This window comes from Hesperophylax consimilis, chromosome 1 (assembly GCF_061612785.1).
Source record: "Hesperophylax consimilis isolate HC1 chromosome 1, BYU_Hcon_1.0, whole genome shotgun sequence".
NCBI classification, from domain to species: domain Eukaryota; kingdom Metazoa; phylum Arthropoda; class Insecta; order Trichoptera; family Limnephilidae; genus Hesperophylax; species Hesperophylax consimilis.
Genome location: NC_142836.1, coordinates 24,582,695 through 25,073,852, shown reverse-complemented (window position 1 = coordinate 25,073,852; position 491,158 = coordinate 24,582,695). Strand labels below are relative to the sequence as shown.

The 491,158-nt window shown below is 35.3% G+C and overlaps 13 protein-coding genes and 1 long non-coding RNA gene across 30 annotated transcripts; 6 read left to right on the top strand and 8 right to left on the bottom strand.

Annotated features, from left to right (window-relative positions):
* Positions 1–8,484: 8,484 nt before the first annotated feature.
* Positions 8,485–17,774, bottom strand: nmd (no mitochondrial derivative). 2 transcript variants are annotated; one of them, XM_089631480.1, is made up of 7 exons: positions 17,621–17,774; positions 17,321–17,543; positions 16,933–17,029; positions 15,546–15,690; positions 14,873–15,169; positions 12,459–12,727; positions 8,485–10,769 (listed from the first exon to the last, which is right to left on the bottom strand). In XM_089631480.1, the coding sequence occupies exons 2-7, from the start codon at positions 17,500–17,502 to the stop codon at positions 10,602–10,604; spliced, it is 1,158 nt and encodes a 385-aa protein (XP_089487606.1). In that variant the 5' UTR covers positions 17,503–17,543; positions 17,621–17,774; the 3' UTR covers positions 8,485–10,601. The 2 variants fall into 2 exon arrangements, with proteins under 2 accessions (XP_089487606.1, XP_089487613.1); XM_089631487.1 differs by having other exon boundaries at positions 17,321–17,524.
* Positions 17,775–18,829: 1,055 nt separating this feature from the next.
* Positions 18,830–108,344, top strand: LOC149426516 (uncharacterized). The gene is made up of 8 exons (XM_089631469.1): positions 18,830–18,968; positions 19,366–19,817; positions 23,114–23,159; positions 96,619–97,009; positions 102,563–102,705; positions 102,856–103,394; positions 103,735–104,860; positions 105,443–108,344. Exons 2-8 carry the CDS (start codon positions 19,743–19,745, stop codon positions 105,670–105,672), a joined length of 2,550 nt encoding a protein of 849 aa, XP_089487595.1. The 5' UTR covers positions 18,830–18,968; positions 19,366–19,742; the 3' UTR covers positions 105,673–108,344.
* Positions 108,345–116,334: 7,990 nt separating this feature from the next.
* On the top strand, positions 116,335–146,366 carry Rim2 (replication in mitochondria 2). Its single transcript, XM_089631407.1, has 8 exons — positions 116,335–116,657; positions 117,496–117,607; positions 127,071–127,138; positions 136,096–136,274; positions 138,100–138,212; positions 138,703–138,937; positions 139,340–139,442; positions 141,588–146,366. The coding sequence occupies exons 1-8, from the start codon at positions 116,617–116,619 to the stop codon at positions 141,706–141,708; spliced, it is 972 nt and encodes a 323-aa protein (XP_089487533.1). The 5' UTR covers positions 116,335–116,616; the 3' UTR covers positions 141,709–146,366.
* Positions 144,854–148,530, bottom strand: LOC149426514 (guided entry of tail-anchored proteins factor 1). The gene is made up of 2 exons (XM_089631446.1): positions 148,364–148,530; positions 144,854–146,921 (listed from the first exon to the last, which is right to left on the bottom strand). The coding sequence occupies exons 1-2, from the start codon at positions 148,466–148,468 to the stop codon at positions 146,502–146,504; spliced, it is 525 nt and encodes a 174-aa protein (XP_089487572.1). The 5' UTR covers positions 148,469–148,530; the 3' UTR covers positions 144,854–146,501.
* Positions 148,531–152,027: 3,497 nt separating this feature from the next.
* Positions 152,028–155,848, top strand: LOC149426513 (uncharacterized). 5 transcript variants are annotated; one of them, XM_089637273.1, is made up of 5 exons: positions 152,028–152,286; positions 152,521–152,629; positions 153,232–153,368; positions 153,688–153,843; positions 154,644–155,848. In XM_089637273.1, the coding sequence occupies exons 2-5, from the start codon at positions 152,524–152,526 to the stop codon at positions 155,451–155,453; spliced, it is 1,209 nt and encodes a 402-aa protein (XP_089493399.1). In that variant the 5' UTR covers positions 152,028–152,286; positions 152,521–152,523; the 3' UTR covers positions 155,454–155,848. The 5 variants fall into 5 exon arrangements, with proteins under 5 accessions (XP_089493399.1, XP_089493381.1, XP_089493419.1 ...); XM_089637255.1 differs by having other exon boundaries at positions 152,521–152,716; XM_089637293.1 differs by lacking the exon at positions 153,232–153,368 and having other exon boundaries at positions 152,521–152,716.
* Positions 155,849–160,153: 4,305 nt separating this feature from the next.
* LOC149426512 (uncharacterized) lies at positions 160,154–162,236 on the bottom strand. The gene is made up of 2 exons (XM_089637242.1): positions 161,763–162,236; positions 160,154–160,737 (listed from the first exon to the last, which is right to left on the bottom strand). Exons 1-2 carry the CDS (start codon positions 162,234–162,236, stop codon positions 160,300–160,302), a joined length of 912 nt encoding a protein of 303 aa, XP_089493368.1. The 3' UTR covers positions 160,154–160,299.
* A 7,449-nt stretch (positions 162,237–169,685) lies between these two features.
* LOC149426511 (glutathione S-transferase C-terminal domain-containing protein homolog) lies at positions 169,686–171,637 on the top strand. The gene has a single exon (XM_089631375.1). The coding sequence runs from the start codon at positions 169,698–169,700 to the stop codon at positions 171,633–171,635; it is 1,938 nt and encodes a 645-aa protein (XP_089487501.1). The 5' UTR covers positions 169,686–169,697; the 3' UTR covers positions 171,636–171,637.
* A 1,860-nt stretch (positions 171,638–173,497) lies between these two features.
* LOC149426510 (uncharacterized) lies at positions 173,498–174,458 on the bottom strand. Its single transcript, XM_089631384.1, has one exon. It carries the CDS (start codon positions 174,446–174,448, stop codon positions 173,516–173,518), a length of 933 nt encoding a protein of 310 aa, XP_089487510.1. The 5' UTR covers positions 174,449–174,458; the 3' UTR covers positions 173,498–173,515.
* Positions 174,458–192,721, bottom strand: AGBE (1,4-alpha-glucan-branching enzyme). The gene is made up of 14 exons (XM_089631364.1): positions 192,491–192,721; positions 191,396–191,565; positions 191,012–191,232; positions 190,770–190,914; positions 190,580–190,670; positions 189,988–190,197; positions 189,681–189,752; positions 189,116–189,284; positions 188,792–189,001; positions 183,848–184,019; positions 183,287–183,471; positions 182,372–182,509; positions 181,408–181,521; positions 174,458–175,365 (listed from the first exon to the last, which is right to left on the bottom strand). The coding sequence occupies exons 1-14, from the start codon at positions 192,601–192,603 to the stop codon at positions 175,321–175,323; spliced, it is 2,055 nt and encodes a 684-aa protein (XP_089487490.1). The 5' UTR covers positions 192,604–192,721; the 3' UTR covers positions 174,458–175,320.
* A 4,275-nt stretch (positions 192,722–196,996) lies between these two features.
* Positions 196,997–197,852, bottom strand: mRpL41 (mitochondrial ribosomal protein L41). The gene has a single exon (XM_089631343.1). The coding sequence runs from the start codon at positions 197,662–197,664 to the stop codon at positions 197,161–197,163; it is 504 nt and encodes a 167-aa protein (XP_089487469.1). The 5' UTR covers positions 197,665–197,852; the 3' UTR covers positions 196,997–197,160.
* A 47-nt stretch (positions 197,853–197,899) lies between these two features.
* Positions 197,900–201,269, top strand: LOC149426507 (uncharacterized). 2 transcript variants are annotated; one of them, XR_016302117.1, is made up of 5 exons: positions 198,032–198,082; positions 198,174–198,303; positions 199,140–199,256; positions 199,481–199,520; positions 200,739–201,269. It is a non-coding gene; the product is annotated as an uncharacterized LOC149426507 (long non-coding RNA). The 2 variants fall into 2 exon arrangements; XR_016302116.1 differs by having other exon boundaries at positions 197,900–198,303.
* A 20-nt stretch (positions 201,270–201,289) lies between these two features.
* On the bottom strand, positions 201,290–296,230 carry LOC149426506 (NAD kinase-like). Of its 10 annotated transcripts, none has more exons than XM_089631288.1 (10): positions 296,184–296,230; positions 292,606–293,063; positions 224,709–224,792; positions 223,831–223,960; positions 222,778–222,972; positions 221,831–221,933; positions 220,695–220,940; positions 215,514–215,671; positions 209,607–209,689; positions 201,290–206,468 (listed from the first exon to the last, which is right to left on the bottom strand). In XM_089631288.1, the coding sequence occupies exons 2-10, from the start codon at positions 292,737–292,739 to the stop codon at positions 206,261–206,263; spliced, it is 1,341 nt and encodes a 446-aa protein (XP_089487414.1). In that variant the 5' UTR covers positions 292,740–293,063; positions 296,184–296,230; the 3' UTR covers positions 201,290–206,260. The 10 variants fall into 10 exon arrangements, with proteins under 10 accessions (XP_089487414.1, XP_089487419.1, XP_089487426.1 ...); XM_089631293.1 differs by lacking the exons at positions 292,606–293,063; positions 296,184–296,230 and adding exons at positions 261,607–261,709; positions 262,379–262,464; XM_089631300.1 differs by lacking the exons at positions 292,606–293,063; positions 296,184–296,230 and adding exons at positions 261,607–261,709; positions 262,118–262,168.
* Positions 296,231–341,189: 44,959 nt separating this feature from the next.
* On the bottom strand, positions 341,190–372,702 carry LOC149426505 (6-phosphofructo-2-kinase/fructose-2,6-bisphosphatase-like). The gene is made up of 8 exons (XM_089631396.1): positions 371,653–372,702; positions 351,262–351,396; positions 348,739–348,899; positions 347,902–348,291; positions 345,896–346,120; positions 344,528–344,762; positions 342,922–343,049; positions 341,190–342,178 (listed from the first exon to the last, which is right to left on the bottom strand). The coding sequence occupies exons 1-8, from the start codon at positions 372,068–372,070 to the stop codon at positions 342,071–342,073; spliced, it is 1,800 nt and encodes a 599-aa protein (XP_089487522.1). The 5' UTR covers positions 372,071–372,702; the 3' UTR covers positions 341,190–342,070.
* A 7,112-nt stretch (positions 372,703–379,814) lies between these two features.
* Positions 379,815–440,747, top strand: LOC149426504 (PI-PLC X domain-containing protein 3). 2 transcript variants are annotated; one of them, XM_089631417.1, is made up of 6 exons: positions 381,015–381,151; positions 385,909–386,071; positions 391,692–391,821; positions 394,909–395,067; positions 401,038–401,234; positions 440,603–440,747. In XM_089631417.1, exons 1-6 carry the CDS (start codon positions 381,061–381,063, stop codon positions 440,622–440,624), a joined length of 762 nt encoding a protein of 253 aa, XP_089487543.1. In that variant the 5' UTR covers positions 381,015–381,060; the 3' UTR covers positions 440,625–440,747. The 2 variants fall into 2 exon arrangements, with proteins under 2 accessions (XP_089487550.1, XP_089487543.1); XM_089631424.1 differs by lacking the exons at positions 381,015–381,151; positions 440,603–440,747 and adding an exon at positions 379,815–379,881 and having other exon boundaries at positions 401,038–401,299.
* Positions 440,748–491,158: the final 50,411 nt, after the last annotated feature.

The following is a 491,158-nucleotide window of genomic DNA, read 5'->3' as shown; positions in this document are numbered from 1 at the left end:
AATTGAAAGTCTCATTTAGCATAATGAGATGATAACTATCATGACATATATGACGTATACTCTCAGCATAGCCTTGGTGAAAGTCGTGAAAGACCACCATTAGGATTCGATTCATTGCTGTAGCCAGGTAATTCCCCACCTTCTTCCCAATTCCTTCCCTCCCAAACCGATATAGCCCAAACTCTTTTTACTTCATACCGTTTTATAACATTTTTAACATAATTATACCAAAATAAGTCAAAATTTTTAACATCAACTCCACACAGGAGGCCTCGAGGAAAATAAATTCATCAGGGCCTATGTCTTCTTTGGGGATTTTGTGCGGGAAATCTTTTTGAGAAGATGAGGTTGTGAAAATGAGTTTTGAAGAGACCCATGTTGTAGGAGGGAGAAACGCGAAAATCTTTCCACAAACAAACAGTTGTACTCAAGAACAAGTCGTAGAAACGACCCGCTGTCGTGAGATAGTTAACGTCAACCGGGTATAAATGGTGGGCACACAAATGTTTTCCCGACTACGCACCGGTGCCGATGGGATAAATGATACTAGTTTCTCGGAGGATCTTCTATTGAAATACCGGTAAAACAAGGACAGCATTCCCATATAACGGCTGTGCTCTAAAGATTACAATCCTCAAGGGTTTTTTGTTTTTTCTCAAGTATTTGGGGCTCCCTCTCTCTGGAGAGTCGACTATGACCAATTACTTCTTCTAAAGACAATTGAGAGGCTAATGGATAGGCACATAGGGGACGGGGCACTGAGAGAAAAGCCCCTCCACAAATTGCAATTTGCCATCAATCAACCAGGTAAGTCGGTCGACGCAGCACTGCACAGGTTAGTGTACAAACTGGAGCAGGCACAAGCGACAGGGGAACTGGCAGTAGGACTCTTCCTGGATATAGAAGGAGCATTCAACTGCACCACTATTAAATCTATTGACGAAGCGGCAGAAAGACATGGACTCAACAAAACCACCAGAAGGTGTCTGAAGAACATGCTCTCAACTGGATACTCACGGTGACAAGAGGTGAGGTGAACATCAGAGTATTGGTGACAAGAGGGTGACCAAGGGGAGGGGTGTTATCACCCTTGCTGTGGAGCCTAGTGGTGGATAACCTCATCCTAAAGCTCAACAACAGGGGCCTATATACACAAGGGTATGCGGATGACATCGCGACCATAATAAGGTGCAGACACAGCCTTATACAGTCAACACTGGCAACAGTGGAAGAATGGTGTGAAAAAACAGGGCTGTCAGTCAACCCAGACAAGACGGAACTGGTAATCTTTACTCGCAAAAGGAAATTGGAGGGATAGAGCAATCCAACCTTCTATGGAAAGGAGTTAGAACCCTCAGACACGGTTAAGCACCTCGGAGTCTTAAAAGATGCCAAACTGAGCTGGAAAAACCAGGTGGAAACTGTAGGCAGAAAGGCATGTGCTCTAATGTGGGCAACTAAGCGAATCTGCGAATCAAAATGTGAGGACGCAAACCTAAAATGATACAATGGCTGTATACAGCCGTTGTAAAACCAAGAATCATGTATGCAGCCTTGGTCTGGTGGAGGAGAAAAACAGTGATGGCCACACTCAACCACATACAGGGACTTGCATGCAGAGGAATCGCAGGAGCCATGTCAGATGATGAGCCAATTGGATTGGCATGAACTTTCTAAATTCGATACCGTTAATGAGGCGCTACACCATTTTTATTCATGTATATATAATGTATTTGACGCTTGCTTCCCTAGGAAACCTCCCAACAGAGGTGGACGTAGGTATCCGAAGTGGTTCACTAGAGATACCATCAGGAGCATTGAGATAAAACATGCTCACCATAAAAAATGGAAAGCTACTGGTGACCAACATGAGTATGAAATGTTCAGTAACCTCAGAGCAGTTGTTAGAAGAAATGTTCATATAGCATTCCGAACGTATGTCGACTCAATAGAGAGTGATATCAAGCATGATCCCAAGGCATTTTGGGACTACGTAAAATCACTGCGCAAAGATGGTGGTATAACAGACATCATGATGCATGGTGATCGGGAAGTTAGAGGAGCGGATGTAGCCAATGCATTTGCAACTCATTTCCAATCAGTGTACAGTAATGAGCCTCCATTACTAAATCCCATTTCTGCTTCCAAGATGAATGTGAAGGGAGCCCAAAACATTGATATAAGTCATATTGACGAATCAGATGTTAAATCTTCAATTAATAACATGAAACATACACATTCACTTGGGCCAGACTTTCTTCCAGTATTTTTTTTAAAAGGATGTGTTGAATTTTTAAAAATGCCACTAAGTTTTATATTCAACCTATCTTTAGATACTGGTGTATTTCCTGATTCCTGGAAAGTCTCAAAAATTTGTCCCATTTTCAAAAGTGGATCAAAGACATCTGTCGAAAATTTCAGGCCAGTGGCAATACTTTCCGCCCCGGCTAAGTTATTCGAATCGATAATTCATAAACATGTGCTCTTTCAAGTAGAGCCTTTCTTAATATCGGAACAGCATGGGTTTAGAAAAGGTCGATCAACAGATACTAACCTACTGGTACTCACAGATTATGTTTCCAAATCTTTAGATAAGGGCTACCAAGTAGATTGCTCATATAATGATTTCTCGAAGGCATTTGATACCGTAAACCATGACATATTATTGAATAAATTGTCAACTATAGGTTTTTCTCTACGGTTTCTCATATTCTTTGCAAGCTATTTTACTGGAAGAAAGCAATTTGTATCTCATGGAATATTCATGTCAAAATTATTCTTTGTACTCTCAGGCGTTCCACAGGGCTCTAATTTAGGACCGCTCCTCTTTCTAATTTTTATTAACGATATTACAGAAAATATTCTGCATTCCAGGTCACTTCTTTTTGCTGATGATCTAAAACTATTCTTGGAAATTAAAACTTTAGAAGACTGCGTTCGACTCCAATCGGACATTAATAGAATTGTTGACTGGAGTAAACGGAATCGGATCGAATTCAATGTTTCTAAATGTTTCATTCTTTCTTTCACAAGTGCACGTCATACTTGGTTTTACCGGTATACCATGAATGCCCGAAGTTTAAAACGTGTCTCCACTATGAAAGATCTTGGCATCATGTTTGATAGTAGGCTGACATTTCATACTCATATCGAAATGACGTGTAGTGCTTCACTGAAAATGCTGGGCTTCGTCCTACGCACTGCGATGAATTTTAGACACACCCGGGTTCTCCAAGTGCTATACATTGCGTTGGTTAGGAGTAGGCTTGAGAGTGGGTCGGTGGTTTGGAGCCCACATCAGGTGAAGTATTCCCTCATGTTGGAGAGAGTGCAGAAGAAATTTCTGAGATTCCTCTACCTGAGGGAGTATGGCTACTACCCGTGGCTCTATCCTACTGACTTTCTCTTGGGCATGCTCGGTATGAACCATCTACGGGTCAGAAGAGATGTGCATATTGTATCACACTTCTTCAAACTGATTCGTGGATGGTTAGTAAATCCGACTATCATGGAGAGTATTAGTCTCTATGTTCCTGATGGTTATCTCCGTCACCGACAGCATAGACTGTTTTATCTCCCGGCCTGCAGGACTAACTTGCCAATGGTCATGCCGGTGGGGAGAGCAGTCTTTCTGTTGAACAGAATTAATTCGGATATCGACATATTTAGCATCGGTGAAGCTGCCTTTAAAAGGCAAGCTCTATTGATGCTGGTATAGTTTATACACCACTTATTATGTAATACCATTTTACAAATGTACTTAAAAACGAAATAAAATGTAATTTTGTAATGTTTTTAAAGGAATAAACTAATTGAATTGAATTGAATTGAAAATGTGAACCACTCCAATACTAGCCATGGGAGTGCTGCTGAATCTACCCTTACTAAACATAGAAATAGAGGGGGCGGCGATGGCGGCAGCCTACAGGTTTTAATGAAAAGGTCAATTGCCCACGTGGGGCGAGTTGCCCAAAAACTGTCACACGGAGATCGGAACAAGACTGAGGGCGATTAGTCCAACACCTGGAACGAGGCAGGACGGCAAACAAGCTGAATACTTCTTCAAACAGCAGTTTAGAGTGACATACCCCACAAGGAAGGAATTGGACACGGTTCCAGGCCCTACCCACAAACAGGAACTAGTCTGGTTCACAGATGGGTCCCAGATGGAGGAGGGAACAGGGGCCGAGGTCTGTACAGGGTTCCAAGAGAGAACTTAGTATACCTCTAGGAACACATTGCACTGTATTTAAAGCTGAGATGGAGGCCATCTTAGCTTGTGCACATGAGAACATACATATCGTGTACATGTATAAGAACATAGGCATATGCTCTGATAGCCAGGCAGCCCTAATGGCACTGGAAAGAAACCGATGCAACTCCAGACTGGTGAAGGAATGCAAAACCTTTCATGAAGAACTTGCTACCATCAATAAAATAACCCTGATCTGGGTACCAGGATATAAAGGAATTGGAGGCAATGAGCGGGCTGATAGACTAGCAAGGAAAGGGGCAAAAGCACCACTTACGGGATCCGAGCTGCCGTAGGAGTAGCAGCTTGCCACACCAAAATACATATTGAAAGGTGGGTCAAATCCCGGCACTGGGAGGAATGGGAAAGGGCACCTGGAATGAGGCAATCCAGAATACTCATAAACAGACCAAACCCAAGGCGAACCAGACAACTACTCAACATGGACAGAAACTCACTGAGGGAACTGGTAGGACTACTAACGGGACACCGCCATCTCAGGAGGCACATGCAGTTGTTGGGAGTGGAAAACACCAACAGATGCAGGAAATGTGAAGAGGATGAAGAGACTCCAATTCACCTTTGGTGCCAATGTCCCGCTCTGTTGGAAACAAGACTGAGATACCTGGGAAGACACATTGTAGAACCAGAAGACATAGCCACATATCCAATGACAACCCTGGTGAACTTCATAGGGACCGGATTACTTTTAAAAGAATGAGGTAAAATAGGGCTGTGGCCTAAGTGCTCACGGGTCTTATGCGCTTTAAAAAAAAATAAAAAATTTGAGGCTCTAGACCAGAGGTGGCTACCAAATCAACAGTGGGTATTCAAAGTAATGGTGATGTATTCAAAGTATGTATACATAAGTGCGTGGAAATAGATACCAAAAATTATATTTAACGGCTGCCATGTACCCCCTTGGTGTTGCTTGGGGTTATGAATGGTTTGGAGTAAAGTTTTGAGGTTGTGAATTCTAGTGCACCTGAAAACTGGGTGTAGTTAAGATTGAAATAAATAATATTATAGCACAATAGTTCTTTTACCATTTACTTCCACGTCATACATTCTCCTTACCTACCTTCTTCGATCATTACATACTCCTAAATTTACCATAATAAGTATTTGTTTCACTTGATCGCGCCAGTCTTTCTCAGGCGTCCCCGAACTTTTCTACCAGTCACTACTGTACACCATACTGTAATCTACTGTTAAAAAAGCTACATTATGTCGATTTTAATTCAGCTCCGTATATCATTTCAGTGCAAAGATAATGCATTAAGTCTTCTTCAGGCGTCTCCTACTTTTTCTACCATTTACTACTGATTACCACATTTTAATGTTAAGAAACAACAAAAATTTATCGACTTTAATTCGACTCGTATGTACAAACATAAGTGCGAGGAAATTAATTTAGATTTACCAAAAAATTCAATTAAATACCTAACTAGTGAAAAGTGAAAGAGATTGTTCCTTTCGGACTCCAACTGGACTTCGAGCTACACCATGATGTTGTGAGCCACCCAATGTGTTTTTTACCGAAAAGTACCTTGTATGAGCCAATTTATTTCTACGAACCTTGCCTCTAAACCCTATAAAATATTGAGAGAATTTTTCCCACATATGCACGGAGTTTATTTGGGAATCTAGCGGAACTTTATTAACTACAGCGATACCACATATGTTTAATATCACCTTCGATATTAATAGTTGAACACTCCTTTTGCATGACCCAATTAATATTTTTCTAAGAAATCGGCTGTAACTGCAAACATAATGATGTTGAAGTCGCACCACTTGCATTGGCCATAGGCGATCCTAAAAAACGGGAATCAATCACATGAGTGGAATCCTTGAGTGTGGTGAGAGGTATATCTATCTATGAGTGTGGTTGTTGTGTTCTCTAGCAATATTTGTGTAGTGGTATTATAATCTTCAGGTATGTTTAAGTATATTTGTCTTCAAACATGTTTTTTCATTAGCTTGCAAAATATTTATAAAGTTGTAGCTAATCAATATGAATATCGCTAATGCTTTTTTCAGATTACAACTAGATCTTCACAGATTATCCCTCAAGATCCCTTCTTACAGTTGTATTTTTATAGCTAAACTAGTGGACCCCACAGTGCTTCGCTATTGCCAAAGTCTTTCTCGGGCGTCTTCGACTTCTTTCACCATTTACTACTGTATACCACAATGTTGCTGTTAAAAAACTACATTACATCGACTTTACTTACGAGTTTTGTTAGCGCAAACATACGCAGGCTGAATTTTTGTATATTAATATTTATTTATTTTGTAAGAAACAAACAGCTTTTATATAATATACAATTGTAGATATAAATATACAAGTTAACTGAAGTCAAGCCACAGAAGTTTCTTATGTTAAAGCGCATTAAAAATGAAGTTTTAGTATCTTAAAATTAATTTGGTGTTAGGAAAGGGAGAGGAAGGGGAAAATAGGAAGAGGATAGGAGATGCTCCCGATACATTCCATACTCTTATATTAATAATCGATCGTACGCATTACTTCATATCGATATTTCTTTAGGTTATTACCAAAAATGTAAATGTTGTAAAATTTGTATTATATTGTGCACATATACGAGGAATTGGGGAATTTTTTCGAATGTTTGTTCTACACGAGGGTAGATAAAATAAATCAGATTGTCGGGTTCATCTAGACGGAATATGAAGATTTATTAAATTGGTAAGTTCTGGTGAGTCCAGACCATTATTTAGGATTTTAAATAATAAGATTTGATCAAAAATTAGACGTCGTGTTTGGAGGGAGTTAAAATTATGAAATTTAATGGATTAGGTATAATTTGAGAAGTGTAACTTTAGTTTATAATTTATGTGTTTAAAAATTTTTTTTGAATTCTTTCTATTCTTTCGATATGGGCTTGGTATAAAGGAGTCCAGATCGGTGTACAGTGTTCCAGGTGCGGGCGAATATATGAGGTGTAAAGGGAATATAGAGTGTTTATATTGTGGAAGGGTTTTGCTATGCGAATTATAAATCCCAGCATTTTATGGCTTTGTTAATGATGTCATCAGTGTGTTGGATAAAGTTTAATTTAACATCCAGTGTTACCCCAAGGTCCCTGATATATTTTACTTCATTGATGTGTGTGCCGTTTAGTGTGTGTACAAAAGATATTTTATTTTTATTGCGTGTAAATGTTAATTTATTGCATTTTGCGATGTTAATAACAAGTTTGTTTAATTCGCAATAGACAAAGAGACGATTGAGGTCCTCTTGAAGTTTAATGCAGTCGTTGATTGATTTAATAACTAAGTATATTTTTTTATCATCTGCATATGCTAGGTAATTAGCATATAGAAAACATTTGTGAATATCATATATATACATTAAATAATAATGGGCCTAAATGAGAACCTTGAGGTACACCGATTAAGATTCATATAAGTACTATGGAAATCAAAAAAATACTTTTTGCCAATTGTTTGCGCTTATACTTTTTTACTCAATTTCAGAATGGACCTGCGAATACCTAAAAATATCGCCTTTCTTTGAAAGTGTGAAAAGTGAAGGAAGAATGTGTAAAGGAATTTGAAAATAAATACTAAGCATACTGTAAACGATATACAATATTATAAAAACAACTGTGTACTTATGTATGTATTTATTTACATACCAATAAAATGTTAATTTAGTTTTCTATTTATTGTCAAATAAATGGAACCACTCCAATATAATTAAAATATATTTTTTTAACGTAACCTAACCCAATGAAACAAAATAAAAGTGGTGTACTTTTGATGTAATAATAAAGTTCCGCTAGATTCCCAAAATATCACACTGTGGCATAGTACGAAGCGCTGTGCTGCCTCTATCAAGTTTAGCATTGTCTACATGTTGGCTTCAACAAATCTTATTTATTGAAGTTTCGTCCCCTACAGAGTAGTCCACTCAAGCATAATAATATTTGGTAATTGCCAAGTTTTTCAAAATCATGCTTGCATTGCATTTAAATCTTTGAATACGATACAAATAGACCAGAGCATTATAAAAAGAATTACTTACGTGAATACAAAAGAAACCTCGAGGAAGCACTGTCATCGTAGTTTATAACTGGATGGAAAGCAAGCACTCCGGGGTATTCAGCAATACATGGAGGAATAATATGTATTTCCTCCTATTATTATTGGACAAATACACCAAGAGGTTAGGAAGGCAGTAAGGTCAAACAAAAGAACACCAAAAATTAAAACACTTTTTTTATTTCTAGACAATAGATAACACAGCCAATCGGCTACACAGAGTTTTAATACTAGCTATGGTGAAGTTTTCTAGTTTCTAGGATAGCTTGTGAAGTCTTAGATCTAAATAAAACATTTATTAGTACTAAGTACATTTACTAGAACCATTTTCAATGCGAGTAACAATACTTTAGAAACTCTTCAAGGCTGAATTAATTTTAATTCTTAAGAGAAACTTGAACCCACAGGAAATTCACAGGTTTAAACCTTTAACATCTCAAGATAGCCAACTCGATGGGGCAAAGTAAAATTATAAATAGATGAGCCTTTAAGACCAGTAAGGAATCGACATAAACCGAGTACTGTAAGACCCTGCGCAGAAAAGTCCCACATTGGAATGTTACCTTACTTTTAAATGTTTTCATTAAACATTAGACGAAGACAAGAAAGATAACTTTAATCCATAATAAAAGTCTGTTAAGAAAAAACGTTATCCTAGTCACACTATTTCCAATATATTAACGTAATAATCAGTATTACCAATTATTTCATTAATGGATAGTGGAAATAAAATAAAAGATAAATACGAGAATATTATTGATAAAGCCAATTGAACACATTTGAAATCTTGCTACATTCATAATATTGGTAAATAGTACATTCATATTCACAGCAAAAATATCAACAATGGTGACGGAGGAACCGGAAGATTTTCCACAATCAAAATTTTGTATTCTAGCAATACAAAAAAGGGGTTCCATGATATTTCATCAAAATGTCAATTAAACACACCTTTAAAAAATGATATAGTCATTAAAACTGATGAAACAAAAACTAGGTTAAATAGATACCTATGTAACCTAGTTTTTGTTTCATCACTTTTCATGACTTTACACTTCACTTTTCACTTTTTGTAGGTGTGTTGAACTGTCATTTTGATGAGATACCCGGTCACCCAAAAAAGGATCTCAGTAACCATATAGTAGGCACGTATCCATGTATATAAATAAGATTGCTTTGAAATTTTGACACAATGTTGCATTTGAATACGCATGTGTTTTTATATACCTATATTATATAGATGTCACCTGTGTCAGTTAAAAAATGCTTTTTGAAAAACAGCGCCATCTGTTGGACGTATGAGCAACATGCGCTATTTTTTTCTCTATCTGCATAGGCAAACTAAGCCACAGCAATGCGCTAAAAATATAAATTAAAGCAATTCAATATTCTAGTTAAACCAAATACAGTGAAGCCCCATTCTCACAACACATTTTTTGTCATTCTGATAATAATTGGCTTTATTCTCTATCTTTTATTTCTTGACAATAATTAAAAACCACCATAATATATAACCAATGATTTGGACATACCAAAATAATAATAGAATTTCAATTGTTACTCATCATTTGAAACAAGATATCTTTATTATAATTTACGAAAATAATATGTGTGTTTACATCCATTCTGTAAGAGAGTTCATAAAGGAATAGGCGCAGAGAGAGGTGTGAACACAGCAACAGTTCATCCGGACCCACAAATATTCTGTTCAGAAAATTTACTGAGACGTGGCGAACGAGTCACATACTTTTTTCACAAAAAAAAAATGTTCATAGTCACACATCATTTACAATTAATTGTGTTATGTCCATGTCAGAAAAAATTGTCCAAAAAAATAAGGAAAAAATCACTCTTTCTTAAAATTACCTTTTTTATTTTATAGAATTCACCCAACCGTAGGATCTAGACAAGAATTATAATATTATGCTGTCTCTGATAAAGATTTTTCTGTTACAATTTGTACACACAGCTGTCTATATTTGTACATACATCTACTTTGTACACAAAGAATGTTTGGTTCCAGACCTTATATTTCGTGTACCTTTCAACATGTAATATTTTAATGTGTACTTGAAAAATTAATAAAAGATTTTCTATAACCACATGATCAAAGTCATAGAGAGTAAAATATTATCAGACATTAAACGTAACAAATGAATATTGTCTTATATTGCCAAGCAAAATTTTTTGCAACATTGAGACCATTTTGTTCTAGAAATGAATACCATAACAGTGACACTACTTCCTATGAAAATTGAATGCTGCATTTTGCTATGCTTCCTTAATCTAAATCAATCCTACTATTCTGATTGAAATTGTGAGAATCCTTGAACTTCTTCAGGGATAATAATAAATCATCCATAGTAATGGGGCGGACGGCTTCATCAAACTTGTCTTCAGATTCTACATCACTATTGGAATTTGTGGAAGTTGAGGGACCATCTTTATTCTGTAAGTAGAACAATAAGATCATGTTTTAAAATAATTTAAAAGTCAACTAACATAATATTGGATCTAATAGCGGAGACATATTAATTTCATTTATTCCCCACTATCCATAATGGGGAAGGGGGAAGTGCAGTGCCAAACATTCCACAATTATTCAGAGTAAAACAAAACAAGAATACATAAAATAAAAACAGAAAATTGAACAAATATTAATTAGAAATTATGCAAATATCTAGTCGTTTATGGAAGATATTTGACCATCTCCAGTCTCCTGAGGGCCATCAAGGGTTAGTAAAAAAATTTATGTGCGCATTGTGTCAATTTTTAATCATTATCAGATATCAATAGAAGAGTAAAAAAAAAAACAATATGAAATGTTAAAAAACCTATTAGAAAACGGAACGATCCACCTCCTTCTTCTTTGAGAAACAAGGATTTTGGAGTTGGGTCTACCGCCATTTTTTGTGAAAATTTTGCTTGTATTTAGTGAAACCCGCTTATAAGGACCGGTCGGTGGCCGAGTTGACATCGCGTTTGGGTCCCACCCAGGCGTAGTGTGTTCAATTCCTCGGCTGGCTAAGTCCCCCATCACAACACAAGCAACATTTTCAGCTTACTGTGGTGGTAGTAGGAGATTTTCAAATATTGTCAGGTTATTCGTAACCTGGGAATGTTTGTCTTTCTTTTAAAAATATAAAAAAAAAAAAAAAAAAGGTTCCCGCCAGCAGAGGCTTGTCCCTCGGGTCAATAAGTCAATTACCCCCAAAATTATAAGATGACAATAAATCGTAATATTATGATATATTTTACAAATTAAAATAACTGGTCTTATTCTAATTTATTTGAAAATATACCGCAAGATAGCGGACAGCGGTAGCGGAGAGTAGTAATATCTATTGTCTCAAATGAAAGCTCCCTTTCCCACGCACAAATCTCCTACTATGATATCTTCTGTCTCTTTATGCGCCATGTCATCTAGTAAAAATGCTCTTGCGTGCTGAAGACAGCTTGGGTCATTGCCGTTAGGGAGACAGCACAATGAATATTATGTGTTTAAAATAGATGGTTTGATAAACATATGTTGGTTTTGTATATTGCACGCTTGTCGCATGAAACAATTTACTATATTAAATGTAATTTGACTCTCGAACTCATGAGGTAGGTACCTACAAATGTATATAGATTAATATCAGCATATACAGGGCCGGCCCTATGCGGGTACAATTGGTGCAGTCCGCTCCGGGCGCCAATTTGTCAAGTCGCCAAGGCGCTGGTAATACCTAACAGTCCTAACCCATCACCCTTGATATGATTTTTCACAAAAACGGCCTTACACAAAAATACAAATCATCTGAATATTATTGACTACAGTAATCACCTGCCCAGGCTTCTACGTAACTCGGGGCCTCACCTGAGCGTACATCAAAATATCTATAAATGACCTTTCAATTTAACACACATATCCCATACATACTGTATAAGAGAATTATTTGTAATATGTCTCCCCTATTACATCTTTCAATATTTGGCAACATCCACGAGAAACCATTTAGAGTAGTCAATAGTTAAAAAGTGTATAATATTAATGAAAAGCTAACGCAATTGACCCGTCTTTGAATTTTGAATTATTTTGTTTTTTTGAGAATTAAAGGAAATTATGATTATAAAAAATAAACAAACTGAAACTAACTTGCAACGGACTGTGTTTGATTAGAGCCATGTAATCCCTAACTCTGTACACCGAAGCATTCCGACACAGTTCAAAGAGGTCAGAGCCGGACAGGTTGTCCGTCTGGGCAGCGATGCGCTTGGTGTCCACATCGGCGGCCACGGGCTCATTGCGCAGGATCAGCTTTAGGATGTTGTTCCTCTGGGCGAGGTCGGGTAAGTTAATGCGGAATGTCGCAGGCATTCGCCGTTGGATCGCCTTATCCAAATCTTGAGGCCGGTTGGTAGCACCTACGTACACAAAACACAGAATAAATATTATATCATTTACAGTTGGATTCGGTTGAGAAATACTGAACAAATAATACTCCGCACATTTTAAATGCAAATTTATAATTAATAAAAACAATTTCTTTGGCACGTTTCTAAAATGCAGTCATCTTGGTTATAATATGTGAGAAACCACAATTTTTGTCTCACTACATACTAGTAGTTCTTTGAACAGTAGACCTGGCATCCTAAAAAGGATGTTTCTAATTTTCTCTTATTCAATAAATCAAAACCAAAATTTCCTACTTACTATACATTCTTAAATACCTACCTTCCTACCAGCAAACATTTAATATTTAAAAAAATTTACAATAAGGAATTAAAGCCTCGCCTCGAAAAGGGATCTAACCGTCCTTTTGTTGAATATAAGATAATAATGGGAAACGATTCAGAAGCTTGATTTCTTTATACTACTGCAATCTCTGGACAGTTAGCAATATTTTTTTGTTGTGTAGATTTAAAAGATTTCTATAGTGAAATTCGGATCTAACACACATCCAATATGGCGTCGCGTTTGAGTGGGGGTTTTACGAATTTCGCAAAAATACGCAAACGAAACGTTTTTGAATAGAAGGACAGCAAATCGTCACTATCCTAAATCGCATTAAAGTCAATTTCGTTTTTATTCTTTTATTGTGTTCTTTATGCAATTGATTTTGTTGTGCCGAAACATCTTAACTGGAATGACCATATTTCCATCGATTTTGACGACATGTGCAGAAATATCTTAAGTCGAAAGAGTTCATTATTTTAATGCAGAACTATCCTAAGTAACAATGTCACATAAGCTAGTTCTGCAGTCTACGAATTGAACATATCGGGTCAAAAATTATTGATAGTAGTACTTAAGCCGTTAATCGTATTTTTTAAGAGATCACAAAATAATAAAAACTTGTGAAACAATGTTCCTAAGCACATTACCCATAAGTCATTGTGTGGTTCAATCTAAAGCCGGAAATAAAAATTACTCGGACAAAGTTTAGGTTAAAAGGGAAATGTATGAAAAAGCGCAATTCAACTAAAAACTTCTAGAATGCGTTAAAAAATATGTATGTGACCACATGAGAAAAAAAAACCTATACTAACCCAACCTATAATAACTCAACCTAACCTAACCTATAATAATCCAACCTAACCTATCCTAACTTAACCTATAATAACCCAACCTAACCTATAATAACCCAACCTAACCTATAATAACCCAACCTAACCTATAATAACCCATCCTAACCTAACCTAACCTATCCTATAATAACCCAACCTAACCTATCATAACCTAACCTATCCTATCCTAAACTACACTATAATAACCTAACCTATCCTATCCTAAACTACCCTATAATAACCTCTAACCTACAATAAAATTTTTTATTTTTAAAAAAAATCGTAGTAACCCTTTAAATATTAAGAAACCAAATTCATGATGTTTGGGTCCAAATTTGGTCGCCTAATAATTAACGGGCCAGCAATCTCGAATAATTGTCTATTATGCCGATTATGTCTTTCATGTTTTCTACACTGCCTACAAACGCGAATTATGCACGATGTTCATATCGGTGTTCTGTCAAAATGGTGTGTCGTAAGGCACATTTTCTCGTAAATTATTATTTACATAAATAATATTAAATGTCAATATTTTTCAAAATCGTAAATGCAAAAAGTTGTTTTTTATTGTCATTAAGTTCAAATGATTTTGTTTTTTTTAATGCGTATTAAAAACGGTAGTTGTAGGTAAATAATTACCAAATATATAATTTATAGAGGTAATAAATAGTAGATGTAAGTACCATACCCATTAGTTTTCTTAATTTTTCTCAATAATGTGTTTTTTAGGGTTAGATCCCTTTTAGAGGTGAGGTTTCAATTATACAAATTTTTAAAATAAATGGTGCTATCTCAATGACAATTCTTTTTTCCGAATATTCCGATTTGAAAGCTCGTAGAAGGATCCATGCTCATAAAAAGGGAGTATCCAACATGGCCACGATTTTGAAACAGAATGTAAAAACAAATTTAGCTTTATAATCTCCTGATTGAAAAAATTATTTTTGTTTTGTCGGCCAAGTTGACACAGAATTTAAAAATAATTAAATAAAATGACTTTACCCATAACAATGACGGTGCAGTTAGGATCTGTTATGAGACCATCCCATAGAGACATGAACTGGGCTTTCATCATGGCCGTGGCTTCATGGTCATGTTGGTTGCGTGATCGTAGGAAAGAGTCTATTTCATCAATAAAAATGATGCACGGTTGCAACTTGACAGCCAAACTGAATACAGCAGCGGTCAGTTTCTGGGATTCTCCATACCACTTGTCCGTAAGGATAGACAGATCCAGATTAATGAACTGGGTTTTGGCTTCCTTAGCTGTAGCCTTGGCTATCAGCGTTTTGCCCACACCTGCAATTGAAGTAAAGGATTAGTAGTTGCCAGGGAAAGATAATAAGTAGATAATAACTATAACAAGGCACAATATTATTTACAATAAAAGATATACATTTGTTTTAGACCACTTTAAAGTGGGTCTAAAACAAATGTATATCTTTTATTGTAAATTATGACGAGCCACAAAGTAAATGCTTATTACAAATATGCACAATATTATTAGTACTAATGTAAACATGTGTATTATTCTTCTCACTTACACAGGGTTCCACACAATAATTGCATTAAACAAATTCGTTATGTGATTACTGTTGCACAATATTACAATGTATTTCAAATATATGTAAAAACCCTTGTGTTGTATAATGTTATAAATAAGGTACAATATTACCCGGGGGTCCATGGAGCAGCACTCCTTTAGGAGGTTGGGTGAGCATAGAATCAGCAAATAGATCCCTCTTTTGAATAGGAAGAATCAAAGTTTCTTGGAGTTCTTTAATTATGTCATCCAAGCCGGCAATATCATTCCAACTGACCTGTGTTATTAATCATTCACAAAATTATTTTCTAATTTCAAAGACTTTTTTCATGTTTGACAATGAACAAACACCAAAAGTTAATTATTTAAACGGTTTAATTGAGAGATTGGAATAATGCTTCACTAATCCATAAAAGTTGATCGATATTTAATTGTTAAGCATATTTAGTCAAAGTAAACTGTTGCTGTTGTTTGTTCGTTTTGTGGCGATCTGCAGTCGTGCTCGGGAAAGTTGACAAATTACCGATATTATCGATGTGCTTATGCTATGGGCCTGAATAGAGAAAAGCGACAGTATGACAATTATCTTTATGGGGGATATAGCTGCATCAAGGATCATGTAGAATTTGGTATACCCCAAGGGAGTAACTTAGGACTAGTTTTGTTCAGGATTTATTAAAATGATCTGTGCAACTGCATGTTTTCCAACATTTGCAGATGATACTGTCTTAATATTTGAAGGAAAAACCTGGAATGATGTACACTGCAAAGCAGAAGACAGTATAAAACAGCTAAAACTTTGGTTAGACTATAATCTGTTGACTCAACTCGGAAAAAAAGAAATTCATACATTTTAGTGCAATGGATGCAGGTCAACTTAAGGAACTATATAATATTTTTATACATAAATGCTCTGACTCAGCTACCTGTAATTGCTATAAATTAGAATTCGTGAACAGTATAAAATATCTGGGTAGTATAATTGACAAATACCTGAGACGAGGAGGACACATAGATCTAGACACCACAAAGGTTGGAAAGCTTACGCACATGTTTATGCCAATTAGCGATATCCTACATAAAAAAGAACTGAAACACGTTTACGACGCTCACTACTAGACTACGCATCCTTAGGCTGGGGTGGGTGAGCAAAACCTGTTTTGGACCACTTAGCAAAAGCTCAAAAATCATTACTAAGGGTCATCCTCAAAAAACCATTTAGGTATCACAGCAATGCACTATTTAAAGTATGTTAGACAATCGTACATAAGGAAATTAATTTTTAACACCCATAAACAACATCATCTTTAACCTTCTATTGAACACTCTTCGACACCCAACACTCATGGAGAAATCCAATTGTATCACTCACAACCAAAACATCCCTCGCACAAAAGACACTTGTCATTGTTAGGGCCAAAACTAACGTCTATCCGTCTCTATCGAATGAAAATAAATATAACGGTCAATATGCCAGAGACCTGAAGGGTTAATATGTAGTAAAATATGTTGCAAATACCGTTATTTCCTCAGGCACCACCAAATGGGCAGCGATCATCATTTCATAATCAGTCAGTTTGTCAATTTGAATATTGTGCTGCTTTTTTAGGCCCAATCTGCAAAAAATAATCAAACACCAATAGTATTATCTACGATCGTAAAATAAACCTCACTTGAATTCATCAGAAGGAAATCTCAAAAAAATATACATGGTTGTGTACGTTTTTTGTGCTTCCCCTAATTTATAAAATAATGAGGCGGACTAAACAGAATACTAAATCGTGATCTGGAATGTAATGCATTTCATAATAATTTTGTATTTACTAAGAAAGTGGTTCGAATTATGTAAGCCTTTTACATTCTTTCTTCTTGATCTTTGACATGAAAACTGTACCATTAACATTTACCTTGTCAATGTGTCGCGGGCTCTCGTTTTGGCATCCTTTTTATTTTTGTTAGTCGGGTCCATGTGATTCATCAGCCATTTCAAAGTAAAATATGTGGCGACAGACAGCAAAGACACTCGGATTACCACTTGAAAAATTTCATTTCGGTGAAAAACAGAACCCTGGCTCACTTGGCTCATCATGACAACTACTACGTTATCGCTTCTGAAAATAAATGTCAAATCTTTTTCAACACCTCAAAATTTTCGATTTTCCTAATGTCAGCGGAGTCAAAAGAAATGATCAATGTAAAAATTTTACCCAATCACACTAACTAAATTAATATAATCACAATATCACAAGAGACAGAAATAAATGTAATTCTTGCAACAATCGAATATCGTTTTCGCAAATCGCAATGCGACAATTGGCGACAATACTTGATGATACTTGACAATACCAAAAACCATCAAAAAACGCAATGAACTCGAAGCATAAACAAATTACTCAAAATACGGAAAGGAGAATACCACAGACAATGATGAAAATATGATGAATGATGGATGGATGGAAATGTGACCGAACGACTGGTGATTATGTGTCCTAGGTATTCACTTCCTTCGGTCATCTTCAAGTTCACACCGTTCAGGGTAGCTCATAAAGAAACCATTATGAGCTGGGTAGCTGGAGGAATATTTTTCGGGCCGTGCCCACATCTTATGACCAATAGAGCTGTTTTAGTGGGGTCATACAACATATTTGTTTCTTCAACATACTCTTCACAGATTTTCAGAAAAATGCGCAGTCCACTTGTAGATGGTGCCATCAGGATTATGTCACGCTATGTCGTCCGCATAACTGACGTTATTCAGACACTGTCTTCCGATGTGGCAGCCTACTCCTGCATTGTTTCAGTGAGTTCGTCCATGTACAGATTGTACAAAGTTGTGCATAATAAAGAACAGGCACCACCGGACACTTCAGCTGGTAAAAATAATTTTATAAAATCGGAAGAAAAAATATGAAAACTTTATAGTTAGTAAAAATTAAAAAATGTAATTACAACTGAGGCACATTTCGCTATAAAATATGGATTTTAACTAACTAACCATTACGTCTTTCGCCATATGGGCAGAGAGAATGGATCTCCAAACAACTCGGTCTTTCCACACACTCCTTGCCTCATTCACATTCATACATCGGCTCATATACATTCTTATATTATTTTAACTTTTGACATAACCCGACTCAAATATCTAATTCACTTGATCGCACTTGATCGTGTAATATCTTACTCAGGCGTCCCTGAATTCTTCTACCATTCACTTTGATTTTTGTTTGTAACTATACTTTTAATATTATTACCATATTTGCGTGATTTGATGTATTTTTTTTAGACTGAGAAATATTTACTCATGTGCTAAATTCGATTAAAATTTCTGTTTCGATTAAACCGTTAGCAACACTATACTAATATATCTATGGATCACAAAAGTCATATGGCCATAGACAACTTTAGTTTTATTTTGGCCGCGAAGCCAGTTAGTTGTGTGGGTAGTGTTCGTGGCGGGTTTTTATCAAATATTTAAAATACCGTAAGATATTGACGTAAAACAGTGCAATTTTACTCAGTTAACATTTTTTTTTCATCCTGACAACATTGTGGATGGTAATGCGTCAACATACCTTTTATTTCTTACTTTCACGAACTTTCTGAAAGTTTGTATTAAAATACCGACACTTCAAAATAGACAACAATGAATCGTGATACATACCTAGTTTGCTAATTCGTGCAAAATATATTATGATATTTTCTTGTTATTTCCATATTTTCCTATTCTACTATTAAATTACTCTCTGGCTACTGCCAGCTTTAATTCATATATGAAAATACATTTTTTACATAATCAATTAATATTTACCAGTTTTAATCGTAAAATAAACCTTTATTGTACCCACATACAAAAAACTGTGCTTAGCTTTTTAATACCAAATTCCAAAAATAGTTCTTTATTGCTTTTCGTAATTGACAATAAATATTAATACCAATATTTTTTGCTTTCCAGGACGATTCTGTTGGAAATGGGATGAGTACATCTATATTAACACGTGTGAAAGTTTGATTAGTGAATAAACTAGATTGAATAAATAAAAAAAAGTGTTGAACGAGTGGTGAAGCAGCAATTGTTCTGCGGTCATTTAGCAAAAGTACCTAGCCATAAACATGAACATAATAATTCGTTTTTATGATCGTTCGAACTTCTAATATTAACTTACAAGTTTTTATTTAATAGTAATTAATCGTTTGTTTGTGCGAGCTTGGGAATTTAAACTATGAACTTCTGTAAAACAAAGTGATGTTGATCATCGAAGTGTGTGAATTGTGTAAAAAATAGGCAAAAATTAAATTAACAGAGTCGTGCATCGATAAGTCGCTTCAAATATGGAGAAAATGGTTGAAGGACCAAATCAGGACTCCATAATCGAAGGGTTGGTGAAGTTCAGGGATGGAAAAAAGGTACTTTGTATTTTAATTATTGCAGACATCATCATATTTATATGTCTATTGGTCTCAAAATAATAAACTAATAATTATTGTAATATTCGCTAACATACCTACCCACAGTACCTACAACTAAATAAAAAATAGATACCTAATGGTAAATTTCCCTCAGGGCCCATGTCATCGTTGGGATGCTGTGTAGAGGGTATTTTTAGGAAAGGGAAGAAGAGGACGTTCTGGGAAGGAAAAAGGTATGAGGGGTGGTAGGAATCTGTCCAGGAGTGACGGACGTATTAATTCCTCCCCTTGCACTGCGGTGCAAGGCGTTGGGTCGAGACAGTCCGACTGGAGAGGGCAAAAGGTCTTCCTCAACCAGTCTCGGCAAACGCATCCGCCGCCAAGATCTAGACAAACCTCACCCCCACAAACCCGGGCACCCTGCTAGGTCACCAAACGTAGTAAACCACTTGCGGTGACTAATGGCAGGGGTGTTGGTTTTCCAATAAATAGTTCCCGGGGCGGCGGTACCCAATTGAAATATATGTGTATCGACTGGAAATACGAGACAAAATGCTAACTTTTTCTGTGACAATACCTAATTTATAAACGAAATATCAGGCTCACGGTGGGCTCACGCATCTTTTGATAGAATTTCATTGAGAATTTATTTTGTTTACACAAAATTGTGTCTTCTGCTCGTTTACAAAATAATTATTAATTTTAAAAAATAATTATTAATAACAATTCATATTTGTAATATATGGTTACATTACATTTAAATAATTATGTGGGTATCTATATTTTAATTTAAAGATGTGCCCCCACTAAATCCTATGCTTGGCGGGTGTTATTTATTTTATTAATGTCGGTGGTGCTGGATTTCCTCTTGCTTTAGCAAATGAATGCAAATTCTTGGTTGTGGAAAATTACCCACTACCCGAAATCCGATCGAGCTGAAACTCGGCAAATTGACTCGTTGTCGATGACAATGCATTCTATCAATATTTTGGCTGCAATCACGCACACACTTGCGGATATTTACGCATTTCTCTGTAATTCAATGACATTACAGCAGTTAATATAGGCAATAAATGTCGGTGTTACAATCGGAATTCGGCTCGGTTGGTCTGGATCTGATGGAGTTGTCGACTCCAGTTCCTGGGTAAGAAATTTCAAACCTCAGTCAAACCAAAAAAGGTTTTAAAATACATTTGAAAATAGATGTATTATAGTTAAAAAAATTCGTATTTTTTAAGTAGTTTTTTTTTTAGTTTTTTTAAAGGATCTTATATTGTTTGGTAATTTGTTTCTGGTAAAGTTATTTTACATATCGGAATCGGTAATATATATTTTTACCTGTCATTTGTCGTTTAGTGTGAATCCATAGCTTTATGCTCTAAGTAACTTATTTTATATATCAGTAATATTAGTTGCTCTACTGTTGGTACTACAACAAATAGTTGAGTCAACTGTAATATAATATGTATTTATTTCATGTAAAAGCCCACTTGGGCGTAAATAAATTAATTATTAGAAATATTAGTTGGCAACGTCCTATCAAGTGTTTCAATGCTCCATAGCGAGAAAAAAACTAGTTTGAGAAGCACTGGTATAGATACATTCTGAAATTGAATACCTAAAATATTAATAAAAAAACAATGTCTAATGAATAATAAACCAATGTAGGTAACGTTGTCATCGTCGTGCTAAGATTCGAATTTATAGGCAGTAAATTTATTGAAATACGTTCACGATAAATGTAAATAATCCCGTGTAAAGGTTGAAATAATGACGCCAACGTTAGATTGCAAAAAATGCAACTCCGCAGACCTTCTCTGGCGAAGTTTTTCAAACAGGCGTTGATAACGTTATCATGTGATTGCACCTATATTCCACATACCTACCTCATTTATTGTATTCATTTACCAGTGGCCAGGACATCGAATGCCAAAATATGCACGAAACAAATTCAAAATTATGTGAAATACCATAGCATACGGCTTTATTAATAGGGGCTACGTAGTAAGCGTTCAAAAAGAAGAAGAAGATGGGTTGAAAGGGAGATATGTAAATACGAATGTTAAAAGGAGCTAATATTAATAAAAATACTAATTAATAGTCGGAGGCGAAAATTTTAAATAGTGCAAACGACTTATTTCAAATAGTGCAAACATCTGTCGACAAATATCTTTAAGTAGCATTTAAAGAAACGCTGTATTTTTTCATACTTATAACATGTTGTGTTTCTTTTTTTTTTGAGCGTAGGTACTTTGCGATTTTTTCTATCGATGGAATTTCATATAATTACTTTTTGGTTCGGCAAATATTATTTCCAAAGTGGGCACCTGTCTTTTGAAGTAATACGTAAAAACATAATCATACACTGTGAACGCTTATTAACAGGTTTGCCCCGGGGTTTACTAGTTGTTACTACGCCACTGGTAGCTACTAATATCATTCGTACTTACAATATGTACTTTACCATTATTCTTACAGTGGTAGTGTAGGTAATTCCATTACGTATTACACTAAATCACGAGTTTCACCGGAGCGCTAAACCATATTTTTTGCAAATCCTTTCGTACGTTTGTAGGTACCTACTACTCTTTCGTAACTCGTGCTAGGTGTTATCAGTAGACTTTGCGTAACGGAGAGTAAATACTAATAAATAATACTGTAATGCATTCAATTGCAGGGTCTTTTTAGTAAAATCTTGCTATTATCACCGTATTTTGTTAATTTTCCATGAAAGATAATAATTAAGCAGGTACAACAATCGTCTAGTTATTTTTATGATAAAAATAACTTTTTTTCGAACTAAATAGGTAGATAGGTACCGATGACTTTCGACCTATCCAAAGTAAAAATGGCTCTTGGAGGTTAATTTATATTTGCGGCACGTTCTATAGTGGAAGATACTCTCAGTATCTGGTGAAAGAATAAGTAAGTCCAGAGTGGAAGATACTCTTAGTATCGCTCTGGTGTAAGACCACCATTCGGAATTGAAACAATGCTTGAAATGGCTTTGGTCGTGTTTTTTGATCAGATCTGGATAGCCAGGTACTTCCCCACCTTCCTCTTCCCCATCTCATTCCCTTCCCCGCTATCTGCAGCCTCACAACATAACCGAATTGGTGATGCCATAGTCTCACTACCCTGCAGACGGTCGAGAGCAGTTGAGACTCTTGTGCGGTTTCACATACAAAAAAACACTTTTTTTATAATTAAACATTTGATGGGATGGCGCAATGGCGCAGTTTCTGGAGTAAAATGCCAAATAAAAGTTTTAATTCGTGAATTGTCTTTTTCAGTGGAAATCCCGGTGGTGTGTTATCAAAAAGCTGTCTCCTGTAGCAGGTAAATAAATTTTAAATTTTTTGATAGTACGTAGTAAAGTTGTTTTTTATGTCTTGGTCAATAGGTACAATACTTGATGTTTTCAACCGCACTTATGTCCAATTCTTCTAAAAAACCCTCAAAACCTTATAATATGACAGCCGTAATTCTATTATCTTCTTGTTCCGATTATGTTCATCAAGGAACTACTCTCAAGGTAAAATTTAATTTGACGTATACCTAATTGACTTATGAAGAAATCTGCTCATTAATAAAACAGCAACATTTTTCCGTTAGCAACGACAATTTAAACGAGCGTTGGCCATAGTAGCCCAAAAGGTTTTCAAATCTTTGATCAGAAATATTTCAATTCTGTTTTTCATTACTGCTAAATCAAACCATTCAATTTGCTAAAATTATATAAAAATGGGGAAAAGTTACCAATTTATTGTCAAAATGTCCCAAAACTCAAAACCATGCAGACATTGAAAATGTATCTAGATTTTATTACGAGTTTTGTTATATTTATCAAACTAACAATTAATGGTAGGGTCCAATATAGCAGAAGTAGGTACCTGTATGACATAGTGCCTTTTGGTTTTGACATTTCTAATTTCCGATTTGGTTTTGGTACCAATCGTAAATGGATCAATTATTGACAGAAGATGTCAGATTATCCTTGAACAAAACCAGAGTCAACAATTTCCTAGTGAAATAATTTAGGATCAACTCCGCTCAAATTTCGTACCGTTATTTTTGTACAATGTTTTGTGTTTGTCAAGATTTTCCCAGAAATTCCCTAGGTTTTGAATGCCCGTGTATTGTGGGGTTATTACGGTAGTTTTTTTTCGTCGACTCCCTCTCCAGATGGTAAAGATTTTATTTTAAATATCTACCTCTCCCCTATTCATCAATATGTACAATGTATTACGCAAAAACTACAAGTTATACATTTTTGTAAAAAATTTTTATTAAAAAATTCTACGAACATGGATATTTTCGAGCCAATAAAAAGTGTGAGTATTTTTGTTGATTTCATAGCAGTCCCGATAATGTAGGTGAAGGTATAAATCATTTCCATTGTTGCTGCCAGACCACCATTCTAGCTCCAGTTAATTTTTGATTATAAATCTGCTAAGGATGAAGCACGAAAATGAAAAGAAGTTTTTCATTATCCCACAGAGTTTTTGGAATTTAAAATTTTTATATTTGGTGAAGGTATTCAAAGATGATTACATACAGGATTTTCCCTTCAGTTTTTGTATCTGGTAAACAGAATAGGCATCAACACGGATAAAAGTTTTTCCTATGTTAATATGCATATTATGACTATTATTAATATTATCTCCTCCCTGGGACATTGGGAGCACCTTCGTTTTACATATTTGACAATTTAATAAAATGCGATAGTTTTTTCTCAAATTTTTAATGTTTTTTCAAAATTAATCCGTTTAACACTAAGCCCGTCGTCCATCTGGTCAAATTCTGCGAGACCCTGCGAAGAAAAGTTCTACACTGAACTGCTCTGCAGACCGTTACTATAGCGAACTTCATTTGTTGTTCGAACGTATTGTAGCATTCGGTTTATGTCGATTGCTTACCGACCCGTGGGGCAACGGTCAAAGTTGGATATTTTATATCGATTTTCAGCCGCACAATGAGGTCTTGTTGAACCAGCCACATCATACATCAGAACACGTAATATACATAATTATTAACGCCCACTGTAGTTTAGTCAATTCTCAATCAGCGAATCGGTTTCTCTCGTGATTAAAGTGGAACGCATCCTCTGCAGTGAATCTAACGCCTGCTGGTGACTGTCGACTATAGCAGAACAGAGCAACGAGGCAGCTGGCGTCCCCCTGAGAGTTTTATTTTATAGTAACACATTACCAACACAGTTTACCCCAATTCCGTGAAGAGACTTGTGCAATTTTATAAAGTGGGGCATTTGCCGGGATTTCGGCGAATTTAAATTCCGCCACACATAATATGCCATTAAAAAAACTTATAGCCTCAACTTATCACTGTGTCACCATTTATGAATATGTATTAACATTCAGAAAAAAAAAACATTTTAATTTTGCCTATTTACATCGGTGAGGAAGAAGTAGGAACAGAATACAAAATTTTCGCTTATGCACAAAATACGATATGTATAACTGTAACTGGGTGACCGGATAAATCATCAAAATGATAATTCATCACATCTTTAAAAAGTTATATAAAGTCATGGAAAGTGATGAAACAAAAACTTTATTAACTGGGTTAAGTAGGTTAGGCTAGGTTTAAAAATTTTTTTTATCGTTTTTAATGACATATAATATCACTTTTTAAAGGTGTGTTGAATAGTCACTGTGTTGAGTTTTCATGGAACTCTGTAACTGTTACCTGCTAATATGAACAGAAAAAGATAACGTTCATGGACTAACTATAATATTATTTTTACGGCTGTAACTGCCTTTTTGTCATCTCCACTACTGAATATTAGCGGTCTGGGACTGTTTCAATAACATTGAAAAGAAAGCAATGCTTTTTGGTTCTGAAATTTATATATTTAATGAATACGCATTAGACAATCGCGCTACATTAAAATTATTTGGAAACATCTTAAATCGATGTGAACTTAGTGAAACTATATATTATTCAATTTATTGGAATAACTCTTGAAGGTTATACCTATATATGTAATATTTCAGACGGGTTGTTTTACAGAATTTGAACAATTCATCAAATTTTGAAGTTTAAATTCAAGTTCTGTAAAAGTTTAATTCAAGTTCTGTTACAATTTACGTACCGTCAAACAACCGGCACATGATGAAATAATTATAGAACTTGAATTTTAACTTTGAAATATGATCAAATTCTGTATATTCATTGAGATCTGAATCTGGAATCCAGATCTGAGATGCTGGGTGCGATTCCCAGATACGACCGTTACTTTTTGTTTTATTTCTTTCATGTTCGTTTAGATTTTTTTATTATTCCTTCTTTGGTGATTAAATATTACGTATTATCATTGAATAAGGGATTCTCCCCACGAAATATTGATTTCGAAAGCCCACAAAGTTTTCTGGTGTTTTTAGCACTTTGTAATTTTATACATATTTTCCTCGTGAGTCTACAAATCTTATCTGTATAAATTTCGTAAACAATAGACAATTTAATAAAAACAATCCCTTCCTCTTTATTATGCAATTTCGAATAAAATAAACCATAAAAGTATTTAATTAATTTTCCAAATTATTATTTTATTACATTGTTTCACGAGTAGGTATACTGCATGAAATCTATTTTTTTTATTGTTATTAAGTTTAATTTGTAGAACTCCATTTTATTATTTTATTTTTTATATATTCAATAATATTGTTATTGGGTTTATAAAAAAGTTTATTTTTAAACAAGCTGTGTAATTATTATTACGCGTGACAGCTGTTTCGCCCTCTGAAGGCATTATCAAACTGTATGAAATCCCCTATTTGAAATAAAAGTATTCTGTTATAAGCAACTATCTAACCAAATGTTAATTATAATAAAAATAATACTGCGATGAGACAATACAATGCGGCGAAGAGCGCATGCATATTAATTTTATCACGTTGTAATATCACGGGACAGTTTGTCATAACCACATCAACTATCAATTTAAGTCTGCGGAAACCTCATCATTGGTATATATTTTCACCACAATTGACATGCGATTAAATCATTTCTTTTAATATTGTTGATGAAAGGAAGATGAGGTCTAATATTTTTCTTTGAATAGGCACCGGTTTTCACTAATACAAAATAAGAAAACCCATGTTTTTTTTTGTCACCACATTTCATATTGATAAATTTACTTAATAACCTAATAACCTAATGGTTGTTTCACAGAATTTCAAATGTAACATTTTCATCAAGTGGCCATTCAGCAGCTTTTTGTTTTTTGACAGTTGAAAGGTTCCCCTTAATTACGGGTTCTAAGTCCGTTTTATGTGATCAGCAAGAGGACAGGTATCGTGTTATTATACTTGGCAGCTTATTACAATTTGATAGAAATCTGAAACGCACCTAGAATCGGCGTTTAACGGGGACCTTTCAAATGTAAAAAAACAAAATGGCGCTAAATGACTTTATAACACACGCGAATTTCTTCGAAATAACTGGGCTTATGTGATAGATACATGGTAGGTAGGTAGACATCTGTGAATCTGAGAAGAAAAGGGGATTCAAATTAAGCCCTAAAAGAAGGAACACACTCAGCCGTTTGTTCTTAGCTTTTTTATTCAAATACTGGATCGTATCATTAAAAAATGTTCTTCCCTTCAATATAAGTCCAGAATTATAATTTAATATTTTTCTTGCAAGATACCAGTATATACCTATATATGTACCTATCAAACCACAGGGCAATTCATCTTCTTCCTTTAATTTAGAAGTGTTGAGCTCATCCAACCAACGTCAAATTAAAAGCCTTTTGTCAATTTTGAATAGATTTTTATAGATAGTAGTTGTTGAGGAAACCTCCCACCCCAAGTCCCAAGCTGCAGGCAATTGGCGGGCATCGGCCGCGTGTGCATCGGGCCTAACATCTGCCGCAAACTGAAATACCAAATATAACAGTAGAATGAAAGAGATCTCTATTATTATTACTGAAACTCGATACCATCCATTCCATACGGCCGTTCTTCCGTTTTGTTTGTAGTCGAGATGATCAAGAAGTGAGTCGCACATTCCTGTGTATGTTTTAAAGAATTTTATTTTTAACAATGGCGCACACATGTGTGTTTAGAATTTGGCGGGAATGTAAAACTGGACTGTCAAAAAATGTCGTTGGGTTTCTTTATTATATTCCTATGTTTTACAGTAGGCCCTAAAGCAATTCAGGTCTACCTGCCTGAGAGTAGTATTCTTGTATTGCCTATAATACATCCTAATCACAATTTTCTTATTGGATTTACATTATTTGAAATCTGTCTTATATCGAGTTACGAATCACGTTTAGGAAGATGAATTCTGATCAAAACCTTTTACTGTAGGTTACTACAGTATAAGGTGGTAGCCCAGCATACAATTTGCTTTTCCTTTCCTAAACACGCTCATTGAAGAACATAAAATACACATAATTAATATAAATACCGGAAAGTCCAATTATACCCTGTGCTTGCGAACCGTATCTAAATTTCTCTAATAAACAATTAACAGTGTTAATCTCAAGTGACTTACCAGGTATGTGTGGTATTGTATATTATCTGCCTGAACAAAATATAAATAAATAAGAATAAAAACAAATGTACATTTATAGATGTATTATATATTTGTACAGCGCCCTTGAGGTGATTTTGCACAAAAACAGCGCTATACAAATCAACCAAATATTATTATTAATACATTTCATAACTAAAAAGCGAGTATCTCTGACATGCCTTATAAACTATAACCATTATAATACATAGCAAAAGTTTTACTTGCGTCTCGTACAAGGGTGGATTTATCGATACTCTGAGCTCCGCGCTGATAAGGAGCCCCTAAATGTTAAAATAAATTAGAGTTCAAGTTTTGTTTGCGCCCTTATTGAATATATGTAGTTAGGTACCCAATCAAAAGTCACAATCGTTTATTACAGGTCATACAATATCTGAGATAATTAAGGAGTTCGAAAATGTTTTTTTTTAAATACATCTACGTATTTGAATTTCACTTTCGTTTTTGGTAATGAATGAATGCAAATCTTGGAAGCGGACATTAACCCACTTCCTGACATCCGATCGAGTTGAAACTCGGCAGTGGTGGCAGTCACATACACAAACCCGGACATATTTTCATTTATCTGAAATCGGATGACATTACAGCAGATAATATGTGAGTCCCACCCGATCAGCATTTGGCGAGGTTTGGTAGAGTTGTCTACTCCAGTTCCTGATGCGTAGGAAGGTTCAATCCTCAGTCCAACCAATTTTTTTAGGTTTTAACAGAAATTTTAAAGTTGATGGTATCACAATAAAAACTTTATTTTTAGGGAGTAATTTTTGTTGTTATTCATAACATCTTCATCCTCCCGTGTCTTCAATACAATAAACCTGTGGTTTTACGTGTGCTCCACCAATTTTAGGTATAATTATTTTTCTTTAATCTATAGAGGGCCTAATTGGTGACGCGTGTAGGGCCATTGAATAGTTAATTTGCCCCTGGTACTCTCCACCTGACCCTCACAAACAACATAACAATGTTTCAACAGTATTTAGTATTAGTCTCACCTCAACAATTCTCACATCCCCCTCTCCTTCGGGCCCATGGCCCACCCGGCCTCCATTCCCTTACATTATATTTATAGCCTCCTGAAGGGTGTGCTTGTTCCACTGTTCCTGTAATGTTACCTACAAACAAAACTTTACACCTTTTGTTAATAAGCGCTTTTGTGAGATCGATTGAATAATGTCCCAAGGGGAATGTTTGTTCGAACGAGTTTCAAACACTTCGAGGAAACAGTAAAAAAATCCGACACAATAACAGGCCGCTTCTTGAAATGTTTCGATGACTTCATCTCGGCGGGTTTCCGAAGGCCTCGCAACTCGATACCTGTGTTTTCGTAACTTTTGTGGTTCTAGTTCTTACGTATGAATATAGTGTGCGTTGACATTCAGAAAGTCATTTAATACATACATAAGTCCACATCTGAAGCTCTGTATCAAACGCTACATACAACTGAGCTATCGCAATATTTTATCATCGCTGATAAAATGTATTAAATGTCCGATAAAGCCAACTGCGCAATACGTCAGCTTGTTTTCCCGTTATTCTTATCTTAAAATCGATAGATTTGGTATAATACAATCAAATTGACAGTATTGATATTGTATGTGTGCAATGAAAAGTCGCACCTTTAGAATTCCAATTGAAAATTATACCACCACAAACAGTAATATTATTCTAAATTCTAGGGGCCTTACTAATTCTAACTTTTCTTCAATTTTACACGAGTGATATACAACCGTGTAGGATAAATGGTTATTTATCAGAAAAACTTTAAACACGTTTATTAATCAGGGAAAAGTTATATATTGTATTACTTACATTTCATTTGTCAGTTTTATAATATTATAATTTTCCGTGTGCACGGAAAAGTGTATTTTGCATTGAAAGCAATTGGAAGCATTGAAAAAGCACAATTATCCTAAATTCGAATACTTTAGTTTACACTCTAACCAACGAAATTCCCTCATAATAAACATGCTTTGCAGATGTGCAAACTTATCGGAGACGCCCCTAATGTAAATATCGTGGTTATCTGTGCCAATAATAGTTAATTCTACATACATACTTACATATAAATATATCCCTAGGTAACATACCTACTATAGTATATATGTATAGAAGCCTACCTACCATCATGTATGAACATAACTCTCATGTTTCGAATCGGGCGATATTTCCTGGTGACTGAACCTTGTGTACTTAGCTTTGTCCACCCGCTGGTATTTAAGACTTCACCATAGTATGAAAATAAATAGTTAAAAGTATTTCAAGCAATGACGTTACAATTCATATAGACCCGTTGTAGAACTCTCAAAAAGGCAAACTAACAAAAACGCCAATTGTCGTGCTTTAGATTTCGTAGTTTTAGTAGCATCGCGTAAGGTCGTGTGCTACCTCTAACTAAATTGCATAAAAGGTGCCAAAATGCTTTCTTGTGTGATGACAAAGTGTTTGCGTTACACGGAAAATACTAGAAAAAACAATTAACATTTCATGTTGATCTTTGTCACACGCATATTATTTATTACTAGCTGTAACCTACCATGCGTTGCTGAGGCTCAGTCTATGTGTACAGATTAGAAGGAGAAACAATTGCGCGTTTTGTTTTTACGTCCAACAGTTGGCGCTGTTTAAAAAAACATTTTTTTATCTGTCGCAGGTGACTTCTATATAATATAGGTATATAAAAACACACGCGCATTCGAATGCAATCTCATACAGCATTCCGTATTCGTCTTAGTGTAAGCGAGTAAGTGTCTCTTCTCAACTCAGTCATATCCTTGAGGAAAAATGTAGTATTCGACGCAACTTTTAGATACAAAAACACCCCCTATTGTCCTATTGTTTATATCGTTCATACCCATATATTATTTGAATGTCTATCTTTGACATACACGAAGAAGAATTTATTGTAAACAAGAGTGTTTCTTGCTTATAACGGGTCTAGATGTATTGTAATGTCATTGGTTTCAAGTATTATTATTTACTCAATACGAAAAGAATTCTCAAAGAATATTCATCGAGGTATAGTGATTTAAGGTTCATACCACTACAGCATCTGTCATAACATCCTGAATAACCTGTTGAAATTTGTTATTTCTGGCTTTCTTTCGTTTCGTGTTTCGCTGCTGATGTTTTTGATATTCTTACGTGATAAAGACAATTATTTAGCCATTTGAATATCTTTCGTGGAATACGTAAATATGTATTTTCAATTAAATGATTATCATAATATTATGTAAAGCTAATTGATTGCTGATTATAATGGCAAAGATGGATGAGATAGCAGTGCCGAGTAGTTGGTCTTTTTTTAAATGAAAATGTTCTTTTTTTTAGAAGAAAAGTTTTTGTTTGGTATTTTTGTAGCCGAAGAGATGGAAAATATTTTAAAAGAGGCCCAATAAACTGATTCTAAGAAGCTAACTAATCGAAGTTTTTAAAGAGGACTGATGAACTGATTTTAAGAAGCTAACCAAACGAAGTTTTAAAAGAGGACTGATGAACTGATTCTAAGAAGCTAACTAATCGAAGTTTTTAAAGAGGACTGATGAACTGATTTTAAGATGCTAACCAAACGAAGTTTTAAAAGAGGACTGATGAACTGATTCTAAGAAGCTAACTAATCGAAGTTTTTAAAGAGGACTGATGAACTGATTCTAAGAAGCTAACTAATCGAAGTTTTTAAAGAGGACTGATGAACTGATTTTAAGAAGCTAACCAAACGAAGTTTTAAAAGAGGACTGATGAACTGATTCTAAGAAGCTAACTAATCGAAGTTTTTAAAGAGGACTGATGAACTGATTTTAAGATGCTAACCAAACGAAGTTTTAAAAGAGGACTGATGAACTGATTCTAAGAAGCTAACTAATCGAAGTTTTTAAAGAGGACTGATGAACTGATTTTAAGAAGCTAACCAAACGAAGTTTTAAAAGAGGACTGATGAACTGATTCTAAGAAGCTAACTAATCGAAGTTTTTAAAGAGGACTGATGAACTGATTTTAAGAAGCTAACCAAACGAAGTTTTAAAAGAGGACTGATGAACTGATTCTAAGAAGCTAACTAATCGAAGTTTTTAAAGAGGACTGATGAACTGATTTTAAGATGCTAACCAAACGAAGTTTTAAAAGAGGACTGATGAACTGATTCTAAGATGCTAACCAAACCAAGTTTTAAAGGTGGACTGATTCTAAGAAGCTAAACAAACGGAGTTTCAGTTTCCTTACTAAAATACCAAGCAATAACTTTTTATACTTGAAAACGTTGAATAGTTTTCTCCACGCTACTGAAACGTAGAACATTACTATCTTTTTTATCATATTTTTTCTCCATAATATGTGGAATTGTGCACGTACACACGTATACATAAAATAATATTAGTTATTAGTAAAATTAGACGCAGTGATACCTAATTTTCAAATTTACATAATTCAAGGTTTTTCGATTGATTTGTAGTGTAGACTCCTACCTCAATATATCTACGTGGTTAATATCGAAGACTGTACCGAGGCTTACATGGAGGATAACATATTTTTACGATTATTTGCAGTCATTCGTGTGCAGTAATAATTAGCATAAAATATCGTTCAATGCATATCGCGGTGGCCCGTTGATAGTCCACTTTGCATGGCATTACAGAAAACAGCATTGGATCATGAGCAATAAAGGCTTCAAAATGAGGACAGCAAAAGCAATGAAGCTCTACAAATATTATGATTATCTTTTCCAACATTTTATATTATGTACTTAATTATATGCATTTATTTTACACTTTACTCCTATCTCGCTCTCTCACGGGTCGGTAAGGAATTGTCATAAATCGGATGCAGTAAGAATGCGAGCAATGGAAGGAAGTACGCAACACCGCTCCCGTGCCGCACCGATCCGTATACTGGCGCCATGGTATCACGCCTTCTTACTGCATTCGGTTTTTTCGTCGATTCCTTACCGACCCGCGAGCCGAACCCGCTTAAAGATATTTTACAATGCTTTCTGTATTCCGCCGAGAATTTTATTTCCTAAAGGAAATGTCGAAAATAAAGTTTCCCCAAAAACTTCTGTATTTTCATTTGGTGTCTCGTTGTGCGATTCAGGGATATTTTAATCTAATTAAGATTTTCTAGTTTTACCTAATTGAGTTTTGATCGATTGAATTCGATTATTCACTAATCGAAATCTCTCGTTTATTCGATCATTTGAAAATGTACATTACGATCCCGCACCATTCTAGAAGATGCGGATGAAGAACTCCTAGAACCAACACCAGTCGGCAGTGTCAGCACGCGTTCCACTACTCTGAAAAGTTTTTCGACAGCAGAATTAAAATAGTATTGTTATATGAGCACGTCCTCAAATGTAATAAAAATTCACAATACATACTAAAGTAATATTAAATCTTATGTTTTTATTATTATTCTGAGTACCTACGTCAATAGTCACTAATTACCTCCTCTATCACGTTTTGCCGTAGTGCATGCTTGCTGTTTTATTTCACCTCCAAGTAGGTCGTGTGATTTCTTAAACAATAGAAGCATGATAAAAAATAAACAAAATATCTACACATTAACCAGGTGTGACACGGTAACAGTTGGCGTATGTGGGAAGAGAGGATAGAAGTCCATCGTAGTCATATTTTTAAACATTGATCATTGGTTGCTTCAGACGTGTCGTCTGCTCTCAAAATTGCTTTGAACTTTGTCACGTACCAGTCAATCTATTCATTAGTCATTATTCCTATTAATGGTCTCACTAGCCGAATCGGTTTTATCGCTTGTAAATAAGCACTTAAAAAACAATATTATTGCATTGTGAATTTTACAAAATAATAATATATTAGTGATTTTTTTCAGCTGCTTTTGTGAATTTTCGCGGTAAGGACCCTTTACAAGGAATAAAATAACATACAACTAACTTAGAATAAAATAATTTCCAACAAACAAATCTTTATATTTTATAATGTACATACTGTATTATCTTCAAATACATTATTATTCTCCTAATCTTCACAGAAGTTACAAAGTACACACCTATCTTTATCAACTTTATAAGGTAAACAGATTAAAGTTTTTTTTAATTCAATGATGATGCAAAATAATGATTCAACTATCGAAGAAAAGTGTTTTCTCCTTGTTTCTCAATGTTGTTATTTTACATATTGATTTTATTTATTTATCAGTGTTCATTTTTGCCACAGCTCTAAAAGCCTGTATGCAAGGTTCATCCAACTGTATACCAGTCAGTATCACAAAGCCAAGACCTGGCTGCGCCTATATGTATTTATTGACAAAATTCATGTTCATAATATTTATTTTTTGCCCTGAGCGGTAGTTGAACCCACAACCTCGTAGATTCCTACGTTTCGAAGATTGTCTTATTTCTGGTTATATTAATGCTTTTTAAAATACTGTATTCAGTTATTTTACCCATCCCATCTTCTTCGAGTCAGGGACCCTCGCGTCGCTTCGCTACGACAAGGCGCCTCCAGGCGACCCTATCCAGCTCTTCAGACCAAGACCCTCCTTGCAAAACCTCAGGGTATCGATTCTCCAATCCAGGCCGCTCGCGTTCGCCGTCAAAAGTACATACATTGGTCGACGTCCTTATTCTTGAGTCTCGTCGAAGGTACATACTTTCTATTCATAAATTATCTTTAACAATATCATCTGATATTTGATCCCAATCTCAGAATTTGAACAATTTATCAAATTTCAAAATTAATATGCAAGTTCTATTTAAGTACTATTTTATTTCAGTTTTGTGAAACAACTGGCCAACAACTAATCATACAATAAATAGAACATAAAAATAACCTTTACTTTGAAATTTGATGAATTGTTCAAATTCTGTGAAACAACATGTTAACTTACGTTTCTATAAAAGAAAATGATCAATGAAGCTGTCCAGAATTTCGATTCTTTTGAGCGTGCTGCCGATCGCAATCTGTTCATCAATTCCTCTTGTACAGGTTTACAGATTGCTATTCGGCGCTCGGACATGCATTGTAACGAGTGCAGGCACACGAGTGCAGTGCCGCAAGCCGGGACGGTGGAAATGGTAAGATGGAGGCTAGTGCCAGTGGTCACACCTGCTTACACTGATTAGTTTGCCTGTGTAATGATAGCAGGGCATCTCTCCAACTGCCAAACAGGAATATGAGGTGCAGCTGATTGAATTTATTAGCGCTAATCGTCGCGTGCGTGCTCCGTAGAGGCTCGCCAGGGGGGGATTTGACCAACGATACTTTCCCTATACATTTAAACCCAATATTTCTGCTAATCCTTTAAATCAGTGGTTTTCAATCTTTTTGAATATGCGACCCCTTTACCCTCCTTTACGGGTTGAAAAATTCTGGCGACCCCATTTGGCCATAGATACAGACAAAAAGTTAATTATTTTATCTATTTTGGTACTTATATTCATTATTACGGCTTACACTCCGCAAGGAGGCAGCGAGAGCTTTGAAATTAAGTACGAGGTAAGTTGGTAAGGCTTTGTGCGACTTTGACTTGGATGCCCCAAAGTGTTGACGTGTTTTGGATGAAAACAAAAGAACAGTTCCCAGAGCTGGCAAGGAAAGCTCTAAAATTATTAGTCCCATTTACCACTTCATAATTATGTGAACTGCCATTTTCTTCAATGGTGGACATTAAAACTAAAAAGAGAAACATACTTAACTTAGAAAATGATTTGATAATTAACATATCGAAAATAGCACAAAGATTTGAAAAATAAACAAACTCATCCTTATCACTGAAATAGTGTTTTTATTGTGGTTAAAACCTCGCCTTTTTGGCTTCGAATCCTATTCTTATTGAATGCCGGCGACCCCCCGAGGAAGGCTTCGCGACCCCCCTAGGGGTCGCGACCCACAGATTGAAAAACACTGCTCTAAATACATAATTACTTCCATATTTAAAAAAAAAATTAAATCGAATACGATTTATATGCAGTAGGTGCTAGTGTTGTTTAGGCAATTATGTATATGTGAAGGTTTTGACCATACGCATCACCAATTTGGCTTCACCATAGAAAAAAAATAGGACTCGTTTATCTATTTAAAATATGTATGTAAAATGGCAGACCGAACGCCCTCGATTTAACAGGCCACGATAACCAGTCAAACGCTCTATATTTTGTTAACAATACATATTCTTATTTTTGTACAAGAGGTTTATACCTACAAATAATTGTTGTATGCATTTACTATTTACTTGCTGTTATAATATGTCAAATGGATATGGTTAAATGTATTATTACTGTTACTATTGTGAACTTACAATCTTCAGAATATTTTTCTTAAGAACTATGTATGTAATAAAAGCCCAATGGGCGTATAAATAAAATAAATAAATAAAAATAAAAAAATAAAATCTGCATTTCATTATTGAAGATATACGTAGTCTATGAAGGTTACAATAATTTGACATTAATTTTTAGAAACATGAAATAGCTCTATTATCGATCTAGTTTATTTATTTCTCCTCTCTAATTCCACAACGTATGCAGTTAGTAGCTATTACGGAAAGCGTGTAGATATAGTTCCTTAAAAAATGTTATATATAGCAAGTAATAATAGTTGAAGTTGGTTTCTAAATATAAAGATAGTGAAACGATATAAACAAAACATTAAATTCTATCTATGTTACATTTCAAAATAATAATAAATGTTTATTTTCAAAAAGTTTATTTTCTATCAGTCGTGTAAATTTGTAGATACTCTAAAGGCCTTAATACGAACCTGTCTCAGTATAATGATGTATTATAAAGTGTGGATCAGTACTGTATCCGGTTAATCCGGTATGTTTAATTTGATTCGCTTTGGCCGTAATCTAATTTGAGCACGTAAAACGGCTACTATAATTATTAACTTAACGAATCAATTGACCTCCTTTGTTAGGTAACTTTTTATTGATAAGAATATATATAAACTAATGTTGTTGTGCTCTAAAAGAAGTATAAGGTTGTCCCGATCACGTGTAATCTTAATAATGACCCAAAAAATGAGTGTCTGGTTTTACATTATCAGTATTTTTTTGGGTTGACAATCGTTTCATCTTGGCGGTCTTCTCATTCTCTATAGTAAAATATTCTAAGTATACGATTATGTATGAATGCTTAAAAATATATATTATATTACAGTGCATAACTGTGACGTTATACCCATCTCAAGTGCGTCCTACGGTAGATACCTGGATAAAAATCCTGACGAAATGAATAAACGAGCAGCTCTGATAGATTTCCCTAGTCTTTCAAGGCTGCATCCGATTGCAATCATTAGAACACGAACGACAGGCTGGAATTCCGTTTTCGTTGTACCGGTATTTCAATGGAAGGTGCTCCAAAATACTATCGCTAAACATAAGGGACTTGCCGGCTTGCGTGTTTCCTATCCCTTACAACATGGGTCTTGAATTAATGACAACAAGTAAAGTTCTCCCACACAGCCTCCACAAAGGTGACCCCTGTATAAAAAGATAAAACATAGGTACAGTCACTATCTACTGTGCTTTTTCTGGCATAGGAAACATATCTAATCGAGATTATCGATTTTCCACGACTTGCTAATCAGATAAGCACAATAAACCTGTTGTTATTACATACCTCAAAGATTCAGTATACAATATCAAAATACATAAGTGTTTACGAAATTTCAGTTTGGCCAGATTGAAAGGGGCAATGGAAACCTGCTTTTTCCGTACGACAGGTAATATGGCAGTGGCAGTAGGTATGCAAGAGTGGTGCAGGTGGAGAATTTAGTGAATGTTTGCGCCGAAGTAGCCAAGTATGCGGCCGGAGACACTCGGACACCTGATAGTCTGCTAGAAGGGTCAACTATAATTACGTGTTTACTTGATTGGACTTCATTATTCAGTTCTTTTACCCGTTAAGACAGCGACAGCGCATTTTCAATGATTTAGACAGCGCATTTTCAACTATGATTTTTTTAGTTCGGGATGATTTTCTCTGGCATTCATAAATTTGTTAAAACTTTTTGATTGTGTTTTCAAAACCGCAGATGTTTTTAAAAATATGTATCGTTTTGAATTCATGTGGAATGGATTAATAAAGGGACGCTGCATGTAGAGAAAATGAAAGAAGTATAAGGAAATGTGAATGAGGCAAACAAGGGCTTATATAAGAGGGGGGGGGGGTGGGTAGGTAGTTCAACCCCCCATCGGCCTCAGTATTGCGTAGGAAAAAAGAGATAGTACTCGTAGATTAAATTCCTGGAAAATACAACGATATTATCAATGTGATGTAAATAATAAGTGGTAATAGGAAGAAGTTCCGAAAAAAACGTTCAAAAAAATTTATCCATTCCCTCTTTCTTCCTTACCCTCTCTTCTCCCTTCCCCACCCACCAGGGTCGAACTCCCCTCCATATGAACACTTTGGCCACACTACTGAAAGTAAGGAGTGTGTGCCAAGACCGAGTTGTTTGGCAGTTCATCTTCTATGCCTACCTCCGTGAAGAAACGGCGCGATGGTTAGTCAAGTAATTGAAACAAAATAAAAACATTCATGGATTTCCTCCTTGTAACTGCACCTCTAATAGACAACATAATATTAATGACTTCTACATATTTTTTTTATCAAAACCCTGTCAAAATCCGTTGCGTAGTTTAGAAGAACTAAGCGCACAAACAGACAGACGCGGATAGCGACTTCATTTAATACTATTTAGAGATTCTACCATAGCTCTTCTCGTGCTTCCATTTTATCTTAATAAAATATTTTCACAACGTATTGATGTTTAATACGTTTTAAATAGCATTTTTGAATTTGAAAGAAAGTTTTGTACCCACGGTTTATTTCTACCATTTTTTTAATGTTTACGATTTGCAAGCGTGTCGTTACTATGGCCTAGTTTGGTAGTGCAAGTTAATTTACAATATCATAAAGAACTATTATGATTGCTTCTATTCAGGTTGCTATAAATGTAGTGTTTTGCTCTCGGCGTGGTGCGGCGCTCTCAAAATAAATGTTCGTGTTGATAACAATAAATGGACATGACTGACTTTTATTCGAAGTAGATACTTCTGGGTTCAAGTGTTAACTGACAGCCCGGTTTGTATCCGGTGTCCAATCAAATAAAAGCACACAATGATCAACACGAAATACCCTTGGACCTGAGCGTCGAACATTCGTACAAACCTTTTTATCTTAGTATGCGTATGTGGTACCTACGCGGTGTAAAATTATCTATGATTTATTGAAACTTGTGTAGGTACTTTAAATTCAGTACACTTAAATGCCATGTTTTTGCATATTTGTACCTGTACCATTTGAATGGGTAATACATTCTGTAAATAACGCGCATTCCTAATGTGTATAATGTTTCAAAAGTTTTAGATTATTAATTAGCAGAATGCTCAATAACTTCAGTCAGTCGGTATGTACTATGAATGGTTCCATGATAACTCAACACACTTTTAAAAAGTGATATAAAGTTATTAGAAAAGATGAAGAAAAAAAAATTTAAACCTAACCTAACCTACTTAACCCAGTTAATAAAGTTTTTGTTTCATCACTTTCCATGACTTTATATAACTTTTTAAAGATGTGATGAATAATCATTTTGATGATTTATCCGGTCACCACTATGAATGATGTGAATCTGATAAATAGTTCATTATTTTTAATCCAGATAGAGAGAGATCAAGAAAGATTACATTCATATTTTGAAAAATCTCTCGATGTTATTAATTTAAATGATCAATAATTTTATTCTTTACTAGCTGTACCCCGCCACGCGTTGCTGTGGCTCAGTCTGTCTGCAATAGAGAAACAATAGCGCGTGTTGCTTTTACGTGCAACAGATGGCGCTGTTTACCTGTCACAGGTAACATCTGTATAATATAGGTATACGAAAACACAGGCGTATTCGAATGCATCGTTGTGTCAAAATTTCAAAGTAATCAGTGAATAACTTTCGGAGATTTAAGATTTTGAACAAACTAACATTAACATTTTTATTTATATAGATTTCGTAGGTATTATGGTTTGAAATTGCGAAAAAGCCAAATCAATTAATATCTCAATGATTAATTCACATTCATTAAGCATTCTATTTGCAAACATTACACATTGATGTGTTTAAAGGTGTGCCTTTGCTTGGTGGCATTATCTTTCAATCAAACCCGATTCGTTATCGATACTATTATTATTATTTAAAAATTATTAAATTTATTTTGTAAAAGGCTTATCAAAGCCATCACAATTTTATCGCTTCATTTGTGTTATTGAGTTTGGTCAATATTTGCTTGATGATTACTCATAAAGTCATAAGGCCTCGGGCGTGATTTTTGTAATAATAATTGTAACTTTTTTTCTTTAAAATACACATGAAACTTGGGATCAAAACGAGTTTGGGTCGGACTTAGTTGTGGCGGTATCGACTCGCAATAGTTTCGTGTTTGGTATTGGGTTTCCACAAAGAATTGCACAATCTGGGTACTGAGTAATGGTAGTAAGTAATACCATTGTTCGGTACGAATTCTTCACCCAGAGTAATTTACGTTTAGCACAACGGTCGTGCGTGGCGGATGGATTTACCGCCGTTCTTTGGCTCGCTGCCTCCCGCCTCTCGCATGGCGGCCAGCAGGCAGTAGTTGGCACCATTGATTCAATTTTAGGGTAAAATTCCCTAACTCTGGGGAAAAAAAAAATCGGGTTAATTTTTAAATTTTTTTTTGGATTTACACTAATAAACGTAGATATTATTATTGAAAAAGAGCTGAAAATTACGTACTTGGTACTGTGGCTGAGAGTAACCTCTCTTCTGTAACATGCATTGTTTATGAGAAAGAGGAAATCGTTACAACAGAGCTATCAGCGGTAGGAATCTATTATAAAGATACTTTGAAAAAAATAACTTACTGTGAAGCATGGGCATCGTCTGGGGGTTGTTATATTGAAAGAATTAAATAGTGCTGGACTGCTGGAATATACTGCAAGGTCATTGATTATCAGTAAAATATGAATTTAAAGGGTTAAAAAAACTTTTGGAATTATTAAAAAAACATTAAACAGCTTATATGCCTCAAATCAAAAAGAGTTAAACCACAAAAATGACTCCAAATATGATGTAGATTCCCGTATGATAGATATTTCCCGCCTGTACGACGAGTTTCCGGACACCGTGTATATAGGGTGTATCGGCACGTACCCGACAAACTTTAACCAGCTATTCCTTAGCACATTTGGAGTAAAAATGTTATTAACACTTTGCTGTCCGGTAACATTTTTTTTTAATAAAATATTTATTATTCATATTTTCACCACATGTCACTAATGTTTTATCCTTTGTCAAAGTTTGAAAACCCGTCTGGCAATATTTTGTTCGAGTTGGCGCGCTTTTACAATCACAACGAAATGGCACGGCACCATTCGTCTCATTTTTAACTATTATTATTTAGTGTGTACGAAAGAGCGAGGACACTTTTTGACACACTTGCTAATAACAGCTGTTGAACACGAGAAACAATGCAAATGACAGTGACGGAGTGTGGATTTTTTATTTATTTTTTGTTTTTAATGGAAAAAAAATGTTACCGGACAGTAAAGCGCCCGTAACATTTTTTACTCCAAATGTGCTGAGGAATAGCTGGTTAAAGTTTGTCGGGTACTTGCCGATACACCCTGTATATACAGCATCTCCGGGGGTAAAGTGTGCTATCTTCGGGTGTGATTCTACGATTCTACGTGATTTTAGAAGTAAAAAAAGATAAAAAACTTTTTCGAAATTCCAATGTTTTAAGGTAATTTTTAGGTTATAAAGTTGAATTGTTTGTATGGGATAGTAAACGTTGAAATTTAGAAAAAAATGTTATTCATCTTTTTTACTTCTGCCATCATGTAGAATCACCTCCCGAAGTTACCGCACTTTACCCCCGGACACCGTGTATATCATGATGTTTCTCTGAATCTGGGGAATTTCTGGGAAAATTGGAGGGAAAAACAAAACTAAGCACATTCTCAATCACTGCTTCTTGGTTGCCGTAGCACCGTTGTGCGATGGTCTCATTCAAAGCCAGTTGTTTTTACCGACGATCATGATACGAGTCGCATCTCAACACCGAGTTCTCAACATCGCCACGATGTCTCAACGTGACCCAAAATTCCCTTGCTAAATCCTTCTGTTACAAATACCTTTACCTTGTGACTAATGACTCAATAAGACTGTCAAGTTGAAGTAAAAAATATATAGGTATTGTGTTCGAATATTGAGTGAGACTATTGTAAGATTTATTTCTTTTATGAAACCTCACACAAGAGTCAAAGGATCTGTGAAAATTATAAAATATTGCGAGGCGGAATGTAATGTAATAATGGAGAGGAAAAGAGTAAGGTTTAGACGTAGGAACTAGGCTATTGGAAAAATGTTTCTAAACATTTCGATTCTAAATGACGATCTTTCAAATGTGTGATCGGTACTAATGCATACCGTATTCTACCCACGAACGTGCCAATATGAATAAATATAGGAATGAATAAGTCATATGACTAATGTCTCGCATATTATCTAAAGGAAACAAGGAAAAAAGGAACCAGTTATCTCTGAGACTGTAGCCAGAATCACGGATCTCAACATATTTTCAATAATACAACATTAACCTGTCAATAAACCCTGCAATTAGCGAGGCTATAGCATTCACATGGGGGGGGGGGGGGGTTAGGGATGTACTTACTTAATTACTGTATTTGTAGATAATAATATTATGTCCTTCTGTTTACTATCTAATTATGTTGCGAGTTCATTCATTCAATCGCTCATTGGCTTTATTTACTACCGTTTCTGCAACGGAGAGTGAATAATTAAATACTATGATTTTTTTTTAATTTGTGCCACTTTTCATTCTGGTCGTGTTGTCCATTGTGAATATCAAGAGTTGACGATAAATTAATGATCGTATTTAAGCGTTTTGTATTCCCGTCAAACACAAGATACAGCCATTGTTTTATGAATATTGGCAGCGCTGGCAATTACTGGTGGCACGATTTTCTCTGTAACCAATAACCAACGATACTCGCTAGAATAGGTCTGACGTAATGCAGGTAACTACTTACCTATGTGCAGATTCAAGCTTCTCTTTCCTCAAATATGTGAAAAATTATTATAATACCCACGCACAGGCTTTGCCTTTGTGAATTAGTTTTTCTTTAAACTTATAATTTTACATTTTCTTTGATCTTATAATTTAATATTTTCTTTATAACTGTTCCAATGTAACAAACATTTTCAATAAAAAGGGTTGTCATTAAAAGTTTTAAATAGGTAAATACCTATTTCGAATTTCGTCAAGCACGTTTTAGACGATTTCGATCTTAAAGACATCCGAAAACAAAGTTTTTTCCAGCATACTTATGCTTGGAAGTAACGGAAAGCATACTAATGAATACCTACGTATTTGATACCTTATATATTTTTAAATTAACACTAATTGATTCCGCCACTCAAGGAAGCATAAATTTTTTTTTTCGGAAACCGTAGGTATTATTATAACCCGACATTAGTAAAAATCAACTTGGATAAGGTTAAAACAGTTATAATAAATTATTATAACCCGACATACAGTGCTCTAACTTTTTTTGAATCATTATTAATTAGTAAAAATGAACTTGGATAAGGTTAAAACAGTTTTAATAGATTATTATAACCCGACATATAGTGCTCCAACTTATTGTTGAATCGTTATTAATTATTAAAAATCACTTGGATAAGGTTTAAACAGTTATAATAAATTATTATAACCCGACATACAGTGATCTATTTTTTTTAAATATTTATTAATTGGTATTTTTTTAAATCTTTATTAATATTAACAACTCGGATAAGGTTAAAACAGTTATAATAAATTATTATAACCCGCCATACAGTGCTCAACTTTTTGTTGAATCATTATTAATTAGTGAAAATCAACTTGCATAAGGTTAAAACAATTACTATAACCCGACATAAAGTGCTCAAACTTTTTGTCGAATTATCATCAATTAGTTGAAATCCACTTGGATAAAATCCACTTGAATTAAATAAAAAATATTGTAAATGTTTGTTTCTTATTTTCTTAATAATAATGTGAACATTGAAAATGTTTTTTTGGTCGGTTTTAACATCATTATAACACATACAAAATTTTTAGTTCTAACTAATGATCTTTTTAAAGATACGTAAATAGTCTAAATTCATATCATGTTAAATGTATAAAAAACAATTTAATACTGTTTATAGAAATAATCTGTGTTTTTTAGTATTTTACACGAAGAACGTGTGTGGCGGTAAAACCACCGTTAAATAACGCATCAGTATATTTCGCAGTTTCTTTATCTGAAAGCAGTAGACCATGATAATCTATTTTTAAATTATTTTATGTCATGGAATATTATTGTATCATAAATATATGTATATTATATCCTACAATACCAAATTATAGTCGGTTCCTACTTACACGTATCCTTATACGGAAGTTCTTAAGACGTGTTTTGAGTTGTTGTGATTTATATTTATTTCTTGAGTGACACGCCGCATCGTGTTGCTAATTTAAAATGAATTCATTCCTATTATTTTACTGACATCGTAAGCCGATAGACTAAAATAGTTTTGTGATATTACCCAAGTATTTGTTTTTGTGACGTAAGGTTGGAATTTGCTTCAGGATTTCCGTTTCACCAGACTCGGTCCTTGGTACCTGTTAGGTATGTTGGTCTATGGACTATGGATATTTTAAATAATTTTCCTTTTATTTTTCTTATTTGTTACCTTGAATTTCGTCAAAAGCACAAATATGACAATAGTTACGAAGATTTTGTATGTTGATGCAAAAAATTAAACTTATATTGTGCTACTTTTCTGTACAAACAGTAAGTTGCAAGTTGGATAGAGATCCCATTCATTGAGAAGAGGCGTGATTCGAATATGAACTCGTCTCCAGTCTCAAGACATTGACCCTGATTTGAGAACATCCATTTAAATTCGTCGCTATAATTATAATTAGGTACTTGGCGTTCCTTTCTCGTCGCATACGTTTCGACTTACCAACCTGAGACTTGCCCGGAAGAAACTAACCATAAGATTTGCTTAATGAATCGAAATAATCGTTGCAATAATAATTCTGACAACTATGGTGATGCAAATTAAATATAATCATCCATTTAGAGCCTAGATATATTAATGGTTATTGAACCTGCGAAAGTAACCAGCTAAACGCTCGCGCTGTAACAAGTGATAAGTTGTTTGATACGAACGTGATAAATTATTGTTTAATTACGTGGCTGTTATACAGGGGGAATATACAATCCCTGTGCTCGTGATCGCTTTGCGCATGCCTCCTTAGCCCGACCAACTCAACAGTATTATTTTGCGCATGCCTCCTTAGCCTGACCAACCCAACTGTGTTATTTTGGGCTTGCCTCCTTAGCCTGACCAACCCAACTGTGTTATTTTGCGCATGCCTCCGTAGCCCGACCAACCCAACAGTGTTATTTTGCGCATGCCTCCTTAGCCTGACCAACCCAACTGTGTTATTTTGCGCTTGCCTCCTTAGCCTGACCAACCCAACTGTGTTATTTTGCGCACGCCTCCTTGGACTGACCAACCCAACAGTGTTATTATTATTGCCCAACGGTTTTTTTATTATCTTATTTAAATTGATCGATCCACACGTACGCTCTATGTTTTGGGATAGGTTAGGTTAGTTTTAAAGGGACACGTGAGCATCACAAATATATATGCACTTTTTCTATAGTATTTTTTTAACATTATTTTAAATGTATTAATGTTTCTCTAACGCCTACAGACAAGAGAAAATATTTCGTATCCTGGTAGGTATTCTCAATTATTTAAAATCGTTATTATTGTTGTTGAGGATGAGTGATGACTGATGACGATGACCCGTGTTACGTATGGCGCAATACCGGTGATAGAATAATACGTATCTACACTTTCTAATGATTTTCGGTAATATCTCATATAATTAGCCCATAATGATGCCCGTAATTTTGAAGTAACAACAACTAATGACCGGTCCGAATGGTATTTACAGTTTTGGTTGAAGCTTGTGTGCCTCGTACTGTAAATATTACGAAGGTGTGATATTTAGTATTCTAATTCAATTTTAAAGATTCTTTATAAACTTTGTTTTTCGACTAATATTCTTATGGTATCCCCAAGTGGCCTCATTTGCGTGGTTAAAGCTTAGTACAAATATGTGGTAAGTAATATTAGTATTTTTATTTTGATGTCAAAAGTGTAAATAAGGACAAAGTAATCTAAAAATATGACCTTTTTTACATGGAAAGAGGTTATCTCAATATATGACAAAACGTCTAAACTCAAGTATGTACATATGTACTTATATCAACGGGACAAGAAAGGAAAATTTTATGCGTATTTGTTTATGAACTGTACATTTTCCGGTACACAATATTTGAATATTTTAAGGCCTTGGATCTAACCTGGTACTTAAGTACCTAATTTATTTGACCTAAAGGAAAAGAAAAGCGGATAAACGCACTGGAAAGTAGTGCTAATTCGTGTCAACAAAAAATTCACCTTAAAAATTCTCGTTCTGAAAGTTCGCGTTACTCGAGCCGTATTTAGTGCCAAATTATTAAACCAATAATGGCCGCCCAGGACCTCTGTATATTGTACAATAAATCACATAAAAACGATTTTCGCCCTTGATTTGGATTCAGTACCCGCATTTCGCTTCATTTTCCTCTCGGTCCATTGGTTGGATGAAATGTTTTCTATGTTTGACTCTCTCCTTTCCCCCTCTCCTTCTCAGTAATATTTCCGTTCAAAATAATGTTTCAACCCTTCTGGGTAAACGAATGAGGCAAGTTGTATGTTATTATGAAACCCTAAAACCCAATAGCGCAAATCTATTTAAAAGTTTTGAATTGCTTTGGGTGAAATAATATTTTAGGTCCAGACAGCAACTTGACTAGGAAATACAATTTATATGCCCGTATGCAAGCTTAAAGCGTAAACTATAAATATAATAACGGGAAACTATGCATGGATGAGAGGGAATCTAGAATGGTTTCATTGAGGATTTATACCCCATGACACTTCCCAGAGATGACAAGTTATAAAAACACAATTCATTATGATCGGTTATTTTATTGTATCTAAATATATTGGTATTCTAACTAAGCTTACGTAGCTAAACTGATAACTTATTTAGTTTACAAATGATATTAAAAGTTGTAAATAAATACTCTTATGTGCGTAATATACTATGTATAATTAATGTATATTATGAACCGAAGAGTTGTACGAAGCGAAAGTAGATGGAAGAAGAAGGGGCACAAGCATGTCCAGAAACACATGGCACGATCAAGCAAATCAAATTCGTCATGTATACGTATGGTGTTTCGTAGTTTTTCACTTCTGCGGAGAATTGACGTTAAACTTTTTTTATTTTTATAAGAATACCGCACAAAAGTCCCAACTGCACCTAACCGTCTGGAGCCAGTGATAATGGCATCTCCAATTGGGGTATGTTGTGAGGATGAAGGTTGTGTGGAGGGGAAGGTGGGGGAGTACCGGGCTATTCAGATCTGATCACCAAACACGGCTAAAGCCATTTCAAGCAACGTTTCGATTCTGAATGGTGGTCTTACACCAGGGCGATATTGAGAGTATCTTCCGGTCTGGAACTTGCCGCTAATTATTTTTAAATTAATATATTGTGTAATAACACAAATTAATCAAATAAAATTTACTTGCGCACGCCGGGGTTTCAACCCGCGACCTTCGGCTTGCTAGTCGAGAGCTTCACCCCTTGACCACGGAGGCCGTCAAACTGTTCATAGTGTTCATTATTGGGGGTCAAAAAGCTCCCTGCGTATTTTACCAGATAAATCCATTCTCGCTTTTGTTGCCATTCATTGGCTAGAGACTGTTATTATGAAAAATGCTAATACATACTTGTTAATTTTTTTTATTTTCTGTGAAATTGCTGTTGGCTATTGACATTTAGATAGTATACAGTAGGTAAAATAACTCTTTTGTTCTGTTATTGGCAACCTGTCAAACCACATCACAATCACAATTTCTTACACTGCTATTGACGGGTTTGCAGGATACAATACTTTATTTAGTCCATTATTCCGTACACACACTGCCGACTGCCGACTATTCGCCATTTCGAAGGTATGCACTTCCACACTACCTACAACACGAGTATTACGTGTATCGGAGCATGACGGTGACTGCCCGCAGGAATATTCGCGGCTCGGGCATTTACAGGCGGATATAATAATAAATACACTGTTTTGGAAACCATGGGCTCTGGGTTCACATACCGCACGAGGAATACAGCCGAACGCACGCCGCACAGTGGGCTGAAAATCGCCTTTCATAGACATAGAGACTTTTCAAGTCAAAAATTAAATTAGATTTTTCAAAAATAAATGGAGTTCTACGAATTAATCACAAAAACATGAATAAAAAACTAACTTTTGTGATTTCTTAAACTGTTTTGGCTTGCAGTGTAAATGAAATATTGTAAACTAGACAAAGCATACTCATATGTAAAGCATTCAAGCATTAAAATGAATCATCAACATGAAAAGGGTTTTTTTTAACTATGAGGATTTAAAAAAAAAAGCGCAAGTTGCGCCACAATACAAAGTATGTCAAGAAATACAAATAAATAGTAGTATATCCGTGTGTAAGGATATAATGGCCAACCTTATGATTCCAGAGATAGCCTCATTTTTAATGTCAGTGCCATACAATTTTTCTTTAAAAAAATGATAACTCCTTCATTTGTACACGCAATTGCTTCATACGAAATTTTATAGTATAGTAATGATCAGCAGAATCCATTTCTAGCCAAAAAAAGACCCTTGAAAATTCAAGTCTCTATGTCTATGAAAGGCGATTTTCAGCCCACTGTGCGCCGTCGCCGTGTAATATTATAATAGGGTATGCTGTATGCGTACAAACAACTCCCAACAACTCTGCAATTGGTTAGGTTCTCTTCTAATCCCTACACTCCTTACGTCTATCGAATTAAAACCAAATAAAATTAAGTTCTTTTGCACTTGTCGCAGCGTGAACGATGCTGTTATTATCGCCCTCATGAATGACCATCATTCTCAATCGGAACCTTGCTTGAAATGGCTTTAGCAATGTTTAGTGACCAGATCTAGTAAGGTGCTTCGCGTACTCTTTCCCTTCTACCCACCTAATTCCACTAGCTCCTGGTAGTAAGGTCACTTTTCACAAACACAAAGACCATTTCTCAGTATTCACAATTTACACGGATAATAAGCATGGTGACATTATCGGGTACTTTATTAACATAAAATTTTCATTTAAAATATGGGCGCTGTCAGGTCTGGGTTCTGATGTCGATTGTAAAGTTTGATGAACTTTTCCAACTATGGTTAAAAACATTAAATTAATTATGATCATTCAACACCAACAGATTAAAGCTCTTACCTGCTCCAAGAATAGCTTTACCCAATTAAGAATCGCCATACCAAATAATAGTATCTGTACATGACAATCATGACATACTAATTATTCGTTGGTGCTCTTGTTGTAATTTAATAATTTAGGCAGTTAGTAACAACGTTCACTAACTAAATATAGGTACCTCCTCGTTATTATGTGATTATATTCCTTTCAATATAACCAATTCTTTTAATAACAGTGTTTCATTTTTATTATGCACTGAACTGAGATTGCGGTATGATTGATTACTGTTATTAAAAATATATAGTTAAAATGACAAACACGGTCGCTGTAAAAATACGGGAATGAACCAATCACTAAATAGTATAAAACTTATTCGCTATCCGTGTTCTTCTAAACCACAGGTTCTCAAACTTATTTTGACCACCGCACGATTTGAAAAAAAAATCTAGTGCCCCCCATATTTTTTAACTTACCTTTTTACATTATCATCTGTTGCGTATCTTAAAAACAATTATTGCAAATATAATTTATAAACGTGCATTATTATATGGATAGGATAGATATTATGATATGATATGATATGATATATTATGTGATCCATATCCTATTTTTGAGATTAAATAATGTTTCAATGAGAGGAAATAAATAAGTAAGACAATCATGTCAATTCATGCTGGGATGTAAAAATCACGTTGTTTAACAAAAACTTGTTAGAACTTGATTGCCAAAAACACGGCATGTTTTCCATACAAACTTTGAGGAACCAATGATGGTGATAAAAAAGATATAATTCCATTATATCTATTTTACTTCATTTAATAACTAACATAGTGGCGAATTCCCAGTTTTGTTATGTGGAAGTAAAACAAAACGTTATTATTTAATTCAGCTAGATTTCATCAGAATTTTATAAATAGAATTTGTCTACCGTCTGCGTGTAGATTTCCTTAACGCCCTCTAATTTTCTCTCAACCTTCTACTACCCTCCTGAAAGCCTCCAACGCCCACAGGGGGGCGTTATCGCCCACTTTGAGAAAGACTGATTCTAAACTAAGCAACGAATTTTGGTAGGGTTTTTACTATCATTTAGATAATTTCTTCCGGAAGGTTTATAATTGTGAAAAATCAGCTCAAAGGCGGTGTAATATATTATATATTTGTACAGCGCCATTGAGGTGATTTTTCGTGAAAACGGCTCTATACAAATCATCTAAATATTATTAAAAAATCATTTCTTATAATATGCTAATCTAACATACTAATCAATAATATTAAAATCACATAATAAACAGCACACGACCAGCCTGCATGAATGTCAATTATCAAATCAAATATTCCACAGAATTCCAAGTGCGTATAGAAAAAATCTGACAATAGAACACAACACGTTTTGATATGTAAATAAGAACGTAACAAGTAATTAGTGGGTTGGGTAATGCCGTAATTTCAACGAGGTATTCACCTCCCGCCAACATCTGCGGTGTCATGTTAACTGCACATAAAGGGCCATTATAGGGGGCGAGGGCTGTTTGCCAGGGCTGGCTTCAATTATCATTATTATGATTGTTTTACCATTTTCATATTTTATGGGGTTGCCAGCATTTATGTCATTGGTTGCGAGTTGCTAGTTGCGACTGTTGGAAACGAAATGAATTTCAGAATAAAATGATTCTTCGATTATTGAATGGTCTTTCGTGACTTAACTTGAAACTGAACTGTTTGTTTGTTATTTATGTGCACATAGTAAATAATCATATAATACCAAATAGCTTTAAATAAATAATAATAATATTAAAATAATTATCATTCGTAATAATAGTAATTATGTGTTATTCCTATTATGTGTTCAACAAGATGACAGTAATAGTAATTTATTTGCCTATGCAAAAATGTTGTCGATGCCGAAAGTTTTGCAATATTGAAGACATTGCTTTTATGGAGCGTTTAGGAATTTAATTAAATTAAAAAATATTTTCAGGAAAATAAGTTAACGGTCATACTAGGAATTGAACTTAGGATCTCTTTTCTTACCGGGACAGGCGTCTTATGAATTAAATATTATCTTATTTTATAAGCAATAATTATTAGCCTGAAACACTCATCCACATTGAAAGATCTCCTGATAAAAGATACATGACGCCAACGGGACATGAACCCGTGTTCTTTCGATTTCCGGTCGACAGCTCTGACCACTGAGCTATGGCGGCTTATCTCTTATCCGCGAAATAATTCAATCTATACTAGTGTTTCATTCAACAATTACTGCTTGTTACATTTTTTCACCTGAAACAACCAACTTTATTTTATATGAGGCATTGTAAGTGCTAACTCTCTCACTAGATGGCGTCGAGACAAATTGTCTACATTTTTTGGTGAATATACTAGAACTTGTCAAATATTAATTATTATTTTTTTGGTAAACTAATGTTTAAGACAAGTTTTTTTTATGCATAGCACAAAGGGTAACAATTATTGCTTATAAAATAATATTGTTACCCTTGTGCTATGCATAAAAAAAATCTTGTCTTAAACATTAGTTAACCAAAAAAATAATAATTAATATTATCTTCTTCTTCGATAAAAAATATTTATTTATGGATGTCGTTTTCATAAAGTTCTATTCTCGTTTCTATAGGTAGGTACCCAAAATATGACTTGTAACCAATTTTATAAATAAATGTGCTCTTTTGCCAACAACCTACCTGGAGTGGACATTTATCTGCACTGAAAAAACTAGTTTCCATTACAAAACCTCCCAGCTGAGCCTATCATTAAAATAATAATAAATCATACAACTTACATAAAAATATTTTTCCATGTCTCCACTTTGACTTTTCATTGACCATTCTTATCTATCTACAGTGCATTACAGAAAGGTTATTCAATTGAGCATCTTCGAGTTGGAGTTTGAAAATCGAACTTGCCACATAAACATATAGGGACGAAAAGGTTATCTTCGCCTGCCAGTGTCCAAATCGATGACCCTGAAGGGAGGTTTTCATGCCTCAGTGGGCAGTCGGGCAGGTGGACAGGAGTACAGGCGGCGGAGGAGGTACAGTCTGTGAACTAATTATACAAAAATGGCGAGCGCTGCGATCGTTTAAATGGTTTTAAAAGGCAAAATGAAAATGATTCAAAGGAAAAAGATTGTAATTAAAACAATATGGTCAAGTGAATATTTTTCACATTAACATCAAACTAGCGGTGTTCAGAAATTAGCAGTATTTCATGAAAGGAGAAGATTCTACATCATATTCTACGGAAATTTAATATTAAATTTTTATATTATTATTATTAACTTTTTTTAAAATTAACATATCAAAATAGCCATTTAGAATGTTAAGAAAAATATGTGGAAGAAACGTGCACTAACATTTTTTTTAAACGCTCTGAAACATTGAGTTATGTCATGTTTCCTGTACGTACAAATTTCACATTTGAATCGTATTGTTTTTTAAAATTTCTAGAATTTGTTGACAGATTGTAGTACCTACTTACTAGGGGTAGACTGCAGGAGGACCGAGGGCGAAGGGCTGATGCGAGGGTGCCACGCCCGCGCCCGCACGTGGACGGACTTGCCCCCGGAGTGGCGTGTTTGTGCAATTATGCTGAACATTGAACTTGGTATTTTTCTGTCTAGGAAATTACACTAAAACACGTCATCGTGTGACGTGCAACAAAAACATCGCTCCATGTTTTTTGGTTGTTTTTTTGTTGAGCTTAGCGTTATAATAATAGGTCTTATTGAAAAATGAATGTATCCCGGTTACGAATAACCTGACAATAGTCGAAAATCTCCTAGTACCATCGCAACATGAACACTTCAACGCTCCATTGCTCATAATTCACATTTTTCTACCTTCTGAAAATTTGAGATATACGGCATAATGCCTTATTCTTTGATAGCTTATGCATTTTTCGAAGCTCAAAGCGCATGATGGAAACAACGTTGCGATTTGACAATCATTTAGAGCGTTGGTAAAGATATTCCACAGCCCTGTGAGCTTACCGCTCTTGAAAATTAGTTTTTTTGTTTTTATTTATTTTTATTTTTACTTTTTGGCTTTCACCCATTAACGGCGACCTTAGCCATGTTTAAACCTGTTATTTTTAATAGTATAGAATACAGATTGTTCTTAAAGTTAGTGTCTTTAAAAAAAAATCATAATTACCTTCAGCCTCACATCATACCCCAATTGGAGATGCCATATTCTTACTGGCTCCAGACGTTAGAGGATCAGATTTAGACAGTGACCTTCCTCTTTTTTTGAAGATTGAGTGTGCAAAATTTCATCAACCTAGGAATAAAACTGTAGATTTGTCTACGAAATCTACAGCGAGGATCCTGAATTATCCTTCCTTCGTTGTATTTTGAGTATTATCCTTCCTTTATTGTATATAGTAGTATCCTTTCTTCATTGTATTTTTAACTAAGAATATAAGACAGTAAAAAAACTTTCCTATTCTCAATTAAAATGATTTCTGATAACTAGAATTTTTTTATTTACTAGGTCTTTGCAAACAACCATCTTACATGTGTTAAATCTATATGAAATGTGAAAATATAGGCAGGCTTGTTTGATAAATTGAACATACATGCTTGTAGGGCGGATGTTTACAATATAAAATAGCTTTTGTTTGAGGCGAAGGCACCTGGCATCGGGAAACCTGATATGGTCCAATAAACCGCACACTTGAAAGGCGAAATATTCATAATTTAGGAAGCATTTGTGCCGAATAGATAATGTAGGAGATTATTATAAATAATAATAATATATCTGCGAATATTAAATGGGTTTGGATTGGAATTGAGGCGATGGACTTATCAACGAACTATTCGTACTTACCCGTTTAATAAAAATACATATTATATGGATTTTTTATTGTTATGTAGGTGGTGGTACCTACTAAGCTATTATTCTATATTAATAAAGAATTAGCTTTTTCTGTGTAGAATTTCTAGGCCAACGCTACTTCAAGATCACAATGTAACCTTTCACCTCTCTATCAATTTTTTCCTATTGTTCTGTAGAGTTCCGAAACTGAGGTGAAATCGGATAGTATTCAACCACATCTAGAAATTTAATTGTTTTGCTGAGACATGTTCTAGCGAATATAAGTTTTGTGAGCTTACTGTTTAGAAATAAGTATTTATATCGATATCAAGATATCACCTACACTTAGTGATGTAGACCCGGGAATATTCCCCGGGGAATATTCCCGGGAACAGGAATATTCCCGGGAATATTCCCCGACCTGAAATAAATTCCCGAAAACGGGGAATTTATTTTATTTTTAATAAAATGGTTTCTACACTTCTCTTGGATGCTTTATTGAGTGTTAGCATGTAAAGTAAGCCTGCAAAAATTTGCAATAAACGAAGCTGCCTCATCTTTACCTCGTGATATGAAGAACAGCCTGTTGGACGATGATGTTTACTGGACAAGAGTGACATCATTAGCCGATGTTCTGCTACCGATTGTTTCCTGGATTACACAGCTAGAGGGAGACGATCCACTAACACACAAAGCATTGTATGCTTTTGAGGATATTGAGAGCAGTCTAAGTAAAACTCTTCCAGCGTCTCTACTGTCACATGCCGAAGAGAAGCAAATACTGGAAAAGGCGGCGCAGCGCAAAGAATTTTCTATTGCTCCGATACATCTGGCTGCTGCCCTATTAGATCCAGGTTCCCAAGGACATCTGCTAAGCCACGCACAGCAACTTGAAGCACTTGAATTCATTGACCAAGTAGCAAGTCATATGGAGACTGTTGATAGTGCAAATGTTCTTGTTGATTTAGCCAATTATAGGGCTAAAGAAGAATCATGGAGCAAGGCATTCCTATGGAAGTGTGTCGATAAAATCACGCCAGTGACCTGGTGGAAGGGGATGTGCGGATGTTCTGATTTGTCACAGTTTGCCATAAGAATATTGACTGCTCCCATTACTTCAGCAGCCACTGAGAGATCTTTTAGCACGTTTAGTCGCATTCATACAACACGGAGGAATAGTCTAACAACTCAAAGAGCAGGGAAAATAACATTTGTGGCACACAATTGGAAACTTCTTTCCTCTGAAAGAGGCTCTTAAGTTTCTCCCAAGAAAACCCTTTCTTCCACGGATGAGCAGATTGCTTCGCATCATAACGTTTCAAACCTATCTGGTACTCGCAAACGCAAACATCCAATTGACTGTGCTGAGGAAGAAGAAAACGTAGATAATCCTGAGTCGGCAACAACTTCGTCCGGGTCGGATGAAGAAAAAGAAGAAGAAGAATATGAAGGTGAAAGTGGAAGCGAAGTTGATAATGTCAGTGTCCAATCGGTATCATCAGATGAACAGTAACGATCTGTGAAGTTGTGTCATTTTTACAGTTTTACGATTGATTTTTTATATGTACCGTTGACTAGCATAAAGTGTATATAGGCTACTAATACTGTACAGTAGACATGGGCAGATTCATTCACAAAAATGAATCAATTCAGTCTTATTCACCTGGTCAAGTGAACTAATTCATTTAATTCATTCATTTAATTCCTTGATTCGATACTTCATTTTGGTTTTGTATCTAGAATGCTCACATTTAGGAACCTCAAAGAAAGCAATAATGAAGGATTTTTTCGCAATCAAAGAAATGTGTTCGTTTTGAAAATATTTTTTTAAATACACACACAAAAATATCAAATATAGCGATTTATTTTGTTCATTGCAGAAGTACATTTAAAACTTTACTTAGAAAACCTGTATTTGTAAGCTTTACACTTTATAGCACAGAGTTCATAAGGCGAAGAGAGCTTTGGAGTTACTTTAGTAAAAAAAAATGTCGTACGACAAAATAAACATGTTACAATTTTTTTAATCAATATGTTATTTTACAAACAAAATAAAAAAGTAATTTTACAAGTCACTAATAAAATCGTGATGTGTGTATACGTAAACAATAACCACCAACAAATATTACTAATACTGAAAATAAAAATACGTAAACCATTTTTAAATACAAAAAACATTAAACAAAAATAATATACCAGAAAGGCAAGTGTCTATTCTAAATAATATCAATACAACAAAGGATGAAGCCATCGGATTTTAAAATGTTTATAAAATCTTGCTGCCTTTATATTACAGACAGAGGACAAATAATAGGAAATTTCACGTAGATAATAGAATACTCAATAACAGATCAAAATTTAAAATAAAAAAATATATACCGACACTCTAATTGTCATAACATAACATTACGATTACACACACAAAAGACATAGAAAAGCCACATAATTTACGCATATCATTATTAGTATTATTACTGATTACTTTTGTAAAATATAGCACTGAAATTAAAATTGTATCCATGAGTTTAAAAGTTGAAGAAAAAAAGTTATTCCAAATTACAATTTAAAAATAATATTTCGGCTAGTTTTGAAGATGTTAAACGTGATCTTCTCTCAGTGAGAGTAAGTCCTGCTTTTGAGAATATTCTCTCGCATGGTACTGAGGTGGCCATTAGGCAAATAACCTTTTTTGATAAAATATACAGATTTGGGAACTTGTATTTCTTTTCATTCCACCATTCAAGCGGATCGCAATTTCTGTGAAGAAGCTCTTCCTGTAAATATTGGTCAAATTCAATAGTTGCAGCAGCTGTGGGGTTAAACATAGTTTCGGTTTGGTAGCTTGTAAATTTCTCGTCGTGCTTTGCCCATAAAAAAATTGACTGACACTCTGACGTGGTGTTGGAAGTAGACGGTTCTGGACGTTCAGGTTCAATTAGTATCGGACGAACTTGTTCGGAATTGAATATTAAATCGGAGAGTTTTGATTTAATACTACTGACGACCCTTTCTAATTTTGTGGTATCATTAAATGGGATCTTTTTGAATCTTGGATCCAAAATGGTAGCCTCAGCTATTAAGCCTGGACCAGCAACATCACAAAAACGTTTTTTAATTTGACTTTTCAAAACTTCAACTAAATTAAAAAGCTCTGGATACAAATCGGGGTCCACAACCTGGCTATTGGCATGTCGTTCCATCGCCTCACAATAAGTTATTATTTTGGATGATGTGACTTTAGTGTCTGCGGACATATCGCGGGTTATCTCTTCATATACTCCTAAAATAGGCACGGTTTTTATAATCATGTCCCATTCTCGTGGACTAATTATGATTCGACTCTGATTTAAAGCCAATGTTGAAATAATAGCGTCTTTAACTCTCACTACCCTTAACAACATATCATAAGTAGAATTCCAGCGTGTCGGGACATCCTGCTTTAACTTTAATAGAGGAAGTCCCATTTGACGTTGTACTTCTTGAAGTTTGGAAAGGGCGTGAGAGCTCCGTTTAAAATACTCTACCACTGATTTAATTTTACTTAAAGTAGGCTGTATTTCTTTAATGGATGTCTGCACAACCAAATTAATCGAATGGGCAAAACAACCAACGTGCCGCCAACCACCCAAACGAACAGCCGCAATCATGTTTGCGGCATTATCGGTTACAATTGCTGTTATTCGTGAACCTAAATTAAACTCATTCACTTTACTTTTCAGCAGGGAGCTTAAATTTTCAGCGGTATGCCTTTCATTAAAATCTACTATGCCCAAAAGATTTGATGCTAACTTGGCATTTTCATCAACGTAGTGAGCAGTTAAAGCTAGAAAGCCTTGATTATTTATGGAGGTCCACGCATCGGTGGTAAGACAAACACCCGAAGCTTTCGCTATTTTTGCTTGAACAGTTGCGTATATTTCACTGTACATCTTTGGTATAAGAGTACAAGTTAGTGTTTTCCTGCTCGGTAAATGATATTCCGGGCATAAAGTATTAACAAATTCTATAAATTTGGTCTCTTCTACAAGGTGTAATGGATGATATTCGGTAACAATCATTTTTACTAACGCAAAATCTATTTGAATACGCTTGTTTATTGGAATTTTCTTGGTAACCAAAAAGTCACTTATTCCTGGTTGCTGTCTCAACTGTCTTGGAACAGAAGTCGTAGAAGATTCGGCGGCAATGTTATTTTCGTCCAGGGGATTTCTTGAACCTATTGGTGAGCGCTCACGTCCCGTTGAAATGGGTGCCGCGAAGGACATGGTAAACGCAGGGCGCTGGACCTGGACAGGAATAGTCGGGTGTTTATTTTTTAAGTGCCTATTAAGATTTCCCATGCAGCCTGTTCCAGCGCTCAAAATTGTGGAGCAATGCGCGCATTTCGCTTTTTTCCCTCCATCTACTTCAGAAAAGTGACACCAAAGTTCGCTCCTTTTTCTTGAAGACATCTTGGCTATTCAATATGTTGCTTTTTCCTTTAAAAAACGAAGGTAAAACATCATTAGACGATAGCAAAAATAAAAAGTCCCACTCGATTTTTCTTTTTTTGTATAATAATGCTGGCAAACTGAATCCCAGAATAAAAATTATTATTATCTTTCTTCCTAAAACTATCTACATATTTACTACAAAAAGTACAAAAAGTAGGTACCTTAAGGTAACCTTTACATAAAAAAATATTATTTTAGTCATTTAGTGGCAATGAGATACGCTTTTAAAGCAATAATAAGAACGATATTATTATTATCCCACTTTTGTATATCGACCCGGTCACCTGGAATAAGCTTCAACCAAATATATATTATATTTATTTATTTTAATGTTTGTAGGTACTTACCTCAATGGTAATGTTAAATCCATGCGCCAAATAAAAACTGATTGAAATACTGAAATTGGGTGATATACAATTCAGTACAAAAATGCAGAAATCAAAACAAATTACTTGTGATTATCACACACAATTCGACAGCCAACTGATCTCGTTTTACGTCTACAAGTAGGAAGGTACATACAAAAACATACTTTTAAGAACAATAACGTAAACATCGTTTTGTTTCATAATTATTGCATAATTTTCGGATGTGGAAGGGAGAAAAATACAGGAGATACTTTCGCTTTTTTACTAGGATTGAGATTCCGAAGTAGAAAGTTTTCACCTGACTAGGTACTAAATCGAAGGTTCAGCCACGCGGGGACTAACGACGAACCGATTGACAGCTGGCATAGTGCAATGAATTGGGAACTTCTGCCTAGTAAGTGTTTTGTGACTTGCTGTGACATTAATGACTTGCGTTCTGCAGACGGTGCGGACGGACCTTAGTAAGGAAAGAGAATTGGGAATTGGGAATTGGGAACTCTGTCTCGAATCTCTCTGTGTCACTGTCTCTGTTCGGTTTCACTTATTCCCTGAGACTGGGATTGAGCGTTTGTCCGGACAGACTCGGTACATGGGACATAAGATTTGGTCTACGACGCGTGACGTCACAACGGAATAAGAAATAAATTCATCAATTCCTTGACTGGGGACTCGATGACGAGAGTCTTTTGGATTACGGCGCGGGACGCGGGATATACTAGATACGTGATTTAGTGCGACAGGGCACAGTACAGTTTGGCGCGCCGCCACAGTAGGTACCGTAATAATATTTAATAAGATTTCTATGAAACACTGTAATATTTAAACTGCACATCATTATTAATTATTACTTTATTATCATGAAATAATTTAACTTTAAAATATATACAAAAAATGCTGACGATAAGGAATGAAGATTCAATTCTTTTTGAAAATGAGAATCAGATTGAGTGTGTTACAAGATTGAATTAATTCATTGAATTAATTCAATCAATTTTGCCCACCTCTACTGTACAGTATAAAATTATATAGAGATACTACTCACTTTAAAATAATGTTGATTGGTGTTTTTTTGTTATTTTTCTCTTGGATCCTATTCCTATATACACGGTGTCCGGAAACTCGTAGTACAAGCGGGAAACTGGAGAATCTACACCACATGGGGAACCCAAAAAAACATAAAGTTTTTTGATTTGAGCATTTTCAAAAAAAAAAAAAACCAAAAAAAAATATTTTTCGGCTATTTTAGGGTTAAAGTTTTTTCTGGTGTTTAGGGTTGAATAACAGATGTTTTAACCCTGCAGAGCAGAAATATTTTATGATTACACCGGGTTAAATGAAGGGTGATTTCAAAATAATGCTTCAAATCCGAGTTTCTTCATTTGTTTTACTTTCAAATAGTTTTAATTAGTTGGGTACTTTGATCTTCAGTAATAATTTATAAGAATTTGATTAAAAAAAAAAAAAAAAAAAATCAACTTCAAACTCGATTTACTCGATAACGAAAGCTCAAATAAAAAAAAAATATACTACAAAATCGACTCCAAATGTGATGTAGATTCACCAGTTTCCCGCTTGTACTACGAGTTTCCGGACACCCTGTATATGGGAATAGTTTTTATGGATCTATCCTGCTCTATATGTACCATATGTGTATATATTTTATTTTTTATTTAATAAATATTATTCTTTTTGAGGTATTATGTTGTTAAAATAAAAATTCCCAAAATTCCCCGTCCAGGGGAATATTCCCCAGAAATAAATTCCCGGGAATTTATACATCACTACCTACACTAGATATTCCACAAGGAATTCAATTTAGATAACACTTGATAAAGGTACAACCTTATCTAATATTTTATTAAAATCATTGATTTGAAATGTATTATCGAAAACGTCTGTACTTTTGTAAGTCATGTTATTCAAAACTTTCTCGTGATGAATACTCAAACAAGCAGTACGCATGCATTGATATCATATTGGTCTGTTAAAAGTTCAATGGAGTATAGGCCCTTCGTGATACTGCTAATTATAATACTCGACTTATTACTAGGCTTCGTACAGAGATCAAAATTAGGTTCGGGTTCCATTCTGATGTACTATGTGTAATTTTTTTGATTATTCAAATTTGATCAAAGTGTACCCTTTTTTCTTTCTCGCTAATAACTACTGTAAGTAGGCGTAACCAAGACAAAACGGTGTTTCTGAGTTACGCTTCGCTAGGACATCGCTGTCGGAAGTGTGTCTATATGTTTTTTTTCTGGGGAAAAATATGTAATGAGCAATAATTGTTGAATGTAATACTAGTACACATTGAATTATTTGGCGTGTTGGGTACAAACAAAAACTTGTAGAGAGTTTTTGGTACAAGCCGACGTAGCTTAGTGATTTAGGGTACCTGACCGGAAATCAGGAGGGTGAGTGTTCAATTCCCATCGTTGGCATTTATTTTTACTCCGGAGATATTTTCAATTTGTAATTTGTATGGGTACTTCAGTCGAATAATTATTGCTTATAATAATTTGGTATATATGCACCAATACTTACCTAATCCTAAGATTGTTTTCGTGACAGCGCGCAAATAATTGTTAACAAAAGTTGTTATTTTAATCTCAAAATTGAATCAATTATTATGTTTTAATGTTAAATTAAGGTTTGTGGAAATTGATGTCTGCTTAAATCTCTCAATAAAAAATCAAGTCTACAAAAATAATGTTGTAATTTGGAACCTACCTGTATTATTTAATTTAACAAACAAACAAACAGATGGCATTCTGTCTATTTCCGTAATTACCAAAAATCTGATTAAACGTGTTACGGATGGTAGCAATTTGACTAAAAGCGGGCGGTTGTGGTCCAAATTACGCCTTCCAAAAAAGCCGTTAAAAAGCGTGCGCAGTTATATCCGTAACCGATGGCATGTCTCGACAATGTGGATTGTTCGGGAGAAGCGAGTCTCACTTAAAATAGACATCAATGCTCCTTTATTAGTAAACCAAAGTGCACAGATGTTCACCGCAAGTTCACTGCAGTCCGTGAGTAGCTCTTTCATTGTACACTAACTTGCATCACTGATAATGGTGTAGGTATGTATCTAATTGTTTTTTTACACTTAAAGTCTCAACTCTTGTCCGCTTATCTATGATGGTGTTTATCAATATAGGAGCTCATGCATGCTGCATACACTATACAGTGGCTAGGGTAGAAGTGTTGAACTGTTACATTATCGTAGAAACAACACTGTCAGAACCTTGAAATTTTCAACATCATTAATATCTTTTCTAATAACGTTCCTACCGTGTTAATGACTAAGACTTGAAAGTTGTTTTGACGATTTACTAATGTAGGTATGCAATAATCTTTTAAACCTAACCTTTTATATCGATTACGCTACTGATACGCGATAATCACACAATGTTACCTCAATACGCTGCCGTTGGGTCATTTCAAATATTTTGATTTCATTCAGTGGATATGTATCTAGTAGGTATATGTATAGACTGAATGCATATAGAAATGAGATCCCTGAGGCGTATGTGTGGTGAAGCTATGTAGGATCGTGTGAAAAATGTGGAGATCGGCAAATAATGCAAGGCTGTAAGCTTATATAGTTTGGGTGTGTAGAGGAAATGAACGAAGAAATGAGTGTAAGGAGAATAAATGCAAATGTGATTGGTTTAAAAAGTCGGGGACGCGATATGGTGCGATCAAGTGAATCAAATACTTGAGTCGGTCCATATCAAGAGCCAGAATAATAGAAGTGAATCAAATACTTTAGTCGGTCCATATCAAGAGTCAGAATAATAGAAGTGAATCAAATACTTGAGTCGGTCCATATCAAGAGCCAGAATAATAGAAGTGAATCAAATACTTGAGTCGGTCCATATCAAGAGTCAGAATAATAGAAGTAAATCAAATACTTGAGTCGGTCCATATCAAGAGCCAGAATAATAGAAGTGAATCAAATACTTGAGTCGGTCCATATCAAGAGTCAGAATAATAGAAGTGAATCAAATACTTGAGTCGGTCCATATCAAGAGCCAGAATAATAGAAGTGAATCAAATACTTGAGTCGGTCCATATCAAGAGCCAGAATAATAGAAGAGTATGTATGAATGAGAATGAGACAAGGAGTGTGTGCCAGTGTGTGATGGTTAGTTAGTTAGGTAGGTATCTACTATGAAAAACGAATGCATTAACGCTATTTTCGTTTTGTATTTATTTCAGTTTACGTGTTATCATACAATAGAATTACGATGTTGTCGTTCTTTAAAGTGCCTGAAAGGGTACCTGAAAATATAGTGGACATTTTGTATAATTGTATTGAGCGGCGCCGAACCGAATACTATCGTTTCATTTGACATCGCATAATCGCGTTTCCCGCATGCACATTTCAATTTATAATAATCGGACCGCTGTTAAGTGCACGCCACCATCCTCTTCCGCTCTATCCCCGCTTCCCACCTCTCTAAATATACACATCTCACGTACTCACAGGACCCACAGTACACGCAATATTCTTGAGGTGAAGTAATGACCTGTCGAGGTACTCTGTCAAACTTCTATTAAATAAAACGCTTTAGAGCAGTGTTCGGGGAACCGTGGTACTTAAAGGAAAACATAAAAATGTTAATGCAGAAACCAAATAATTAATTTGCACACAAGTCTGTAATTATAAGGATGGCTAATCAAGGCCCCGTAGTAAGCGTTCAAAGATGGTTTGAAAGGGAGATATATAAGTACGAATGTTAAGGGGAGCGCGCTAATATTAAAAAACGATAACAATTAAGCGAAAATGGTGAAAATATTTAATAAAACACGACTCGTTTGAAATGGAGCTCAAATCTGTCGACCAATGCTTTAGTTGCATTTTAAGATACACTGTGAATTTTTTCGTGCTTATAACATATTAAATAACAGAGCAAGCTTATTTTGCAATGTTTTTTTCTAGAGGGGATTTCAAATATTTAACGTTTCGTCATAATAAATTTATAGATATTATCTTAAAAAATAACATTATTTTTTTTAGAACTTAAAAACTTAAAGAGTAAAAACTTGTTATAATTCGGTTGAAGAACAAATATTTTGCATTCGATTATTTTGTTCTCTAGAGTTCTTTTTGTTTTCCTGGTTCTATAGAATTGCAGAATAATTGAACACCATAGGAAATAGATAATATTACATTATATATGTTAAAATTTCAAAAACCATTTATTAGTAAGGTCACTATAAAAACTTGAACTCACTTCGGTTTCAAGTAATCAAATTCGGAATTCCTAATATTTAGTTTTATGTGAGTACCACACAATAGTCCCAACTGCTCCCAACCATTTGGGTGCAGTGGATCTCCAATTGGGGTATGTCGTGAGGATGGAAGTAGTAGGGAGGGAAAGGAGATGAGCGAAGAGGAATGTGGGGAAATAGGTACGAATTTGAATGAATCAAATTGTCTGCCAGGTCTGAGTATAATCGCGTTCGATCTTCTGCTTTACTCTGCAAAGAAATTTCGTGATAGTTATTTAGTTATGATTCGTATCAACTACTAACGGTGCTGTTATTATTCATACACAAAGGTATTATTCATACATGAAGGTGTTTATGCATTTTTCGCTTGCAATTAATTTTAACCACATCCGAGGTAAATAACATTATTATCTTTATTAAATATACGTATGCCTGCATTATAAATAGTTATTCGACCTTGTAAATCTCCTGGTTAAAATGAAACTACTTTCAGTAATATATATATTGTAGAGAAAATACGTAGGTAGTACATAAGTACATATACATGTTTTAATTTTTATATCACAAATACTCCTCAATCAACAAGGGCTCACTAATTGTTTAAGGTCTACTAATTCTGAAGGGCTACTGATTTTTTAAATATTTTTTTAAAATCTGAGCCTGTGAGGCTGGAGGTAATGATAGGAGATGGGGAAGATGCAGGTGGGGAAGTACCTTGCTATTCAGATCTGGTCACCAAACACGGCCAAAGCCATTTGAAGCAACGTTTCAATTCTTAATGGTGGTCTTACACCAGGACGATACTGAGAGTATTTTGCACTCCGGAACGTGTCGCAAATATACTATATATTATTTTAAATGAGTAATTTGTGAAATAACACAAATTAATAAAATAAAATTTGCTTGCGCACGCTGGGATTTGAACTCGCGACCTCCAGCTTGCTAGTTGAGAGTCTTACCCCTCGACCACGGAGGCCGTCAAAATTGCTACCCCTACCTACTATCTTCTAATGTGAATCCATTTAATCATCATACATTCCTTCGTAATTTAGGCCCTTCTGGAATGGTCGATAAAAATGTAAATTTAGCGATTATTTCCAATTCGAATATTTGCATTCCTAATGGACGGGAATGGAGACTAATGGACTCGGTCTATGAAATTTCAGCAAGAAAGATTGCCATCCCATTTCGCATCATCACCAACCAACCATCATTAATAATTCACCGCGGCGGGTTTCAAATAATGCTTTCCTCTCTTTCCTCCGATTGCAACGACATTACTTTTCTATGCACTGTGATTTACTACTACGGTAATATCAACTCTATTACGTTACATCTAGGTACTTTCATTTACGCTAGGACCTCCTTTGTTCTCGTTTCGTTTGTGTAATATATGCATTTGTTTTGGTTCATTGTAATAGAATAATAATAGTCATCAATGAGAACATTTAATAACTACATAGGTACCTATTGGATCGTTTTAAAATATGCACTTAAATAAGCACTTTTAAAATTGGAGGGCATCGCTTTACGGAACCTCCTTATAGGAATAAAAACAAAAAATCGATTCGGGTTTAGGGTTACGAGAAAAATGAGTATGGCTGATTTAATAAAATCCTGTTAAAAACGTGATGGCAAGCCATTTCCTAATAAAATATTAATACATTCAGAATTTACTGGAACACGTGTTTATGCAGCTGCGCATATCCTGATATGTGTAATGACGAAATGCGACAATATTGGAATTTTTATGAACACGTGTTCCGACACCCTTATAACGCATTCATGTTTTACTAGGAAATCTGTCAATTCATTCGTTGAAGGCCTGCAGTCCCGTTTTTAACAGGAAGATGAATAAAAAAAATTTATAAGATTTTTGATAAATTAGTTTTCTCCGTGCGGCAAACAATGAGTAATTGGAGTAAATCCTTTACTCCAATTACTTTATCTCAAACAAATCTTTAAATTGATGATCATTTAGTTTTACATTTCGTTTGTACTTAATGTTATTTAAATTTCATTAAGTTGGTACATTCTACATACACACGATGATGCGAGTTTGCATGTTCTCTGCTGAATAAATTACAATTAAAATTAAATAAAATTCTTACTACCTTTTCTTTCTAATTTTGAAAATTCTACTTAGGTAATTAACCCGCACTACGCAACCTCATGTTATATGTATTACATACTAGCATACCTCTTCAAACACAAAACTACTTTTGACAATATCCAAACTGCTTGTGATACTAGAACCAAAGGACATAATCTCTTACAAATCCCTTTCGCTAAAACAACTTTTGGCCAGAAATTTTAGATATTTTGCAACAAGGCTATATAATGCTCTCCCACTAGCCATTAGACTGAACGAATTTTTTTAAAAAATCTAAAACAGACATCAAGTCTTGGATCATCAGCCAAGACAGATCCAAGATCAAAAATTTTATAAAAATCCCCTCATAAGTATGTACTCCAAATAGATGCTGATTAACCAATTTATCATTTATTATTATTATTTATTATTTTTTATCATTTTCACAATGTCATTTAATGTAATGACATATTATATGTATCAAATAATATGTAAACATTAATTTATGTATTAAATACGTCTGTCTCGACACAGGTTTATCCTAGTGAGACAGACATCGAAAAAAAAACCTGTAAAAAAACTTTATATTGATAATAAAAATAAATAATAATAATAAAAAAGGCATATATAGACAAAATAAGACGATTTTTCACTGCCGCATCTGTTAATGCTAGGGTATTTGTCGTGTTTAAATTACAATAAGTTTATTTATTGTTTTGAAGTTTAATTTGTACAACTTAACTAGAAAAAATAATCCTCTTCATCTTCTCCATAAAAGGATCTATAAATATATGGCATCTGATCAACTAAAGAAAGTTCATTACCATTATATTATTCTCTATTATCGTCATTCTTCTTACTTTGTTCTATAAACTGTTGATGTGTGATGAGCGCCACTTGTGGGGTATGTGGACGGTGTGCCTTCTCATCAGCATTCCACGTGTGCTGCCAGTTACCATCACGTGTAGTAGATTGCCACTCGTTTCCTTTGACCGGTGTCTGCCTGGCTCACACCACAAACCCGACATCACACCTCAAGGCTTCAACCCGATACCATTTCAACACATACGCTATGTCAATAACCATTTGGATATTTCTTCATTTTATTTTAATTTTATTCTGACAAGCTAAAATTATTATATTATGATTTCAAAATTTGGTCCACATAGAAATTGTTAATCGCCTTTGAGGTGATTTCTCTCATAAAAAAACTCACTTCACATATTATAAATTACACAATCATAGATAGATATTGTACATAGATAAATAAATTTATTTATTTTAATTTAATTTATATTTCTTTTAATGATAAACTAATGTTTATAAGACAAGGTTTTTATGCATAGTACAAAGGATAACAAATTATTATAAGCAATAATAGATATATTTGATATTAAAAAAACTAGGTATATTTATAAATGAACACCCCCATAATGCACGCCTCAATAATTTTGTCAGCCCTCTTCCTGAAAACAGACTGGCAAAACTTTACCCCTCGAATGCATGAATTAAGAGTTTACGAGTTGGAAATAATATCCACTGTTTTTTTATTGAGTGGACAAGAGTGGGGAAGGTTCAGTGTTCACTGTTCAGTCTGTCCAAATGTCCACCAAGTGTCTGTTTAAAACGTCGATAAAACATTATGCTAATTAGAAATGGACAGTCGGGATCCAATGCTACGTTGTCTTGTCTCCTCGAATTCTGTGAGGCAGTCTGTCCATCTCACCGCATGCATTATTCACGATTTGTTACTAGATTCTAATAGATAGTACTAGGTACCTAAACCTACGAGTACCTACCTCACTACCTCATAAAACTATTTGACAGTCATTGAGAGGCGTGCTTTGAATACGCGTGGTTTACGATTTGGAATGTAGGCTAAGGATAAAAGATTATCGATAATATTCTATAAAATTTTCTACTATTGTGGCACTCAAGTTTGTCGAACAAAGTCGATAAATAATCTAGCATGGCATTTGGACCACATCGTGACATTAAATAAATCATTGAGCGGACATGCTTTTCCCCGTTTTTAGTCGAGTGAGTATTTTCGATATTTTTCTATGTTATACCGCACGAGAGTTCAAATTATCCGGAGCTGATGAAACTATATATATGGTATACACATTCAGCCTCACAACAAGGGATGGGTGTAGAAGTGGTGGAAGAAAAAGTTTGGGAAGCACCTGACTACTGAATAGGTTGTCAGTCGGTATCATCATGGTTACTGAGAGTAACTTCTACCGGAATGAAGCTTATGTAAATCACTATTTGATTAATACAGTACATAACAATAAACATAAAAAAATTCTCCAACCGGTCTAGTTTCGGATAATCAAATCATCTTAGGACTTTTGAGGATTTTTGGTAAAAAATTGGTTTTATCATACTTTAAATACGATGGAGTTCCATGTCACTATTTATATAAAATTTTATGTTCAATAAAATCTAACCCACATAAATGAAATAAAAATTTATTTGCCTACGTCGCGTCGGGTTTCGATTCAGTGACCGAGTTGTATTAATTCAAATTCATTTTCATGATTTTGTTTGATTTTTGGAAATACATATAAGACATTTAGATTCAACGTGGTGTTGTGTTTGTTTTCTGATTCTTTAATTTAACACGGCATTGTAAGGAGAAAAAACTGATACCATTGGTTTGGTGGGGTGAAACCCCATACCTTATTGCTACTTAAAAAAAGTTAATTTGACAACTGTTCGTAATTATTATGCATTTTTTTGTAAATGTTTACAAAATAATTTCGTGATATCGGGTACCAATACGAAATCGCATATAAGATATTCAAACATATTTTTTGATATATAAAAATAAATATTTCATTAGGTATTGTCACACCCCCCACATCACTAACACGCTTTTGGGATAGGTACCCCACAACAATAATTATTGCATTCTCAGTTACGTATCCGCGTAATTCGATATTCTTTTAAATCTAATTACGCGGTCTGCCGTCTTTGTCGGATCTTCATTTGTAGTTGGTAGTGTCCGACAGACTGGAGCCGGAGAGAGGGGAGACAAGTGCTCCATTCATAACATGAAGCACCATCTAACTGGTCAGGGCCGTATTTAGGATCTGTAGACCCTGAGGCTGACCAAGAGGTGCGGGAAACATCTTTTGGCGCCCCTATGGAGATAAAACCGACACTTGCGTAGAAAAGGTTGCGCGATGGGACGATGCTCTTGCACAGAACGACTCTTATTTCAACCAGCCTCGTGACTCATCGACTCTTTCCGCATGGCCTCCAAAACTCTGTGCTACTTTTATTCTCTCTCTCATTCTAAAATTGGCAACTGATCTATTCTAAATGCACGCTGTAACCTTGATCGCCTCGGCATAAATGCGGCCCTGTAAGATCTTCAGCAGATTTCTATTGATAAGCATGAAAGAATTTGAATTGCTATCGTGATACAGTTCGCTTATCCAGACACATACGCCAGAAGATACTAACATATTATTTTGTAGGTATCATGCATGTAATATAATAAAATGTAAAAACCCAATTTGGGCTTGAATTTTATATATTTCTATTTTACTACATACATTTTACAAATGATTACAGATTACAATTTACATAGATAATAAACAGAAAATGTAAATTATCAGTAAGTGTATATAAATAGGTTTATAGTAGAGTTAGTGAACACCTCACTAGGAGAACCTGTGTTGAGGTGTTCGCACATATTATTTGATATTCTGCCGTCATAAGTAAAAGCTGTCACAGATTCTCAAGGAGGATACTGTGATTCCACCCGTAGCGGCAGTATTGAATATTATGTTAGTGGCAGTTAAGTTGAGTTGATCGTCGTGATTTTATTATATAGACACAATGTAGTGAAAAGAACAGAAAAATAAATACTGCTTGAAGAGAACTTAACGAAGCAGTTGAGACGAAGATAATAAAACAAAAACAAAAAACACAAGTAAATGTATTTTATTTTTATTTTATTTAGGTATAAATAATAATAATATATATTATTTATTACAAGTTCAGTTAGCGGTTAGCGGTTACTGGTTTCATTTTTATATATCCATGACGCAAAGATAAATTTTAGACCCCCCGGAAAACTCGGCAACCCCCCCCCCATCTTTTCATCCAATGTCGTCAAACGGGATTCCAAGGGTGTACGGAAAAAAATTAAGTAACCCTAAACCGGGTGTGAAATTAAAAATAATTTTTTTGTTGTTGTTTGATTACCGCACAAAAATGCCAACTGCCAGTGAGACTATTGCAACACCAGGTTGGAGTATGTTGTGAGGCTAAAGGAGAAGTGAAAGAGCAAGGATTAAAAGTACCTTGTCATTATGATACATCCATTAAACGCAGTAGATTCCACGAAATAAACGGCTAGTGAACTACGTATTGCATGTTTTTATACCTACGAATAAATTGCTAAAAACACTGCTTTTGTATGTACCTACTGAGGCACAATACTTATGTATTGGAAGATTTGTTTTTTAGAATCCCGTTGTTACAGAAATGGAATAAAACCACAGTGTTCGCCGAATAAATAATAGGTACATTGAATATTTACATTCTCTCTAATGGTACGTATACATTTACGAACCGAGCCACGAATTACGGGAAGGGAATGAAGCAACTGCAAGCGGCGTTTCGCGCCATTTGCGGTTGCTTCGTTCCTTTCCCATAAGTTGAGGTTGAGCTCGACAGTTCGCTCGCGTATGTATACGTAGCATAAAAAACTAAGTAGGTTAATAGGATCTTCATACAATTGCATTTTGCACTTCTTTTATATGCCTTGAAGTTTTGCTCTTTTAGCCAATTTAAAGAAGGTTTCCTTTTTATACATTATTTTTTGTTGTTATTATTTATACTTTATATTACAAATGCAGTTTTTCTTATCTCAGGGATATTTTTATTATTCTGTCGTGTTGCCAAGATGACGAATATAAGTTTTTTGACCTTCGTTAAATTTTTGTTATAATTTACAAAAATATATCTGTATGTTTTAAGCATAGAATAAAGAATACAACACTAGAAATGCCTGCCGTACAAATTTGATGGAAACAAATGTGCCACTGGCTTAGTACCTTTTGGTTTTAGACCATTTAACACGCCGTCTGTCTCTCTTACACTTACCTGAATTTGTATATCGCCATCCCATTTGAATTTCGTCATCATCGTGAAGCACAGTTTTGTATTGAAATATAGACCTAAATTGGGTCTATAATTGGATCACGAGACACGAACACAAGGCACTTCTTGTGTTATTCATTGTTCTATGGTTTAAGCCGTTTAAGTCAACAAAAACTCTCTAAATTTCATATAATTTGATCAGCTTTTTTTTCTGAAATTTCTAGGGTTATAATTTTCAGCCCCTAAGCGTTATTTTCATCATGATATTTGAAGCTTCAAAGTGTCAATTCAACTCTCACAAAATAAGCCATTTGTTTGTTCTAAATCTTTAATAATAGTAATGTAATATCAGCTACCAGTCATGATATTATATTCCTTTGCTGTACGCCTTTTAGAATCATCATTGACCAAGTTCTTTTCACTATTTCTTACGTGTAGGTAGGTACCTTGAGTAGATGTATGTATTTGCCGAGCTCTTTTCTGAATATATTTTCACGTTTAAGAAATTTCACTGCAGTCAGTGAACTGTTGAACTAGATTTTCTTCTATCTGTTCTTCAAAATGCAAACATAGTTGGTATCAGGTTTTTTGTACTAGGTACCTATAATAATACATTATATGGAAATGGCAGTAGTAAGTATAGTAACTGTTGATATTCGCGCAACCGCTATAGAGTAACCGTTAGAAATTAGTTTATTCGAATAAACTGTAGGTAAATACAGTTTAGGGGATGTGCCAATAATAAATACCTTTCCCTCTTACCGTATCAAAATGCATAGATAACAAAGGTAAGCATAATCAAATGAGGTGAATATGTTGGATAGTAACTGTGTAATCAGTTAGGTATTTCCAAACTTTAGCCTGTTTGAGTAGAAATTGTGTGAATCAGTTATTTCTAAATCTATCCATTTTCAGTGGCGTAGCTATATCATTATCTGGGGGGGGGGGGGGGTGACCCTAAGGGTGGTGGTTGAAAATTTATTATAAGGTTTTTTGGGATCTCTTCTTGCCAGAATTAACTTATTGCTTACATCACATTGATAAAAGAGATGATGCAAATAATATTGTTGTATTTTCCTAGAATTAAATCGAATCCCTCCCCTTTAATAGTTCTTGCCCAAGTTTAATGAACAATTAACTTGTCTATAGAAGGTTTTTTTTTCAAGCATTAGAAATTTATTTTCTGATTGATTATATATTCATTATTATACAGTCCCACAAAAGTACCAGTTTTAAAAACTTTTCCGAAATGGGTAAAAAGTTATAAATTAAAACCAGAATCGTCGTAGAGTTATGGGGCCCAGATAGAGGCAAAAAGCCTCCGGGATGGTGTAGGACGTTATTTTCGTAGTGGTGATTACAGCAGTGTGATTTTCCTGTGACTCAGTGGTGTAGCGTGAGTTACCTTTTCGCTATTTTCCAGAACTAAAAAAAACGTGTTCTTGCAGCCAATTTTTTTACGTAGTTACCTATAATCTACACAGTAAATAATTTAATATGAATTGAGATATATATAGTAAATTCGTCAATATATTATAATTTTATAAATTGGCTCAAATTGTTTAATTATTTTGCAGGTCATTTTTCATCTCTTATTTTAATGTTTAAAATCATTACTGCTACCTAATGACTAAATAAAATAATCTAAGAGTCTGCTACTACATTCCCGATGTTTCTAAAAATTAAAGATAAACCTATAATTTTTCCTTCTTTGAAATCTAGTAATATTTTTATCATACCTGAAATATTGTGAACAAGGTACAAATGGCCTGACCATTTTTCATCTCTTATTTTATTCAAAGGCATTTGAATCGTTTCTGTTAAAATATTCACGGTGTTATATTACAGAAAAATCAAGGTAATATCTCCAGAAATGATGAAATAAGATTTTCACGGCTATATTTATTAGATAAGTATTATCGTCATATATTTCTACATTTTTATCTAAAAAAACATTGTGGCGCCCAAATTTTGAACCTGTAGGTACTGCATACGCATGTTTTTCGTTGAATGAAAGTGCATAATTTCCTGTACGCTGCATTTGAACGATCTGCATAGTTCTCTTTCATACTAAGTAAATCGTTTAGCAGTTGCATAATGCAAAATTGCTAAATCTGAACGTTTTAAGTGCAGGAAGACGAGAGAAGGGAAACTACACAGCTCTGAAATTAAACCGATGTTTTAGGTTGCTGTAGGTCGTAAATACTTATAACCGGTTCAGCCGCAATATTCCTCGTGGCGAAGTCACTTCAGCTGGCAGTACAGACGAGGTAGTTGATCTCGAACTGTCAAATAACGAATTAACCGTAAATTCAAACCACTTTACAAGAAAAAAAACTGATCGTCGATAATAACATAGTAGGTTAATAAACATTAATCATTTACTGTATATAACTTTGGACATATCGCTCTTAAACATATAAGACGAACGTGTGCTTGGCAAACGGGTATCAATAGTTCAATAATAATAAATGTGTATCATTGTATACAATGTTTTTACCACTTTACAACAAGTTTCGTACACCTTTGGTTACCGTAGCTTCTTACAACTGCAGAAGGTACGGTTGTACCCAAAACCGGTTAACTTCGATTTTAAATAAGGTACCTACTGTATACAGGATTATTAAGCATTCGTCACAAATTTTCTGATTTCCATTGTTTTTCAATATCTTACGCATCGAGAATCGGCGTTTAACGTTAACGGGTCAAAAAACAAAATGGCCATTCGATGCCTTTGTCACACATGAATTTCTGCGAAACAACCAGGCCTTATAAATGGTTAGGTACTCATTTTCAAAATGCAATCATTTATTATTTTATATGACTATAATAATTTTATTGATGAAGCACAGACCTGATTAAAAATATATATTATCGGGTGTTGCTTTTGTAGGAAGGCCAATATTTAGGTAGGTAAGTACTGTCGTTGGCGATACAAATCGATGATGGTACCAAATTCCAAAATATTTTACTACTTATCTGTATTAAATATAAATGATTTATTATTACGATTTTATGTTTGTTAACTTTCGAATGATCTTAATCCGCAGATGACAAACCATATTAATTTATGGCAAAGGCTCATTGATTTGATACCACAGACAAAGGCTCGCTGTAAGTAGCATTCATTGATTAGATTATTACTTAGCAACATAGATTATTATATTAGTTAGTCACCGTGGACTATACCCGCTCCAGATAGTGTTTTGCGTTGAATGAGTGTAAAAAAAAGCTGTGTGTATTATACTCCTTACAGTTTATATTACAGGGTGCAGCAAAACAGACAGTGCAGTTCTGAAGGGCCGTTATATTCCGTGTGTTGGGGTAGTAACCTGGGAGGGGTCTCATTTTGTCGGGAGGGTTGTGCCGTTTTCAGTCGTTACAATGGTTTGGTCCGGACCCAAGGCTTTGCCGTCCGCACGTTTCTTGAAAATGGCTTTTCTTTCGTCGCCACCCAGCGGGCCTTCACTTCAATCTTGCGTGCTCACCTGATTTGAGCATTTGCGATTTATTCATGAAAAATGAAGGAAAATGTTTTTAAACATCGGCCTAACACCTTGGAAGAACCCAAGGATCGAATTCGGGAGGAAATCGTAGGTGAGTATTTCTCAAAAAAAGTGTACATTTTGGAAAAATAAAGTGTGCCTACAAACAGTTCAAAAATTTCACATGTTTTTAATTAATCATACAAAAAAAATATGCACCATTTTGTAGAATAAATATTAGGCTTTAAAATATCGAAAAATAAACATTACAATCGTATCAATTCGCAAACATTTTAATTTTTTTTTAAATATCGATTTTTACCTTCCATACAAAATAAAATTGCCACCCTACCCACTTCATTTGTTTATACTTCATAAAATGCGATAATAACGTTATAATATGTGATTTTTTGTAAGTTTTAGGGTCTTAATTAAATGTAGTTTCTGTAAAAATGTAATTTTCTATGGGGTTTCATAATAAATTAATAATTTATGCACAAAAAACAAAATGAGACATCACCATTTACTTTTTAGTAACTACTCTTTAGTTACGTTTTATTAGTACTTCCACCGTAATTTTTTAACCCATTTGTAAAATTTAACATGGGCAACACTAGCCTCTTTCTGATTAATTGTTGGTCTGACTTCTCCGCCATAACATTAATTGTTAAAATCAGTAATAACGTGTTTCTTTAGTGGGACCACTATTTCGTAACAGAAAATATTTTAGCCTTTTTTCACAAAACGGTAAGTCTTTTTCTACTCATCTTTTTGTAACATGTGCGGTACGAACATTGCTAAGCTTACATATTAACACTTTTAAATTTTATCAAACCATTGACTTTTTATAACATAAATTCTTATTACAATTTCGTAACGTTTGTTATGAATTTCGTAACGTAACGAAAAAGTTCAATGTAAAGCTGAGTGTACACAGTTACAACGTGATTAAGAAAAGTAAGTATATTGTAAGTGTGTCTAGCATTTTTATGAAAGTCTTATGTAAGTTTAGTAATAATGTAATATATTATGCACAATGCACAAATATACATATGTATTTAGATATAATAGGAAAAAAATAAAATTTATTATACCATAGAGCAGATCTGTTGATGGCGCTGGAAAGTAGGTAGGTTGTAATACATAGGATGCTGGAAATTCCTGATGGTCAATGGCAGAACAGGTGTCGTCGGACTTGTATGTTTTATCATCGCGATTATATGGCATTATACATAATGACAAGTACTTGAAGATCAAGCTGAGCCGTCCAATACTGGTTTTATTTTAAATAAGCGTGAGGCACTCATACACACTATCCGTTCTACAGGCGCTCTATACAATATTTATAAGTGCCTTAAGTTTTTTATAAAAGCTTATTTAAATATAAATTTATTTTTATTTACTCTGATAAAACCATAACTACAGCATAATTTTTTTTAAGGAATGCCCCCAAAAACCAATGCCAAAAAGCAAAACGCTTACAGAGAAAGACTGAAAAAGGAAAATACAAATAAATATGAGGAAATCCGAATTAAGCATTTAACAAAAGTTATAGAAAATATCAAAAATAAAAAAATAAATTCTTACAGAAGAAGAAAAAGAAGAGCTACGGGCAAAGTGGAGACAAGCCAATGATAAAAGAGCTGAAAGAAAGAAAAAGGCTAATCCTACGACACAAGACAATAATACATTTGAACGTAGAAAAAATAATAAAAAAATCCTAAAGGAAAGACTACAAAAGCTGACTGAAGAAAATACTCGATTAAAAAGTCGAAATAAGAATTTAAGACAGTGCTGTAATCGGATGAAAAGGCAAGTGAATATTCTGAAAATATTATTGCATAAACAAACTAAGACTAATAATGATGCTATTCCCATCGAAACTGGATTATATAATAAATCGGAGATGTTATAATAGGAAATAATAATGCCATAGAAAATAACACTGATATTGAAAATATGTGAAAATATAGTGAAAATGAAGATTCTAACAAAATCAAAGATAAACCATGTGGAGTGACTATCTTAAAAACGAAAAACTGGAAAATATTCATACAAAAAAGAAAGTGGTTTGTAAGGGCCTTATCTCTAAATCTCTATCACTAAATGACTATATTCATGCGCCAAAGCGGAGTGATAAACCAAAGACTGAAAAACTGACCAAATGTGTCTCGGAAAGATTTCAATTATTATAAAGATGAGGAAGAAATTTATAAAACGCTAATGGATAGTGATTCAAACTAAATAATTGTATGTTATTAATTTTTTAATAGTTTAAACAGTGCCTGTTCTTTAATTTCTTAAGATTTGTTGAATATTGTGTTAGGTACTTCAATTTGGGAGCTGATAATTTGATTAAAAAACATTTATTTATACTCCCTTGTTTTTTTTTAAACCCCTTTGGTATAACAAAATACAAATATTTGGGTCGTGAGTTTATGTATGTTTGTAGTATGTACAATAAATAAAAAAAAGTAAAGGATAATTACTTACATTTAAAAAAGACGACAACTAATTAAATTGAATAAATAATAAAAAAAGTAAAATAAAATTTGCCATTGTGTAAACAAGCCTTATGTTTACTATTTAGTTACGTCTTATGACTATTTCGTAACACTATTTCGTAACTACATTTTCGTTACGTACATTTATTTTGAGAAATACTCAGCTATACTCGTCGAGATGTATCAAAATGCGGTTGAAAACTTCAGAAATCGCCTTCATCAATGTATTGCTGCTGTGGCCATATCTGTAAGATGCGCCATTTTTTTTAATAGCCCTTCAAAAGTGCACTGTTTTGCCGCACCCATTATATTCATAACCAATAGCTATAGCAGGTACAGTCGTCTGTAGGGTAGATATAAGTTAGGATAAGTCGGTAGGGTATTGTTTATATTCTAAACTACAGTAATGTCCACCTAATTATTTATTTCGCTCATACAACCGGTACAGCTACCCCTAAATAGATATAATATGGGCCAGCCAGTTTGTGCGCCTTGTCAAATGAGAACTCTTTTCACGATTCCGGGTCTTATCAATTAGCTGCTTTGTGTTTTTTATGTACATGTGTCAAGAATTCAAACAAGAGATCAAACACCAAATTTATATATTTTTTGTTAACAATGTTAATTGCATATTTGAAAAGTTATTTATTTTGCTTAAGGCAATGCACTACGTCGTGTAATATTTTAAATTGAGCCGCTATCAATAACAACCCTTACGTAGATGGCGATAAGGTTTAAATTCCCGCTTAACACCATCTGCCTGTTTTGATTTATGCAAGAAAAAAACATGGCCAAAAAGTGCCTTTTATTTTATTTTGTGGATTTTCAGACATATTTTTTTTTTCCGATCATTTTATAAATAACTTAATTTTCCACATTATACAATAAAAACATAACCGAAAATGGGTTCGTAAGTAGGAGATTTTGAACTTTAAAGCAGTTTTCATAGGCCTATACATTATTTTTTTTCTGGGCATATAAAAAGACTTACATAAAAAATACTCGATTATTTCAGAATCATCTGAAACATTTCTAGGCGACCAAATTTTCAAACCAAAAACTCATGATTTTTCATTACTACGTATGGCATCGCCTTAAATTTGTTAAGGTTAACTAACTAGTTTACTAAAGAACTAATTAACTAACGTAAATATATTATATTATGTAAAAAGCTTTAGCTATACATAAAACCTCGGTTCCGTCCACATTTTTTTTTAATTATAGCTTTATTTAATTTAGCTGTCTAAATTTCGTTCATTCTTTCAAGATTCTAGGCACGTATTAAAAAAAACTGTGAATACCACAAAATAGTTCCACAGGCCAGAGCAAGCGCGTAATTAATTAGGGAATGTTGGGAGGCGGCAATATAAGGCTAATTAATGTAAAGTAATTGTACGAATGTGTTGTGTAATTTGCATAGATACCTACGGACTTGGCCCTTCTTTCTTGGGAAGCGTTGCCCATCAAATTCCAATGAATGCACCCAGTTGACTCACAGTTTACGGAATTATCGTGTTTGCATTACAAACGATCCCGATTACAGTAATTAATGCACGGTGAAAAATGAGTACCTATTACTAATTTATTAAAAATCTCATCAAATTATTAGTAATCCGGTTAAAAATGGAATTGCAGGCCGTTTCCTGATAAACTAAATTAGTAAATTCCTAATATATCGGAACACGTGTTCATGATCATGCACCTGCATTTGCCTTGATAATATATTATGACGAAATACGAAAATATTAAGATTTTTATGAATACGTGTTCAGACATCGTGATAGGAAACCTATTAATTCATTCGTTAAGGGCCTGCAATTCCTTTTTAACAGGATGACGAATAATTTGAAGAGATTCTTAATAAATTAGAAATACTCATTTTTCTCTGTGTGGGGTTATAAAAAAATAATAAACAATTAGTATGTATTGTGCTAAAATTTGCTGTATTTGTATTGTGTATGTGCTAATAAAAATGTAACCTAAAATAATGTATTGCTTATAACTTATAATGTATTGTAGGAACATTAATAATGTATTGTAGGAACCTATATTAAACATTTATAAGTAAACCATAGACAAAATGCGAGAAATAATCAACTAAAAAATCTGCCTCAACACAGGTTCGATAGTGAGGCAGGTTATGCACAACTTAAAATATAGTGTATTATGCCACATCTTTATAACACTCGTAGATATTTACTTTTTCTTCTATTAGAAACTGTTCTATTATTGTAACATTAGTTTTTCAACAATGTCATTGTTACTAACTTACATATAGGTATTTTATTTACTAATGAAATATTATATATTCTGTAATTGTTTTGATGAAATAAATAAATATTAATGAAAAATTTAGAAACCTTTTGGGAACATTAATCTCGGTAGGTGATAATGATTATTAAGTCCTACATAATTATATTTTATTCTTACGTAAACATATTTAGGTACGATACATTTGTGTTTGTACCAGCCAGAGCAACTGGTACGCCTGGAGGGCCTTATCCTGCTCTGAAGGTGGAAAGAGAATGGTTTTCAATCAGGTGGCATGAAAAGCAGCCTACACCCAATAAGAGTGTATGATAGATTAGTATATATAGGGGAGGAGATAGAGATCATTGGGATCGCTCTTTTTTTCTAGACACAACTTAGGTCGAATGCCCTTCTCTCAATTTCATTTTTTCGTGGATAAAATAAAATTCTAGAGTGAAATAATATATTGCCTTCCATGTATTGGTCTCTGTGCTGCTTGATACTTTCCCAACTCATCATATATTATTCCTCGTCACAATTTGAAGTGCCCAATCCAATCGCATGATCCTAAAGTGTCACCAATAAAAAATATATGCATTTCATCAATCTCACCCGAACTCTTTTTAAATAAATTAGTCAAAGGAAAGTGGTTATAAGTTTTTTTTTAATAATGTTCTACCACGAAGTGAGTACTTTCTTAATAATGTTCTACTACAGAGTGAGTATTTTTTAATAATGTTCTACCACAAAGTGAGTATATTTAAAAATGTTCTACCACAAAGTGAGTATTTTTAATAATGTTCTACCACAAAGTGACTATTTTTTCAAGTAGTTAGATTATTGTTGATTATTTTGATTTGGTGGGTTTTTACTTTGTTTGTTGACTATTGCACTGAGATGATTGCGAGGTCGAACTAAGGTGGAGGTACTCACAAGTCTGTCAATTTGATTATGTTTAATGACCATTGAGGCGTCAGAAATCATAACTAGTTGATGATTTGCTGTTGAACCGAGTGGCTCCCAACCTCTCGAGTCTGACCTTCGATAATTTATTTTATTGATCGTTAATGAGGTTCTGTGATCCTTGGACCCGGGAGAAGCAAATCTAAAACGTGGCCATGTCGATTTAATAGTCTCACTTTTAGTTTATAAATAATTTTAATGCATTCACCGCAAGCCCACGAGTACCCAATTTCTTTTCTCGTTATCTCTTTATGTTTTTAAGGTCCAAAATAAAAAATTTTATATTTAAAGATAATATCTTCAAAGATAATATCAAAAATAACATTTTTTGATATTATCTAAACATTTGTTATGCCGAAACGTTAATTATATGAAATTCTCTTGATTAATATCCGAAAATTATTAAAAACACGTTTTTAATAATCTGTTATGTTATAGAAATTTAAAAAAAATCGCAGTGTATCTAAACGCAACTAAAGCATTTGACGAGAGATTTTTGCTCTATTTCAAACTAGTCGTATTTTATTAAATATTGCCACCATTTTCGCTAAATTATTATCGTTTTTTTAATGTTAGCGCGCTCCCTCTAACATTCGTATTTGCATATGTCCCTTTCAAATCATCTTTGAACGCTTACTACGGGGCCTTAACATAAATTACCAAATATGATAATCTGAGACATTGGTGTAAATGTTGAAATAATTTAATATTTTGTTGTAGAAGAGAACGGAACTCAAAATACGACACGATCAAGTGAAAAGCTTCTCTGCCATGAGTTCTATAATTATATTACTATCTGTATGCTTACCCCTACTGGAGGGGATCCACCGCTTTCCCGCCCTAGTTAAGTAACAGATGGTTGCTTACTCCTTCAGGGCTCTCACGATGATACTTACATATGATAATAAAATATTGTCATAAACGGTGTACCCGCTTATATTGGGTTTTTAGCGATGTCTCTGGGGAAGGGGCATCGCTAAAAACCAAAGCCAAAACAGTATCTGTTTCCACAACGTCTGATACCTCTCCCGGCCTATCTGAATTGTCCCAAATTGACGCCATAGATGAATAATTCATTATTCAATTATTGTTTTTACTTCATTCTCTTCACATTTCCTACAAGTCACGACGCTTTTCACTAACACTGCTGCTTGGGTCTCCCGAGTAGTACCGAGGTGGCAATGTTATGTTAATAGTCCTACTACACGGAGAAAACTTACCGATATAAAATATTGCTACAATTATTAAAATTATATTTAAAAAATCCTTTGACTACCCAACAGAACGCCTGTTTGAAGAATTTCAAGTACCTACATTTAAAGACCTATTTATTAAAAACTCATTAATCCAAATTATAAAAGAAAAAGATAAATATCAATTTTTAAATGAAAACAGAACGCGACTTAGACATGTTTTTCTATGCCCAAAACTAAATACGTCTTTTGCACAACATCATTATACTTATCAGGGAAGAACTTTTTTCAATCGTCTACCAGAAGAAATCAGAAGCATTAATGATAAAACCCGAATACTGCTCTCTGTCAAGAGACATTTTAAAAATATTCTGAAAAAAAACTACTGTCACTTAATTAATCTCACAAATATCCTTAGTTTTCCATAACTTCCTTTCTTTTTTAAATTTAATAAATTAATATATTATCCTTCACTACTATCAAAAAAAATACTACAGCAAACATACATTTATGTAAAAAGAATTATTTAAGTACCAACTAACAACAACATTTTTGTACACTCCCCTTCCATACACAAGCAAATGCTTTCAATGGAAGAGTAGTAAAAAAATACAAAATGTAAAATGAATTATGTACTATGTAAACATATTATTAAAAATAAAAAATAATTACAAAAAAAAAAAAAAAAAAAAAATATTGCTAATTTATTAAAAATCTGGTCAAATTATACGGGACTGCAGGCCTTTGACGAATGATTTGACAGGTTTCCTAACAAACTATCAGTAAAACACGAATGTGTTGTGGCAATGTCGTGTTAAAGTAAAAAAAATAGCATTTCATCATTTTACTTATTAGGATAAACGCAGCTGCAACACGTGTTCCGATATATTCTTAATGTACCTATGGTTTGTTAGGAGATGGCCTGCCACACGTTTTAGATAGGATTTTGATAAATAAGCAATACTAATTTATCTCAGAAAATTACTATTTTTCATCCATATAGAATTATAACTATAACAACTGCCGTTTCCTGGCTTGCTTGGGGTTTGAAATGTCCTCGTCCGTGAATACCCTGGATTATTATCTCAATCTGTTTTTTTCTCACATTCCTTACAGTGCTGGGATTTGACCCTTATTATAATTATTAATCTAGAAATCTTTTTGGTCACCGCATTTATCCCTCTAGCTCCCGAAGCAATTGAAGTTAAACGCCAACGCTTTGTATAAGTAATGAAGTGTTTATGTTTATAATTAGTGTTTTTCCTCCTCTCGGTCCAGTAGGTATGTGCCACGGTCCAAGGTCGTAAGTGGAGGCACCCATCAACATTCCTCGTGAGGAGCCTTTGTAAGGCTAAAGCCCGCATTCCTACTTCATGCTAATGCTTTCAGACTGCGAAATTTGTCCATAAATTTGTTTAAACCTTTGCCAGATCTGATCTAACCTCTTGAATTGGCTGGATTGATGGAATTCTTGGATGGAAAATTCTTCGAAAAATACTTTTTGATGTAACATTTCATAAAATTAATGATATCATCCGTGGTTGATAAAGTTCGCGTGGTAGTAACCCAGCAATGGCAAATTTAATATAAATTAATCATATTAAAACAACTATTGATTAGCTCTGAATACCCCGGTACTTCCCAACCTTCAATGGAGAAGAAATTTAATTACTTGAGGTGATTTTGCACAAAAACGGCTCCATACAAATCATCCAAATATTATTATTACTAACTTTACATAATAAAAATACAAGAATGAACAGAAACTCATTTGTCTACGATAACATTATTTTGTCGACGAGACTTTGGATAGCCCTACAATTTTTATTTGCAAATACGAAGATTTCATCACTATAAATATGTTTGTTGTAAATGACGTTTTGAACTAAAAATAGTTGCTTAAACCTAGAAATGTATTATTATTACGCATAACGTGCAGGTAAGGTCCCTACGACAGAGATATAATAACATAAAACATTTTCACGAAAACCATTTCTTAGTCTCCCGCCGCTGAGAGCTCCATTGTAATCTCTCTTTCAGACGCGTCGCGTCTTTTATGAGATAGAGGGAAAAGTTACGAAGGAACTTTCAGTAGTATGCGTTTAAATTAGGTTGTTGTTATTTTACAGAGTGTTGATTTTATTTAAAATGAATACCCACCTGGTTTTTTATTTGCATATTCTCAGCTTAAACCAGAAGCACTTTTATGGCGCAGACTTTCTCATTTTGAATGCACTGACGGAGCAGTTGTCCCTTTTCCCAGACTTAATACTTAATTACTTATCCACTTAAAATTCTCAGTTCAAGCAGTGTCGCCTCGGAAGTAAATATTCAAAGAGAGCTGAGGCAATTAACGATTTAAGCCTTCTCTTTCAAAAATGTTCCTCTGATTCTTAATTCATTAAATAATAGGAAGACCGAAGACTGCTTTCTTAGGAGCCTTTACACTTTCAACAGCTAGACTTTTGATGAAATCCCACGGTCTGTCGTTTGTTTCTACCATATATTTACTAATTACATAAGAATGAGACGGTTTATCTTTTGAGTGACGATAAAGATAATAAAAATTCTCATATCACAGAAAAAAAACCTGCAATAAAAAAATAACTGCAAATGGATTCCATTTATACAGACTTCTCTCAAAGATACTAAATTGATCAGGGTCGTCACAAAATACTGTTGAAGGAATTGGTATTCATAAATTAACTCCTCAAATAATTTGATAGTTTTTGAACCGTTAGAATGCTGTACCTGTATGTTGGGTTAGGATTACATTCTACGCTGTTTTATAAAAGTTTGTAGAAACTAACGGTCTGCCCCAGGGATCGCAATTGGGACCAATACTATTTATTTTATTTATTAAATACATTATCAACGTTCTTAAATATGTAAATGTAAAAAAGTTTTCACAACTGACCTCTATCCAGTACTATTCGCTTAGGGACTGCCACGTAACTAGATTAAAATTATCCATTTTCATGGAATTAATGTTTGTGTCTGCCAAAAATATACATATTTACTAAAGTTATAACAAATTGGTTAGTTACTAATATATTAATCTAGTGAATTTATAATATTTAATATTATTTATAGATGTAAATTTCAAATAAGTAAATATGAAAGCATGCAAATTGAAAGCATTTCTTATTATTTCATTTTCATCCATATTCAATGTCCCTTTGCGCTGAGTCAACTTCCTCCCACAGCTTTCCTGTCAAAATATATCACCGGCCAAAACTTGAAACTTTGCGTATTGTTCACGACAACCCGAGGAAGTTTTTTGACGTGTTGCCTGTTATTACGAAACACACCTTTGACACTATTGAGCATGAATGAAACTGAGCCTGTTGCCAGTTGGAACTTGGAACATAACAATATATTTATCACAGATCTTTATTTTTCTCGAAACTCGAAAGGGGTTTGGACATTATATGACAAACTTTTCTTAGAAATATCCCATTTGTGTTGATACAACTTAATATTTTTAACATTTATCCCAATAGGATACCCCTATTACCCCACGACCAACATACATTTCGTATGTGATGCTTTAAAAGAGTGCATGTGTTTACCGCTTACAGTCAGTGGAAATATTATTTTATTTTTATTTTTTTTATATTAACTCCACACAGGAGGCCCTGAAGAAAATAATTTCCCTCAGGGCCTATGTCATCTTTGGGGATGCTCCCTATTAGGGGAATATTGTGAAGCTGAAGGAAGTGGGGGAAAGAAAATTGGAAGCTGAAGGTTGGCAAGGCTGTTCAGATCAAATTAAACACACCTAAAGCGATTTCAAGCACCCTTCGATTCTGAATGGTGGTCTCTCACTGTGTACTTCGAAATGAACAGAAATAGTAACATAATAATAATTAGCATAAGACAAAGAAAGATCATAATATTATTGATTCAATATTGGAAATAATGCATTTTATCCCTTTGCGTTTCGCTTTGCAATGATGCGAGTTGTTCAGATGTGCATTTCAATTTCACAGATGCTATTGGGAACAAAATTCAGGAAACATTACATTTGAAGCTGCCGCCATGGCAGTCTCACAAACAGGAAGTAGAAGCTATAAACGTATAAACGCTATAAGTTATGCTTAATCTATGTGGGTATGGGGTTCGTATCACTCGGTTCAATTCCGTTTTCCTGGAAGTTTTCCGCCTTGCTGTTTGAAACGTGAGTAAACACAGCTGCTGCGATGTTTGCCACTGTAAACCACCATTCTATTCAGAAATCGATTAATAAGGCTCAATTTAGCATGTGACCATTCACCTCTTCTTATCTTTCGTTCATCATTAGACTGCCTTATTCGGTGAAAAGTTAAAATACCCGTTTCCAGTTACTGTTCTTGAGCTTAGCTCTCTTCCAATCCTTTGCAAAGCTATGGGAACTAACTCAATAAATTGCTAACGACAGTTTAATGATTGTATGTCAAAAATAATAAATGTGCACCAGGACGCATCTTCAAAATTTCTAAAAATCGTTACGGAACAAAAATTTATTTACATGAATATTATCACCAGAATCTTGCTAAAGCACCGGGAAGCCGGGATATCTTTTGAAATGGTGGAATACGATTTCTGTTTGCAATGTCAATAAAAAATTACAACAATTTATGGTTGTTTAGCAACTCATAACTTATAATATTGCTGCCCTAATACTATGGTAGGTACTCAAATATCATTTTCAGTAGAAAAAATCAATTATTTGTGCATCTACTTTGTGCCTTTACTGGGCATTCGGGCAAGCCTTTATAATGGTATATGTAGCTACTGTTCTTGAGCATAATATATTATTATCTTGGTCAATCCTTCGCAAAATTTATTATTCTATTCTATTGTTTTAAGCTACGCGTCTTCTGAAAAACTCACACATAGATTCGATATCATTGAACGGAAGTGACACATTAAGTGAATATGCATTAAAAGTGTGTGGGAGGTCCGTGGGTAGGATGTTTATTGCGAATAATATGCATCCATCTCTAATATTATGTACTTTCCAAGTTCACATGACCAGTCCGATAAGGTTATCAAAAAAAATTGTTAGGGTAATTTTGTTAAATAAATACATTCACATTGCTGATAAAAAGCTAATGGGAATACCTTCGTATTATATTATGCTCTTTTCACTCATGACAATAAGTCATCAAACGATAAACTTTTGAATGCATTATTTAGTTATGTATAAATTTAACGGCTGATTAGTGGCATTCTCATGTTGATACTAACGGCCAATTTTAACAAAAAACTAGGCGACTACATATACAATGAATTTAATTTGATATATTTTAACTGATAACACACGCTCAATACAGACATACATTTTTTATCAGTTTTATTTTTATCCTGGATTGCTTATAACAATATTGTTTACATTGTATCCGAATGACCAATCCATAAAAAAAACAAAATGTCACTTCGAAAGTTCAACGCTTACCGGATGTTAATCCATGCAAATAGATGGATTAACATTAGGACGGAGTTATAAAAGCGTTTTGAGTCATTGACAGCCACTAAAAAGGTCGCGACCATTGTTGACGTTTTTAGTGGCTTTCCTTGGCTACAAAATGAAGCCGGGTGCTTTTTACTTCTTTCTGAAAAGGCCCTGAGTGAAAATTATGCTCAGCCACGTTGGTAACACCGAGATAAGTAATGTGCGTTTCAGCTGTCGCTCAGTTTAACTGTTTGACTGACGCAAGCATACATCAATTTTATATTTCGCTAAAACTTAATTCTGGATAAATAATTAACGATGCGTGCTACGTTTTTATGTGACTCGTCATGGGAATCCATTTGACTGATTTTACTTAATTTTTTTTTCATTTTTAAATTGTTTCTCGTTTTCTCGTTCGAACCTTTAAAATAAAGGCATCACTGACAGCAGTTAAACCCGGATACGGGCAGGATTAAAAAATCACCCGGAAATATGTTTCCAGCAAATAAAAAGTGTCGCCAATAATAGTTTCATATTGAATGACTGAAAAAAGACGTCGAGTGATTTTATATTCCTGATACGATTAGTACGATTAGTCAAAATTGGTATTGATGATAAATGAAGATTAAGGTGCAAGGTATGCATTGGCACATAAAGGTATAAGTTAGTTGTTGTAAACCGCAGCGAAGGTGATATTCAAACGATGGAAAGGTTGAGCTCACACGGCCGCACCGCGACTTATATTGAACTTGGTACTTTACCCCGTCATTATGCAAATATGCTTTGGGATCTGGCGGCTTTGTTGGAATAAGTACAATGAAACACGATGTGTTGAAAGTTGTAATAAAATCAAACAATCTCTCGATTGTTTTACGAGAATGCTGGCAGCACGCGCGACACTCGGTCTGTTTGATCCCGCATTGTGTTGTATTCTGTATAGTGATGACTATCGGTGACACCGTACTATGGCAAACTGTTTAACTCTCGGCTGCTGATAGTTCCGTTGTAATAGGAAAAACATTTCAATATTTCCTTCTTATAAACTATGCATTAAGATAGCAGAAATAGCACCATATAATATAATAACATTTTACATGTGTTGTTTTTTCTAACCACCACTGCTCTGCATCCGATAACATCTAGCCCATTGAAATGGCTTACAGTTGTTCAAACACGACGATATGACCTTGTCGTTTATCAAAATCGTGTCTAGTCGATAAAATGAGACTAAGAAAATCATTTGTGCGATTTTTACAAGCAGTAATTTGACGCAATTTTAATATCGGAAAAAATTACAGCTCCAAACTCCTTAAAAATCAAACTTGAATGAAATTATACCTATCTAAATATATTTTTGTTCGCTTCTGCAGAAATTTGATATGGAAACCGGTTTCAGAAGTATTTTAAAACATCTGAACGGTAATCGACAGCGACGTGCATTGCTGTTTGACCAAAGAATGGCTTTGTATAGTTTTTCAAGTTTGGTGTGACAACCGAAGTGTGTTAAAAATATTGCAGGGTTGACAACTAACCAATGCACAATAGTTAAATACTGGAGGTGCTACAGACCGAAATATAAATAAACTAGAAAGAACCATTAGTATGAAGGTATGTAGTTCTTTCGTATGTATGCAAGGATTACCTTTACGTAACACATTTTTAAGCCTATATAAAAATTGATCGTACCTACTTACCTATGGAAAAATTAAAGAGTTAAAAAAAATTTACCATAAAATTTTTTTTTGAATGTCTGTTATATTTTAAATTCTATTATTTATGGTAATTTTTTCTTGGAGTAGGCACAGCTTTTCAGTCTGTATGGACTGCCCGCCACTGGTAATCGCATACCTGTCCAGTTTGCGTGCTACTTCTCGGTATTTCCTCTTAGACATTCCAGCAGGACTCATCATCTAACTAGGCTGGCCCCGGGGAAGGTCCGGTGAGGGCCTTCCAAGACTATCGATGGAGGTGTAGCATTCCACTTCTTTTGATTGCTGATCTTTTGGGATTTACCGACTCGTACATACTTTGAATATCGCGAGTTTTCAATTAGTTTCGAAATACCTATTTATATCTTTTTTCAATAAAAGTTATAAAATGTGAACCTGTGAACCACTGTAAACATAAATCATGTATATTGTAAAAGCCTTTTACGGCGTCTAAATAAATAAATAAATAAAATTTATTTAAATTACAACAGTTTTTTTCATATTGAACAACAATTATTATTGAAAATTATGAAACAAACAATATGACGTGTTATCTTTTAGCGTTTACCATGAGTAGCAATTTCAGACCGAATAATTGAAATTTTTCAAACCTCACAAGACAAAAGACGAAGGCTTTTTAGCTACATCAGAAAAAAGCTTGCTTTATTGTTTAATAATAAACAATTATTGTTTAATAATAAACAATAAGTACCTATAGCCTGTAGAATGTACCTGGTTATTTTTAAATCAAGTATTTATACTCGTATAAAGGCTGTGGAAATATATGAATGCATGATTTATCTTCCAAATATTCAAAAAAAATCACCCTGCGTACGTTTGTGCACACTAAACTCGAAAAGTAGGCGACCGGTATCGCTGGAAATGTCAAAGTTTATTTTTATTAGTGCCAGGAGTGTTTGTTGAGTGGTTTGAATGGAAGAAGAAGTCGGGGATACCCGAGAAACACTTAACGCAATATCTCTGCGCCGGAATGAGATACAGAGATGAATTAAAGTCGATGTACTGTAGTTTTTTTAACTCTAACATTGCGGTATGCAGTAGTAAATGGTGGAAGAAGTCGGAGACGCCCGAGAAAGACATTAGCAATAGCGAAGCATTTTCGGGGTTCACTAGTGTAGTGGTACGCCACTACTTGACTCGAACGTTATTCTAGAAGTTTTTGGATTTTATTTTATTTTTTTTAGTATTTGTTTCTGTAGCAACTGGAATGTTCGAGAATGTTTATTTTCCACCTAGATAAGCGATAACGTGAACGAAATAGTATTTTGCCTACGTGACGCGCTTCGGAACATTCTCGAACCTTCCTTTCGTAAATCATTTTGTTGTATTTTCTACGTTTATTTATTGTTTTCGGATGTATTATTAAAAACCGCTTCAGCCAAATTTCGTACTTATTTTTTAATAAAAAGAATACGGAACATAACTACACTAGTATATTATAATATAATCACCATTCTGTTTCTTAGATAATTACCATATTCACGACGTTAGTAATTTTAACATTGCAATTGACAGGAAAATACAAATTAAGTTAATTACCCCATATTTCATTAGAACAAGTACATTATTATAAGGTAGTATCAAAGTTTAATCTAAATTCATACTAAGGTAGCTACTACTGAACTGATGTGTATAGGTGTCGGAAAATATTCCTCATTCCCATTCCCGAGTAAGGTCGGTACCTTCGGGAACCCTTAGAATCTTATAATAGATACCTTTTCACAAAATTAAGGCTTTATGCAGAAGTAATATAAAGTTTTTTCGTTCTTATTGAAGGCGAAATGTTCTTATTGATTGAGCGTTGTTTCGACGCCGCTATAAGAAATAAGAAGACACACCACATTAATATTCCACGGACATCTTCCTTATTTTATTTCTCTTCTCAACTCAATTTAGCAAATAAGAAATGAGATCCACTAACAAACTTTTGTTGCGTTACTCAATTATTCCCTTGCTGTTTACTTTACTGTTTCATTACCCTGAATTTTTATAATACTCAAATTAACAACGCAGCAAAGATTTGACTGTTGTGTGTGCTGTTCTAATAATGACGGACTTGCGCTACCTACCTTTTTTCCAATAGGTAGGTAGGTACTACCGGCTTGGCAAAGAAATTCTTATGACTATCTAAATTATATGCATTATCACGGCGAACAACATCTTATATTGTAATACATTCCTAAAGTTTGGCATAAAACACAACATATTATAAATGATATTCCGAAACAGCCGAAATTCACGGTCCCCTTGCCAACAAAAAATAAGATTTATTCAAAATATCCATTTGTGTTTTCGGTTGTTTTACAGCGTTTGCGTATTATTGTCATTTCCGATTAGATCTCTCATGCGTGATATTTTACTTTTGTAACGCCAAAAAGTTGTAAGAAGTTAATTCGTACATAAATAAGGTCGCCTCTCTGCGGCTGCAAAACTAGTCGTCTCCAATTTTAGTGGCTGTAAAACCTATTATCAACGATTTTCCTCGCCATGTTTCTTGCTCGAGATTTTATCGACCTTCATTGGTACTCGATGGTGACTATTTGTTCAGTAGTTCCGTGAAGACTTTTGTTTTCTCATGCTTTATTATTTTTATCAGTTTTTTTATATCGCCAGGAAAACAAATAAAACTTATTCAACTTTAGCACAATTTTTTTTACGGGCCGCTTTGATTGCGCTATCATTAAAATGGCAGCCAAACATTATTTTATTACCATAAAATTTTCTATAGCCTTAGCTGTAGCTAAGTAAAGAAAATTATTTTGTCACATTGACAATAATTACGGCCAATTATCAGTCAGAAGCCAGACTAACGTTTTCCTTTGCCACAATCAGTCTGGGTGACGATGAGGGATGAGTGTACAAAAGTACAATTAATAACTTATAGATGGCGCACAGTGCACAAGTACAAATACACAAAACATATACACGTATATAAACATACAAACGTACAGAGGCGGCTCTAGGACTTAAAAAAAGAATATGAAATGTTAATACATGTTGCTAATGCGTATTGAATATTATAAAAACGCCTATGTATCTAATTAATTTACCGGTACTCACATATTCTGAAGCCGGTAGTAAAATATTGTTTAATTTTAGATTATTTATCTAATTATTTACACAAATAACTAATTAATGTTTTTTTTTTCTTTTAAAAGATCTTTTCCTCCTAAAAGTTTTTAAATCACTAATTCCAACCTCAGTCCATTGTTTATAAGTAGATTTAAAAAGTAAACAATGAAAGCAAAAGTACGTATGCGTTCGTTTTATTGCGCCCACAAAACCACTGACAAAAATTATAACTTTTCGTTTTAAAATATCGTTATTAACCTCTTTATTTTTCTCTCTTTTAACATAAACTAATTGTCACTTTATTTGAATACATTTGTCACGATTCAATGATTTTTCGCGATTTCTTTCAATACGATATCCACAGAATTTAACAATTTAAATTATTCCATGCAAATTAATATTCAAGTTCAAGATGGCTATCGTTTATCACATAAAAAAAAACCTTCGACTGACATTTTTTCACATAAATAATACCTTAATAATCCTAGGTCGTTATATCTCTATCTCACCGCGGTCATGTCCGAAAACACCTTTAAAATAATTTTTGCATAATACTAAGTATACTTCAGTATTAACCTCCTTTGTCTCGTGGCAAAGAGAAAGAAAGGAGATTAGTTTGGGACCAACCATACATACCTTGATAAACATAAACTGATCTCCACCCGTCAATTCGGGTTTAGAGCGAAAATGGGAACAGAAGACGCCTTATCGGAACTAACCACCTACATAGTGAAAAACCTAGATGGCGGTTCAAAGGTGTTAGGAGTGTTCTTAGACCTAGCAAAAGCTTTCGACACCATCTCACACAAATTACTCCAACAAAAACTCAAAAACATTGGCATAACAGGTCCACCACTAAAATGGTTCATTAGCTACATTGAAAATAGACAGCAAATTGTAAAAATAAATAATCAAGAAAGTGACAAAGTAGGCAACAGGTATGGAGTACCCCAAGGCAGCGTCTTGGGTCCCATACTGTTTCTCATCTACATTAACAGTCTAACTGAGATAAGCCTAGGGAACATAGAGTACAAAGTAATCAGTTATGCAGATGACACTGTAATTTTATTCAAAGCCCAATCATGGGAAAACGTCTTCAAACACACGGAAACAGGGATGACTGAAGTAAATAGATGGCTAATAAATAATCTACTGACACTAAATATTTCTAAAACTAAATACTTAACTTTCAGTAAAACATTAGCTGGTCAGCCAGATAGTCACCCACAACTTCATCTTCACCCCTGCACAGTTACCTCATTAACTAACTCACGCTGTGTTTGTGACAAAATTGATTATGCGCAAAATATTAAATATCTCGGTTTAACTGTTGACAATAACTTAAAATGGGATCTCCAAATCAACCTAATTACAAAAAAAATACGGAAACTCTCTTACATCTTCAAAACAATTCGAAACATTATGTCACTACCTCAGCTAAAAAATATATATTTTGCACTCTGTCAAAGTATTCTTATGTATGGTATTTCAGTATGGGGAGCAGCAGCAGAGACTCATCTCAAATCACTTAAAATTAATCATAAAGCAATAATCACAATTATGTTTAGAAAGCCTTATCAACATCCGACAGAACAGCTAATGATCAACAATAACCTATTAGACATAAATAAACTGTTCATAAAGAAGATCATCTACAAAAACTGCATAAAAATATCACCACACTTCATAACTCACTCGCAAAACACAAGGGCAAACACACACAATCAATTACAAGTACCATATATCAAATCAAATTTTGCAAAAAAACATGAATCTTACTTGGCACCACATATATTCAATAAATTTGTAGCCCAAACAAAGACCTACGTCGCATCTAATAATTTGAATTGGGTATGTCAAAGAAAGAAGAGAGATAAGTAATATTCTTAATATCTAAAATTATATACATTTCCTTTTTTCTACTCTGTTTTTAATTTCTGATTCTCCTCTTATTTTATTATTATTATTTTTACTATAATATATATATTTCTTTTTTTTCTTTTTTTACCACTTATTTGTTTTTATGTAATTAGAAATTGTTAGTTACCAGCCTCAGAACAGACTTTGTCTAGTGAGGAGGGTAAGGAGAAAAATCATGTATGTACATAAATAATAATAAATAAACGCCCGGGTTGCCGGCACTGAAATTTGATTTGAAATTTAAAGTGACCCACGTTAGAACATGCAATAGCTTCTCATTTGGACGCTAGAAGATGGCACAGGAACGAATCGAAAAAACGTACGAATCTGCACGAATAAAAACTAAATTAATAATCGGGTAGTTTGTTAAATCCTTTTATATTACCACTATTGCAGCATATTTTTGGGAGGTCATTGCCCAAATGACCTTCTAAGAAGAGCCGCCACTGCAAACGTAACACTCGGGTTTAAAAAAGAATTTAGTTAGTAAACATAATCGAAATTTGCATTCAATTTCAAAGTAATTTCCCTTTTTGGTTCCGAAAGGTTTCAAGATACCTCCCGCGTGGTGATAAAATAAAACGAATACGATAAAAAGGAAATAATGGAATCGAATCGGGGGAAGGGGCCGAAACTATATTTAACGGTTCGAATTCAATGTGAAACTATTGGGAATCGGTTCGCCAAATGGTGCAATTCATGGTGCTAATGCATACGTATTATGTTATAATACAGAACCTAAACCTTCATAATGTATTATGTCATTATTCAATATTATGCGACGCGTCCATTGTCGCAATAAATCACAATAAAAAATTCCACTCTCCTTATAATGATTCAATTTATTTAATATTCAAGATACTTTATTAAACGAGGAATTTTGCAGCATTGCAAGCATGGTAAAGTTGATTACATTCGGTATCATGAATACTTTTAAATTACTGTTAATATGACGTGATCTGATCTTTCATGTTATCGTTATTTATAAATAATAAAGTGTCGGTACAAAATTATCAACTACATAACATTCAACTAAAAATTCGAATGTTAGTTTATTTCGTATGGTAGGTATATATGATATTTCCGACCTTTGTGGCACAGCGATTAGATCATCGACTATGGAATTATGGATCCGAATGTTGCGGGGTTGCAACCAAATTATGGGCAAACATTTTTCTGTTAATTATGTCTAATGTTTCACATTATATATTATGTACACCTCCTCAGTTTGAATCTGGTGAAATACACCGCAATTCAGAATCGAAACGTTGCATAAGATGACTTGCTTTAACTATGTTTTGTAAATCGATCTTCCCAATCTTCATCTTCCGCTCATCCGGCACCTCTTCAACATTCACACTTATTTTAGGGCCAGTTATTTCACAGAACAAGTCATCAAAATTTGAAGTTAATGTTAAAATTCTGTGAAAGTTCTGCTATTATTCACATGAAACTAATGGCCAATGATGGATTAATAACAGTACTTGAATAAAACTTTCACATAACTTGAATATTAACTTTTAAATTTTATGAATTGTTCAAATTCTGTGAAACAACTGGCCCTATATCTCATAACATTCCCCAAACAGCACAGGGAAGTAAACCTCTTCACATCTCACACCTTAATAGCCTAAAATTCAATAGTACCTATATGATTATTGATAGGGCTTTTAGGCGAACACAACACTTCCCTCTCCTCTTGCCAACCAACCTCAACATCTTATTTGCTTCAACCAACCTCAACACCTTAACTGTTGTGTTCGCACAAACAGTCTCCAACTCGTCTTGGAAGGAGTTTTATAAATAATAGGTTCTTTATTATTAATCAGCGATGTATTAATAATCCGCGTATTATATTGGTGACTCGTTAGTCGACCTAACTAAAAGTTTGCTAATTGGAATCTGGGCCAGTGAGGTTGTCTGAGAGCCTTCGCGCTGTCCATGGCGACAACTGGCCACTGGCTCCATCTTGCGGACTTCCCCGCAAGCTCTACGCACTGCCATCTGTGCGTGCAACTACAAAGCTTCCTAACAGTTGCGTTCATACAATTTTGCGTGAGTACAATAAAATAGTGTGTACAATAATAAGTTTTTATTTTATTTTCAGATTGCATCCACCTTCAGCTGTATCGCGATGCCAAAGATCATGCCAAGGGCGGGCTGCCCAAGGGCTCGCTCTCCTTGCGCCACTACCTGGGCTGCGAGTCCGGCTTCACCCTGGACAAGGAGTCCCACACGCTGGCCCTGCTGTGCCGGGGCGGGGGCGGCGCCGTGCTAGCCCTGGGCGCGCCCGACACTCTGCTGGCGTGGAGGGCCAGGGTGGCGCGCGCACTGGCAGCCGGCGCCTACTCGCGCTGGCCCGCCCTGCTGGTTGGCCCCCCCTCGGCCAGCGGCCTCAAGGCGGGCCCGGTGGCTGTGCACGTGCGTCCCGCGCGCTTCTGCATCGTATCGGGAATGCCACCCAAGGTGCTCGCCGTCTTTGATATTGCAGATCTGAGGTCAATATCATTTTTTTCTTTTGTTTTATTGAATACACACATATTAAAATTTGACATTTAAATTAATAAACTAGCCAATCAGGGAAAGGGGAACGAACCTAGTTGCGAGGAGCGTGGAAGGCGTCGTGACTGTCCCTCTTTCTACCGAATCTGACAGCATCCGTGCAACTCGCATTGTAATATCACCATTTGGTCTTCGAAAATAAGATAGAATTACTGGTCCTACGAATGAATTGATAGGTTTCCTGATAAACTTTTAGTAAAATACCAATATATTGTCACGATGTCGGAACACGTGTTCATAAAAGCTAACATTTTCGCATTTCGTCATTATACAGGGTGTATCGGCACGTACCCGACAAACTTTAACCAGCTATTCCTTAGCATATTTGGAGTAAAAAATCTTATGTGCACTTTGCTGTCCGGTAACGTTTTTTTTTATAAAAAAATTATTATTCATATTTTCACCACATGTCACCACTGTTTTATCCTTTGTCAAAGTTTGAAAACCCATCTGGCAAATATTTTATTCGAATTCCGTTGAATAATGCACGTGTGTACCTATATTGGCGCACTTTTACAATCACAATGAAATGGCACGGCACCATTCGTCTCATTTTTAACTATTATTATTTAGTGTGTGCGAAAGAGCGAAGACGCTTTTTGACATACTGGCTTATAACAGCTGTTGAACACGAAACGCAATGCGTAAACACGATTTAATTAGACACTTTTGGCTTCAAATGTGTTATAATTTACCCACCTCATTTAATTTTAGCGTCGCTACGCCAGGCGGTTTGTCATCCAGATCCTGCGCAGAAATGTCCCATATTTTACAGCGCCCTTGAGGTGTTTTTGCACAAAATGGCGCTATACAAGTCATCCAAGTATTATATTGGACTGCGCTGCAAACCTTTGCTTTACTTTAGCGAACTTCACTTTTCTGCGCAGGGAATGGTTATTTCAATGTGCATTTTTCGGTGGTCAATATACAACTGATGTCGTAGTTTATTCTATACATTTTCGAACCCTCCTGGTGCCGAAAAAAAGGTCACGTGGTTTGCCTCCAGTTGGTCAGAATGATACCCGAATTTCATGTTACATGCATAGCTCTCTTCACCAAATATAGGTAATAGGAAAAATGTCTGTGTTTTTTTCGATGAAACGTACAATAATTTATAAACTCCGAGAAGATACATTATATTTAAATAAGACGGTCAAAATGGAAAGAGTTGACATCGCGTTTGGGTTCCACCCAGGCGTCGTGTGTTCAATTCCTCGGCTGGCTAAGTCCTCCACCACAACATAAGCAACATTTTCCAATTACTGTGGTGGTAGTAGGAGATTTAAAAATATTGTCAGGTTATTTGTAACCCAGGAATGTTGTACATCTTTCTTAAAAAAAAAAAAAACATATGTACCTACCGACCATTTACACCTCTGTTTGCGTCGTACATTCATCAGAGACATACGTTAATTAATTATCAACTTAATTGACAGCCCTGCCATCGTCGTCACTATTAAATTCCATTTACCGACTGGGAACACAAGACAAAATGTAACATTCTTCTGCAATACATACACAATCAACTATCAGACACACTAACTAACCAATAGAATAGATAATCTGGGCAACAAATGGTACTATTGATATATTTATTCAGCACTTTGTTGAATCCTACAAATTATAGTAGGTTAGGTAATGTAGGTACTTTAAGAGCTTTATCTTAAATGGAGTATTATTTTAGTGTAAATTTTATTTTATGTTACTGTTACACATTTTACTAATATTGTTTTATATTTAGTTTTATCAGTTTAACGTTATTTCATGCTTTAAAAACTTTGTTTACAGTTTTCGATAGCTCACTAGGTATATTCTTTTATTATAATCCATGTAAAAGCCCAGCTGAGTGTAAACCCAAATAAAATTATAACCTACATCTTACAGAAAGTAGACATAATATCAGAGGAAGCTAAAAAGTTTCTAAGTAAAAGTTTAAAGGGATAAATGTAAGTACTATCTACTTTAAATAAACCTATACATAGGTTTATGTATAGATTATAGTTAGGGAAAATGAAATGGTTATAAAATAATAGTTAAGAAAAATGATAGAAGATAAGGATGATACAATGGGAACAGTCAGGATAATTATTCAAAAGTTCTCGCCTTCTTTTCTTAATCAATCACATAGGGATCAGTGGCAAAAACTGACAAAACAACAAAACTGCAGGGCACCAAAAGTAGGTATTCCCTTCAGGGCCTTCATAGGTGCAATCCAATTTATTGGTATCTCTCACCCCCATGAGGGACATGCGATAAACGGAGTTAACACTAAACATGTCATGCGGTAGCCAACTGCCTCCTGCTTTTATTTTGCCCGATATAATATGTTCTATTTATTAATTTCGCCATGTTTGCTTTGGCCATATCGAATCTGCCTCGTGTTGTGTGCTCGCGGTGACGTCCGTGGAAGGTTACGTCATTAGTCTGAGCTGCCACTTCTTGTACGTATAGTTGTATGGGTGGAAGTGCAGATAAAGCATAAAGCAAGTGCCGAACACAAGAACGTTGGATCCGTTATTGAATCAATTTGGTGGGTTTATGAATTCGAGCACCAAGGAATTGGGGCCTTAAAAATATTATCACTAGCGCTGTATTTTATTTATGTTTCTCAGAAGGTTATAAGATCAAAAATCCAAGAAAATGTTGCCTGTCATTTGCCACAGCGAATGTAAACAACGATACAATATTATTACATTTTATGTAAAATACACTCGGTAACAAATTATGTACATAGATAGGTAAAGCCGTGAGAGTTGACTGTAATAAAAAAGCTTAGCATTGAATGTATTTGTGCCCTTTGTCTTGTCTACTCCTACTTATTGTCACTAGCGGAAGAGGGACAGCAAGTGTTTACGATGATTGTAAAATAATATTGCTAGGAAGCTTAATATTGGGTGGTGCAGATGTCGCGAGTAAAATAAATATTTCGTTTGCATTGTTATTAATTAATTTATTTATTTGTGTCAGTTTTTATGCTAAAAATTGTTTATTTTGCTTTTCATCTTATTCATTTATTGAACCACTTATACTGCTAATAAATATAAGATATAGACAATGGCTGATGCACATATCTATCAATGTAGATATGTTTTCAATTAACCTAATGATTTATAAATATATATTCATTTCCCTGCATAGTTATGCCATTGTCTTATGCCGATGTCCTTTATCTCGTTTACACTTATTTATTGTGACTAGAGGAAAAGGGACAGCAAGTTTATGTGTTCACTGTGTTAGAATATTCTGAGAGCTCTACCTTCCAATCGTTTGTTATGCATTTGAATTCAGTCCTGAAGATTATCACATTCAGGTAATCTATTTTAATAACCTTCACTATTTTATTATCAATGAAATAAAACAATATCCGGCATATCAAAAAACATTATGTATAACCGACTTCAACATGCTTTGGCTTAGATGGATTGTGAAATAGTGATTAATTGTTAAGTCTAAACGAAACACACTGTATGTAAGTTGTGCATCTGTGTAATGGTACGTATACATTTGCGAACCGAAACGCACACCGGCCACGAATTACGGAAAAGGAACAAAGCAACCGCAAGTGGCGTTTTTCGCAATTTGCGGTTGCTTCGTTCCTTTCCCGTACGTTGAGGTTCAGCTTGGCAGTTCGGCTCGCGTATGTATACGTAGCATAAGGTGATGAAATCAACTATATTTGATAGACCTTTATCTGCCTATCTATATTTATCGATAAATCCGGAGGGTTTAGAGGGCTTTACAAATGTATCTTGTTCACAAATTCAAAGGTGCCGTCGGCACATGTCATGCAATGTGTGTGACGAATACAGGATTCGGTTATACATTTTGGCCTTCCACATTGACCGCCCCTGGATCGGCGGTCTAATCAATCTCAGATAAATTCTTATCCACGAACACTCGAGCATACTTAGTCTGAAAATAGTTATATTTTTATTTTGATAAAGTATCCTTTACAAACGACAATTTTTGGAGTATTTATTGAGTGATGCAGAGATGTTATTTCGTGGTATTTATTCAGTGAAAGGATTTTGTTTGACGTGATATAATATATGTTTGTACATATAATCCACATTTTCTAATCTAGAAACATCGTACCTGTTATCAATAGCCACTGGCGAACGTTCAATTTTAGTCGTAAACACTTTTTTTCAACTACTTGATATCTGTGTTGCAAGAAAGATAAGCCTTGACGTGGTAATAAAATAGTTTATTTTTAAAAAATTACGAAGTGACATGTTTTATTTAATAACATGTTTAAATTTCGTGTCAGCTTAAAAGGAACAAAAGGGTATATCTATGAAAGAGCCGATTATGAGTTCTTTTTAGCATACCCTTAAGTAGGTTTTAGTGAGATGTCCATTTTACAAAAGCTACTTTTAGTAGCCATAGTTCACCCCAAGTGGTTTGCTACGTTTGGTGATTTAGCAGGGGTGCCCGGGTTCATGGGGTGAGGTTTGTCTAGGTCTTACCCCTAATGTGTGGCGGGCCGGATCGGGAGAGACCTTTGACTTCTCCAGCCAGACTATCTCGACCCATTGCTTTGCACCGCAGTGGGAGGGATGGATTCATACGTCCGTCACTCCTGGACACATTGACCCCCAGTTTCCTAACCTCCCCTCGTACCTTTTTCCTTCCTAGAACTTCCTCGCCTTCCTTTCCCTGAAAGGCCCTTTACACAGCAACCCCAAAAATGACATAGGCCCTGACGGATTCATTTTCCTCAGCGCCTCCTGTGTGGAGCCAATGTAAAAAAAGAACCTCTGATCCCAAATAATTCTCCACAAACTTATTTCTACTGGCTTCGAAATAATTTTCGTGGGAATATTTTTTGTTTACTAAAATTATGGAAATGTTATAAAATTTAAGATTTTTTGAAATGAATAAATTGATTCTAGATTATTGACATTGCCATTGGAAATAACGTTTTTTTTAATATTTAATTTTTTTTTCTTTCTCGATTTTTTTCTTTTGGTTTATCAAGTTGCGCATCCCTTGCATTAGTTGTATTTATCACAAAGTTATTTATTTTATTTAAAATAATAGCGTTTTTTCAAATGTCATAGATTAATAAATGATACTAATTGCCCTAGAATTTTTTTATGAATCAAAAAACAAACAAATTCGTAAGTTTAGTACACTTGCCATTGTTTTTCGGAGGAAGTGGCAAGGTCAAATCAGTTCGCATGATGGGTTTATTCCAATGACTAAATAAAATATCCTCTATTCAATGGTTTATTCAGAGAAAAGCGGCCATTGAAAGGGAGATTTAGGAAATAATTGCTAGGAGGGACCTACCTAATGAATATTTTTCTTGCATTTTATCCTCGTCTTTGTTTGCAACCACGAAGACAAACAAAATTTAAAAAAAAAACACTAATGGATAGCTTGTTACTTGGAATATTGGAACCCCCTGAATGTGAAGTCAGAAGTGACATATAAACATTGAGTTTACGAGAGAAATTCATATATTTTTTTTTTTTTTATTGTAGGCGATATGGTGTGGTTGATGGAGGGGTATGCTTCGAGGCCGGATCTCGCAGTGGGAAACTGGGGGGTGCTTGGCTGATAAGAACTGATCGTCCGCACGCACTGGTCGCTGCACTAGATGCCGCCGCTCCTGCACCAAATAAAGGTACCTACCTGCTGCCAAACTGTATCATACTAGACTTGTCCTGAACAATCACCTTATCTCATAAATACATTATTATTTATGTTGAATAAGTAAATTACTTACTTCCTATTTTGGTTCATTATCTTTCTAATTCTTCTTTCTCTTTAACAGCAAGTGAAGATACACAAAGTCTAATAAACAGGCGATTCTCCGAGATCAGTGAATCTTCCAAAAACATAGCAAATGTGAGTTTCGCTCCCGGCTGGAATATGTACAGCAGTGACCAGCAAACCGACACGGCCAGCACCGTGAGCTTTAACGATTCTGCGTCCGTCTCCGAAGTCAACTCTTCGGACAGAGAGCAGCGAGCAGTCAACAGACACATGTACGCCGGGAAGTGTGTCAGCTGCATGAGCCACCTCAGTTCCCCCACTTCACCTATGGGGAATAATTCATTCAGCAGCTGGAACACCGAGTCTGACCGGGCGTCGCTTTACTCCCAGTCTAGCGGAGGCACTTCGGATTACTCCATCCCCAGGGGAGCGTGTGCCAATGACGGATCAGTCTTGAACTTGAAATCAGTCAGTATGTGTGGATTCCCTCCAAATGTACGGCCAAAGAGCATATGCCCGTGCCGCCATTCTCAAAAAACATTTTCTGGCCCTTATGAGAATTATGATGTGCCTAAACCGCCAATGCCACTTATCCATGTAAGTTTATTTAATGTAGTCTAAGTTAATTGAAAGTGAAACTTTATGTTTATTTTTAAAAGTTTTTAACAAGGTACATAGACAAACCCTTAAATCATGGGTATCAACCCTTAATCATCTTATATTGTAGGTTTTGTGAAACTGAAAGTATTTATAAAAAATATATTTTTGTCTCAGGATCATTGCCTTTCTCGAAAAGAAGAAATTTATCTACCAAGTGTTGTCTGCTGCAATAAGTAGTTTCAATTCATTGAACTTGAATAATATTACGCATTACTTACTTACCCATGTACCAACAACTGAAATTAGTATGTTTAATTTTTTGTTTTGTTTATTTTAGGAATATCCCAAAATGGTGGCAGTTTCAGATGCTGAATCTAATTATGACAAACCAAAGAATATAAAAAAATGTTTACTTAAAAATAACTGTAATTGTAAAATAGCTTCTACAAATTCTGAAGCGGGTTCTAAAAAAACAGTTCTTTTAAATGAAACAATTAAGGATGATACCACTAGCAATGCTAAAGATAACTGTGATATTTCTAATTCATCCACAAATCCATCTACGCTAGATTGCCATTCAAACTATGTCAATATTGACCCAGTTGATAACAAAACCAAACAGCTAAAAGAAGAGAGTAATAAAAAACTCTCCGATTTAACAATGACTTTAGAGAAATTTGAAAGCTCCGCCGAAATATTAAGAAATGCTGGATTTAGTCAGGATGAAATTGACGAATTAGAAAGTACGACAGAAAAAGAAATTGCATTAGATCCGTGTGATAAAATTACCCCCGAGGCAACAGTTGAAAAGCACGGAGGTTATTTACTAATGCTACCTGTTGATGTAAAAATCGGTGGCGAAATTGCTCACAGTCAGAAAATAATTGACGAAGGTAAAAATTTATCCAAGAGGAAATCAAGTTCCGCTGATTTTCTTCAAAAAGCTGAGGAGTTTTTAGATATTTCCAAAAGCAACAGTCATAAAAACTTATCAGTGGACCTCAATCCATTGAGAAAGAACTTGAGGAACGAGTGTGTCAATGATAACTGCGTGAGCTGTATTAAGATTCCACAAGACACCAAGACATGTGTACAGAATGTAATAGATAAAGGTTTGAAACCTGAAAACTCTCTGCTCACCAAAATAAGGGAATCTGTCAAAATTCGTAGATCATGTAGCGTGCCAAGTAAAACCATTAAAAACAGAGATTCTTCTAGCTCCAATGATTCTGGTGTGTCAACAGGTTCATTAAAGTACCACAGAGGTGATTTTACAGATTTGGAGATTACCCCCCGTTACCCCTGTGGAAGACACAACATATTATATTCCAACCCAACTAATAGGAAGGCCACCTCGGACACAATGCAGCATATTTCATTTCAATTTGATGATGCTTTCCATTTACCTAAATCACATTTGTGCGACACTGGTTCTATTCAAGGGGGCAAGAGAGATACAAGAGGTAATAAATTTTTTTTTTTTTTATTTAACACAATGTATTTTCTTAAATAACACTTCTTTAGGATTATTATATTTTAAAAGTCCGTGGATGATACAACCACGATATACCTATGAGTGCAAGCCGGATGTAAGTGTAATGACCAAGATTTGGAAAAGGAACGCTTACGTGTTTTAGACATGTAGAGCGAACCTACGTAGAAAGCAGTATCCGAAAAACGTATGACACATATACCTACTAACAATTTATAGTGTAAGGACATACCCTAAAAATAAGCTGATGGTGAAGAGTGTCTACTTCGCACACCTTTATCTAATCTGTATCATGAATATCGCTCACAAACAACAAGAGTTGTAATAAAACAATAAAACATTTTTTACTGAAATGTATGTTTTTTTTAAATTTCATTCAGAGTTGTTCTTTTTAAAGCTTGCACTGTCATGTAGAAACACCTTCAGAAGTTACCACACTTTAAGCTTGCACTCTCACGTAGAATCACTTTCAGAAGTTACCGCACTTTACGCCTTGTGTATTTTAAAAGAGTCAAAATGTATCTCTCTGAAACTATTATGTATTTAATTGCAGCGTTTTCAAGCAACGATACCCAGAACCTGAGAAGCACCAGCAGCTGCAGCTCCGAGGTTTCCGACTACCTGGATACCTTGTCGGTATCTTCTGTCAGCTCCAGCGAAGTGTGCAACCGAAGCACGGCACGGCCCCGCTCCGGCCGCGAGTACAGCTCCATCCTTCCACAGCAAGCGGCCCTCCGCCTGCCGAATATGTGCCACTGCTGCTCATCGGCACAGATTGTATAATTACTTACTTAACCTGATCTATCCCCATGTAAGGATGTCGCAAACGTGACCCATGAAGATTCACTCCACAACATCATGTCACAACTTGCCACGTGATGGGATAGATTCCATTGAAACAACCAGCTTTGTAGCACAAGAATAATATACAAAGCCGTGTTCGGGTTTCGTGCCTCCTTAGGCTGTCAAATTGCCCACCTAGATTCGGCAGCACAGCACTTGAGCTAATACTTCATCCAGCCCTCACAACACCCGTGACCCATTACCAACTAGCAAATAAATAATTAAGTTAAAATAACTAACCACTCAAAAGGGCAAAATAAAGTACATGAAATCAATTTTGTCTATAATAATATATTCCGGCCTTTTCATTAGTTGTGAAGTATTTTTCAACTTACTTAGCTGGGGACGGCTCACGCTCTAGTCTCTCGTTGTCTGGACAAAGTTAATAAAGGTTAGCGAATAGGCCGAACATGGAACACATTCGACAACAGAATCTACTTTATAAATATTTGCTTGAAGGCCTGCATACTTTGTCAATGTCCAGAAAATGAGTCTTAAAGTATCCAGTACATATTCTGCCTTATGGCTGCAATTTGGAATACATAAACTGTTTATATTTTTGTGCAAAATATGAAACTATTTTTAGTACTTTGACAAAATGCCGCCCCCCCTAGAATTTTGCTGCCTAGGTTACCTAAGCCTAAATACGGCCCAGACATAATTTGGGACACTTTATCTGAGCTACTTTTCTAGAAATTTGAAAAGCCATGTTATATTACATACCGTAGATTTGAGAAATACATGAGTGTATTTGCGTTAAATCTGTGATTAACCCAAAATGTTATCATTATTCGGTAGGGTTTGTTTTGTCTTTTAACTGTGGTTTATCCAAAACATTTCATTTTGAACTCTGTTTTAACATTTGAAACTATTATTTTTTTTAGCCATTACTAATAACTAACCAATTCTTTGTTTTAAATGTTAGAACAAGGTTAAAAATAATAAGTTTTGGCAAAACCACAGCTAAAAGATCAAACTGCCCAGCCTTAGTGAAAGTAACATGTAAACATTATTAAAAAAAAATTATTGGTGCAGAGTACAGTAAATAAATTCAATTGGTTAGCCTTTAAATGCCAATTCTATTATTGAAATCTCTAAAATGCAATTTGGTTTCTAGAAATCCAGACTGAAGAAATTATTTGCCAAAATAATTTAATGCTACGTGTTTTGTCTGTTGAACAATTTAAACGTCTTAGGAGTTTTTTTAGACTTAAGTACATAATATTGCATATGTATAATAAACTAATATTATCTACATTCACTAAGAATATTTTATTTTATTTGGTGGATGCATATTTGTGAGACTATTTGTCAAATTAATTATTGTGCTGTTGTTCCTTATTGCTGTTGTAAATATATTCAAAAGTGTAGTTTCAAATTAATTTGAAAAGTCAATTCTAGTGTTATGTAAAAAATAAATTATATTATATGTTATAAATAAAAACTATTGAAAACATAATTTTAGGAAAATAATTATCAATTTATTGAGAATGAGTGTGCTTAATATTTTTTCTAAAATTTTAAAACATGTTTCGAAACTATCTTTTCTGTTGCTTTTATTTAACCTGAATTTTCATAGTATTGTCACAAATTATGTAATTTTATAATAATCCGATTATTCTTCATGATTCAAGTATAGATACAATTTAAATAATTGTTCAGAATATATATTGCAAATTGGCAATAATAATCTACCACTGTGTATATATTATACAATAAAGAATATAAGTCGTTTGACTACAGTCAAAGACTAAGTCAAATGGATTGAAAGAAAGATAGGTATTTTTGAGATGTACCGTACTAACTTGTAATACATACATATTTAAATATATGTACATATTTAATGGAATCATTTATTGTTATTTGTGAATGTCAATTATATAAATTATAATTATTTTTATCCCAACTTTATGAACAACGTTCTCTAAAAAGGCAATGTGAGCAGGATCATGATTTTGAGGCACCGATTTTTGATACTACTTTGTACAAACTTTACAACAGCGGCAACAAGAATTAAGTTTCAGTTGCCTTAATTTTGCTTGAATGTTGGTGACTGCCAAACCCCAGTCGCTCTTGTGCGTTGCCTAAAGTGTTTCATATTACAGCCCTAAAAATATTTTAAAAAAACAAGGCTCTTAAAATTTTGTGAAGGGAATTATTTCATGTAATTTCATTAAATTCTTCTTGAGCTACTCGCGTTATGTCAAACAAAAAACGAAGTAATTTGTGCTTTTCAAAATGTACATGGTTAATGTTATTTAATTATTTTTGCATTTATTAATTTTTTTAAAGACAAATAAAAAAATATCAGTATGTAGAGGTATTTTGCTGCTCCATAATAGAAGCTTCTGGGCTCACTGGGGTTGGTAGCCCCTTTGAGAAGCACTGGCCTAGTAGATCTGGCTACATAAGAGATTAACTTAATCTATAACTCAATAAAAATATAAAATACGTAGTGCTGCTTAGGGGGAACGTTGCTTATAAATAATCTGAAACCAATAATATAAACATATTTCTGTATCCAAAATATTTATTAAATTTACAAGGTAAAAAGATGATGTTCTTAAAATTATACATAAATAAATATAGGTGTCTACCTATTTATATCAATCATATTATTTGGAATTTGTTTTTATTTTGCCTCCTTCCTTTGCGTTTTTTTTTATTTTGTTTCAGCCAAAAATCAATTACTATGCGAAGTATTGCGGAGCTTGTAGCAATAGGAACATGAATCATTCAATGGCATTAATGTAATGTAAAACATAAATTGACAAGCTCTTTTCGGACTTCATTATACATATATGTGACGTTTGCTAAGGATACATATAACTAATATAGAAGCCAGAATGTCATAATAATAATAACTAATATTAATTATATCGATTGTCAATGTGCCTACAATGAATTGTGTGAATTGAAGTGTGATTGACGGAACTTCAATCGACCCTACAATACTTTTGCATCATTTGCTTTAAGTATGTCTGTCGAAACACAACCTAAAGTGTGCGAATACAGCAATAATCTTTGGATTTTTCTTTCCATAACTTTGGACTTTGGTAAACTTGTCGAATTCCGCTGCATGCAAAGGATCTTTAAAAAAACACTTGATTTCAACTTGCTACGTTGACGACAGCACTGTTCACGGGGGTTATCTTTTTGACAAGCCCCCTCCCACTCTTGATGTCCATAGAGCTCAGGAAGTTTTGACAAAAAGTTGACCACCACCTCGAGAAGGATCGTGCCTGGGGTAATACCAACCTGGTCAGTTTCGATGTCTCAAAATCCCAAGCGTGTCTGATTTCAGCAAAGAGGGAGATCAATGATTGTCTGGTGCAATTTGATGGAAACACCCTATACAATAAAGACTCCGTTGAAATGCTTGGAGTAAGTATATCAGATTGGTTCCAATATCGGGGATCTATAGAAGCCTGTAAATCTGGCTTCCCAGAAACTGGGCGTCTCGTATATGGCCAGCAGATTCTTCAATAGTAACCGGCTGCTAACTCTATACAAAACTCAAGTACGCCCAGCAATTGAATTTGGGAGCCACCTCTGGTCTGGAGCCCCACATACTTGACGGGCATCTTCAAGAGCCGCATTAATAAATTCCTCCCTACACCCCCTATCTTAACCTGCCTCACAAGACTGCCCAACCGGGCGGTGACATAGCTCCCCTGCCTTTACACTGTACAGTGCTCTTGTGAGGTGTCACTTAAAAAAAAAACTGAACTATCTAATCGAAAAAACTATTTAAGTCGGGGGTTCAAGTAAACATGCACAAAATAAGTTTTTGTAATATATATATTTTTTTAATGAGATAATTATGAGAAAAAATGGAACTTTAATGCATCTTTTAACATCTCCCAGGACATAAATAGTTATTTATGGTAATAATTAAGTTGAAACCAAGTGCTATTTATAATGTTTTGCATTTTAAGCGTGCAGCGGAATTTGTTTATCTGGACCTTTTACAAGGATGGCTATTATTCTTTAAATTAATATGGTCTGAAGTGGACTCAATAATAAAATCTCAGTAAAATATATTTGTGGAAAATCATCATTCTTACGGGTGTAGATGCAAGGCTTGGGTTTGATCTTTGAAAGCCGTTTTCTTAGAATCTATGCCGCCAAACGGACTGAAAGGCTGTGGAAGAATATTTCTTCAATTGGCAATAAAGCCAAATGGGTTCAAAACAGTTGTGACAGCTTTCCATCTTAGCAATTCTTAAGCGAATACCAAACTCTGTGTTTAAAATAATTACCATGACCCTCACCCCCGCTATCTGGGAGATTCTTTGGACAGTAGCAATTCAAACAGTGAGCAAAAAACCAGGACTAGGCTCAACTTAGTCAATATTCTAGCTGGAATTAGCTGGGGATGCGACGCCAACATCCTAAGAACATCATCCATTGCTCTGCTTTTCTCAACAGCCGAATACTGTGCTCCGGTATGGGTTAGAAGCGTCCACACTTCCATTATCAATGTTCATATTAATGGCACAATGCGAACCATCAGCGGCAATCTACACCTCTCCCTTACATCTCTTCCTACACTCCCCATACTTGCGAATATAACTAGGCGATAGATTTCAACACCGAGGGAATGCAAGAAGGTGTTGCAAAAAAGTGCAATACCTTTCCACAATGATTTCGTCTCTCACCCTGCATGCCGCTTGAAGTCCCGAACACCCCTTTAGATGGAAGAAGAGAGGCTCCTCCTAGTAACCCTTTCACTCCAAAAGATAGGAGGAAACTTGAGTGGCAATCGGCCGATGTGTGAAATGCCCATCTCGTGCATGACCCCACTGAGAGACTAGATTCTCACTGCCTCTGGTCTGCCATCAATAGGATAAAGTCCTCCCACAGCTGCTGTGCTCATGTGATGGACAGGTACAGGGACCTTAATGAGTTGGCGATGTATGAATGCGGTGCGGTGCACACCACCGAACATGTAGTCAAAGAATGCCCGCTGCATTCATTCCACGGTGGGATTGATGAGGTCCACAGGGCGACGCCTGAGGCCCTAGCCCGGCTCACTAACCTAGATATTCCCCTCTGACTCCCCCCCACCATGCGAAAGAAGAAGACGTGTTTTTTTTGTAATCGTTTAATCGTTAACTCTTTGAGTATCTTTTCCAGAACTTGATGTTTGGTAACCACAGTTGTTCCTTTCTTTTTCCGTTTTCCCAAACAAAGCACTGTGTTGCGCCGCTTGCTCTGTACTAGATGTGTTTGTTATGTTGTGTGGGCAACTCTGCTATACTGCTTGCAGATTTAATACCTATAACAATAACATACATTAACTAACGCAATATAATATGTGTACATAAAAAAGTACACACCCCCGATCCAAAGGTTTATACGAATGAAGAAATCATAAAAAGAGTTAAGAAATCAATTAATTTAGAGTGGTGAGTAAGCTGAGGAGTCTATAATGACATCTTAAATGAATATTTTACATAAAATTAACAAAGGGATGATTTCTAAGGAATTCAAAACAAACAAAATTACAATTACGAGCTACACAGACATGGAACAAGAAATGCAAAATTAGTTAGAATACCAACAAGGTATAAACTATATACCATAGAATAAAGAATATAATACTAAAGTGCCCTTATAAAGGAAACAAATGTTCCATTTATCCCAACCGCCCAGCGTTCCATCTCACTTACAGTAGTTCCATCACTGTAGATCTCAACCCCATAGGAATTTAGAAATCACAGGTTTTAATGGAAACATAGGCCCTGATTAGGCAGATATTTGATGGCAGTGGTCTTAGGCTTAACTGGCAAATTGTGCTGAGTAATTCATGTTCTTAAAAATCTAAGATTATAATTAACTGCAATAAAAGCATCAAGCGACTCAGAATACATTTGAAATGATTTATTTATAATGCGCAGGGCCGGTCCTGAGCCAAACGGAGCCTGGCGCGAGTAAGCTTTAAGCACCCCTTGTCTATGTTATGACGCCTAGGTAGGTAATCACTGTAATCAATAATATTTGGATGATTTCTATTTTGTGTAGTGCCATTTTTATGAAAAATAATCTCAAGGGCGATGGTTAGGACTGTTAGGTTTTATCAACTCCTTGACAATTCAGTGGCTGGAGCGGACTACTGCAATTGCGCCCGCATATGGCCGGCCCTGATAACGCATTAGTAATATAATACTAATTATTACATTCAAAACTAATGTTCGGAATAAAACGAAAAATGCCCATGAATATTTGTTGTATTACTTATGCATTGATGATGTAGAATACCATGAATATTTGCAGCGTTACTTATGTATTGATGATATAGAATCCCAGGAATATTTGCAGTGTTACTTATCTATTGATGATGTAGAATCCCAGAAATATTTGCAGTGCTACTAATGTATTGATGATGTAGAATCCCAGGAATATTTGCAGTGTTACTTATGTATTGATGATGTAGAATCACAGGAATATTTGCAGTGTTACATATGTATTGATGATGTAGAATCCCAGGAATATTTGCAGTGTTACTTATGTATTGATGATGTAGAATCCCAGGAAAATTTTCAGTGTTACTCATGTATTAATGATGTTGAATCCCAGGAATATTTGCAGTGTTACTTATGTATTGATGATGTAGAATCCCAGGAATATTTTCAGTGTTACTTATGTATTAATGATGTTGAATCCCAGGAATATTTGCAGTGTTACAATGCATTGATGATGTAGAATTGAGGTTATTTATTAAGGCCACATATTTTATTTTATTTCATTTTTATTTTAATTGGCTTTACGCCCAGTTCGGCTTTTACATGGATTTTAAAAACAGAATATACCTAGTGAACTATCGAAAATTATACAAAAAAATTTTAAAGCATGACAGAACAGTAAACTGAACTAAACTGGAAAACATTGAATATAAAACAATATTAGTAAAACATGTAACAGTAACATAAAATAATAAAGAAACTAGAACAATAATACATATAAGACAAATCACTAAAACTACATTACCAACGCTACTATAATTTGTAGGATTCAACAAAGTGCTGGTATAAATTTCGCTTAGTTCTATAAATGGAGTCAATACATACATCAATAGTATGCTTTTGAAGACATTCGAATTTTCAAATTGAAAGTCTCATTTAGCAAACTATCATGACAAGGACATGACAGGGAAAGTGTTGAGAATAATTGTATTTACATAAAGAGTCGCACATGCTGGTAGATACTCTCAGCATCGCCTTGGTGAAAGTCGTGAAAGACCACCATTCGGGATCAAAGCGTTGCTTGAAATGGCTTTAGCCGTATTTGGTGACCATATGTGAATAGCCAGGTACTTCCCCTTCCCCATTTCTTTCGGCTCCCCATACCGAAATAGTCCAAACTCTTATCATCACAGATAAATGGAATAATAGAATTTATTTATAATACAACATAGTTATACCAAAATATGTTGTAATATAAATAAATCAAAAAACAAGTTTTTTTTTAACACCAACTCCACACAGGAGGTCCCAGGGAAAAAAAATCTTCAGGCTCTATGTCATCTTTGGGGATTTAAAACAAAATTTAATTAAAATCAAATTTAATAATAAGATTATTAAGTTCTGCAAATATTAAATTTGATTTTAATTAATTTTTTTTTATATTTAATGGAGTTCTACGAATTAAACACAAAAACAATAAATATCTTTGGGGATTATTGTGCGGAGGGTCTTTTTAAGAAGATGAGGTTGTGAAAAAAGGTTTCGAAGACACCCATGTTTTAGGAGGAAGGAAACACAAAAATCTTTCCACAGCCGAACTGTTCAACTCAAAAACGAGTCTTAAACACGACCCGTTCTTATGAGATAAATAATGTCAACCGAGTATAAATGTTGGGCGCGCTTTAGTCATGTTTCCCGACCATGCACCGGTGCCCAAGGGATAAATTATAACAGTTCTTCGAAGCATCTTCCTTTGAAATAACGGTAGAACGAGAAAAATACATTATATAGACTGTAATTCGAATCCTTATATCATTTTAGTGCAGAGATAATGCGTTCGTTCGTTCTTTATGCGTCCCCGACTTTTTTTACCATTCACTACCGATTACCACATTTTTACTGTTAAAAAACAACATTTTCTCTACTTTAATCCGACTCGTGTCAATAAACACAAGTGAGAGGAAATTAACAAATTTACCAAAAAATAATATTATTTAACTAGTGAAAAGTGAAAGAGATCGTGCCTATCGGATATCTACTGGACTTCGATCTACGTCACGAGTGGTCACGAGCTTGTGACCGGCCCGATGCGTTTATTTTTCTGAAAAGTGCCTGTATGAGACAACTTTGTTAAATACATTTTCTACGAACGAATAATCACGAGTGGATTTTTTTGTTTAGTTATCCTGTCACCCAAATTATAATGTGCATACCATAAATAAACCGCTCACATACCCATGCATACCTAAAGATATAGAAATAATAAAATTTGACATTTCTTGTGTGGATTTTAAAATTTTTCCAATCCTGGCAAGTAAAATTACGAGAGTCTAGTATATCTGCAGGTTCAGCTATTACTACATTTGTTTACTAGTAAAAATGTTAATTATCTTTGTTACCTACATTATTATAATTAAACTTAGAAGGTTATTTAGAATTTATCATTATGGCGTAAAATTTTACGCAATCATACTAAAAATTGTGTACTTACTACTCTCATTGAACAGATCCACACAACACACATTTTAATGAGTTTGAGTTTTCCAGAACAATTTAGCGATTTTTTCAAAGCGGATTCCAACTTTGAACAGCTTTATAGCTATGAGAAATGCTATACAGTCATTTTATAAGTTATGTCAAACATGAAACGAATTTTTAATTAACCGTGAAAAAAAAATTTCCTATGAGGAGAATAAGGAAGTTGAGTCCATTTTTTTTATTTTTTTTTATCAATGTTCGCATTCAAACTTAAATACTGGTATTTTTTTTTTTTTTTTAAAGTTTGTTTTCATAGTTAAATTAATTCTCAAAGTTTAAATTTTATTAAGCCCGCCAAAACGAGCGGAATCCGAGCGGTAACAGGCGGGGTGTAGTGTGACGTCATTAGAACTGTGAAAACCACGTCGCTTAAGCATTATGTATGGAAAAAAATTTAATTCTTCAACAAGGAATTCCAGTAATTTTTTTACCAATGTTAACCGTCTATTATAATTGATGTTATTAAAAAAAAAAAGAAAATTGATTAAGATTTCATAGTAAAATTAATATTTTAAGTTAGAATATTTGCTTTTCACGCCCGATACGGTACTTGTACGGTATCGCCGTCGCTACTTGTTGACGTTCCCCGCGCGAATTCAGGACCACCGCGCAGAAAAGTAAAGACCAAAAGTAAAATAACGGTTTACAGCCCAGTTCACTGTGAGACTTTTCTGAGCGGCCGGCGGCCTGAAGTGTATCACATGCTTTGTGACATGTATAATAATAAAAACATCTAAGTTATGCAATAAACAACATATTATTATAAAGCACTATACGAATATGTATCTTTAGAAATCCATTTCATATAATAATAATAACAAATACGTACATATATTTGACAAACCCAAATAAACCTTTGGCCTATACACCTCTCTCATCTAAATCGACCATCTCTCATGTAATAGAAAGAGATGCACCATAGGTGTTCCGTTGTACGTACAAGTCACGACACATGTGACGACAGAATTCTTTCGACCAATCGTGGAGCGTATACAGTATATTGCTATTGAATGCTTTTTCAAGAACGTTTAACTAATTGTAAGAATAATAATATAGAAATATATTTATATATTTAGAATCGATATTTTTTGATCTACATGAACATATTTTTTATAAGTCAAAATATTTTTCACTCAACTTCCTTATTCAAGCGATTTGAAAGTTTTCATAACTATTACACCACAAAAGCAACAGATATTTTTTTTGAAAAATATAAATCATCTGAATAAAATAATGTTTCTTCTAATGAAGAATTGGGATTCAATAGAACATGATTTTTTTTTAATATACATTATGAAGACGTAATAGATAATATTTATATTATTCACAAAAATAAAATAAAAACGTGGCCCTCTACAAAGCTGCCACTTATGGGTATTTTTATGTAGTGGAATTAATTATAATACCCCTTATTTCTTATTGATTGACAAAGTGGATATGGTAGAACCTGCAGACAAGCAGCCATAATATAGATTATGTTATATGAAAATGAAATACTTTGCATACACCACTATTAATCAAAAAAGAATAGAATAGGTTCGACATGTTTCGAATTAATGGTTTCGTCGGGAAAAATATAATATATAATCGGTCTTACAATTAATAGATGTCACACTATTGTGATCTGTAAATTATTGTATTGAGATTTTTTTCAATTGTGAATTACGGTTTTATTTGATAAAATAAAATACTGCTATCTGTTTACTTCAAGTATTGTTATCGAAAAATGTTATGCAGTTTGATAACATTAAGATAAATTTTCTTGGAAGAAAAACAGCTTTCGATCACTTACGCCCAAAGGTGATTTTCGTGTACGCATCTAATTAATTCAGTTTTCAGTTTTATAGTCGTTCGGTGTACGATCTTTGAAAACAAAAATGCGAGATAGTGCGCGGTGGAATTAGTGATATTGTGCAGATATTTAAATACTAATTAATATGTCACCGTAAAAATGCATTATTTACCGAAGAAGTATTATTGAACTTTTAAATGTTTTCAAAAAACCGCTGTTAAAATGGCTCTTATCACTGTTTGATTTGTTTACAACTCGTGCGTAAGCACCAAGCACTGCCGATTCGCCTATTGCGACACCGTGCACATTGTTTATTTATAGACCGCTATTGCAATCATGTAATTATTGAAATATATATTTTAAAATATGTCACAGAGGGATACCGCCATACATCTTTTCGCTGGAGGGTAAGAATGAATTTTGAATTCGCTCTGCGTGTCAAATTGTTATCTCGTTTGATGCCTTGATGGAACTCGAGAAATAACCTTTCATTTGCGCCGAAGTATTGATGCTGTTGTATGTCTTGCCAAGTGTAATCTTTCAGGGACAAGTTATCGCCGAAATATATATTTTTTTGTAATTTGACAGCATGGACAATAATAAGCGAAGTAATGTTTTTTCATAATAACTTTCCTCACCACGATTGTTCGATAAAATTATAGATGATTGATGTTAAACAAACGATTCCTTCTCAGCAATCGCTAGAAATATTCTACCCAATATTGTGCAACTTTTACAAAAGTCGTTATTACTTCCATATAAATAAAAATTCAACTTCCATTTTTGACTTGATTTTATTCTATGTACAAAAATGTGATGATGAAATTTAATGTAAAGGGATTTCACCCAATGTAAAATTATCTGAAAATCATGCGTTTTATATTATGTTTAAATTGAGTAGGTAAGCTATTATAGGATGTTCGTTTTACACTGTTCAAAGTGTTTTGCTTTGATAATTGATGTATAAGTCTAATATTCACTGCACTTGAATTCCTTTTCCCGGGGGCATCAAGACCCATCACTTTGATGTGCTTATCGTTGATCTTGGTGAATTCTAATTACTACTTCACAGCGATATAAGTATTTGACAAGCACATGTTTTGCACCTCTAGTTTGGGCTGCCACCTAATTTTTTGACAATAATGTGGCCATTTGGAAGGTGGTGACAACACAGTGTTGAGAATCCCGATGCGTTAATGATTAATTTTTGGTGTTTTGGCATACAATTGGCGGTTGCATTTTCAGTGTTGCGGGCACAGCAGGAGCGGTAGTGACATGTCCTCTGGAGGTAGTGAAGACTAGACTGCAGTCTTCCCAAGGTGTGGAGGGCACGGCCCCGCGCCCCACTCATGCCCAGGTCAGCAACTCACTTTGCTGTTTATATGTATTGCTTTGTACTGGGTTCTTACAGATGCTCTCTCACACTCACACCTGAGAACAATCCAGTTATCAAACCCTGTTATTATACTTATAGGTACCTAAAATTACAAATCCTTCTCAGTCAAAGGATACATATATCGACATAAAATTACAAAATTAATTACTTAATTAAGTAATACAAAAAGAGGCAAGATGCACCAGTGATACATATTATAAGTAGTTCAACAATTCTTATATATTTTTCAAGGACATTTTTCTGAATTTGTATTAACCCTTCAGGCCTCTGACATATTGACCGTTATATGTCTTAAATAAGCTGTCAGAAAGTCTGAGAATTTGTGTGTATTTCCGCTTCTCAATAAAATTCAAATAAATGGGATATTTCTGAACATATCCGAAAACTAAAAACTGTTTTTAAAAGGTGATAAAATAGATTTCTAGTTTTATTTTTAGAAATAAACATAGGCGTTTTGAAATGTTAAAATTTTGAATGCAAACATAAAAAAGTTTTTAAAATAGATTGCATTACGTTTTTTCGTTCAAATACTTAGCTAAAATTACTGATAGCAAAAAAAACACATGTTGTAATATACAAATGTATTCTGAACATTATAGCGACCTCACTTTTTTGTCATTTCATATAAATAATAATTCACATCATTTTATAAATTTAACTCATTAATTTTAATTATTCTTGGTGTTTTCTCTTTTTAACACCGTTTAGTTCATATTTCTATAAGGAAATCGGAAAAGTACTATTTTGAAATAGAGTTTCAGGAATAAGTAAAGGAAAATAGTTATTTTCTGAAAGACTATTGTAAAGTCTAGCTTTCTAGTGTCAAGTTTACTATTTTAAATCAATATGATAAGAATTAGCATCATTTTGTGAAATTTTAATGATCATTTTTGAGAGCATGTCAATTTCCTGTTTAGCCCTCACTGATTAGGTTGTTTGGTTTGCTGAGCATTACAATCACTTAATTAGCGTGTGTTTACTCAATTGAACCCTTGAGCCTTTTATTGTGCAAATCAATATACATATTTATCTCCAGCTTATCTTTGGCTTATCACAGTAATTGTATATTCGGATTTGTACAATTTGTACAACAAAACAGTTATAAAATATATTAAAAAATTGCTTTGTAGTTTTGTAAGTTGATATTTTTTAAATTATCTATTAAGACCTTTAAAGTTCAAAAAGTTAAATATCCTTCTCGAACCTAGTGTCAAGTAGGTGACAAAAATCTGTTTGTTAGCTTTATCAAATTCGTTATTTCTTAGTAAAAATAGTTTGATTTTTCTTTGCACATAGCATTTCTTTGAAAATGTGTATCTCAAGATAATTTTATAAGTGAGTTTTGAAAGTTGAATAGTCAAATTTAAAAAAACATCTTTTATGATTAGGTACATAGTTATGGCGATAAAATCCCTTGTCAAAAATCAAGTTATAAAGTTTGGGTGTCTGACGAGGTTATCGTTGAAATAAAAAGTCTGGGTCTTAGGAGGTTATCGTTGAAATAAAAAGTCTGGATCTGATGAGGTTATCGTTGAAATAAAAAGTCTGAGTCTGATGAGGTTTTCGTTGAAATAAAAAGTCTGGTTCTGAGGAGGTTATCGTTGAAATAAAAAGTCTGGATCTGATGAGGTTATCGTTGAAATAAAAAAGTCTGAGTCTGATGAGGTTTTTGTTGAAATAAAAATTCTGGGTCTGAGGAGGTTATCGTTAAAATAAAAAGTCTGGGTGTGAGGAGGTTATTCTTAAAAGAATTTGTACTGCTTTTCTGTCTGAAATTTCAAGGTCACTGTATTCTTGTATTCCTCTCGCAACATCATTTGCTTTATTGTATGTGGAGCTTTGAAATGTACATTTAACTGTCAAAAAATAAGACAATGTACTATATATTATTGTTTGTTTTATATTTTTCAATTAACAAGAGTTTCCAATGAACTAATAAAACTACATACTTTCTAACAACTGTATGAAAAATGTTATAGTTTAATATTTTTGGTGTTATATTTACTTAATTCAGTTACAAATCGTGACTTATTTGGTTTTATCACATTGTAAAGAATTTCCTTAGAAAAGCAAATATTACAGTATATTATCTATAACTATAACCGGTGGTCACCAGAGTACAACATTAAACCTGTTTATAAAGAATCTCTATTCTCCGCTCCTTTTGTTTATTGAAAACCTCTATGACCACTGAATAAATATGGCCACTGAACAAAATGTATGATCATTGCTCAAAATTTGCTAAATTTCGTACCTTTTTCTGAAAAACTCCCTTTAAAATTCAAAACCCCCAGATCTGAGGACTTCCCAGACATAGCATCACTGTGAGACAATGCTTGACAACAACTAATCACTCATCTCGTAATAACATTTGGTAAGTTGTATTGAGGAGAGCTGTGACCGGAACATTGGCTGAAAAAGAGTAGATGTTAAATTGAAGACACAATATCACACATCCGCATTCTTGTTTCATATGCTAAAAAACTGTTCCTCGTGGTGTGGTGGTAAAAGCAAGGTGGCCATCCGCGATCATGCTAATATTGGGTAGGAATCGTGTGTATCCACGCTTTCGACTGTTCATCGATTATCAAAAGTAGTAAAATTCTGGATCGCAATCATAAACAAACTGCTACGAACATAGGCACAGTCGCAATGCAAGTTACGCACGCTTATTAGGTAACGAGTAACAATTCTAAGGTAGGTATGTACCTATCGTATGAGGTCTTTATGAGAAGTTATGACCGAACCGAGTTTCGTATTGTGATTAGCCATGTCGGAAATTTTGCTGGTTGTTCTGCGCTCGGCAGCATTTATCAACTGGTTGCTTCTGACTATAACTATATACACATAGAGATCTCAAAAGTGACGAACCAAAGAAACGGTAATAAGGAACTGCAGTGAAGGATATTATCGCTTTAAAAAAATATGTTCATATAGATCAACAAACGCTGATTTGATATATAATTATACATAAATTAATTAAATACCATCACAATTGGCATAAGTCACGAATAAGTCATAAGTCATGAATCCCATTTCATTCTGGTTTTGTGTTTTGAATTTGGGTGTATTTAAAAGATTTCATTGTTGTTATTTCACAATGAAGACAGAATTAAAACTTCATTTAGGCGCCTTTAATAATTTATATTATAAATCTTTGATGGGCGGACATAACAGTATAACTGCATTTTTGACCATTTAACGATTTATATGAGAAAATGTGCCTTGTGTATGCCGGGGTCAATGGTATTAACAGTATAGTTACACCAGTACCCAAACCTTAATATGTTTTGAGTACTGGTGTAACTATACTGTTAATACTATTGATGCCGGCATACACAAGACACATTTTCTCATATAAATCGTTAAATGGTCAAAAATGCAGTTATACTGTTATGTCCGCCCATCAAAGAAATAATGGTTGTAGTTATATTATTTTATAAAGGCAATTTTGATGTTAGTGTCAAAACTAGCTCACATAAAATGTACACAATATTATCATAATTGATTATAATAATTCTAACATAATAATAGGTACCACAAAGGAAAAATTCAAAAAACTATCATTAAATTTTAAAAGAAAATGTGCAGTTGAAACACCAAGGTGTAATCAAACTTACAAGAACAATACACAAGTGTAGTCCCAGAAGTACCCGACCTGACTTATAGATGGCTTTTATATATTATTTGAAAAAATTCCTGTGGTCGAAAGTACCAACCTTGTTTAGCTTAAGTTCAAGGTTTGATCTTATAAGCCATCAGCAGTGAACGCTCTCAGTTTGAATTTGTAAATGTGGAAAAAATTGGCAATCGATAACCACTCCAGTGATTTTTGGCATATTATGCCAAGTTTTAAGCGATCGCTTGCCATAATGTGCCCAATTTATAGAACCTAAAACTGCGATAAACAGTGGGTTCGATCTAGGTGGATTCATTGACTTTAAACTGCAGTTTCATATATTTCCATATTGATATTTTGAGGAATTGTATTAAATAATACGGTAAATGTTTATATATGACACCAACCGCTCGAGGGGTTATGATACAATACTTTCATTTGAAAGGTCTCAGTCCAACCAATATCAAATCCGAGCTAGATTCTACTCTCGGGGAGTCTGCTCCTTCGTTACAACAAGTATTGAGTAGCAGAGTATAAATGGGGCCGTAGGAAGTGCCAAGACGAACATAGCAGTGGTCGACCAAATAAGGTAACCACGCCAGAAATGGTGAAGAAAATCCACAAAATAGTATTTGATGACCATCGACTGAAAGTGCACGAGCTAGCAGACATGGTAGGCATTTCAAAAAGTCCTATACATACTACAATCCTGAAAATTTGAACATGAGAAAGCTCTGCGCATGATGGGTGCCGCGTTTGTTCACAATGGAAGAAAAACAGCATTGTAAGGATGTTTCAAGTGAGTGTTTGGCTGTGTTTTGCTGTAATAAAGCCGAGTTTTTGCGTTGATTCATAACCGTGAATGAAAGATGGGTCCATCACTTCACATCTGAGACGAAAGAACAGTCACAACAATGGACAGAAAAGGAAGAATCGGCTCAAAAGAAGGCGAAGACAGTTCCATCTGCTGCGACGTTTCAAAAAGGAAAATAATCAATGGCGAGTATTATGCAATCTTACTGCAGGGTTTATGTGATGAAACTTAGAAAAACGGCCGCCTTTGGCGACAAAGAAAGTGTTGTTTCATCAAGACAATGCACCAGTTCACACATCTGTTATAGTGATGACCAACATCAATAAGTTAAAGATCGAATTGCTTCCTCAAGCACCCACCCTATTCACCAGATTTTAGCCGTATTGGATTATTTTCTCTTTCAAAACATGAAAAAATGGCTGGTGGTAAAAAATTTGCCAATAATGAAGCGGTGGAGTCTGTGGTTGATGGCTATTTGGAGGAGCTCGACGGTTCTCACTATAAACAGGGTATCGAAGCTATTGAACATAGCTTGAAAAGGTGTATCGAGCCAAATGGAGACTTGAGAAACATAGGATAGTTTTTCGAAATTTTTTGTGTTTTCTTTGTTGGGTCGGCTACTTCTGGGACAACCCTCGTAGATTAAAGTTGTGGCAAACATTTATTAGATCACCTAAATTAACTATTGTACTTGCATTCAAATGATTCCCAATGGGGGATAGTCTAAATTCCTGACAAATAATTTCCAATTTTTAAAATAGCAATTATAATTTTCTGTGACAATATTATACTATAGGTATTTCCTAAAGATTTTAAAATTTGCAAAACCCGATTAAGAAGGATATCTTACTGGCAGTGGGTCGTCTCATATAGCGTTCCGTATTTGAAATAGTGTAATAGAGTAAGCGCTTTCCCCCCGTGATATAGGATGTACTATTCATCCCTACTTTTAAATACGAACACGCCGCCTGGCCCTATTTCTATTTCCTTTGTAAACACCATAGACATATGAATATTAGTAGACCTGCCCTAAGTGATTAAAAGCGTATTATCCCCACTCCCCATACCGGTTCCATTGAGCCGGCTGGGCTCGCGTACGGCCTCAAGTGATATTTGAAAACGTGACGTCATCATTCTTGTGCGAACTATGGTCGAGGCATCATCGGTTCATTTTACGAAATAACACGGCAAAATGTTTACTTGTACTATGAAAACTGGTAAAAATAGATGCGAAAAAAGAGAATAAACCCAATTGTCGTATTACATTCCATATATAAGCATTATTTTATTTTATTTTAAGCATATTCACATCGCATAATATGAATCAGTTGTTACTATCACATCGAGAAACGTCTGGACGCGAAACACAAAGCTGGTTGGTTGCTGGGAAGTAAATTATGAACATTTATAAAAGTGTCTTAACTAAATACTCTGAACTAACTATGACTCTGAATATAGAAGCTGCCTTACTTTGCCGAATTTGGACTTCGCAAATTTGTTCATAACGTGGCGAGTAATTTGCGCTCCCATGTAAAAATGTCTATTCATTCAAAGCAGATTTTACTTTTAAGAAGTAAATGGTGATATTATAATGCGAGATGCCTATTTACTGTCAGATTGATTTATTGACGAATCACAGTCATCTTCACTCCCTTCGTTCTTCAACAGTTGATTTTACCCCTCGCCTTTATCTTCTCGTCTATTAATTCCTATGTCTGTGGTATACACATATTCTTTATCTTACATAAATACCATAAGAATTTACTGGAAATGTCAGTATGTTTGTTACTTGCCACATTTAATGAATCAATAACATGTCTAGATGGTATTCTATCACCATTGCCTGTAGTATATTATTATAGAGTTTTTTTGATTTCTTGACAGGTTTTTCAAATTTCTTTCTAGAACTACCTTTCTCCTTGGAACAATTTATATATAAATAGGCATTATCAATGCTACTTGGGAATTCATTTAGGACATAGACAACCTAATCTTTTTCTGAACCCTGCTATTTTTCTTTCTACAACTTCGATTGCTCTTAATAAATAATTATAAATTAAAAAATGATGGAAAATACTACGAGAAATACATATATACCTCAATTTGATTACAGTGTAATAAATTTATAGGCATCTCTTCTTGAAATATTTTGATGAAAACTTATTATTGTTTTTTTTACCTTATCATTCTTAATTTTTATCTTGTAACTATCATGCCCACGTTTCTTATTAAGAAAAACTACAAGCAAATGAAATAAGTTTATATTGATAAATAAAACTTATCATGTTACATCACTTTTTTATCTCCCAAACTGATGTGGTATGTATTATACTGTGTAGTATTCCCGCCAATGTGAAAATTGTAGACTTAGTTTATGAAAGATAAAACTACACTACTCTTAAATGGAAAAGTGTCCTAAATAAAATTTTATAATGCTATTTTTCAACTTTATATTTATTCAAATTAATATTTTGTAACGGCACCCGAATAAAATTGAGAAGTGTCCAAATAAAAAATATTCCTGTTCAATGTTTGTAGCTCCCTTCTCTGACTACCTATCGACATATTGAATGTTGTTATTGAACATAATTGATTTTGAATTGGACTTGCCTTCAATCATCTGCATGCATGGGGAATGATTATATGTGTACTACATAATGCTAGCACGGCCGTTATGTATTGTCATGGCCCAATCTCACTTACATTGCAAATGTTATTTAATTCATAACCGTTTTTAATTCATATTATTCTAATCACTCGAGTGATACCGTATTTAAAAAATAAATACCTTGGGTGATAGACATTTCCCGGCACGCTCATTCCAAATGTCATACCTTCAAATATTAACACATTTCAGCCGGGTATTTTTTGCGCCTGCGCTATACTGAGTCCGGACGAAAATAAATGTCCCGTGCAAATTTCTTTAACTTGTTTTTAATCCCTATATCTTATATAGGGATAATAACCAATAATTTGACCAACCAAAGGTCCTATTCTCAATAATCAATTTGACATATCAAGTAGTCCAATATTAGGTTTGTTTCCAATAAACCCTTAAAAAATGTTCAAGTTCTCCTTATCATTATCTTTCGGTTTTTCCCATGTCTTTTGTACTTGATGTATTGTATGCTTTCTATGTGTTAGTTATATGCATATGTTGTCTCCCTCAATTTTTTTTTTTTTATATAAGCTCACACTTTGTACTTCTTGTTTAGTAATAATTTGTAACCTGAAGATGCTTGAGTAAAGCGAAACTGGTCGGTTCTAAAAATTATTAAAAATTATGGTTTTAAAACAAAAAGTATTTTATTTTATTAAAATCATTACATTTATAAATGCATAAATTACTTATGGTAGGTAGTTATCAGAAATTGCCCCACCTCCTACTTACTTGGGGAAATATTATTTCTGTACGCTGTCTATGGTCTACTAGAAATGTCTTTAGTCATAGAAGCTAAAAGGGCAATTTTTAACATGTGAACAGAAACAAATTAAAATGGCTTCTACAGATGATACTTTAGTGGCACGCCACTGATATTGCCCATAGCATTCAAAATATGCCGCTGCTCGACTCGGACGGTGCCAGGTACTACTGTAGTACCTAGTACCAAGCTCTAAAGTACTACAGTACCTAAGCCGTCCTAGAACCTACTGGACGAGTCTGCCATTGCCAGAAGGTACCACGCGCTTCCTAGAGGTACCACAGCCGGCTGCCAGAAATATCTACAAAACGCGACTATGTAAAGCAGCGACGAGTGCGTCACAAGAGTCAGTCAGTCTTACAAATTTTAACGTGCTAATCAAGATATGTTTCGCGCCGCAATCACTTAAATATTTTTTTCTGTTACTGTTGTGAATTACTTGTGTGGTTTAAAATTTATCACAACTGGTTTATGCCCGTAAACAAAATAATCCTATTATAAAAAGATTATAAATTTTTATTTTCATCAACGCCGAACACATCCTCAACCTTCGAAACAGTACGAAATATTATCTGGAATATTCCATGAGAGGAACGTTAGCGAAATCTTTTGGTATTCGATAGAAGGTTAATCAAGCTAGGGACTAAACATATTAGCTGATAAATTCATTTTAAATCTTAAAAATCACCTACCTACTACATTAGCGATACAAACCATATGGGCAGCTATCGCTCGAGTGGTTAAATGAAAATCATTTTTTTATCGTCTTTAATATTTTGTCAGAGATTGGACAGGCTTTCAAACAGTTTATTAATTTTTGCTCTTATTGGGCATTAATAGACTACTTCGATAAATTAGAGTTTTTATGTTGAAATGATTTCTGTAAACTATTTCCCACGAACTGTGGCGCATTGTACATGACATAATATTATTAGAAGTGATTGTGAGAGGCTTTATGTTATTGCAAATGAAATATCCTATCTCAGTGACATGTGGTACAAATGTATCTTGTTATTCAATAAGGTGATAAATAGTTTTGCAAATAACTATGATATTTTCGTTTTCAATTACTTCCGTCTCTCTGTTAGCATTTTGAATTAAAAATAATGTAAAGTGAAAACTTTAATACATAATAATATTGAATCAATGTTCGGTTTCCTTATGTACTAGGCTGATACATTTAAATACTTACAGTATATGAATACCTACAACCTAATGCAAATCAATTATATGAAATATGTTACACGCATGCATCTCCAAAGTGGTTTTTTAAAAAATACCTCACCAATAAGAAACGATTGAAATTTTTCGTGAGTTGGATGAGTCAATGAAATTGTTTGTTATATGGTACAATATGTGGTAGTTGCCACCCATAAGTTCCTTAGCTCATGGTGAAAATGACATTGGAATCTCAAATTAATTTAGTTGACCTAAAAATTTCAGACTGGCAGAACAAACTGTGCAAATTTGATAATGCAAGGGTTTTTCTGAGACGATCAAACAGATTTTCTGCTTTATAGTTAAGATATAATATTATAATAATAAGCTGGTGTATTATTGTGTTTTCAGGTAGTGGCCCACCTTACCCGGAATGGGGTGAAACCTCCGCCACGAGTGAACCTGATTCAATGTATCAGGTGTGTATTTTTTATGATCTATTTATTTAACCTCTTCGCCGCTACGGGCACATATTATGTATGCAAATAATGTATATACATAATACACGCATATTACATTTATAGAAATTAGAGAAAAGTTGATGTTTTTGAAATCATGTCGTAAAGAAAATATTTTCGGGTGCTTACATTGCTAACGCTTGCTAAACCTTATGAGATACATCAAAATAATGTATTACGGAATTGTATATCTTAAAAAGGCCTACATATAAGTCTGCGACGGTATGTCTGTAGCGATGCTATTAGAATGTTCGCCCATGCAAAATGCATTGTAGCTAGAACTCTCTAGATACGATTCTAGCATTCGGCGCATATACCTACACGCCTGAATATTCTCGACACAGCGGGCGCCTATAAAACGGATCGCATCGAGTCAGTCAGTCATTAATCAGCAGTTTTACAAGTGATCAACCTGCGAGCTCTGCGACCGCTCGCTGCCTACGGAGCAGTCGGCCAAACAGCCTGCCCTCTGCGTCGCGCCCCGCCATTACTCCACCGCGCCGCTATAGGCCACGGACCTACTTACCTACACTCGGCTTTGCATGGACCTTATAGGAGAGGCTACGGATTATCATGGACTCCGCGGGATTACATCAGTGCCCTGGATATCATCCCTGGCCTGCGCTCACGCCCCTAGACCCTGCGACACCTTCGGTGGTCTGCGTCTCAGCCGCGCGACATCGTCGCCGGCCTGCATCTCCCGCGCATCTGCCGACCAGGTCAATTATACCTTCGGCTATATTCACACTGGAGTACCTGGAAGACTCCAAGTCTTCGCCAGTGCTGAACACATCCTCAAGTCCGGTCTCCACCAACGCGGCGTCGAGTCAATCGCCTCGACTTAATTTCCTCGACCTCTCCACCGCTGTCATCGCCGCTTACACCTGGTGTCATCGTCATCTCACAACTGCGCTACTGACTCAAAATAAACGCTGTGACCTCACAACCAAGTCAGAGTCAGGTTACTTCATAAGAAAGACAACTTTTTAATTTGGTAGGCGGGAATGGGTACCGCCGCCCTGGGAACCATTTATTGAATGACCAACACCTCTGCCACAGGTCACCCCAAGTGGTTCGCTACGTTTGGTGACTTAGCAGGGGTGCCCGGGTTCATGGGTTAAGGGGCCGGTTGGGAGATGCTGGTTGAGGGAGACCCTTTACAACCGGTTACCGCTGTCCGGGCCGCTCGATAGTACAGGGGCCCGACCCTCAGGCTCACGACTAAGGGTGGGCTGCCCCATCAGCGAGTGAAAAAACCCCACCACTGCTGTTGTGCCGGTTCGTGACTGGAGGGGACCCAGCAGCAGCGTTTGGAGCGCATTGGATGCCCTCTCCAGCCGGACTCTCCCAGCCTATCGCCTAGCACCGCAGTGGGTGGGCTGGACAGCCTAAACCCCAGATTCCTACACACCCCTCATACTTTTCCTTTCCAGACCTTCCTTTCACCTCATACCCTTACAAAACAAAAAAAAAAAATAATAAAAAAATATAAATAAATAAATAAAAAAATTATGAACATACAATGTGGGTGCGCGTCAATCTTGCCAGTACGGCAAGATTCTATGCATGTCTATACCGCTCACCAAACCATAGCGAATCAGACACTTCCGAACTCTTCAAACATTTGAGCGATACTATTGATGATCTCTTGCCCCGCTACCCTTCGGCCGAGTTTATTGTTCTGGGGGACTTCAATGTTCATAACGAACCATGGTTGAAGTTCTCAGGCCCAACGGACTCGGCTGGCCGACAGGCGGAATCCTTTGCCATTTGCTACGGATTAGAGCAACTGGTTCAGGAGCCTACAAGGGTTCCTGATGTCCAGACTCACCGCTCCAATCTGTTAGACCTATTCTTAACTACTGTGCCACACGGTTATAAGATTGACGTCACAGCGCCTCTGGGATCATCCGACCACTGCCTAGTGACGACATCAATCCCCGTTAACCTCAGACCAACCAATGAGAGGCTGAGGAGAAAAGTGTGGCACTATAGGACAGCAGATTGGTTCGGTATGCGGGCCCATTTCAACGCTTTTCCGTGGTCAGCTTTTTGTTTTCGGACTTCGGACCCTTCAAGATGTGCCCAGGAGATTGGTGAAGTCATCAAATCGGCGATGGATGGCTTCATACAATCGACTACTAAAGAAACTGGTGTGGGCTCAAAGCCGTGGTTCAGTCGACAATGCTCCGAAGCAGTTCGACGAAAAACGCGGCTTACCGAGCCTACAACACATCTCGAACGCCCGAAAGCAGATCAGCATACAACAAAACGAATGCAAGATAATCATTAATAGGTCAAAATTCGAACACGACCTGCAAATCAGCAAAAAGCTGGCTGCCTGCCCGCATGGCAGCAGAGCATTCTGGTCGCTTGCGGGCTCAATAGGTCGGAATTTTCGCAAACCCAGTTTGCCACCTCTTACCAGACCTGACGGCTCACTAGCAAACACCGCCACCGAAAAGGCTAACCTATTAGGGAAAATGTTTGCGGAAAACTCGACCCTCGACGACGGGGGTGCTGTTCCGCCGTCGGTTCCTCACTGCGGCTTCTATATGAAAAAGCTGAGGATCCGGCATCGGGATGTACTCCACGTCGTACGGGGGCTCGATGTTAACAAAGCTAGTGGACCTGATGGAATACCTGCCCTGGTATTGCAGAGGTGTGCTGCGGAAATAGTTCCAGTTTTGACAAAGCTCTTCAAAATGTCCCTGAAGTGTGGCACCGTGCCCTCTGGTTGGAAAAAAGCGGTAATTCACCCTATTCCCAAGAAAGGTGACCGCTCCAACCCGGCCAACTACCGCCCCATAGCGATCACATCAGTTCTGTCCAAAGTGATGGAACGTGTGATCAACGACAAACTGCTCACATACCTCGAGAAGAACAAAATTATCAACGACCGTCAATACGGATTCCGGCGGAACCGCTCGTGCGGTGATCTTCTCGCGTATGTGACGCATGTTTGGGGGCGGTGCCTGGAACGTCACGGTGAGACCCAAACGGTCGCACTAGACATATCCAAGGCCTTTGACGGGGTCTGGCACCGAGGACTTGTCAACAAATTGCATTCTTACGGACTTCCCGCATCCCTGTGTACGTGGATTGCTGACTTTTTAAGGGATAGGTCGATTCAAGCGGTTGCTGACGGTTTCACCTCTTCCTCGCACTCCATAAATGCTGGCGTCCCACAGGGATCGGTTCTGTCTCCGACTTTGTTTTTGTTGCACATCAATGACCTTTTGACATGTGCACCGATTCATTGTTACGCGGATGACAGTACAGTTCATGATAGCTTTTTGTTTGACAAGCCCCCAAAGGGCACACAAACTCCAACGGCTCGGAGGGCTTTGAAGCAGAGAATGGACGGTTATCTCGAGAGTATTTCCTCCTGGGGTAAAAATAATCTCGTCGAATTTAATGTTTCAAAGACCCAATCCTGTCTGATTACGTCTAAAAGGGATCCAAATGATAATCTAGTCTCCTTCAACGGAAGCAATCTTCCGAACAGGCCTTCCATTGATATGCTTGGTGTTACTATAAGTGACCAGCTCAGGTACGGGGGCTCCATCGAAGCCAGAGTAAAGTTGGCCTCTCAGAAGCTGGGCGTACTGTACAGGGCCCGCAGGTACTTTAATAGTACACAACTGCTGACCCTGTACAAATCGCAAGTGCGCCCTACTGTCGAATTTGGCAGCCATCTCTGGTCCGGAGCCCCTAAATACCTGAAAAAAACCCTTGACTCTGTGCAGAAACGGGCGGTCCGTTTGATAGATTCCCCAATCTTAACAAACAGACTGCAATCTTTAGAGCACAGGCATCAGGTAGGTATGCTGTCCTTGTTCTATCGGTATTACAATGGAAGATGCTCTGAGGAACTAGCGTCATTGATCCCTTCGGCACCGGTGCGTAGTCGGGATACACGCCAAACGCGCGCCCAACATTTGTACACGGTTGACATTTGTCACATGAGAACGGGTGGCTTCTACGATTCGTTCTTAAGTTCAACAGCTCGGCTGTGGAACGAGCTGCCGGCCTCTGTGTTTCCTCCCTCCTACAACATGGGACTCTTCAAGACCCATGTTCACTCCTTCCTCTCCAAAAAAAGACCCTCCACACAGCATCCCCAAAGATGACATAGGCCCTGAGGGAAATTATTTTCTTCAGAGCCTCCTGTGTTGAGTTAATATAAAAAAAAAAAAAAAAAAAAAAAAACTATCTTCCCAACCCCCTGGGGAACCTTAGGTATTTAAGATATTTGTAACTCGCTGGCTAGAGAGCTATGGAGGTCTCATGCCAACAGATCTGATGGAGTTTTGTGTCACAGTCTTAAGTATCATAGTTTTCAAGTAAATTGAGATGTTTCAATCAAGACGCGTTTCAATCGTCCCCAGTCTACTCTACAGCCCTTAAGAAGCTACGGTTGTAGTGAAACCTGTACGGCATGAAGTATAAAAAATAAAAGTGGTGCTTACTGTTACTGTAAGTTATTGTTTTATTTTTTTAATTATAATGTCACATCACAAAGTATCCGCTTCATATGAACAAACATATATTTGCGTTAATTTTCATAGACAATGTATTTTTTTTATTATAGTGACTATTTAAACATTGTACATACTTCGTACATATTTCTTAGTCCTCCTCACTAGGGGTGTCCTGTGATGAAGCGGACTAATGTTACTTAGTCCTCCTCACTAGGAGTGTCCTGTGATGAACCGGACTAATGTTACTTAGTCCTCCTCACTAGGGGTGTCCTGTGATGAAGCGGACTAATGTTACTTAGTCCTCCTCACTAGGGGTGTCCTGTGATGAAGCGGACTAATGTTACTTAGTCCTCCTCACTAGGGGTGTCCTGTGATGAAGCGGACTAATGTTACTTAGTCCTCCTCACTAGGGGTGTCCTGTGATGAAGCGGACTAATGTTACTTAGTCCTCCTCACTAGGGGTGTCCTGTGATGAAGCGGACTAATGTTACTTAGTCCTCCTCACTAGGGGTGTCTTGTGATGAAGCGGACTAATGTTACTTAGTCCTCCTCACTAGGGGTGTCCTGTGATGAAGCGGACTAATGTTATTCAGATCTATTTTATTTTTTGGAATAACTTTTTTAGTAAAACCTCAAATTGTAATATTTAATTATTGAAGACAATATTAGCAATTCCTGAACGAAAATTTGAAACAGAAAAATCAGAAAAAGATACGGTCACATCTAGGACTCGAACCCAGTACCCTTGGCAAGGCAAGGGTCATGGGTTCGAGTTCTATTTTATTTGTTTTCTATGTCTTTTCATTGACCTCTTTCAGCCAGATTTTTGTTCTTGATTTGGAATCATTAAACTTTTCTATTGGCTTTATATCTGGGGGAAGGGTGTTGTGGAGTTGCAAATTAAAAAGAAAGGCAAACATTTCCAGTTACAAATTACCTGACAATATTTGAAAATCTCCTACTACCACCACAGTAAGCGGAAAATATTGCTTTTGTTGTGATGCAGGACTTAGCCAGCCGAGGAATTGAACACACTACGTCTGGGTGGGACCCAAACGCGATGTCATTTTATATTATATACATGTTCCAAAAAAACCATAAATGTTCATCTTGTCTGCAATTTGATAACATAGAAAATAAATCATCCAATGACATATCCCAAAACAAATGTATTGTGCGGAAAAAGATGCAACTGTTTTAAGTTCCATCAAAATATTAAATAATAAGATAGCACCGTTGTGCAAAGCTTTGACTTACAAAAAGTATTAAACATGCCGTATGGAAATAATATGATTTTATACTACAGGAAATAAGCTGTTGCTTACAATTTTACTATTTACCAAAGTGTGACCAAAGAAGGCCGTTGTTTCATATAGGGTGGATGCTAAGAGATGATCAAACCAAATTGCAACTGCATTGCAATATTATATTAACGAAGTTGACGACCGCAAAAATATTAAAACATTGATCGTGTATAGTGATAGTTGCTCAGGACAAAACCAGGTATTGTCCTCGTTAAAACATTGATTGTGTATAGTGACAGTTGCTCAGGACAAAACCAGGTATTGTCCTCGTTAAAACATTGATTGTGTATAGTGATAGTTGCTCAGGACAAAACCAGATATTGTCCTCGTTAAAACATTGATTGTGTATAGTGATAGTTGCTCAGGACAAAACCAGGTATTGTCCTCGTTAAAACATTGATTGTGTATAGTGATAGTTGCTCAGGACAAAACCAGGTATTGTCTTCGTTAAGTAAGGTTTTTTTGAGGATACAAAACCCATCGAGATCTTTCTAAAAACGCACGACCGAATTGAAACTGCTGTAATTAAGCTACTACCGATAAGTGATCAAAACGACAAATCATCTACCCGAAACAGATTAGAATCTAATATTGATATAGTTACTTTGTATATTTTTCAAAATAAATATAGTTTCTTAGTCCGAATGTGGTTTTATAACTTGGAATATTTTAACTTTAATTTATTGACTTGTCATTGTGATTCGATCTGGTGTGATGAATACGCGGTATAGTAGAGGATTCCATACTTTTGAATTGTTTCGATGGTATATTTGGTACATCAAAATTATTGAAAATTTCAATCGAAGGCGTTCTTATGGGTACTTTCAGTATGGTCTTTATGATTCCTTTTTGAATTGTATTCAGGTTATGTATCCCCATCCCATAATTCCATATTCAATTTGGGAATGACATTAAGCGTAACAGACTTTATTCTTGTCATTTTTATTTACCACATTTGTTAGATTTTTAAAGATATAAGTAAGGCTTGTGAGTTTTTCCGTAATACCTTTGATATGAGGGTCCACCTAAGATTTTCATTAACCCGGAGGCTGCCGTGCGCATCTATGTTTGATTCAAGATTCTGAGCCCTCGCTGCCGCGCGCAATCATACATGATTTTAATTTCATCTTGCGATATCTCGGGACTTTCTGTATAGATGGCGCAAAACTCGGGCTTAAAAAATAATTTGAACTTTTATCTAGCGACATCTCTACACAGATGTGACAAATGATTTTGTTTATATAATGAAAGACCTCGTCAAACTGGAGACTACAATATTTCCCCTGTCAGTGTTTGAATTCCCCGCGCGCGCGTTGCCGTGTTAGTGTATCACGTGGTTCCTTCTTATCTCGACGGTTCACGAATACCTAGAATCTGCAACGAATCGTGGTTCTAACGTTATTATTTTAACAAATTGTTTTTATTAACTAGTCATATTTTTAGTGCAAATAAGTTTTGTGTTAATCAACATGTTTTGTTATTTTAAATTAAATAAGTTGTTATATACGCCTTTCGAGTGAAAAAATAATAATATACATTTTATTTCAATTATCTTTGTTTAGAAACTAATTATTGTGTTAATTTGTCGTTTTTCCTAATATTTTTTTTTTGTGTAACCCTCCATCATGGCTCGACGCGACTTGTCCGATGACCAAATAAGAGAATATTGTCTCGATCTTATATCTGTTAAATTCTTTTATTGTACACAACACCATAAAAAATTCTGGTATGAGCTTCCCCGATTATCAGTTATGTGTGATAATACAATTAATCGCAAAACACCACAAAAAAACTCAACTCGACTCAACTCCTCATTCGTCTCATCATGACACACCATTACGTCTGCTTTCAAAAGAGGTTGTAAACATCAAAACAATCCAAGCCATACAGAGCCTGCAATGTTTGTGCGAATACAAAACTTAAACAAAGCCGCAGAAAAATGGCTCGATATGTGTTCCCAGTGTAATGTGGCATCGTGTATTCATTCCTGTTTTAAAGTCTACCATTCGAATAAAAACTATTAACATAAATAATACGATAAGAAACTGTAAATAAAAGTTTAATAAATAATGAAGTTTAAAACAATAATATTATCACAATTGTATCGTGAGAAATGGTGAGCCGTTGCAGAGGTCCCACCTCAGAGACGTGAGTACTGATATTACTATACATAGTATGTCTGTATGTGTTGGTGAGATTACTGATTTGATAATGGCTGCGGGTCGAAGTTTGTTGATGTTTCGTAGATAGTTTTTATTCGTCAAATAATGCATCAATTCATAAAGATATCTTGTTTAGACTTTTCAAGAGTGTAATGTAAATAAGTTTTTTTGTTTTGGTAATAATTTACAATCTCTAAGTGCTGAGGATAATAAATAATGAGGCAATGTAAAAAATTCTAAAAATCCTTGGCGTGGGAGTATATATCTTGTGTTTACATTCGGGCAGCAAAAGGGTTAATTACTACTCCCAGATATTTTATTCTTTGTGATTTTTCTATCACTGGGCACATTGAACATTATTTCTATGGCATTTGTGTAATTTTAGTTCTTGTGACTTTTTGATTGGCCCCTTGAGTTCATTGAAAATGTCATATTTTTAGTATATTTTATGAATATTATAAGAGGGCCGCATTCAACCGTTATCCTATAAAGATCAGGAACACGGTGAAAGTTTAAGACATTATAATGACTTTGCGTTGGTGCCGGTTTTTTCTCAGTTATCAATAATTTATTTCTGCTGATCCTCAAGTCACAATATTCGATATTGGGCTCAGTTCCAACTTCCCAACCTTCCTCTTCCCCATTTCCTTCCATTCCATAATCTCTTCAACCTCACAACATACCCCAATAGCTTCATCCAGACAGTCCACACAATGCACATTCCCAACTAGCAAATAAATAAATAATAAAGCCTTTGAAAGTGTATGAAATCACTTGACTCCGGAGTCTGGATGATTATGATTGGGGATGGTATAGTCGCATTGGCTGTGGACAGTGGGGAGCCGTTGGGACTCGGGTGTGGTATTCACATATAAAATAAAAGTTTGTCTGTTTCGGTCCAGTTAAAAGATCAGCTGCTCTTTATTTAATATATATTGGACAACCTTTTGTAATACGTCTCATTGCAGGCACATCGTGGAGACGGAGGGTGCTCGGGCGCTGTTCAAGGGGCTGGGGCCCAACATTGTGGGCGTGGCCCCCTCCCGAGCCATCTACTTCTGCACCTACTCACGTGCCAAGGCCCTCGCCAACCAGCACCTGCAGCCGGACACGCCCATTGTTCATCTCACCGCAGCCAGTGCTGCCGGTAATTAAACCAACCAATCTTTAACCAATTTCTTATATCTGACAAAATATAAACTCTCTATAAATATCTCTGAAAAATCATATGTATTTTCGAATTCGTTTCAGCATCATGGTATTTTAAAATATATATTATTACAGTCGTCACGATCAGTGAATTATAAATACCAGTATATTTTTTTTAAATAATACAACGCATTTTTTCATGGTAATACAGGGTTTTTGAATTATCTTTGTTTGATCACAGATGTTTCTTTTTTCACTTTGGAGAATACAATAGTGATGAGATTCAATATAAAGTGGTTAAACTTTAGAATAAACAACGTCTTGATTCTCGACGCCGCCATACAAAATTCAATGCCTGTTGAACTAAAGCACTGGTGACGTCTCACAGACAACCACGGATTTGGCGCGATGTCGGGATACCTGAATAATTAAAATTTTGTAAATTATTTTAACTGTAAAACTACATATAACCGTATAAAATTTACTTTGTCATATATATATAAGTAGAAGTTAATGATGAAAATTTTTTTCAAAAATGGAACTGGAGTTCCTTATTTCAATTTTCTATATGGATTATGAAGTTTACGAACCGTAGCCGCATTTAATTTGCTCCGATTAAATTTAAGCACTAAGGATTTATTTATTCTTGGCTAATTTATATAGCGCCGCTTTTATGAGATATCATTTCAGGGGCTCTTAAAAGGATGTGTTGTGTCATAGAATTTGAACCATTTGTGAAATTTTAATGTACATTTTCAGGTTCTGTGAAAGTCCTATTCAAGTTCTGTTATTATATCATTATAGGCCAGTTACTTGACAGAACTGAAATAATAACGGAACTTGAAAATTTACTTTGAAATTTGAAGAATTGTTCAAATTCTTCTGTTGTGCAATGTCAGTTTTGTAACTGTACACTAGATATCTAAATATACAACAATAGTTTTTTAGCTGTGGCAACACTAGCCTTTGACCGGCCAAAATTTTATACACATCCGCTGCTTTGTTTACCTGTCAGTTGATGCAAGGGTGTTGTGTTGTCATTTGCTTCGTTAAAAAATTGTAAATTATTATATGACGATTTAATTGATTTCACAGTTTTGAATCATAAACAATACTTATTCTAGTTTTGAAAAATGCCAAAATATATTAGTTAAATAGTTTATTTTATTGATTGATAGTCGAAAGAATTACCCCCAGACCGTGGAGTCCGTCAGATCAAATCTACTTCTGGAACTATGAAGAAAAGGAATCTCCCTGAGAAAAAAAAAATCAAGTGATGCTTTCCCGTGATTGTTCACGGGTCTGCGCCAGTATAGTAATAATTTATAGTAATGGTGGTGTAATGATTATGCCTAGGAATACTTCCAGGAAATTTTACAAGTAAAGTAAGATTTATGTTTTAAGTTACATAGAGATTAATATTTTACAAAAGTTATTTTCATTTTAATAATTGGAGATTATTTTTTATCTATTTTGTTTTTTACATTTGTTTTTTATGGAAAAAATTTTTTTATTGCTAATTTCCAAAAATGGTAGAATTTTTATGAAACCTTTCATAATTTAATAATGTTGAATTGTTTATACATGCATCTTAAAATTGAACACATTTAACATTGATGTAGGTAAGCCTATACTTAATTTGTTTTTGCTACATATTTTCAAGTGTGCCACTTTCAGTTGTGCAACGTTGCAAAGCATTTGGTCCTTACCCTTATATCTAATTGTATCCAATTCCTTGCATAAGTTTTGTCTTAGCATATTATATTATATCATAATTACATTACAATTTCATGTTGAGTTTTTCATAAAGGATTTTTTTTCAGGTTTTGTCGCATGCACAACAACAAATCCTATATGGTTTGTCAAAACGAGGCTGCAACTAGACGGACAGTTCACTACAGCCGGACAATGTATTAAACGAATATATGCCCAGTCGGTCAGTATACATGTCAGAATTTCATATTCTCCGTTTTGTACAAATACCAATTATTTAGTCTGAAGATTTATATTTAATTTCTTAATAAAGATTATAAATATATTTATAAACTTTATTTTTATATTTTGTTGCTGTTGAGCCCCAGGCCATGGTTACTTGTATAAAGGCATTACCCTCAATCCATGAACCTTTTCAATCTGGGTTTCATAAAATCAAAAGCATAGAAACTGTAAAAATTGTATTGTAGCTTAGTTTACAATTAATTACAGATTGTCATTAGACTGTAGCCACTACTGGCCAAACACTTACACCCGGAAGCGTCTATGAAACAACAATGGCATTCGTGATTCTCGACTCGGACGGGCTGTATCTCTTCACTTTGCTTACTTACCAGCGCCCTTGAGGTGATTTTTCACGAAAACGGCGCTACATAAATTAGCCAAATATTATTACTATAAGACACTTGAAATATAATAAAATTGTTCTGCAGGGCATATTAGGCTTCTACAAGGGTATAAGCGCCTCGTACATGGGCATCAGCGAGACGGTGGTGCACTTTGTGTTGTATGAGGGCGTGAAGGCGCGCCTGGTGGAGGCACGGCGTAGGCGCCTCGGCAGCCCCCCCGAGGGCGAGCAGGAGCGCCGTCAGCCCAAGGACTTCCTCGAGTTCATGGCGGCGGGGGCCTTCTCCAAGACTATCGCTTCCTGCATCGCTTATCCGCACGGTTAGACACTCGTCATTATATTCCACCTTCTTTTTTCCTTCTCTCACACTTTCTAACAAACATCTTTAGAGTGAAAACTTACCTTATTGCAAGTTTTACTGTACATAGTGAAACTCACTTTTTATTTAATGGGGGATAAATTGGGTAATATTTTAATTTCTATCTTTAAGGGACTGAAAAAACAGCATAAAAACTCAATATGTGGGAACCTTGTAAGTGGGTTTCACTATAAATATGATAATTAGGTCAATTATTATGAGAGAGGAATAAACAACAGTTGTGATCAAGATGGATTTCATGTCACTGTTTTTAATTAATATGTACATGACACCTGATAACCAATTAAAGATGCTAATAAAGTGTGTTGCAGGTATTTGACACATTGTACTTTTGTATTTATAGAAGTGGCGCGCACTAGGTTACGAGAGGAAGGGAACAAATACCGATCATTTTGGCAAACACTTCACACTGTTTGGATTGAAGAAGGTCACAGAGGTGTTTATAGGTAAAAATACATTAATTAATTGCTACACTATATTATACACGGTGTCCGGGGGTAAAGTGCGCTAACTTTGGAAGGGTGATTCTACATGATTTTAAATTCCAATGTTTTAAGGCAGTTTTAAGTTTAAAAAGTTGTTTGTAGGGGAAAATAAATATTCTTCAACGGAAAAATATTTTTGTATGGGAAAATAAATATGTATAAGCATTTTGAAAAAAGTTATTTATCTTTTTTACTTCTACCATCATGTAGAATCACCTTCCGACTTACCCCCAGACACCCTGTGTATTATGAATACATCACCCCGTATAGCAGAGATTCCCAACCTCTTTGAGCCCATTGCCTTCTTGTTAAGTAAATTTTTCTTCAGCGCCCCCTCAAAATTTAACAAGGCCCAAGGATCAAATTACAAGGAAAATCTTTTGGAATTTCATAAAATAGAAATCTTTAAATTGCCATGGACCTAAATAACGGGAAGATGTATGAAAAATGCCAAAACCTAATCCCATTCCTTGTCTCATCAAATACCCCAAGGCAAGGGTCCTGGGATGTGACCATATTTATTTCAAATTTTTCTGTTTTAGTTTTTCGTTTAGGAATAGCTAATATTGTCTTCAATAATTAAATATTACAATTTGAAGTTTTACTCATTAAGTTATTCCAAAAATAATAATAGTTTATTATGCACCACTTTGCATACAAATCAGTTCAAAAATTAGTCATACAAGATGGCTGCCAGGAGATTTTCCCCACCCTAGATTCGGCTTCAATGCCATTCATACAAAATCGTACTAATGCTCTGTCCAGGGCGTTTTAGGTCCATGTAAATTGCATCATACATAGATTTTAACAACAAAAAGCACTGAATTATCTATATCTATGCAGTACATATTTAGAATAAAGTAAGTGCACAAAGTATGCCTATTGCCCACCAAATCATATAAAATTACCCCCCAAAAGCACCATTAACTCTTGAGCGCCCCACGAGCTACTTAAATTATTATATTACAGATATTGGCCATGTTGAGATCGCTGCTGTAGTCTAGATAGCAGGACAATTAGTTGTATGCTTATCTTTGGTCAAATATTTCTCCATTTTCTTGTTTTCACTTGACCCAAACTTAATTTGTTATTTTTTACACAGCCTTACTAATAAAAAAACACTACCCAACTGTTAAACCGTGTTTTGTTTGCACATTAAATAAATATTGTATGAAGTTCTGTTTTGAAATTGAACCAATAATAATCTGTTTTTTCCGGAATTTGTGGAAGTTAGTGCAATCCGACACGTCTCATAGAGTGTATCTACATTTTTTTACGTAATATGCAAGTAATATTATTTATTATATAATATTATACAAGTAATAACATAAATTTAATAGAATGAAAAAGAGTTAGAATCATAGACATTCTAATAGATAGACCAGCCAATCAGGCAAAGGGGAACAAACTAAGTGCGCGGGAGGCAGCGTGACCGTCTTCCTTTCTACAACTTGTATTGTAATATCACTATTCAGCGGAGCGCGGGAGTCAACGTTACCGTCTTCCTTTTTGTAACTCGTATTGTAATATCACTAATCAGTCCAAATAAATAAAATCTGCTTATGAACTACTAGTACTTTTTTAATGGCGCGCAAATTGCCCGCTGCATAAAAAACTTAACTATAATTCTCAAAATGGTTAAACAAAAGTTCAGATTTTTCCCAAAATTGAATTTTTACACTATTTAATTACACACTTTTACAAATGTGTTATAATTTACCCAATGCTTGACAACAACTAATAACTCATCTTATATCTTGTGACATGACATGTTGTATCTTGTATTGAAGAAAGCTGTAAGCGGAACATTGACTGAAAAAGAGTAGATGTTTACAATATCATACACTATGCATTCCCGTTTAACATGCTACCGAACAAACTGTTCCTTTAGATGTGGTGGTAAAAGCAAGAAAGTCCTCTATGATAACGCTAATGTTGGGAATCGTATGTATCCAGGCTTTCGACTGTTCACAAATTATCCAAACAATGTATTGTGATTATCCATGTCGGAAATTTTGCTTGTTGTTAGGCACTCGGGAGCACTTCTGCTACTAGTTGTATACTACTATTTATTGTTTGTATAATACATTCTGGTGAACTTGACAGAGGCTTGGCCACGCAGCTGGTGCGGCAGATCCCCAACACAGCCATCATGATGGCCACCTACGAGGCCGTGGTGTACGTCCTCACGGCCTACTTCAATACATCCTTCTACGACAACACCTAGTATTAACGGGCTCCCAATACTTAACTGTAGAAATGGCCCAGCGCCCGTGTTAACAATTCAGTGATTTGCTCTTTGAGCGTAGTGATGCCATCATTAAATGCTATATATTTAATAATTACTTGCTTAAGATTTAGTTTTAAGTGAAATGTTTACGTCTTTGTTGTATCAGAGATTTTGTATTTCCTTATTTAATTAATTTTTAGAGGAATTTTTGTAATAGTCATACAAATTGTAAATACATTTGGTGAGAATGGAATGGGCAATGGGCAGTCCTGCAAAGCACCTCTTGCGGGACTTCACGGTGCTACCAGTTTGGATCAGTGGGCCAATAGCCATGCTTGTAAATCACCTTTTTGTTACTAACTTGTTAATTTGTTTTTACATTTTTTAATAATTAGATCACTAGGCTTATATAAAATTGTTTTCTGTGTATTGTATATATTGTTCTAAGCTTGTTCATGAATCAACGAAAAAAAACATTGACTGAAGTTACTAGTGATAGAAGGTATGTACCTAGAAATGTTTTTAATGTATGTATTTAGAAAAATAATTTCCTTCAATTTGTGTATTGCTTAAAATATGTTATAAAAATATAATGGCCAGCCCTCGTCCAATACAACATTCCTATACCTCAATTTGCATGTAGAAAAGTAAATCCTCTTAGTTTTAGTTGTATAACACCCAGGGAATGCAGTAGTTGCCTTTACCTACAGCAATAGCGACACTCGCCACGGCACAAGTACGGTAAGGCTGTATGTACTAACTTTGCTGTAAAATAAGGGCTTCCTTTACACAAAGTGATATTTATAGTAGTTACCTATTCTTCCACTCTTATTATGATAAAAACATCAAACAGATTCAGCTCGTAACTAAACTGCACAGGGCCTTACTATTAACTTGTTTTAAATTTTACACAACCATTAATGTATGGTAATCGTGTAAAATATAAAACACGTTTATTAGTAATGCCCAGTGTTTTGTCATGATGTATTGTGCCTTTATGTTTTTAGTGTATTATGTACATCCAAAGACCATTGATTTCATGCCTTTAATGGTTAGTTTCATGTTTATCGGTCATTTTGTTCGCAAAATAGTCAATTACATATTACAGAATATTGTCTGAAAATGATTTTTGGCAGTGTGATGTAAGTATAAAATATGTTATTGGTGCGATGACTGATAATTGATGTGCTTTAAATTTTTGCTATAAAATATTGGTATGTGTCACTGGATTCCATTGTTGTCTGTAATACAGTTCTTTGAAGCTTCTTTCTGCTCGTTACATTAATTTAAAGTAAATACTGGAGACTTGTTGATATTTCTAAAAACGTCATTATTTGGCCTAACTTGTCTCTATAGAATAGAATTAAAGTAAATTAAAATAAGAATTGTTTTTGAAAACCCAATATTTACTATTCTATCAAATTTGTTGGTTGTGCTAATATTGTAGAGTTGAGACAAATATTGTTTAATGGTTAACCATTTTTCTATTTACCTATAAAAGAGGATTTACAATTTAAAAAACTATGCTTATACACGTTTTGTTGCCAAAACAAGGACTGTTTGTTACATAATATTTGCTTGGAATAAAATGATCCCTATTCAAATGTTAATGCAGGCACAAAATAACGCTTTATTTTTATGTTATACTGTATTTTTTTTAGAAAATCATTTTAAGATTAAGTCTTCAATTAAAAAAACACTCTTTTTATATAATAATGTTATGTATTTGGTTAATATAAATGGCTTGGCATGTTAAGATTCTTAGACAGATCTAACGGGAGTTATCACATGATAATTTGATAATATAAATGGCTTGCAGATCTAATAGATGATTCACTAATCCTGTTGTATAATATATTGCTTGTTATTCAGCCAAAAGTGCCTGCAATGATTTCTGTTTAGTGATCTTAGTTACCTATTCATTCATTTAGAAGTCTAATTTAACTCGTACTAATATAAACACCAAAAATGTATTATGCTGTGTTTTAAATCTGGTAATTAATAGACTAATAGAGAATAATTATTTGGCAACAAAGCCTCTTTTGAACAGAATAATCATCTACAGAATTATTATTACCTGTATAAATAATTGTTGGTGATTTAAAGGGAGTGGAGAAAACCATTACTCGGTGAGAGTAACTTGAGCTTCAGATCAGTTAAGTTTTAATAAGAGCTATGGAGGATAATTAAATTATTAGATGGAACCTTCATGTTTACAATTATGTATTTAAATATTGTTAAATCCTGTCAATCAACTGAATGTATTGTTAATTAAAAATTCTAATTTAGGTTGTGGGTCTGTAACTCTGGTTCAATGAACTCATTAGAACTGTTTGTTTTAATCATAGTATAAATAATAACTCTAGAAAAGTATATACATACAAATTTGAATAGAAACAAACGTTCCATTTAGCCCAATAGCCCAGCGCTCCGTCTCACTTACACTCGCCTGACATTGTAGATCTCCATTCTGTTTGAATTTCGGAAACACAATTTTGAATTGGAAATTTAAGCCTCGATCAGTCAAATATTTAGTAGCACCTATAATATAATATTTAAACAGAAAATTATCTTTTTCAAAATTGGAATTATAATATCCCGTGATTTTTCATGGGTCTGCTTAGTATTATTATATGGTTGAAAGAAATTAATCATTCGGGTAATGTATTTTCCTGGTGGATGAAATAAGTAATAACAATAATATGAAAATTGAATAAAGGATAAGACCGAATATTAATTTAGTTTTTCTGTGTCCATACGGTGAAACTCGCTTAAGAAGTTTCATGCTTAATGCTCCGTACGCACACTCGCTCTTACTCAACAAATTTTTATCGATATCGAGTAACATATTACCGTGTGGATGGCAAAACTCATGGCTCGCTTTGAGCTAGGCTCTAGAGCAATGATACTCAACCTTTTTCTTCTGCGGGCCGCAACACTATACTTCTATGACAAAATATATCATGAAACCCACCACCCCCGTTTTAAAAAATTCAAAATGAGTGCTCCCCACAAAATATTTGAAATCCATGGGGGGGGGGTTGTTACAGTACTTCGCTGAAAAAAAAATTCCGCACAGCCAAAATCATCACATGAAATTCCCCCCCCCCCACAACAATTTTTCGAAATCCATGGGGGGGGGGGGTAGCTACGGAATTCCATTTCGAAAAATTCCTCACATTTTTCCGGTCGCAAAAAATATTATATCGCCTTTTAGATTTTTTCGTCGCCGATTCTCGTTCTGAGTAGCCTAAATGGCGATAAATCGCCTTCGGTTGGCAGCACTGGTAACCATTTAACTTTGGAGCTGTCAAAAATGTATGTGTTGCCACGAGCAAAATTATTTGCGTGCATATTTGTCTGTCAAATCTTTGTTTTTTGGAGATAGATCTAGCGTGTGCAGTAGCAACACTCTTATACCAGATCTGATGTTGACACGACAACGGCTATCCTCTTCGGGTTTCAATGTCTGTAAGTCAAAGTCACAATTAATCTCAAATTAACGTGATATAGAATGCCAGATTTTGTAAATCATCTTCCTGATATTAAATGTATTGAGGGCCGCACAAAATAGCTTGGCGGGCCGCATGCGGCCCGCGGGCCGCAGGTTGAGTATGACTGCTCTAGAGTGTGTACGTTGCGTCGAGTAAGTTAGAAGCCGTTAGGGCTTGCTTTGAAATTATTGCTGTATATTGAAGTTCTTCGTACCTACTAGGTACCGCAACGTTACAGATAATCTTTCATGAGGTGAAATTGATTGCCTCATATGGGTGTCATTTTTTCGAATTAACTGGGTAACCATTTGCAAAAGTTCCGTGTGAAACTCTTCTGGAACTCTCAAATAATTTTGAAAATCGGCAGAAATAAGCATTACGTGGCTGTAATCTGCGCATAGTTTTTAACCACTCCTTCACCCAGTTCCCTTTTTTTCGTTTTAAACTCAATTTTATGAGCGAGCAATGAAACACTCGCTGAACAAAACCACTGCTGCTTCCACGTTGCCGATATGCTGAGGCTCGAACTATTCGGTGTACACTGAACATCGGGCCAATCTCGTTGAGTAAAACCATATATGTGGACATCACCTCGAGCCTTCGTTTTTACTCGATTGAGTAAAAACGAATGTGCGTAGTACAGAGCTTGAGAAGTTTGGTTTTCTTGTTCACTTGAAGACAGAATTTGAAAAATGCCTCAATTTATCCCACATATAAGGTTTTCCTGCTTAAGAAGTTTTTCCCGGTCCCTTGAAAACTTCTTAAGAGAGTTGCACTGTATTTATAATTTTGATTTCAACCTTTCTTCTATAAGGATGAAGGAGGAATTCAAATGTTAGGTTATTTGTAACCCGGAAATGTTTGTCTCTCGCCTTTGAAATTTGAAAAGCACAGAAGCCAAAGAACATGTTATTATGCTTACAGCATAATATTACTTGACATTATTTATCAGTCCTCACTACTTGATGGAATTGCTTTATTTGGAAAATTCACTAATGTTTAGTCGGTTGTTACACATTTATTTATCGCAACAAAATAGTAAACATAAATTTATTTAAGCATTGAACATATTATAATGTATTTAGTTACATTGTGTTGTTACATATTTGAATTGAAGCCATTTTTATTATGTTTACAATAAATTGTTTCTGCTAAATCATCTTTGCTTGGATTTCTTTTACACTTAAAATAAAAAGAAAAGGTAAAATATAATGCAAAAAATTAATTTATTCCGTTCAGAAATCAAGCAGTTAAACGAACATTATAACATTGAGCCACTATCCTACTTTGTGTCGGCTACGAGATTCCTTGCATTATACTAGAGAAAGATACTCTTGAAATAATGATCCAGGCGTGCGGGGAGATGGAATTAGCAATGTCATTAGGATAGCTAAACAATCTTTGGAAAGGAAACAAACTCTGATCTAAGACAAACAGCGGGGTGTGCCTGAACCAATAGGCAGTGATAAACATGGTGAATCCCAGAATAATTTGCAAACCATAAGTCACAAACAACTTTATCTTTATATTTGCACTTCTTCTGGTCTGCGTATTTTCCTTGTGTGAGTCTTCCAATTTGATTATTCTCCTTTGCAACTTTGAATAGGCTGCAAAATTCTCTGTCATGGAGATCCCCTGCTGTTCAGCCTTCAGATGTAAAATTTCATCGTAAACTTTCTTTTCTTGCGAAGACTGTCTAAAAAAGCACATCCATAGCTGAAAATGTAAGTTTTAAGTCGGTAAACATCTCTTGCCATGTCTAGGCGAAAATATGATAAATCAATAAATTGTAATGCATGTAAATATCTCAAAACCAAATTTAAGATCGAAAATTAGATTTTAAATAATAGACAAGCTTTGACAAAATGAATAATTTTACTTTCGAATTTTTATGGACAGTAATGAAATGCATTAAAATCTAAACACTGCATATTGCGGTGCATGTCAAGGTAGTCATAATTTCACTTGTAGTCAGCCGCACAGTAGGCTTTGTTTTCCATTTTGACTGGATGACACAAAATGAGATGTTGATTAAAAAGAGTGATCTAGCTGTTGCACTAACTGGTTCCATTGTTACGGCAAGGAGTATAACATACAAGCCCCAGCATTTAAAATCTTGGTAAATTTTTACCTAACACTTTCCAAGCCATATCTGGATCCTGTTCAGTATGCATTTCTCTTCCAGTTGGCTAGCACTTTACTCACCTTCTATCCTCATCTGGCCAAGTACGAATTCCGTTCTGTAGATATTTTCTGCAAATCAGCCGAGTCCGAACTGTGTTCATGTTTGGTTTACATATTTTTCCTATCTAAACTACGTGTCCTGTTTGTTAGGTGACATGCTTAACATGCGTCCAAAGACCGCAGCCTGGAAAGTGTTGAGACTACCGTTTTTAATATGCATTTAAAAAAAAACCTTTGATTCAACTTAATGACAATAAACAACTTTTAGCATTTACAATTATGGAAAATAGTGCTATTTCCTTCAATTCAAAATTAATATTTTACATCTTTAGTAAAGCGGCCAACTGTCATGTTGATACTATAATTAGTAATAAAATACTTAATTCTTTATCTTTTCTAATTATCCTAACTAAGAAACTATTTTGCAACAAAGGTTTTTTTGTTCTTAGTATGGTTTTCAAAAAAAGAAATATTGTTTTTGATAATTTTGAATATTACGCGTTGTAGTCTTAAGTAAAAATTTACCAAAATCTTTATAAGAGAGTAATAGAAATCAACAAACTAATGGTGTGATCTGCACTGTTCATTGTGTATCTTAGAAATGAATTAAAATAAGTTTGTTTCAATATTACACTCCAAGCTACATCGTTTCACTGCGGGCTCCGAGTCTTGCAAAGCATTTATTTCCGTCTTAATTTTGTATGGAACTTAACGAGGGGACGAGGCTAGAAAAAGAAGCCGGCAACATGTTGACTACTGATATGATCCGGTCATTTAAAATAATTAGTCTTTACGCTAGAACATTTTAAAGTAATCCCCTGATATAGCCAGTTCTTTGCTCCAGTAATAAATAAAACCGTACAAAGAATAAAATAAAAATATGGTCAGCGTATACTAATTATTTTTATGGTGCGTGTGAGAAAGTTCGAGGAAATTATAGGGTTATATTATATATTATTGAAAAGTAAGCTTACTGGTTTCAATGCCATGGGTAAAATTGCACTAATAATACTTAAAAACGTTATAAAAACGAATATAACAGACTCTGTACTAATAGGCATTTTAAACTTTTCTGACATATAAGTGACATTACCTCTAGCCCATAAATATACTACTCACGACAGCCATAAATAAACCGACAGCAAAACGAAAACATGGTTAGTCATAGACAACCACGTTATTCTTTATGGTAATTTTAGGAAGCAGTATGAGCTAGTGATGGGCAGGATCGAAACATTTAAATGATCGAAATATTTTAACCGAAACAACAAAATAATCGATTTAATCGCTCGGATTTCAGCTGGAGCAGTAGCTGCGGATGGAGGCAGCGTTTGTCTCGGGGGGGGGTCTGTTTTGCCTCACCCTGTACATCTTCCACCTCACCGGCTTCAACATTTTATCGGTTCGGTCCAGGGCTTTAGGTCCATGCTAAAAAGCGATATAACCTGGAACCCATAGCTTTGTTTTCACACTAGAGATAGGCACAATCGATAAATCATTGATGATTTACTCGATTTTTTTGACCCTCAACATATATCGATAGATTATAATGGACAAATCGATTTTGCCAAAAATTATCACAAAGTCCGAGACAATCGTTTTGAAACGTCATCGAAAAGGGAAACGATTGTATCAAAAATCATTCGAAACCACGTCATTGGTCAGAATTAAAGAATTAAATTAAATAGATATCAAATCGATTCCTAAATCTGAGATACGTCAAAATATATCATTGATTTACAAACGAGATATTATTCCCGAAGGTATATTATGTACGTACTACCTAATATGATTTTATATGCATTTGGGATTACGCAATTATTCTTTGCTAATTATTCGAATGTTGGTAATGTTATGTATTAGATATTGGCTGTTTAATTAGGCTATTATGTAGTAGAAGAACGATTAATTCATTTTTAGGCTGGGATTTACTATTTATGCCCGTACACTTGAGACGTACCGTGAGAAAAAAATTGTATTCTGACTTATAATAACTTGGGAAGGTTATTAATAAAAAAATGATGATTGGTATGGCACAGTTTTTTGTGAAAAACCTAAAAAACATGAAAAATCTAGGGTTGACATCTATTTTACGGTTATTTATTTATTTATATATACGCCTAAAAAGGCTTTTACATAGAAGTGATACATGATGCATGAGAAAATCTGTATTATACAGGAGATAATGACAGTAAATAGATGTTATCCATTGTAAAGAATTTAAAAAATACACAATTGTAAAATTGTGATTACAATTAGTATAATGAGAAAATATTCAGAAATAATAAAAAAATAACTAAATATGAAGTAATATTAGTAAAACATAAGAGTAACATAAAGTAAAAAAGAAATTACAACAACACTTCATATAAGACAAATCATTAAAACTAATTTACCAACGCTACTCTAATTTTTAGGATTCGACAAAGTGTTGGTATAGATTATGCTTAATTCTATAAATGGAGTCAATAAATAAATCAATAGCACTCCCACACTTGTTGCCCAAATCATGCATCCTATTGGTTAGTGAGTGTGTCTGATAGATGGTCGTGTATGTATTGCAGAAGAATGTAATATTTTGTCTTGTATTCCTAGTCGGTACATGGAATTTAATAGTGGCAAGGATGGCAGGACTATCAATTAAGTTATTAATGACTCTGTGTAACACAACCAGGTCTGAAATAATTCTCCTGTCAGACAGTGTTATTAGATGCAATTGATTCATCAAACTGACAGTATTAATGTAATAAATAGGAATTCTGAGCTTAAAATTTACGTACTTAAGAAATTTGTGCTGAACTCTTTCTATATTATTGGAGTGAACTTTATATAAAGGGGACCAAATAGGTGAATTATACTCCAATTGACTTCTGACTACCTAATGAAATATAGAGGGTTGTCATACAATCTATGGACTTAAAATCAGTTAAAGTTCTGCAAAGGAAGCCAAGCATCTTTAGCCTTATTATTGATGTGTGCAATGAATGACAAATGACAATGAATTGTTTTTCACGACAATGCATGTAATTGTCGGGAAAGGCCCAATAAAATAAAATATATGACTATTTAAACATTGTGTAGTAAATTGTATTTTCTACTCCTTTTCACTAATGTGCCGAGGCAAAAAAAAACAATATACTTATATATGATTTAAGATTTTCACGGCCAAAAGTATTTTTGTTATTTGTTTTTGGGGTGTTATGCCGTGTTGCGCTAACTCCTTCTTTAGCCAACGTTTCGGGCAGCATTGCAGTATCCATCACAACACATCTGCCCTGATGATGGACACTGCAATGCTGTCCGAAACGTTGGCTAAAGAAGGAGTTAGCGCAACACGGCATAACACCCCAAAAACAAATAGCAAAAATATACTTATATTTGGTTTTCGTTTAGTGTAATTAACGAAATATTGTATTCTTTTTTTCTATCTTCACGGATGTATAAGCATTCATATTCATGGTGAAAGAAAATACGCATAAAAAGTAAACAATTAACATATCATTCCGAGTATGAAAACATTGGTTTTGCCCATTTATTGCAAATTAATGAAGTACTTTTCTAACGTATTATTTATACCCCTTCAAGAACAATTAAACGCAGTCTATGTCTGCAGCCACTGCTCCCGCTGACCTCCAAGCGATTACTGTGCGTCTTTTGGAATGAGATTAATTCTCCCGATTTGTTTCTCCTTATAAATCATTTTCTGGCCAACATACGACGTTTTTTTGCGTTTTTTCATATTCTTAAAATTGTCCCGTAAAAGGTCCGAACATAACTGCACGCAATCTTGATTAACAATATCGGTTCGAGTTAAATTAAAACGCCTGAACGAAATCATGTTCAATTTTTTTCGTTCAACTAAAATCGCTCTCTCTGAATGGGGCAGTATATGAAGCAGGATTTGCCAATCTGTGGGGAATTCTTCCAATTAGGAGGAATTTCTAAGATATAATTTCTTGATCAACCATGTTGAAATATTTTTTTAATAATAATTGTGAGAATGTACTTAAATTTCATTTTCTTTTGCAGCAAACTTAAAAAAAAGCTATTCCGAAGCCTGGACGAAAGAAAAATCCTGAAATACATGAACATTCATTTTCGGTATTTTAGAACATATGCATCGGCAACCCTCCGATAGAGTTGACTAGTTCACTAGTTGACACCCTCACTCTGCGGAAACTTTTTTTTGAAACATACTACAGGAAACTATTTATTATTGTGAAGAATTATTTCTACAAATTCGGTGGCTACTCCCCCCCTATGGATTTTAAAAATATTGTGGGGAATACCCTTTTTCGTGAAATTATCTATCCACCGCATTGCGAGGAATTATCCTCCAAAATTCCCTTTGAAAATTTTGTGGGGAATTATTTTTCTCAGTTATTTTCTCGCACCCCCCCTCCTCATGGATTCGAAAAAATATTGTGGGGAATCCAGTACTGAGTGAGCAATACCCCACACGAATCCATTCTGAAATTCTACCGATTTTCGTATATTTAATCTACCGATATCTTTCACCCAAATCCACCGATTTTCACTCATTTTCACTTTCGCGGTATGGCATCACTGCTGCTGTCAACTTGACAGGTTGACAGTTGTTATATCTATGGTTGACCGTTTGTTGTTGAAATACGATTGTGATCATTATTTATGATTGTGATGCAAAGTTTTATTCTTTTTACTTGTGTTTAGTTATTACATTTTCGAATCATGCTCATTTTTGCTGTACTGGCAGAAAATATTTTGTGATAAAACATTCACCAGAATAATATTATCGTAAAGACGTAAACCAGTTTGCAGCTCTGTCATAAATACACATTTTTATTGGATTTTATCGCAGGAAAATTTTTATGAAATTGGATTTTAGACATTATTTCACTTACGAGTTTCATATCAGGTTACTTTCATGTTTGTAATATTGATCATGTTATTACAATAAACGCCCGGGTTGCCGGCAATTAAAAAAAAATATATATCATTCAAGATAGGGTTTTAAATTCTTGGCAGTGCTATGCTATTCAAATTCTTCATTCTCGTATATTTTTTAACCTCGCTCCAACTCAAAACTTCTTAACTCTGGTATTTGACTTTTTGTTTTGTAAAAATAAAAATATTAGTTTTATTTAAATAGAATATGTCAGAGATCGATTCCATGGAGACTCTTCTTCACCACACCGTCCAGAACTTGTGTATGGTGAGGTCCAAGGATGGTATTGAAGTGTACGCGGGACATATTGACGGTGAAGAAAACTTTGCATCCTTTCTTACCAATTTAAATGCTTTGGGCATCTCATTTTATACTCGAAGAAGTCGAAAATGCAAATCAAGTAAGTTTTCACACTCGGAATTAGTTAAAAAATATTTTTCTGATCTTTTATTTCTGATTCGACTCTGTATTTTGACCATTCAGTGTACAATGGTGATGGCCTCATTCCGTTTTTCACTAAACTAAACCATTATTTACATCTCTGTTTTTAATCATATTTGTAACAACATATTACTGTATTATTTTTTCCCAGCTCTTTTTTATTTTAAATGACATGACATCCTGTTTATTATTTTTGTCTAAATCCAGGCATAATATCAGGCTGTTCATATCAGATGTATATATATCTATTCATATCTGTTCATATCATATCGTTAAACAAAAAAAAAATTAGAGTCCTTGTGAGAGCCCTGAAGGAGTAACCATCTGTTACTTATACCAGGGCGGGTAAGCGGTGGATAACCTCCAGTGTTCATATCAGATAGAAAAGACTTTGATATAAATATTACTTTTTGCACTCATACTGTGGTTCATATCGGATAGAAAAGACTGATATAAATATAAATTTTTTTGCAGGCATACCGTTGTTCATATCGGATAGAAAAGACTCTGATATAAATATTCCTTTTATGGGTTCGCCATTTAAAATACTGAAAACAATGTATATGATGTGTTGTCAAGATGGTAATTACACCCCAAAGTCACCAGATTCTGTGAGTTCATCATTAGTAAACTTTAGTTGTGCTGTTGGTTTCCATAATGTCTTTTTTTGAACTACATGAATATAAATTATATTTATGGTGATTACCATAGAATAAAGAAGAAAACAAGAAATGTGAGGTGGGCGTGTTTCGTGATCCAAAAGTCTGGCAAATTGGCCCTTAAATTTCCAATGCCACACTGTGTATCATCATTATGAAATTAAAATAGGATTGCAGTATACAATGTCAGGAAAGTATAAGAGAGACAGAGCGCTTACTAAACGATCTCTTTTTACACATTTTTTAATTGTTGAATTTTTCCCTTTTATAGTTACAACCTCCAACTAAGAAGCGGCGAGTTTTCTCAAATCCAACAAAAAAGATCGGTTGCCCCGCTTATATGATTGTGAAATCTATAATTGTCTACAAGGAGGATGCGTACAAGGTTAAAGCCCCGTGCACGCCCCGGGCCACAGCTAAATTAAAGGTCACTTTCAAATATCCATTTTAAACCATCTGCCTCTGACTGTGGGTCTGTTCCCATATCGGCGCAAACATTTATATGGGCACTGTTAGTCGTTAGGCGTTGTGATGTCTATTGTTTTGTTTGATGTACCTTACAAAAATGTCTTGTCATTTTAAAGAATATCGATAAATAAATTTCATAATAACTTCATTAGTCGGTGCACAAATATAATAAGTAAATTTCTCCATTGAGTTACAATCTGTCTGTAATCTTCTGACGTATTTGAGTCTATTTTGGGATCCAATGCATCCAACGCCAAAGTACTCTAGTATACCGAAAAGTTACGAGCCGCCACTGGATGCATCACCCTCCCAATGAGAAACTAGCTACAAAAAAATTAAGAAAGCTACAAAGGAGATCATATTAAATTGTCTCCGCATTGATAAAATTAACTTTGAACGGAATATTAATTCTTTTGTTACCTACACGATTGATTACTATAAATTTTGAACAAGCTTATTGATTAAAAATAATGCCACCTTATCATGTTGATAGGATTTAATATTTTTAAGCAATGGTTATGAATTAATTGCCATTTTGTCAGTGTGTGACAGTTGACTTTTGAAAGTGCCACATTTTCCCGCCGCCAGACGGGCTCGACGCCGGTTAAGCTTCCAGTTTGCACATTATTGTATAAGTGTGCCACCTTGCACATATTGCCGTACAAATCAGCACCGGTCCGTAAAGTCCAGCCCGCCAGAAACCTTAATAGCCTAATTGTCTAATACAACAATAGCAACTCTTATTGTTTGTTTTTGTAGGTACTGGAAAAGCTCAATAAAGATCTAAAGTCTAGCTGTCCACCTGTGGGAACACATCGCTACATTCTGCTCATATCTCCCGAGGAAGACCACATCCACTCTGCGGACAGTGTCTATTTGAATCAGACACTACATCCATCTTTGCAAAAACAAATTTATAGATTGGCTAGTCAAAATATCTGTTCATTGGATATTGTTAGGGCACACCTTCAAGAAATTGTTTCAAATATGTTTAAGGGAAGAAATAATCCTAAACCAGACATTTTAAACAGAGCATTTTATCCTACTGACAAGGTTATACAGTACCATTTGCGTCAAGCTCTTTTAAAGTTCAGCAACGCTAGGGATAAATGTCAAGAACTTGAAGACGCAGCTGATGTATGTGCTACCCACCCTGTTAGAGAAGAGGCTGAAGACAATCTAAAGAATTGGGATGACGGCCATGTTAAACTGCAAATTGGAAATTGTTTATCTTTAGGGAGTAATGCGACAAACAAAGACATTTGGAATAAATCACGTGCTTCATTGATTAATATGATAGGCTTAACATATTTAGAGCATAGTGCAGAAAACTCTTTAAAATTATCCCTAACAATCAAAGAATTGGAGAGAGATATGAAAGTGTCAGCCCAAAGGTCTCAGGAAGTGCCGAAAGACTTAAAAGGAGACTTACCAGAGCGGGGTGCTGTAGATGTCCTGCATGAGATCAAATCGGAAACCATCAGTGCCCTGATATCAGAACAGTGCGACTCGGGGGAAGACAGTGATAGTGCAGATTACTTCATCATTGAAGTATCAGAAGAAAAATGAAGACCATTTTTATATTTATATACAGAATGTCTGGGGATAAAGTGCGCTAACTTAGGGGGGTGATTCTACATGATTTTAGAAGTTAAAAAATTTAATAACTTTTTTCGAAATTCCAAAGTTTTAAGGTAGTTTTTTTGCTAAAAAAGTTGATATTTTTTGCATGGAAAATATATGTATATTGTTTACTTTTTTACTTCTACCATCATGTAGAATCACCTCCCGAAGTTAGAGCACTTTACCCCTGGACCCCCTGTGTATATAGGATACGTCTTCAAATAATATTTCTTCGCATATCTTGCAATTTAAATGAGGAAGAACAACAAACTATTGTCCATTTAGTATCTTTTTTTAACATAAAATTTTATTTTTAATAATAAAAATAAATACAAGTTGAATTTTTCTTTGTTTAACCTAGACTTGCCATCCCAAAAATATGTATCCCCAAGCTAATTGCGTTGCGTGGCGCTGGCTGTAGCACTTGTGGACCGCATTTTATAGGATATTTTATGCATTTGATATACCTGGAATACATGTGCAAGTCACATCCATCTTAGATATTGTTTTGACGTTTCATTTGATACCGATTATTTTAGCAGATTTTGATTATTGTTCAGTATGATAAAAAATAAGTAAAAATGCGACCGGTACCGTTCTGTACTCTTGCCCAAAAATAACTGCCTTGAAGTATATGTCTTTCACAGTTTGACAGATTGCCGTTCAAATACGATCCATAGAAAACACTTTCGAAATACATTTTTTTTCATGTTTTATTCATTTCATATAGTAAATATAATTTCATATATTTTGTAAAAATTTTTAATTCGTAATAAATAAAAATTAAATGTTATAAATGGGGTATAAAGATTGATTCTTAAGTCTAAACAATATTGTTGTTTTAAATTATTGTAATGAATTTAAATTTCGTGTAGTGCGATTCGGTGAATAATATTTTTTGTCAATCTGTCTTTTGCCAATATGAATAATTCAAAAATATGCAAAATTCCTTGAAAAAAGTTATAAAAAAAAATCTCTCTCAAAAAGATGTCAACAACAGCGCCACCTATCGGTTCCAAAACTATCCTATGTTTGAAGCTGGAACCAACCATACACATTCACCAAATTGAAATCGGTTAGGCGGTTTCGGAGATTAGCATGTACGAACACAGTGACATGTGATTTTTATATATTAAGACATTTCGGCCGGGTATTTTTTGCGCTGGCGCTATGCTGAGTCCGGGCGAAAAAATGGGTCCCATGCGAATTTCTTTAATTTGTTTTAAATCGCTATATCTTCGAAAATAATTAAAATATTTTAGTAAAAATTTCTATATAGTAACTCAGCATACCCAAGCTATAAAAGTACTATACGAAAATCGAATATTATTTGAAATGCAACTCAATTAACCTTGTAATATGTTTATTACGGTCCGCCTATCGGTATTTGCTCACACCTGCTTTCTTTAAATACGCCCGACATCTCTCGCTCGCTTGCACATAGGTGTTGAGTGGGTGCGGAACGGAAAAAGAGATTCAAATCGGGTCTCACGGTCATAAAGACCCTCATTCCAGGAATTAAATTATTTCACTAGCAAATAATATACTAACCTTTTCTTGAAATACCTTAAAAAAAGGCACGAAATTAAATTTACGATTCGATAACTATGTACATATACTCGTAGTTGGGATCTTTACAAAGAGATTGGTATTTAATATTCATGTAAAAACATTGAATAATTCCGTCTTTTCTGCCATTGAAATGAGGCCGACGCAAAACGTAAAAATACCCTTCCCGTCCTTAAGCAACAATCGATTGAACGGGTAGAAATACCTTTCCCGTCCGAAGTGTGTTCAGATAGTTTAATTAGGCAATCCTGAACTCAGAGCTGTGTGCATTGCAGAATATGTTTTATCAGGCGTCAAAAGTAAATACGCCTGGCATATTTTACTGACGCAATCTTCACAACTCGGAGCTGGGTGAATTTCCGAAATATGTTTTATCAGGCGCCAAAAGTAACCAGGCGTATTTGCTTTTGGCGCCTGATAAAACATGTTTCTGCAATGCACACAGCTCCAAAGATGTAAGGGTTGCCTGGGTAAAAATCAAGGCATATTTACTTTTGGCGCCTGATAAAACCTGTTTCTGTAATGCACTCAGCTTCGAGTTGTGAAGATTGCCTCAGTAAAATATGCCATGCGAATTTACTTTTGACGCCTGATAAAACATGTTTTTGCAATGCACTGAGCTTCGAGTTGCTCATTGCAGAAACATGTTTTATCAAGTGCCTAAAGTTAATACGCCTGGCATATTTTACTGAGGCAATATTCACAACTCGAAGCTGAGTGCATTGCAGAAACATGTTTTATCAGGCGTCAAAATTAAATACGCCTGGAATATTTTAGTGACGCAATCTTCACAACTCGTAGCTGGGTGAATTGCCGAGACATGTTTTATCAGGCGCCAAAAGTAAATACGCCTTGCATATTTTACCCAGGCAACCCTTACAACTTCGAAGCTGAATGCATTGCAGAAACATGTTTTATCAGGCGCCTAAAGTTAATACGCCCGGTATATTTTACTGAGACAATATTCACAACTCGAAGCTGAGTGCATTGCAGAAACATGTTTTATCAGGCGTCAAAATTAAATACGCCTGGAATATTTTACTGTGGCAATCTTCACAGCTCGAAACTGAGTGCATTGCAGAAACATATTTTATCAGGCGCCAAAAGTAATTTCGCCTCACATATTTTACAGAGGTAAGCTTCACAATTCGGAGCTGAGTGCATTGCAGAAACACGTTTTATCAGGAGAAAAAGTAAATACGCCTGGCATATTTTACTGAAGCAATATTCACAACTCGGAGCTGAGTAAATTGCAGAAAGATGTTTTATCTGGCACCAAAAGTAATAGGCCATTGCAATTAGCGCCAAAAGGGGGTCGCGATCGTAATTATTCCGGTAGTCCCATTTTTTTATATGTTTTATAAACTGATCCCCTGATGTAAAATCTGAGTTTCCGACCTTGGCGCACCTGTGCTCGCGCCGCCATTTTGCAAAAAAACGGCCGAAATCGCGCAAAAATCTAGTTTTTCCAAAATATCTCATTTCCAATGCAAATTTTGGCTAAAATCATTTTACAAGTATAATGGAAAATAAAATTACCTACAATTTTTTTTTAATAATTTTATTTTATCTCTAATAGGCACCGAGGTAGAAAGTCGTAAAGGTGCGTATATCTTTGAAAAAATAAGTTTTTTGCGCGACTAGGTTTGGTTTTTTGTAAATACCTCGTTTCCAGTGGAATTTCATGAAAATTTTATTGATACCAATTATGTAGAGCATAAAATTTCCAAAAAGATGTGCAATTTTTATGTTTATATAGTTTTTTTACCGATATAAAGTATGAACAAATGTAGGTAGGTACGCACAGAAAATCTATAACGGTTTATTATCACGTTATTAGATTTTTGTTTGCATTTTTAAATACATACATCTATAAATTTACTAGAGGGCACATCGGTATGGTGGGGGCTACCCCCCCCCCCCTTCTACTCCGATTCGTTTATCTGAATAAAATTTGTGAGGGTATCGAGTCATTCTGTGGGATTGAATCAGGAACGTCAGAGCAACATGTAGAGATGAGGCCTACAAGAATTAAGAGGGATGGATGATCAAGACGTTCAAACTCTCATTGATTGGTTTGCTTGCCATGAAGCATTTCTTAAAACAAACGTGATTATGTCTATTAGCAGTGGCACGATCGGAGATCGCAAATTCACTTGTCACATGGCTGAAAAGATGGGGAAATTTGCTATTTCTAAAGTTATCAACCAGAACTTTGGAAACCTACACTTAAACCGTAATGATGCGATAGTTTCTCTTGCGGCGGTGACCAGCAATGTCAAAAATCAGGGTATATCTATCGTATGTGTATTGCCAAAAAATCTGAAAGAACTTAAAGAATATTTCCCATATGAACTATCTTCTGTCCCAATAGCTGCCTATATACAGTCGCTCTATCGCGCATTCTCAGGAGCGTACAGGATTGCGTATTGGTAAGCCTGTGCGCGCAATCGTGCGCGATCACTTTTTGTTAGTTTTGAAGCTTAACATTCATTCGCGCGCGATTACATGTGTACGTTACATGTGAACGGAAAGAGCGAACGTGTAAAGACTAATCATGCGCGATAGACCGCGTGGAACTGGCGCGTGTCGGAGTGTGTGCAATTTACAAAGTTTTACTCAAGTTCGCGTACACTCAGTATAGTGCGACGGAGCAAAATGGATAGAAGAAAAAGAAATATCATGGCACAAGTCATGATATTTGCTGGTGTTAGCCTACTCAAAAAGAAGAAGAAACGATCTGTATGGGTTAAGAAATACAGACAGCAATATTGTCATATGCCACTGATTGAAGAATTACGTGAAAATTATCCGGACGATTTCAAGAATTATTTGCGTATGGATGATCAGTTATTTAGTATGTTGTTAGATAAAATCAAACATAAAATATCAAGGCAAGACACCATTATGAGAGAGAGTATTAGTGCAGAAGCACGATTAGCAGCAACTCTTCGATATCTCGCCACAGGACGCTCATTTGAAGATTTGAAATTCAGTACCGGTATATCTGCTCCATCTCTTTCTTCAATAATACCAGAAACGTGTCGAGCTATTTATGAATGTTTAAGGGTGGATTATTTAAAGGTAAGTAACTTTATTATTGTTATAAATAAAAATCTAAATAATCAGTCCTGTATATCTTTAATCATCATCCAAATTATAGTTTTACATAGTATTTTTTATTGAGATTAATTGTGATTCATTTGAGATACATATCAGATTGTCATTGGTACGTATCAGTAGAAGATTCGTAAAAAGTTCTCAGGCTTGTTTCTTCCTGATTTTGGTAGATGCCTTCTAATATAGACTGTGATACGTCTGAACTAATCGATGAAGTCCTGTGCAAGTCAGCAGAAGACGGTGTTCGAATGGTCTTATTACAATAATTGTCGCATATGTCAGTTTCTTCCGTCAACTTTTTCAGCAACCCTTTGCGTAAAATATTATTTATTAAGGATTCCGCATAAATTGCCTGCACCGGATCCATTTTAGTTAATTTTTTGGCCATATTCATTCCGGCGACTTCGAACTCCGAAAACTCCTTGCTATTTGATTTGAGAGTATCTGCACAGACTTTAAAGAATTCGGCCTGGTAGTTGTTTGTAGCTTTTCTTTTATTTCTACGCGGTGTCGAGTCCCATCCAGTAGGAGCAGCATCATTCTAAAAATATAAGACAAAAAACATATTATAATTTCATTTTCAGATGCCGTCTACGAAGGAAGAATGGATCAAGATAGCAAAAGAATTTGAAGTGAAATGGCAATTCATCAACTGCGGAGGTGCCATGGATGGCAAGCACATTCGCATTGTGCCTTTGCCGGGTTCCGGAGCTGTGTACTATAATTACAAACACTTCTATAGCATCGTATTGATGGCTTTAGTTGGTCCAAACTATGAGTTTCTTTATGTTGACGTGGGTAAAAATGGAAGAGTATCCGATGGAGGAGTCTTAGAGCAAACAGAATTTTATCATAAACTGCAAATGGGCGATCTCAATTTTCCAGAAAATTGTGATACCGTAAATAACTTGAACTTTGTCTTTCTGGGTGATGAAGCGTTTGGATTAGAACCTAATTTTCTCAAACCATATTCTCAGAGAGAACTAGATTACGAAAAAAGGATTTATAATTACAGACTGTCAAGGGCCCGTAACGTAGTTGAAAATGCATTTGGAATCATTTCAGCTAGGTTTAGGGTATTACAAACAGCAATAAATATAAAAAACCACAAAAGTATTTGTTACGTCGTCCTTGCTATTTGCACTTTACACAATTTTTTGTGTAAACGCAGTAACACATATCCTATTTCTAATTACCCACGAGACGAGATTACTACAGACTCTCAACAAAATTCTGTTCCATTGATCAATCTTCAAAGACGTCCCCACACACAGATCACTTCGGAAGCTAAACGAAACAGAGAACAATATAAAACATACTTTAATACAGATGGGAGTGTTGAGTGGCAAGATCGTATGGTTAATAGTGGAAGAACTTAAAAACAGAAAATATAATGTAAAGGTTGTCGGACCTTCTCTTAAAGTTGCGTGTGTGTGTGTCTTTGTGTGCGACAACCAATAGGGTTAAGTAACGTGAGTTCTTAAACGGTCAAAATGTTTTAACTGTACTATTGGATATATTTAAATGTATAATAATAATAAATAAAAATAAATTAAATTTACTTACGACTTGAGTTTGCTGTCCAATTTCACCAACGCCACTTTCTGTTATTCGGCCTTCGTTGGTCGAAATAATATTTTCCTCAACAGCTCTGTTTTCATCAACTGGATCATCCTCAATGTTAGATATACTGTCAGTAGGTAGTTCTTGGTCCTTAGTGAACAGCAAATGATCATAGTACCAAAGCGAGGATTTGTACACTTCATCTGTTCCTTTTCCACTGCGGTGGCTGTTTTGAACTTTCTTTAGTTCCTTTCGAAAAGAGCCTCTTAGACTTTGTAGTTTTTTGACCACAAAATCTCGATTGGCATCAGGAAATCCTTTCTCTTTACAAAAGTCGATTATTTTGATGTAAGCTTCCTCCTTAAGATTTTTGTTTTTATAATGTTCCGACTTAATTTTCCATAGGCAAGGAAAAGACTTATATAACTCAAGTAACTCTATTATTAATTCTTTACTCCACGTGCGTATGTCCGCCATCTTGCGTGCGCGAAAGAACTGTACATAAATATATGGAACTGTACGTGTAAAGCAACCTCGAACCACGCGATTGCGTCAAATACTGATGAACAGTGTTGCCAACTCGAATTTTAAAGTAGAGCTAGGCGAAACCCAAAAAAGAGCCAAAAAGGAGCTAAAATTTTGAAAGTGACATAAAGCATGGGGGGGGGGGGGGTTGTTAGAGAATTTCAGAGAAGAAAAATTCGGGGGCGGACTGCAACTTCAGAATTTTTGACAAAAAAAAAATACCTTTTGTCCTTCTTGTTGGCTGCTTTTGAACAACTCATAACAAACACTCAACAATACACTTGTTTGTTTTTATAATTTTCAAAACACAATTATTTTTGATAATATCGAAGTCTTCAGGATATTTTTATTGTTTTTTTTAAATATTTTTTTTTGTTAGGTAGCGACTAGTCCTCTAAAAAAATCTAAGCAGTCATCCGGTTCCAGTTCCTGTACCATCACACTGCTAGGACCGGCTTCATCAGGATTTTTTTCATATACAGCCATTGTTCCAATTTTTTTTTAACTTCTGGGGGAAGTTCATAATCCTCGCAACATTTGTTGTGTCGCCTGAGCCCCGATCGAATTGTTAAAATCGAATTAACCATGTCATTGCCAAGTCTATTTCTAGTTTTATTTTTGACTATATTTAACTGGCTAAAAACCCGTTCCACTTCTCCGTTTGACCACGGCAGAGCAAGTACCGAAAGAGCTGATTTCGTGGAAAGGATTTTCATCAGCGGCATCACGATACTTTAGAACCTCGGCGCGGCGGCCTGAAGTGTCGCGGGACTCGGTCGCTCCGAAGTGTGCGTGTAAACGGCGCTATTTTTAGTAACTGTTTACTTGTGCAGGAGTTCGGGGAATCTCTTTTTTTGGGAAGTCCTCGTTATTTTGGAATATTATTGCAAATATAATTTTTTTTAAATATTATTTCACGTGAATAAGAGCTGAAAAATCTGAAAAACGAGCTAAGAAGCTAAATGACTTTTTTTGGAGCTGACGACGTCGATTTAGAGCCAGATCTAGCTCTAAAGGAGCTGAATTGGCAACACTGCTGATGAACGCAATCGCACGGTCTATCCCTTCCGAATCCCTCATCTTTACACGCGCATTCTTTCGCGCACTATTGCTGTTTCACGCGCGACAGAGCGACTGTATAAAGGCAGCTATTGTCTCTTTTCTCAGAGGAAAGCATTCGCAAAGGAAAAAAGTCTATATTTTACTCATCATTCAACCCTCTACCAAATAATACAGAGCTGGGAAGCAGTAAAATACACGTAATTGATGGAGGATATTTACTGCACAAAGTTTTATGGGGTTGTGCTCAACCTTTTTCAGTGATTTTCCAGCAATATGTCAGGTATGTACAAAATCATTATGGATCCAATGCAGTAGTAGTCTTCGATGGATACCCAGATTCTGTAGAAAAGAAAAGCACTAAAGGGGTGGAAAGAGCACGGCCTGCCAGAGTTACAACTTCTGCTGAAGTTTTGTTTTTTGAAAGCATGCACCCACAAGTGCCATAGGAAAAGTTTCTGGGAAATAAGAAGAACAAGTCTCGTTTTGTTTCCCTACTCAGAACCTCATTTGCATGATCCCACATAACGACAGTACAAGCTGAAGAGGATGCTAACGTTTGTATAGTAACCACAGCAATCTCGTTGTCATCTCAACATGATGCAGTCATAATCGTTGGTCAGGATATTGACCTGCTGGTACTCCTCACAGCTCTCTCACCTCCCAACGTATATTATCAAAAAGTTGGTAAAGGTAAATCACCTAACGCGTTGTACTCGAACAAATGTTTTAAACACATTGAAATAGTTGAAAACATTTTATTCCTTCATGCTATTAGTAGTATACAAGTGGAGCTCCGTTCGGTGAAGGCAAAAACAAATTTTGTAATATTCTTCTCAAGAACCACTCAGCGAATGAACTTGTTCGTGTATTTCAAGATCAAAAAGCAAAGCCAGAAACAATCACTTTGGCTGCCGAACAATTATTTGCACATTTGTATGGCGGAAATGAGAAATCAAATTTGGAAAATTTAAGGTACCTACATCATTTTAGTCAAAGGAGTAAAAAAGAAAAAATCAATTTATCCAGGCCCAGCAAAGATGCAGTCCAGCAACACGCTTCAAGAACATACTTGCAAGTGCAGACTTGCCTTGGTCACGATAAAGATCCAACTGAATGGGGGTGGAAAAAGGATGCTGTTGGTTTACTAACTTCAGTATCAATGTTGAAGGAAGCTGCACCTCAGGCCTTGCTGAACTTTATATCACGTTAATGCAAAAAAGGTTGCGTTGGAAAGTGCATCTGCAGAAAGTCGGGTTTGAAATGCTCCCTACTCTGCATTCATTGCAATGGCAACTCCTGCGAGAATGCTGTATAAGCCTTCCTTGATGACGATGACGAGGAATATGATGACCCAGTCGCCACAAATTTGGGTGATGAGACAGATGAAGAAGCTATTCAGGGCCAGGAGTAATAAACTATAGTCAAGGGCTCGGACTTCTGTCTAAACTGATCTACCATTAATTTTAATTTTGTTATGCTGATAACTAAACTAAAAAAGAAAAGAATGTCAATAAATGTTTACGAAAATGCCAATTTTTCCCTTTTTCATGTACCTTATCATTTTAATTATATTAATAATCAAGTTATGTTGTGATTACGTTGATATACATGTCAGACCTAGCTGCGAGTATAAATGTAGTTGCTTGGCCTATTTTAGTGGTCGTCCCATTGGGAATGTATGGTGACCGATATGCTTAAATAGGCCATCTACACGGGCGCCCGCAGGGGTGGCACTTGTCCCGCAGGGGGGGGGCACTTGTCCCCCCCCCCCCTGGATTAATTGAAAATAGTCAAATAATGTCACTTTTAGAAGGTTGGCCAGCCTGGAGCAACATTATCGCCAGGTTGGTGACGCACCGGTGTGTCGTGAGCGTCAAGCGTTAATAAAAATATTTTGCTCCCCCCTAGAAAATTTTCTGCGGGAATTTTCATGTGAGAATTATACGGCTATTTCCTTTAAAATATTCAACAGCAATATTCTCGAAACCGACAGCCTTACCATTCTTCATTCGTTTAAACGATCTTTTTTCTCATCCATGCTTATCATTAATATCTGATTCACCTCTGAAATCACTGTCACTCGGGTTGCTTTCGAACACTTCATCCACCTCATTTGGAACTTGGAACACGATTGGCCACACCGACTGGCTTTTCTAAGTATGTAAAGAGGGTAAACATGAAAATGACTAAATAATGAAAAAAATGCTAATTTCAATAGAATTTGATTTTAATTTGGAGGTAGAATTATAAAGGAACTTATGGTTTTGAGCCTTCATTGTGGGGTGAGTGGTTTATTTATGAATGTGGATATTTTAGAACATACGCATTGGCAGCGATACCATACCTACTGAAATTTCGGTAGATCTGTGGCGTCGAGAAGAATCCATTGAATAATTAATAATAAACCGCTCGACCTACTTAGTACCTACTCCTGAGCTACTCAGCCGGAATCGTAAACAAAACAAGCACCTACTTGTCTACCGGCGACAATACGTCACAGGCCGTCTTTCACATTACGAGAACTCGCCAGAAGGTTCGAGTCTACCATAATTGCCGCGCCGCCGAAACTTCGCGAAAGGTCCAGACCGAGCGAGTGGCCTCGATTTAGTTGCCATTTACCTACCTACTGTTGCCACCAGCCAAACAATATAAATAAGCCCGACGCAGCGAGCATATTATTAGTATTCAGTATTTACTATCGCCGACCACTACTACCTACCGTAACTCTGACCCAGTTTCGCAAGCATTCCATAGTATTTGTGCATAATAAACGTGAAATATTGCAATTGTAAAATCAGCTTTCAACTTATAATAAACGCTATACCTGAGTTGGAGAGATCTTTCATTTATACACCACGATAACCACAGATCTACCAATTTCGGCAAAAATCTACCGATATTCGCAGAAAATCTACCGTGAGATTAAAATTTGTGAGAATCTAACGAATTCAGTGATTATCAATTATGGTAATTATTTTAGAAAATCACAATGTGGGGCATTATTCCTTTTTTAAATTTTCTAACCACCCCCCATGGATTCGAAAAAATGTGAGGAATTATTTTTATCCAAAATTCTCTTGCTACCCCCCATGGTTTGGAAAATATTGTAAGGAATCATATCTCCTCCTGAAGTTCTCTAGCTACACGGATTTTCGTAATCTATCCACTTGAATTTTTCAAGTCGAATAATCTAAAATTCTCTAACCGCCCCCCCTATGGATTTCAAAATATTGTGGGGAATTAGTCGTCCCTCCTGAATTTGGCACCTATTTGACGATCAATCGATTTTTGTCTCTAATCTACCGAAAATTTTCGTACAAATCTACCGATTTTCATTTTCGCGGTATGGCATCACTGCGCATTGGAACGGGAATTTCATGCAGTGGTGAGTGGTTTATTTATGGTGCTGTGGTGATTGGTTTGTTTATGGTACAGTGGTTTATTTATGGTGGTTATTTATTTTTATTTTATTATATTTTACGCCCAGAGGGCTTTTACATATATACATAAAGGCAGTACAATTTAACATGAGAAAGAAATATACATACATACATAAATGAATTAAAAATAAATGCATTAAAAATTTAAATTTTAAGTTCAGTGAAAAATAAAGACCAAAATTTAAAGTACTGTGATCAGAGAATCACAACATTATTGTTACGGTATTGGTTCGGTATTGGTTTCGCATAGTACGAAACCGCTGTACCGGGGAATTAGCTAGTTGCAGGAGTTCGGAACTGTCCGATTTGTATTTTAATATTTTATATAAGTTAATTTTAATGATGAAAAAACTTTTTTTTTATAACTAAATAATACTACAGATTATGATGGTTTATAATGCTTCTATGAATCATACATTTAATTTGCCGATGTATTTGATAAATTTAACAATGAACTTCTTTAGTGAGAACTTGTATCATGGATAAATGATTTGATTATTTCATGTTTATATTGTATCAGTGACATATTCCATACATCTTTGTGCGAATACATATTTCCCAAGTTTTGAATTCTGTGGAGTGGTATATTGAACTGCGTCCTGGTCGTAGTATTACCACAATAAAACGGTATTACTGACCTTGTGTTTCTGGCTGGAAAATTCAAATTTATGAGCGCCAATAATTCAGGGCTGTCAATTGTATTATGCAAGATTTTAAATAGAAATACCAGATCGAAAAGAGTTCTTCTGTCACTCAAAGTTAATAGATTAGATAACCGTAATAGATAAGTGTAGTTTATTTGTTCTTTAGGTATTTTTAGTTTATAATTTAAAAAGCTTAGGAATTTTTTTTGTACTCTTTCTATTGTTTGAGAATGCGCATTATAGTCGGGAGACCATACAGTTGAATTATATTCAACCTGACTTCTCACTAGTGATGTGTAAAGAAGTTTCAATGTTTTAATGTTGGTAAAATCTTTAGCCACTCTTAGTACAAAACCTAACATTTTTAAACCCTTCTTTGAAATATTTTCAATGTGAGGTATGAAGCTAAGTTTGGTGTCGAATGTAACACCTAAGTCATTTATTTGGGAAACAGATTCGAGAATGATGTTATTTATTGAGTAATTAAAATAAATCGGATTTTTTATTTTGAAAAATCTCATAGTTGTGCATGTATTAATATTAAGGTATAGCTTATTATCGTTATACCACTGAACTAATTTTGACAAATTTGCTGAGAGAATATAACAGTCGTCAAGGTTTCGAATTGCTTTAAAAAGTTTCAAATCATCTGCAAACATAAGTACGTCGATGCCTTTAAAAATATTACAAATGTCGTTCACAAAAAATATAAATAATACAGGTCCAATGTGGGAACCTTGCGGTACCCCACTGGATGCAAAGAAATCATATGATGATTCCCCCTTTAGTTTAACACTAAGTTTTCTATTTGAAAGATAGCTTATAAACCAATGCAACATATTTCCACGAACTCCAGTTTTAAACAGTTTTTCTACGAGAATAGCGTGACAAACCTTGTCGAACGCTTTGCTGAAGTCAGTGTAAATTGAATCAACTTGAAGCTTCTTCGCCATTGCATCGGAAATGAAATTTTGATATAGAATGTGATTAGTTAGTGTTGATTTTCCGGTTATAAAACCATGCTGATCAGTACATATAATATCTTTAAATGAACTAATTATTTTATCCAGGATAAGCTTCTCAAAGAGTTTTGGAATTGTTGATAGTATGCATATCGGTCTATAATTAGTTACTTCGTTTTTATCCCCTTTCTTGAAGATAGGTGTTATATAACTATGTTTCCATAGATCGGGAAATATACCTTTCGATAAAGAATGACTAAAGAGTGTGTACAGGGGATAAGCAAGAACGGTGACACACTTCTGTAAGAGTAGTGGTGGAATGTTGTCAGGACCAGCATTTTTATTGGGATCAAGAAGTTTAATTTGTTTAATTATTTCGTTTAGTTCGATGTGCACATGCGACAGGTTTATATTGAAATTAGGAGAATAGTTAGGTAAGGAGAACTGTTTGGGTTGACTTTTATCGTAAACGTTCTTGAAGAAGTCGGCAAAAAGATCGACAATATATTTGATACCCTCAGCCTTTCGGTCTTCAAGATACATAGTATTTGGTATATCAGAGTCTCCACTTCTTAATGTTTTACTGAATCGCCAAAAGCGTTTTATATTGCTAAAAATATCATTCTCTGTCTGCTTTACATAGTCGTTATAACATGCCCTAGAAAGTTTATTACAATCATTTCTTATTTTAGAGAATTCTATGTACAACATTGAGGTTCCGTGATCCTTATACATTTTGTGAGCTGTTTTTTTTATGTTATGTTCGTTTGTGTATTGTGCAGTGTGGCCAACGAAGGCAATTTATCGCCATTTAGGCTACTCAGAACGAGAATCGGTGACGAAAAAATCCAAAAGGCGACTGGTCGCCGATTAGGCTACTTCAGAGAAAAGTTATTTAAATTTGCCAAATTACAAATAATAAATAATTGAAATTAAAGTTTTTAGTTTTAATGGGAAATGTGAGGAATTTTTCGAAATGGAATTCCGTAGCCACACCCCACCATGAATTTCAAAATTGTTGTGGGGAATCACATATGATGTTTTTGGCTGTGTGAAATTTTTTTTCAGCGAAGTTCTGTAACAACCCCCGCCCATAGATTTCAAATATTTTGTGGGGAGTATAACAACCCCCCCCCCCCATGGATTTCGAATAATAAAAGGGGGAATCAACCTCACGTAGAATATTTGTGGGGAATATGTGGGCAGAATTTATGCGAGTTCATTAGAATTACTGCAACTGAAATTCGGCTACTAAATGTTTGAAAAAACGGCGACATTAGGCCAAGATCCGTTGGCAACACTGGCATGTTGTATTTTCATTTTGACACATGCATAGAAAATAGAAACTTAAAATCAAAAATGGACAGTATTGTGGTTCTAGAAGTGTGCGATTCAAGTAAAGGAAACAAAAGCAAAGAAGACTTCAGCGAATGTACCCTGGACTCGCTTATTTCGCTCTGCGTTTACAAATTTTGCGATCTCTCGAATGTTCCTCTTAGGTTAAAAATTGAAAAGTGTGAAACTCAAAAGCGTCTGAAGCTAAACGAAGAGGATTTCCAGCAAAACGTAATCTGTCCGAGTGAGTTGCCGTGGCAGATAGCTTCTTGCAAACTGCCCACTGTATTCGCCGACTCGACAATCATTACAGGACTATGTGCGGTCTCTCGCTACCTGTGCAAGTGTAGGATCACTGAGCCCCTCGAGGTAGAACACCCTAAAGGCATCTTGGGCTTCAGAAGCGGTTGTTTGCAGGCTCCTAATGAAGTTTCTGTTTGGACCAAGTTTTGTGAAATAGAAATTTTAGAAACAACCAAGGAACTTCTAGAAAACATGGATAGCATATTTTATCCTAAAGACAATGCAACTTTTGTAATTCCCCATAATTTGGCACGTTTTGAAAAGCATTTAAAACAACCTTTGAGAGTTCATAATGTTTACAAAGTGGCGCGTGATGTTGCCAATAAGTCATATAAAGCCCAAGAAGCTATTTTCCACAAAACAGACCCTGAGAATCCCAAGCAAGGTTCTCTGAGAACTAATGTAAAATACAGAAACTGGAAGTCTAAAAATAAGCCAATATTCATCGATAGTTCCACACCGATTGATGACCTCCAACTGGAACATTTATTTGCAGAAGGACCATATTTAACTTTAGCTGATTTAATTTTGTATCCATGCTATTTCTTAATATTTTCTACTCTGGGCATTGACAAATTAAAAGAATTCTTACCAAAAACTCATAAATGGTTTGAAAACTTAAAATCTCTCCTAGCATTTAAAAGCATAGATACATTTTTGACCAAAGTCTTCGAAGATGTAATTAATTTGGATGATCAACAGAGAAGGAATATAACATATGCGATACCCGAAGTTCAAGATGTCAGCCTTTATAAATGTGATCCAAAGCGAAGTAATCCAAAAAAAAGACTTTACACAAAAGAAATGTTAGTGAAGTGTGCTCTAGACGTCATCGGAGAAAATACAGAAGTATTATTAAAGTTGACCAAATCTGAAGCGAACCCAGATGATAAGATTGATTGGTTGTCTATCCCTCCTGATGTAAATCCCAACGGAGGCCATCTGCCAGACAAGAGGACGGAGCGGAAGACCCAGCAGCTGGAGAACATGGCGCTGGCAGTCATGAAGCTGGCCCGGCCCGGACTCCGCATTATAGACTTCTGCAGTGGTAGTGGACATCTCGGGATACTGTTGGCTTACCTCCTGCCTCAATGTACTATTGTCTTGTTGGAAAATAAAGAGGAATCGCTGAATCGTGCCAAGGCCAGAGTGAAGAGAATTGGATTAAAAAATATTTTCTTTTTTCAATGCAACTTGGATTACTTTGTAGGTGATTTTGACATTGGAGTTGCATTGCATGCATGTGGAATTGCGACAGATTTAGTTCTGGAAAACTGCATTAAGAAAAATGCATCTTTTGTGGTGTGCCCTTGTTGTTACGGATCATTGCACATCACAGAAAGACTCATCTACCCACGGAGTCGAGCCTTCTCCGTGGTGCCCCTGGACAGGTACATGTGCATCGGCCACGCCGCTGACCAGACGCACGTGGACCATCCCATGGAGGAGCGTGGTGGCAAGTGCATGATGATCATAGACTCGGACCGGGCGCGCCACGCCATGGACAATGGCTACACTGTGGAGCTATCACGACTGAAACCTTTGAGCTGCACTCCTAAGAATATGCTGATAGTAGGGATCTCCAGTACCTATGCACTTAATTAAAAATCGTTTGTCAAGTAATCATGTCTAACTTATTTGTAGTTATTTTTATACTTAGTAACCACAAAGCTTCAGGATTGACCATGTTTTTATCTTAAATTAACCCTAGATTCATAACTTTATCTAAGAGGAACATTATTCATAAACATTCATCTCACAGACAACTAAATTTAAGTGACGAGTTTTGGGGTACTTGTAAATAAAATAAATAAATTAAGTATGGCACTCTTTAATACGTTTAATTAGGTAGCAAAAAAAATAATAAACGAGTTAAAATTAAATTTCATCGGTACATTCCACACACATGAGGCCGCGATGGTACATGTGCATATAATTTTTGCATTGCTTGCATTGGAACCTTGTCATATGCCGTTTTTTATAATCACAATAACCACAAAGCTTTTTTTGAGTACCACTTGGACCAGGTGTGGCAATGGTAGGCATTTTATCTAAAACTTCGGCGATTTTCCTTTTTAGGCATCTCTTCAAAGTTGGCATTTCGTGTCTTTTACGTAACCATGTCGTTATCACTGTCGGAATCTGTCGGGACCATTTCATCTAATTCCACATGATCTTCGACATCACTGATTTCTACATCCTTTTGCTGACTGGTAAAATCATCATGACCAGAATCAGATAAACGATTCAATAGTCATCAATTTTCCGATCATCCATTCTAAAATAAAATAAAAAGATTTGATGTAAAATACACACAATAATACATTTTGAACGATAAAATAAGATGTAACTATAAATAATAACTCATATAGAATAATATCATATACTTACTTTTACTCTGTATAACCAGAACTCTTCAAAAACAATGTTTTCAAAATAACTTGCAGTCTCGTCAAAAGTTACACTATTCATAAACATTCGTCTCTCAGACGTTCAAAGGTCTATAACTTGTCCACAAGATTTCACTGCAAGGCAAACGCACCCGCGTTACAAATGAACGAGCGATCTAGGAAGGTACTTGAAAGGTCACTATTCTATCTCTTTCACTCGAGACACTAGAAACAAATTTAGGTTTTGCGCGATCTGTGGGACGAATGGCTATGAATCTAGGGTTAAGGTACTAAATTGTGCAATGATTTGTGCATTTGAATTGTAAATAATAAATAAATTATATTGGATACGAAAATACACATTATACATTGTTAAGTTTTATTATTTTTTTAAATGTGGTGAATACCGCGAAGGAATCCCAACAGCTCCATGCTAAACAGAGCTAGTTAAGTTAACTAAGACATCCCCAATCTGATATGTGATGAGGCTGAAGGGTATGGGGAGAGTCTGATATGAGATGAAGGTGGTATTCAGATCTGGTCACAAAACACGACTAATGCCATTTCAATTCTGAATGGTAGTCCTTCACTACTGTGACTTCAGAGTATATGTCTATCACTGAGAATTTGTGTACTAAAATAATATTTCACTTAAAAATACTTAGCTATAAGCTCGTCGTCCCACAGGTCAGTAAGCAATCCACATAAACTGAATGCAGCAAGACCCTGCGCTTAAAATTAGGTTTGCTATAGCAAGGTAACAGTCTGCAGCGGAGTTCAATGTGGAACTTTTCTGTTCGGGGAACTGTGTAAGAACAGCATTTGGTTTATGTCAATTGCTTACCTACCCATGGGACGGCGGGCTTAGAGTGATGAACCTTTAAAAGGCAGGAAATTAAACTTCGTATGTATTTTGTTTGTTAGTATTCAGTTTTTACGTTAATGTAAATTTTTATTTGGAAAATTTATGCAGAAAACCATATAATGTTAAATCTGAAAACAATAAAATATATCTCAAAGGCAATAATAAATATACACAATACATACAAACTCATTAAATTACATCGAAGAATAAAACTGTTGTAAAGTTTCTGTCTAATTCTTTATAAAAAAATCTAATCCAATTCCAACCTTTAGTTCATCCACCAGGTTAGTGAACGTGGCCCAGTTAATATTTACATGTACATTCTCATCGATGTAAATACTTCTCAATATATTCAAGCCCATGTATTGGTTGGTATCCACACTGCAGCGGAAGATAAACATGTCTTCAGTCCATTGACAAGCTAGAGACGCCAGCGTACTTTTCTCATCAAACATATAATCCACTATAGAACCCACACTAATCTTGGGACACAGGTTCTTGAAGAAGCACAGCTGTGTACCTTTAGTGCCAATAGATCCAGATATTATAATGTTATGATAATTATCAATGTATTTTCCCGCTATTGTGAATTTGCTTTTTAAAGATGTTTTTCCCAATTCGCTAACCACTTCTGCGCCAACCGATAACCTTTGGTTTACTGCTTGTAAGTAGTTTGCTGTTATTTCCACAAATGAAACATTTTTATGGGCAATCGACAAAGATCCAGTAAACTCCTCGTCAAAGTAGTTCAAGATACAATCTAGCCCACCTCCGCCCTCTGGCAGAAAGTGGGCAAATACGGTGCACTTCAACTCTTTGGTTACGAATGAATTGAAAGTTAGATTGAAGAAGCCAGGGGTACTCGATGTACTGGGGTATATTAAGGGTTCTCTGTTTATGAATCTGTTGTATGATTTATAGTTTGTAATTTGACCTGATGTATCCAAATTAATTTGACTATTGTAAAGTAAAGTTTCACTTATTACTTTGTTGATGTTAAATTTTAACCCTCCAAAATATATAGGATAAAGCGCTTTAGCACTCTGGTTGATGTTTATCAGCAAATTCTTCTCTGTGAGGCCACATATCCTTTCATAAGTAGTAAGCACGTTCTTCATAGTAGAACGAGTGCCTGGAAAACTGACATGTTCCCATTTCCACATATTTGTGGCAGTTATAAATAAACCATTCACCTACTAGTATACCTCAATACATCATGTCTGTCATTTATTCATAAATAATAACTGACAGTTTATAGAATAATTTTAAAATCTCGTCTCATTATTTTTGAATGATATTTAAAAACAAAAATAAACAGTACCTACCTACCCACTTTAAAATAATGTAGATGGAATACATATACAAAAATTGTTTTGAAAGGTGATGAAGTACACAAAACTTTATTATCTACATAAATAGTGAAAATCAGTCAAAAATAGGTATCAGTCCTCCGAGTTCTCTTTTAAAATTACAATTGTTTTCAATGAAGTTGACACGTTTTAGAGATGCCGGCCATCAAGTTCCGCTGAGTTCCTTAGGGCTGCAGTCTGCATGGTGATAGCCAATTTCCTTAGGGCATCAGAAGAAAAAGAATACCTCACACGAAATTGAGTTTGCTTGGCTCAAATAATTGATACAGGACACAATACAATTTACTCTAATCACTTCTTTATTGATTGAAATATATAATTTCAGGAAGCATTAACAAAACATCAAAAATTTATGAAAAATATTGCTCATTAAAATCTCTGATATAATTATGAAGTATTCCATTTATATTGTTTTAACATTATTTTTTTTTTTTGGAAATTACATAATAACAAAAAAACAAGAACAAGAAATTATGAATTTCTTAAATATAAAATTAATCTATTATAAAAAATATATAATATACCTATCTAAAAACTTAACACAATTAATAATATGGCAATCTTTTAGTACTAAGTAAAATTTATTGTAGTTCGCTATTAGATGGTATTCTAATTGCTTAGCAGCTGACAACTTATATCGTTGTGGTATTGCGGTCACTTACTAACTAATAGTTAGCAAACACAATGCATGTCCGGCAAGGCAGGTAAGCCTGGAAAGTAAGAAATTTTAATTAAGAATTATTACACTAATAATGTGTCTTCTGTACCGTACATGAGAACCTCCTGTCTATGCACCAGTGCTCAAAATATCCAACTATAATCCATCTGTTAACACTTTAGCCGTGTAAGGCGCACCTGTGTATTAATAATGTTTGGCTAATTTATATAGTGCCGTTTTCGTGAGAAATCACCTCAAGGACGCTACATATGCCTTGTACACGGGAAGCGCACCGTGCGCCACAAAGTTTCCCCGGCGTTATGTATATGAAACATATTTTAGAAAGGTCAAACTTATACATACTTACTTTATTTATTTGTGTTCCTAGATCTGTTATTATTTTTTATTTATTATTTACAATATTGTATTTTTTGTAAATCTCTCAGGCCACGGGTACAGAACCCTTAGTATGGGTTGTTTCGGAGAATTTGAACAATTCATCAAATTTCAAAGTTAATTTTCAAGTTCTGTGAAAGATATTTTAACTTCTGTTTTTTATTTCAGTTCTGTCAAGCAACTAGCCTATAATGATATAATAACAGAATTTGAATAGGACTTTCACAGAAGCCGTAAATGAACGTTGAAATTTGATGAATTGTTCAAATTCTCCAAAACAACCCATCCTTAGTTTTTTGTTTTAATATTCTTTATTATTATTATAATTTTAAGTGAAAATCTGTTATTGGATTTATCTTTATTATTTAGTTTATTCTTATATATGTAAATAATCTGTTGATTTTCCCAAATAAATAAAATAAAATAAAAAAATCTTAAATCTTCTGAAATTTATCCTTAATATGTATCCCAACCAATGATACAAAGCTTTCAAAGGGATCTCCACGTGGTTGCGCAGGCGCATTTCATAAGATTCTCAAGCGGAGACGTTATTTCCTTTTGTGTTATTTCGCAGAGTAATATATAATGAATTATTGTTTGTTTTTTTCGTGGATATTAACACTATTATGATTACTACAATATTTTATTTTTATTTTTTTATTTCTTTTTATTTAGGAAGCAAACAGTCGTACAGTAAAAAATTATAACAATAAACATTCATATTTTCTAGACCAGGGATGCTCAAACGGCGATCGCGATCGACCGGTCGATCGCGAGTGCTTTTTGAGTCGATCTCGAGAAAAATTTCCCATTTTTCATGTCTTCTTTTTTATTATGTATTTGTAGCTTGTAGAATTCAAAATATAGCAATCGACTAACTGATGAACATATGTCATCGTGCTTGCGATTAGCACTCGGTAATTACGCACCATCGTATGAAAAGTATGCCGAGGGCATGCAGTGCCACGCTTCAAAATCCAAAGTCATTAAAGTTAAGTTTAGAAACTAGAACTCGTTTGTTTTTAATGAAATAAAAACAATATTTTTTGTTTAAAACCACGAATTTTTATTAATTTTAAGACCGACCGGTTTCGCTACACTTGAGCATGGTTTTAAACAAAAAATATTGTTTTTATTTCATTAAAATGTTAAACCACAAAGTGATTGCTTTCTACGAAAATATATCGTTTGTTTTTTGTAAGAACTTGCGATTTTGAATGAATATAAGTTTTTTCATTGACTTTTCAGTGCAGACCTCCACCTACCTTGACTCAAAAAAATGCATATTGCGAACTAATTTCTGTCGTTCCTCCAAATTCTATGTGGATTAGTGGCCATGCAATTATGCAACGTCCCTATATACACACTTATACCTGCGCCAGGATACACCCTACCTACATAGACGACAATCCTGCATCACACATACTTGCAGTCTCTCAGAGTCGATCGATCGGAATCTAATAATATTGAGGTAGATCGCCAGCAGTTCAAGTTTGAGCACCCCTGTTCTAGACCAATTAAGTTTCATTGAGTTAAATGTTGATTTAGTATTTTTTCTTACACAACATATTAAATGGCAAAAAAATAAACATAATAAAGAAATACATAAAATTAAAAACAAATAGAAAAAATATAACTTTTCGCATAGCTATACTATTCACTACGGGTGATAATAATGTGAATCCTATAATTTCTATACCCGCTATATCCGATTTTTTGACAAAATGATCTGAGTATGACATCTTGTTCACATTTTTGCGAGCAACAAGATGAGCCTAAAATTGAGTTTCAAAACCTTCCTTTTCACGACCAAAAACCATGTTAAAACTGCGAGTGAGAAACCAAATCCGCTATATCATACAGAAAGTTACTATCAAAACCCGCTATATCGGATTCAACCAATCAGAAGCAGTTGTTTTGCCAAAATACAATATGGCCGCCGCTTTGACGACACGTTGAGCATTGTGTTTACATACGTCAAGTGAGTGATTAGCTGTCCCGTTTTTTAAAGATTTTACCGTGAAATAATGAGTGATATGTGTGAAAATGTTGTTTTATCACTTAATAACAAAGCCAGGAAACGAATGCGAATGCCTGAAACCTGGCAAGTTCATAAGAATCGCCAAAAAATGTAAGTTAAATAACCCCTTTTCTTCCTATGAAACTGACACAGTGACGGGTGGTGATTTGATGGGCTAGATTTGTTTACCGAAAATAAGAAAGTTCTTCCAATTTAAACCCAGGAACATACTAATATCATTGTATTTTTTATTTGTTAGTATTTCGTAGAAACCGTGTTATGGAGAATGATTTTTGTAATTTTTTTTAGGTACTCTTCGAAAACATTACCGAAAATGCCCACGTGCCACCATAACAAAAAAAATGCATTCAGCTGTATGAATTTGAGCGGAAAGGATGTTAGAAAATTTCACGAAGGTTTTTACATAGTTAAAGATAAAATAAAACAAGATTCTTATATCGTTAAGTTTACTGTCACTACAAACGTGCAAACCCGCAGAGTAGCCGATAGTAAAAAGAAAAATTTATCAACGATGTATTTCGTACGCGATGCACCTGGGAAACTTATACGCGTATGCCAAAGTGCGTTTTTGGGCATACTTGGAATAAAAAAAGATCGTGTACAAGGTGTCGTCACAAGGCACTTCCAAAATGGTGGGCAGTTGCCCAAAGAAAATAGAGGCGGAGATCATCGAAGCATCCGTTATGCAGAAAAGAGAAACAGTGTGATAACCTTCATTAAAAGTTTAAAAGGCGGAGAATCACACTATTGCAGAAGCAAAACTGCCAACCGCATTTACCTGCCGTCGGAGTTGAATATCCGAAAATTGTGTCGTCTATATAACGCCCAAAATACTGAATTGCAAGTAAAACAAAGCTTTTTCCGTAATATCTTCAATAATAAATTTAATATTGGATTCGGGAATCCAAGAACGGATGTCTGTTCGAAATGCCTCGAATTAGATGAAAGGTTGAAAGTCGAGCGAGATGTCTCTGAAAGGTCGAAACTTATGATCGAAAAAACTATCCATAAGAGGAAATCAGATGCGTTCTACGAGATTTTACGGGAAGAACAGGACGATTTAATCACGTTTTCTTTTGACTGTCAAAAAAACATGTCGCTGCCGAAGGTCCCCGATCAAAGCGCTTATTTTAGCCGACAGTGGAGTTTTTATAACTTCACTGTGGTCGTTGGCAGTTCCAAGGCTTCCCTAAACCATGAAAGTGTGCATTCCTATTATTGGGTAGAGACCGAGCGCCCAAAAAGCTCCAATGAGATAGCAAGTGCAGTATTCCATCGTTTGTGCGACACTACTTTTGGAATCAACATAACCAAAGTTCGTCTTGTAGCTGACGGGTGCGGGGGACAGAACAAAAACACGAGTTTGATTTTCATGTTAACTTATTGGTTATACCACAAAGCTCCATGCCACTTGAAGAATATTGAGGTAATTTTCCCAATAGTTGGGCACTCGTTCATCCCTCCGAACAGAGTATTCGCCCGGATAGAGAAGGTTCTGCGGAAGAAAGAACTTCTGGTAAAACCAGAAGAATACATTGCCATACTGAAAGACCATGGTACTGCCTGGAATCTGGGTTCCCAAATTAAGGTTTTCAATTGGAAACAAGAATCAAAGACATACATGAAAAATACTGGAACTTGGCATTTCCAATTTAATAAGGTTAAAAGGTTTTTAATGTACAAAAACCTAAATTCTGTTAAAATCCAAGGAGAAGTTGCATACCGAGCCGAAATAAGCTGCGCTAAAAACATTTTTAAGAAAAATAAGAGTTTAATTTCATCGAACCCGCAAATAATTATACCAGGACTGATTCCGAATCCCAAAAAAATTGTCGACGTCAATAACTTGTTGAAAAAGCACTATGGGGATAATTGGAAAAATTACGAAGATTTAAAGTTTTATAGTGACTTGCGTACAAATATGCCATTAAATGAGGAATGTAATTCTCCAGAAAACGATCATGAAGAAACTGACGTTAATGCCGTAATTTAATAGTATTTTTGAAATTTATTTCGCTTTATTATGTTTTTTTTTTAAATAAAAAGTCCGATGGGTGAAGATAAATAATCTTTTATTTCGAAATTCCGATATCCTTATTATTTATGTAAGTTGTTAAATATTAAAAAAAAATGGGACGCCCATGAAATCGCTGGAATCGTGTGTAAAAATGATCTACGCGTGAGTTTCTAAACCCGCCATGTCGGCTCAGTTGACTTTCAAAAGCCTCTATATCACGAAGTGAGTATCAAAATCCGCTTTATCCATTTTATTTATCGAAATTACTTAATTATTGCTATAAATATATTGAAAAATAAATGCTTTTCGAAATTTTATTACTCCAATTCATTATATAAAAAATTGTAATGCAATTACTTATGTACGCTAGAGATGTGACAGTTTTTTGCGGTTTTCTCCAAATCAATGAAAGTTGATATAGCGGGTATAGAAATTACACGACTCATGTAATTTTCACAACAACAAAAAATCGAATAAAATAAAAGTATTTTAATTTATTAAATTATTAAGCTGAATTTTATATGATAATTAACATGATAATATCTTCATTTCTTTTTCCCAAGTGATCTTTTAAATGAAATGAAGGGTACTTTTACAGATAGAATAAATGCCAACGATAAATAGATGCACTACAGCGTTGGCGTAGAACGTAGTCCATAGATGTATAAATTATGTAGACCGGGTGTCTCGGGTCTCGTTCTCGCGACACAGAAATAGAAATGATTCATCTGAAATGGAATATCACTGCTGTTCTAGGCTGGTACCACAATGAGAATTTCAAGTTTCGCTCTCTCTATTTCTCTGTCGCAAGAATGAGATTTGAGACACCCTGTCTACAAAATTTATACATCTATTGTCGCTTGGATGATGAATCTTTTTTTTAAAAGTGACCCGATCATTTGTGATCGGTTGACCCAGGACTAATCCAGACCACAGTTAGGACGGGTTGTTTCGGAGAATTTGAATAATTCATCAAATTTCAACGTGAATTTTCAAGTTCTGTGAAAGGTTTTTTCAAGTTCTGTTATTATTTCAGTTCTGTCAAGCAACTAGCCTATAATGATATAATAACAGAACTTGAATAGGACTTTCACAGAACCCGAAAATGAATGTTGAAAATTGATGAATTGTTCAAATTCTCCGAAACAACTCGTCCTTAGTGTTGTCATTCAAATATTAAATTGGTCGCCCGTATCTTAAACTATGAAGATAAGCTTTGATGATTTTAAGAGTCCCATTGATTTTAAGAATGTTTATTTTATGAAGATTCTTAAGACATTAGTGGTGTTTTTTTTTTAATCAATGCGTGATATTGTTTAAAGCAATAAATTAGACTGAAGATAAAGGTGACAGAAGTGATATATATTATGAACGGGTAGAATTCAATTCCTCGGCTGGCTAAGTCCTCCATCACAACACAAGTAACATTTTCAGCTTACTGTGGTGGTAGTAGGAGATTTTCAAATATTTTCAGGTTATTCGTAACCCGGTAATGTTTTTCTTTCTTTAAAAAAAAAAAAATTTAAAAAGAATAGGGAGAGAGGAATCTATTCTATCTAACAAATTGACTGTTTTGGATGGGGATAAGATTGATGTTGAGATGAGAATTAATATGTTGCAATAATAATAAGTTTTCTTACTTGAATAGAGTCCTTGCGATCAGCCCATGGGATCCCAAGAGTGGAATGAATGCTGCCATCGACTTTGACACGGTTAAACCCTCCGTACTGGGAACTATCAGATGACAGGACCACCTATTGTTCAGAAAAAATTAGGGATCAAGTTACCTCAACTTGTGGTTATTTTGTACTAAGTTACGCACCAGGGATTACAGTCAATGAAAGGTTTTCCACGAATTTTCATAATCAAAACTACAAATTTTATTTTGTGCGTATTCAAAGCCATTTTATTTTCGTTTTACATAGTTTAGAATGCAAGAAGGATTTAAAAATCATACTGAATGTAATTAAAACTACATAATCTAGAGGCAAGCAGCAAGAGTATGTTTTGTGACCAGAAGTATTTTGTAAGTGTCATGTGCATTCATTACAGCCAAAGTCTCAACACTTATAAAAACCTCTTTAGCTGTGCCCAGAGATCCACAGTGCACATGACACACATAAACCATGATAAATAATAATCACTTTTAACATTGTTTATGTATTTGAAGCCAGTGGCGTAGCTATAGCATTCACACGGAAGGGGGTCCGACCCTGGTCTGGCAGGGGAAATTAGAAAGTTTTTAGGGACCCGGTGTTGGTGCAAATAATATTGTTGTATTTTATATATATAAAAGTAAGGAAGGGTTGTTTCACAGAATTTGAACAATTCATCAAATTTAAAAGTTGATTTTCAAGTTCTGTGAAGGTTCTATTCAAGTTCTTTCATCATTTCAGTTTTGCGAAACAACTGGCCAATAATGATATAATAATAGAACTTGAAAATCAACTTTGAAATTTGATGAATTATTCAAATTCTGTGAAACAACCCGTCCTTATTATTGGACTCCTGATCAACTTACCAATGTATACATGTAAAAAGCCTTATATACATTGTATACATATATGTATAAAGCTTATATACGCCCCTGATTGAAGCAGTTACCTTATAATCTCCTGGTGCATCCACCCCCAGCCTGTAGTCCGTGAAGCTCTTGTTGGAGTGGAAGTTGAAAACAAAGAGCAAACCGGCGCGCTCTGCAGCCACCACTTTATCATCTTCGTGCTTTATGGAAACGTAAGCCTGAAATAATGCACAACAATCAATATAAGATTATTATTATTAAACTAAGTACAGTACTTTCTCAGTAATCCGCCGCTCGATTATCCTACAACTACTTTAATCCTATGTCAAATTCAGTAATCTGCCATGTGCCTCGACTCAAGCGACAAGCCTTGTAGACCAACGGGTTGGTGACAGTACACAGCTACTGCCACTGTATACCCACATGTCAGTAGCTCGACTCGCCTAGACCAGTCACACGATGAGAATAGCACATATAGCAGACATTTTGACTGCTGAAACAATAAACACATGCACACATAGATCTGAGCATAGGAGCTACTGACCTTTCGTAAAATCGTGCAAAGTGACGTCTGAGTGACATATGAGATGTTGTCTTGTAGTGTGGTGTGGGAAGGTGAATGGCGAGTGAAACAAAAAAATGTTGTAGAAACTGACCAGACTCGCACATGACAGTAACTATGTAGTATAATGCGGTCATACGGTGCAAGTAGCTGCACTGTGTAACCAGACCTTAACACATCAGTTACTATACCTCCATCTAGCTTGATAGAGGTGACCATTTTACCAGTCATCAGTTAAATATTATTAAGTAAAAAGGGACACAGTCTTGACTTTTGGAATAGTCCTGTTGTTGTTGGTTCTGTTATATTGCGCCTTTCTTCTAATACATTGTTTATGAGAAATAGAGAGAGATTACAACGGAGCTGTCTTCGGTATTCCTTTAATGACCATTCCATATTAAAAATAAATGCAATAAATAAATGTGATTCTTACGGGATTGTGGTGCAGCCATCCGTATTTTTCTTCTAAGGCATTCATATCCCGGTCGAAGTTGTTGAGATATTTGTACTTGAGGTTTTCATCATCCACGAGTCCCCACTGGCGGCGAGCGTAGTGATACGAGGAGTTGTTCCCCGCCCGAGGGAAGTCCAGCCACTCGGGGTGCCCAAATTCATTACCTGAAGAGTTCATTAAGATCACACTAAAGTCTCTTACATGCATAAATTTGTTTTAATTCGGCAGTTAGAATGATTAAAAACGTCTAAAAGTGTTGAATCACATTAAAAAAAACGATTGTTTATTTATTGATTTACAGTACAAGTACCTTTGAAAAGAAATCTGTACCTGTAATAAAAATTACAATACAATTTTTAAACAATAATATATAATGAACACACTTATACATTGAAAATATCTTATTAGGTTTTCAAGAAACTGAAAAAAACTAGTTCGAAATTTTTGCTACTGTCGGTTGGCACAAATTCATTCAAATGTACACTTTTTAAAATGATTTGATTGTACATGTATTTTTATTAGGTAAATAGAATCCCCTACCAATAAAGTTGAGGTAGGCCTCCCCCCCCAGGGCGTGGGTGATCATACGGATCATGCAGTGTAGGGCAAGGCCACGCTCCACCACCGGGTTGGGTTCGCTGTTCACGCTCATGTGTGTGTACATGGCAGCATCCATCAGCCAGAAGGCGATCGTCTTGTCACCCACCAGAGCCTGCCAAAAAAATTATTTAATTCAAATTTTGAATAATATTTTTGGTAACATCAGAATTACATACGATAAAAACTGCATTTGCGTGTAATATAATTAATATTTACAGTATCCAAAAACTCGAACAAGCGGGAATCTATATCAGATTTTGAGTCTTATATAACTTTTTTCATTTTCAAGTAAATATAGTTCGAAGTCGGATTTTTTTTGATCTAATTAAATTTCCAAATAAAATGTTAATTTAATCTACATGCTGCAGATGATCACAATATTTGGGTTCACTACGTGCTGCAGATGATCACATTATTTGGGTTCACTACCCTGCAGATGATCACATTATTTGGGTTCACTACGCGTTGCAGATGATCACATTATTTGGGTTCACTATGTGCTGCAGATGATCACATTGACCACTTGACTTCAACACAAGAATACATGGTACGTATATAAGAGGAAGTGTGGAATATTAATATTATTATTCATTCCCAGGTTACGAATAAACCTGACAATATTTATTTTTTCGGAATAACTTTATTGAGTAAAACCTCAAATTGTAATATTTAAATATTGAAGACAATATTAGTGATTTCTAAACGAAAATCTGAAACAGAAAAATCAGAAAAGGAAACGGTCACATCTCACGTTTATGGAAACAACTAACGTTGGGCTAAAGCCATTTGGAGCAACGTTAGTTGTTTCCATAAACGTCGATGTGACCGTTTCCTTTTCTGATTTTTCTGTTTCAGATTTTCGTTTAGAAATCACTAATATTGTCTTCAATATTTAAACCTGACAATATTTGAAAATCTCCTACTACCACCACAGTAAGCAGATAAATCTTGCTTGTGTCATGATGGAGGACTTAGCCAGCCGAGGAATTGCACTCACGAAGCCTGGGTGGGAACTAGATGTGATGCAAACTCAACCACTGATCGGTCGATTAACTATACAAAATTTTATTGGGATGTCAAAAGTATTTAGTTTTTTGTTGGACATTTGTACCACCGGGGCAATTGTACATCAAGGTACTGATTAAAAAAAAAACTTTTTGGATTAACACATTGTCGTCGGGACACGGCATTTGCCATTTTTCGCGGACTGTCAGTCAACTGCGGGACACGGCAAATGCCGTTTTTGTCGACTGTCGGTTTTTGGCGGGAAACGGCATTATACGGGTTTGTTATCAGCGTGAAATAAAATGCCTTGAAGGGTAATTTGCTACCTGGGTGCTAGGCGACAGTCTGTCGACGTTATTAGAGATGCCTTGTCCGGATTGGCTAGTGTGCCGCTTGTAAAGGCGTCACCAAAAATCTACAGTTTTTATGCAATCTCAATCTCCAGTTTAGTTGGAGTCATTTCACGTATTGGACTATTTTTCATACCGCTCGCACTGTTTTGTTTTCTGTTTGGTATTTTATTATTTGAATATATTAGCATTGTATAGGACTTTATCCCTACAAAAATGTCTTTACAAGCCAATGATACATGCACATATGGTGTGTGATGGATTATCAACATATGAAGTGTACTGATTCCTTGAAAGAATAAATACTATCATTCATAAGTGGAATGGGCTCTTCAATTAGGCGAGGCAACCGCAAAAGACTCTTTTTTGAAAACAAAGCAATTAAACTAGAGTTATTGAGTGTTCGCCTTCGGCCTTAGGCGACACTGTTCAATATTTACGCGATCAGATTTCAGACATCCAGCAATTGTAAAATTGCAGGCATGGCAAATATATATTATTATTTATTATATAACTATTTGATATAAATAAACATGTTATCTTTTACATGGAATTTTCAAATATTGAATATTGAATGCTATTTACTGAATTAATATCAGGTTTTTATATTCAGCTTTGAAATAAGGTGAAATCAAAGCAATTATAATTTATTTTTGATGGTCAAATGTCATATATGATTTCTTTGAAAATTTCAATCGAAAATATTATTTGGTTTAGAAATTGTATCAATTTTAAGAAAGCAATATATTTTTGCGCTAATCGCGAAAAACACCCGCTATAGGCTAGAGTTTATTGTTTGAAGCGCCCGACTACAATGAGTTAACATATTTTTTTTTTGTCATTTCATTATATTTAAATAGTTAAGGTTCGTGATTGCCCTTGAGGTGATTTTGCTCAAAAAAAGGCACTGTTATTATTATTATTATTATTAACACTTCAAATGACAAATTCTATAAGAGTTTACATGAGGTTAGATAAATCGAGTATTTTGTTAAATTTAATTTCAATACGCAATAATAAACTGAAACAATTTAATTTAACTAATAAAATAACTGCTCTAAATAACTTTTCCTCGCTGAAATTATTAAAATTAGACAACTTTTTGCCTAAATTCTATATTTTAATCAAAATTCCGCTACTAGTACAACTGACTCCATGGTTGGGGTCGATTGTGGCATTTAACCAGATCTGTTTACGTGCTTATAGATTAATTTCTAAAAGATTTAGAGAAATAATAATTAAGAAAAATGGTAGACAACTAAATTCTCTACCATTGAGTATGAGTATTTTTTTTTGCATAAACCGTATACATAAGTCGCATAGAAAGATAAGGTCAAGTTTGTACAACTGTCCCCTGGCTCCCCTACACATATAATTTGTTTTATTTTTTATTCTCTTCCTATATAATGTATATAGTAAGATATATAATATATATGTATAATCTATATATATTCCTGTGAACATGTTTAACTGGATTGCTAGCACTTACGCACTTCCCAATGCTAATCATAGCAATATGTACTCTATAAATGTTCCAAAATAATGAAGAAATAAATATACATCACACAGTGAACAAAATTTTTTTTTTTTCTATATGAGCTTTTTGGTATTTTATCTCCTCTTATTCAATTTTTTTCGGCAGTCTTTGTTTCGACGCATTATAAAATGAACTATTTTATAAAGCTGATATTTATTATCCCCCATGTGATCGATTATTTTGAAATTGGACTAAAGATACTCGAACTTCAGATTCGATTTACTCGTATATCAAAAAATCGACTCCAGATGTGATGTAAATTTACCAGTTTCCTGCTTGAACTACGAGTTTCCAGACACCGTGTATAAATGTAAAGACTTATGCAAAAGTGCCTATACCGTGCCCTTGAGGCCTTATAAATGGCACTACATAAATCATCCAAATATTATTATTATGTTATACTTATTATACGTGTGACCAAACATACTCATATCGGACGGGGTCCGGAGGTAAATATTATTATTATACTACGCATATTATATGTGTGACCTAACATACTCGTATCGGACGGAGTCCGGGGGTACAATGCACTAATTTCGGGAGGTGATTCTCCATGATGTAGAAGTAAAAAAGATAAAAAACTTTTTTCGAAATTACTATTTTATTTTCCATACAAACAAAAAAATTCCTTAGAAAAAGATTAAAAATAAAAACGTAATATACAAGGTGACCGGAGGTAAAGTGCGTTAACTTCGGGGGGTGCTTCTACATGATTTAAGGCGTAGAAAAGAATTTTTTTTTTTTCGGAATTCCAACGTTTTAAGCTCGTTTTTAGGTAAAAAAAAGTTGAATTGTTTGTAAGGTAAAATAAATTTTCTTCTATGGAAATATATTTTAGTATGGGAAAAAGAGGAATTTCGAAAATTTTATTTTAATTTTTACTTCTACCATCATGCAGAATCACCTCCCAAAGTTAGCGCACTTTACCTCCGGACACCCTGTATTTGTGTTTATTTTCATGTTTATGTTACTCACTTCGGTGTCCAAGTGACAAATAACAACTTACTCAGTAAAAGTTCTGGATCCAAAAATTCATCATAATTAATTTTATCTGAACCATGCTGTAGACATAGTCCGTTGCGCAAGGCAAGGGGCTTATAGCGGAACGCCTATGGTGTATCTATCTCGCACGAAAATTGCCCAGAAGCGAGAGAGCGTCTTTTAACGAAATTTGAATTTCCGCCCGCTAGTTATTTGGCCTTAACATATTCTCAATATTTTATGTTACTAATGATAATACAAAACAAATAATATTATTGTTTACAATTGCTCGGTTGAACATTGAACAAGATTTTACTGCCCCAATAATATGAACTATTCCAGGCTAAAAGAGCGTAAGTGAAAAATTACAACTTTTTGGGAAAGCGAAAACAGTGAAATAAATTGTGAAAAATGTGTACAAATTATATTTTAAACTGAAAATGTTAATTTTTCGATGTTTTTAAGTTAGATATATTTTACAATTAGAAAATGTGCAATAAAAGGCAATTCTTTTTTTCACTCTCCTGAAAATTTGAGAATTTTTTTCACTTGCGTCTTTTTGACTTGGAACAGTCGATATCGACGGTCCCGAAGAACAATGTTGGATTTGTAAATTGTAATTTTGCAGTTGAACTGTTAAAATTTTCGTTTCTGCATTTTTACTGTTAAGATCAAGAATATAGTGTTGTTTGATATATTGCATTGACCCCCATTTATTCAATTGGAGAAATATATTATCAAAAACAGTAAAAATGCAGAAATATGTTCATTATCATAATTGCACATCCGACATTGTTCTTGGGGACCGTCGATATGGAAACAAATAATATAATTATTTATGATTCCTCGTACGAAAGTCATTCCAACAGAATTTTATTATAAATAAATCATAGAATATTGTTTGTTCTTTAGAATCAAGGTAAACACATTTAGTGTCTCCAAGCAGGTAGTAATAAAAATAGGTACATACTTATGCAAATGCAAGGTTTAATAAGCATGTGTAGAATTTACCTGGTCGTGGCTTTCTGCGTACGCAACTGCCCCCTCCATCCATCTCCTGTTTGTTAACGTGTGAACAATGTTACCAATATTCCAATCCTCATCTTTGTATTCCTTTAGCAGTTTAATCCAATTGTCGGGAATAGCCATGGCCAGGCGATAGTCAAATCCTAAACCACCTTCTGATACTGGCCGACAAGACGCTGGCATACCGGATACATCCTAAAAGTAAATGAAATAAATTCAAACTTATTTTAAATACCTTTTGAGTGTTGCCATTTAAAGGAAATTGGAATATGCAATCAAGTTATTTATCACAAATATGTAATGTCTTACTTCAGCAATTGTGACACAGTTATCGCTGTTTGTATGAAGCAGTTCATTAGCAAGCATAAGATATAGCAGAGCTTCTGTGTCCACATTCAGTCCAAAGTATTCATCGTAATGTCCAGAAAATCCCTGAACACCACGGCTGTGGTACAGCATGGAAGTGACTCCGTCAAATCTGAAATTCATCATGGATAAGTCAAATAATAGTTTAAACACTGCTTCAATGAAATCTTGGGAATGACTAAGTCAACCTTTACCAAGTTAGACTATTTGAGTGCACCTCTCCCGTGGGTAGAGCACAAACACAAAAGCCACGGCACTTAGCAAACGAATATCTCCCATCTTCTGAAAGATTGATCCTTACAACAATTAAAAAATACCTACCATGTGAAAAAGATGATTCTGGATAAAGTACTACATTTTTATTTGTACTTACTTTGATCTTAGCCAAAAGGCTGTGGTATAAATGCATTTAGATTTAAGTGCGAAATTATCAATGTAATTTAACTGAATCTGACTTGATCTTGATGTCGATACACAGCATAATTAGTAAGAATCAATCACCACTCACCTGAAACCGTCAAATCCATATTCTACTTGATACCATCGCAGGTTCGATAGTAAGAATCGTAGAACCTCAAATCTAAAAGAATAAAACATCATTTAATTTTGCAGATTGAAGGTTTCATCTTAATTAATCAATCTAATTGTAGCTACAATTGGTTGAGAGGTTTCATCTCCATATCAATTGTAGCTACAATTAGATTGATTAATTCATAAATTATTTAAGTATTTCAAAGAGGTGACCAATATCATAATTCATAATCAATTAAAAACATCAATGAAGTAATACTTGAATGATTCTTCATCTAACTTACTCAGAGTAGTTGAATAGCCTTGAATCCCAGAGCGGATGCGTTCCTTTGGGACCATCGTGGAAGTAGCAGGATGTGGTGCCATCAAACTCATTCAATCCATCCAGCGTGTTCTTGCAGGCGTGAGAGTGCACCACGTCCAGCAGGACATACAGTCCCATCTTGTGGGCCTCATCCACCAGTCTCTTCAGCTCACAAGGAGTTCCGTAGCGGCTGGATAGTAAAAATGAATTGCATTAACCATTCTACGCAGGTTCAAGTTGTGGTAGATTTCAGACCATGCTTAGTTCGAAAATAAGCACATATGGTGCCATGAATGTTTTAGGTCTGGTTCCTAAAGACATTGAAAGATAAAAACTTTAATAGCTTCGTCTAGACATCCACAGAATACATATTCCCAACTAGCAAATATATAATGAAGTTGTCAATAGGGCAAAACAAAGTGTATGAAATTATTTGTGAGTATAATAATTATGCTGGCTGCTTGCTACTTGTTCATACTTGTCTAGCTCATGCGTCATATGCCTCTCGCAGCTGGACTATGCTAACGAAGGATGTATATGAATTCAATAATAAAGTATATGATCCAACCAACCTACTAGCAGCAAAAAAGCTTGTGACCTGGTAACCGAATGAAGCATAATAGGCATGCTCCATTATTGCCATCAACTGTATTGAATTGTAACCTGTTAAAGAAAGGAATAATATCATTACAGCAAATAAATTATAAGATCGATAATCATCATGAATGAAGATCATTGAATATGTAATCATAAGCTACCTACCTTGGTTTTTAATTCTTTTCAAGATGTTTTCTGTAAACTCATTGTACGTTCCCACGCGATATTCTGAAGTAGCAATCCCAACGTGGCATTCATAAATTCTTAGACTTTTGGGACGAGGAACTTTCTTGTGCTTCATAACATAAGGCTGAAAAAAACGCAGTTAGTTGGTTAGAATATTGACTGATCGTTAAGGAACAAAATAATAAGAATCCATCAAAATATTGCTTCATAAGAAATATTACCTCTTGTGGATTGTAAATGTGCTGTTGGTAGACATTTCCATTATCATGCGTCTTGACATATTGTGCCCAGGGAGATATCCTCGGGAGTTGTCCATTGATGATCAGCTCTACACGGGATAAGTGGTTCAGGGGACAGCTTCCGTCAGGGTTTGCCGGAATAATCAACTCCCATTTGCTAAATTCCAACTTCTTAAAGGCATGGCTGGTCCAGTTCCAATTATCTACAGGTATTATACATTATTCAGTTACTTATAATAAAAGTGTTCTAATTTCAAAACATATTGCTTTTTACCATGCAAACATAAAATTCCCAATTTTAGAGGCAAAGTTATTTGATATTTGAGTGTAATAAAGAAGATGATGTATGCATCTATTGGTACTAACTGAATTCTCCACTGAGACAAACTGAGCTGGCACCCGGGGCCCACTCACGCCAACTGACGGAATTATCCGGGCGTATCTGCATGCCAAACTTCTTGTAGCCGCTGCTGAAGGCTGTCAGGCCCCCTTCAAAGTTGCTGATCTTCTCCCAGATGTCTTTAAAGCATCCATACCTTTAAAATATAACAAAATATACCTACCGATTTAATTAGGCAAATATCCATGACTATTGTAGCCATAACTGTGGCTCATGGGTACGGGCAGGTGGTTTCAGCTTTCATTTCAAACGAAAATAAATAGGTATTCATCTATACTTGTAATACGCATTAACTTTGTGGCTCGCCATAATTTACAATAAAAATATATAAAATTTGTTTTAAACCAGGTGTTTTAATATTCTCCTGACGAAGGAAGGGTGCTTCCGAAACCGGTAGAGTGTAATGAAAATGTGGTCTAAAACAAATTTATATATTTTTATTGTAGGGTATTCTTCTGGTTGAAAATGTAAGTAGGTAAGTTTTAAAAAAAACATTTGAAAACAGTGTAGAGGTGTATGATAAACGTGAAATTCTTATATTTTAGGTACCGTACCCCTCGTACTTTCATCAAATTAGTTATCTTATCTTAAAATTAGCAGATTTACTTATCTTTTAATTATGTTGATCCTACCGTTACCATTCAATATCCATGTTTTCAGACATCCTTGAAATGTTAAACAGAAATAATATATATTTCTATTTCTGAGATAACCTACCTATCTCAGGTCATTTCCAAACCTGAAGTGATATTATCAGAAAAACATTTAATACTTACTTATGTAAAATTTAAATAGTTTGTTTAAATTAAATTGTTTAATAATAAATAAAGAGGCATTTAATCTTTTCAAATTATTACCCACGTAATTTTATAGTAGAATTCAAAGAAAATAAATATTTGGCAGTCTTATTAAAACATTGTATTCTCATTCATTCAAAATAATTGATCCATTCATGTTTTGAACGAAAACATAATACCGCCATAGCCCATCTGTGACCTTCAACGTGACATTGAGAAGGTAATGTTATCGAGAAGAAAAATAAAAACATAACCTGTACGAACCTTCGACGAAATTCTCTTTCGTAGCTTTTTAAATATCCATCACGTTCTAGAAGTTTGTCTAAATCCGGTACCACAACTGTCATGGGGTCAATCGAAGATTGTGTGCCTCCCATTATGATTCCAATTTAAAAGCCGACGAAAGTAAAACACGGTACACAGCGCTGAACAAACTCAAAACAACTAACGCGAAACGTGAACGAACGCGAACTAACGCAAACGTCGTAAGTCGCGTCGAAGTCGCCCATAAGTCGCCGGTCGTGAATGAGAATAATTTATTTTAGCAAACGCGATATTTGATTTTCATTTATAATAATATAAACATGCATTATTTTACTTGCAGAATAAAACCACAACAATAAGCTACACGTAGATATATTTTAATAATAAATCGTCACATAACACATTATTTTCAGTCAGGTATGCATTTGGCAGGTAGGTATGAAAAATATTGGTCTTCTCGGTGATTTGGATTTCGCGGTATTAAAAAAATTACTAGTTATATGTATATATCGAAATAAAAGATGCGCACTTTTGTGATCAAAGTCTAATAAATGACGTGTATTTTGGTAAAAATAAAAACGCTTGTCTATTTTCGCACCGGGCTCAGTTATTTTTTATGTAATGCGATTTATGGGTTCTCGTTATTTCATCGGCCACAATATTCCATCCATTCCATCCATGGTTGGATGAAGACCATAAATAAACCAATCACATGAAGACTTTACCAGACTCCTTTCACCATACCAACCTTACCACGGCTGATTTGGGCTAACCATCTCGTCGGTTTATGTGACTATCACAATTTTTATTTATTTTTTACTGTGTTTTGAGTTAGTTTATGTAACATTTACCATTTACGTAGGTATATAAACTAATATGTACATGGTTGCATTTCGTTATTTGTATGCAGTAAACATATATTTTTTTTAAATAATTCATTCCTCAGACTTTTAGGCATTTCATGAAACATCTTTAATCCTTTATACATTAAGCAATATTCTGTGATTCTGTTTTTCTCATATGCGGCTATCTAATTCTATTAACATTTCTAGAGTCATAATTATGTATATTTTTTATAAAATACTATTTCATCCTTAAAGTATTTAGGCATTTGGATATTCATAATTTTATGTATAAAAATGAACACATTATATAGCAGTTTATTTTGTTATTGGTATCCAATTCTCGCTTCTCTCTCATTTGATTCTTCTTCTTCTTCAATGGCGCTACAGCCCATTTCGAGCCTTGGCCTCCTTTAACATGAGCCTCCACCGCCCTCTGTCCTCGGCCGTCGTCTTCCAATCTGCAACATGGAGTAGTCCTCTGGCATCTTTCCTGACATCGTCCTCCCATCTCAGCCTAGGTCTGCCCGCCTTTCGTTTGCCTCCCGGGTGTCCTGTTAGAACCTTCTTTGGTACACGTGTGCTTGGCATTCGGTGCACATGTCCTAACTTCCAGCTTATTCAGTTTTTCTCCATTGGCCAAATATAATATCGTGGAGCAGTAGTCTAAATGTGGAGCAACTATAGTTTTAAAATAAGCTCTGTAGTGTTTCTACTTAATTTATTTTTTAGTCTTCTAAGAAAGATTACTTTTTTGATACCTTCGTCAGCACATATTGAAATTTAGTTTTGAATCTAATATTACACTTAGACATTTGATTTCATTTCCTTTTTCAATTTTTTCATCATTAATTGTCCAATTTAACACTACATTATGCGTTTTATTGCCTGTTTCCATTTTTTATTTCAGTTTCAACTTATTTATTTTCAGTCATTTATTTTATTTCTTGTTTCTATGTACTCTTTACACGAAACATAGATTAACATATCGTCTATGAATAGTCTAATTTTGCAATGGTTTGTGGCTTTAATTGTATCAAATACGCAAATTATGAATAGATAGGATGCATGATCTGGGCACCAAATTTGGGAGTACTATTGATATATTTATTGACTCCATTTATATGAGCGTTTTTTTTAATATTCTGTTCTTAAAAGCCACGTAAAAGCCCAGTTGGGCATAAAACCAAATAAAATAAAAATAAAATTGGGCCTAATACCGACCCAAGGGGAACACCTAGGTTTGGTACATATGAAATGGATGTTTAGAAATACAGATATTTTTTACCTCGCTAGGAATCGAACCCGAAAACACCGGCCCAGAATAGGTACTTACTTTAAAGTACAGTACAGGTAGGTACTTCAAATTGACCTCCGAGATCACCGGAGGCCGCAAAATATAAAAATTGCATGAAAAACGAAACGTAAGGTAATAAAAATTAAACAACATCGACTTCAGCCCTTAAATAAACAACTCACCTTCAGCCACAACACGTTCGAATTTCGAGCTCCTTGCTACGATTTCGAACATTGTTCCAATGCTCTTGTATTTTGTTCTGCGACGCATGTTCCAAACAATCAGCTGTTTATAGTTCAATATTCTTAAAAAACAATTTTTATAGTCCATTCTAAATTGCGTACTTCCATAAAATTAATTAATAACTAAGTAGGTACTTACCCATTCAAAAAATGTAGGGACCGTGTTAAAAATGTGGAATTTCGGAAATTTCTTGCAAGGCTGATGTAAGCGTAATGATTAGTAATGAATGAGAAAAGGAATGTGCAAATGATTAGCGCATGCAGAGCGGATGAAAGAAGAAAGGAGTATCAGGAGATTACATGACGAGGAAGTGAATGGTAGAAGAAGTTAGGGATGATCCGAGGAAGAGATGGCACGATCAAGTGAATTAAATACTTGAATCGGGTGATAATAAATCGGAAGTCACAATAACAGAAGAGTATGTATAAGGTGATGTATGCATGTGAATGAAACAAGGAATGTGTCTAGATAGATCACTGTTTATCGGTCTATCTTATTTGCCTACCCCGGCAGTGAAAAGGCTTGATAATAATATTTGTCTAAACATACATATCACCGTTTTGTATGAAAAATCTCCTCAAGTAGTTAGTTTTTTTTTTAAATAGGTGCTTTCCCACCATCTATCCATCCACTTCCACCACGGTTAGCTGTGTTCTGTTATTTACAATAAACTTATTTTCATTTCTTAACAATAATATTATTTCCACCAATGACATAAAAATATTATTTCACTAACATGTGTAGTTGTCATTGGATAGATGTTGTAAGTTTTCAAGTTTACTAACATTCGTAAGGTAAATTTCGGCTTTTGAAAGGCGATGATCCTGAGGCAAATATATTTTTTTTACAAATACTTTCAACTTCACAGATCCTACTAATAATATCCTGTGATTTTTCATGAATCTACAGAAGAATCTTTTTGAGACTTTAAAAATGTTAATTATTTGGGGAGTAATTTTTACAGGCTACATAGTTACCTATTTATTAGAGGAGTGGTTACCTAATATTAATAAGTTTTTTTTACTTGCAGTTTTATTAGTGGTGTGGTTTACCTAATAATAAGTTGCTGTTTTATTAGTGGAGTGGTTTACCTAATTATAACTTGCAGTTTTATTAGAGGAGTGGTTTACCAAATAATAACTTGCAGTTTTATTAGTGGAGTGGTTTACCTAATAATAACTTGCAATTTTGTTAGTGGAGTGTTTACCAAATAACTTGCAGTTTTATTAGTGGAGTGGTTTACCTAACTTGCAGCTTTTATTCAGGAAAGTACATAAAATATAATTAAAAAAATATTATCCTCCCACACATTCTTCTACCGGTTTATCTTTGCAGTGGTCTTGGATTATCCACTATCCAAAGTAAAGTGCTATAAAAATACCAGTCTATCCAACCTCGGTGTTGTAATAAAACCAAAACCAATCCATAAATGACAAAATATCTATAAACTATAGCCTAGGACCATTACAAATACAGAAGTGATCGAAGAATATGTTCAGGTTATAAAATATCATTATAATCAGTCATCCTCTTTCTATTGCTGGATGGAGTTCTCCTCAAACTCTCTCACTTTGTCACACATTAATAATATTAATTTGGTGAACATTATTATCTGAACTCCTGTAACTCGGTATCTTCGCCCTCAACTCCACAAAATACACCATTCTACTGCAGCATGCCTAAGCCAAAAACAATGCTCATTCCCCGATAAAGCAGTAAAACACTGTGGGAAACCAATTTGCTTAGTCCGTCCATTGGAGCAGTGTGCTCCGGGCGTCGAATTGCCAAGACACTGATAATACCTAACACAGCACATCACCCTTGAGATCATCTTTCATAAAAAAGGTGCTACACAAAAATACACTACCTATGTAATAATAACAATGATTGGATTATTTGTATAGCACCGTTTTCGTGAGAAAATTTCCTCAGGCTCCTCTAGGTGTCTACAGTGATCACCTACCTACTACCTAGGGCCTAAGTGTCCACTGGTCCGTAAGGGGCGCCAAAGTATTACTCGCACCAGGCGCCGTTTGGCTCGGGGCTGTGTGTTTTAATTCATAAGTGGAGTAGTATGACGATAGTCTTGAAGTTTGGAGGTTTAATAAAATACAAAACAAGGGATAACTATGATAAAACTAGTTTTATTTTAAGAAAACTATTCCCACAATAAAGTTTTCACACAAAAAAGTAAGTGAATAATTAAAATATTTGTTGATAATGTAACAAAAATAATGACTACTTTACACATATATTATTGATATTCCAAAATATTCTCAGCGATGAAACTATTTGTCTTGCGTGAATAAATCTGAACCGGTTTTGCGAGCTTTTATGTAAGCTTCTTCCGAAGACTGGCTTTCGTCAGCAGATGGCTTCAAAGGGTTTCCATCTTCATCTAACTCTCCTAATTTGAAATCACTAGCAATTTTTTGTGCATACACAGCATTAAACAGGTCTCTTGGTGTGAATTCTGACTGAACAACTGTAGGAGTTCTGTAAGAAACATAAGGCCTCAGCTCGCAACCCTTCAGGTCAGGTACAATCAACTCGGGAATTAATTCAGGGATTCTCACAAAGCGCCCGTCCATCTCATATCCAATTTTCCTAACACCTCTTGTATATTCTGGCATCTCCGGGTCTGGTTTTTTTTGCTGTTGTTTCTTGAAGATGGTCGTACCGCGTTTGCCATAGAGCAAGAATTTTCTAAAGTTCCTTTTGCCTTCTAGGCATTGAGTTCCCGAAAATTCTCTTTTGGGGATATAATTTACGAATTTTAGTAACTTCGACATTACTACGTTCTCAAGACAACACTTTTAATTCTTGTGTAAAAGTTGTAAGCTGTGTGATCTATGCAAAAAACACAAATTTAGTTTTAATTTTACACTGTATTATTACTAATAAAAAATTACGAAATAATAACCAAGAAGTTGGGTTAGTTTTCTGTCAACCATAGATAACCCCGCTGTCAACTTTAAATTATTGCCAGTCAAACTCCACATACATGATTCAATAATTAGGTACTCCTGTTTGCCTACTATTGCAAATCTGTTAATGACAGATAGATGTCTTCAAAATTATCTTTGGAATTATGTTTGAAAATTTATTTCATATTTATTTATTGTCAAACGTCAAACCATGCGTCAAACTGTGAGAACGTAAATATTTAGCGCTGTCACTTTTTTTTACAAATGAATAAATACCAAGGAAGTTAGTGGCCAATAATTCCTTAATTTTATCACTGACAGTTATTGTAATAATCTAGTGTACCTGATAATTATGAATATTTGTACCCAACTAGAATGATTGAAGATGTTTATTATATACCTTATGATTGGTCAGAATTTCCTAATAAGAAACTACCACAATTTTCAAAATGCAGAGTAATTGGTTTTCTGTATTTAGATAAGGACAAATATCGTTTAAGAAGTGTAAGTTTTACTTTAATAAATCTAAATTATTATTTTAAGTTAATGAAATTATTGCTTTTAGGCGCTGGCAGACTGCATGCAGCCGGTTTTCCGAGAAAAGCAAACCGAGTCTGACCCGGCTGGGCCAACAAAACCAAAAAAATATAATAATAAGCAGTAATTGTTGATTGTGGTACTAGTACATATTGAATTATTTGGCGGGTTGGAAATAAGCTGACATAGCTCAGTGGTTCAGAGCACCTGACCAGACATCAGAAGGTACGGGTTCAATTCCCGTTGGCGGCATTTATTTTTACTCGAGAGATATTTTAAATTTGTATTGATATATTTAAGGCGACTAATTATTGCTTATAATTATTTGCCCTCCTTTGGAACCTAAAAGTAGCCAGACAATATTGCGGAAACATGATATCTATGGCCAAAATCGCCCTGCAGCCGGAGAATTGACTGGCACCCGGTACCAGTCTGCCACTAGCGTAACTGTGCTTCAAATTTTCTTGATTTTTCAAAGTCTTTTGATTTTTACATAAAAAAAGATTTTTCAGTAAAACTTATACATATTAATGAAAGTGCCCAAAGGCACAAATAAACTTTACACTATGCTTTATCTAACAAAACACTGCTGTTTTTATTAATTTTACTAAAAAATAGTTTACATTATGATTTATTTATTTTTATGATAAAACACTTATGTATATTTACCGAAGCGCCATTTGAATGTTCTTGACGCTGACTGTGAACAGCTATTTTAATAAGAGTAACCAAGCAGGCAGATCGCGGCATCCAATCCCATATTCACACCAAGAAAAAGTACAAACCTTTTTATTTGTTTCTAGTTGAACAACGATTCCAAGTATGAAATATTAGTTAATATGGACAGTGTAGCTTCTATACCCGCTGCTCCCGTCCCACAACCTGTGCAGATATTTGGCCGATTGTCTTACATTCACAAAGTAAATATGTTCATAATATTATACACAGTCAAATTCACATATTAAGTTCCCACATAAAATGTTATGTTTTTCGAGCCCGCCCTTTGAAACATTTTTTTGTAGAAAATTATTCGGTGCAGTATCAACCATTGTTCCATTCAGTGATGCTGCATAACAATTATTTTGTCTTATGTTTTAGTGTTATTATTTTTGCTGGCTGATTTTATATAATCTTTTTTTTTTAGACAAATGCAGATGCCTCTCTTGATCAGAGTACGAAAGAAGGTAGTATTGTTTTTGTTGTAATATGAACTGTATTATTTATATATTCTTTTAAAAGATTTACACTTATTCAATTTTCATATTAGTCAGCATCAATCTAATATTAACACATTTCTTAACACATTAATAAAAATTTCTACATAGTAACTCAGCATACCCAAGCTATAAAAGTACTAAACGAAAATCGATCAATTAACCTTGTAATATGTTTATTACGGTCCGCCTATCGGTATTTGCTCACACATGCTTTCTTTAAATACGCCCGACATCTGTCGCTTGCTTGCACATAGGAGTTGAGCGGGTGCGGAACCGAGAAAGAGATTTGAATTGGGTTTCATGGTCATAAAACCCTCATTCCAGGAATTGAATTATTTCACTAACAAATAATATACTATCATTTTATTGAAATACCGATGTAAACGAAAGGCACGAAAATAAATTTAAAAAAGAACTGCATTACGATTCGATAATTATGTACATATAGTTGGGACCTTTACAAAGAGATTGGTATACAGGGTGTCCGGAAACTCGTAGTACAAGCGGGAAACTGGTGAATCTACATCACATTTGGAGTCGATTTTGTAGTATATTTTTTTTTATTTGAGCTTTCGTTATCGAGTAAATCGAGTTTGAAGTTGATTTTTTTTTTTTTTTTTTTTTTTTTTTTTTTAATCAAATTCTTATAAATTATTACTGAAGATCAAAGTACCCAACTAATTAAAACTATTTGAAAGTAAAACAAATGAAGAAACTCGGATTTGAAGCATTATTTTGAAATCACCCTTCATTTAACCCGGTGTAATCATAAAATATTTCTGCTCTGCAGGGTTAAAACATCTGTTATTCAACCCTAAACACCAGAAAAAACTTTAACCCTAAAATAGCCGAAAAATATTTTTTTTTTGGTTTTTTTTTTTTTTTTTTGAAAATGCTCAAATCAAAAAACTTTATGTTTTTTTGGGTTCCCCATGTGGTGTAGATTCTCCAGTTTCCCGCTTGTACTACGAGTTTCCGGACACCGTGTATAATATTTATGTAAAAACATTGAATAATTCCGTCTTTTCTGCCATTGAAAGAGGCCGGCGCAAAAGGTAAAAATACCCTTCCGGTCCTTAAGCAACAATCGACTGAACGGGTGGAAGTACCTTTCCTGTCCGAAGTGTGTTAATGGTTTCATAATTTTGTTGATTACATCTTGGTATTCATTTGTATTTTTTTCAGATTTCAAAAGCATTGATGCAAAACACTGGATGCTTAATTTGAGAGCCAAATTTATTCAGTTAGTTCAACCATCTTTGGTACACTATATGAATAATATCATTTCTGAAATAAACTCAACCCAGTTTGATTAAAGTTGAAAATTTATATTATAAAGAAAACTGACCAAATTAATGAGCTATAAAAATATTGAAGCAAAAATATGTTATTATTTGTTTACCAAGTTTCCCTACAACTTACTGTTGAACAGCTAAAGTGGCATTTTATGAGGTCTTTACCATCATGTATGCAACACACTCAGATCCGGCAGGGCCCTTATTGATCAGATCTAGTCATCAAATATGTAAACCACCACCTGTCGCGGTTTATTACCTTTTTTTTTCTCAATTCACTATTTTAAACTTTTGCACGCTATCGTAACAACAGTTGATATGGAAAGAAATCGTATCAACTCTGCATTGGTATTGAAAAACTTTAAGCATGGTGGGTAGGCATAAGAGTGTAATATCATCGTGAAAGTAAAAAACATTTTTAAAAACATATAATAAAATAAACATTTAATAAAAAAAACACATTATGTACACAAGATTGCAAATGTTTAAACAAAATAGAGAGACTCATAAAAGAGCAAATGAAGTGTATAAAACTCATACATATAATTCTCAGGAAATTATAATGGATGAGCACCGTGAAATAACCCTACCTCTATTATAATACCATTCGGCTCTGTCATTCTACTGATCTTTCCTACCAATTGTTATATAAATACATAATTACTTACCAATTATTATATAATTTAAAAAATAAATTATAGTGGACAAATGTTGCGGACAAAATGCAACCGGTTAATAATAATACGCAACTGAATGGCCCTGTGAAACCGAGCGTTGTGGCATTTCCAAGCCAACAAAGTAAGCAATTGATTGCTATCAAGTAAATCATTCTCTTTAGTAATTTACCCTATCTATACGACTGTCGCGTACGTGGTCCATCGGCAGATATCCTGAAATATGGATGTCGCATGTGTGATCCATGAAGTTTCACAAATATACATATGAAGGTTGCACGGCGAAACAGGCTCATTGCATTTTTTGTAATTTAAATGCCAATTTGTTTTACAGACAAAGTGCTGAGGAATGCTATCATAAAACTAGCAAAATGATTTAATTGATTCACAAAAGGAGAAGCATCGTTAAGGCAAAAATCAGCTCAATGTGTATGAAAGTGTACAAAAAAAGGCCAATTCCATCATAAATTAAACAAAAACGAATTGATTACAAATTCATTACTATTTTGTTCATACATTTTCTATATCAATAAACATGTGAATCCTATAATTTCTATACCCGCTATATCCGATTTTTTGACAAAATGATCTGAGTATGACATCTTGTTCACATTTTTGCGAGCAACAAGAGGAGCCTAAAATTGAGTTTCAAAACCCTCCTTATCGCGACCAAAAACCATGTTTAAACTGCGAGTGAGAAACCAAATCCGCTATATCATACAGAAAGTTACTATCAAAACCCGCTATATCGGATTCAACGAATCACAAGCAGTTATTTTGCCAAAATACAATATGGCCGCCGCTCTGACGCCACGCTCGTGTGTCAAAATGATCTACGCGTGAGTTTCTAAACCCGCCATGTCGGCTCAGTTGACTTTCAAAATCACGAAGTGAGTATCAAAATCCGCTATATCCATTTTATTTATCGAAATAACTTAATTATTGCTAGACATATATAGAAAAATAAATGCTTTTCGAAATTTGACTACTCCAATTCATTATATAAAAAATTGTAATGCATTTACTTATGTACGCTAGAGATGTGACAGTTTTTTGCGGTTTTCTCCAAATCAATGAAAGTTGATATAGCGGGTATAGAAATTACACGACTCATGTCACCTTTCATATGTGCTTAACCTTTCCGGGAGTATGGACGCTAATGGACGACGGTACACACTTTCGCCAAAGGAGTATGGACGGCTATGGACGACAGGGGTTGCATATTCATATTTGATGCATATTCTGTAAATATGCATTGTATTGCTATCTATGGGCATATTACTGTTACTTTATACCAATTTTAAACATTTTACATCATTATCAACAAAGATATTGGCTGTTATTTATTTTGCATTCTATCATAAAATTTAATCAAAAAATATATATTTTTATTTTTGTAAAAAAAACTCACTCCCCAGAGCACGGCCAGCATTACATAACTTACTCCCGGAAAGGTTAATAGAACTAGCAAGATCCCCAATGTTTCTCAATCTTGGAGTACACTGGTTTCGTATTTATTTGTTTTTTTAATTAACGAGATACGGAGCAAACAAAAAAGGCCGAAAATGGTCAAAACATCTTGACACACTTTATTCTGTTAATTTAAGCCTCCCTTCAAGGCCCTTAAAGGTACTAAATGTAACCAAAAACAATAATTTGATCATTCTTTTCCTGGAAAATGTATGTTACCTGAGATGTCATACAAAGAGTTTCTTCCTATTCCAAAGTAAAGTATAAAGATATTAATTAATAAATTAAAGTATATACCCCAAGCGGCATACTGTTTGAGAAGCTTTCCACATCTCTAGATAATACCATACACCATGAAAAAAAAAGACAAAAACGGGACGATTATAGCAATCAGCTTGTTTTTGCACAAAAGGAATTAGGTTCGATTTTTTTTTTAATACTTTGCAGCATACGTTTTTGCTTTCGTTTTCACTTACATTATATTAAAAAATAAATGAGATATCAATATTTAAATTCTTTAATTTAATATTAAACTCATCTTCCAATCGATAATGATTTCATTCCTTTTTTGCTCCTGCAAAATTACCATTTTGTCCATGAGCCTGTTTTTGCCGTGTACCTTTCATAAATTGTATCAAAACGTGCCTAGTTACAGGTTAGGTTGTGTTAAAAAGGTACTAGAATTCATTTAGAGATTTCAGGTAATGATGGAAGCCTCCAGTAACTGATTGGCTGAACGCTGTGCTATACATTTTCTTTTATGTACCATATTTTAAAATCATAATAAGTGCCTACCTACATATTCAAATCAATCATTGGTCTTTTATGCATTCCTACATTTTTACAATATTATGGATAGTTTTTAATTTACTTACGAAGAATTGAGAGTAAATAATTGAAACAATACATTTATAACATTGTAACTCAGTGACAAAATTCGAAAGAACAAACATTAATGTATGAACACATTTTCAATCACCAACCTATTTGCAACAACATTGTTGAGTAAAACCACTGAAGAGATAAACCGATAGAAGTGTGTGTGCCCAAATATGGAAATTCTTCCTTAAACAGATAATCAATTTCATTGGCTTGACTGGGGCATACGAGTCCAAAGTAAATGTTACGTAAACTTGCAACATCACTTTTCTTTCAAATCGGAATAGATCACACTTCTATTGATTTTCTATTCTGTTCATTTTAAAAATATTTTTCTACCATGATTTTTAAATCTGTAATATTTTGTAAGCTCCTAATATGTATTTCTCCAATTTCCTGATTCTTTACCTAAAAAGCTACCTTCGTAACATGTTTTCTAAACGCTCCCCAAAAAGCTTGGGTTAATAATAAAGTCTAGTCGCCAAAGCGTCCTTGATATAAGAATCTGCTAACCAACCCACAGAATCTTTCATTTAGGAATGTTTTAAAAGCTTTATAGAAGTATCAAAACTGCACATAATCTTAATCAAGGCTACTAAACCAAAAATATAGGAAAAAGAATATGCATATAAAATACAATTTGATATTTATTATTATTGATTAATATCTACCCACTTCCATTACCATATTATGTGCATTGTGTGATTTAAAATGAACTGTTCTCCCATATAATATCTCTAATCAATACAATAGGCTCATCCACACATACACTTTGGAGCGACAGAAAAGTCTCACAATCGACTACGATGTAAACCGTTACCTTACTTTGGGAGTTTATTTTTCAGCACGGCGGCATGGGGTGGTGCGCGGTACCATCGCTCCGAAGTGGACGTGTAATGACCATAAACAAATGGATGTGTGTTCAAACCGGAGACTCATAACTTTGGCACAAAGTCTTAAAGAGTTCAAGAAATGTTTTAAACATAAGAAAGTCCATAATTAAAAGCACACACTGTGGTTGTAGAAAGTCAAGCTCGCCTTGCTTCCTCATTGTCCGAACTTTTGATTTGAACAAATAGCCAATGGTGACAATGCCCGGTTGAAATTTAATAATTTTGTCCAGAATTTTAAAATTATATAGATAGTTAACAAATTAGCTGTATATTACTTGAGTTTATTCTTTAGAGGCGATGATTGTGGAAAATACTTTATGTTTTAAAAATAAACACAATTTAAAATTGGTATTTTACACCATATTTTAATATGAACTATTACAATATCATTTACCTGTAAGAACTCTGAAACATAACTGCTTAACTTTTAACTGTGCATTTTAGATTCATATTATATTTATGTACAAACATTCAACGCTTATTTTACACAAAAGTATGTAATTAATTTTGTTCCGAGACATTTTATTTAATGTTCACTAAGAGAGATCAATGATAAATGTGATAATGTCAACATTGAATTTATAGATAGCTTTTAATATTGTCAGTTCACTTTATGCACGAATAGTTCCATCATAAATGTTTGCCTATATTAATATAATATTTGTTTTTCATACTATAATTTTGTATAATGATTATACAGACCCCAGAATATCAAGTCGGTACATTACTTCGAAATAATTTTTTTTTTAAACCTTATTATGATGAAAATTAACATTGGAATTTAAAGGAACATACGTATATATGGCAGCTTAGCATATTTTGTGCCCTTTACGATGGAAGGTAGATAAGTTCGCTAAATAGACGGAAGAGTAATATTGATCTGTTTATAAAGAAAAGGGTATTAACACGTGACGTTTCAATGCTAGGATACATGTTTGATACACGTTTGGAAGACAATTGGTGTGTCATCCGGATACGAGACACGGCCGCTTACAACCCAACTGTTGTGATGTCCGCGTACAACAGTTTAGTATAACTGAAGTAGTACATTTATTGCCATTTCAAAGAAAGAAAAAAAAAAACAGAAAACTGGGAACCATTTCTTTCTGTTCTAAAATTTTAAAAACCTTTGCCATTGTGTAGAGAAAATATTAAAAATATATTTGAGTGATCTCTCTGCCCCTCTTCCGTGAACTTATCTACATTCGTCGTACCTGTGAAATCATACTTTGTCATCATTACAATAGAACACTTAAAAATCTACCAGCATTGTATACGAGTAAATGATGTTTCTTATCAATTTTACCAATAAGATATACTTTAGGACTGCCAGCTGAATCTTGATCCATCTTACTTCTATCCTAATCAAAGTATTATGTAAGGAATGTTATATGTATGTATGTTGGGAGCGATGATAATCAGCCAGCAGTGGTGTATTAGCTAGCCTACGAAAGAAGCGTAGCCAGTGTGCAGTGTTAACACTGTGGACTCAGCTCTCATTGAGTCATTTCGTTTTGCGGGGGCTCCAGCTCGTCCAGCGTGTCGTTGGAGCTGGAGTGAGTGAGGTCACTGAGCTCATCCAGGTGCTTCTGCTTCTTCCTCACGTTCCAGTGCAGGCATTCCGCCAATGAGTCGAACCAGTCTGATATTTGATCTTGGGCACAGATTGAGGGTACGGGATACACTGACGTCGTCACACGTAAACTGTTCAAAAATTTATTGTAATTAGTGTTTAAAAATAGAAAGTTATCACAAAGCTGAGGCTTCAATTCTCTAGGAAGACTATAGTATACATCTTAGCTTGAAAGAAGGAGAAAACCGGCAGTGAAATTTGAACTCCCCACAGGTCAGAAAAAGAGCCTTTTCAAGTCCATACATGTTTTATTGAAAATTAACTCTCTAAATTGAATGTGGAGAGAATTTCAAAAAGCAAAACTATTAGGGTCCTATTTCACCTGGACACCAGTTTGGCACGCTGAGTGAGTGCACCGCCGATTGGCACGCTTCGATGCGGATGTCGACCACAGAGCGGACACCAGGTAAGGGACCCTCCATAGAGCGGTGTACGTTTGGTTTGGTGTCTCAAATGGTGTGAAATAGGGCCCTTAGAGATTTTAAACATATTGTAGAAGTCGTAACTAAAATTACAAAACAACCATCACCACCAAACTAAATAATCACATTAAAATGTGCGTGCAGTAAGCGAAATACAGCTCAAGCAAGCTACAATATAAAAGTACATTTATATACATATCACCTTAATATGCCCATAGCAAGCTAGTAGTGCAAGTAAAAATATAAGCATGCAATTATTTGGAATATCGGTACTTACAATAAACTTGTTACGATAGAGTAGTTTCACCAACATAAGATCCTTGGGCATATATGGTTCGTATTGACCTCGCTCAAAAATACATTAATTTATTTAAGGGTACCAATTTCAATTCGAAATTGTCAGTATTAGTTTTAATACTTAAACACTTCCAGTTATTTTTGGGAGGATGAAGAATTCCTGTCCTTCTAAAGTTTTTATTGATATCGCAGATACCTTTTCAAAAAGATATTTTTAATCAGGTATAATTTTTTAAAATGTTCTATCACATTAGTAATAACTTCTTTGGTATGTCATTGCAAAGGAATACCATGTCCAAGTTTGGACAATGTCTGAGCATGTGCACTCTCTAGACGCATCGTCCAGCCAATGATGTGCCGTGAGAGGATATTCACACTTAAACATGCGTTTAAGGCACGGCCTCTGTAAAAGTATTAGTAAAGGATCTTATAATGTTGAAACTACTCTAATAACATATTGTTTAGTATTAATTAATATGTAATAATGTAATTATATAGATAGACACCGCATTCCATGTTCCGTATGAAACTTTGGGGGGGGTGATTATTCATGAAATTTTTTCTTCATTAGTGCCCAAATACAAAGCATATAAAACACCTGTATAATTATTATTTCTTCCCACTCAGTCAGCTGTTCTTTTTAAGATTTGAAATGTGAGGCCATTTTGTTATCCAAACAAGTGCATTACTCAGTAAAGTTATGATTACACTAGACAATTTTTTTTGCAATTAGAATGAGCTGGAAAAAATTGTTTGTATAGATCTTTCTACCAAGATTTCGAAAATGTTACGATGTGAAGTTTGTACATTTCAATGACTTGCACTGCTCAATTTTTTTTTAAAACTATTTTTGGCTATTTTTTTTTCGCACCCATAATCCGGTTTGTAAAAAAATCGTCAGATTGCCTTAGAATTTTTGCCTGAATTGAAAAATAAAGGGGTAAAAATGTGATGCAAGTTGCCTATTGCTTTGTTTAAAAAACTTTATTAGGATTTTTTTTCTTAAATTATGATGAATAACCAACCACCCCCCCTCCCAAAGTTTCGTAGTATAAGCGTGGAATAGGTAGTATTATTTTAAGAAAGCATTGTAAGAGTATTGCAATCTAAAGGCCGATTTACACTTTGATTAGTAGCAAGCGCGAGTGCGTAGTGCAAGTGATTAGTGCTAAAAGTGTAAATAGGACGAGTCAAGTGATCAAATTGGTGTTTAATGATTAGTGCGAGTATTTAGAACCGCGGTTTATTTATTGTGTTTAGTAGCCTGTTAACTGCATAGTGAGGACGAAAATAGGGTGAATGGTCTGTTGATTTTTATTTTGACAATTCATTTTCTATTTCTGATGTGATGACGCATTATCAGTGACCATGAACTTAACACGAACTTACTAAACACTGTGTAAAAGGATTGGAAATTCAGCTAAGTACTTAATACTTTATATATTGCTGTACAGTTAAGTTAACACTAATCACTAAACACTTGCTACTAATAAAAGTGTAAGTCAGCCTTTAATATTATAGTAGATTTTGCTTGGCAAATGGTGCTGGAATTGATCAGCACTATATGGTCATGTTAAACTAAGGTCCGGTAGCGTGTTAAAGTACATAGCCAGCGTGATGTGTAATAAGTGAGGTGGGTGTACGGGGTGGTATGAAGAGAGTACAGATTGATGGACTGTCAGGTAATATCTACCTATCGCCCGGGCCGAGGAACTGTTGGCAGCGGCCGTCGAAGGAGACACAGGCTGTGCTGCGAGCCTCCACCGCCGGCATTATCTGCAAACAGTACTTTCAGTATTCTCCCGCTACTGCAATATTTATATTGATTGCCAACAATTCCAAAATGGCATTTTATCGTCTGCAACTGATGCCACTGCAAATCTTTTTGTGCCTGTTAACTGTGAAAATTCACTTCAAACGCCCTTCATACTTCTAATGTATGCCACATTTGTAATCAAATGGAATATACTCAGGTTAAGGTTTTTCAAACTGACTGATTTTGGGGACCGTCAAATCAACGGTCGATGTAATTTTGAAATTTGGACATTTAAACGGTCTCCGTTAAATGGGCATATATGCCCATTAGGCTCTTAATCTGATTGTGGTAATCTGACAAATACAGCATGTCTGTTATGCTCGGAAGATGATCACAATTTGACCAAAAGCTAAAACGGGCCGACTTTAAATACCCAAAAACAAAATGGCGCTTACAGTCGGTTTAATGATGAAATTTGTCAACCTTAGTTAATTCTTTGTTGCCGTTCTAGCAGAAAATGTGAACATAAAGCCAGAACAGGGATGAGAGTGAAATGGTGTATATATTTATAATGTGGTGAGAATGTGTGAAAACAAATTACATAATATAGACAGAGAAAACAAAACAAAACTACATAAAATTATTTACACAATATACATGGCATTTCAGGCTACATGCTCTAAGCGGCTATTCAACAGAGCATTGTCAAGCGGCTTTTTCTAATGTGTCAGTACCTATCTCCATGGAAAAGTTCTTGCCGATTTCTGCCATCAAATGAAACCCACGAGGTGTTCCGTGCATCAGGTGATAATGAAATCTAGAAAAAAAGGATCAACCAAACTAAAAAACCATCATAAATATAAAGGTGTGACACAGATTCATTTGTGGAATGAAGCGAGGAGAAAAATACATAGTAATTTATACAACCAACCGTGAGCTAAGCCTAAGTTTTAGAAAAAACTTAAAAAGCTGGAAATAGTGCCACATGTACAGTCAGTCGACCAACGACCCAGCGCTGACGAGCCGAAGTGATGGTCCTCGTACGCAGCGTGTAGCGAATCAGCTCTTCATTCATTCACCTGCGTATTACAGTACGTGTGACACTATTTCCAGCCTTATATGTCGCATTAAGGTGAAAATTTTACACTTTTAATAACGCATGGAAACTAATAAGAAATTAATTTTATTTTGGAGAGGTTTATTTATAATTTACTTCTTGTTTCGACACGGTTGTGCCATTCATCACCTTTTTTAAAACTAACTTAAAAATAATATTGGAAATTAACAAAAAATAAATTAAAAAAGAATATTTTAGATAGCAAAATAATAGCACCTTCTCTAACCATGTTTATTAATTTGACTCTTCCCACTCTTTCCACTCTCCCCCCTCCAAAGCTTGACCCCACTAAAAACATAAAAAAATTCTGTACTTGTATAATTTTAAGTTAGTTTTAAAAAGGCTAATGAATGCCACAGACGTTTCAAAACGGGTAGCTAATTATAAAAAAATATGTAACAGTAGTGTACATTGTGTAATAAAACTCTTCCAAAACAAGATGTTTAGAAATTATTCCACAGTACCTAAGAAATGCAAAAAATGAACAAATTAATTATTGTCGCAGTGATTGATCAATATTATTATTCTGAGGAACTGGTTATTTTGGAATTTCTTTGGAACTTTTATAAAGAACCAATTCTACGTCGGTCTCTGGTAACTTGAAATGCAGTGACAGCCCATAGAAACCAGGCAGAATTCTCTCCCAAAAGACCACCAATGTATGTAATATGTTCCATACTAACAATGGTTGGTCCATTCCCATGTTTCTTTTACTTATACACTTATACAGCACCGAGTATAATGGTATACCTTGAGCTCCACACCCGCCGGCACCACGGTGGGGCGGAAGGATAGCGAGTGCGGGCAGATTGCCATGACCATCATGGTGGGCACGGAGAGATGGTTCACGTCTTATATCCCTTGTTTGTATTACCTATGATTCACAGTGTAAAGAAGTTTGGTGATAGCACCGTGTATAATGTATACCTAGATAAGTTTTATGACAGCACCGAGTATAATGGTATACCTTGAGCTCCACACCCGCCGGCACCACGGTGGGGCGGAAGGATAGCGAGTGCGGGCAGATTGCCATGACCATCATGGTGGGCACGGAGAGATGGTTCACGTCTTATATCCCTTGTTTGTATTACATATGATTCACAGTGTATAGAAGTTTGGTGATAGCACCGTGTATAATGTATACCTAGATAAGTTTTATGACAGCACCGAGTATAATGGTATACCTTGAGCTCCACACCCGCCGGCACCACGGTGGGGCGGAAGGATAGCGAGTGCGGGCAGATTGCCATGACCATCATGGTGGGCACGGAGAGATGGTTCACGTCTTATATCCCTTGTTTGTATTACATATGATTCACAGTGTATAGAAGTTTGGTGATAGCACCGTGTATAATGTATACCTAGATAAGTTTTATGACAGCACCGAGTATAATGGTATACCTTGAGCTCCACACCCGCCGGCACCACGGTGGGGCGGAAGGATAGCGAGTGCGGGCAGATTGCCATGACCATCATGGTGGGCACGGAGAGATGGTTCACGTCTTATATCCCTTGTTTGTATTACATATGATTCACAGTGTATAGAAGTTTGGTGATAGCACCGTGTATAATGTATACCTAGATAAGTTTTATGACAGCACCGAGTATAATGGTATACCTTGAGCTCCACACCCGCCGGCACCACGGTGGGGCGGAAGGATAGCGAGTGCGGGCAGATTGCCATGACCATCATGGTGGGCACGGAGAGATGGTTCACGTCTTATATCCCTTGTTTGTATTACATATGATTCACAGTGTATAGAAGTTTGGTGATAGCACCGTGTATAATGTATACCTAGATAAGTTTTATGACAGCACCGAGTATAATGGTATACCTTGAGCTCCACACCCGCCGGCACCACGGTGGGGCGGAAGGATAGCGAGTGCGGGCAGATTGCCATGACCATCATGGTGGGCACGGAGAGATGGTTCACGTCTTATATCCCTTGTTTGTATTACATATGATTCACAGTGTATAGAAGTTTGGTGATAGCACCGTGTATAATGTATACCTAGATAAGTTTTATGACAGCACCGAGTATAATGGTATACCTTGAGCTCCACACCCGCCGGCACCACGGTGGGGCGGAAGGATAGCGAGTGCGGGCAGATTGCCATGACCATCATGGTGGGCACGGAGAGATGGTTCACGTCTTATATCCCTTGTTTGTATTACATATGATTCACAGTGTATAGAAGTTTGGTGATAGCACCGTGTATAATGTATACCTAGATAAGTTTTATGACAGCACCGAGTATAATGGTATACCTTGAGCTCCACACCCGCCGGCACCACGGTGGGGCGGAAGGATAGCGAGTGCGGGCAGATTGCCATGACCATCATGGTGGGCACGGAGAGATGGTTCACGTCTTATATCCCTTGTTTGTATTACATATGATTCACAGTGTATAGAAGTTTGGTGATAGCACCGTGTATAATGTATACCTAGATAAGTTTTATGACAGCACCGAGTATAATGGTATACCTTGAGCTCCACACCCGCCGGCACCACGGTGGGGCGGAAGGATAGCGAGTGCGGGCAGATTGCCATGACCATCATGGTGGGCACGGAGAGATGGTTCACGTCTTATATCCCTTGTTTGTATTACATATGATTCACAGTGTATAGAAGTTTGGTGATAGCACCGTGTATAATGTATACCTAGATAAGTTTTATGACAGCACCGAGTATAATGGTATACCTTGAGCTCCACACCCGCCGGCACCACGGTGGGGCGGAAGGATAGCGAGTGCGGGCAGATTGCCATGACCATCATGGTGGGCACGGAGAGATGGTTCACGTCTTATATCCCTTGTTTGTATTACATATGATTCACAGTGTATAGAAGTTTGGTGATAGCACCGTGTATAATGTATACCTAGATAAGTTTTATGACAGCACCGAGTATAATGGTATACCTTGAGCTCCACACCCGCCGGCACCACGGTGGGGCGGAAGGATAGCGAGTGCGGGCAGATTGCCATGACCATCATGGTGGGCACGGAGAGATGGTTCACGTCTTATATCCCTTGTTTGTATTACATATGATTCACAGTGTATAGAAGTTTGGTGATAGCACCGTGTATAATGTATACCTAGATAAGTTTTATGACAGCACCGAGTATAATGGTATACCTTGAGCTCCACACCCGCCGGCACCACGGTGGGGCGGAAGGATAGCGAGTGCGGGCAGATTGCCATGACCATCATGGTGGGCACGGAGAGATGGTTCACGTCTTATATCCCTTGTTTGTATTACATATGATTCACAGTGTATAGAAGTTTGGTGATAGCACCGTGTATAATGTATACCTAGATAAGTTTTATGACAGCACCGAGTATAATGGTATACCTTGAGCTCCACACCCGCCGGCACCACGGTGGGGCGGAAGGATAGCGAGTGCGGGCAGATTGCCATGACCATCATGGTGGGCACGGAGAGATGGTTCACGTCTTATATCCCTTGTTTGTATTACATATGATTCACAGTGTATAGAAGTTTGGTGATAGCACCGTGTATAATGTATACCTAGATAAGTTTTATGACAGCACCGAGTATAATGGTATACCTTGAGCTCCACACCCGCCGGCACCACGGTGGGGCGGAAGGATAGCGAGTGCGGGCAGATTGCCATGACCATCATGGTGGGCACGGAGAGATGGTTCACGTCTTATATCCCTTGTTTGTATTACATATGATTCACAGTGTATAGAAGTTTGGTGATAGCACCGTGTATAATGTATACCTAGATAAGTTTTATGACAGCACCGAGTATAATGGTATACCTTGAGCTCCACACCCGCCGGCACCACGGTGGGGCGGAAGGATAGCGAGTGCGGGCAGATTGCCATGACCATCATGGTGGGCACGGAGAGATGGTTCACGTCTTATATCCCTTGTTTGTATTACATATGATTCACAGTGTATAGAAGTTTGGTGATAGCACCGTGTATAATGTATACCTAGATAAGTTTTATGACAGCACCGAGTATAATGGTATACCTTGAGCTCCACACCCGCCGGCACCACGGTGGGGCGGAAGGATAGCGAGTGCGGGCAGATTGCCATGACCATCATGGTGGGCACGGAGAGATGGTTCACGTCTTATATCCCTTGTTTGTATTACATATGATTCACAGTGTATAGAAGTTTGGTGATAGCACCGTGTATAATGTATACCTAGATAAGTTTTATGACAGCACCGAGTATAATGGTATACCTTGAGCTCCACACCCGCCGGCACCACGGTGGGGCGGAAGGATAGCGAGTGCGGGCAGATTGCCATGACCATCATGGTGGGCACGGAGAGATGGTTCACGTCTTATATCCCTTGTTTGTATTACATATGATTCACAGTGTATAGAAGTTTGGTGATAGCACCGTGTATAATGTATACCTAGATAAGTTTTATGACAGCACCGAGTATAATGGTATACCTTGAGCTCCACACCCGCCGGCACCACGGTGGGGCGGAAGGATAGCGAGTGCGGGCAGATTGCCATGACCATCATGGTGGGCACGGAGAGATGGTTCACGTCTTATATCCCTTGTTTGTATTACATATGATTCACAGTGTATAGAAGTTTGGTGATAGCACCGTGTATAATGTATACCTAGATAAGTTTTATGACAGCACCGAGTATAATGGTATACCTTGAGCTCCACACCCGCCGGCACCACGGTGGGGCGGAAGGATAGCGAGTGCGGGCAGATTGCCATGACCATCATGGTGGGCACGGAGAGATGGTTCACGTCTTATATCCCTTGTTTGTATTACATATGATTCACAGTGTATAGAAGTTTGGTGATAGCACCGTGTATAATGTATACCTAGATAAGTTTTATGACAGCACCGAGTATAATGGTATACCTTGAGCTCCACACCCGCCGGCACCACGGTGGGGCGGAAGGATAGCGAGTGCGGGCAGATTGCCATGACCATCATGGTGGGCACGGAGAGATGGTTCACGTCTTATATCCCTTGTTTGTATTACATATGATTCACAGTGTATAGAAGTTTGGTGATAGCACCGTGTATAATGTATACCTAGATAAGTTTTATGACAGCACCGAGTATAATGGTATACCTTGAGCTCCACACCCGCCGGCACCACGGTGGGGCGGAAGGATAGCGAGTGCGGGCAGATTGCCATGACCATCATGGTGGGCACGGAGAGATGGTTCACGTCTTATATCCCTTGTTTGTATTACATATGATTCACAGTGTATAGAAGTTTGGTGATAGCACCGTGTATAATGTATACCTAGATAAGTTTTATGACAGCACCGAGTATAATGGTATACCTTGAGCTCCACACCCGCCGGCACCACGGTGGGGCGGAAGGATAGCGAGTGCGGGCAGATTGCCATGACCATCATGGTGGGCACGGAGAGATGGTTCACGTCTTATATCCCTTGTTTGTATTACATATGATTCACAGTGTATAGAAGTTTGGTGATAGCACCGTGTATAATGTATACCTAGATAAGTTTTATGACAGCACCGAGTATAATGGTATACCTTGAGCTCCACACCAGCCGGTACCACGATGGGGCGGAAGGACAGTGAATGTGGGCAGATTGGCGTGACCATGATGGCGGGCACGGAGGGGTGGATCATGGAGGCACCAGCTGCCACCGCATACGCTGTGCTGCCTGTGGGCGTTGACACGATGAGACCTGCAAAAAATCAAATGTTGTTTATTTGTTATCTGTGGTTTTTAAATAGTTACACAGTTAATTATATAATTGATGAATCTCATAAGTCAACATTTTTCAAAGCTGGTAGAAAGTTTACAATATTCTAACGACCTTATTGAAAAACGTGATGAAAATTATATTCAATTGATAAACGACCGTGTATGTGAAAACATTACTAATATAGAAACTGACATATGTATTTATTTATTATTCATTAACGCCCTATCCGGCTTTTACAGAGGAAATTGACAATTTATTTATGTAAGTGTAACATAGTACATGGATAATAGCATAAGTATATTAAAAAAAAATCGAATGGTAATACTAAGATTAACATCAAATCCAAATAATTACACCTGATATTGTAAATAAAGCATATAATAAAGTTTCTAATATATATAAAGTAAGTATGTACAATAGGGTGGTTACAAGGTATAAGGTGAAAAAATATTTTCGTCCTAATGCCGGCCTGACCCCCCTAATATTTGCCATTTGTCTAGAAAATAAGATTTGGAAAGTTTAAGCTCAATTGGATAATGTTAACCCGTGCCTCATCGAGATTAAATATGAAAAAAACGATTTTTTGCAAAAAAAAAAAACTTAATTTAATCACTTTTGATCAAATTTTGTTTCCTTTGAACATTGTACATTATTAAACAATATAATAAACAACATCATATTTAATAAAATTAAATAATATATAATAAAACATAAAACAAACTTTTTTTTCAACTTGCAATGTGTTTTGATACCACTGCGGTAAATAGTGGTCGCTTCAACGGAACCTTCGTTTTGTTGGAGCAATTATTAGAGAAAAATCTTCTTTATTTAACATGTCGCCACCATATTTTAGAAATTATTCTCAAATCAGTTTTTGATTTAAAAATGGGCACAACTACTGGACCCCACTCAAATATTTTTAAAAACTTTCAGACTGGGTGGTCGAAGCTAGACAAGAAAACATAAGACATAAAATAGGGAATTCAGATGAAATATCATATTTTCTTACAGAACAATTAAAAAACCAACAGCCAAGGGATGATTACAAAGAATTAATTCAACTTTCGTTAGTTGTGTTAGGACGTAGGTACTCTCAAAAAAAAAACTTTTTTCAAAGTTCCTGGTGCCATTCATCACGCTAGATGGATGGCAAAGGCCATTTATTGTATCAAAATATAACTTTTCAGGGATCACTTTACATTAAAAAATTTAGAAAAAAAAGCTATCACTGATATTTGTTTATTTTTAATAAACATTTATGTAAAAGCGTGGTTTAACACCCCCAAACCCACTTTGGCCCCCAACCAAGACCTACAATTTTTAAAATCTCTTATAAAATATAGAGAAATCGATAAAGAACTTGCAGACAGGGCACTGTCTAAAACAGTCATACTCAACCTGCGGCCCGCGGGCCGCAAGCTATTTTGTGCGGCCCTCAATACATTTAATATCAGGAACATGATTTACAAAATCTGGCATTCTATATCACGTTAATTTGAGATTAATTGCGACTTTGACGTACAGACATTGAAACCCGAAGAGGATAGCCGTTGTCGTGTCAATATAAGAGTGTTGCTACTGCACACGCTAGATCTATTTCCAAAAAACAAAGATTTGACAGACAAATATGCGCGCAAATAATTTTGCTCGTGGCAACACATAGATTTTTTACAGCTCCAAAGTTAAATGGTTACCAGTGCTGCCAACCAAAGGCGATTTATCGCCATTTAGGCCAGTGTTGCCAAGGAAGGCGATTTATCGCCATTTAGGCTACTTAGAACGAGAATCGGCGACGTAAAAATCTAAAAGGCGGCTGGTCGCCGATTAGGCTACCTCAAATTTTGAAAAATGTGAGGAATTTTTCGAAATGGAATTCCGTAGCCACCCCCCCCCCATGGATTTCCAATATTTTGTGGGGAGTACTTATTTTGAAACATTTTTGTGGGGAATTATGTTTTACAGAAATTCTCTAACAACCCCCCCCCCATGGATTTCGAATAATAAAAGGGGGAATCAAGCTCACGTAGAATATTTGAGGGGAATATGTGGGCAGAATTACTGAAACTGAAATTTGGCTACTAAATGTTTGAAAAACGGCGACATTAGGCCAAGATCCGTTGGCAACACTGATTTAGGCTACTCAGAACGAGAATCGGCGACGAAAAAATCGATATAATATTTTTTGCGACCGGAAAAATGTGAGGAATTTTTCGAAATGGAATTCCGTAGGTACCCCCCCCCCATGGGTTTCGAAAAATTGTAGTGGGGAATTACATATGATGTTTTTGGTTGTGCGGAATTTTTTTTTCAGCGAAGTTCTGTAACAACCCCCCCCCCATGGATTTCAAATGAATTTTTTAAAACGGGGGTGGTGGGTTTCATGATATATTTTGTCATAGCAGTATAGTGTTGCGGCCCGCGTAGCTTTACAAATATATGAATGTGGCCCGCAGAAGAAAAAGGTTGAGTATCATTGGTCTAAAATGATAAATCATCTGAGGTACCTCAATTCTGAGCAAGTCGCATTTTCTTTCTTCTATGAAAATTTAGAAAAAAGTGTCAAAACAAGCATGGCTGTAAAAAGTCTACAATTAATTCCAATTGAAGAACAAACATGTGATAGGGATATGAAAGCAAAACTCAGTCTCCATCAAGTGGATAATTTATTGGACAAAGATATCGATTTTTTTGTTTCTCATCAAACTCTAAGGACGGGTTGTTTCGAAGAACTTGAACAATTCATCAAATTTCAACGTGATTTAATTCTAATACCTTTTTCCCATGTTCTTCTGCCTACTCTAACCCAAACTAAAAACCTAACCTATTTTGTAAAAAAATATTATTATACGGCAACACTTTTCTTTTTTTGGTTGGCACTACTGAAATTTCAAAAGTATTAAATAGTTGTTAATTTGATTGTTTTTAATTCACAGTTGATAAATAAAACATGGTTTCTATGTATCGCGTACGAAATTTCAAGACCCTATAACTCAGTTAATAGTGCCGACCCCCACCTAATTCTTACAGATTCGGATTCCCCAGCCCTAAATTAGTCTAAATCAAGTTCAATTTCGGTTATTCGAGTGACTCCCCTAAACCGAATTTTACCCCTTGAAAAATCGAAAAATTGTAGAGAGTGCGATTTTATTTAGGGAATCTGCAAAAAAACTGTCACTTCACTTTTTTATCTCACTTACACAATAAAAAAATATTATAATAGTTCCATCATAGAAATAGAGGGGGCGGCGATGGCGGCAGCCTACAGGTTACATTGCAATGGCCAATGGAGAGGAGAGTTGCCCAGAAACAGTCACACGGAGATAGGAATAAGACTGAGGGCAATTAGTCCGACGGCTGGGATGAAGCAGGACGGCAAGCAAGCCGAATACTTCTTCGGACAGCTGTTTAAAGTGACGTACCCCACAAGGGAGGAATGGGACTCGGTCCCAGGTCCAAACTCCAAACAGGAACTAATCTGGTTCACAGACGGGTCCAAGATGGAGGAAGGAACAGGGGCCGGGGTCTGTCTACAGGGATCTAAGAGGGAGCTCAGTATACCTCTAGGAATGCACTGCACTGTGTTTCAAGCTGAGATGAAAGCCATCTTAGCCTGCGCACAGGAGAATATGAGTATCGGGTACAGAAATAAGAACATAAACATATGTTCGGATAGCCAGGCGGCCTTAATGGCACTGGAAAGTAACCGATGCGACTCCAGACTGGTGATGGAATGCAGGACTATCCTAATAGAACTGGCGACCATCAATAAAGTAACCCTGCTCTGGGTACCAGGACATAAAGGTATTGAGGGCAACGAGCGGGCTGACGAACTAGCAAGGAAAGGGGCGAAAGCACCACTTGTGGGATCTGAGCCGGCCGTAGGAGTAGCAGCTTGCCACACCAAACTACATATCAAGAGGTGGGTCAAATCCCAACACTGGAAGGAATGGAAGAAGGCACCCGGAATGAGGCAATCTAAAGTACTCATAAACGGACCGGACCCTAACCGAACCAGGCAACTACTCGATATGGACAGAAACTCACTGAGGGAACTGGTAGGACTATTAACGGGACACTGCCATCTCAGGAGACACATGCAACTGTTGGGAGTGGAAAACACCAACATCTGTAGGAAATGTGAAGAGGAGGAAGAGACTCCAATTCACCTATGGTGCCAATGTCCCGCTCTGCTGGGAATAAGGCTCAGATACCTGGGAAGACACAGTGTGGCACCAGAAGACATCGCCACATATCCAATGACAGCCCTGGTGAACTTCATAAAAGGGACCGGGTTACTGGCAAGGGAATGAGGTAAAATGGGAGATAGTACAATGGGCCTATGGCCTAAGTGCTCGCGGGGAACGTAAGTAAACCGCCTCCGACTATAAAAAAAAAAAATAAAAAAAAAAATAATAGTTCCCATCGTTGACTTGCAAAACCCACTCTGGAATATTTCGGAAATCTGTAGATGTCATGAAAAACTGTTTGGATAACTTTGAATAAAAAAAAGAATGTATCACATTATTCTTTTGATATTTAATGAAAAATATTAATCATTTTTTTATTTCCAATTTACATTAAGCACTTTTTATGAATTGTGGAAAAGTGTGATTTTGCAAGTTGACGACTCATATAATATATATAATACCGCCCAAATGCCAAAAACCTAATTGTGGAGGAGAGACAAAAAACATTTGAAGAGTATCAACTTTTCATGGCACATTAAAACTATGTTATGGCCGATAACCGATGTTTGTTGTCTGGTGTTACTTATTTGCCGCTATGCAAAATATCTAGTGGTAGTTTTAAGAACTAAGTAGACTGACATGTGGAATTCGTTTCATTATCGATTTTCATAAAAAAGTGATTTCAGGCAATTCTTTTTAAAGTTTCTTCGGCGATGATATGTAAACCTTTTATCAACCTCAATATCTAAAAGTCGTGATAACAATTATTATTATTATCATATAGATAGATTTAGACGATTGAATATCATGCTTACCATCTCCCTGCACGCTGGTGATGTGTTTCCCATCGAGGAAGAGGTCTATGTTGGAGAGGTATGGCGAGGGGCCGCGGTCGATGACCACCTCGTTGAGCACCAGCAACGTGGAGGGTGGGGGAGTGGGGTGGGCTGTTCCAGGGCGGGGGCCGCCGGAGCTCTCGCCACCGTCCTCCTCGCCCTTCCGGCCGTCCTTGCGGATTATCACACAGCGCAGGCGGGAGCGAAGGGTGAGGGCTGCATCGCCTGGAGTTTATTCATTTTTGGTTGAAATTACATATAAAAGAGAATGCTTTAATGGGTTCCATAACAAAACAGAACATATTTATGAGAAACCGGTGCGTGTGTGTGAAACTCGACAGACACAAGTGGAACACCACACCCGTTCACACATGTTGGCTTCATGAGAATGGGTCGTTTCTTCGATTCGTTTGTGTTTATGTCGGCTCGTAAGTGGAACGAGCTACCGGCATCTGTTTTTCCTCCTTCATATAATACGGGCCTCTTCAAAATCTCCATTAATATATCCCTTCCTTCAGCCCATACCTTAACCCCTATCGCAACGCTACCCAACCGGGTGGCGACATGGTTCCTGTCGTTATAGATGGGGAGCGCTCTTCTGACGTGACACATTAACAAACAAAAAAAAGTGAAGGCAAAAAATAAAAACAAAAAACTTGCCTAACCAAATATTTTATCATGTTTGGTTTTGTCACTGTTCTGTTTTATCTGGTTCATGTGCCAAAAGTAAGCCTAAGTTTTCCTTACTTCGTGTGAATTGATAAAACATTTTCAAAGATCGAAATTCTTTCTTGAACGGGTAAACAATTTCATTGGCCTGTCGCCTAGGAGTCAAAAAGTTTGTAAATAAATTGGTGACTTCTTTCAAATCCACAGACCATACTTCTAGAGGATAATATGTTCAGTACCAGTTGCACTGCAAGTTAAATATGCACCAATTTTGTTGATTTGAGAATGCACATTCCTCGTTATGAACTAACATTTTTAACTCAAAAAAAAAAAAACTTGAATCCTGCAGAGGATTTCTTCGGAGATGACCTCCATTTGACTGTTAGATTGGTAAAATAATAATATAAAACACTTCCTACGCAACAGTTCACTTCTATAATAATTACCTTCTAAAACATTGGTGACTTGCTCCTGGAAGTTCTCAAACTCAAACGGAGTTAGAAACCCGAGGGATCCAAGGTGGAAAGCCATCACAGGTGGCACCGATTGCTGAATGAACAGAATAAATAAAATTATCATTCATTTATAAACAGTATTGTTCCATAAACTTTATTATTATAATCAAATTTCACAACCCACTATGAATAATACAAAAAAAAGATTTCACAAACTAAAAAAGGTATTTTCAATTATCATTTGCGTTATCACTAATACTTACTAAACAGTATCACTAATACTCTATTCATGTTGGGAGTCATTAGGTTACCAGCCTCTTTTTCTAGTCAACGATAGCGCTCAGCAGATGCAAAAAACCTTTATTTTATTTCCTATTCACTTTTCATCAATGTTCTGTTTTGTCGCTGAACAAAAATCAGGATGGCAATAATGGGGTATTTTCAAGAACTATGAACACCTTTAAAAATTTGGATTCTGATCATTGTACTAAAAATGTTTAATTTTAATATTTGCATTCATAATTATTGATTTTAAAAACAATCTAAAACTTCACATTCCAAAACGTTTAGGTTCCAACTAAATAGAAAACGCCAATGTCTGGTTTTATGGCTGTCACCAATTTCGCCCGGCATGACATCAACACCGCCGAATTCTCAAATAAAAACGAATATGTCATTTTGGCCGCAAATAAAAAATGGCACATTTTAAATCATTATAGAAAAAATATTTTTGTCAACATGAAAATAAAATAAAAATTCTTTCATTATTGTAATTTTTTTCAAGAATAAAAAAAAAAAAGTGAAAATGGCCTATTGCATAGCACCCATTGTGAAAAAATTAGGATGGTAATATGTAATTACATTGCACTCTACATTACAAGGGTAACCGGTTATCTCAAGGATCAAAATAATTTAATAAAATATTTTGCACAGCTTACCTGAAACAGAAGGCTAGCATACAGCAAGGTGCCATCGCCGCCCAAGCAGATGATGAAGTCTATCTTGTCGGTGAGGTCGTCCTTTCCATCTCTGAAGGTCATCAACCGATCTTTTATCTGAGTAAAGTCGGTATAAGGCTGCAGTTGGCTGTCGTCCATCACGGACGATTCCACAAACACCACCATGTTTTTTTCCTGGAAATGTAAAATGTTTATCATTTGGCTGAAGGAGAAACCGGTGTCAAGATATGTAAGCTTAGTATTTCTTAATTCACAAGTTAACAGTAAAACCATGTAAAAGTGTGTAAATGATTATACGGCAGAGACCGATATTATATAATATGTAAACTTATATTTCTTAAGCCACAATTAAAATCATTTCAAAAAATGCTTCAATTCTGAATGGAACCGATAACTGAAAGTATCTCACGTAGGGTCATCCCACTGGACCTGGACAGTGGGTATGTTATATAATTTACATAATAATTGTTTCATTGAACTCGTAGCTATTAAAATCAAGTAAATAAAGTGTGTAAATCATTATACAGCAGAGACCAAATATTATTTTACCTGCTAGTTCAGGAAAACCAAGAGTTGACAGTATAAAGTACACTAATAAAAATAAATAGTACAGTAAATATGATAATAATAAAATTTATTCAGTCCGAGCATAAACTATATTACCTCCTTATCTTATTATAGTAATATTATAATAAAAAGGTAATGCATAAAAAATGCAGTACAGAGTTCACTGTACAGCATAGGTAGTGATTTTCCCACTTTTTTGTGTCAACTTTTTTTCCACCTTTCCATTTCTAATAAGACCAGTAAATTATTTATTTTTTACTGATGAAAGAAAAAAGTAGAAGCAGCAATTTTTTTTAAACAGTTTAACAGTTCTTTCTAGCTCCTCAGGCCTAAGGCATATTCAGAACATATGTCAGAAGTGAGAAGGTCGAAGTATTTCCGCTTTGCAATAAAATAGAGAGAATTGACCGCACGCTTTAGCATGTGACTAAAGGTGCAGATAGTTTAGTACGCAGACGACCTCACCTGAATGAGCCAGTGCACGAGCTGCACAAAGGGCGCCAGAACAGACACATCGCGCACCTTCTTTATCACCAACACGGTCAGGGGCGGCTTGTACCACGTCAGCCGTTGGGATGCCGGGTCCTGGATTTGCCTGGAATTAGACAACATAACATATAATACATTTAGCAGATATGAGTCAAAATAAATTTGTTTGTAACAGACTTGTGACAGTTGTTGTAAGTGTTGAAATAGAAAATCACAGCTTTTCGTACGTCCATTGAATATTATACCAAAGTTTCTAAAAAGTGATATATATGATCAACGCCTCACTTAATAAAAAATTATCATCAGTTCATACATAATATTGTGAAGTTGATGCACAGGGATAAGCGGATAGGTGGCCCTTGGGAACACTTATCAAATCTATTATGATTCTGTTATCTAATCTTTCTAACAGGAGTAAAAACTCCCGTGTACAGCCGCTCCACTTATTGAACGAGTTCAAAGGTTTCTGCAATTGAACATTGAAGACTTATTACATTGTCATGCCCAATAAATTCGAATAAAACTACATGCTCTAAAAAGTCAGACGAAAGAACTAAAATTTCACAAATTCTAAATTCCATTGGTATGATTTACTCCAAAAATATTCTTAGACCTTTATTCCGAACTTTAAAAAAATCGATGAATAGCCAAAATTGCATTGTTTTTTTTATTTTAAAATCTTAGAATATTTTTTTATGTTTTACAGAAAGCAAAAGTAAAAATATTTGTGATCCTGTGATCGACGGTTAATTAAAGGAAGGTGAGGACTAGGAATGAAAGATAACATAAGAATAAATGGGCATTGTCGAACAAATAAAATAAATAGGGGTTAATTAAATTAGATAGGTACTCACATGACCATGGCCGAATTTTTCATAATCCTCCCACATGGTCCAAACTGCTGAATCGGCGACGGGGCATTCAAGGAACGCGTTCTCCTGCAACAAGTAAAACAATACCAATGAGGAAATGTATGTAATTTATGCACTGAGAATACTGCATCGTTCATATTGCCAGAGCAATCATAGAATACAAAACTATATCGTCTACCATGTTGCCAGAGCCATTGTGGAATACAAAACTGTATCATCCATATTGCCACAGCCATCATGGAATACAAAACTATATTGTCCATATTGCCAGAGCCATCACGGAATACAAAATTTATAATCCATCATATTGCCAAAGCTTTTTTTATAATCCATCATATTGCCAAAGCTTTTTTTAAACATTAATCCCACACAGGAGGCCTTGAGAAAAATAGTTTTCCTCAGGGGCTATGTCATCTTTGGGGATGATGTGTTGGGGGTTTTTTTAAGGAAAGGAAGGGGAAAAACTTCTAGGGAGAAAAAAAAGTATGAGGGGTGGGTAGGAATCTAGGGATCGGTGTGTCCAGGAATTATGGCGAATGATCTATCCCTCCCGCTGCAGCGCAAGGCGATGGGTCAAGAGAGATCAGTTGGAGAGGTTAAAGGGTCTCCCCAAACCAGCCTCTCCCGATCCGGCAGCTAGTGGACAGGCGCATCCTGAACTCACCTCACCCGATAAACCCGGGCACCCCTGCTAAGTCACCAAACGTGGCAAATTACTTGGGGTGACCTATGGCAGAGGTGTTGGTTATCCAATAAATGGAATATATAATGTTATAGTATACAAAACTATATTTAAATACTGAAGACAATATTAGTGATTTTTTCAAACGAAAATCTGAAACAGAAAAATCAGAAAAGGAAACGGTCACATCTGGTCCCAGATGTGACCGTTTCCTTTTCTGATTTTTCTGTTTCAGATTTTCGTTTGAAAAAATCACTAATATTGTCTTCAGTATTTAAATATTATAATTTGAGGTTTTACTCAATAAGTTATTCCGAAAAATAACAAAACTATATTGTTCATATTGCCAGAGCCAGCATACGAATACTGTAGTAATAATGTTGTAGAAAATAAAAAAATTATACCGTAATACGGGGCAACTTTAATCATCGCGGATATCTGCATAATTCTCACCACCACTCAGAAATTATTCACTTCTTTTCAACGTGGGGTGTATAATGCCGCTTCGAAAATAAAAGTAAAGTTAGTGGGTTTCTAGTTATATTCAAACATATTGATGGTTGAATTGTGAAGCTGTATTATAGATAATATTTTCGGAGAAAATTTAAATAATGTTATAAATTCCCCAATGATTATAACAGTTTCGTGTCATTTATATTGTAAATTGTATTCAATGTCTATCGATATAATAATACACAATATAACTATTTGAACATTCGAATTAATATTTTAAAATTTGGAAATTGAGAAAGTCACCCCACTTTGCGGCACCTATTAGAATATAATCGCATACTATGCGGGTTTTTCCACTTTTCCTACTGATGGGCGTCTGTAAAGGGCTTTGCTTTTACTTCGATTGAATGTTGAACAGAAATAGCAAACAACCATATTTTAAATACATGGCACAGGCACTACAAATACTAATAAATATATCTGTTTAAAGATTTTCAATTAAATTCTTAAAGCCAGCACAACACCTATTCTAAATTTACCGTGAAATTTTGTGGTACATTTTAATTAAGATAGTCGCGATAAGGTAGAAATTGCTTCGTCACACCGATCAACTATCTAATTAATTACTTGCACAATAATTTCAATAAACGCATTATCAACATAATTTTTTTTTTTAAATTATTTGTTTTGGTTAGAATTTGAAGGACTATATTTATCGTAATATTATACTTTCCAATTGAATAAACGAAGCGAGGGTACCTACGAAATACTTTCCAATAGAACAAATGAAGTGAGGGTACCTACGAAATACTTTCCAATAGAACAAACGAAGTGAGGGTACCTACGAAATACTTTCCAATAGAACAAACGAAGTGAGGGTACCTACCACAGACATAGGATTTAATAGACGAGAAGATAATGGCGAGGGGTAAAATCAACTGTTCAAGAACGAAGGGAGTGAAGCTGACTGTGATTCGTCAATAAATCAATCTGACAGTAAATAGGCATCTCGCATTATAATATCACCATTTACTTCTTAAAAGTAAAATCTGCTTTTGAATGAATAGAAATTTTTACATGGGAGCGCAAATTACTCGCCACGTTATGAACAAATTTGCGAAGTCCAAATTCGGCAAAAAAAATCGGTTCTATTTTGAGAGTCGAATATTTCGTTTAAGTATTTAGTTAAGACACTTTTAGAAATGTTCATAATTTACTTCCCAGCAACCAACCAGCTTTGTGTTTCGCGTCCAGACGTTTCTCGATGTGATAGTAACAACTGATTCATATTATACGATGTGAATATGCTTAAAATAAAGTAAAATAATGCTTATATATGGAATGTAATACGACAATTGGGTTTATTCTCTTTTTCACACCTATTTTTACAAGTTTTCATAGTACAAGTCAACATTTTGCCGTGTTATTTCGTAAAATGAACCGATGATGCCTCGACCATAGTTCGCACAAGAATGATGACGTCACGTTTTCAAATTTCACTTGAGGCCATACGCGAGCACAGCCGGCTCCAATGGAACCGGTATGGGGAGTGGGGATAATACGCTTTTAATCACTTAGGGCAGGTCTACTAATATTCATATGTCTATGGTACCTACGAAATACTTTCCAATAGAACAAATAAAGTGAGGGTACCTACGAAATCCGACTGTCAACGAGTATTTTTTAAATTGAAACGAAACACTTTGCTTGAAATTTCTTTAGCAGTGTTTGGTGACCAAATCTGAATAGCCAGGTACTTCCCCTAACTTCCTCTTCCCCACCTCATTCCCATAGTCTCACTGGCTTCCGACGGTTGGAAGCAGCGGTATTCACATTGAAAAAAATCATATTTACAAAACTGATTGATCAGAATTAGGCCAAGATGCTCTCCATTCGCAGTATTTTATTATCGAAAATAATTTTAAAAATCACGTTACTCATCATTTTGAAGTTGCAATCAACTATAATGAGCGAAAATGTTAATTTTAACAACAAAACGAAGCAATAACATCATCGCTGAAAATAACAGTATTGTGCTAAATGATCATTGCCAAAACGTGTTTCCACAATAATTTATACCTAACGCAATTTTAATGAAGGCGTCTAAGCAAAAACAACAAATCCATTAATAATTTAAGATTATCGCAATGTAAAACAACTCAATGTGGTAAAGTAAGAAGTTGTTAGAGAATATGTACATATTGTACATAATGTACATCCTACCTCCTATATCTATCCCCAATTGGGGCACCTATAATACGGGGGCCTAACTAAAAAAAACTGGCGTTTTGAGTTAAGCTTGGTTTCGGTAATGCCATAATCATATTTATTAGTGACACGAAGCTCTATCTCGTACATATAGCCGTATAAGAGATACAATTGGGCATACAGGTGGGCATATGAGCGTTTATTTCAAAATTATGTTTTTGTAGATAGGCCCCTGTGATCCTAAACCCCCGTATATGGTGCGGGTGAAGGGAGTGGAATATGAATTATTACATTCACAAGAACACGGAAAAAGCACAGCATGCGAAAAAAATTCTATGCATTCGATTTTTATTTTTCGGAAAGTCATAACACCAAAAATAATTATACGGTAACCTTTAAAACGTATCAGCTTAATTAGGCGAGCGGACAAATGCTTCGAATTTCTACCCAGACTTTGCGAGTTCAATCCAATACTAGCTAAGTCCTCCATCATTGCACGACCAACATTTTCAGCGTGAGTTATTTTTTCAAGTCCTGTGTATTATTTTGGCAACTAGCCGGGGACCCCTCCGAGGTTAGGGCCCTCTGGAAGATTTGACTTATTAGTTTCCGAGTCCTGTATCCTCAGTGTGTACCACTTTCACAGCATCCCCAAAGTTGACATATTATGCCCTAAAAAACTTATTTTCTATCGGGCATCCTGTGTGAAGTTAATGTACAAGATAATGTCTATACAAGTATACCTAGACTTTATTATTATTGTATTATTTATGTACATAAAGTGCACGACAAAAAACATATTGACGTGATTTTTCATTTAATTTATTGATACATTAGAATATTTTTTTATAAAATATGATTTGGTAATGTGAGGCTCACTGAGTGCTTTACCCGTGATGATATTTATGTTTATTTTACATTATATTTAAGTTTAGTTTATGTTATATTTCAAGTAACCTTTTAATTTATGTAAGTATCATAATAATAGTTTGTAGTTGTACAATGCCGTTTTCTTGACAAAATCATCTCAAGGGATCTTTAAATATTAGTAAAATACTGCAATTGCTAGGGCCCTGGGCGGCCCTGGGCGGCCCTGGGCGGCCCTGGGCGGCCCGGGCCGGATCCAATGATTTATACCTCCAGAACCGTTTTTTAGAATTCAGATTTTAGGTTCATTAGGCCATGGGAAAGACGGAAATGATAGACCGAAAGACAGAAATGCTGACCGTTAGATCCGCCCCTGCTAGTAGAGCATTAAGAATGAAAAACGTCTCAACTGCCATACAAAATACCATCACACAAAATAAATCCCACATTGAAAAAAGTAGGCTTTTTGAGACTGGTAACTGGTGACTTCACATGTCACGTCCATAGATTTGGTGTGATTTTGGGGGACCTGGAAAATTAAAACTTAAAATTGTCTTTAACTATTAAAACTAAATCAATAAAAATAATCTGTTATTTTTTTTTTTTTTTAAAAAGAAAGACAAACATTCCCGGGTTACGAATAACCCAACAATGTTTGAAAATCTCCTACTACCACCACAGAAAGCCGAAAATGTTGCTTGTGTTGTGATGGAGGACTTAGCCAGCCGAGGAATCGAACACGCGACGCTCGGGTCAAATTAGTGTTATATAAGTTAGAAGGTCATTATTGATAAAAAAGGGACTGAAGTTGCTTATTATAAAGGCTTATGATTTTTTCAAGGTATTTGATTAGTCATGTCATAAAAAATTAAGTAGTTACAACTTCCCCCCCCCACCCAGTCTATCCCAACCTAGACAAATACATCTGAATAATAATTCACTTCTATCCAAGATCTTCTTTCTGTACTTACCCAAACTTGGAACAAGTCCCCCATTTGAAATATCTGTGGGTCTTGAATGATAATCATCTACGTTGGTTGGGATCAGTACAGTACTTAGCCAGCTTCATTCCCCGCAAAGGGTTAAGAATTGAACTACAACATATTCGGTAATTTTGATTGCAGATGACATCCCCTTCGTTTGATCCATAACTTACTTGCAGGTGTCCCTGTATATGGGTCATTCCGCCGTTTCGTTCAAATTTGCCTGTTTCCGCGGATTTTTTTTTTTTTGCCTTTTTACTATATATTTTTATAGAAATGGGTTCCCGTACCTATCAGATGTATAAAAGTGAAAAGGGCACCTTTGTGCGACACTTGGATTCGAAGAAAATTGATGGAAGGTAATGAAGGTGTGGATGGTAATGAAAAACTGTTGGATGGTAATTTCAAAATTTGGATGGTAATGAAGTTTGGTAATTAAATATTAATAGATGGTAGTGAACATGTTTAAGGTTCTTAAAATGTCTGTGAATAATGAAATTTGAATAGAAATTGAATAATAAAATAGATTTCAAATCATGCTAAGTATCATTTGACGTGGTGAGCGGATTAGGAAAAAGAAGAAAAACCTATTATAGTGAAAAACTAAATGCTTTATTCAGACTTTTGAACATTGGAGACAAGAAATACATTTTTTCATACGTAATCAGTTCTGCTTACTTATGCTTTTGCAATATCTGTATGAATTGTTAAAAAATAATGGAAAAAAATATCAAAATACAAATTAAGAAAAGGCAGCTGGAACATCAAACCCAACACAACTAAAATTTTCCTATTATACTTACCCAGAAATTATAAGGAATAGTCAAATTCTTTATAATTACGTTTTATAAGTAGGTTTGTACACAAGAAATACAAAATTTTCACATTCCTAAGCAAACATTGTAATATTTGAAAAATAGAAATAATAAAAATAATAATTAAAAATAAGAAAAAATCAGAAGTCAATTGAAATGCAGTTTCCGTGAACCTCCGTGTCTGTCAGATTATCTTTCAATTCTCTGATAGCGGAGTACTGCATTACGATGTTTCGTGTGTGTTTTAAGAAAACATCCATGGTGGCATCTAACTTTTCGATTATTTTACGAGGGTTGTCCTCGAGCTTCTTTTTAGTTGTTATGGTTTTCATTTTCTGGATTCCATCCTTTCCCCTGTAGGTTTGTTTTTCTATTGTCCACTCATAGTAGTTAATGTTTGTGCTGTTATTAAATTCTCCGTAATTCAATGTTTTATTTTTGCATGAACTACATGATCTTTCTAGACATTCTTTATTATTAGTATCGCAACACAGGCTTTTCAATACTTCTGTCGCTGATCCTTCTACAATTATCTTTGCTTTCTTCAGAGCTTTAATGAGAAGATCAACGTTACAGTGAAGTTTGCATTGGCAAGTGTCTCGTTCTTTTTTGGGGAAAACAGTCCAGTAGGGTCTATATTTACAAAAAGTCGAATAGCTGATTTTTTGTTGTTCTTTGCAGAATTTGTCGTGGAGGTTTTTGAAGTTATCTGTAATATATCTTTTCTGTTTTTTTAAACCTTTGCGTTTCACAAATTCTTTTTTTCCGGGAGCTACCCGGCTATTTACATCTTCTTCAAAAAAATCTTGTATCTTCCGTTTTATTTCATTTGTTTTGTTATTCTTGTTTTCAGCTAAAGTCTTTCTGATTTGAAAGGGAACTTTACTGAGTACTTTATATTTCTTTAGCTTGTTCTGGTCTCTCAGTATTTCATTCGCAAACTGTCTTTTCTCTGTTTTTTTTAAAGCCTTGTATTTTTCATTTAATCCTCGAGACAGCGATTCACTGAACAACAATTTCTTTTTTACATCTTCGACTTTATTCATTGGGATGTATTTAACTATGTCGTTTACTTTTTTCTCTACTGTATCTTCGATTGGTCTATTTACGTTTTGTAGCTGCAACGCCTTCAATTTCTTTTGTTCGTTTCTTTTCTCGTTCCTGAGTTTGCTTATCTGGTCCTGTAACGTCTTAATGATTTTCAATGATCTATACCTCAATTTTCTAACATTCGTTAGACCACGCACATTTTTTTTAATGATTTGTTGTTCATTCTCGACTGCGAGAGGGTCAGGATCTAGAGTATTTTGCACATTATTGGGTACTTCCTTGACATTTTCATGAATTGGAGGCATATTTTCTACTGTAATCGTTTCTATTTTACGCTGCTCCTCTTTTTTCTTCCAATAATTTACAGAGTTCTTTCGCCATCTTCGTCTTTGCTCTCTCTGGGCTCTTTCACTCATATCTTCAATGCTGCAAATCTTTTTTTGCGCTTTTCGCATTAAGTATCTTTTTTTTTCTTTCGCTTTCTGAAGACTGTACAGTTCCGGATTGTTTTTAATCTCAGCATATTTTTGTTGCTTACGCAGCCTGTCCTTGGATAACTTTTCTTCTTTTTTCAGTTTTTTATTTAACTTTGCCATTGTGGATTATGGTGTTTAGCCTGTAACAAATAATAAAGAAAAATTATCATAAGTATCGGATCAAGTGAGAAGTTGAATAACAAATATGGATAATTTCAATTTCGTTACTTTTACAGGAGAGCCCAAAAATTGTTACACTACTTTTATATCTTTGTTTAATATTTTTTTCCCTAAATGATTTAAAATCTAACAGTAATGATATGGTTTTTTAATCAAGAAATTTGCGTTGGACTCTTAATAATGCCCTTTATATAGATTTTTGTTCAAATCTGGATTTGTTTAGAAACTTGAAATTTTGTAAAAATTCATCTGTTTTAATAGACAACTGAAGTAATGAAGATAAGTAATGAAAATAATTGTGACTGTAGGGGAATAGTTAAACCATTTGTTTAATATATTATTCGTTTACATTTGAATAATTATAATTATAACATTGAATAAAAAAATCGATTTTCAAATAAAAATTCGCAGGGTAAATTTTAACAGATTGTTTTTCCATATCAGTAAATAGATAAAACGAAAATATGTATTTCACCAAAACTGAAATTGTCCGACGCTAGAACGCAAGAAACTGCTTTTATTGATAATATTAACTTTTATGAACCCCCAAACATGGTCCCAGATGCACGTAAAAATAACCCTTACAAATTTATCATTACCCTCCACACCTCTAAATTACCATCCGGCAAAAAATTTTACGATACGGAAGGTAATGAGACGGAGGGTAATGAGGTTTTGACAATCTTTCCTTAATAACTCGCTTAATAATGACATTACAAATCTTTATGTTTCAATAAAAAATAGTCCGACTAATTATAGTTTATAGGTTCATGATTCGAATTTTTAAAACATGTACTTACTTTAAAAAATGCTGGAAGGTAATGATGCCTGGTCGGTGACAAAGTCGTTTTCGAGCACGGAGATCGCAGATATTTCTTTATTCAGCGACGCACGTCCTCCCCCGTCCAGATATAGCGGTACACTGATTAGTAACGGAGGCGCGGGGTGGGGTACAGCTGACGAACAGTGACAAACACGGTCACAATTTTAATTACCGCTTTGGCGGAAGACGACAGCGATTTTTTCTGGACAAAAACAAAATCTCAATTCTTTCTATGATACAGTAACTTTAAAAATAAATTAAACACCAATAAATATGCAAAATTAGTTGTACATTCAGGTCGATTAATGAATGTAGTGATTTTACTAGTGTAAAATGTTCTTATTTATTGATCAATTTACCGGTCCCTCATTTACACGGGGAAGGTAATGAGATTTTAGCATGTTTTTTGTATACCATAAAGTTATTAAGTAACAAATGCCTAATCCGGTAAATACTACTTTTTCCTTTTTTAAATAACTACATTTTCCAATAAAACTTTCTTGAAAAACATTATTTTTCATATGACTTTTTTGCGAGAACATGCGATTTGAACGAAACGGCGGAATGACCCATATGTATAAGTAAGCCGCGGCGTTTGCAAATTGCAGACATTGAACAGAATTGAATAATAGTATCATCATTTCAGACAACTACGTACCTACCTAATTGCTTTTTGACGATATTTATCTAAAAGTATTTGTCAAGGTTAAAGATCATACAAATTGGATTTCTTTGCAAGTATTATTATTTGTCAATGGTACTCGAAAAACTGTTTCCTTGAGTAATTGTCTATAATTATGTACCTAATCGTATGAACCTACAACACACAATGCTTTTGCAGTTTTATCTTTATATTATTTTTTCAACTTATTTGATCACACAGTGGGCACCAATAATAATCATAATTATCATTTATAATTATAATGTATCTAATCATCTTGCGTTTATGAAAACGATGTGGAAATATAATTAACGATAATGAAATCACCACAGTAGGTAATTTATAAAACACAAGAATTTGTACATCTACATATGTGTAATTTACTTACGTAAATAAGTGATTGTAATAAAAAAAAATGATAAAGCAAAGTCACGGTTCGATGCCATCGTTTGCATTAAAAAAGTGAACTATTATTTTATTAGTATGCATAGTTTTTATATTGTGTTTATTTTGAACATAAGAAACTTTTTTGACATTATTATAAGTACTGATCTCAGAGAGATGTTGTATCTTATGTCTTTTTCGTTTTCATACAATAAGTGTGAGAAGGAAGAGGACAATTGGCGATGACCTACGAACGAGCTCTCTCTAGGACTATTTTATTAACTCCGGCAATAAATTATCGCTACTTCTATTTTCGTAATAATTTACTTGTTTTTGAAAAAATATGTGAGTAAATTGAACCGGATTACCACATAATGTGTTTATATATTTATACTAATAGTATATTTTCTACCATAGACCAATAGAAGTTCCAGACAAAAAAAAACTGGACAAATTACAAGGTGCCAGAAGTTATCGTTCGAGAATGATTAGATTTTCTGTTTTATAAGTCAAATTCGTCATTAAATAATAAAAAACCTATAATTTTGTTTAAGAAATAAGATAAAGCGCATATGTTATAAATTATACAGTAAACAATCATTGTTATAGTTAATCTAGTTGAATTCAAATGGATGATTGAACACGCGTTAATTTTTAGGAAATCAAAAGCAGCGGGCTGTGAAGCTTATATCCCATCTGCCTACCCCTTCCCGTACCAACTTCCTACGGTGTTTTGTGACCGCCATAATACTCTAGCAAACAGCGCATTCAATCATATTAGAAGGTAATATATTATTTCATGCAATTTTGAACAGAACTTAATTACCGTAAAATTAATTTTTCAGAATAATACGAGTAAAATTGAAACATCTTCTTGCGAAACATAAACATAATATTACGAATGTATAGCATAATATTTGGTTTCCATTTTTACTAAAAAGAGTACCTACCTATTCAAGAACGAATAATACAAAAATAAAGTTTGTAAAAACTTGATACCGAGTTCTAGCCAAGAAAACATTAAACGATTATATTTTATCATTATTGTTTTTGAAATTTGAATGCTATCATGCAATCAATGCAATTATATTGACTTGGATTTAGATATCGTGTATGATTTATATTAATTGTTTGACATCGTAATCATTGCAAAAACAAACAAACAAAAAATGTTTATAGAATAAATATTGTATATGGCAGAATAAAAAATTGGAAATATTAACAGAGCTATAAGCTGGACATAATACGACAAGAAACAATGACCTTTAGTATAGGTTTTAAACGACCTGACATTGGACATTGGATGATTGGATCCAGAGGCTGGGGTACCTATCACAAGTGCAAAAAAAGTCTGGGTTGGAGTGTGTTGGTTGTAAGGATTCATGAACTTGACAGAATTGGCCGGTGACTTACAATGAGAAGGCACCAAAATCGTACAAGTAGAATTATTTATAAACTGTTTATTAAAGTTGTACACTTTGCGAAATTGGAAATCACGCCGTAGGCATTGATGTATTTATCTCTATGTTTTAAATAAGGGCGGCAGAACGAACCGGTCGCGATTCTCGGACCAATTTCCATGGCAGAGAGAGACAATTAACATGTAGAGGTATGTAATAATATAATATTATTATCATTATCAGGTGGTTGATTATTATAGCTGTTACATATTTACGTATATTCAGAACAACTTTGAGACTTGCTACTATTATGAATGAAATTTCACGGGATAAAAACACATACGTTGTAATATGTACTTAAATCATGACTAATAATAATACATCAATTGATATTTCAAAGTTTATTCGTCGGGTTACGGCAGCGGAAAGAGATAAAAAAACACAGAAAATAACAAGACTATCTCCTACGTTTGCACATGTTGCACGCGTGTATATCTTATTACAATCACATAAAGTAGTAATAATGTAACCAAACCTTCTGTTTAATCCATTCTGTGCACTCACAAGTTACCACTCACCAGTCTCACCACCACTCACGAACACTGGGAAATAATCGAATAATAACTCAACACCGAACGCGATCGCAATCTGAATAAGTTTGGCGTTTAATAGCGCTGGCTGTCTACTGACTTCTGCCTGCTGACTGCTGACCGCTGCCTGCTGTTTGTACCGAAATACGAAATATACCGCGTGTTCAGCTCCGCTCACCTGGCCGACTCGAACCGAATGACAGTTCATGTAATCACGGATCAGGTACTTGCTAATCTACCTACCTAGCCACCTACTACTAACCTACTACCTACTTATACCTGCATATATATCAATGTATTGTAGATTATTGGTACTATTGATGCTTATATTGATAGATGGGCAAAACAGAATCTATGAATGTACTTTTGCAGCGTGGAATTATTAGAACTTTTAGATTATTATTAGATTATAACTAGTTTCACCACCCGGTTTCCCTCGAGATTCAGCATCACTATAAACATAGCTCATGATGGAAATTAGTTTGCGAACTGAAAATAGTAACGTTGTCTTAGAAATTCCCGAGATAAACAGTTCGAGAGTGAGTGAATCAAGGGTGTTCAACCCTTTGAGTTTGAGAGCTACTTTTTACGTTTTTACGAGAATCAACTTTTAACGAGAATCTTACAAGAATATTTGCTGTTTTCAATTCTTCAAAATTTCCACTAAACCGCTTCATTCTGATAAGTACGAATCTAGCGCAACCAATAACTGTTTCTCCTAAGACCAGAATATAATTTTTTAACAATACATATTATGGAATTATAGTGAATGATACATCTTTGATAAAATCACTCATAAACTTGCGGGAATAATGCAATCAATTTTAATGAACTTTCGGCCTTATCAGGCGTTTTAAAATAATATCCTTGCTTCAAATCTGCTTTCTCATGCATTTCTGTGAGGAAATAAGAATGAGCACCCCTATTAAATACATGTAAGAAGTCTAATATATATTATAAAAAGTAACCCGTGTTTCCCTACCCGCCTACTTTTCTTCACAACCAGCCTCTACCACCCACCGGTGGTTACGGTGGTAGATAGCCCTTGGTGTCACATCGAAAGTAAGAGTTTGGTGAGGGTTGGCTGAGCATGATGTGCTAAATGTGCTTTGTTATGGAAAGGCCGCGAATGCTTCAGATTATTTCAGAATGGGCCCGCCGACTGTGTCGGTGAGTCTGGAAGGTTCCAGAAAAGTTCATGAAGGTTCTCGAATGCTCTAGAAGGTACTGGAAGGAGAAAGTGCAAGAAGGTTCTACAAGGTTCCAAAATCAGTGGCGGAGTGTGTCGGTGAGTCTAGAAGGTTCAGTAAATTCGAGAATGCCCTTGAAAGTTCTGGAAGGAGCCACAGCAATGCGTGGCGGGGTACAGATATAATACAAAGAGAAACGATGTTAAAAGGAACCAGCATTCGGGAAAAGTAAAACCACCGATCAATAAGTAATACGTTGTTTTATTGATTATCTTCCTACTGGTCCTATAAAGCTCATTCCGCCTTTACAAGCGAACCCTGATGGATATGTGTCGGTGTTCTGTTGAATTTACAGTATTTTGCGGGCTCCACTTGCCCCATACAGATCAGCTTTCAAAATGCGTCGATGCCTGAATTCAGCTTCAAAAGTTTTTTAGCCTTTTATTTGCCGCAAAAAAGAAAAAATAAAAAAATCCAAAATGAACAGCAAAAAAACATTTTTTTTGGGTTCTGTGTTTATGTGATGTAGATTCAGTTGATGTATTGATGTAGACCAGCTTTCGGCTGGTACGACCACAGTTTCCGGACACAGTTTATGCAAATCCCACCGGCAAAACCATTGGAATCTATAATAAATATTGGTAATTATAATTACATATCACTAATTACATACGTAATTATCTACCATCTTCAATGACAGTCGAGAGTCATGATGACTGTGATGTATGCTAAATTACCTACGTATAAAATAACCCTTTGATGCGATATTTTGAAATGAGTCAGATAATTTCAGTGCATCCAATATAAGATTAATTGATAACCTATCATACAGAATTTCGCTGCATTTTGACAAAATTATAATCTTTCTCCTATCGTACTTTTTTCCCCGCGCTTAAAGCCAAATTTCGATATTTCTTGACGAATTTTTGTAAAATTGACGTTTAAAATAATAGTAAAATTACTGTCTGCGCAAGCCCGGTCAACGCGAAGGACTTGGAGCGTATCGTTGAAATAAGTTTATAAAAATGATATAATATATAGTATAGTAGTGATAAAGTCGCCCCAATTTACGGTAATAAAAATCGTATAATACGTGGCGCCCTCTTTTGTGTCGCCGTTTTCCTCACCACTCATGTGCTCACAACACGATACATAATGTTAAAAATTAAATGAACGGTTAAATGAGGTGTTGCTTCAATTTGCGCAATAACTAGGTATTATGGTAGGTAGATCATAACTTGACGAATAATAGGTAGCAGTTCCCTTTAGATAATATTATACATACATGTAGAGAGTGCTATATTTAGACGCGACAGTACCTGTAATTGAGGAATTAATGCAGTAGTCACCAATACAAAATTGTCACAAAAATAGAATAGCTTGCGGTCCAGTGCGGCGGAGACGTACTAATGATAAACAAACACGATGCAACTGGTACCTGTACTACAGATACCTTCAGGGAATAACACCTTAGCTAAAATCTACATGTTGACTATGGAGTGCCGCAAGATAGCACTCTAGGGCCCCTCCTATTTCTAATCTATATTGACCCTCCATATGAAATCTAAATTTGCAAGGGTAGATAACAATGTTTGGAGATGACAGTCTTGCAGTTCAAATAAATTACGTGAAACGAAGTGTATGAACAATCGGGACCTAAATGCAAACTTAATTAGATTCTAAATACAAGAAAAAAATGACTTGACAAACAAGAGAAATAACATATAACTTATATAGGTATTATATGGAATCAATATATAGCGGCAGGAGTGAGTCAATTAATATTTAATTAACTTCGGTTCATTTTAAACTACTTCTTCATGGACAAATAGGTCACGGGTGGAGGACACTTCTATTTTATACGTATATCTTATAGGTAGTAATTGAAGAAGAAGATAATACCAATAAATCTAACGAAACAGGTCAAGACACAGAAAAATAAAAAAGGTAACGGTTCAGGTAACGGTTCAACTGGAAATCGAACCCAGGATCTTTGTCTTCTCGTCACAACAACGCCTCAACCGACTGGGCCATTGAGACTCAATTATTTTTACATCATTTTTGCCTATCTCATATTTCAGATTCAGAACTAACAATATGATCAACTATTTTTCCACATATTTTTGGCTGCTATCTTTTTGTATGATTATAAAGTTAAAACGAATTTATTTGTAACTTTGATAGTGTCGGATTAAAAATATCCATTTTTCATATGGGATACCTATTGAGTCAATAGCGTTGACTTAATCTAAAAGACTAAATGAATATATGAATTAATTTTCTTCCATGAGATATTTTATTTATGGGTACCTATAACCTTCAAAAGTTTAAAAAAAAAATATTCAAATCAAATTATAAAACAGTTTATTGTTTTATAAATTATAAATACATAATATCTACACAAAATTACAAAATTGGTAAAAAAAAACACAAATAGTTGCCATATTGACAAAGCTCGTCAAAAAATATGCCTTTACTCAACCGAACTATATATACATATGCATTTATAGCTATAGAGTTTTATTAACGTCACGCGGATAAGGCGACAGATAATATATATTTATATTACGATACGAAATTCAGACACAAACAAGCAACAACCTATACACGCACCGACTACATACGAAATACACCTTGCACCAATATAAAATAGAAGTTTGCTTCACACACTTGCAAATTATATAACAGAAGAAATCTCTTATGCTGCGTATAAACAGGACACAAAATAACAACGTAAACAACACACGAGCCGAACCTTTGTTTTTGTTACCTATTGTTGAACTTTTATGCCATCTATAACAGGCTTGCCTATTGAGATGGTAAAAATGATTAAATTTGATTTAGGTATCCATGATTTATGAAATCAAACAACCCTCGGAATTTTGAGTGTAGGCTTCTATTGTAGATATTGTTCTTCTAATATCTTTGGTAGGCTTCGATGTATTAAGTTCTACGTAGGTACTTACTTGAACGTGTAAGCAATTTGTTGCTTACACATTTAAATATCATTGCAAACTTATTAAGTATTTAGGTACTAGATTTTTTTAACCTAACGTCTTGCAAGACGGCCGGAAATTTGACCAAGACAAATATTTGCCACTGGCGTCATATTTTGTATAACCTATACAACAATACAAGCACATCCAAGTACACATTGAAACATGGGTGTAAATAATTCATCTGTAATATTTTTTCTGGTAAAACAACACGATACCAGTTCCAAGAAGCAATCAACTGTCCAGGCAGGTACTAGGTACACGGGTCACCGCGAATATTTACCGCACACACATCGTTAGTCGTGACCCGGGGTTCAATAAACAACATCGATGCATACATAATAATATGCAATATACATAATTAACAAGAATGCTTGATTTCAACACCTTAGAAGCCCGCCGAAAAATATTTTTAGGTGAACATTTTTTAAAGTTAACCTCTGGAAAAGGTTAGCTTATATGTGCAAACAAGTAAAGTAGGTACACTCGTGGAATATCCCATGAATTTTTTTATGCTCCGAAAGCGAGGACTTCTGTCTATCGAAACGCGCCAATCAACATCAACAGAGCGACTCAACTGCTTAACGATACTTAATTGACCATCGACATGTTTAACCTCACTTACCTACAGACAGTTCAGCAACTAACTTCTGACGCATGCCCCCACGGCCTTTTTAAACTTACATGTAGGTATCTCAAAATTGTAATCTTCTCCGTGATTTTTTGGTGTATAATCGTTTTATAAAGAGGTAAATAAATAATGAAACGATGAACAAAATCAACGAACTTTTCACGCAGTTATTGTACGGTTATTGTAGTTATTATACGGTATGCATATCGGGGAACTTTCTAGGCATATGCGCTCTACAAGTAAATTTATTACGTCATTGGCTGTATTACACAAGTACTTTTCTCAGGCGCTGGTGAACAATGGATATTGGACTTGAACTTGGGACAAGGCTTCAATTTTATTTAACCCCGTGGCCGAATATTCAAGAAATATTCACAAAATTTGCATTCGATAGCCAGCTACTGTACACATTTTACCGCAAAGTGTTACGTAGGGAAATCCGTCAATGAAACTGAAATCGTATAATACTAATATGGTCAGATAAGAAAACATACACCCGGCTCAAACGTTGGATTCACTTGTTGGCTCGGAAACCAAAGAAAAGATATTCACTATTAAAGTTATTATTACCTACAGAGTATGTTTATGTACTGCATTTATGCACAGCAGAATATGCATTATACACGATTTATCTTTGATGCATGGCTAACGTAAATCTTCCGATAGTATTTTTTTATCAATTTCATGCAAAAATGTAATACATTCTTCATAGCCACCTTAATTGTACAATAGAGAGTGAAAATAGTTGCTATTGCTAGCTATATATCTGACACAGTTCTACTTAGTTATACTTACCAACCCATTTATAGCTATTAGTGGTGTACCACAGGGGTCTCATTTAGGCCTAATTTTGTTTTACTGTTTATAAACGACAGTGTTAGTATATTTGTAAGATATTGATGTAATACTTTTTGCGGACGATTTAAAAGTGATTAAAACCGCCGAAGATTGTATCTGTCTACAAAATAACTAATTAATAATTCAAAAATAATTCCCTCCCTAAACACTCGAGTTATTCTCAATTGGGGAGGTATTAATTAACAGCTTGGAACATATAAAATTGAAAATGATATTCATGTAAATGTAAAACAATTTCGGAACTACACTAATTCTCAAAAAAATAATAATTCCGGTATTCCAACTTCTATGAATTTTAATGGAAAAGTTGGATGTAATGTTGAAAATATTGTAAATTTATTCGCTGATTATTTTAAGTCTGTCTATGAAAAGGATATACCTAATAATGAAATTCCCAAATTCTCGTCGAATCTCAGTCTAAACATATCTGAAATACACATTAAAATTAATGATATTAAAAAGCATGTAAATTTGTTAAATGCTAGAAAAAGTGCTGAATGTCTAAACAGCCTATCTGTTCCTCTTTTTGTAATTTTTAACCAATCTTTAAAGACAGGATGTTTTCCTAATATATGGAAACATAGTTTTCTTACTCCTATCTGTATATATGTATCCAGTCATTATACCTAAACTTTTTGAAAAAATAGTACTTGATAAAATATCTACAAACATAAAAAAAATTATAACTCCCTACCAACATGGCTTTTGTTCGAATAAATCTACATTAACCAATTTACTAATAAACGAAAATTTTATATCTACATCCTTAGCAAACAGGTGCCAGGTAGAATCAGTATACACTGACTTCAGCAAGGCATTTGACAAGGTGTGTCACAAAATATTAATCAATAAATTAGCTAAACTTGGTATTTACGGTAATTTACTAAATTGGTTTACTAGTTATTTTTTCAAAAGAAGTCTTTGTGTGAGAATAAATGGCACGAATTCATACGAATTTATGGCGACAAGTGGAGTGCCGCAAGGCTCTCATCTAGGGCCCATTTTATTTATTATATTCATAAACGACATTGTTGATGTATTTACTGATATAAACGTTCTACTGTTTGCCGATGACATGAAACTTTATAAAGAGATTAACCACATTAATGATTGTATTACACTTCAAACTAACTTGAGATATCTTTTTGAATGGTGCTCAATCAACAAATTAGCATTAAACATAAATAAATGCCAGTTCATTCATTTTTCCAAAATAAGTAATCCTATTTTTTTTCAATATTCATTAAATGATGAAAATTTAATTTGTGTTAGTAAAATTATTGATCTAGGCCTTATGTTCGACAGTAAACTCACCTTTGTATGTCATATTAATAATATTATCAACAAGGCCCTAAAGACTCTTGGCTTTGTTTTGAGAGCTGCAAAAGATTTCAATAATTTAGGAACATTTATTATGTTATATAAAACCCTTGTCTGGTGCCAACTTGAGTATAACTCTACGTTATGGTCTCCATTTTTCAATATTCATTCAGATAACACTGAAAAGATTCAACGGAAGTTTCTGAGGTTTATAAATTATAAATTGCATATTCCTATACAAAACATAAATTACAATTACCTCTTGGATAAAATGTCTCTATTGAAACTTTCAGAAAGAAGAATAAGCACAGATTTAATACTGTTACAAAGAATACTACATTTTAAAATTGACTGTCCCGAATTACTTCAATGTATCAATATCCATGTTCCCAAAAAATCATGCCGACATTTCTTACCATTTTACTTCAATAACACCAGGACACTAACTTACCAAAATTCTCCGATTCCGAGACATCACAATCTCGGAAATATTCTGATCTGGTGATATATTTCATTTGAAAACTAATCAGTATAAATGTTGTATATTCTATCACTTTTATTCTTTTATTTTATTTATTTGGGAAAATCAACAGATTGTTTACAAATATAAGAATAAACTAAATAATAAAGATAAAATCCAATAACAGATTTTCACTTAAAATTATAATAATAATAAAGAATATTAAAAAAAACTAAACTAAAAAAAAAACTAATCTTCTAGACACAAATAGATCTATGTACCCATATAACTTCTCTGCTTCTACTATTTTGTTTTGTTGAATCTTTTAAATTCAATTATATGCGTGAGGATTCATTTTTGCCATTATGTTTACATTCTTCTTTATTGTATTAATTTTTAAGTGTTTACTCTGATACAAAATGCTTGTATTTTTTTCAAAGAAAAGCCCACCTGGGCGTTTAATACATAAATAATAAAATAAATAAATAATATACAATACTGTTATAAAAAATGTTATAAAAAATGTTATTAATTGTTATAAAAATATAGTATTCAATAACTCGCAATTACTGTTATAATGGTATATTTATATGTACCGCTGATATTAAATTAATAAATAATGAATCAATAAAATTTTTAACTTTAATTTTTACAATTTGTCTCTAATGCTATCCGGAGTCCGTGAGGCAATGACATCCCCAATAGGGGTATGTTGTAAGGCTGTGGGAATGGGGAGGGGAAGACGATGGAGAAGGGTAAGGTGGAGAAGTATCTGACTATTCAGATCTGGTCACCAAACGTGGTTGATTTGCGGTCTTTCACCAGGACAATACTGAGGGTATCTACCATTCTGGAACGTGCAGCAAGTAAACATGACGTAGTTAGATACCACATTTGTATAATATCGTATAATGTATAACCTAATATCTACCGTAATAATATGTTACTTCATACGTGGAATTAGCTGTTATTTTGGTACTGAAAGAGTGGTCAGAAATAAATTAATGAAACTTGTGTTCGAGGAAACAAAAAAGGTAATTAATAATAAAAACAATACAGGAATAAATTATAGATGCTATACTTAAATACTGCAAGTAAAACTCATCAAAGTATTTACAGAAATTGTTTTAAAATCAAAATCTCCGACTTAGGAACACCTTTTTGGATATGGTTTTATTTAAATGTTTGTCACTGAACTTCGCATAATAAAACAAAACACATTTTTTGGCAATGTTTCTTTCTTACATAAATCAAAACAGGCGGCTGATATTAAGGCCGAAGCCTAAAGCTAAATTACTACTTTAGATTAATCTTTTTACGGATCGGTTTATATTATGAATAAAAAAATATATGCTTTAAATAAATTGGAACTTTTCCTATCGTTTCCTTTATGTAGAATTCAAATATTTTGTTTAATTACTCAATAACAAATATAAATATAAACATATAAAAAAAAATCAATAGAAATGTATTAACACATTTTAATGCGTTTCTTTAGAGACAACTTTAGAAAATACGATATGATAGCTAAGATTATCTGTGACAGTTTCCCTTGATTGACTTCTTTGCTTTCTTTTAAAAATGTTTACAAAATAAATAAAAAAAACTTTTTTGCTTGAAATCGAGCGTTTCTAGACTCCGTTTGTCAAGCAATTTTCAAGCAGGGGATTCAAACCTTATCGCCATCTACATAAGGAGTGTTATTGTTAGCGGTCCGATTCCAAATGTTACACAACGTGGTGCATCGCCAAAGTTAGGTTCTAATGTAATGAATTCGTCAACATACCTTCGAGATTGAGTCATCGTGTGCGAGGCGGGAATGAGGGGCTTCAACATTGTGATTGATTTTACATCAACTTTTATAATCCCAAAAACTAAACCACAACACAACAGTCAACAAGACCTTTTTACATGTCACTGATCCAACCACAAAACTGATATCCTCCAAAATACCCATCAAAGTGTCCCTTCACTTAAGTTAACTACAACATTTTAAGGTACCTAGTAAAGATGATAAAGTTGAAATTAATGTTGTTACTCGTTTGTAGTTAGATGTGTAGTATTGTATAATAAGTATTAAGAACACTCTTAAAACTTTAATTGCACATGTCCACTACCATTATGTAGTTACTAGATTGTTAACTTTAAGACATCGGTAATATACAAAACAAAAGACTTATTTACGAAATTTATTAATTTTAAGAACTTATAATTAGGATATTCATTATTAAGTTAACTACCAGTACTAAACGTTATTTTTCACGGGTAGTCTAAATTCTAGACAAATCAATTTTGAAAATGGTAGCTACTGTAGGTAGGTACTTTATCGTTTGTCTGAATTATCCAAACAATAAGTACCGATTTTGAAAATTATACTAAAATTCAAAGCAAAAGTTCATTGAACTGGAGTTAAATAGTCAAAACCGAAATTACTATTTTTAAGTAGTCGAGAAAAATCAAAACAAGCTCAGGGGGTTTCAGTGTCCCAAGGTACAGGTTGCTGGGAAAGTATCACAGGATTTTCACGAAATAGTTTCCGATGCACCAAATGCTATATGAATTAGTTAATATGTGTGTTAATTTATGAAGAATTTATTTTACGTAATACTAAATAACACGCTTTTCAAAGCCGAATACATTCATTTTCTTCATATTATTTTTCTTATAAAATAAAACACCTTATCGCGATGGAATTTAGAAAGATTCCGTTTTCGAACTGATCCTAAATCAAAGAAAAAGAAATCAGATAGGTATGTAAATTTGAACAGACTGCCTGATAACAGGTTCTGTCCCTAGCCTGTCAGGAGATACAGGACGAGAAGAGAACTGACAAGACATGGAGTTTGAGAGCAGCCAGAGCAACCTTCAACCAACAGCCGGGGAGGGGGCAGAGCCCGAGGGCCCAAGGGGCAGGGCCGTAACTACCGCAAGTGAACACAACAAACACCTCCACATTGCAATGCAAATTTTGAAACCTCCGACATCTTCCACACCTAATACATAATACGATGAAGAAACGCAAATACTTGACATGGGTGGCCATGTTATATTTAGGTTGATAAGGATTAAGCTGCTTTATAAAATAAATATTTACATACATTACATAATTCAGTTACAAACATTAAGCTTATCTTTTAAGCAATGTTTGTAGAAGCGGGTGAACGGTACATACTGAATAAATTATACAAGTTGCAAGTTTCCATATAAAGTCACATGAAACGGATGTTTGGAAAATGTTCACGTGATATTATTAAGGAATTATATATACCTAGCTGTACCCCGCCACGTGTTTCTGTGTCGAAGTCGGTCTATGCAGATATAGCAATATTTTTTTTATTGCTTCGATATTTTTTGCTACACCCTACAACCAATTACACTTGCCTTCATTTTCACTACACCTACAACCAATTTCAATTACCTTCATTGAGTGTCCAACGTATCTCGTGTACAATTAATTCAGTTTGTTTCGTTATTTGTAATTGGCGGGGGGTAGCAGGGGTTGGGTGTTGTGCATTGATGTATTATACTTAGTCTATGGTGTTGTGGATTTCAGCCATACATGACTTCAGAGAATTTATTAGTTTTAACATCGTGATAACACATTCGTATTTTACTGAGAGTTTATTAGGAAACCTATCAATTCATTCGATAAGGGCATGCAATCCCGTTTTTAACGTGAAGAGATTCAAATTAGCAATCAATCTATATAAATAAAAATGTAAATATTCGTTTATTCAAAATCTTAAATCTCCGAAATTTCATCACCGATTGCTTTGAAAATTTGAGACAATGTTGCATTCGAATACGCGTTTTTTTATAGACCTATATTATTTACAAAGAAATACAGTCAAATACTCATAACTTGCAATTCAATACATCAGCAAGATACCAGAAAACTATTAAAATCCCAAAATTTAACACTAAGCTCATTCAAAATAGCTATCTTTATCTAGGCATAATTTATTTTAATAACCTTCCATTAAATTTAAAAAATATCGAAAATATTCAGGAATTTCACCTTAAATTAAAAAATTACCTTAAACTATTATAAGTCCAAAATACGTTCACTACTTACATCTAAAAGTAATATTGTTTAAATCTTGTGTTGTTTCTTAATAATTTATTTACCTTAATACTAACATATATATAATTGAACTAGAATTCCCTCACCAAACACAAGAGCATTGTCTCTTTATGGTGAGGAAAGGCTACTTTAATTTCTATTGTTTTATATCTTGTTTATATCCTGTATCTATGTAAAAAAATATTTTTTTCAAATATTAAATAAAAAAATAAAAAATAAAATATATTATACAGGTGAAAAGCGTGTTTTTTGAAAAACAGCGCTATCTGTTGGACGTAAAAGCAAAACACGCGATTTTTTCTCCATCTGCACATACAGACTGAGCAACAGCAACGCGTGCACAGCTAGTATTCAACATTAGTAATTTTTCTAAGTGCATGCCTTAAACGACCTGATCTAATGCGAAGTATTTCTAATTTGGGTACTTGTGTCTCAATGTCCCAATTATAACAAATCATCCATAAATGTCGCGGTGTACTAAATTACATTCAGATTGAAGAAACATCAAAGACATTATATCGAATACTCTGTGTACTCCTCGTGCTCAAAACTTCGTCACTTGTCTCGCTAATAAAACAAAACAGAAAAAACTTCAGGCGGCCCTTTACCTTCGAAATGCAATTAGTAATTTATTGTAACGTAATGCATTCACCTGATCACCTAGTGCCCTCGATATGGTACCCGTTGGCGGCTGGACTAGTGACAATTGGAGGGCCGCGCCGCGCCGGTGCGCAACAGGCTCGACCTCAGGTCGGATCGGACGAATGGAACAATGTAGGTACCGGCTCGAAACACCTACCTAATGTGGTTTACGCTGCATGTAACTAGCATACATGCACACATTGCACATATACATACTCGCGGGTCGCGGACACAATATATTGTTATCGTTATCTGTCTACAAGGTGACTTTATGTGCGATAGTTATAAAAAAGTGGTGCACAAGTCAAACTCGGTCAAAACTATCATATATTTATAAAACTTCTTTGAACAATTTATTTATTATGACAGTAAATGGGAGGTCGCAGTTGGTAGATTACAATAGATACCTACAAATCCTGTCTCTTAAATAAGGCTCCATTAAAAGCGTTCAAAAAGAAGAAGAAGAAGATTACTGAAGATGGTTTGAAGAGAGAGATGTAAATACGAATGATAGGGGGAGCGCGCTAACATTAAAAAATATTTATTATAATTAAAAGACATTAACGATTGTTGTGAAAATGTTTGATAAAACATGACTTATTTAAAACAGAGCAAAAGTCTCTGGATATCCGAGTTAAGTAGCATTTTTTAAAGAAACACGGCAAATTTTTGCACAGGTACCTATATGTTAAATTAAAGAACAACCTATATGTTTAAAAGGTGTTTATTTAAATACTTGTGTGTTTTTTAATAATTTTAAGAGCATACTTTGCGATTTTATTTTGTATTTTAAAGGGAATTTAATTTTTCATCACTTTTTAAACTCGGTATCGGAATAGACATTATCGTAAAAAACATATATTTTTTTAAGAGCTGTGCATAGATAGACGGAGGAAAAATTATCCTGTTAAAAAAATGATAGCATGCCAGCTTCCTGATAAAATATTAGTCATTCAGAATATATAGTGAACACACGTTCTTTTCCTAATAAATATCTTGTATGAACACGTGTTTCGCCGCCCTCATAAAACAATCGTTTTCAACTGATAGAAACTCTTTCAATTCATTCGTTATAGGTAGGTCTGAACGAATAATTTGACCAGATTTTTAATACATTAACAGTATTTTTATCAGTAAGTTTTTTTCCGTGTAGAAATTCGGATTTGTTTGCTTAAAATAAAGCCATCCGATTAGCCCTGGAGGGTTTCCCAATAACATTGAGACGAAGTCACTCTTATATTATCAGTCTCAGCCTCGGGGAATCCTTTAATGGGGGCACGAAAACGCGTCTATTATCTTCTGTGTTCGCACACAAATTTAAAAGACAAAGTAAGTCCTCCGGAAGGATTAGCCCCTGTATCCATTATCGCAATGTAGTAATCAATATTTTCGTATACCAAAAGAAGAGGATTTGCAAAATCAACAAACCTACAAATATTCACCATTCTGAAAAAGCTGGACGTCTAATTGGCCCGGAATGTACGTGCCAATTTAACAAAAAGAGTCAATAATACTATATCGTCACCTTAAAGCAATAGTGGGATATCTTCGAAAAATACACTTTTGAGATAAGTATGCAGTTCGATGTAAAATTCTGAGCTCTACATGATGCATTACTGGGATATTTTGTAAAAAAAAAAATTGCCAGTGTTACAAGTAAAATCTCAGTATTGAAATGTTCGGTCACTCAGAGCAACACTGAGATATTGATGTTGTCCCACTCTTGCTTTCAAAAGGTCGTTTAAAATACTGAAATAAATTTATTGTCTTACTGTAGCTCTATAGTTTTCAACAAGTTGGGTGATCTTGGAAGAGAAACATAAAGAAACTGAAGGTGGATACTGGTCAGGAGTATGTAGCAAAGTCAGGAAAGATACGCAGAGCAAAACAAATTAAGCCTGTACTGTGTACTAATTGTAAATATAAATGTTCTGAATCTGTTTTGGAAGTTGATCGATTAAAATATTTTAATATTTATGATTCCATGAATGCTAGCTAATAGTGGTTATTATTTTGAGAGAGATGGACATAACATACGTATGTGTAAGATTTTTTTATGGCAACCTTAGATATAAGCAATAATACCATAAGCACTGCATTAAAAAAGAAAACAGACAGCTTCCTGCAAAAGGATGATTTAGTTGATGGTGTTATGAATCACATCAACAGCTTTAGTAGAGTGGAATCGCACTATTGTCGTGCAGGATCAGCTCGGATCTCCAAATATCCAAAAGATGTACAATTTGTACAAATAGAAGTGTGTCTCGGTAGGTAATCTCTATGTTACACACCCTACATACAGGAAAATATTCAATACAAATTCAATATATATTTTTTTAAACCAAAAAAGAACCTTTGCGCATTTTGTGTATAATACAACTATAGTACTGCAAATGAGATATTAGAAAAAAATAATAATATTCTGAACACATTCAGAATGTAAAGCTATCTCGACAAGAAAAAGATAAAAACATTACCAAGACCATACTGATGATACTGTAGTTGCCATTTATGACTTTCAAGCTGTTATGTCGTTGCCAAATAGCAATATTTCTATTTTTTTATTAAGAGCAAGTTAAACGTTATAACTTCTGTATTTACAATATCAAACACGACAGGGCCATTGTTACATGCGGCATGAGGGTGTAGCTAAAAGATGCGCAGTTGAAATGTCTACCTGCGTGTACACATTTTTAAAAGACCTTTGACAAGGGAAACGGGAAGTGAACTTTTATTCTGATAACTGCGTGGCACAGAATAAAAACAATTTTATTTATTTTCTATGTACATGCATGCACTATGAACACTTGATATTCAAATCATTACCCATATATACCTAATTGTTGGGCACTCAGAGAACAAAGGAGACTCCATTCATTATTGCATAGACAGAGAAAAAGGTCAGGGTTTTAAAAGAAGGCCTAATATTTATTCCAACGGAGTTAGCGATGATCATAAAGTGTTCCAAGAAGAATGAACCTCGTTATAAGTTAACAGAAATGGAAACAACGGACTTCATTGACTGGAAGAAGGTATGTGAGAAGACTGGAAAAATTCTGGATGTTTATGGACAAAAATAAATGTATTTGGAATAAAGTTAAGATATTACAGATCACTAAAGACGAACCGTCAGTTATCAAATACAAAAGCACCTACACCGAGGATCCATTTAATCAGAGTGTTAATGTGAGAGAGCGACTAAAGAATGTTCGGAATGAGAATAGTATAATTCTAGGACCAGCTTATACAGTTCCACCTACAATTCCACCGAATAAAAATCGTGATTTCTTATTTGTTTGCCAAAGTGGTGTTATACCAAAAAAACCTCATAATTTGTTTTGAATTAATTAATACTGCAAATACAGACTGCGATGTACAAGAAGAAAATAACGATGAAGGTTCATTGTAGGTTTCCAGGGAATCAACACATATTTGTTATATTTTTTTGTTCTTAAAGTTTTCTGTAAAAAAATTACATACTTTTTATTCTAAAGGTTTTCTGTTTTTTTTTTTATACATACCTACTTTTTATTCTTGGTTTTCTGTTAATTTTGTTACATACTTTTATTCTTAAGGTTTTTCTGTTATTTTTGTTACATACATTATATCACGCTTCTCATAAATAAATTTATAAGCACAAATATATATTTTTTTTCATTTTTATACTACCTTACTATCGTCAATTGTCGTGTTGACAAACTATAGGAGTGAGTGGGTGTGTACTGTTTAAAATGTATTTATGATTATAAACATCATGGAAAAACATGCAGAAATAAGAATTATTAATTATTTTAAGCAATTATTAATTATTTTAAGCAATTATTAGCCTGAAACAGTCGTCCACATTGAAAAAATCTCGCGAGGAACAATTATTAATTCATTTATCCATCTAAACTCGTAATATTATTACAATGCTACACTGAGATAATTTGAGATGATTACCAAACACTCCACGCAACAGTGAGATATTTCCAGATTTACGTATACTTTGTCAAAATTAGTATGAAAAAATTAATTATTTTTCTATTATTACAATTTTGTGTTGATGTTAAATAATTAACCTCTCTTATACCATATCATTAATCTGCAAGATTAGTTAATTTGATGCTGCTAGAGCTCACGCAAACCTAAAAGTCCTATTATCTCAGAACAGCATTTTTCAAGATATCCCACTGTTGCTTTAAGGTGACGATATTACGACCTACTCATAAGAAACAAAAATGAAACCATAATTCCGATTACTGCCATGGTAAAACAGGATTATATTCACAGCGGTAAGAATTTTAAAAGACAACTAGCTGAGGTAGAACTCTCTCTTGACTGCAATCAATACTTATAAAAGTGAAAGGTCATGAACAGGTAAAATGATTTTTTTATTTTATTTATTATTAATATATTAAAAATACTAATTTCCGTTGTGATTTTGTCTGTAACTCGGGTTCAGTCAACTTTTTTCCCCATTATTTCTGGCTTTCACCCTTCAAGGGTGTTCTTGGCCATCATTTAAAATTATTGAGAAATGAAAGGTGAATTTAAATATTAATTTTATTTAAATAGGCAAATTTCAAAATTATAATGAAAATTGGAGTCGAGTTCAAACTTAGAAGAGATGAGATGTTGAATGGAGGGGAGGAGAGATGGAGGGAGACTTTAGATAAGGCTTGATAGAAGAGAGGATATTTGTTTAGAGAGGGACAACCAAAAATATGTGATCTAAAGTTCCCACTTCTAGACCACAGAATGTACAATCTGGGGAGTCAAGGACGTGAATTTTCAAAAGATGGGAAGGAACGGAACAATGTCCGATCCTCATTCGAATTAGTGAAGAAATTTATTTTTTGGAAAAATGAGGGAATTGCTGAAACCACGGTTTTGATGGAATAGTCCTTTGTATTGAGGCATAGCAGGCTCCTTGGATTGACTGGCAATGTGCCAATACTCCGACCAAACATTGCGGGATCTATCTTTGATGATGGAAAAAATGTCAGATAGGGGAATGTGATTTACGAGGGTAACAACAGAGTTGGACGCTCCTTGTTTTGCCAAGGCATCCGCAATGTCATTACCCATGACACCAACATGTCCAGGAATCCAAATCAGAGTTACAGTTTTACCAGAGCTTTGAATGGAGGCTATCATCTCTCGAATAAAGCATACAAAATTATCATCAGGATGAAGAAGAGGACTGGATTTAAGTTTTTGGAGGGAACTGAGAGAGTCAGAGAGAACGAGGGAATGTTCAAAATTATTTTTGATTATATATTTGAGAGATTCTATTATTGCAATGCACTCGGCTGAAAATATTGAAAATTGATTTGAAATTTAATGAAATATTCTGTCATTAGAATTATTGTGGTAAACGTTAAGGGCGCGCAGGAGCGCCGAGAAATTTTAACGATAGGTATTTGTAAAAATTATTTCTATTTCGTTCATCTCAGCGGGGACAGCAAAAGCGCTATCGGTGTATTGGTGAACCCCAATGCGTGTGTGTGCGTGGCTGCAGGTGTTGGAAGCACGAATCGTCGCGCCGCGCCCGATAGCGACTTCGCGTCATATTATCGCGATCAGTTCTTATTATTTCATTTACTGTTATTCATTTATTCCAAAAATTAAGTAGGTGCCTAGGTACATATTCGTAATAAAATAGCGAGGTCTACATTATTTAATATTGTATTGTACTTAACTTTATTATTATTATTACTTACTACAAATAAATACGTAGATACATTTATTTTGCCTCCGTGGTTGAGGGGTAAGGCTCTCGACTTCGAGTCCGGAGGTCTCGGATTCAAATCACGGCGTGCGCAAGTAAATTGATTTTAATTAATTTATGTTGTTTCACAATATTAAAAATAATATTCATTAAAAAGAACATTAATTAAATATAATATAAAATAATTGTCTGGAGAAATAATGATACAAGCGGCGACTTAGTTACGGCCAAATCAGCTATCAGCTTACAGGGTTTTGTAATACTAGTCCAATTAAGTCGCCAATTGGGGAATCCACAGTCTCACTGGCTCCAGACGGGAGCAGTTCGGACTCTTGTGCGGTATTCACATAAAAAAGTCACGTCGCAACTCTCAACTAGAGCGCTTGCTGTTCGCTCATCACCTCAGTCACATCGCGACTTGTGCGTAGTTATATACATGTGACTGCCTGCTCCGAGCTCATCTTCTGCACACGCACAAGTAAATGAGACTTGAGCGTGCGTATTCCTATATAATAGATATCTTCTGCGCTCATAGTTCATTCATCTTGTTACTATTAGAAAAGTAAGATGCACGCTGTTTTGGTTTAGTAATATCGGGAGATTCATACCATCTTTTTTTATAAAACGGCAGCATAGGCGCAGTAGGTCCTTTTTTAATTAAACATATAAATATCGCTAAAAATGTTGTTGTTTTTTGGCTCTCCCTGAATAACGTAAATTCATTAGTTTTGACTGTATGCATAAAGTGCATTAGTGCAAGTCGGTACATTTGTTAACATATCTAGTAACCTATAATAAATATTATTCTACGTCTTAGGCTGCGTATACACACGCCAGCCGAACAACGGATTATGGGAAAGGAACGAAGCAAAAGCAAACTGCCCGAAACGCTGCGCCGCTTGCGGTTGCTTCGCACCTTTACCATAATTCGTGGTTCGGCTCGCGTCTCTGTCCGCAAAGAGTGGCGTGCACTGATTTTTCAGTGGGCTAGAATCCTAAGATTGAAAATACGACATTAATGATGTTGTCAAAGCTGAAAATTATTTTTTTTCGGAAATTTCAATTTTCAAATTCTGTGCACGCCACTATTCGCAAATATATACGTAGCATAATATATGTGTATTTAGAAATTGAGTTACATAAAATCGACTACTATATTACCTACCTTCAACTCAAACATTTTTTTCTTACAGATAAATAATGGGTAAAAGAAATGGAAACAAAGCGCGTTTGTTTTTATCTACTAGACGAAAAAAACCGATTATTAGTATCAAACGACAGATTCATGTTGCACCACGTTCGACATCTAGGTAAGTCGAAATATCGCTTTCCTGTTACTCTTACTACTGAACCTTCCTAAGGTTACCTTTACGTATGTAAAGTTTTTTTCCCGTAAGTTGCTCACATAAGAGACTTATGGCAAAATTACCAATGGGTATCGTTTACATTGATAATTTTGCCATAACTCTCTTACGTGAGCGACTTACGAGAAAAACCTAAAGATTTATGCTATGAGAGCCGTGTATTATGTAGCATGTATAACGGGAAAATGGGATGGACAAATTTAAATAAATAAATCATTTGCATTTACAGGGATATGGATGTCATCGATACTACTTTTGGAAACTTAACTACATCTTCACTAATGCATGAAACTTCCATGGATGAATCATTTGCTCCAAATATAGACGAAAACGCAAGTTCATCATCATAAACAACGCTTGATGATTTGGTGATAGAACCAGATCATATTGATGAAACCCATAATTTCGAAGGTCGCAGAATTGTGGATATAAAATATTTGTTTTCGGAGATATCAAATATAAAGCACGAACACACCAACTGCACATTTTCCGATTTAAAATTTGTGAAGGAACGACGAAATGGTCTTCTAAGCCAGTATGTTTTCAAGTGCAAAATGTGCAAGAAAATAGAATACGTACACTCCAAAGACCCGAAACGGAAAACGTCTATAAATACTGCTGTCGTCGAAGGAGTGATGTGTACAGGAATTGGGTATTCACAATGGAATGAAATTTGTGGGGTTTTAAATATGCCAAATATGGATTGTAAGACTTACACAAACATAGAACAATGTTTAGCGCCAACAATTGAAGAATGTGCCTTAGAAGAAATGATCGCAGCTGGTGAAGAAGAAAAAAGGCTAGCCATTTTAAACGGTGACGTAGACGAGGGTGGCTATCCTTTGGTAACGGTGGTTGCAGATGGCTCCTGGGCAAAGAGGTCGTACAAAAGTGGATTTAGCTCCTCATCTGGCGCAGGGTGCATAGTTGGACTACGAACTAAAAAGGTTTTATTTATGGGAGTGCGAAACTCATACTGCTGCATATGTGCTAGAGCTACTAAACTACACATAGTTGCTTCTGAGCACAGGTGCTTCATAAACTGGCGTGACAGTGCTAATGCCATGGAAGCCCACATTATAGCAGAAGGGTTCTCGAGAAGCATGGAAATGCATGGATTGAAATTTAACAAACTAGTTGGTGATGGCGACTCCAGCATCATGAAAAAAATAATGCAACAAATGCCATATGGTCCTAACCTTATAGTACAAAAAATAGAGTGCAAAAATCACTTACTCCGCAATTTTTGCAACAAAATGAAAGCACTTGGAAAAAAAACCAACAACGCTAAAGGCTTTGTACCAGTTCATATAAGGAAAAAGGTTGAAGCAAACGTTTTACGCATGAGAAGAGCTGTAGTTGGAGCAGTAAATTACAGGAAAGAGCAAGAAAACACAGTACAAAGTGATAAAATAAAAAAATTGAAAATGGACATAAAAAATACCGCAAATCATGTGTTTGGTGATCATAAAAATTGTGCATCGTACTATTGCAAGCCGGAGAAGTATACTGATGATCCAAATTTAGTAAGCGATCTTCGAGATTGTGGAATATGGACTGATATCCAAAAATTCTTATTGTCTCTAATAGCAAATGCAGAAAGTTTTATTATTGACGTGACAAATAACACTGTGGAGCAATTCAACAACGTTATCGCCAAATTTATAGGTGGAAAAAGGGTAAATTTTACTACAAGAGGATCTTACCAAGCAAGATGTTTTGGAGCAGTAGCTTCGTGGAATAGTGAATTGGCAACCCATTCAAGAATACAAAAGAAAATCCAAGGCCACAGTCCCGGCAAATACACGAAGCACTTTATAAAGAGAAAACGACGTTCGAAGGAGAATACACAAATGTGTCGAAAAAAAAAACTAAAGTATAATGAAAATACGACAGAAAAAAGAAAAAAAGTTACAGGGCCCGATGAAAATTATGGTCAATTGGAATTAGAACCAGATATGCCACCTGAAATATTTGAAACGAAAAAAGAGGAATTTCTCAAAGAATTATCTTCAACAAATAAGGAAGAGCTCGAACGGAATACGGTAGGCCAAAGCAATAACAATCTGTGGCTAATTGAAAGACGTAAGCGGATAACGGCGTCTAACTTTGGAAAAATATATAAGCTTCGGCAAAAAACTTCAGTTACGGGAGTATTAAACTCTTTACTGTACTCGCAATTCAAAGGAACTATGGCCACAAATTATGGAAAAGAAAATGAAAGCCTAGCAATAGAGCAATTTTCAAAAAAAACAAGTTTGCAGGTATCCGCTTGTGGGCTATTTATCGATAAAACCAAAAACTTTTTAGCGGCAAGTCCGGATGGCCTTATCGGTGAGGATTCTATAATTGAAATTAAATGCCCTTATAGTATAGCAAATATGTCACCAGAAGAGGGAATTGCACAAAAGATAATTGATTACTGTAAATTGGAAGACCATTCTTTAACATTAAAACGGAATCATAATTACTTCTACCAAGTACAAGGCCAGTTACATATTACTCGTCGTAATTATTGTTATTTTGTTGTGTGGAGTCCAAAAGGTTTGCTGTATGAAAAAATTGAGAGGGACGATGAAATCTGGCAAAAAATCGTTCCACTGTTAGAAAATTTCTACCACCAATGCATTTTACCAGAAATAATTGACGGTCGCATACCAAGAAATTTACCGGCGAGGGAAAGGTCTGGATCATAAATTGTTTTAATTTCATTGTGTAGATGTTAAACAGTAATTTTTTTTACAATAAAGCGTTTAAAAACAAAAAATATTAGATCATTGAAGAAGATTGAAAATGTCAAGTGATGTAGGAGGTATTCCCGAAAGTGCATTTTTCTGTAATAATATAACGTATTAAAAAAGTTAAATAAAAACTAAACTAGTTATGTGTATGTACCTAATATGTAGCACAATAAACAATATGGTGCCTCTTATACATAGATTTCAATATTCATTTGTATAATATGATATTATAATAACATAATCGATTCAACAACATGTGGTAGATGCATGTACCACTGAGCATACGCTGTACCAGCATTCCATCAAACGATCAGTGGTGTATGTACTTACCATCACACATTTTCTTGTAAAATATAAATTTTTGAAAAAAAAATGTAGAACAATATATTTAGTCAAATATAAAAGTTTTTTTTTGGTTCGGTAGTTGTATCTTAAAAAAAGTGTCCTATAAAGGGATAATATTATGTTGAGTACAACCTTCAAAAGTTATCAAAAAATATTTTAATTAATTTTTGTGTTCCATATCCAAATCGGCAATACGGAACGGAATCATTTCGGGGTCTGTCTGTAACAGGTGTTTTTTTTTCAATTTTTTTCCATTAATTTATTTGACGTAAACAAATTAAATTTGTCACAATAACTTTAGTAAATAAGCTCGGTAAGTATTGGCACACTCATGATAAGTCACCAAACAGAAAAATAATTTTAAAAAAACATCGATAACTCGGGACATGACAACACTAGTGGACTAGTGTATCGATATAATTATTGAGAATGTCACATCACTTCGTTGACTGTATACGTATTCAACAAAACCCTCTCCGCCCCCCCTCACCACCGAATACTGAGAGAAAGGGACACATGCACCTCAGCCTGATAATACCTAAATAAAATTGTCAAAATCGAGGTTTTGTAGTCCTCATTTTTCTACTCCTAAACTGAACCGATTTCCAAGATTTTTTTTACCAAATGTATTGGAAGAAAACATTCTATGTCTGTACGTTTTGTTTTTTTTAAAATACATCGTCTTATTTGTATACTGAACGTTTGTTGATGGCGTTAAAAAAAAGGCAATTTTAACAATTTTTGAAGGGTTATAACTCCTATAAAAAGTAACTTATCAAAAAAATCAAAACGTACCGACACGCTTGCGGTCAATATTCATATTATGTAAAAAAAATATTTTCTCTAGTATCAAAATCCAGAGAGGGAAATGAGGAATACGTTTGTATGGAAAAAACACCACCCGGTTTCCTCTTAATACCTATACCACAGTTACATATAAGCACAAGTTACATATTACACAAGCATATATAAGGTTTTGACAAACGAACATTTGAATTTTTATATTTATCATTTTAATTTTATATACATTTTTAAAATTAAGAAATATTTAAGCCACTCACGAATTCATCTGTCCATGATTTCAGAGGCATCTTTAATTGTAACTATTTTAATTAATATAAGTTAAATAAACTATAGATAGATAGACTATGATAATTAATATAAGTTAAATAAATAAAAATGAAGATGTTCGTTTGTTAAAAATCTTAAATCTAAGAAAGGTCTTCACCGATTGGTTTGAAATTTCGACACAATTTTACATTCGAATACAGACTGTGTTTTATATACCTGTGATAGGTAAAAACATGATTTTGGTTACAACAGCGCCATCTATTGGACGTAAGAGCAAAACAAGCTATTGTTTCTATATCTGCAAAGACAAACCGAGCCACAGCAACGGCTTTAATGAAAATAAAGTAAAAAATAAGGCATTTTAAAAAAGCGGTTTTTTCGGTAGAAATTTTAATTTATTTATTTTTTAATCCAACGTAAGTCGGTCAATTATAATTTAAATTTACGCCCATCAAAATGCTTCCTTTAATCGCGTTTATTTCACAATTTCATCATATTTTTGTAGTAAACAGAGCTAAATATGTATTTTTTAACTACTAATAATTCACAAATAATTGCCGAAGGCAGTGATGCCAAGGTTGCCTCTAAAATCATGAAAAATTAAAGTCTCAACGGTCTATATTTTATTATTTAAAACACAAATAAATAAAGTAGCAAATATTAGGTCTAGATATTTGACAAACACCTTGATTAAAATAATAACTGAATAGTTTGGTTGAATATTTTGGTCTCAAATTCTAATTTAAGTTTTGTATGAAAAAGGCCACGGAGCCGTTCATCATTTGTTTTGCGATAATCATTGTACGGTTTTTTATAAAGTCCATAATCCGTAATTACTTCACAACATGGAAATGGAATATGTAGGTAAGTAGGAGGTACTCGTACGTCGTGTGCCAAACCTAGGAATTATCTTTCATGAAATTTGCAAACCCGTCAAAACCTCGTTACCAAAAACAAAAGCCAACCAGGAGATTCAAATGAAGCAATTATCAATACACCTATAGGACACCAAATAAATATAGATATATTATAATCTCGACTAGTTTATCCGATCAAAAGCTTCATAAATAACTTATTTGTGAATAAATACATACCTACATGTATATTATTGATTAGGTAATCGGACACGATTTCTGTGATTGAAAAGATTACACGACTTCAAAGTTAGTTTAGATTTTACGGAATTCAACACTTCGTTTGTGTGAAAGCACTATGAAACAATTACTAAATTAAAAACAACTCAGTTTCGTACTAATCATTTCATTTTATAACAAGCCAACTGGTTTCGGCACAAATGTGCCTTCGTCAGGTTATACATAATATGTAAATAAACATAGTAATATTATATTAAATATAAAAACTAACTTTTTATATAAAAGCTAGAAGCTTTCATTAATTATAATTATTATTCACAATAATTCGCAATCGCACAATAATTTTTTTTTCTGTATGTTTTTCTAAGTCATATTGTTTTAATATTACTAGCAACCTTTTAATAATGATTACAGTAAATAACATAAGTTTATATCTGCCGAAAATTTTGACACAATCGGTTGGCATGTTGTTATAAAACAAAAACGATTTAAACAAAGTAACAGAGTTTAATTTAAAATGCTCCGTTAGAAAGCAACTAATAAATCATTTTTAAAAATCATATGAAGAAGTTGAAAGCTATGGGTTCATTGGTTCTGGCGGGATTCTAACGAGGTTCGTGGCAGAATAATAATTGCTGGAATGTGCCCAGTGCTACCCGCACAGGGCACAATCTCACATACATTCCTAGTGTACAACATATGGATCTACGACAACTACACACTCGTTAGTAAATGGCTTAATTTACAGGGATTAATCAAAAGAATACATATATGATGATAGTGATGTTTGATTGCTAACCTATTCAATTCTTGTGCATCGACGGCACTGTGAGCCCGGCAGTACGCGGTGGGGGAGGTAAGACTGTGGCCGTTCTGCATTCCGAAGGAGATCTACCAAGGCACTAAACACAACAAACAAACAAACACCAGCAAGATAAGAATCCACACACAGAAGCGTTCAATTCGGCTTTCGTACCTCCAGAGTCGAGTGACCAGAACTCTTCACTGGCCAATTATTCAAGAACCTGTATTTTGCCAATATTTAAATGGGGCTGTCGGTAAACGGGAATTTCGCTTCTGTGCGACACGTCATATTATCATAATCACATGATAGTGCCAACACATTTTTCTTTTGCACGTAGATTATATCAACCGTGTTTTTTTTTCTTTTAAATTCCGTTACGAAATTCTGGTCACTTTACACTTTAAGGTTCTGCTGTTATAGCTGACGTAGATTTTATTTATAGACACAAAATAATGTGTGTGAAATACTATTGCACGATAATCTATGGAACATTTGATTAACACACCTGATTGGAAAATAACCTCACTTATATTATGCCATTTATCGCGAAATAAATAATTATCCGACTGCTTTATCAGTGATTCTATAGTTTAAAAGTACTTAAAATACATTTATGGCAAGGTTACACGTTTAAAATAAATATTAGTCCTTGAATTTTGCAAAATGTGGAAAACAATAGATATGCATTTAAGGGCTAAATGACGCGAGGATTGTCTTGTTTATCGGAATGGAATAACTTAGTGGGTTAATGGAATTTAATACACACCAAAAGAATCGTTGTTCCAACAAAGTTTGTAAAAAAACAGAAGACGGAAAACCAATACGTCGTGAACTGTCAAAAAGCAAGCAGACGAAGAATGCGCGTGCGCAGACCTTCTGCTGGTTCCTATTGGTTGGAAGAATCTCTCCGGCTGTATACAATATATGCCTACTTACTACTTAGCTACTTCATATAGGTAGGTAATATTGTAATAGGTACGTAGGTAGACCTTTCATTATATTTTTTTCCGTTAGTTCTTTGACACCTTGGTCATTGCTAGATTTAGGAAAAAAAGTGTTTTTACAATAGGTAGTATTTTTTTCAATTTTTCACCGACATATCTGAGATTAATGTATCATTAACCTGAGTAAAATGTTGTTTTTTTGTTTGTAGATCAAAGTTTTTACCTATTTACTGCAAAAAATGAGAATAAACGCTTACAGCTTGGCACATTTGACTTAGCAGGCGGCCAAGGGAGGCACTATTTTTTTATAACAATAGCTTTTTGTACTCTACACCTAAATCTACATCACCGACTGCCAAGCTATTAATATATTATGGTTATAAATTTCAAAACTGTATCTTGTTATTTGTTGAGGTCAACCGTTCAACTCCCCCCCCCCCCACAACCCCCTGCCTAGTCTAAACTTTTTGAATATTTTTTTTAATGATAGTACTTGAGAATATCAGGCATCTGAGGAATTTCAGGGGATACATTCATTTTCTTAAGGAAAATTTAAAACTAAGTATGTGCTCTATCAAAGGCAGTGATAAGATAACTTATAATTCAAATAAATTACTGTTTCAATTTCTGAATTATTATTATTACTGCAGTGCATTGGTTCCCAACTTAAGAAACAATAAAATTATATGTGGTAATAATATTCATTTTTAATCGGTGTGAATTCTTGGATCTGCGGAACGATTCCTACGTGTGTTACATATCAGCAATATCCAAAATTACATATTATGAGTGGATGTTCAAGGCTTTTTAACTTGAAATCCAAAATAAGAAACAATTTGACTGTCGAGAAAGACATAAGGTTGGTTGGTACAAGGAAATACCCTATAATATTAATGATACCTCCAACTTCTGACTTTTCCCATACATTCTGATGGCAATATGCCATACTGGTGCCTCCTAGAGGCGTGAGTTTTTCGCCTTGGCTTTCTTTCATACATTTATTTATTTTATCCTAATAAATCATAAAAATCTAAAAAACTATAAAAAATAGGTAACCTTCTAGAACTTAGTAGAACTAAATACATTCAATTTGCCACCATTGAAAGGAATGTCAACGTCAACATTAGCGCCTATAGCAGCCAGAGTTGTTAATATTGCCATTATATTGTTGATATAAGCGAAAACTCAACCACGAACGAATTCATTTAACTTATTCAAATATATATTTTGATTTAAATTAATAAGTTAAGTAAAAAATACTAGTAAAGTTTAATTATTTATAAAAATCAGTTGTCCGTATTGTTACTTAACATATTTATTTAAATATCTTTAAACTTGGGGAAATGTGCAGTTTATAAATATCAGAATCCCCAGCACCGGAAGAAATTCCTAGCATTCCCCTCGAGGTTGATGTCACTGGGCTTTTGAAAAGTGAGGTCGCGACACAAAGAAGTTGGGAACCTCTGCTCTAGCGATTACAGTATCACTTGAAAAGATTACAGTAGGTATCTACTTGCTAGTTTATAAATAACAATATTCGTATCATGATTATGTTTTTGTTTTAATATTGCTATCTGTATGTACGAACCCGTATACTGAAATTATTGTAACGATCATAATAAATATTGTAAGTGAGAATAATCTGGGGGAAAAGTTTACTAATTCGCGAAAGTTGGCATCAAATCAATGGTTGCAATTAAATAAAACGTTTATCGATTCTTAGTTCGGTGAAAATTTTGTAAAAAAATCTCAGAAATGTCTCACACATTAAGTAAAAAAACAAAATTTTAATTGCGTTAGTCAAAAAACTCACTTCATTTCACAAGCCATTTCAGGGAAATTTATTTACAAGATACCCAGAATAGATGGTTTTCACAATCTTGTGACAATATACTATCATCACTACTTAGTTCTGCTACCGAAACACTTGCTGGACTTATCGTACGTGTATTTTGAAAATACATAGATTATAAATTTATCGTTTTTTTTATGTTTGGTTCGCATAGACGATATTTCAAATAGCAGCGTAGGTCGGCTTCTTCTGGTTTCGCGATTTTTTTGCAAGGGTCTCTAACTTTAAAATATAACAGGTCTTTCAAGCCATTTTTATTATTATTAAATTTTTCATGGTATCTGTCCCACTTAAACCTTTTTTTTCAATTGAGAACTGAAGAAGTATGTTTTATGAAAAAAGTTTGACAGAAAGTGTATCTAATCTTTTCCCCGCGGCGGCTGACTTTAGTCATTTCTTCAAATCGTTCGCACCACGCGGCGGCTGACTTTAGTCATTTTCAAGTTTCGACTTCGTTTTCCAAGCACATGTATACCGTATTCGTTCGAAATTTATTTTAAAAATAAGAATATTCATTTGTGTTGCGACATCTCTGAGAATTTGTATGTACTACTTCATTGTTTATCTTATAAAATTAATAAAACCGAGAGCCCGGCGATTGCCGTCAGTCACAGTTTTGAAACACGCGCGAAAAGAAGCTAGTGTCTCTGGCGTGAACCCCGTACCAATCGTAATAAGACTTGTGCGTCGATATCCACTTTGAATTTTTTTATTTTGTTGTGTACATAATTATTTTAAAGTGACTAATTCGATTTAAAAATATTTTGTTTTGTGTTTGTGTTTTGTATTACGTTCCTGTTGCGTATGAATTTAAAAAAAACTTTTTTTAACAACCCTCAAAATGTCGAAACGTGGCCTATCTGATATTGAAATATATGAAACAATGTTAGATGCGGATAGTGATTTTGAAATAAATGATGACGACACAGATATTGTTATTGATGAGCAATATGGAAGTGATACCTCAATGCCGTCAGTTCAGCCATCAACTTCTTCTGCTGAACCTTTGACTTTGCCATCTCACCCCAGTACTTCATCAGAACAGACATCAAATGTTATTCCTGAAGAAATAGTTAACAATTGGAGTACAGGTCCTTTTATACCAATTGTTTATGAATTTGATGACTTCTTGTCTGGAGTTAATCCGTCTACATTACTTTCAGATAATTCAGAAGAAGTTGCATATTTTGAATATTTTTTAAATAATGAGATAATGGAGAAAATTGTTGAAGAGACTAATAAATTTTATCTGGCTGTTCTTGAAAAGGGACCACCATCCAAACATTCTCGCCTCAACAGATGGGTGGAGACATCGGTTAAAGAAATGTACATTTACTTTGCTTTGACTATGTTAATGACCAGAAATCGTCATCTGACGATAGAAGAGCATTGGTCTACCGATCCTTTGATGTCAAATAACATATTTGGAAAAACCATGCCAAGGGATCGGTACGAGATTTTACATAGAATGTTACACTTCTGTGATTCTAGAACACAAATCCCTGGTGACAAATTGCATAAAATTAAAATGTTAGTTGATCACACCAGAAAAATCTTCAAAGAGACATTGGTACCCGAAGAAAACTTGTGCATCGACGAAAGCATGATTCTTTTTAAGGGTAGGTTAGCTTTTAAACAATATTTACCTTCTAAACGTCACCGTTTCGGAATAAAAATGTTTGTCATGTGCGATTGTAAGACTGGTTTTGTTTTAGACTTTATTATTTACGTTGGTGAAGGTACGGACATAACAGACAATCAGTGCCTTGGCGTTTCGGGAGCTGTCGTAACGACATTGCTCGAAAATTATTTAGGTAAAGGACATAATCTTTGGGTCGACAACTGGTATAGCAGCCCAAAACTATTTGATTTTCTTCATAGCAAGAAAACTAATGCTTGTGGAATAGTGCGCAAAAATAGAAAGACCATGCCAAGTTTCGAAAAATTAAAAAAGGGGGAAATAGAGGCAAAACACCGTGGACCACTGTTAGCTTTAAAATGGCAAGATAAGCGTGAAATTCATATGATCACAACTATACACGACAGCTCTTCATCTCCAATAGGAAGAGTTAACAGGGAAACAAATGAACCAATATTTAAACCAAAATGTATCTTGGATTACAATTTACATATGGGCGCAGTCGACAAAACCGACATGATGTTGAGCAGTTTGAAATGCATGAGGAAGTCAATAAAATGGTACAAAAAAGTGGTTTTCCATATAATAGATCTTTATTTATTAAATTCGCACACGCTCTTCAACAAGGTTACCGGAAAAAATACTACATTAGCAGATTTTCAATTGAAAGTTATAAGACAATTAATAGAAAAATACAGTGAACCATCTCAATTTACGTCACGTTTTTCTGATGATCCACTCCGTTTGTCAGCCAAAGGATTAGCAAAACACATGCCAGACATAATACCCTCAACGGCAAAACGTGCAAACCCATGTCGGCTGTGTCGTGTATGTACCAACTCCAAACTGAAAACTAAAATAAAAAAATATTCAAGATACATGTGCTCAGAGTGTAATGTGACATTATGTGTTTACCCATGTTTCCGTATTTACCACGAAAAAAAAAACTACTAACCTTTTTAAAAATTATAAGTGTATTTTTGGATATATTTTTTACTATTGTCGTGAGTGTACCTTCATATTATTGCAAATTTATCGCAGTGAAAACAATATATAATAATTTCACAGCATAAACGTCAGTAAAATGTCAAATAAAGAAAAACTAAGTGAAGTCAGTGAAAAAAGAAATATAAACTAAAAGCAGAGCGTCGGCGCAGTGGCCATCCTAAGGACTCATATTTCTCTACACAAGTAGGTAGGTACCTATATGTTACATCGTACGTCGCTACAGTCGGCCATGAGAGGGATTCTTTGTTTCGGTTGAAATCACTTAGTGTGTTTATATTAACACAATTATGGCATTATCTTTATTTCAGTTTATCTCAAGTGAATGTTTATTGATACTTCGATGTTGGAGGAAGATTTTATGATAGTTAATAATTCAGATTATGATTTTGTTTACATAAAATGGTCGATATGAAAATAACATTCGACAAAAAATTCATAAACAAAAAATGTGCCGCGTGGGGGCAACCGCTTAGGTATAATTTTTTAGCGGGTAAAAGGAACTAAAACACAGTGATTGTAAGACCAGCATCACAGAGTATCTGATGTCATGTTCTAAGTATGTGGCAACGTTTGGTCTATAATACCTTAGTATTTATATAAAAGTTAAAAAATAAAATGTTACCATGTAGAAAATAAAATGTATGTTAAAAAGTGTTAGTGTTAATAGTACAGTCCATGGCTATCCTACGAGAAGCTGCAACGATTTCAGGCTTCCTAAGACAATTTTATTGGCAACACAAAACAATATTTATTATAAAGGTTTCAAAACTCCCGGAAGCCTTACAGTTTTTCGTGGGTTATGTCTCAATGTTGTGAAGTCCAAATATTAGTACGTAGGTAATGGAATATTTTTTTAGAATAGATATTAAATTTTATAACTAAAAAGACATAATTTAAAAAAAAGTGAGCAGTAATTTTATGAAACCTGACAGTCAGGTACTGAAATCGAGTAAATGGTAAATGGTAAAAGGTTACATAATTTCAGGCACTAAAATTAAGTAAATGGTGCGTGAAAGCATATTTTTTCCAATTGAGTTGTTGAAGTGTACAAAAGTATTAAAATATGACTGAGGTATGTGGAATAGCGGAGCACCAAACTATATAACTCGATGTTTAATAAATTTACAAAAACTATTATATGTATATTCAAATTAAGTGTTTGTTTTTATTTAAATGTATGCCATATCATGAGAGGTTACCAATAACTACTAAAGTGTAATAAAAGTACATATAACACGATATCGTATCTATATATACGAGGGTGGTCTGAAAAGTTTCCGACCTCAACGCAAAGATGGCGGTACTCGTCAATAAAAGCTAGTGAATATAGTTGTGCATCTTTTGACAGTTACTCACCAAAGTTTCGGCAATTTTGGACGCGCAGTTTTTAGGTGACAGTCGTTTGAGTGAGTCGATGTGTGTGTTTTTGTGAAAATGGAAAAATTGAGTATCGAGCTGTTATTAAATTTCTGTTTTTGAAAGGCAATACGCCTACGCAAATCAAAGATGAGTTGGACTCTGCAGCGTATGGGGACTCTGCACCATCATTTACCACAGAGAAATTTTGGGCAGCTGAATTTAAACGTCAACTACTGACGATAAAATTGGTAAACTTCACGAAATAGTGTTAGACGACAGCCGAATTAAAATGAGAGCGATAGCAGAGGTTATGAAAATGTCCAAAGAACGTGTCTGTCACACATTAAATCAAGATTTAGACATGAGAAAGCTGTCCGCGCGTTGGGTGCCGCGTTTGCTCACGTTAGACCAAAAACGTGTTCGAATGAACATTTCCAACGCTCTGCTGGCGCAGTTTAGGCGCAATAAATCCGAGTTTTGGCGCCGATTAATGACTGAAGATGAAATAGACTTGGATACACGATTATACGCCCGAAACAAGAATAAAGTCAAAAAGTGGACTGCAAAGGGGGAACCGGCTCCAAAAAAAGCAAAAACAGTTTTCTCGGCTGGGAAAGTGGTGGCGATTGTTTTTTGGGATAGTCATGGAGTTATCTTAATTGATTATCTTCAAAAAGGAAAAACTAATAAGAGGAGCATATTTGAAATTAAGAATCATCAAGTCACAAGATTGAATTTATTCATTTAATTCATTCGTTCAATTTTGCCCACGTCTATTTCCCTGTTGGTTCTAAAATATTTTCTTTCTTTGCAGGGAGGGGGAGCATACAAACTTGCGAAGCATTGAAATGGGGCATGGCACAGATAAGATTGAGAAACACTGGTTTATGGAATAATAATATGACATGCTTTGTACATACTAATGGATGAATACTGATCCATTAATTTCACGAGAAAGATTGGTTGAATAATGCAGATGAGATAATATGAAAATAGGCATAATTTCCACTGATAGATTGATGATTAATGTTTATAAATTCAACAACTCTGCCTTTCAGGTCATATTTTATATATGTATAGTACGAGCTGTACCCCGCCACACGTTGCTGTGGCTTTAGTCTGTCTGTTCAGATAGAAAAATAATAGCGCGTGTTGCTTTTACGTCCAACATATGGGGCTGTTTTTTAAAAAAAGCGTGCTTTAGTTCAACAGATTAAGCTGTTTTTAAAAAAAAGTTTTTTTTCTCACAGGTGACATCTACATACTGTATTATGTCGCTGATTTAAAAAATATGTTTTTACCTGTTACAGGTGTCATCTATATAATATAGGTATACAAAAACACACGCGTATTCGAATGCAACGTTGTATCAAAAGCAATCGATGAATAACTTTCACAGATTTGAGATTTTGAACAAACGAACATTTTTATATATAATATATATATAGATTTGCTGAAGTCCCCGGAGTTGCTCGGGCCTTCCGCGGATTTTCGGAATCAGATGTATTGCTTTTCCTCTCATCATGTTTTTTCTTATTAAACGTATGAGTGTGTGAAATTTCATCAAGTATCAAAATTCTCCTTTAGGGGATGGGAAAAGGGGATGAAGATGGTTTTTCGAAAGCTCACGTAGACAGTGAACTTTCTCTTGTTTTGAAGGTCAAGTATGAAAAGTTTCATCAATCTCGGAATAAAACTGTATATTTGAAAAACGATCAAATCCACGCCGCCCGACACAGACACTCATATTTACATAAGTACATACATAGAATATAGATACATAGAATATAGATACATAGAATAAAGATACATAGAATATACGAGGCATATCTAGAAAGTAAGTGTACTGAGGCTCTCACGACCGAATGAATTTTATTTTCGATATGTTGGCTACACTTACGTGTAGCCTGACTCTTCCTCTCCGCAACGAGACCTGTTCAAGGTCAGTACGTTGAGAAGTGTCAACGCGACAACACGTTTCGTGAAAAATGTCAATCCAATCTCCCGCCAAATGCGAAATACGCGGCGTCATCCGTTATCTCGTTTGGAAGGAAAAACCTCCGTTTGAGGTTTATAATGAGGTTAAAACTGCATATGGTGATAAAGCTATGAATTGTGCGAGTGTGTACAAGTGGTATCACGAGTTTAAAAACGGTTCTCACCTCTTCACCCTCCACCAAAAAGTTCAAAACCACAATTTCAGCCAAGAAAATCGTGGCATCCGTGTTTTGGGACTGTCAAGTCATAATTTTGATTGAATATCTGCCTCAAGTGGAGACCATCAACTATGCAAGATACTGTGAGACCCTAAAAAAATTGCGGAAGGCGATTCATAACAAGAGGAGAGGCATGCTGACAAAGGGAGTCAGCCTGCTGCACGACAATGCCAGACCACACACGGCCAACGCCACGAAGGAACTGCTTGCTTCGTTTAAATGGGATATCCTGAACCACCCCGCGCATTCCCTTAACCTAGCACCTTCAGATTATTATCTCTTTACCTCCCTGAAGCTGTACATGGGTGGAAAAAGGTTTTCAACCGACGAGGAGGTAAAGGAGGAGGTGGAGAAGTGGACGAAGGGGTTGGCAAAAATTGATACCCCGCTTCACCACCTGCATTTAGAGGAATGGCGACTATGTCTAAAAATAGCTTACATATGTACTACGGTAACCATGTAATTTTTTTGTTTCAATAAAAAGATTTGTAACCTACAAAAATTCAGTACAATTACTGTTACTTTCTGGATACGCCTCGTAGATAACTACCATTCCAGGCAAAGCTTCGCTTTCGATTAACTTGGTCATGTAATGTCCTCCTCGGGCGTCCCTGACTTCTTTTACCATTCAAACCACTCTATAAACACTTCTTAATAAGAAAAAACTTTGAAATTTTCAGAGAAATATATCGAGTAGTTTATGAGCCTGTAGAGCACACACATACAAACATTGCCTTTTATTTATAGATATGAGAAATTTTATATTATTATGTGTGAACTTACGGCCGCGTTCCCAGCCTGCTTCTATGGCGATGGCGAATGGCATGTCGCGAGGGGTGAGACAGAGGGGCCCTCCCCCCCGCCACCAGGTGCCGAGGGCTCACTAGATTCTCCCCCGAACCCCACTCAATACTGGCTGATATTTCATATTATTATGTGCAGAGATGTGCAAAATGGGTACAGAAAACCATTTGAAATGCAAAATGGAAATGGGTCAAAACTTTTCCATTCGAAAATGCAAAATGCAAAATACCTATTTTAAAAATGCATTGAAAATGCAAAATGCATTGGAAATGCAAAATGCATTGAAAAAGCAAAATGCATTGAAAAAGCAAAATGCATTGAAAATGCAAAATGGTTTTTAGAAAAGCATTTCAAATGCAAAATACAAAATACCTATTTTAAAAATGCATTGAAAATGCAAAATGGTTTCTCAGGTCAAACAATTAACATAATTTTTAAACAATTTTGTCATTTAATAATGGATATCAATGTAGAACAAACATATTACATGATGGTAAATCCAAAAACACCACGACTATAGATTATGAAACCACAAAAAATTTGCGCGGGACTAATGTTGCAAACGTAAAAACATAGAAACTGCTATCTAACATTTAATATTACAGCGTCATGGCCCCATGTTCAGTATTTTTTGTGATGGTATCACTCAATTGCCAGGGCTCCTACCAGGGAGCAACTTGACAAATGTAAATTATCTCTCATAGCGAGGTTGAGGACCGACTGATATTTGGGGCTTATGAAAAAAAGATGAGTGGAGATAGTAGGAAGAATGTTGCAAAAAAGCATTTAAAATGGAAAATGCAATGAGAAAAGCATTTAAAATGCAAAATAGAAAATACCCATTTTGCATTTCCATTTGAAATGGATTTATTTGAAATAAAGCACATCTCTGATTATGTGTAAACTTACGGCCACGTTCCCGACCTGGTCCTATGGCGATGGTGAATGGCATGTCGCGAGGGGTGAGACAGGGGGGCCCTACCCCCCGCCACCAGGTGCCGAGAGGTCACTCGATTCTCCCCCGAACCCCACTCCATTCTGGATGACATTTCTTTAAAATGTTATTTATTATAACCTACAACTTATAACATTGATAACTGTCTGCTCGACACAGGGAACTCCACCCTCACTTCCTACCATGAAGGTAGATACTGACGCTTTAAAGAATGCGCGACTATTAAATCCGATATCAAATAAGAACCTGCAAAGACCTAGATTCAGAACACATCTATATTCATTCGTTAAAAACACATAACATGATTTAACTCTGTGTGCAGAGTGCCGAAGGGTCAAATGTCATTTTAATATCATCTCTATTATGTGGTGTCGATTATTTTAGTTTGTGGTTTACTCTGAAATGAACACTGGAATATATCGCTACAGCTACATACAGCTGATGCCATAATAAATACTCGTAGTTATAATAAGCCAGGTTTTCAGTCACGAATAGCTTGTTACTAAGATTTTAGCTAAAGTATCAAGTAGGTACCTTCATAACTACTAACAGGTAATTTTCTTCCTATTTCGCGTCTGGGAAAAAAACCAAAGAACTATTAATTATTAAGAAATATGCTGGTTACTACCATCTTTCATCACAATAAACCCTAGCTTAGCTACAAAATTGTCGAGATAATGTTCGAAATTTAAATAAAATATTGGCCCAAATGTGTTTCCATCGTCGTCAAAAGATGGCACTCTCATTTGTAATTTGACTACACCTATTTTTCTTTTAGGTACTGTACAATCGATTCCAATCGACACACGAAATATTATATTGTGACTACGATTCTACCATGAAGATCTATATATTAGGTATATTGATCTGAGACTTTTTTATAATTGAAATAAGAGTGTCAGTGGTGGGCGGGCTGTGGCCTGACTTTGTTTTTATGCAAATCTACAGTTTTATTTCGATTTTAATGAAATTTTGCACACTTGACGTTGAAAACACGAGGAAGGTCACTGTTTACACGACATTTAAAAAAAAAACACCAAACCCCTTTTCCCACCCATCAAAGCAGAATTTTGATGACGTTTTGCACACTTGCCGTTTAAAATAAAAGAAACAGCCCCGGCAACGTATAAATTCAGACAAATGGTTGTTTTTAAATAATAGATAGTTATAGTCCCCACATAGATTAGAATCTACTGGGATAGGGTTGGGTTAGGTTAAGTTGATAGATTATATAGTTCCCATATAGATATGGCAATGGTAGTAGCCGCTTTAATATTTAGTACGAGATAAATATGAGTACGGTCCTATGTAGATTACCGAATTTACAAAATAAAGAATTTCACATAAAATCCATTAAAATGCATGAGAGAAAATCAAGACGCACAACTCATCCCTCTGGCAGGCGCTAGTGTAGCAGATTGTCATCAGAATGTATGGGAAATATCAGAAGTTGGAGGTACAGGGTACTAGTTCACCCCGCAATGCTTCGCTATCGCTAATGTCTTTCTCGGGCGTCTCCGACTTCTTACACTATTCACTACTGTATACCACATCGTATCTGTTAAAAACTACATCACATCGACTTTAACTCGACTCCGTATCTCATTACAGTGCAGATATATTGCGTTAATTATTCCTCAGGCCTTCCCGACTTAGACGGTAGAAACCGTTCAAAACACTCCTGGCAATAATAAGAATAAACTTTGACATTTTCAGCGATATCGGTCGACTACTTTTAAATTTTTGCGAGCACTGCATTTGGTAACACTCCACCCATCGAATTCTTATTATTATTATCTAAACTAAATTGTTTATTTTTAAATACCGCGCCATCTTATACGGCGCTGCAAGCGTCCAACTTTCAACCAATCCGGGTAGAAACCGAACAGCGCGTATTTTGAAATACACGTCTCAACATAATCAAGATTTAAGATGATTCGAAGTAGATGAGATCAGAATCTTTCTATGAATTATGGATCACAACATCGACAACATCATTTGCTGTCATGGCGTCCATGACAAGAGATTAAAAAAAACACCCGTGGTAATAATATCTTCCGTTATTTATTTTATTAATACTTATCCATTATTATCACCTTGGTTTGATGTTTATCATTCGAAGGAATCGGTAAACCAACTAAAACCTAAATAACTGATACCAAACCACAGTAACACGTGGTCAACAAATTCGACTGCTTACGGTGACCTACTGTAGAAACAAAGATAAGGCTAAAGTGAAAAATTAAGTATGCGGTCATGACACAAGAATTTACTAACCGTAACCTAGATCAATTGAAACTATTTCTAATAGAAATGTGGAGTTTGTCCTTATTTGTATTATTTTTCTTGAAATATTTAAGACATAAACGAATGTATGAATGTACAGTAATATAAGACAGGTTGGTACGTACTTATTTTTCTATTAACGAGTTTGATATCAGCACTCTTGTTTGATACAAGATTAACAAGTCAAATTATAATAATGTTTTAATCCAATAGGTGGCACATTCACTAACCATTTACTGCACTAAATAATCGAGTTATCTCACTTGGGTATTAAAATATTTTGTTTTTGTTTGTTTCACTTCAGAATAAATGAATACTACTAATAATCGAATTGTGACTCACTCGACATGGTCAAACAGATGTTTATGTCATCACCAAGCTCGAACCACTACAACATCACTATTAATATTTCAGAAATAATTTTTAGAAATTTTTAGAAAGTGATTTTCCTCAAGAACTGCCTCAAACGCCACCTATCCTCGAGCCGAGTTGATAAAAACTGATTGCCGTGAAGGCAGTCACACTAAACTCCGCAATTTTGGTGGGAAAAGTTGTAGCGTACGATTCACGCGGAACAACATTCAATTTAATTCGCAATTATATCCATGTAGGCGCAAGTTTTCTTTGGCCCAATGAAACGTTGTTACCGTTGATTGTTGAGAAAACTGGATAAAAAATCTTCCCGCTACTAAGTTCGAAAACTTTCTTCGGATTCCTAGATGACACGCCTGCATTACCGTAATATTTAAGTTGTTTTCACATTTTACTGCGGAAAAGATTTGATTTTTCTAAATTAAGATATCTGACGTACATATTTTATAGACTTATAGGCCAGTGCAATTAGCGCCAAAAAGGGGGTCGCGATCGAAGTAATTCCGGTAGTCCCAATTTTTTTATATGTTATATAAACTGATCCCCTGATGTAAAATCTGAGTTTCCGACCTTGGCGCACCTGTGCTCGCGCCGCCATTTTGAAAAAACTGGCCGAAATCGGGCCAAAATCTAGTTTTTCCCAAATATCTCATTTCCGATGCAAATTTTGGCTAAAGTATGTTTACAAGTTTAATAGAACATAAAATAACCTACAACTTTTGTTAAAACAAATTTCTTCTATCTCTAATAGGTACCGAGGTAGAAAGTCGTAAAGGTGCGTATATTTTTGAAAAAACAAGTTTTTTGCGCGACTAGGTTTGGTTTTTTATAAATACCTCGTTTCTAGTGGAATTTCATGAAAATTTTAATGATACCAATTTTGTAGAACATAAAATTTCAAAAAAAGCTTTGCAATTTTTATGTTAAAATAGATTTTTTTTACGGATATAAAGAATAAACAAATTTAGGTAGGTACGCACAGAAAATCTATCACGGTTTATTATCACGTTATTAGATTTTTGTTTGCATTTTTAAATATATACATCTATAAACCCCCCCACCCTTCTACTCCTCCCTTCCGGTTCCCTTCACAGACAGTTCCATCCTTCGTTGGACTGCTGGATTCGTTTATCTGCATAACATTTGTGAGGGTATCGAGTCATTCTGTGGGATTGAATCAGAAACGTCAGAGCAACATGTAGAGATGAGGCCTACAAGAATTAAGAGGGATGATCGAGACGTTCAAACTCTCATTGATTGGTTTGCTTGCCATGAACCATTTCCTAAAACAAACGTGATTATGTCTATTAGCAGTGGCACAATCGGGGATCGCAAAGTCACTTGTCACGTGGCTGAAAAGATGGGGAAATCAGCTATGTCTAAAGTTATCAACCAGAACTTTGGAAACCTACACTTAAAACGTAATGATGCGATAGTTTCTCTTGCGGCGGTGACCAGCAGTGTCAAAAATCAGGGTGTGACTATGGCAATAGATCCATTAATGCTATTCAATATGAACTATCTCCTGTACCATTGTCTCTTTTCTCAGAGGAAGGCATGCGCAAAGGAACGAAGTCTATATTTTATTCATCATTCAACCCTCTACCAAATAATACAGAACTGGGAAGCAGTAAAATACACGTAATTGATGGAGGATATTTACTGCACAAAGTGGTATGGGGTCGTGCTCAACCTTTTTCAGTATTTTTCCAGCAATATGTCAGGTATGTAAAAAATCATTATGGATCCAATGCAGTAGTGGTATTCGATGGATACCCAGATTCTATGGAAAAGAAAAGCATTATAGGGGTGGAAAGAGCACGGCGTGCCAGAGTTACAACTTCTGCTGAAGTTTTGTTTTTTGAAAGCATGCACCCACAAGTGCCACAGGAAAAGTTTCTGGGAAATGAGAAGAACAAGTCTCGTTTTATTTCCCTACTCAGAACCTCATTTGCACGATCCCACATAACGATAGTACAAGCTGAAGAGGATGCTGACGTTCTCATAGTGAACACAGCAAATTCATTATCATCTCAACATGATGTAGTCATAATCGTTGGTCAGGATATTGATCTGCTGGTACTCCTCACAGCTCTCTCACCTCCCAACGTATATTACCAAAAATTTGGAAAAGGTAAATCACCTAACGCGTTGTACTCGAACAAATGTTTTAAACACATTGAAATAGTTGAAAACATTTTATTCCTTCATGCCATAAGGTTGCAATACAACTGGAGCTCCGTAAGGTCAAGGCAAACACAAATTTTGTATTCTTCTCAAGAACCACTCAGTGAATGAACTTGTTCGTGTATTTCAAGACCCAAAAGCAAAGACAGAAACAATCACTTTGGCTGCCGAACAACTATTTGCACTTTTGTATGGCGGCAACGAGAAATCAAATTTGGAAAATTTAAGGTACATCATTTTTGTCAAAGGAGTAAATAAGAACAAATTCAATTTATCCAGGCTACCACCCACCAAAGATGCAATCCAGCAAGACGCTTCAAGAACATACTTGCAAGTGCAGACTTGGCTTGGTCACGATAAAGATCCGACTGAATGGGGGTGGAAAAAGAATGCTGTTGGGTTACTTACTCCAATAACAATGTTGAAGGAAGCTGCACCTCAGGCCTTGCTGAACTTCATATCATGTCAATGCAAAAAAGGTTGCGCTGGAAAGTGCACCTGCAGAAAGTCGGGTTTGAAATGTTCCCTACTCTGCATTCATTGCAATGGCAACTCCTGCGAGAATGCTGTTGAAGCCTTCGTTGATGATGATGACGAGGAATATGATGACCCAGTCGCCACAAATTTGGGTGATGAGACAGATGAAGAAGCTATTCAGGGCCAGAAGTAAGAAACTATAGTCAAGGGCTCGTACTTCTGTCTAAACTGATATACCATTAATTTTATTTTTTGTTATGCTGACAACTTAACTAATAAAGAAAAGAATTTCAATAAATGTTAATTTTACGAAAATACCAATTTTTTCTCTTTTTTATGTACCTTATCATCTTAATTGTATAAATAATCTTAAATGTATGTTGTGATTACGTTGATAGGCATGTCAGACCAAGCTGCGAGCACAAATGTAGTGGCTTGGCCAATTTTAGTGGTCTTCCCATTGGGAATGTATGGCGACCGATATGCTGAAATAGTCTATCTACTATATTTATTGCTAGGTCTGACACAGGCATGACGATTGTTGTCAACGTATATGTTCTTAGAACAATAATTGTTAAAGAAAAATAAAATCAAGGAATGCCAAATTTAAAACACCTAACCTCTGTTTCAATTTTTGGCCTGGTTTTGGTGGATTAGAGTTTGGATACGTAATAGAGATAAAAAATATAAATTATATACCTATTTCTTTAACCAAATTTTATTTTCTACAAAATTATTAACAATAAATTTTTCACAAAATTGTACTGGAAACGTGGTATTTATAAAAAACCAAACCTAGTCGCGCAAAAAACTTGTTTTTTCAAAAATATACGCACCTTTACGACTTTCTACCTCGGTACCTATTAGAGATAGAAGAAATTTATTTTTACAAAAGTTGTAGGTTATTTTATGTTCTATTATACTTGTTAAAATACTTTAGCCGAAATTTGCATTGGAAATGAGATATTTGGGAAAAACTAGATTTTGGCCCGATTTCGGCCAGTTTTTTCAAAATGGCGGCGCGAGCACAGGTGCGCCAAGGTCGGAAACTCAGATTTTACATCAGGAGATCAGTTTATATAACATATAAAAAAATTGGGACTACCGGAATTACTTCGATCGCGAATCGCTAATTGCACTGGCCTATTATGGAAGTACTCAATGTTGACAAATTGAAAATGATTTATTTTTCTCTAGTGCAATCCTCAATTATGTACGGTATATTAGGATGGGGTGGCGCACTAGATACATTTATAAAACCACTACAAATAGTACAAAATCATACTATCAAGGTTATATATAATAAAAAGAGGACATTTTCGACTGATCAATTGAACAAGGAATCTCAACTATTCAATCTCCGTAAACTATTTTTACTTCAAAGCCTGAAATATGTCTTGAAAAACCAAAACAAATTTCAAAAATATGAACCCAAAATCAACTTTAGAAGAAATCGTGTATTTTATACCCCACAAACCAATACCAAACTAATGCAAACTCACAGTAGCTTTATTGGACCTCGCACTTTTAATCAATTACCAAAAAAAATTCAAGTAACAACTAAACTAGCGCAATACCAAAAAGAATTAAAGTAGTGGCTGTACAATGCAAATGTTGAAGCATTATTAATTTAATTTTTACTCTTTTCTCTTTTTCTTTGTTTCTTTCTGTATATTTATTATTATTTTATTTTGTGTTCTTTTACTTCATATTATCTTCCAATATTTATTTTTACTCTGATTTATTTTTAATATGCACCTCTTGCACAATCTTTTAGACTAACTTTAATTATAATCCTACCGTTTTTCTGTATATGCTTACTGTTATTTTTAGGTACAAAAATATAATGTATACACTTATATTACCCACGCACAGGCTGCGCCTTAGTGGGTTCCCTTTCTTATTATTATAAAACTGTAATGTCAAATGTATAAATTGGGAAAAAATAAAAGAAAAAAAATAATAAAATATAATAAGGTATAATATTACCATAGAAAAATAAAAATAAAACCATTTACCTGAAATAATAAAGATTAAAAATTCATTTGTGCCGTGTGAGTTACACATTTATCTGTTGAATTTCTGTTATCCTTGAAGTACACGTTCGCCCAATGCATTGGGCGAACGCGGTGGCCCAACATGCGTTGGCCGCAAAAGTTGACCGGTCAACCGGTTGTCAGTTTTCGTGCACGCATCTAAGGATCTTGGGGCCAACCCCCAAAGAGCGTTCACACGTTGGCTCGGCCTTCAGTTCGCAAGACGCGTTCAGCGGAGACGGTCATGTCGATAATTGCGTGAACGATTATTTACGTTTACGAATTACTATATCTAATAATTTAACGTGCTGTAGAAATGAATTGCTGATGCTGCGATAATATCCACATCCATCTAGATTTGACGGCCTCCGTGGTCGCGGGGTAAAGCACTCGACTAGCAATCCGAAGGGCGCGGGTTCAAATCTCGGCGTGCGAAAGTAAATTTTATTTGATGAATTAGTGTCATTTATACATGCAATACATTAATTTAAAAATAAAATATAGTATAGGTACTTGAGGCACGTTCAAGAGTGAAAGATACTCTCAGTATCGCCCTAAATTATATTAAATGAACTATTTGTGAAAAACATAAATTAATTAAATTAAATTTACTTGCGTACGCCAGGAATAAACCCGCGACTCTCGGATTCGCAGTCGAGAGCCTTACTCCTCGACCACGGAAGCCGTTTTGACACCTTTAAATTTATATTTATTACGGCATTTCAGCCTTGATGCGCTGCACGCCACTGCCTCTCCCAATACATAGAAGATGTTTCTAATTCCTTGATTTGGCATCGGGCGAACGTGCTTTATTTATGGGCGAACATGTACTAGGCCCATTATTGAAGAGTACCTACCTGCTGTCCGGGCTATGGCATCGTATACTCTGAGATAAGAGTTGTTCTATCTCCTGTCACCATAAAAGATTTAACCGAACTACGCGATAATCAAACCCAAGGCACATAATATTATTTGTATTATGTCACGAAAGACGTCGAGTATCAAGAAGCAGCAGCTGACGGCTAACAGCAGTTATTAACAGGTTCCATAATAATATAAACGTGTAAATGGAAGGATAATAATGATTGCGTTACGCACAAACCGACAGACAATCCTCGTAACTCGTACACCCAATAAAAAATCTGTAGCTTGCTTCTATGGGCCAATGTAAGTTTTTAAAATTTCACGAGACCTGCGTGGAATTTACTCGTTTTAGAAAGTGTTGATTTTAAGAAAAGCGATTATCTGGTGTAATATTGGCCTCCGAAAATCGAAATATCCCTTCTAGTAATCGAAAGGTTCCTTTAGAATTCGGAAAAAACCGAATTTTGAGGCGAAATTGCAAAAAATATATAGATTTGTGTTATCTCAAAAGTTATTCATAAAAAAATGCTTTAAAAAAAGTTATCATAGGGACTATTTAAACATTGTACATACAAAATATGAAAGTGAATATATGTATTTCACAGTCCTCACTAGGGTGACCTGTGCTGAGGCGGACTAAAGTTATTCATTTCTGTTATATTAGTTTTCTACGTCGTTTTTAATGTTTTTTCATTAATCTCTTTCAGCCAGATTTTAATTATTGATTTGTAATCATTTACATTTTATATTCGCTTTATATCTATATATCTGTGCAGTCTCATCGGCAGACGGTTTGGAGCAGTTGATACTTTAGTGCGGTATTAATATTTAAAAAAGATACTGACATTGGCCATTTTAGAGGCAGGCCACTATGCATTATGCAATTATGCATGGCGAAATTATAAACAGACACATGGCAACACAAGCAAGTACAGTATTTCGAAATTAGCTTTCCGGGTGAAACATTCAAGAATCCGTATTAAAAAAGTTTCTTGAACAGAATTATTATTACATGTTTGTAATAAGCATTTACTTTGTGTTTTTATTGTTACATGTTTATAATAATAAAATTGCCTCCCCACATTAAACCAGAGTTTCCCAATCATCTTATTTCCACCAATCATACTTTTAATAAGGACACAGGGGTCAGACTTCTTAACCGTAATAATAAAAGCATCATATTAGTTAACTTAAAAGCACTTGATATCAAAAAATCCCTAAATAATAACGCTAGTATATTAAATAACCAAATTAATTGATCGTTTAGTCCAATTCTAGATATATTTCCAGTAAACCGCTCTGTTATTGCCGGAATTCCCGCAATTACCCCTCCCCCTTTGTTAACCTCCCACTCAAACACCTAAATTATATTTTTTTGTATATATCTGTCATTATTTTGTATCATAGGTTAGTTTTAATATTCTCCTGACGAAGGAAGGGTGCTTCCGAAACCGGTGTAGTTAAAATGAAAGTGGTCTAAAACAAATTTATATATTTTTTACTGTAGAATTATTATTATTATGATGTTATTTTGTAGATCGTGTTTATATCTAAAACTTACTGATACAAAATATTGCTAATTTATTAAAAAATCCTGTTGAAAGTGGGACTGCAGGCCTTAAACGAATGAATCGACAAATTTCCTCACAAAGTATCAGTAAAAGGCAAATGTGTTATGCGAACGGCGGAATATGTGTTCATAAAAATACTATTACTTCGTCGTTATATTTATTAGGAAAAGAACACCTGCATGAACACGTGTGCCGGTATATGAACAAATTCATCTTCTCCGTGTGTCCCACATTACTTTTTACGGTAACACTTGGGTACCCCATGAGAACGGGTTATTTTAATGCCTAATTTGTGTGATGATAAACCTACAAGCAAGGTTCATTCCTTCCTTTTCTTAAAATTTCCATTCACACAGTATCCCCTGGTTATGTCACATGACCGATAGGACATTTCGCCCCTATCTTGGTATGCATGTAAGTAACATAACAGATTTTTTTCCAAGAAGAAGCGTAGGATTTAAGGCGATGCCATACGTCGTGTGACATTTTGAATCAAGCCGCTAACAATAACACCCTTTATGTAGATGGCGATAAGGTTTAAATTCCCGTTCAACACCATCCGACTTTTTTGATAAATACAAGAAAAAAACATCGCCAAAAAGTGGCTTTTATTTTATTTTGCGGACGTTCAGGGACAAATATTTAATTGTTTTACGATCATTTTATAAAGAACTTAATTTGCCACATTATACAATAAAATCATAACCGAAAATGCGTTCGTAAGTAGGAGATTTTGAACTTTAAAGCAGTTTTTATAGGCCTGACACATTATTTTTTTCTAGGCTTATTAAAAGACTTATCTAAAAAATACTGGATCATCTAGTAGGCCAAGATGTGTTCTACTCGCAGTATTTAATTGAAGCATCTAAAACATTTCTAAGTGATCAAATTTTTAAACCAAAAAAACATGAATTTGCATGCTTGAAGTGGTTTTTAATAACTCCAATTGGTTGGTACTAGCTCAAGCACTGTGCATTGTGGGTTGTGGGAGTTATTGTTTCAATATTTTATCTTAATTATTACGGACTGCACCTCGCATCAGGAAAATTACAGAAACGGACTGTGCATTGTGAAGTTGGATAAAATATTTTTTTCTATGCTAATGTTTTTCAGTCAAATTGTCTCTGAAAACGTGATATATCGAAATGATTCGTTAAGAACCGAAAAAATATGATTCAAATAATGATAATGGTAATATGGCAATAGGGACTCTTGTGAGGTGTTAAAAAAGTAATAACATAAATTATCTAAGAATCCTTATTTTTTAATTTGCTTGTTCACACGTAGTCCGCCACTAGATCACAGGATATAGATATAAGGTATATAGTTAAGGCGATGCACTACGTAGTAATGCAAAATCATGTGTTTTTGGTTTGAAAATTTGGTCGCCTCCACAGACATAGGAATTAATAGACGAGAAGATAATGGCGAGGGGTAAAATCAACTGTTGAAGAACGAAGGGAGTGAAGCTGGCTGTGATTCGTCAATAAATCAATCTGACAGTAAATAGGCATCTCGCATTATAATATCACCATTTACTTCTTAAAAGTAAAATCTGCTTTTGAATGAATAGACATTTTTACATGAGAGCGCAAATTACTCGCCACGTTATGTACAAATTTGCGAAGTCCAAATTCGGCAAAAAAATTCGGTTCTTTTTTCAGAATCGAATATTTCGTTTAAGTATTTAGTTAAGACACTTTTATAAATGTTCATAATTTACTTCCCAGCAACCAACCAGCTTTGTGTTTCGCGTCCAGACCTTTCTCGATGTGATAGTAACAACTGATTCATATTATACGATGTGAATATGCTTAAAATAAAGAAAAATAATGCTTATATATGGAATGTAATACGACAATTGGGTTTATTCTCTTTTTCACATCTTTTTTTACAAGTTTTCATAGTACAAGTCAACATTTTGCCGTGTTATTTCGTAAAATGAACCGATGATGCCTCGACCATAGTTCGCACAAGAATGATGACGTCACGTTTTCAAATTTCACTTGAGGCCATACGCGAGCACAGCCGGCTCCAATGGAACCGGTATGGGGAGTGGGGATAATACGCTTTTAATCACTTAGAGCAGGTCTACTAATATTCATATGTCTATGGTCGCCTCGAAATCTTTCAGATGCTTTAATTAAATACTGCGAGTAGAATACATCTTGGCTTTTAATAATTTTGAAATAATCGAGTATTTTTTAGATAAGTCTTTTTATAAGACCAGAAAAAAAAATGTTAAAGGCCTATGAAAACTGCTTTAAAGTTCAAAATATCCTACTTACGAACCCATTTTCGGTTATGGTTTTATTGTATAATGTGGCAAATTATGTTATTTATAAAATGATCGGAAAACAATTTAATATTTATGCTTGAACATCCACAAAATAAAATAAAAGGTACTTTTTGGCCATGTTTTTTTCTTGCATAAATCAATACAGATGAATGGTGTTAAGCGGGAATTTAAGACTTATCGCCATCTACGTAAGGAGTGTTATTGATAGCGGCTCGATTCAAAATATTACACGACGCAGTGCATCGCCTTAATACAAAACCTTCCCCCTTACCTACAATCTCAGTTTAAATATTACGCGGCGCGTAAGGTCGGACTAAAACTTAACTTCGGCGTACCTAGGTATGGTTAAACCGGCTAAATTACACCAACGCTGAACCAGCGCGTAAGAATATAAGCGCGTATGACGGTTTATGTCGAATAGAGCTGTGACAGGTATTAGGTGATCCACAGTTCACAGTGATAACAAGTGAGTACATCATCTTTCTCGTAAGATCACCCCTGACCTGCTTTCAGAAGAGAAACATAATAAGATTATGTAGATTTCTCGAGGATCTATCGACGCAAGCATGAGTGCAAGCAACGGAGAGCGTTCCAACACCAGTGTTCCCAAACCTAAAAATTCTAAGTCGGGAAAAAATTAAAGAAAGGGACAGGGCTATACGAATTTGTATTGCTATCGCATTCTTCCAGGCCAGCGATTTGAACAATGTTTGTTTCGTACAATATGAATGCACACACATTTAAAACGTATGTATAATGAACATAAAGTTCATTTTTATATATTAAGCTAAGTAGGATATAGACAATGCATTAGAAACATATCTCATACACGAGTGGGAGAGATGGATTCATACGTCTGTTACTCTTGGACACACTGACACCCAGATTCCAACCCACAACCCACCCCTACTCCCTTTTCCTTCGCAGAACCTCTCTCATTCATTCATTTCAAAAGCCCCTTATCATATCATCAAGATGACACAGGCCCGCCCACAGGGAAATTATTTTCATCAGGACCTCCTGCGTATAGCTAATGTAAAAAAACGTATATTGTTCTATGTCGTTTTTAGGAGTTTGTTTTTTTGGAATTATATGTGTTTATGGGGGCGCCAAAAATTTTGGGCCGGCAAAACCAGGCGCCGATCGGCTAATGGTCGGCACCGAATGGAAGGGGGGGGGGGTACACAATCATTTTCGAGCTACTTCATAAAATTAGCATTCCTCTTTTTAAATTCCTGTAGCGTTTACTGATTTTTACATATATTTTTAGGTTAGCACATTTTGAACTAACCACCATCAGAGTAGTCATGTGGGTGCGTTGAGGCTTGTTTTTTTTTTTTAATTTAATGAATCACATTCTGCACCACCTGGAAAGAAACCATTCTCATGTTCTGAATTCATTTAATAATGTTCTGATAAATTTGTCCATAAATAATTACGTTCGCCGGCACTCTGAAAAGAAGCCATAATCATGCTATACACAGCACCTCCAATTTCAAAATAAATTATTAAAATGCACGGAGGCGGTCGGAAAATAAAACACTCTCATGTTCCTAACGTAACTGTTGATATTCTCAAAAATATCTTTAATGAATTTCGTTCTTATGCATTCAGGTGGAAAACCATTCAAAATGTCCTGAATCATAAATAGTGACATTTATGATTTCATGAGACTAACTCAAAAATTTACGTCCTCGGCACTAAAAAATAAATTATTCCTATGTTCAGAATGAAGTGTTTTAATATCGGAAAATCCATTTTAACACTGAAATTGCTCAAGTTTTGCGTCGTTGAGAAAGAAGCCATTCCCATGTCCGGAATGGAAAATTTGCCAATAAAATATCTTCAAAGAATCACGTTGTTGCTATGGAAAGACAATTTCAATGTTCTGAATGCAATATTAATGTTGTGAAAGATGCATCTATAAAGTTGTTGTTTCTTGGGCACTCTGGAAAGAAACTTTTTCCATTGTTATAAATGTACTTATAATATCTAAAAAGCCTAAATTACCGGTTACAATGCACGAAGGCAGTCGGGAGAGAAAACACTCCAAAATGGAACTATAAATATTCGCAAAATTATATTTAAAAAAAAAACGCATAGTTCATGTAGCAAAATAACAGATGGTGTCGTGAGATCAAAAAATTGAGAAATGATTTTCTGTAGATTTCGGTCGATTTAGTTAGTCGTTTGTGACGGAATGTACGCGACCCGGAATTTTTCTTTCATGGCCCGGTGCTGGGTCGCTTACCCGTAGTTTGGGAAACACTGCTTAGCAATTGTGAATTTCACAATTGAATTTTATCAAAAATAAAAATTTGCAAATACAATAAATTATTTGACCGTTGGGCAGACACATAGATATACCACTTATACACCGCGGATAATTCATGGACTTAAAAAGCCCTGGACAGAGCATTAGTGCGATTTTATATGAGCGGCATTGAAGCCAAATCTAGGGTGAGGGGAAATTGTCTGGCAGCCATCTTGTATGACTAACTTTTGAACTGATTTGCATGCAAAGTGGTGCACAATGAACTATTATAATTTTATTTTTGTGTTAGTGCATTTATAACGGCTTAAATTTTTTTGGGGTTAATTGATAAGATAAGGAATGGTATACGTCATAAATTTTTTTTTTCAGGTTTTGGAATTTTTCATACATCTTCTCCCTTACCCCGCGGCTTCAAACTGTTCTCGAATTGCTCTGTCCAGGGGTTTTTAGGTCCATGGGATAATCAGACACACAACGCACACAATCGCAATTTTAAGAAAACACGTGGAAAGGGATCGAACAATTGGCTTGATATAAAGAAAGGACTTCAGTTAGTACTGGGCAAACCAGTCATATTATGTTGACACCATAACGACGAGTCGAGAAAAATCGGGAGATATCCCGAAAAATCGGAAGCTTCTTGAACACTGGCCAACACTGCCAACTACCAAGTAGTGTGAGTAACCAATGTAACTTACAAAACATCTCTTGCAAAACACTCAATCATACGTCTTAGTATTTACCCATAGAAATTCAAATTGGTAGACCACCCAACCAGGGAAAGGGGAACTAACCAATTTGTGAGGAGCGGGGGAGGTGGCGTGACCGTCTCCCTTTCTGCGATTTGTCAAGAAATGAATCTGACTGTAGACAGGCAACTCGCATTGCATAAAATCTGCTTACGAATTAGGCTTTTTACAATGGCACGCAAATTGACTACAAATCCCAAATCGGGTAAAGTTCAGGCTCGTTTCCAAAATAGAATATTTTGTTACACTATTTAGTTAGACACTTTTACAAATGTGTTATAATTAACAAATTTTTGACGTCGCTATACCAGGCGGTTAATTTAAAAATGAATATTCAGATCATATGTAGAAAAGTCCCACAGTGTACTGCGTTGCAAAATTTTGCCTTATGGCCGTTTTACATGACACCTTTTTCATCCAGTTTTTTTCAATCGGGATGAAAAAAGGGACGTGTTCTGTTTTGGTAGTACCGTGAGAAACGTGTGTTGGTACTCTCGATTTTCGTAGATTTTAAGATGGCGGACTTTATTTAACTCTGCCACCTGGCACTGATTTACGTCTTTATATAACGCGAAAATGTAGCTAGTTTATTCAGTTTTATATTGTAAATATTAATAGAAAGAGTACTTTATATATTTATTCCTGATTGTGAATGTGTATTACTGTTAGGTATTTGTGAATTTCGCGTGTATGTTTGATGAATGACATTTTTTGTGCCATCTCTTATTGTTTGACATAACTATATCAAGTGAAATTTTGTATTTAAAATAAAAGTTTAAGTATTAACTTAAATATGTATTTAATACCGATTTTGCATATTATGTATTACTGTTAGATATTGTAAATGTTCTTTTTAGTAAATAATACACGAGAACTTTACATACGTACAGTTAACTCATAAAATAAAGAATATACGTGTTAACCTGATATTGTAACATAATTTAATGAATGGATAGAAACAGAGTGAGTTGTTTATTTATGGAAAAATGGTTGTGAGAACTGTTGCTTTGGCATCAGCGCTAGCGCATAGCGGTGTTGTGTTTTGGTAGTTACACCTCATATATTATACGTATATCGTACCGATCAAGATACTATGATCAGGCATAGGTACCTAAAAAAATCATTACGACAAAGGTTCAAAGACGAACGGGTAGACAAAAACATCGATTGGGTAATAGTAATGAGAAAACACTTGACAAAGCTTGCAAATGACAGTGACAGATGATTTTATGCATTCTATGATTGTGATCTATGGTTATGTTCAAGGTGTTGCCATTTTTTGACGATTTAGTAACATCTCAAAATATTATTTCTTCTCTAATGGCAACTAACTATATAAAATCGAAGTATGAAAATAATGATCGTGTAAAGCGAATTTTGTTCGTGTGTGTCCCGATTTGGTGATCGGCATGAAAAAAAGTATGGTGTAAAGCAGTCATTACTTTAGCGAACTCAACTTTTCTGCGCAGGGTTTGGTCATTTCGTTGTGCGACTGATGTCTGTGACAGTTTATTCAAACATTATCGAAACCTCATGGTGCCAAAAATATGGTCGCGTAGTTTGCCTCCAGCTCTTCGAAAGGATACCCAAATTTCATGTAAGGGCAAGTCTATCAGTTTGGATGCCCATGTACACACCGCACTTTTCACAGAGAATCTACTCGCTTAATTATTATTCATTATTCACAATTATTATTCAGGTCTGACTCTCTAACACCAGTGTTGTGTTTGATTTATTCTCGGCTAGTGAAAAGTCAGGAAAACCGTCATAATTTCTAAATATATTATTTAGAATGTTGTATATTATTTTGATGGTGAGATATTAGTCCATTTCCGTAAAGAAATTATTTTAGCATGATCTCTATTTATAAATAAAGTACCTACTCGCATTCAGTTTTAGACAAGCCTTTGTACCTATTAATATTATTATTATTATTATTTTAAAAAGAAAGATAAACATTCCCGGGTTAAAAATAACCTGACAATCAGAAAATCTCCTACTACCACCACAGTAAGCTGAAAATGTTGCTTGTGTTGTGATGGAGGACTTAGCCAGCCGAGGAATTGAACACACTACGCCTGAGTGGGACCCAAGCGCGATGTCAACTCGGCCATCGACCGGTCAAAATATTAATTTATAATGAGAAAATTTTGGATTTAGATGTGTAAGTACATACTACAATACTGTGCCTGATCCCGTGTAACCTTTCAACAGCGTGCAACATTGACTTTATTTGTTAGAAAAACTATTACAAAACGTGGTGGGTAGTCGGCACTATCTTTTTAACTCAACTTTGAAAAGCTTTCAAAGTTATAGAAACTGTATAATTTTATCCTTGAATTTATAAGTAAGACAAAATAAAAAGAAAGTAATCAAGCAGAATGAATACCTGAATTAAATAGAGCACATATTGTTTTAATTAAATTTTAAAAAATACTAACGGTCTTACTAAAAAACGTATTGAAAATTTTATTCAATTGATGAACGACCGTTTATGTGAAAAACTTACTAATTGAAACATAAAATAGAAAGAGACATAATATTGGATGCGGAAAGATACATGATAGATACATCGCTTATCCAGTCAAAGGGGGTTGTTTATCTGTTGTATAAATAAGAAAAAATAATAATTTCTAATAGAATTTCGGAATTTTTTCAAGGTATTTTTAAAATGTTCTATATTTTTCTTCATATTGAAGATGCCGTAAAAACAAAACTAGATAAAATTACCTTTTAGATTTTTGTATTTGAAATATACCTACTTCAATGCATATAAAAAAAGTTAAATATTTTCATTTCACAGACGAAAAATGTTTTTGAGCGAAACTTCGAAAAAATTTACAGAATTCAAAATACAGTCAATTTGAAAGAATTTGCAAGAAAGTAGTTACTTCACTTTTTATCTCGTTCATACAATTAAAATTATAATAACAATTCCCAGAGGACAACCAAAAATCAGATATTTTGGATTAATTTTGACACGTTTATTTTTTTGTATGTACAAATTATATATGCAGAACATATGCAGAGGGTATTTATGTTACTAAAAAACATTACTTTCATGGAAGTTATATTAAATTCACGCGGCAAAAGTGATGTACCAAATAACCTCTCTTTTCCGGTAACATGAAACAATGTTCACAATGTGACATTATTAATCGACTAAAAATAACACAAATAATAGTAAATATATTGAATCATACTAATATAATATTGAATTGGTAATGAGAATTTAGATTATTAACGAAAACACGTTTTAAATTACACATGACAAATTACAAATCAGAGCTGTAATTTTCCCGTCGAAAATATGCATATGGCGCATCAGATGCATGCGTGAGTCTGCAAAAGGGTTATGTTGTCAGATCTTACGCAGCAACGCAGCCAGTTACAGACATTTTTTATTTGTAATAATACGAATTACAAATTGTACAGTATTTGTACAATGTGTAAAAAAAACACCGTTTAACGGTTTTGAAGTGATATTTTTATTAGTATGGCTGTAATTGATTGGAAAAACAATTCTATTATTTTTTTAATATTCTACAAATAAACCATAAAATTAAAGATACAACCAGTTTAGTTTCAAATATATAGAAAGCTAGAAGTGCTAGGAATCATTCCAGATAAACAAATTAAAGTGCCTCACGAGCACCATTTGTGATTTTGTGGGTGATTCAATCCAATATTGTATTTCTATGCCTTTCTTGAAAGAATTGAGTTATACGGACAAACCTATTTATTCATATTCATATGGAGTATGTACATAGCTTTTGAATAATCAGTTAAAAAAATGTTGAATGCTGAATTACCCCCATAAAAAACCCTCAGAATATTGATAAAAAAGTTGTTAAAATTTTATTATCCTTCCAAAAACTGAAATTAATTCCATATATTTTACGTAATATTATATTATTAATATTCATATTATTGATGATTGCTTATTATAAATCAATTGTGAACAAATTACTTACCTAAGTATTTCCAAGAAATCGTTTGTCAAAGTGGTTATAAAGGTCATACAATATCTCTGATTCTCGATGGTTCCTGATGTGAATAAGGAACTCCGATGAAAAACATTATGAGAAGAATAATAATATATTCAGATAGAATAAAAAATGTTATTCGGAAATACACATTTTTCATTCGTTCATTGTTTTCAATACACGACACAAAAACCAAAACATTGGCGGCGGACAAAATGTTTTTGTTTTCACGAAACATTTACACAAAACGTTGAAACATTGGGGTATGGCCATACACATTTTTGTATGCATTTTTTTCTTGTCATATTTTTTCTCGATGACGAAAACTATAAAAATATTATATACATGCAGATTACCTATGTTCACAAGCCAACATGCAAATGGTAACAGATGAAAGAGTCTCACCATTTAAATTAAATTAATTAAATAACAACTAAAAAAGTATAGGTACTATTTAACCCAATCTATCCTAACCAAAAATAGGTTCCTACTTTATTACAGTGGATATAATAAGTATGAAGAAAAGTATACCATTGTTTTCGAGTTGGCAGAAAAATGGACGCAAATAACCGGAAAACATCCCATTTTGTCTGAAAAGAAAAGCCATAGCACGACTCTGGAGATTCCTAATTCCTACCAGTTTCATTTAATGTATTCTGTCATTATTTCGTTTTATATTTTCTTTGTATGCTCGAAAAAATTGTATCCGTTGAACTAAGTCGTGGCCGATAGACACATTATAAACATACTTTTTGCATCGTAATATTAGTCTATGATCGTAATAAATGTTCTTACTAATACATCTTATTCGATTGACAAAATAAACGATGAGATGATTTCTTGAATTTCGTTTCGTAAAGAGCGGCCAGTTTGTTGTGCGTTTTCTTTATTTTTTTATGCAATGGAAATCACTATGGAAAATATAAAAAAAGTTTTCTTAACATTTGAGAAAAAAACGTTTCTCTGAATATAAGTAGCTATTCTGGAGAAACTACATACGATAGATTATATACTATTTTTTTATAAATATATGAACACATTATCTGGTAAGAAGGTAAAATTTACAAAAAACTTAGGTTTAATTCATTCTTAAAAGTGAAGAAAAATATCCTACCTAAAGGTCTTGAGTTTCTCCTGTAGTTGGGAGGCGAAGGTCTTCCTCAGGGGTGCTGGAGAGGCTCCAGGAGACCCATCGTCCGTGGAGGCCCCCACCATAGCCCGAGCCAGCGCCATGTCGTTCTCATCCATCTCCGCTGAGTCCAGGGGTCCAGCTCCAGGTGTCCAGATGTCCAGATGTCCAGGTGTCCAGCTGGCCAGGTGTGACGAACCAACGCTTAATTCACCAAACTAATCCCCGACTGGTTCTTGCTTCAGACAACCGACCGATTGCCTAATCTAGATCAAAAAGTAATTTACGATGCCAGTCGGGTCACTTTTGCAATCAAACTGTTTTTATTTATTATGCATGCAGATTTACCATCGATGTTGCAATTAAAACATTGTCACAGGCGATAAACTTTATCACGAACGTGTAATTAATCAAAAAATGTTTATTATTTTACACACTGATTTCTGGAACAATATTATTAATCATTGTTATCTTTCAAAAATAACAAATACCAGTTGTCACTTTGACACTGAATTGGGCGGTTAATTTTTTATCACCATAGATAAATACCGATTTATAATAATTCAAGAAAATTACGTGTTAATTATTTAAGTATGTACCTACCTTAGATTATTATTAGGACCTATCTAACCAGAGGGATAAGCAAATATCCTACAATAGAGTATTTGGTATAACACAATGCCAATCACGGAAGACAACGGAAAATAATATTTTAGATTACGACCTTAGCGAACCGAACAACAAATAATACTGCTGCCTTTTTACAACTAATACATACATTATATAGGTAGGTACTTACCAGGTACATGTTGCTATTTGTTTCAGATAATATTTTGCACTTGGGGGAGTGAACAATGATCGATCAGCGTAAAATGGTGTGAAATCATGGGCGGTTCGTATATAGGTTTGTGAAAATAATAATTAATTATAAAACTTGATTAGATCATTGTACTATTTTGCCATTTTGTTACCACGGGAGTATTCTGTGAGATCACAAAAACGCCCACCCAATTTTTATTTAAATTTAACTTATTAATATGACGTATTTATTTGATGTTATCACTAGCTACCCATTATGTTTTTTAATTTTATATTTATTTTTTCTGTTAATTTAATAATTGTAGGATATATACACGGTGTCCGGAAACTCGTAGTACAAGCGGGAAACTGAAGAATCTACACCACATGGGGAACCCAAAAAAACATAAAGTTTTTTGATTTGAGCATTTTCAAAAAAAAAAAAAAAACCAAAAAAAAATATTTTTCGGCTATTTTAGGGTTAAAGTTTTTTCTGGTGTTTAGGGTTGAATAACAGATGTTTTAACCCTGCAGAGCAGAAATATTTTATGATTACACCGGGTTAAATGAAGGGTGATTTCAAAATAATGCTTCAAATCCGAGTTTCTTCATTTGTTTTACTTTCAAATAGTTTTAATTAGTTGGGTACTTTGATCTTCAGTAATAATTTATAAGAATTTGATTAAAAAAAAAAAAAAAAAAAATCAACTTCAAACTCGATTTACTCGATAACGAAAGCTCAAATAAAAAAAAAAATATACTACAAAATCGACTCCAAATGTGATGTAGATTCACCAGTTTCCCGCTTGTACTACGAGTTTCCGGACACCCTGTATATATATCATGTATTATGGCAACTGGGATTGCATTATCCTCCCAGTCCTGTTGTATTAAAAACTCAACTAAATAAAAAATAGCGGAATTGAAATTCGCTAATAAGGACAGTAACTACTAATTATGAAACGCAATAATGCGTACATTATTAATTTATGTTATTTTTCACAAGTTATAAATAGACACTGGTTGCTTTGTCGACTGTTTTTTTGTTTGTTTGTTTACCGACGTGTGTTTATCGATTTATTCCAATTCGAGCAACATGATACGCCTTTAATCTATCTACCGTAACCTGATAAAGACAGATATTATGTCGAGTACATACCTACCTACCCGTAGTATATACAGACAAAAAAAAAATTGTTTTCTACCCGTGGTAAAATACAATCACTAACTTCCCGAAAAAGAAAATTGGCCACTTCTGGAGGAATATTGGAGGGAAACTTAAGTTTAATGTAGGGTCACGGAGAGATTTGTGGTTTGTTCGATGTTGCGTAATTTGAGGGTAATAAGCAGAAAATTATATTTATTTTCTGTTATGTATGTATTTATTTTCTTGGTTTGACTCGTAACTAATGGTTATGTCGTATTAATTCACACTTTTAGAATAACATCACGAATTTTAAGCCAACCGACAAAAAAATTTACATTTTCTCAGAAAATAATATTATTTGATGTTAATTTTCGAACATCACGATTAGAACAAATCAAATATATTAATATCACATGTTGTCAACAAATACACGATCAAAAAACATTTAATGGTCACTCTTTGCAGTGTACCTACCCACTAAATGCCAAGGATACGATGACACGGAAATAAAAATAATAGTTTTGACTGAATAATAATTACGAAAGCAGTGTTTCGAAATTGCCTCTTCGGTACCTACACTTAAAAAATCGATAGAATTCTCTCAGATCGAGCAGTATTTTTTTCGTAATGTAATGGGGGAGGGAAGGAGATGGGGAAGATGAAGGAAGGAGATGGAAATACCTGACTATGCAGATCTGGTCACCAAACACGGCCAAAGCCATCTAAATCAACGTTTCAATTCTGAATGGTAGAATTACACCAGGGCGATCGTATATCGTCCATGTATTTTATTTCAAATGAGTAAATTGTGAAATAACACAAATTAATCAAAAAAAATTTACTTGCGCACGCCGCGTTTTATATGCGCAACCTCCAGCTTGCTAGTCGAGAGCCTTACCCCTCGGCCACGGAGTTCATGGTGCAACTACGTAGCAGGTACCTACTAACAAACAACGGTGCATAAACTAAACACCTGCCTGAACACAGAATAGACAACCCCTAGAAGTATCAATTTGAAACAAAACTGATGTCGCCAATGTAATATTTATCAAGACAAGATCGATACGAAGAATTCGATACTGGAAATTTTTTAATTAATTCAAGCAAATAAAAATTTACCACACTGACACGCCGATAAGACACTCCTATTGATTTATTTATTCGGTGTGCCCAAAGGTACGTAAACTTGTAAACACACTTACTACGCGATCTTTGCAATCATAGAATCATCACTCAAGGTCTCATTTTATGGACACAACAGGAAATGCGTAAGGAAATCATTATTTTAGTATTATACACATAATCGATACAAATAAGTTACGAATTGCGCGCAGACCTATGTACTTACATTAATATAAACACAATGTTGGGCGGAAGTACTCAGACGGGTACCTGTTTTCACGTAAAATTATTGAATACGAGGGTAGGTACCTATTTGAACTCTGGGCATTTTTAGCACTTTATCAAAGTTTAAAATTCAAAATTTATCAACGTTCTAAGCTTATACTATATTTTTATTATAAGGTAGTCGGTAAAATTGTGCGCTGGTTATGCTGTAATAATTATACAAGTAAGCACTTGAATTCTCGCAGAATATTTAATAAATTATAATTATTACTGTCGGTGTTGGTCAGGGCGGCCCAAAGCAAGGTTGAATAGAGCCTGCGATTTACTCACGCGCCGGTGAAAGACTGAAGGAATGAGTGTGAGAGATTTTGAGATTCTGTCGCCGCCTTTTGTCTGAGCCGGTGACTAGGACTCGGAGAAGGGGACCGTTCATACACATTCAGAAATCGGCCGACACTTCTAAACAATCTATATTGTAATAAATATAATGCATTATACGATTGGAACGTCCCAATGAGTCCCATCACCCCCAGGGATGTGATAGGGAGTAATGGGGTATTTTCATCAGCTTTAATGAGTGGAAGAGAGGTCATTATTTTTCTGTTTATTATGATTATCGTACTAAAAATATGTAATTTGAATATTTTCATTCATCATAATTGATTTGAAAAGGGATCTAAAACCGCGCATTCCGCAACGGTTCGGACTGGCTACAACGTCATCACGTCATCATGACTTAAAAATGCCAATGTCTGGTAAGACAGCTGTTACCAACGTCGCCCGGCGCACAGTGGGCTGAAAATCGCCTTTTAACTTTTGTGATTTCTTAAACTGTTTTGGCTTGCAGTGTCAATAAAATATTGTAAACTAGACAAAGCATACTCATATGTAAAGCATTTAAGCATTAAAATTAATCATCAACATAAAAAAATATTTCAACTTTGAGGATAAAAAAAAAATATCGCAAGTTGCGCCACAATACGAAGTATGTCAAAAAAATACAAATAAATATTAGTATATCTGTGTGTAGGGATATAATGGCCAACCTTATGATTCCAGAGATAGCCTCATTTTTAATGTCAGTGCCATACAATTTTTTCTTAAAAAAATGATAACTCCTTCATTTGTACAGGCAATTGCTTCATACGAAATTTTATAGCATAGTAATGAGCAGAATCCATTTCTTTCCAAAAAAATACCCTTGAAATTTCAAGTCTCTATGTCTATGAAAGGCGATTTTCAGCCCATTGTGCGGCGGGACGTCAACGCAGGCGAATTCATGAATACAAACGAACATGTCACATTTTAAATCGTTATAGTAAATTTACTCGTCAATATAAAAATAAATTAAAAACATCTTAATTATAGTAATCAGTAAAAGTACGACCGGTAAGTGCCGAGTTGACAAATGGGTCTAATGCCTACTCATGCGACGCGCCGTGGGTTCAATTCCTCTCTAACTTAGTCCTCCAACATTGCACAAGCAACGGCTTTCGCTTGCAATGAAATCAATATGAGTTTTAAAAATATTTTTAGGTTATTATTTGTAACACGGGAATGTATATGTCTTTAAAAAATGTGTGTCGATACGAAAGATTATTTGGGTAAAAAAAAAAGAAAATTACTTGTGTTCTCAAACGAAAAGTTTTTTGCTTTCGCTTAGATTAGAAAAAAAACCCCGACATTTTTTTCTGAGGATAATGCACCTTTCAAACATTTGTCTTTTGATAGCATTTGATTTCGTCATCTCCATGTGTGGAGGCAGGGCCGGCCCTGAGCCAAACGGCGCGGCGCCGCAAGCGAGATAAATATTGACGCCCCTTGTGAAAACCGGTAGACGTCGGTAGGTGATTACTGATTACTGTTCTCAATAATATTCGGATGCTTTGTTTGTTTGTGTAGAGCCGTTTTTGTGAAAAATAAACTCAAGAGCGATGTGTTAGGACTGTTAGGTATTAGGTATTATCAGCGCCTTGGCGTCTTGAAAATTCGGCGCCCGGAGCGGACTGCTCCAATTGCGCCCGCATAGGACCGGCCCTATGTGGTATTTAAACAAAAAATGCATATCCATGTGTGTTAGACAAGCTATTCCGTTTCCTGCAACATTAATATTTAATTATTAGATATTACATTATTCTATGTAGCCACTATGCTTTCGCCAACTATATGAAGAAGAAGTAATATTTTAACCTTATTTACCCATTTTCGGGCTTAATTAGTTTCTTAGTCCGCTTCTGATGCGTTGATAGGTACACCTATCAATATTCTATATTGGGTATACAATGGCTAAAAAATACCCGCAGGGTATTGAATAAAAGCAGGGCCGGCAGAGCAGTCCGCTCCGGGCGCCGAATTTCCAAGACGCTGATAATACCTGACACCTAACAGTTCTAACACACCGCCCTTGATAACTAATTTTCATCAAAATGGCGCTACACAAAAATACAACTCATTCGAACATTATTGATTACAGTAGCCACCTACCTAGGTGTCTACTGATTTTGACAAGGAGTGCCAAAATTATACTCGCGCCAGGCGCGGTTTGGCTCAGGGCCGGCCCTGTCTAAGAGGGTATACCTATTAATGTTTGGAGTTATTCGAACAACTTAAATTAAATATTTTTTGTACTCCAGGGCTTTCCGTTCAAGGTCAATTTTAACGGCTTTCGATTTTATACAATTAAAGTAACTAGTAAGTAGTCCTTGTTTGTTTTTTTTTTATTATTTTACATCAAAGTTTTGCTATTACACTGGTTTTTACTATTTATGTCACAATAGTGTTAAAAATTAAAGCAAAATTAATGAAAATTTTAACCGGAAAATTAGATTCGTTGGACTTAATTTGCAATTGCTTGACAACTGACCGTATTTTAATGTTTTTCGCTGACCATTCCCATTGATAGCGTGATATTATCATTTAGCAACAAAAAAATAAATAAAAAAATCAGTGCTCTAAGCAGTGGTGTGCATTTCAATTTTACCAAGGGTAAGTTGTGACTTTCGTTAAATTAGTTAAATAAATCAATTATTAACCATTTTAAGACAAAGCACTCTCTTTAGGGTGAATTGCCTAATACAAAAAACCCTTTTAAGACTTCGCGACATTCAAATTATTCTCTTTTGCAAAAAGTTACAGTCATAAAAAGAGCGAAAAGTTTTTTTTTAATGTTTCGAAGCAAAACAATACAGTAGGCACCTAGCATTGAAAAATTAATGCACACACACAACACACTTTCAAATAAAAATGCCTTATTTGTAGATTTGAATGGAAAACAATGTCACCTCTGGCATGGTACTTTTGACTATTAAGTCGAGACAACCAATCAATATTTATTTATTTTTGAAAACTAATAAATTTTTTTACATATATAAATAATAAAATATAAACAAAAAAAAATAAAATTCAGTAATTTTAAATACATGTAGGATTACGAAAGATTTTTTAAATAAATTATATTGAGGGATCAGTGGGATTTATAGGTCCAGTTAGGAGTTCTACGGAGCCGAACCCTCTGATATGAAAATATCTGGAGTCGGTGAATTATTTTCCCATTTGATCTCTGGTGAGTAGACGTGTTGTTCTTGTATTGTTTTGTATTTATTATGCTTATATAATGCACTTGCATAATGTGGATTGACTAGATGATCATTTGTGGAAGGGTTTAGTTTTTCCTGTTGGGAAGATTTAACCCGGAAGGTCGAAATCAAAAACAAAATACAAATAAAAGCTAATAAAATATTTTCACATAAACATAAAATTATAGCAAAAAAACTAAGGGTCCAATCCCCGTGGGCTAAAATATTTACAAAAAAAAAATTGTAAATACAGTCGAACTTGGTTACAACGATCACGGCTATAGCGAGTTAACGGCTATAATGAGCAATTACAAAACAATATTTTAGTTCAGCCTTATCTTCATACAAGTGTTGACGGTTACAACGCGCTATGATAAATTTGTCTATATATATGATAAATTTGTCAACACAATTTCTGAATACATGAAAGGGTCATTGTTCTGAAAAAAAAGTTGAATTTCCTATCCTTTAATATATATAATGTAAACAATTTCACGACCCAGATGCAATGATAGCCATGTTTGATGGCGTCATACGAAGTAAGCTGGAGTATGCTAGTGGTGTGTGGACTCCGCACCAAACTAAGTATATTAATATGCTGGAACAAATCCAGAAAAAATTCCTCAGGTATGTCTATATGCGGATGCGTGGAACTTATCCAAGGTTCATGCACCATGTGGACTTACTTGAGGCAACAAATAGATTTAGCTTGGAAACTAGACGTCATGCAAATCTTGCAATACTTAGTTTTAACATAATCCATAACTATATTGATAGCCCGTTCCTCTTGGAATGCTATGGTTTATACGTGCCCGAAAACTTCAGCCGTAGTCGTCGACACGACTTATTTAAAATACCATACGGCAGAACAGATATTCTAGCACAACATAGCATGACAAGAGGAATGGTGCTATTGAATGAAATCTCAGAAGCATTAGATATATATAATTCTTCTTTAAATAGCCTAAAGTTTTTTTTGTATAATAATTATCTTCATAGGTGTTGAGATTGTCAAATTGAGAATTGTACAGTAATTGGATAATCTATCTGTTGTGCAATAAATAAAAAAAATAAAAAATAAAAATAAAATAAAAAAAATATATATATTTGTATGTAAGATTGTCGGATATTTGAACCATTGCTATCCATCGGGCACATTGTAAAATTATATGTCATAAAATCTTTGAAAGTCTTTTGTATTAAAAACCAATAAATATGTTTATGAAGTTACCTAGTTACGAGTATCTACAACCCAACAGCGCCCTTGAGGTGATTTTGCACAAAAACGGCGCTATCCAAGTCATACAATTATTATTATTATTATTACAAGGGGTAAATTTATGATACTAATGAACAACTTTTTCAGCAGAGAGGTCGCTTTCCCTATTTTTCAATCTTACAGGCCGCCCCCGGTTCCATTTAGGAAATGTAGCGTAAATTAACCAAAAATCTATTATGAAAAATATTCTCAGCCAGGGTTTTCAAGAATTACCCCAAACATTTAGATTTTTTAACCAAGTAGGCCGTATGAAATGCATTTGTGCGGTGTGGTTCGTAACTGCAATAACAACGGAAAGTGCATTTCAACCCGACCGAAGATTGGAGCATTTTGTTACGCGACGTTTCACAGGGACTGTCTATTCTATTTTGAATAGCTCTTTGATCTTGACGACTCTCACCTCTCACCCCTGCAGCCTGTAGCTATCTTCAAATCGTTAGCTCACCTCCTCTGTGGGCGATCTCTTCTTCTCTTTCCCAGCCAAGGTACCGAGTACACAATCCGATAATTAATAAGTCGTGCAATGGTATAATATATTGGAAAACATTTTTTCGTAGTGTTTTTGGTATGCGCAATTGCACAGCTTCTCTGACATCATTATAAATACGACACTAGGATCCGTGCTCCATTTGATGTAGTTGCTTCTCGCACTAATTTTATGTATAATTCTTCGTGCTGGGAATGAAACTTGTTTTGTCGACATGATTAACTGTAAGAACATTGCTTGTTTCAAAAAGCTAATATACATGCAGATATGAAATAATACATAACTGTATTCGCCTCTGACTGTACAGTGTAAATGCAGGGGAGCTATGTCACAATCCGGTTGGGAAGCGATGTGAGGCGGGTAAAGATAGGCGCTGTCGGGTGGGATTTATTAATGCAGGTATTGAAGAGACCCGGATTATATGAAGGAGGAAAAACAGGTGCTGATAACTCGTTCCACGTTTTTCTTTCATTCAGATAATTCTTTGTAGTTTGCACTCAACAATCGGTTTAATTTTAAAAATTATTTACTATTCTTTATCATATGAACAATATAAAAGTGGAGGTACAGTTTTCTTACGAAATCCCCGAAAAAACGTTTTTTTTTAAATATCGAGTTCTCCCAATTTTTCTATCACTGGAGTAAAAATAAGTAAAAATGTTGATAGCATTTTTGACAAAATTTTTCACTTTTGATATTAAAATTTTATTATTTAGAAAAAGAAATATTTATTTTAAAATCATACACCGTAAAGATAGTTTTATCTAGTTTCTGAAACAGTATTTACTTTTACGGAAAATTTAAAAAATAAGATGTTTATAGCGTATTTGAAATACACAGGAATCATTGCAAACTGGACAAACGTGATGAAAGTACTGAAGGGTTAAGATTAATATAAACATTGTGTACTTGTGTTCCTTATAAAAATAAAATTCATCTATGTTATGTACGTAAAAGCCTAATGGGCGTTTAAATAAATAAACAAAATGATTAACCACACGCCACTGGATCTAAGGATATCATTAATCCCTCGCTGCTCGCAAATGGCATGGTGTATAAAGTAATGTAGGTCAAGAATGAAGGCTAGACGCTGTTGATAGCCGTACGCAGCTATAGCCATGGACATCCAATCTACAGCTTTAGGAGTCACGATATGTATTGGATCATCGAGCCCCCGGGCCCGGGCGCGTTATAATACATTACGTATGTAACCTATCTGTCAGCTCAAATCTCACTTAAAATAGACCTAATGTGGTCTTGAAACGATGTAAGATAAACAAACTATTGTATGGTTTTATTTTACTCTAGTTTCGTGACTTATTACCATCGACCAAATGCATACTCGTATGTACATGCTTATTACCTTATCAGGTAAGTTTCGGGAAAAATACACAAAGCAATAATTTTGACAGTGCTCGGATATCGGAAACGGCACAAGAGTTCCAACTGCTCCAAACCGTCTGGTGCTAGTGAGACTATGGCATCCAAAATTGGAGTATGTTGTAGGTAGTGGGGAGAGGAAGATGGGGAAGTACCTGGCTATTCAGATCTGGTCACCAAACACGGCCAAAGTCATTCCAAGCAACGTTTCAATTCTGAATGGTGGTCACACACCAGAGCGATACTCAAAGTATCTTCCACTCTGGAACGTGCCGCAAATATATTATTTTTAATGAGTTTTGTGAAATAACATAAATTAAACAAATAAAATTAACTTACGCGCCGGGATTTGAATCCGCGTCCTCCACCTTGCTAGTCGAGAGCCTTACCCCTTACTATTGTACTGCTGCTGTATATACTGGGTTTTCCAATAAGAGGTGTTATTTTGATATTCAATCGTAAAAGATCAATGGTTTCGTTGCTTGTGTGGCACGTAGCGCCGTTTTGTTGAAAGTAAACGTTGTCCAGATCAATATCATCCAATTCCGGCCATAAAAAAATCATTAATCATCTCTCGATAGCGCAATCCATTCACCGTAACTGTTGCTCCAGTCTCATTTTCAAAGAGTAAGGTCCAATGACTCCGCCGGACCATAAACCGCACCAAACAGTCACACGTTGAGGATAGAGAGGCTTTTCAACAATAACTCATGGGTTTTCCGAGCCCCAGATGCGACAATTTCGCTTGTTGACTAAGCCACCGAGGTGGAAATGGGCCTCATCACTCAAGATGATTTGCATTTGATTCACTCAAGTGAATTTTAATAATTTCAATGCGTTGTTGAAGCGTGTATCGTTCCATTTTTATTAATGAACGATAATAATGTTTACGATAATTAATGTTTCTACTTGTCAAATGTCAAAAAATGTCTAGTCATCTAGTCATCCCTCTATAAATAATAGTATTCTATATAGAGGGATGAAATACTATAATGCGCTGCCGGAAAACCTAAAGTCTGCCCCAATTGGAAAGTTCAAGATGTTGTGTAGGAGCCACATCAAGCAAGAAAAAAAAAATTATATGTAACAAATTAATTAGTAATTTGTATACTTAAATGTACAAATTACTAAAATAAAATTAATAAATAAAAAAATAAATTATATATGATATTTAAGATTAATAAAAACGGGACCTTACAATTCAAATATTTTATATAAAACGGTTTTAAAACTTTATGAAACTAATAAATTAGCGGTATTTTATTTTTAGAAGATGAATTAGTAACTTCCCGAGGGAGAAACTTTTGAGATTTTACTTAAACGTTCATCTGAAATAATTAAAATAAATCCCACGGAAATATCGATTTTATAGGCCTGCTAGGGCAAAGTCGACCGCAGGTCCGTCCATTACGCCGGGCCAAGCGCCGAATATTGTTTTTACACTACTTCCATCACTTTAAAATTCGCACTTTATTTTAGAGATTTGATGGAGCAAATTCAACCGCAGGTCTGTCCAGGACCAGGACCGTGCGTCGCATATTTTTGTGGACGGCTGCTTCACTTACGTCCTTCTGATTCTGGTTTTATTTAAGGGTATTATCTGGTCTTAACTTTCTTTAGGAAATTTTTTAGTTCTGCTTGGTACATTATCATTAGACAGGTACTAATTACTATTCCTAGTACTATATAGGGTGTAACGGTGTAGCAAATAAGGACACGCTTAATACGCAATTTTCATTTTAAAAGGCTTGGTATCAGTCAATACAAAGTAAGTATTTCAGTTTCGGAATATGGAAAACAAAGCATTTTAGTAGCTCTTTTGTTAAAACGGATAATTTGACGTATTTTCTTCACACCGTATTTTGACATAATAATATTAAAATAGTTTTTATTTTTTTTAAAACCCAAACTAATACCCTATTTTAGGATCTAAGGTTCGTATTTTGAGTTAAATCAGAGAAGAAAAAAACTTTCACATCAATAACGAAGACCACCAATTGAAAAATCGATTTTAATTTGAATGAAATTACTATTAAAATGTATTCTTTTCAATTTCGAAAAATGAAATACTTCTCATTGTTATCTATCTACTACCAAGCATTTTTTAGTGGTAGCGTGTCCAGTACCTACCTACTGATTTTTTTAAATATCATTGGCTGAAAACAAAAAAAAAGTGACCAGAAACAAAAAAAAAATCCATCTACTTTTTTACTGCAAATAAGCATAGGAATTGCTGGTTGTCCGCTGAGTAGTTTATTTATGGTCCGCTGTGTACGCCATATGTACGCCATGTTACACCTCTATGAGTATACGATATTATGAGAAATTAATAACAATATATTTTGAGTTTCTTCTACAAACAAAACTTGTTTTACAATACAATATCAACTCGATTGTATGTGCAGATTGTGCAACGTGCAATTAGCAGATATAAGGTGCCTACCCACTTCTCGGTAGAAACTGCCTTTGAACGGTTTTCGCTATTTTCCAGAACGAAAAGTTTTAGATTAGGTGAAAATCACAGTCGGAAATTCCAACAATATTTAATAATGCTTTGTCCGACACAACTCTGTATATCTACCTTAGAAACATAGTAATAAGGACATTCACAGACATAACACAAGGACGTGCAATGAAATCAGACTACCAAAAAAGGACAAAGCCAAAGCAAAACGGTTTAATTTATTTTTATTTGGACATTCAAAGTACATTTTACTACAAGTTATAAGGTAATGAATTATACATAGTTAATGTACCTAGTTAATATGTGGGATGAAAATTATTATTCATAATACTTGACGTAGGTATGTGTAGTAATAACAAAACATATACTAAATATGAAGGAAGTGTGCGGAGAGATGGAGAGTATTTTTTTAAAAATCAATTGCTGGGTATAACCGACGATATTAGGGTTAAGTTAAGTTATAATAATAAATAAATAAATATTTATTTATACTGGTAGAACAGTCAATAGGTATCCCATATTAATAAATATGGAATATCTGAGATAATATCTAACTAACTAAGGTTTCCCGCAGAGGTAGGCAGACAGGACGGACCGGTAAACAACTCGGTCTTGGTCTTGGCGCACACTCCTTGCCTCATTCACATTCATACATACTCTTCTATTATTCTGACTCTTGACATAGCCCAATAGGGAATTCTCTTCACACCAAAAAATCATTTATTATTAATTATTCATATGTAGAATCACTTCAGATACAAGTATACATAGTTTTTATAATTTTCAAAAATCATTTATTAAAGTTATAATGACTTTAAAAACAGGCGCGAACGAAATATTTCAATGCAGCTAAGAACGCCCGGTGATTGATCAAGCGTTCAAGAGCGAACGATGACGTCGCGGTTGACCGGCCTGAGTAGATCCTGCAAACCGATGGCGGCGGCGGCGGCAAAGGTGTGACGTAGCACTTGTGACGTAGCGGTCAAGATGGCGCATGACCGTTTTCAGAGCCGAAATGGCACGCAATTTTTAAAACAACTACAAAAAATTGAAAATGCATTTAAAAAAAAAGAGGCACATAATAAAATAATTATCTTTATTGAAATAAATTATTTACAAAATGCACGAGAATTCCCTATTCAAGTATCTGATTCACTTGATCGTGCCATGTCTTCCTCGGGCGTCCCCGACTTCTGTTACCATTCTCATTTGCGTCATATATTCTCCGAAATAGGGAAAAATTAGTTGCGGATAATATTGTTAATTATGAAATTGAAATATGAGATTGACAAACATTACATAAAATTATTAGGTCCCAATGGCCGTGTGGTTAGAGGCGTTGTCCGGGTAAGACAGATCCTAGGTTCGATTCCCAGTTGAGACCGGTACCTTTTTATTTTCCTGTGTCTTTTTCTGTTTCATGTTTCCTTTATATTTATTAATATTATCTTCTAAGAAAACGATGAAAAAAATAACGAATAATTAAATATTTTGTTGCGTAATAAACTAAAGCAATTTTCGTTATTTCTTTCATACTGAATATTATTTGCCGATTTCAATATAGGGTTATTTAAAATGATGGGCTCAATTTCGTAACAATATATTTGAAACGATGAACTAGTGACAAAAACGAAGTGAATCACGTTCGACAATACTGACAATAAAGTTAACAAACATAACTTATAAGTGTTGAATTTACCCCCGTTGGCAGCACGGCAATTACGGTAAACTTCTAATCGGTTGCTGAACACGTTCCTCAGCCGAAGATATTACAGAGTTCACCGAAGCTGTGGTACGGTTCCACAGATTGCTCGGCCAGAGTTGTTGGTAGAGGTGATAGGTATGTATGTGTCCACCTAAAGTGCTTATTTATGAACCCCACAAGAAAAGTCATGAGATCAAGTAGTGATCTTGCGGGGGCCAGAACTGAAGAGCAAGGTTTTCATTCTCTCCACTCCACATTACGGGCACCGGGATGTTAGAGGTATTCTGAATGAATCTCAACAATGGATAGGTCGCATTGGAAACGAAGGCCTGGCTCTTCAGTTCTCACTCTCAAGATCTCCTGACATTACTTGTGTTTTTTCTTGTGAAGTTTCGTAAGAAAAGCAGTGTATATACTACCTCTGTCAACCACTCTGGCCGAACGACCTGTGGAACCGTATCGTAGCTGCGGTGAATTCAGTAGTAACACAACACTAATTGCTTCTTTGGGTGTGTACAGAGTTCAGCTACCGATTAGATGTTTGCCGTGCAGCGAATTGCTGTTACAAACATTTATAAACAGTATTGTTGACTTTATTTTTTGTACATACTAGCTGTATACCGCCACACGTTGCTGTGGCTCTGTCTGTCTGTGCAGATTGAGAAACAATAGAGCGTTTTGCTTTTACGATGGCGAAAAGATGTTTTTATCTGTCACAGGTAATATCTATATAAAACAAAGAGACAGGCGTATTCTAATGCAAAGTTGTGACAAAATTTCAAAGCAATCGATGAAGAACTTTCGGAGATTTAAACATTTTGAACAAACGAACATTTACATTTTTATTTATACAGGGTGTATCGGCAAGTACCCGACAAACTTTAACCAGCTTTTCCTCAGCACATTTGGAGTAAAAAATGTTATGGGCGCTTTGCTGTCCGGTAACATTTTTTTTCCATAAAAAACAAAAAATAAATAAAAAATCCACACTCCGTCACTGTCATTTGCCTTGTTTCTCGCGTTCAACAGCTGTTATTAGCAAGTGCGTCAAAAAGTGTCCTCGCTCTTTCGTACACACTAAATAATAATAGTTAAAAATGAGACGAATGGTGCTGTACCATTTCGTTGTGATTGTAAAAGCGCGCCAACGTAGGTACGTACGTACATTATTCAAAGAAACTCGAACAAAATATTGCCAGACGGGTTTTCAAACTTTGACAAAGGATAAAACATTGGTGACATGTGGTGAAAATATGAATAATAAATTTTTTATTAAAAAAAAATGTTACCGGACAGCAAAGCGCCCATAACATTTTTTACTCCAAATGTGCTAAGGAATAGCTGGTTAAAGTTTGTCGGGTACGTGCCGATACACCCTGTATAGACAGATAGATAGACTAGATGTACCAAGCCACGCGTTGGTACAGCTAGTCTATCTGTGCAGATCAACGACTAAAGAAAATACCCCATGCAGATAGAAAAACAATAGCACGTGTTGCTTTTACGACGATGACCTTGTTTTTCATAATTTTTTTTTGGTAAAAACATGTTTAAAAAAAAACATGTTTTTACCTGTCACAGGTGACATTTATATAATATAAGTATATAAAAACATACTCATATTCAAATGCAATGTTGTGTCAAAATTCCAAAGCAATCGGTAAAGAACGTTCGGTAATATTTCGATTGAACGAACATTTTTATTTATATACAGGATTTCCAATAAGAGGTGTTATTTTGAATAGCCCGCTATTTCGGTAGATGTTACTTTTGAAGCTGTCATTTTTTGACATTTGACAAGTAGAAACTACGTTATTAATAAAAATGGAACGATACACGCTTCAACAACGCATTGAAATTATTAAAATACACTTGAGTGAATCAAATGCAAATCATCTTGAGTGATGAGGCCCATTTCCACCTCGGTGGCTTCGTCAAAAAGCAAAATTGTTGCATTTGGGGCGCGGAAAACCCAAGAGTTATTGTTGAAAAGCCTCTCTTTCTTCAACGTGTGACTGTTTGGTTCAGTTTATGGTCCGGCGGAGTCATTGGACCTTACTTTTTCGAAAATGAGGCTGGAGCAACAGTTACGGTGAATGGATTGCGGTATAGAGAGATGATTAATGATTTTTTGTGGCCGGAATTGGATGGTCTTGATCTGGACAGCGTTTACTTTCAACAAGACGGCGCTACGTGCCACACAAGCAACGAAACCATTGATCTTTTACGATTGAATATCAAAATAACACCTCTTATTGGAAAATCCTGTAGATACATCATCAAATACAGTTTACTAGATATTTGTCCCTAGTTCGCAGTTTCAAATTTAGAGTTATTGATTCCATAATTTTGAATAACCCTGTAGTTTCAGCCCATGAAATAAAATAATGGGTTTGCGACAAAGACAAACTATAATGAGTGCACAGTAATACAACCACGAGCTGTTTATCATGCAGAGTTCAGAGCTTCGACCCCTGGTTCTTGGTCCAGATGTTGTGAGTTTAAAACTCCAAATGGAATTATCAGGTAATTGCCATTGTTGTTGGATACAAATTAGGTTACAAAACGAAGGGTAATTATGAAAGTACGTATATCTATTGAACCATCTACCTATTGCACAGAAATCTAACTAGAATGACGCCCAATTATTATTTAACGACCCATAAATAAACGTGTTGCGATATTTCAACGTAATGAAGCTGTTAATCGATCTGTGATAATTAATCAAATAACACAAACAATATTGTGGCTTGCCGAGATTCATTAGATATAGGTTTATTACAAGACAATTTTTATTAGCCATATTTGGTTGCCTAAGGTAACACGGCCCATTAACCCGTCACTGTCAATGTAGACGAGCTGATACATATACTACCGAATAATATAACTAACTTCGAAACGTAAGCAATATATTTATATCGTCTACAATGTCTACATGACCATTCTAAACTAAACTCTAGACTACACACCAGCGGCCCCAGCATACATGATTAGGTAATTTAGTTCCATAAATGGCCACCACGGAAAATTTGACACAAAATATTGGAAATAAAACTCAGTTCCTAGAGATCCCAAAAGTGAACGTGGGGTTTGTTTAGTAATTTCTATTGGTATTTATCGGTCGTAATCTATCGGTTATTTCTATTGGTCGTAAAAACATTTATCTCTACGCAAATAAAAACATTTTGAAGAGAAAAGTCGGCTAGTGAAGGGTTAAGTGACGTAAAAAATGGTCGGAAAAGAATAATAATAACAAAAAGCAGGTAGGTACCAAACTTTCGATATTTTCGCATTATATTACTAAATGGCCTGATTAATCTCAGTCAGCTACAAAATAACTAGTTCAGGGTCTTACGAACGTTCCGCCAGCCCGACATATTAACACTAAATAGGTATAGATGCAGAGCATTTCACTGTTCGAAAGCCACAGTGTTGAATAGCCCAATAGATAGTAGATACTTTCAATATCGCCCTGGTGAAAGAACACCATTGAGAATCTAAACATTGCTTTAGCTGTGGTTCTTCCCCTCCTCACTACTTTCAGTCTCACAACATATCCCAATTGTGAACGCCATAGACTCACTGGCTCCAGACGGTTTGGCGCTTTGGCAGCAGTTGAGAGTGGTTTATTTATGGTTGGGACTCTAGTATAGTACTCTCATAAAAAAATATATTTATATATGCTTTTCTTTCATACAACCGTTATGGAGTTCAAAGCGGAAAACCCTAATACTACAGGGTTTTCCAATAAGAGATGTTATTTTGATATTCAATCGTAAAAGATCAATGATTACGTTGCTTGTGTGGCACGTAGCGCCGTTTTGTTGAAAGTAAACGTTGTCCAGATTAATACCATCCAATTCCGGCCATAAAAAATCATTAATCATCTCTCAATAGCGCAATCCATTCACCGTAACTGTTGCTCCAGCCTCATTTTCGAAAAAGTAAGGTCCAATGACTCCGCCGGACCATAAACCGGACCAAATAGTCACACGTTGAAGATAGAGAGGCTTTTCAACAATAATTCTTGGGTTTTCCGAGCCCCAGATGCGACAATTTTGCTTGTTGACGAAGCCATCGAGGTGGAAATGGGCCTCATCACTCAAGAGGATTTGCATTTGATTCACTCAAGTGAATTTTAATAATTTCAATAAGTTGTTGAAGCGTGAATCGTTCCATTTTTATTAATGACGTAGTTTCTACTTGTCAAATGTTAAAAAATGACAGCTTCAAAAGTAACTTCTACCGATACAGCGGGCTATTCAAAATAACACCTCTTATTGGAAAACCCTGTATAATATATTATCATTTTTATTTCATTTGCAGTTAAGAACGTCAAAAACGATGGCATAGGTACTTTTCTCTCGGAAACAAAAATCTAAATAACATATAGGGTTTTCCAATAAGAGGTGTTATTTTGAATTGCCCGCTATTTCTGTAGATGTTACTTTTGGAGCTGTCATTTTTAATTTATATACATAATAAAATAAAAGAAGTGATAAAAAAGTGATAAGTGATAAGAAGTAATGTGTAGTTTGTGGTAAGTGTGTGTTTATGTATATAAAATAAATAAAAATTTAATTTATGTACATAATAAAATAACACCTCTTATTGGAAAACCCTATACTTAACTAATTATTTTAAATAACTCTAGGGCAGAATATTATAATTAAGAAAGATTAACATTGATGTGAAATTCTGAACATCGGTACTGTAGGGGGGCAGCTTAATTTTTTTATAGAGCTTACAGGGAAAGAACAAGGAAGTAGTCAGAATAAACTAGAAATGTTTACATACAAGCTGACGTATACCCGGAGTTATGAGCAGAATCGTTAAAGTCGTGAAGGCCGAAGATGAGCCCCTTGTACATACCTAATCGTGATTTGTTTTATGTCCGGGTTAAATCTTTCCCATAGGAAAAACTAAACCCTTCCACACACTTTTCCACAAATGATCATTTAGTCAATCAACATTATGCAAGTGCATTATATGTACAAGTAAAATAAATACAAGAACAACACGTCAACTCACCAGAGATCAAATGGGAAAATAATTCACCGACTCCAGATATTTTCATATCAGAGGGTTTGGCTCGGTAGAACTCCTAACAGGGCCTATAAATCCTACTGATCCCTCAGCAAAAATATTTAAAAAATATTTCGTTATCCTACATGTATTTAAAATGACTAAAAATTATTTAAAATGATAAAAGTTAAAAGTTATTAACAAATATTATTATTTTTAACTGTGTATTACACAATTTACATGTGAAAATATTCTTTTACATTGCGACATATTAAAATATTTCGAAAAGAATTGCGAATACCGCACAATAGTCCCGATTCTTCACTAAACTTTCCCGATTCTTCATTTTTGGGGCAGGTATGTGGTGTGGGTGAAGGGAGTGGAATATGAATTATTACATTCATAAACGACGAAGCGCAAACCAATGAATGTTTAGATACGATTTATATTTTTCAGTGAGTCAGTAATCCAAAAATCCTTTAGCATTTTCAAAGCAGAAATATGTTGGTATTATTTAAAACGGAAACCTTTCAAACACAAATGTGTCGGATTCCCACCAAGGCATCGCGAGTTTAAACCACTGCTAGCTGAGTCCTCCATCATTGCACAAGCAACATTTTCCGCTTACGTAAAAAAGTGTTTTTTTTTTCCTAAATGAGTCATCATTTTGACACCTAGCCGAGGCCCCCTCCGACGTGGGGCCCTATGGAAAATTTCATATATTATTTTCTAAGTCCTGTGTCCTTAATGTGCACCATTTTCATAGCATCCCCAAAGATGACATATTATTCCTTAAGAAACATATTTCCCATCAGTGAACCTGTGTAGAATTAATGTTAAAAAATAAAATAAAAAACAGTCCCTGACCGGGCCCCCCACCACGAGGTATGTCGGGCCCAGGTGGAAGTCTGGTACATTTATTTCATAATTCAAATTTATTTAAAAAAAAAGATTTGTATTTTAGCGCCAATTAGTCTGATGTTCTTTAATTTTTTTTGTTCACCAATTTAGACTTTTAGAATATGGAATGGAAGAACATCTCATATTATATTTTATGTAAATGAAACTTATGTTAATGCTGGCCATTTCGTATCATTGTGTTGGCAATCGAACACCGAAATTTGAAGTTCATATATATTGTAATACATTTTTTTAATTTATTTATTTGGAGAAAAAATATATATATAAGGTATCGTGGACTATACTGTAATACGGACTTGAACGCCATTCCACCCCAGCAGTCCCCTTCATACTGGGCAAATAGGTAATGGTCTTTTGTTTGTGGTCCAACTGTACAGAGTTGATTTATTTTATGATCTTTGTTCGTAGTTTATTCGATTATAAAATTTTACTTGATTTAGGTCACATCTTTTGGCAGTTTACCGTCAGCTAAACCACATGGGCTGTTCAAAAAAATTATATGACTGTTCAAACTTCAATAAAGATCACTTTTTTGAATAAAATAAAAATGTTTAATCATTCATGTAAGAGCACCCGCAGACGAGAGACGGTCGCGGTGCAGTTGCAGGCATAAAAATCCATTACTGTATGAAAATGCGCACACGAGCGAAAATCCATTACAGTATGAAGATGCGCACATGAGCGAAAATCCATTACAGTATGAAGATGCGCACATGAGCGAAAATCCATTACAGTATGAAGATGCGCACATGAGCGAAAATCCATTACAGTATGAAGATGCGCACATGAGCGAAAATCCATTACAGTATGAAGATGCGCACACGAGTGATAATCCATTACAGTATGAAGATGCGCACACGAGCGAAAATCCATTACAGTATGAAGATGCGCACACGAGCTACATGACACTTTTTTGAATTTGTACGAATTTTGGAATAGTTTCCAACACTTGCTGTGAATAAATACTTTCGTCTGTGGGCGTCCTAAAACAAAAAAAAATATTTTCAAAAATATTTCATGCGTAAGGAACTTTCATTCCTAAAAAACCAAAAACGTAATGCAAGTGGCTCATTATTTATTTCCATGATTATGCAAAGGTAAAACATAATAATATTAGAGTTTTTTTGCTGTTTGTCAATAGCAGCAACAGTGGCTTTTTAAAGAAAATCCTTTTATATACTTGCCTCCCGTAGAAAATAGAAACAAGGGAGAAGAGCAATGAATCATTATATTATGAAACCGTAAGCACAAAAGTGTGGCCAAAGTTGTTCTACTGCAAATTGCAACTACGCACATTGGCCTTAGTTTCTACCTATATCTCTGTAAAGAACCGTACACAGTGTACACTAGAGAGAGAAATAGCCTAAGATAGCCTTTAATTATTATCTAGCTAATTTATTTACTTACTTTTTTTTTTTTTTTAACTTCCGATTTTGTTGTCCGGGTTAAATCTTCCCCAAAGGAAAAACTTAACCCTTCCACACACTTTTCCACAAATGATCATCTAGTCAATCAACACTATGTAAGTGCATTATATAATCAAAATAAATACAAAACAATACAAGAACAACCCGTCAACTCACCAGAGATCAAATGGGAAAATAATTCACCGACTCCGGATATTTTCATATCAGAGGGTTCGGCTCGGTAGAACTTCTAACAGGGCCTATAAATCCTACTGATCCCTCAACATAAATATTTAAAAAATCTTTTGTTTTCCTACATGTATTCAAAATGACCGACTTTTGCATCTTTATATATATAAATTTTTTGATAGATCTAATACTCCTAAATTTTTAATGAGAGAGCTAGGTATAATGCCAGTAGCCGAAATAACGAATGGTAATATTTTTATAGTCTGAGAATGCCAAATATTATTATTAATATTATTTACTTACCTATCGGTTATTATTTACCTATTTTTATTTACTTATTTTATTTTTTCTTATAATTTATTATTCATACTATCCATGTTGTAATTGTTAGTATGGTTACCCTATGCTTGTGTCTGATAAGCCAGCACAGGTACCTTGTACTTTAGTTAACAGAAGAATATTATTGTTGCCAACTTACTTACCAATGCTTCTTTTGTTGACATTTTTGTTTTTATTTTTCGTACATTTGTTACTAAAATTTTGTTTATTTTTGTCTACCGGTTTCGAAACGACCGTGTCATAAACTTTTCTTTTTTGGGTTTAAATTTAATGTTATTGTTATATTAAGTTTACATATATGTAGGTATGTATTTTTTTAAATGATGTAATTGTAAAGCTGCACAACTTGATACAGGAATGCCCTAGGGAGGTGTGCAGAGTATGTTTTTTATGTTAAAAAGTGTTTATTGAATAAATAAATAGGTACTTTGTATACTTCAATGTGCAACAAGTAATTGTTATGTATAATGTTATTTATTTACTTTAAATTTCATCATTATCTAATATATAAAGGAGAGTGTCTGCTTAGGCGGGCGGGCGGCTCGGATTTGATTTGTATACAAATCTAGTTTTATTCCAAAGTTGATGAAATTTTGCACACCTGACCTTCAAAACAAGAGGAAGGTTACCGTCTATGTGTCGCGAAGCTGCGACTCCACTATATATTTTAGAGGTGGTGTGATATGCCACACGCCCGAAGGACCAGTCCCAAACTACTCCGAATGATAGGTATGGGACGATATATGCATCCGACAAACCCGATGGACAGTGCAATAATCAAAGGTATAAATCTGGGCTTCTGGAGCACAAGATAAGCCCAGATTGGAATGCAGGAAAGATGGACTCACCCGTTGATGACTATCACACGTCTCCAGGAGTATTAGTTGATTTCACTTCACAAATTATATGTATATTCGCCCTGTCTGATATTAATTATCACTCCGAACTCTGATAAGCAACTGACACCACTTGTCTGATTTTACATGTGTTGCAACAATATTTTTAATATGGTGACATTTTGGGATGGGTAAGAGGGTAGGTAGGACATTTGCAGGATTTGGTATTGACATTACACTTGTCCTTTAAGCCTGTGGATGCATACCTAACAATCCCATATATATTGCGCGAACATTCTCCCGGCGTTGAAAGTACCTTCCGAAATTTTAAGTACTTTCAAATAAAGTAAAAAGTTAAATGTAAAACGAAAGATGAAATATAAATATTCTTATCAATACGCTATTAATATTGCAAAGTTAAAACGAAAATTTATAAAATAATGAAATAAAGAAATAATAATTATTGTGTAGGCAAAGGACACAATTTTACGACTGGTCGTTTAAAGTTCCCGGAAGGGGTCCTTACGCGTGCGACACGAACCACTCCGTCTTTACCAGGGAACACCTCCTCAACAACGCCCACCGGCCAATAAAGTGGAGGCGCATCCTCTTGATGCACCAATACTATGGTACCTACTAGAATGTTATTCGCGGGACTATTCCATTTTTTTCTCATCTGCAGAGAGTGAAGATACTCTATATGCCACTTCTTCCAATAAGATTGAACGAGGTGGTCCAAAAGCTCTTTCCTTTTCAGTAGACTAATGCGTTCATTAGTCAAATCATAAGCAGGTAGATGCTGAATCGGGGTAGACATCAGAAAATGAGCCGGAGTAAGAGCTTCTGGATAATGAGAACTGCTTAATAAACATAATGGCCGTGAATTAAGTACAGCCTCTATTTGTGTCAGAACTGTGAGAAGCTCTTCATAACATAAAAGTTGAGTACCCACAACCCTATACAGATGCGATTTAATGCATTTAATATTTGACTCCCATAATCCTCCAAAGTGAGGAGCGCGGGGTGGAATCGTCTTCCATTCAATTCTCCGAATGTTAAATTCATTGCGAAGAACTTCTTTAGTTGAATTTGCCTCTAAAAAATTATATAAGTCATCCAGACAATTCTTTGCGCCTATGAAATTTGTCGCATTGTCACTGTACATACACGAAACCGGTCCGCGTCTGGATAGAAAACGCTTAAATGCGTTTAAAAAATTGTCCGTGCTTAGATCTGATACCACTTCCATATGTATAGCCTTCGTTGTTAAACAAATAAATAGACATATATATTAGGGTGGATCGCCATTGTATGGAATTTTTTTTTTTTTGTAAATTAGTTTTCGCGGGGTGCGGAATAGATGCTCTAAGTACATACAATTAAGCATACAAAATATCAATTTAAAATTTTGATAGCAAGTACTGCCCCAAAGCAGTTGAATTATTTAAAATCTGGTAAAAAATTGTCCCTTTATAAAACAGTTTTGTGTCAATATTAATACTTTAATTTTTACTTTTACATTTCATAATGAATAAAAATTTCCGCGCCTTAAATAATTATATTTAAAAAAAGTGATAATATTTATTTTCCCGCGAAAATTTGACAAATTGCCGAGTCCACTTTCTCGCGCCTCGCTCGCGCACCACGCATCTTTAGATCAACCGTCCACATCTCGCAGCACAGTTTCAAGTTTTACTAACGTTGATCTTCCAACTGACCAACATTACTTTGCTTCATCTACTCCTTCTTCTCATGTAATAAATCCAACAGACAGTGGACTATCTGTTGTATCCAGAACATTGGATCGATACAGTATTTCTGATCAGGCAGGTGCTGTCATCGTCTGCGCTACATTGCAAGATATTGGATTAGTGACAACAGACAATCTAACAAACGTGGTCAATCCTAATAAGATTCGACGTGCTCGTGCCAAAACTAGGACCACACTGACTGCCATCAACCAGCCCCATTTTGATTTGTGCATTTGCATATCGTTTGACGGTCAAAGGATAAAACATTAATTATGGAGGATGGACGCAGAAAAGTTGTGATAGAAGAACATATCAGTCTTTTGAAAGAACCTAGCTCACAATACATTGGCCACATGGGCGTTGAGTTCAGCGATGCTAAAACAATAGCTCACAAATTGTTTGAATATTTTGTGGCAAAATCCATTGATTAAACGTGCATCGTGGCTATCGGATGTGACGGAACAGCAGTTAATACTGGAACTAAGTCTGGCATTATTCGACTTCTTGAAGGAAAGCTCCATCATCCACTTCACTGGTTGGTCTGTCAGTTACATGCTAAAGAGTTAAGTTTGAGACACCTTTTCGAATACCTTGATGGATTAACAACAGGTCCTAGAAGCTTTAGCGGCCAACTAGGAAAGTTACTCAACAACTGTGAACATCTTCCTGTAATAGAATTTCAAGCAATAGAATGCAACTTACCTATGAACCTTACTTATGAAATTACAAAATCCCTTGACGACCTTAGCATACACCAGCTTTATTTATTGGAAATGTGCAAAGCAATCGCCGAAGGACAATGTAATGAAAACTTAGCGAAAAGAAACCCGGGTAAAATCTGTCATTCGCGTTGGTTAACAACAGCCAATACTATTCTCCGACTTAACACATCAACCAAGAATCCGACAGAAATCAGGTGATATTGACTGAATTTGTGCTAAGAGTGTATGCTCCGATGTGTTTTAAAATAAAAAACACTACCTTCGAGACAACCAAGAGCAGACATCAACCGGCGAGACACCTCCACGAAACCATAAAATTGTCTCGTTACCTTCCAGAGCATTTGAAAAAGGTGGTAGATCCCGTAATTCAACGCAACGGGTATTTTGGCCAAGCGAAAATATACTTATTAGTATGTTAAACGACGAACGAAGGCAGATTAGAGAGTTGGCTCTTAAACGGGTTCAAAGTATCAGAGAACTTACGTTGGGGTTCTCTCCAATAAGAGTATTTAAGCTATCTACTTTTAATTTCAACGCAGAAGACTATATTGACTTGATCTACTGGGAAAAACCATCAGAAGCAACTCTTACAAAACTGATATTTAGCGAGACAATAATTGATGCCATTGCAGACCACTACATTTTGTGTAAGTTCCGATTGATGCCCTGTCACACGCAAGCCACGGAAAGATGCATCAAAGTGGTAACGGCATCATGCTCTGCTGTTTGCGGCCCTGAAAGACGCGAAGGGTGGATACAAAACAAGCTAGAATCTTTTCGTATAGTGCCAGTATCGAATTCGAAGAAAAACTATAAAATACAATAACTATTATGATTTTCGACTATATTTTTTAACAGTGTTTGTGATTTTTTTGTGTAGCAATGGTACTTTTATTGCTTCTTGATTAGTAGATAATATTATTAGTAAATGAAAAGTTAAATTTTTTTATATTTTAACTACTTTTATTGAGCAAAGATTAAACCCTTCTTTTTCTAGTTTCACGCTGTTTTTTTAAATTTGAATTGACTTGGGGCAGTACTTGCACTCGAAATATCTTAATGCTGTCATAATGACTTTCAAAAGTATCCCCATAGAGCATCCATTCCACACCCCGCTGCTAAGAAAAACATAAAAACAAAAAATCGATCCACCCTAATATATATGCCTTTTGACTTTTTACCCCACGACGCCTAGAAAGGGTTATATTTATTGGTCCGGCAAAATCTACACCCGTATGTGTAAATGCCTTTGCTTCCTGAACTCTAGCTGTAGGTAAATCTGCCATTAGCGGTATAATATTGGAAGGTGCAGTTTTAAAACAGAAATTACAAGCATGTACTCTTTTGCGTATTAGATTTCTCCCCGATAAGATCCAATAACGCTGTCTAATTATTGACATAAGGAGATGTGCACCAGTATGACAATTCACACGATGGTGAAAGTCTATAATTATATCGACAATATGATCCTGTCTTGGCAAAAGTACTGGATGTTTGTTTTCAAAAGGTATATTCGCGTTTGTTAATCTACCACCTATACGTAACAAGCCATTATGATCTAGGAACGGGTTTAGTTTTCGGATTGAAGGTGAGCATAATTTATCCCTCTGTATTAATTGTATATCGGCACTAAAATACCTATTCTGTAAAGCTTTTAATACATTCATTTCAGCAATGTTTAATTCCGTGGAATTTATAACTGTTGAGCGTGATAACTTTCGCATAAATAATCCTACCTACTAACTAACGTACACGCAAATCAATCGCTCCGAACAAAACAATTAAAATATAAAGTTTAAAACGCTTATAAAACAAAGTTTAAGTTTTATCCGTGTTTACCACAGATGATTATAGTGTCACATCTAATTAACAAAGAAATATTCTTCAATTAAGTGATTAAAAAAGAACAAATATTGAAGTGAGGTGACAGATCAGCGTCATTTTACAGTGAATTTGTCATATTATCTCTCAGTTTAATTTGAAATTCAATCTGTTGGTGATATATAATTAATTATCAAAGTGTTCATAATTATTGGTCCCGTGATAGTGTTTAAAAATAATAAAATTACAAAAGTGAACTGATAATATTGAAAAGAACAGTAAATTATTTAATTTACAGGTGCTCGGTTATATTATAAGCCGTTAAAACCACAGTCCGCCGCAAGCCTTGGTTGGTTCAGTGGTCTAAGGCGTCACCTGAATTTGGTGCAGACATTTGATGATCCTAGGATCGAATCTTACCAAATCCAGAATAATAAAATAAAAGCGATTTTATTTTTATTTTATAATTTATAAAGTTCAACCAATATACCTAATTCGATTATCATCGTAGTGTCGTTATAAGGCGGGAAGTAAATATATTATTCAAGATGCACTGCAGAGTATGTCCAGAAGCCGTCCTTTCAGACGATTCAATATTTGTGTGTGCGACGTGTAAAGGCACCTATCATTTAGCCTGTGGAGGCATAAATGAGAATACATACCGTCGATTTACTCAAGAAAGGCGTGCCCAACAGAAGTGCAAGCAGTGCAAAAAGGATACTCGCTCAGCCGCCTCAAGTGCTACTATTTTAACGGAGACCACCAGTGATACCGCAACATTGGAACCATCAAAAAAAGTGACCAACAAAGCTTCAACGCCCACCTACCAACCATCAACTAATCTAGAAGAACTGCAAGAGTTAGTCATTTATAAAACGACTAATTTGGAAAAAAAACAAAATGATATTTTGGACCAAAATAATAAAATTCTAGAAAATATCCAATTCATAAGTGCGCAGTATGAGGACTTTCTTGCCAGAATTCGTAACATGGAGCAACGGAATGATGAGCTCACGAAGAAGAACGCCGTTTTGGAAGCCAGAATTACGGTCCTGGAGAATGGTCTAGAATTTCAAGAGCGTGCCCTCAAAGCAAATAATGCCGAAATAAGAGGCATTCCTGAAATCAACGGGGAGAATTTACAAGACGTAATGTTCAACATCTGCCAGACTACAAAATCCTCGATTCAAACTAAAGATATCGACTCTATCTATCGGTCAGCTAAAAAAAATAATAAACAGAATCATCCGAGAGAAATAGTTATCAAATTAAAGACGAATCTAGCTAGAGATCAGCTGCTAGCGGATGTGAAAAATTACAATAAAAATCAACAAAATACCGAAGACAAACTTAACACATTGAACATTGGAATTGCCGGTCCTCGCTCGCCTATCTACGTTTCCGAACAACTGACCTTTCGATCAAAGCAGCTCTGGTTTAAGACACGCCAATATGCCAAGGAACGTATGTTTCGATTCGCGTGGGTTAAAGGAGGGAACATATATATTAGAAAAGAGGCGGGATCAAATGCTATTCTCATTTCCGATGAATCAAAATTGTCAACACTGTGATAAAATTGTACCAATTTCGCTCTCGAGGTATATTTCGTCTCGCTTGTTTACTATTATATTTAGTCGTTGTTCCCGCTTCATCAAGTCTATTGCTTTCCACTACCTGCTAGGAACTTGTATTATCACCAGCTTCATAGTAATTTTAGGTGTCAATAAAACTAAATTAGATATTGTATTAAAACTTATATTATGCGAAAGTTTATCACAGCACCACGTTCATCTAAAATATAATAACTATGTTACGCAATACTACACTTATTTAAAATATACTAAATATGTTTCGTTTACCATATGATAATTATAATGATTCCGATATAAATTATAACACAAATGTTATTTATGATCTAAATAATCTAAACAAATACAATTGGGGCTCATATAGTCTAAAAATCATTCATCAGAATATCAGAAGCATTTCAAAAATCGATGATTTTTTATTATTTCTTGATCAATTTAATTACTCATTCGATGTTATAATTTTGTCGGAATGTTGGATAAATAAAGAATACACCTCCAAAATTATACAAAATTACTCTGAATATCACACTAACATAAGTTTAAATAAATCAAGTGGAATCGTTGTTTACATCAGAGACGGAATACAAGCACAAGTAGATGAAATTTTATTATCACAAGCAAACTGTCTGAAAATTGTTTTGAACAACAACTTATGTATCTTTGCAATCTACAGATCACCCGCTTTCCAAAACATCGACACTTTTTTGAGCTCACTTCAAGCAATCATCAATAGTTCAAAAAAAATAGAACGTCAAATCATCATAGGCGATCTCAATATTAATACTATTCCCGAATACCATCGTCAATATAACGATTATTTATGCCTGCTTACTGAAAATGGATTCATTCAGACAATTAATAGCCCTACTCGAGAACAGGGCATGAGTAAATCTTGCCTAGACCATATCAATGTTAAAAATGTTAACCTAATCAACTCATTTGTTTTTCACACTACAATTTCAGACCACTACACCACAGCTCTCTGTCTTAAAAATAAACCTCTCACTGATGCTAAAATTAAATATGTCCCTCGAACAAATTACAATAACTTAGTCGAAGACTTGCGATCAGAAAACTGGCAAAACGTTCTAGACCAAATTGATACTGACTCAGCAATGAATGAATTTATCACAAAATTACATTCATATATATCTAAACACACTAGTCACATACACATAACAAATAATCAAGTAAAACTCACACCTTGGATCTCCCCTGGCCTTGTCAAATCTATTCACAGAAGGAATCAATTACACGAAAAGGCGAAAAGATGTCCTGAAAATATTTTAGTACAAGCTCATTATAAAAAGTATAGGAATTTATGTAAACATTTAATTAAATCGACCAAAGAAAATTATTATAAAAAAATTATTTACGAAAATAACTGTACGCCAAAACGTCTGTGGGAAACTTTTCGTAATATATCTAAAACAAAAATTAATAAATCTTCCGAAATTAAATCGTTGTACATTAATAATATAAACTGTTCAGACCCAAAAATTATGGCAAATTTTGCCAATAATTATTTCACTTCAGTGGGAGTCACTCTTGCGAAAAAAATTCTTGATAAACTTAATACTACTGAAATTGATCTCGCTAAGTTTACTACCTCTAATTTCGGTCATAAAATAGACAATGTACAAACAACGACAAACGAAGTCATGAAAATAATTGACGATCTTAAGTCATCAAATGCTTGTGGTCCTGATAAAGTCTCATCAAATCTGTTAAAACTTATTAAATCCTCAGTCGCAATACCGATCGCGTTCATTTCAAATCTAAGCTTTAAATCAGGAATATTCCCCAATCATTTAAAACATTCAGTAGTTATATTGCTTCACAAAAATGGTGACAAATCGCATGTACATAATTACCGGCCAGTTTCTTTGCTAAATTCGGTCTCGAAAATTATTGAAAAAATTGTAAAAAATCGCCTTAGCACATATCTGGAAGATAATAACATTCTTTCTAATAGACAATACGGCTTCCGACCAGGTTTAAGCACAGAAAACGCTATCGCTAACCTGACAAAAATCATCTCTAGTAATATCGATGGAGGAATTAAATGTACTGCACTATTCCTGGATCTAGCCAAAGCGTTCGACACTATATCACATAAAATTCTGTTGAAAAAACTACAGTGCGTTGGAATACAGGGTCAACTATTAAAGTGGATGGTTAGTTATTTAGAAAACAGAAGCCAAAGAGTGAACATTAATGATACTCTAAGCGATTCAGCAAATATTAAATTTGGTGTACCTCAGGGAAGTACTCTAGGGCCAATTTTGTTTAATATATATATTAATGAGCTATGTAACAGTTCCCTTGCCGACCACATTATTACCTTTGCAGACGATACGGTCTTGTTATTTGAAGGTAAAAACTGGAATGAAGTTCACAGTAAAGCAGAAGCTGGTATAAACAGTGTTAAACAATGGCTTGATAATAATCTACTCACACTCAACACGGAGAAAACAAAATTCATCCACTTCAGTGCAACTCAAGCGGGACAACCGAAAGAAACACAAAACATTATTATACACCACTGCAATAACCTAAATACTTGTAATTGTAACACCCTAGAATGCGTAGATAGTATAAAATATCTAGGAATTATGATAGACAAATTTCTGAGATGGGACCTACATATAGACTCAATTTCCACAAAAGTCAGAAAACTTACTCATCTTTTCCTGGGCATTAGAAATATTCTCTGCATAAAAGATCTTAAATGTTTATATTATGCTCTGTGTAACTCATTACTTGAATATGCATCTTTGGGATGGGGCGGATGTACCAAAACAATACTGGATCCCTTAGCAAAAGCACAGAAATCACTGCTAAGGGTCATCCTAAAAAAACCATTTAGGTACCCCAGTGATGTATTATTCAAAGAGATACGAGTTCTTGATGTCAGGCAACTATACATAAAAAAAATTATATTACACACTCAAAAACAACGTCACCACTACCCTTCCATTGATCATTATCACGACACTAGACATTCAAGGAGGAATCCAGTTGTTCCACCTACTACTATGACATCCTTTGCCCAAAGACAATTCTATTACCTTGGTCCAAAATTATTCAACCTCTTACCCGATTTATGGAAATCGAAAAGCATAAGCATTCTGCGTAAATTAGTTTATTATTGGCTTCTAGACTTGGGAAGAGTCGAAAGCGAACTTATGATGACCAACAGATAAACAAAAATGTTCTGTACTCACATTTATTCATTGTTATTGGCAGTTAAATAAAAAATTCCTACCATGCATCTGATTTATACAATGCGATTGATAATTTTTGTGATTGATAATGTTTATACAATATGTTTTCATGTACCTTGTTTATATGTTTCTTGATTATGTATGTTATATTATATGTACCTTGATTATGTAAATTAATACACAGCACAGTAACAGCGATCAAATCAAGAAACCCACCTAATATTTTTCTTATATTGTAACTATAAATTGAATTAATCCAATATGTTATCATGTACCCTGATACAGTGTTCCTTAATTGCATATTATTACATGTACCTTGATAAAATTTATCAGGTGTTTTCATAAAAAAAACTAATATTCGGGTGTACAAATATGTCTGAAAAAGTTTTTATTTTGATTACTTTGATAAATATATATGTATATAGACTATATTACTAGAGTAACTATTAATGTAAAGTATGGAAATATAATTCATAACAGCAGCGTGTACAAATGTTAACTAAACCAGGCAATTTGGCTGTCCTAAAACGGGAAAATTTCCTAGTTGGACAGCCAAAGCTTCCTTAATATGTATGTAATTATTTGTATCTAATAAATAAATAAATAAAATAAAATAAATCGTAAAATATATACCACAATTCTCAGCAGTTTTGGCCATGAGGAAATTTTTAAAGCGAGATTATATATCGGAGAATTTTCCTCTATTGACGTTATCGTAAATGTATGCGATTTTTTCAATTCCAAAGTATTCTCCTCCTCTCGTGAGGGGGAAAATCTTTCGACAGGCCACTCGGATACTGGGTTCACAGCCCAGGGCGGACCGTGCCACCAAAGAGAATGATCGACCAGCTGAGCAGGCAGTAGTCCTCGTGATAAACAATCACTAGGATTGGTAACGCCATCTATGTGATAAAAATGTTTCGCGGGTAAATTTTCCTGAATTTCACTAACTCGATTAGCTACAAAAGTTTGCCACCGGTGCGGGGACGAGTGAATCCAAGAAAGTGCTATTTTTGAATCTGAAAAAGCAAATATATCGTTTATCGAAACGCGATTTCTATAAGTATCTATAATAGATCTAACGAGTCTAGATAAAATAAGCGCAGCGCATAATTCCAATCGAGCGAGCGACACTGTTTTCAGAGGGGCCACCTTGGATTTAGAACATATCAAATTCATTGTAGTGTTGCCACCCTTATCCGTGACATGAAGATATATTACACAACCGTATGCTTTCACACTCGCATCTGCGAAGGCGATAATATTTATCGTGCAGTCCTCCTTTACTCCCAAATATCGAGGTAAATTTAAATTAGAAAGCATCGGTAATTCTTCCTTGAATTTGACATATCTATTAACAATACTTTGGGGTAGTTCCTCGTCCCATCCTACTTTCTCTAACCACAGCTCTTGTAAAAGTAATTTGGCATATAAAATTACCGGAGCAACCAAACCTAATACATCGAATAAACGAGCTATTGTGGAAAGAATTGATCTTTTACATATAGTTTTTTCCTCCGTCGGACATATCATAAATTGAAAACAATCAGATATCGGATCCCATTTTAATCCTAAAATGCTACATTTATCCGAAAAATCCATTGTCGCGCGGTGCGACTCTGGTAATTGGGCCAGTAAATGAGGAGAATTACTCGACCATTTGACTAATTCAAATCCTCCACACTTGAACATCGCCATTAAATCTGTAGCCAAAGTGATGCCTTCACTTATAGTATTTACAGAATATACAAAATCGTCCATATATAAATCATTAATTGCAACTTCCGCTGCTTTCGGATAACGATTTCTTTCATCGCTCGCTAGCTGCCGTATAGTTCGCATTGCTAGAAATGGTGAACAGTTCAAACCAAACGCGAGTGAATTAAATTGATAAACTCCAATTTGTTCATCTTCGTGAAATCTATAAAGAATTTTTTGATATTTACGATGGCTTTCCGTTACCATTATACGTAGATACATTTGCTTAACATCTGCGGTTAATGCTACAGCGAATAAGCGAAATTTAATTAAAAGTGTAAATAAATTAGATTGCAAATTTGGACCTGTATACAAAGTATCATTAAGTGACAACCCTGAACTGGTCTTTGTACTTGCATCTAATACAACACGAGTTTTAGTTGTTGATTTATCTTTACGAATTACTGCGTGATGAGGAATGAAATATCCCTCATCAATATTAGATGAAGACGGAACTTCAACCCTCATATATCCCTTTTCCAGATATTCAGAAACTACTTCATTATAACTGCAATGCAATTCTGGCGACGTATTAAATTTCCGTTCTAAATATTCATATCGACGCTGCGCGACACGGCGCGAATCACCTAAATTATTAGGATCTATCTTAAACGGTAAAGATACAATATACCTTCCCGATTCATCCCGTTGGACTGACTCGAGGTACATTTTCTCACATTCTGCATCTTCAGCACTCATCAACGACTTAATAGGCATGTCTTCCATCGTCCAAAACTTGGATAACGCATTATATAAATCTACATTGGTTATGGGGCCGAACGTCCACGAAACCTCCGGCGTACACGTAGGTATTTCACCCATTACAATATACCCGAATACTGTCTGTATAGCCGGTGGTGCATTCGTATTATGTTTAGATAAAACCTTATTCCCCAGCAGAATATATGGAAATAACTGTGCACCTAATAAGATATCAACATCGGATGGAACGTTCCAGTATTCATCCGCTAAGTTTAAACCCACTAAATGCTCACATGACTTTGTGTCAACATGTTGTGTAGGAAGCTTATCAGTTATTTTATCGACAACTAATAGACTAATTTTATAAGTATCTTCTGAAACGCGGGATTTAATTTTTAACGCAACGTGTCCCAATATTGGTGTCTCTACTGAACCAACACTTTTAACTACTGAATTATTTAAAGGAATTATTTTAAGATTTAATTCATTACAAGTGTTTAAACTGATTAAATTTTGTTGCGAGGCGCAATCAATTAAACACCTTACGGTTACTTGATTATTTTTATTGTCATAAGCAAATAACTGCGCGGTTGACAGTAGTACATTCGTAGCTATATTACCCGAAGAAAAATTATTATGATGTTTATGATTACGCGCTATTAATGTAATGGCTTCGTTTTTCGATTGACTTTCAGTATTCACCGTGCTCTCAAAATGCAGAGCGGTGTGATGTCGTTTTTTACAAATTCTACAATCCGATTTAGATGGACATTTCACAGTTTTATGTTTATCGCTTAAGCAGTTTACACATAAATTATTTAATTTCACAAACTGAAAGCGAGCATTTGGTCTTAATTCGTTAAATTGTTCACATTTAAACAATTCAACATGATCAGAATGATTACATTTCCGACACCTGTTACGATTATTATTACTTGACTTCGGTTCGACCACAGCGAATGAATGCGTAACTTTGTTTTTATTATTAACAACTTTATTATCATTTTGCCCAGTTCGTTCTAGGATTTTAACATGCGACCGAATGTATTCTATTAAATCGTTATATGTAGGTATAGCTTTCTCCCGTATAGACATTTCGAAATTTTGCACCAACTGTATATCTAATTTTTTCAGTGCAACATGTAATATTATAAAATCGGTTAGGTCATCAATACCTAATTCCTTGAGTGCAGCTATGGAAGACGCAAACCGTTCAATAAAATTATTTAACTCATTTGGGTAACTAGGTGCCAATAATTTTAAATTCAAAATATTGTTCAGATAAAAGGTACCTAGCACGCGTTTGTCCTGATATTTCTTTTCGAGAGCTTCCCAAATTAAAAAATAATTTTGTTCGTTCGGAAGTATTCCCGCAAAAACTGATAACGCCTTTCCTTGGAGTTTCCCTATCAGATATTGCATCTTTTGCGACGTATTCAAATTTTCATTTGAGTGAATGTTTAATTTAAAAGCTTCATAAAATATCGACCAATTCTCTTGATTACCATCGAACGATGGCATCTCGATCGGTGGGAGCTTAATTAATGGTGAATTATTTAATTTCTGTCGATCACGTGATGAATCTTGCTTTGCTATAATGCTTTCGCGTATAGAAACTACAAAACAGTACTTATTTTCGAATTTACTCCATAAATCGAAATTCATATTGTAATTTGAATCCTTTTTCAACTGAAGTGTATGAAATTCATCACAAAATGTGTTAAATTGTGCATAATATGTAGATATATTAACCGTTTGTTTAAGAAAATCCTCCGAACTTCTCGTCTCCCTGTCCGCAATACTTTTCGCTTTCTCGTATAATTCATTAACACGATTATGCATCAAATTAATCTTCGATTCTACTAACTTGATTTTAATATCCTGAGTACTATCGCTAGTCGCCATGATTAATTGTATGTAGGAATTTAAACACAACAATAATTACAAATGCAACCTAGTACATACAAATTAACAAAGTATAAAGAGGAAATAATATTTATTTATAACTTTAAATATGTTAATTTTAAATACCCCGTTGGTAATCCGGCTCGAAAGAACCAAAAATGGTGTCGCGAAGCTGCGACTCCACTATATATTTTAGAGGTGGTGTGATATGCCACACGCCCAAAGGACCAGTCCCAAACTACTCCGAATGATAGGTATGGGACGATATATGCATCCGACAAACCCGATGGACAGTGCAATAATCAAAGGTATAAATCTGGGCTTCTGGAGCACAAGATAAGCCCAGATTGGAATGCAGGAAAGATGGACTCACCCGTTGATGACTATCACACGTCTCCAGGAGTATTAGTTGATTTCACTTCACAAAATATATGTATATTCGACCTGTCTGATATTAATTATCACTCCGAACTCTGATAAGCAACTGACACCACTTGTCTGATTTTACATGTGTTGCAACAATATTTTTAATATGGTGACATTTTGGGATGGGTAAGAGGGTAGGTAGGACATTTGCAGGATTTGGTATTGACATTACACTTGTCCTTTAAGCCTGTGGATGCATACCTAACAATCCCATATATATTGCGCGAACACCTAGCAAAGCTTAAAGCTGTCAAGCAAAGCCGGAGAATTCAGCTAGTACATCATATTTTCAGGTAAAAAAGTTTAAAAAAACTTCTATGGAAAAATATTTTAGTATAAGAAAAAAACAATGCAATTTCGAAAAATAGTTTTTCATCTTTTTTACTTCCGCCATCATGTAGAATCACCTCCCAAATTTAGTGCACTTTACCCCTGGACACCTGTATTGCAGGGGCTGAAATACTTAGAGATAGAGCCATATATTTCTTAGAGATAATCTATATAAATTAAACTTAAGAAGTAATACAACCATTATATTTTATACGGAAATAAATTAATTAATACATTTCTGATGGGTATTTTTTGCGCTGTCTCTGGGCGAAAATAATCGTCTGGCGCAAATTTCTTTAATTTTTTTAATCGCCACATCTTTGAAAATAAATAAAATACTTGAATAAAAACTTCTACGTTGTAACTCAGCATACCCAAGTTATGAAAGTACTAAACTAAAATCGAATATTATTTGAAATGCAACTCAATTAACCTTGTAATATGTTTATTACCGTCCGCCTATCGGTGTTTGCCTATACCTGCTTCCTTTAAGGTTAAACGCAACGCTCGTTGTATTCTACGTGTTCACAGATGGCGTTAATTAATTAATTTTGTTTAAATACGCTTTTGCAAGGTATTGCTTTACAGTATTAAGACAAATTATTTGTTTGCGCCCTCATATACGCAATATGAATATGAATAAATAGTTTTGTCCATATAAAAACTCAATTCTATCGAGAAAGGCATACAAATACAATATTGGATTGAATCATCGGTAAAATATTGTATTTGTGTGCCTTTCTCGAAAGAATTAAGTCTTTAAACGAACAAAACTATTGATTCATATTCATATTGCGTATATACGGGCGCAAACAAATGATTTGTCTTAATATTGTAAAGCAATACCTTGCAAAAGCGTATTTAAACAAAATTAATTAATTAACGCCATCTGTGAACACGTATAATACAACGAGCGTTGCGTTTAACCTTAAATACGCCCGACATCTTACGCTTTATAATACGCTTGCACATAGGAGTTGGGTGGGTGCGAAACAGAGATAGAGATTCGAATCGCATTTCACGGTCATAAAAACCCTCATTCCAGGAATTGAATTGAATTGTAATTGAATTATTACAATAACAAATAATATACTTTCCTTTTTTTGAAATACCGATGTAAACGAAAGGCAAATGTAAAACGAAGATAAATGCAAAATAAGACTTGCATTACGATTCGATAATTATGTACATATAGTTGGGACCTTTTCAAAGAGATTGGTATATAATATACATATAAAACATTTAATAATTTCGTCTTTTCTGCCATTGTAGAACTTCCCTTCCCGCCGTTTAGCATCAATCGACCGAACGGGTAGACCTACCTTTCCCGGTTGAAGTGTGTTAATATATATACTATAATACATGTCCAAATTACCAATTCTATGTAAAGTATTGGAAAAAATTGTTCATGATCAATTATATTCCACCATCTCACTCTCACTCTTAAATAATCATCATGGCTTCATGAAAAATCACTCTCTAATCTTGCATTCTTTACGAATTTTCTACACGGTCAAATAGATATGCGACGCTAAGTAGACGCTATTTATATGGATTACTCTAAAGCTTTTGACCGTGTTAATCACTATATTCTATTACAGAAGTTGTTAGGTCAAGGAATTCACGGCGACCTGTATAGATGGAACATAGCATATGTCAGTAATCGTCACCAATCCATTGTTATTAATAGATTCGCATATTGCATAGTGCAAATCGTCTCAGGTGTGCCCCAGGGGTCGCATCTCGGACCACTCTTATTTAATATTTGCATAAATGACATTTATGTATGCTTTCAAAATAGTTACTTCGTATTATCAGCGGATATGAACATTTTCAAACTTATACAATCTTTATCCGATTGTACGGAATCATTTATGCGCATACTGTGAATCAAACTTACTGTCCTTAAACATATCTAAGTGTCTCTCAATTACGTTCACTAGAAATAAAAATAAAATTATATATCCTTGAACAATAAACTTCTACTATCTAGGTGTTTACTTAGACAGCAAATTAATTTTTGATAAGCACATCGAACAAATTATATTAAAATCCTACAAGATGCTAGGTTTACTATTAAGAATAAGTAAAGTTTTCAAAAGTGCTTAGACTCTAGAAATATTGTTCTGTTCATTGGTCAGAAGTCCACTGGAGTATGTTTCCACAATACGAAATCCTTAATATAAGATATACATACTGTTTTAGCTGTGGACCTTTTATAACACAATCAATTATTCTTTTGGCAATGAATTTATAAAGGTATAAGGGTACTTACGGAGGTAGAGGAACATTCACTTGTTGGGATTCACTGATTCACTTGGATTCCACTGTAATTTTGGTATTAGCGAAATTTTATTTATTGCGATGCGTTAAGATGATTTTGATTGTTTCTTGCGATAAGATACGTTATGGGTAATGATGTTCCCTTCGCGTCACGGCTGTTGGTTTTGCACTGACTGATTCCCGGACAAAGAGGAGAGGTATGAAGGAGAGGAAACGGGGTTCAGGAACAAAATTCATTGCCATAAACAATTCGCAATGACACGACAATTAGCCATTATTTGGCGTAAACATGCTCCCCGCCTTGACAGAATGGTCAAAACAAACCAACATACGATAACAAAAACAAAATAAATAACTGCTATAGAACATGGTGTTTCACTGTTCAAGACGTGTGTCTATTGCGAGTAAAAAAAATATAATAATGTAAAAAAATAAGAAATAAAGTAATTAGAAAAATAACAATCAGATGTATGTGTGCATACTTCTAAAATAACTAGGCTAACTAATGAAAAATAAAGGCTTATTGATTTGGTAAAGGGCGAACCTTTACCACAGGACGCTTGTAAGATCCTGCCTTGGTTCGGACAAGTACCACTCGAACAATACCATCCTTGCCTGGATAAACTTCATCTATAATACCTAATGGCCAGTGCAGAGGTGGTGCGTTGTCAGCCTTTAATAGCGTACCCTTTTGTACAGGATTAACTGGAGTGTTCCATTTTAACCTAGTTTGTAAAGAATTCAAGTACTCTATCTTCCAACGTCTCCAATAGTTCTGAACCATGTGATCTAACATAGATTTTCTTTTAAGTAATCCGACTGGTTCTTGGGACACGTCTGCAGAAGGCAATGCAGTTAAATAGGTTAATGTGAAGAAATGCGCTGGGGTAAGTGCCAACGGTTCCAATGGATCAGAACTCAATTGAGACAGAGGACGAAAGTTTAATAAAGCTTCAATCTGAGCTAAGATAGTGGACAATTCTTCGTAGATAAGGAGCTGCTCTCCTATTACTCGGTATAAGTGTGTTTTCACACTTCGGACATTGGCTTCCCAACTACCACCGAAATGAGGGGCACTAGGTGGGTTTAATTTCCAGTGGACTCGATATTCTGATAGGGTATGTGAAAATGCGTCTTTAAATTGTTCAGAACTCAGTAAATGATACAAATCATCTAAATATGATTTGGCACCGATGAAAGCAATTCCATTATCCGAATATAATGTACTGCAAGGTCTTCGTCGTAAAATAAAACGTTTAAAGGCGTTTAGAAAGCAATCTGTGCTGAGATCAGAAACAAGTTCAATATGCACGGCTTTAGTGACGGGACATATGAATAAACCCATGTAAGCCTTTAAGCGACGAGTTCCTCTTTTTTGATTCATTGTGATTGCGATAGGTGCTGCATGGTCTACGCCCGTATGTAAAAATGATTTTGATTGTTTCACCCGGCACTCAGGCAAGTCTCCCATAATCGGAAAATTGGCTTTTGGGTTGGTTTTGAAGCAGGTGTTGCACAGGTGTACACGTTTTCTAATCAAGTTTCTAGCGGAAAGTATCCAATATTTTTGACGTAGCAAAGATATTAAAAGCTGTGGTCCAGCATGTAGATATTTATCATGGTGATAATCGATGAGGATGTTCGTGACGTGTTCCTTACTTGGCAACAAGATCGGATGTTGAGAATTGTAGTTCAGATCAGAATTTTTCAATCTGCCTCGAACACTAATAAGAATAATGTCTAAAAATAGTCTTAATTTTCTTAATGCAGGGGCTAAGTAACGTTGCTTTTGTAAATTCTTTAGGTCATTCTCAAAATGAACTACTTGTACATCACATAGTATGGCCCTCTCAGCAACTTCTAAATGATTTGATGTTATTTTGAGTTTTTTGCGATGAGATACGATGAGTTGCGTTGCGTTTCGTTGCGTTGCGTTGCGTTTCATTGCGTTACGTTGCGGTGCGCTGCCATGCGATGTGATGCGATGCGATGCGTTGCGTTGCAGTGCGATATGATGCGTGTTGATGCGATGCGATGCGATGCGGTGCGATGTGATGCTTGTTGATGCGAAGCGATGCGATGCGGTGCGATGTGATTAATGTTGATGCGATGCGATGCGATGCGGTGCGATGTGATGCATGTTGTTGCGATGCGATGCGACGCGGTGCGATGTGATCCTTTTTCTAGTATTAAAAGATGACGTAAAGCTACTTGATAAGATTCTCCTTGCATTTCTGGAGGATCCTTAAATGGGATGTTAACTATACATCTACCTGACGGAACTCTGATGGTAGATTGAACATAAATTGCATCATGGACATTTTCTTCCGGTGATTGTGATTCATACTCTGTGACCTTTTCCAATTGACAGAATTTTGCAATAAGTTCTTCAACCGATGGTTCTGTCGTTGTGCAAAATGAGTTACCAAGGGAATAAGAACTTTCGATAGTAGGTGCATTTCCTATTATTATATATCCTAAGCTGGTCTCAATGGCACTTGGTAATAACCGTGTGCCTTTTACCTTACCGGGTAGTATTATTTGGCCAAATAAATTGGCTCCGATGATTGCATCTATGACCCCTGGGGTGTGGAATTCGTCATCGGCAAGTGGTTATTCATTTAAATAAGATAAAGCGTTTAGATTTAGCGATGATGCTGGCAGCTGAGTTGTGATGCGATCTACGACCAAAGGTCGAATGGAGAAAGATATTTTATTGTTGTAACGAGACTCAAACCTCAAATTAGTGACTCCTTTAACGCGTTGAGCAACATCCCCTATTCCTCTAATCGTGGCGTGATTGCGATTTGGGAATAAATGTAAGCCAAGGCGTTGGCAACATTCCGTTGTAATGAAATCGTTTTGCGATGCGCTATCGATTAGAACACGTATTTTCTGATAATTATTCCTAAAATCAAGAACATTAATGGATGCGGTCCCTAATAGTATGGTTTGATTCGGAGAAAAAACGTTTGCATCTCCATTATTCAGAGTGCACAATGTGACATTATCGGATAGATTTTCAGATTCACGCTCGGAATTTTCCGCTAAATCTTGCTCATTAGAGTGAGAAGAGTCGGATGCTGTTGTATTAAAATGTAATAGAGAGTGATGATTTTGATTACAATATTTGCATCGGTTTTCCGATTTACATTTATTAGCAAAGTGCATTTTACTAAGACAATTTCTGCATAGATTTTGTTTTTGAGCAATATCAAATCTATTCTTAGGAGATGCTTTTAAAAATGTTGGGCATTTATAAATTGATGTATGATCTGATAGGTTACATACAGCGCACTCGTATTGTTTTATTTTACTGTTTGTTACACTAACAAATGCTTGGCTATATTGCTTCTTAAGTGAGTTTTTCTCCATGCGCTGTTGCGATTTACATTCCGGTAATGCAGATGTTCGCTGTAATATTTTTGCGTGCTCACGCAAAAAAATCACGAACTCTTCATATGAAGGTGTCTCAGATCTCCTTACTGACGATTCGAATGCCATAGCTGTTTCCTTATCTAATTTTTGAGTTCCTATATAAAGGAAGAAATATTGTAATAAATTCGGAATTTTTAATTGTTGTAACGCCGAAATTGACGCATGAAACTGGTCTATAAACGCTTCTAAATTGGATGCTGTTGGAATAGTTATTTGTTTAATGTTTAAAATTTGATCGAAATAATACGCTGCGTGTGCTCGATTATCTTCATATTTCTCTAATAAAGCATTCCAAATAATTTCATAATTATCAGCTGTTGTTGGAATCCCAACACAAATATTTAATGCTTTATCAGACAATGAACCGACCAAATATTGTACTTTTTCTGCGTTAGAGAGATCTGTGTTTTCGTGAATAATATTTTTAAACGTTTCATAATAAATTTTCCAGTTCATTAAATTCCCATTAAAGCCGGGTAGCGTTAACTTTGGTAACTTTAGATTATGTTTTGGTTGGGTAGTAGATGACGACTGATTCATATTTTCACTATTCATTTGCCGGGCGGTTAGTTGAATAATGGCGTAAATTTCGTCAAATGATTGTTCCATTTGAAAATTGGAAATATATTCCGGATTTATTTTAAGGTTGAGCGTGTTTATTTTATTAACCATTTCTGAAAATTCCTTCCTAATCTCTGGTAACAATGTGGCGTTTGCGCAAAAAGTGTTTTTTGACGATGTCGTCTTCAAATTTTTCATGCTATCAAATATTCTCTGAGCTCTTGAAAAGAATGAATTTTGACGAGCTTCCAATAACTTAATTTCTCTATTAATTTCTACATTTGACGTTTCGTTAGTCATTTTTATGATAAATAATATAATAACAATAAATCGTTTAATTAAAATAAATAATGCGAGATCTTACTGTACAAAACTATATACCCTACCCACATAAATAATTCGACACGTATTTAACGATGAAACACAATATCGTGGATAAATGCGTAAATACGTATTATAATTACGAGATGCGCTGGTTCATATCTCTACATAATAATGTATGTGGCTCGAATTGACCAAATGTTTTAGCTGTGGACCTTTTATAACACAATCAATTATTCTTTTGGCAATGAATTTATAAAGGTATAAGGGTACTTACGGAGGTAGAGGAACATTCACTTGTTGGGATTCACTGATTCACTTGGATTCCACTGTAATTTTGGTATTAGCGAAATTTTATTTATTGCGATGCGTTAAGATGATTTTGATTGTTTCTTGCGATAAGATACGTTATGGGTAATGATGTTCCCTTCGCGTCACGGCTGTTGGTTTTGCACTGACTGATTCCCGGACAAAGAGGAGAGGTATGAAGGAGAGGAAACGGGGTTCAGGAACAAAATTCATTGCCATAAACAATTCGCAATGACACGACAATTAGCCATTATTTGGCGTAAACACATACATAGATTTAATAGAAAGCATACAGAATAAATTATCGAAACATTTACTCAAGAAATACAACAAAACTACAAATAATATGTTAACTTTACAAAAAATATGTACATTCTATTGTTTCTATATATGTAATCTGCTAAATAATAAAGGAGATAGTCCCGAATTGTTTTCTGTCATTGGATTAAATCTTCCAATGAGGCTTACTAAGCTTTTTCATATAGAAGCCAACAACACTAATGAAGCAAATAACTCACTAATCACTTGCACAATCACACATATACCCACTAAGAAAAATTTCTAAACCTGGACATTTTTCACAATTCTTTTCTAATGTATAAAAATTTTTGGTGCAATAAATCATTTAAAAACTATTTACACTAACCTTTCAAAAACTTTTAACATAGTCAATTAAAATTTGTGAGCCTCGTGTAATTATTGATTTAAAAAAATATATAACATTACTCACACCTACGAAATTAACAAGACATTTTTAGGACATGCGTAATAGGTATATTAAATGTGTATAATTTAATTTAGAACCATATAACTTGTAGTAACATGTACGTTGAATGTCCAAATAAATAAGTGTATACAATACGGTTGTTCACTTATGATATTGGCGCAAAGTCCAATTGCAGATACGTAGCCAAGCCCAATAAGCCCTGTATTATATTTAATTCAATGAAAATATATTTAGTAAATAGATAGGTAGGTTACTACATTGTAAAGAAAATATATTTAGTAAATAGATAGGTAGGTTACTACATTGTAAAGAAAATAAAAGCCATATGTATTTAGTTTTATAATTATTCTTATATATTTTGAAGATTGCATTACAAGTCTCGAGGTAAAACTACAAAAAAGATAATCTCCTTAAAATAATTTGAAGTACATAAGTTTGTGCACATTTCAATTCATAGTGAAAAATTATACTAAGTTAGAACAAATTTACATAATATTATGAAAACAGCATCAGTAATGCTTAAGAAACTTAAAAAGTGAAAAATAAAGGTTAGAACAAAACAATATTTTTTTAAATACATAATTTGAGTTAAGCATCAGCTTAAAGTCAGATTAAACTATGTAGATGGTAAGTGTTAAACGTTGATTAGGATCAAATTTTGTGGTTTTCATAAATCAGTCTTTTGGTTAAAAATAAAAGCAGTAGAGAATTAACAACCCTTTCTTGATTTATCCATAAATTTAGCAGACAAAAAAGTATATCAAATGAACACTAAATCTTTACAACATTTATAAATATATTATTATAAATTAGGTTTAATTGGAAGCTATCGCGTGAAATTATGATTTTTTTAATGATTAAAAGAAAAAAAAATTATGAAAATAGCAAATAAAAGAAATTTATCATCCTTCCCAAGCATAGAAGTTACCACCGACAGAAAAAGAAACATTGAAGTATCTCCTGACCGTAATACATAAGCATTAATTCATTCCTACAATCAATACAGCGTAATCTACAAGCTAAATTTTACGAACACTAATCCAAAAATCCCTACAATTGAAGTAACACACACCCTACAAATCTAAAACTACTACGTGCTCAATATTTGACCCACCAATATAATGTTAGGCAATCTATAGTGCTTACTTACTCCTAACAGTTTTCTTCTTTAATTTAAACAAAGTAGTTCCCATCTGCTTTTACTGATGTCCTCACATCTTACCCAATACAATTATAATTAATAATTAGACAATGAACACAAATAATTATTAAAATATTACACAAAACAGAACTTAAATAGGTCAAGAACTACACTAAATGATTAAATAGTGTAAACATAGAAAAAAGAAGAAAACTAGAAGTGCCTTCCATACAAATTTGAAAGGAAATAAATGTTCCATTTAATCCAATAGCCCAATACTCTGTCTCACTTACACTCGCCTGACAGCGTAACATCTCCATCCCATTTGAATTCGGAAATACAGTTTTGTATTTGAAATTTAAGGCCTGATTGGGCAAATATTTGTGTCACGAAACAGGTCCACAAGGCGTTTCTTGTGTTTTTCTTTATTCTATGGGTCTAATTGACAATTTAAAAAAAAGTAATGTTTCTAAAACTAAAATCAACATCCAGGAATTGGAAGAGCTATTAAGTACGACGCATTGATAATGCAGAATACCCCACAACCCGATATGAAAAGGCGATATATTTTATCAAAATGCTTATAAAAAATAATATTATGTCCTTGTCGTTCTTCTCACAACACATATTAATGCAGTTGTTCAACATAAATACTAAATAAAAATGCAAGAATCATAACGTACAATCATAGTTAAGATATAAAATGAGACATAGAGTTCCAATTGTTAAAAGATGCCAGGAAAGAAAATGCAAATATGTATAATGTTAAGTTGCTATCTTTCCTCATCATGTTGGTTACCCTATTCTAATCAAACATGCATTCTTAATTTTTATCGAGCTCTATCTAAGTTTGCTCCACCCCTTACAACATTGCATCTCATGAAATGGCATCTCAACTCCATATCAATTTTTCACAATACATATTTCCAAATATATTCACTCTACCAATCTTAACATTACCACAATTCTTTCAATTCCAACTTTAAACTCTGACCACCGCGAGATTACCCACGGCGGAATCAGGAACTACAATTTATTTGGTAGGTACTTAAAAATATTGTAAATTTAAAAAATGTATGCGAACATCTATAGTTCCTGATTACTCTTGACTCTACTTGAAAAGTCAAATGTGTACATACATACAATCAAATAATATATATACCTTCTAGAGAGAAAGATGTCTCATATCAGCAATCTATGTAACAAACAAAGGTAATGTTTGACTGGCGCTAACAATCTATTGGCGATAGGACTCTTACAATAATGTTATGTATAGTGGTAAAAGAATTAATAATTTCTTTATATCAAACTTAGGGTATTTAGAATGGGTTGTTACACAGAATTTAACAATTCATCAAATTACAATGTTCATTTTCGGGTTCTGTGTCCTATTCAAGTTCTGTTATTATATCACGCTAGGCTAGAATTGAAATAATAACAGGCTTTGAAAAAATCTTTTACAGAACTAGAAAACTAACTTTGAAATTTGAAAAATTGTTCAAAATTCTCTGAAACAACCCGTCGTAAGTTTACGTGTGACATTCGTTTAATCAATGGAAAAATGATATATATATGTATGTATACTTAAATATATAACCATCTTTCATCAACCCAACACCAAAATCATAATTCAATCTTAATTCTAAACATTTTCTCCTACTTCTACCTAGCTTGATCCTTCTTCGCAGTTAATGGATGCCAAATATGTTTATTTAAAAGAAAAATAATAGAAAAATTCATTGATCAATGTCTAATATTAAAATCATTTGAAGACATTGTAAACACTATCCTGATTTGATAACCAGTCAATAGACCACTACAAAACCACCTACAATGCACAAGCCGCATATCTCAAGATTTGTTTCTATAAATACATTTGTTAAGGCTTACTAAATTAGAACAACATTTTAAGTGTTTCACGGTCACTTTCACCAATGGCAACTGAGCGACTGCTAAGTTAAATTAAAATTACTCAATTCGATTTCAGCAACATTTTTTGACTGAGCATTGGCTCAATAACATTTAAAAAATTTGAGGTAAACCTTGTAAACATTCAATTACCAGAAATGAAGCACTTTTATTGTAATACACTTTTTATTTGTGGTCTTGGAATGCATACATCAACATTGGTAACTTTATTATTACAAATTTGTAAATAAATATAATATGATTCGATTTCTCCGTTTTAAAAACTACAGTGGGGAAATTTGTATGCTAAATGGAGAACAATCCATTAGAAGGTTAAACTTTTAAAATTTTGTCTTGTCCTAGGTGCACAGCTAGTCGAAAATTACGCACTGCTGCATTTGGTGTAAAAGCTCACTTAGCGGTCGCTTAGTTTGATTGGGAAAAGCAGCTGTCAAAATTGTATCGATGTATGTAATATGAAAAATACTATGAACAACTCCTATGACTACTCCTACATAGGATATTATAAAATTGTAAAAGCCCAGCTACACTACTCGCGAAGTTGATCGAAGTTGACCGAATACGATAGTTTGGGCACGAACTTCGCTTCGCTTCGGGCAATTTCGCCCGATTTCCGATTGTTGTCGGTAAATGCGCCCGAGTCAAAGGACTCGAAGCGTTACTCGCGAAGTTGCACGAGTGTGTGGGCACGCACTTCGAACTTCGGCTAACTTCGTCGAGGACTTCGTCGAAGCGAGTAGTGTAGCTGACACTTTCCAATTTTCTTAAATTATTTTAAGGTTGAATTTAATCAACAAAATATATTCCTGAAATACTTGAAAAAGTAGAAAATATTTGTACAAAAATTAGAACAGGAATGTAGGAGTAGCAATGCATAGATCAACAATTTATCACTAAAGAGCGAACAAGATATTCAAGTATTTATAACAAGTTCATAGTTCCAACATTCCAAACAGTATCAAATAGTACCCACCTAAAAAGACTGATATTTATTAATAGAAATATAAAAAAGAAACATAATTTTGAAAAATATATCAGTGATAACACTAGAACAGTATTTACGGAAGATTCTAAGAACAACAATGTTTTATTAAAGTGTACATAAACACTTTTAATAGTAATGCAAAAAGTTCATTATGTCAATGTTTTTATCGGTCAATTGCTTACACACGGTAGCAGATACTTAATTCTGCAGTTTCTGACATGTTCTCTCTCAAAGTTGAATAACTTTATATTTAGAAGACAGCAAGTAGAATTGACAGCTACCTGCCGTTGAATCACTGTCAGCCAGTTTGTTACAATCACAGAATTTTAAAATAAAACTGTCGCCCTCTGACATAATCTAAGTCGATTACGGCTTCTAAAGGCACTATATTAGGTATGAGAACACGGAAAGCAAGACATTGCAGTCGTTGGTGTGATAAGTATAAAATGTCTCCACAGGGTGAGGGCCGACTGGTGAACAGTGGCAGGATGGAAGCGGAGAGATGGGTATAGAAAGAACGAGTTTTCAATGTCGTCTTCTGGGGGCACCCACTCGGCCCGGCGGAGAGTCTTCTCTCTCTGTGAGACAGTCTCCTAAGCGAATCCAGACTGGGGGGGTCTCTTCAGTCTAAAGGGTGGGGCCCGCGGAGCTCTGCCAGAGGGAGCCCGGCAGAGTGTCGTAGTGGGATGGGACAGTCAGTAGGGCGTCATCCGACGTCCGACTCGTGGAACAATTCTAAACAAATAAAAAAAACAAATTATTACACATTTGACAAACAAAAAGTTGTATTTATTAAAAATAGGATACTTACAAATATAAATATTATTTATTTTATTTGTTGTATAACATTAATTAATAAAGTAAGGAAAATTATTTATTCCCCGCTTCTAAGTATGTTCAAAAAACCTAAAAAATATAACACATTTAAATAAATTAATAACTGCTACATCATTATTAAACAATTAAGATAACATTAATGTGGGGAAAACAGACTTCAAAATACCCCCCACAGAATATAAAATCTATAGTCACAATTATATTTTCAGTAAATCGGTTTAACTGGTAAAAAATCATTTTAAATTGGGAGGGGGTAAAATAGAATCATATAAATAAGTCGTCTAAACGTGGCTAAAACCACAGTTTGAAAATGGCCTTGAAAGCCGAAACAGCTGTAACAATAACAAAAACCAAAAAATACTTGCAGAACTCAATAATTATATTATTAAATTTGATTTTAATTAAAATTAAATGGAGTTCTACGAATTAACAAAAACAATAAATGAATATGTTTAAAAATTTGGAAGTGCGTTCTCCCAAAAGCAGAAGGGTTCACTTAGTAGCGATGTAGTCTTAGAACCCAGTTTCTGCGTATTCCATGCAGGACCTGAGTATAACCAATCTTCAACTGTCTGCTTTAAGGCTCTTATAGTAACAAAAAAAACACCACATCTTGTTGTATTTAAGGAAACCATAAGCACCTTAGGCTGGTGGCGGTGAGTATCGACACACTCAACGGGAAGTTTGATGAGCTCTGAGTGGTACTTGTGGCCGTGGGCCGTCAGCTTGATGATGGTGTGGAGGGGGACATTCATGTAGGGGAGCTCATCTGAAACAATCACAATTCTCCATCAATAAAGAGGAATTGATTTACCTAAAACAGGTTTACACTTGCGAAATAATTTTAACAAGGATTTCAACAATTTATAAAAGATTTTAAAATTTCGGATTCATCGGTGTTGTACGCACTGCAATGTAAATTCATCGTCTAATAGAATTTAATTCACCGATAAACAAGAAAATGGCGTCTTGCCAAAGTGTAAATTTGACAAAAAGTTGTAAAACAAAGTGAGTCATAAAGCTCTAAAGCAAGGGCTTCTAAACAGATGTGTACAAATAAATTAAACAAACTTTTGGCTGCTTACAAAAAATGTTACGAATATGTAGTGGTATGTATGCCACTAGTCGAGTCGGACGGTGTCGGGTTCTACTATAGTACATAGTAACAAGCGCTAAGATGCTACGGTACCTAGGCCATAATCGTAGAACTTACTGGACACTTCGGCTGTTGACTAGTGGTCAAGTCGTACGGTACTAGAAACTACCGTGCTTTTCCTACAGCTACTGGGCGACGGCTAGAATTTTCGGCGTAATGGGCGGCAACATATAAAAGGCAGCGACGCGGGCTTCACAGTCAGTCTACTACTAATATATTTGAACGCGCTAATCAAGATAACGTAATCATTTCGAACCGCGATTACTTAAATAATACTTGCTGTTTCTGTTGTGATTAATTACTTGTATGGTTAATATAAAAAAAATATATATATATATATATATATATTCACAGCTGGTTTACCCCGGCAACAGAAAAAACCTATTATAAAATATTAGACAGTTTCATTTCAACACAGAACACATCTTCAACCTTCGCAACAAATATTACAAAGAAGATCACGGCACCCACTTTGTGAAACATTGAACTTAGCTGTGACACAAACATTTTCCTTGTGAAAATAGTTGAATTTATAGTGTCACATTTAGGGTGAGTCGCTAAATATCTATAATAATGTAATTTCCCAGAAAGCTATATGAAAATAAAATGGAACAACACAATTAGTTAGCTATATGTACCTAAAATAGAATAGCTCGTTTTATAACAAACTCGGTGAATACTGTCGTCTCTATTGTCATAGAGTGTTGGTTATTGTACTGCGCATTATTGGTGGAGAAAACTTTGTTTGATAATTTTAATTAAAACATACTGCATATTAAAAATCATTAGTTTAAGAAAGGAATAAATTGTAATTATTGTAATTGAATTGATCCATATTATGAAAGGGAAGCATTTATTTGAAACCCAAGAGTCCCACCACCTAAACTAATAAGAAAGGAATAAATTGTAATTATTGTAATTGAATTGATCCATATTATGAAAGGGAAGCATTTATTTGAAACCCAAGAGTCCCACCACCTAAACTAATGGCGATCCAGTGAAATCATGACTCATTTTATGAAACGGTTGCAATAGATGGAGCAAGGTTTTTATGGAAAATTAGTTAAGTTGCGTACAAAAATATAACTCACCGAGTTTAGCATCGAGGAAGTATCCGAGAATACAGCGAAGAACGGCTTGGTGCCCGACCAACAGAACATTGTTGGAATTGTCAAGAGCCGTGAGTGCGGGGCGCAGGCGCGACATTATATCGATGTAGCTCTCCCCCCACGGGTAGCGGTAGCGCAGTTTGTCTTGGTCGCGCCAAGCAAACTCCTGTGGGAATTTCTGTTGCATCTCCTCGTAGGTCAGGCCCTCGCATATACCCTAAAATATAAAACATAAATTGCACTAATATGTAAAATAAATTGATTGTTATTCTAAACAGTGTTCTGTGTATCTGTTATTATTATTTAGATACAGTGTTCTTTGCAACGGAAACAAGTAGTGCTTTTTGTGGTTGATACACGTCTATCAAGTATAACAAAAGAAACTGGTCCAGTCAAAAAAAGAGTACAGTGCTATCTAACCGCCACTCCAAAAACCGGGCAAGTGTCCAATTAGTGAAAGCCACAGATTATAGATAGACCAGCTAAAAATTAAAGCAGTAATTCACCGATATTGTATATTTTAGCTATATAACTGAAATAAAAACAGCGCTATCGATCTTTGATAAAAATGTTCATTTTATGGTATAAAGTAGAGGTGTCGTGTTTACGCTTGAGGGAAAATTGAAAAAACAAAAATATGGCAGAACGAAACGAAAAGAGAAACACATGCGACAGTTGCTAGAATACACAGAAGAGGAAATGTCCTAAAACAACAATAATTAATGACCGGTGACTGGTAAAATGGTCAGCTACAACAAGCTAGACGGAGGTATAGTAACTGAGCTAGTTAGAACTTGTCAGTGAACAAAGCTTAGCGCTCGAGTCAAGGCATGCGGCGGACTACTGAACGGCGGATTACTGAGAGTATTTACTGAGAATACAGTATTTCTATTTCACCATTATTACAAGTTTAAAAACAGAACAATATATTAAACAACTTTATCCTATCTCCAAAAGAAGTGAGTTGTGTGTCAGAGAAAAAATAATTTACTCTTGCATCATAAAAATGTTTATAATGATAAAATTTACACTTTATTTCGCTTTAAATATTTGTTGTCATAAAAAGAGGAAAATAGGTTGGTAGCGTTATAAATATTACAACAAGTTTTAATAAATTTTATGGCACACATAAAATAATAAAATGTCATTGGCATTTGTTATTGTTACACCTCAATGGATAAGTTGAATAGAAAAAAAAAATGATAATGCTAAGAATGGGTACCTAACCGGATAAAACAGAAAATGATAAAATAATAGGTTAGGTTTGTTTGTTCTTTTTCTTTACTTTTCTTCAAAGTTCTTGTCATGGAAACATAAAATGACTTAAATTAATATAGATAAAAGACTTACAGCATCAAGCTCATTGAGGGGTCTCACACAGAAGTTGGGGGCATGAATGCCCTCAGCGGTCTGCTTGGTGCGCTTCAGCTCGCTGGTCCACACCTCCATGCCCTCGGTGCCAGGGGCGTCGGGTCCAAAGTGCTGCGCCAGAGCTTTCGCGTACTGTCTGCCCCTCGGGGACAGGTCTGCGTCCCCACCGATGCGGCCCAGCACGTTGTACTCACTCTCGCCGTGCTGAAATTCCAACCACCAATCGCAATACAGACTTTGGAAACTGGATGACCAATGACTACAATGTGAAAGGTGGATGAAAATGGCTGCGGCGGAGGTCACACCTGATAATGGCCACATGACACAAATGAACGATGGCTTCACTGAATCACACCAAACAAATGGAAGATGGCTTTACTGCATCACACCTGATAATGGCCACACAACACAGAAGAATGATGATTACATTTTATAACTTTGAAGATCTTCCGTGCCATGGCCCTTGGTTAATTATACTATTTAAATCCAATTAAAACTAGTTACTAAACTAACAACAAGCAACATTAAAATGTTACACTCTGATTTCTAAAATGTTTTGACGACACAATAATTTTGATCTTTTCCTTATCTATTGCAGACATTTAATTCTGTAAAATGTCCACAACAAACCTTCAAAATAACTAGTGTTGGATATTATTATCAGTTTGTACTGTGAACCCTGTTTGCTAAACAATATGGGGAATTTTAGACTTCTTCAGGCAGACTTATTATTCTCAAAGAGGTGATGCACTTTGAAATATCCGGGATTGTGGCAGTGGAGTCTTAAGGTTATCGTAAATTGTAAACTATCTAATGACGTCGATTTCTGATTATCCTTAGCAGAAATTATGATATTCATTCTTAAAATGAAACGTGCAAAATATATATCATGCCATGTGACTTTAATAGATTTGATAATTCCCATGCAATGGCAACATTTGCTTCTATTCAGAGTAAACACCCAACGGTGCCGAAATTACCATACATTCCAATGCAACATAGAATATAAATGAAATAAAACGGAGAAGTAAGTACTCATTGAAGAAATGGAAAGACAACACAAGATTCAAATCATGCCAAAATGAACCTAATCTGGCCAAAGACAATGGTATTGCATGGAAGGTTAAATCTTGTACAATGTGATATCATATTTTTCCTATAATGAAAACATTCTGAGCCATATAATGCCAAGAAACTCATTCATACTAAGTAATAAATAAATTGTGTGAGATGTAAGAGAAACACAATCATCTCTGGGCGCAAAATGTTATAGGTCCTGCCCTGAACAGTTTTTTTAACAACACCTACTTACAAATCCACTCTTTGTGGCCTGCCAGCTAATATACAATGTTTACGTAAATCATTCAAATAATGTCTGATAAATACGTCATATTAAAATACATCTTATCAGCAAGCGCAAATATTTTCGTATATCACAAAGAATTGATAACGGAAAATATTTCCCGCAATAACATTATTTTAAACACATAATGTAATGCAGGACATTGTAAGAGATGACGACATATACTGTATTAAATATCTCCAGAAACTAACTTTGAAAGAACTCCTTGACCCAGAAAAAAGGCAATTACTGAAAAGCCATGACCCAAGAAAATGGAATTCTCAATGAAATAACGTGTAGTTAATACTGATCTACTAATATAATAATATGCCATTTTTAGGGAGTAGGTTTTAAGGATGGAATGCTTACACCTTGCCACATTCATGCATACTCAGCTATTATTTTGACACTCTTGACATGACGTCACTCTTTTGATTGTGCCATTTCTTCCAGGGATGTAACCTATTTTCAATACCAGACTTTATCAACCCCTCAATCCTTTTAAAATACAAATCTGAACTAGTTAGTATTTTCTATTATATTTATGTATTTTTTGGTAAATTTACTACTTTTTCCTTTTACATACAATGCACTCTTTCTTATATACCTTGCACATATATATATATATTTTTTTTAAACTTACTCGAGTGAAATAGATGGTTTGTGGCATCGGCTTGACATTGGATAGGTATCCCAGAATGGCGCTTTCCCTCTGGCCATTCAATTTGTGCGCATTCACCGACTGTCCCCCGTTGAACACCCGGATGTAGCAAGTGTCTTCAGTGGCGGGGTCGATGGGCTCGTACTGACGCATGTAGTGGTCCAGTTTGTGCCTCAGGTCGTCCAGGGCCTCCGATTCCTTCATGTTCTTATAGTCGGGAGAGTAGCGCAGGATCTCTATTATGTTCTTCTCCATCAGAGCGTCATCATCACAAATACATTCAATAAACAACACACGGAATCCCAAATCATTCACACAGTGATTCTGGAGGTCATGCCTCTGTTGTGCGGTTATATTTGTACCGTCAAATATCTGCAAAATAAAGTTAACAAATAAATAACCTTTTGCGTTAAGTGCAAAGTTGTGTGTTTCCATACAAGTTATCAATATTATTTATATGTCCACACGAAAGGTGAACTTACAGATAATATTCATAAAAGAGATACTGACAATGTAAATAATGTACGCCAATATGGATAGATAAAACCAAATCAATATAAACATGGAATCAATATTTGTTAATTTTAGACCGAAACAATAATTCAAGATTACAGAATGGAAATTTTTTCAATCCAGTAATATTAAGCAAATGATTTGAAAATGTCAGTCCTTGTAGATCGTATTAGCTATTTAGATGTTTCAGCCAACGATGGCTACTATAAAGTTGTGGGGCGCCTATTACCATTACCACCCTCATCAAATTCTAGTTGTAACTGCAGCTGTATAGAGATATAAAGGTAAAAGTAAAGCGATGCTTACAGCAACACTGTTGCCGTCGGACAGCCACTGGATGGCGTCATGCACGGCATCGCGGGCACTCTGCCGGCGCACCGCTGCGCCTGTCGGGTGATCTGCACGGAACATGTCGTGACGCGCATATGCGTCCATCTGCCTGCGTCTGTATTCACTGCAGTCAAAAACTGAAACAAACACTACAGTTGATATTATGTTTTACAAACACTATTGCTTTTATCACCATGCCTAAAATGCCTGTAGTTACATTAAGTGAACAGATCTTAATAGTCCACCTTCATCTAGTATATCTCCTTACTCTCCCACACTGCCTTGCTCTGGTAAACGAGCATCTTTTTATGGCAATTTCTTGCCGGCAATGGTTTGCTGTCCTCTTCTTTCACTGGTGAAGAAGAAGATGGCAACACATCGCTGGAATGAAAATGCCATAAAAAGTTCCTGGTTTACCAGAGCCTTTATATTATCGCACTAAAATGCGCAAATCACATGGGAGCTAAGTTTAAGTTTAGTAAGATTTGGATAAATTCATTTATTTTCTTTGACAAAAATTTCATCAATTAAAGGAATACCTGGCTTTATTTATTTGGCAACCAAGATCAATATTTGTAATTGTAGCCAAATCAGTGATAAATAATAAGGTGTTAACCTGTTTATTTTTGCGAAATTGCAACTGTGAAGGTTTGTTAGCACTTCCAACAAAACAGCATAGGTATATGTTATTATTCCATTACACAATAGCATTAGCATCGCAGTGGTAATGAATTGAACTGGTAGAATGACACTTAATAATTAGATCAATGAAAATGGTAATGCTGACAATAAGAATGATTGCGTGAACAAGGCTGAACATTTATAGAAATGAGACGCCAGACTAAAAATTAATTAAACCATTTATAAGCAATTAAAAAATGTTTAAGCTATTTACATGTACATATTTATATTTCACTTTTGTTTTGGGAATGAATGGAAATCTTGGAAGCGGAAATTAGCCCACTTCCTAAAATCAGATCGATCTGAAACTAGGCACTCGTTGACGACAATTCATTATATCAAATTTTGGTGGCAATCACATACACACACACGCGGACAGATCACATACACACACACGCGGACAGATCACATACACACACACGCGGACAGATCACATACACACACGCCAACAGATCACATACACACACGCGGACAGATCACATACACACACGCGGACAGATCACATACACACACACGCGGACAGATCATATACACACACATGCGGACAGATCACATACACACACGCGGACAGATCACATACACACACGCGGACAGATCACATACACACACACGCGGACAGATCATATACACACACACGCGGACAGATCACATACACACACGCGGACAGATCACATACACACACACGCGGACAGATCACATACACACACGCGGACAGATACCAGTTAGAATATCATTATATCTATTGTTACAACAACAAAAGATAATAAATCACTTATGATTATTATTATAATATACGCATTTCTCTGAAATCGGATGACATTGTGATGAGTTAATATACAGAATAAATGTCGGTCCTACCCGATCGACATTTGGCGAGGTTGGTGAAGGTGTCGACTCCAGTTCCTGGGTAGGAAGGTTCAATACTCAGTCATACCAATTTATTTTTTTTGGTAATTATTCAGGATCGCTGGCCACGCTTAATACGATTTTTATTTAAATAATACCTTTTGATTCACCTTAATTAATATAAAAGTCAACTAACTGCATTTGGGAAATTTTTAATTTTAACATTCTAATTTTTAATTACGTAAATGGAAAATTCGCTTTCGTTGTATGGGATGACAACCATTCCCAATAATTTCGATCAACGATATATTCATATGTCGGTATATATTCCTGTTACTACACGCCGGACTAGAAGAAAAGTTATTACCATTTAATTCATGCATATAATGTAGGCACTATTTTGGCGGAACTAAAAAGTTAAGTTAAATTAGGATATTCAAGCAAGTTTTTTTTTTTACTAAACGCGGCCAGGGATCCTGAATATTTTTACCTTTTTAAAGTTTTAAAAGACATTTTAAAATAGATGTATTATAGTAAACAAAACTTTTTTTAAACTTTTTATTTTATTTGTGCCAAACAAGGTTTCATAACAATGTGCAATGAAAAAATTGAATTAAAATATATTGTCAATTAAATCTACAATGCTCTGAATAATGTAAACGTGGAATTCTTGACAATGTTTATATATTTCTTGTACGTTTGACACATGTGTTGAATAAGAAAATTCTACGAACGATACAGAGTTATATACAAATACATATTATGAACACACTTGAACTTTGGTATTTTATCTGAAATAAACAAGAAAATGGAGATTCCAAAAGTTTTATTGAGATTGGGAGTACCAAGATGGGCTAGTATTAATGATACCCTCAGATGATATGAACATGAAGAGCGGGTAAGGAGAATATATAAGGCGAAAGTGAATGGTATAAAAAGTATAGAAAAGATAAGATAGTGTTGTTTGTTTACCTTTAGTGCTCTCTCCCTGCCAGTTGAGGTGTCGGGCGAGGCGGTGCGCCAGGTGCGTCTTGCCCCGCGCCGGCAGTCCTGCCAGCGCCACCAGCAGCGGGGAGAACTGCGCCCATGATCCTCCCGACTGAGCGGCTGGAAGAGAATTATACAGACAAATTAGCAACATGCAAATTACTTATACATGATTTTGCACATAAACGGCGCTAAAACATATTTCTACAGTAATGTAATTTTCACAAAAACGGCGCTACACAAATCCCGAAATATTAATATTATTATTGAATGAAAACTGATATCGCCAGAGATTTATTGTTCCAGCCCATTTAGCATGCTAGTCAAGAACCTTAACCCTCAATCACGGAGGCTGTCAAAAAAATGTTCAAATATTGCTTGATACTTTTTCGCACTTTTCCACCTCGTGCTTCGCACGCTGTGCGGATTCTGGACGGAGCTGTTGGTTCAGTGAAGTACTGAGCAATCTAGGGATAAATTAATGACTACAAAAAAATTATGCAAAACTTGTACAAAAATTATGTTATACAGAAATAGAAAGAAACTTCACCAAAGAAGACTTTTGTTTGATTTCTCACTATAATTAATTAATCTTGACTCCAGGGACGGATTATATCTTTGAATCCCGCCAGAGAAAAACGTTTAATAAAATATTCAGAAAGTTTTGCAGTCAATTAATGTTAAAAAAGCACTCAAATACTATTGTTAAAATGTACATAAAATCACAAGAAAAATAATTATTATTACTGTATCATTGTCATTAGTTAAAAATCATGGCATACTACTAAAAACGTGATTAGAAATGTTTACAAGGACGTAAACAAGTATGGCAATATATTATTATGCATATATTATGTACAGAGCCGTAAGATTTCCACGGAAAACATAAATATGACAAGTCAATGTGTTAAATGAATGCAATCCTCCGTGGACTTTCATAAGCCGTTATCACGCTGCGATAACATGCCAACTACCGAACAACCGGCTGCCTATATATTATGCCTGGTATATGATTAGCTGGCTCGGGATAATTATACACCTAACATATCAAAATTATATTTTACAATGAAAAATAAACATTGATGATTTTGTATATTTATATTAATCTATGCTTTTATAAATAATAGAGTTCATTACTGTCAAATTAACAGTAGGTAAAACGGAATATCCTCACATCTGATAGGTATAGCAAAAAAAGCTTGAACGGTGTGCTCTTGCTTCATGAAATTTACTCAGCTATCTGCTTGGAATTTGGGGAACGCTACTATTCTTAGTTCACTAGTCCTAACTATGGAGCTTTGAAATATTCTTATAACTGTTCTATTGTTTGTTCCATATACATAAAAAATAGTAAAGCAAGTTAAATAATATGTATTACATTATTTCCTCTCTCTCTAAGTAGGATCAAAATCACTGTACGATATGTAAGTTCTGTAGGTATATTAGGTATTCTGTTTGTACAGCGAAGGTATAAACAGTGTACTTAGGGCGTACTTGAGTTTAATCTTAAACTTCAAAATCACCATTAATTGTCTGAACACTAAATTACTGTTCTGTAAACCCAACCGATAATAATACTGTTTATTATGTCTCGATTATCTGTGCAATTATTCATTGTGATGTCTGTATTGATAACAGTGACTTTCTAACCTTATGGAAAACAAATTTTTTCAGGTAAAATTAAAATATCATGATTACTATCGAGAACATATCAAAGATACTAAAAATACCCACATTCAAGATAATTATTTACAATACATAATAATATTATAATAATACTTATTAAGACATTTGTTATCTTTGCTTGCAAAAATAACAAAAAAGGAATTATTTTAATTATGGTCGGCATGGAGAAAAAATATTGAAAACGAACTTGTTTTTTCTTTTCGTTTTGAAGGCGAAATTAACGAAAAATAGTTACAAAATACTTTTGCCAAATATTATCAAACTTTTTAATTGTGCTTACTTTTATAATAACATATTATTTATTATTTTAAAAAAAGATTAAGGAAGATTTAATATAGTTTACAAAAACAATGTAAGGATCCAAAGATGAAAGCATATCGCAATTTTTCAAATTGGGTACCTACCTCTAAAAAAAAAATGTTATTTTTCTAACGTATCTGGCACCCATGGAAATACCCATTACATGACATACTCGTACATTTGGGTTGTCAAAAACTTTTAAAAGAAAACTAGGATTTTAACTAATTTATCACAAAATGGGTTCCTATCTCGTCGGTTGGATCCGGTTTGCAAAACTAGTTATTATGTATTATAATTAGGTACTTGTTTATTGCGTAAGAATTATTATTGTTCGAAACATATTTTAAGAACCCAAAACGATTAGAAAACATTTAATTTATTTTGAATCTAAAGTACCTACCACCGTCGAACAATGAGAAGTCGGACACTTTTTCGTATAAGTTTCTGGGGATTAGAATCGACAAAATAATTTGATATATAACTCTAGAATATCGCCGAAACATTCAGATTATCCCGCGGGTAGTGTTAGCTAAATTGTAGAGTGGATATTATAGTATGGCATTGAATCTATTCTTACATTCTCGATAATTAAATTCTACTTAAGAAGTATTACAATAAAGTATTCCAAACGATTCTTCCGATATACTCGCTAATGTACCCAGTCATAAACTAATAGCACACAATACTAATAGTATTCATTATTATATGTAGGTATTCATAAACATACCTGTTTGCCTTTGAGAAAAACATGGCGGCCACCTGTTTACATATTTGTACGTAGCCAATAATACCGGTAGTGAATAAACGCGTTTCGAAAAAGTGGTGGGGGGATAAAATAACAAAAACATGATACCACCGACTACGTCAATAATCGTAAAATAATATCGGAATGATAAACTTACGATACGTTTTGTCCGGTCTCCGCAAGGATATCCAGAGGTGATACATATGGAAACACGTGAATGTGTTGTTTTCATTTGGTAGGACCAAATAATAATATTGCCAGATAAATGAATAAGATGAGGATATTGGAAAATATTATGAAATTTAAAATAAGATTTAAGTTTTCCAAAAGATTTCTCCAGAATTTATAAAACGAAATCTTTCTGATGATTTAAAATAATTGCAGATTGGCGAAAATTTTAGAAAGATACCTTGACGACCTCAGAGTTAGAATGGTCAGATCATTGACTCTGCGGCCGAAGGCAGCAAGTTCACATTCGGACGAGGACTAATAAAAAATGATTCAACGGGGTTTTTAACATTTAAAAATAAAATTTTAAACAACAAAGTATGTTTTATATGCATCTCGTTTTAGAGTGGAAGATACACAAATACACACAAGATACAAATATAGTTTCGCCACGGTGAAGGACCAAAATTCAGAATCGAAAGGTTGAGTTGGTTGAATTTTTGTATAACTAAGGCCATCGTCCATGGGCCGGTAAAGAATCGACATAAACCGAGTGCTGTACGGATGCGGGAAATGTTGCGCAATGAATGCCGCACGGTCTCTGCTCACACGGCATATCAAGTACCAAATAATTTCGTAGCAAGCTGTCTGTATTGTATTGCAGATTTCAGTTTTCGCATTTATCGCCTGTACGCTGAATGTCATTATCTTATCATCGTCAAATTGAAACTCGGATTATAATGGTACTATTGTATCAGGTAGTTTAACATATTAATATGAATCGTAATTTGAAAAAAAAATAACAAACGTTTTTTTGTGAATTGTGCCTAAATAAATAAACGCTTAAGAATATTTTTAAATCATTTTTAACTCAAATTGGTAAAAACTGATAATTAGAAGTTCGTTATGTGATATCGGCGGTGACGCGATAAATATCGAGCGCCTTCTGAATCGTACCGCTAGCTGTGTATGGGAAGTAAATCGCATCGCTTCCGCTCGCCATCCGACCCGTTTGCACTGTTTGCAGGTCCCAATACAAACATATGGATCGGTGAGCTCTCGGTATACCGCACTCAGTTTTGGTCGATTCTTTACGGAGTCGTGGGACGACTGCCTTATTATAACCTCGCATTGTGTTGCATTTAGTATGGAGAGGCGGAAATAAACCTATCATTTTTATATAGAAGGAATTTTGACAAAAAATAAGGTATGGATTACTTTATATTACTTAAGTATAATAATTTAATTACAAAATATAAAATGACCAACAAATGCCGTGTTGGTTTTAGCAACTCATGTTTTAAATCGAATATAAAGGAATCATTGGCAAAAAAAATAGATTTATGTGAGGGAATCCATAATTCAGCATTTTCAGTACAATAAGAAAAGAAAACTAGGTTACTTTGTGAGTATGTAGTTTTTCCGCCTCAGCAGCACTGTGCGTCGTTTCTCCGCAGGCGTTGGCGCAGAGGATGGACTCCCTAACGACAAGGTCTTGGCACACACTCCTTGCGTCATTCAAATTCATACATCATCTCAGGCACATATACATACATTTATACAGGCCTATATATGACATAGAATCTGTCTAAAATATTAATTAATTTGAAACAAATAAAGCAAAATCCCTGTATTAAATAAATTCTTTAAATATTTTCGACATTTGGCTGACTTAGGTATAATGAAAATTTATTCCACCAAGAATCGTGAAACAGTAATTATGAATCTTTTGCAATGTCAGGCCCGCATAAACTGGGCATTATGGCTCACCTAAGAGTATGAAGTAAATGCCGACGCGGAAATATTATTATATTACGCTAAACTATTATAATCTATATAATTGCGAATAGGTACTAGCAACTGGTAAATATACGGAAAAGATTTATTGTTTGAATCGACAAGCCGATAAATTACCAGTTGCTTTCGAAACGCCGACGAATTCAACTCAATTGTATTTACCAATGAGTAACTATTTACCAATGTTCGTTTGAGAATGTTCATCATCATCACAAAACCTGAACCGACAGTTCCATCAAACCCATCCAAGTTACCTTCAGCAATGTATGTTTCAAAAGTTCTCATGCATGTTGGAAGTGATAAAGCTGCCAGCTTCTGTTGGCATGGCCTGCTGAGAAAGGGGAGGTCCGGAATAGATGCAATTATTTACACCCTTATTTTGTATGGCATCCGATAAGGGGGCGTTCATAGCTTGTTCATCTCGTTCGCGTGCAGAAAAATTGGCACAAGGTTCATTCATTCATGCTCCAGTTTATGAGTATTCTTCATTTTTGGTGATTACAGATTCTGTATTGTATTACAGTCACGTTGAAGTAAACGATCGCTGAAAAATTATTTAATATTGACGGATTTAGAATCGTATCGTAATCGTATGAAATCGCCGAAGATAAGAATCACCATGACGAAATCAATGGGAACTTGCGTAAGTTAGTCGAAGAATAAAACATAATGTTCACAGCAACAACAACTTTCTCAAAACAAAGTCAGAGTGAGGTGTGTGCCAAGTCATATACCGTTTCTTTATATCTTTGTATCCTTGTGGCCACGCTTTCATACTGTGTCTTCGAACCTGTTGGGATGCAGGGATCTCACTCTGTGATTCACATTTGCGATACTCCTGTATACTATGTACGCACTCGTACTTGGAGTTCTACCAGTAAGCTAAACCGGAGCTTGTAACAGAAGTTACAACGCAATTCTTAGCCGTAGGAATACTATGCCCTCAGGCGAGATTATCTATCTCTATAACCCTTAATGCCAGCAAAGGTCATATGAATTCAATATTTCGCGTATTGTTAAGTACGGAGTGAATAGCAGAGCTGTTGAGCAACATACGGTTTGGTCGAAAGCGACGGTGGCCACGCACGCCACTTTTAGTTGTTGGCACAGCTTGGAACAGAAGAAAATCAATAGTTCGCGCCATAACTGATGTGATGAATACTAAACGTAAAGCTAATCCAAATATAAAATGACGATCAATGTTTTCAATAACAATTAATCGATCATGGCGTAAATGTCTCGATTAGCAAGATAATAATATATCCATTTAATGATGTAATCATCTGGAAGTTAAAATAAAATATTTAATCAGTCGTGATCGATCACTACATTAATGTAATCTAAAGCCAAAATCATTAATATTGGTGAAAAATTGAATGCCTTATCAGGTATCAGGTGGAAACGAAAATAATTAGAACATCGGAGAAAATCTCTGTATCTATGTTAAATGCGATTTCTAAGTTTTAAAATGGGAATTCCATTAAATTCTAAATAATGCAATTGATAGCACAGAATTGCTTGCATTGATAAGCTTTCGGATTCCACTAAATTCCACTATAAGTCGAAATTTATTTCAGTGTAGAAAATCTGGGACTAACTACCATACGTATTTCTCTCTGCCTAGAATACTAATGGAGGGAAATAATTATAGCGAGTCAGTGGTTATTTTAAATTTACCACTAAACAAAAACATTTTTTTACAATTAATATATAAGTCCCTAAAAAGGGCGTTAATAAATAATGTTAAACGGTTTATTATAATATTGCTTTTGGCAAAGAAACACTACACATAATATGATAATATTATTTGGATCTAGGTATTTGTAGATGGGTATTCTAAAGACATATAATATTTACGCAGTGAACGTGTTTAGAATCTCCCTCTATGAATATTATGTTCGTGTTGAAATGAGAGCTGCTAAGAGAACGTGAAGCAGGTTAGTAGATGATAAATGATAATGCATAACAAATTAATGATGAAGTTAAATTTCCCGCTTAGCAATTTAACATTATTCCTTTGCGTAGAGTTTATTGTACCAAGTCGATCGGCCTACGCGCATCGCCCGATCCGAGATTGGATGCTGAACTTTGCACCAGACTGTGATTAGACTGTCATTTAATTTCAACAGTTGATCTACATTTTTATGTTTGTTTTTCTAAGCAGCGTCCAAAACGAAATAAATGATGGCCCACATCTTCTGGCACGTGACTAAAACGAGATTTCGTGGAAGAGGTGAGTAGATGAGAAGAAAAACAAAAACGTACGAGATAGAAACTATTCTGAGTTTCTTTTGCTCTTCGAGGAATTGTTCTGGCCTAGAATAAAGATTCCTGGATGTGAAGATTGCATACGAACGGTAAACATGAAATTATTTATCCTGGAAAGCGATCAGCAAAAACAGCACTTTTACAAAATTGAACATTTTTAGAGAACTGACCAATACAGGTATTAATATTAACTAGAAACTATCTTAAACAAGCAACAATTGATTGCTATCAGATGAAGGAAATGGTTAGAAAAGGGTTTGGGGAGGGAAATTGGCGAGGATTTTTATTCTTATGATTTTTTTTTACTTGAAATGGTCATGTTGTTTAGTTACTCAGCGCTCTGGTATTTTGAAACCAGCTGAAGCAACATTATAGCGATTAAACAAAAATTACAACAACGGTATGCCATATAAATGCTAAATTATAACTTTAACAAGTATGCAAATTTACAATGTACATAACAATGTTTGTTTGCACGTACGGCAACACAGTGAGGCGTATCTATGGTCGTTGGTCGTCTGGTTCAGGGTCCAGCCCCCACTGTATCAAATAATGGTGACGTAGGATCCCCGACAACGCCCAGCAACAGAAAGTTGGAGATAAAAATACACACATATACATATATAATATGTATGTACTCATGTTGTTGATAACACGCGGAGCTCGGAATGATGAAATATTTAAAATAGCTGCCTGCTGTCTCCAATTCGTAAATAATACATAATGCACAGCGCCTTTGAGTTGTTTTTTTACAAAAACGGCGTTATTCAAATTAACCAATTATTATTATATTATAGCAGATAGTGGGGTGACACCGCGCCACGGTTAATCATGGCAAAGGCTATATACATATACAGAGACAAAGCAAATACCTTGCGGTGGGTATACAAAGGCTATTCATACAAACATCAAGGTACGCGTCTTACGGGAATGGTTGTAAGTAATCCACATAAAAAAAATATCAGAAGAAACAAAGAAAGAGGAGAGTTAAATACTGCTGAATAAATTTGAGCGGACTTGGCGCACAGCCGTGCAGTTCAAAGTTACGACGGGTTCCAAAAGAAGGACGGTGGATGATGCATTATGTACCCTAAAAGAGGTTGCTAAATATAGCGCTGCGTGGACAAAGCAAAACGCATAACGCAGCTCAGGATGTTCTGTATCATTCCTGCTCAGCAGTTTGGGGGAATCTTATAAAACCAACCCAAATTAAAGGCATAATAAGCGAGTGAATACAAAGAAATATTGTGGACGATTCGTCCCTGGAAAGAAGGGCAACACACTGACCGGGAGAAAAGGGTAGACAACCTTTATCGCGAGACTTCACAAGTTTGATGTTTCGGGATAAAACGATTGTACCATAATATTTCCTCTTTACGCGGCCTTTCAGAAATGTTCCGAGGACAACAAAACAAGATATTATTAGAAGGGCAACACACTGACCGGGAGGAAAGGTAGACAACCTTTATCGTGAGACTTCATAAGTTTGATGTTTCGGGATAAAACGATTGTACCATAATATTTCCTCTTTACGCGGCCTTTCAGAAATGTTCCGAGGACAACAAAACAAGATATTATTAGAAGGGCAACACACTGACCGGGAGGAAAGGTAGACAACCTTTATCGTGAGACTTCACAAGTTTGATGTTTCGGGATAAAATGATTGTACCATAATATTTCCTCTTGACGCTGCCTTTCATAAATATTCCGAGGACAATAAAACAAGTTATTATTATGCGTTCAAACAATGATGAAATAAAAATATCGTAGATTTTAGAAAACGATCGCAATCAGCGGCAGAAAAGTACACAGGCGAGGTCAAGACGTAACTTTAAGCTATGTATACATACGCGAGCCGAACTTAAAAACTGAACCTCAACTTATGGGAAAGAAACAAAGCAACCGCAAGTGGTGAGAAACGCCGTTTGCAGTTGCTTCATTTCTTTCCAGTAATTCGTGGCTCGGCTCGCGTTTCGGTTCGCAAATGTATACGTACAATTTTATATATATTACTAGCTGAACACCCCGGCGTTGCTCGGGCTTCACACAGAGTTTTTCATAATCAGACTTAAACAGTGACCTTCATCTTATTTTGAAGGTCAAGTGTGTAAAATTTGCATCAACCTAGGAATAAAACTGTAGATCTGTATACAAATCAATCCACGCGGCGCCCGCCCACGACAATCAACTTTATATAAAAGTCTATCCGATCCGCGTATAAGTACAAATAACTACCATTCACCTGTCGTGCAAGGTAAAATATTCGGTAAGGTATATTACGATAAGTGATATTTTTCGTCGCTACCGCGGAAAGGAGTAACGACAAGAACAATGCATTTAGTAAGGGTAAACAATGACTTAGCTCCAAATTGTCAAGTAGCCAGTGAAGGAATAAAGGTAAGGCGGCGGCATAATATGGGTCAAGGGACCCGCGAGGATATTCCTCCCGGATTTCGCTTCGAGCAAACAACCACAAACAAATAATCAGTATTATTGTTTAGGCTAAGAGAAGTTAAATGTTATTAAGTTATTTGTTGTGTTGTTTATAGATCACCACCGAGATTAGCCATGTGAGCAACATTGATAATAACACAAATAATATTGTGTAATTCACTTTGTAGGATAAGCAGATAGGATAGAGTTAAGGCGAAGATTAATGCCAAATCATTATTTTGATTAATCTTTATAACGAATTGGTGTAGATTATGAAAATCAAAAAATATGCTTTAAATAGTTAAATTGAAGGTTTTCCAATCGCTTCGCTTGAGTAGAATTCAAATAAATTTTTCAATAAAAATATAAATGCAAACTACAAAAAAAATATTTTTCAATAGAAATGTATGAACGCATAAAGGAAACAACTTTTAAAAAATACAGTTTTATAGCTAAGATTATCTGTGACAGTTTCACTTGATTAACTTTTGTGCTTTCTTATAAAATTATTTACAAAATAAGTAAAAAAAAACATTTTTTTTGCTTGAAATCGAACGTTTCTAGACTCCGTTTGTCAAGCGATTTTAATGCCTATTACCTATTACCTACGATATAAAGTTCAAAATCTTATATTTCCGGAAGTACTTCACCGATTGCTTTGAAATTTTGACACAACGATGCATTCGAATGCGCGTGTTTTTTTATATATTATATTTTTTATTAGAGAAATAAAGTAATTACATACAGAATCGTATTTACATTGGGTTTTTACAAATTAAGTGATTTTTACTATTCTTCCATAGAAGCGTTAGCTTATCTTTGGAAGATGAAGTTATATTATATAGACGCCTGTGACAGGTAAAAACGTTTTTTTTAACAGCGCCATCTGTTGGACGTAAAAGCAAAACGCGCTATTGTTTCTCTACCCGCACAGCAACGCGTGGCGGGGAACAGCTAGTTATAAATAGAAACAAAATAAATACTTATACTTTGAATATTAAATATCATAAACTGCTTGCCTATAGGGATCGACAATGGAAACGTTTGGAAGCGATAAGTTGAAAATCTCGTTCCAGTTGAGGGCAGGTCCGGCCAAACCTGTCTTATTAGATTACACTCTTGCAGACAGTAAACATTCGAATGTTGCACGTAGGCCATGTTTTTGTTTTCTGTCTCTTTTACGGACTTGGAGTTATCTTAGTCAAGTGCGCTCATAGACAGGGACAGCATCATGTGATAACACATTAATTTAGAACGCTATTCGGAAGACACAAAAAACGTTTTGTTTTTTAATACCAAAGATTGTGAAGTAAATGTAGGTGTGTCAGATAAAGGTTTGGTTAGAGATAGCGGAGGTGTTTGTAAAATAAAGCGAAAACAACTCGACCAAGAAAGTACGTATGGGACAATCAACTACATGGCTTGTCCCATCCGTCAGGTCGTGCCTTAGAGCGAGTACCCGGGTCCAAATATTTAATAATAATAATAAAGCTAATAGTTCAGAAATGCACAAAATAATTTGCAAGGCAGATAAAAACATTACACCTTCAAATTTATACGACGAGAATGCCAACATTTTTATAAATCCCAACCAGGAATTATTAGATCCCTGGTCAAATAAAATTATTCACTCAACAAATGGTTGAGTACCTATTGAAGAGTTGAGCGCAGAAATAGAAGGATTTATGCTTGCCATTCAGGATAGAGTCATTAATAACTAAACATTATAGGAAGCATATAATCAAAGATACAAATCAAATTGATGATTTACGTAGAAAATGTTTAGCTATTCCGGAAACTATAGAACATATTATATCGGGATGTTCTGTATTAGCACCGTCCGAGTACACATTTAGGCACAATCAAGTTTTAAAAATAATTCACCCAAGTTTGGTAATTAAACATAACTTGATTGACTGCCGTAATATGGTACCATATTATAAATACGAATCAAATTCATTTTTAGAAATATTAATTTTATAAAATATATTATGATAAAACTATACTAACAGACCCGATAAAATTTTACATGAAAAATTTAAAAAAAATTATATCATTGATGTCGCTATTCCAAATTCCTATAATATAAAAAATCTGTTTCTGAAAAAAAAAACACATATTTAGGAAATGAGATTAAAAGAATTTGGCATTCTCACACTATAAAAATATTACCATTTTTTATTTCGGCTACTGACATTATACCTAGCTCTCTCATTCAAAATTTATGCGTGTTAGATCTGTCAAAGAATTTATATATAAAAATGCAAAAATCAATCATTTTAAATACATATAGGATTGGAGGGATCAGTAGGATTTATAGGTCCAGTTAGGAGTTCTACCGAGCCGAACCCTCTGATATGAAAATATCTGGAGTCGGTGAATTATTTTCCGATTTGATCTCTGGTGAGTAGACGTGTTGTTCTTGTATTGTTTTGTATTTATTATTCTTAAATAATGCACTTGCATAATGTGGATTGACTAGATGATCATTTGATGAAAAGTGTGTGGAAGGGTTTAGTTTTTCCTGTGGGGAAGATTTAACCCGGACATAAAGTCTGAAAATATGATTGGATTATTTGTATAGCACCGATTTCGTGGGAAAATCAACTCAAGGGCGCTTAACGTCTGTGTAGCAGTAAAAATATTGACTTAGTTTAATTCATACAATTTTTTGGAAATGCGTTTGACCAAAACACAGACGATATCTAAAATGTATTTATTATTATTACATTATATTATGTAAAATCTCAAATTGTCATATTATTGAAGACAATATTAGTGATTTTCAAACGAAAATTTAAAACAGAAAACGATACGGTCGCATCTAGGACTTGAAGCCAGGACCTTCGCCTTGCCGGAGCACTGCTCTACCAACTGAGCTAATCCGACCCTATTTCCATCATATTATTATAATTGCATGATGGATTGATAGTTGTATATATGCTTGTTTTTAGTAGTCAAATGGGATATCAATAGTTGTGAGAGGACACTCACAATAAATATTATATAATAAAATGTTTATGTTGCGTTTGTATAAGTTAGGTTCAGTTTTACATTACTCATTGTAAAGCGCCCTTGGGATGATTATATCAAAAAAACGATAAAATTATTATAATTATCAATAAAGAATTTTTAATGGTTTATTTATGAGCTGGTGATTTAAATTAGTTATGACCAGGAGTTTCAACATGGAACTTAAAATAAATTAAATAACGCTGATTGAAGAATCATTCAAACTGAGAGCCCGGAAACCATGCATAACAATATATGTATAATAAATATGTGTACGTATTATTATTTGGTGGCTCTGGTTAGTGTGTTCCAAAGGCGAAAGCCTTGAAGGAGAACAACAAAGGAGAACAAACATAATTTATATATTTTAAGAATTGGGACGAAGTAAGATAATCCAGACATTCTCATTCTCTACTTTCTATAAATTATATATCCATGTATCAGAAGAATATTATTGTTGCCAACTTACTACGAACGTACTGCCCAATAATAATAATAATAATAATAATACTTGGATGACTTGTATAGCGCCGTTTTTGTGCAAAAACACCTCAAGGGCGCTGTAGGGCGATGCTTATTTTGTAGACATTTTTCCTACATTTGTTACTAAAATTTTGTTAATTTTTGCTACCGGTCTCGACACAACCGTGTCATAAACTTTTCTTTTGTGGTTTTAAATTTTATTTTATTATTATATTAAGTTTACTTATATGTATTTTTTTAAATGATGTAATTGTAAAGCTGCACATATTTATACATGAATGCCCTAGTGATGTGCAGATTATGTTTTTTTACGTTAAAAACTATTTTGTTAATAAATAAATAAAATTATATGTATATACACAGTTGCATAGTTTAGAAGAACTAAGCGCACAGAGAGACGCGGATAGCGACTTTGTTTAATACTATTTATTAGAGATTTCTAGAAATATTATTATTTAACCGCTTTCAAACGAATCGATTTATCCACCTACGCGTTTTTGAGAAGTAATAAAAGTTTTCGTAGATTTTGTTGCACACTGCGGACTATACATTTCCTGGTAGCAAAGAGAAGAATCAGTTGATGGATTATTACACTTCTGGGGTTTTCCGAAAGGGGACCTCTTACCTTTGCTAAAATAGTAAATAAATAACTATAGAAAAAAACTATACTAAATAAAATACTAAAGAACCTACACACATACACAGTGCTTATAGTAAAAAAGCGATGAGTTAATACCATAGACATATGAATATTAGTAGACCTGCCCTAAGTGATAAAAAGCGTATTATCCCCACTCCCCATACCGGTTCCATTGGAGCCGGCTGTGCTCTCGTATGGCCTCAATTGAAATTTGAAAACGTGACGTCATCATTCTTGTGCGAACTATGGTCGAGGCATCATCGGTTCATTTTACGAAATAACACGGCAAAATGTTGACTTGTACTATGAAAACTTGTAAAAATAGATGTGAAAAAGAGAATAAACCCAATTGTCGTATTACATTCCATATATACGCATTATTTTACTTTATTTTAAGCATATTCACATCGTATAATATGAATCAGTTGTTACTATCACATCGAGAAACGTCTGGACGCGAAACACAAAGCTGGTTGGTTGCTGGGAAGTAAATTATGAACATTTATAAAAGTGTCGTAACTAAATACTTAAACGAAATATTCGACTCTGAAAATAGAACCGAATTTTTTTGCCGAATTTGGACTTCGCAAATTTGTTCATAACGTGGCGAGTAATTTGCGCTCCCATGTAAAAATGTCTATTCATTCAAAAGCAGATTTTACTTTTAAGAAGTAAATGGTGATATTATAATGCGAGATGCCTATTTACTGTCAGATTGATTTATTGACGAATCACAGTCAGCTTCACTCCCTTCGTTCTTCAACAGTTGATTTTACCCCTCGCCATTATCTTCTCGTCAATTAATTCCTATGTCTGTGGTTAATACCCATAAACGCCATTACGAAAATCATTCCTTAAAAATATGATTAATGTTACATTTAGGGCATCGAATAAATGCGGAAATTCCAAATTTGATTTACTGTTATTATAATATTAATGAATGATTTTAATCAATATAGTGGATTCCGCTATGAATTAACTTTAGATAATATACGTAGCTACCCAATGTCTTGCCTGTTTATTCATATAATACAGAAGCATACTCGATATTCTCGGTACAGAATGTGTTTATGTATTTAAAATGGACAGATGGAGAAATGATAACACTGAAAAAACATCTATTTTTATCACACTATTTTATTACCCTGTTTTCATCACGCGAACGTAATGAGCGAATGATTCCAGAAAATTAAAAATTGCACGTAGCACAACTCGACGAGGAAAAAACAAATCGCAATAAACCAGAAAGAAAAGAATCGAAGGGTCTTGAAATTAAAATACGTCAAGAAAAGCACATCTCAAAAGACGGGTTGTGATTCGCGACGAGGGAACCACACTTGCATAAAAAATGTAGTACCCGTTTTACACGATACCTTTTTTCACCCAGTTTGTCTAATCGGGGTGAAAAGGTACGTGTTCTATCTTGGTAGTTGGTACTACCGATTTTCGTATAAAATGTACGAAAATGATCTGTATGAAAAAAAGTATTGTTTAAAGCAGGTATTACTCCAAATAGGAGGGCCTGACCTTTCCCTTAGGACTTTGTCATCTTTGGGGAATTTGTCTACTCAAATTTTTGTTGTAGATAAATCCAGTGGCGGCTCAAGCTCTTCTTCGATGATGAGAACCGACATTTTTTATGTGTATTTTTGCCGTGCACAAAAATATGCGACGCGCGGTTCTGGTGTATTGGAACAGACCGGCCGCGGCGGTTGAATTTGCCCATCAAAAAAGTGGAAAACTTAACGACGTAAATGATGAAGTTGCGTAAAAATAATATTCGTCGCGCGGCCCGGCTTAATGGACGGACCTGCGGTCGCCTTTGCTTTAGCAGGCCTAGAAAAACAATCTTTCCATTGGGTTTATTTTAATTATTTCTGATGAAAGTATTACTAAAATCTCAAATGTTTCTAGAGGGATCCCTCAGGAATTTACTAATTCATCGCCTAGAAAAATAAAAACTGGTGCTTACAGCTAATTTTATACTTGAATAACGTTTTATAAAATTGTTTTACATAAAATGTTTTAATGGTAGCTCCTGTTTTTATTAATCTTAAATATAAGTAACTTACATCCGTAGGGATCCCTCCAGAAACATTTGAGATTTTTGTAATACGATAGTCAGAAATAATGAAAATGGTAGCGTCGAGCAAACCCTCTCGCCTTAATAAAAGCGTGTGAACAAACCTGCATTCTTGTGACCTGCATTCTTGTGTCCTGTATTCTTGTGTCCGGTATTCTTGTGTCCTGTATTCTTGTGTCCACAACGCACAACAAGCGCTTTTTGATTCGGGGATGACGATATTATAGAGATATAGCGTCGATGAATCTGTTCGCGACTGTTTGCTAATGACATGGTGTTTGTAGTTTGTATCGATCTGTGATCCTGAACGTCCTGAACACACCTTACACACCACCGTCACCGTCAACCATTGGATGACTGGATACTGGGTGTTATCTGTCTAATGGTGTTCATAAAGTCCGCCACGATTAGTTCCGTTAACGATGATTAACGTGTAACGTTTCATATTGTTGTAATCAAACATCTGATAATCGCCCTCGGGCCGACAGCTGGATATCAAAACACTTGTTATTACTTATTATATTACGTAGTTTATCTCACACGGGTCATGTTTAGGGTTGCCATCCGTCCCGATATATCGGGACTGTCACCTTTATTGAGCTATCTGTCCCGACGTCCCGACAAAAGCCTTAAATGTCCCGATTTAAATTACGCAATGCAAATTTTAATTTTCCGTACGTCCCATAGCCCAGAGACTGTGGAGTCGATTTTACAGTGTCAAGTCAATTATAACATGACTTGTACAGAGTTCTACAATTATGTTAAAAGGTACCCAGAATCGTTGGGAAAAGCGAAATCTTCTGAAAAGTATGTCCAGCCAAGTACTTCTGCTAGTACCAATTAAAGTAACCTATAAAACAAACATATTTACTTACTTATTATAAAATAAAGAAATTGTTTAAGTATTACAAAATTTTTATTTGCTCCATCCTGAAATGTCCCGACGAGACCTTGGCCGAATATGGCAACCCTAGTCATGTTGAATGTTTGCGCCTAGACTCAAATAATTCATTATTACATTTCCAAGGTTTACAATATAATAAAGTCAAGTGCCTACTTGATATGTTGATGCAATCATCATAGATCTTTCACGTAAATATTGTATTATGTAAATGACACCGGCCCTTCATAGATAATGTAAGTATTATATTACAAAAAAAGACTTGTGAAGTAATACATTCCAGGCAATAATCTCCTAGGATGGCTATCGGATGTAATAGCTATCGATTTTAATACACTGATTTACAAAACAAAAACAAAGTAACAGCACCGTTCTCGAGGGTTATCTATTCGAGAAGCCCCGTTCCACTTTTGACGTACGAACAGCTCGGGAAGTTTTCAGACAAAAAGTTGACAACCACATCGAGAAGGTTCGTGCCTGAGGGCCAAGGTTCAAAAACCCAGGTGACTATCTGGGGAAATCGGTACAACCACAGACATAGGAATTAATAGACGAGAAGATAATGGCGAGGGGTAAAATCAACTGTTGAAGAACGAAGGGAGTGAAGCTGACTGTGATTCGTCAATAAATCAATCTGACAGTAAATAGGCATCTCGAATTTAGTATCACTATTTACTTCTTAAAAGTAAAATCTGCTTTTGAATGAATAGACATTTTTACATGGGAGCGCAAATTACTCGCCACGTTATGAACAAATTTGCGAAGTCCAAATTCGGCAAAAAAATTCGGTTCTATTTTCAGAGTCGAATATTTCGTTTAAGTATTTAGTTACGACACTTTTATAAATGTTCATAATTTACTTCCCAGCAACCAACCAGCTTTGTGTTTCGCGTCCAGACGTTTCTCGATGTGATAGTAACAACTGATTCATATTTTACGATGTGAATATGCTTAAAATAAAGTAAAATAATGCGTATATATGGAATGTAATACGACAATTGGGTTTATTCTCTTTTTCACATCTATTTTTACAAGTTTTCATAGTACAAGTCAACATTTTGCCGTGTTATTTCGTAAAATGAACCGATGATGCCTCGACCATAGTTCGCACAAGAATGATGACGTCACGTTTTCAAATTTCACTTGAGGCCATACGCGAGCACAGCCGGCTCCAATGGAACCGGTATGGGGAGTGGGGATAATACGCTTTTAATCACTTAGGGCAGGTCTACTAATATTCATATGTCTATGGGTACAACCCTGCCCATTAAAGACTAGATCAGAGGTTCCAAAACTTATTTGCCCCGTAGACCACTTGCCAAATTTTTTTTTCCGTAAACCCCCTGCCTGCCGAATATTGAATTTTCCTAAAACTATTAACGTCCCATGTGATAATCATTTATTTTTTTCGTAAAAAGATTCCTTTCCCTTGCCTGCCCTACAACCAGGTGGCGATATAGTTCCTCTGTTTTTGCATTGTGCAGACAGGGGCACCTTTGTGAGGTATTACACCAAATGAAAGTGGAGCAGGATAAGCAACGGGAATTTCTTTCTGTAGCTGGCCCTACAGAACGTTCTTTGTTAGCGCTTATTCCGATCAGTTCTTCTTGTCATATGATATCCGATTCTTCAACATTCCATTTCCACAGTCAGAATGTCCTCAAACTTAGTTTTGAAGTCTGTGTAAAGTACATCTAAATGTTGAACGTCATTATTACCCTTGACGTTTTTCAGAAACAAGTTGGGGAACTATGAAAATTCGCGGCTTCAAATGTGCAATGTTTTGGTTCAACATATTAATTCTGACGAGAAAAGGAACGTAGACTCTATTTATATACCTCAATAAACAACTTTACGATATATACAAATATCAAATAAGTAATTTCTCAGTCTATTATTAGTATTACGTAAACTGTGTTATTTGTGTTAGGTGTATTGTGTCATTTACGGAACTCCTAAATATTGAGTTGAGGTAAATGGCGGTCCGCTCGTATGTACCCCCATTTGAATCTCGTGGACCCCCAAATTTTTTTCTCGCTGACATAGACCCCCAGCAAGCCGATATCGACTCCTGGGGGTCCATATAGACCACTTTGGGAACCTCTGGACTAGATTGAAGTGCTTGGAGTGCATCTCAGACTGGCTCAGTTTCGTGGGAGCAAGATTTGAGCCAGTCTGAGAAGTTTCCAGTTTGACTCAAATCTTGCTCCCACAAAACTGAGCGTCACGTATAGGGCTTGCAGATTCTTCAATAGTGAAGAATCTGCAAGTCGTTATTCAACAGATCTCAAGTACCTACCGCCCAGCAATTGAATTTGGGAGCCTCAAAATATCCGAAAAACCTACATGATCTGTGCAAGGGAGGACTGTGATTGATAATCCGTTGTTAACATTGCATCCCCAGCTTAACCGTCAATGACATAAAAACTACAAATACAACGTATCACCGTATCATTAATGAGCGTGAGGCTGAGTAAGAATGATGTTATTTATATTATGTACAGGTAGATATTAATATTATGCAGTCTACACGGTATCATCGATGTACCTACGTAGCTCACGCCGCACAGTACGGCGGGTTCTCCCAACGGCAAATGCGGAAGGACTCCAACAAAAGGGCGCAGCCAAAATTTCCTCCCCATTCCCAACACAACACAAACAGACACGTATGTAGTATATGGCCGCTGTAGGTCGCCGCTGGTGCTGATGCTGGATGATGATACATGCAATTTTAGTAGGGTTTTTGGTAACAAATTTTTTTCCCTACCGAGAAAATACAAGGCCTCTAAGTCTATAAAAGCCAGGTAATATTTGAATAAACCCATATGAGGTAAAAATTGTGAGGCGCATATGACGCCGTTCTATTTGTATAAAGAACATTAACTTTAAATTCAGTAAATTTAAATGATTCACCACTTCATGGAATATAAGAATCTAGAAAATGAAAAAAAAATGTACGGCGGGTTCTCGCCAGCGGGGTTAAAATAAACGTAAATTTGAAATTGGTTCATACTTTCTTATTTTTACAAAAACGTTAAATTGGCATGCAGGTGATTTTAGTCGCGGTCGATAATTTACTGCTACAATAAACATCAATATAGTCGTACCACTCCAACTCACTTAAAAAGTCACGAGCCGCCACTGAGTCCTAGTACTGAGCTCTGAATAATTACTTTGGTAAATACAAATAAAGTAGTAAAATATACATAAATCAAAAGCTTAGATGCTCCGTTGTAATAAATATATTTGTTTAAATTACACATGCCTGGATATTAAATAAAATTAAAATAAAATAGATTATATTACATAAATTTTAAATTACCACAAATACTAAAATAATTCTCTTCAATTATTTTAATAAGATTCTCCTGCAGATGGAATGCCTCTCAAAATAATAATAATGTAAAGAGTCGATGCCTATATTGCCTAGTCGAGAACGTTCAGGCAATCTCCCAATAGGGTTTGTTGTTGTTTACAAAGAGTTGCATTGAATGGTGAAGGTCGGTAGTTACGTGGTGCAGGTATTTATTTTTTATAAATCGTGAATTGGGTTACAGGTATATTTTTTTCGTGGCATGATGTGGCTCTCCCCACGCACATTAATATTGACCGAAAAAGATTTTATTATCGAGTACAATAAATATATAGAAAAAGAATTAAAGTTTTCGCAAATATTTATTGTTAGTTACCAATCCAATAACCGGATCGTTAACTTTCTAAAACTAGCCCTGATTATCAAATGAACAGAAAACAAACAAAAAACAAAACGATCAATGTAACACAAAAAAAATTAAAAATGAATAAATACATTGGGAAAAGTAGAACAAGTTTGGAGGGAAGTACAGATAAGAATAACTCACCAGTTCTGGGTTTAGAAATGTTCATCCTGTCCTTATCCTCGCGCATGGAGTCAGCAGTAGAGACGGGAGCCATGGTAATAATGTTAGAAGTTTTGCCGGTAAGTTTGGAGTCCCTAGATGTGTGTGTAGAACACAGTTCGCCGTTTGCCGTATCGCCAACGACTGACACCGAGCACGAGCAAGTATTGCTGGCGATGGCTGCGCCCGAGCCCCCCTGCAGGCAACGCTTCAGCCAGTCTCGAGGCAGTGATAACAGACCTCCTTCACCAATTATGTGCAAAGAGGACTTCTTATCTACCGGCATTAGGCTACGATAAATAGTCGCCAAGAATCCCAGCTTCAAGACGAAATTGATTATCACAAAGTGAAAATACAGCAGCACCGTCAAATATATTTGGACCAGTTTCTGTAACGTCATGGCGGATTTTTGATAGGCGAATGTAAACAAACTGAGAATGTTCCATTACACCGATCCGCGCCTAAATTTCAGCCCTTTCTTCGCAAAAATGGTCGGAGGAAGTGTGTCGGATAAAGTGGACGAGGTCGGGTCTCATGGTGGCCGAAGCCCGGGAGCGCGCCGCTGGCCCCAGAGCCGCCGCCGACAAAGCGATGAAACGCCGAGAAACGCAAACAACACACATGTGAAAACTGTCCTTGTTTAACAAAAATATGCACTTCATAAATAAAATCGCGGTCCTAGAACCGCGTTTAGGTTCGAGGAACTCGTTTCAATTTTTTAATCAAGACCTATCGTCCCAATACGATAAATCCGCGAAATTAATTTTGCACAGAAGGTCTCTTTTGGCCTATTTTTGTATTCATAAGTTGTATCAGAAGTTGATATTAGCGCGCAGCTAATATTAGTTCGGCTTGAGGGTCACAACTTTGGACGATTAGTATTCACAGATTAATTTATTCAGTGTGATCACGGCCTATTTTAAACAACAAAAAATACCAGCGTGGATGACAGGTCCGTTCACAACATGTTCACAAGAACGCCAAATCCAGTCGAACCGTGTCAACTCTGTTAAATTATCGTAATAATTTTTGTTATGTTGTCAACTGAAAGAAAACACTTTTTACTGTGGGTAGGTAGCAGCGTTGCCAGGTCTAGGGAAATTTCCCTAGATCTAGGGGGAAAAAAAATCTAGGGAAAAGGGAAATTTTCACGAAATCAGCACAAATCTAGGGAAATTTCGTAATTTTTGACAAAAAAATTTTTTTGCATGACAATATTATTGGGATTGCCAGTGAACATAAATGTATTTTCATTTTTTATTTTTGGGATTTCCAGGAATCTTAAATAATGTTGATGTACATAAATGAAGCAATGTTATTTTTAACACTGACAACTCAAAATTATATTTATGTTCCAAAAAATATTAAAACCGGGGACTTCTTAAAAGTTTCAGATTACGGCTTTGTCTATGATCATTACAATAAGAAATTATCTTCTCTCAGCTTTTCACTTTTGGCTTTCCACTTTCGGCAATTTCGGTTGGTTTACAGTGATTTTTATTAAGATTTCTGTTTTGAATTCAGTGATAAGTACTTTGAAATTATTATTATCTCGTTCCAATTAATTAACATGTAAAATAGGGTTAGTGTAACACAAAGTTCAGCGTTCAACTACTAAGTTAAAAAAAAATTATGAGCTACTTTCCAATATATTCAGTGTTTAGTTTAACACAACTTATACTATTATGTGTTTGGTATAAGTACACCCTGAATTTATAATATAGTATTTATTATAGGTCAACACGATGGATATACCTTCGACTTCTGGCGCAAGGAGGAACCTTCCGAATGAGAATAATTCAACTTCGGCCAAAAGGCTTTAAAAAATGTACGCGCAGAAGAACAGGAGAAATGGGAAAGCGAAGAGATTTTTAAAGGCTTGCTCAAGAAGAGCAATAAAGGACCTAATTTTTTTTTTCTGCAATGCTTGTAGGAAAGATTTTGTGTGCGGAAAGTCGGAGATACAGAAGCATGCAAAGGGGGCTAAACATGCTGATAATATCCGAGCTGCTGCTTTTCAGCCTACAATACTCGAAATGCCAGCAATATGACAAAGGGCGACAGAAGTCTCACAAATAAAAGAGACTGAGATAAGGTACGGTGTATCGCTACGCTATTGATTCTAAAATACATTTATTTATAATTTATTTTCATTACGACAAGGTTCAATCTATGGTACATTATTATGAAATAAATCTTCTCAATTCTTATTACATGTTTCCAAATTTATTGTATCTACTATATTGGTAATTATTTATTTATAATTTCAGGTTGGTCGCCTTTGCCGTAGAACATAAACTAACTAACTAACTAACCATCACGCCGTTTCCCCGCAGGGGTAGGCAGAGAGGACGGACCGCCAAACAACTCGGTCTTGGCACACACTCCTTGCCTCATTCACATTCATACATCGTCTCATACATACTCTTCTATTATTCTGACTCTTGACATGTTTATGGTGTTTGAAAGAGAGAGTACGAAAACAGTGTGCAATATAATTGTGAATGGGGAATACTTGGAGCAGGTGGATGAGTTTGTGTATTTAGGAAGTATGTTTACGAGAGATGGGAAGGCTGACAGAGATATCGAAAGAAGGGTAAATGCAGGTAATTCCGTTAATGGAGGACTAAACGCCGTAGGCGCTAACAAAAAATTGTCCGTAGAACATAATATATCTTTTAATGCTATGGACCATTTAAGTAAATTAAGCTAAGTTCTTTATCCTGACTCTGCAATTGCTAAAAAGGTAACATGCTCCAGAACAAAGTGTACTGCAATCGTGAATAACGTAATGGGGAGCAGTGGCTTTGAAAAAGTTTGTAATTTGTTAAGGAAAAATAAATTTTCTTTAATTGTAGATGAGTTCACCGATATTAGCAGCGTAAAGGATTTAGCCTTAGTAATTAGAGTTTTTGATAGTAGCATTAACGAAATAGTAGACTCATTTTTGAATTTAGTTCCTGTGCCTTCCGCAACTGCTGATAGTATGTTTAATGAAATTAAAGATTTATTTAATAAAAATAATATCCCTTATGCTTCTAATATGGTGGGCTTTGCTGCAAATTATTATTGGCGTTGTAATCTTCTACTTACCCGGTAAAACACAAAATTTCAGATTAAGGCATCGCTATGTTATGTATTGCTATTATTTGACCTTAACAATTTACTCCATGCACATGTATTTTCGTAAATATAGCCTATTCCGTCACACTTATCGAAAACAATACTTCGATTCAATTGAATTAAGAAATAATGAATATGTGAATGGGATAATGAATAAATTCATGTTAAATAGTAGGTATTTTGTGTGTCGGAATAGTCCATAATTACCTGATCTTTGTAAATATCATGTAAATGTTATGTATTTTATAATCATCATTTGAAATGATAAGTATTTTATAATTATCATTTGAAATGTCTATGTCAAATTTGTTGTGTCAGTGTTGCCACTGTCGGCCACTGTTGCCATATAAGAAAAATAATTGCCATTTCGTGTATTTTTATTACTACAAATAATATATGAAAGCTATCAACAAAAACCAAGTACTTTTTTTCAAAGCTCCCCCCCCCCCACGGACGGACAGACGTTTTTAACTTGCCAAGGTGGTACCCCCGAAATCTAGGGAAAATAGGGAAATTTCGACTCCCAATCTAGGGAAATATTGCAATCTGGACCTGGCAACGCTGGTAGGTAGGTATGTGACGTTGGTGTATGTGTGTATCATGTATGTATACTATATTGTGTACTGTTGTGTACAGAGGTAGTCTAGCTGGCCTGGTAGTGGCACCACTGAATAGAGATGGTCGATAATCCTGTCCCAGTTACATAGAATTTGCTCCTTTTGCGTCACTGGAACCGTCAATATTATATCTCAGAGGAAACGGCTATTTTCATAGTTATGAATAGGTTCTTTGTAAAATAATATTTATTTATTGCTTTTTTAATAACGCCCTTTTGGGCTTTTACAGGGAAACTGACACTCCGTACGTATAAAGGATACATTTTTTAAACATAAGCTCAACAGAAGGAGACCCTGAGGAATAAAAGGGCCTCAGGCCTATGTCATCTTTGGGGATGCTGTGTGGAGGGTCTTTTTGGAAAAAGGAAGGAGAGTTCTTGGAAGGAAAAAAAAGGTATGAGGGGTGGGTAAGAATCTAGAGATCACTGTGTCCAGGTGTGAAGGACGTGTGAAGTATGACGTACGTCGGGTCGAGATATTCCAGCGGGGAAGTCAAAGGTCTCTCTCAACCAATCTCTCCCAATCTGGCCAGCCACGCAGTAGATAGGCAAATTCATCCACCGCCAAGACCTAGACAAATCTCACCCTAGAATCCTGGCACCGCTGTAAAATCACCAAACGTAGCAAACCACTTGTAGTATAAGTGCAGTAGTTACAGGTAGAAAGAATCGGGGACGCCCGAGCAAGACATGGCGCGATCATGTGAAACAAATACTTATGTATGGTAAAATAGGCATGTTTGATGAACACAGAAAGGGGTACAAGGAGAATATATTACGTAGAAGTGAATGATTGAAGAAGGTAAGGAAGACATGGTGCAATCAAGAGAAATAAATACTTGATGACAGGCACTGAGGAAAATAATTTTTCTCGTGGCCTCCTGTGTAGAGTTAATGAAAAAAATGTTTAAATCTTTATTCATGTTAAAATTTGGCTTATTTCGGTATAATTATGTTGTATTGTAAATAATCTGTATTATTTCATTAAGCCATGATGAAAAGAGTTTGAGCTATTCAGTATGAGGAGGAAGATGAAGGTGGGAAGTGCCTGACTATTCACGTATGGTCACCAAATACGGCTTAAGCTATTGCAAGCAAAGTTTAGATATCGAATGTTGATTTTTTGGAACCGCTATTGATAATCAAGATAGCGTCAATTGAAATTATTTGTTCGTGCATTTATATAATTTCTGACATTTTGCGCAACGAACTAATTTAAAAAACGCAAAAACGTCATATTTGTGTTAGAAAATGGAATATAAGAAGAATTGAATTAGGTGCATCTAATTGTTATTTGAGAGAGATACTGAAGGGTATCGAAATCATTTACGAAATTCGTATGAAAAATTTGGGAAACTTTCTGAATTCCGCTGCACGCATGTTTTAAAAATAAAAGTAAGTGATTGTAACTTAATTCCAATTGAAACAACAATTTCCAAGTCGAGGGAGATGAAAATATATATGCAAAATAGGTTATTTAAAAAAATTAAGCGTATATCCTAACTTTCTAAGTTGACTCAGAATGCGACTGAGAAAAAATGTAACTTTAATGCATCTTTACCATCTTTCCTGAAATAAATACTTGTTCCTTGTAGAAGGTAATTAAGTTGAAACCAAGTTTTCTTTTTCTAATTCTTTCACACTAAGCGTTGAGATATCTGACACTGCGAGTTTCATTTAAGTTTCAAGTATCTACTCTTTTTTTTAAGTCACTGCTTTTTTATTTTTTTTTATGTGAAACCGCACAAGAGCCCCAACTGCTCCCAACCGTCTGGATCCAGTGAGACCATGTCATTCCCAATTGGGGTATGTTGTGAGGCTAAAAGTAATAGAGAGGGGAAGAAGACGGTGAAGGAGGAGGTGGAGAAGAACCTGGCTAATCAGATTTGGTCACCAAACACGGCCAAAGCCATTTCAAGCAACATTTCAATTCTGAATGGTGGATTTACACTAAGGCGATACTGAGAGTATCTTCCATTCCGGATATACTAATACTAATTCCTTCTTTTACATGGTTCTGATTGTTTTTATTTTATTTTTTATGTCTACCGGAGTCAATCCCGCACCGCCATGTCGAAAATAATGGTACCTATATTATTCGCATTTTCGTTTTAAAAAATTTGAAAGAATTTAAAAAGTTTTTTGGCATCGCTTTGGTAGAAGTCAATAAACCTGAACATTATGCCATCCGACTATCAGAACTGTCTTCTTTCGCCAAGGGACTCAAGGGACGAAAACTCGCAAGCGAGTTGAAACAATGTGTTTACACGTGTCGATTCGGTATAAAACTCGACTGATGACTCAACTTGAACAGCAGAAGTAGACGGGGTTTCAACTTTTGTCACTCAACTAAAAACTTGATGAACTGTGTTGAAAGGGTTTCAAACTTGTCGATAAGCTTTCAAGCGTCATTCAAAAGAGAATTGATCAACTCGTTGGTTCAACATCGGTCTCCGGTAACTGGAACTATAAATCAACTTGACTGGAACTGCAGCGACAATCCATTTCAGATACGAACCATCTCTACCACTGAACATACTTCGAAAATCGATCGCAAAAGCACGTTCGTTAATGCACCGTTTTTAAATAAAAGATTTTAAGCGCACGTTTGAAGCTAACTTCAGGAATTACACCATACACGCCATACACCCTTCTCTTCACCCCTTGGCCTTCACGTATTAAATCGTATTTTGATAATATATATTCGTAGTGCAAGACAGAGCATTAGTGCGATTTTGTATGAATGGTATTGAAGGCAAATCTAGGGTCAGGTGAAATTGTCTTTTGAACTAATTTATGTGCAAAGTGGTGCATAATGAACTATTATTATTTTTATTTTATCTCGTTACCGTAGTTATAACGGTTTATGATTTGTTGAGGTATATGATGAACAAGGATTGGGATACGTTATTAAAAATTTAAGTAGTTTTTTTGCATTTTTCATGCAACCCCCCCTCATCCCTGGGCTTCAAATTTTTATCGAATTGCTCCGTCTAGAGCTTTAAAGGTCCATGGTCATTTCAGGTAGGGATGAATATGTAAATCAATAATGTATTATTTATTTTACGAACATAGCCTTCGAAAACATTTGCGTTTCCGTTTTCCGTTGTTTTGTCAAAAAATCTCATCTATGGAATCTGGTAGCGATGGGCAGGATCGAAACATTTACTCGATCGAAATGTTTTAATTGAAACATCAAATTAATCGAGTTATTAATTTGCCCATGTATTGCAAATTGATGATGTACTTATATACCAAAATGCTGCCGAAACCCCCCCCCCCCCCCGAGAATCAAAAACGCAGTCTGTCTGCAGCTACTGTTCCCGCTGAACTCCGAGCGATTAAATAGTTTAATAACTCGATTCTTTTGATGTTTCGATCCTGCCCATCACTACTTGACAAGTTATTGACAAGCATTGTTAATAGAGATGGGTACTGTGAGTACTTTTCGTTACTGGGTACAGTGAGTAAAAGTACAAAAAATACCTGTTAAAAATACCAGTTACAACATACTCAAAAGTATTTTATAACGACCTGGGGATAATAGTATAGTAATAGAGACTGGGGACAGAAAGTAATAAATACTCAGACACAGTATAAAATACTTAATTATTATTTTTGATTCCCCACAAATTTTCGACGTAAAATTGATTCCCCACGATAATTATTTAGGGGGTTGTTACAGAATTTCTGCAATAATTTTTCTAATCCATGGAGGGGGAGATTCCCTCTAGAAAAATTCCCCACATTTTTATTCGTGTCTTCTGGGGCAGACACATCTGTAGCAGTTTTTTAAATAATCCGTATTTGAGTTACTAGGTAAAGTGAGAACATGTACAAAAAATACCAATTACAAAATACTCACAAGTATTTTATACCTGCCTGGGGATTATAGTATCTGGGGACTGGGGACAGAAAGTAATAAACACTCAGTCCCAGTACAAAATACTTATGAGTATTTTGTGACCGGTATTTTTAACAGATATATTTTATTCGAGACCTATGATATTTACATATTATTTTGGAGATTTGTCACAAGTACAAAGTACAGCATGAAAATACTCGGTACTTTTACTAGGTACGATAAATACGCCTCTCCTCTAACAAGCTTGACAATTAGCTACTTAGTAGTTTATTCAGGAGAGTGGTATATTTATGTTATTCAGGTTCTGGTATATTTATGTTCAGGTTTATTTAGGTTGACAACACTGAGAGTGGTTTATTTATGACAACGTGATTGGTTTATTTATGATGACAACACTTGACAACTTGACCAGAGAGTGGATGGGTTTATTTATGGTTAGAAGCATGTTTTTCCATGTTTCTTTTGAAATTTACTTTACAAAATATTACCCTAATTTTATTTTGTTATTCAGAGTTCAGACCACAACCATGAAAAGTTAACGTGCGGACGTCTGACGGATTATAATATACCTCATATTATCTTCGGGAACTAGTTATTTTTTTCTGAGGTGAGTGTTCACAATACGGTTCTTAACAAAGATTTATAACACCTATGTTTATATTCGCGAAGGTGCTAGCCAGTGATCAGGGGCATTTAACTAAGCTTTGGCCTCGAAACTCATTTGAAACCGCCACGCCCACCTCAAAATTCTTATAGAAAACGAATAATATGGCTAAAAGCTCAGATCTCATTGGTGAGAACAGAAGGATTGGTTTGATCTCTCGCTCTCTACCATAATGACTCGTGTAACAGAAAGAGATGACGGAATTTTGCCGTTTGACAGCTTCAAATCATTCAAACAAAATGACAGTGGTTTATTTATACACGCGGGTTGTCATTTTCTGCCGAAATACTATCATTTCCGTCGAAAATATTGCGTGTTAAAGTTGTTCGTGATAAAAATACAATATAAGCCAGTATAGTGTTAGCGAGTTACAAACATATTATATTCAACCTACCTACGTAAGTTCAAGTTTAAAGTGAATTAACAGTTTTAGGTTATTCGTTCGGTTTTTTGAACAATGCTTCATACTTGACATTATGTCTTCCTCCACAACGTATAAATGTTATTTATTATATCGATAAACTTATTCATGTTATTGATTAGTGTTATCCTGTATTATCTTATTGTTTTGAAGAAATTAAAGATTTTTAAACATATGTAACCATGAGTTCATGAGGCTGAAAAATGTCGGAATTTTTCGTCGTACTGTCGGACAATCATGTTTTGGAAATTTTCTTCAGTGTTTTTGCAAATTTCTTGTCATTTTGGGTTTCTTCTTCTCAGATTAACAAGTTTCATCTGAAGGAAATGCACTGTAAAAGTTTATTTTCTTAGTCAGATGAACCTTGCCCTTGGAAAACATTTCGACATTTTTCTGCTTCAAGGACATTTTTATTTTTATAATAGTTTTTTTGGGCTAGTGAATGAATAGAGTAGGCTGAGAGCAATTATGTTGTCTATGGTCGCATCTTTTTTTAAATGGCCTTGAGTTTCCTCTACCTTGTCTACTGCTCTGCTTCGCACGGTAGGTACTGCTTGTATATCTGTGGTTAAGTACTGTATAATTCTGTTGGATACAAAAAGCCGGAAGATATCGATCTAGAGAGTGGTATATTTATGCCAGTGATCAAGTGATTTTGTCGCACTGTCAAACGTCTTCAGTTTTAAAAAATACATTTATAAATGGCGGTTATCGATGTCGACTTGGAAAATTGGATGACGAAGTTGCCAGACAATTTGAAAGACCTTCCCTTAATCTACCTCGCCATCCCAGGTTAGTTGAAGCGGATTACAACGTTCTAATAGGTATCAAATTTTAACATGGTACTTTTGTTCTATGTTAATTTGTCGAAAACAAACTATCTAAGTAAAATTTTCGTGCTCTGCTTGCTTCTAAATATGCCCAAATTAATGAAATAAAACTTCGTTTCAACTTAATTAGTACAAGAAACAACTGTTTACTTCGGGGGAGAAGGAAAACACACACAAAATAGGTTCTTAGTTTGGAAAATATGACAATACACATGTGTTATTTTCCGTTAGATTGTTATGTATTTTTGAACAGACTATTGAAAAAAGTTATGATAAACTTCCGAAACTTCCTGATGCCAAAATGGTTGGCGTGTGGTTTGCCCCCACCTCGTCGAAATTATACTCGGAGGTTGTGTTATGGCATGTCTACTGTTTCTTATGTCTTAGATTACCATTTAAATATTATTGTGTTATAAATGCCGCTCAACTAATTTTAGCAATAACCTCAAAATTGCCTTTATAAAATAACACAACTATAACTGTCATTGATTTAGTGAAATATTCATTATTTTAGGTGCCTAAATGATGTTTTAACTCCGCCAACTCTGAAAAAACAACAATGAAATCTTCAAAATACAAAACTAGAATGAAATGTAATTCGTGCTTCTTGTCAACAGATTCAAATCAAGGGTTTTAATGTGATGGTGTTTTGTTCATTTTTATGATTTTTTATAAATACTACATTTCATTATCTCTAAACAGCATAAAATAAAGTCGCTTTCCACGTCTGTATGTTTGTGCGCTTAGTTCTTCTAAACGACGCAACGGATTTTGGCAGGGTTTTCACTATCATTTAGAGAATTTCTTCCGAAAGGTTTATATGTATAATACATGCATATTACATTTATAGAAAGTAGAGAAAAGTCGATGTTCAATCAAGTTGTAAAAAAATACTTCGGCTGCTTTTTCACTGGCGTTCCTTATAACCTTGTGCGTGTTTTTCCATATCCCTGGAGAGAAACAGTTGTTTCTTGGACTAATTAAGTTGAAACGAAGTGTTATTTCATTAATATGGTGGGCATATTTAGATGTAAGCGGAGTAGGGAAATTTTATTTCTTATTTATTTTTTTTCATGTTTTTATTTTTCTCATTTTATTTATAATGTTCCTACCAAATTATGTTATTTTTACCAACTACATAGATAATGTTAATTTTTATATATATAAAAATGTTTTTTTTTTTTAAATACAAAAGCAAAATAATTAAATAAATAATGAAGTAATTGATTCCATTTACAGAAAGACAGATTTTATTTGTTTATAGAATCTTATTGCATCTTTATTGTGAGATTTTTTGTTAGATGTTTTTAACATCCAAAAGAGGTGCCTACGAAAAATTACAAACTCTGATCACCGGGATTCATGTAGACCAATTTTTAAAAATCTCAAACTTCTGACAGTGACGGACATATATATATATAATTTGGTTGAAAACCTTGATATATCTGACTGTACAGTAACTATAGAGGACGTTATGTCTAAGCTGAAGAGTCTCGATTCCCGCAAATCCTCAGGACCCGATAAAGTTCCACCTAGATTCCTAGTTAATTGTATGCATTCATTGTCACATCCCATACATAAGTTATTTATGAAGTCACTCTCATCAGGTGTGTTTCCTGACCTTTGGAAGTTTAGTCATTTGACGCCTATTTTCAAAAAAGGAAATAAGAGCGAAGTAACAAATTATAGGCCAATATGCATAATGTCTTCTTTACCCAAACTTTTCGAAAGCCTAGTACTAGACAAGTTGATATCTCAATTTAAACGAGTAATCTCACCAATTCAACATGGATTTATTAAAGGAAGATCAACGCTTTCCAATTTAATATTATACACTAATGATATCGTTAATGGCTTTATCACATCATATCAAACTGACTCCATATATACTGACTTCAGTAAAGCATTTGATAAAGTAAACCACAGAATCTTAATACGTAAATTAAAATTGTTGGGAGTGAGAGGGAGCATGTTTGAATGGTTTAAGAGTTATCTGTTGGGAAGGTACTTAGCGGTAAAGGTTGATTCATTCACTTCTTACAAATTTGCGGCATCAAGTGGAGTACCGCAGGGATCTCATCTGGGCCCAATATTATTTTGTTTGTTCATCAATGACATAGTAAATATTTTTAGCAAAGTCAAAGTTCTGTTATTTGCCGATGATTTGAAGATCTACAGAATAATTAAAGATGATAATGATCGCGCTATTTTGCAGTCGAATCTGAATAAACTATTTGCTTGGTGTTCAGAAAATGATTTGCAACTAAATATTAGTAAATGCCAGATTATTAGTTTTTACAAAGGTAAAAATCCTCTTCATTTTTCTTATTTCATTAATGGCGCTAATCTTCTTCGAGTTTCACAGATTCTAGATCTCGGTATCTTATTCCACGAAAGTCTACAGTTTAACTTACACATCGATGAAACTACTAGCGATGCAATGAGAATGCTCGGTTTTATTTTGAGAATGGGGGCAAAGTTTAAAAATGTGTTAACTTTAAAACATTTATATTGCTCATTAGTACGAAGTAAAATAGAATATAATTCAACAGTATGGTCACCGTTCTACAAAGTCCATTCTCAAGCCTTAGAAAAGGTACAAAATAAATTTCTTCGGTACATCAATTTTAAAATGAATATTCCCATCGAATTTATAAATTATAATAACTTACGTACCGAAACCAGACTTCTCAAACTATCGGATAGAAGAGTTCTAACTGATATATTATTTTTATTCAAAATTATCAAATATCTCATTGACAGCCCTGAATTATTGGAATTAATTTATATGAATGTACCTGCCAGACAAACTCGAAGCATAGACACTTTTAAATGTAACAATAACCTCAATACTAACTACTCTTTGTACTCACCAATTCCAAGAATTCATCACCTTGCAAACAAATATTGTAAACTTATCGACATATTTGGTGTTAATAACTTTGAGAGTTTCAAAAGGCAACTAATTTTAGACCTTTTTGCTAGTTATTAACTTGTAATATTTATTAGCTTTAAAAAAGATCTTGTTTTCATACTTTGATTTACTAAACCATATTATTTTCTAAATACCTTATGAGTAAATTATATTTAGCTATTCTATCCATGTACATGTTACACTTAAATACATAAACTGTCAACTTACTATGTAAAAGCCCGATAGGGCGTTAATAAATAATAAATAAATATAATGGAGTTTTATGCCTGTTAGTTCGATCATCTCCAGAAAAGTTCCCAGAAAAAAACTCAACACATAAACACGCTACAAGGTTCACAGAAAACTTATTAATCCCAAAAGCAAACAAAACTATATTTCAAAAAGGACCACACAACATGGCCATTAAAGTATATAACAACCTTCCACACATAGCATCAAACCAACATAAGTAAACTTAAATTTAAATCATCACTAAAAACATTTCTTTTAAACAAATGTCACTGCACCTTAAATGAATACCTTACATAAATTAAATGCTTCTGTTTTTTATTTATGATTTACATACATTTGTTAACATGTAATTGTTGGGTTATGTAATATAATGTATATTTGTTGGGTTAGCTGGAAGAAATAGGATGTAACCTATAAGCCCTTTGTACTCGGTATTTTTGTGTAAGAAATATTTTTTTTTGAATTTTGATTTTATGATTAGCTTAAACCTAGCATTGCACGGCAAGTGGAAGACTTTTGAAATGTAGACAGGTAAAATAGGCTTTGATAAAAAATTACAGAATTTGTGCATTTGTGAAACTTTGGTCAATACATTAAGGACGGGTTGTTTTGGAAAATTTGAACAATTCATCAAATTTCAATGTTCATTTTCGGGTTCTGTGAAAGTCCTATTCAAGTTCTGTTACTATATAATTGTAGGCTAGTTGATTGACAAAACTAAAATAAAATAGAACTTGAAAAATTCTTTCACAGAGCTTGAAAATGAAAGTTGAAATTTGATGAATTGTTCAAATTCCCCGAAACAACCCATCCTTAGAGAGGAAATTTTAGAAAAATACATTTTTACAGACTAGGTTGAGTGAGGTATGGTGTTACGTACTATGTTTTCATTTGTGCTGAATCGAATTAAACCAGTCCCAAGTCGATAGTATCAACATTTGGTGAGATAAGAAAGGTTTTTAGTAAAGAAACAAGGATTAACCCCCTAGAGGGGGTGTTCCTTCACTTTATTTTAGGCAGACTAAACAGATTTTCATTTCTATTGCCAAGAAGAATGTGTGAGCAAATTTTAATGAATGCATGAATTTGGTATGATTTCAGATTTTCACGGCCAAAAGTATTATAGTGACTTGTTTTTGGGGTATTATGCCGTGTTGCGCTATCTCCCTCTTTAGCCAACGTTTCGGACAGCATTGGAGTGATCATCAGGGCAGATATGTAATCTGCATGAATTTTGTTACTATTTTACCTGTACTAAGTATATAGGCGAATTATTAAATACCCTGGCCTGGACACAAAGGGTAACCAGTTTAGAAGCTGATTAGTTAAATATTGTATCTTGGTCACATCATGAGTATAAATTACCCAACCAATAATCCAGGAGAAGATTGTTGGAAGACACTGTACCTCATGGTTTCCAAGTTCATGTGACTGTATAAAACGTAATAACAAGTGCAGTTCCGCTGGGCTGCTGCCTGTGGATGATAGCCTATCACCAGAAGAACATGAACAGCTTTAGATGATTGATTAGTATATTAATGCATTGTTTACAGGAAGCCACGATTCCATGACATTTGGGTTATCACGTAGAAGCGAGCTGGCCCCCGACTTGCCCGCGGCGGTTCGCTTCTTGTGGCCAGCATTTAGTGGGACCATCGTACGCTGGAGTCGCACTCAGGAAGTTGACACCACTCAGCAGCTTCTTGCGGGAATAAGGTACTTTTACTTGGCAGTAAAAGTTTCACAATATATTCAAATAATTATATTATCAAACTGAGTAAGTTTAAATATTGCTATGAAAACATGTGAAGGACAGTATTTTGCCTCCATACAAGTTTTGTCAGGTCTTAACCACTCAGAACATTAGAACGTCAAAAGACGTAAATATGATAATAGCGGTCAAGACATTAGAACGTCTTTTCACGTAAACGCGCGAGATTTTACAAAAATCGATTTATTTCCATCACTAGATTACGGATTGCCATGATTAAAAAACAGAGTATCGATAATGAATAACGCTACGCGTCTGTTTTCAAGAATATCTATGGAATGTAGAGGTGCATTATCTAAGTCGATTGGATCTGTCATCTTGTTCGTTCATAATTTATTGCGTTTCTAAATAATTTATTAAAAATATTTTAGTTTGGACGGTTAATATTTTGAGGTGACTAATAGTTTTTAATTATATTTCTTCAATATATAAAGTGTTATTTCTTTATGATACTCAGAAAAAGTACATTTTTCACAGCTTTGAAATAATGGTCAGCGATTTTTACATATTTTTGACGTTTTCAGAAAATGTATATTTAGAAACGCAAATATTTACGTATAACAAAACAATACGATAGTGAATTTCATAATCTTTCCAAAACATTTTTTAGAATGAGGCTACGTTTCCCAAAACGTGAGTTATGAAGCTTTTAACAAAACTCGTGAATAACACAAAAATTTTCACGTTTTGACAGTTCGCAAAGGAACACAAAGTAAATAAAAGTCTTTTTCTGAGAGGTTAACAAGTTTTTCTTCATTGCTAATCGTTTGCCCATTGATACGTTTTATTTTATTTTCTTACAAAATCTCTAAATAGTTTGAAACAAAGTCGCTATCTGCATGTGTCTGTTTGTGCGCTTAGTTCTTCTAAACTACGCAATGAATTTTGATAGGGTCACTATCATTTAGAGATTTTCTTCCGGAAGGTTTAAATATATAATACATGCATATTATATTTATAGAAATTATTTAATGCAATGTAATTTATAGTAATCACATTGTAAAAAAAATATTTTCGGGCTCTTAAGTTGCTAACGCTGGCTAAACCTTATGAGACGCATCAAAATAATGTACTACGGAATTGTATATCTTAAAAAAGCCTCACAATCTAAAAACTTTATTCCAAACCATCTATAAGTTCCACAGTACACAGATACTGGGATCAGGTAGTGGTAAATAAATTAATTCTATGAGGGTAATCCCAAAAGTAAAGTCTCATATTTTTTATATATAAGAAGAAACTTTCATTTTTAAATAATTTTTTACATCTTTTGATGCTTGAACTTTTATCTATTTTCCTACCAAATCGCCATTACGGTTGATGCATTTTTGTAAGCTCTGTAGAAATTTTTGTATGTCCATTTCATACCAGCTCACCGCCATGTCATTAACCTTTTGAACGCGTTAATTTGCTCCGTTTTATCTATACCCGTACGCGGTACATATTTTCAAATACCTATGCACGCAATTAAATGTCAAATTATAGCATTCTGGCATGATTTATTGGACTATATAGACAGAACAGATTATTCTCCACAATATGATAACAAATCCTCGTGTGTCAACACTCTTAGATGTTTATAAAAACAAAATCATAACATTTCATACAAAGACGTACCGTATCTTTTGAATGTGGTCCCGCCATTCACTCGGCGTGTGTGTTCTTAGGTGATAGACACAAGTGGGACACCATGAGCACTTATCATTTTTTGTTATGAAAACTTTTTCTAAAACTGGACCACTTAAATTTTATGTCACTTAATATAATAACAATATTGAACTAACGCCATCCGTTGACAAAATTGTAAACTATAGCACTCGAAGGCGCAAAGAGGCTCACTTGATTATCGATGTTTTTTAATGAAATACAATTTTATTTTCGAGAAATTCTTGTAAATGTCAGCATCGAGATAGTTCTACGAATGTTCAAGCGAGCGGGAAATAAATTTATGTCAAAAGACCGCTGGAATATGGGCATTCAAAGTTTCCGTATCAACTGTTGATACAGCCGCGTGTGAGTATAGACTTTTTGCCGTAACAACAGTTGATACGGCCGCGTGCAAAGAGTTAAGGAAGCGTTGAACCTCATCTTTCACCTTCTCTTCGTTGCTGAAGCATGTTTGCGGTCTTCTATGAGCATTCGGGGGACCCATCTTTCACACACTTTCCATATTGCTAATTTTCCGTCATAATCCTATGAATGTTGCTACAGTAAATCTCAGGAACCAAAATGCAGAGATCATCAACTGACTTGTCAAAAAATGATGATCTCCTACTTCTTTCTTCGTCGTCGATTTCAGTACGACCAACTGCAAACTCCCTACACCACTTGCGGACGTTTTTGACATCCATGCATGTCACGCCATACACTTTTGGTGATAAATTTTAATCACTTTAAAACCTTTTTGCAATCAAAAACAGAAGTCTCTTCATCCTCTTCACATTTCCTGCATCTGCACGTGTCTCCTGAGATGGCAGTGTCCCGTTAGTAGTCCTACCAGTTCCCTCAGCGAGTTTCTGTCCATATCGAGTAGTTTCTTGGTTCGTCTAGGGTCTGGTCCTTTTATGAGTACTTTGGATTGTCTTATTCCAGGTGCCCTCTCCCATTCTATGCGGTGCTGGGATTTGACCCACCTATCAATATGTAATTTTGTGTGGCAACCTGCTACTCCTACGGCCGGCTCGGATCCTACAAGTGGTGCTTTCGCCCCTTTCCTTGCTAGTTCGTCAGCCTGCTCGTTGCCCTCAATACCAGCAAAAATAAGTAAAATACATAATTCCATTGAAGGTGAAATTTATCATTACAATGGTTTTTTCCATTACACCATGTTTTTGTTCTGCATAAATAAACAAGCTCTTTTTTATGTGAAACATCACTAGTGTGTATTGGATAACATTGTACAGTGTTGTTTTATTCATTTATTATGTATATATATTTATATAGCAAATAACATAATATTTTACAATAACTAACTAGCTGAATTCGCCTGCATTGCCCGGGCTTTATGCAGAGTTTTTTGAAATTTCATGTAGAAAGTGACCTTCTTGTTATGAAGGTCAAGTGTGCAAAATTTGATCAACCTTGGAACAAAATTGTAGATTTATATACAAATCAAATCCAAGCTGCCAGCCAACTTGCCCACCCGCAGCAAAAAAAAAATTGGCTCTTATGCTTTTACAGCCAAAGAGCCAATTTTTTTTAACCCAAACTTTTTTTAACAAGATTTATCTAGTTAACCGGTCGTGTGCCTTAAGCGCGTTTACGCGCTCTAGGTAGCCGTGCTCACAAGGCCGGCCATACAAAATGAGCGCGTTAACACGCTGTTCTATATAACGATTTTGCTTGTCAAACTTAAGTAATTTGAAAAATCTAAAATATGGAACTCACGGTGACATCTATTAGGATGATGAAGAAATAATTATAATAATAACAATACTTGGATGACTTGTATAGCGCCGTTTTTGTGCAAAAACACCTCAAGATAATATAACATTTCACAGATTATATCGACTTTAGAGTGATCTAAATGAAGCTTCAAGGTATCGGTGTAAAAAATTCGCGGCCTGTCGGTACATCCAAGCAAAATACCTTCCGGCATTTAAAGGGTTAAAAAAAGGTTGGATTCCTTCATTTTGCTTAATGTAAAGCGCGGCATGAATAAGAAGTAATTTCCATGAGCATGTAATTTCGTGTGTCCGCAGATTAATCGGGGTTAGTTTGTTTAAGGTTATCAAATTTGATAACCATCGCTATCCTCTATTAGTCTTCCTAAATGCGAAACTGATAAACTACAACGCCGCAGCAAGGCCAATCACCGGGGTACCCAAGTTTTCGCACATTTCGGAACACTTCCGAAATATTCACTGGCTGAAGTGTCCTGAACGGATCCAGTACAAGCTATGCTGGATAGTGTTTAAAGCTATCATTCCGGAAAATACTGGTCTGAGGCGGTCAACTCTTAGATCAGCGACATCATCTGCAATTTGAAAGTTGAAAGAGCCTAAGCGAAATCCGAACACTATGTTTGGTGATCGTACATTTGGAGTATCTGGCTCTAAGGCTTAGAATAAACTTCCTATGGAATTGAGGTGTATAACCAGTCCAACAGAATTTAGATCCAAACTAAAAACTCACTTTTTCAGATACTCTTTTCCATAAATCCGTCATTCTATCCAAATATTGCTTTTATCCTTTTTCTTATATCGTAATTGTTGATGCATAAATATAAATTCTCTAGCGATTCCGTTCAACTACTTATGATAAAGTCAAAATGCTTTTGACTTGCCCACCAATGGACAATGGACAATGGACAATATCAGTGGGAATAGAATATGTTAATCGGTTTAATTGTTAGCAGATGAATCATTTAAATACGGTAAAGATTGATGATTAATTTAATTTATTCATTTCATTTATCTAAGATGTATATCCTTTTTTGTTGTTTGTTTTTGGGGTGTTATGCCGTGTTGCGCTAACTCCTTCTTTAGCCGACGTTTCGGACAGCGTTGCAGTGTCCATCATCAGGGCAGATCCGGTAGATCCGAAGATGTGTAAAAAAATGTGTTTTTTTTTTTTTTTTTTACACATCTTCGGATCTACCGGATCTGCCCTGATGATGGACACTGCAACGCTGTCCGAAACGTCGGCTAAAGAAGGAGTTAGCGCAACACGGCATAACACCCCAAAAACAAACAACAAAAATGCTTTTGGCCGTGAGAATCTAAAAACTTAAGATGTATATCCATTTAACCAATTGGGCGCATTTTGCACCTGTCTTCTAAAATTAATTATAAAAACACCCTAATATCATAGAACTTCCTTCTTCTCCTGGTGCTAGTAAAATTAAAATGTTAATGTTAGTTGTGTGTTTCTACATACGTAAATATATATGTTATTAAGATAGTAGTTGTAGGCCTTAGTCGTAAGTTACTAGATATAAGTCTTAGATGTAAGTCAGTAGTTCTAGTATTAATTATTTAATAGATATAGCACCCTTGAGGTGATTTTTCACGAAAACAGCGCTTTATAAATTAGCCAAATATTATTATTATTTGTACAGCACCCTTAAGGTGATTTTTCACAAAAACGGCTATATATAAATTAGCCAAATATTATTATTATTGATTTCACGATTTTGAGTTTTTTTTTTTTACATTTGTACGGTTTCTGTTAACCTTCGACATGCGAAGGTGCACAACAAAACTAACTTAGTGTTACCAGCAGCGGCCACTGAGATAACCCAAGCATGTTATCAATATAAGGCTATGTTCATAGATTTAGTAGGAATAGAAAAAATATCAATACAATAAATTCACGTATGCTGGTACATGAAGGATAGTAATTTCAGAGATATTAGTATCCTGTTGGTGAAGGGAAGGTTAAAACCGGTTTTTGGCCTGTTTCACCTTTTGATGAAATTGTGATCAGCTGTCAATGAATTTTGTTTAATTTTTTATATAGCTCATCATATTCTGTACCTTATATATCATTTTAATCAATGAATGTGCTCAATTGGCCATAAACAAATAAATATGGTCACGTAATGTTGTTTGTGTATTATTGCAGATATTTTGATTTGAGATTTGCCACCAAGGCGGACACTAATAAGTTGTACTTCACACACGGCCTCTACGCTGGGGAAGTTACGGAACAGTTTAACATATTCAAGGATTTTCTGGATTCTCATCCTGAAGAGGTAAGCAATTTGCATATTTCAAAATACCCCCTATTCTTCTTGACCATGTTCCTCTCCTAGCGAAGATTAAATAGTGTTATTGAAATAGTGTTGTTATTGATGTCACCTGACTGCCATTGAAGCTGAAGTTTGGTATCTTGGAACAGCGATTCCCAACGGAGGCGGTACTGCCCACCGGGGATGTTAGTGAGATCCAGGGGGGCGGTGGTAGCTCTAGGACAAGTGGTGGGCGGTAAAAGGCTACAAGGGGGCGGTGAAGGTCTGAAAGGGCAGTCGGAGGAAAAAATTCTTTTTCTTAATGAATTAAAATAAGTCGAACAACATTGCAAGAATCTTGCATTTGAACCGTTCAATTAATGATATTATTGATGGATTAATAGTATTTTTGTTATTTTGACAATATTGCTTAGAATGTTTATTTTGATTAACATTCCAGGTTACGAATGACCTGATAATAACTTGGTAATATGAAAGATGCCCTATGAATACCCGAAGATGCTCTATACTCAAATAACTATAAAAAGGTGCAAAAAAAGTTTATGTGAGACCTTTACATGCAAGAGTTTGGGTATTACCCTCTGTTTGTATCCCTCGGATTTTGTCACTGGAATTGTAGGACCAGATCGTCTAGACCAGGCATGGGCAACCTTTATCTGGTCCTACAATAAGGAAGTTTAGTCCATTTTTTTAATTTTTTTTTATCAATGTTCGCATTCAAACTTAAATACTGGTATGTTTTTTTTTTTTTTAAAGTTTGTTTTCATAATTAAATTAATTCTCAAAGTTTAAATTTTATTAAGCCCGCCAAAACGAGCGGAATCCGAGCGTTAAGAGGCGGGGTGTGGGTGTGACGTCATTCGAACTGTGAAAACCACGTCGCTTAAGCATTTTGTATGGAAAAATTTTTAATTCTTCAACAAGGAATTCCAGTAATTTTTTTACCAATGTTAACCGTCTATTAGAATTGATGTTATTAAAAAAAAAAGAAAATTGATTAAGATTTCATAGTTAAATTAATATTTTAAGTTAGAATATTGGCTTTTCCCGCCCTGTACGGTACTTGTACGGTATTGCCTCGCTATTTGTTGACTTGCCCCGCGCGAATTCAGGACCACCGCGCAGAAAAGTAAAGACCAAAAGTAAAATAACGGTTTACAGCCCAGTTCACTGTGAGACTTTTCTGGGCGGCCGGCGGCCTGAAGTGTATCACATGTTATGTGACATGTATAATAATAAAAAGTTATGCAATAAACAACATATTATTATAAAGCACTATACGAATATGTATCTTTAGAAATCCATTTCATATAATAATAACAACAAATACGTACATATATTTGACAAATCCAAATAAACGTTTGGCCTATACACCTCTCTCATCTAAACCGACCATCTCTCATGTAATAGAAAGAGATGCACCATAGGTGATCCGTTGTACGTACAAGTCACGACACATGTGACGTCAGAATTCTTTCGACCAATCGTGGAGCGTATACAGTCTACATATTGCTATTGAATGCTTTTTCAAGAACGTTTAACTAATTCTAAGAATAATAATATAGAAATATATTTATATATTTAGAATCGATATTTTTTGATCTACATGAACATTTTTTTTATAAGTTAAAATATTTTTTACTCAACTTCCTTATTCCAGGATTTTGTCACTGGAATTGTAGGACCAGATCGCCTAGACCAGGCATGGGCAACCTTTATCTGGTCCTACAATTCCAGGATTTTGTCACTGGAATTGTAGGACCAGATCGTCTAGACCAGGCATGGGCAACCTTTATCTGGTCCTACAATTCCAGGATTTTGTCACTGGAATTGTAGGACCGGATCGTCTAGACCAGGCATGGGCAACCTTTATCTGGTCCTACAATTCCAGGATTTTGTCACTGGAATTGTAGGACCAGATCGTCTAGACCAGGCATGGGCAACCTTTATCATTCTGTCTCCGAGTCTAGGGCCGGACCAAATTATTAAACATAATAATATATTAAATTAAATAAAACACGTCGCTACTTCTTATATATTTTTTAAATTTATATAATGAACGACATAATATTAATATTATATACGATTACAAGATTGACCTTGTACTTGAATTACGAGACTGTCAATATTGGCGTTGGTATTGCTAAAGGTTAATCGCATAGAATTTTCAAGATTTTCATCTTTTATCCTCGTTTGAATTTTTGATTCAGTTTGTTTCATCCTCGCAAAAAACTGTTCACAAGTGTATGTGCTGCCAAAAATACAAATGATTTTTCATCAAATGTGCGTAAATTTGTATATTTTTCTTCCACCAAATAAAATTTGTAAAAATTCGTCAAATCAATGTTGTTAAATTCTGATTTGAGCACCAAATCCCCCTGATGCTCAGTAAGTTCCATCTGTAAATTTGCTGGCACATTATTTACATCAGTGATGCTGATGTAAATAATGTGGAGTCTTTGGTTTGGAAGTCGGCAAACCTCTATCAAATTGATATATTAGTGCCTTCAGTTCATCTTCATGAGAATTATATGTGATTTTTGTTTGAGTTGATAGACTAGGAGTGCTAGGAAGGCACTTGGACGACACCTACTGTAGATGTCGTGGTGATCATGAACTATTGGAACGGAGCCACTGTAAGCGCCCGTGTCATCTCCATTACTTAATCTCTCCCTGGAACTATTAATTTCTTTCTCTATTACTTTGCCGAAATTAATCGGGCCCGACAAATAGCTCGGCGGGCCGGCGGTTGCCCATATATGGTCTAGACCAGTGATTCCGAACGGGGGCGTTGGTAAGATCCAGGGGGGTAGTGGTGGCCTCAAGGGCAAATTAAATTTAGAAAGCAACATTTACGGGTTGAAAAAAATATCCCTGGAAAGTGGGCAGTAAGCCAGATAAGGTTGGAAACCTCTGCTTTAGAAGAATACTCATTAAGCAAATAATTGTCCTTTGTTCAGAGCAGAGTTTTCGTGTTCAATTTCTTAGGCATAGTTATGAATGAACCGTGTTGGCTGGCACTAAAAAGTTGACATTTTATCATTAAGCCTTTTGTAACTTGTTTGCTAATTTGAACCCTTTTCACCACAGGTTATCATTCTGGACTGTCAACATTTTTATGAATTTAAAATAGAAGATCATAGAAGACTCTTGACCATTTTAGTGTCGATTTTTGGCATGAAGATGAGCCCATTACAGAAAGATTTGGAGAAAGTCACTCTTCGATCTCTGAACCAACGAGGACAGCAGGTTTGAAGATTTTATTATAATGTACTGTGAGATTTTGACTGTTTTATAAAAAACAATTTATCTCTTAAACATTCAAAGGAAACATGTTTTGCGCCAATGGACCAGCAATATAAACCAATATACTGCTGGTCTATTGGCTTAAAACAAGTTTCAAGTGAAAATATTAAAAGCTTATTACATTATTTTATTTGAGACACAAACAGGACATTTAAAGTACATTCTTGTGGTTAGTATAAAATAAATTTACATACAAAAATAAATGAATGAACATTTAATGTTATATTATGGGCCTAACAGAAAACCTGCCCTGGTCCTTTAGAGGTCTTTCACAGAATTAACACGTTCGCTGTCAGGAGCTTTTGTTACCATTAAAATTACAAATTGTCTGCCCATTCCTTTGAAAAGGCGATCGTCCACCCAATTGGGGATGCCATAGTCTCACTGGCATCAGGCGGTTGGGAGCGGTTGGGACTCCCAGTGTCCATATTCACATTAAAAAAAATCCTTAAAAATGGGGACAGCTCCGATCCTTCCAACTACTGCAGCAAAGCCATCACTTGAATAATACTCTCAAAGTTATTGGAAGGATGGTTGGTAGCAAATTTCTCTCAGTTTTTCTATCATATATTTTTCTAGTATAATTTTATGTTTTTCTTCTATTATTTTGCTTTACCATTTACCTCTGTTTGTATGGTGTCAGGAAAATACATCAACAGATTTAAAATATACGGCTAAGTATTTCATTCAGTCACATGTGGAAAAGGACATGCTCAATGGTGACTTTATTTTAAGTTTGTACTTCTTCTTCTTTATGTGTCGTATCAGGTCCCCCCTACGTTGGCGATCGCTCTAGAAAATGTCTCTTTGTCTTGCGCTGCCCGGAATAGCTCCTCCACACTTCTAATGCCGGTCCACTCTTGTATATTTCGCAGCCAAGACATTTGTCTCTTACCAGGCCCTCTGCGACCCTCTATCTTGCCTTTCAATATTAACTGGAGCGAGTGATACTTCTCCCCCCGAAGTACATGACCGAGATATGAAATTTTCCTGATTTTTATTAATCTAAGCAGTTCTCTCTCTGCTCTAGCCCGCCTGAGAATTTCTGTGTTGGTGATCATGTCAGTCCATGGGACTTTGAGTATTCTCCGGTGAAGCCACATTTCAAAAGCCTCTAACCTGTTCATGGTATTTAGTTTCAAGGTCCATGTTTCACATCCATACAACAAGACCGACCACACATAACATTTTAGCATTCTCTGCCTTAGTTTTAAGCTGATATTATCATTGCAGAAGAGGGATTTCATTTTAATGAACGCAGTTCTTGCTGCTTCAACTCTGCACCTAACCTCTACATCTGGGTCAAGAGTCTCTGTGAGAATACTGCCGAGGTATCTAAATCTTTCGACCTTTTCGACATTGCAACCATTTAACTGCATCACTGATTCCGAGTGATCTAGTCGTCCAAATGTCATCCATTTTGTTTTATTGACGTTGATTGTTAGGCCCAGTTGCTCACCAGCATTATTAACAAGATTTAATAGGTCTTGGAGGTCATCGATACAGTCAGCTAGTAATACAGTATCATCTGCGTATCTTATGTTATTAATGACAACTCCGTTGATCTTAAGACCCTTCTCAGTATTACTTAGGGCTCTTTTAAAGACATAGTTGGAGTAGAGATTAAACAATAGTGGCGACAGGATACAGCCTTGTCGTACTCCACGCTGAATGGCAATTGCATTAGATCTCTCATTCCCATGTCTTATTTCTGCTGTTTGGAACCAATACAGGTTTTTTATGAAATTCTGGTCTTTGGTGTCAACGTTACAATCCGCAAGCATTTTCATTAGGTCAGCCTGTTTTACCCTGTCAAATGCCTTTTCGTAGTCAATAAAACAGGCAAAAACTTCCTTCACGACACTTTTGCAATAGTACATCGATAGACAATAATGCCTCACGCGTTCCAAACGCATTTCTGAAGCCAAACTGAGTGTCATCCAAGTCCTGCTCGCACTTATTGCGTATCCTGGCATGTATTATTTTAAGGAATAATTTAAGGACATGACTCATCAGGCTTATTAATTGATAGTCACTGCACTTCTTAGGGTATTGTTTTTTAGGCAATGTCACGAAGGTGGATTTTAGCCAATCTTGGGGTATATTCCCTGTGTCGTATAAAGAATTAAATAACCTCAACAGGTAGTCAACATTTTCATCATTAAAGAGCTTCAACACCTCAACTGGAATATCGTCTGGTCCGCACGCTTTTCTATTGTCTGAAGTCTTTATCGCATGAAGAATTTCTGATTTTAAAATCGATGGTCCATGCAATTGATCATTGGGAATATTAATGTCAGGTCTAATATCTTTGAATATATCATGAATATACTTTTCCCATGTTTGTAAAATATCTTTTTCATCCAATATTAATTTATTGGAATCGTCAACTAAACATGATGGAGTAATTCTTCTAGAAGTGCCTGTAATTTCCTTTAATTTTTTGTGAAGTTTGAATGCATTGTGACTACGACTGTACGACTCTAGTTCTTCACACTGTGACTTCATCCATTCTTCTTTGGCTTTTTTAATTTCACGTCTAATCGTTAAGTTTGTATGGATTATCAAAATATCAGAACCTTTATGAAGATAGATATTCTAAATTTAAGCAATTAAATTAAATGCCCAGATAAATGCAGAAAACTTCCGCCAACAAAAACCCCGGCCCGCCAGCATCTCTCCTAAGGCCAAACCTCCAAGTTTAAACATGGCTAGCAAATGAACTGTCATCTAATGCTAATGAACGGGGATGGCAAAGTATAGAATATAAGTTAACACATACCAATGACATGTCCCGCAGCTCCAAATGAACTTCTCATGCTGATTTCTTGTAACTGTAAAACTAGAGGAGGAGAGGCAGGCAGGACTAGACTGAGATTATAGCTAATGGATTATCCTGCATTAGCAGGTCTAAAAATACTGATGAACTGTTTGAAGATGACTATGATGCCCAGTGAATAACAATACTCTGTAGCTCCCTAAAAACTATGAAAAGTTATATCATCGGCTTAGAGTGCAAACCTGCTAACGGCCAAATAGGTAACTTTACAGGAGAGACAAAAAACGTTCTTAAAAAAAAGTTAATTCATTTTAAGAAACGGTTGTAATACAGTATTGTGTATTTTTTTATTCTTTATAATATAAATCAAAAGAAGAGTTAGTAAATTCAGTATTTATTTAATAATTAACACATTTGTGATATAACAGGTTTTCGTAGTGCAGTAACATTATTAATACAGGATTTGGCAGTTTTTCACTCTTAATATTAAACATTCATTTTTTTTAAAATTATAAGTAATGTTTCTAAATACAAAGTTTTGTTAATATAGATTAGGAACATCTTTTTTCGGTTTCAATATTATAATATTGATAGATTCTATAACTTTGGAAAATTACCACATAATTTAATTCTAAAACTAAATGCTCTATTATAATAGCTTCTCTTAATAACAAAATTTCTCTCTTATCAAAAAAATATTGAACTCTTAATATTTTACTCTCTAACATAAAGTAACAGTTACACGTTGAAAGTTTGTAACCTGAATATTTCTAAAATAAAATCAAATCACATTACACACCAGTCAGTCTCAATTATTACTAATACGAGTAGTGACTAGTCATGAAGTAAATCATCATAATAATAACGGAAGTCTTCAGGTAAAATGCTTTTAAAATATTGCAAGTCTTCAAACTTCCTTTTTGTAATTTTTATTTTTGTTTGAAAGTGATTTCTAAGGGAATCAAAAGGCAATGGAATTACAGTCGGTGATTTTCTTTGCGGTAGTATTTTCCATACATCAGTGAATCTCAATTTAAAAAATATGTAACCGTTTGGAGTGTACTGAAGAGCTCTAATATCAGTAACTTTAGCGTCACCTTTACCACGTCCAGGACGAATGCTTTTTAAAAAATTTACTTTATCAAAGCTTTTGAAAAAAGTATGGTTTAAGTAAGTTACATCATAAGGTCTAGGGTTTTTCCTTGCCGACCTGCAAATAGATATATACTCCACAGGAACATTGATGTTTTTAATTTTTCTAAGAAAACTTCTTCGGAAAGGTTTTCACTTTGTGATGGCATTATTTATTTTAGTAAAAAGACAAATAACTTTGTTTACATCACTTTATTTGTACACAATCAACATGTTTCGTGAACAATTTTCACTTCTTCAGGATCAAACGTATACGTATACGTTTGATCCTGAAGAAGTGAACATTGTTCACGAAACATGTTGATTGTGTACAAACAAAGTTATTTGTCTTTTTATTAAAATTGATGCTTTTGTCTTTAAGAGGAATGTATGCTGTCCGCTTCTATCTGTGTGTGCCCAACTTCTAGAAACTTTTGTTCTATGATTATGTTGTGGTTTATAGCCGACAATAGCAATGCATTAGACGTTACACAATTCCTGTTTTGATACGTGCAACCATCGCTATAAACAATGATTTTATTTGGTTTTGCTTGTTCATTTTGTCGTAAAACCTTGTTCTTAATTAAACTGACCCATATACTTGCAAACTCTTTCAAGTTTAAACCTCCTTCGGTTTCATTCCATAATTAGCAATAGCCATCTTTGTTCTTCAAATTAAGGCAAGATTGTGTATTTGGAACTTTGTTCTATAGTATAAACTACTCTTTTTTTAATTGCGAGTCATCAGAACTGCCTGCAAGTCAACCGTAAACACACTTTCTTCAGTTTTATCTTTTTCTGCTCGAGCTTCTTCTATTTAAAAAAAATATGTACCTTTGCAATATCTCAATCCTCAAACCTCCGTTTGCACAAGTAACACCGAATTATGTCATTATTTGTAAGAGCACGCGTGCTGTCATCGAAAACTCTATACAGAATGGCGGTTAAGATGGACTTAGCAGCAGACTTTTGACGCCATGGATTTGGCAGTTTTACTTATCACGCGTTTTTGTCAATTTAAAGCCAAAACTGACACTAGCTGTTTTTCCTAGCTTGTGTATTTTTTTTTCTCTTTTAAATGGTATAATAAACGTAAAAACATTCAAAATGGATTTAGCAGGTTTACACTCTAAGCCGACGATATAATGTTTGTATTGTAATTCTTTACATACTATTTTGCAAATATTATTTTGTAATAAAATATCTTTTTATAAAGTGAATCAATTTAAAATTATTCAGTATTTCCTTTTAAAATTATAAATGCGTATTACTTATATACAAATCAGTCACCTGCAGCCATAGCCGGCTCCGCTGCTGCGCCTTGTCGCCTGCACACCGTGGCACCCTGCGATTATGTCAGATTTTGAGTATATTAGTATATAAATATGTTACATTTTTTTTTTTTATAGTGAATACCTCACAAGAGTCCCAACTGCTCCCGTCTGGAGCCAGTGAGACTATGGCATCCCCAATTGGGGGATGTTGTGAGGCTGAAGGTAAGTGGGGAAGGGAAAGAGGAAGGTGGGGAAGTACCTGGCTATTCAGATCTAGTCACTAAACACGGCTAAAGCCATTTGGAGCAACGTTTCAATTCTGAATGGTGGTCTTACACCAGGGCGATACTGGTAGTATCTTCCACTCTGGAACGTGCCGCAAATATACTATATATTATTTTAATTAATTAATTGTGAAATAACACAAATTAATCAAATAAAATTTATTTGCGCACGCCGGGTTCGAACCCGCGACCTTCGGAATGGCAGTCCAATGCGTTACCACTGGACTATGCCGGCCGTCGTTGTTTTAAAGTCTATTAAATTTGTAAATAGTTTGCTGGGAAGCATTTTTGCATGTTCTCTCAAACAAAAATATTCAACTTCAAATCTCAATTTAAATATTATTTTTTTTTAAGTGTTTGTTTCATTTAAAAAATATAATGCCTAACCACAAGGTAATTGCTCCATATGATGAAATATGTATATTGACAAGAGCGATATTTGCAGGTGATCGTAGTGTATCGTAACGAGGCTGTGGCAAGCAGCGGCAAGTGCTGGCGAGGGGGCCAGATGCCCTCCCCTTGGCCCCGCTCCGCCACCACCTTTGAGCTGCTTCACTTCCTGATGAACCTGCCCCGTGCTCCGGCCTCCGCCTTCGTCGTGCAGGCTGTTATCACACACACCCCCTACACCATCGTTCCCAGGTATACGAGACAAACATGCTGACCTTCTGCCTCACGCCGCTTCCAATGTGATATTATTATTATTTTACAAGCACTTATTGTTATGCTTTCATTGTTTTATTGCCAAAAATTCTATGTTTGCCTCGGAATTCCATATAATTGTCGAGCTGCATAGTGCGAGTACTGATCTCTCTGATTGCTCGGCAATTTAACATATGTGACGAGTTTCGCCACCCCGGTGTATATGTATATATGTACTTCCAAAAAAATATTTAAAGGCCTGGTGGGGTGGCCACACAGTTATGTTGGTATTGGTTTTGAAAAACTTTTTATTACGAGTTAGGGCTAGATTCCACATTAACTATTTGTGAATAATATTATAATCCTTTATCCAGTCAAATAATGGCTACCCATATTTAGGTCTCATCGCTCTAGGCCTTGAGCGATGGCTGCCTAAATTTAGGTAGACGATTTTTTCTAATTTATCTTAATATTTTCGCATACAGCTCAATTATAAAACCAAAATTATGGATTAAACGATTAAATATAGATGTATACATTGGCTTTAAACCACAGTAAACAGTTTATATTTTTCCGTATTAATATTCGGAAGTGTGTATTTTGAGCGTTGTCGAATCCAAAACCGAATGCCCGGAAATCTCCAAGGCTCAAGGCATTTATTTTATGAATACCCCCATCTCTTGAATGGTCATTACTAAATATATATATTACAGTAATACAATTTATACCTTTATACAGTTTCAAAGGGAACTATCAAGTGAGCAGTAGGACAAGCAAGTACGGCATTCCCTTTAACATTGAGGGCTTTGTTTATCATTACTGATATCTATAGTATGGGAGAGTATGGTATATCGTACCACTTCGCACTTAACTCTCCATTCTGTATGATTGAAATGGGTTGGAGTGGTGGAGTTAGGTTCAAATAAATACTTATTTTATTGGATACGATATTTATTTAAATCATATTTTACAGGCATTCAAATTAAAAGTTTTATAAAAAATGGTTTTCGGTACGATTTAACGAACCGGTATGGTTAATCGTACCACCGGTATGGTAAATCGTACCTAGTCCATTATTCCAATTTATATCGAAGAAAACATGGACATTTTTAAGGCATGCATGTGTCGCAAATGTCTGGGTAACTGGTGCAAGCTTCATGCACCCATTTATGGCAACGAACCCACTGGATTCAGTCTCCTTTGGGTCCTACCTTAACAAAATAATTGCCAAAGCATAGGTGGCATATGTTTTCTTCATCCTCATCATCAATATCCGTATCCGAATCATTCAACACGACAATACTGTCAGCATCTTCACTATCACTACTACTGCAACTTTTGGCCTTCTTTCGTCGAGCACAATTCTTACCCTTAATCGGTTTTTTATCAGTTTTATTTAATCTTATTTTTCTTTTTTTTCAATTTTTAATTTGGGCATTTTGACAGCAGCAACTTCTAGTCCTTTTTTATACGGACTTGCTGATATTTCAGCAGCCTTTTGTGCCATGCGCGTGTTCTTTTTTCCCTGGTTCTTTGGTATTGGAGAAATTTCATGAATTGATAGTTGAAAAGATGTCAATTCAACTTTCTGAACCGCATCTGGTGATGAAAAGGAAGACTCTGACGAGGTCACTGGTAGTGGTGGTCGCATCAAAGGCTCTGACGAGATCTCTGATGTTGTTCTGGACTTTTCAAAGCTTCAGGCGCAACAAAGTGGTGGTCCTGAAAGACATTCCTATTTGTTGGCCAAATACCTGAACTTTTGAAACCATTCACGGCATTTCCAATTGTAGCTGAAAGTTCGTAGCTCTCATTCACTAATTGTGAAACCTGATATTGTGTTACTGGTTTCCTAGCATTCAACCGCAGCCATTTTTCCTTGGCTTGGGTGTAATATGTACTTAAGGGTTTAAAAAATGAAACATCCATAGGTTGAAGTCGACGGGTGGTATGTCCAGGTAAATGCAAGAGTACTATTCCATTTTCTCTAACCAGTAAAAGTGCCTCTAGATTTTTGGTATGGGAGGTATGGCCATTGAGCAGTAGCAAAACTTTTTGACCAATTGTTGGCTTTACAACTGAAATGAAATGCTTCATCCACACGACGAATAAATCGGCACTAATGTAGCCTGTTTCAGACACAGTAACAACACTTCCAGCAGGCGAGCCTTGTTCCAGTTGTAGATTCATTCGCATTCTTTCAAATATGGTCATGGGCGGCACATAATTGCCAGCAGCACTAACAGCACAGACCACCGTAGTATTAACACCTCGTTCTCCGTTTGTAATAGCCCCAATTTGTTTATTGCCCCTCTGTCCAACCACTTTTTGGGGCTTCTTCTGCACCGTGGAAAATCCCGATTCATCCATGTTGTAGATGGTGGTTGCTGAGATTTTATTTTCATCGATGATTTTTTCCAATAAATCAAAAATGGTTAATCTTTTCTCGGTTAAATCCCCTGGCTCTGTTTAAAGAAGTAGATTCTGGCTGTTGGATGCTCAATTCTTGGTGACGTTTCAGAAAACTATAAAACCACGATTTACCTGCCATTTGATTAGTTTTGCTGAAAGTATATAGAATACCATTCTTCTCAGCAACTTGGTAAGCTAATCGAAGAACATCACTTATGGTTTAACCCTAACATATGTGCCTCTAGTTTCAGCAAATGATCTACAAGTATATTTTCTAGCTGGTTTTGAAAAATCGTTGGTCTTCCCCTTTGTAAATTCAAATTATCTGCATAAACATTCCTGTTTTGAATGTGTCTTCTTAGTGTAGGTTTAGACACTTTAAATACTCATGCAGCCTCCTTTGGTCCCATTTCATTATTTTTTATCTGAATTTATTTATTTTTTGGCTGAAATCGCTGATTCCAAATCTGCATTCACTGGTAGTACTTTCTTTTCTGTGTCATCTGAAATTAAAACAAAAACTAGAAAATAATTTACTTAACGGTACGATTTACCAAACCACTTGCGGTACGATTTAACAAACTCTGAGTTTTTATTAAAAAATGACAACAAAACATGTAAACGACAGGTGACAAATATGATTTTGCAATAGTAAATTGCAGAATACAAACATGCTAAGTGAATGTAAAGATTTACTGCATTTTATTCAGACAACTTTTTAAAGATTTAAAATTAATATTCTTTTTTCTCATGGAATATTGTTGAGCGGCCAAACACATAACGGCACGTTACATTCACTACACATGTACTTGGTCACGTTTTCTTATTTTTGGTCTAAGTTCAGTGTTTGAGCAAACGTAACGGTTTTTATAGGGTTTTTTCTTTTGCGGATATAGGTCTCGGCATATGTTTAACTAGCATTTTGGCAGATAGCCGTAATGGCGCCTCTTTTGACGTACGTGGACCAATTTCAGGGCGCAATGTAATATGATATTTTTCTTATGATTGTCTTATCACATATAATTGGTAATCAGGAAAAGTAATGTTTTTGGAACTGCTGGTTTTGTTCATTATGTACGAATTCAGTAAATATAAATTGATTAAATGAAAGAAAACTTTTTTTGTACCACTTAATTGATTTTCTTAGGGAATTTACTTAGGACGGGTTGTTTCAGAGAATTTGAACAATTCATCAAATTTCAACGTTCATTTTCGGGTTCTGTGAAAGTCCTTTTCAAGTTCAATTGTATCAACATGTATTGATAAATGTATTAGCCGCGTTTTTAAAATCATAAAAATCCTCCAGTTTTATGGGCAATACATTGAACGGATTTATGTGTTTTGATTCTTTAATCATATTTTCCAAATCTTTTGGAATCATGGCGTGCGTTACTTTCTTCCGTTTCTCAATAAGGGCAAAATCTCTATCACAGCTAAGTATGAGTGAACAGATATCAGGAACTTATGATTTATTTTAAAAAATACTCCTTTACTTACAAGAAGCATACACAAAAACACCATCATACGATTTTTGTTCTGCCCACAACAATTATCCGACCATAATGTGAGAATTTTTTTTTCTGTAATATTTGATGTGAGCACTTTGAATAGGCATGATGCTATTTCATTGCCACCTCTTCCCGATATTCCCTCGTGCCATAGGCACCTGTGGGCATTATTTGTGTCTCCAATATGAATGCCAAGGTTAAAATTCGACAATTGTCTGGAATAATACATCTGTGAATGCGTTAGTGTTGGTGTTAATAACACTTGCTGGAGATCTATTGCAATTGTACAAGTATCACTGGTTGGCATTTGAGACTGTGAAATATCTAAGCTCATGTCTGAAAGAGCTCTCTGGGCTTTTCTTTGATGTAGCTCGAGAATCGTTTTATCGTTTCCTTGGTTCCCATTGGCTTTTATTCGGGCGAAATAAAAATCACACGTAGCACATGTATCAGTCCGTTTGCTACCAAATTTAAGGTTCTTAAATTCCCTTTTAAACTGATTGGAATAAAATCTGTATGTGATTGACGATTGTGGATGTACGATTTTAAATGCTTTGTATAGTCTGTTAATATTAAGATCGGGACTTAAATATTCCTTCTGCAATCTTGACCGCCCGCAATGACTTAAATCCCTGGGAAAAGAATTCACATGGTTTATGACTAATTGGTGATCCTGTAACGTATATTTTCGCAATACAGTGAAACTCTCTTAAGAAGTTTTCCAAGGGACCGGGGAAAAAAAACTTCTTAAGTGGGAAAACTTCTTAAGTGGGATTCAATTTTAGCCATTTAATAACTCGAGTCCGGGGCATACGTCATTCCTATGTCTACCTACGTTAAATTGTCGTGAAAACAAGCTCATATGATCCAAGCGGTCAAAAAAAAAAAAAATATATATACATCTTCTAGTTATCATGGTAATTAGTATTACATATGTATTTAGAAAAAGGTGGGAAAGTGAAATAAATGAAAAATGGTAAAACATAGTTGATTATAAAAAGTTTATTTACATACCTACATATAATTTTTTTTTTTTTTTCGAAGTATTTATCTATAGTAGATTGCTTAACTCTATTATTGAATTCTTTTGTTGTAAAATTTTGACTAAACATTACAAATCAAAACAAAACCATCCCATGGACAAAGTAAACACAATTTTAAAACTGTTAAAGTACATCCCTCGAAAAAGCCACTCGAATTCGGATAGTAAATGTTGCAGCATTCCAAAAGGTTCATACTGTTGATCTTATTTTAAATTGGTGTAAAGGCAATGGATTATACATATTTACTTGTTAGTGATTACTCACTCTTAACTTGACAGTTGAAGACAGAGCTGTGGATATACGCCGTCTCTTTTTTACGCTTTCGTTTACTATATGAACTGAGGGAGAAAGAAAGACTTGTTGTGGTTAATTTTACCAAGCGGTTTGATAAAAGGACACCGCAAGTAATTTTGTTAACCGCAAACTAATGATGGCGGGTTCTTTGCCTCAGAACCGTTTGCGTACTGCAACCCTGCCATGGCACTGCACAGAAAAATCTCACAAAGTCTACGCGGCAAACTGCTTATTAGTTGGCGGACTTTAACTTTTTTGCACGCTTGCTTCTTGCTCCAATGGCATTTGAGATTCGAGAGACTATTGTTATGATGTATTTTCGCCAGGCACAGTCGACTATCGTATATTTTTAAAGATATTTTAATCCTTTTCTAGAAATTCCTTATGAAAATAATATGCGCAGCTCAATATTATGTACCTGTAGGTTCATTTATGGTCCTACCTAACTAGCAGACATCGAATAGCTACGATTTCGCACATAAATAAATGGCTTGATGCTTGAATCAGAAAGTTATATCATACAAGCTGTTTGACGCTGGAATTATGTATAATCTGTGAACGCATCCAAAAACTAGAAAAATCATTTGCGAAGTTTCGTTTCAATCTACATTTTAAATTTATGCATATGTATTTCCTAACCTTCAAACTTAATTTACGACAAATGTCAGATGAAACATGATGCACGGCAATTTTTGATGTTTGAATGAAAAAAACGTAATTATAATGCATATTTTACCATCTCCCCCGCCATATAATCATGTTGTTATGTATTTAAAGGTGAAATATTCCGTATTAACCGTGATCCGATAGATTATCAAAAGTTTTTCGTGTTTTACAAATTCGATGGAATAAAAATTTTATACAATAATATTACGAAACATCTCTATGTTCATTATCAAAGGGAAGATTATTGAAGGAGGCGTCAAATGTATGCAAATGTAGATCTAGCCCACGTTGTCATTATGGTTGAGTTTAATATAATCTTTCATGTTATTTCGGCCTTAAAGACGCTTGCATATTTGTTACATAATTCCGCATTGTTTATTCGTTCCATTGCTATTTTACCTAGTTAGGGGATTAGGAGACGGGGTATTTGGTTTATTTATTGGATGTTTATTGGTTACGGCAGGTTACGGCTTACGGCCCGGCGGCCGACAAAGGGTTTTATGGTCTCAGGTACTAGGTATGGGTTTCAGTCAACGTCTTTCAATTTATGACTTGGAAAAAGGTTCATTTTAGATATTTTGCGACACAATATTTCGTTTGTGTTGATTTTACCGCCGGATTTCTAAAACCTCTTAAGCGGGAAGCAGTTTTAGCTCTAAAACTTCTTATGTGGGAAAAAATCGTGTTTTTTGTATGGAATTTTCAAGGGACCAAAAATCAAAACTTCTTAAGCGTGAAAACTTCTTAAGTGGGAACTTCTTAAGCGAGTTTTACTGTACATGTTTATTTCCTCGGTTCTCATAGCTAGTAAAACCGTTTTTCTTTTTTTCAGTCAATACTTGCAGCTTTTTCGGAGTCAATGCAAATATTTCTGCAAAAGTAGCACGACAAACACTGGCGATATTTACTTTTCCATCAGGAACTGTATAGTAAACGGTACACTGCCTTTGACTTTTCGTTGGGTCATCCTATTGTCCATGTCTTCGGCGTTTTATTTCCGCGATGTGCATAAGACCCATTAAATAAGTCCCCTGGCAGGTTTCCTTTTTTAATGAATATAATCCAGTGAACAAAGCAGTTTTATGTTCAAAAGGTAAATTTTTACACGAGTATTTGCATTTGCACTTCACTTTGCATTTTCCATGAAATAAGTAGGTATAATAAATTAAAAGTTACGAGTACATAAGAAAAACAGTGGAATTAAAAGAATTATCTGTTTACAAAATGATTGGATTCAAAAGAATTATCTGTTTACAAAATGATTGGATTCAAAATTAATATTTACAATATGAATGAATAATATTATTACGACAGGCATGCACATCACTAGCGCGTCAGTACCAAAACTAACAAAATGTACAGAAAAATAATATTATACACATACCTCAGAATTTGGTGGTTTTTTTGGCAGGAATGACTTTATTATTTAGTGTGGAATACTCTTGGCCACTGGTTTTTAGTTTTTTTTTCGCATTTTGCACACTTCCTTTACCTTTTTGACGGCGTTTTACAAGCAAGCTCGCGACTGTCAACACACCATCGCCGGCCATTTTATATGGAATGTCAATGAACACTGTTGTGGCACATAAACCATTTTAAAAGATAACATACCAACGGAGTTACAGCGATGCCAGACTTAATCAATTTATTGTATTTTTTTGAACTGCCTGGGGCACTTGGATCCTATTTAGGGTTATTGGCATCGTTACATAGAATACATTTCTGTAAAAACATCGTTTTCTTTTTTTTGGGCACTTAGCGCCTTAATTAATACACGTATTCATTTGAATTTCTCTTTTGTCGTGCCATTTTAATGCCATCAGTGAGTCGGAATGCTGAGAAGTAATCACCTCTTTCTTCAATTTATTGAATTTTGGCATGTTTTTACAGTTTTTTCACAACATTCTACATGCATTAGTTTGGTGGTCATGTAAAATGTTTAATAATGTTGAACTAGTGTACCAATTATCTACATATAATTTATGGCCCTTACCGAGGTAGTCATTTAACATAGTGGTTACAACGGCTCCTGAATTGTTCATCAGTGAAATCCGTCCCATCACCACAATAAATAATTATATCTAAAATATAACCTGTCTGCGCATCGCACAAAACAAACATTTTTATTCCAAATCGATGGCGTTTGGATGGAATATACCGTTTAAACTTAAGACGTTCATGAACTCTATAATGCTCTCGTCAATGCATAGATTTTCATTTTTATCACCAGCAATTTGAGTATCAGAGTCTGACATTTGGTTCCATGATAACTCATCAAAATGACAAAAAGTACACGCCGTGTTAGCGGCTAAATATAGTGAGAGATATAAAAAAATTCAGGTGACCGGATAACTCATCAAAGTGACAATTCAATACACCTATAAAAAGTGTTATAAAGTTATAAAAAGTGATGAAACAAAAACTAGGTTAAATGGGTTACATATATAACTATTTAACCTACTTTTTGTTTCATTACTTTTAATGACTTCATAACACTTTTTATAGGTGTATTGAATTGTCACTTTGATGAGTTATCCGGTCACCTGAATTTTTATATTCGATCACTATATTTAGCCGCTAACACGGCGTGTACTTTTTGTTGTCTACGAAATTAATTGTGATTTTTTATTGTTTGGAAGTTGTAATTTTGAAGGTATCCTCTGGTGATACGGTAACGGTAAAACACTTCATCTTTTAACATCTAATCTAACGTCTTGAAGACTCGGAATGTTCCACTAGAAAGCCCCCGTGTTATACTACATTATTACACCATGTAACATTTACACTCATCCACCATATATTTTATTGCACATTTGTGGGAATTAAATAAAAAGATGATGTCAATTTAGCATTTATTTGCAAGAGTGTACATACACATTTGTAAAAAAAATGAATAAATAATACACTAAAAACCCAAGACTCTATATTAAGGAATGAATAAATCTCAGGGCGTGTACAAGGTTCCTTTAGAATTGCTTGTAAGTTGGTCTAATCGCAAAGCATTCATTTCTTTACATGTGACATTATAAAACTAGAAGTACTAACCTTGAAATACAATTGTCGGGCGCCATGTGAGTTAAATGATTGACATCAAAAATTATAATAAAACTAGAATTACGATAACCAGTATCAAATAAACTATATGACTCCTTTCCGTGTCGTCCAGAGATTCACCCATCAGTCGTTTCCAGGAAGACCGTCTCCGTGGACTCTCCGCTGAGCACTGAACACACTAGTTGCCGGCCGATGACGCTGTTCCGTTATGTTCCAAACGAGCGGCTACATACTCGCTAAAGCCAGGCGCTCGTTTAAGTCAACATCAATTAACGGTTACTAATCGACTCAAACTTCAGATTCTTAGAGTTGCAATTATAACTGTTACTACCACATATATCTGAGGTCTGTGGGGAGAGTATCTGTCGGAGAGAAATCCGGGGTTATCTATTACAACACAACTTTTATTTTAGCCTGCCTGTTTCAATACTTCTGGTACCTTCATATTGGTGGGTATAACTGTACCTGGGAAGCATACGGATGCAACTCCTAAAACGTAAATGTTCAGGAGAGCCAAAAAACTTTTTTTCTATAACTTTGGTCTCATAACTTTTGCAGATATTCATGCTGATGGACATATATTTTATAAATTATTAAATCAATTAATTTGTTTTAAAAATGAGAAAATAAAACGAAATATTTTACATGTAAAGCCTAAAAAAAATTAAAAAAAAAAATCTCTAGACTTGAGTCCTTCTGCTTCAAAATGAAATAGAATATTTTATATTTGGCAGGTGCTGTATTGTCAAAGGATCAATGATCGGAAATTTAATTTACGGGGTATTTCACCATCTTGTTCATAAGCTGTCTGAAGCACTAGGCATAGGATAAAGTATTTTTTCGATTTCACCATCGCTCATAAACGCTTATGTATAAGATAAAGTCCCTCTTTACTAAACGGTACTTGAAGCAGCTAATAGTGGTTATGTATCAGATAAGTTAGCTGAGTTTTCTACCTATTGCCTTTCAGTACGTTTTGACTTGACACTTTTGACAGCTGTGAAGTTTTTGCCAGAATTGAAGATGCAGAAGCATATGACGGGTCGCGGGCGTCAATAAGGCGAAGACCAAGAGTGAACAATAAGCTTGTGAAAAGTTTTTGAAAGTGTTGAGTGATGTAGATTTCAATTCGCGCTTTCGACTGATGAAAATGCTGTTATGTAACCTACAACCTAATCAACGTTAAAATCTCTCCAAGAACCACCACCCGGTATGTTATTTTAATATAAATGAAATAGTTTTACTTATATCATATTTTGATAACAATGTTATTCTGTGTGCACACATAATATATTATTATACCAACATTACCCTGCTACAAGCATTGTATATTTGTTAAAAGGGAATGGAAATAAAAAAAAACATTAATTTATTATTGCAATTTTCAATTGTGATTTTCAGTTTCAATCGCCTCTTATCATCTTCCTCCTATTTCTTTAATTGATCTTCAAGTATCAGGACCATCTGGAGTCTGGGGATTTCAATGTGTTCTTTAATGAGACTTATGTTTGCTTATTTATTTAATGATAAACTAATGTTTATAAGACAAGGTTTTTTATGCGTAGCACAAAGGATAATAAATTATTATAAGCAATTATTAGTCGCCTGAAATATCCATACAAATTGAAAATATCTCCTATATCTATATTGAGTTAAAAGAAATGCCGCCGACGGGAATTGAACCCCACCTTCTGATATCTGGTTAGGTGCTCTGGACCACTGTGCTACGTCGGCTTATTTCCCACATGCCAAATAATTCAATATGTACTTCAATCAACAATTACTGCTTATTATATTTTTTTCACCTGTAAACAACCAACTTTATTTTTGTAGGAAAGGCTTTGTTAGTGCTAAATTTCCCACTAGATGGCGTCGATTTGGCATTTATTTTTATTCTGGAGATATTTTCAATTTGTATGGATATTTCAGGCGACTAATTATTGCTTATAATAATTATCTTTATTTGCTTTTAAAATTTTAATATTTTTAAGTTCATAAGTCAATTTGTACTACTAAAATCTGAAAGAGTCTTTCATCCGCTTTCAAGAACAGTATTTAATTTGAAATTTAAAAAAAATAGCAAATTAATAGCAAATCTGTATTCTGACAGTTCGAGATGAAAATTGCAAGGCTTTATTTAGTGATTAACAAAAAGAACAATAATTCACAAGAACCAGTGAGAAAACATTGTGTGACTTTGAACATTCTTATTTGTAATATATTGATGCTGAAGAATCAATGTTATCTCCTAAGGACAGCTTTTTTTATTTTGAAGCGTTTGTTTACACTGTCACTCGTCTTTCGTAAAATTAATGCTTCAATCTCGTTTATTCGACTCAAATCTCTAGTAAAATCGCATAATAATTAACAAAAGCAAAAACTAATGTACTGACCAAGAATTAATTGGAAAGAAATGTCGTCTGTATAAATAAACCACTCACATAGTCTGTTTACCATTTTGAAGTTAGTGATTCCATAGAAATTTTTTTTTTTATGCCATTGTAGTATTCTGTACGCTGAAAATGTATTCATTATTTGACTGCACGCCAGCCTGATGGCCAAACTTGAGTATTTGCTCAATTGATATAATCAAAATTGATTTTAGCAAAATTGGGTCAGCTCTTCCAATTTACCTCGATGAGTTATTCGGACAAATTTTTGAGCACGATTTCTATGTTCTGTGGAAATTTGATTGAATAGATCAGTATTTACGTCAATTGTTTCTTGACACTGAAAATCTTTTATAGTTATTCATTCAATTTCCCCTGCTCTTCTTCTATTGAATAACATCACAGAAATCAATGTTACCTCACATAGTGATTTCAATGTTTTGTGGAAATTTGATTGAAGAGATCAGTATTTACATCAATTGGTTGAATAACATCACAGAAATCAATGTTGCTTCGCATAGATTTCCATTCGATGAAGTCAATACCTTTATCCAAAGTATCAGTAATAATGATTTTTTACTATTTCAGACTGTTGCTTCACATAGATTTCCTTTCGATGAAGTCAATACCTTTATCCAAAGTATTAGTGATAATGATTTTTTACTATTTCAGACTGTTTTGGGAAATTAATATCATTATCTGATTTATCTTCGTCGGTCGTAGCTTCACCTATTGCAGCTTCCAATAATCTAGATACATTAATAACATCCTCGACTGTCACAACAATTATAAATATTTCTCTATCTATTTGTTTGCTGTGTTCCATGAAGTTTGCAAGATTTGACAATTCATTCTCTTCGATATCGAGCATTGCAATGTGTGTAGCTATATATACTTACGTAGCTTGTACCCCTACTTTTCGAAGGGAATGAAGCTCCACATTCTTGAGAAAATAATCTAGGAATTCACACGCTCGCAAATACGGTTTTTTTACACCACTATTTGTAGTATACGGTATGCTGAAAATGTATTCATAATGTATTTGATTGCACCCCAGCTTGATGGCGATACTTGAGTATTTGCTCGATTGATCTAATCAAAAATGATTTTAGCAAAATTGGGACTGTATTTTGCAATTTACCTCGAAGATTTATTCAGACAAATTTTTGGGCATGATTTCTATGTTCTGTGGAAATTTGATTGAAGAGATCAGTATTTACATCAATTGTTTCTTGACACTGAAAATCTGATATGAGTTATTCTTTCAATTTCACCTGCTCTTCTTCTATTGAATAATATCACAGAAATCAATGTGCCTCACATAGATTTCTATTCGATGAAGATGTGATGTTCCCCCTCTTTGGTTTCAATTCCGATCTATGCGTTTAGCTTTCTAGCTAAATGCTTGTCGCAGTAATCTGTCATGTTGTATAATTTTTTTTTCTTCATTGGTTAAGAGGGTATTTGTGAAAACCGAAATAATATTTCGGGGTGGAGAATAATGAAGGAAGTTGGAACGGGGAACACGCTACGCGCGCTAGTCAACTCAGTTAGACGTCAGAGCAGCGATAAAATTCACTAGATGGTACCCATGAGTAAGGTTTGAACATGAAACGCTTAATTATGGGTGTCTTTCAAATTATGTTTATTAAGTTGAATGTGCATGTTTTAGGTAAATTTCGATAGAAACATTACCTATTGCAGAAGGAGCTCATGATTTTATGATTCTTATCAGATTTCTATCAAACTTGTTTGGTAAATTATTCGATACCATCAACTGCATTGCTAGACGGTAGGCAGTAGCTTATGACTCGTAACCAACGTGTTCTACATTGACAGATGTCAAAACAATACGGTATTCAATCACGCATCATTTTCATAATATCTGATCATAATTATATCTGAATATATTGGCAAGATAAATAAAATATCAGTCATTTTCAATATTTATTATTATTGTTTACAAAAAGTTACATAAAACAAATAATTATATAATGTAAAAAGCATAAGATGCAACTTTTTTGTATAAAGGCCATCATTTATTATTATATAAGTTAGAAATAGTAAAAATAATTTTATATAAAAAACGAAAATAATTATTCAATAAACTAGTATTTCGTCGAAATCTAAACGACGCTTTCCCAATTGACGTTCTTTACGTACTATTGCGTCTAAGATATATGAAGGATCACGAACATTCATAGACCTTGTGACTCTAGGACCGATAAGCTCAGGAAGAATGCAATCCATATAAAAATTGAAATTGTTAATTTAATAAGCATTTTTTCTTCCCAGAACTTGGGAAGTGGGAGCCAGTCCAAACGGCAAAAATGCAATGACTTTTATTACTAATGTGCAATTGGCCCTGCACCTGGAAATACCAATCGTGATTTTGGTTTACGCGATACTATTTGCCGTCTAATTTCCAAAACGTTATTTTATTTTTCAATCGCGTCTTCAACAGACATACCCTTTGCAGAATATGGGCATTTAATTTCGACGATACAGTTATTACCGGACCAACTATCAGGTGTAGCTCCAAAAAAACAATGTTCAGGGTCTATAAATAAGCCACTCTGTTCAATAGTTATGGAGTCTTGTTCACATAACTGCTGAATTGCGATTGGCTCTTTTATTTTCCCATATTTAATTGATTCAACATTTTGCAAAGAACGTCCATACTGTAAAGTTTAACTAATGGCGCACAACTAATCATTCTTCTCTTACAAATCTTACCAAACCGCGACCCTGTCAAAAGATTTCGACGCCTTTCTAACCATTCATCACTCTCAGACTGTAAAATGGTTTCACTTTCAATTCGCCGACGTTCTGGGAAAGAACATTGCAAATCTTTTAAAAACTGATTTTTTGCAGCATCAAATGATATGTTATTCATATCCGGCTTTTGACATGCATCACCATATTCGGAATCTGGTTTTAATGAAGTTTGTGTTTTATTTATTGTTTTTGTTTTGTACTTATAATTTTGGTTACTAAGTCTTCTATGTTTATTTGCTTCAAAACTTTTCAAGACATTTCGCAGGTTGCTATCAAAAACCGTTTTATGGAGAACATAGTGTGGCCGTTTTGTATTAAACGCAACAACAGATGCTGCGCACCTCCCAGTATAAGACTGTTTTGTTGAATAATTAATTCTTTTCCTACCTACCATTTTGGCGACAACGCTGTTATATGATTCCGAAATATTGCTATCAACATTATATATTAAGCTGCGGAAATTTCAAGCCAAACGCGAACAAAGTTGGGAGAGTTTAGAAAATAAGTTGCACAATTTTAAATCTTTAATGTAGTTTTTCTCATCCACATGGTTACAGTAATATGTAGTCACAGGTAGCGTGGTCGCCAAACACATGTTTAATGCTATTTAGAATATCTTTATTTTAATTCTCGACTTTGGTATCCATCAAACAATTTTCTGAAATCCTATATTTAATAGCAGATGTGATTGATCTACGCAAGCGGAGTAATCTTTCACTAATAATTTTGCGTAAGCGTATAGGGTACTGGGTATCTAATGAAATAAATTGATTTTAGTTATATAAGTACGCAGAAGGTGATTCCGACATTCGATTTTCTCTATGGTTATATTTGAATTGGGTCGAGCTTCTGATATTTTCTTATACATGCTACAATCGCCATCTGCTATTAACTTGGAATATATCAATCCGTGTGTGGCTTTTGAGCTTTTAAATCCTTCTACAATTAGTTCGGATTCCACGCCGCTTGAAGAGCCTTCATAATTCTCATAGCACTTATGTTCGGGTGGGGTCACGCTTTCATTTGAGGCCCGAGTGCAAGTCATACAAAACTTATTCTTTGCACCCATATACAAAACTTTCTTCCTATGTACAATAATTACAGCTGCGCCAGACAAAGCAGCATATTTTGTCTTATAAGATCTTTTGGACCAGCACCCATCTGCCACAACTGTAATCATTGGAACCCCATCCTTGTTAACATCACCGACAATTTTGGCTAATGTAGCCTCCTCTTTGGCGGCTTTTGCCATCGTCTTAACCTTAGTACGGTCCCACCATTCCCACACCCTTTCATATGATTTGCTGTACTGTCTGTTACTCATACAAGGGATCCCTGTTACTGCCGTTAGTTTTTTTAGGTTAGAATAGCCAGATCCAATACTTATAATTCCAGAAACCATTGAATCAGTAACATTCATATCATCTTTCACGCCTTCGCAGGTAAAAATACTAAATTTGTTCATGCACATTTTATAAATAAATGTCAATACTGGATTAAATCCTAATTGCTTCTCTTCAACTATCTCTAAGTTAGATAATTTACACTCATAAAGAGAGTTGTGCTGCGAAATTTTATTTAATTGATTAAAAAAAAAATTTATGTCTACTATTCTTCTTCCTTCCATAATAACGGGTTTCTTCTTTTCCTATAAATCGACGACATAATCTGGGTTATAAATTTGAGAATGTTGTCGATATATTTGGGGATTCCGTATTAGTAATGAAAGGAACTCCTCACAAACACTTTATTAATAATATTTGGCTAATTTATATGGCCCCGTTTTCGTGAGAAATCACCTCAAGGGCGCTGTACAAATATATTTCTTAAATAGTTAACACTAGAACTACTGACTTAACACTAGTGACTTACGTCTGAGACTTATATCTAGAGACTTACCTCCTATAACTACTATCTTAATAAAATATATATTTACATATGTAGAAACATATAACTAAATTTACATTGACAATCTAATTTTACAAGCGCCAGAAGAAGGAGGAAGTTCTATTATATTAGGGTGTTTATAAAATTAGTTTTTATTATTAGCTGGAAATATATCTTAAATGGATGAATGAAATTAACCGTCGATCTTTAACACATTTAAATGATTCATCTGCCAACAATTAAACCGATTCACGTGTTATGTTCCGCTGATATTGTCCATTGTCCATTGGTAGGCAAGTCAATAGCATTTTGACTATCATAAGTAGCAATCGCTAGAGAATGTATGTGTGTGAATCATCAATTACAGTATAACAAAAGAAAAAAAATGCAATATTTGGATAGAATGATGGATTTATGGAAATGAGTGTCTGAAAAAGTGAGTTTTAACAAAAGAAAAAAAATGCAATATTTGGATAGAATGACGGATTTATGGAAAATGAGTGTCTGAAAAAGTGAGTTTTTAATATGGATCTAAATTCTGTTGGGCTGGTTATACATCTTAATTCTATAGGAAGTTTATTCCAAGCCTTAGGGCCGGATACTCCGAATGCATGATCACCAAACTTAGTGTTCATATTTCGTTTAGGCTCTTTCAACCTTCCAATTGCAGATGATGTCGCTGATCTGAGAGTTAGCTGCCTTAGTTGACGTCAGGCTCATCTGAGCATCGGGATACCTCATCATCCGAGTCATCATCTTTATAATGAGGGTCAACTGTGATAATCTCTGGACCTGTTTTTTGGCATTAGGGGAAAGCGTAATGTCCAGTACTCTTTTTTTCTTACGATGACCGCATTCATCGCGAGAAGGTTTTGTCGCATCAGAGGACATTTAAGGAATTATAAATTTATTTTGAAGAACAAATGCTACGAGAATCCGTATTCGGTTTTGTTATGATAGAAATGTCTTGTGATTGGTTAACTGAAATAGCACTAGCCAATGGGAGCACTGGAAAGTGAGCTCACCAGGTAAGATAACCAATCAATGTTCTCGGTGGTTAATGGCACTTTTGTTTAGAATTATCTCAGAAACTGAAATGTTTACACCAAAATTTACACACAAAAAAGCATCCAAATCAATAGATAACACTTTCACTAAGTAAATCAAGGCTGATTTGCACGCTGAAATAGTTTTTTACGCGGAAATTGAAGTATTTGTATATATAATCACTACAGTAAAAAAAATAACTTTGACAGTTCAACAGATGTTATTGTCAACAGATGTTATTGAATACTGATAAGAGTTTATCAATTTCGCATTTAGGAAGACTTGCATAGATGCCGTTGCAATAGTCAAGACGTGATACTATAATATATAAGTTCACAAGTAGTTTAGTTGCCTCTGTTGAAAGGTTCCTACGAACTGACTTAAGTTGTCTTAGGTAGAAGAACCCCGTGCTAACGGTCTTATTTACCTGACTTTTTAAAGAAAGGTCTGAATCCAGATAAACTCCCAGAAGTTTGACGGTTCTTTTAGCAGTTACGTCGTTGCCGCAAATAGCAATTGGTGAGTTTTCTATTAAATGTTGGCGTCTATGTGTGGCTGCCCAGAAAAACTCCGTTTTTGAAGGATTTAGCTTAAGTTTATTTGAGGACATCCAGAGATTGATTGCTTCTAGACACTCAGCTGTGCGAATTTTAAGGCCGTCAATCTCATTTGGTGAGCAGTAAAAGTATACTTGCTGATCGTCAGCATAACAGTGGGATAAAAGACCAAATGACTCGATGATTTTTGCGACTTCATTTGTAAAGAGAATGAAGAGAAGTGGACCCAAAACGGATCCCTGGGGTACCTCTGAAGAAAGTTTTGTGAAGTTGGACTGTTTATTTCCAACCTTCACTGCTTGCGAGCGATCGGATATATAGGATTCTAGCCAATCTTTAATGTTTGAATGTAAACCAAACGTTACTTCTAGTCTCTTGATGAGAAAGTCGTGGTCAATCGTATCAAATGCAGCGCTCATATCCAATAGTGAAATAAGTGCTAACTTACCTGACTCTATGGCAAGGGTTATATCTGACAGGACGCAAAGTAATCCGGATTCGATGGCATCCTTCAGCTCGTTGTCAGCACCGTGGAAGTTGGTACCATTATCTGAGTACAATGCCTTTGGTTGTCCTCGGCGCGCCGTCATGCGTTGTAGAGCCATGATGGCGGAGTCCGTGGTCAATGACGTCAGCTCAAGGTGAATGGCGCGAGTAGATAGACATGTGAAGATGGCTCCATATCGCTTTTCCCGATGTCTGCATACGGTGACCTCCATCGGCCCGAAGTAATCGAGTCCACAATTCGTGAATGGAGGAACATGGTGGGCTAGCCTTGATGGCGGCAAGGACCCCATCAGTGGGGGGGCTGGCTTGCTTCTGCGCATCTTGCAGGTGGGGCAGTTGTGGGCGATCTTGCGAATATTCGTGCGCAATAGCAGCACAAGGTAGCACCTCAGCCATCATTCTCTCCGTACTCGAATGATCGGCTTCCTGGTGATGATGGCTCACCAGAAGTCGTGTATAGGCGTGATCACCGTCCAATATTACAGGTGTCCGCACTTCTTGGGGCACGTTACTGAGGGCTCGTAATCGTGAGTCCATCCTCAGTAGGCCAAGGTCCAAGGAAGGGGTTCAAAGCTTTGAGCCGACTGTCACTTGGTAATGCAGCTCCATTCTGGAGCGCATTAATTTCATTGGCAAATGTCTCGTGTTGACACATTTTCACCCATCTGGCCTCTGCATCTTTGATCTCATCGTTTCTGATATGTTTATCAGGTTGTTCGTGGCTTTGTCCACGACACCTTTTGATAAAACGATGGATCCAGCAGGTAGTCCGGATAAGGCGACGCCATGATGAGAATCTTTTGATGTCAGGCAGTGTCTCTGCCACAGTTGTAGTAAGGCCAACGTGTTGGCGCCTTACTTCAATGTGCCTGGGTGGCCGTTTCGCTGGGCCGACTGGTCCTCTCGCACAAAATGCAGGCACAGATCCAGCTGGTGCTTCTCATATGGCTTTCTGGTGTCTCTGCTCTATCAGAGGTGCCTGCGGTGCGGGGCCAGATGGTCTATGTTGCATGTTGTTGTCTAGGATGCCACCCGGCAACGTGCCTGGGGCCTACTGGCCTTCTCTGCGAAGAAAGTTACCTCCCGGAATGTGCCTGGGTGAAAGTGTGGCTCGTATGGCGAATGTTGAAGCCTCATTTTCGTGTTCAGAGGTCCCTCCGCCATGGGTGGTCCATCCCAACGCCATCCGTGATAATATTTGTGTAGAATCACAAACGTTGTGCACTTCCCTCGAGACAATTAAATGAGCATTGTCTTGCCCGATGAGAAGTGTGGGGGTGATGTAGCGACCGTGAATCCTCTGTTCAGGGAGGCTGAACTGCTGGATGGTGTTTGCCTTGATAACGTACTCCTCAGCAATTCCGGCGCCGCGTAGAGTGATTGGTCCGCGGCGGGACGTCATGTCTGATGAGCACATATTTCTTGCTCCGTGCAGCCGTAGCTCACGGGTAGGTCCGGTAGTGCGATTTTTTGTGCTGTGGCGGCGTCAATAAGAGTGACAGTCGAGCCCTCGTCCAGAAGCGCAAAGGTTGAGATCTGCCACTTCGGGCCTGACAATATCACTCCCACCACTTTGAGCACGGCACTATCCGTATGACGTTACAAGTTGTGAACGTCTGCCACAGTAATGTTTTTTGCCCGGTAGTTCGGGTTGTGAAGCACAGTCGGTGGTGGGGGTATCTGCACTCCCCCACTCCGCACCAGTCACTATATTAACATGTTCTCGAATAATGTTTGCCATTGAGGCACACTTTTAACTACTCAATACGTCTGTCTCAACACAGGTTTATCCTAGTGAGACAGACACCGAAAATAAACCTGTAAAATAATTTATATTGCTAATAAATAAAAAAAAACTGTCTCGAATCGCAAGTTTAGATCATTCGCGGCGAAAGTACGACATTCACGGAGTAGGTGGCCGTTTTCTCCGCACTGGACACACCCGGCGCGGTTGTCGAACTCGTGAACTTCACTGTAATTGTTCTGCACATTTTCACTGCTTCGATTATTGTCTCGATTATGGTCTCGATTATTACCATACAAATTTCCGGTCTTTCGATTGTTGCCGGACAAATTTTCGTGATTTCGATTATTTTTCACAAAACTGTTTTTTTCGTGGCGAAAACTGTTCTGACGTGGCAAACGTATTCACAAAACTGTTTTTGTCACTAGTATCACTTTTATTTCATTTTCGCAAAAACTGTTCTGTCGTTGCAAACGTATGCTCTCGGCGAGGGCGAGACCTCGCGGGGTCGACCATTCCGGATTTGGGGATGGCTTTCGCGACGGTCTTGAGGAAGGCGGCAAACTGGCAAATGGTAGCGGAGGCCTCGTAGTGCCGCACTTCCATCAGCCACGCCAACCGCAAGGTGCATGACATCTTCCCCGCGATGTCACTGAGCAGCGCCGGATTGGTGAGGTAGCCCTCATTGTTGAGGGAGCGGAGTGACGCCACCAGGTTCTGCACAGTGCCGGAGAAGTCTGCGATATCCTCCAGAGAGGCCTCAGCTGTGAGGTGAGGCAGCTTTTTTGGCTTTTTCAAGCATCAGAGCAGCGAGTGAAGTTGTCCCTCCATATCGCTGCTCCAAGACGGCCAGGATCTCCGGAACTTGAGCAGGGTCCATCAGAAGGGGGCTCAGTGATAGGCTAAGCCCCACTCCTCCAGAAATTAATTGAATATTGCTCAGCGACAGGTGAAATAATGACATGTTTTGTCTCCTGCCGGAGGGTTGTGAGGTGGAATTCCTTTGAGTTTTGAGATGTAGGTCCTTGGCGTAATATAATTATGATGATGATGATTGATGAAGATTATTAATGAAGATTCATCTTATACCGTTAGGTATAAGGAGCTGCTCCGGTCCGATGGGCATGGTTAGCCTGATGAGAAATAAAGGCGCAAGTAGGTAGTAGTACCCAGTTATAGGTAGATATGAGGCCCCTAGAAACAAAGACGGAAGTGTCCACTTTGTTAAATTGTTGGCAATCTAAAAAAAACGTTTAATCAGTCCGTTATTCATCAATATGCAAGGAAATTTTAATAATATTATAGTAAACCGGTTTAAGAATACTATTTTAAATCATCTATGTATCTAAATGCCCCAGTTTCTTTAAAAAATGAATTTTTTTGATGGACACTTCCGTTTTTGTTTCAATCATTTTGACCATCTTGCTTGACACTTGCTGTTTTGTTTCACAAACAGCTGGAAACTGCCGGTTTTGATGTAAATGACAATTTCAAAGATGTTGCAGTCAATGTAAGAAAACAATATTTTTAGGAAGATTTTTTTTATTGAAAAAGTTGCAGTTGAGTTCCTCTTGAAGATATTATTGAAAGTTGATAGGTCACTTCTATCTTAGAAATTTTCATGAATTCTGGATAACAGAAAATAGATTTAAAAAAAGGTAAAATAGATTTAATAAAAGGTAAAAATAGATTTAAAGAAAAGTTAACTAAATTATAAAATAATACAAAAATTAACTAAATCATTAATAAGTCTGACACGATTTCTGCCGATTCCTCATTACATTCTATGTGAACATAATCATCTTCTTCTTCTTGAGGTACAAGCGAAGTAGTTGGACATAATTTCGAGTAGAAATTCAATTCGGGAATATTTCTCCAGTCACCGCCAAAGTGGATATTTAGCAGTTTTGCAACATCTCGTAATTTTAAAGGATTAACCGAAATTTGATTAGCCTCAATTAAACTGGGATTTATCATATTTGCAGTTGAATTCCTCTTGCAGATATTATGGAAAGTTGATAGGTCACATCTATAATTTGTTTCTCCTTTTCAAAGAATAGTAGTTTTATTCTTGTTTCTTTTCAAAATGAACCTTTTCGTCTCTGAAAATCGGCCTAGCCGATTCGATCCAGTTCCTTGCAAAAAAAATTGTGAACAAATTCAGATAAATCTAAAAATGTCATATTTTGACATTTGCCTACAACATGATGGCGGTTTACCGTTTTTTCTTGGCGATGTTTGCCTTCCATTTATGCGGTTGTTTGACACGTTTTCTCACTGATTCCGGTGGCAATATATCGGGGAAAGTTTCCATTCTAAGAATATTTGACGTCCACTAACAATAAATTGTTATTTCCACAAAAAATAACAACTTTTCACTACACGATTCACTGACGCTTCCGCACGAGTTTGTATGAATTCAAGTACGGCCGCCATTATGAATAAAGGATCCTGATTGGCTATTTGAAAAACTGCCGCTTTTGTTACAACAACAAAACTTTAAAGCCAAAATACTATGGTTTAATGACAATTATATTAAAAACAGACATATTCTCGAGATAGAATGAACCTTTCTCTATAAAACTGCATATTCAACTCATTTTTGACGTTTGGTGGACACTTCCGTCTTTGTTTCTAGGGGCCTCATATCACTAATAATTGAAATAATGGTGTACTTGTGGTACATTGGTCAGCGACGGTGGTAATTAGAATAATGGTATGGTATTTTTACATACCAAATATAAGAAAGCTGGGGACTATGAATGATCAAAGTAAATGCAATAATATACTTATTTATTTATTTATTAACGCCGATTATAGCGGCTTTTACAAAAGAATAACAATTGTTTTACATATGAATATAGAATATACATAGATTAAAAAATAAATAAATATAAAATACATAAAAGAGAACAATAGAAATAGTAGTATCAACATAAAAAAGTACAATGAGTAGGTTATTATAAATACAATACAACATATTATAAATCCCGGATATTATGTAATGAGTGTTAAGAAATTAATACTTTAAAACTGTATTTGATTATGGTCAATCTAAGAAGCGCTGACAGACAGTTTTAATTAAGTAGTGTTTGTATGAGGTTAAACTAGCAATGTTTATAGGTTCATCCAAAACATATTTATTTTCAAGTACATGCAGGCGATTCATTATGGAATTGAGTTCAGCGTTAGATCCTGTATTGTTGCAATAATAGGGTAATTTGAAACGAACTGACTGACTAGGTACATGGAAACATATTAACGAAAGAAGTTCAGGGGAGTTCAACAGGTTGGTAACGATTTTAAATAAATAAAATAGGTCTGAACAAATTCTTCTTTCTTTTAATGTATCGAGTCCCAATAATTGTAACAATTAAGTAATTAATGTTTTCAATGAATATTCCTAATTTAAATTTAATATAACGTAAAAATTTATGTTGGACTCGCTCAAGGGAATTCTCATGTACACTGTAGTAATGACTCCAAATGGTGGTGTTAAATTCTAGTTGGCTTCTAACAAGTGAAGTGTAAAGTAATTTCAGTTTTTAAATTTTTTAAATCCTTTGAAATCCGTAAGACAAATTCTAACATTTGCATTGCTTTACTGGTTATATTATTAATATTTTTTTTTTATTAGTAAAAAAACACGAATTACATTACACAATATAATACAGTTATTAATTACATAATATAATATAATATAAGTATTTGATGTACCCCCATGAATAAGCAGGGCTTGTGTGTATGGGGGGTGTTGTTATATTGGTTTAAATTTGATATGATTCAGTTCAACTGTTCGGAATACTTTTTAAGGTGGTGGCTTTTGAAACATGAATATTTGCATTCATGTTTCTAATTTTTTCTGGTAATGAGTTAAAAAATTTAACTGCGAGATATTCATGGTTGAACTGTCCTATTGTCGTACTACTGTCCTTTTTACATTTAGGAGTATGTTTAATGAATGTTAATTTAGTTTCAAAGGTTATACCAAGGTCTCTTATTTCATCAATAGATAATAAATAGGGGTACGTAAATTTCGCAAATAAAAAATCGTGAGTTCGTATTTAAAAAAACTCTAAATAGAAAATTTCGCATTTATTTCGCAAAAAAAATACAGTGTCAAAAACTCAATTAAAGGCTAGCATTTTTGTAATTTCTACATTTCATCTTTCATTGTTTGCCTGCGATCAGTTACGACAATGTTGTAGATACTAAAGTACCTCTCGGCATCAACACTATTGACAGGGCAATTGTGACATTGAATAGCTGCTTTCGCAAATCCAGGGTAGACAGATTAACTAAAACTTGCATTACATCTACAAGAGCTTCTTGGCCGACCAATCCAAGTAATTGTCTGTGAAAATGAGAGTACCCGTCAATTAGTTCTTCTTATGGTACACTTTTGAAAAACGCAATTTTTGCGAAGCTTTCCACTATGGAATTTGAATTGACAGAAGAAGAGGGCACATTTGCTGCTTCCGATGGACAAAATAATCTGCCAATGTGCTTGTAGCACTCATTTGTTGGATTCGGCCCCCCCATGGTGTACCAACAATTTATCCAAGCTCTTCTGAGCTGCTGTCTTCAACATCATGCTTTGATCGATAGAATTTTCGGTTGATAAAATATTCATTGTTTTTTCGCCAAAAGAGCCTTCACATTGACGCTGAAGAGAGGACTTCAAATCTTCTAATTTACTCCACAAAATGTGTGCAAACGAATAGTTTGAACCTTCTAAATTGTCAATTAGTTTCATAATTTTCGGACAGAATTCTGATACGAATGTAAGTTGAAAATGAATTTTACTGGTTAGAATGTAATTTTCAAAACATTCTTTGAGGTAAATAGTGCTAGAATTGTCGTCTTCGTATTTATTAATAAATCACAGATTTAAACCAAGAATTCCACCTGTTACAACAGGCGTAGGGTAAAGTTTTGGAGTTTATTGTGGAGCATGCTGTCGTAGAAAGTTTAAATAGGAACTTTTCATTTTTCTATAATGCAAAAAGGCTGACTTTGTCTTGGCCACAATAGAGTTCAGTTCCTTAAATTCTTTTATAAATGTTATATACAGACTTGGTGGTACTGTGAGGATCTCAATAATTATACGCGTGTGCGGATAGAATGTTACAGAGAGCAACGTCACACTCATAACACATATATTCAGTTTCTTTCCTTTGTGGATTCCTTATGGATGTATGTTTGCACACAAAACAACGTCGTTTTGCTTTGCTGCCTTTGCACTCTGTTTGTAGAACTGGCTATGGAAAGTGCCTTCCTGTAAGCCTGATGGGATTGTCATTGCCTCGCCTACCCCCTGATGATGATGCCCGTGGAGTGTGATATTTTTCCACCATCTGGGTAACAAGCTTCTCTTTGAATTTCTCAAATGTCGTCTCTCTGGATTTCACGGAACGATACATGAAAAACCCATTGATTATTGAGATCTCTAGCAGTCTGAAAAATATTTTCTTGTACCATTTTATTGTCTTGCGGCTAACAGCTCCTAATCCTAGAATTCTGTCTACGTTATCAACACTTCCCATGTTCATGGTATAGTCCACAACAGCTTCAGGTTTGTGTTTTTTAGCTCCTGTGGTGTAGTCAATTTTTTTTGTCTCGATCACATTATTAGAATGTATATTTGTCAACATCACAATATCCCGTATATCTCGCCATTTCAAGGCCATTAAATTTTCCGAATTAAATGATATGACATCTCCTTTTCTTATTTTCCTATCCAATTTAGGCATTTGCTTCCGATTGGTTCTTGCTGTCCCACAAGCATTAGTTTTGTTTTCAAAAAGACAATCAAACAAAGCGGGTGAAGTATATCAATTATCTAAATAGAGTCGATGCCCACATCCAAGATAATCTTTAAGTAAAGTCATTACTACAGACCCCGATATTCCAACGTTGGGGTGGCTTTCAATGTCTGTTTCACAACCGGTATAAATTATTAAATCCAAAACATAGCCCGTTTTTACGTCACAGCAAACAAAAAATTTGATGCCAAATCTGTGCCCTTTTGAAGGTATATAAATTTTAAAAGAGAGCCTTCCTTTCCACAATAATAAACTTTCATCAATGCACAAATTTTGGTAGGGATAAAAGGTTTCCTTCATTATTTTTCTTAACAAGTCTAAAATGCTCCTAATCTTGTAAAGTCTGTCATTATTGGAGCAATGACTCGCAAAATGGAGATTCCTCAAGATAAGTAAAAAACGATCCTGCGAAAATAGTTTTTTGAAAAACGGTGTCTCTATTATGGGATTATTGGTCCAATATTTTTTGATACAATTTTTTCCAACCAGACTCATAAGAATTATGGTAGATAGAAAAACGTACATTTCTTCCTTCGTAGTGTCGACTCATTTTTTAATTTTTGACGATGCGGATACATTATGGGGTGCGGATTTTGCGTAAATGTTTGTTTCGGAAACAATGGTGTGTATAATGTCTTTTGTAAAAAAAAGTTGGAAAAGTTGCAGTTCAAGATAATCATCCTCCAAATTAACATGTATTTTTATTCCTGACTGGAAATCATCGAATTTGTGCAGTGTTGGAGTGAAGTTCGTATCATCCCATATCCTGGCTTCCTCCCGTCTCCGTTTAGCACTAGGTTGCGACTCTACTCCAACCGTTTCCTCTTCATCAGTAGAGGAATCATCGGAGAATAATGATAGATCGTCAATAGTTTCAATATTTTCCTCTTCATCATCACTGTTCATCAAAATATTGGCGATTTCATCATCTCCTAAATCCATTTTGTGGAGGTTTTTGATGTTTTAGTACACTTTCAATCACAAAAATCACTGTCAGAGTAAAATCACCAAAAATGTCGTAATATCCGCTAACAAACACAAAACACAAATAATAATGATAAAAAACGTTTAAACATATGAATCACATTGCTCAAGATATCACAAACCACGAAAAAGTTATTTTAATATGGTTTTACGTATGGTTGGACCACAAGAAAAATTAAAAGTTTAAAAACTATGGAATTTACAGGTTGACACACTGCTATTTACTTCGCTACAAACTAACAATCACATTAAAAACATAAAATAGGTCAAATATGAGCTCTAAAGTACAGATATTCGAACAAAATATTAGAAATTCGCGAGAAAAACGTAAAAACACGTGCGCGCCGAAATCAATACGGCACGCAAAATAAATAACGGCCGATATCTCTGTCGATAATGATGTAAAATATTTGAAAATGGTGTAAAGTTACAGGAATATGCCCATAGATGGCAATACAATGCAAATTTACAGAATCGAGGCGCGAAATTTAACTATGCAACGCCTGTCGCCCATAGACGTCCATACTCCTTTGGCGAAAGTTTGTACTGTCGTTCATTCGCGTCCATACTCCCGGAAAGGTTGAAATGGTATGGCAGTATATCGCTTACACAACAATAGAGATTGTTTTTATGACGCAGTTTGACCGCGTGGATTCGCGAGTTCCGGTAAAGATTGCGTCACGCTCGAGTGAGCGATGATTCTCCCGAGCGCAGGACACAGTGTATCGGCCCGATGTTGGATATTGACTGGCGGGCGGGCACGGAGCGACCGAGCGCTTGACCATCTGTTTTCGTTGCTTAGAGCGAGAGTGGGGGATCTAGGGTGACCCTAATTTAATGCGTAATAGGGTGACTGTGCTTCATAACACATTCCCCCTCCGCCAGTAAAAGGCGACGTGGTAATGAAGCAATAGGCGCAGAAAATCCTCTTCACCTTGTTGTGAGAGAAGTAGAGAGTAAATTGCAGTGTTGATACGAAAAAGAAAAAAAATACATGGTTATGCAATGGTGAAAAGACAACATACAAGGTTATGCAATGGTGAGAAGACATAAAAGGTTATGTAATGGTGAGAAGACATACAAGGTTATGCAATGGTGAAAAAACAACATACAAGGTTATGCAATGGTGAAAAGACAACATACAAGGTTATGCAATGGAAAAAAAAAAAAAAGGCCTCTAAAATTTCATTGGTCTGTAAGCTAAGTTTGAAGAGCGTAGTGTTTTCGTAGAGTACCAAGTGGACGTAATTTCACTGAAGTTATGAAGTTACACTTTCACTGTAACTTGACCCATTTGAGATTGCATTCAAGTATTCACTAGGGTCTTAGAAATTGAACTGTGCTTCTTGGTTGTGGTTGAGAGAAGTTGTTGCGGAGGTCAAGAAGTATCCGGGTTCTGTTGTCGTACCAGCATGAATTCCATTATGCTAATGTGGTGGGGCAGTGGTTGTCAAGGTGAAATGAAGTTGGTAATAACATGGAGTGATACCAGTAATTTGATTGATGGTTTAAGCGCACAATGGGTATTATGTTGAGTTTGTACATCGGCAAGTTGTTGATTTGTATAACGGCAAGTGGTTGATTTGCAAAACGGCAAGTGGTTGATTTGTAAAACGGCCAGTGGTTGATTTGCACAATGGCAAGTGGTTGATTTGCGCAACGGCAAGTGGTTGATTTGCGCAACGGCAAGTGGTTGATTTGCACAACGGCAAGTGGTTGATTTGCACAATGGCAAGTGGTTGATTTGCACAACGGCAAGTGGTTTGGCAGGAACATAACTAACCCTGAGCTGACATGCTCTGAGGTTGGTTCTTTTGAATATGGTTTGAATGGTGAGACAACTTGATTTGCAACTGCACGCACGACTCACACCTAATTTGGGTGTGGTCGGGTGTTTTTGGTACGCAGAGATTGGAGAGATGTGAATGACGGAAGTGAAGGCGGCAATGAAGTGAAGCTCAGCTTGCAGGTGGTGAGGAGGGCTGCTGGTCTTCTTTTTAATCCAGGGACAGGTTATTATTAGAGCCAAAATTCTTGAAGTTTACCTGCCTTGTAGACCAATGTTGCAAAACGTTTGGAGAGAAACAATTTGTGTTCAAGAGAAGAGACGAAAGGAAAAAAAAACGTAGTTGGTTAGAGAGAAGAGAGAGAATCGATATACTGACTACACTATGAGTACCCCGAGATTGGGAAGACAAAAAGTATCACGACTGGCGTGAGGTTACCTATTTGATACTGTTGTATCAAAAGCAAATTCAAGGTATAGGTAGGTTGTTGTACAGTAGTAACACCAAGTTTCTGAAAGAAGTTGGCCTTCAATGGCCGGTGTTAGCGCTTGAGCGATAGCAACTTACGACTTTCAAAATTACAAGATATGTGTGTTGATTACCTTGGAATGGGGTGAAAAGGAGAGATTATTTTGAAGTAAATTTCATGGATAAAGATGAGGCCCCTAGAAACAAAGACGGAAGTAAATAAAAAAAAAAAAAAAAACAAACGTCAATACTTTCTACTAAATGTAAAAAAACAATAGGACAGTTCAACCATGAATATCTCGGAGTTAAATTTTTAACTAATGATGGTAATGACCAGAAAAAATTAGAAACATGAATGCAAATATAAACGAATTCAAAAGCCACCTTAAAAAGTATTCCGAACAGTTGAACTGAATCGTACCAAATATAAACCAATATAACAACACCCCCATACACACAAGCCCTGCTTATTTATGGGGGTACATCAAATACTAATATTATGTAATTAATAACTGTACTATATTGTGTAATTATATTATGTAATTCGTGTATCTTTTTTTTTACTTATAAAAAAAAAAAAAAAAAAAGTGTCCACTTTGTTAAATTGTTGGAAATCTAAAAAAACGTTTAATCAGTCCGTTATTCATCAATATGTAAGGAAATTTTAATAATATGATAGTAAACAGCGCCCCTGAGGTGATATTTCGCAAAAGCGGCGCTATAAAAATCATCCAATAAATAAATAAACCGGTTTAAGAATACTATTTTAAATCATATATGTATCTAAATGCCCCAGTTTCTTTAAAAAATGAATTTTTTTGATGGACACTTCCGTTTTTGTTTCAATCATTTTGACCATCTTGCTTGGACACTTCCGTTTTTGTTTCAATCATTTTGACCATCTTGCTTGGACACTTCCGTTTTTGTTTCAATCATTTTGACCATCTTGCTTGGACACTTCCGTTTTTGTTTCAATCATTTTGACCATCTTGCTTGGACACTTCCGTTTTTGTTTCAATCATTTTGACCATCTTGCTTGGACACTTCCGTTTTTGTTTCAATCATTTTGACCATCTTGCTTGGACACTTCCGTTTTTGTTTCAATCATTTTGACCATCTTGCTTGGACACTTCCGTTTTTGTTTCAATCATTTTGACCATCTTGCTTGGACACTTCCGTTTTTGTTTCAATCATTTTGACCATCTTGCTTGGACACTTCCGTTTTTGTTTCAATCATTTTGACCATCTTGCTTGGACACTTCCGTTTTTGTTTCAATCATTTTGACCATCTTGCTTGGACACTTCCGTTTTTGTTTCAATCATTTTGACCATCTTGCTTGGACACTTCCGTTTTTGTTTCAATCATTTTGACCATCTTGCTTGGACACTTCCGTTTTTGTTTCAATCATTTTGACCATCTTGCTTGGACACTTGCTGTTTTGTTTCACAAACAGTTGGAAACTGCCGGTTTTGATGTAAATGACAATTTCAACAGACAGATGTTGCAGTCAATGTAAGAAAACAATATTTTTAGGAAGATTTTTTTTATTGAAAAAGTTGCAGTTGAGTTCCTCTTGAAGATATTATTGAAAGTTGATAGGTCACTTCTATCTTAGAAATTTTCATAAATTCTGGATAACAGAAAATAGATTTAAAAAAAGGTAAAATAGATTTAATAAAAGGTAAAAATAGATTTAAAGAAAAATTAACTAAATCATTAATAAGTCTGACACGATTTCTGCCGATTCCTCATTACATTCTATGTGAACATAATCATCTTCTTCTTCTTGAGGTACAAGCGAAGTAGTTGGACATAATTTCGAGTAGAAATTCAATTCGGGAATATTTCTCCAGTCACCGCCAAAGTGGATATTTAGCAGTTTTGCAACATCTCGTAATTTTAAAGGATTAACCGAAATTTGATTAGCCTCAATTAAACTGGGATTTATCATATTTGCAGTTGAATTCCTCTTGCAGATATTATGGAAAGTTGATAGATTAGATTTAGATTTTATAACGATCCCTCGTCTCATGGAGTGACTGATTGAAAGACAAGAGATGGACGGACGCCAACCCACGCGCCGATAATCACTCGCTCGCTCCCTATCTACGCAACGACTCGTGCCGTCTCTGTCTGTTTTGAACAGAGTTGTAATAATTATTAGCGCGTCTGATCAACATTTGAAAGCACGTAACGTAAAAAGGTGCGAAAGTATTTAAATTTCAAATTTCGCTTTTATCGCAAATAAAATGCAGATTTCGCTTATATCGCATCTATTTCGTAAAAACGAAATTTACGTACCCCTAATAATAAGGTGTGATTATTGAGAAATTAGGTGAACAACAATGGGTTTTTTTTCTGTGGAATCTCATAAGTTGACATTTTTTTACATTAAGAGTTAATTTGTTTTTAAGACACCAATCGTAAAAGCTATTAATATTAGATTGAAGTGTTAGACAGTCCTCGACATTATCAATAATTCTATATATCTTCATATCATCGAGAACACGGGTGAATATGTTTGTTACGTCGTTAATGAATAAATTAAAAAGTAAAGGACCATGATGCGAACCCTGGGGTACGCCACTGGTAGCTTCGAACATGTAGGATAAATGATCATTAATTCAGACAGTTAACTGACGCCTAAGTAAGTAACTCTTAAACCAAGATAAAAGGTTTCCATTAATGCCGAGTTTTAAAAGTTTATTAATGAGGATTTTATGACAGACCTTATCAAATGCCTTACTGAAGTCGGTATATATCAGGGTTGCCAATGCTTATGTTCTAAAATACCCGCACCGAATGTTCAAAATCCCCGAATCGGGGAATGCAAAATGTCAAATTCCCCGCAAATTCCCCACAAGTTCCTTTAAAATTTCGCCTTCAAAATAATACAATATTTAATGGAAATTAGCATTTTTTATTGATTTATTTTATTTTATTTGGCCATTGACATGATTAACACATATTATTACATACATAAGAATGTAAGATTAAAAAAAAAATAGGTGACAACCTATTAACTCAACTTATATATTAAAAAAAAATTCAATAAATTGTATAGCTAGTAGAAAAAAAGGCAATATAATCATACAGTGTGACAAGTACGAGTAATTTAAACAAGACAAAAAATATTTATTTAAAAAAAAATGATAAAATGGTAGTTTAGTGTTAAAACATAATTTTAAACAATTTTTAAAACATTATTTTGTTAATTTATATTGAAGGAAATCATTTAAAACAATGAAGTTAAATTATTTAGTAAGCAATTTACATTATTATAAGACTATAATTTAAAAACATATTTAAAGGATTTTTAACAAGGTAAGCATTTATACAGTGATGTAAAATAATTATCTACTTTTAATCATTAATCACTGAATCATGCCATATATTTTTAGTTAACATTTTATTTGAAGGATTGAACTTCAAACTTCCTCCTTCTTTCTTAATACCTTCCCGGGTTGTCATCAATGCTACCACCGTATCTGTCTGTAGGCGATTTCTGTTTTCTGTTTTTAAATTTTTCAGTACACTGAATTTTCTCTCCACGGAAGCGTTTGAAAATGGTAATACAAGTAATAAACTTATTACAATTTTTAAATTTGTGAACAAGTATCTTCTTGTATTGGTTTTTAGGCGAAACACTTTAGCCCAGTAACTTTCAGCATCGTCGTCTGCATTTAGACCATGTAGGGAGAAATCCAGAATAGCGTGAGCCCGCCACTCATCATTCAGATTTTCTGCTATAACAAAATTATTGAGAAACGGAAATCGTTGAAGTACAGGCAGCAATGAATTTATTTGAAATTGTTGAGCTTCAAACGGAATCACTAGATATAAATGAAAATAAAGAATCGCTAAAATCGAATCGCTTGACAATGTCCATTGTCAATTCAATATAAAAAGCTTAGCATGTTTTGTAGAAATCTTGAATCGCTGAACGGGGTACATTATTATCATTTTTCAAGTTTTCCATGCTTTCTGTAGCATTTATTCCAACATATATCTGATATAAATCTACAAAATGTGCAGTGTTATTGAAGTCTTCCTTTAGAATATCGTCACATGATCTGATGTAATTGATCTTTAGGAAATTGGATGAAAGCATTCTTAAAAGCTTTTCTACCTCAGGTTTAAGGGTTTGAAGTAGTGGTTTTTCTGACTGAAATAAGGTATTAAAATTTGTTACAAGTGAAAGAACATACTACATGAATTCTAAATACACAATTGTAAATTGGTTGGTCATTGTGATGAGCATTTCTTCCGTAGTCTTTGATGGATCCGAAAAGACTGATTCGGTTAGGTAGGCTTTCAGTGGAATGTATTGTTCTATTACACGATCCACACAAGCCTTCAATGACAGCCATCGAGTTTGAGCTGGTGCGAGATTTTTATGTATTTCCACATTTTTCAAAGAACTCTTGAAACTCTTTGAACTGCTGAAGTGAGCTCCAATAGAACGTAAGAAATCTTCGACGTTTCTTGGCAATTTGAGGCAAGCTTTGGAAGATGACAGGTTTATCATGTGACATGAGCATTTTATTACGGAAATATGGGGTAAATCTTTTCTGAGAAGCGCAAATACAGAGCAGTGTTCACCTGCCATCACGTTTGTTGTATCTGAACTAAATCCAACAATGTTCTCCATTGGAATATTTTTCTTGAGCAACATTTCTTTTAAACACTCATATAGTCCAGTAGCTGTTCCCGAGGTTACTTCAATCATATCCAAAAATAATGTTTCTACCTTGTTGATTTCGTGATCGTACATAATAGCAGTAAAACAACATTGTTTTACAGAACTCTGGTCTGTAGTTTCATCCATCATGAGTGAAAAAAAGTTTCCTTTGGTACGTAATTTATCACAGATTTTTTCCATAAATGAAGTTCCTAAGACATTATTTAAAACAGCTGTAGTTTTGGTTCGGTGCAAGTTGAGATTTTTAGCTATAGTGGAATCGGGAAAAATGTTTGTGCAGAGGGGACCCAATGTATCCATAAATGATAATGGTATATTGTGTTCAGCTAGAGCACCGACTAATTTTAATTCAGCTATTCTAACATTTTTCTCTAAACCGTGAGGAAATATAAAAGATGAAATTTTTTGAACATTCTGTATCTCCGCACATTTTCTCGTGTGACGGTCTGATTTTATATGGCGAATTAGGTCACTTTTGTGTGCAATGATTGACACGGAACAAATAGAACACGATGCTAATTCATTTCCGTCTTTCAAATTGGGATCATTTCCTATCCAACTTTTAAAATCCGGTTCTTTTAGCCACAGATTGTTAAATTTGTTGAGACGTTTTACCTTCTTTATTTTCTCTGACTCTCCAGATGGACCTGTAGAAGAACAGGGACTGGAAGCTGCGGATTCCAATACATCATTTTTGGATTTTCTCTTTCGTTCACCCTTAAAAAATAGAAAATTGTTAGAAAATTTTTGCGAGAGAAAACGAAATTATATTACAATCTCACTTACATACCTACAATATCGTTAAACACGTAATAAATATAACGTACCTGCAAACTGCCTTGCTCCTTTGTAACTGCACACTTTTTTAACCATTTATCCATTTTAAAAAAGACTTAAAAAACTCCGTTATTACTTATTATAAAATAAAACTTTCCAACAACAAGTCATCAATTCATCAAAATAAGAAGATGTACGTAAGAAAATAATTCTTCCACCATAGAAGTTATGACTAAAAAAATTCATGTCTTCAAGTTTGGGTCCCGAACTTCAGGAATCCCCCGACATTATCATTTAAAAATAAATGCTACAGTGCTGCCATAAAAGAAAACTACGAAATCTTTCACCGAATGTACTTAATGTAATATTAATGGATAATCAAGAAATGCCCAGAATCCCCGCATTTTCCCAGCAAAATACCCAATTCTTGAAAAAGCTGAAAAATTCCCCGCAGTTTGGGGAATTACCCACAAATCGGCAACGCTGGTATATATAGAATCAACTTGTTGTTTGTTGGCAAGTGCATTAGAAATGAAATTTTCATATAATGTTAGGTTAGTCAAAGTTGATCTGCCGGAGATAAAGCCGTGTTGACAAGTTGCGATACAAGAGTTTACAAAGAAGCTGATTTTCTTAAGAATCAATTTCTAAAAAAGTTTAGGTATAGACTATTGAATACAGATAGGCCGATCATTTTCAACAAAGGATTTATCACCACTTTTAAATACAGGAGTTAGGTAGCTAAGTTTCCATATTTGTGGAAAGTGTCCTGTGGAGAGTGACTTGAAACAGTATATTAAGCGGAACAGATAAACTTTGTTTATATTATTCTAGACGTCCGCGTTTTGACCTTGACTTCCGTTCACTCCCTTCATCCTCGTCTCCGTGAGCCGTCTAGGAAAAATCCCCCACCCCGGCCAAATCCCATCCCATCCCCCAAATCGCGCTAATGACAATACTCGTGCTACCAAAAATGTATTGTGTTGATAATTTTTCGTCGTTTATTCGCATATTCTAATCTATAATCTATACAGGGTGTATCGGCAAGTACCCGACAAACTTTAACCAGCTATTCCTCAGCACATTTGGAGTAAAAAATGTTATGGGCGCTTTGCTGTCCGGTAACATTTTTTTTCCATTAACCTTTTAAATGCCAGTAGGTAGAAGTGTAGCTGTGCACAGCAGGCCATGAATTTTTAATCAAAATAAATCATTTTTAAATCTTATTTTTATAAATTAAAAACATTACACCTTGAAAGGATATTTAAATGATTTACCAAATTTATTCAATGTGCGACGTTTTTGCTTCCCTTCACTTAAATAAACATATTTTAATTTTTCAGAAAATGTCAGGGTTGTCACAACTTGTCACAGAAATATGGGAACTTGCATTAGAAAAATATTAACAATTGATTAAAAGAAGCCATTATTAAGATCGATTTTTTTATTTTTTATTGTAAACTAAATTATTATTGTTGTAATTTTTTTTTTTTAATTAAAAGTCTTCTAATGTATGGTATTGTTCGAAACACGGTTCAATGCAGAGAGCCACTTTGCACTGCTTGCACTGATACCTCGATTCTTTCCTCTTCTTTTTTGATAGGCATACTACACATCTGGCCGTAGGTATTGCTTTTTTTGCAGTTTGAGGTAGTTTGTCCATAAAGTGCCTTTCGGTTAGACGTGATGGCAGATCCGCCTTTCTTTTCTTATGGGTACATTTCGAGGGTATATTAGGTTTATGTTGTTGGATCAGTTGCCTTATCACCTCCATCTGAAACTGTGCTAGCGGCATACGTTTTCCTGTTTTTTGTCGGTGAAGTAAATGGGCATTCAGTAATGCTAGGTCCATTAGGTGAAAGAACATTTTTTTATACCACCTCATTGTCTTCCGCGATGAGTGGACACTCGACAAAACCATATCAGATTGGTCAACTGCACCCATGTTCTTGTTATAGTCTTGAACACTTTCAGGTTTGATTATTGGTTCATTCCGGTATGTGGTTTTGCCTGTTTCGGTTAGAATAGGTGGATGAAGAGTTGTGAGCATACAAACCTCCCTTTTATCCTTCCAAATTTGGGCCGAAAGGGTGTCGGTATGAAAAGTTTTCATTTCCCCCTTCTTCAGTTTTTCAGTGAACTTTGGCATACCTTTTCGGTTTCTTCTTACAGTACCACAAGCATTAGTTTTCCGATCATGGAGCCTTTGGAGTAAAAGAGGACTAGTGTACCAGTTATCAATGTATAATGTATGTCCCCGATCCAAATATGGCTCCAGGAGTGTCATGACTAAGCTCCCTGATATGCCTACATGTGGATGTGGTACATATTCTGTCGTTTTCCCGGTGTAAATAATGAAGTTCAGGACATATCCCGTAGCACAGTCACACATTACAAAAAATTTAATCCCAAAACGACTTGCTTTTGATGGAATATATTGCCTAAATGACAGCCTGCCTTTGAATAGAAGCAAACTTTCATCAATGCAAATATTCATGTAAGGATACATGTACTCTCCAAATTTTTTTTTAAAATTATCCACTATGTACCTTATTTTGAACATTTTGTCCCCACCTGCTTGCTGAGTATTGTCACTAAAGTGGAGCATGCGAAGGATTATTTGAAATCTATTTCGAGACATGGTATCTGAATATATGGGGGAGTAAAGTAGAATGTCAGTTGACCAGTGGTCTTGAATTTTATTTCTCGAATTGCAGGCCATCAAGTGACACAAAGCCAAAAAAATGTATAGTTCCTCAATTGTTGTGTCAGTCCATTGTTTTAGCCTAAAAGACAACTCATTGCAGTTGCTCTTGACATATTGGTACTGCTTATTTGTCTCATCACAGATGTAACTCATTAGGGTACTAGACATGAAAAGTTTGAAGAAGTCTACTTCCCTGGTTCCAACATTTTCAATATTGGAACCTGATCTTGCACAATCGAAAGTATTAATTTTGGGAATAAAATCATCAGTTTTCCAATCGAAAACTGGCATGGATTCGTCGATTAGAGAAATATCAGGAAAATCTTGTTCGTCATCAATAATCTCAAAATCGACATCACTGTCATCGGAATCCACAGTACGGCCGGCATCTTCCATGAAATCTTCATCCAGTTGTTCATGTCCAGATGTATTTGGTTCACCCTCCATTGTCGGCTAAATAAATGTCACAACAATGTACGTAAATCAACACAGAAAACACACAGAGCAGAGTTGAAACACAAAAAACACAGTAAAGAAATGTACAAACAACACAGAAAACACACAAACAAGTTGAAAAATTGATAATTGTTCCGCACAAGTATCAAAAACTAACAAGATCAATAGATCATTATAAAATTATTGACGCGTGACAGGTATCGGCGATAGAAGCGCGAAAATTGACAACCCTATTTTAGTGACTCTGTTGTCTTTCAAACGAAGCTCGTGGGTAGATCTCTGTTTAAATCGATAATATCAGAAAACTGTAATTTCGTCTGTTTAGTAAAGTACTACAAAATCATCCCAATAGATGTCTCTGTGTGTTCCATATTTTAAATTAATAAAAAAACGGGACATATGTATGATTCAGAGGCTCAAAGAAGAGCGAGTAAACTCGCTATTTTTCTATGGCTGGCCTGCTGGGCACGGCCAAGGATGCGAGTTAACTCGCTCTTGGCACAGAAACGGTTAAAAACCAAAAATAAATAAAAAATCCACACTCCGTCACTGTCATTTGTATTGTTTCTCGCGTTCAACAGCTGTTATTAGCAAGTGTGTCAAAAAGTGTCCTCGCTCTTTCGTACACACTAAATAATAATAGTTAAAAATGAGACGAATGGTGCCGTGCCATTTCGTTGTGATTGTAAAAGCGCGCCAACGTAGGTTTCAAACTTTGACAAAGGATAAAACATTGGTGACATGTGGTGAAAATATGATTAATAAATTTTTTATTAAAAAAAATGTTACCGGACAGCAAAGTGCCCATAACATTTTTTACTCCAAATGTGCTAAGGAATAGCTGGTTAAAGTTTGTCGGGTACGTGCCGATACACCCTGTATACATTAATAAAAACACACACACCCTGTATACAGGGTGTCCGGAAACTCGTAGTACAAGCGGGAAACTGGTGAATCTACATCACATTTGGAGTCGATTTTGTAGTATGTTTTTTTTTGATTTGAGCTTTCGTTATCGAGTAAATCGAGTTAGAAGTTGATTTTTTTTAATTTTTTTTTTTTTTTAATCAAATTCTTATAAATTATTACTGAAGATCAAAGTACCCAACTAATTAAAACTATTTAAAAGTAAAACAAATGAAGAAACCCGGATTTGAAGCATTATTTTGAAATCACCTTTCATTTAATCCGGTGTAATCATAAAATATTTCTGCTCTGCAGGGTTAAAACATCTGTTGTTCAACCCTAAACACCAGAAAAAACTTTAACCCTAAAATAGCCGAAAAATATATTTTTTTGGTTTTTTTTTTTTTTGTTGTGAAAATGCTCAAATCAAAATACTTTATGTTTATTTGGGTTCCCCATGTGGTGTAGTTTCTCCAATTTCCCGCTTGTACTACGAGTTTCCGGACACCGTGTATATATATTGATGTCCTTTTCAATTATTACTTACTTTTTTCACCTACGTACCTACATATTAGTATGAGCTTCTCATCCCATATATATTATGCAAAACCGAATCGGCTTATTCTCATCATTTATATATGTATTTGTTTTACAGGACGATCACACCGTCCCACTGGCCGTCAAATATTATGTTCTATAACATTGTAGGTACCTACTAAATTTTAGGTGACCAGATAACTCAGACAAGTGGCATTACAGACGCCCTTTTAAAAGACATTCAAAATTACGAAAAAAATTAGGTTAAATTGGTTAAGTTAGGTTGGGTTATGGTTTATTTTATTTTTTAATTTTTCATCACTTTTCAAAGGTCTTCAGAAATGCCACTTTGATGAATTGCCATGGAACCAGTGCTATGTGGAAACACCTACTATGTATGTATGATGTTTTATTAATTCTGTAAAAATTCACTATCTGTAATGTTAATGCCATGACAGACGCAGCTATATAGTGGCTTAGCCCATTTTAATGGTCTTCCAATTGGGAATGCATGGCGAGCGATATGCTGAAATAGGCTATCTACTATATTTAATATTTATAGATGTGACTGTTACACGAATAATGGTTAAATAAAAACACACAATATTGAAAATTCGCACAATTATTTACTTATTATATACTTTACTAGGAATATTAAAAGAAATAAAACATACACAAAAATCCTACTCGAGGAGAATAATATGACTTCAATAAAATAACCACACCAAACATAGTGTGCAAGACATTGTACATTATTTTGAACAAAGCCAACATTTAAAGTGAATGTGAAAATAAAAATAAATATAAAAACTGTCACATGTGGAATTTGAAATTTTAATTGAGGCTTGAGTTTCTTATAATTTATGTTTTATCGAGACAGACACAGTAAAAAAAAGTGGGTACATTTTAACATATTTTCGAATAATCCAATGAAATTCAACAGTTGGATAAATAATCGATTCAATAGCATTCAAGTTAAGCGTCTTGCAGGTAGGCTTTTCTTCTTCTCTGTAAATCTATAGGTAAAGGCAATTTCTTGACACAATGATTAATTATTATTAAATGTATTAATCTGCTTCCATGATCTCATTGACAATATTCCTTCTTTTCTCTTCATTTCATTTATTTTTGCAGTACCCGGATCCCTTCCTTCGATGAAGTAATTTGCAAAGTGTTCATAAAGTTGATGTTTTTCTTGTTCAAGCCACCTCCTTCTGACTATGTTGCCCTTTGTTTTTAGCCTAGTGTCCTTAGTACACTCAGGTGAATCACTCGGTGATGATCCTTCTTCATCACTTTCGACCCTCTCTAAACAATTATCCGCAATTGAAGGATATTCTTTTTTGATCGTCATAAACGGCTTCGATAAATCTCTTATCTTTGATGTAATGTGTGTCTTCCAATGGTGTTCCTTATGATTACTCATAATAAAGACCCATACGAACAAATTAATGGGTCAGACATAGAAATTTTTGCAATATTATTATTTTTAAATATAAGAAATATCTGAGTTTTCAAGGATTCTGTAACTTCAGAATTGTCTGGGATTAATAATATAGAAGATGATTTTAAAACTCTAAAACGTTTACCGTGATTTCCTTCAGGTGATGAACTTCTATTAGAACATTTTTTTAAGTGTCTATAAAGTAAGTTGCGTTTAAATTGGAGAATTGGAGAACAATTGGAGAATAAGGTATTCCGTTCCTCTTCTGGTATTGTATCACAAGCATGAAGCTTTGATTTCTTACAAAACTCGGAAGTACATCGAGGGCCAATTATTCGGGCTGGCCTAATAGTATCATGTAATACCCTAAACTTTGGGCCATTATTGCTATCTCGCCGATATCCTCAATATTCTTTTCCTTCCATTCTAAGTTTCTTGCTATTATTTTTAGTCCAATTTTTGTTCGCAGAACTTCCCTTAGAGCGCCTTTTTCGACCAGAATTAAGATCACCATGTTCGACCTCGTCATTCACTAGCAAGGGACTGGAAATCGGTAATGGAAGATCTGTTGTTTCTTCCATTAATATAGGCTCTATCACACTTGTTTGTCCAAAGTTAATATCAACAGGTTCGACATTCGATGGTAACAGAGGCGAGTGAACTGTAGTTTCTTCCGTCATTACAATGACATGGCATTCGGAATGTTCATGTACACTCACCTCGCCGCTTATATTGGCATTATCTGGAATTATAACAACAGGCAAGTTGTTAATGTCGAGGTTTTCCAAATTTTCCTTGAGTGTGATATTTTCATTTTTCTTTTTCGGTGGTATTTTTATTCCTAGTTGTTTACATATTTCATCGATCTCTTCATCATCACTGCTGTCGTAATCCATGGTGCATTGATTTAAATAAATATAAATAAATTTAAAACCTTGTATTAAAAACCGTTATATAAAACACCGCGTAAGTCACTTCTACATTAAGCAGAACACCGCGTAAGTAAAATAACAATTTTCATCTTATTTTTTACAATAACGTAATTAATATTTAGACTTAACTATACTTAAAAACCAAATATAAAGACTATCCCTTATATGAACACATAATATTAGTAATATGATTTAAACTTACCTTTTTTTTTTTTTTTTTTTTTTTTTCTTAAGTCGGAGGCGGTTTACTTAAGTTCCCCGCGAGCACTTAGGCCATAGGCCCATTGTACTATCTCCCATTTTACCTCATTCCCTTGCCAGTAACCCGGTCCCTTTAATGAAGTTCACCAGGGCTGTCATTGGATATGTGGCGATGTCTTCTGGTTCCACACTGTGTCTTCCCAGGTATCTGAGCCTTATTCCCAGCAGAGCGGGACATTGGCACCATAGGTGAATTGGAGTCTCTTCCTCCTCTTCACATTTCCTACAGATGTTGGTGTTTTCCACTCCCAACAGTTGCATGTGTCTCCTGAGATGGCAGTGTCCCGTTAATAGTCCTACCAGTTCCCTCAGTGAGTTTCTGTCCATATCGAGTAGTTGCCTGGTTCGGTTAGGGTCCGGTCCGTTTATGAGTATTTTAGATTGCCTCATTCCGGGTGCCTTCTTCCATTCCTTCCAGTGTTGGGATTTGACCCACCTCTTGATATGTAGTTTGGTGTGGCAAGCTGCAACTCCTACGGCCGGCTCGGATCCCGCAAGTGGTGCTTTCGCCCCTTTCCTTGCTAGTTCGTCAGCCCGCTCGTTGCCCTCAATACCTTTATGTCCTGGTACCCAGAGCAGGGTTACTTTATTGATGGTCGCCAGTTCTATAAGGATAGTCCTGCATTCCATCACCAGTCTGGAGTCGCATCGGTTACTTTCCAGTGCCATTAAGGCCGCCTGGCTATCTGAACATATATTTATGTTCTTATTTCTGTACCCGATACTCATATTCTCCTGTGCGCAGGCTAAGATGGCTTTCATCTCAGCTTGAAACACAGTGCAGTGCATTCCTAGAGGTATACTGAGTTCCCTCTTAGATCCCTGTAGACAGACCCCGGCCCCTGTTCCTTCCTCCATCTTGGACCCGTCTGTGAACCAGATTAGTTCCTGTTTGGAGTTTGGACCTGGGACCGTGTCCCATTCCTCCCTTGTGGGGTACTTCACTTTAAACAGCTGTCCGAAGAAGTATTCGGCTTGTTTGCCGTCCTGCTTCATCCCAGCCGTCGGACTAATTGCCCTCAGTCTTATTCCTATCTCCGTGTGACTGTTTCTGGGCAACTCTCCTCTCCATTGGCCATTGCAATGTAACCTGTAGGCTGCCGCCATCGCCACCCCCTCTATTTCTATGTTTAGTGGGGGTAGGTTCAGCAGCACTCCCATGGCTAGTATTGGAGTGGTTCTCATGGCTCCTGTGATGCTTCTGCATGCAAGTCCCTGTATGTGATTGAGTGTGACCATCACTGTTTTCAGTGTTGTTCTCCTCCACCAGACCAGGGCTGCGTGCATGATCCTTGGTTTTACAACGGCTGTGTAAAGCCATTGCATCATTTTAGGTTTGAGACCCCACGTTCTGCCGCAGATTCGCCTAGTTGCCCACATCAGAGCACAGGCCTTTCTGCCTACAGTTTCCACCTGGTTTTTCCAGCTCAGTTTGGCATCTATGATGACTCCGAGGTACTTAACCGTGTCAGAGGGTTCTAATTCCTTTCCATAGAAGGTTGGATTGCTCCATCCTTCTAGTTTCCTTTTACGCGTAAAGATTACTAGTTCTGTCTTGTCTGGGTTGACTGACAGTCCTGTTTCTTCACACCATTCTTCCACTGTTGCCAGTGTTGACTGTATAAGGCCTCGGGTTGTGTCTGCATCCCAACACCTTATTATGGTTGCAATGTCATCCGCATACCCTTGCGTATATAGGCCCCTGTTGTTGAGTTTCCGGATGAGGTTGTCCACCACCAGGCTCCACAGCAAGGGTGATAAGACCCCTCCCTGTGGACACCCTCGTGTCACCAGCACTTTGATGCTTACCTCACCCCTTGTCACCGTAAGTATCCGGCCTGAGAGCATGTTCCTCAGCCACCTTCTGGTGGTTTTGTCGAGTCCATGTCTTTCTGCCGCTTCATCAATGGATTTAATAGTGGTGCAGTTAAATGCTCCCTCTATATCCAGGAAGCCCTACCGCCAGTTCCCCAGTCGCTTGTGCCTGCTCCAGTTTGTACACCAACCTGTGCAGTGCCGCGTCGACTGACTTACCTGCTTGGTAAGCAAATTGTAACTCGTGGAGGGGCTTCTCTTTCAGTGCCCCGTCCCTTATGTGCCTGTCCATTAGCCTCTCCATTGTCTTCAAAAGAAATGAGGTGAGGCTAATTGGGCGGAATGCACCTGGTTGGTCGTAGTCAGCTCTCCCCGGTTTGGGTATGAACACTACCCTTGTCTTCCGCCATGGTATGGGGATGTATCCGAGGGCACAGCATGCCCTCAGGATCTTCGTCACCGGAAGTAGGATTGTATCTAGGCCCCTCTGTAGAAGTGCCGGAAAGATTCCATCCTCTCCTGCGCTTTTAAAAGGGTCAAACCCTCTGATTGCCCATTTAACTCTGGAGGGAGTAACTATTTTAGCCGCAGTGTCCCAGTCCTTACCTTCCCGTGTAACTCGGGCTGGTGGTAGACCGGTGTCATCTGCTTCTAACTTTTTGTAGCCGGGAAAATGTTTCCCCAGCAGTACCTCCAACTCCTCCTCCCAACTGTTGGTAAATCCTCCATCTGATTTTTTGAATGGGCCTTTTGCTGCCCCTGGGTCTTTTGCAAGAATTTTTTGGATTCTTGCAGTCTGTGGGATGGTTTCCACCTCCCCACAGTATTTCTCCCAGGAGCATGTTTTGGCTTTCTGGATTGCCACCTTGTACTCTTTCTGGTATTGCTTGTGGGCATCCCAGTTTCCTGACTTTTTGGCCTTGTTGAAAGCTTGCCTTACTATTTTCCGTAGCTCCTGCAGTCTTCTGCTCCACCACGGTGTTTTGTCCCTGGTACTTGTCTTCAGAGGGCAGCTATTTTCGTATGCCCTTATCATTGAGTCCCTCAGTACTTCTACTGCGTCCTCAATTTCTTCGGGGCAGCCGTATTTAGCTGGGAATCTTGTCATTCCTATATTTAGTTCCTCCGAGTATCTAGTCCAGTCAGTTGCTTTTGGGTTCCTATATGTATCGGTCCCCGTTTTGCTTGTTTCTCCCTCTAGTTTAAATTCTATGTGTCGGTGGTCCGACAGGGATGGTTCGTCCGATACTCTCCATCCTGAGACTCTCAATGTTCCTAGGGTCAGGTCTATCACCTCCTGTCTGTTACTTATAACGAAGGTGGGTTCCCTACCTCTATTAAGAATCTCAAGGTTCACTGTCATCAGGTATTCCAGGAGGTCCTGTCCTCGTTTGTTGATGTCCGTACTCCCCCACACAGTGTGGTGCGAGTTAGCATCTGCTCCGAGTATCAGTTCCCTACCCTTCTCCCTGCAGTCCTGGACGAGTCTCGTTATTTCCCTTGAGGGTGGTGGTTCCACAGAGTCATAGGGCATGTATGCTGATGCCACAACTACTTCCCTGCTTCTTTGGTCCAGCGTGACCTGTAGCTTCACAGCCACTAAGTCCCTACTGCCACTAAGAAATATCTGAGTTTTCAAGGATTCTGTAACTTCAGAATTGTCTGGGATTAATAATATAGAAGATAATTTTAAAACTCTAAAACGTTTACCGTGATTTCCTTCAGGTGATGAACTTCTATTAGAACATTTTTTTAAGTGTCTATAAAGTAAGTTGCGTTTAAATTGGAGAATTGGAGAACAATTGGAGAATAAGGTATTCCGTTCCTCTTCTGGTATTGTATCACAAGCATGAAGCTTTGATTTCTTACAAAACTCGGAAGTACATCGAGGGCCAATTATTCGGGCTGGCCTAATAGTATCATGTAATACCCTAAACTTTGGGCCATTATTGCTATCTCGCCGATATCCTCAATATTCTTTTCCTTCCATTCTAAGTTTCTTGCTATTATTTTTAGTCCAATTTTTGTTCGCAGAACTTCCCTTAGAGCGCCTTTTTCGACCAGAATTAAGATCACCATGTTCGACCTCGTCATTCACTAGCAAGGGACTGGAAATCGGTAATGGAAGATCTGTTGTTTCTTCCATTAATATAGGCTCTATCACACTTGTTTGTCCAAAGTTAATATCAACAGGTTCGACATTCGATGGTAACAGAGGCGAGTGAACTGTAGTTTCTTCCGTCATTACAATGACATGGCATTCGGAATGTTCATGTACACTCACCTCGCCGCTTATATTGGCATTATCTGGAATTATAACAACAGGCAAGTTGTTAATGTCGAGGTTTTCCAAATTTTCCTTGAGTGTGATATTTTCATTTTTCTTTTTCGGTGGTATTTTTATTCCTAGTTGTTTACATATTTCATCGATCTCTTCATCATCACTGCTGTCGTAATCCATGGTGCATTGATTTAAATAAATATAAATAAATTTAAAACCTTGTATTAAAAACCGTTATATAAAACACCGCGTAAGTCACTTCTACATTAAGCAGAACACCGCGTAAGTAAAATAACAATTTTCATCTTATTTTTTACAATAACGTAATTAATATTTAGACTTAACTATACTTAAAAACCAAATATAAAGACTATCCCTTATATGAACACATAATATTAGTAATATGATTTAAACTTACCTTGATTTACAATGTATTTATTCAGAGCACACGTCGCGACCTGTCACAATACGAAAGCAAACTGACTTACGCGCTGTTTGCATGACGATTCCCGCGGCACGGAAATACGCTGTGTATTTGTTTTCAAAATAAAACGCTTTTATTGGTTAAAATCCTTGTTTTTGATTGGTCTAGGAGGTGCGTCTTTCGATTCCCTATAGAATGACATGCAAAAGTTGAAATGGCATTTTTTGGACTTCCGCGGTGTTAGAACTTAAGCGACGATATGATGAGTTCGTCTTCTAGTTGGGTTGCCAGATGATAATTTGATAAAGTAGGGCAGATGGGTCTAAAAAGGAGGATTTTCTGTAAAAAAAGGAGGACATTCAGAAATTAAACTATTTTTTTAATATTATTTTACTTTATTTTAAACATATTAGCTGAGCTGACAATTTTGGAAAAAGTCCTTGGTTTTTAACAAATAATTATAAAAATCTTCACATGTCATGTTTTTGAAGTTGTATTGAGTAAGAATTAAAGATTTAACTGACTGCGCACTAAGGACGGGTTGTTTCGGAGAATTTGAACAATTCATCAAATTTCAACGTTCATTTTCGGGTTCTGTGAAAGACTTATTCAAGTTCTGTTTTTATATCATTGTAGGCTAGTTGCTTGACAAAACTGAAATAAAAACAAAACTTGAAAAAATCGTTCACAGCACTTGAAAATGAACCTCCGAAACAACCCGTCCTTAGTCTATTCCTCTCTTTGCTCCACTGAGTATTAATCAGTGAAAAAACTCTTTCCATATTTGCGTTATGCGCGCTTATATAAAAATAAAACTCGCAGATCTTGAGCAGTTCTGAGAAACATTCAATGTTTTTAACACTGGTAGATTGTCCACTGCTCGTGCAACTTCAAACCATAATACAGTGGTACCTCGACATACGAATTTAATTCGTTCTGCAACCTTGCTCGTATCTTGAATTACTCGTATATCGATGCAGATTTCCCCATACAAAACAATTAGACTACCATTAATCCGTTCCAACCCCCAAAATGTCACCCCAGTTATTTTTGTTACATGGTTTTGAATAATAAAAACGTATTTATAAATGACCAATATTTATTGTACAAAAAGAAAAAAGAGAATGTAAATAAATAAATTAGATATCCTTACTGGTCTTTGCCTTTTTCGCTACATTTTTCTCGCTTTCACCTGTAGGCCGTTTAGAAAAAAACATGTCCAAGGAGGTTTGTTTCTTCCTCCCTCTCAGAATGTTCCGGAAATAGTTAGGTAAGAAAACACAACTTATCACAGCGGGAGCACGCTGCTAACTGATTCACTGGCCGTGGTGGGCGTGGCCGCGCACGCGCGCTACTGGCCGACCTGCTAAACTGAACTCGTATCTGGAATTTCGCTCGTATCTCGAAAAACTCGAATGTTGGGGCACTCGTATGTCGAGGTACCACTGTATGCTTCATCTTCATCTGATTTTGATTTAAGAAATGAAATCAAGTTACAAAATTGATTGTGTGGCTTAACATCGTCAATCTCTACACCTCTGATGCTCAAGAACTCAATGCATGAAACTAAATCATCATATTTTAGGTTTTCGTTCTCTTTCAGCAATGTCATCCACTCAAAACATTTGAAATCTTCCAAAGGTTTTATCCTTTCCATCAAGTAATCTTCACAAGCCTTATAAACACTGAAAAATTCATTGGAAATGGACTCGGCTTCGTCCTTATCACGAAGCTGTTCTCTTACGCTTAGTGGCAAAAAATTGTTGTTTCTTCGATTACGAAGCATATGAAGTACGGATTGTAGTATCTTTGAAATTTCCAGAACGGAAAAATGTTCCTCTTCGACTTTTGCCAAATTTACTTGGTAAATAGACATGCGTTAACCATAAATATGCTTCTGAAGTTGTGTTTTTGAAAAATGTTTTTATTAGGTATGGTGTTGTTCTTTGGCTTAAGAAATATTCTTTTAATGCTGGATAGAGCTTAAAAATTCTTTCTATGCATGGAAACAGCCTAAGCCACCTTGTTTTACTGTGCCTTAGCAAAGGCTGATAATTGATTTCGACGTAATTGCAAAACGCTTTTAGTGCCTCTGTTCTCACTGTGTACACAGAAAAATAATTAAATATTCTCAATATTATTGACTCAATATCCAGTTTCATCAAATCAACATCATTGCGAAGGCTGTTATGAATAATATGTGCAGGGCAGCCGACTCCTATAAGGTTTTCTTTCTCTAAACTTTCTTTTAGGCGGGTAAATACATTTTCACCTGGGTTTCGGTTCACACCCCCAAAATTTACATTCGCGTTATCTCCAATAAATCCCACACGCTTAGGGGTTAATTGGTGTGTATTGAGTGTTTCGTATATAATATTCGCAATCGAAAGCGAAGTTTCGTTCGGTAAAGTTTGTAAATCAAGAATTTTCGTTTCGATTCCATTTCCAGTCCAGTCAAAATATTGAATCAATATGGGAAACTGTTTATCTGCACCATGGTTGCTGGCGTCTGTGGCAACAGAAAGACAAGAGATGTTTCTCAAGGTTTCGATGATTGTCGTAATCGTATGTGGAGCAACAACTTGATTTACTATAGCTTCCATCTTAGTTTTTCCTCATTTAAGATTTTTTGCCGTTTCGTTTAGCAAACATTTTTCTTGTTAAGCTCGCCGTACATTCCATAGAATTGTATGACTGACGATGCTTTACCGTATGAAAGGCTAGTGTTCCTTCTGCAGCATGGGCATTTTTGAGAGTCAATGAAGTAGAAGGTTGAAAAAAGTTGGTTAGAAGAAGAACCTGCTGCTCGTATCATCTTCTTATGCTTTTCCGTAGCTACGTGTCTTTCTAAAGCAATAGTGCCCTTGTTGCCCACATCCACATGGCAGTCGCAAATAGAACATTTGGCGTCAAACTCGTCTCGCCCGCTAGTAAAGTACGGGTATTTGCGGGTATTTGGCTGTTTTACTATTTTAAATATACCAAATCACGGCTTCCACGCTTGTGGCATCGATTCTTAATTTCATTCCTACCGCAGGAAAAAGCCTTTTCCATATCCCGAAAGTCCTTTCTACAAAATTTCTTCTCCTGATTTGGCTGTCATTGTATAAAATTAATTTTAAGCATTTCGTAACGCGTTAATAAATTCGGAAATACACAGGTCATTTTTCTTTGTTTACGACTAATTTGGTGTGGCCATGGTGTGTACAAAGCACACTGCGCAATTTTCAACAATTGGCACCAGGCGTTGGAGTAACATTGAAAAATTATTTAGTTATAATAATTATTCTATACTACATTTTGAAAAATAGACAATATTATGAAAAAAATCTATTTTTGAAACTGACAATTCATGGTGGAATTATTAATAAAATAAATATGAAATTTTTTCACCTTAATTTTATTGACCGTAACCGGTTTCTCTCTAAATAAATATACTCTCTTCTACCAAGCGTTATCTAAAATTGCCCCCCCCCCCCTCAAAGACTGCTTTGGCGCGGCAACCTTGGAAGATGAGCAGTCATGCGTTGCTCCTGGCCACCTGGCTACTATGTCTCTTATCCTCATCTTCACGTCTGATATTGTTTGGACATTTAACGAAAAGTATCCCTTCCGATTTCGGAAAGTTTCAGCTTCTGACCCGCCTGTTTTAGAAAGTAGATGGTTAACACAATACATACTTATACTTATTTGTTACTGTACAGAAAACAATGCAGGCACAACCAACACATGTATTGGTTTGGCACTTACCAACGGATTGGATTTTGATATGAGTGCAATCAATCGCACCTATCACATTAGGGAATCCTGCAACTTCGTAAAACTCCCTCTTGACAATTTCGACCTCCTGTCCTACTGGCAATTTAATGTAAAGTGGTCTCAAGCTTGCCAAGGCATAAGACACTTTTTTTACTATCTTGCTGGTGGCAGATGGACTTATTTTGAAGAAGTTTCCATTTGTGATGTGGAAACTTCCCGTCGCATAGAAGCGTAATGCTATCAGCAACTGATTGCACGGTAAAATTGGACAGTTTCTAAAAAGAAATAAGGTATAATAACATTAAATTGATAGAATAGAAAGGTTTTCAGATCTGACACGAGGTAAGGGCAAAATATTTCGCACATTGATCGCAAAAATGACACTTGCGTAAATAAAAACTTACCTTTCGCTTGCATAAGTTAAATTCTCCTCAATTAGGTTCAAAATATACAAAAAACACGTTTTCGTCATACGAAAACGGTAGAAAAATTCTTTGTCATTTAATAGTTCGATGTAATTGACATCCACACCCTGTCGCCGCCTGTATAACCCGATGTTTTCATCGATTACTTCGGCCCATTCCGCAATATCTAGTATATCTAAAATGTCTAAAACTTTCTATCCATTTTAAAACGATAATAACAAATGAACACAAAAAACTGGAAGGGGCGCGACTGTCGATTGTCAGAGTGACATTTGATCATTGATTCGCGGTATTTTTTCACTCTGTCGACACTTTTTGTAACTAGTTTTTTCCTTACATATTGCTTAAATGGCTAATCCAGCTGTCCGGCTGGCTTAAGGTAGCATTCGGATCTCGGCAGTCGCGGCCCGGCAGCCGCGAACAGCTGCCGCGACCCATTATTAGTGCTGTGCGGCGCTGCCAGAAGCTTTCGGATAGCAGCTTCCACGGCCCGGGCAGTGACTGCCAACCGCACTAACCGTAGTAGTCACGCAGAAGTCAGTGCGAACAGTTGTGTATTGCAGTCGTGTATTATTGCAGTCGTGTATCGAACATTAACTATGTCTGACAATTTTAATGAACGAAAGCGAGAACTCGTCAAGAGACTGATACAGGATGAAGAAGAGGATGATGAAATAATGTTGCTCTTACTTTCATCAACAAGGAATAAAATCGATTCATTATATTCATCCAGAGTCGATGAAGGCAGCTATCAAATCCTGATAAAACGGCACTTAAATCTAAAGGATCAGAAATTCAGGAAATACTGCAGACTAAATAAAACTCAATTTCAATTTGTACTTAGTTTAATTGAAAACGGTATTCAACCAATGAAAAAAGGATCAATCACAGCTGAGGAAAAACTATTTCTCACTTTAAGGTAAATATGAAAAAGAACTGTTATCTAGCTGGAAATATGTATTAGGAATGTTTTCAGATGTATTTGTTGGCAAATTAAAAGTATTTGAAACACTTAAGTCAGTAGCTTCAGTGACTGAACTGGGTGAATAAGGATTTGTTGATGAAAATTGCGAATTTTGATCAAATGGGGGACTGCTTAAAGAAGTACTAGAACTTTGGTTCAGGCTCCTTAATTCATAATCTGCTAAAATATTGAAAACCTTAGTTTTAGCTTCTATTCTTAAAGCAGGAGTAAGCTTACTTAACATTGTCCCAACGTGTGAGCAAAACGATTTAATGCCATCCACATCTGGTTCCTGCTCGCAATTTGAAGTTGACTGAGGTGTGAGGGCCTAAATTTGCGCTCGCCTTTCAGTGTCCCTCTCTTTCCAGTATTTTAACAAAGCCGCCTGCATAGTATTATTTTGACTCTGTTTCTTTTTTTCAATACGCCCCCTCTTCCTGCTTTTTTGTTTTGTTCTTCTTCAACAGCCGTTTCTTCAACATTTACCTCTGTTGCACTCGATGGCGCATTGACCATTAGTGTTACACTTGTTCCTTTGCTATTAATTTCTATTTCATTAAGTTCCACGTTAATTTCTTTGTTGAAACAGGTTCCATCATAATTTGATTCTTCATTTTCGCTATCATTACCATCATTAGTTCTCTCAATATTACAGATAGTCTTTCTTTCAGTGGGAACATTTTCCAAAAAAGTCAGTCTTTCAACTAAAGGCCATTTTTTTGACTTGCTGCCGGCCGCTGATCCGGTTGGTAATTTATTTTTGCGCTTAATTCTTTGATAGGAATCTCGAATGCATTTCCAGCGTTTTCTGTAGTCATCACCTAAAACAGATTTAAAACTCATAGTAAATGTATGTTTTAGTTATATATTTTTTTTTTTTTTTTTTATAGTCCCAACTGCTCCCGTCTGGAGCCAGTGAGACTATGGCATCCCCAATTGGGGGATGTTGTGAGGCTGAAGGTAAGTGGGGAAGGGAAAGAGGAAGGTGGGGAAGTACCTGGCTATTCAGATCTAGTCACTAAACACGGCTAAAGCCATTTGGAGCAACGTTTCAATTCTGAATGGTGGTCTTACAACAGGGCGATACTGGTAGTATCTTCCACTCTGGAACGTGCCGCAAATATACTATATATTATTTTAATTAATTAATTGTGAAATAACACAAATCAATCAAATAAAATTTATCTGCGCACGCCGGGTTCGAACCCGCGACCTTCGGAATGGCAGTCCAATGCGTTACCACTGGACTATGCCGGCTATATATAAAAAGAAACCAATTTTAAAATTTGAACATGTGTTCCTTTTGATGCCACTCACATGCATGCCGTACTTGTTGCTCCTGTTGTACAGAAAACAAACAAATGAATGATTTTTTTGCACTTTCAGATTCCTAGCAACTGGCGAAACATACGCATCTTTAGAATTCAATTATCGTATATCAGCAAGCTATATAAGCAGAATAGTCCAATCAATTTTTCTTCCTGTGCCAACGGAAAATCAATTAAAACAAATAGCGGAACATTTCTGGAAAAGGTGGAACTGTCTAAATTGCTTTGGAGCAATTGATGGCAAACATATACGTATCAAGTGTCCTAAAAACAGTGGATCAATGTTCTTTAACTATAAAGACTACTATTCCACTGTGTTATTGGCTATTGTAGACGCAAACTGCAAATTTATTGCTGTTGATGTGGGTTCTTATGGAAAGGAAGGAGACAGCGGTATATTTAAAAAGTCAGTTATGGGAAAAAAAATTATTTCTGATCAATTTAATGTGCCTCAACCGACATCCTTACCAGGGACAGATATCTTAACCCCACATTATTTAATTGGTGACGACGCGTTCGCATTAGATGCCCACATGATGAAACCCTATTACAGAAACCATATTAGAGGCGATCGTGATAAAGCGATTTTCAACTACCGCATCTGCCAAGCAAGACGAGTCACAGAGAATTCTTTTGGACTTCTAAGTCAAGTTTTCCGAATTTTATATTCACCTATAGCAATTAAACCAGAAATATGTGATGACTTAATCATTACACTCTGTTGCCTCCATAATTTACTACGGGATGCTTATTTAGAAAAAAATGGAATACCATTGTTCAATTTTGTAAAAGATAAGTTTTAATAATCTGGAAACAGTCGCCATCTATGTATTGTTGAATAGTTAATTATTAGAAATGGTGTGAATCTGTGCTAACATTTTAGAGCTCTACTTTGTCGATAAGCAATTGCCTTTTTTATCATTTTTTTATCATAGTGCTGTACTACTAGCAAAATTCATGTATATTTTTCTGGTTTTGGACTTGACTGGAAACACTTGTAGCTTATTTTAACTTTTTTATTTTGAATCACAAAACATGCTTTTTATAATATTTACGTTGACAATAACAATTTATTGATAACGGGCCCCGACCCTTGTACAGCTAAACACTGTTTACTATAATAGATTTCTGAAGGAAAGAACACCTTTCTACTGGGAACAATCCTTTTATAGGTTAGAAATACTAATCCATTGACACATTGACAAATTAACTCTTTGCACGCGGCCGTATCAACTGTTGTTACGGCAAAAAGTCTATACTCACACGCGGCTGTATCAACAGTTGATACGGAAACTTTGAATGCCGATATTCCAGCGCTCTTTCATCATAAATGTATTTCTTGCTCACTTGGACATTCGTAGAACTATCACGATGCTGACATCTACAAGAATTTCTCAAAGATAAAATTGTATTTCATAAAAAAAGATCGATAATCAAGTGCGCCTCTTCGCGCCTTTTAGTCCTTTAGTTTACATTTTTGTCAACGGATGGCGTTAGTACTAGTATGTCATTCACAACTTTTCATAACTAAAAATGATAAGTGATCATGGTGTCCCACTTGTATCTATCAACGCAGTGGCCTAAGTACATACACGCCGAGTGAATGGCGGGACCACATTCAAAAGATACGGTACGTCTTCGTATGAAATTTTATGATTGTTTTTATAAACATCTAAGAGTGTTGACAGACGAGGATTTGTTTTCATATTGTGGAGAATAATCTGTTCTGTCTATATAGTCCAATAAATCATGCCAGAATGCTATAATTTGACATTTAATAGCGTGCATAGGTATTTGAAAATATGTACCGCGTACGGGTATAGATAAAACAGAGCAAATTAACGCGTTCAAAAGGTTAATATACACAATGATAAAAAAGGCAATTGCTTATCGACAAAGTAGAGCTCTAAAATGTTAGCACAGATTCACACCATTTCTAATAATTAACTATTCAACAATACATAGATGGCGACTGTATCCAGATTATTAAAACTTATCTTTTACAAAATTGAACATGCAGACGGGCCGGGGATGAGGAAATCAATTAAAAAATTGATTTATGAAATTCTTAAAGACAGTAACTAATAATAATAACAAAATAATACTTAATCCACAGACCAAGCACAAGAAAATAATAAATCACAAAAAAATATCAAATTAATGAATTTCTACCTCTGAATCTGAGTCTTTACTCAAAAGGCAATATAATCTAATTCCATTAATCTACTAGCACTTATCAAAAAAAACATTTAAGAATTATTCACAATTAGACACTCATTGTTATTTTCACTAAACAACACAATTGTTCATTTTCTTCATTTTCTCTGGTCTCTGCTTGATCCGTCCAAGTTGATGTTTTTAAGGGCTTCTCAGGAAGTTGCATAGTAAAACTCATAAAAATTCCTGGGCATCTGGAGGTTGATTATAGAGTTAAATGAGTCATCATTGTATTACTCATCAGCGTATCAGTTGTTCCTGAAGTCATCTAAATGAGTGAGAGATTTTTTTTACACTTCGGGAGAATTCGGAATTTCCAAGCGGTCCGGGAGGTTGGGCCGGACAGTTTCAGGTTCTGGATCCGAGTCCATGGGCATCAAGCATATTTTGGTGATGGGCCTCACGAAAGTTCCTTGAGAGGTTTTTAGAGTGACCACTCTAACTACGCCATCAGCGCCAGGATGAGTAGCCAGGATCCGAGCCATTTTCCATATAGTAGGAGCCAAATCGTCTTCCTTCAGTATAACCAGGTCGTCTTTTTTCAGCGCCCGTTGACTGCTGGTCTGCCATTTAGTCCTTTTTTGTAACTCCATCAGGTAGTCCCGTTTCCATCTGGACCAAAATGATTGAATTAGAGAATTGATCTTTTGATATTGGGTTAGCCTGTTGGCTGGTATTGTCTGGACGTCGCTCTCAGGTATGACGGAAGATGCAGTGCCTATAAGGAAATGGTTAGGTGTGAGTGGTTGGTAGTCATGGACGTCGTCGGACAATGACGTTAAGGGACGGGAGTTCAGACAAGCCTCAATTTGACAAATTAGAGTGTACAAAAGTTCAAAAGTTAATGTAGAATTGTTAGTGACTCTATACAAATGAAACTTTGCGGACTTTACCGCAGCTTCCCACAACCCGCCGTGATTTGGGGCTCGAGGGGGTATAAATTTCCACTCGATACTTCTATTTACTAAGTAATTATGAATCTTGTCATTGTTTTCCCTTAAACTGGCGTAAAGCTCCTTGAGCTTGCTGCAAGCACCTTTAAATGTTGATGCATTGTCGGACAATATCTTTTTAGGCTGCCCTCTAAGGGAAATAAATCTTTTTAAACAATTTAAAAAAGCATCGCTAGTCAAATCTGAAACTAACTCTAAATGAACCGCCTTTGTGGAAAGGCAAACAAAGATACATAAATACGATTTCACGATAGAAGCCTTTCTTAGTGTCCCGCTTTTAATAGCTATCGGCCCTGCATAGTCGATTCCTGTGGTTGCAAATGGTCGGCTCGGAGTGATCCTCTCGATTGGTAGATCACCCATAATTTGATGACCGGATCGAGGACGGCATCTAAAACACACAATACATTTATGTAGTATCCTTTTGACAGTATTTTTCCCAAATATGGGCCAAAATTTTAACCGTATTTCTGCTAATAGGGTTTGAGGTCCTGCGTGTAAATTTACATAATGGAAGTGGCGAATAATTAATTCCGTCAGCTCATGTTTTGCAGGTAAGATAATGGGATGTTTTTGCTGGTACGATAGGTGCGTAGCTAAATTTAGTCTACCTCCCACATGTATCAGACCTTCACATAAGAAGGGGTGAAGCGCCTTTAAATTACTATTTTTATTTACTGTGCCGTGATTTTTCAATTCTTTCAACTCCTTTTGAAAGACTTGTTCTTGAGCTGCACGCAATAGGCATTTTAAATCTGATTGCATTTCAGCCACACTCAAATTGCCCGAACTTATTCCTTTGAGCTTTCGGCAATTATTTACAAATCGTAATACATATCGTCGCTGCGCTTGCAAAATCCGCTATGTAAAAAAACGTTACTTTTCAGGAGAAGGAAAAAACTGATTAATTCAACAATGGATCGCATTTTTTAACATCAAAATATACAGAAAATTAGATATTTACGCCGGATTTTGTATAAATGATAATTTACAATTAAATATTTAGTTCTTTGGCGGTTATATTTAATTTTGTGAATAAATGACACATAGCTGATTTTATATGGGTCTTTAAATCCGCTTTGTGTTAGAGGTAGCATATAGCGGATTTTGATGTACGTACATTTCAGACATGACGGATTTTGCATTCAGTTAGAAATGATAGTGATTCTTAAATTGCGTATAATTTAAATGTATTAACGTATGCGCAAAGCATTTATAACAAACCAATAACCTATTTCTAACGAATCTTTATCTTTCCCAGCTGAAAGTTTACTTTTAAATAAGTAATTATCGAGTGAAGGTGAACTAAAAAATTTTTTGAGTAAGATAGAAAAACAAGTTTATTACACATTAAATTTTATTTATTGAAAGAAAAAAAACAAGTACCTAAGTTATCAACAAAATCAGTATTTGAGATTATTACATTTTATTTATCAAAAGAAGAAAAACAAGAAGATAATCATTAGTATTACACCTATTACAAACCAAACAATATTCAGCAATAATGCAATCATGATAAATACAACTTTCAACAAAACAAATCTTCGTTTGTTTATTTACATAACTTCTCAGTTATGTAAATAAACAAACTGCTGGTCTAATAACTATTGAGATCTTTAAAATTTTATAAAAAAAACAGAAGGTATGTAATTAATCTACCAAATCACTATTCGAGATTATTACATTTTATTTATTGAAAGAATAAAATCAAGTAGATTGTAGTAACTAGTATTATATCTATTACGTATTATTCAACATTAAAACAATCATAATAATTACAACATTTTAACAAAACAAATAACATATGAGTTATGTAAATAAACAATGATAACTCCTGCTGGTCTTATAACTATTGAGATCTTAAATTTTTTTATAAAAAATAGAAGGCACATAATGTAATCTACCAAACCACTATTCGAGATTATTACAATTTATTTATTAAAAGAATAAAATCAAGTAGATAGTTATTATACCTATTACAAATCAAACATTATTGAACAATAATACAATCATAATAATTAAAACTTTTAAACAAAATAAATAACTTCTCAGTTATGTAAATAAACAATGAGAACGCCTGCTAGTAAACTAAACATTCATCTAATAACTATTGAGATCTTTAAAATGTTATAAAAATAGAAGGTACGATAGTAATCAACAAAATCAATATTTAAGATTATCATAAAATGAATGATAATCTCGATGCATATATAACTTTAAGGATTGTAATTGCTCAAACTTAGACTTATCAATTTTTTTTGTTCTGTGTACAATGGTTGTGGTGTTGTGTATAAATCTTGCCTTCTCCTTTGAGGCAGAAGTGTCCAGTTATCAATGTGTCGGAGTTTGTACATAACCTCACCGTGCTTGTAGAGCAGCCCTCTGATCTGGGTAACTGTAGGATCTCCAACCTTTTTGCCTGGACGAATAGTGCAGTAATTACTGGAGAGTGTATCGTAAGCCTTAAAAAAATTGTAATCGAGATACTTAATAAAGTAAGGTTTGGATGGTCTAGCTTTCCTCATTCGGTCCACATAATCCATTGGGGAGTATAATGGAGGAGTACAAAGCTTTTCCAATGTTGAGTGGATGCTATCCACCTCCATCATTGTGTGTCCTTTTTCTAATATGAGTTGCTCTATTTCTATATTCATATGTTTCGATATATCTGCCAGAGCACTGCTGAGGAATTTATTTTTATTTTGGTGAGCCCGATATCAAAGTATTTTTTTTGAATCCCTTTCTAATTTCTCCCTCTATAAAATCTATAATACAAGAAACAAACTCATTTGCTGAAACACCTCCATCGCCTTCATGCCAAACGTACAAAAAAACATCTTTCGTATTGTTTTTATAAATGGTAAAGTCGTGTAACTGAAGTTTTTGCTTATAATATTGAGAGGAAACTAAAAGTTTCGGACAAAGCTGTGTGCTTTGAAGGTCCATTGTTACTACTAAATGTTGATCAGAGCAGGATGCAATAGCCAACTTCTTTGCATCTCTTGCTTCATTTTTCTTTTTAATGTGAATTTGATTATCTTCTTCATTTAGATTTCCTTGATTGTAGGATACGCATGTGTCGCATTGATCCTTGCATGGTTTAAATATAGATATTTTATTACTTTCTAAAATTTCACAGAATTTCTTTCTTTGGACGCTAGTTATGCCGTTTTCTGAACACCACGACATGTAAATTTTATGCATTTCGGATTTGGATTTAAAACCATCCTCCACGTATGTTCTCGAACTAGTCGAGCGGCAATAATGACTCAAAACTTTAGGCAATAGGCCCAACCATTTTTTAACGGAATCTGACTTCAAAGACTGAGGAACTCTGGTCTTTCGTTTCGTAGTTGCTTGATTCTCATCATCGTTATCAATCTGTGTTGATGATATCCATTGAGCAAACGTATCTTTTCAACCCGAGCACTCTGTTTTCTGCACTAATTTCGTTGTATACAGCAAAGGCAGGTCCCTCCAAAAACATTGCGATGATCGACGACACATCTATTATTTCTTTTAATTTAAAAAGAAGCTCAATTTTTGTGAGCCATTGTATGATGTCGCCCTCGCCATCAAAACACCGTAACAAATCCCCGAGTTTAATATTCGTTCTCTACAATAATATGCCGAAATAGCTTGTAGTCTAAAATTGTAGTCTTCTGCGCCCTGTGACGCTTTACCGTAGCTTTGTTGTTTTGGGTTCCTCTGCGGTTGCGTTCACCACTTTTACTGTGGTACCTGCTTATCACCACAATAAGTATGCTACCAATAATGGATATTTTTATTTGTCCGGAACAAACATTTTTATTTTTATTTATTAACAGGGACTTTATAGTCAGGGACTGACTTTTATAATTACCATTGCGGTAAAGGTTACGAATTCCGCTTCACGGTAAATATGGAATGTTTACTTTGAATTAATACTTGAATTTAGTTATATTATTACTAAAAGTTACTATAAATGTTGGGGAAAACCAAAAATAAACACTTCAAATTTTAATTTCGTTTAAATTTTTCACATACACGATATACACCGGTCGTCAACCAAAATCATAATGCCATGATACATTTTTGTTCACGAGATTTCAAAGAAACAAAAAATGTGACATTTGTCGGAAATACCAACCTCACAAAATAAATTATTATCAAAATAAAAACAAACGCACCTAATTCAAATCATTCCCGGCACTACTGGTACTGGGTTGGGGTTCGAACTGTTGCAGCGTTTCATCAGTACTAATTTCAAGCTGATGTTGCATGTCATCATATGGATTGTACACCGTGCTCACCATGTTAAAAAATGAATGTAGTCGGTCGTGGGGGTTCGGAAGGGACCTTTTCCAAAGGAATTCGCACAGATAGCCCTCATAATGTTTTTCTGACCTTCCATATCTTGGCACACTGCTTCGAACTTCTCTCCAACAACGTTCAATATGTTGCGTATGTGCTCCAGTTTCCGGATCCATAAAATGTAAACTGTGGTTAACACAATAATGTTCAAAACCTTCGTCTTTGAGGCAGTCGTAAGCTGAAATTATTGTCGTCCCTGGCAAAATATATTCTTTGATTAATCTTAAGAGAGTTTCTTTTGTTCTGTCCTCCACTGCACAAACGAACATTTTTTTTGAACCCCGCTCGTAACCACCGAAAATCCACCGTCCCTTTATAATTCTACCCCTATTATATTTTCGTTTTCCTATTTTGGCCTCATCTATTTCCACCGTAACACCTACACCTCCGATTTGTTGTTTTGTTTTATAACACCATTGTACACACACTTCTCTACAAAATGACGACCAGTCAACTACAGTATTGTTTCCGACTCCTAATTCTAATTTGATAAGCGATGTTCTGGGTGGTCGCAAAATTGCCCAAAATAGCACAAATTTACAAATATTTTCTATAGATAAGTTTGATTTAGAAAAAAAAAGTATTTTTTTCTGGCCGAAACACTAAAATTACACCTCTTTTTAATAAATTTGTGAGCAACACTTATTGTAAAAGTTTTTGGCAAACGTATCTAAAATCCGATTTTAATATACACACATTTTCACAATTATCACATATTTTTTCATTACGTATAACGCCGTGATTCTTTAACCACTGTAACAGTTCATCAATCTTATCAACAATTCTCAAAAAGCCTGTCAAACCAATTACGCACGAAGCACACGACATTGCAAATTTTGGGAAAAACCGGGAAAATCTACTGAAAACTAAACCGGCAAAAAACAACGGAAACAATATATTTTTTTTAATGTGCATATTCATGATACAACTAGTTATTTACCTAGCCAGTGCGCGGGGTAGGTACAGTACCTACCTACGAACTAATTCAGTTAGAGAAAAGAAAATCTTGTAAATATTAAATTAATATATATATAACCTAACCTAATCTAACTGTGATTTTCTATAGCAAAAAAATGCCCCTTTAATAACGCCTGCTCGCGTCCCCTTTAGAGTTACATCCCAGTTTTCAAATAGTATGTGGGCTACGCTAGGTTTGTATAGACTGGTTTGTGATTTAATTCTAATACATATTTTCCATGTTATTTTCTGTAACAAAAAATTGCCCCTTTAATAACGCCTGCTCGCGTCCCCTTTAGGAGTTATATCCCAGTTTTCAAGTAGTTTGTGGGCTACGCTAGGTTTGTATAGACTGGTTTGTGATTTAATTCTAATACCTTTTTTCCATGTTATTTCCTGTTACAAAAAATTGCCCCTTTAATAACGCCTGCTCGCGTCCCCTTTAGAGTTACATCCCAGTTTTCAAATAGTTTGTGGGCTACGCTAGGTTTCTATAGACTAGTTTGTGATTTAATTCTAATACCTTTTTTCCATGTTATTTCCTGTTACAAAAAATTGCCCCTTTAATAACGCTTGCTCGCGTCCCCTTTAGAGTTATATCCCAGTTTTCAAGTAGTTTGTGGGCTACGTTAGGTTTGTATAGACTGGTTTGTGATTTAATTCTAATACCTTTTTCCCATGTTCTTCTGCCTACTCTAACCCAAACTAAAAACCTAACCTATTTTGTAAAAAAATATTATTATTATATGGCAACACTTTTCTTTTTTTGGTTGGCACTACTGAAATTTCAAAAGTATTAAATAGTTATTAATTTGATTTTCTTAATTCAGTAAAAACACAAGATAACAGCAGAAAAAGATACCTTATAAATCGGAAAAACCTTCTTCGTCCGTTGTGTCCTTATCAAACTCGCACGTCTTGAAATGTTCCTGTGGAATACGCGGGTCATACAAAAATCCAGCTAAACGGTAAAACTCCAAAGTAGGGTCCTTCCCGCGTTCTTTGCAAGTTTTTAAAAACATATATCGAGCTAGATTACCAGGTACATGAGCTTTGATTCTACCAGATGACGTCATGGAAGATTTGGCTGCCCGCCAAGAGGACTCAGTGGCATTTGTGTGGGCTCCAGAATCAGGGTCCTTGAAATTTTCAAAATGATTCACCGTCTGGTGCGTGTAGCCTAAGTCCGACAGACAGTCATATGCCTTCCAACAGTCACTGATAATCAGTGTACCCTTTTCAATCCATTTCTCGATTATGGGCACCGTTTCAGAGCTCCGAGACTCGACGGCTACCATAAACACGCGGCCGGAGCCACGTTCGTAGCCGCCGAAGACCCATTGTCCTTCAACATAATGGCCACGATGATACTTTCTCTTACCAAACTTGGATTCGTCAATTTCAACGACCTTACCCAGGCCGCCGATCTTTTCTAAGCGACCAAAGTGAGCATCGAGTACAACTTCCCGGCAGAAAGAGGCCCAATCAACCAACGCTTCTTGCGCCAATTCCAACTGTAAGCCAGAAAGCCGTAACGACGCACCTTGCACCCAAAAATTGACGAATCCAAGAATTTTCCATATAAGCAAATGAGAACGAGCAAATAACCTACCGGTTCGAAACGCTACTCTTTTGTTGCACCGCTCAGCCTTCTTCTTGCCCCGCGCTAACTTGCTATTACAAGCCCATCGGAACTAAAAAAAACCTTTCTTTAACACACTTCATAAACAATCGAATATCCGCAGACACAAAAATTCAAAACAATCAAAAATCCCTCACCGATCTTCTTCCAACCTCAACTTCATCGCTTGCCCACAATCTGGACAATTATAACTACCATCCGCAGGAATTAGGCACCACTCGACTAACTTAGTCAACATTTCGCTTTTGTTGTCACAAATCTTCAAAATTTTGAATAAATTCATGGTTATTTATACTTTGTATTAAAAATATATCTTGGAATTCAATGGTGTCGTCACACAAAACAATACAAAAAAAATATTGTGCCAGAAACAATAGAAAACTTTTTTTACCTCGATTACTAATTAAAAATAAATTGCTAATAAAATTACCTAGCCAGATATTAAGAATGGATACAGTAATTACCTATTGACAAATTCAGTTCATGAACAAAATTACGTGAATAATTAAGTAAATTAAATATGTAACCTTACCTAACTTTGTTTTAATGATAATTTAAAAAATAATAATAATAATTTTTTCCATAGGAAAGCTCATAGCTCAGAAATGCACAAAATAATTTGCAAGGCAGATAGAAATATTACACCTTTAAATTTATACGATGAGAATGCCAACATTTTTATAAATCCCAACCAGGAATTATTAGATTCCTGGTCAAATAAAATTTTACACGCAAAACACTTCAATTATCTCAACCAAACGTATGTTGACAAAATTAAGTCAAACAAATGGTTGAGTATTGGAGAGTTGAGCGCAGAAATAGAAGGATTTATGCTTGCAATTCAGGATAGAGTCATTAATACTAAAAATTATAGAAAGCATATAATCAAAGATACAAATCAAATTGATGATTTGTGTAGAAAATGTTTGGCTTTTCCGGAAACTATAGAACATATTATATCGGGATGTTCTATATTAGCACCGTCCGAGTATACATTTAGGCACAATCAAGTTTTAAAAATAATTCACCAAAATTTGGTAATTAAACATAACTTGATTGACTGCCGTAATGTAGTACCATATTATGAATACGAACCAAATTCATTTTTAGAAAACGAATTTTATAAAATATATTATGATAAAACTATACTAACAGACCGAGCGATTAGTCATAATAGACCCGATATAGTTTTACATGACAAAATTAAAAAAATAACTTATATCATTGATGTTGCTATTCCAAATTCCTGTAATATTCAAAAATCTGTTAGTGAAAAAATAAGAAAATACACAGATTTAGGAAATGAAATAAAAAGAATTTGGCATTCTCAGACTATAAAAATATTACCATTCGTTATTTCGGCTACTGGCATTATACCTAGCTCTCTAATTAAAAATTTAGGCGTATTAGATCTATCAAAAAATTTATATATAAAGATGCAAAAGTCGGTCATTTTGAATACATGTAGGATAACAAAAGATTTTTTAAATATTTATGTTGGGGGATCAGTAGGATTTATAGGCCCTGTTAGAAGTTCTACCGAGCCGAACCCTCTGATATGAAAATATCTGGAGACGGTGAATTTTTTTTTCCCATTTGATATCTGGTGATTTGACGTGTTGTTGTTCTTGTATTGTTTTGTATTTATTTTACTTATATAATGCACTTACATAGTGTTGATTGACTAGCTGATCATTTGTGGAAAAGTGAGTGGAAGGGTTAAGTTTTTCCTTTGGGGAAGACTTAACCCGGACAACTAAATCGGAAGTTTAAAAAATAATAAAATAAAATAATAATTATTTAAATATACCATAAACTATATTAAAATCAAAGTATTTAAACATATAATTTATTTTTTTTGGTAAAATTTCATTTCAATGTAAAAAAACCTTGCTAAAAATCTTGTTGAAATGTTATTAAATTTTCAGAATGTTAACATATTTTTTTTTATTTGGGTAATATTTTTTGTTTTACATTAAAATTAAATTTTTTAAGTTAAAAATAAAAAGTAAAAAAACTTGCCTACAAATCTGGTAAATGATATTTAATTTTAAGAATTTTCCATGCATTCAATTAACCCATTGGCATCCGAATTGTTTGGCTAAAAAATTGTCCTTCACATCAGAATTAATTTTGTACCAAAAGTTTTAAGTGCAGTGGTGTACTAAATATTACATAACTTTTAAACTAAACATGCGCGAAACAATCTTTTTTAATTTACTTGTGCATTGAATCAAGGTATGTAAAAAATATATGCATTGTTTAAAAAAAAAAACAATATGATTAAACGAGGATATGAAATTTTTTTTTTTCAAAAACCAATTTTTTTTCTTCATTTTTTTATAATTGGATTAAGAAAAGTCTTACATTAATCATACTTATTACCATAATGTATATTTTTTGCCAATTGGGCTCTTGTTAGCAGCCCACCATGCGTTTTACGAACAAGCTTGTCAATTCCCGAACCACACGCCATTTTGAAAAAATTCAATGAAGCTGAAATATAACAAAATTTCAATCGTAAATATCAGGAAAAAAATTGTACCAACGGAGTCCTGCCAATTACTACGAAATAAATGCTTAATTATCTACAGAGCGATTGGCATTTAAAATTTTAAACACAGATGTCAATAATGTATTCCTTTATCGTTTTTAAGCCGACAGACATCAGACCCTCAGTCGTTTGATTTTCAGACACATCGCCGTACACACGCCGGGACGGCGTCGTTTGAGGCCAATGGGTTAAATCTCTCTTCTTGTTGGTTTTCTACATTTGAAGAAGTACATCCCCTTTTCGTAGATACGTGGTTTCTTGGACTTTAAGGCGTATATTTTTCAGTGTTGGCGGTATGCCACGATTTTTTCTAACTGTGAAGCAGATTCTAGTTTTTAACCCCATTCGATTTTTTTTTTTCGAACACCTTTTATTTTTTGGTTGGCACTGCTGAAATGTCAAAAATATAAAATAGTTGTTAATTTGATTCTTTTTAATTCATAGTTGATAAATAAAACATGGTTTCTATGTATCGCATACGAAATTTCAAGACCCTATAACTCAGTTAATAGTGCCGACCCCCACCTAATTCTTCTTCGGATTCCCCAGCCCTAAATTAGTCTAAATCAAGTTCAATTTCGGTTATTCGAGTGACTCCCCTAAACCGAATTTTACCCTTAAATTATAGTAACGTTTCAAACATTACCTGAAATACAAAGAAACGACATTTAAAGTTTATTTGTCGATCTTTTTATATTAAACAAATTAAACATTTCAATCACTCAAATGTCAGCCACATAGCGAGTAAACAATAATGCTGTTTAATGTGTAACCAAGACAACACATCAATGACATTTGAAAAGCACATAAAATAAAATAAAAATTCGTAATTCAAACACAAAGGAATCCTAGGCATTTCTAGGTAGATACTTATTAGTACTTATTCTTTTACGTATTGTAACGTTTGGCAATTAGCCGGGTTGTTGAGACCCTCTCAGGTTAAGTGGGATAAGGCAGCTTTTTGGACCAGGTAAATGAAATTGTATTTGAGTAGTATGTTAATGAGAGATGAGAAGGTGATAGATAAAATTATTCAATTATTATTATTTTTTTTAAAATATTTATTTTGGCAATACTGATTAAAATACATATAAAGTTACATCCGTTACATAACATAGTTACATAAATTTTTAACAAAGAAACAAAAAATTGCCTTTCCTCACCATAAAGAGATAATGCCTTTGTGTTTGGTGAGGGAATTCTAATTCAAATAGTACTCGTAAATTAAAAGATCGTTTAAGTTAGTAATAACGACTATTAATAAGTAAGGTTAAGTAATAAGTAAGGTTAGAAAATCGTATATAAATTTTAAAATAAAAATCATGATAAGTTTAAAAAATCATAATATAAATTAAAAAATCATTATAAATTAATGAACCATGTAAGTTTGTAACAAAAACTATTGTAATTGGTGAGTAAATAATATGTAAGAAAGAACGCAAGATTTATATAATAGGTAGTAGACTTAAAGATAAAGAAACTAAGAAATGACTAATTCTAAATTAAGTCGTCTTCTTCAGACGAATCATTTTTGCCTGCACCATAATCGTCGGTTTCAGATTGATATGACTCTTTGGTACCGATTTGATTTACAACGGCTACTGGAATTTCATAATCATTGCAGCATTTTCCTTCTAACCTCAAACCACAGCGTACTCTCAATATAGCAGTTAAAAGATTTAACTTCATTCTATTCCTCTGTTTGTTTTTTATTATATTCATACTGCTAAATAGTCTCTCAACATCGGCATTAGAATGAGGCAGTATTAGGAGACTAATCGCAAAAGTTGCTAATTCCTTAAACCTCGACCCTCCTTGAGCATCTTTGAAATTCAAAACTTCGTTCCAAAAATTTTTTGTGTTTTTAGTCTCATTCCATTTCAATAAATGAATTTGACGCCACTGATCATCGACTCTTGCTATATATTCTGCATTTTTATTGAACTGAGCCATTATGTCAATTAGTGGTTCTTTATTGTGATTAAGTGCTTGTTCAACACTTATTCGGGAAATTTTTTTCATCAGTGCCAAATTTTCTGGTAACCTATTTTTTATTTCTTCAATTAGACTGACTATAAACGTTATACACCGATGCCGCATCATTTCTTCCTCTTCCTTTGGTAATCCTTTTTCTTTCATTTCCGTTATTTGTTTTTCAAATCGGAATCCAAGATAACATTTTTGATCCAAGAATGATCGAATATTCTGAGTGAAAATATCAACTTTATTTGTAGGCAACGTAATCTTGCAGACAAGCATATCTATCAGGCCGGTCAACTCTTCACACAATTTGGTGTGGTCCGTATCTTTAGACTCGAACATTTTATTGACTCTGTTTATTTCAATTAATATTGGATATAAAAACGAAATATATGCGTAATTTAACTCGTTCGCGTACATAGAGTGCAATACCTCAGCTGTGTGACACCTTTCATGCACCTTAGCTATGGAAAAATGTGTTTTTAACTCTAGCCATTGCGTGTATATTCTCGATACAGCGGACTCTATTGAAAGCCACCTTGTCTGACATGCTTGAACTATTTTCAACGGTTTCTGTCCATCGTTGATGGTTTTGTATAATTCTTTATAAAGCGATTGTCTGGAAGACGAGCGACTAAACCAATCGTATGTTTCCCTTATTAAGAACTCCAAATTTCTTGGTAAAAAATCTTTTGCAGCAGCAGAAACGGCCAGTTGCAAGGAATGGCACAAGCAACGCACCAATATCAGATGTGGTACCTCTTCTTTCAATTTGGCATAGACTCCGTTATTCACTCCAACCATCACAGAAGCGTTATCTGTACCAATTCCCATTAAATTTTCAAGTCTGAGATCGAATCGTAATAGCGTCTTCTTTATAGCAGAAACAATACCTTCAGCATTACACTCATGCAGTTCAGCGAGGTCTAAATACGTGGAAACAATTTTTTGGTGTAAATTACTGTAATAAATTATAACCAAACCCAAGTATTTATGCACAGCAATATCTGTAGATTCATCAATTAATACGCTAAATGGTTGATCTTTAAAATCTTGTTTTAGGACGTCAGTGAAATGCATTGCTAGCACATTTTTTATAACCGAGGTGCATTTAGAACGGTGCAGTTGAACTTTTTCTATATCTTTTTCATGATTGTGATTAATTACCTCTCCTAAATGGTCAACTACACGTATGCTAGTATGCATGGCTGTGAATAATGCAAGTCTGGCTTCTTCCTTTTTTTACTTCCAATGGGCTTGAGCTTGAACAGGATTTTAGGCTGCGCAATTATAACCTGAAACCATTCACTTATCAAAATTAAGATGTCAAAATAAATAAATAAAAACGAAAATCTGTCTACATAAAAAAAAAATTAAAACATACAAAGCGTTAAGTAAATGAGTAGATTAACGCTTTATTCTTTTTTTTGTGTAAAAACTTAAAACTGACCAATAAATAAGCAATTAATAAAAAGCAGTTGTTTACCTTTTTATTTTGTAGATGCTTCTTTGACATCCCATGAGACTTTAAGTCTCCATAGTGACTCCTTAAAGTTGTTCCACAAAATTTACACTTCGCTAGTTGACCCGTGGTACTTTCAATAACTTGTAGCCAATCTTTTAAATGTGGATCTTGAAGCCAAGAATCCCGAAAATGTTGCGTATATTGTGGTTTCGACATAGTTGCGCACTCGTGATGATAAATGATAACACAATAAATCAATAAACTGAGCTGCTCGGAACAGTTCAATAAAAGAGTTGACTGAAAAATGTTTTACGGGAATCCCCATGTACAAATACATGGGGATTCCCATATACACTGCGCATCTTTTTAGTAAGATGTGTTGCCTACACAGTATACCTACGTAAATTCCATTTAAAATTAAAGAAAGTAGAACGAAGAAGTATGTATAAGATTAAACATATAAGTGGCTGAGTCATTGTAGTTTTAGTAATGAAACAAAAATTTTCGAAACCACTAGAAAAATCCACTAGCCACTAAATGAAATATTTCGCCACTAAGTGAAGTACGAAAACCACCAGTTTTAGTGGAAAATCCACTAAGTTGGCAACACTGGGTGCGCGTTTCGACCGCGAGCCCCGTCCCTGGTTGTCCAGAGTTGCCATAGTTAGCCGCTGTAAATTAGAGATGGCCACAGAATGTTGCTAAAACTCTGTAGCGGGCAGGAAATGACTGCTACAATGCCCCCTCAGCCAAAGGACTTATGGCTATAAGTCTGAGGTTCGCCTGACACCTCCTGACAAGTTTGATGCACCCTCCAGCAGCAGAAATGTATGGTGCGGATTAGGCGGGTTGTAGTGGCTTCGGCATTGAAGAGTTCCGAATCCAAATATTCCCTGAAGTTCGGTAAGGTCTGGAGCGGTTGAAACCCCGCAGAATGCAGCATAGATACGAAGACGGAGGCGTAAGGTCCGAAAGTCTTCCGTTGACCCAGCATGGAGATGACGAGAGAAGAGAGCGGTCCGGATGTCTTTGGTTGACGTATTCTGGAGATGACGAGAGAAGAGTGTAGTCCAGATGTCTTCAGTTGACGTAGTATGGCGAAGTTCCTTGAAGATTGAAGAAGTCTACACCTAACCAACCCTTGGTCACCGTTGAAATAAATAAAAAGAAATATTGAGTAAAATGGCAGGCCCTTATCGAAGAAATAATGTATATAAAAGAATAATTGTTCTAAACACAAAGATTGATAAGTAATAGCTTAAAACAATCTTAAAAAAGGTTGAGCAAAACTTGCAACAGAGTTGTGAATAGCTTAAATGAACAATGCCTAAATATATGACAAGTCAAAACCACCCAAAGTGTCTACGTGACAGCTAGAAATTATTTTAAAATTCCCTATGAAATAATTTTATTTGTAATTAAATCACCACGAAAAGTGACGGAATAACATTCCAGTGAAAAATTGATAAAAACAATCCAGACATTAAACCAAACTGAAGATCAGTAGGTAATAGTTAGCTCATCTCGACACAGATGGCAGTAATGTATTTGATGAAAAATAATAAATCTTTTTGAAATTATTATTGAACAGTCTACCGATAGTTTGTAGAAATTATCTCGAAAATTAATTTAATAAATAATTTCATTTTCATACACATATTCTTCCGTCACCAAGTGAACCAGTGGGTGGCTGAAGAATACCGATGGACAATTGACAGAACACCTGATTCATTCCATACTTTTCCGAGCTCTAGAAAAGCAGGGAAGGAATCAAAATACGAAGAAAAATGTCAGGACATGCACTATGATTAAATATGTAAAACATAAAACCCATTACAGAACCAACCACCATGAACCTGTGAATGTGATAATGGCTTACCGACTATTGATATTGAAATTTTCATAAAAAAATCAACAAAAATATCTTAATTGTAAGCCTGATGAGGGCTATCATGTGCTAAAGAGCCTAAGCCATTATAACCCCACAACAACTCTCCCAAATAAGTGCTGAAATGACAGCATCTAGATAGAAGGTATATTTCCTTCAACATACTGAAACACAACAGAAGAGCTGGTATGCTAATGTGTGAAAACAAAAGCTCGAAGCTCATAAGCTTATGATAAGGTCATTCAACAAGACATGACAACTTAATAAGTAAGGTAGAGCGCAAAATAAGCACATCTTAATCAATGATACTGAGAAAAACAGCGGTAAACAATAATCATAACGATGAGAGCGGATCCTCTTAAGAGAATTAGATGTGTATGACAATTTTCAGACAAAACACAAATAACAATAGATACATAATAATCATTAGAAATGACGACATAGTAACATACAAAGCAGGTTGAAAAGAGGAATGGAATTCTCCAGGGAAAAGAAAACCATTACTCCCAATCAACAAGGTAACAAAAAGGAAATAAGTTTCCTATACCCACGTGATCAGTGTAGGTACCAGAAACCCGTTCACTTTTTCCCTTTGTAAATAATAATAAAAACAATTAATTTTCTGCCCTAATTAAATCTTTAATATGGAATGTTCCAATAGGCTTTCCCTTCATATCTGCCAGTTTGTAAACGACGGCCGAGACCTTATCAATAATTTTGCTTCTTAAAAATTTTGGAGCAAGTTTAGCGAAGAAATGCTTAGAAGCATCGGACAACACGAAAGAGCGTCTCCAAACAATATCACCAACTTTGAATTCCACATTCCTTCTACGAAGGTCATAGTGAACTTTATTCCGTTCGTAAGATTGACGTAAACACGTCCTAACTTGGCAGAAAATGTCATTAAGCTCAGAAACATCTTGAGCCCATGTGTCACGTTTCGAGAATGTTAAATCTTCCGAAGAAAAATCAGGTGATTTGTAATCTTTGCCTGAAATAATGGCTTCCCTGCCGAAATTTAAAAAGAAAGGGGTGTAACCCGTTACCTCATGTACAGCGGTGTTAATAGCAAGCTCTATTTCAGGTAAATGATTTGCCCAAGTTCGATGATCCGTTCCCACGTACGAACTTAAGGCTGTAACTAAAACTCTGTTAATTCTCTCTACAGGATTATTCTGTGGATGATATCTACAGTTAAAAAACATGTGACGTACATGATATCTGTCAACTAAGTGTTTCAATTCTTTCGAAATGTATTGGGGGCCATTGTCTGCGATGATGCAATCAGGAACGCCAAATTTTAGGAAAATTTCATCCTCTATAATAGCAGAGACATTTTTCCCATTCGCACTTCTCAGCGGAAAAATTTTTGTAAATTTAGTGAAGAAATCAGCGACAACTAATAGATATTTATAACCTTTCTTGTAGGAGCTGGGAAGAGGTCCCAATAAATCTGTCGAGATAACCTGCCAAGGACGCTGGACCAACTTAGGATCTCCCATAAGACCGGGTGCAGCCTGATTTGAACTTTTCTGTCCTAAACAAGTGTGACATCTAGATACAAATTTCCTTACGTCTGAGGACATTCTAGGCCAGTAAAATTTCAAACAAATCCTATTCAGAGTTTTCATAATCCCAAAATGGGCAGATGTAGGAGGTACGTGATGTAACGCAATCAACTCTTGTCTTTGATCCTTAGGAACAACTTCCTTCCAATCATTAGGCTTATGCAGGGCTTCCATACTCTGCACATGCTTATATAAAACTCCCTCTACAAGTTTCCACTTAGAAAATAACTCAGGTTTAGCTAAAACGTCACGACACATTTTATTGTACCACCGATCAGTGCTAATAATGGGAGATTGAACAATAGATGAAATAACTAAAGGATCGCGAAATAAAGCATCTGGCACAACATTTTCCTTCCCTTTCCTGTGTTCAATAATAAAGTTAAATTGCTGCAATCTGACAGCCCACCGAGCTAATCTTCCAGAAGGTGATTTTAAGTTTACTAGCCACTTCAGACTATAATGATCCGTAATTACTTTTACAGGGATGGGTGACCCTTCAATGTAACCCCCGAATTTCTCCAAAGCAAAAATTAACGCATTAAGTTCTTTCTCAGTAGTAGAGTGGTTCCTTTCCTGAGCCGATAACGATCTACTAATGAAGGAAATAGGGTGTTCCCTGTTTTGTTCATCTAATTGAGAGAGTACTGCGCCTAAACCTTCGTTTGATGCATCACAAGAAATTGTAAACGGCTTATTAAAATCTGGGCATGCTAAAACCGGAGCCGCGACTAGAGTTTCCTTTAATTTAGAGAACGCCGCCTGCGCTTGATTATTCCAAGAAATTTTTTTACCAATGAACTCTTTTTTGGTTAAGTTGTGTAACGGAGCAGCAATAATAGAAAAATTTAAAATAAAAATACCAATGAAACGTCTCAGACTCTTTTGTGAGGTAGGTACCGGAAAATCAACCACAGCCTTAACTTTGTCTGGGTCAGTTCTCAGACCATTACTATCTATGACATAACCGAGATATTTAAGCGATTCTCTACAGAATACTGACTTTTCAATGTTAATCGTGAGACCCGCCTCGAACAGTTTACGTTTTACAAGTTTAAGTAATGCTAAATGCTCTTCAAAAGTACTGGAAATTACAATAATATCGTCTAAATAAAAGAAAACTTTACCATCAAATTCTGGGCCAAAGATTTTACTCATGAGCCGCATCATTCTCGAACTGGCTCCATGAAGACCGAAAGGCATAGAAGTAAATTGAAAAAGACCCCTTTTAGGAATAGTAAAAGCCGTTTTTTCCCTTGAACTATGTTCTAGTGGAATTTGATAAAACGCATCTTTTAGATCAATAGTGGATAGAAAACGAGCTCCCCCCAAGCTGTCTAAAATATTTGAAATGTATGGTAAAGGAAATGCGTCTCTCTTAGAGATCGAATTAATTCGTCTGGAATCCAAGCAAAGGCGGTAAGTGCCATTTTTCTTTGGTTCAACGACACCCATCTCCAACATTCTATCAAGTTCCTTGTGTACAACCGGGAGCAGGTGAGGTGAAATCGGATAGTAACGCTGTTTTACAGGTATACTATTACCAGTGTCTATGACGTGTTCCTCTAAATGCGTACGACCAAGTTTGTCCCCAGAAATTGAAATATAATCTTTAACTACATTATCAAGTAAATTTTGTTGATATATGGATAAGTGTTGTTTGTCCACAATACCTCTGACTTCAGAAGTAACCCGAGGAGCAGATTTAACTACCTTCGTATTCATAAACTTAGAAATATCCGGACAAATGTTAAAAGATTTCCAAAAATCAATACCGAGAATAACATCCGTCTTTATATCTGGCATGACAACAAAATAAACTCTTTAACAACATTATTACATGTTATAGGAAGCGAGATTTTCAAGTTACAGCAAACGGAATGACCCGTCGCAGAGGTTAAAGAAAATGAATTATTGAGCTTAGCCAACCTGGCACCAAGTTTTAAAAGTTTTAAATGAAAATTATTACCGAGAATGGAAACATGTGAGCCTGAGTCCAACAGGCCAGAAAAAACAGTTCCGAGTGTAGAAAAGGATACGAAAGGACGGCCGTCCCTGTCAGCCTTCCCTCCGTAACCTGATGCTCCTAAATTTCTGTAGAAATTCCTGACTACCGAAAGCCATTCTTGCCACGCCGGATCGAGAGCAGTGATACTGGTGGAGACGTCTTCCGCCAGCGGCACAGCTAACGTCCGGCTCGCGTTTTTTGACCTAACACAAGTGCAGTCAGGAGTTTTGACGCCTGGACGTCCACAGCGGAAGCAATGAATGTTCTCCCTGGAATTTACGTTATAACGTTTGAAAGACATGTTTTTATGAGAAGAATCCGCATGCCTGAAAGAATTAGGTTTAGAAGGTGTATTTGTATTTAGTGGCGCCTTTTCGCTAGCAGTTGAAGGGGTTTGAGGGGACTTTGAACCTTTCCTCTGATCAGAACGACTGTCTGCCAATTCAATTAATTTACCCAATCTTTTGAGGGTAGCGATGTCCGGAATGGAGTTTAAGGCAAGTTTTTGAATATATCTGGGAAGCATATTGCACTGGAGAATTTCCAAAATTTCCTCATCAGGCAATTTCTTGTAATCTTTTATTTAAGATGAGAACATTAGTGATAAAGGTACCAAGTGAATCATTTGGTGCTTGCATAGTTGACCTCAACTGTGCAAGGAGTCTACGGTCATAATCGAGAATTTCATATTCCTCCTTGAGGCCTACCACAAGGTCATCCCAGGATTCGAAAAGGGAGCGATTGACCCTCAGCCAATCAAGGGCAATCCCATCAAAAAGTTCAAACGCGCCTAAAAAAAGATTGTGCTTACTTACAGAGCGAGACAGGGCGAGTTCTTCAACACGTTCAAGAAACTTCCTAATGCAAGTAGTGCCATCGTACTTGATATTCCATAAATGCAGTGGAACCAACGGAGATGTGGGAACAATAATGTCTGCAACCTTGACGGAGGACATGGCGGATTCTTTTACTTGACTCCTTGTATCAGGCATTGTGACTAGATGTACCTAAAGATTAATTGGAAAAAAGAAAACAACAAGGCAACATTAATCACGTCCGAAGACGCAATAATAAAAAGTAAAATTCCCAAAAGAGGAAAAATGGGTGTAAAATTATTTGTACCTACACATCTAATGGACAAAAGTTCAGAAATGGACATACACCAATACTATAATTTCAGATGTGGGAATCTGGAACAACATTACAACAATAATAAAATAAAATATACGGGACACCCACCAGTCCCGCAGAGTATTCACGGCCAAAATTAATTTAAAATAATTATTGTATAATTATGGTTATATCAAAATATTCAGAAAGCAAATATTAAGATAAAAATGCGGCCGGAACGTCGCGAAACAGAGAAAGATCCCCCATGAGCCGACATAAGAATAACCTTCATCAAGCTAGTTAAAAAAAATGCCACCTGCAACAATTATTGTCAACTCTCACTGCCAACGAGACCGAAATAAGTAAAATTAAATGCCAATCGGGTTAAACCACGTGGTGCGCCATTGTAAGAGGGGTTATTGCCACGAGGGCAGTAAGTGTAGTAAATAAAAGAACGGAGAAAATGAATTCCATAATACAACATTTAATCAACATGAGAACTCTTTTAATTGATGACAAATAACTCAGGCGTGTGCTACAACCGAAGGTTGAAAGCACGATTGGTAATTTAAAAATTGCATTGAAAGCGACAATTGGATGGTGACATTTATTATAAACTAACCTGATGAATGTAATAATGGGCGCCAAGCGATGCGGTATGCATAGCTGTTATTTAAAAACAGAACCAAGGATGACCAAAGGTAAAAACACTAAACTGTGGCGTCATCCTTGTTCGTAATGGAGTTGGCTCATGGGCGAGGTTCGTGTCTTCTCTCTGTGTTCACACCGTCCCGGAACCGCGGCCAGATAAATACTGAATTGTCGAGGTGCGCGTTTCGACCGCGAGCCCCGTCCCTGGTTGTCCAGAGTTGCCATAGTTAGCCGCTGTAAATTAGAGATGGCCACAGAATGTTGCTAAAACTCTGTAGCGGGCAGGAAATGACTGCTACAGACCATGTAATAAAATAACATTTTACGTATGGGAAAATAAAGAAATTTAAATATTTAGCAGATTAGTTATTTCAAGTAATTAGTTATTGACGGCCTTCGTGGTGGAGCAGTGAGGCAGGCCCTCGACTAGCAATCCCGAGGTTGATTACTTTGTTTTAATCCATAAACTATTAACATATTCCAGAGTGGAAGATACTGTCAGTATCACCCTGTTGTCAGGAACACCACCATTCAGGTTTTAGCCATGCTAGGTGACCAGATCTGAATAGCCAAGTACTTCCCCATCCCCTCCCTAGTAGTGGTGTTCAGTGAGACTGAACACATTCCAATTTGAGATGTCGCATCTCACCGCACTCCACTCACTCCGGGCGGTTGGGAGCAGTTGGGACTCCAATGCGAATAATTACATTATTGGGAATTACCAATGTCCATTCCTCAATCTCTGCTGATTCCTGTGATGGCTGAATTGTGGTGGATGTCTGATGACCATCATCTTGGACGGCGGGACCGTTTGAATCAAACCTTTCAAAAAACAATAGAAATACATTTAAATAGTAACTTGCGCATTCCAGCTATTGTTGTTGAACTACAACGCCAATGCAATGTCATCACCAAATACTCTGAGGCAGTTTACTTATGTATAATATCATTTTTAATATTCTTATATAAAGGCCCCTAACATCATTTAATTAAATACAAAATATTTTAAGTTACGTATTTGCCAGCCCGGAACAACTTATCCCAAGTGCTGCTTCAACCTTTAGCAGCACTGGATCTTCTATTTCTTGGCTCGGCCCTCCGCCAGTTCCAAATAACTGGCAACGAATTCTTGCCCTCTGTGTTCTGGCATCTCGTTTCAAATTGTCCCAAGACTTTTTTAGAGCTACGAGGGACCAGCAATCATATAGGTATAAAATATCACGAGAAATCAATTTGGATGTATAGAAATTCTAATTAACTAAACATCACACCCTTTCCAGAAAGGTTATGCAGAGAGGACGGTCTGTAAAACAACTCGGTCTTGGCACACACTCCTTGCCTCATTCACAACCATTGTCTTATACAGACTCTTCTGTTATTCAAACTATTGACCTGACTATTATCCTGACTTCTACCACCATCACACACTCCTTTCTTGGTTCGTTCGTTCTATATGCTCAAACCATCTGCGTCACTTCCTTAATCGGGGTACGAATCACAATCTATGTACAAACTGACGTACGATAATATTATCACCTTGTTAATGGCATTTGAATTTGAATACATTATTATATAAAATCAGTAAAAACATGAAATAAACTCACCGGCTAGCCGAACTGCCGCTGTTGAAATTGAGGACAACATCATTCCATGCATCTTCCTTGGATTTCAAAAGTGCCAAATAATTAGGGCCACCTGTCGCTTTGGACAAAATAACTTGTGACGACGTTATCAGCTCAACAAGCCGCATTTTGTCGTTCGGGGTAAAATTCTTGGAACGTTTTGACTTATCCATTTTTAATGTAAACAAACTATGACCGTGTACCGTTACAGTCGTCAGACGTCAAAGGAAAAAGATAGTCAAGCTAAAGCTTTATTTTTTACATATTAAATACGTGGGTTTAAAAAATATAAAATGCTGGGTTATGTATTACACTATTTAAAATAAATTATTTGTATAAATAATAAATACAATTATTTACGTTTCACTATTAATTTAACATGGAAAGTTTTTACTTTGACGTCATTTTTATTGTATATAAATATAAATGTCCACACACACGGGGAAATATACATTATCAACGATCAAGACGTTGGTCACAGGCAAATCGAGGTATTTTCTTAGCATCCCTCAACTGAGCACCGCCTCACGGTTTGCCAAGATCAATCAACCGAATCGTTGGACACAATGGCCGCAAGTACCTATTCATAATACACATTATTTTTAAAGTTATGTTATGCAAAAAGGTATTTGAATATTTAAAAATTAAATATACTTTTAATGGATAACTGCTATCTCCTAGTATTACTCCATTTGGGTAATTCCCTGTTTCAAATATGGCCTTAGCGCGGCAACCTTGAAATATGAGGGAGTCGTGGGTAGCCCCTGGCCAACTGGCTACGATGTCCCGTATCCTCAAAGTGGCATCTGAAATCGTCTGCACGTTGATGGAAAAGTAGCCCTTCCTGTTCCTGAAGGTTTCAGCTTCTGGTCCACCTTTTGGAGAAAGCAGATGGTTAACACAATAGGTACTTAATTGGTACTGTACAGAAAAACATGCAGGCAAAACCAACACATGTCTGGCACTTACCCACGGATTGTATTTTAATATGAGTGCAATCAATTGCACCTATTACGTTGGGGAATCCCGCTACGTCATGGAACTCCCTTTTGACTATCTCCACTTCTTCCCCAATTGGTAATTTTATATAGAGTGGTCTCAAACCTGCCAAGGCGATAGAGACCCTCTTTACAATTTTGCTGGTCGTAGATGGGCAAATTTTGGAAAAGCCCCCATTTGTGATATGGAAACTTCCACTTGCATAAAACCTTAAGGCTACCAGCAATTGGTTGCAGGTCATAATTGGGCAGTTTCTAAAAAAGCAAAGCATAATAACATTTATTAGATAAAGGTTTTCACATCTGATAAGTGCTAAATATTTCGCATTTTAATTGCAAAAATGACACTCGAATAAGTCAAAACTTACCTTTCACTTGCATAAGTTAAGTTATCCTCTATTTGGCTCAAAACATATAAAAAAACACGTTTTAGTCATCCTAAAACGGTTATAAAATTCAGAATCATTTAATAATTCGATATAATTAATATCTATATCTTCTCGGCGCCTGTGAATCCCGATATTAGCATCGAGTAATTCAGCCCATTCCACGATATCTACTAAATCTAATATGTCTTCCATTATTCAAATTTAAAAAAATGTCAAGCGCGCGAATTTTATTGATAATAAATACGGGGTGACTGACACTGACAGCGATACTCTGTTGTCAGTTTTTATAAGTAGGGCATAATCAGGCAAGCTTAATCCTCTAGACCAGCTTCCCTAAATTAAGTGGTGTATGCGATCAATATGGCGATGATTGTGCTTTAGGAAGAACGTATTTGTGCATTTGAGCAGGGATGAGCCGAGATATCGGCTCAGCAGTTGATTTTTTCGATTGGACACAACGGCCGTTACTGTTATTGGAAAAATGTTCTACTTTTGTTCTGAAATAAAAGATTCTTTTTGGAGCGATCATACAAGGTATATTTAAACCAAGGACAAATTATGCATTAATAAACAGAATACGCAAAGATAATTGACAAGCAACAAGCATACCTCTGTGGACCCACAGTAAAAACTGAGTTAACTAAAGATCCTACGTAGAATGTGCGTAGAACAAGTCGGTAGCGCAGAAAACAGGAGGCCGGAGCAAGATCCCTGGTGCGACCTTAGCCTGGATGACGAGACCACTGCATCCCGCGAAGCTGATCCTTCAAAAGCAAGGGTAGCCGCCAACGCGCTGGTGGATGGGGGTTCATTGAGGCCTTTTCATCGAGGAGGCCCACAAATAAGTCCTTGGCGAATTCGATTCTGTTGCGGGGCGCATCCTCGTGATTAACAATTAATCACTTTATCAACTCCAACGGCAGATGGTTTTCGATTCGGGAGCGCAAAGCAAAACCTTTGGTGTCACTTCACACTTTTAAGTCATCTCGACAAAAAAAGTATTCATTTTGTAAACTCCAAAATAACACTTTGAAACACAGCACAAACATCCTTACCAACAAGGATTGCCCGAAAAATTAAAAGAAACAGATCGATAACTTAATTAGGTGACATAGTCGAATCTTCGTCGCTTCCCCAGCCGGCGAGAATTCCGAAAGTGAAACTTTTTTCCTGCCGGAAACGGAGCTCTTTCAAATTCACCGAAAAAATGTTGCCAGTCAAATACAAGCTTGTGAATTAATTCTTTCACTGGCCAGGTAAAGTCAGGAAAATAATTATTTTTAACAGTAGGAATTATTTTCGTGACAATATATTTAAACATTCATCACAAATTATAATATAATTACCAAAGTTATTTTCAATTGGCATAATACTATCTTTGTCGGGAATACTTTCTTGAAATTGCTGCATTAAGACAGTATCACCATCATATATGGTGTACAAGCCATCCACTTGGGGTTCAATTAATTTTTTTAATTGATCTAATGGATCATTTTCATCAGAAGGAGGGTCTCCACCACCTGAAATAATTCATAAATATTAATTACCATACGAGTATATTTAGTTTCAAATATAAAATACCTAAACTACAATATATACTAACATACTAACATGGATTGTACTAACTTGTACCCATAATTACTTTTTTATGTGCAACTTCTTTCTTCTTCTTCATTTCTTTTTCTAATTGTATTTCACAAAGCTCCGCTGGCTGGTCAGTGTATTCTGACACCGCATCCCAGTCTCTTCCGTTTTCTCCCATGGCATCGATTAAATTTAGTTTTTGACTTGAATCTAAAAGGTAAAATTGACACGATTATATTATTAAGTATGCTATCACCGACAGAAACTAATCTTGAACCATTTATCAGCCTTTAACTCTGTCAGGAATCAAACCCAGATCCACTTTGTATGGCACACAATGTAACCATTGCAATTTAGCAATGTATTTCAAAGGGGCCATGGCCGTCTTGATAGTACTAACCTGCAAAGACCATTTTCGCATCTGAATGTTGTTTTTTAATTTTACTCTTCATGTTTCAGTAGCAGCTTTTAAGGTTTTCAGTAGTTCTGTGTATGTATATTATTGCGTTGTAGTTATCTTGGTGTACTAAATTCAAAATAAAAGTCACAGTTTATTTAGTTGGAGCGTTTATTGAAGGAAGTACAACTTCAAAAATGGAATTAAAGAAAATACACAAGTAGCAATAACTACACACGCAATAGCACGTTTATTTCACGAGATAGTGTGAGAATTATTTTTAGCGCGGAATGCGAGTGATTAACTAGGTAACTGTGACAAGGTTACGAGTGCGGCTGTACTGGACAGGAGTCCGCACAAGACTGTAGATTTGGGCGTCGGGTCCAAACAGTGTCTTCAACCGATGAGAATGCTCCTTTACGGCCGATGATGATGATAGTGGTATTTTATGGCAATCTGCCTCCCGCACCCGGTGCTCAGTGAATGTTGGGCACTGGGTGTGCTGTCGTCTCTGCTCGCTTCTAGCGTTTGGCAGTTTTCCTAGGCAGGGCCGACTGGTGTGATCCGTCCGTGATAATATTCGCGTAGAATCACGAACGTCGTGCACTTCCCTCGAGACAATTATATGTGCATTGTCTTGCCCGATGAGAAGTGTGGGGGTGATGTAGCGACCGTGGATCCTCTATTCAGGGAGGCTGAGATGCTTGATGGTGTTTGCCTTGATGGTGTATTTATCAGCAGTAGCTCTGCGTAGAGTGATTGGCACGCGGTGGGACGTCATGTCTGATGAGCACATATTTTTGGCACCGTGTAGTCGTAGCTCACGGGCAAGTTGCGGTAGGGCCGATTTTTAGTGCTTTGGCAGCGTCAATTAGAGTGACAGTTGAGCCCTCGTCAAGAAGCACAAACGTTGATAATTGCCGCTTCGGGCCTGACAAGATCACTGGCACCACTTTGAGCACGGCACTATCCGTATGGCGTCACAAGTTGTGAACTTCTGCCACATTAATGGTTTGGGCCCGGTTGTTCGGGTCGTGAAGCAATCAGTGGTGGGGGTACTCCCCCACGCCACACCAGTCACTATATTTACATGTCTTTGTAAAATGTTTGCCATTGAGGCACAGTCGGCACAATCCGGCGTTTTTAATTGTCTCGAATCGTAAGTTTAGATCTTTTGCGGCGAAAGTACGACATTCACGGAGTAGGTGGCCGTTTTCTCTGCACTGGATACACCCGTTGCGGTTGTTGAAATCGAGAACTTCACTTCTGTAATTGTTCCGCACATTTTCACTTCTTTGATTATTGTCTCGATTATTGCCATACATATTTCCGGTCTTTCGATTATTGCCAGACAAATTTTCGTGATTTCGATTATTTTTAAATAATAAAAAAGAAAACACTTTGTTTAAAGTCACTTTATTAAAATTTAAAAGTCTACCGGTTTCGGTACCTCCGTACCATCATCAGGACTGTTATAAAAATACAGAATAATACACATATATATAAACCAATAGTTAAGAGAGAAAGAGATAGAAAATCAGAGAGAGACAGTGTCAGTTGCGGGAGGGAAGTCGGGGTGGGGAGTTTGGGATAACGGGAAACATACTTATTATAGGGCTGAATGTTAAATTTAATTGATTATTGATGATTTCAGCCTTTGAATTAGCTGATTTTTTTATTTCCAATGCTTCCAAATTGTTAAGTCGTAAGCCTATCTCATTTTTGTGTAGGACTTTAATACCTGTGTCACGGTTAAAAGTGTGATCTTTATTAATTAGATGTTCTGCAAATTCTGAAAAACCCAAACTGGTTAGACATCTTAGACTGATTTTAGTGTCACGCTCACCGTCAGCGCTCATAGATCAGCGCGTAGTTCGTCAGCGCTGAGGCTCAGCGTGGCTCGTTTCAGTATCGTACTGACCGCCTTACTGTACAGTCGAAGACCAAAATGCGGAGTGTATTAGTTATTGCTGCTTTTTACTACCTATCCTAAAAAAATAAAAACCGACGACGACGAAGACTCCATGTTCATCCATTGATTGAGCAGAAAGCCGTTGCTGGAGACTTTGTCTTGTTATATGGCACTTTGAGGGCTGACGAAAGCAAATTCTTTAATTACATTCGAATGTCATTGACTTTGCGATTCGCCATGACTGTACACGCGATGATGTCTGCTCCGCTCGACACTAGAACGCTCACTGAAAGCAGAGGCGCTCGTGCGATCGTCAGCGCCGACAGCTACGCGGCGCCGACGCGCGACGCGTACGGCCGCGTAGCTATCAGCGCGCAAGGTGGTCATTCAAAAACGCTTCCTAGAAGTTCATATATCTCGACCATCAGCGCCGACGGTGCGCGTGCGGTCGGCGTGACACTAAAATCAGCTTTAGGTGTTCTTTTATTCTAGTTTCTACATTACGTGATGTTTGTCCTATGTAGAATGCTGGGCAATCATTACAACTAATTTTATATACGCCCGAGTGGCTAAGAACATCTTCTTTATCTTTGGCATTAATTAAGAATTTTCCTAAATTATTATTAGTATAAAACGCTGGTTTAATTTCTGGTGGGAATTTAATTGTACATGAAGAGGAAAGGTTATTAATATACAAAATTCTTCTCCAATGCTGGTTAGAGTTATTATTGTTGAGAGTTAGTGGACTATTGTAGACGTATTTATTTATGCCAATACATCTTAATTTTTTTGCAAGGATTCTATCAATAAGGCCTATTTCATATCCATTATTAAGTGCTATTAGTTTAATTGTACTTAACTCCTTAGCGTAATTAACATTTGTTAAAGGAGTAGTGACTAAATGGTGGATAATAGAGTGGAATGCCGAATGTTTACGGGAAATAGGGTTGTTGGACGTATTATGGATTATAGTGTCTGTGAAGTGTGTTTTCTAAAAATATTAAAATGAATTTTACTATCAATAATCGATAATGTGAGATCTAGAAAGTTGAGTGTCGAATTTATACCTACTTCTAGTGTGAATTGGATCTGTTTATGTAAGGAGTTGAGGAGTAATAGGAAGGAATTTAGCTGACGCTCTGTACCCGCCCAAATACATGATATCGTCCACATAGCGTCTCCATAGTAAAATATTTTTTAACAAAGGTGTTTTAAGTTCAAAAATATTGTTTTCAAAATTATTCATAAAAATATCGGCAATAAGTGGACTTGTGGGAGACCCCATCGGTAATCCATCTCGTTGTCGGTTGTTAGGTTAGGAAAGGCCCCATTATAATAGGGCGCCAGTTGTTAGGTTATAAAGTGTAGCATGTTGGAAGCCAGTTGTTAGGTTATAAAGTTGGGGATAAAAGCACGTGCCCGCTGGTGTCGAAGCAGGGGTACCAGGGCACCAGGGTAGCTCAGTTTTCGGAGGCGGTGAGATTCTTTTGTCTACAAGGCGTGGGGAACTCCTTCATTCTCTTCGAGCTCTCTACGGTCAGTACAGGGAAGGTTATTTTAATATCACAAGCCAGGATGTGGTGAACAAAATGTTTATTACAGTAGTATTACACGGGGGTACATCCTAACTATAAAAACACTATCGATCTCTCTCTTGTTCTCTCAACAGGGTGAATGGTACTACTGAATTTACTAAGTGAACCCAAAATAATAAAAGGGTTTAGGTTGAAGATAGCTTACGGGTACGCCAGATCATGATGCAGGATGTCGCACTTGCTGTTCAAGGCGGGAGCTGAGTCACTACACACGCGGATTTAGTAGTAAGTTAACTCCAAGAAGCCGATTATAGCGGTCATGGTCCATGATCAAAGATACTGGCAGTATTACCGTTTCAAAACAATAGATTCTAATTACGACGCGGCTTGACCGCATTGTTTTGCGATCTCGGGGAAGACCGCATTGTTTTGCGATCTCGGGGAAGACCGCGTGCGCGCTAGGCCGGGGCCTGATTCCAACTGGCCAGCACTCTGCCGTGTGTCGGCGTATATACTTTGAGCGGGGATTTTGGGAAGCTTCTACTGTTTAGGATAGTTTTAAATGTATTGCGTTTTAGGCTAGAACGTGTTTCGTAACACGGTACATTATATTTAAAACTGTTTTGGTTCAAGCAAACATCTATAAGTTGGTTAATATCTTTTGCCAAATCCTTATGTAAGTTAGAACTATTGACTAAATTGCTTATAATATTTTTACATTCTACTACCGGAATACTGGGAAACAAATTCACTACATCAAAAGAAATGAGTTTACAGTTGCTAGGGAGGGTTAAATCTTTCAAGTGGTTGATTAATTCATGGGAATTTTTAATTGTATATTTTGGTTGAAATATATTGGTATCTTTAGTTACCTTTGTAAGAAAAGAAGCAATTTTATAATTAGGTGCATTACAACAAGTCACAATCAGCCTAATTGGCCTATTAGCTTTATGTATTTTGACAAACCCATATAACCTGGGGATTTTCGGGTTTTTAGTTAAGAATTTAACCTGGTAATAAGTATCATCTTTGAATATTGGGGTTTTACACTCGTTTCATGTACTTTTAAGGGTTCTCTAGTATTTATTAGTCGGAACCACTTTCAAAGTTATCAGATTCTAGGAAGTCATTAATTTTATGATTATATTCTATTTTGTTCATATAATTATAACTGTATTGCCTTTATCAGCTCTAGTTAAATATTAAATCTTCTTTCTTCAGTTTGTCACGGATATTCTTGGCGTGTATGTTTTCTTGATTCGGCTGGAATCTTGGGATAAGGTCTTGTAAGACCTCGGCACTTTTGTAGAGGTAAGGTTTCGGAGATTTATATAACGCTGTTTCTATGTCTACCGCAACGTTTTCCACAGCACTATTGTAATTTTTATTAGTATATTTTAGGTTATATTTTAAACCTTTGGAGAGCAATTCCATTTCTTGTTGGGAAAACTGCACTGAGGAGAGATTCTGTACGTGTTCGTAGAATTTTTGAGATGATGATGTCACTGGGTTATTGATGTGGGTATTTGATTGGCACAATTTTTTGAGTTTATTTTCCAGGGTTATCCTCTTTTTATAAGCTTTCAATGACGCAAAACTTCTAATCTTGTCATCAAAAAGATCCCATTCTACTGGGTGGAGTTCATGGACTAATTCGGTATGTAAGATTTTAATATTTAGTTTTAAGTTATTTCGTTGTTTGTAAGCAGTTTTTAAGTCTGCTTTTAACCACGCCATTTTAGCTTGATGCATAGAGTTTGTTAACACACAATTTTTATTGTTATTATTAGATATTTGGTTAAATTTCTCATTCAAATAATTTGGAAACACTTTAAACTTTATGCACTGTTGGTAAAAATGTATATTGATACATATAACTCTGTATTTTGTAGAATACTTTTTATATAATTTTGCTTTTTGGGTCGTACTCACTGATATTAATTTTTCGAAAGAAGCAAACACATTGTGACTTGACATTTTAAATAATAAAAAAGAATTATTTTCACAAAACTTTATTTATTTTATTACAAAAGATTGTTTTTCACAAAACTGTTTTTGTCACTAGTATCACTTTTATTGACACTGTTTTTTCGCGGCGAAAACTGTTCTGTCGTGGCAAAGGTATGCTCTCGGCGAGGGCGGGACTTCGCGGGGTCGACAATTCCTGATTTGGGGATGGCGTTCGCGACGGTTTTCTTTGAATTTGTCAGAAAATGGCGCGTAATGAAACCGTCACTCAGGATCGGGTTCGAAAATATCTATGCTAAATAGCTTTTACATTCCGAAGACAATAAGAAACATTATTTTGTTCTCTTTCTGACATAAAAAAAATCAACAAATATTTGCATGAGAGGAAGAGAGATATCTAACTTTTAATAATGTAAGGTCGCTCTGGTCCACTATTGGCCACCTGCATTCATAACAGCATATGATTTTGGGACCAAATTGGGTTTCCTAATAATCAACGGGTTAAAATTGTTGTTGTGTTTGCAACCTTTAAACTAAACAAATTTATATATCGACTGAAAGAATCTTGAATCACGAATATATACTTGATTCCACCCAAACTTTGAGGTAATGGTCCGTAGAGGTCTGTATTATTAGCTTTCCTACTTCTCGGGTGGTATCGACTTGTTTCTTATATATCGACTGAATTAATTTATATATCGACTGAAAGAATCTTGAATCACGAATATATACTTGATTCCAACCAAACTTTGAGGTAATGGTCCGTAGAGGTCTGCCATTATTAGCTTTCCTACTTCTCGGGTGATTATCGACTTGTTTCTTATATATCGACTGAATTAATTTATATATTGACTTAAAGAATCTTGAATCACGAATATATACTTGATTCCACCCAAACTTTGAGGTATGGTCCGTAGAGGTCTGCCATTATTAGCTTTCCTACTTCTCGGGTGATTATCGACTTGTTTCTTATATATCGACTGAATTAATTTATATATCGACTGAAAGAATCTTGAATCACGAATATATACTTGATTCCACCCAAACTTTGAGGTAATGGTCCGTAGAGGTCTACCATTATTAGCTTTCCTACTTCTCGGGTGATTATCGACTTGTTTCTTATATATCGACTGAATTAATTTATATATCGACTGAAAGAATCTTGAATCACGAATATATACTTGATTCCACCCAAACTTTGAGGTAATGGTCCGTAGAGGTCTGCCATTATTAGCTTTCCTACTTCTCGGGTGATTATCGACTTGTTTCTTATATATTGACTGAATTAATTTATATATCGACTGAAAGAATCTTGAATCACGAATATATACTTGATTCCACCCAAACTTTGAGGTAATGGTCCGTAGAGGTCTGCATTATTAGCTTTCCTACTTCTCGGGTGATTATCGACTTGTTTCTTATATATCGACTGAATTAATTTATATATCGACTGAAAGAATCTTGAATCACGAATATATACTTGATTCCACCCAAACTTTGAGGTAATGGTCCGTAGAGGTCTGCCATTATTAGCTTTCCTACTTCTCGGGTGATTATCGACTTGTTTCTTATATATCGACTGAATTAATTTATATATCGACTGAAAGAATCTTGAATCACGAATATATACTTGATTCCACCCAAACTTTGAGGTAATGGTCCGTAGAGGTCTGCATTATTAGCTTTCCTACTTCTCGGGTGATTATCGACTTGTTTCGACAGCTGACAGAGTCTACACTCCCGCACTAATAGTTTCGCCTGCTTGTTCATGTACAGAATCCACCTAGTTATCCTACTTCTGTATATTTTCTAACTTTTCAAGAATGAAAAAGCCTGGTGGTCCGTTCTAATAATCAACTTGTCACCGCACAGGTACGTTTCAAACTTATGCAAACAATTCTTGTTCGGAGGCGGTCCATCTTAACTCTGGCCCCGTTAATCCCTTAGTAACGAATCCTGTCACGTGGTGGTTATTGTCTTCATCTAATTGATAGAATTCTCCGCCGATTGCGTATCCAGAGCTGTCTGTTTGCAGGTATGTTGTAGGTATTTTGCGGATTATGATTTTGTAAAATAACCAAAGATAAAAATAACCTTTTTATATTGTCGAATACCCGCTGCTCCTCGTCCGCCCAACGCCATGGTAGATTTTCTTGTAATAAGCAACAAAACCCTTTGTCGCCTCACCGTACATTTTCACAAATTGCTGATGGTAATTGCACAAGCCTAAAAATAGCCCTAACTTGCTTAACCTTTTTCAGCATGGGATATTTCTGTATCGCCTCCACCTTTTCCGGATTCATCTGGATACCAAAGGGAGTAATAATATGACCTAACATATAGATCTCTGCATATAAAAACTGGCATTTCATCAGTCGACATGTCATGTTCGCATCCTTTATCCTCCTTAAAACCGCGTCTTTGTGCCCTAAATGTTCGTCAGGTAAACATTACTAGGTCGTCTAAATAATTTGCGCAAAATTCTGAGGGAAATTTGAAATAGGCATTATTTAAGTCTAGTGTTGTTATATGCTTCACGCCGTGAAATCTTTGTAAGGTCTCTGAAGTTAGTGGCAGTTTCTCCACTTCGGATTGCATTCGTGTATTGAGCTCCCTTGCGTCTAACAAAATCCTAACAGTATCGTCCTTTTTTAACGTAAATGTGAGTGGGATGGAAAACTGTGTTGCTTCTGGGCTAATTATATTTAGGCTCTTCAACTCAGAAATCATAGCATCAACCTTATCCCTATATGCAAATGGCACTGGATATGAACGCTTCACGAACGGTGTCATATCTATCATTCTAATTACATGAGTATATGGATTTGTGAGGCCCGGGTTTTCAACGAACACCCGATTTTTTAATAATACTTCTACAAGCTTAGCTTTAATTGCTACCTGTAGTTCGCCTACAAAGTTGTTAATCTTCGCCGATACTCCCTGTGTCCTATCCGCTCCATGTCAATATGTCAACACCTATGGTGTGCAAGTGGGTCTTGTGCCCGTCGCTTCCGTGAGTTTGATTGATATTATATATTTGTGGCTCAGTACGGGTTATTCCGCATGGCCTTAATTCCACACTTCAATTCTGCGCCACACTCGTCTAGCCAATTAATTCCTAAAATTATAGATTTTATTAGTTTTGGCACTATGCGACAAGGATAAATGACAACAACGCCAAAACGTAAAGGAATTAGTACTAAACTAGATATGCGTTGGCTTTTCTGATCTATGGCGCCTCGTAGTTGCATAGCCGTCACCGGTATTACAGGATAACGCCTGTGGTCACGCAGCTTGCATTGCCACAATTCTTCCGCTATGCACGTTATCTGACAACCGCTATCTATTATATACCTATTCAGCACCCTTGAGGTGATTTCTCACGAAAACGGCGCTATGTATATAAATTAGCCAAATATTATTAAATATTATTATTAGGCACCACACCTTAATCCCGTCAGCGTCGGCTTCGACCTCTGGTAGTTGGGATAAGGCACTACCCC

Bases quoted from the DNA above. Each gene is read 5' to 3' on its own strand.
- nmd (XM_089631480.1), bottom strand. From the start codon at position 17,502: ATGATGAGCCAAGTGAGCCAGGGTTCTGTTTTTCACCGAAATGAAATT. The intron at 17,030-17,320 runs GTAAATGTTAAT...TATTTTTTGCAG, and splicing joins GCCCGCGACACATTGACAAG to ATTGGGCCTAAAAAAGCAGC. The intron at 15,691-16,932 runs GTATTTGCAACA...TTAATAACACAG, and splicing joins TGGTGCCTGAGGAAATAACG to GTCAGTTGGAATGATATTGC.
- LOC149426516 (XM_089631469.1), top strand. From the start codon at position 19,743: ATGGAGAAAATGGTTGAAGGACCAAATCAGGACTCCATAATCGAAGGG. The intron at 97,010-102,562 runs GTCAATATCATT...TTTTTATTGTAG, and splicing joins TTTGATATTGCAGATCTGAG to GCGATATGGTGTGGTTGATG. The intron at 104,861-105,442 runs GTAATAAATTTT...ATTTAATTGCAG, and splicing joins GGGCAAGAGAGATACAAGAG to CGTTTTCAAGCAACGATACC.
- Rim2 (XM_089631407.1), top strand. From the start codon at position 116,617: ATGTCACAGAGGGATACCGCCATACATCTTTTCGCTGGAGG. The intron at 127,139-136,095 runs GTGTGTATTTTT...GTCTCATTGCAG, and splicing joins AACCTGATTCAATGTATCAG to GCACATCGTGGAGACGGAGG. The intron at 136,275-138,099 runs GTAATTAAACCA...ATTTTTTTTCAG, and splicing joins CACCGCAGCCAGTGCTGCCG to GTTTTGTCGCATGCACAACA.
- LOC149426514 (XM_089631446.1), bottom strand. From the start codon at position 148,468: ATGTCAGAAAAGTTTAAAATGCCTATTAGTACAGAGTCTGTTATATTC. The intron at 146,922-148,363 runs GTAAGCTTACTT...TTACATTTTCAG, and splicing joins TACCCATGGCATTGAAACCA to CTATGGATGTGCTTTTTTAG.
- LOC149426513 (XM_089637255.1), top strand. From the start codon at position 152,524: ATGTCAGAGATCGATTCCATGGAGACTCTTCTTCACCACACCGTCCAG. The intron at 152,717-153,231 runs GTAAGTTTTCAC...ATTTTTTTGCAG, and splicing joins AAGTCGAAAATGCAAATCAA to GCATACCGTTGTTCATATCG. The intron at 153,844-154,643 runs GTCACTTTCAAA...TTGTTTTTGTAG, and splicing joins GGGCCACAGCTAAATTAAAG to GTACTGGAAAAGCTCAATAA.
- LOC149426512 (XM_089637242.1), bottom strand. From the start codon at position 162,236: ATGGCGGACATACGCACGTGGAGTAAAGAATTAATAATAGAGTTACTT. The intron at 160,738-161,762 runs GTAAGTAAATTT...TTATATTTTTAG, and splicing joins TTGGACAGCAAACTCAAGTC to AATGATGCTGCTCCTACTGG.
- LOC149426511 (XM_089631375.1), top strand. From the start codon at position 169,698: ATGTTGTATTTTCATTTTGACACATGCATAGAAAATAGAAACTTAAAA.
- LOC149426510 (XM_089631384.1), bottom strand. From the start codon at position 174,448: ATGTGGAAATGGGAACATGTCAGTTTTCCAGGCACTCGTTCTACTATG.
- AGBE (XM_089631364.1), bottom strand. From the start codon at position 192,603: ATGGGAGGCACACAATCTTCGATTGACCCCATGACAGTTGTGGTACCG. The intron at 189,753-189,987 runs GTAAGTTAGATG...TTATTCTTTTAG, and splicing joins AGGCTATTCAACTACTCTGA to ATTTGAGGTTCTACGATTCT. The intron at 189,002-189,115 runs GTAAGACATTAC...ATTTACTTTTAG, and splicing joins ACTGTGTCACAATTGCTGAA to GATGTATCCGGTATGCCAGC.
- mRpL41 (XM_089631343.1), bottom strand. From the start codon at position 197,664: ATGTCGAAGTTACTAAAATTCGTAAATTATATCCCCAAAAGAGAATTT.
- LOC149426506 (XM_089631264.1), bottom strand. From the start codon at position 272,483: ATGTCATCCAGAATGGAGTGGGGTTCGGGGGAGAATCGAGTGACCTCT. The intron at 220,941-221,830 runs GTAATTATTATA...AATAAACTCCAG, and splicing joins AGTCACCAATGTTTTAGAAG to GCGATGCAGCCCTCACCCTT. The intron at 215,672-220,694 runs GTAAGCATGATA...GATTTTTTGCAG, and splicing joins CACCAGCGTGCAGGGAGATG to GTCTCATCGTGTCAACGCCC.
- LOC149426505 (XM_089631396.1), bottom strand. From the start codon at position 372,070: ATGACGTTACAGAAACTGGTCCAAATATATTTGACGGTGCTGCTGTAT. The intron at 346,121-347,901 runs GTAAGTTTAAAA...TTGGAATTTCAG, and splicing joins AAACCATCTATTTCACTCGA to CACGGCGAGAGTGAGTACAA. The intron at 342,179-342,921 runs GTGCTTATGGTT...TTATTTGTTTAG, and splicing joins CTCACCGCCACCAGCCTAAG to AATTGTTCCACGAGTCGGAC.
- LOC149426504 (XM_089631417.1), top strand. From the start codon at position 381,061: ATGGCGGTTATCGATGTCGACTTGGAAAATTGGATGACGAAGTTGCCA. The intron at 391,822-394,908 runs GTAAGCAATTTG...TTTTCACCACAG, and splicing joins TGGATTCTCATCCTGAAGAG to GTTATCATTCTGGACTGTCA. The intron at 395,068-401,037 runs GTTTGAAGATTT...CGATATTTGCAG, and splicing joins TGAACCAACGAGGACAGCAG to GTGATCGTAGTGTATCGTAA.